The sequence below is a fragment of the Phocoena phocoena genome, chromosome 1, assembly GCF_963924675.1.
Source record: "Phocoena phocoena chromosome 1, mPhoPho1.1, whole genome shotgun sequence".
Classification (NCBI taxonomy): Eukaryota; Metazoa; Chordata; class Mammalia; order Artiodactyla; family Phocoenidae; genus Phocoena; species Phocoena phocoena.
Genome location: NC_089219.1, coordinates 120316923 through 120893638, shown reverse-complemented (window position 1 = coordinate 120893638; position 576716 = coordinate 120316923). Strand labels below are relative to the sequence as shown.

At 42.6% G+C, this 576716-nt stretch overlaps 1 protein-coding gene, 1 non-coding gene and 1 pseudogene across 4 annotated transcripts; all 3 read right to left on the bottom strand.

Annotated features, from left to right (window-relative positions):
* Positions 1 to 148354: 148354 nt before the first annotated feature.
* On the bottom strand, positions 148355 to 148908 carry LOC136141947 (ferritin light chain pseudogene; annotated as a pseudogene).
* Positions 148909 to 278662: 129754 nt separating this feature from the next.
* PBX1 (PBX homeobox 1) lies at positions 278663 to 556760 on the bottom strand. 3 transcript variants are annotated; one of them, XM_065874488.1, is made up of 9 exons: positions 556425 to 556760; positions 553099 to 553172; positions 331375 to 331619; positions 324864 to 325054; positions 316762 to 316897; positions 311434 to 311593; positions 303952 to 304064; positions 302517 to 302606; positions 278663 to 279677 (listed from the first exon to the last, which is right to left on the bottom strand). In XM_065874488.1, exons 1-9 carry the CDS (start codon positions 556613 to 556615, stop codon positions 279585 to 279587), a joined length of 1293 nt encoding a protein of 430 aa, XP_065730560.1. In that variant the 5' UTR covers positions 556616 to 556760; the 3' UTR covers positions 278663 to 279584. The 3 variants fall into 3 exon arrangements, with proteins under 3 accessions (XP_065730560.1, XP_065730570.1, XP_065730578.1); XM_065874498.1 differs by having other exon boundaries at positions 279585 to 279677; positions 303976 to 304064; positions 556425 to 556615; XM_065874506.1 differs by lacking the exons at positions 278663 to 279677; positions 303952 to 304064 and having other exon boundaries at positions 302560 to 302606; positions 556425 to 556615.
* On the bottom strand, positions 420337 to 420440 carry LOC136140677 (U6 spliceosomal RNA). Its single transcript, XR_010657646.1, has one exon. It is a non-coding gene; the product is annotated as a U6 spliceosomal RNA (small nuclear RNA).
* Positions 556761 to 576716: the final 19956 nt, after the last annotated feature.

The following is a 576716-nucleotide window of genomic DNA, read 5'->3' as shown; positions in this document are numbered from 1 at the left end:
TGTTTATTTCTCTCCTAACTCAAGAATCACTCTTTATATGAAACTGTTCCTTAGCTGGGCTTCAGAGACTAAAGATAAAAAAATAAATAAATAAATAAAAATCCAGAGAGACCTGTGGAGATGATGAAAGGCTTGGATAAGCGCCCTAGAAGAAAATGGAAAGAATTGGTACACTTTGCCCCAGGGAGAGGGGAGCCTGTAGGAGGCGATCCAACAGGGCTGCACAGGCGCATGGCAAGGTACCTGATGAGGCCTTGACTTGGTGGGTGAGGTGGAAATGAGGCTGGACAGGTGGCCAGGTCTAGTTCCAGCCACCGAACATTGGCAACTTCCGTTAACATTCCCAGATCTTGATTTCCTTATTTTTAAGGTCTCTAAACACTCTTGCAGCTCTGTCTTCCTGTGATTCTAGACATCCCCTTCATCAATCTTAAAATTAAAAGCAGGGAAGGAATGCTCTAATTTTTGTTGCTTCTTCCCTACCCAATAATGAAATAGTGACATTTGCAGTGTTTGTGCAGATTTGAGTTGAGGTGGTAGTGCCGTGAGTGTAGACTCGCCTATCAGGCAAACTCAGGTGAAAATCTTGGACTGACCTCTTACTGGGGAAAAGTACCTAACTCCTCTTAGACTTCTCTTCTAGGAAGTGGGAATAATGATGCTTCCTAATTAGCTTGTTGGGAGGATTAAATGAGATAAGTGATAACAGCTGGTATTTACTGTACTAATTTAGGTACTGGGTTAAATGCCTTTCATGCGTTTTTCATTTAACCTTGTGAATTTGAGTTTTATGGATGAGGGAACCACTTAAGATCAGAATAACGCCTAGGTTCATCTGGATGCAAACCCCAAATTCATAACCATGATGCTACGGCATCCTCACTACCCTCCCTCTCACCAGGAATTTGCCATAAACATACATTAGATTTCTTTTTCGCCTCTGTAGGCTTCTGGGTGACATTTTATTTTTACAACTCTTTCCATAAAAGGAAAATAAAGGATTTTCTTTGATTATGAAAATCATAAATGCATAATATTTATGTTTTTTAAAAAATGCAAATCTAAAAAGCCAAAAGAAGAAAATGGAAATTATTTAGGCCCATTTCCTAGAGAAAGCCATTGTAAACATTTTGTTATATGTCCTTCCATTCTATTATATATATTTTATTACATATATGCACTATTTTCCCCCAAATAACATCACATTGCTTTTCTGGTTTTGTAACTGGCTTTTTTCCCCACAATGATATATTATGAATAAATTTGAATGGCAATTTTTAATTCAACAAATTTTCTGGAATATCTATTATGTGTCACGTGATACATCATGGAAGTAAACAAATTAAAATCATACTTCTTATGGAGTTTACACTGTGTTGTGCTATGCAACCAACAATACGCAAAATGAAAAGCAAATCATATAGTCTCTAAAAAGATGATATGTGCCATCCGAAAGAACATAGAGCAGCATTTGGGTTACGTCTTTAACCAAAGACCTTATTGAGAAGATGGCATTTGAGCAAAGACTTGAAGGAGGTGAGAGATTTAGGCTGTGGCTGTCTGAGCATTCCAGGTGGGGAAAACAACCAGTGGTGGCGTAAGAAGGGGCAGAACGTGATTGGTTTCCGTATATGCGTGAAAGCCAAACCAGCAGGATTTTCTGACAGATCAAACGGGGAGGCATGAGAGGAAAAAAAGCCATCATGGAAGATCCCAGGGTTTCGGTGTCAGCAAATGGACATTTGGAGAAGACATCAACGGAAATGGGGGAAGGTTGAGGTAGAATAAGTTCTGGGGGAAAGATCAGTGGTCAGTTTCTGACGTATTGGATCTGCAGTGGTCTACTGGGCATCCAGATGAAGATGTTGGACGTACACTCTGCAGTCCAGGAGTGAGAGTGGGGCCAGGGGGAGAGACAGACAACGGGAGTTATCAACATATACATGGTACTTAAAGTCAGGCACCTGCCTGAGATCACCAGAGGAGAGCAAGTACAACAAGTAGAGAAGAGAACTAGGGTTGAATCCTGGGGGACTCCAATGTTGAGAGTTTGAGGTAGAAGAGGAAGAAAGCATAAAGGAGCCTGAGAAGGAGGAAGCAACGAAGTAGAAGGAAAGCCGGGAGAGTGTTGTGTCCTGGAAGTCAGAAAGTGTTTTAAATGTTTAGAGGAGGAGGGAGGAATCAACCGTGTTGAATGCTGCTTCTGAATGAAGTAATGAGGGCTGAGAACTGACCATGTGCCTACAGCTGTAGTGAGTGCTGAGGGTGAAGGAGCCTCCAGGAGCTTCTCTGGTTCTTAGTTTATTCAATGGACTATAACCCATTATTATTATTATTAATTTTAAGGTTCATGTTGTCCTAGATTTGGCCATTGGGAGCCCCTTCCAGCTGGCCCCCATGTCCTTTTCACAAGTCCATGCTATTCTTGGAGCTCATACTTATTTTCTAATGGACATTTCCAATTGTCCACTATCATAAGTGCTCTACTGATTATCCTTGAACAGACGTCTTTGTATCTTAGGCCATTTGTTAAACTTGCTCTTATTTCAGAACATATACTGACTATTTTCTTTTAATTTTCTCCCATGCATGCTTTTTATTAGTATTGTCTACTTCATTCCCTTACAATGAGCATCTGTGTTTTTTTTTCAGAACAAAAGTTGCTTTATTGTTTCTGATTTTCATGCTTACTGAAAATGTGTCAAACAAAATAGGAAAATAAAATTTGAAAACATAAAAACTCACCAGACTGAAATAACCCACTAATAACTTTTGGTGGAACACCCTTCCAGACATTTATTTCTCATTGTATAACATATAACTATATCTGGTGTGATGTGTACCTCCATAACTTTGGGTAATGAGATCATAATCATACCAAACAGATGTTCTGTAATCTACTGGTCCTCCACTCAGTAGCATAGAACATGCACTTTAATATATACTAAAACAGAATATAACTAGCTTCGCAAGTAGAAAGATGACAGTAGTTCCCCTACATGGGTGCTACGTTTTCTCATTTTATTTATCTGATAAATATTTATTGAGCACGTACTTTGTGCCAGCCTCTCTGACACCCTCTCTCTACTTCGATATTAGGTGTGAGTGAGTATTTGGGTAGTCATTATTGCTATTCATTAATGTTTAGGTTCTCCTCTCCTCCCAAACGTATAGTAGGATCACACGTCCCCATGGAGTTTGGGTGTGGTCATTGGATTTGCTTCACCTAATGAAACGTGATCAGGTGTCACTTCTAGGCCAAAGCCGTGGGACCACTGCAAGACTTGCCACCTTTTCTCCTTGCCGTGGGTCTCTGGAAGCACATGTTAGCATAGAACTTCTATCAGCCCGGCTTCACAAATGAACCAAGTTCCCTGCCAAGTCCATTGAGGAAGAAGTACACTTCTGCAACATTAAGTCACTGGGATTTCATGGTTAATTGTTACTGCAGTCTACCCTCTCCTATGCTGACTGATAGTGTCTAACCAGCTATTAATTTACCTAGTTGTGTTAATAAGAGATTTTGACATTTGCCTTGATGAACACCAGATATATGATGTTTATAATTTGTCACTGATCTACCAGGCTAATAATTTTCTGGGTGTGAAATGGTAAATTACCCTGAACCAAGAGCATGATGGGAAAGAAGGCTGCAGGTTAGTCACTGTTCATCAAAGTGTGGTATGAGGAACACCAACATCAGATTCACCTGGGGTGCTTATCTAAAAATGCAAGTTTCCTGACCCCACCAATAAAAGAGTCAACAGCTCTGTGGTGTGCATTTCTAACAAACTCTCCAGCTGGGATTCAAAGCCGCTAGTGTGAGGAGTGATTAAGGTCACACACTGACACAGTAATTTGGGGACTGTTGCAAAAGGAGTTCATTAGTGCCAAATGAGTACTTCCTACATGTCAGAGATTATGCTGGATCCTGGAAACACAAAGACTGACAGAGTTCCTGCCCTCGGGAAGCTCAGAGACGATTACTGTGGGAGACATTTGTATAAATAAATAACTTTAATCATGTGTTAGGTTGGAAGCTTCTACAAAGATGCAGTGCAGACCCCAGGGTAGAAGTGGGTCCCTTGGGGTACAGTAAGGCACAGAAGTGATTTAAGCTGAGGGGAACAATTGTGTTTTGAAAACTGTTATCAGTAAAATGAGCCTAATATGATGTGGAGTGAGGAAGGAATCCTGGGGTGGTTTTTGAAAAGAAAGTTACATGGTTAAGGGGTGGCTGGGCACTATATTTTCAGCTTTGAAGAGAGTGACTAAAATCAAATACATCATCTTCAGAGATTTGTCTTTGGAGATGGCAAGGAAGGGAAGCACTTGGCTATTTGCGTGCATTTTGGTGGAAGTGAAGAGGGGGCTGAATCCAAGCAATCAGGTTTGATCTGGATACGCATGTCTTTGCTTTCTGTGTCATTTCCCCCTCCCATTCCACCTCCCCCCGGAGATCTCTTGGTGTTCTGCAGAGCAAAGAGACCTGATACGAGAGATGCACAGATATATTCACGTTCTGACAGCATTTTGCAGAGAAGATTCCTACTTGAAAATAACTGAAACCATAATAGAACATAGATCCAGGCAGGACTAGAAAAAAATGCTGATTGACCTACAAATAAAAACCTGGGCCTGAGGATTCAACACTAGTGACAATAATCTTCTGAGGAGGGGGTATATGGCCCTTTGGTCTCAGGGTTAATTTTTTTTAATTTATTTTTTAATTTTTTAATTAATTTGTATTGGAGTATAGTTGCTTTACAATGTTGTGTTAGTTTCTGCTGTACAGCAAAGTGAGTCAGTTATACATATACATACGTGGGATGAATTGGGAGATTGGGATTGACATAGATATACTACTATGTATAAAATAGATAACTAGTGAGAACCTACTGTATAGCGCAGGGAACTCTACTCAGTGCTCTGTGGTGACCTAAATGGAAAGGAAATCTAAAAAAGAGGTTTAATGTTTCATTAGCTGGGGCAAAATAAGATCTTCCCTTGAGATTGGCTTGAAGGAAAATCAGACGTCCTACCAAAGTACTGTGGCTGGTACTTAGGAAAAGTGTTGACCTCTTTTCCTAAGCCTTTGTATCTGCCCTCTGTAAGATTGAGCAGCTGTCACATGCTATCTGGTGAGCCATTGCATTCCAAGGACAGATAATAGAACTCACCACATGGTTCTGAGTTTCCTTAGCTTCTCCAAAGTAAACCTATGCAGAACGGGGCAAATGGAGAGCTGATGTCCTAAAGCCACATCAGCTAACCAGGGAGGGTTAGCCTAAACAGGAGAGCATCACGGGAGCCATGAGGACTGCAAATATCAGAAGAATGGTTAATGAAAGAATAAATGGATTTTACGTAAAGTTGTCCAGCAGAGTGTCTAGCAAATAGTGGAAATTTGATCAGCTCTGGTTTCCTGTTGTCCCTTTGCCCAGGGGCAGGATGAGGACCACTGCGTGGAAAATGCAGGAAAGAAGACATGGGCTCAACGTAAGGATGGATTTTTAAATACTTATAGCTGTTTAAATATGGTATGAGCTATTTTAGGGGAATGCACTCATCTTCATAGTCAACGACAATTACTGGAACATCATCTAAGTGTCAGGTGTTGTATTAAGAGCTGAGGATACAATGATGAATAATATGTAGAGCTCACTCTCTCAGAGACCAACACGAGAGACAGATATGAATGTAAACAGATAAATTCCAATGCAATAGGCTCTGATGGACTGAAGGGAAAGTGCTGAAGGATCACAAATTATGAAGTAACCGATCTGCCTGGGGGAGTTGGAAGAAGTTTTACCAAGCAGATGACACTTGATCAGGGTCTTGAAGGATGAGTAGCAGTCTGCTATTCAGTGGTACGGAGTGCCTTATCACTGGAAGGGTTCAGACAGAGACTGAATGGCCGCCTGTCAAAGGTGTTGCAGAGGGATTTCTGGGGGGGTGGGAGACTGGCCTGGGTGACCTCAAGGTCCTTCCAAATCCAAGATTCTATGAAAGAGCCACAGTAGTAGAACATTAGTGTACTAGCATATATCTTACCATCCATCAACACATAATTCCCTATTCTCTGCCTCATGGGGCTAGAGGGGAGCTGCTGTCAACCTGAAGAGGGTTTACGATGGGATCAGGAAGGGGCAGGATTTATCTTTTCGGTGCCCTAAGGGTATGTATCTCTTTACGCTTCTCAACTGAGTGTACTGAAATGGGAAAGTAAGATGGACTGAATGAGAAAACAAGCAGAGCTGGAGATGGAGGAGAAAGCTTTGCCCCTCTGCACACTTGGCAGAGCCGGGGGGTGTTCCCTCATGCCCAGGTGGGCTTATATCGCTCCTGGCTGTACAGAACAGCTGAAGCTGCCTCCTTTGCTGTAGCGCTGCTTGCCTGAGCCAAGACAGCCATCTGAGGCTCTCCGCCTGCCATGCAGCACAGACTGTGTCCTGCTAAGAAAAGCAATGGTGGCAAAGGAGAAATTCCCAAAGAGAAAAGTGCATCCAGATCTCTCAGCCTCGCAGCTGAGTTTCTCGGCTGGAGAATACTTGAATTGTTCACATTCTTGACTCCGCTCAGGTGAGCACAGGTGCACTCAGGTGGAGCCACCGTCCTTTTTCTTCACCTGTGGGGCTGAGAGGCCCCACTGACAGGCGGGCAGACAGACCTGCTATTGTCGCCTGCACAGGGTGGTATATCAAATGCATCTTAAGAAGGGCTTGGGACTCGAGACTCTTGGGTCTCCTAAGCACAGCCCTATGGAGAACCCTAAAAATGTAGGCTCTTTTTCTTGGGGTGGAGCGGTGGAAGAGCACTGAAACAACTGAGTCTAGCCACTTTCTGAGTGACTTCTCATGGTCAGTCAAATGTAGAAATAAATCACTTTACTTCCAGCTTCTCAAACACAAACCTTGGCTTTCACACTCGTTAAACTCTGGAACTAGTTAACACATCAAGTTTCTTCTGGGATGTCTGTCAAGAAGGATTAACAGCCAGTTGATGGATGTGGGTTCAGACTGCAGTGAACTTGTAATATCCACTCAGCTCACGAGAGCTGGCTCTGTGTCCCCTGCTGACCCCTGCAGGTTCCTCTGAGTCAGTAGGAAATGCAACCTGATCTGATGGACTGACTATATGGTGTGTACCGATTGTGTCTTTCCTGTAAGCCAGTAATAATCCTGCTATTAATTTTTCTAAGGAAATATACATGCATCTGCTTATTTTTTTGCCAAAAGAAACACAGAAAGAGTAAACCTCAAACTCATGAGATTAGTTATTTGCAGGGAGTGGTGGGAATGGAGTGCAAAGAATTGGGGAAGGACAATTTAAAAATACCTTTTTGTATGATAACTTTTGGAACCAGGTCAACGTTTTACTACGCAAAAAAGTTAATCAGGAAGGATGAGGAAGAAACGGAATAAAATGGAATACAAACAGAAACAAATGGGTCTATTTACATTTCGTATGAAAAACATAATCACACCAAAGGAGGAAATAAAACTAATCCAAGTGACATTTGACCACAATATTTTCACTATATAACCTCAATCTAAAGTAAAAAAGAACGAGAAATAAATATTGAACTCTACTTAGCAGGTTTGTTTTTCATAGTGGTGTGGGTTAGCAATTTTTTTCTTTTTTTAAAATTGAAGTATAGTTGATTTACAATGCTGTGTTAGTTTCAGGTGTACAGCAAAGTGATTCAGTTGTGTATATCTTCTTTTTCAGATTCTTTTCCCTTATAGGTTATTACAAAATTTTGAGTGTATTTCCCTGTGCTATACAGTAGGTCCTCGCTGGTTGTCTATTTTTTTAATACTGTATGATTCCATATTTATGAAGTTCAAGAAGAGGCAAAACTAGCCTATCGGGTTAGATATCAGAATGACGGTTGCCTTTGTGGAGGAGGGCAATTAACAGGAAAGGGGCACAGGGAACTTTCTAGAGTTATGGCAATGTTCCTTGTCTTGAACGTTTGTCAAAATGCATCAGACTATCACACAAGATTTGTTTGTTTTGTTGCATGCCACTGTATCTTTTTTTTTTAACACGAAGAGTTTGAAGCTTTTATTAAGCAATTACTTTAAGATAATTGATTCTGTACTCAAAAATTTCAAAATTTCTTGCCTCAAATACATCCACAAATACAAATATTCAGGCCCATATTTTTTTTCCTTTTTTTCTTTTTTCTTTTTTGTAGAGACATGGATGGACCTAGAGACTTTTATACAGAGTGAAGTAAGTCAGAAAGAGAAAAACAAATATTGTATATGAACGCATATAAGTGAAATATGGAAAAACTGGTGTAGACGATCTTATTTACAAAGCAGAAATAGGGACACAGACGTAGAGAACAAACATATGAATACCAAGGGGGAAAGGGGGTGGTGGTGGAATGAATTGGGAGATTGGGATTGACATATATACACTATTGACACTATGTATAAAATTGATAACTAGTGAGAACCTACTGTATAGCACAGGGAACTCTACTCAGTGCTCTGTGGTGACCGAAATGAGAAGGAAATCCAAAAAAGAGGGGATATATGTATACGTACAGCTGATTCACTTTGCCGTACAGTATAAACTAACATAATACTGGTTATCTATTTTATGTATAGTAGTGTGTATATGTTACTCCCAAACTCCTAATTTATCCCTCCCCTCCCTTCCCCCTTTGGTAACCATAAGTTTGTTTTCTATGTCTGTGGGTCTATTTATGTTTTTTTTTTTTTTTTTTTTTTTTTTGCGGTACGCGGGCCTCTCACCGTTGTGGCCTCTCCCGTTGTGGAGCACAGGCTCCGGAGGCGCAGGCTCAGCGGCCATGGCTCACGGGCCCAGCTGCTCTGCATCATGTGGGATCTTCCCGGACCGGGGCATGAACCCGTGTCCCCTGCATGGGCAGGCGGACTCTCAACCACTGTGCCACCAGGGAAGCCCTATTTATGTTTTATAAACAAGTTCATTTGTATCACTTTTTAGATTCCAGATATAAGCGATATCATATGATATTTATCATACTAAGTGAAGTAACAGACAGGGTTAGCAATTTCGAAACTACTGTGTGAGTGTTTCAAGATTGGACAAATAAGTATTTTGTGAATGGAAGCCAGGTTACTCACTGTCAGAGAAGAAAGTTACAAATATGGGAAGGGGAAGGGCTAGAATGCACTGGTAGTATTGATTTGAATGGAAGTACCAGTATAAACTCATGTTTTCTCTATATGTATATTATGCTTAATATATACACAGCTTACCCTTGGACACCACAGGTTTGAATTGTGCAGGTTCACTTATATACAGATTTTTTTTCAATAAATACATACTACAGAACTATACAATCTGCGGTTGGTTGAATCTGCTGATTTCGGTAATTGTACTGGGGTGACATAAGAGAATGTTCTCGTTCTTGGGAAATATACAGTAAGTTATTTAAGGCTAAAGGGGCATGATGTCTGCAACGAGAGAGACACAGAGAGACACGAGAGAGAGAAAGCAAATGTGGCAAATTATTACCAGGTGTACATCTGGGTAAAGGACATACAGCTTTCTTTGTACTTTCTTATAACTTCTCTGTAATTTGAGATTATATCAAATAAAAGAGTTATGACACAAAAGAGATAAATTTTAACTATCATGATGATGATTATCCTTGCGCCATCTTGCACTGGCTTGGGGAGAATTAAATATTGATTACATTAAAAGAATTTCCATTTGTATTCTACTTCTGCATGTGCAACATGCTTTCTTTCACATTTGTTCCTTCATCTGATTCTCTCAACAGTCTTTTTTTTTTTCTTTTGTCCTGGTACTGAATTTTATTTTATGCTTTTAGCAAAACAGCATCCTCTTATATGTGAATTTTGTAGTCTCTTTGACATAAATGTGATAAATTTGATATGAAGGTTTTGACATAAATGATGAGACTTCTGGTTTGATTGCTTAGTAGTTATTATGTAAAAACATGATGCTTGAACTAGGCATAAAGGTCACGTTCTTTGTTACGGTAGATGAAAAGAGTAAACCAATCATACATCCTTTGAATCATGCATTTTCCACAGGAAACATCTCACAGATTTTCAACTCTTTCCTCTGGTCAGTCTTGAATTACCTTACTCTTCTGTAAACCTTTTCCTAGAGCTATGGCAAAACTGGATAAATTTGACTTCCTCACACCGTCTTTTGAAGTAAGCAAGGCAGGTATTTTACAGGAAACCCAGGTTAGATACCTTAAGTGCATTTGTCAACGTCACAGAACTAGAAAGTGCCGAGGTCCAACTAAAAGTTGGACCCAGGCACTCTAACTTTTAGTACCCAGTTTTCCTCGCCGCACCGAGGTCATACCTTTGACCTCAGCAGCATGCGCGCTCCCTACCCATCAGGCATGGAGGGCAATGATTAGACTGTGATGATGTTTGGACACTCTGCCCTCTGTCGCTGCACCTGTCTTGGATGAGATCTTTCCACAGTGTAGCACAGTGTCATATGCATTGTGCTCTTTAATAATTGTCTTGTAGGTGGTCATACCAGTGTCAGAGCCTGGACTTTACTATACATACAGATTCAGGTCCCTTTCCCCTCATACATGCCCACACATTTTTGCTGTCTGTTAAGTAAAAGACTAGCAGCTTGGGATACATTGAGCTTCTTAAATTCTATGGCTCCTTTCTTTCAAATTGTTCGATCTCAAGTAATAAAACTCTGCCACTGAGGAAGGGTCCTAGGCATGTGGACAGGTATTATAGTATGGACAGAAGGTGAGCCAGTGGAAAAGTCAACAATGGGCCTTGGTGATTGGTTAAAAGTGCAGGTCTTGAAAATGTTCATGCTATAGTTCTAGACTCTTTTGTTCAGAAGAGTCAAGATTAGAATTTCAGAGGGCTTTCTCTCAGTGCTAAAGGAGGCAGGGAGTGTCCTGGGATAAGACTTTATAAACTTGTAACCAAACTCCCCAGATTTAACTCCACTGAGGCTTATTGCAAGCCTGATTTCTCTGTATAGCCATTCATGGTCCAGCCTGTTCCACAGTGTCTTCCTGTTCTGAATATTTAACCCTCTGATCGTCTGAGCCTCTCATTTAATTCTGATCACTTATTACCTGTTCCCAGTCTTTTTCCTCCACCATTTACCTGAAGTCAGCCTTCTTAACCTTTGAGGCTGTGACCAGGATGCAGATACGCACATATACCATTTTATTTGTAATTTCAATCACCTCCTTTTTCTTACTCGTTTCTAATAGGAGTATTAGGCACAGGTGGTGATTTGCTTGTTGTTTTTGTTTTTTTTAACCATCTTACCTGACTAAGTACAAAGAATCCCAGTGCTTGGCTTCAGGCCACAGCACTGGGCATGGTGTGCATTGTGTTCGCCCTAGAAGCAGCCAGAAGGTCGCCCTCTTCTGCTTGTCCCTGACCAAGCTTGGTTCTTGATGGACCCTGGTTTAGCTACTATCCCATCATACTGGGCTTCTATGAAATATTGAATTCTTTGTTCACTTGAGAAAGGTGGGCAGATAAAAGGTAGAGAGAGAAAGCATGTCTCCTGACTCAATTTTCACCTCCAGATTCTTTTCTACTCATTCAATCCAGCCTCAGAACACCTGGATCATTTTCCTCTGTGATGCCAAGTACCAAAATTGAATGCTGAGTTCTATGAATTGATTAAATGTCTCAATACTGGGCAGACATAACTTTAAAAATTATACTGTGAGCTTCTGAAGTACTTCCTATTTCCTAGGGATGTTTGGAGATAGATTACACCCTATCTGGGAATGAACTTGGAGCTTCTTGGGAGAAATTATTACCCAACACTCTTTTGAAAATCTTGTCCAGATTTTCCAGGTGGCCAAAATTTTATTCATCCTACAAAATTGGTGTTAACCCCCCGCCCCCATATTTACCAGTGTTACATCTTATCACCAGGTTGTCTCCTCCTGCTTCTCCTCATTTCATGAGGATGAGTAAGAATTCAGGGCTTCTGACTCCATGTCCAGAGTATTTTCAGGGCACAATGCAGAATGAACAATAATAACGTGGATACAAAGAAATATTCCCTACACTTCTGCCTTGAGGAATGTACAATGTAGTTCGAGAGGGAGATTTGTGTGTGCCATGTCTAATTCTGTGTGTCAGCATTTTCTAAAGTAAGTTCCCTGCATTCTAATTTCCCAGAAATCTGACAGATGCTACGTGGGAGGGAAAACTCACCCATTTATTCATTTAAGAAAAATTTATTGAAGTATAGTTGATTTACAATGCTGTTAATTTCTTCTGTATAGCAAAGTGACTCAGATATACATACATATATATTCTCTTCCATTACGGTTTGTCACAGGATATTAAATATAGGGCCTTGTGCTATACAGTAGGACCTTATTGCTTATCCATCCTATATATCGTAGGTTGCTTCTGGCTAATCCCAAACTCCCAGTCCTTCCCTCCCCACCCTCCACCCCCGTTGGCAACCACAAGTCTGTTCTCTATGTCTGTGATTCTGTTCCTGTTTTGTAGATATGTTCATTTTAGATTTGTATTTTATGTGGAGTATTTTAGATTCCACGTATAAGTGATATCATGTGGTATTTGCTTTTCTCTGTCTGACTTACTTCACTTAGTATGATAATCTGTAGGTCCATTCGTGTTGCTGCAAATGGCATTATTTCATTCTTTTGGATGGCAAAGCTCACCCACTTATGTACTTGGTGACACAAACCAGCCAACCATTAGCCAGCCACTCACGATCAAGGACTTTTAGGAAATGGTGGCACATGATAGAAACTCAGTAAAAAAATTGTTGAATGAATGCATCAATAAACAAAATCCTGAGCGAAACAGAGTTAAGTGGTATGGTGGGTCAGTTGCCCCAGAAGCAGACCCTGAGGTGAGGCCATATGGGCAGGGATTTATGACAGAAGTGCTCCCTGCAGAAGGCAGTAAGTGAGGCAGGAGACAGGACAGAAGTGGAAGAAGTGAGGCAGGGTATAGTTTCAGATTATGTCTCAGCCTCAGTCTCAACCCCAGGAAACTCTGAGGCTTACGTTACTTGGCAGAATTTGTCCTACTCCAAGGCAAGGAGCTAGGCTTCCAAACTCCTGTCCCAGTCATCACTGGCCATAAGCCTCCCAGGGGAATGTGAACTCAGTACTCCAGCTCTCAGGGCCCCTATCAGTTCTCTGAAGAAACCTGTGGGGGACACAGAGGCTGGCGATGAGCATGAAGTACTGTAAAGAAATCTTGGAGGTCTGGATAGAGCACTGACAATGCAGCTCCTCAAAGCCTTTACTGTAGTACATTGATACAAATTGTGAAGAGTCAGGAGGAAGATCAAACGCTCAATGTTTTCCAAATTTATTTGGCCAGGAAGTCCATTTTGTTCTCCTCAGTGCTTCTCTTACTGGTCTTCTGTGAAACATTCTCTGGGAAATGCTGCTTACATTTTGCTCTCTCTTGCAAATTCTAAGGGTTTAGGGAGACATAAGATTAAGACTGTGTAAATGGGTTTGGGTTGGCCAATAATTCCCTAATTTACAGTACTTTCCAACTGATTGGCCTGCATGTGGTTGATTTCAGGTAATATTGAATACCTTTGAGGGTAGAAGATTTTTAAGGTTGCCTGAGGAAAGTGAGGGAGTGATGGTCCTGTGGAATTTCAATGGCATTTTGGTCTTGGATTTCAAAGACCTGAAGAACATGTGTATCAACAAAATAGGTAGATATAAAATTTTTATACATACACGAAATTAAAAATTATAAAGTACTACATAACAGGATATTTAAAAGATCTTTCATTTCTAAGTATCCAGCTGAGGAAGGTCTAGTAACTTTTTCTCTTTGTTATACCACTGACCGCCATAAATCCAAGGCTGAAGTCTGGCTTTGTCCACTTTTTCTGGAGAGCTGAGAATTAGGAGAGACTGTTCCGATTTTGAGAAATCAACCTCAGATTGAAGGAAAGAGAGTAGAAGGGAAGGAGAATGGGAGGACGCGAGGGAAGAAAACCCAAACTGATGATCATGGGACAAAACAACCAACCACTGTAAGGGCAAGTTATACTTATACCCCTGTCCTGAGGGGCTTCCACTTCCAGAAGCCTGTGAGTTTATATTTTTAACCCAAAACATTTCCACATTCAGGAATGGAGGGATTTTATCTTAGTTCCTCCAAGTGCCAAACGGTAGAGGCAATAGATGTGTCCTGTACAAAGTTATTCTGCAAGTGTAAAATTGACAGATTGGTTTCTCACATTGAGATTTGCAAAATGACAGCAATGCCTGCACCTAACTACGATAATGGTCAACTTTCAGATTACAACAAGCTTTTCATGTGAGAGGATTCACGTGAAAACTCAAACAGTGAAACATAAATGCTCTCACTGACTAATGTCCCAGAAGGGATGGTGATTTTCAAATGTTTTTGGTATAGTTCCTATCCCGGATGGATAATTTGTTCACTAAAAGCCTGCTGCCTTAATTAGAGGGTTATCTGTCTGAAATGCTTGTGAAGCATGGTGTTTTGGTTTACTATACTTACTGGTGGAGGGCAGGGATGGTCAATTTCTGTGCCATAGGACTTAAGCTTTTACATTTGCATGATATCTCTGTATATACACATTAATCTGCTTTAAGCGTGTGCCTGTATATATCCACACATAAATGTGCTGAGATCCAAGATGACCAAGAAGGGAAATTTCCCCCAATTATGGACAATTTCACAAGTGGGAATAGGATAGTTCACATGGAATCTGTCATATAAATCTTTGTTTCCACACATTTCTGTTACCCCCTGTTTAGCATTCAGTGACTCAGCCTTGGACGCTAAAAATATACTTTGATCCTTGCGTTCTTCTTTCAGTGTTGTTTTCTGGGGTATGTGAGTGCCCTCTGGTGGGCATTTGGCTGGAAACGTTGAGCTGAGGATGCTCTGCGATGGAGGACAGACATGCATGGAACTTGTGTGAAGAGCAGGGGCCAAAGACAATGGGATCCAGCTCTCCCTATTCTTCTCCATGCCTGCGATCTCTCCACAATCGTTTCAGAAACCATGCATTGTCTAAATCATAGCTGTCCAATAGAACTTTCTACAGTGATGGAAATATTCAGTTTAGCTGGGCTGCCCAGCAGTGGTAGCCCCTAGCTACTGAGCCCTTGAACGTAGCTACTGAGCGCTTGAGGAGCTGCTTTATTTTTTATTGAGGTGAAATTCATATAACATAAAATTAACAATTTTAAATTGTGCGATTCAGTGGCTTTTAGTCCACTGTGCCACCACCACCTCTATCTAGTTCTAAAACATTTTCGTCACCTCAAAAGACAATCCAGTATGTATTAAGCAGTGGCTCTCCATTTCTACCCTCCCCTCAGTCCTTGTCAAACACCGGTCTGCTTTCTGTCTCTACGGATTATCTAATCTGGATATTCCATAGAAAAGGAATCCCACGATACAGGACTTTGTGTGACTGGCTTCTTTCACTCAGCATGTTTTTAAAGCTCGTCCATGTTGTAGCGTGTATCAGGACCTCTAACCTTTTGATGGGTGAGTAATAGTCTTTTAAGTGTATGTACCACATTTTATTTATCATTTTATCCATTGATGGATGTTTGTATTGCTCCAACTTGTAGCTATTGTAAACAGTGCTTCTATGAATATTCGTGTACAAGGATCTGTTCAAATACCTGTTCTCAATTTCTTTGGATACATACTTAGGAGTGGAATTGCTGGGTCATATGGCAATCCTGTATTTAACTATTTGAGAACCCACCAAATTGTTTTCTAAGAGGTGAACTTTTAGTTTCATATCATTTTAATTAACAATTAATTAAACAATAATTAAATCATTTAAATCCCAACTTTTCAAAAGCCCTAATGATTCTACAGCACCTTGATTCTTTCTGCAAAATAGAGCAGGCTGCTTAAGAAATATCCAGGCAATAGTTTAAAACATACTCATGCAGAGAAAAAAAATTCCATAAATATCCACAATCGTAGCTTTTTCTGTCCTCTCTGCATTATAGGGAATTAGATCACAGGTCAAAGAAAATCAGGATTGAAAGTGACCTTAGAGGACAATTATCCCAGCCTTGGCAGGTTACAGATGAAGAAACAGAGGCCCAGAGAGGTGACACTTTGTTCATAAACATTTGATGGGCACCCCACTCAGGGCAAGCTGGGGAGCTTCTGAGGCAGCATGTGAATACTGGATGGCAGCTGAGAGCAGGGGGGCAATAGGAGGAAAGGGAGGATGGAGGTGGTTGATGCAGTGAGACCAGCCTACTGTATCGGCCAGAGTGTGGGCTCTGGGTGTGGGCTCACCTACCTAGGTTTAAAACTAGACTTCACTGTATCCTAAAGCCAATCCTATTTGTCCTACATTCAGATATAACCTGGATCCAGCCAGTCCTCTCTACCTCTATCATTACCAAACCTAGTATACTGCTTTCCACTTGAATCACCATCATACCCCCCATCCCTTTCCACTATTGTCCGTTTGCAGTCTATTCTGCCCCAGCAACCTGATATATTCTCATTGCGCTTAAATTCCCAGGTCCTTGCCATGGATGTGCTCCGGTTACTCTCCAGCCTCATCCCTTATCATTGTCCCTCCTGTTCTCTGCTCCAGAAGCAGTAGCTTCCTCAGTCTTCCTCCAACCCACAAGTGCAGTATGAACTTGCTATCCTCTTTGTCTAGGATACTCTTTCCAAAGATACCTTTTCTTTGTAAAGTTTTTCTTTATTGAAGTATAGTGGATTTACAATATGTTACTTTCAGGTGTACAGCACAGTGATTCAGTGTTTTATATATGTATCTGTATTCTTTCCAGATTCTTTTGCCTTATAGGTTATTACAAAATATCGAGTACATTTCTCTGTGCTATACAGTAGGTCTTTGATGGTTATCTATTTTACATATAGTAGGGTATATATGTTAATGATTCCCTCCTGCCCTTCATTCAGGTCGCTGCTCAAATGTCACCTTATCAGAGAAGCTTCTCCTGAGCATCTGTATTAATGGATGCCCTTTCACCACCATCATCACTCTCTCTCCCTCTCTCAGTCATTATGACTCTCCATAGCTCTCATTACCTGGAAGTATGGTATACATATTATCTTCTATATAAAGTTATATTATTACTCCACGAGATTGTGAGCTCCATAGGGGCCAGAACTGTCTTTTTGTTTTCTGTTGTGCCTAGAACAGTGACTGACACACAGAATGTAAAGGAAAGAAGTGAAGAAGAAAGGGAGGAAGAAAAAAAAAGAAGGAAACTTGGCAAATGAGCTAATCTCCCTCAAATCCCAGTCGTCTCATCTGAAAAATGGGATTAAGAATCATACCTATCTCATTTGAAAAGTGCTCAGTAAATACAACTTCATGTTATAACTTTTCCTTCGGAGGTCGTGTCCTCATCCCCTGTGCTCTGTGCGTCATCTCAGCACGGGAAACGCACTGTTGACCCTTATTCCTTCCACTTCATTCCTACCCAGCTTGACCCGTCTGACCTGCCATTTTCTGCCTCTAGATGGCGCTCTTGACTCCGCCTCTGTTAGACCTCGTTCCTTCACCGCTTTGCTCAGGATTCCTGGTTCCTTCAGGTTCTCCACTGATTTCTTACCATGTGGTACATTAATGCACAGCTGGGACTGATTTCATATTTAGTGTACACGCGCACTTCTCAACTTTTCAACTTCTCAGCACCCTTTAGAACCATTGAGGGAGTTCCCTGGCAGTCCAGGAGTTAGGACTCCGAGCTTCCACTGCTGGGAGCCAGGGTACAGTCCCTTGTCGGGGAATAAAGATCCCACGAGCCGCTTGGCGCAGACAAAAACTGCCCCCCCAAAACCCATGGCATCTCTGATTTATATAATAAGGTAATATCACTTTATTACATCTGCCTCCCCAAACAGTAAGAATGAGACTAGGTGATCTGTCCTCAATAGACAGTGATTGGGGCCCCGATTCTCTAAGATCAGCTACGATATCTACTAGGGGGTCTCCGTAGGTCGAAGTTTCCTGGGCTGGTCTCTTACCCCGAAGAAGAATGGGGCTGGTGGCCTGTCTTCTCACCAAGACATTGTGTCCTTCGTGACCTTGTTTCCTGAGCCAGAGGACCAGTCCTCTGGGGTACAGAAGATTAGCTCTGGAATGAACATTGCAAACCTTCCTGGAGCATCAGTTTTCGGGGTATAAGTAATTTAAGTCATTGTTGGAAGAGGAGCACAGATATATTAAGAAGTAGACTGTAATATCCTCATAAATTTTCAAGATCAAGTATTAATCTTCACAGAAACGTCTTACTTGTGGGGACTGGCTCAGCCTACATTCCCAGGCTCCTGGCATTCTTCTCGTCCCCCAGAGGTACATGTTCTCACTCTCTTCTGCTCTTTGAATATTTCACTGGAATAATCTGAGGTGCATTATTGAGATAATATGTGCTGCTGTAGATACCTGCATGCTTTTCACAATCACAATGTGAAAAAGAGTGGCCCATTGCCAACAATTTATTTGATTAGTGACTGTGGCGCCTATGAAATAGGGCCTAGTAATCCTTAAACCAACACCTATTCCCATCTCCCGAGAGCATTAGCAAATGAACAAGCCTGGAGTTGATGTACGTCTTTTTTTTTAGGGACAGGGAGAAGCTTTAATTATTTTGCAATAATTAACATTGGGAAAGAATGTTGCATTAAGCACATCTTTAGTGTTTTTAAGTGGGGCCTGGGTGTGCTTAGCTTTTAAGGTTCTAATGATGGATGTTTTTACATTCTTCAGGATCCTATCAGGGTTTTTGAGCATTTGGAGCCTCCTTGACCCAATGATCAGCCACGAGTTCATAATCCCTCAATTGGTAAGATGACTGTGCATGAAAGAGTATAGCTTACCTTGGTGGTACCTACAGCAGCAAGCTCAGGTCCTCTGTGGCGGTCCCGGAGCTTGTGCTTGGGGCTGGTAATTACACTTAATAATAAGGTTGGTTCAGGGATTGTATGGTCAAAAATGCAGTCTGGAGAGTTCAAAAATTCATCTTGTGGCTGCCTCCCTGTCCTTCATTCCTGGACCAGCTTTCTCAAGTTACTCTCCTTTTGACCAAAGAAAATCATAATCACAGGGAAGGAACTTCAACCAAACATCTGCTGGGGAAACAAGTAGAGCTATTCACCTGCATAATCAAAGAGGTTCCTAAATTACATGGGGCACAGCAGTGACCTGGAATCCAACCACAGGAGCAGCCATACTGGGGGTCCTTCTCACTAATAGGAAGAAATTGACCGACGGGGAAAATTGCTTGTGGAGGGTGCTTAGGCCACGTAACCCCCAAGTTACCTTAATTTAGAGTCCTGGGCTAGCGCAACTCCTCTCTTAGGTAGAATTCCACTTAGGGAAGGGGGAGGAGTGGGTCGTAAGAGACTGAAGGTCCTAAGAGATTGAAGAATGATGTTTAATGGAATACAGCAATGACAAAAGAAAGTTGAAATCCATTTCTGAACTGGAATCACTCCTTTGATCTTCTAGCTGTTGAAAGTTTGCTTTTCACATAAATGATCTATTCAGATAGATTGTTTGCTGGGCTTTGAGGCAGTGGTGCTTTGAAAAAATTAGTCTTCCTGTTACTCACTGGCAGGGTGGTCCTAGGTTGGCTTTCATAGCAGGATAGGATACATTTCCTTATGGGGCTCCCCTTTTAAAGCTCCTTCCTTTCACTTGATAGAAGCTAGCTAACAAGCTCTGGAAAAGGGGTGATGGCGCTTCTGGTCAACACATTCGCCTCTTAATTGTGGCCTTCTGAAAAGGAGTCCTGATCTTTTCCTAACCCATGCACAAAGCCTGTTATGGGACTGTGAATTCACACACCAACCTGGTGGAGTGGAGGCAGCACGGATGAGGGGACTTTGAGTGCCTCAAGCCAGAGCAGAGACCAATCAGCTATCCTCTCTCACAACTAGGGGACATTTGTCCCTGGGTAGAAAGAGAACCAGGCAGATGGTCAACCATACACGGTGTTCTTGGAGAGAATATGGGAATTTTCCCTGCGCTGAAAGAATGTCTTTCTGCTGTCATCTGATAGCTGCAGTGCTGGGCACCCCTCACGAGCTCCTTCTAGGGCTGTCACGTGCACACCATGACGTTCAGCTGACATCCCTGTCACCCCTTCTAAATGTCCTTCTCCTTCCTTCTTTTCTTTCTTTCTTTCTTTCTTTCTTTTTCTTTCTTTCTTTCTTTCTTTCTTCCTTCCTTCCTTCCTTCCTTCCTTTCTTTCTTTCTTCCTTTCTTTCTCTCTGCCCTTTTACCCTCTCCAACTGTATAATATCTACACATGTTTTACTCTGAGTTCCCATCTTGCTCCTTAGTGGAGACTGTTCAGTCTTCTACAGCCCTACTTTCCTACTCTGAATTACTCACAGGGCCCTTAATCACGTATACCTTGTAGCATCTCTTACAATAGTTTTAAAATTGCTAGTCAATGAAAAATAACTTCTTAAGAGTGCCTTCTTGTCTCCTGGAAGCTTCCTGAAGACAGCGATCATGTCACATGCTTTTGAGGATAGAGCTCACCCCTTCTGAGCCCATCGCATTACTGGGAACTCAGGAGCTGCTCAGGGCTGCTACTGAATGAATGAATGAGGCCAGCTCAGAAAAGGAAGACTTGGAGCAATCAAGTCATTTCCAGTTTGAGAGTAGTTTTCCTCTTCTGCCTCAGCTGCCCTAGATAACTTACGGAAGCTACAGCGGTGTGTTGAGTACCTGAGGAAGTGAGAGAAGGTGAAACGGCGTGGAAGAGGAAGGCTTGAAAGACCCCCAGGGACTTCTCTCTTTCACAGATGCCTAAGTCAGACTCCAATGGAAAATGGAATCAGAATTACTTTGTCTATTTCCTCCACCTAATTGTGCCATTGACAATGACTCTACTTCTTTCCCTCCTTCCTTTCATATTCATCCACCCTTCCTCGCCCTCAGTTTCATGGATTTCCATTCCACAGTGTGTCTTCTAGACATGCACAGCCATTCTGCCTCTGTCTTAAAAAAATTTTTTTTAACAGAGTAATCCTTTCTCTGCCAAATTCCCTTCCTAAACTGCATGTTGCATCTATTCTTAATGATAGATACAAGATACCTTTACTTCTTTTTGTTAAAGTTGCAAACCCACTCTGCTGATTCCCCAAATGCTCTGTTGGGTTTATTGGATACCAGTGGGGTTTATTTGATCCCATTTTGTTCTAGATAGAACTTAGATTGTATTGAACTGTTCAGCTGAAGTCTATTATTCATGTTTGTACCCTCGGCTTAGTATAGCACCTGACTCTCGTTGAACTGTGTTAAACTCGAATGAATCTCATTTATGATGGTGTTGAATGTAAGACTGATATTTACCGTAAAGACCAGTGGCCTTCAGAGTGTGCGCCCTGCACCAGCAGCCTCAACACCACCTGGAAATTTGGTAGAAATGAATCAGACACTCTGGGGGTGGGCCCAGCAACCTGTGTTTTAAGAAGTCCTCCAGGTGATTCTGATGCATGCTCAAGTTTGAGAACCGCTGATGGACTCTCCTTAGCAGTTGAACTTTCTCAGTAACTAGTGGTTATATATTAAGGGATGCAAGAACTCAATCCAGGTTTGTTTAAAGTCCTGCTGTAACACGGTTCCAGTACATTGTATGTAAATCTGCAGGGGGCAGTGTGGCAGCTGGAGCTTGTTTTCAGTCTCTGATGTTCTATCAGTTGGAGAGAGAGTTGCCTGTCTGTCACCACACACGCCCTGGGTTTTCTTTGCTGCCCTCAATTTGCACTTAGCTGTTCTGTCCTCAGCATCCAGGGGATAAGAGGAGTAATAAAGACAGTGCTTGATTCGAGCAAGCCCTCCTCTGGCCCCCTGTGCTATGCATGGCATTCCTATAACCTGGCCAAGCCGCCCAAGCCCCTGTTCTGCTGAGATTCACCTGCACCAGGTAGACAGTGAGGGATTGTTCAGAGTGAAACACTGTGCAATCAACTGGAGATAACAGAGCACAGGGGTCAGGCGAGCTGCCCGGAGCATCTTTCATCTTTGACTTATATTGGTAGGGTGTAAAGTGTGGCATCGGCCTGGCCTCCTCAGCGGTCAATGACGGCCTTGTTCTGCCCCCCACTTATCTGCCATCGCTCTGATGTCACAAGTTTCATTTGGGTAGCTGACTTCAAAGGTGCTTTTCAAATTTTTTTAAATTTTTCTATTTCAGGGATAATAGCCCAGCTTTTCAAAAGCATTTTGCTGAGCAATCAAATCAAATATTCTTAAATGCATGGGGCCAAGTTAACCCAGCCCAGGCACAGAGGCTCCCAAAAGGTTGCCAAGAACTTGGTGCCAGTTCTGACAGATGGACAAAGGGAAGCTGTGTTTGCCGTCCTCCTCAACTCTGTTCTTCTCTCAAATCCATCTGTGTGCTGAGATTTAAAAAACAAAAGATACCCCTCACCATTCCCTTCTCTCTGTGCAAACCGATGCAACTGGGCTATTTTCCACCAGAATCTGCAATATACTTACTACCCAGAAATAACTGGGCAATGGAGTCAAATAATTGAATGACTGAGTTTTTCTGATGGAATGACCACTAGTTCTATGGAAAAAGTCAGGTTGAGTTCTGGCCCTCATGTCTTATAGACTCAGCTTTCATTTGAGGCCATATCTGTAAATGGACCACAGAATCTATCACTCTGTAGTCTGTTCCTTTTCTTGTTTTCTTCCGTTGTCACATTAATGGCCGAATGCTCCGTGGTGGGTTGCCTGGACCACATGGCAGCCTCACCTGACTTTTAGGTAGGCTGAATTACCAGACACAAGCTCTAACCTTACATGGGAGGAACATATTTCCAGTGAATGATAATGACAAACATTAATTGACATTTGTTATTTTATAGGCACTGAGCTAAGTGGTTTCCAGTTATCATCTCATTGAATTCTCATACCATCCCTCTGTGACAGGTCTGTTAACCACATATTACAGATGAGAAAATAAGGCTGTTAGCCACAGTGTTTCATGGCTCCTGAGTCCTGCTGCAGGTGGAATCTGAGTAAAGGGAAATACAGAGATGAAAGAAAGAATAGGACCATGATTTTTAACCAGGGAATTTTTTCTCTGAGCTTCTCAGCAATAGCAAGGGATAAGAGGAGCCATCACTTTTGGGCTTTCAGCCCCCCAGGGTCTGCCTTCCCTCTGGGACTAAGGAGAGCCCTCCCTGGGGGAAGAGAGGAGATTCCTTTGCTACTCTGGGTTCTGGGGATTGGAGCGATGTTAAGCCAAAATCATGTCTGAAGAGCAAGGACCAAACTTGACTTTACAATCTCTAATTTGTGGGTACTTCACGGCACCAAAGAGCATAGGGCAGAGTTAGACACAAATCTTATACTTTAGGAATATAAACTGAGTGGTCCTCAGGGAATGTATCTGCGAGTTCAGACATAAAAAGCTATGGAGATAAGTGCCTAAAAATAATGATGGACAGAACGCCATGCCATTGACCTCTGGGGGGGGCAATTTGCAAGTCAACCAAAGTGCATCAAATGATAGAAATACATTTAGAATTAGAATTTGAGCAAGAAAATCCAGTAACAAAGGACATCTCTCTGCTGAAGGTCAATGTTGAAAAGGAACAGGTCACAGAGAAAACAGAGCTCCCCAATACCTACTTTGCTTCTATACTTTTTTAAAAAGAAAGATTGTACAACTGTGAAGGTCAACATCAACGTTGTTGGGAGGGGATTTAAGCCCTGGAGAGGAGGAGAAGCAATAAAGGAGAAACAAGGTGCTCTACATGCATGCAAATCTCCCGAGAGGAGCGGACTGCTTTCAGAGGAGGAGAGAACTTGCATATGAGCTGACTGGAAAGACCCTGCACAGTCTGAAATCTGAGGAATCCAGAAATCAAAGGTCTTTGGAAAGCTGGCTTGTGAGCTCTTGGACAAGGAAGCAGTGAACACTTGGATCCGGCGTAAATGTATTGAGGACAAGTGATGCTAAAATAGGCTCATCTCCTTTCTTCTTGGGATTTCTACAGGTATTTAATGAAACATCTGACAAACTCATATGGTTTCAAGCTAGGCACAATGACCAATATGCTAAGTGAGAAAATTAGAATCCCAATGTTATTGGTGGACCGGGACAATAAACCAAACTTCACGAGATAAATATAACATAAAATCAATAACTGTTCCAGTACTGACTAGGGTGAAGGTGGCTTGCTAGGCATACCCTTAGAAAGACTTTAGGCTTTTAGGTAATTATAAACTTGATAAAAATATCACCCGGGATGTGATATTTTTGCCTAAAAAGTGAGTCCAAACTTGATCCACGTGAATGGAAATATAGTGTTTAGAACTAGGAAAAAAGGAAATCAACCTATTTTAATGCCTTCCTTCTGCAAAATATTTTCAAACGCATTATCTCATTTTATTTATTTTTTTCACAACCTATAAACCCCACTTTTTATAGCTGAATTACAGACCAAGACACAGAAAGGCTACTTAACTTTTTTAAGACCATGTAGCCAGAAAATAGAAATGTCACAGTTCCAACTCAGGTGGGTTTAATTCCAAAGCCCTGCTCTTTCCATTCTCCCATAACAAGTCTTGTATAGAATCACGTGGGGCTCTGTTTACACTGAAGCATTGGGGATGGGAACACCTATGCTCAAGGGAGGAATTAGCAATCTAGAGCATTTTTAGGGGCTGATTCCCCCGTATTCCACTCTGGAGTTAGTGTGCTGTTCAGGGCACCAACTTTTTTTGGGTGAGGAGGAGGACAAAAATATAATGTAGTTACAGTGACAAAGCATCTGAAAATTGTCATACGAAGAAACACCGACAATGTTAAATTAGCAAACTAAAGATTTAGGGGGAACTCGAAATATGTCTTCCAGTAGTTGAATGTCTGCTCTAGGAAAAGAAAGAAAAAGATGTGTTTTGATTTACTCCAGAGGCAGAACTAGAGCCAATGGGAGATGGTTACAGGAATGTCAGTTTCCACTATGTGTAAGTTTCCTATTGCTGCTATAACAAATTACCCCAAACTTAGGGGCTTAAACAATACAAATTTATCTTCTTACAGTTGCATAGGTCAGAAGTTCAACATGGAGCCTAGTGGACTAAAATCCAGGTGGCAAGAGGGCCGTGTCCCTTCTAGTGGCTCTAAGGGAGAATCTATTTCCATCTTCTAGAGTTTGCCCACATTTCTTGGCTCGTGACTCCCTTCCTCCATCTACAAGGCCAACAGCATTGCATCTCTCTGATCACTCTTCTGAAGTCCCTCTGACACAGCTGGGAAAAGTTCCTTTCTTATAAGGACCTAGGTGATTAGAGTAGGCCCATCTGGATAATCAAGGATAATCTCCCTGTGGCAAGATCCTTAAACATCTGCAAAGTCTCTTTTGCCATATATTCATGGCTTCCAGAGATTAGGACATGCACATCTTAGGCAGGCCATTATTCTGTTTATCACACATTCAACGTAAGAATGGATTATGTAGATAGATTCCTAATAAAGCTATACAGCAGTGAGTGGGCTGCATTGACATGCCACTCCTAGAAATAATCCAACAGAGAATGGACCAACTTTTGATGACAATGCTGTAGATGGGATCCTAACACCTGATAAGAGGTTGATTAGATGTCTTTATAAGGTTGTTCCAAACCTGAGACGTAAGAAATCTGTCACAGATGGTGTAGTGGGTTGAATAATGTCCCTTCAAAATTCGTGTCCACTCAGAACCTCAGAACAGGACCTTTGAAAATAGGGTCTTTGCAGATGTAACTAGTTAAGATGAGGTCATACAACATGAGGGTGGGCCTTAAATCAAGTGACTGGTGTCTTTATAAGAAGAAGAGGGGAAACACAGAGATACAGAGGGAAGAGGCTGTGAAATTGGAAACAGAGATTGGAGTGATATAGCTACAGGCCAAGGAAAACCAAGAATTGTTGGCAGCCACTAGAAACAAGGAAGAGGTGAGGAAGTATTCTTTGTAGAACCATAAGAGGGAGCGCGTTTCTGCTGACACCTCGATTTCAGGCTTCTGGCCTCCAGATTCTCAAAGAATAAGTGTTTTCTTGTGGTAATTAGTTATGGCAGCCCTAGGAAACCCATACATGTGGGAAGATCTAGGGACTCTGCTTGCCCTTATTTTGACACATACTGTCTCAAGATTTCTAACTCTAGTCCTTTTTTTTTTTATATAGACAATTTTTTAAAAGAGTGGTGTTAGGTTTACCAAAAAATTTAAGAGGAAGTTACAGAGATTTCCCATATACTTCCTGACCCCGCACATGCACAGCTCTCCCACTGTCAACATCGCTCACCAGAATGGTATGGTTTTACCAAGGATGAACCCCCATTGACACCTCGTAATCACCCACAGTCCATAGTTTACTTTACGGTTCATTTTTGGTGTTGTACATTCAGTGGGTTTGGACAAATGTATAATGACGTATGCCCATCATTATAATATCATACAGAGTATTTTCATTGCCTTAAAATCTCTATACTCTGCCTATTCATCTCCCCCAGAAACCACTGATCTTTTTATTGTCTCCATCATTTTGCCTTTTCCAGAATGACATATAGTTGGACTCATATAGCTTTTTCAGACTGGTTCTTTCACTTAGTAACATGTATTTAAAGTTCCTCCATGTTTTTTCATGGCTTGATAGCTCTTTTTTGTTTTGTTTTGTTTTGTTTTGTTTTGTTTTGTTTTAGCAGTGAATAATATTTCACTTTCTGGATGTACTACAGTGTATTCGTTCACTTACTGAAGGACATCTTGGTTGCTTCCAAGTTTTGGCAGTTATGAATAAAGCTGCTATAAACATCCATGTGCAGGTTTTTGTGTGGACCTAAGTTTTCAACACCTATGGGTAAATACCAGTTGCTGGATTGTGCTATAAGAGTACTTTTAGTTTTGTAAGAAACCACCAAAATGTCTTCCAAAGTGACCGTGCCATTTTGTATTCCCAACAATGATATGTAAGAGTTCCTGTTACACCATATACTTGTCAGCATTCGATGTTGTCAGTGTGATTTTGGCCATTTTGATAGGTGTATAGTAGTATCTCGTTGTTTTAATTTGCATTTCCCTGGTGACATATGCTGTGGAGAATTTTTTCATATACTTATTTGTTACCTGTTTATCTTCTTTGATGAGGTGTCTGTTAAGGTCTTTGGTCCATTTTTTTTAATTGGGTTGTTTTCTTATTGTTGAGTTTTAAGAGTCCTTTGTTTATTTTGGACAACAGTCCTTTATCAGATGCATCTTTCCCAAATATAGTCTCCCAGACTGTGGCTTGTCTTCCAATGCTCTTGATACTGTCTTTCGCAGAGCAGAAGATTTTAATTTTAAAGAAGTCCAGCTTATCAGTTATTTCTTTTGTAGACTGTGTTTTTGGTGTTGTAACCTAAAAGGCATCACCAAACCCAAGATCATCTAGATTTTCTCCTGTTATCTTCTAGGAGTTGTATAGTTTTGCAATTTACGTTAGCTCTATGATCCATCTTGAGTTAATTTTTGTGAAAGGTGTCTAGATTCATTTTTTTGCATGTGGATGTCCAGTTGTTCTACCACCATTTATTGAAGAGGCTATCTTTGCTCTGTTGTATTGCCTTTGCTCCTGTGTCAAGTATCAGTTAACTAGATTTATGTGGGTCTATTTCTGGGCTCTCTATTCTGTTCCATTGATCTTTTGGTCTATTCTTTCACCAATACCACACTGTCTAGATCACTGTAGCTTTATGGTAAGTCTTGAAGTTGGGTAGCATCAGTTCTCCAACTTTGTTCTTCTCTTTCAATATTGTATTGGCTAACCTGGGTCTTTTGCCTCTCTATATAAACTTTAGAATCATTTTGTCCATATCCACTTAAAAACTTGCTGAGATTTTATTTGAGATTGCATTGAATCTGTAGGTCAAGTTGTGAAGAACTGATATCTTGACAATATTGAATCTTCCTTCCTATGCGCATAGAACATCCCTCCATTTATTTAACTCTAATTTTGTTCATCAGAGTTCTGTAGTTTTCTTCATATACATCTTGTATGTATTTTGTTAGATTAATACCTAAGTATTTATTCTTGGGAGGTTCTAATTGTGTTTTAATGTCAAAATCCACTTGTTCATTATTGGTATGTACAAAAGCAATTGTCTTTTGTATATTAACCTTGTATCCTGCAGCCTTGCTACAGTCACTTATTATTTCCAGGAGTTTTTGTGTCGATTCTTTTGGACTTTCTACATAGACGATCATGTCATCTGTGAACAAAGACATATGTCTTCCCAATGTGTACACTTTTTATTTCCTTTTCTTGTGTCATTTCATTAGACTCTACCCCTTTTTAACATGCTGTTAAGGTCTTTGGTCCACTTTTTAAGTGGAGATATCCTCTCTCACGCTCTAGCTCTATCGTAATGGCCAAGTGTACAGGCCCTGGAAGCTAATGGCTCAGAGCTGAGTACTCAAGTCTCTTTATGATTCAGTTCTCTTATATTTTTAAGGATAAATAATATTACCTACTTTGTAGGCATAATAATATTACCTACCTCGTTGTGTTATGGTGAGGATGAAATAAAACATCGATATTTTTAAAAAGCACTCAGTAAAGTATATTCACTCATTCTATGATCATTTATGGAGTCTGTCCCATTTGCTATGTACTATTCTAGATGCCTGGGATATCACCACGCACAAGTCAGGCAAAAAGTCTCTGGCCTCATGGCATTTACATTGTACCAGGGAGCAGAAGATAATGAACCGAAAACTTAATAAATATGTGAATTATGTAATAAACTGGAAGGAAATAAGAACTATGTTAAAAAAAAAAAAGAGATGCAGAATAAGTGACATCGGGAGTATATGTGGAGAGTTTCAGGCTGAAATTCTAAACTGAGTAGTCAGAATAGGCCATATTGTGAAAGTGAGATTTGAGCAGAAACCTGAAGCAGATGAAGGAGTTAGTCATGCAGATATATGGGAAGGAGCATTTAAAGCATAGAGAACAAGCTGTGCAAAGTCCCTGAGGCAGGAATATTTCTAGTGCTTTGAAGAATATTTCTATAGTGTTTGAAGGATGGTTCTATTGTGCTGAACAGAGATATAGTCATAGAGTTAAGGGAAGGGAGTGGGTAAATGAGAATTCAGGAAGGGGAAAGGTGACAATCTAAGGATTTGGCTTTTATCCTGAGCAAAATGGTAGCCATTAGAGGGAAGTGAGCAGAAGAGTGATATGATTTGACTTACTTTTTAAAGAAAGTTCTCTAGCTACTCAAGCTAGGTATTAAGAATAAATCACATAGGTTTAAGAGTGAAGCAAGGAAACTACTGCTGTTGTCTAGGGGAGAGATAATGGTGGTCTGGTCCAAGGTGGTAACAGCAGGGGAGGTCAGATTCTAGATACATTTTAAAGGTAAATCCAATAGGAGTTGATGATGTTGAGAGTAAAAAGGAGTCAAGAATGACTCTAAGGGATGAAGTGAGAGAGTAGCATTGACATATATACACTACCAAATGTAAAATAGATAGCTAGTGGGAAAGAGCTGCATAGCACAGGGAGATCAGCTTGGTGCTTTGTGACCACCTAGAGGGGTGGGATAGGGAGGGTGGGAGGGAGATGCAAGAGGGAGGGGATATGGGGATATATGTATACATATAGCTGATTCACTTTGTTATACAGCAGAAACTAACACACCATTGTAAAACAATAATAGTCCAAAAAAGATGTTAAAAAAAAAGAATGACTCCAAGTTTTTTGACCTGAGCAATTGGAAAGGCCGTTTACTAAGACAGGGAAGATTGAAAGTTGAGCCCGTTTGGGGAGAAACATAAGGAGTTAAATTTTGGATATGGTAAGATAGTGATGCCTATTATATATTTAAGTGTTGATGTAGAATAGGCAGTTAGATATAGAAGTCTGGGTTTAATAGATAAGAAATAACTTTGTAATATTTAAAGACACATAAAACTCTAAGTCACTGATTTTGTGGAGTATAAATTACAGGAGGGTGAGGACCATGTAAAATTCACATCTGAATCTTCAGACTGCCTAGCAGAGAGATTCACAAAGTTTATTGTCCAAAAATGTTGACTGAATAATTGAACACTTATACTTTACTGAATCTGTCAAATCTGTAGCAGAAATATAGGACTGATGTGCCTAAAAACTTGGGCTAGATGATTGTTTTCTCTGCTAATTCTTACTTAATAGCAAATAAAAAGAGCAGATGATCTGGTTTGCTTACAACTAAGAGTCACTTCTCCTCTACATCCCTGAGTTTCATCCTTCGTGACATTTTGGATAACACCGTTTCCTAAATGGATGCAGTAGAAAAATCTAGGATGCAGAGCAGTTTAAGTGATAGGTAAGTTTCCCATTTGTTCCCTACAAATGACTGCAGAAAAATCATGCTACTTACCTTGCTGAAGTTTCTTTGTTCTATTTAATTCTTACTTTTTTAAATCTTAAAATCTAACCCCATCCTCTTTCTCCCATCTCAGCACCTGCTCTGTGCCTGAAGGGAGCTTTTTTTTTTTTTTTAATCTGAGAGCCTCAGAGAAAGATGAGCTCATGATCCCTTCAGAGGCTTAAACCCACTTTGTAATCTCAAGTATTTAAATCCAGAAGAATCAGCCAACTGCTCGACATCTACATTTCATCTTGAGCTCTAACCAGGCAGGATTTTCTGACTTGAATCTAGACAGAGAAGGACTTATTTTCAAATTAGACCCAGTCTAAACTCACCCTGAAGCTGACTAGAGTCCCGTAGTCTAGTAATTCTGAAGCCTGGAGATGCATGACAATCACCAATGGGAATTTTTAAAACTACAGATTTCAGGACCACATTCCAGATCTACTGACTCAGAAACCCCCAGGTCTTGGGCTCAGGAGTTTGTATTTTCTAAAGTCTCATTGCTGATTCTGATACAGATGGTCCATGGATTTAGAACGTGCTACTTCCTTCTAACAAGATGGGACTCACAGCATCTGAGGCATCTCCCCTATTTTTAAAGGCATCCCCAAAAGGGATTGTTCAAACTGCCTCTGCAAAAGAGCTATGTTTCTAATGTCTTGGTAAATTCTCTTTTAGAAAAATGAGATTGGCCATGCTCATTATTTATGCATTTTATTAATATTTATTAAGCAGTTTGCTAGCTGCTGAGAATACAATGAAAGAAAACACAGTCCTTGCCCTCTTAGAACTCTGCCTATAGTTGGTGGGGGGAATGGAAAAATGGGCAATGCATGGTGGGAGGTGCTCTTAGGAATGGATAGATGATCTGGATATTAGTAGGCAGATACCCTGATGGACACATCACAGACACGCATCACAGACAAGCAAGCATGTATTGCTTGTGTGAAGATAAGTTTGTGCACAGATCCTTTGTGCCTAAATCATCTTCAACCTTCAGGTTGGAAGGAGCTGGCCTGATTTACGTTTTTTTCTCTTTTTCTCAGACCTCTATTGAACACTTCCTTGTGTGTCTTAGTCTTTTTGGGCTGCTATAACAAATACTGCAGACTGGGTAGCTTATAAACAACAGAAATTTTTTCTCACAGTTCTGGAGGCTGGGAAGTCCAAGATCAGGGTGCCAGCATGGTTGGATAAGGGCCTTCTTTTGTGTCGCAGACATCTCATTGTGTCCTCACATGGTGGAAGGGGCAAGGGAGCTCTGTGGGGTCTGTTTTGTAAGAGCGATAACCCCATTCATGAAGACTCCACCCTCACTACCTAATCACCTCCCAAAGACCCCACTTATTAATACCATTATCTCTGAGGGTTAGGATTTCGACATATGAATTTGGAGGGGGACACAGACTTTGAGACCATAGCACTAAGTAACCACCACAGCTGCCAGTAAACACATGGGATGCATGAACACTGATGTCCATGAGAACAACAAACAGAACTGCCTTCACAAGCAAGAACATGGTATTTTCGTTGTAGTTTATCGAATGTGATTCCACGCCCCTCTACTGTACTCTGGAAATTTGTAGCATCCATTAGGACATATTAGGACAACCCTTCTATATAACTTTGCAGTATATGTACCCCCTTAGTCACACATTGCAAAATGGTTACCTTCCTTACACATCATCTTTTGTTTCAGATATTCCAAGGTCCTGCAAATGGCAATGCATTTGCCGCAACTTGAACTTATTTCATAGAACGGAGTGAATATTCCTAGGGCAGAAGGGCAGGCAGCGGTTCTCATTAAGCACTGATGAAGAATTCTTAATAATGAAACTAATCAAAATTCTTTGCCTGTGTGTATATATGACACATGTGACTACCTACGTGCATTGCCAACTGCATATTTTTACTTTGCCTTCACCACTTAGGCTTAGGGTGCTTTATTTACACGACCTCATTTCATCTTCCCAGTCCTGTGAAAAAGGCAGGGGCTAGTGATATTATATCCATTTTGTCAAATTAAAAAAAAAAAAGATTCAGAGAGTTTATGTCTTATTCAGGGTTACAGCTAGTGAGAGCAGGAGCCTGAAATTCAGCTCAAGGGTCTCACTCCAAATCCAAGGCTCTCTTGCATACAGTATTTAGGGTGCTTAGTGCATTCTTTGGCAATTCACAGCCCCACAGCATTCCTAAACAGTGAGGTTGTTGCTTCTATGAACTTGCCACTGTTGGAGTTTCTTCTTGGTGTGAAGTCCAAACTGAGAAGGGTGTCCTGTTATTTTCTCCTTGAATATTTCATATTGGCTCTTTGGGTGGAGATACCCACCTGGCCGTTTATTAGTGCTTGAATGTGGCACTTGTTACAAGAACTATCAGTAATGCTGATGGTCCAGGGCCATTGCTGTCTTTCCTCACGTTATGCTTACTATTGACAATGGCTCTGTCTGGCTCATAGGATGACTTTTGTAAATTGCTTACATTGTCCATATAAGACGAGTCTACCATTAACACAAGGGATTAAGAGTGTGATCAAAAAGAAATATATTTTGCTTGGGACAAATAGGAGAGGGATAAGATCAGGACTCTAGGACCCATATGGCTCTGTCAGTGGTGGAGGTTGTCATTTACAGTAATGATTTACATGGATTAAGCCTAAAGGCTTAGAAGGTGCTGGGTTGGGATAATTTTGCCTTTATGAGTTGTCACCCCGAGGTCAGGAAATAAATGTCACAGCCACCTAGAAAAGCAAGTTAAAAAGGTGAGGGACAGGAAGTCATGCCTCCAGGGTGACTGAAGGGTGTTCCCAGCATACACTGACGACAGCCTGCACTGTTTGTCCTCATCTGCAGGGGGATGAATTCCCTGGAGCTTGTGATGATTAATGGCACACCAGCTGCTCTATCTTTATTGCTGTCAGTCACCGTGTCTGCCCTGCTTGTCCGCAGAGACGTGGCTTCCGTGGCCAGAGTGCAAGGTGCCGATCAGTGTCTGCCTTCTTGCTGTCCTCGCCTACCTTCCACGCCAGCTCCCGCTTTCTTAATAGTCTCCTTAATTTCATGAGCTGCTTCAGAGGCATCTGATGGCCAACTGCGCCACCTGCTGAGCCCAGGAGCAGCATTTAAAATTAGGATTCTATGCACATCTAAATGGAGCTGGACTGCTATCCTGCCTGTCTACTCCACCTCTGCAGCTGGGTAGCCTAGATGAAAAAGATATCTGAAAATACAATTTGAGGTAGAGACAGTAGGATGGTGGTTGCCAGGGATTGAGGGGAAGGGGGATTTGAGAGTTATTGTTAACAGGTGGAGAGTCTCAGTTTTGCAAGATGAAAAGAGTCCTGAAGATGGATGGTGGTGATGGTTGTACACAATATGAATACACTTAATACTACTGAACTGTATACTTAAAAATGGTACATTTTGTTTTATGTGTATTTTACCACAATAAAAGAATCCATAGAACTGTATGAAGGAATAGAGTTTTCAGCAAATGAGATATTTGATCATCAAAAACACATACAAACATACATAAATAACATACATAAAATTTGAGAATCTTCCATGTATTCAATACCTTGTCTCCACAAAACTCTTTACATCTCATTAATCCTGAAATTGGTAATGAGAGGGCACAGTCATTCATTTAGTAAAGTGGCAGAACAATGATTGGAAATGACCCCATATCTGAGAATTGGGTTCTGATCCCCAACTCTATAACCAGCCATTCCAAGAACTTAGCCTTTCCGAACTTATTTGTCAACTCATTGATTAAAAGAAAAAGAGATCTAAGATTTCTTCAGCTCGAAGGCTAAAAATTTCAAATATTTCCCGTGAAGGTAAAAATTTGACTCAAATTCTCAATAGGTTGGAAATGAATGAAACCTTCTTAAGTGCAGGCTTTAGTTAAGGAAAGAGCACAAAGGAAAAGAGCACTTTAAGGCAAAAAGGTGACACAGAGAAGACGGGACAGTTTTCAGACGGAGAGTTCTAATTCTTTAGTGGATCATGAGAACAGTTTATTGGTTTTCAATCAACATTTATAAAAGGAAATAGAACAGAACATATTTGACTTTGTTGCATGTATCATGGTGAGTGTAATGTGAAACTTTTATGTGATTTCTGTATGTATGCTATTCTCTTCTAGTTTGTGAGCCTGGGAAGGATAAAGCATGTCAAAAATTCCAGAGAGAGGTGGGCTTGAGAAGTCATAAGTGCATTCTGAGGACCCAACACCCAGGCCACATTCCTTGATGGGTGGACTTCCAATTCTGTGTGCCATGTCACATCGGATGGTGTAGCTTTTCATAAATCAGACATATCTGAAGGCTTGGAGGGCATGGTGTGAAAGCTAAACAGACAGTCAAACTATTAGTGCTAAATTTTTCAGACCTTACAGAGTATTCCTATTAAAAATGTACATGTCCCCAATGGTCTCATTTGCTAACTTTTCCAACATTCCATTCAGTAAACTAAGCGATTGCCTTTGAGAGACTTTAATTTCCAAATTATGCACAGAATGTTTGCCAAAATGCACTTAATTTGGGGTTGTTCTCATTCTTTGGTGAGACTCTGTTGTGTAAAGAAGGTTTTTCATATCCCCAGAGGGAAGTTCTCACAAATCCCCAATATTTTCTAATAAAGTTACATAACAATGTAATAAGATCATAATAGTGGGAACAGTTACCTATAATAAATGAGAATTTTATCCCCAATCCTATGTATTAAGTATTAGTCGAGGTAGGTTAATTACTATAGCAAAACAACCACCAAACTCTGTGATTTAACAAAATAAAATACTTTTTCTTGTTCACATAAAATACAATGCAGTGCTCCTGGCTGGGTGGTTCTCCTGGCAGGCTCTCCAACAAGTGGTGACTCAGAGGTGCAGGCTTCTTCCATCTTGTGACGTCACCATCTTTAACAGGGTCTCCAAAGACAAAACAGAAGGAAAGAAAAATGGGGAAGGTTATTAACAATCTTGGCTTGGAAGTAACACACATCACTTACACTCACATTGCTTAGACCAGAACTGGTCACTCAGATGCTGGAGCATGTAGTCCTGGCTGGGAAACACTTTCCAGCAACAACTCTACACCATGGAAAGAGGACACCAGTCTCTGATGGTCCAGTAGCTGCCACAGACACATCTTGCACTTAATACAGTCAATCATAGGTCCACAATAAATATCTGCCAAACTTACAAAGGGATAAATGAATGAATAGTAGAGACTATTTTATTTCTTAATATTTTATTATTTCTATGACCAAAGCTTCATTTCCTATTTTAAATCATTTTAAAGAATAACACAGAGCAAGCACGCATTTTGCTGGTTTTCCTTGCAGGTCTTTCAAGTGATTCTATACCATGTCTCAGGATAGCTTAGGTGGAATTTTCCTTAGGAACTAATGTAGGGGTCTGATAAATGAACTTCAAATCCTTTCCAACTTGGACCTTTGTAAGTTACAATCCTTCATACAGTTCTATGGCATTGCCCATAGTCAATGACATATTCTCTTGCAATGATTCTAGTTCAGCTAATTATGGGACTTGGTTGATGAAGACAAGGCAATGGTTGTAGCCAGGATATGAGAAGTGTTCTCAGAATCATTCAAGGCTAAGAAAACCAATTGAACTGCAAAACATTCAACTTTACTATAACTTGTCTCATATTATACATTGGGCTTATGGTAACATTATTTTCATTTAATTAATTTATTTATTTATTAATTAATTTAATTTTTGCTGTGTTGGGTCTTCACTTCCGTGTGCAGACTTTCTCCAGTTGTGGCGAGTGGGGCTACTCTTCGTTGCAGTGCACAGGCTTCTTATGGGGGTGGCTTCTCTTGTTGCAGAGCACAGGCTCTAGGCACGCGGGCTTCAGTAGTTGTGGCATGTGGGTTTAGTAGTTGTGGCTCGCAGGCTCTAAAGTACAGGTTCAGTAGTTGTAACTCACGGGCTTAGTTGCTCTGCAGCATGTGGGATCTTCCCGAACCAGGGCTCGAACCCGTGTCCCCTGCATTGGCAGGTGGATTCTTAACCACTGCACCACCAGGGAAGCCCTTATGGTAACTTTAAAAACCAGAACTGAAAATTTAAAAATCATCAGCAGATTTTAGTACCACCAGAGAGAAAATAAAATGATATATCCAGTGGTTCCAAGAATTCTATCCACAAGATAGATGTATTGTACTTACTGTGGGATAGAGACATTTATTAAGCCTTTCTGTAACTTGAATGACATTTCCGGTAACTATATCTAATTTACTTTGTTCTAAACTTCTGCTCAGTCCAGAATCTGATTACTCTGCAAATGCTGTTAATTGATTACCCCTTAATAAATATGTTGAATTGATCAATACTCTCTGTTCCTTCCATAGAACTTACAGACTGATGTCCACAGTGTCTTTCATGGAACAGAAGTCCAGAGGCAAGCAGTCCAGACTCAGATGATAGTATCATGAGGTTGCTAAGGATCCAGCCTCCCTCCAGGTCTCTGCTTCACTATCCTTGGAAAGTAACCATCATCCTTATGGCCCAATATGACTCCCAGAGTGCCAATCATCCACCACTTTCTTTTTAAGAGACTTCCAGGAAGTATCCGGTATACACTGAAATTAAATGTTTAATATAGTATGCTTGTATCATTTTTAAATGATTATCCACTTTAACCAACTCATTTAGATTAACTACCAACTACTAGTCTTCATAATATCTGTTAACAGAGCTTCTAATTCAGTTTCCCATGATGTTGAATAAGAAGAGGATGCTCGGTAGAGAGAATTAAACATTCCTGTTTGGGGAAATGTATAGTAGGTAGTAGGAATGGCAAAGTAACATTTGGTTTTCTCATCAGTCACATACACAATTAGAAGCCTAATTCTGTCAGTTAGAGTACAGTCCAAGCAGATATAACAAAGAGCCCCCCAAAACACAATGGCTTAAATTGATAGAAATTTATTTTTCTCTTATGTCACAGTCCAGTGGTAATTATAGGGCTCGAGACTGGTAGAACAGCTCTGTCCTCATAAAAGGTGTCATCCCTTTGTGGGCAAAGGTGTTTGCTCCAGTGTTTGCTTCTTTCTCAGACAGCTGAAAGATTTTTTAAAAACGGAAGGACCCAGAGAAACATGCGCCCAACTCTTTTAAGGGTACCCTGAAATGGCATATATCACTTCCATTCCACTGGCCAGAATGTAATCATATGGCTACACCTAGCTGCTAGGTAGGCAGCTACAACTTTTTTCCTGTGGAAGAAAGGGAAACAGATGTTTTGGGACAACTAGCAGTCTCCCACAGTAATTTGTTACTATTGAGTCTAATCAACTCTAGCTCATCTGATGTGATCTCGTTTCTAAACATGCAAGTCTTAGGATCAGACCTTGATTAATAATAATAAGATGCTATGAACATTCCTGCACTTGTCTGTGTGTGGACATAAGTTCTTATTTCTCTTGTGTATATACCTAGGAGTAGAATTGCTGGATCATATGGTAACTCAGTACCTTTTGAGGTACTGCCCGAATATTTTCCAAAGCAACTGCACCATTTTACATCCCTGCCGGCAACGTATGAGGGTTCCAATTTCTCCATATCCTTGTTTTCCATATCCTCATCAACTCTCATGATTGCTGTCTTTTTGATTATAGCCATCCTAGTGGGTGTGAAGGTATTTCCTTCTGATTTGTATTTCCCTGCTGGCTCATGATGTTTGAACACATTTTCATGTGCTTTTTAGCCATGTGTATATCTTCAGAGAAATCTCCATTTAGATCCTTTGACCATTTAAAAAATTGGGTTATTTGTCTTTTTATTATTGAGTTATAAGCATTCTTTATATAGTCCAGATACAAGTCCCCTATCAGATATATGATTTGCAAATATTTTCTCCTATTCCGTGAGTTGTATTTTCACTTTCTTAATGGTGTTGAAGACAAGTTTCTTGCCTCCAATTAACTTGCAGACAAAGGTATTATGTGGATACAATACAGGGAGAATTTTCCTGCAACGAATTTTTTCTAATGAAGTAGAGTTGATTTACAATGTTGTGTTAGCTTCAGGTGTACAGCAAAGTGATTCAGATATATATATATATATATTTTTTCAGATTCTTTTCTCTTATAGGGTATTACAAAATACCTAGTATAGTTCTCTGTGCTATACAGTAGGTCCTTGTTGGTTATCTATTTTATATACAGTAGTGTGTATATGTTAATCTCAAACTCCTAATTTATCCCTTGCCCCCCTTTCCCCTTTGGTAACCATGTTTGTTTTCTAGGTCTGTGGGTCTATTTCTGTTTTGTATATAAGTTCATTTGTATCATTATTTTTAAGATTCCACATAAAAGTGATATCACATGATATTTGTCTTTCTCTGTCTGGCTTACTTCACTTAGTATGATAATCTCTAGGTCCATCTATGTTGCTGTAAATGGCATTATTTCATTCTTCTTTATGGCTGAATTATATATATATATATATATATATATATATATATATATATATACATATCACATCTTCTTTATCCATTCATCTGTCGATGGACATTTAGGTTGCTTCCACGTCTTAGCTATTGTACATAGTGCTGCAATGAACGCTGTGGTGCATGTATCTTTTTGAATTATGGTTTTTTCTGGATATAGGCCAAGGAGTGGGATTGTAGGATCATATGGTAGCTTAAAAATCACCCCAGATGGAGGCTGTGGTTGATTAGGAGAACAAGTGTCCATGAACTCCTCAGGTAGTCTGTGTAAATTCTTTTGTGACCAACTATTTAGCCCATAAATTCAGTCAAAATAGCAGTCAGTTCAGTCAAAAAGCTGGTTTGGCTGAGTTTTCTTATTTGCTGGGCTGACCGAATGTTGACTGAACCAACTGCTTATCTGGTAGTGAAAAAATGTCCAAGGACTTCACTGCTTTTTATTCCACTTATTGACCATAGAATCTACTCTACTTGGTTAGAAGGATTACAGCTTGGAAACAACAGATCCAAGGGGTCCAGCTCATACACGAGGAAGTTAAGACGCTCATCCTGGTCTCATAGTGCCTGGTAGTGAGGATGACCAGTAGCTGTCTCCCTGAGTTTTAGGCAGGCAGTCTCTCTCCCTACACCCCTATATTATTGCTCCTCCTCCCTGCCCTTCCTGGTGGCCTCTTAAACCTTCTGACTCACTTTCCTGAAAAGCAAAAGTGGGAAGTGAAAGTCTCTGGGAAGTGTTTAGGGTCTTTAACAACAACTGCGTTGCTGTTGGGGCCCAGGTTTGGAGTAGCTGGGCATATAGATTCAGTCCATTTTTTCTCTTATTGAGCAGATAGAACACTCCCAGTAGCTAAGGGCTTCTGGGCGCAGAATCTGCCAGTGAGGCATCCTGGCTGAGGGTTGATCTAGCACAGGAACAGATGACAGGACGGCAGGCAGTCTGTCCCCTTCTAGGGAATAAGGCAAGGATTCCTTTAACACAATGTGACAACTAATCTCTCTATAGCATCTGACTGAGAGGTTTTAATTACTACTGTGATATACACACGTGATTTCTTTATTCACACAAACAGCCAGGGTGTTTCTCCATGATTTTGCAGGGTGTGTATCAGGACAGAGTGAGATGATTCCGAATCCTCTCCTTCTTTTCTCCCTGTCTCTTTATTTCCCTCTTTCCTCCTGTTTTCTTTTCAGCCCCCCTTTCATTTCTTCTTAATTTGTTCGAATGAGCTTATTGATTTTCTGCTTTGAACATAAGGCCAAGTCCTTCAGCTTTTCCTCCCCTCCCAGATATGGCAGCAAACCCAGTGGTCACAGGAATGGAGGTGTTTTCACAGCCTGGCGGGCATGCAGATGAAGACCTCTTCGGGAGAGAGTGTGTGTGTGCTGGGATGGAATTGCATCGTGGAGAAAGGCAGGAATCACAAAAATGAATTTGGGGGGAGCATCTAGATCAGACTTTCTTCTAGCTTAGAGTTAAACTGTGACCCAGTTCTGAGCCTGTGTCACCATAATACCAAATATCTATAGCATTTGCCATGTAAAAACAAAAATGTCTTGATTTTACAATAACACATGTCTAAATAGTTGAAAGAATCAGGACACTAACTGAGATTATTTGTTTATATTCAAATATAAGATGATCTAAATCATCAGTTTGGGAGAGTATCTGAAATCTCCATTTGTAAATCTCCCTGCTTTTACTAGGCAGAACAATGTTGAAAAAGATGCCAAGAAAAGTTTTAGAAAATGGAAATATTGATCAGACATGGTTTGAGGGCCAAGATGTTCCACAGTGAAGCACTTCTCAGTGGTTTAAATATATATATGGACACTTGTTTCATTTAAAGAGAAAGAATATGAATTAAAGAGGAAAACTCTGAAATCATCACTGTTATGCCCCAATGGGCAGAGTGAGGGTAATACTCAGTCATCCTTTGCCTGCTCTGGTGACTCCAGGCCTGTGGGTGGTAATTATCACCCCAAGGTTCACATCACCCCAAGGCTTAGAAGAGATTTTAGGTTTTGTAACTATTCTCCCTTAAGTTCAGTTCTTACCAAGAACAAGACTACAGCCACTTTGGAGAGACAAACTGATGACACTTAATCTGGTTTGATGGAAAGGGCACTTCATCCTTCCTGTTCTCTACTCCAGGAACCATCAAATTAATGTCATTCACTGTCTCAACATGCTACGTTTGGTGGACTCTAGCAATGTTTCCTAAATTTCTAGCATCTCAGTCCTCAGTTCCCTTCTATGCTCCCCTCATCCTTCTGCAGCAGGCCTTGCTTTGGAGTGGATAATGTAAGGCCCTCTACAGCTCCTGTGTATGGCTCAGACCATATCATGCTGACCTAGTCTAGCCTTTGGTCTGACTCTTTGGGCCACCGAGGGTCTTGGCTACCTACTTTAGTGGGTTAAGTGCATCAAAAAATTCCCTCCCTCTACCAAGTATCTGACCAAGAACTGGACTATTTGCCTGTTATCCAAACGTACTCTGTACTTTTTCATTTCTAAACCTTTGTCTGCTGTTCCACCCTCCTGGGATGTCCTTCCATCCTCAATGTCATCAAAATCCTACACATTTTAAAAGATTCAGCCTAAATGCCTCCTTTTCCAAGGGCCTTTCCTCTGAGCCCTCATAACACTTTCCTTGCAACTCTTTGGGGCTCTGATAATACTCTTTGTGGAAAAGGAGGAGGGGCCTATATTGGAAGACAATGCATTTACTTCAGCTCTGTGACCAAAAGGTGTGTGGCCTTAACTGTGTTCCTCAATCTCCTTGAGCCTCAGTTTCCTCATGTGTCAACATGACGGGTTGAATTATATGGCCCCTAAGGAGCCTTCTGTTTAAAGTCCAGTCATTATAAGTATATAAGTATGTACTATAATTATATAATTATAACCCTATGATTATAATTCAGAGTCTACATGTTAACTCCCTATAACCCACTAACTTCTTTAGGGCAAGATTGATACCTTATTCACTTAAACTTTCTTTTTCTTTTTGTTGCAAGAGTACCTTACACACAGTACATACCCCATAAATCCTTGTTAAATGAAAGAGTGGATGGCAAAAAGCTTGCTGCAATTTGGTCTCACATCTTATTTTGTTTTTAGATGTGCTATGGAAAAGAGCTGATGTGTACTGTTGATTTAATAACTGTCTCCTACCTCCTGCTGTTCATACACAGCGCTTGCTTTGGCTAAAGTGTTATGTACCGGAGATCAAATTTTGATGAAAGGAAGCTGGCTCTCCTATCCTTCTCTGACTGTCTTTTTCCGTGTGCATATGAAATTTTGTCTTTCTAAATAAATTGTATGAGATACGTGTCAATTTATCTGAGGGGACATTCTTCACCCTCTGCCTTCTGTCACAGAAGAGGCATGCTTTTAATTTTTGAAGAGATGCCCAGTGCTTCTATATAACCCCATGGCTACAGGAACTCTCTGAATTGGTTGGCTGCATGAAGTGGGAGATCACCCATGTGATGTGATTTCGGACATACTAGTGGGGCTACCATCTGCCTACCCATTGGTTGTCATGAAAGAATCACTCCTTTGGTTCAAGAAGGCTTTGTATCTTCAAGAGTAGCCTGGTAAAATGGTATACCTCAGACTATCACTGAAGATCCTTTAGGCCATCATCCTTTACCTCAAGCGCATTCTAGAAAACCCAAGTTCCATGAGAGGCTAATAGGTGTTACATAAAAATGGAATCTCTGTGATGAAAAAATTGGGGCAGCTACAACACTTAAAATTAAACAGGCTTTTGGGCTTCCCTGGTGGCGCAGTGGTTAAGGATGCGGCTGCCTATGCAGGGGACATGCGTTCGCGCCCTGGTCCGGGAAGATCCCACGTGCCGCAGAGCAACTAAGCCCATGCGTCACAACTACTGAGCCTGTGCTCTAGAGCCCGTGTGCCACAACTACTGAAGCTGGCGCGTCTAGAGCCCATGCTCCGCAACAAGAGAAGCCACCGCAATGAGAAGCCCGCGCACCGCAACAAAGAGTGGTCCCCGCTCACTGCAACTAGAGAAAGCCTGAGCGCAGCAACGAAGACCCAACACAGCCAAAAATAAATAAATAAAATAAATAAATTTATTAACAAAAAATTAAACAGGCTTTCCTGGTTACAGGACTTCTCAGAACTTTGAATAGGCCAAATGTGCAAGGGGAATGCAGTAGTCACTGTTCCCAAATTTATATGGCAGAACCAGAATGCTCTCCAGTACTTTTTTTTTTAAATAAATTTATTTATTTATTCATTTATTTAATTTTTGGCTGCATTGGGTCTTCGCTGCTGCATGCGGGCTTTCTCTAGTTGCAGTGAGCGAGGGCTACTCTTTGTTGCAGGGTGCAGGCTTCTAATAGTGGTGGCTTCTCTTGTTGTGGAGCACAGGCTCTAGGCACGCGGGCTTCAGTAGTTGTGGCTCGCGGGCTCTAGAGCGCAGGCTCAGTAGTTGTGGCGCACGGGCTTAGTTGCTCCGTGACATGTGGGATCTTCCCGGACCAGGGCTCGAACCCATGTCCCCTGCATTGGCAGGCGGATTCTTAACCACTGCGCCACCAGGGAAGCCCTCCAGTACTTATTTTATTTTATTATTTAGTTTTTAGATTAAGTGTCCCAAGAGTCTAGCTTTTCACTGAATATACTCTGAGGAAAGCTGCCTTAGGGGCCATGAAAGCTAGCCCCATGCCAACTTCAGAGAGGCAAGCAGGGCTGAAGTGAATAAAAAGGTGCATCAAAGACACACTGCAGCCTCCAGCAGCTCAGCCAAACTCAGCATGGCAGGTGAAGGCCCAGAACAGGTGGTGGATGATACCAGTTCTGCCCGAGCCTCAGGTGTCACCTTTCCTTTCACAAAGTGGCACCTTATTCAGCTTTGATCGGCTGTCCTCACACTTCCACTGGGTGACCTTGAGGGTTCAGAGAAAGCTGTGCTGTTTCATCAATGTACTTGCTCAATGCTGGGCCCTGCACTTGGCAGAGCTAGGGAAGCTATGAGAATACTGACCCAGGACTTCAGAAGGCACTGCCCATCAGATGCTAAAATTACTGCTTAGCTCACTAAGTCAGACATTTAGTCTGTTCTGCTCGGGGAAGTGGTCTCAATGGGAGGGGTGGAGTGATTGGAAAACAGTAAAGCTCATTCCTTGATAATGTTGAGTAAAAATACATGATGATTATTTCCCTCGACTTTTCAAAAGCTTCTTGGCTGTCTGTATACAAAGTTCCTAAGACAAACAGGTTGACCACAAACTTTGAAAGAAAAGACTAACCATTCTATAGCTAAATCAAAACCTCTTACATGAGTGAGTGGGCTGTCGTGTGGGAACTGAGGGAAGCCGCTGGGATGGACGTGGGAGGAAGAAAAGAGGGTGAAGAGAAGCAAGGATGCCAACTCCAGGTGAGAAGCCCTGGTCCACCCTGAGAAGCCCCAGACTGGGGCCTACTGCTCTTGTTACGTAAGAAGGAAAAAGCACAGTGAGAGGAGAGGCTGCAGATTCTGTAAAGCCCTCCTAGAGCAGGCACTGTGTCCAGGCTATCCTGCTTCCTTTGGTTGCTAAAATCTAGTGCAGTCTCCCCATCACAGCCCCACCCCATCGTGTGCTACTCAACCCCCCACTCCTCTACCAGCTCTCTGTCCTGATCGGTCTGTCCCTCACCTGGTGCCCCTGCTTCAACTTTGCGCTCTGCCTGGAATGTCCCAGGCTTCGGTCCTCACCTCCTTGCTGGGCTGTGACCTCCTCAAAGGCAGGGGACACACCTTCTGGTGGTCTTTACAGCCCTAGTCAGCAGCGCACAGCAAGCTCAGAGGATACTGCCAACCTCCGGCTCCTCCATTTCTTTTAAATTCATTTCTCTTGTTCCTCTCGCTACTCATTCAGCATCAGGACGCCTCTTGCATTGCTGCACTGCTTTTTTCCTTACACACTGTGATCTCACTCCTCCCTATTAGACTGCAAGAATCCAAGGAGCACCCTTATTCCCTAGCTAGGTGTCTTGCCCATCCTGTGTGGTCATACCCAGCAGATGTGAGCAACTAACCACACTCAACCGAGAGCAAAGGGCCAGGTCCGGCTCGGCCGCTGGGGGGCGCCACCTGGAGCGTGGTACCTCCAGGCTTAGTAGGGATGTCAAAACATCTGGGCCAGGGAGCTGAGGATGAAGCTGATTTCCTACTTTCTCTACCCCTAACCCCTATGTCCTCGCTTCAGAGGCTGGAGGACCCAGAAAGAGGGGACAAGGTGACCGCCCAGTGGTTAGGGGAGTGGCAGGACAGTGGTCCAGGAAGCAAAGCAGGCTGAAGATGCAGCAGCTCTTTCTCATCTGCCCTGGCGGCAGCCCAGCGGGGGGCTAATGAGAGACGAGGTGTGAGGCAGGAGCTTCAGCGGCAATTACAGCTGCTCAAAGTGCTGACAGCACGCGGCGCCACCGGCGCCTGCCGCTACCTGTGCCGCACCGCCCCTCACCCTCCTAATGAGGTTATTACTGCCCCAGCAGCTGCGGGGACCTCCAGGCCCTCCCCACCCCTCCGTCTTCCCACTTGTGGGTGCAAGCGGCCCTCCGTTCTCTAAGAGGAGGATTGTCTTAAGGGTGTCCTATACCTGCAGGGGAAAGTGTCCCATTAGCCCAGCTGGCTTTTCTGCTCACGGCCTTCCCTGGTTTCTTCCAGAAGGAGGAGAAGGGAGCAGAGGACTGCTGTGGTGCCCCCAGCATTAGCGACCTCTGCCTTCCCCGGGCTTAAGCTTGGGTCTCCCTCTGCGGAACCATGACAGTGACACCTGTCTGATGCCTGCTTGTTTTCAACACTCAGCTCAGGAGTTCCCTCTTTGGGGGTGCCTCCCTGGGCTTCCCTTGACTCTCGCCTCTTGACCAAGAACCCTGCCACGGCCCTTGCCTGGCTCTCTTGTACGCCTCTTGCCCTGGGTAGTAATGCTCACTCCCTTTTGGTTTCTCAGCCTCATTACCAGTTCCTCCAGCTCTTCTGTATCTCGGTTCCCATCACGGTGCCTGGCAGAGCTGGGTTCTGTAAAAGCTGTTGAATAATGAAACAAAGGAACCAATCATTTGAATTCACCACCTAGCTCAGCGCTGGGTAGCGGGATCTGAAGAGGCCAAGGAGCCTGTCCCCACCCCCTCTCCCAGGGGTACAGCAGTGCTCAGAATCCTTCCTGTTACACAGTCGGGGCTCCATAAACATCAGGGCTCTTCCCCTCTACTCCCTCCTAAATCCAGGCAGCAGCACTAATCATTTTGTTAGAAAATCGGAATGGCTGCAGGACACACCTGCTGCTCAGTAGGAATGTATTCTAAAACAGGCTTGCAAGACTTTTTAAAAAAGTGTATTCCTTCTTGAATTATATCTATCCCACAAATGGGACAAAGACCTCTGTACTTTTACCAACAGCAGGCCTTCCCCCCTCTCCAAGCGCTTCCTTTTCTCCCTCCTGTGCTCCAGCCAATTCCTGGAGGTACAGACCAACCTCCTAACGCCGGCATCTTCCCCCTACCTGTGTCCGATGCTTCAAAACCACTCCTTCTTTCTTCCTCCCCGTTGCCCACTCCAGCTCATATATTCTCTCTTTTCCTTAGCAAGAATAACTCTGATTGAATTTATCTCCCAATAAGAGAAAGTAAGAGGGGCACAAAGATTTCAGTCCAGGAGGGGAGGGAGATTTCTGGGTGTTGGCGGGCAAGGATGCTTCCTGACGCCCCACATGAAACCTGAAACTTCCTCCTTTCCTCTGTACCCAACCCCCGGCTGTGATCAGGAGGTAAACGACGAGAAAGAAATGAGATGCTAAAGCCCACAGCCTCTAGCCCGCCCCGCTCTTGGAACAAAGATGTGGTCGGCTGGCAGGAAGCAGCGTGCGTAGTCCACAGGCGCGTCCACCTGCCCACAGCCTCCCGTCCTCGAAACGCCCGCCGTGCTCCACCTCTCAGAACAGCTGGCCCGCGTGTCACAGCCAATTAGGCTTTGGAGGGAGTGAGAGGGAAAGAAGTGACACCGCATACTGACCCCTGCTGTCACGGGGCAGATGTGGAGGCCAGCACGCGTCCCCCCGCTCCGCCACGCCGCTAATTAATCACCTCGGCCACCGAGTCGTGACAGCGCTTTGCGCGCGGCGCGAGGCGCACGTGGAGGCAGGGCCCGGGCACCTGCGGAGCGAGCTGCCGAGGGGGGAGCTCTGGGCGTCCAGCCGCCCCCTCTCTCAGCTGGCCTGGCAGGCCTGCTGCTGGCAAGTTTTCACGGAAGCTGCTGGGGTTAAAAGGAAGGGTGGAAAACAGGGAGGAAACTTTTGAAAAGCCGTAAGTAATTACACGGAGTGCAGGCTAGTGGAGCGAGAGAGCTGGGCATGGAGATGGGAATGGGGCCGGAGCCAACCAGAAGACAGACCATCCCTTTAGGGCCGGTGTTTGGGAAGAGTTTGTGGGATGCTCAGGCGTTTGCCTGGGAAAGAGCCTGGGACCAGGAGGCTCTACAGTTTTACCTTCTTCCTCCTTCTACCAGTTTCTTTGTGCACACTGTTTAGATCCTGTCCTTTCTCCGTCAGACTTCTAGGGAGCGGATCAGGTCCTGCACCAAACACAGAGGAGCCTTAACTGCTGCACATCGGGTAAAACTTGACTTAGATTTTACTGTCTCTAGGATATGGCCCCAACCCCTCAAGTCCACTGTGGGTAGCCTTGTGATGAGCACCCTGCACCCTGCATTTTCCCAGTCACAGCACTCAAGTAACAGAACTGTGATTGTCTATTTAATGAGCTCAGGAACCCCATCAGTGCTACTCACCTTTGCCACTCCAGTCCCTAGTACAGTGCCAACTTTGCATTGACCCATATTTGTTGAATAATTCCTGAGTAAGGCATGAGCATACATTCAAGGAACTTAAGGTGTGCTGGGGAGGTAGGCACATACCAGGTCACTGCACTGCAGCCTGGCCAAGTCTGTGGTGTTATGTACTAGGGCACAGGGTGAGGGGTGAGGGCAGAGAAGAGGAACGCCAGCCCCAGTGCCAGCCTCAAAGCAAGTAAGTGACCTTCTTTGACTGACAACTGCTTTTGTGAAATCTTGGGTCAAGTCTGCTCCATTTCTATGAAAGCTCAAAATAATGGCCGAAGCAGATCAATCACTGTATAGCTTATTATTAGGCAAAAACTCCCCTTCTGTGAGATAAAGCTTGTCCTAGTCACTCATAAACTTGAAACAGGCCAGGCTGCTTCAACTGACACGAAACACCGCATGGGAACATGCTATGTGCATCCGCTTGGGTATAGATCATTAAAGGTTCATTTGTTCTAATATTAAGACTCATGAGCCATTTATGCCTATCACACCAAGCCCCGAATATTTACTCCTTAGCGTGTGTGGAAAGGAAGCTTTTTGGCATCCAGCCTCAATGACAATTTCAATGTCCTCTCTCTCCCCAAACACAGCACTGCAACTTTGCAAGCATTTTCTCTGCTGAGGAAGCTCTCTGCCCTTGGTCCACCCCTGGTAAATGTCAGCTCTCCTTCAAGATTCCCCTGAAACGGTCTCTCCTCAGACTTCCTTTCTAGAAGACAGGGTAACATGAGAGCTGGAAAAGTCAGTCACAGAAGTCATTCAGTAGGGTCAGGTTCCTTCTGTTATAGAAGAGCAGCTGAGAGCAAATTGGAGGATTCCAACAAAATTCTCTTCCACTTTTCGATTGGTTGAGTGGATAAAAGAATCTGTAAGCAAACAAGTGAGGGAACTTTCAACCTCTCCCTCAACAGCCGTGGAAATAACAGTTGATTTTATTCATTCATTTATTCTCTCGTAAAGACATTGATTTATCTATGGTTCTGAATAAATTAAAAAATTATTAGGGCTTCCCTGGTGGCGCAGTGGTTGAGAGTCCGCCTGCCGATGCAGGGGACGCGGGTTTGTGCCCCGGTCCGGGAAGATCCCACATGCCGCGGAGCGGCTGGGCCCGTGAGCCATGGCCGCTGAGCCTGCGCGTCTGGAGCCTGTGCTCCGCAACGGGAGAGGCCACAACAGTGAGAGGCCCGCGTATGGCAAAAAACTAAAAAAAAAATTAAAAAAAAAAAAAATTATTAGAAAAGAGCATTTTCACAAGAAGTGTATTAACGAAATGTTTGGATCTTGGGATACCCCCAAAGTGTCTCTGTGTTTCTAGAGAAAAGTCTCAGAAAAATAGACAAAAACAACTAAAAAACAAGTGGTTTAAAAGTTGTAATAGGGCTTCCCTCGTGGCGCAGTGGTTGAGAGTCCGCCTGCCGATGCAGGGGACACGGGTTCGTGCCCTGGTCCGGGAAGATCCCACATGCCGCGGAGTGGCTGGGCCTGTGAGCCATGGCCGCTGAGCCTGCGTGTCTGGAGCCTGTGCTCCGCAAAGGGAGAGACCACAACAGTGAGAGGCCCGCGTACCACAAAAAAAAAAAAAAAAAAAAAAAAAAAGTTGTAATAAATGATACTTTAAAATGTCAAGAACTGAAATTTGTAGCTTAAAATATGTGGGGAAAAAGTGTTTAAATGAAGAAGAGAGAGCCATGCACAGGGGTGGCTGCTGCAGCCTGTAGATTGCCTGAACGCCCTCTGACCCAGACCTGGCCTTCATTGCTCGCAAGCCTTAGAGAGCTAGCATTTGGGGGACAATAGGATAGCTCTGGACCACATTCCAGGGCATTAGACCTTGCCACCTCTCTGTATTGTACCTTTGGTCATGAACCTCAAATGACAATGGTTGTATTGGAAGGAATATACACTTGAAAGTCAGGCTGGCACTAAGTTCAAGTGTGCCCTCTTAACTTGTGTGCCTTTGAGCCGCCTTCTTTTATTCGGCAGATACTTTAACACATGATCATCCTTGCACTCACACCATATTCTTTTTTTTTTTTTTTTTTTTGTGATACGCAGGCCTCTCACTGTTGTGGCCTCTCCCGTTGTGGAGCACAGGCTCCGTGGCCACGGCCATGGCTCATGGGCCCAGCCGCTCCACGGCATGTGGGATCTTCCCGGACCGGGGCACGAACCCGCGTCCCCCGCATCGGCAGGCGGACTCTCAACCACTGCGCCACCAGGGAAGCCCCACACCATATTCTTATATTTATATCCTGAGTAAGAAGATAGGGAGCCAGATAGTCCACTCGTACTAGGGATACGAGTGGGATGTCCCAGACGTGCTCCCTGCCACAGAGCTCTCAGTTTGGCGACAAGTGCCGTTTAATTCCTTCAGGGGTTGGTGCTGGTGTCTTCTTTGCTTATCTCAAAGCCATGCCATCCCTTGTCTGGACAGTTTGCTTAGAGCAACAACCAAACTTGTGTGCGTTTTGCTTTGACTTCTGATACTTGTTTTTGACATATGTCATGCCATAAATTCCACTTTTTGACATTTATAACAATGCTGTGGTGAGCAATAAATGGACCAGTATTTGCTCTTTCAAAAATTAATCTACCTGGAAGGAAGGAGCTAATCAGTTAAAATTTTCCTTCTTCCTGTTTCAAATGTTTGTGCCTTTGTTTTTGCTTCTCCTTGTACTTAATGCCCAGCAGTAAGTACTACTGGAGATGCAGGCAAACGTTTTCTTATTTTCCTATTTTCTTCCTATTTTCTGTTTTCTTACTTGGGGTATATATGGAAGTATGTGTTATAAGTGGTGAGTGAATGTGTGTGTGTATGGGACGGTATATAAAATGTGAGTGTAACAATGAGTTAGTGAGTGTGCATTTGCACATGTGTACATATGTACACGCGTGTAGGTGAGTGTGTGTGCATGCGTGAGGGTATATGTATGGGTGCATGTTTATGTGAGAGTGTATGTGTGAGTGTATATGTGTGAGTGTGTGTGTCTATTAGTGTATATGTGTAAGTGTGTATGTAAAGTGAGTGTGTGAGTGGATGGGAGAGTGAGTAGGCATTAGTATGCACTAGTATGCACACGTGTGTGCACACATATGTGAGTGAGTGTCTGTGCATGTAAGCATGTGAGTATGTGTGTCTGTGAGTGAGATTGTGGGTATGTGTGAGGCTGTGTGTGTCTGTGAAGACACCGTGATGACTCCCTAATTGGACAGACTCTGAAGACCAGTCGCCTGCTCATAAGTGCAGGACAGGGAGTCTTAGTATAAAGTTAAAGGCCGTCAGGCAACATATTCCTCGGTACCGCTCCAAGGGGCTTTTCTTTTTTTTTTTTTTTGCGGTACGCGGGCCTCTCACTGTTGTGGCCTCTCCCGTTGCGGAGCACAGGTTCCGGACGCACAGGCTCAGCGGCCATGGCTCACGGGCCCAACCGCTCCGCGGCATGTGGGATCTTCCCGGACCGGGGCACGAACCCGTGTCCCCTGCATTGGCAGGCGGACTCTCAACCACTGCGCCACCAGGGAAGCCCCAAGGGGCTTTTCTTGGACAGATTTTTCTCTACTTAATCAGCCTTTCAATATGAAATCAAAGTAAATAAGATGTTTTTAAAATGGCTGGGGAGTTGGCCTGAAAAAAGAATGCAAAAATATCCCCCCAAAACCAGAAACCAGCAGGGATCAAAAACAAAAACAAAACCAGAAACAAACAAGCAAACAAAAAAACAGCTGACAGTATGAACCTTGTTGGTGAAATGTAAACTGAGCAAAAGTGACGAACTTCAGCCGCTTCGGGAAGGCAGTGTGCAGCCCCGGCTCTGCTCAGCGATGGGCAAGGGATGCCTGCTTCAGGACTGCCCTCCCTAGCCTTTCAGCGCCTTCCTGAAAGCTGGGCCAAGGTTTCCAGTGTAAAAGGCGAAGTCTCCATCTTGTGGTCAAACACAAAGCTGCAGCTCCTCAGGAGCAATTCTCAAACGCACGCACTTACCAGCTAAGAGCACAGGGCTGGATCTGCAGCCGCATCTGTGAGGCTGGCGAAGTTGTCTGCATCACGAGGCCTGGCTTTCTGCAGCCCCTGCCTTTCCCCCTGCGACATAATAGAAAATATATATATTGGTCTCTGCCCCTGGTTCCCAGCACAGCGCTCCTAAAACCCTTGAAGCTTCCTAACTGCTAAGAGCACTTAGGAACATCTTTTGTTCAAATATTTGGTCTTTGACCCTGTTCCCTGACACAGAGCTCCTAAATTCCTTGGAATTTCCTGAGTGATAGGAGTGTCTTTTGCTCTAATGAGGCAACCCTGGGTGGGCTCCTGGGTGGGCTTCAGGATGAGGGCTGGTCACCGGAAAGAACAAGCCTTTATTAGAAATTTGGAACTTTCAGCTCCATCCCCCATTCTCTGGAGAAAGAAAGGGGGCTGAAGCTTGAGATAACTCTCTATCATGCCTATGAGATGAAACCTCCATAAAAATCTCTGGAGCCTTCCAGACCTTGCCCTATGTACCTCTTCATCTGGCTGATCATCTGTGTCCTGAATGATCTCCTTTATTATATAATAAATTGGTAAATGTGTTTCCCCGAGTTCTGTGAGCCGTTCTAGGAAATGATAGAACCCAAAGTGGGGGTAGGGGAACAACCAATTTGCAACCAAGTTGAACAGAACTTGTGGGTAACCTATACTTGCCGTTGGCATCTGAAGTGGGGGGCAGTCTTGTGGGACTGAGCCCCTAACCTGTGGAGTCTGCTCTAACTCCAGAATTCAATGATCGTACAATCAGCTGGTGTAGCAGAGAATTGCTTGGTGTGGGAAAGAAGCCCACACACCTGGTGTCAGAGGTGCTGTGAGTGTGGTGCAGTGAGAGAGATTAAAGGAGAGACACAGGGAGATGCAAACTCCCTCCTCCTCGCTTCAAAGGCTGCCGCTTTCCTGCCTTCCAACCACCAAAGCTGGCTAAATATCTACCATCATTTGATCTCTTTTCCCCCATATGTTTTTCCTTTCTAAGGCAATGTTACCACTTTACAAAAGAGAAAGAGAAGGCCAAGATCAGAAGATGTCAGATGGGTGATTTCTGCACTTTTGTTACCAAAAGGGTGGGAGTTGAGTTTTGCCTAAAAGAATGGCAGACAGTGTGAGCAGTCAATGTTAAGAGAGGAAGTGCACAAAATCTCCCTGTTTGCCAATACGGATACCACTTCAGATTGGATCCTTGGCAGAAGGTGGGCCAAGGTCTGTGCATCAGCCTATAGAAGGAAACTTGACCCACCAGACAGGTCGTGCCCAGCAGGGACTTCTAGTCTACTGCTAATCCACTGACATTTTTGCAGCTGCCTTTTTGGGTCTAAGGGAAATTGCTGGCAACTTCCCAGGCCGACTTGAGGCTCTATGATCTTGCATATCCCAGTAACACAAGGAGGGTTCTAGCCTTTTATCACAGACACAAACTATGGGAGTGTATACTAGAGGGCAGGGTACTCTCTGTGGAATAGAATACTGACACCACTTCAAATGCCCTTATGGAAAAATAATAATGACTAACTTGTTGAAGTGTTTTTAAAATTTTTTTATTCATTTGTTTTTTATTGAAATATAGTTGATTTACAATGTTGTGTTAGTTTCAGGTGTACAGCAAAGTGAATCAGTTATATATATATATATATATATGTATATTTAGATTCTTTTCCCTTATAGGTTATTACAAACTATTGAGTAGAGTTCCCTGTGCTATATAGTATGTCCCTGTTGGTTATCTATTTTATCTATAGCAGTGTGTTTATGTTAATCCCAAACTTCTAATTTATCCCCCCTCTTTTGGTACCTGGCAGCTACTTAATAAATATTAGCCCCTGTGATTACCCATGAAGTCACTTTTAATGGTATCAGTGCAATCTTCCTAACAACCCTGTGATTAGAAAATAATATTATCTCTAATAGATGAGAACATTAAATCTTTGAAAGGCTAACCACCTGGTGAAACTCTGGTTGAACTGGAACTCCAATCTCAGTTTGTTTGACTCCCCAAATCAGGCTACAATGTCAAGCTATTTTTAAGGAAAATGTAGAGACATGGAAAGATGTTCATAATATATCATGTGAAAAGGAAAGGCGTACAACATAATGGTATAGTCTAGCCACATTCTGTGAAAAAAGAAAGTGTGTGTGCATGTCATAGACAGAGGAAGGTAAATTATGAGAGAGGAGTAAAGGGTTTAAGCATATGAGGGTTGGAGCCTTTTTTCTGGGTTCAAATTCTGGTTCAGCTGTTTCCTAGCCTTTTCAGGAAGTACAGACTAGAGTTACCTCTCTATACTTCAGTGACAATCCTACCCGACAGGGTTGTCCTAAGGAGTAAATCAGGTGGGAAAGGTGAGCACGTAACATAGGGTGTGGCACTTAGTAACCACTCCATACACGTTGGCTCTTATTCTAGACAGAAACAAAAACTTTACAATGCTGATCTCAAGGTACTGTGACTATGGGGGACTTCTCTTCCTTGGTTTTCTATACAATGGAATATTGCTCAGCCATAAAAAGAAACAAAACTGAGTTATTTGTAGTGAGGTGGATGGACCTAGAGTCTGTCATATAGAGTGAAGTAAGTCAGAAACAGAAAAACAAATACCATATGCTAACACGTATATAAGGAATCTAAAAAAAAAAAAAGAAAATGGTCGTGAAGAACCTAGGGGCAGGACAGGAATAAAGAAGCAGGCCTACTAGAAAATGGACTTGAGGACCGGGGAGGGGGAAGGGTAAGCTGGGACGAAGTAAGAGAGTGGCATGGACATATAGACACTACCAAATGTAAAACCGATAGCTAGTGGGAAGCAGCTGCATAGCACAGGGAGATCAGCTCGGTGCTTTGTATCCACCTAGAGGGGTGGGATAGGGAGGGTGGGAGTTTGGGAGATGCAAGAGGGAAGAGATATGGGAACATGTGTATATGTATAACTGATTCACTTTGTTATAAAGCAGAAACTAACACACCATTGTAAAGCAATTATACTCCAATAAAGATGTTATAAAAAATGAGTCTTTTGTTTATAATGTGTAATAAAGGAGGGAAAGCATTTTAAAAGAATGGGGGTAGAGCAGGAGGGTCGGGGGGAACTGTGGGTCCGGAGCTGGATGAAGACCAGGTGGAGGCTGGTGATGGGAAGGGAAGAAGCTGTGTGTGTGCATCCTCCCGGTTTCAACTCAGCCAGGTGGAACTGAGGTTCTAGTTCAGATATGGCTTGTGCTTATGACGGGGCAGTAAAGATGGCCAGCTGTCCTCAGCTCTGCTCTTCTCTTCCTACATGGTAACAGCTCCACCCTCTAGCTGGATTCATGGCCACACAGAACATAGACTACCCTTTGGAGTTTTCCTTGCCAGCAGGTGTGACACCTGCTGGCAAGGTGTGCCAGCCCATGGGACACACATGCTGTGTGTCACTTTGGGGGAGTGTCTTAAAGGCAGAGGACGCTGGTGCTTCACTCTGCCTCCTTCCTGTGGCTGAAGCAACACTTGGGGTTGCAGCTGGAGTAGCCACTTTGGACCATGACGAGGACCCCCATGTGGCTAACAGAGAGGCAACAGGAAGGCGCCCCTTCTCTGATAACACGGAGCCTCTATACGAGCCACACTGCTGACTTTAGGACTTCAGTGGCATGAGAGAGAAATAAATTTGGGTCTCATTTTAGCCACTGTTATTTGGGATTTTCTGTCATTCATAGTTCATTGATTTGCAATTAGGGGCTACCTCAGGGGACACGTGGTTAGGTCAGGAGATGTTTTTAGTTGTAAGAACTGGAGAGCTGCTCCTGGTATTTTGTTGGGAGAGACCAGGAAAGCTGCTAACCAATGCACAGGACAGCCCTCCACAACAAAGAAGTATCCAGCCACCCATGTCAGCAGTGCTGAGGTTGAGAGACCCTGCTGAGCTCAATCGTAACAGATAGAAGGAGCTTCCTAAAAGCATATCCACATTGGCTTTGTAACGAGACTGGACCACCCCCCGGAGCACGGCCACGAGGTTGATCTGTGCCATGGGAAATGCTGCCAGGTTGATTACAGCGGGCACCGGGGTCAGTGGAACAAGGACAGGCCTTGCTGGAAGGTGGTTTGCACATACGTAGCTTTAGCTCTGAGCTAGACATCAAGGTGGCGTGTTCGCCTTGCTGCGAGGTCTGTGTGCTCTGTCTGGGGGGTGGGAAACGCTTCAGTTGCAGTTATTCGGGGAAGCTCCTATTCCCTTCTAGTCCATAAATTTCACTGCCGCTGGTGCATTTAAATGTCAGGCCAGGGTCTCCCTTGAATGCTCTCTGTCTCTAGGCTTCGTCTGAGCAGTGGGTTCCTGGTCCACATAAACCCAGTCCCCTGTGCACCAGAGGCTGGGGCTCCTGGGTGAATGGTAGCATAAGAAGGACCAACAGATCTATTGCTCGTCCCAACACTGGGGCAGGTTAGAGGAAGGACATACCTGTTCCCAGAGATCTAGGTGGTTGAACTCCCAGAAATCTGTGGGGCCATGACATCCCACCCAGAGAGGAAGTACCTCCCAGCCTGGATCCCAAGGGTCAGCTACACAAGTCATGTGCTATGAAGTCTGAGAGTGAGTTACATCTGGCAAGCTTTCCCTCACTGATGGGCTAGTGACTCTCTCCTTGGCCAGATGAAACTTTGGCAGTGCAATCTTAAGAAGTATATGACTTGCACAAAGAGCAAGACAAATACCATATGATATCACTAATGTGTGGAATCTAAAATATGACACAAATGAACTTATCTACGAAACAGAAACAGACTTACAGACATAGAGAACATACTTGGGGTTGCCAAGGGGGGGAGTGTGGGGGAGGAATGGATTGGGAGTTTGCGATTAACAGATACAAACTATTATATGTAGAATGGATAAACAACAAGGTCCTACTGTATAGCATAGGGAACCATATTCAATATCCTGTGATAAACCATAATGGAAAAGAATATGAAAAAGAATGTATGTATAACTGAATCACTTTGCTGTACAGCAGAAATTAACACAACATTGTAAATCAACTATACTTCAATAAAATACATTTAAAAGAAAGAAGTATATGACTTGACGGTCAAAGAGCAGTTCCCTACATAGGAAGAGACTTGGCTATGTGGTTTCAGAGGCATCCCCCTCACTCTGCCCCAATCCTCCTCCCAGTGTGGCTGTGAGACCCCAGGTATTTCACAAGGATCTTGGGGCTGCCCAGCTCATCTGACTTGCCTTGACGTACCAGGCATCCCCATGGCCTGGCTGAGCACGGGCTGATCGAATTAGGTTGGTTGTAAGCCTCACTTCATTAAGCACTCCTAGATGTGGGCAATTTGATTCCAGTTCAGCTCCTGGGTGAGAAGGTTGGACAAGGCGGTCCATGAATGGACATTGCTGTTCCCTTGATGCAAGTGGCACGTGGTGATGTTGGCAGCTTCCTGGTCAACTGTGCTTATCAATTCTACTAGAATGTTGAGGCACTCTCACAAATCCCTTGATGGGCTTGGGGAGAGGCTCTTGTGACCCAAGAGTCAAAATAATGGAGGTAACCAGGGTCAAACAGTGGGAGTTCGAAGGTGGCTGGATGGGGAAAAGATGTCAAAGATCAGTAGTAATTAGGGAGGAGAGTGGGGATATTGGAAGTAGTTGCTAGAGCAATTTGAGTGAGTTATTTTAAACTGGGTCTTCTCTTTGAAAAATAATTTTAAATTATAGTACACAAAAGCAAAGAGAATACTATAATAAGCCTCATGTGACCAACAATTCACAGCTCATCTTATTTCATTTTTTACCCCTACCTAATTCCTCCCTCCCACCACCCTGAGATTATTTTGAAACAAATTGTATTGTTTTTATATAAATACCTTAGTAACTACCTCGAAATATAGACTCTTTTAAAAAAAAACATAACTAATAATACCATTATCACACCTAGAAAAGTGAACGATAATTCTTTAATATCATCAAATATTTACATTCCTCCAATTGTCTTATAATAGTTTTTTTACTATTTGTTTTGAATAGGGATACAAATAAAGTCCATGCATTGTAGTCTACTGATAAGTCTCTTAATTCTCTTTCAATAGGCTCCCCCTTTAAGTCTTTTTTTCCCCCGTTACAACTAAGTTGTGAAGAAACCAGGTTGTTTGACCTATAGATTTTCTCATGGGCTGGGTTTTTCTGTTCTCATTCCCATGGTGATATTAATGTGTTACTCTGTCTCCTGTATTTCCTAAGATGAGTGCTTAGACCTAGAAGATTGACCAAATTTGGATGTAACTGTGTTGTTGTTGTTAAAACCATTTCAGAGGTGGTGTGTGTATTTCCACTGGAGGGTACATAATGTCTGGTTATCTCTCTTTCTGATGATTATTCCTGAGATCCATTAATTCCCAGGGGTTACAAAATGGTGATCCTGAGTCATCTCAGGATCCAGGCTGTGCAGCTGGGTAGCTATAAGGGCAACTTATGCTCTCTACAACTTGTTTTGCTTTTTCCTCTCACAAAGGAAAAGTATTTTCAAAATCACTGAAAGCAGTATGGCATAATGAAAAATGTCAGATTGACCTCGGTTGGAATCCTAGTCCCAGCACTCATTCACTCTATGATGTGGTATGTAAGTTCCATAATTCCTCTGTGCTTTAATTTCCTGATGCGTAAAACGAACATAACAGAACACACCATATATCAGTGTGGTGAGTATTTGGAAGAATGTATATAAAATGCCTGGTACATAATGGACTCTCAGTAAAAGCTAACATTTGTAATCCCATGGTGTTTTGTTTTGTTTTGTTTTTACTATCCACAATTTTTTACATATTAACGTCTGAAATTTGGATGCATCTTATAATCCAAGGTATTTTAGGTTCAATGACGTGATAGAAGTAGATAGCTTTCTCTTGCTCAGGTGCACTGACTCTAAGTCATTGATATTGCTACAGAGGCTCAATCATTTGAAAAAGGGCTTTCTCAAGGGAGCTTATTCTGTTAATAGTTTCTATTAGCCTTAGAATTTTCCAGTTTCATGGAGGCTGTCCATTCTAGGATACTAGGAATGGATTCTAAATGTCTTTTTTATAAATCAACAACAGTGAATTCTCAGAAGTACTTTGGAAATTCTAACATTATTATTTGTTATGGGATATTTAAGGCAAAAGAAAATAGCAATTGAAAAAGTGAGCTACCTCCGTGTCATAGGTCACTTCAGATTCTTCTCTCAAACCCCCCCCCCCCCTTTCCTTTCTCCTTCTTCTCCCACCACAAGGTGTTAATCTTGTACATCAGATTCTGGAATTTGAATGGGGCTGTTGTGGACTGAATATATGTGTCCCCCACAGATCCAAATGTTGAAAACTAACCCCCAAGGTGATGGTACCAGAAGGGCCTTTGGAAGGTGATTAGGTCATGAGGGTGGAGCCCCCTTGAATGGTGTTAGTGCCCCTATTAAGGGGCTCCAAGGAACTCCCAAACCTGTTCTTCCATGTGACGACACAGCAATGAGCTGGCTGTCTGCACCTGGAAGAGGACTCTTTCCAGAACCCAACCCTGGTTCCCTGATCTTGGACTTGCATGTCTGGTACTGTGAGAAATAAATGTCTGTGGTTTATAAGCCATACGTTGTTATAACAGTCCTGCATAATAGTTGTGCATATGTTCCACCTCCTCTACTTGTGATAGCAAAGAGAGAAGGTCAGCAATCTTGGCCTTTCATATAATCATGTTTTGTTTAATTTAACCGCACACCATAGATATCTTTCCATGCTTCTATATAGTCAAATTTTAACAGTTAAGCACTTATGACTAAGTTATTATTTCATTCCATAGTTATACGTAATTCAGTTAACCATTATCTCTTATGGACATCTTTGTAATTTTTCAGTGCCATAAAAACATTGCTATAGACATCTTTGAGTCAAGCATTTAAAAAATTATTTTGGATTGTTTACTTAGAATGACTAATTTAAATGCAGGACTAATTTAAATGCAGATCTAATTTAAATGCAACTGTGGCTAATTAAAGCCATTATTAGACAAAAAAAGGTATTTTTATAAGTTTGGTTTTAAGAGAATCTGTCCAAGGCTGAGAAAAGATTCCATTAGAATAGGGAAGGCCAAGAGGGGCAGGAGTTTGAATGGGAATGAATGGGTCAGGCCCTAATCAGCAAGTTGTGGGCCCTGTAGGACTTTTGAGCTGATGATACAATGGTGATCGTGGCTTCTTACCCAGAATGCTTCACTTTAATATTGGTGGAATCCTGACCACCAAATGCCAGATAATCCAAGGGATCCCTTGCTTAGCACACAGGGACAATGCACTAGGCTTTCATGATAGTTGATAAAGAGCTCACTGCCATGTCCCATCAAGAGGTTCTATGCTGTGCTTTGACCAAACCTCTATGATCCCCTTCTTTGGGAATTTTTGTGGATGACTTTATGTGAGGTGATAATGAATATTTTACTGCTCTTTGCAACCAACATGTTTTTCCATGTGTCTTTTCCTTGGTGCATGCTTTTCCCTCTGCCTCTAACAACTCTCCTCCCCCTGTTGCCAGGTTGGTTCCTTTTGGCAGACCCTGTTGCTTGCTAAAAGAAACCCAACTTGGTTAAGGTTTGGAGCAGCAGTGTGCTCAGCTGGTGAGTTCTTTCTTTAGTCCCAGTGGAAGATCTGTGGTTGGTCCAAGCCAATCATGGTAATCTTATGCTCCTTTGCCAACAATTGACATAGGGCTGTGTAAACAACATAATTATGGCTAACAGAGCCTAAGAGAAAGTTTACTGAAGACATCTGGAAAATATTTTCCACCTAATAAATAGTGAGAGTGCCCCTTCCTTTTCCACACTGGAACGCTGGTAGGTAAGGATGTATTTTGTATGGAGCTTCAGCAGCCATCTTGCATCATGAGGGGTAACATCCCTGATACAATGAAGATGGTGGGCTAGAATGATTTAAAGAGCTTGAATCCTGCAGAGAATAGAATTTCCCACTGTGGGTGGGCACTAGTAGCTTGGCAACTAGACAGAGGGTGAACACCTAACACTCACCCGTGCCATCAAGTCATAGTGCAGAAAAATGACAAAGTTAGGAACAGACTGTATTCCAGACTAGGGCTGATGCTGTGGCTCCATGAAGGCATTCGTGCCCTAGGTTCCTTCAGTCTTTCTGCTTAGCCATCCTTGGCTGTGGTTTTCCTTGAATTGTTGCTTTAAACCCGCTTCACCTCTAGCCTTGTGTCTGTACTTTAGGGAGTATAAAGGAGAAAGAGACAAGCACAAAGGGTCAGGGCTCATGATAAGAAAATGAAAATGTCCTAACAACTTCCACATACTCCTTACTGACCAGAGTTGACATGTGCCACCTCTAGGAGAGGCTGGGAAAGAGGATTTGGGGGACACATTGCCATCCCGAGTAGAACTGGGAATCTGTGAGAAAAGAGCAAGGGGTATGGGTTCGATAAGCAGAAACACTATTTGGGAAGATGTTCTAACCACCCTCTTGAAATGAACATGTCTCTGGTGCTCGGCATCTTTCAGGGGAGTGGGAAAGTGGGAAGGAGCCTTGGCAGATGGACATCAAACTGGCCACCAACTCAGGCTGGAGCCAAACGTAATGAAAGAACATCACATTTATTGTTCCCTGGTACCAAAAAGCCAATCATACACATTAGGTCAGAAAGAAGAAATGGCTTTGAAACTGAGTAGGACCCTGTGGGGCCCTCTCCAGTATAAATCCTTTCCATGTCACCTGTTTCTTGATCATAGAAAATTGGCTCCATTAAGCCTCCTAGACCTTCCCTGAGTTCCAAAGTGTAGATTCAAACAGTTGCTTTGACGTTTCAATTTGTTTGGCCTCACTGTGTGTGGGGCACATGAACTTGTGTTCAGTAACAGCTACTGTTTAAAAATAGTTCAGCCCTTCCTCTGCATTTTCTCAACATGTTACACTGCTGCAATTCTCTCTGTCTCTGACTCTGTCTTGATCTCTCTGTCTCTGTTTCTGTCTCACTCTGTCCCCTCCTCCTGAAGACCAGGTGATCTCAAGCTTGACTGAGTGCTATTATCACCTGGACTACTTTGGCAATTCCTGATGCCCAGATCTCTCAGCAGACCAATTAAATCAGGGTCTTTGGAGATGGGACCCAGGTCTTAGTAGGTTTTTAAATCTCCCAGGTGATTCCAATGAGCAGCAGAGGTTGAGAACCCCTGCAAGGAGAGCAGTGGTTTGAAATACTGGCCACACATTAGTATCATCCAGGGGGCTTTTAAAAAATGCTGATGCCAATTTCCACCCCCAGAGATTCTGGCTTAATTGGATTAAGGTGGGTCCTGGGGCAGCAATTGGTTTTTGAAAGCTCCCCAGGTGATTCTAATGTGTAGCCAGGTTTGAGAAGCACTGCACTGGGGTCACAAAACCAAGGAACAAAGGAAGGAATCTTTCTTCTGCGCAATAAAATTGCTAAAATGCTGTCACCTAGCATGTTTATATGCAAAGCTAGAACAGTGGTTATCAACCCAGGTGGCACATTAGAGTTTTGGGGGGAGTTTTTAAAATATCAAATTTCTGGACTCTCCTCTCTGAGATTTTAATTCATTTATTGTGAGGTGGGGACCTGGATTTGTTTGTATGTTTTTCAAGCTCTTTCATGATTATTAGAGCAGCCAGGACTGAGGACCACTGCAAAGTAATAGTGATAATGATGACGGTGATAATGATGATAATAATAATAGCTCATAAAAGGGTATAATTGTGCCAGTAGAAGTTCCTGTTAGTTAAGGAGGGGCAGGTTCTATTTATGGCAAGGCTGTTGACCATCAGTGTTTGTGTCTTTTTCCATTGTTATGGTTAACTCTGTATACTTTCTGCACCCATAAAAAAAACTACCTTATTTAATAAGAGGCCCTACTCATTCGTTGCATGCATTTTACTGTCACCCCACCTGATAGGACATCTCTAGAACTGTTAGTGATTAACTAACAGTGTGGCTTTCAGCCATTAAAAGTCTGAAGTTACATGTTTAAGGCTGTATACCATTCTTTGTTTAAAAGATGTCAGCTTCTTCTGTCCCCTCGTTGCCCTACCCCCTCAGTCTTTTTGTAAAGATCTTAGACTGGTTGCTTGGGGTTGTGTAAACAAAACCACCAGCCTAAATGTGTTACGGCTGAGACAGATGTTCCTGGTAATACAGGTGTGTCCTGCACTTTGGGAGCCATGACTGTCACATGGCTCGGTCCTCCTCTTCCCTCTGCAGAGGTGCTGGCAAGAGGACACCCAAGGACAGGAGCCTCTCTCTTCACACACCCACAACTTCTACCAGCAAGGAGGATGCACGGGGCTGCTCAGAGAAGCTCAAAATGCAAAGCCATCAAGGGATGGGGATCTTGCCTTGGGCTGGACCAGGAGAGAGGTTGGATAGGCTCTATCTGTGGTAGGTGTGACTGCCTCCTTTCTGGCCCTGAGACCTTCCCCAGCTCTCTCATCTCTACTTTTAGCATCTCGGGCTTCCTGAAATTTGTTACAACTTGCCTCACGTGGCCAAGAGGGAAATTACACATGCCCCTCTGAGCTGTGCTGTGTTCTCCAAGAAAGAAAGGGAGAATGAGCCCTTCAAGCTGTGGCCTTTTGTGAAAGTGACACCATATCAATTTCTCCTAGGATGTCTCTCCATCTTCCTTTATACTCTCAGAATTATTTCTTTAAATTTGACTTTCAAAGTCCAATATGTAAAAAGTTAGAAATCAGCACTTGTCTGGTTGAAGAGTGAGGCTCCCCCAAACTTCTGCAGACCCCTAAGTTTCTGCATCACACAAGTGAAACACCTCCATTCCCCTTCCTGGCTTTTTGAGGGGAGTGTGAAGCTTTTTGGTGCCTGTCAATTACACCATGAAGGATGTAGCTCTGAACTCAGGCAGGCCCAGGATGGGTCTATGTGCCTTGGAACACAGCCTCTCTCCTTCCCCACCTGAGGAACAAACCTGGTTGGTCTGAGGGCTGCCAGCTGTTCCCCACAGGCCTGGCTTCCAGATTTCAGAGAGCATTGCAAAGACAGGAAAGGCGACCCCTACCGCCTCCACTATCTGACAGAAGACACGCAAAGACAGCAGAGGGGATGGCATTTATCAGCACCCAGGTGCATGTTATCAAGAAGATTAGAAAAACCAGTCTCTTTGCTTGAACTGCTTATGTCTGCAGTTTTCCAGGGTCCAGTGGAAATTGTTAATGTGGCTGTTAAATGACAGTTGGCAGCTAGGAGTGTGATCATTGACTGGAACAAAACATTAGGCCAGAAATTTAAGACAATGAATTGATTCCTTTTCTCTCTGATATAGAAACAAAAGAGCAAGTTTCTTGGTCTAACCGAAAGTGTTTCGCAACCTCACATTAGTGACACGGAGCAGGAGAGTTCTCTGTGGAGGGTTGTCCAATGCACTGAAGAGCGTTTAGCAGCATCCTTGGCCTCTACTCACTAGAGGCCGTAGCGACCGCCCTCCAACAAATTGTGACAATAAAAAATGTCTCCAAACATTGTTCCCTGAGGGTCAAAATCGTCTGAACCACTGCTCTTATCAGTTGACTTGGAAGGCAAAAGACTATTTGACAAGCCAATTTCTGGCCACAGGTTGAGGAAATTAAAAATCATTTCAGGACTAGAAGAGGAAGATGTTTTTTGGAGTCTGAGGGGACAACATTAGAGGCAGCTACAAATGGGGTTTTTCTGAGAAGGGACCCTCTGGCCCATCATCCCACAGGCCAAGACCCATGGAAGGAGTAGTCTGGAGGATGAGATAATAGAGATTTAGATAAATGTGGAGGTTCCAGAGGAGAGGACCTGGGCCTCAATTGCAAGGTGTAGCCTGGAGAGGATTCCAGCTTAAGAATGTCCTGGAGCCTCTCACACCTCCTTATGGGGTAGGGAAAGGAGCTGCAAGTATCTGCTCTGAAGAAAGCCTTGGAAAAGTAGTTGAGAGGCGGCTGCAGACCCAGAGGGTGCCAAGAGAGATGCGAAGGATGTAGATGTCAAGGCTTCGCGAGGAAGAGTGAAGTCACAGAACAGATGGGACGCGTCCATCAGCAGTGGTCGTGACCAAGGTCAGAGTCTGAAGACTGGTCACCTGGCTCCAATGGAACCTGAGGAAGGAAGGCCCTCCATGATTTTAAATCACCCACAGGAAGTGGACGAGTGGAGGGGAAACTCCTGAACTGATGGAGAACATTTGCTTTGACCATGTTTCCCTTGCATGGTCAGGATTAGTATTTTTTTCAAGACACCAAAGTTGGTTTATGTTCAGTTTTAGAAAACAGTCACATTTTTGCACCCCTGAGTTTGTGAAATGTATACCTGCTACAATTCATTTAAGCCAGCATTTCTGATCTTATTTGACAAGGAATACTTTCTTTTTTCTGAGAAATATCTACGACTAGCCATTCAAACCAGTGTCCCTCTTACTACACTCCAGGGAATTCTGGGTGTTGACTGAAGAGAAAAAAGCACAACCTAAAAGTTGAGAATTATGTTTTATTTGGCAGACTTGACCAGGATGCAGCCAATCTGAGGGAATGTTCCAGAGAAGTAAGGGAGAAGCCAGCATATATAGGAGTTTAAACAAAACAAAACAAACCCAGATAGTCAAACATCAAAAGATTATTGCTATTTAAGAAAACCAGCTATCTCAGGTTAATGTTTAGTGCTTTCCTATGTATTGAAAGATGCAAGAGTCTGGGTTCATTGAAATTATTCCTTTGATATGCACCTTAACTATCTAGGACCCATATCCTGTTTTTCTCCATTTCGAATCCCCTCAGGGTGCACAGCTGGGGAGGCTGCAATGGCTGCTCTCTTGATGGCCACAGCATCCTTTGTTGACTGATATGGCAGGTGACATTTTTCATCCGTATGGGTTACAATGTGCCATTCATATAAAACAAACAAGCCAACAAATCTATTCTTGGATCATCGTGCTTATTATCAATAGCAAATCATCTCCGCTGAGTGTTCAGAAATAAGAATCAGACAGCTGTGCTCGGCCTACAAGGAAAAATTCTAAGATTTCTAGGGGTGCAAGGCCAACCATGCCTCTCTTTGAACTTAAGACAAACACATCCTGGAGATCCACTGGTGCAGAGCTGAAGACACGGGTGCTGGTGGGTATCAGACCTGGTTTCAGAACCTGGCATTTTACCTCGTGGGCTGCTGAGATAAGAGGTGAGAGCTGGGCTCTGGAGCCAGGCAGATCTGGCCCTTAACCTGCTCCACTGTTCACCAGCCCTAACCCTCTTTGGCTCTCTCCCTTCCAGCTCCTTCTGGAATGCCCTTCCCAGAGTCTCAAGAGTCCCCCAAAGTAGAAGACAAAGATTGAAAGCCCACATTGCCAGGTCTTAGAGAAAGCCCTAGCTGGAAGGTTCTCACGTGGCAGGAACTTCCCCAGCCAGTGTCAGAGGAAGGCCTGGGGCCACGCTTCCTTACAGAGATGCTTCTTTCAACAGAGGCCGTTTGGTAAATTGTGGGCCTTTTTGATCCTCACATTGATTGAGGGGCCCTGTCGGTAGTTGTGGGTAGGGTCTTAGGTCGTTAAATATTCTGAAATACGATGAACAATCCAGCATGACAAAGAATTGTTGCAGCTTCCCCTACAGCTTTGGAAAGTTCCACCAGAACAGGTGAAAAGCCCATTTATAGTTGCCTGAGGAGCCTACACCCTGACTCCACTTACCATAAAAACATAAAGGACTTTTTGCAAAATTTTAGTATATGCTAAATTTCCTAGAAATGAAGCTGCCATGCAAATCCCAGGGAAGATTCTTCTATAGTTTTGTTTGGAATTTTACCAGATTTTTTTTTTTTTACTTATTAAAAAAAACAACAACCCCACCCCCCCCCCACGTAACCTACAGTAATGCTGCTTGTGGCACTTGAGATCCCAGCCTAGTACATTTCTACTACTGCATTTGTGACTGTCACATTTTTGACGATTCTGACGAGATGCAAGTTTCCGATAATTATATCTTCTAGAACACTTGGACCTGGACATTTATATACTTAAGTTGCTTTGTTATATATATAAAATAATCTGCATTTCAATATATAAATATATGTATTTACTTAATTACTATATTTATATATAAAATATATGTTTACTTAATTTTATTTTTTTAATTATTAAAAAATACTTATCTTGGATTTTTATTCTAAATTACAATTTAAGTTTGGATTTTTATGAATTATTTTGAAATTATACGCGTAAGTTAGCTATATTCAATCCAAATAGGAAACAGTCCAAAATATTTACCGTTTAAAAGGCACCCCAAAGCGAAGGTCTCAGGGTTAAAGCAATGAGAGCAATTCTACAAATTCTCCACTGGAAGTCGCTAGAATCTCACCCAAAAGGGTCAGGGACGCCTAGGGGAGAATCTTATTTCCCCATATTAAATCAATAGCGATGCAAATTGCTATTAACATTACTCATCCCCTCCCTCGCCCCACTCCACACACAAGGGATTGTTTTTTCCCAAGTGTCTCCTCTCTCGTATCTTCTCTTTCACACGTGTGTTAGCACCAGCCTCCTTTATTCACAGCCAGTGCGCTGGCTCGTGCGCCTGTCTTCCCTGAGGTTCAATTTCAAGGATATAGAGATGTCGAGCTGCGTGGAGGATGACTGCCTTATCTCTCTGCTCTGGTAAAAAGCAGATAAATCGGCATTTTGAAGAATTTAAAATGAGACCATACATTACACGCTGTGTTGAAGTTTACCATGCCAGTATTGCCGCCCCAGGGGCAGATAGACAGAGTTCTCTTCAACAGAGCTGTATAAATGATACCATTCTTTTAACGTTAAAATAGAGAAATGACCAAGGAAGGGGAAAATGCTCAATATTTAAAAAAAATCTGTTTGACTATTGAGGAACAACATTTCTCGATACAGCACATCTTCAGGGCCTTGGTGTGTCGTAAAGGCCTTGGCCACAAGATAACTTCTCTGTGAATCACAATCTCTCTGTTTTCTTTGTGTCTCACAAAACCAATTTGCATAAGTCTTTACTCCCATTTAGAAATGGAAAATCCATGTGTGGCACACTTTCTGAGGATTGTCAGAGAAAATGAAGACTGCATCAGGACCAGAGTTAGAGCTTTAGGAGTTGAGAAGTCAGTTCTGGAGCTCCTTCCCTTGAACTCCCACTCCTTAAAGAAGAGAAACCCCCATCCTGGGGAGGAAAGTGGGAAGATGAAGGGAAGATTCAGGAGTGTAGTTCCCTCAGGTGAGGGGAGGCTGGGGGACCGGAAGGGGATGGAGCATCTAGGGGCTTATTAGGTAGTGACTGTGTTCTACTTCTTGTGTTGGGTCAGGGACAAAGATGTTTGAATATGAACAAGCAAAACAAATGGATAAAGTCCCAAAGTGGGCCCTGCCCAGACAGGTGACAGGAGAGTATCTGAACCAAAGATTAAGATAAATCTGAGTCTGAGTACTTGAGGTCCAAAATGAAAGTGGGAGGGAATAAAGAGTGGTTCCTAACATCACCTTCCAGCTCTGAGAGGCAGAACCCAAACTCAGATGTTGGTCTCCAACTCTAAGCAGAGGTCAGCCCTGCTGTTCCTCATTGCTCCTTCAGCTCTTAGCTTGTCTTGCAATGTACACTTTGCTGGAAACTAGTTGTAAATAAATAAATAAATGAACAAAGGAACAAATAAAAAATAAAAACAAAGGACTGTGGGGATCCAAGTGTAGAGAGGAAGTGATATATAAATATCAAGACAGCATCCTTCAGGAGTAAAGATGCAGGCATAGAGAATGGACTTGAGGACATGGGGAGGGGGAAGGGTAAGCTGGCACAAGTGAGAAAGAGGCACTGACATATATACACTACCAAATGGAAAATAGAGAGCTAGTGGGAAGCAGCCGCATAGCACAGGGAGATCAGCTCGGTGCTTTGTGACCACCTAGAGGGGTGGGATAGGGAGGGTGGGAGGGAGATGCAAGAGGGAGGAGATAAGGGGATGTATGTATATGTATAGCCGATTCACTTTGTTATACAGCAGAAACTAACACAGCATTGTAAAGCAGTTATACTCCAATAAAGGTGTTAAAAAATAAAGACATTAAAAACAAACAAAAAAAGCAAAACGAAAGATAACATCCTTTATTTGAACAGGTAAATTTCACACAGTCTAAAATCAATAGACCCTGCTTCTCTCTGAGGATAGCACCCTCAAAGGATTTTTCTGAGAAAGAATACATTCAAAGGACCCTTATATTATGGAGAGGATCTAAGAAGTTAGAGAATAATAACAGCCATTCCAGAAACAGAATGCCAGTGCGGAATTCCCTAATTTTCTTTCTCTTTTTTCTAGATAAAATTTAGCCAACTACAGCCCGCGGGCCAAATCCAAATAATGTTTTATTGCAGTGGTTTCAACTGGGATGACTGTTCCCTAAGGAACATTTGGCAATGTCTGGGGGCATTTTTGGTTGTCACGGGGTGGGGACGCTGCTGGCATTTAGTGGGTCAAGTCCAGAGATGCCACTACATACTGCAATGCACATAACAGCCCTGCACAACAAAAAATTGTTGGGGCAAAATGTCAGTAGTAGGGGAGGTTGAGAATCCCTGGTTTTATTGGAAGCCAACCACATTCGTTTGTTCCTGTACTCTCTCTGGCTGCTTCAATGTGCTCCAACAGCAGAGCTGAGTATCTGAGACAGATATTATATGGCCCCCAAAGCCTAAAATATTTACTGTCTGCCGCTTTAGAGAAAAAGTTGCCAACGCAAATCTAGATCATCAGTTAAGAACAATGAGCGAACAAGAAAACCTGTGTTGGTTTTTGTAATGCTAATGTTTTGTCTGAAACATGTATAATATCCCTTAGAAATCCTCTTTGTTTTGACCTGGTATGGCTATGTTTTAATTCTATATCCTTCTGATGACCACTCCGTTACATCTATTTATTATGGCCCTACTTACCCACCAGGCGCTGAGTTGAGCCCTCTCCATTCAAATGCAGGCACACTTCCTGCTCTTTGGGGAGCTCATGGCCTAGTAGGGGAGACAGATGTTAATTAAAGCATCACCCTTATGAATATACAATGACAAACTGTGATAATCTAGAGACAGATTCTGTGACAGTTGACTGGGCCTCAGGAAATGCTCAGTGAGGAAGTGATTTGAACAGAGGCCTAAAGTGAGGAGCAGAGGTTAACTAGACCAAGGCTGTGGTGTGTGTGTGTGTGTGTGTGTGTGTGTGTGTGTGTGTGTGTGTGTGTGGTGATAGTGGTGTGGGCAGAGGGGCAGTGGGGTGGGGGGAGTTAGACAATGGTGAGAGAGCACTTGGAACATTGGTGATCGGGGCTCAAAGAACCTGGGTGGGGGGATGGTTGAAGATGAAGCTGGAGGAGGATGTCTGTGGTTACCAAGCAAGCCTGTGGGCAAGGTTATGTGTGTGGTCTTTATCCCAAGAGCACAAGAATGAAGATAATCTATTGAAGCACCCGGGGAGGGGGGATTTGATCCCATTTGCATTTCAAAGTTATAAATGATCAAACTCTAAAATTGAAAAAAAAATGTTGAACTCCTTTAAAAACCCAGTTATTTTAAAAATAACCAGTTCACGGATTAACTTAAGAATGTAAACTATTGTGTTCTTTTTTTCCCTCCCGATATAGTCAGGGAAGAGACTGAATTCAAATATGATCATTTTCCTTTTCACAAAGTACGTTTGTGTGTGTAGACTCAGCTGGAATTTATCCCACAGTGATTTCTAAGGTCATACCTCTTTTGAAGATAGGTTGAATATTTATGTGTGTGTTTTTTGATGTTGTTAAAATTCCCAGTTCTCGCTGTGCCTTCTAAGTTTTCTAGGATTTTGAAAATATACTCACCAGAAGTCAGTAGGACCAATAGCTCACTGCATACATTCTCTATGGTGTAGACCATCTCATTTTCTTGTGCAAAAGGTGGTTTTTAACCAAGTTTTTATTTCCTTTTTGTCTTATCTTTATAACTGATCATTCCTAGCCTACTAAATTTTATTACTGTCCATAACAGTACTGCTGTAATAAACAGTAGTACTGTTCCTTATTTATTAGCAGTGCCTTTGGAAATTTAGGCTGCCAACCCTCTGTATGACTAAGTCAACCAAATATTCTAATGCATGGGTTAAAGGGAGGGTGAAAGGATGGCGTGCGTAATAGGATGTGATTTTGGTTACTGTTCCTTTGAGTTATTGACAATTGTCCTTCTAGAAATAATGATTTCTAGTCCATAGCAGGGGCTGTCAAACTACTGAGTCCAGCTGGATGCCTGGTTTGTACGTAAAGTTTTATAGGAACACAGTCACCCTCATTTGTTCACATAACATCTAGGGCTACCTTCATGCTACAAGACAAAGTTGAGTAACCACAAGCCTAAAATATTTGCTATCTGACACTCTACAGAAGAAGTTTGTTGACTCTTATTCTAGAAAGTAGGTGAAGCTATGTATATCTTCCTTTTTTGTAAGAACATTTAGTGGCAGCTACACACACGCCCTTTGCCTTTTTATGGTCATCCTAGAAACTCTGTGTCTTCCCACTCATCAGGTAAGACCCTGTAAAGGGCTGATAATAGTTCTTAGCACTCACTCCATAAGCAACACATCACTTAGCATTTTATATACATTATCTCACGTAACCCTCATCACAGCCCTGTGAATTAGACAGTATCATCCTCATTTTACAAATGAGTAAATTTAGATGAGGCAAGTTAAGTAACTTGTACAAGTGCATAGAACTTGTAAGTGGCAGAAATGAGAATTTGATTCAATTTCTCTCTCTGTCCTGGGCTACTAACCACTCTATTGCACTGAATTCCCTGCGTATTCTCTATCAGGACCAGCTAACATAGGAAGATGGCTGTTGGGTTCAAAAGTAGTATGTAGCTTCCTGGGAAGGACCTGAGGTTGCCAGCTCTCAGGACAAAAGTATTTCTAAATGCACAGACTTACTCTCCTTCCAAAAAACCATGCAGATGCTATACTTGGAGTGGTTATGGCTGGGTTATCTTTTTGCGATTCATTTTTGAGAGATTTTAGTTTTATCTTGAAATATGCAACGTAAAGAAGTCTGAACAGAAACTTCTCTTGACCACGTGGGGTTCCAAATATCTGCCATATTCAAAGCTCTCGTTTATTGAAGACCAGAATATTTGATGGAATGATAGAATTATTAAAGGAGCCCTCCTTCCCAGCCCCATCTGTCATCATTCGAATATTTGCATTTCACAAGCAAAATCAATTACCTGATGAGATGCTGCTGCTTCTGCCATCACAAGGTGGCCACTGCGGCTGCCCCAGCCCTGAGATGCTGGGGATTTCTTAAATGACATACTATGGCATCGCCTGCAGCAAACTGAAACCCTTGATCTGCTAGACAAGCCTGCTTGATTGCAATAGAACTCACCGGATGGACCTCTCAGAACCCCAGTCCACTTGTCCCCAGAGGCACCCACTGCTTTGTGAAAATAAATTCACATCAACTCTCAGTTGTTTGAATTCAACAGGTTATTTTCAAAAGAGCCTGGCATTTGATGTAATTCAAATTTCTTTTCCCTTGAAGCAGTTTGTTTGAAAAAATATATATATATATATTTTAATGACTCTTCAAACAAAATGGGAATAAAATAATACTGCACTCTGGGGCTTTTCCTTCCTCCAGGATAAATCAGGAATTATTTAAAATCTCTTCTGAACACAACGATACCCTATTAACCTCCCTGGTCGAGAGACAGGTCACTAAGGTTGAGTAAGTTAAAAAACAGAATTTTTAAAGTCCCCAACTATAAAACGAATTACCCAACAGATGAAGCAGGCTCCGAAGGAATCATTAAGAGCTATTTAGCTAAATAATATCTGTCCTAACAAGTCCCACACAACAGATCTCGGTGACAATGTGCACTCTACAATGGCCCTAAACACCCTTCACAACATAAGGGTTCCATCAGCTAATTAATATAGGGTGAGAGCTTTAAAAAAATGAAATTAACTGAATAAGATTCTCTTAACTGATGTCTCCACTTAAATAGCGAGAGGAAAGCTATTTATGGAGCTCAGAGAGCATCAAGTCTCCATTTGACTTTGTCTTGGCCTCTGAGGACAGGAACTCCGCATAGTTTGGTCTCTCTCTTGCCCTTCTAGAAACTCTCCCAGCAAATATGCTTAGAGAACAGTTCTTTGATGCTCCTGCCACAGCAGGAGTGATGAGGATTCTCAGCTTGTGAGTCTGTCCTAATCTCTCAACAGCATTTATTGAGCTCCCACTGAGTACCAGCTCCTAGATACTTGTCAACAGATGGTGCTGCCTTCACCCCTTGGCTGCGTCTGCCTTAGCCACGCTGGACAACATTGCCGGGTAGTATAGCTGCACTTGGGGAAGCTCTTAAAGCTCAAGTAAATGAATCTCAGTAGCCTTCTGACTTTGAGCCATCCCACGAGCAGTTAATTCCAACCCCGTAGTGGCCTTTCGCAGCCGTGGGTAGTGAAGGGGAGCAGAATTTGTCCCCACAAAACCTGCCACTGTGGTATGAGGAATATTTTGAGCTAAAGGCAATCAAAACCAAGTAGATTCAGAAAAAGCTCTTTACCTCCCCCTCAACTGCAAAAATTTACATTGGAAAGGGGTTTTGTCACAAGGAGAGAGTTACTACCAGAGGTACCTTTTTATCTAACAAATTTATTTGAGTAAAAGGGCAACCTTTGTTTTCCAAACGTCTCCTTGCCCTTTCAGTGAATGGCTTTCCTCTCCTTTGTCTCTGCAGACTCCAACCCCTTTGCTTAGCTCAGGATGTCATATAAACTTCAATTACCTGGCTGCCTTTGGAGTCTTCATATTTTTATGGGAGCCTCATTTGTACGTAATTTTGTTTGTTTTTCTCCTGTTAATTTGTCCTATATCAATTTAATTATTAGACCAATCAAAGAACCTAGAAGGGAAGAAGGGAAGTTTTTTTCCACTCCTACAGTAGACAGCATCAATCTTCCTTCCAAGCTCTCAAAAAAAATCCAAATCAGAAAGTCATACTAAATAGATTTCATGAACATGCATGTGACAAGTTCCGATCCATCCCTCCAAATCAGAGATGTGCTGGCAAGGAGTCTGGCATGACTATTAAAGTGTTGTCATACAAGTTCATGTTAAAATTAATTCCCTCTGCTTCCTATATCACACCTACCCCCCAAATAGTAATTATGAGGTTGCGTGCCTTTCTTCCTCTGGCTTGTCAGTTGCCAGAGGAGTTTGAGTTTATGGTGCATGGGGCTGCTGGGAGTTTGGTCTTTAAGTATAAACTCAACATCTAAATTCTGTGGACATACATATGGCTCATACTTTAGCAAGATGAATAGCCAATAAACAGTTGCCATCCAATGTGACAGATGAACAATAAAGATACATATATATATATATATATATATATATATATGTATGTATAAAGCCTACTAGCTACATGAAAAATGCAGTGATCATTGTTGCCTTGGCTGGAGGATTGGGGATGTCTTCTCAGAGGAAGGGGTGGAACACTGAGCCCTGAAAACCCATTTAACCTGGAGGACAAGGGTGGAGGAAAGGGGGAGGAATAAGCATTCCAGGGAGAGGGATGATCCTAGTAGAGCTTCCAGTGAAACAAGATGGTAAGGGCAGGATTCCACTGGTAGTTTGGCACCACTTAGGCATCTGGTACGAGGCAGAGAGCTTCTGGAAATGAGGACTGATGGGTGTTCAGGGACCACGCAGCACAGAGCAAAACATAAGTTTTTATATTAAGTGTGCTTTTGAAAGCAACATTGGTTTTTATTCATCATTGTATTTCCCAGAGCATCAAACATGGTTCCTTGTTCTTCCAAGAGTGTTTGCAAAATATTTACTCATTTGTCTGTTGAATAAAGTACTGAGACAATATTTTTCAACCATTTATTGACCCATTTCTGTACAATTAGCTGGACCACGTGTATGATAAATAGAATCCGATCATACACTCTTCCTAAAACTTGGGAAGCAAGACGCCTTTAAACAAGGCTATTCTTGGAATGGGGTGCTGATCACTGATGGACAACACATACAAAAGGGGATGGCATTGGATATATGGGAGGGTAATGGGGGGATGTTTGCTTTTTAAGGAGCAGGAGACTGGAACATGATGGAAGAGTGCAGTATGTGCTCAACTCTTATACCCACACTGTCCAGTAGAAATATAATGCAAGCCACATACATAATGGAATGGAATGGAATGAAGGAGGCTTAAAAAGGAAAAAGAAACTAGTGAAATTAATTTTAATAATACATGAGTGAGAAATTTTACACTCTTTTAAAAAAATTGCCTTAAAACTCCAGTGTATTTTATATTGCTATCACATTTCAATGTGGACAAGCTCACTAGCTACATGTGACTAGTGGTGACTGTATTGGACCATCTCCAAATAACGGAAGATAGATATCACAAAATGCTGCTGTAAATGGGGTTGATCAGCAAGCTATAGGCCTATACTAAAAGATCAAAAACTTTCAAATTGGTAAGTCCACACCTTGCTTTTCTAACAAGTCATGGTGGCAGTTCACTGTTTGTGTGATGACTCCTATGATGGCCATTAACTCTAACAAGAGACCATAGAGGGGCATGGGAACAATAATTGTGATGTTTATTGAGCATCTACTATGTGCCCGACACTTCTAGTGAATTATTGTACTTAATCCTCACAATAGCCTGTGAGATAAATGCTCTCAGTATCTTCTTTTTTACAGATACGGGAATCGAGACTCCAAAAGTCTGTTACTGGCCCAAGTCACGTGACTGTGACCAGAAGCAAGATTCAAGTCCAAGCATGTGACACTGGTCAGATCACTGTTCTGCCTCCCAGCCAGCATGAGTGCCTTTGGTAATGCACTTGTGCTGGCTGGGAGGCAGAATATATATATTATATATATATATGTTATATATGATGTGATTATATATATGTATATATATACACACATACATATATTTTTTATTGGTTCTGTTCAACAAATTCAATCCAGCAAACCTTCCCACAAACAACCTCCATAATCATTAAGTGTCCAGGGTCAGGGCCTTCCCTGGCAGCCCAGTGGTTGGCTCTGTGCTTCCACTGCAGGGGGCACAGTTTCGAGCCCTGTCAGGGAACTAAGATCCTGCATGCCTCATGGTGCCAAAAGAAAGATGTGAAGATGTGGTGTGTGTGTGTATATATATATATATATATATATATATATATATATATATATACACACACATATATATATATATATATATATATAAAGTGTCCAGTGTCAGAACTGTGTAAGGCTCTGGGTAGAAAGAAATTAATAAGGTAGGCACCAAGTCACCAACTCTGTATGGGATTTTACAGTTTAGAGAGGAAAACAAACATGAATTGAAAACTATTCAATACATTCGTACCAGCAAAGAGGGAGAACCCAAGGAGCACAGAGTAGGAAGGAGAGTATGTTGAGTGCAGTTGGGGGGACTAGAGAGGCTTTGTAATGTGCATCTTCAGAGCTGCATCCAGAAGGCAGAGTATCCCCTGGTTTAGATTCCAATGAACAACTTTTCATTATTAAACTAAAGGAGTCTGTTTACCCACAGACATACATGAGAGGAATGGAACCCATGAGGTAGCTATCCCTACTCCTTTAAGGGTATCACTCCTCTGGTCCAGTGTTTTATATACTCAGGCAATTAATTAGTTGAGTCAAGAACAGCATCTGTCTTAATGAAATAAATTAAAATAGTAAAGAACGGTGGGTATCAGGGACAGTTCTGGCCTCAGGATTCATATCCTCCTGGCAGCCAGACATTTTTCCAAGTATAAAGTCACGGCCAGGAATCAGTTATTGATTTTTTGCACTGAGTAAAGGTAGTATTTCATGAGACTTTTACTTGAATATACATATTGGTATACTGAGGTACAGCATATAATGTATTTCATACTATGGCCACAGTCACAGAAGTTTGAAAACCACTGCTCTGTGTGTACATGACTATGTTACCAAACCGAATTTGGGTTCGCTCCCCCAAGCACAGTAAAGCCAATCTACTGACATCAGATTGTAGTGAAGGAAAGTGCAGCATTTATTGTAAAGATGCTAATACAAGGAGGACGGGTGGCTCGTGCTTTAAAACCCCCAAATCCCTGAAGGGTTTCAGCAAAGCATTTTTAAAAAAAATTTTTTTTGCAGTACACGGGCCTCTCACTGTTGTGGCCTCTCCCGTTGCGGAGCACAGGCTCCGGACGCACAGGCTCAGGGGCCATGGCTCACGGGCCCAGCCGCTCCGCGGCATGTGGGATCTTCCCGGACCGGGGCACGAACCCGTGTCCCCTGAATCGTCAGGGTATGTGATCAGCTAGTGCACAATTCTCTGGTCGAGGGTGGTCAATCCTTAGGCACCAGAAGTTCCGAGAGCTACTGCTCAAGATCATCACGTGATTAACTTCTTTCATTTGGTGGTGGTTTTAACAGCTGAAAAACTCAGGAAATATGCATCATATACGATTACCTAGGTACTTCGGAGAGGAGCTAAAGCAGAGGATATGGGGGAGAGGGGTCTGTCCTGGGAAGGCCTCATGAGGTCCTGCTTAGTTACAACTATTGCGGAGCATTTACCTTCAGCTTTTCTGACTCTGGCCTGGCAACTCTGGCCTTCCCATCCCTCTCATCATGGCTACAGGCTGCCCTTCACTTGGTACTGCCTGCTGCCCAGAACTCCTAGACAATTCCCCAGGATGCCTGGGCTGAGGGGTGGACGTGGGGCAGCCACACCGCATCCACTGCCCCACTTTCACTCTCCACGGCTCTCTCCCCAAGCCCCATGGCTAGACCACACTTTACTGAAGAGACGAATTTCCTGTAGGAGCAGAAAATCCTAAACATGACTTCCCCTTAGTCCATTAAAAAGGCACCCCAGGTGTTAAAATATTTACAGATGGCCCATCACCTGCATTTCTTAATCTTGTGTCTCGGCCTTAGCTCTGCTCTTCTCTGCAAGAATACCTCCTTCTTCCAACTTCCATGATGCCAGTTGTCACCCCACCATTTAGGAAATCTTACAAGGGCAGGTCTGGCCCGGAGTGCATATCTTTCCTGTCTGCTGAAACTCTCTGCAGTCTGTTTCCATTATGGAATCAAGCCCACATATCAGGAGGGGTGGTCTATTGGGCACTGTATGTATGTGCACACCTATACGTGTTTACAGACATGTGGCAAGGAGAGGTTTTGACATTCCATGTCCTGCGGAATAACTCTGGACAGATACAGGCAGGCTAAATCCCATGCATCTTGAGTCGTGAGCTGCCCACCTGCCTCTTCATTCATTCAGTTGCAGAGGTTACTTCTAGGATCAAACAGATATTCATAAACACACACTTCCCAAAGACCAACATTAATTCCCTCAGTACTAAAATTTAGACCAATGGTTTTCAAATGAGACAAGTATTAGAAGCATTTGGGGAGTGCGTTAAAATTTAAACTCTTGGACCCTCATCCAGGGAATTTTGGTTCTGGAGGTCTGAGCCTAGGAATGTGAATTATAACTAATATTCCAGGTGATTCTGATGCAATCTTGGGGCCCCCTTTTGAAAAATGCTGCTGTATTTACTTGAGCCATTTCCCCAAGGCCACTACAATTGGCAAGGCCACCTTCCCACATGGAGTCAGGACTTCCCAGTATTAGGCAGGGTAGTATTTTTTGTTCCGTTTTCATCTCCAGCCCATAGCCCTTCCCCCACTTACCTACGGCCTACCTAGAAGAATAAGATGTCCCCCGTGCAGAGATGAGGGAAACCTAAGTGGTGGCTTCCCTCAACAACACACCAATTGGAATCTTGAAATGATCACCTGGGAGTGCTTGATTAGATGTATGCACCAAGGCTTTCTGAGGATGGGGGTTGAGGTATGTGTAGGGGAGGGTGCCTGATCTTCCAGCCACAGTTATGCACCTTCCACATGTTACAGGATCAATGTACTCTTATGTAGAGACAGATGACTTGGAAGACTCACAGGACTGGGTTGTTAAAAGAGCCTGTGGAGTTTCCTGGAGGAAGATCATGCCAGCATCCAGCACAGAGCTGCCTTGGGGGACTGGGGAGGGGGAGGGGTGCAAACCATTCATGACATTCAGTGTGTCTCTGCATATGCCCATTTCAAGAGGATAGAAGCCTGAGAAAAAGGCAAGTCTAGGCCTGGAGCTGTGGGGTGATGGGAGGACATAAAATCGTGGTTGCCCTCTGCCAGGACCCTGGCCAGTCCTCTATCCTCTGGCTGATGTGTGGCAGCTGCTCAGCTTGGTCTAATTTACACATGAAAACAATAAACTCAGTCTTCTACCAATGGCTCTAATCCGCAAGCCAACCGACATGGTAGGTCTCTAAAATTGTTTCTTCTTTTTCTTTACTTTTCACCCTGTGAATTTACACCTTTGCCAAAACCTCCCTTTTCTCTACTTTTTCTTTTCCTCAGCATTCAATTTCATTTCTTGGTCTTTAGTTGAGGAGGACTGTGCTTCTTTCCCAGACAACTTTCTCATGGCATGATCGCAGACCCTGTACATGACCTGGCTACATGCACCTAGTTCTGGTGGCTTTGGTGTACTTATAGAGTACTATTCTGGCATTACACATCTTTGCAGCTAGGCCTCCGTTTTGTCAACTTTGTAACAATGTTTTCCAGCCTTTTATAGTCAACATGGTTGCCCTTCTCTATGGCTGAACCTAACACTAGTCTGGGTGTTCATTATGTGAATGAAGGCTATTCACTATGCGTTCCAGTCACATGGGCCTATTCCCTCCTGTTCCTTGAACGTTCCTGGGTGATCTCACTTTAGGGCCTTTGCACTGGCTGTTCCCTCTGCCTGGAATACACTTCCCCCAAATATCAGCACAGCTAACAGCCTAACCTCCCTTAAGTCTTTGCTAAGCTCTCACCTTGTCAGTGAGGAACAATCCAACCACCCCTTTTAAAATGGCAACCCTACCACAGTCCTGATCCCCTTAATTTCTCCATTCATTTTTTGTCCTTATTGTTTCTAAATATTTGCTATTTATCGTCTGTCTTCCTGTGCTAGACTCTAAGTTCCTCAAGACTAGGGATTTTGTTCTGTGTTGAACACTGATTTGTTCCCAAACACTTAGACCAGACCTTGGCACATGGTAGGTGTTTAAGAAAAATTTGTTAAATGACTAAAAATGCCTTTGAGGTTAGGACCTGTGTTTGTTCCCTCCCTGTATCTATGCTAGAATACACATGGGAAGGGCTCAATAAATTTTCATTAAGCTCTAATTGTGTTTTTATTACTAGTTTCATAATAACCTATGGATGGCAAGCAATATAATTTTAAAGGTTATTAATATTATTTTTTTAAAATAAGAGGCAGTATTGGAGAAGGTAGGGTCGGGGTACACATGCTGCCTATGTTATGTTTCCCTGCTCTTCCTGCCCCGCCATTTAACAGGATAGACTTTGTATCTCATCATGCCTTTCACACACCGGTGCTTTATTTCTGAATTAATAAAAGAGGTTGGCAAATTGCCTACCACACTTACAGTTGAAATACCATGATGCTAATATTTGGGGTTCTGCTTAGGAACTGTGATTATTAGTTAATCTATATGAGATGGGCATTTTTTTTGTGAGTCAAAAATGACTGAATGTCAGAAATTTCATATGGTTCACCCTAACACATATTTAATGTGATGCAGTTGTGAATGCAACCGAAAATAACTAGACAAAACAGACTCTTCAGTGAAGAAATCCAGGCTCTTTTTTCCCCTCCACTTAAACCAGTTCTCAGCCAATTGATCTGGGGCCATGCTCGGAGACATTCCTAATCAGCTAGACCCTATCTTCTCAATGCCAGAAATGACCTTTCTTCTCAGTCAACTGCTGGGTTCTGAGCCTTACCATGGTCCAGGGTGACAATTGGGGTCCTGAGTATGTGTCCCAGGATCCTCTTCTCCTCAGAGGATCACACCCTCTTTCCCAAATCTTAAATGCTAACCCCTATATTAAGAGCCTGTAAGACTTTCAGATTGTCCACTTCAGCAGAGCCTACAGACCTTGAAAACCAGTGAATCTACCCCCACTCATCACAAAAGGACAGTACTCTGACATTCTCTAGAATAGATGACACATAAAAAAATACCCAGTCCAGGGGGAAACCTACAACCAAGATTACTCTAACCAGCAAGGACTTCACTCAGATTCAATGGAGAAAATAAAACCTTTACAGACAAGCAAAAGCTAAGAGAATTCAGCACAACCAAACCAGATGTACAACAAATGCTAAAGGAACTTCTCTTGGCAGGAAACACAAGAGAAGGAAAGAGTTACAATAACAAACCCAAAACAATTAAGAAAATGGTAATAGGAGCATACACATCTATAACTACCTTAAATGTAAATGGATTAAATGCTCTAACCAAAAGACATAGACTGGCTAAATGGATACAAAAGCAAGATCCATATATATGCTACCTAAAAGAGACCCACTTCAGACCTAGGGACACATACAGACTGAAAGTAAGAGGATGGACAAAGATATTCCATGCAAATGGAAATTGAAAGAAAGCTGGAGTAACAATTCCCATATCAGACAAAAAAGACTTTAAAATAAAGACTACTACAAGAGACAAAGATGGACACTACATAATGATCAAGGGATCAATCCAAGAAGAGATATAACAATTGTAAATATTTATGCACCCAACGTAGGAGCACCTCAATACATAAGGCAAATGCTAACAGCCATAAAAGGGGAAATCAACAGTAACACAGTCATAGTAGGGAACTTTAACACCCCACTTTCACCAGTGGACAGATCATCCAAAATGAAAATAAATAAGGAAACACAAGCTTTAAATGATACATTAAACAAGATGGACTCTGTTGATATTTATAGGACATTCTATCCAAAAACAGCAGATTACACTTTCTTCTCAAGTGCTCACGGACCATTCTCCAGGATAGATCATATCTTGGGTCACGAATCAAGCCTTGGGAAATTTAAGAAAATTGAAATTGTATCAAGTATCTTTTCTTACCACAATGCCATGAGACTAGATATCAATTACAGGAAAAATTCTGTAAAACAGAAAACAAACAACTGGAGGCTAAACAATACACTACTAAAAAACCAAGAAAGCACTGAGGAAATAAAAAAGTACCTAGAAACAAATGACAATGAAAACACGATGACCCAAAACCTATGGGATGCAGCAAAAGCAGTTCTAAGAGGGAAGTTTATAGCAATACAATCCTACATCAAGAAACAAGAAACATCTCAAATAACCTAACCTTACCCTTAAAGCAATTACAGAAAGAACAAAAAAACCCCAAAGTTAGCAGAAGGAAAGAACGCATAAAGATCAGATAAGAAATAAATGAAAAAGAAATGAAGAAAACAATAGCAAAGATCAATAAAAGTAAAAGCTGGTTCTTTGAGAAGATAAACAAAATTGATAAACCATTAGCCAGACTCATCAAGAAAAAAAGGGAGAGGACTCAACTCAATAGAATTAGAAATGAAAAAGGAGAAGTAACAGTTGACACTGCAGAAATACAAAGGATCATGAGAGATTACTACAAGCAACTAGATACCAATAAAATGGACAACCTGGAAGAAATGGACAAATTCCTAGAAAAGCACAACGTTCTGAGACTGAACCATGAAGAAATAGAAAATAGAAACAGACAAATTCTAAGCACTGATATTGAAACTGTGATTAAAAATCTTCCAACTCAGGACCAGATGGCTTCACGAGTGAATTCTATCAAACATTTAGAGAAGAGCTAACACCTATCCTTCCCAAACTCTTCCAAAATACAGCAGAGGGAGGAACACTCCCAAACTTATTCTACGAAACCACCATCACCCTGATACCAAAACCAGACAAAGATGCCACAAAAAAAAAGAAAGCTACAGGCCAATATCACTGATGAACATAGATGCAAAAATCCTCCAGAAAATACTAGCAAACAGAATCCAACAGCACATTAAAAGGATCATACATATCCTTTATCATTAAAAGGATAAAAAGTGGGGTTTATCCCAGGAATGCAAAGATTCTTCAATATATGCAAATCAATCAATGTGATATACCACATTAACAAATTGAAGGAGAAAAACCATATGATCATCTCAATAGATGCAGAGAAAGCTTTCAACAAAATTCAACACCCATTTATGATAAAAACCCTCCAGAGAGTAGGCATAGGGGGAACTTACCTCAACATAATAAAGGCCATATATGACAAACCCACAGCCAACATGGTCCTCAATGGTGAAAAAGTGAAACCATTTCCACTAAGATTGGGAACAAGACAAGGCTGCCCACTCTCATCACTGTTATTCAACATAGTTTTGGAAGTTTTAGCCACAGAAATTAGAGAAGAAAAAGAAATAAAAGGAATCCAACTCAGAAAAGAAGAAGTAAAGCTGTCACTGTTTGCAGACGACATGATACTATACATAGAGAATCCTACAGATGCTACCAGAAAACTACTAGAACTAATCAATGAATTAGGTAAACTTGAAGGATACAAAATTAATGCACAGAAGTCTCTTGCATTCCTACACACTAATGATGAAAAACCTGAAAGAGAAATTACGGAAACACTCCCATTTACCACTGCAACAAAAAGCATACCTAGGAATAAACCTACCTAAGGAGACAAAAGACTTGTATGCAGAAAACTATAAGGCACTGATGAAAGAAATTAAAGATGATACCAAAAGATGGAAAGATATACTATGTTCTTGGATAGGAAGAATCAACATTGTGAAAATGACCATACTACCCAAAGCAATCTACAGATTCAAGGCAATCCCTGTCAAACTATCAATGACATTTTTCACAGACTAGAACAAAAAATTGCATAATTTGTATGGAAACACAGAAGACTTTGAATAGCCAAAGCAATCTTGAGAAAGAAAAACAGAGCTGGAGGAATCAGGCTCCCAGACTTCAGACTATACTACAAAAAGCTACAGTAATCAAGACAGTATGGTACTGGCACAAAAACAGAAACATAGATCAATGGAACAGGATAGAAAGCCCAGAGATAAACCCACACACATATGGTCACCTTATCTTTGATAAAGGAGGCAAGAATATACAATGGAGAAAAGACAGCCTCTTCAATAAGTGGTGTTGGGACACATGGACAGCTACATGTAAAAGAATGAAATTAGAAGACTCCCTAACACCATACACAAAAATAAACTCAAAATGGATTAAAGACCTAAATGTAAGGCCAGATACTATCAAACTCTTTGAGGAAAACGTAGGCAGAACACTCTATGATATAAATCACAGCAAGATCCTTTTTGACCCACCTCCTATAGAAATGGAAATAAGAACAAAAATAAACAAATGGGACCTAATGAAACTTAAAAACTTTTACACAGCAAAGGAAACCATAAACAAGACAAAAAGACAACCCTCAGCGTGGGAGAAATTATTTGCAAATGAAACAACTGACAAAGGATTAATTTCCAAAATATACAAGCAGCTCATGCAGCTCCATATCAAAAAAACAAACAACCCAATCCAAAAATGGGCAGAAGACTTAAATAGACATTTCTTCAAAGAAGATATACAGATTGTCAACAAACACATGAAAGGATTGTCAACATCACTAATCATTAGAGAAATGCCAATCAAAACTACAATGAGTTATCACCTCACATTGGTCAGAATGGCCATCATCAAAAAATCTACAAACAATAAATGTTGGAGAGGGTGTGGAGAAAAGGGAACACTCTTGCACTGTTGGTGGGAATTAAGTTGATACAGCCACTATGGAGAGCAGTATGGAGTTTCCTCAGAAAACTAAAAATAGAACTACCATATGACCCAGCAATCCCACTACTGGGCATGTACCCTGAGAAAACCATAATTCAAAAAGAGTCCTGTGGGCTTCCCTGGTGGCACAGTGGTTGAGAGTCTGCCTGCCGATGCAGGGGACACGGGTTCTTGCCCCCGTCTGGGAGGATCCCACATGCCGCGAAGCGGCTGGGCCCATGAGCCATGGCCTCTGAGCCTGCACGTCCGGAGCCTGTGCTCCACAACGGGAGGCCACAACAGTGAGAGGCCCTCGTCGAAAAAAAAAAGAAAAGAAAAGAGTCATGTACCACAATGTTCATTGTAGGTCTATATACAATAGCCAGGACATGGAAGAAACCTAAGTGTCCATCGACAGATGAATGGATAAAAAAGATGTAGCACATACATACAATGCAATATTACTCAGCCATAAAAAGAAACAAAATTGAGTTATTTGCAGTGAGGTGGATGGACCTGGAGACTGTCATACAGAGTGAAGTATGTCAGAAAGAGAAAAACAAATACCGTATGCTAACACATATATATGGTATCTAAAAAAAAAAAAAAAAGAAAGAAATGGTTTGGAAGAACCTAGGGGCAGGACAGGAGTAAAGACACAGACATAGAAAATGGACTTGAGGACACGGGGAGGGAGAAGGGTAAGCTGGGACGTAGTGAGAGAGTGGCATGGACATATATACACTACCAAATGTAAAATAGATAGCTAGTGGGAAGCAGCCACATAGCACAGGGAGATCAGCTCCATGCTTTGTGTCCACCTAGAGGGGTGGGATAGGGAGGGTGGGAGGGAGACACAAGAGGGAGGAGATATGGGGATATACGTATATGTATAGCTGATTCACTTTGTTATAAGGCAGAAACTACCACACCATTGTAAAGCAATTATAATCCAATAAAGATGTTAAAAAGAAAATGTTCAGTCCTTTGGATGTAAGGTGCCAGGAGGCAATATCTGGACTTCATGAAATTTTAATACAAAGCAGAAAACAAATGCTAATATGTCCTTGTCACAAAGCACATGGCATGTGGAGAAGCTTAATGAACTGCAAAGAGCTTGCCAATCCCATTTTAAGAAACATCGATTAGCAGTCAGTAATCACAACTCTGTCTTGATGAGCCATAGCACAATTTTTGATCTGATTCTCTGAGCCGCAATCATTCATTCAACAAGGATTTACTGGGAACTGAGGTGGCAGAGAGTCCTGGTGAAGAGCAGGGACTCCCACCTGTGCCAATTACAGCCGTAGAATCTTATGGAAGTTAAGGAAACTCTCTGTGCCTCAGTTTCTTCGTCGGTTACATGGAGATCTTAGTGCCTACCTCATAGGTCTGATGTGACAACTGAATAGATGAATATGAATGTTTAAAAAGTGATTCACATCCTGCTTCACAAACGGTAGGCACTACGTAAGTGTAAACCTAAGTGTTGCCTCTAACTATTACAATGTGTCTGCATCTTCAGAACACTCAGTGTACCCAGTATTTGGGAAGATAGCAGGGGTTCCATGAGTGAGCACCTGAATGAGAAAATGGATGTGGCTGGATTATTATCATTGCACCAACACGCTGAATTTGCCTTTGCCTGGGTCCACAATTCACCAGGAAACCAGATCAATGCAGTGGGAGAAATATTAGACTGAATGTTTGATGCTGTATAGATAAACTTATCCCCCAAAGTGTTACTACTTATGTTTAATTGTGAATATGGTTTAATTAATTGTGGCTGCAGGGGTATATTTTAAATCACCCTCATGCAAACCATTATAATTAATGGTTAATTCTTGATTCTCTCGAAGGAACAGGCATGTTTATCAGAGTAACGATTTGGGTTCAAAATAAGGTCCCACCTATGTTCCTATTACCCAAATAAACGTGACTGCACAGAGCAATAGAGAATAGCTCCAAATTAACACTGCCCATGGGAATATCCATTTAATATTTCCGCACAGAGAATTTCTTCTGTTATTATTCAAGCATCAGTTGGGAAACACCATCTTGATCTGAGCATGCTTTGATGATGCAGGAGTTTATAGCTATAAGCAGAAAAAGATCCATTTTCTTCAACGAATTTGGTGGAAGCAGAAAAGCATGCAGTAAATTAAACTTGATTTGCATGACATTGTGCACTATTGCAGCCCTTCCTATGAGCCAGGGAATGCTCTTTGATTGAATTTTTCTATTTCTCTATGTCTGTGTGGTATTCTGGGAACAATCCAGGAGCCCTCTGTTGGCTCATTAACACCTGTAAATTCACATTGCCTGGTGTCTTCCTTATACTGTAGAGGTAATGAGTCTAAATCCTGGTAGGGTTGTATTTTTATTAAAATTTCTTTGTATCTTTTTCTTTTCGTGTCAAACAGATTGCTACATGTTTAACCCTTTATTGCCTTTTATGTTATTATGTTATCCTGGGAAGTAAAGCAGGAGTTAGAGAACTATCCTTGGGTTACTAAGAAGGAGAAATCAAACACCCAGGGAAGTTGTGACTGGTAAAATAGAGGTTCTGTGTGGTGACAAAGCAGTAGGAGATTGGAATTCCAGATACTTAAGCTGGGGATCAGTCTATAGGATGCCAAATAAAGGCTCATTAATTCATTGACAGATATTTCTTGAGTGACCCGTACATGGTGCTGAAGGCAAGGTGGTTATCAAGAGGAAAGACAAAGCCACTGCTCCCAAGTCACAGTCTGGCAAAAGAGATAACAGTAAATAAATGCAAAACTGGCTAATACATGGAAATAGGCTCAGGGTACTATGAAAAACTAGAGAAGGGAGAAGCTAACCCATTCTGAAGGATCATGGGCTTCTCAGAGTAGATTAAACTTGACCCGAATCTTAAGGAGTCAGTTAGCTGTGGAACAGGGATGGGGGCCTCAAAGGGAAGAAGTGACATATATGAATGCTCTGTTAATGGAGAATGCGGGTGCCTATGTGTGTACAATTCCGGGGAGAGTTCCAATGATCCCTCCCATGATGGGGTGGCTTCAGTGGTAAAGGCCAGCTCACTTTGGTGATCTTGCTCTTTGAGGCTGAAAAGCCATTTGGTTCTAATTCCTAGTTGGTAATCTATTCCCCAGAATGAGCTATTCCATCATGACCTCTTCCGTGAAAATATACTTTGCTGATTTACTGAACAACTGTGCCATCAGTGAGGGTAACCCCAAAAGTGTTGTGAAGATGCTGACCATTCTGTGCATAGTCATCCTGTCCTGAAATATCTGGAATCACCTGTCACCATCAGGAGAAGCCTCAGTACACAAGTAATAGAGAAACTATACCTCTCCTCTATGTCCTTCCAGTCTAAGAGTTGGGGGTACCAGATCTGATGATAGTGGATGCAAGGGAATCAGAATGTACTAACTAATGCAAGCTTGAGTCTGCTTTGTGTTGATATATCAGGCTCTATTGTTGACCAGCCTCAAGGTTCCATTATTCTGAGTGGATATGGTCAATGGGTACCTTCTGCTGGAGAGATTAATAATGAATAAGACCCTAGTCATAAAAGTTAGAGTACAGGGCCATATGGAGAAGTTCATCCTATTGATTGCTCTATTAATTAAGGTGAGCTAGTTACCATAACAAACAAGTCACCAAATGTATAATGGCTCAAACACAGTACAAGGTTTGCTTGTTTTTTTTTTATGTGTAACAGTGCTGAGTAGAAGAACAGATTGATTCAGTGAGTGACCCTCATCCATTCAATTATTCAGGAACCCAGACTGATGGAAGATGTGCCATTTTCAAATTGTGGCTGAGAAGATCACCTTGGGGGTTGTCTCCGTTCCTTCCAGTTAAAAGAGAAAAGAATGTAGAGGAAAGCATAGGCGAGGTTTTTATAGACTGCCTGGAAATGGAACACACCATATCTATTCATATTCCATTGGCTAGAACCCAGTTATACGGCTACATCTAATTGCAAGGGAGTTAGGGAAATGTAGTCTAACTTTATGCCCCCAAAGAAGAGGAGAGCATGAATTTTTGATAACAGCTAGCAGTCTTCTACAATCCCCCCAACCTGGTACCACCCTGACTATTAGAACTTACCTAGATTTTGTACATGGCCCAATAATCACCTTGGGTACCAGGACCATGGTTTACTGCTATCATTGTGTGCAAGCCATGTGACCATATGCTTTATCCTCACTACTGCTATCCAGGGTGATGTGACATGACAGTTCATGGTTGATCGCCAAGATCGTAAAAATAAGAGTTGGAGAAGCTTCCCCTGTGATCTCATGTCTGGAGAGCCACATTGTTTTAAGATGATAGAATCTGATGCTTTCATCTGCTTTATTGGTTCATAGTTCTGGATAACATTCTGACTGAACAAAGAGTTCCAAACAAACAAAAAAATTTGAAAATAACTGGGCTAGACTTCTAAACCAATTTCTATGCATCTTAGAAATAGATTGTGTCAGAGATATGAGTTTAAAAGTTGTGATTGAATAGTAATGAGTCATGAGAGATATCTAGAATTCAATTATAAGAGATAGGAAGTAGATAAAAAGAATGCAAGATTCTGACAGGTCCAAAGGTCTTTAGAATTAACTAGAAAATGCATTTATATATATTAAGAAACAAAGAAAAGCAAAATCCAGTCAAACAAGCTGGAGTTGGGAATGCAGTTTTCTGGGGGTAAATGGAATAAATCATGTAATATATAACTTGATATGAGCTAAACGTTCTATGAGCCCAGACCATTGGAGGGTTTTGGTATAATCATGGTAAATGGAACTAGGCAAGCCCCATCAGTACTGCTGACAGATATCCAGTCACCATCCCAGCTGAAACCTCAGGTCATCATGTTAACCTCAACTGAATCAGATATTATCCCCCCCAAATTATGTGGGTAACACTATTGTTTCTTTACTGTGTAAGCATCTTTCAAAACTCAGAAGATTTAGAATTAAGTATTGGAATGTTTAAAAGACCAGAACCATCATATTAATATCTTTGTGTCAGGAAAAATTTGGAATTTCAGTTACTAGTAATGGTTAGATACTTATAATGACCTATTAGAATAATAGTTAAGCTTTGTAGCTTCAATTTAAAACACACTATTGAGTAATTGATTTAGTCCTGTAACTTTAGGTTGAAATCTTACTAATTTTATATACAGTGTTAAAATATTTAAGAGAACTTAAATTTCACTGTATTTAAAAGTCTAATTTATTAGATTTATAAGAATTATTTAAGTATGGGGAAAGTTTTTCAGCCAGATAATTGAAGTATTTAAAGAGAAAATGGAATATATTAAATTTATAAGTGTAGCTTAAAATTTGTAAAGGAGCTTAACCAAGTTTATATATGGGACCAAACATGAATAACTACCCCTTCCTGAAATATGATTGTTAAGATTTGCTAGATTTAAAGGTAAAATAGTAAGACTTGCAAACTGAACTAAAAAGCTTAAGGAAGGATTACATTTTTGGATTAGTAACTTTAATAAAATGGGTATTAATTGTTATAACCAATAAGATAATCTGATTGGAATTCTTTGGCACAGAAAAACTACTCTCAAACACACACACACACACACACACACACACACACATACACACACACACAGATACAACCCTTATGTTTATCAGATTTTATATTCAGGATTCCATATGAGGTTTCAGGAAACTTGTAAAAAGAAAAAAAATCAGTCAACCAATTGATGGAATTCCATATTGATGGAATTGACCAGTCTTCAGATTACCATCTCAAAGGTTTCCCAAGAGCAAATCCAAAGATGGAGAGCTTGTTCATTCTGTGCAGTGTTATTCCTCAAACTGAGCAATGTATGTAGACCCCCTTTAAAGGGAGAAATGCTCAAGGATCCCTGTGTTAAATTATTATTATGTCACTTAAATATGTTTAACATAAAACTAGATATAAACGTTCATGGTAAGAGCTCTAATACGCTCCAAACAACTTAAGCAACTAAGTAAAAACTCAAATACAAACATAATAAAATTCAAATGAATAACATTAATGTACTGTGATGAGTAATGTTTGGCTGAAACGCAATCACAGTTTGCAACACGAGTATGGTACTGGCTGTGCAGCCCCAGTTCCTCGGACGTCCGTTATTACCTTGTGTACTGACTCCATTTGCCCATCACTTTCTTCTTCTGAACTACTTTGTACGGCCTGCTGTGATGTCATTTGGCCGTCATTTGGCATGAACACAACATTTCCTATTCAGTTCACCTCTGTTCTTTTCTCATTAGTAGGAGCCATTAAAGCAGTGCCACTTGGCAACAACATAACTGCAAACAAAAGCAAATAATGCTGACATCTTGGGGCAGAGCTCAGTTATAAGGTGGTTATTGGGCTCATCCAGAATACCTATCCATTAAAGTTTTTGGATTATTATAAAAATGAAAACTGATCTAAAAGTTACTATAGAATGTTGAGGGTGTCCAGTTTGAGCAACATGGTAAAGAGGAAAGAAGTTAAGCTTTGAAGAAAGACAAAGGTTCAAATCCTTCTAACTTTTCCACTTGATAGCTGTGTGACTGCTTAGTGTCTCTTTTCCCCATTAAAAAAATAAGGATAATAATACCAATCACAGAGCTGAAAAGAGAATTAGAGGTAATATGTATAAAAAGATGAACACACGGGTAAGTGCTCAGTGAAAGAGGGTTGCTATTATTATTAGAGATTAACTATACTTAATATTTACCAAATAACCTCTTCCGAAGTTGTGTGTGTGTGTGTGTGTGTGTGTGTGTGTATGTGGAGAGAGCTGTGTAGCTGGAAATTTTACCCACATCAGAGACAAATGAAAGATATTTTAAAGCAATGGTTTTCCATATATGTTCTATGCAGCCTTGGCTAGGGGGAGAAGCTGGAGTTGGGAGAACTGGTGGGGTTCAGGGTTTCTACTTTCTCTTTAACGGGAGCAATTTTGTTTTACATACACGCTTTACACACAGGGCTTCCATTTAAGATAATATTTGAATAAGTAAGTTTTATGGCTAAAAATAAAAAACGTTTGAAAAGCCTTAGTATATTATTATAATGTTGATGATGATGACCCTTGACCCATTATTATGTGGCAGACACAACAACCGTGTGAGTTAGGTATTATAATTATCCTCACTATACTAGTAAAAAATTAAATGAAAAGTATATATATATACGTTTGTCTCCTGTAGTGCTTTGAATAAATTATATTTTTGGCAGTGTTATGACAACAGCCTGAAATATTCCTCAGTTTTGAAAGCCCCTGTAAACAGATCTTCCAGGTCTAAACTTAAAATGTAATTCCTTAAAGTTAGGCAAAATCCTTTTCTCACCGTTTTGAAATACTAACTCATAGCCATCAGCTAGGAATTCACACCTCTTCATTCAGCCTCTTAATGAGTCAGCATCCTTCGTTTGATTCCTATTAAAATGAAGAAGCGTGAAACCAGTTTCGGGCAAGTTGAGAAAAATAGACTGCCTCTGAATTTTTCACTGTAATTTCATCCCAAGGGCCCTAGAAACGCAGACACATGCATGACTACCGGCTAACACACGACCACATCTCATGCACATGTGTGTGTGCTGGGACACACATACACACACACAGACACACACAGACACTGGGAAAGGGCTTATTATTGTTATGCAAATGTGTCTCTTAACTAAAGACCAGGATGCCAAATTGTCTAAGGAATTTATTAATTCTTAACTCTGATAAAAATACATGAGGATGAGAGAAAACATTGGTTAAGTTTCTTATAAAATTATCTAAGCTGCTACCTGTGTTTGGGGTTACAGAGCTTTTGTTGTCATCTGATGTGTATTTCCTTTTTGTCAAAGGTGAAAATTTCATTTTGCCTTAGAAAGTGTGAAGTGAATCGTCTCATTCTACTGGACAAAGTGTTCCCTTTCATGTTGTAACAACCCAGTGCTGCCGGAAATTTCGAATGTTGTTGCTCAGATTCTCAAAGGCACAGTGGAGATTTGGAGGCTGCTTTCTCCCCCTTCAGCTCTTAGCACAGGGTGTAGAGCTATAGCACATTGTACTGAAGGCTTCTGCCTTAACACCCATAGATGACCTCTGAATTGACCTTTTTTTTTCCCTTCAAGGGAATCATTATTTTCAACAATCTTGAACAGTTTGGTTGATTGAATCAACCATATCATTAGGGAATGGTCACTGCCAGAACAGCAGGCTGACTTCCTAGTAGTCTGGGAGAGCCGAACTCAAACATGTGCTATTAGTCAGTTTTTATAGCCAGAGAACAAAGGAATGGTCCGAGGTGAAAATTTTGTTTACTGATTGGCTGAGGCATGTATACTTTCCTTCTATAGGGTGGAAGTGGGACAGGGCAGATGCCTTTCCTTATTTGGGAAGAGAGAAGAGCAGGGCCCTTCGCCCAGGTGGGCTCAGTAATTTCATACCCATCGCAACATGGCAGGGAGGGCAACGAGAGTCTGGTAGGGTGTGTAACGCTGAAACATTTTCAGGCAGTGTTGTCCTTTGTCCTTGAAGCACCATTGTCCTTGGAGTACCACATATCACATAATGTCACAGATATTCTTTGAAACCAGGACGGTATAAATAAGTAAATTAGTTAGTTGGGGAAAAAAAAAAGTCTAGCTAATGCAGCCAATGGATGAGAGCGTGCTGTGATGAAAAGACATTAAGATTTAGGAAAACAAGGTTCTTGCTTTTGCCCTTTAGTAACTAGCTAGCTTGTACTGGAAGAGTCACTAATTTCCTTTGAGTCTTAGTCTTTTCCTAAGCTAAATATTACAAAGATTTCCAGCCCTACCTGTAAGTACTCAATGTGATAATATGTATAATATGTATATTGTAGTTCATTAGTGAAGTTCAGCAGATATTTCTGACTCTCCTCTTTCTGGTGCAAGGAAGGGTTGCATTTACTGCTTGCTTTGAGGTTAAATATTACCATATGAAATGCTCTGGCCAATGAAAAGTGAGCAGAAATGATGTGTGTCACTTTCAGGTAGAAACTTTAAGCACCAGTGATTGATTTGCCCCATGCCCTTCTCACTGCAGTAGTGATTGTAGACGCTCATATTGAGATGACATTTTATCTTGGTTGTTTGGGTCCTTAAGTGACTACAATGAGCAGAGCCCTGATGCCCCAGGCGGGACATGCAGCATAAGTAAGAATTTTTATTATGTTGAGCTTTTGACATTTGGGCATTATTTATTACTGTAACATAACCTCACACATCCTAACTAATACAGTGTATGCAAGCACTTTGCAAAGTATTCAGGATTATTCAAGTAGTCAGAAAAAGAAAAACAAATACCATATGCTAACACATATGTATGGAATCTAAAAAAAAAAAAAAATGGTTCTGAAGAACCTAGGGGCAGGACAGGAATAAAGATGCAGATGTAGAGAATGGACTTGAGGACAGAGGGAGGGGGAAGGGTAAGCCGGGACAAAGTGAGAGAGTGTCATGGACATATATACACTACCAAATGTAGAATGGATGGCTGGTGGGAAGCAACTGCATAGCACAGGGAGATCAGCTTGATGCTTTGTGACCACCTAGAGGGGTGGAATAGGGAGGGTAGGAGGGAGACACAAGAGGGAGGGGATATGGGGATATGTGTACACATATGGCTGATTCACTTTGTTATACAGCAGAAGCTAACGCACCATTGTAGAGCAATTATACTCCAATAAAGATGTTGAAAAAAAAAAAAGAATGAAGAAACCACAAGTTGTGAAAACATTTTTATTCTGTGTGGATTTTTAAAGAGCTCAAAAGGAAAAGTAAAAAAAAAAACAAATGTTGCCTCTTTAGGGATATCTTCTTTTTAGTGGAAAATCAAGTTGCAAATGCATAGTAAAGAAATGGCCACATGGAAAACAAGTACAGGTAAAGTATTCACAGGAGGGACAGTAGTAACATGCAAGTAGTCCTTGCTAAGCAAGCCAAGGAATGCTTCTTGTTTGGTTTTGTTTTTTGCTGGTTAGGGCATATTTTAGCAGCTGTTTTTAACTGACCAGGAGAAAAGTAGGCTTGGGTTCTAAAAGAAAATCTTGTTTCATGTAATCAGAAGAGACAATGTGGGAGGGGTCTTATATAAACATTGTGTTTTGTTTTGTCAGCACAGTGTTTAATTCTTTTCCTTTTCTTAATTGGAATGCCTTACTGTGAGCATGAACCTGGCTGTTCTCCAGAGCACCCATCCCTCCCTAGTGCCTCACCTAGCCCCTCTATACAGCTGTTACCTGCCTGACCCTGGAGATCATTTCAATTTTGCAATCCTTGCACTGAAGTGTACAGATTTCAGGGAGCAATGGGAGTTTATAGTAACAATTAAAAATGAATACATCTCTGCAAAAGTTATATATATATATATATATATATATATATATACATCTCTGTGCAACTAAAATGTTGTTTAGACAGTACAGGCAACCTGGGAGTCATTAAAAAACTAGAGATAGACACCACCTTGAGGTTAAGTGAACATTTTTTTTCCCTGTAACCCTGAAAGGAAACTTAAGAGCTAAGCAATGATTGAAAATTAAGCTTGAATTGGGTTACTGAGAAAGCCACTGAATTAAATGTGATATTTCTTTTAATTTGCCTCCTTATTTTTTAATTATGTCCCCATCAAACTGCTTCTCATCTTTTATGGTTTTAGATCCAGATATAAATCAGTAGAAACGAGGCTGTCTATATAATTGGCTCTTTGTCTATCACCGTGACCATACTTTGGACCTTGAACCATACTTTGGGAAAAAACTACTTTATAGGTGTTACCTTGCAAAACCACCTATTTAAGAGAGGGCAAGAGATGACCCCTAAGAGAGATTCCATGGTCAAGTACCCTTGGGACTCTGCAAATCTTGATGAAGAGCTGTACTTGACCTGAGGACAATGCGTTGCCCTGATGACACTGTAGGATCAGTCTTAGCTGGAGCTACCTGGGAGGTTCAAAATCTTCCTTTTAAAAGTCTCTCATTGGGCTTCTCTGGTGGCGCAGTGGTTGAGAGTCCGCTTGCCGATGCGGGGGACGCGGGTTCGTGCCCCGGTCCGGGAAGATCCCACATGCCGCGGAGCAGCTGAGCCCGTGAGCCATGGCCGCTGAGCCTGCGCATCCGGAGCCTGTGCTCTGCAACGGGGGAGGCCACAGCAGTGAGAGGCCTGCGTACCGCAAAAAAAAAAAAAAAAACCACCTCTCATTCTCTCAAATCCTGGTTGCTTTCTATCAGCACTCTTGCTGCCTCAGTTTTCAAAATATATCTTGAATGTGCCACTTTTTACTAGGGTCCCTGTCACTGCTCTTGCCTGGTTCTTCTTACTGGGTCCCCACTCTGGCTGCTCAACAGTTTGTTTCCCACACAGAGGCCACCTGATCCTTTAACCCTTATCAGGCCATGCCTCTCCCTTGCTCCAAAACCACCAGGATTTTCTTATCTGTTAGAATAGCACCAGGATTTTCTTATCTGTTAGAATAGTTTACCATGCCTACGAGACCCTGCCTGCTCTGATTCCTGGCTACCATTCCCACCTCCTGGCTGGCCTACCTGCCTTGTTCCTTCTACACCAGCCAGTCTGGCCTCCTGAAACATGCCCACACACTCACTGTCCTCTCCTTCTGGAATGCTCTTCCCTCAGACACCTGCTTTGGTACTCTTTCAACTGTCCACATCTTTGCCCTAATGTCATCTATTGAAAGAGTTCTTACTGTCATACTTGCTCCCCTTATACTAGTTTATTTTTTCATTATTATTCTTATCACTGCCTAGCGTTATGCTATGTATTTGTAACAGGATATTAAAATAAGACCCCTCCTGTCTTTGAGGTCCCAAAGCTGAGAACAGTGGTTTGCTCACTACTCGTGCAGGATATGCCAACTGCTGCTTTGGTGGAAGAAGCTAAGATTAAATTGGGGAGGGGGATTTATAAACTTTTAGAGTCAAGATTTCTTTAGAGAGAGAGCCAAGTGGTGAGGATAAGGTGGTGGACTCTCGAGACAACTACTGGGGAGAACTTAACACATGTTTCCTGGGGTTTGAGGGTTCCTAGGGACTGGTGTCTGACTTACGAGTTACAAATAAGAACCTTCCAGGAGAGAGTCTGGCTGATGCAGCCTGTTGTGGGAGCCTGCTCTTCCAGAATGACTCTATTTCCCAGGCCAGACGTGGACTCCTGGCCTGAAAGGTCCAGGTGACCCCAACAGAAGGATAGATCAGAGGCTGAGGAAGATGTTAAAGGAGGCCAGATATAGAAGAAAACTACAGCTGGGAGGCCCCCAAGATGCAGGAGGGGGATCTCCAAATGGAGTGTTTGGATAGACCCAACACTGCAGGACTACCCATTCTTGTTATCCTCACATCTACCTGGAGGACTGACCTTGGAGAGGCTAGTGAGTGGGGATGGGCTGGTAGAATATTTTCCCACATCAGGCTTCCATGCCTGAATCAGTCCTGAGCTGGCAGATGTAGGGGAAGGGAGAAGATCTGAAGCAGATGAGACAGCAAAATTTTAATCTGTTATTGCAATTAAAAAAAAAATGTAACTTGCAAAAGAGACTGCAGAAAGTCTCTTCAGCAAAAGACATGCCTTCTCAACCTAAAAAAACTAGCCAAGCTATTTCTAATTTTTTTTTCTGTTCTTGTTCATATATTTCATTTATTTATTTATTTATTTTAATTGAAGTATGGTTGATTTACAATATTGTGTTAGTTTCTGGTGTACAACAAATTCCAGATTCTTTTCTATTACAGTTTATTACAAGACATTAACTCTAGTTCCCTGTGCTATACAGTAGGTCCTTGTTGTTTATCTATTTTATATACAGTAGTTTGATCTGCTAATCCCAAATTCGTAATTCATCCCTTCCCCGCTTTCTCCTTTGGTAACCATAAGCTTGTTTTCTATGTCTGTGAGTCTATTTCTGTTTTGTAAATAAATTCATTTGTATCATTTTTTAAAGATTCCACATATAAGCAATATCATATGGCATTTGTCTTTCTCTGTCTGACTTACTTCACTTAGTATGATAATCTGCAGGTCCATCCATTTTGCTGCAAATGGTATTATTTCATTCTTTTTTCATGGCTAAGTATTATTCCATCATACATACACACCATATCTTCTTTATCCATTCATCTGTCCATGGACATTTAGGTTCCTTCCATGTCTTGGCTATTGTAAATGGTGCTGCTATGAACATTGGGATATTTCTAATGATTTTTGAGATACTATGTTGGGATGCTGCAATGGTGGTGGTGATAGGTGGAAAGATGGTCAGAGGTGGAACAGCCAGCCCTCATGAAGGGAGAGTGTCCCCTTGACAGGGAGGGGGTCTTACTTTGGGAGACTTCTTGGCTTTCAGGGCTAGGAAAGACCCTCAGATGGGATTGACTCTGGACGCTGGGAGCAAGGCTCTGAGTTTCCACTTTCAGGAGACTATGATGGTTTGGACAAGGCACGTCAGGCAGTGACTTTTGTGAAAAGTCACCTAGAAGTCACTACTGAATGTGCGCACTGGGTAAGATCCCTGGCACCTCTGCATTGTCCTTCAGAGGCGAGGCCTGCTACTCTAACAAGGGAGAGTTCAGGGTCATGTTTAATTTGATTTAGAAAAGCTAAATAATGGGACATGTCTTGCATCTGAGTGTACTGGTTGCAAATTTATATGTACCACACAGGAGAATGGGACCACAGGGCATAATCCTGGAAAGTCAGAGGAGGGGAATTAAGCCACCCTCTAATTTACTGCTCTATACAGCATGCCTGTCAAGTGCACTTTAGACAGGTACCTGGAGTCCCATTTGCTGGCAAAAAGTCATAAACAGCTTGTCCACTGGAAAGATCTTGTAGTGAGACATTGTCAGGTCAGAGAGCTGGACGTCAGAAGGCCACTCTGGCTCCTGACCCACCCCTGGACTCCTCCCTTCAGAGGCCATGGGGCTCCAGGAAGACTGAAGAGGAAACATGCAGACAACCTCACTGGAGACTGAATTCACGCCTGCCAGGAGGTGGAAGGGAATAAAAGGGGAATTTACAAACCCATTAGGGAAAAGGGAGCATTATAGAGAAAAGAGAAAAAGTTATAAATGAAAAGGGGTGGGAAATTAATGGGGACTAAAATAGATTAAAATTTTACATGCTCCCAGGGTATATAACACTTCACATGCAATTAGGAATAAAATCACGACTCCTCAAACCCATGTTCCCTGGAGGCAAAGGAGGGAAGTGATAGGTGTAGGGGTGGGAAGAAAACCCCAGAGGGCCATTGTCACGGGTTTGGGGCAGGTGGTGAGTGCACAACAACTGAGACCTCTTGACTTTACCTGTGTCCTCTGTGGACCTACATTTACAATAAGAACAAGACACAGGTGTGAGGAAGGGGGAGGGAACAAAGCCAAGCAGCCCTTTCCTGTCTTGTCCTGTGCAGTGGGAAAGGTTGAGCCATTTAACAGGGGGTATGATTTCTCCTGTAAACGAACAGAGGCACACTTGCTAATAACGGTGACAACTAACCTATGTTCAGAATTTGCAGTTTGCAAATCACTTTCATAAATATAGCCCTGTTGGGCAAGATTCTTTGAGACAGGTAGGAGGAATAAGTGTTTTAAAAGTTATCTCCTGGGCTTCCCTGGTGGCGCAGGGGTTGAGAGTCTGCCTGCCGATGCAGGGGACACGGGTTTGCGCACCGGTCCGGGAAGATCCCACACGCCGCAGAGTGGCTGGACCCGTGAGCCATGGCCGCTGAGACTGCATGTCCGGAGCCTGTGCTCCGCAACAGGAGAGACCACAACAGTGAGAGGCCCGAGTACAGCAAAAAAGAAAGTTATATCTCCCTTATTCTACAGATGAAGCAAATGTGCTCAGAAAACCCAGCTAAGTGACCCAAAGGTTGCACAAATATCAAGCAGCAGTGCCTGATATTTCAAACCCAGGTCTTGTCAACCCAAATAATAATAATAATAATACAGGAGGCTGTAAATAAGAAAAGAGTTTATTTGGGGGTCTTAAGAATTGCAATTTGGGAGATGCAGATTCGGGTAACCCTGAAAGAGTGAAGAGAAAGAATCAGGGGCTTATAAAGACAAAATGTCAGGAAGTTTGTGGAAAGTTGCCTGGTGAGAATTGTGATTGACTCTGATGCGAGTAGGAAAATATCTGTCCTTAAGGAAGTGCGAGTTGTCTTAGGGTAGTGGTCAGATAAGTATATAGACTGTCACAAGTTATTTTAGGGTGAGAGTCCCATAAGTATCTTGAGTTTCTGGCAGGTGTTCTGGATGACATTATGCACTGCTGAGATGTGTAGTGCATAAGTCACACTTCATTAATGACCTCTCAGCTCCATTTTAGAGAGCTCTCTTAGCAATACCGACTCCATTATGATTTTCCTTTCACAGCCTTAAAATTCTAATCTAGGCTCACTATTTTCCTGGGGTGAGAAGAGGGTAGCATGGGGGAGAAGTTTTGTCTTAGGGACAGAGTGTATGGAGCAGGACAATCACCATCCTGAGGTCTCCCTGCCCCCAGATGTTTTCTGCCCAGCGTTTACAAGCCCACAATGAGACTTTCTCCATTTGTGCACGGTGGTTCTCAAGGGGGGTGCTCTGGGCAGTTTGCGTGGGACAGTTCTATGGTGCTCAGGATTGCAAGATGTTTGCATCAGTACCTCCCACTCAATACAAAACGGCAGCACCAGCCTGGGTCATCGTGACAACAAAAATGTCCCAGTCATTTCCATGTGTTTCCTGGAGGCTGGTACCATCCCTAATTGAATATTTTGTCTCCTAAGAGGAAGGGGTAGCACGTTGACCTTGTGTTAGAGGCTGAACTCTGTAGATTTCCCCACGCCTTGCACTGAGGGAAAATAAACCACAGAACTGAAACGTGGCAACGCACAGTCCACTGGCTGGGTTCACCAACAGTGAGCAGAGGGAATGGCGGAGCAGCTCGCCCTGGGCTTATGGATTCCACTATCTGAAACAGAGTCCAGGCTTCCATTGCTTTTACCTCTAGAGAGATTTAGGGGCATTGTGAAAATCATCTATATCTTCTAGTAAATGTAGCTACATGTGGACATCCTTAGTTCTTGATTTATGGATAGGAAGACTATAGTTCCTGGTTTACCTAGGGATGGTCCTGGTTTACCTAGGGACGGTCCCAGTTTATTCCTGTTTTCTTGACATCAAGAAAATAACATCAGTATCAATATCAATAACTCCCTCTTTCCCTCTGAGACATGTCCTGATTTGGATAATAAAATATATGTTCCTCCTAATATGGAGAACTTAAGGTAATTCTGTGTGTCTGAGAAGCTGAGAGATGGGCAGCCTCTATACAACCTAGAAGGCCCTCCTTTGAATTACAGTGTGTGTTTGGCCATTGTTATGGGCTGAATTATGTGCCCCCCAAATTCGTATATTGAAGCCCTAATGCCCTGTACTTCAGAATGTGACTGTATTTGGAGATAGGGTCTTTAAAGAGGTAAGTTAAAATGAGGTCTTAGGGTGGGCCGTAATCCAACATGACCGGTGACCTTAAAAGAAGAGGTGATTAGGACACAGGCACGCACAGAGGGAAGACCAAGTGAAGATACAGAGAGAAGATGGCTGTCTACAAGCCAAGGTGAGAGGCCCTTAGAAGAAACCAACCCTGCCAACAACACCTTGATCTCGGACTTCCAGCCTCCAGAACTGTGAGAAAATTAATTTCTGTTGTTTAGGCCACCCTCTCTGTGGAAGCTTCTTATGGCAGCCCTAGCAAGGTGACAGAGTCACCCTCTGGGTTATATAAACCAGTACTGACCACCAGCAAATAAAAACATTGTTCCTAGGGTGACGGGACCTTGAACCTGATTTACACAACAGCTTCACTTGGTCTGTAGAACTAAGAGCCTGAGTAAGAAAAATCACTCCTTAAGGGTCAGATCTAGAGAGAGAGACCTAGTCAGACTGAAGTAGCCATGAGGAGTTAGTGATCCAGCCTCTGGGAATTGTGGACCTTTACAAAGCCCTGGAAACAAGGCTTGAGGCCCAGTCACAGCTCTTCCCCTCAGCAACCGACCTGTTCTTCCAGTGGGGCTCCATGAGTTTCCTGACCTCATGAGCTGCTCTTGGTGGTTGTGTTTGCCACTGAGAAACACGACTTTAGGGGCATCTTCTAGCGTTTGGGGTTCCATGGTGACCACCATAAAACACACACACCAGCCAGTAGGAGGGGAAAATGACTTTGCCTTGTACCCTTACCTCTCTGGAGGCTGGGTTCCAGGCATGAGTAGCATCCCCTGTGTGACCCATGGGGCCAGTAGTCTGCAATCCAGTGACATCCATTCATTAAGGGCTGGTTTTGAAACTAACCATATGTACATGTATTCATATCATGGCTCAGCCAGTGCCAGTTTTACCATCTTAGGCAAAAATACAGAATCCTTCTAAGTCTACGATTTGGGAATATAATATCTGCCAATTAGTGTTTTATAAGAATTAGGTGGGATGATATTTGTGAATTTTTCAATATCCTCTCCACCTAAAGAACCATAGCTAATGCCAGTAGTGATATTTCTGGACCAGGCCCAGCTTCAGTGGAGCCAGCTGCCTTTCTGGCCCAAGGAGGTAGACACTACTAAAAGACACTTTTTAGTGGAGGACCTGTGACTCACAAGACCATCCTCAAGGTCCTGTACCAGCGGCTGGTGGTCTCTGTTCCCCACAGCCCATATTTCCTCCTGGTTCTCACCCCTTTCTGAGTGGAGACATGTGGTTTCCTTGCTTGGAGCACCTACACCCTGAACATTACCTTTGAGTTCCTCTTAAGTTCCATGGGTTTCAGTTTTACCTTCCATTCCCACTCTGGGGATGGAAACAGGGCAGTATTTCAGAACAGGACATGGAGATGCTGATTCAGCAACTGGAGTAAGACTCCAGATGGACCTTGGGCCCCCGCACTCCAGGTGTACTGGCATTGCAGGAGCAGTGCCGAGAGCCTCCACAGGTCTCCCTTCACAGAGAGTGGCAGTAGCTCTTGGATCTTAGGGGACCAAGGTCCAATCAATCACCATCAGAGGTCACAATCCACTCCCTCTACTCCCTCACTTGGATCAACTTTATAAAACTCAGGCCTTCAGGAAGCTAAACTTGTCCCTGAAACTGGATTAGAGAAGGTGACAGTGTTGAGATGGCTTTTCGGAAATTCCTAGGTACCCAAACACACAATGTCTATCTGCACGACACACCTACCATCATCCAATAGGTATTCATTGCAGAACAAAAAATCATTTCTAATATCCCTTCTATAATTATCACTTGGTCTGTAGGACCAAGTATTTATAGTTGTACCCTCTGGTATAGATTTCTGATTACCAACCTCCCCCCAGCGAAATGTGGATTCCTTTTTAGAGAACTTTAAATATTGTCTATATCTACCCAGAGGGTATAGGTTAAAAGGAACACACACTCGACAGCCTGCCTCTAACTGAGGTATTTGAAAGCAAATTATGGACAGTATAGCCACATCTTTATGCATATTTTTTCATATAGAATATTTTTATAGGATATATATATCATTTATATGTCACTTACGATACATATTATATAGAATATATATATTAAAATGGTACAAATGAACTTATTTACAAAACAGAAGTAGAGTCACAGATGTAGAAAACAAACTTATAGTTACTGGGGGTACGGGCAGGGGGGAGATATATTGGGAGATTGGGATTGACATAGGCACTCTATTATATACAAAATAGATCACTAATAAGGACCTACTGTATAGCACAGGGAACTTTACTCAATACTCTATAATGGCCTATATGGGAAAAGAATCTAAAAAGGAGTGGATACATGTATATGTATAACTGGTTGACTTTGATGTATACCTGAAACTAACACAACATTGTAAATCAACTATACTACAATAAAAATGTTTTAAAAGATATATATATATGTATATATATATAGTAGAAAAATTACATATATAAAAGAAGAAAAAATTATTTTGTATATGTATTGTGTATTTGTACACACACGTATATATGTGTGTATATATATACGTATGTATATGCAAAAGAGCAATTGATAAATCAAGAGATATGAACATTTTTGAAGTTCTTGATACACACTGTTGATGTTCACACTCTGACCTTAGAGAAAGGTCATATCATAATACAAGTGCCGCAACATTGTACAGAGTAGATATTTCACTGGATAGGAATGTGCATTGTCATTTAAAGAAATGTGTGCTAATTTATAAATAAAAATAATATTGATTTAATTTCCACATGTTTAAAAAAAACTAATGGCAAGGTTGAACATTTTTTGTGTTAATTCATCAGCAGCATTTTGTCTTCTTGTGAATTGTTGGTTTCTATATTATTATTTTTTAGGGTTCTATTGGTTTCCTTTTTATAAATAGGCATACACTTTTAAACACAGTTACTAGACCTTTGTCTGATGCCATTTTCTACAGATGAGAAATGCGCCTAAAGTTATATAGCTAGTGGCTTAGATCAAATTCAGACTGAGGTCTCTCTGACTTCAGAACTTATTGTCTTCCAATCATACTGTACTTCTTTCCAGTGTGCTAGGGAAATGGTGAATTAGACAATGTCTGTGTGGGGTCTGAGGCAACTCAGAGCCAGGACCTACATAAATGTGGAGCTTAATTACTGCCGTGCAGGTCTTGGAAATGTCTCACAAATAATTTCTTATTTAACCTCAAAAATACTCCTATTAAACAAGAATCAAGTATAATTATGATATTGACATTTTACAGATGAAGCTGCTAGGGTAAAGTGATATCCATGTGCATTAGGTCAAGTGGAGGTCAAATCCAGTCTTAGACTCAATACTATTATTTTATGATAATACATAATACTCCATTTATCTGTCACCATGAGAAGGAAGAAGCAGGTCACTTCAGTTAATTTTCAGCTAAATAAAAATTACTCCTTTAAATACCAATTAAAAAAAATCTTTTATAAAACTTTGACGGAAAAATATGATGGATTCATGGCACACATTTATTTTTTTTTTCCTCTTGAGAAGCCATTAAAATGATAGTAAATAAAATGTCCTAAAGGTATAAAACATAACAATGAAGAGAACATCACAGATGAGGAATTTAAATAAATTCCTGAGAGAGAGAGAGAGAGAAAGAGAGATTGAAATTGAGAGACAGAGGGACTGAGAGAGTAGGCAGGGAATTTTAACTGTTGAGACAGGACATAAGAGATCTCAACTGAGCAATGCTACTTAGAGTGTGGTCTGTGCACCAGCTGCAGTAGCATCACTCCCAGGATTTGTTAGGAATTCATGGGCCCTGTGCCAGAACTGCTGATTCTGACTCCATGGGTGGGCCGGGAATATGTATTGAATAGGCTCAGGTCATTCTTACATATGGTTGAGTTTAAGAAGCGTGAGTCTAGAGAACCCCTGGGTGATACATATGAGGAAGATGTTCTTTGCCTTCCTAATCCCAGAGAGACTTGACATTTCCAAGTACCAGATGTGAGGGAGATAGAGGTAAACAAGCTCCCTCTTATCATTTGCGGGGCTCAGGGCAACAGGACAAATGGAGTCTCCGAGCCCCCTTCTGGCACCCCTCCTCTCCTCCCCTCTCTGTTCTGCATCACCCAGGGCCTCCTGGGCACCTGCACAGTCAGCCCATTTGGTACATTGTAGCTCCATCCACACTCCCACAGATGGCCCCCTGTGGCTACTGTTCAAGGCCTAGGGGAGAGGCCTACATGGCATGTGGAGAGGACGTGGGGCTTGATTGGGCAGAGAATTCTGGGGTCCCAGTCCCTCAGAGCATATCTTAGTTTAGAAAGGAATCTGTGAGCATTGGATAGCCCTTGGTCTCTCAAACTTCTTGCCCAGTGAGGAGGGCAGGGGCCAGAGGAAGGACGGTACAGGAGCTTCTATAGAGCAGGGACCAGGACAGGGGCTCCAGGCATGCAGCTGGAAGAGTGAACAGGAAGGTAACATGGGCTTATAAATAGACAATTAATTGAAAGCACATATATGGAACACTTGGCATTCCTTAACCCCTCCATTTTCCCTGACTTCCAGACTATTCTTCTCTAAATTGAGAAATTGGATATCCTTTAGAGAAAGGACCTCTGTATTTTTTTCCCCCTAGGGAATCTTCCTAAAAAATAGTCACACACTTCTAGCCTAATCATCCTGGACCATAACCTGACAGATGAATGCCCCACCTAGAGGCACCAAGCCCCTAGCCAGCTCTTGGTTGTCACATGTAAGATATTGACACAACTAAGGATCAATAGACAGCAGAGGATTGCCAGCATCATGAAAGAGAAGATGGAGATAAGGTAGAATAAAGTAACCTCATAAAAAAACATAAATAAGAAAATCTAAGAGTACAAAATGAAACTCTAATTAGAATCCTCTGCGTGAATAAGAATAGTTAGCATTCATAAAACAAGATATTACATTATAAGAATGGAAAATTCGGGCCTTCCCTGGTGGTGCAGTGGTTGAGAGTCCACCTGCTGATGCAGGGATCACGGGTTCGTGCCCTGGTCCGGGAAGATCCCACATGCCGCGGAGCAGCTGAGCCCGTGAGCCATGGCCGCTGAGCCTGCGTGTCCGGAGCCTGTGCTCCGCAACGAGAGAGGCCACAACAGTGAGAGGCCTGCGTACCGCAAAAAAAAAAAAAAAAAAAAAAAAGAATGGAAAATTCAAGGCAGGAAAGATCTATTTGACATCAGAACTCTGGTTACCAAAGTGGCATCACAGTTGCCTGTATAATAACCATTCACCTCATTTCCTCTTTTCTGACAGAATCCTGATTGTGTTCACTTTTCTCCAAATGCCTTGTGTTTTGGGAGGACTTGGTCCCTCCCTGGCAGCAAGAATGGATCTTGATTAAGATAATAGTGGTAATTCTGTTCTGTCACGTAATCTGCTTAAGAATGGATATGTGATATAATATCTGTCAACGAGGTTTGAAGAAAAGTCTATAGTACTGTTTCTGGGAAAGTTTTTTTTTGTTGCTCATAAGAAAGGACACAATACAGAGGTTCCTTTTCTTTCTTTAGATCTAATTGTGCGAGGACATGATGCTTGGAGTTGCTACAGCTATCTTGCTACTAAAAGTCTATGAGTCAGTCCAATGACAAGGGTGACACAATGAAGCTGCCGGAGCCCCTATGCCATTAAGCAGCTGAGTTTATTAATCTCTTGTGCCATCAACCTCCAGACTTTTTCCTATGGGAGATAACCTATTCCCTTTTTGTTTAAACCATTTTGAGTTGAGCCCTCACTTACTGGTAGGCAAAAAGCATCTTAACTGAGATATTAAAATAAAAATATTCAACAGAACATTTAGAATATAATACCAAGAAAGTCCCTAAAAATGAAAAAAAATAAACAGAAATGGAATATATGAGTTAAAAAATCAGACTTAGAAGATCATCATCATCCCAGACTTAGAAGCGATTCCAGAAAGAACAGAGAAAATGGAGAAGGGGGAAATTATCAAAGAAATAGTACAATGGAATTTCCCAGAGTGAGGGCTATAAATCTCCAGTTGGAAAGCCTTCCCTATTATCAATTCAAATGAATGAAAATGATCAAAACATTGACACATTATTGCAGAATTTCAGAACACCAAGGATAAAAGTCATTTTCAGAGAGGAAAAAATAGTTCATAAAAAGACCATGTATCTTATCAGCAATCCTGGATGCTAGAAGTCAGTGGGACAATTCCCTTAAAATACTAATGAAAAAATATTTTCATGAGGAATTCTACACTCAACCAAACTGACTGTCATATGAAGGGAGAATAAATATGTCTTCAAACATACACTGAAAAGAAGAAGGTACGTGGAAATTATATTATTTTTTGGCAAATACCCATTTCTCCTCCCTCTCTGTTATAGAGGAATATACCTCCCTATCCCTTTGAGGGTTGGCTGTGGGACTTTCTTCATCCAGGGACTGCATGTACATGTGACATATACCATATTGATCAGAGGTTTTAAGTGTGCTCTTGAGGTTAACTTAAGCCTCTTTCTTATATTCTGTCCTCTCCCATAAAAAGAGCAAGCCTCAGGCAGTGCTGATTTTTCAATCTGGGTCCCAGAACGGGACCAAAACTTGAACCTGACCCACAACCTGGAACCAAGGCAAATGGCTTTGAGTTGTTTCAATGGAAAAGGAAATCTAGATATGATGGAGAGTTTGCATGAAAGAGGAGCACACCCCGAAAAGAAAGACCATAAGTAATATTGTATCCCTTCTATCCTGGTCCAAACCCTTGTATCCTTTCTCATACATCTTCCCCCAGGTTTCTGATTATATAATTGACAAATCTTACAATTCAGTTTCTGGGTTATCTCCTAACATTCATACTTTGAAATGACTCCTTGAGACCTGATGGAATTGAGTCTAGATATAGCCCCCAAGGTAATGAGTGGTTGAAGGGATAGGAGTTGAGGGGGACCAGCATTTTCCTGTGATACAAAAGATGGCATCACATGTTTTTCAGGGAGGGGAAGACTCATCTCAGAAAGGGGAGAAAAGTATGCATCTAATAATAAACGAATCCTGGCAGAATATGAAGGTTCAGGGTCCTTAGCTTCATTTGAACTTATTCATATATCCTCATTCCAAATTTTGGTGTTTGAATTCTTCCCAATTATCTTGCTGAATTTAACATAAGAGATTATTCAAGCTTATAAATTCTATTTGTATTATAATTCAGTCATCCACAAGATTAAACTTTGGGTTGGTATTCAGATATCTCAATCTGAAACTAGAAGAGCTGAGTTACTTTTACATAAAACAGACAAAGGAGTTTTGCTGTCACTGTAACCTGGACCTTGACCTGGAAATTTACAGCTCTGAGCTCCTCATCATCTTTCTCAATGTTCTACAGTATATACTTAAGTACATCCAACCAACCTGGTAGTCTATATAACCTTTACTTCTACTAAGATGTTTTGTGGAGTAAGTTATTTGGTCAATCAAAGCTGGGTCTTCTGTAGGCACTTGGCTCCAGGTAACCACAGTGATGTCTTAAATAACTGTTTCGCTACTGCATGCCATGGACTACCAGTATCCCATCTGCCACTAGTAGAAATAGGATCATTAATGCCTTTAAGTATAACCAAATCAGAGATTCCCATCCTTTAGATTCTGTTCATCTGGAAGCACATTGGGAGTAAATAACTGTATCAGTCAAGGTTTAGTTAGGGAAGCAGAATGATTCTGTGTGTAACAGGATATGGCATTTATCATAGAAATTATACCTTACAGAGTTGTGAAAGAAGTTTAAGTGGAGTTGTGAAATGGGAAGTTAGAAGATCAGATAAAGAGGAACTGGTATGGGTGGAGAAGTCAGGACTTGCAAGGGAATCTAAGAAACCAAGCCAAAGTCGGACCATGTAGGGGGAAACTTTGAGGGGGCTGATTGGGAAGCTATTGCTTCTGAACCTACCTCTGTGTGTCTGTTGCTAGGCAACCGGAGGGAGCCTGGGATGTTGTTGTTCACCAGAACCAACAGTCAGAAGACTTGGACATGGAGGGAAGAAGAGTAAAGACAAGCTGGAATTTGCCAGGCACCTCTGTTTCTATTTGTCAACATAACCAACTGCAAAGAACTTCAAAGAAGAATGACTTCCTTTCCAGCTCCCAAGTTTCATGCAACTTCTTCTCTTAATAACTCTAGTCCAGAATCATGCAGAAGGGGCTTTGGGAAATATAGTTCCAGGTTTAACCAAGCTGACAATAGAACAATCTAGCACACACATCTTGGACATTACTTATTTTCTCACTCCCTCAATTATTTCTAAAACCAATAAATGTGATTATCTTAATAGTGAACTTTTATGTGCTAAATAAAAGCTGGATCACTCTCAGATGAATATTAAAATTAAATGATATACACACATCTTACTGTCTACACAGAAGAATTTTAAACTTAATTACCTCAAGACACACATATGCCAAAAAGACAGTTGAAGATATAGATATATATGTTAGTATCAATATATATACATATATATGAATGGGATGGTAGATTACATGTAACTTTACTTCTTGATGTTTTTTAATTATTTGAACGTGTATTATTTTATAATCAGAAGTTTCATAACTTAAAAGCAAATTAATAAAGCATTTCTGTTGTCTATATTCAGGAGTAAATGCTAAATGGCACATATGAATATAATAAATATTAAATCTAATCTATCAAAACCTACGATCTGGAACTTCTATCATTCTAGGCACTACCAGCTGTGTTCTCAGTTTTGAATTCTATGAGTGGACCAATGACCATTTTTCTGTACTTCTTCCTCTTCTCTTACCACCACTTTTCATGACATTGCAAAGAAAAAGGCTTATTTATTTTCAAAGTTGCAACCCCTCCCATCCGCTCTCCATATTCCGCTTTACATAAGTGAAAACATTAACCTTCTCATTTAATGAAAATCATGGCCCCGAGGCTTTGGTGCTGGACAGAGTCATGGACTGCCTTAGGAAGGGGCAAGTTGGGATTGGCTGCCCCTGGCTGGGTCTGTGCACTCAAAATCTCCACACATCAGAGCACAGTGCCTGGCCTCATGAAATGTTATTTGAATTTGGCTACTGGGAAAGAAGGGTAAAACTCTAACAACTGTATCTTAGTTTCATCTTTGGGTTGGAGGGTGAGGATATGGGTTTCCATGCCCCTCAGGGAAAAAAGGAGCTGGGGTGGCATTTAATTTCATCTTAGGAATCGTCCACTATGACCATCCAGGGGCCTGTGCCTGCCAGTCTCATCCCTCTGACTATATTTAGTCCATTATGAATATGGAAAAACATTGAAAATGATTCACATCGACATCCCTCTGTCTAGCTTAATAACGTCAAAGTCATTAACAACGAATGTAAGCTCACCCTGACAGTGTGATTTGGAAACCTCAGCCCTCCCCAGTATCCTCCTCTCCTCTGGCTGTCTTGCAGACTGGACACAGGAAACAAGTGTGCATGCCCTGCCACTCCCCAATCACCTCCCTGTTCCTAAGAGGAAAAAAAATGTACAAAGGCCAGGGAAAGAAAAGGTTTCTGCTGGCTCTATGGACTGTTGAAATGTGGAGCCAGTTGGAGTCAGGGCCTCATCGCAGGAAAGAAGTGAGCGTGAAATGGGGGTTAGTTGAGAGACCTCCTCTCTCTGTGCCTCTCATTCTGCTCTGTGCATCCCAACTGAGCGGCTGATGCTCTACAATCCCAACTGTCACTCTCCTATTGGGTCACCTTAATAGCTTCATTATCATGATTTCTACTCAGGTTTTCCCAGCAGAGGACTTTTCCACATATTACCTCACATGTTACTCCACTAAGGGGTGAGTCATCTGTCCTTTGCCTTTAGAGCATTTATCAGAGTTTATTTATTTAAATAAGTGTCTGTTTTCTGCAGAGTCTGCAAGCTCTGAAAGGGCAGGGTTTGTTTTGCCCACCATTATTTAGGCCTGGGGCAGGGATTAGTGTATAGCGTGTGTTAAAAAAATAGTTGTTAAATAAATGAATAAAAGGAGGGGAGGAGGAAGGAAGTGGGGGGGGGAGGAGATAGAGGGCAAGTAAGGAGAGGGAGGGAGAGGGAGAAAGAGAGAAGTTGAGAGAGAAAGCAGAATCAGATATTGACTTTATTTTATAGTAGGAGAAAGAGCTATTGAGCGGGTGTGCCATTTGATTCAGGCCTCTTGGCTAAACAATGGAAAAGTCTATATGAGTTACTGCATTTTCATGTTCTGGCTTTGGGGTTCCCACCCCACCCCCACTCCGAAAACACTTGTTCCCCTAAAATTAACATTAATCATATTGTGGGCTCACCTGTGCATGCCCATCTGTGCTCTGCCTCTCTCTGGTCTGTGACAGGCCATGGTAGGCAAGTAAACCCTGGATAACTGTGTGGTCAAGGTAGAGTACCACACAGGGACTCTCTGGTGTGGACTGACGGTGGTGAGCAGTTTCTCTAACTTTTCTACAGTTATCTTCACCACCAAACGTCCAGACTAATTCTTATAACCCAAGGCTAAAATCAGTCTCCTCTCTTCAGTTGCACTGCCGGGAATATGACACAGAGAAACCCATAGCGCAACTTCATCCATTTGTGTTTATTTTCCTCTTTTGTCACGTGTCTCTTCCTGCATCACATCCAACAATTGTGCTTTCCAGGAAGAGTCTGCTCCCCAGCCCCCCTTGGCAGGGACTGAGTGGAATCCCACCTTCCCCAGCATCAGGGTATCTCCCTAAACCAAGAGAAACGGCTCATGGAGAAGTGAGATCAATTAGGCCAAGGGTTACTTGCAGACTTTTGAGAGTATAGGCGCAGGATTCCCTCCTACAACCAAAGAAAGATTTGGAGGAAGACTCGTGCAGTTTCCTTCTTCTCTGCTCCCGGTGAGGACCTGCGAAGTTCCTCCCAACTGTCTGATGTTGAGGGAAACGGAACTTGTTGGTACCTTCCTTCTACTTCATAAAGGGAGAGTGAAGAAAGAATTCACTTTGTAAACGTAACTAATAGGTGTTCTGTTCAAAGTTACGTTGACCAGATGGATTATTAAACAAATGTGTGTGAATGCTTAGATAAAAGTATGGATTTTCTTTAGGAACCAGCATGGGATCAGCAAGACAAGTCATGTCAAACCCTTCTTTTGGGAAACTATATTGGAATATCAGGCACATGCCATAGATAGGATGTACATTCTTCTAACACTTACATTGTGATAGGAAGCTTGAATGGAACAGTTAATATGATGAATTATGGAAATAAGATTGGAAATCATCGGGGCTTCCCTGGTGGCGCTGTGGTTGAGAGTCCGCCTGCCGATGCAGGGGACACGGATTCGTGTCCCGGTCCGGGAAGATCCCACATGCCGCGGAGCGGCTGAGCCCGTGAGCCATGGCTGCTGAGCCTGTGCATCCGGAGCCTGTGCTCCGCAATGGGAGAGGCCACAGCAGTGAGAGGCCCGCGTACCGCAAAAAAAAAAAAAAAAGATTGGAAATCATCTCAACAAGTTCTAAGGTTCTTTAGTATCAATAATGTTTACTAAATAGTTTTGTTTTTTTTTTTCCCTATGCCTGCCTGGTTCTCTACCAAATTTTTCAATGTTTCTTAAAAATTCAACTTTGTTGTTGCCAAGGTATAATATACACACAGTGAATGTTCTCATTTTAACTGTATGGTTTGATGAGTTTGGACAATTGTATACACCAGGTGACTACTACCACAATCAGGGTACAGAACATCAATGCTTTTTTGATATTATGATATAGGGTACTAACTTCACCCTCTACCATCTGCCAACACCTTCCACCAAGGTCCAGAGAAAGAAAGTAGTAAATCAAAAACTTGAGATGGAAAATATTTTTTTAATTTTTTAACTTTTATTTTTAATCGTGGTGAAATACACATAACATAAAATTTACCATCTTCACCATATCTAAGTGTACAGTTTAGTTGTGTTAAGTATATTTACATTGTTGTGCAACCAATCTCTAGAATTGTTTCAGAGCTGAAAAATATTTTGAATAACTTTTAGTTAAGTTATGATATAGAGCTGTTTAGGCATTTCCTAAACTCCCAATAGCCAAGTCCTACAGGAAGCACTTTGTGTAGTGATTAAGTGTATGAACTCTGGAATCACATTGCCCAGGTTCAAGTCCCAGCCCCACCACTTAACATATTATATCATCTCTAAGACGCTGCCTGTTGTAAGATACACCATGATTATTTTAAACACTAAGAAGGAAATCAATGACTAATTAAAGTAGGAAACAGTGCCTTAATAATGGTCCTACATGACACATGCATCAGTTCCCCCAGTCTCTAGCTGCCTTGAAATTCCTTTCTTCCTTTTCAGGGAATTTGGCCATTTTCTACAGTGTCTTTCTTAGCACATGATAGGCAATCTTTTTGCACATATATGAGGAATAAAAATGAACAGCATGAGCTATTTATGGGCACCGTCCATTTACCAACTTCCATAAAGGACTTGATAGTTGTTTTGTTAGAAAATATGAAATTGCTGTTATTCCTCAAGCAATAAATACTTGCTTCTCAAATATAAAATTTATGATCTGCTGCTTTATTTCTGTCTTTTTGTGTATACAATCATTTTTACTTCTAATTCCAAGTCATAGAATACACTTTTGATGATATTTTAAACAGCAGTTAAGCTCAATGTATATGACTTAGTTGAAGCAACGTGAACAGCTATGTCCAAGGCCACACAGATGCACACAACTGCAGTTATATCAAATTGCTGTCTGGTTGCCAGTAATTGTGAGATACCATTGACTGTGAGAGGCACCCCGATTTCAGAGATACTAAACATGAAAAAAAATATGCATTTTAGAATCTATGAAATACAGTCCAGGCTGTGTCCTTGGGCAGGATATTTAACTTCCTTGTACCTCAGGTTCTTAATGTATAAAATGTAGTTAGTAATAGTACATGTTTCATGGGGTATGCATGAAAATTGAAATATTTAGCATAGTAAGTGATGTATAATAGGTGTCCAGTAAATATTAACCCGGTTACTATTAATATAGCATCTTAGTTGTATCCAAGTATACCAGATATCTATCGCTGCACAACAAATTACCCCAAACTTAGTGGCTTAAAACAGTAAACATTTATTATCTCACAGCTTCTGTGAGTCAGAAATTTTGAGTGGCTTAGCTGGGTGGTTCTGGTCCAGAATACCTCATGTGGTTGCAGTTAGGATGTCAGCAGGGGCTACAGTCATCTGCAGAGTTGACTGAGGTTGGAAAATCCACTTCCTAGATGACTGACTCACATGGTTGTTGGCTGGAGGCCTCAGTCCCTCACCGTGTGTGCCCCTCTAACTAAGGTTTACTGAATGTCTTCATGACAGGGCAGCTGGCTTCCCCCAGAGCAAGTGATCCAGGAAAGAAAGGAGGCAATCACAGTGCCTTTTAGGATCTAGTCTCTGAAACTGTACACTGTCACTTCCACTTTATTTTCACCATTAGAAGCAAGTCACTAAATTCAGTCCACACTCCAGGAGGGTAATTAAGCTCTACCTCATTAAGGGAAGGATGTCAAAGAATTTGTGAACACATTTTAAAACCACTACACTGTGATAACTTTAGGCCAAAATAACTACCATCAGCTTCTCTTTCACCTTCTCAGTTGTTGGTTTCCTACCCAGTATCTACTCTCTCATTTTCCTTACTAACTATATTAGACAATGAGAAACAGATGGCATATTCAAATTAGGATCCTTTTTTTTTTTTTTTGCGGTTCGCTGGCCTCTCACTGTTGTGGCCTCTCCCGTTGCGGCACACAGGCTCCGGATGCGCAAGCTCAGCGGCCATGGCTCACGGGCCCAGCCGCTCCGCAGCATGTGGGATCTTCCCAGACCAGGGCCCGAACCCGTGTCCCCTGCATCGGCAGGCGGACTCTCAACCACTGCGCCACCAGGGAAGCCCTCAAATTAGGATTTATTACAAATGCCAGGGTAGCTGTGAGGAAGTGCAGGGAGCTGGGGCAAGCAGCAGCAGTGCAGTTAGCCCCATAGTCTGGAAGGGATGAGGGCAGAGAGTTTACCAGAACCGGTAAGGAGAGAGTCACATAGAGCAGGCTGTCTAGAGAGAAGTAGTGATCTTTGATCAATGGACACAGCCAGCCTGAGACAACTTCAGAGAGGGAAACCAGGGGAATAAGTATCTTGACCTCACTCTCCTCCCACCCTCCAGTCTCCTGCTAGAGATGCCCAATTAATTGAGGCCAGAGGCATGAAAGCCTGTTGCATTTGGAACTTACAGGTGAGACTGCTGTGGGAGAAAGCAGGGTAGAGAAAGGTGGGAGCTAGACCTGGGTAAGCAAATAGATGGCATTCAACACACCCTGTCTCCTTTCCCTGCTAACATCTCAAACAGGGGACTCAGAAAATCCCATCAGTAACTCTAACATCATAGGGAGATGTCAGATTAATCACACTCCCCCTGAAACTTAAAATATTAGCTACAGTTGAGTTCTCCATTTAAGTTTGTAAGAGAAAAATACAGAGAAAGAAAACAATTAAGGAACATAAAAACCTGCTAGAATCTCTGCCTCTGTAACATCATGAGGTCCAAGCTGGTATTCATAGCAGGCTTCTTCCACTGCAAGTTTCTTATTCCCCCTACTTTTTGCCAGCATCTCAGATAGATAGGGTTCTTTATATTGTAGGGATAATTAAATCTGAATTTCTGAAGAATCTATATTCTTGATGGTCAAATCTTTTGTTTTCCACAGATTTCCATTGACTGAGGTTAGGAGGAAAAGAGTACTACAAGCCAATCCAGAGAACTCCTTGTATTCTCAGAATGGTCTTCCTTACTGCTTTTGCAGAACAGTAATCAAATTTCTCTCTGATAGTCGGGATTAACCACCCTACCCAGCACAGTGATCTCCATTCTCTGCTTATTGGTTTGGAGGTCTGAGGATCCCAAAATGGGCAGAAGGCAGACTTAGCTTCCAGTTCACATGAAGGATGGCTTGGTTCCCAGGTGGAAACTTTCCTCCACTGGGCTCTAGAACCTCTAAAAGCATAACTGAGGATCATAGGAAATGGAAGAAAAAAATCTTCCAGTAGGTTATTAGATATTATAAAGAGAGAAGTCTCTCCCAGTTCTGGTTCTTGGCTCCTGAATCCATGCATCCTAACTATGGGAAGGTGGTGTTGGTTTAAGGCCAATCCAATAATCCCCCAATTGTGCAGGATGTTATGTCAGCTGAGACCCTAACTAAACCTTCAGTAGGCCAGGCCACTGCTTTATCAAGCCAGCTGCCTCTAGAAGTTGGGACATTTGATAAAACCACTGAATTCTGTGGTTATAAATTATGTCATACTTTTATCAAATATGTCAACTGTTATGAGGCACTGTTGTTTGAGCTACCATAATGATGGATGAGGTTTTTTGTGTGTGTGTGATACAGCAGGTTCTTATTAGTTACCCATTTTATACATATCAGTGTATATATGTCAATCCCAATCTCCCAATTTATCACACCACCAACCCTACCTGGCCAAATTGCCCCCCTTGGGGTCCATACGTTTGTTCTCTATATCTGTGTCTCTATTTATGCCCTGCAAACCAGTTCATCTCTACCATTTTTCTAGGTTCCACATATATGTGTTAATATACGATATTTGTTTTTCTCTCTCTGACTTACTTCACTCTGTATGACAGTCTCTAGATCCATCCACGTCTCTACAAATGACCCAATTTTGTTCCTTTTTATGGCTGAGTAATATTCCATGTATATATGTACCACATCTTCCTTATCCATTCGTCTATCGATGGGCATTGAGGTTGCTTCCATGACCGGGCTATTGTAAATAGTGCTGCAATGAACATTGGGGTGCATGTGTCTTTCTGAATTATGGTTTTCTCTGGGTATATGCCCAGCAGTGGTATTGCTGGGTCATATGGTAATTCTATTTTTAGTTTTTTATGGAACTTCCAAACAGTTCTCCATAGTGGCCATATCAATTTACATTCCCACCAAGAGTGCAAGAGGGTTCCCTTTTCTCCACAACCTCTCCAGCATTTGCTGTTTGTAGATTTTCTGATGATGCCCATTCTAAGTGGTGTGAGGTGATACCTCATTGCAGTTTTGATTTGCATTTCTCTAATAATTAGTGACGTTGAGGAGCTTTTCATGTGCCTCTTGGCCATCTGTATGTCTCCTTTGGGAAAATGTCTATTTAGGTCTTCTGCCTATTTTTGGATTCAGTTGTTTGTTTTTTTAATATTGAGAGCTTCATGAGCTGTTTATATATTCTGGAGATTAATTCTTTGTCCATTGATTCGTTTGCAAATATTTTCTCCCATTTTGAGGGTTGCCTTTTCCTCTTGTTTACGGTTTCCTTTGCTGTGCAAAAGCTTTTAAGTTTCATTAGGTCTCATTTGCTTAATTTCCATTACTCAAGGAGGTGGATCAAAAAAGATCTCGCTGTGATTTATGTCAAAGAGTGTTCTTCCCATGTTTCCCACTAAGAGTTTTATAGTGTCCGGTCTTACATTTACGTCTCTAATCCATTTTCAGTTTATTTTTGTGTATGGTGTTAGGGAGTGTTCTAATTTCATTCTTTTACATGTAGCTGTCCAGTTTTCCCAGCACCACTTATTGAAGAGACTGTCTTTTCTCCATTGTATATTCTTGCCTCCTTTGTCAAAGGTAATGTGACCAGAGTTGTATGGGTTTATCTCTGGCCTTTCTATCCTGTTCCATTGATCTGTGTTTCTGTTTTGGTGCCAGTACCATACTGTCTTGATTACTGTAGCTTTGTAGTATAGTCTGGAGTCAGGGAGTCTGATTCCTCCAGCTCCGTTTTTTTCCCTCAAGACTGCTTTGGCTATTCGGGGTCTTTTGTGTCCCCATACAAATTTTAAGATTTTTTGTTCTAGTTCTGTAAAAAATGCCATTGGTAATTTGATAGGGATTGCAGTGAATCTGTAGATTGCTTTGGGTAGTATAGTCATTTTCACAATATTGATTCTTCCAATCCAAGAACGTGGTATATCTCTCCATCTGTTGGTACCATCTTTAATTTATTTCCTCAGTTTCTTATAGTTTTCTGCATACAGGTCTTTTGTCTCCCTCGGTAGGTTTATTCATAGGTATTTCTTTCTTTCTGTTGCAATGGTAAATGGGAGTGTTTCCTTAATTTCTCTTTCAGATTTTTCATCATTAGTATATAGGAATGCAACAGATTTCTGTGCATTAATTTTGTATCCTGCAACTTTACCAAATTCATTGATTAGGTCTAGTAGTTTTCTGGTGGCATCTTTAGGATTCTCTCTGTATAGTTTCATGTCATCTGCAAACAGTGACAGTTTTACTTCTTCTTTTCCAAATTGTATTCTTTTTATTTCTTTTTCTTCTCTGATTGCCGTGGCTAGGACTTCCAAAACTATGTTGAATAATAGTGGTGAGAGTGGACATTCTTGTCTTCTTCCTGACCTTAGAGGAAATGCTTTCAGTTTTTCACCATTGAGAATGATGTTTGCTGTGGGTTTGTCATATGTGGTCTTTATTATGTTGAAGTAGGTTCCCTCTATTCCCACTTTCTGTAGAGTTTTTATCATAAATGGGTGTTGAATTTTGTCAAAAGCTTTTCTGCATCTATTGAGATGATCATATGGTTTTTATTCTTCAAATTGTTAACATGGTGTATCACATTGATTGATTTGTGTATATTGAAGAATCCTTGCATCCCTGGGATAAATCCCACTTGATCATGATGTATGATCCTTTTAATGTGTTGTTGGATTCTGTTTGCAGGCATTTTGCTGAGGATTTTTGCACCTATATTCATGAGTGACATTGGTCTGTAATTTTCTTTTTTTGTAGTACCTTTTTCTGGTTTTGGTATCAGGGTGATGGTAGCCTCGTAGAATGAATTTGGAAGTTTTCCTTCCTCTGCAATTTTTTGCAAGAGTTTGAGAAGGATAGGTGTTAGCTCTTCTCTAAATGTTTGATAGAATTCATCTGTGAAGCCATCTGGTCCTGGACTTTTGTTTGTTGGAAGATTTTTAATCACAGTTTCAATTTCATTACTTGTGATTGGTCTGGTGATATTTTCTATTTCTTCCTGGTTCAGTCTTGGAAGGTTATACCTTTCTAAGAATTTGTCCATTTCTTCCAGGTTGTCCATTTTATTGGCATAAAGTTGCTTGTAGTAGACTCTTAGGATGCTTTGTATTTCTGCTGTGTCTGTTGTAACTTCTCCTTTTTCATTTCTACTTTTATGGATTTGAGTTCACTCCCTCTTTTTCTTGATTAGTCTGGCTAATGGTTTATCAATTTTGTTTATATTCTCAAAGGACCAGCTTTTAGTTTTATTGATCCTTGCTAATGTTTTCTTTGTTTCTATTTCATTTATTTCTGCTCTGATCTTTATGATTTCTTCCCTTCTGCTAACTTTAGGTTTTGTTTGTTCTTCTTTCTCTAGTTCCTTTAGGTGTAAGATTAGATTGTTTATTTGAGATTTTTCTTGTTTCTTGAGGGAGGCTTGTATAGCTAAAAACTTCCCTCTTAGAACTGTTTCTGCTGCATCCCATAGGTTTTGGATCGTCGTGTTTTCATTGTCATTTGTCTCTATGTATTTTTTGATTTCCTCTTTGATTTCTTCAGTGATGTGTTGGTTATTTAGTAACATACTGTTTAGCCTCCATGTGTTTGTGTTTTTTACGTTTTTTCCCCTGTAATTGATTTCTAATCTCAAAGCATTGTGGTCAGAAAAGATGCTTGATATGATTTCAATTTTCTTAAATTTACTGAGGCTTGATTTGTGACCCAAGATGTGATCTATCCTGGAGAATGTTCCATGAGCACTTGAGAAGAAAGTGTAGTCTGCTGTTTGTGGATGGAATGTCCTATAAATATCAATTAAATCTATCTGGTCTATCATGTCTTTTAAAGCTTATGTTTCCTTATTAATTTACATTTTGATGATTTCTCCATTTGTGTAACTGAGGTGTTAAAGTCCCCACTATTATTGTGTTACTGTCAATTTCCTCTTTTAGAGCTGTTTGCAGTTGCCTTATGTATTGAGGTGCTCCTATGTTGGGTGCATATATATTTATAATTGTTATATCTTCTTCTTGGATTGATCCCTTGATCATTATGTAGTGTCCTTCCTTGTCTCTTGTAACATTCTTTATTTTAAAGTCTATTTTATGTGATATGAGTATTGCCACTCCAGCTTTCTTTTGATTTCCATTTGCATGGAATATCTTTTTCCATCCCCTCACTTTCAGTCTGTATGTGTCCCTAGGTCTGAAGTGGGTCTCTTGTAGACAGCATATAGATGGGTCTTGTTTTTGTATCCTTTCAGCAAGCCTGTGTCTTTTGGTTGGAGCATTTAATCCATTCACGTTTAAGGTAATTATCGATATGTATGTTCCTATAACCATTTTCTTAATTGTTTCATGTTTGTTTTTTGTAAGCCCTGTCCTTCTCTTTTGTTTCCCACTTAGAGAAGTTCCTTTAGCATTTCTTGTAATGCTGGTTTGGTCGTGCTCAATTATCTTATCTTTTGCTTGTCTGCAAAGCTTTCGATTTCTCCATTGAATCTGAATGAGATCCTTGCCGAGTAGAATAATCTTGGCGGTAGGTTCTTTCCTTTCATCGCTTTAAGTATATAATGCCAGTCCCTTCTGGCTTGTAGAGTTTCTGCTGAGGAATCAGCTGTTAACCTTATGGGAGTTCCCTTCTATGTTATTTGTCATTTTTCCCTTGTTGCTTTCTATAATTTTTCTTTGTCTTTAATTTTTATCAATTTGATTACTATGTGTCTCAGTATGTTTTTCATTGGGTTTATCCTGTATGGGACTCTGCAATTCCTGGACTTGGGTGGCTATTTCCTTTCCCATGTTAGGGAAGTTTTCAACTATAATCTCTTCAAATATTTTCTCAGGTCCTTTCTCTCTCTCTTCTCCTTCTGGGTCCCCTATAATGCGAATGTTGTTGTGTTTAATGTTGTCCCAGAGGTCTCTTAGGCTGTCTTAATTTCTTTTCATTCTTTTTTCTGTTCCTCAGCAGTGAATTCCACCACTGTGTCCTCCAGGTCACTTATCCATTCTTCTACCTCAGTTATTCTGGTACTGATTCCTTCTAGCGTATTTTTCATTTCAGTTATTGTATTATGCATCTCAGTTTGTTTGTTCTGTAATTCTTTTAGGTGTTTGTTGTTTAATTCTTCTAGGTCTTTGTTAAACATTTCTTGCATGTTCTTGATCTTTGTCTCCATTCTTTTTCCGAGGTCCTGGATCATCTTCACTATCATTATTCTGAATTCTTTTTCTGGAAGGTTGCCTATTTCCACTTCATTTGTTGTTTTTCTGGGGTTTTATCTTGTTCCTTCATCTGGTACGTAGCCCTGTGCCTTTTCATCACATCTCTCTTTCTGTGAATGTGGTTTTTGTTCCACAGGCTGCAGGATTGTAGTTCTTTTTGCTTCTGCTGTCTGTCCTCCAGTGGATGAAGCTATTTTAGATGAGGTTTTTTAAGTCCACAAATAATGATGTTGACTGACACACTTCGGGTAGGGAAAGAAAGTGTTCATTCCTAGGAGGACAAGGTACTACCTAAATATAGAAGAGCAGTATCCAATGTAGCCAACCTGAAACCTGACAGGACCCTATGGGGAATGGTACTCCCTAGGGAGTTCAGCTTGAGCCTCTGCTGGTGGTAAATTGTTCAGTCAACCATGGTGGCAACCAGACCTACTTTACTGGAGAAAGACCATGGTGTTCAGTCCATGTAGTCTTCCTCCTTGCCTCCATGGCCACTTTGTACCTTATTCCATTGAGTAAGCTCTGCGGTGGTTGGGAAAAGAATCTGATTGGCATCTTCAAGATGGGTTATCTTGTCCTTAGCTGTGGATACCCTCTAGTGGGCATTTATCAACATAAATCTCTTGATTCTCTCAGAACTCCATTTAAGTAAACCTTATCATCAATTTTTCCAGTTTTGTCCTTTCCTAATTCCTGATAAGTTGGCCAACCTATTAGCCACTGTTCATGAATCAGCATGGATATTTAATTCAGGCTATCTTTTCTTTCACAGGAAGTGTGTAATGGAATATACTGCATATAATTCAGCTGTACTGTGAGATTTCCCCTTACTGTTACTTTTCAGGGCTACTCCAGACTGGGAATACAGTGCAGCATCTGCAGACTTTTTGCTGCATATTGTTTATATCAGTGTGTAAGCACACCATTGCTTTTTCTTCTTCTGTTAGTTGGTCATAGGCAGCACCAAATGAAACCATAGGTGTGGGCTGAGGAAGAGGAAATTAAGCACAGTATGGACAGGAATTGTGGTAACCTGGTCTATCTTTTTGTGCAGTTTACCTTCTTGACCACTGAGGCTGACTTTTCTTATATGCCACTTTCCTCTTATAATGTAATTATTCTGTGTATGTCCAATTTTATGGTTTTGTAGATAGCACCCTGTTCGTTATAGGAAGTTCAGGCCACATTGTCATTTGTTGACCCATTATCAGGCATTCATTCTCTACCAGTGATGAATCATAAGTTACTTTTAAATGCAGAATAGTTGTTGACAGAGAAGAGCTTGGCCTTACTCAGGGGCTATGCTGTGGTTCTCCTATTAGGCCTTCCAGATGTTCCATATCTCATCTGTGTCTAACATAGACTCTTCCCACACAAATGGTTCTTCTAGGTCATAGAGGCAGCTTGCATCATAGCTTTCATCTATTACAGAGCTCTTTCTTATTCTGGGATTTACTCAGAACTGACAGATTTATGGGTTACTTGGCAAATGGTTCAGAATAGCAGGTCAAATATGCATACATTGTGTTCAAAACCCCAAAAGGCCAATAGGCATTGTGCTTTGGCTTCCTGGTGGTATAAGTGTAACAACTAATCTGTCACTTTATAAGATATATCCCAACATGCTCTGAACTCTGAGAAACTTCCTCAATGTGGCAGAGCCTTGAACTTTTATAGGGTTTAACTCCTACCCTTTGGCATACATATGTTTTACTAAAGCATCTAGAAGGTTTAGTATTCCATGATTACCAGTTCTAAATACCATAATGTCATTAGATGACACTGATGCTGAACAATCATGTTTTTATGTTCTGTGAGATATCAGTATAGTTTGACAGAGCAAGACAGTTTTTATTACTCAGGGGAAACTCTGTGAAAGTATATTGTTAACACTGCCATGTAAATGCAAACTGCTGCTAATTTTTCTCACTCATTGGAATGGGGAATAAAGCATTTACCATGTCAATAGTTGTGTATCTGATGTCAGGGATGGTGAGTCATTTGCTCTAGTAAATATACCTCATCTAGAGTTGCAGCTGTAATTGTAATGACAATATAATTAAGTTTTCAATAATCTACTGCCATTCTTTATAACCCATCCGGCTTTTGCAGCAGATACACAGGAAATTTTACTGAGAATTTGGAAGGAATTTCCATCTCTGCATCTCTTAAGTTTTTGATGGAGATCCTATTCTCTGCAGTTTCTCTAAAGTTACAATTTTTTTTTTTTTTTTTTTTTTTTTTTTTTTTTTTTTTTTTTGCGGTACGCGGGTCTCTCACTGTTGTGGCCTCTCCCGCTGCGGAGCACAGGCTCCGGACGCGCAGGCTCAGCGGCCATGGCTCACGGGCCCAGCCGCTCCGCGGCATGCGGGATCCTCCCGGACCGGGGCACAAACCCGTGTCCCCTGCATCGGCAGGCGGACTCTCAACCACTGCGCCACCAGGGAAGCCCTAAAGTTACAATTTTGATTGTGCTTTACTATCTTGGTGTGTGTAGAGAGAGGTCAATTGCAAAGGCTTTCACTTGACCCTTCCTAACATAATAGCCTTCCTTCGAAGAAAGTGAAAATGTATGAAATCTGTCTTCTACTTGGTATTTTAATTTTTATTACACATTCTGAACCAGTGAAATAACCCTAGAATGAGTCTGCATAGGGCCACTGTAAGATGAGCTTGGGCCAAGTCTTCTTCTATTATCTGAGCTCCACTGTCATGTGGAGATCTTAAGCCAAGGCTCCATTTATCATCTCATTCCATAGGCCTCTATTTGACAAATGTACTATGGTGACATTTTAGGTCTCTGGAAATAAGAATTGGTTCAGAGCCAGTATCTAATAAACCCTGGAAGTTGATTATTACCCCTTTTCCAGTGTATAATTCACCCTGGCAAATGGCCTCAGATCCCTGTGATGAAAGTTTGGTTTAAAGTTTCACAGTATATAAGTTACATAATGGTATACACATATGGCTGTGTTGCAGGGTCTAAACTCAAAGGAATCTAGCCTTTTCCTCAGTCAAGAGGCTCTAAGTCTGAGAACAGGCTTTCTGGGAACTGGTTAAGTGCGTAGGAATTCCCGTTCTGGCAAGTTAAGTTAGGTTTCTGCACATTGGACCTAAAATATTTGTTCTTACATATGTCAAGCAACCTTAGTAGAGAGCCTATCCATATAATATCGAGGGACCTTGTGATTAATTAACCATTACAACACATCAAAACACTCTTCAAATAATTCTAAAATTTGTCTGGAAACACATAAGACCATAAATAACCAAAACAATCTTGAGAAAGAAGAACAAAGCTGGAGACATCATGCTTCCTGATTTCAAACTATGCTACAAAGCTACAATAATCAAAACAGTATGGTACTGGCACAGAAATAGACACATAGATTAATAGAACAGAATAGAGAACCCAGAAAAGAAACCATACTTATATGGTCAACTAATCTACAACAAAGGAAACAAGAATATACAGTGGGTAAAAGCCTCTTTAATAAACGGTGTTGGGAAAACTGGACAGCTACATGCAAAAGAATCAAATTGGACCACTTTCTCATACCATATACAAAAAAATAAATCCAAAATCGATCAAAGACTTAAGTGTAAGATCTGAAGCCATAAAACCTCTAGAAGAAAACATAGGCAGTACATTCTTTTACATTGGTTTTAGCAATGTATTTTTGGCTATGTCTCCTTAAGAAAGGGAAACAAAAGCAAAAATGAACAAATGGAACTACATCAAACTAAAAAGCTTTTGCACAACAAAGGAAACTATCAACAAAATGAAAAGACTGCCTACTGAATGGGAGGAAATATTTGCAAACAGTATATCTGATAAGGAGTTAATACACAAAATATACAAAGATATCATACAACTCAACATTAAAAAAAAAAACTGATTAAAAATGGGCAGAGGACCTGAATAAATGTTTTTCCAAAGAAGACATATACATGGCCAACAGGCACATGAAAAGAGCCTCAGCATCACTAATCATCAGGGAAATGTAAATCAAAACCACCATGAGATATCACTTCACACCTGTCAGAATGGCTATTATCAAAAAGACAACAAATAACAAGCTTAAGCGTTGGTAAAGATTTGGAGAAAAGGGAAACCTTGTGCACTTTCTGTGAGAATGTAAATTGGTGCAGCCACTATGGAAAACAATATGGAGGGTTCTAAAAAATAAGAATAGAACTAACGTATAATCTAATAATTCCACTCCTGGGTATTTACCTGAAGAAAACAAAAACATTAATTCAAAAAGATATCTGCACCCCTATGTTCATTGCAGTATTATTTATAATAGCCAAGACGTGGACTCAACCTGAGTGCCCACCAGTAGATGGATGGATAAAGAAGATATAGTATATACATACAATGGAATATTACTCAGCCATAAAAAGAATGAAATCTTGCCATTTGTGGCAACATGGAAGGACCTAGAGGGTATTAAGCTTAATGAAATGTCAGACAGAGAAAGACAAATAATGTAGGATTTCACCCATATGTGGAATCCAAAAAAAAAAGAACACCAAATGAACAGACACAACAAAACTGAAACAGAGTTACAGATACAGAGGACAACAGGCCAGAGGGGAGGGGGTTTCAGGGAAGGAGAGAAATCGGTGGGGGAGATTCAGAGGTACAAACTTTCAGTTACAAAATAAATGAGTCATGGGTATGAAATGTGTAGTGCGAGGAATATAGTCAGTAATTATGTAATGTTTTTGGGGACCGATGGTAACTAGATTATGGTGGTGATCATTTTGAAATGTATAGAAATATGGAATCACTATGTTGTGTAACAGGAACTAACATAGTGTTGTAGGTCAGTTATACTTAAAAAAACAAACAAAAAATATCCCCCAATAGAAAAAAAGATTAGATTTGTGGTTACCAGAGGCAGGAGGTGGGGGGAAGGGGAATTGGATGAAGATTGTCAAAAGGTACAAACTTCCAGTTACAAGATAAATTTGTGCTTGAGATGTAATGTACAACATGATAAATATAATTACACTGCTGTATGTTATATATGAAAAGTGTTAAGAGAGGAAATCCTAAGAGTTCTCATCACAAGGAAAGAAATACTTTTTCTATTTCTTTTATTTTGTATCTATATCAGATGATGGATGCTCACTAAACTTAATGTGATAATCATTTCATGATATATGTAAGTCAAATCATTATGGTGTACACCTTAAACTTATACAGTGCTGTATGTCAATTATATCTCAATAAAACTGGAAGAAAAAAAACTATAAGTGGAGTGGTATTCCTCTGCTATTTAAAAACCCTCCAATGCCTTTCTAGCATGTTTAGGATTTAAAAATAATCTTTTTATCTTGTTAAAAACCGCACTTGCTCCGATCTTCCTTATTTCTTTCTTTTCCTCTATTACTACTCACCCTGCATCACATGCTACAGGCACACAGGCCTTTCAAATCCTTGAACATGCCAGCTTCCTCCCATCTTTGAACTTTTGCCCCAGCTGGTCCCTCTGCCAGGAATATTCTTCCTTCTGATCTTCGTCATTCAGATTTCAGTGAAAATGTCTGCTCCTCAGAGACCTCAGCATAGCACTTTTCACCATTTAACATTTTTTGTTAGTTATTCCTTTATCTATTTTTCTGCCTATTTATCATCTCCCACTCCCTTTAGAATACAAGCAGGAATCTTGCTTGTCTTGTTCACTAATGTATCTCTACACCTAAAACATGGCCCATAGTAGCTTCTCAATAAATATTTGTTGATTGAATGAATGAATGAAGTCTCCACCTCTGAGAGAACTGCTTTGGCTAATGAGATGTCATTAAAGTTAAACCAAGGAGTAAATAAATAAGCCATTAACTAAACAATTAGGGGCAATGTAGATGTCAGAAATAAAAAGACATATTAGGTTCAAAGAACCTGATTTCTTTGAAATACTCAGGTTGTTCATGACAAAAGAAAACCAACAGCAGGCATATTACTTATTATACAAATGGAAAATGACAAGACTACATATAAAAATAGAACTCTGGTCCATAATCTGCAGTAACCAGTCTAGGAAGCCAAACAGTAACCCCTGTAGCAATCAGCTCCAAACAGCCAGGACTGGATTAATAGAACAACTTTCCCAATTTTTGCCTCCACTTCCACCTTTGGACCAACTGGAAAAAGCCAAATATATACCCCAAACCAATTACATGGGATGCCCCTCTCCTAGTTAGCTTGCTTACAGCTTTCCCAGGCTGACAGCCTCCCATCAGGGCATATCTGAAGTCTTCTTGGTTTTTTTTTCCACTATAAAAGTGTTCCCACTCTTCTGCCTACCTTTGAGTCTCTGCCAAATGCATGTGATGGTGACTGACTGCCTTGCTATAGCAAGCTCTGAATAAATAGCCTTTGCTTATCTTCTTTTGGGTGGCATTTATTTCCTCAGTTATATCAACGTGTCTACTACGTAAATAATTCAGAATAAAGAAGAGACTCAGCATGAATTTTCCAGATAATTTTTCTGTGTGGACCAGACCTCTGGGATTTGACATGGACTTTTGAATTTAAATGTTGTGTATAGGACACCGTTTAATGCCAGAACAGCCTAATGAGTTTGCATTGTATTGTGTGATGTATATCCCCGGGAGCATTGATTTGATAGATCATTATGCAGTCACATTGCCTTCTCTCTTCAAAAGCAGAACAGGAGAAATGAGAAAAAGAGGTTGAGTTTGAAAATAGTATAAAGTTTCTTTCCTTCAAGAAATATCTACCAAATTAAATGTATATAATTATGCATGGTTATTTATCTGTAATGGGTGTTTCTGTGACAGAATTAGAAGGAAAACTACCTTGCTGTTGTGGTTGTCTGTCTGGATACTGTGAGTTAGAGAGAAATTGCCATGTTCAAACCATTAAAGAAATGTCACTGTCAATCCACCTCTAACTGCATCATGTGCTTTTTATTCTTTGTGTTAAAAAGAAAGAAAGAAAGAAGAGAATATTTCCAGATACTATCCTGTTCCTGCAAAAGTGAGCTGTGTTCTAACCCCAAGCTTCATACTGATTTCTTGCCTACTTATCAATTTTACCTTAAAAATTCAACATCTAAATGTAAGCACTTTAAAAATTACCATGAAGAATTTTCCCTTATATGTCATTATTTCCAGTCACAGCCTCTAATTTTTCTGATGATTTAGCGAAATATTTTCCCTCCCTCCCTCCATCCCTCTCTCCCTTCCTTCCTTCCCTCCTTTTCTTTTGTGGCTTTTGTTTTTACAAGGAGAGAAGCAGAGTCTCTTTCTAATATACATTTCCTCCCTGTGGCCCTACATTTTCTTACTCAGCCCCCTGATATACATATGCTGAACCTACACTTTGAAAGCACATATTCTTAAGAAACCATAATAGGTTAATATTGGCCCCTAACTCCTGGTGTGGTCCTAGAACAGAAGATCTGGAGTAATCTGAGGTGTTCTTGATAAAAATTGCTCTGGGTTTCATGCTTAGCTAAGATAGGACATGCCAGGGGATAGATTTAACTGAATCCTTAATACTGAAGATATGGTATTTCCCCTGGATAACTTGGTATCAGAGAAACCACACCACACTCTGACCTGGCTCCCTCAGATTCCTCAGCTTCCTTGGGAACACACTTTGAGATTGCTGCTCTTTATGAGTACCGTGACTCAAACTTTTGAGCCTGACTTTTGGATACCATGGGGAGACAGTGGATCTGAGCAGCCTGCCATGGGAGGGAGGATGGTGCTGCAGGGAACACTGAGTTGGGAACAGAAAAAGGGTCAACTGTGACACCTTTCTTGCACGTGTTCATTTATTCCATTACATTGGATGGGAAAAAAAGGGATTACAGGGACATGTCTTGACCCCTAGACCCAGAAGTAGAGTGGATAAATGTTGTCAGTGGACCTGACAGTATCTCCCTTACTGGGCACTGTGAACTGATTGGAAGGTGAGTGTGAGTGGGATATAGGCATTGGTGTAGGAGTCCTGGGCTTGGAGTTGGCTTGTTACAGAGTTTAGTTTTGTGTCTGGCAAGACTCTCAGCTGCCCTTAGCATTTAGAAGCACCAGTAGCAGCACCTAGGGCTCTGGTACCTAGCAAACTTTGGAACTTAATCACCAATGGCATTGAGGTACTTGACTTTTGGGAGACTGGCTTTCCCCACAACAGCTATAGTATTAGCTAATGTGTGTGAAATACTTCCCAGGTGCAGACACAGTGCAAAGGGCAATATACACATTATTTCTTTTAGTCTTTGATACTACTTCACAAGGTGGATACAAATACCATCCCTTTTTCCAAAAGATAAAACTGAGGCTCAGGGCACTTATGAGACTTGTCCAAGCCCACAAATGTGGGGTGGAGAAGGAATGCCAAATTTCTCATATCCGAACCCATGATTTTAGTTTCTGTGCTATCCGACAGAAATAAAACCCACTCCCCTATCCCTCTCTCCCTTCTCCTTTTGGCATTGCTTATCCAAAGCAATTCCCCCTGCTCTAAGAAGAAATGAGAGAATTTCTCAGCTTTTCTAGATGGGACTAAACCAAAATGTGGTCCACATCTGACTTGGCATTGGGTTTAGGTTTAGTAGTTATGCCATCACACATGTCTCAATTCTTGGATTTTGGACTCAATTATATTTTTTTTCTTGTGGGAACAAACAATAAAAATGCCTGGCCTGTCACCCACTTTATGTCTCTTACCTCTTCCCAGTCCCCACTTCTGCTTTTCCTAATGATTATCAGCTGTAAGGTCATGTGATGATTCATTTGGTACTATTTCCATTTATTTTCATACTATATTATGTGCTGCCTGCTTCATGTTCACTCCTCTCCAGCCCTTGTCTTCATAGCTCTTTATCGCCCCCCATCCCAATTTTGGAACAATCATCTATAGCTGTTAACTGACTTAACAAATCTTTCTGTCAGTGAGAAATTGAAATTTTTGAAAATTTATGGAAATTGAAAGCTAATTAATGTTTATCTCAGCAGCTAATCACATAAAATCTACTGCCTTCCTATCTCAGGTTCTAAAATAATGATTGCCTGTGAATTGAGCAAGGAAGAACTTGATAAGTCCTGACAGGGCACAAGCTGAGATGAGAGGGAACGGGTAGGTTTCAGCCTCTTCTGCCAATGAGGACCACGGAGGGCTACAGCAGCTGAGAGCCTCTAGGAAAAGGTGGCCTCACCACTTGGGACAGTTAGTCACTGAGACACACAAGTTATGCCTACACACAAACACACAGAAATATTAAACACCAAAAAGCTGTTGATTTCAACATTTTTAAATGGTCCTCTTATAAAATTTCTCTTGTAACCATTTATTCATCCATTCATTCAATAAACATGTATTGATTGACCATCATATGCACATTTTGCATTATGTACTGGGGAGGCAAAAGTGCCTAAGGTGTGATCTCTATGCCATTTACGTTACAAGCAACGGAAACTTGGTGGATGGGAGAGAAGAGAGGTCCAGAGACATGGCTTAAGCAGAAAAGGATTAGTTGGGTGTTCTACATAAATAGAAAGAAGGAAAGAAACTATTTCTTTTTTGATTTGGGAAATGGAGTGAAGCCGTGTTCTCTGAGTCAGCCAGGTTTCTTTACTGCAGGACTTGTCAGAGAATTTAATGTGCTAATATCTGCTGTTAATCTCAAAGAAGGAGTTAGAATATGCTGCTCCTCAGATCTGTGTGTGCGTGTGATATTTATCACACAGGATAAAGTTCCCCAGAATATATTTTGGGAAATTCTGGCCTACAGTGAAATTGCAAAAGAATTAAGATTAGAAAATAGATATGAAAAAAATTTTATGTGGTGGTTGGGCTTTGGAAAGGATGTTGTGTTAAAGGGATGGAGGCAGATGTTGAACTGGCCTGGACATTGCGTGGCATGAGGGCTGCAATCACACAGCTGGCCCCGTCACAGTGTTGCCACTGGCCCATAATGCTTCAGAGCAAATTTAAAGCAGGTACCCCTCCTCAGTGGATACAGTCCTGTGCTGGTTGCATGGTTGGTGTATAGAGTCAGGGCTGGGTTTCAGCCCCCACTGCCTCTCTAGTAGGTGCTCTTGGGCAGTATGCAGCTCATACAACTGAACTTGACTCCTAGTCTGGAAGTCAAGGCTCTTCCTGCTGACCTTAATTAAACTTCTCAATGCTACACTTCAGTCTTCTAAACAGTAAATCAACTATCAACACAGAATCACATAAGAATCAACTGGAGGGTTGGTGAAAATAAGGGTTTTAGGCCCATCACCAGATCCACTGAGTCCGATACCAAGTGTATCCCAAGAGTTTGTATTTCTCACAAGCATTCCTGTTTATTCTGATGGGCTGCCACTTTGGGGAACACGTGTGAGAAGAGCTGTTTGATTCATTTAGATGACAGGGTAGATGGCAATTTTGACCTGAAACACAGGAATTTTGCTTTTTCCTAGTAACAAGAGGTAGGTAGAAAGCTTGGATGAGAAATAGAACCACTAAGATTAAAGCTTACCATCTAAAATTAATCTAATTAGCTTTCTTAATTAAGTGGTCTACATGTACATTTTCTATTAATACCTAGTTTATTAATATCTAGTTTCTATTAATATCTAGTTTAATACCTACTTTATCTAATATTTCTATGAATATCTATGTCACTAAAGTAACTTTTATTCTAAAAAAATGCATGTTAAAGAGACGGGTGCTTCAAAAATACTATTAGTGGGGCCAGCAGTGGTCCTGAGTTCAAATTCTCAACCATTCCCCAAGTTGCCTTGAGTTATCGTGGGAGAAGGAGGCCAGCGCTGGACACTAATGCCCTGAGTAGATTCACTTTAGCAGAGTGGGATGAAACCAAATACCATGTAGAAAAATAAAATAAATAAAGGCTTGAATAGTTTATTTTGTCAAAGACAAATTTGGTGAAATTCAACTTTTATTAATACTACATCCTTCAAATTATAGTAATAACCTTAACAAAGTGCATGACATATAGTTAGTGCTGAATAGATATAAGATTCTCAAGGATATGAATAGCATATTATTTCTTTCCATACCTCCCAGAACGTAGTAGTAGTTGAACAAATACATTATGATTATCTATTACTTGACATATAAGTATTTGTGTGGTAATAAGTGTTTTATTGTTTTAAATATATAAGAACATTTTTTAAAGTATTGTAGATTGGTTGATGTAAAAGTCCTGCCATAAGCATTGTAAGATCTATTATGGAAAAAGTTCTTTAGTTACAATGAACATGAACCTAGCTAAAATAAGAAATCCAGGGTTTTGACTTGAGCAGAAGGCATGGTGGGGTCTCAGGAGGTCTGGAAGCAGGAATTGGGATATCTCCAGGTGCTCTGGCTTTCTTGTTTCTCTGTTTCTCTCTCTCTCTCTCTCTCTCTCTCTCACTCTCTCTCTCTCTCCCTCTCCATCTGTCTTTCTCCAGCAGAGTTATGTACCTTGCTCTGTGATCTTTGCCAAACATGGTCTTCCAAGGATTCCCCAGTTCAAATGGATACATCAGGTCAAATGACTGGTCTCTGAATCCCAGCTTCAGATTCTTATGAGAAGAATGTGATTGCTCTTTTTTTTTCTTGAAGTATAGTTGATTTACAATGTTGTGTTAGTTTCAGGTCTACAGCAAAGTGATTCAGTTATATATATATATATATTTTTCAGATTATTTTCCATTATAGTTTGTTATTAGATATTGAATATAGTTCCCTGTGCTATACAGCAAATCCTTGTTGCTTATCTATTTTATGTATAGTAGTTTGTATCTGTTAATCCCATACTCCTAATATATCCATCCCCACCTCCCTTTCCCCTTTGGTAATTGTTAGTTTGTTTTCTATGTCTGTGAGTTCATTTCTGTTTTGTATATAGATTCATTTATATTATTTTTTAGATTCCACAAATAAGTGATATCATATAATGTTTGTCTTTCTCTGTCTGTCTTATTTCACTCAGCATGGTAATCTCTAGGTCCATCATGTTGCTGCAAATGGCAACATTTCATTCTTTTTATGGCTAATATTCCATTGTATAAATAGACCACATCTTCTCGAGCCAGTCATCTATTGATGGGCACTTGGGTTGTTTCCATGTCTTAGCTATTGTAAATAGAGCTGCTATGAACATTAGGGTGCATGAGTCCTTGTGAATTAGAATTTTTGTTTTTTCTGGATATATACCCAGGAATGAGATTGCTGGATCATATCATAGCTCTACTTTTAGTTTTTTAAGGAACTTCTATACTGTTTTCCATAGTAGCTGCACCAATTTACATTCCCACCAACAGTGTAGGAGGGTTTTCTTTTCTCCATACCCTCTCCAGCATTTATGATTTGTAGACTTTTTGATGATAGTCATTCTGACCAGTGTGAGGTGATACCTCACTGTGATTTTGATTTGCATTTCTCTTATAATTAGCAATGCTGAGCATCTTTTTGTGTGCCTCTTGGCCATCTGTATGTGTTCTTTGGAGAAATGTAAGTCTCCTGCCCACTTTTTCATTGAGTTTGTTTTTTTGATAATGAGTTGTATGAGCTGTTTGTATATTTTGGATAATAACCCCTTGTCAATTGCATGGATTGCAAATAAATTTTCCCATTCCATAACATGTATTTTCATTTTGTTGATTTTTTTTGCTGTTCAAAAGCCTTTAGGTTTGATTAGGTCCCTTTTGTTTATTTCTGTTTTTATTTCTTTTGCCTTGGGAGACTGATCTAAGAACATATTGCCAAGATTTATGTCAGAGAATGTTTTGCCTATGTTCTCTTCTATGAGTTTTATGGTGTCATGTCTTATATTCAGGTCTTTAAACAATTTTGAGTTTATTTTTGTATATGGTGTGAGGGAGTGTTCTAATTTCATTGATTTACATGTAGCTGTCCAGTTTTCCCAACACCACTTGTTGAAGAGACTGTCTTTTCTCCATTGTATATTCTTGCCTCTTATGTTGAAGATTAATTGACTGTAGGTATGTGGGTTTATTTCTGGGCTCTCTATTCTGTTCCATTGATCTGTATATTTGTTTTTGTGGTGATTGGTTCATTTTGAATCAGCTCTCACTCAAGATCAAATCATCTATAACAACACGTGGGGAAAAAGGGGCAGGTTTACAAACATGGCTGATTAACCTCACACCTGTTGTATGTGTGATGTTCTCAAAGAAGAGGGATATGAGCTGGGAGGGTCTCTGCAAAATCCTTTTCAACGTCCCTTGTAATTTGTACCCACTGCCACTTAATCCATCTTTAGGGAATCTTCACACTTTGCACTTATAAGGAGAGTTTGTTAAGCACAATAGTTGTGCCAATTAAACTTTAGCAAATTGGACATAAGATTTGGATTCTGTAGGGACTGAGTCATTTAAAAGGATCTTGTGACAAATAATTTTAAATTAAGAAATAGCATTAAAAAAAGAAACAGAATTAATTTATATGTTCTCTAAAAGAAGGTTTTTGCTGTTTAGATTTTCTGAAAGCAAGAACACCGATGCTGTATTCATACCTCTTCTTCTGCATGTTATTTTCCTTACAGAACCACACACAGAATTTAAATAGAGCACTTAGGGGAAATAATACTAGTAATGGCTAGGATTTCCACTCAACAGAAATATATATATATATATATATATATATATATATATATATATATATATGTTTTTGGTAAATCAAGAACAGAAATATACAAGGACAAATAAACATAATATTAAAGAGTTCATGTATAAATATTTCAAAGAGGTTAAAATTTTATTATTGATAAGTTTGGATAAAGGACAAAATATTTACAACATATATAAATTGCTAAAAAGATTCAACATTTCATACTTATTATGATGCCAACTATGTAAAATATACATTTTTTTGTGAGAGAAAACACCAAACTATTAAAAGTAGTTACAAGGAAATAATTATACTAAGGACTATTAACATGGTTCCCTATATACCTATATTTTCAAAGTAGCTTGTCTTACTTTTTTAATGGAGGTGATTGCAGTACTTATTTAGTTGGTTATTATTGTTTTTTTAACAATAGGCTTTATTCAGATTTAAATAGCTTTTCCTATACTGTCCTTTGTCTGTTCCAGGATCCAATCCAGGATTATAATGCCACAATTAGTCATCATGTCTCATTAGTTTCTCCAAGCTCTGACAGTTTCTCACTCATTTTTTGGTTTTAATGGCCTTGAAATTTTTTAAGAGTACTGGTCAGGTATTTTGTAGAATGTTCCTCAATTTGGGTTTGCCTGATATTTAGACTAGGCTTATGAATTAAGACTTTATTTTTTCAACCAGTTTTAGATTTACAGAAAAGTTGAGCACAAGCATTATTTACAATTGCCAAGAAGCAACCTAAGTGTCCACCAACAGATGACTAGATAAAGAATATGTGGTACATATATACAATAGAACACTACTCAGCCATAAAAAAGAATGAACTTTTGCCATTTGCAGCAACATGGATGGACTCGGAGGGCCTTATGTTAAGTGAAATAAGTCACACAGGGAAAGACAAATAGTGATGATATCACTTATATGTGGAATCTAAAAAATACAGAAAACTAGTGAATATAAGAAAAAAGCAGCAGACTCACAGATATAGAGAACAAACTAGTGATTACCAGTTGGGGAGTAAGAGGTACAAACTATTGGGTATAGGATAAGCTACAAGGATATATTGTAGAACATGGGGAATATAGCCAATATTTTATGATAACTACAAACGGAGTATAACCTTTAAAAATTGTGTCACTATATTGTACACTTGTAACATGTAATATTGTATAGCAACTATACTTCAATAAAAATTTTTTTTTTAAGTTGAGCAGAAAGTACAGAGAGCTCCCATATACTTCTCCTTCCCACCCAACAGAAAATAATTTTAAAGACTCATACAGCTGGGTAGGACCTTATGGATCATGGAATTCCAAACCATTCACTTTATAGATGAGAAACGTGAGGCTCATATACTGAAGCAATTTGCCTGAGGTCACACAGTAGTGGGACTTACTTAGAAGACACATTTTTGCTGTGTTTTTCAATTACTTTTAAGTTATTCCTCTGTAACCTAAGGAGTGTATCTGTAATAAAAGTGTTAAATTCAGAGAATTTTATATAGCTTTTTTTTTAACTTGTTTTAATTAGAGAACTTGGAGACTGCCTTGCCTTAAATTTCTCTCAGAAACAATGCATGTTGACAGTAATTCTTCAAGCAAAGAGTCAGGGAGAGTCAGCATCTGGTTTTAAATACTGTTAGCACAATGGAATAAAGGTCCTGGTGAATGTATACAGACCTTCGCTGTTTACACAATCTAAAGCGGCCTTCGGGATGGGTTTTTTTTCCTTCTCTTTTGGTAACTAATCAAGAAACATATTTTCTGAGAAAAGCATCTTGGTTTTGGACAATGGTTTTCCAATTTGCAAAGGCCTCAAAGGCTATTTGGCAAGTAAAGCTCAGCTCTGGGTTGCCTGTGAAATTACTGATTATCTTTGTGGTTTTCCACGTTTTTGTACTAATGTTCTTTCTCAGTCCAATGTCTTTCTCCTTTTTTGGTCTGCGAATTGCACTCTCTGCCTCATGATCTAGCAGAGCGTTTGTTCCCAGATAATGTCAAGGAAAATGGCCAGAAAGTAAACATCACAAGTACAACAGCTTAGAGGTACAAAATGTATTACATTTTTCTTAACATGGCCCAGATGAAAAACAATGTCAAGATGCCTCAAATTTACTTTGGCTCAAAATCCTTATCTTCCTAGAATATAGCAGCAAAAAAACAAAAAAACAAAAATCAAATCATGAGCTCAGGTTACAATCAGAGCAAAGTTAGATTCCCAGCTCATGCTTATTCTGGTTCAAGATCCTATAGATGCTACAGCCCTCTGACCTCTTCACCAATAGGCACCAAACTTCCATCTCTGCTATTAGTCTTTACAGCCACATAGACCTTGTCTGATGCTATTGTCACCACGAGGGCACATTTTTGTTGCTGATACTACTGCAACTGCCTCCATCACTCTAAGAACCATTTCTGCCACAAACAGAAAGATTTTCCTCTAAAGACAACAGCTCTTTCAGCCCCAACACAAATGCTTCTTTTATTCACCCGTGAGTACAATGTTTCTTTCCTTCATCAGTTAAAGAATATAACTAAATCACTTTTGCAGGGATACACCCTTGCCTCCCTGTCTCACTCAGCATATTCTTTAATGCCCTTGAACCAGCAGCCTGAACTTGTTTGTCTTCCAGCGTTCTCATACCCAAGGCACTTTTTCCTTCCCCACCCCTGGTAGTGAGGTAAGCCTCACCTTCCCTTTCTTTGTTGGCAAACTCTTAAGACCCCGATGTATTTATTTGTCTTTTTAGGTGGACTGAGAAATCACACAAAAACAAGACTTTGATGTTCTGCTCTGATGTCTAAGAGTTCCTATGCTATGTGAGTAGATCAGACCCTGACTATACAATTCTGGAAGGTCTGTCACCTCACTAGATTTAGAAACCCCAGTGTACAGCAGAGAGATCTAGAATGTGGGCTCTAATGAGAAATTTATTATTCTTGACTCAGTTTCCCCTTTAAATTGAATATAAACTTTTTTTTAAAAATGTAGGCAAAGCTTGCTTTGGGAACTTGTCTCCTTTTTGGATCTTTTGCTCAACTTCTGCTGTCCAATGTTTCTTTTAAATGATGCCAAACATTTGGATAGTTAGCTGGAATTTTCAGTTTTGCACCCAGATGTTTGGAATCCTGTGGACATTGTCAAAGATTTGTTTATTATTAACCAGCTTGTAATCACACTGTGTCTGCATAATCTTCTCTTCCAGATGAAAACTGAAAAAGCCAGTCAGTCATCCAGATGTCTCCAAATGTCTGGGTGTTCGTCATTGCCAAAGAACATCTGGATGGCTGCAATTTTTTTTAAAGTTTTTATTCGAGTCTTTGGCACAGACAGTCTTGGGTTTAGTTGCTCTGGATACAGCACAATAAATAGCCTTAATGGGATGGGTAGATATTTAACAGGGAGATATTCACAATGTTCCTGTGGTTAAAATGCCAGTCACTGGTCTGTACAACTGGAACATCATCTCCATCTGAGAAAATATTCAAAGGAAGTAACACAGTGACCCTCAGTGCTCTCTCCAGAGGCCCAGCAGGATCAGGAGAGTTAGAAAGTGTGTGCCATCTGCATTTGAGTGGAGAGAGCCTCCAAGGCTAGAGATGCAACTCAGAGAAAAGGAAAGATGAATGAACCTTAGCACCATTTATAGCTCAAAATATAAAGTCGGGAAATAACCATCTGTCATAAATATAACGAGATATCTAAATAAATCTTGGGAAAATGTTTTACCTCTTTGAGGCAACTGTAAAATGAAGGAGCGGGATTAGATGATGATTAAATTCTCTTCCAGCTCTGGCCGTGGATTATTCTAGAAAACCTCTGTGCCCATTGCACAAAGGAGGTGAGGATAACAGAAGCAGAATGGCATGGCAGTGAAGCTTGTAACCTGCAGTCAGAAAGATTCGGTGCACAGACTGTTGCTGCCCCTCACCTGCTCTATGAACCCAGGAAAACTCCTAGCTCTTGAGCCTTCCTTTTCTTGCCTTTACAAATGTAATTATTTGGAGCATTGATGTAAGAATTAAATGAGACAACATGTTTAGAAAGAGCTTACATAGTGCCTGGTGTACCACAAAACTCTAAGAAAATAAACTCAATGCAGACTTAAGATTCATCTTTTAATTAATGTCTGGAGTGAATCCGGAATTCAGAAGAGAGAACGGCTGGATTTGGAAAGATGGGAGTCACACAGAAAAGAGGAAAAAATGGTAGAAAGTTAGGACCAGAGATGTGAGATCAGAGCCTAAGATACTCCAATATGAAAGGTAGGGTGGAGACGGATCAGCCTGTGAGGCGGAGGGAAACCAGAGGGTGTGGTGTCCTAAAAATCCAGAGAAAAGAGAGTTTTCAAGAAAGAGGGGGTGATTTGCAGGGTCACATACTGATAATTGGTCAATGAGGTGAGACAGGGAAGCGTGTGTTAGAGTTGGCATAAGGGAAGTCATCTTCGTTTACATTTCTTCAGAAGCTAATCCAGAAACAAAAATTAAAGCGGAAGTAGTTTACGAGGTGAAGGTAGGGAAGTGGGGAAGTGAGACAAGGGAGGAAGGAGAACCAGCTGCTGGTGTGGGCCGCTGACGATTAATACGCCAGGGGAAAGTCCAGAAGTCCAGAAACACACTCCTCAGAGGGTCACTCCACAGGAGGGGAACTATTTAATGTCAAACCCCGTCAGTCATTGGCTGAGTCCTGCTCCAGCGTTGAGGAGAGAGCATTATTTGCTGGCATTTCTGGTTTTCTGTGTAGAGGTGATTTGGACTACGGTGGCAAGAAAGGAGCCTTGGGTAAAGAAGTGCAGGTGCTGTTTGGGGGTGGAGCTTGCAGGCCCTAGAGTGGTAAGAATGTGGAGGAAAGGCAGTGTCGGTGGAGTGACGGGACAGAAACCAGACTAAAATGGGCTGAAGAATGAAGCAAAATGATGATATGGAATGGTATGTGCTGACGATTGTTTGAGAAGGTTAAGTTATGCAGATGAGAAAATAGATGGGCTGTTAGTCATTGTGAGATAGGGCTTCAAAGGGAGGTGTTTCCCTAGAGTATATTTTCTTGGTGATTGAAATGACCCCACAGAAAGAGAGAGACTAATAATGAAAGAGAACTGGAGTGAAGCCCTTGAAAAGGGCAGAAGGGACCAGGGTCTTGTGCACACATAGTGGCATTTAGTTTAATAGATGTGGCTTTTCAATTCTCTTTGATGCAAAGGAGAAGTTGGGTGTAAGTAGATGCATGACATACAGTTTCCGTTGTTCTTTTTATCTTTTTGTTTGTTTTTGAAGTATAGCTGACCTGCAACACAGTTAATTCCTGTCACACAATATAGTGATTCTGTATTTTTATATATTTCAAAATGGTCACCACAATAAGTCTAGTTACAATATGTCACCATACAAAGATATTACATAGCTGTTAATTATATTCCCCACACTGTACATTTCATACTCGTGACATTTATTTTGCAACTGGAAATTTGTACCCCTAATCTCCTTCACCTATTTCTCTTCTACCCTCCACCCTCGTCCCCTCTGGCAACAAACAGTTTGTTCTCTGTATCTATAACTCTGTTTCTGGTATGTTATAGTTGTTCATTTGTTTTGTTTTTTAGATTCTACATATGGGTGAAATCATACAATATTTGTCTTTCTCTTGTCTGAATGATTACATTTAGCATAATAACCTCTAGGTCCATCTACATCGTTACAGATGGCAAGATTTCATTCTTTTTTATGGCTGAGTAATATTGCACTGTGTGTATATGTGAGTATATATATATTGGTAAAATATATATATATATATATATATATATATATATATATATATATACCATATCTTCTTTATCCATTCATCTATTGATGAGCACTTAGGTTGCTTCCATATCTTAGCTATTGTAAATAATGATGCAGTGACTATAGGAGTGTATATGCCTTTTCTGATTAGTGTGTTCATTTTCTTTAGACAAATATCCAGGAGTGGAATTTCTGGACCATTATGGTAGTTCTCTTTTTAAATTCTTGAGGATCTCCATACTGTTTTTCATAGTGGCTGCACAAATTTACACTCCCACCAACAGTTCATGAAGTTTCCTTTCTCTCCACATCCTTGCCAACATTTGTTATTTGCATTCTTTTTGATGATAGCCATTCTGACAGGTGTGAGGTGATATCTCATTGTGGTTTTGATTTGCATTTCCCTGATGATTAGCGATATTGAGCATCTTTTCATGTGCCTGTTGGCCATCTGCATTTCCTCTTTGGAAAAATGTCTCTCCAGTTCTTCCCATTTTTAATCACGTTGTTGTTTTTTTCCTGTTGAGTTGCATGAGCTGTTTATATATATATTTGATATTAACCTCTTATCGATCATATCATTTGCAAATATCTTCTCTCATTCAGTAAGTTGTCTTTTTATTTTGTCAGTGGTTTCTTTTGCTGTGCCAAAGCTTTTAAGTTTAATTAGGCCCCATTTGTTTATTTTTTGCTTTTATTTCTTTTGCTTTAGGAGACGGAGCCAAAAAAACATCACTAAGACTGATGTCAAAGTTTTCCTTGCTGTGCAAAAGCATTTTAGTTTGATGTTGTTACATTTTTGCTTTTGTTTCCCTTGCCTGAGGAGACATATCCAAAAAAAACATTACTGAGACCAATGTCAAAGAACGTACTGCCTACGTTTTGTTCTAGAAACTTTATGGTTTCAGGTTTTTCGTTTAAGCCTTTACTCCATTTTTAGTTAATTTCTGTATATGGTGTGAGAGAGTAGTACAGTTTGATTCTATTGCGTGTAGCTGTCCATCTTTCCTAATGCCATTTATTGAAGAGGCTCTCTTTCCCCATTGAATATGTTTTGTATTTTTTGTTTTTGTATTTCTAGGAATTTATCCTTTTCCTTTAAGTTATCTAATTTGTTGATTTATAGTTATTCATAGAAGTCCCTTACAACTCTTTTTGTTTCTGTAAGATCTGTGGTAATTCCACTTTCATTCTTGGTTTTAGTAATTTGAATCTTTTCTCATTTTTTCTTTGTCAGGCTAGCTAAAAGTTTGTCAATTTTGTTGATCTTTTCAGAGAAGAAACTTATAGTTTATGGACTTTTTCTGTTGCTTTCTACTCTCTATTTCATTTATTTCATCTCTAAAATCTTTATTATTTCTTTTCTTCTGTTTGCTTTGAGTTCAGTTTGCTCTTCTTTTTCTAGTATCTTAAGGTGAAGCATAGGTTATTGATCTGAGATCTTATTTTTTATCATAGGCGTTCACAGCCATAAATTTCCATCTAAACTCTACTTTAACTGCATTCACAAGTTTTGGTATGTTTTATTTTCATTTTCATCATCTAAAAATGTTTTCTCATTTCCACTGTGATTTGTCCTTTGACTCATTGATTACTTAGGGATATTTTGTTTAATTATGCATATTTTTGAATTTCCCAAATTTCCTTCTGTTACTGATTTCTAATTGTACTTCCTTGTGGATAGAGAACATACTTTGTATGATTTCAGTCGTTTTATGTTGATTGAGACTTGTTTTATGATCTAATATATATTAGGTGTTGGAGCATATGTATCTATATTCTGGAAAAGGTTCCATGTGTACTTGAGAAGGATGTATATTCTGCTGCTGTTGGGTAGAGTATTCTATAGATGTCTGTCAGGTCTAGTTGGTTAATAGTGTTATTCTGTAGTGTTCTCTAGTGTTGTTCTTCTATTTCTTTGTTAATTTTCGATCCGTTTGTTCTATCCATTGTTGGAAATAGGATATTGATATCTCAAATTATTATCGTTGAATTGTCAAATCTCCCTTCAAGTCTGTCAGTTTTACTTTATGTATTTTCAGTCTGTTATTAGGTGCTACAAGACTTGATTAATGTTTAAAGTTCTAAAAAAGTTGACTCTGACAATTTTTGCCCGTTTTCTCATTGCTTTCGTGGAAGGGAGTGTTTTCAGAGGCCTTTATTCCACCATTTTTGTTGCTGGCATCACTCTGAGATAATAGGTTTTGCTGATGGATTTCATATTGTTTGGGAGAAAAAGAGAGGAGGCAAGGATTTGGGGCCTGAACATTTATTAATATGACATTACCATTTTTCTAATTTGGGGAACTAGGAAGATCAGATTTTAAAGGGGGAGGGTCAGGAGTTTAGTTTTGGGCATATTGTCTTTGTCCATTAGTCATACAAAGAGAGGTGCCAAATAAGCAGTCAATTTACAAGTCTGGAGCTCAGGCTAGAGGTCCAGGCTGCAGGTGTAAAATTGTAGGCAAAGACCAGAAGTCTCTGTCTCTCCAGGCACTTATGATTCCACTTAAGATCCCTAAGGACTAGGATAACTGTGCTACATACTGTCCCTCAAACATACCAAACACTGTTCTACTCTTTTGCTTTTGCTTGAATCATTCTTCCTGCCTAACAGACTTTCTTGCTCCTTGTTTAAAATTGACCCTTCTTTAAAAACCCAGTTGAAGTTCTCTATATCACAAGCCGTTCTCATTAATGGAACCTTCAGCTACATGTTTCTCCTCTACATAACTCATTGCCAGAGCACCTTCATTCAGCACACTTTTTACCATGAATACATTTGTCTTCTATAACATTTATCACCTTGACCATACTGTAGTTATTTTTTACATATCTGATATCTCCTCTCATTAAACTCAGATCCTTGAGGCCAGGACTCCTGAAATCTATTCATCTTTATACTTCCAGATCCCAGCATGGTGTTTAGCATATAGAAGGTACTCAATAAATATTTCTGAATGAATGTGTGTATACTATGTTTTGGCTTCTATGTTAGGCAATCTTCCATTTCAACAAAGCATAATGGATCCAAAACTGAATTCATTATTGACTTTCAACAAAACTGAGCACATGGCACTGCCATTTGCTTATTACTAATACTTGAAACTCCTGTACCCTCTTTCACTAGTCTCTCTCCTACCTCCACCCACTCTGTCTAGGCAATACTAAGTCTTTTCAATTCTTCATCATAAACTTTTCTTCAATCCTCCTCCTGCTATCCCCACTGCCGCTCCCTTCCTCTAGACTATCATTTCATCCAGGTTACTTTCTTTACATCCAGTCTCTGGTTACATCCAGAGACTTCCCTCTCTCCCCTCCAATCTCTCCACTCTGCAGCCTGCATTATATATCTGATGTGAGAACTGTATCCTGATACAGTTAAAATCCCCATGGTCTCCAGTTAAAATCCAAATTCCTTAAAATGGTGTCAAAGATAATTCTCATCTCCAGTCTCATCTATCACCCCTTCATCCTACTGAGCTATTTGCATTTGCCAAGGGCATTGTGCCTTCCCCTGCTACCAGGCTTTTGCATATACTGCAAAAACAAAACAAAACAAGAAAACAAAAAGGAAATAATTGACTCCTCTTTACCTAGATAAGGCCTACTCTCTTCCTGTGTCTCATCTTAGATGTCAGTTCCTCTAGGAAGTCCGTCCCTGTTCACTCAAAACTGAGTTAGGAACTTTGTCTATCTGTTTCCACAGCACCTACTGCAAAAGCCTTGGTAGCACTCATCACATTACATTGGAATTGCTTGGACTGTGTTTTTCTTGTGGTGCGGTGGGGATCATATATGTAATTTCCTGATACCAAGCAGGTGCATAGGAAGCACTGATTGTTTCACGAAAAAACATTTATGGAATTTAATTAATCTGCGAATACAAAGGGCTAACTATAGTTTTCATTAGCAGACTTAACTCTCAGTCCTCCTTCATAGAGCTTTCCTTCTGCTGAGAATGAAGACCAGATAAGAAAGAAAATATATGAATATCCACAAATGTGCAAATTTAGACATGGGAAGAACTTTGGTAGATCCTATCAAGGCAACACTCTCATTTTACAAATGTGAAAGCTAAAGCCTTAAAAGCTTCAGTGACTTATCCAGGGCCAAAGTGGTGATATTTAGCAGAACAGAGATGGAAATATCAATCTCCTAACCCCTCCTATCACTGTCTGCCCACGCAGCTGTGTGCCTTCTTCTGGAAGGTCATAGGAACACTAGTCATCAGGGCTGACTAATGAAGTCTGCTCACTGACTCACCATTGAGTCACAAGACCTTGGATGACTTGGGAGGATTGGAAAACTGACTTTTCTTGTAGGTAATCATTTCTCCTCTGGCGAGACAATGCTGGCACCTCCACTAAGGCACCCTGCTGCGCTAAGTGTTGAGGAAGCACAGAGCCCCAAGCGCTCACCATCATCCCTGCAGATGGGGATCTGTTTGCATCAACCTCAGAGTTTTTCCAAGGCTTTGCACTTTCTTCTATGACTTACAACAGAGCAGATATACCATACTTTATACGAAAATTGGATTATTTAAAAGAGATTTTTGGAAAGGAAAGCCCATTTTCAGGCATTCTATGTAGCCCTGGTTGGGCCAGAAGTCTTGTAATCTTTTTTCCGTCTCTGAGATTTTGTGAGTATATTGTTAGCATAAGTAATCACATATCAATTTCTCTGCTTTTAGTGAGCCTGGATTCTTGCTGGCATACCTGGAAGGAAGGAGCACCAGGATAAGTTGGGCATGTCCTGTCTGTCAGGTACCTCATGTGCATTACTATAATCCTCCTGATATTACCATGAGGTGTGCGCCGCACTTTACAGATGAAGCTGCTGAGATTCAGAGAGATTTTAGGGCTTCACCAAGGTGAAGCTACTGGTCCTTTACCACACTTTGAGTATCAAGGATCTGGGTCATTGTTGACCTTGACAAGCAGTCAAGTTCCACTGGAGTGGTGGAAAATGAAAGTCATATTGGATGGGGTTGGAGAGAGAATGGGAGTTTAGGGTGTAAAGACTGAAAATGTAGACAATTCTCAAAGACTCAAAAGGTCTCACTCTCTTTCTTTTCTCTCTCTGTCTCCCCCCCCACCCCATTTTCCCTTTCTGTCTCCCTCTCCCCCTCCCTCCTCTTTCTTTCCACACTAGTGTGCACTTGCCTCTACCTGTGCCTGCACAAATTCATCCTCCTAATCATAGTCCCATGAGATGATTGCTATGATTCTTGAGGGAGTATCAGATCTGCCCTGCACAGCTCCGGTGGACCAGTCCCTGGGCCACATCCTGGAGTGACCTGGGCGTTCGAAAGGCAGAGTATACGACCTTCAAGCTGCCATGCTCTTTTTGTGTTTGCCACACTGCTGAAGGCATCACAGGGCCACTCAGCAGACTGCTAATCGTGATATTCCTTTCCAGAGACCCTCTGAGCTCAGTTATTTTTGTTACGGGATATTCTGTGGAAAGTGCTATGTATAAATATGATATGTTTAAATTATATATTGCTTATTACAAGATATCTTAATGGGCTTTTTTTCTCTTAAAGCACATTCTACTACTCACATGTCTCCAGCGTTACCAGGACTCTGGTGTCAGGCTGCCTAGGTTCAAAATCCAGCTCTAACATTTATTCGCTGTGTAACCTTGAGCAAATTACTTAATTCCCTTACATTTTTTTTGCCTCACCCACAAGGGATTAAAGTACTCAAAAGCTTTGTTAAGAAGATTTTAAGAAGGTAATAAATATAAATACTTAGCATAGGAGCTGGCAAAGAAAAGAGCCATCATTTTTATCTATTTTATGTCTATACATAATTTAACGTGTAAGGCATGAAATAGTAAATGCAGAGAACTGGATTTCTATTAACTATCAAATTAGGTTGATTTTATAGTGGTTTTATGGAATGATCAAAAAGGAGATGTTAATAATGAATATCATCTTTAGCATCAAAATAGCAAACATAAAAATCATGTGTGATAAACAAAATACTACTAAATAGCAAATTAATTTCTAACATTGCTTTATTTTTTTTTTCTGGCATCCAGAGTCAAGTTCCCACCCTGACCCTTCTTTCTACCTCAGAATCATAGAACTTCAAAGGCAAATGATCTTAGAGACCAACTTGTCTGACTACTTCTGTATAAACATGGTATCAGCGTTCATAAATTTGGACAACTCACACAAGGTTACGTTGTCCATAAATAAGTGAAAGAATAAGAGTTTAAATATAGGTCTCCATATTCACAATAGCCAAGACATGGAAGCAACCTAAATGTCCATTGACAGATGAATGGATAAAGAAGATGTGGTATATATATATACACACACACACACACACACACACACACACACACACACACAATGGAAATGCCACTTAGTCTTAAAAAAGAATGAAATAATACCATTTGCAGCAACATGGATGGACCTAGAGATTATCATACTAAGTGATGTAAGTCAGACAGAGAAAGACAAATACCATATGATATCTCTTACACGTGGAATCTAAAATATGACACAAATGAACTTACCTATGAAACAGACTCACAGACATAGAGAACAGACTTGTGGTTGCCAAGGGGGAGGGAGTGGGGGAGGGATGGATTGGGAGTTTGGGATTAGCAGATGCAAACTATTATATATAGAATGGATAAACAGCAAGGTCTTACTGTATAACACAGGGAACTATATTCAATATCATGTGATGAACCATAATGGAAAAGAATATGAAAAAGAGTATATATATATATATATATATATATATATATATATATATATATGTAACTGAATCACTTTGCTGTACTGCAGAAATAAACGCAACACTGTAAATCACCTGTACTTGAATAAAATAAATTCTAAAAAAAATAAGTCTCCAGATTCTTTAACAAATGTTCTGGGATCAGATGCGTGAAGAGATTAACAGAGGAAATATTTAGGGTTAATTAATTCAAAATATTTTTGCAGCAGCAACCTGGGATGTGAAGGGGCAGCCTAAGCTCCACAAGTAGGAACACGCATAGAAGATATGCTGGCAGGAGTGCCACTTCTCGGCATGTGACCTCCTCGTCCTGGCCCACATTTTGCCCATCTCTGGTGATTCTGATCTGATGCCCTGCTTGCACTCCAAGCTCTCTGGTTCCTCATTCTGGTTTACAAAACATTTCCCCCCTTTAACAAGTGTTTGTGTGGACTGGCTCTGTGCTGCCTTAGCGTTGTTTAATAATTCTTTCCAAGGTACTGCCTCTATGGGGAATGTGGTCCAAGGTCCTACATTTTCTGACCTCACCTTTTTTGAGTCTCGGCACATTTGACTCACTTAAACCTGTTAAAGACTAACCTATCCAGATAAAAATCATCAAACAGGATCAATGAAGAATTGCTATACATTAGGGTTCATTTGAATATCTATCTTTTTTTTTTTTTTTTGCTGCAAAAAGCTTTATTGTTTCCATTTGGTCCACGTCTTGGGAGAGGGCCCCAGGATGGTTAAAAAGCTGCCTAGTGGCTGCAGAGCGGGGCTTCAGGCAGAAGCTCTGACGCCAGAGGGGCTCCTCAGAGGCCGCTGGACTTCAGAGACTCCTGTTCGTGCTCGAGGGTGAGCCTTTCAAAGAGATACTCGCCCAGCCCAGCCTGCAGACCAGCCAGCCTGCGGAGGTTGGTCAGGTGGTCGCCCATCTTCTTGATGAGTTTCACCTCCCCATCTAGGAAGTGGCTCTCCAGGAAGTCGCAGAGGTGGGGGTCTGCGCGGGCACAACCCAGGGCATGCCGATCTAGAAGGGCCTGATTCAGGTTCTTCTCCATGTTAATGGCGGCTTCCATAGCGTCCTGGGTTTTACCCCACTCATCTTGAGATGGCTTCTGCACGTCCTGGAAGAGGGCGCGGCCGCCACTTGGTTTTGCATTTTCAAGAGACGCTGGGCGCTCTCCTGCTTCTCTTCGGCCAATTCGCGGAAAAAGTGGCCTACGCCCTCCAGAGCCACATCGTCGCGGTCGGAATAGAAGCCCAGAGAGAGGTAGGTGTAGGAGGCCCGCAGATGCATGCTGACCAGGCGGTTGACGGCAGCCTCCACCTCGGTGGAATAATTCTGACGAATCTGGGAGCTCATGGTTGATCGGTAATAAGGAGTTCAGCTCAGAAAATGGTGTTGGCTGGTCCCGGTGACCGAGGATAGCTGAGTGGCTGACTCGGAAGGTTGGAGGGTGGTCGGAGGCTGGAGAAAAGGGCGACCCTGGGTCTGTTCCGTCCAAACACTATTGAAGCAAGAGACAGATCCAGGGAACCGCCGAGCGCAATGCCTGAGTATCTATCTTGATGAACTTGGACAAGGATGGAAAATAGCTTTCATTTCATGTGCTAACTCCAGATCATTGGTAATGGATCCCAGAATGTTCAGATGACAGTGTTTCTGGGCTACCCCTTATCTTAAAGGGAATAGTACAGATTAAAAAAAAATGAATGCTGTAACCAATTAGAAATGCCTACTACAGGCTCATATCTGCTTACTTTGGACTAGCTCTGAATAGCTAATTGGGCATTTTCTGAGACTTATTTTGTAGATGTGCCCTTGGAGGTTTAAAGTTTTTCTCTAATTCCCAAGTGGGAATTATACATCTCTTCCATATTTAGAGAATTTGAGAAGTTCCAAAGAGGAGAAGAAGGGTATTAAAAAAGGCTTACTGTGTCCTACACACTTTCATGGATATGACCTTTTTTAAGTATTAAAAAAATGTGTGTTGGGGGGAATGATTTGCCCTTGCTCTGAAGCAGAGCCTGCTGGCAAGGGTCAAATGTCCCAGCTGTTGGAAGAAAAGGATCTAAGGGTCAGGGAGCCTGCAGGCCCTGATATTTTTAGTGTCACATCCTTAGAGTTAAGCGTCAGAGAAACAGAAAGGCAACACCGAATAATGAGAAAGGAAGTAATGGGAATCCCATTAACATATTTTATAAAAATTAATAACTTTGACATTTCCCCACTGTTGCACAGTGCCTTAAGAGGCACAGCTTTGCCTTATGGAGAAAATGTCCCCCCATCACCCAGTTCCTGGCTCTGGTGGGTAACCCTTACACTTTAAAAGGATTATTCTGACTGCTGTGTGAAGTGTAGACTGTTGGGAAAGGCAAGGGTGGAAGGAGGGAGACCATAGTGGGCAACTGAAGTATCCCAGTGAGAGATGGTTTAGATAAGAGTAGTAGCAGAAGATGGTAAGAAGTGGTTGGATTCTGGATATATTTTGAAGGTAAAGACAACAATCCTGGGCTTCCCTGGTGACGCAGTGGTTGGGAGTCCGCCTGCCGATGCAGGGGACACGGGTTCGAGTCCCGGTCCAGGAGGATCCCACATGCCGCGGAGCGGCTGGGCCCGTGGTCCATGGCTGCTGGGCCTGAGCGTCCGGAGCCTGTGCTTCACAGCAGTAGAGACCACAGCAGTGAGAGGCCCACGTACCGCAAAAAAAAAAAAAAAAAGACAACAATCCTAATGGATTAGGTGTGTGTGAGAGAAAAGAGTGGAGTCAAGAATGATTTCAAGATTTTTAAATTGAGCAACCTTAAGGACGAGGTTGTCATAACCTGAGATGCGGTGGAAGACTGCAGGTTCTGTAGGTTTGGCAGAGGGTGGAGCTCACAGGTTCAGTTTTAGCTGTGCTAAGTTGAGATATCTATTAGACGCCCAAGCAGGGGTGTCAAAGGCAATAGTATATGAATCTGGAGTTCGGGAAAGAGGTATAGATTGGAGATAAAACAGTTCCAGGTCTTGAGATAAAAACGCCATAGATGTTCTACATCAATACTAAGGTCTCAAAGTATTTCCTACTCCTGAGGATTTTATATCTAGAGTGTTTACAGTCATCACTGATGTCTTTGTCACTACCATGACCAAACTTCTGCTAGATTAAAAGTACTTTGTAAAGTTTTCTGGGCATTTGGGTGTATGCCTGTGTCCTTGGTCTTCCCTGATGCACACAAGACACCTATTCACATTACTCTGAAGTATGGTTCCGGTAGAATGGATTATGGCATATGGCCCAATGGCTGTCATATTCTGGTATTACAAGACAAAAAAAGTCATAGTAGGTATTAAACCAGTTCCTTGGGTTTACAGAAATGTAACTTCATCTTTTGTAGCTATCAGTTCTATTTTTATCCCCCGATTTACCTGATCCCTGAAAAGCAAACTTAGTCAGCCTAAAGTAGATTCAGTCATTTTGAGTCTACAGTCAGTAAATTATAAATTCTCTCTTATCTTTCCTTCTCCCAGGTTGGCTTGTAATTTTGAGAGTGCATATTTATGTTGGGATGGAGATAGGTGTCTGGGAATCTGTAATCATACACATGCAGAGATGTACCTTACTACATCTCCTTCTTGGTTGTCATCATCCTTGCACGTGGGCCTCCACTGAGATCTCTGCATCCACATTGGCCCCCTGTCCACAGGGCTTTCCACTGTGGGAACCCCTTGTCAAGACTGAGAAACCTCTTCTGGTGTTCTGCTTCCTTTCCTCTCTCCATTATATCCTCCACATCTACTCCTTGGCTCATTTGGAGGAAGTGGATAGAGGAAAACTTGGCTGCTCTCCCAGCCACTCTGGGGCCCCAGGAAGCATGTGGTCCATTATCTCAGGCCCTTTCTTCTTTGACTTACTTTGTGGCTTGCTTTCTCTTCAGCTGATGCTTGATACCTCAGAAGTGTAAGAAACCCCTGTGAAGATCCTTTACAGGAAGCCTACCTCAATTCCTATCTCCTCCTGGTCTTCAAATCTATCAGGATTGTTCTACATTTCCCAGTAATGCCTGTGACCAGGAGACAGGCCAAGGTAGGTAGGTGACAGGGTCATTCTCAGAAACCCAAGCTGGGGTCTAACTTGCTAGTTCAGAGATTTTAGTTTTCATCTCTCTCTCTGTGTCTAGAAAATGGACCAGACATTTCTTTTTCTAAACCTATTATTTATGCCAAGTTTACAGAAGCTTAATAGCCAGAAAGTAACTTCTTTTGTTTTTCCCCATATTTTTGGTGTGACTGTTCTTCCTAGTACAGTAGAAATCATGGTATATAGTTCAAAGGAATGAGGTGAGGGAGGGCATCACAGAGAAGCGTAAACCAAAAGGATTTTGGAGGCAAAAATCATGTATCTTCCCAATGTTATTCAATCACAGTCTCTGGTGATCTGTGCTGTGAGCTCCAGCTCAGCCTCCTTCAGCTCCAGGCTCTAGCTCAACTTTGCCTTAAGACCTGGGCTTTGCAAGCGTGAGAAGCAAGATGTGAAATCGATCAGACAGTGCATCAGCCTGGCTCCCATCATCAGCTTCCGAGAACCCAAGAAACACACCTCCAAAATTTGTAGTTTCTCTATCTGTAAGACAGGTATGTTATGTCTCAAACACATACACGTATGTTGGGGAGAGTGGGAGGTGATGGGAGTATAGGGAAGGAGGTAGTGATCAGGGGTGGTTGGAAGAGCACCAGGGGATCAAAGGATCTAAAATATACGTCAAGCTCTGCCCAAACCTGTGTGATTCTGTGCTGTTGGTTTAGCTCCTATGTTTCTCAAAGCCCTTTTCCGGAATGTGAAGAGGAATACTAGATTCACTCATCTATCTCTGTGTTCAATCATAAGTTCAAAATGAACTGAGCGAACTCATTGTGCTAGGTGCCAGGCCACTACTGCAAATACTGCTACCTCCCTCTTGCAGCAGCATCTCTGACAACCACAATGACAACAACCATGAGCTGGGCTCCTACTAGACACCAGCCACTCAATAGACACTATTTTATTTAATTCTCAGAACAGCATGGTGAGGGGCCAATTCTATCTCTATTTTTCAGTTGAGAAGACAAGGCTTGTGAGATTAAGGGGCTTGTTCAATGTTTTCCAACTGGCGATAAGTGCCAGAGTCGGGTTTGAACCCAAGCCTTTCTGTTACCAAAGCAGATGAAAAAGACTTACTATCTTCCAGCGTGTTATAGGCTTATTCCTTCTGATATAAACATGCTATGATTCTATGTAGGGATGAATGCATTATATGCACATCCAAACAAATACACATAGCAATAGTTCATGAACTTGTCCATCATAGTAATGTCATAAATGAGTGACACGCCTAGTGCATTGGACACTCAGGTGTGTCCTGTAAGTAATGATGACTCTATGAGTTCTTGGATGCAGCATCTCACTCTCTTGGGTGCTCCCAACCCCATTTCAGGGCTGTGCCCCTCTAGAAGGATGACTCTCCGGTCCCGTCCAGTCTATGCTGTGAATGTACAGTGACCTGGAGAGAAGGAAGAGCTGTCCTCCCTTTCCACTGCCATACTTGAGTGTCACTTTTCCTGAGCTCGGCATGGGCAAATAGGAACGCTCCAAGGAATACCACCCTAGCTGCACCTTTAGGTGCTAAAGAGCAGTTTCATGTATACAGCACAGCATTAATTTTCTGACTGGATGGTGCTTCCCCAATTCTCCTATTTGGTGAATGAGGCTTTTTCCTTAAAAGTTGCCTCGGACAAATAGGAGGTATCATTCTGGAACACAGCGATTCAGGAAACACTCAGGAAAGGACTTGCAAGAAACTGCTCCTGAGTGACTTGATCTCAAAGAATTGCTGGGGATGAACTGTGATCAAATTAAATGGCAGACCTCAACGTATTCACTCTCCCAATAAACCACATTTATTACCTTACAAAAGTGACATTTTCCCTGATGGTGAAGCAGTAACCTTCGAAAGACATAATTGTCTGTAACATTGTTAGTCACTGGCATGCGAAGTCATTCTCAGGCGTTAAACTCAAATGATGTCTTTGATGATAATTATCACCATAAAAAGATGGACTGGGCTTTGTTATTATGGAGGGAGCTAGAGGAGAGGAGTAGAAAAAGCCTCATTTCCCATAATGCTTCTATTGCAAGAGCTGAGATTGGAGTCAGGACATGAAGGTTACAATGTATGGAGGCTTCCCTTTCATCCTGTGGACCCCAAGAAATGTTCCCCTTTCCCTGGGGTAGGAACCATACTGAGCTTACGTCTACTATGGGAAATTGGCATGGGCGAAACATTGACAACAAATACAGATCAAACTGCACGATGTGCTTTTCTATTATCCTGTCATCTTCCCGAAGAAGCACAAACAAGGGTAAGAAAGTAAACAATGCTATTAACATTTGTGTAGCAGTTGAACTTTACAGTCTTTTCACATGAATTGTCTCACATCTCCCAATAGCCCTGTGAGTTAGCAATTATCATTTACATTTTATAGGTAAGAATACTGAAGCTCAGAGAAAGGAGTTGAATCCAGCATTTGATAAAATCATGGGCTTATGGAATATTGGATCTAGACGGCACCTTAGAAATGATCTAGTTGGAACCTTAGTCCAAATCAGTTTAATTTAACTTGATTGCATTGGAATTCATTTAGAATCTGAGTGTACTTAGTCAGGCACTGGGCATAAAAATAGAAATTGGGCCTGGTTTCTGTCCCTGAAGAGGGTACCTTCAGGGGAGACAGCCTGGTAAACAAATAACTCTCATACTGTGAAATAAGTAATACCCAAAAGAGGCATGTGTGATACATCAGGCAGGAGTCATCGTTCTGCCTGGAAGGAGAGGAACGGGGAAGATGTAGCCTAGAGGGATGCTTCTAGCTGAGCTCTGGAGGAAAAGTTCTGGAGGACCAGGAGGGTTCGGTGACCCAGCAACAGGACAGGGCCATGCAGAAAGAGGGAGAGGCATGAGCAAAGGACAAAGAGATGCTTACAGAAGGTGGGCAGTTCTTTGTGGCTAGAGCATAGTTTTGTGGGAGAAGGGGCTGGGGAGGAAATTGGAAATTAGCAGCAGAATCTGAAGAGCTTTAAGGACCACTGTTAAATAAGTCACCTTTCTTCTGCAAGAAATAAGGATCCATCAAAGACTTTTAAGCATGGGAATTTAGTAATAGTGATAATAATAATGATGATGATAATGATAACAGGTAACATTTATTGAGCATTTACTACAGGCCAGGTCCTTTGCTAAGTATACTTCACAGGCAGTAGCTTAGCTAATCTTAAACACACTTTGAGGAAGGAACTATAGTAATCCCCATCTTACTGATGTGGAAACTAAGGTTTAGGGAACTGAAGTGGCCTCTCGTGATAGAGCCAGGATCTCCTGCTATGACGGGATCAGATGGCTGAGTTTGTTCGAAGGATCACTAACAGTGGTGTGGAAAGTGGGCTTCGCTGGAGAAAGGGGTTGTCCTGCTCAGAAAAGGGTGACTAGGCCCCCTAGGGATGCCCTTGATTTCTGAGCTGGAGAGGGAAATGCCCAGTTCCTTTGGTGCTTACTTCATTCCCCAGGAGGCTGGGGGAGAACCGGGCCCTGGGTAACCAGACCATTTAATTCCTGCCCCCCAACTCTGCCCCCGACTCCTCCAAACATTTGCACTCGTCGTTAGTGACAGCTCTGAAATCCATCACTGTTGGTTCAAAGGTCTTTAGTCAGATGAAGGCTGTTCATCCTAGGAGGTGGGCAGCAAGCAGGGTGGGGCGCTACCTGCGGTCCCAGACAGGTTGGGGAAGACAGGAGGAGCAGAGACCACCCTACAACGAACACCTCACAGTGCGGTCTCCAGAAATGTTCAGATTCCATACCACTTAAATGTGGGGAATGTAATTGTGAATGTACTGGTTAAAGAGATGAAAATGGCTGAACTGTAAATCAGTTTATTTAAATGAACTTTTTTGCTAGCAGAGTATAGGCATATCATTAGCTTGTAAATGTGTCTAATAAGCCTGTCTTCACTAATATGCCAAAAAGAGCCTAATTAACTTTTTTTTTCCCCTCCAGTTAGACAGTAGTATGAGGATCCCTGATCACATTTCCACACTATCTTTTTAGCATCAGCAAAGCGGCACTAAAACAGCCCCTGTGACATCTATAAAAATGCTAGTTTATAATTAGGACGATCTTGGCTTGAACAATAATGTTGCAATTTGTAGTGATGGCTTCTGTTTCTCTTTAATTTTAATGTATTAGCCTACAATGCTCTGGAGATTTCTAGGTAGACTAGCCTGTTTCCATTCCCACAACTGCTGGCATTATACCCTTTAGGTTAAGCAAGGAGAAGCAGATGCAGTTTGGTAGGTTTTAAATTTTTTTAGTGAATGCAAGGGCAGAAGGAATACTGACAAGAAAAGACAAGTATAACACCATCCGTTTATTTCTTAACTCATTGTCTGAATGAGAGGACCACGTCCTGGAGATGAATCTGATGAGAACCAGGTCACAGGAACCCCAAACAACAGAATCCTGGTGTTTCCCAATGTTCTCCGGTGCAGGAATTGTTAGCCTCTTTCCATCAGAGTCCTGGAGGCATGCAGAAGTCTGCCATGGATTCCACAAAGAAAAGTTAGGAAGGCTGACCATTTTCCCCTTTTCATCCTTATAATTATTCCTGGACTTCGTTTGCGTATTGAAACAAAATGCCAACACCGCTGTTAGAACCACATCACTGATGCCTGCCATGTCTCTTTTGTCACGTCCAGGTTTTAATTCCCCACTGTTGCCCTAAAGCTAGAGCTTTTACTACTGGGAGAGAGTAGCACATAAATAGGTTTTGGGAAATCTGTGAATAGCCTGAAATAGGTACTCCATCAGAATTATTTGTGAGAGGTTGTACCCATGCCAAACTTGTGTTTCACCATTGAAGAATCTGATCAGGTGCTCTTGGGTGAGATTAGGGAATCTGTATTTTTTTAAAGAATGCCCAGATAATTTTGATCATGTACCTTTAACTGGAAAGAATGTTCTCAACTTTTATCAGAGCCTCAAATCAATTTGTGACCCCAAGAAGTTTAAGAATGATTGGCCTGAGGTCTTGGCGTTCCAGGATTGCTCCCTAATCTGGCCTCATCTTTTGTTTCCAGCACTGACCTCCTACTGGAGATTGAGGCACCCAGTAAATAATACCACTCACCCCTGCCTGAGTCCTAAGCTAATTGAGAAATAAGACAAATGAATAAGGCAGAAGGGAGGTCAACATATTACCTCTTTTCCTAAGTGGCTAATATTGAAGAATGCATCCTACAGCTTCAGCCTAGTGGGTTTATTCATACTAACGCCCCAGGTTTAAACAGATCTACCCACTCAGCCTCAGGGAGTGTTGGGCTGGGGCTGGCATCCTCTATCCCGTAGGAGCAGAAGTTGTCCCTGAAAACTTATGACACAGAGGAGCAGAGCAGTACCTGTGCTTCCCCTGAGCAACTGACTCCCAAGGTTGAGGAAAGGCAGGGGCTGAAGAGCACATGTTCAATTCCTTTCCTAAACTTCCCTGAGGCAGCATGAATGAGGAGATGAGAGAGACCAGAACTTTTCTCCCACAGAGCCCCCTCTACATGGAGAGAAGCATTAGGAACTGTGATTACACCTTGCCTAACAGTTCAATTATTTCCCCAAATGTCATGCATTTTCCTGCTTCTTTATCCTTTTCACACCAGCTCTCCTATCTGGAATGCCCTTTCAATCACTCTGTCCTTAAAAATGAGACAGAGCTCAGCTTCTTCAGTTGAGTGTTCTCTGCACTATTTCCCCGTGTAAGCATTCCCTCTGCCAAGGGTACATCTGCTCTGAACTCCCACAGCAGTTATCCAAAGCCTGATAGAGCATCAAAATTACCTGAGGGAGATTTTATCCACACCGAGCCTGAGTCTTGCTATTGAAGAATCTGGTTCAGTAAATTTTGGGTGGGGTTTAAAAGTCTGCATTTAAGAAAAATTCCCTCCAGGTAATCCTGATAATTCATCTGCTCCAGAAAACACTGTTCAGTCATTATTTCCATGACCACTTTCAACCCTGCGTGTGAGAGGGGAGAAATGCTTCTCATAAAGAAGAGGGACTGCAGAAAAGCATGTAGCGTAGAGAGGAACACCATGGATAAGGGTCTTAAACACTTCAGTGAAACAGCAGGTGCTGGCTGTGGAGGAGGTAGAGAGAACAACACATAGTAGCTCCTCTCCAGCAAAAAATGACCCTCGGTATCCGGAGGGCATAAGAGAATTATTTGACTATTATCAGTAAAATGAATATAATAATATCCTTGCAGGGTTACTGAGTGGAGTAAGAGAACGAGTGCATAAAGCCTGGGTTCTCCATCTTCCCTCTCCTAAGACTGCAGAGAGTTGCCCTGTGCCCACTTTTTACAACACACACAGGGGTTGGCCTCTTTCTCCTCCCAGAAGTGGATCTTCCAGCCTCTTACCCAGCAAACCTAGCCTCTCAAAGTTCCACTTGTGTATGCAAATCAAATTTTGTGGGAGGTTTTTTAAACTTTTAACTCTATAAAGTGCCTGGGATGTGTTTGCTTCTTTGCAAATTTTCATTCCCTTTCCCTAAACCAACAAAACAAAGCAAACATAAATAAGTAAAAAAATTTCTTTTTGCAAAAAGAAAGAAGTTTTTGAATTCTGGATTCCTACTCTTATGAGGTAACATGAAAAAAGAGAGGAAAGGAAATGAAATTAGATTCAAAGTGTAGATTCTATATGCCAGACACTATTTTAGGAATTTTTCATGACTTTTAAAAGTAAGTACAGAGGTGGAGGTAAAATTCACAAACGCTGAAACTCAGGGTTCCTGGCTTTGAATCCTGGTTCTACAATACTTCTTATTCGCTCTGTGACTTTGAGAAAGTTTCTTAGCTCTCAGAGGCACAGCTTTCTCATAAGTAAATGGAAACACGGTCTCTTAAGCTGGCCCCCAATAAAGCATGTCTCCTGGTCTTCGTGTCCTTGTGTAATCCCCTCCCACATCCAACTTCTGCCCACCTGTGATCTGATTGAAAGAACAGAGAGGAACTAATAGTGCTGTTCTGGGGATCCAGAGCCCAGGCATTAAACAACCTGGTAGACTGTGCTTTTGTGTTTTGGGAGCCCTGAGAAGTCACAGAAGAATTCTCTCCTGGAGAGGCCCTGAGACCACATGGGGAGAGGACCCAACCGTCTCAGCATCCCCGTTGAGCCCGTATGACTCCATCCCTAACTGCATCCAACTGCACCATAGGAGAGACCCCAAGAGGAACCATCAGAAGAACCCCAGCCCCATCATCTGAGCCCCATCAACCCACAGAACTGTAAGGGACAGTAACATGGTTGTTTTAAGACACTAAACTTCAGAGTGGATTATTACACAGCAATAGATAACCAAAACCTGGAGTAACAGTTTTTACCATTTAGATAAAAGACAGTCATACACATAAAGCACCTGGAGCATAATAATTGCTCAGTAAGTGTCCATTAACTGTCTAAGCTTTACAAACAATTCCGTGTAAGGGAGGTACTGAGATCCCCATTTTCATTATGGGAAACCTGCCACAGAAAACAGAAGGGAGGAGTAGAAAGGGAGGATTCAAGGAGTCAGGTCTACTTGACTCCAAAAACATGCCTTGCCCTTTCTCCACAGCCTCCAAAATCTCACTAGGGAATTAGAAGGATCAACTTGCCCCAAAGTCTTAGGAAGTCTTAGGAAGTCAACAAGACAATTTTTGCATACCAAGTCCCTTTAGTAATAAATAACGAGGGAAACAGAGGACTATAGGAGCCGAAGTGTGTGTTCTCGTGGTGGAACTTTTGGTGATGTTAATCAATCCCTCAGGCCTTCACAACCCAGTTCAGAATGTCCCAGAGGAACATCACCCATCACTCCATAGCATCCCTGGGAACCTGCATCATTTTGCTTTTCAGGTTATATCACCTAACTTGTGTACATGTGCGTTTCTTCTTGTTAGAAATCTACAAGTTCTTCAGCATGAAGATGTGCTTACTGTCTCGCATCTCAGTTGTTTTCCACAATGTACAACACACGCACACACACGCACAACACGCGCACACACACGCTGTACAGCAATGCTCTGAGTTCTAGTTCTTCTCATCAGAAGTTACCTAACATGTGTCCCTTCTCTCAAGCCCCTACAAGGGGCCAAGAGTGGTGATGGTTTCATTAAGTAATTTAGAAATGTAGCACTGCTAACGCGTTAGTTCTCATAGGTGACCCTTGCCAGATAACAACGTTCTCAATTAAATGAACATGCTCTAAATTAAATTGAAATTCTTTTTCATCTCCAAAAAAGTTTATTAGCATGTTTAAAAACATTTTCTTGAAAAATAATAGAATTTCTAAATATGAAAGACTATCAGTGGCTATATCCTGTAACCAATATTTGCAACTGGATGGACAGCTTTATTGCCAGTCTTCATTTTATTAAAAACAATCCATATTCATTGGTTCCATGTGAAGTCACGACTATTGCTTTGCCTGGGAATGAGTCCCTACTGCAATTAAGTATAAAAAATATCTTCCATAATCAGAGTGTGACCTGCATTACTGAGTAAAGAGTTAATAAAAATCCTCAAAGAGGTGGGTTTTTGTTTTTTAAAAACATTTCTTTTACACACTACAAAGAAATAATTAGTATTTTGGCTTTTAAAATTCCTACATGATATTTAGAATGGCAGTCCCCAAAGGTCCTCCCTTCACATAATTGAGAACGCAGACCCTCTTCCGGAGCATACGTTCTTGGGGTGGACTCTGAAGACTTCAACCTCCACATGTTTATACTGGTTTGAGAACAAAGACAGCGTCATCCAGAACGTAGTAGTCATTATACATGTCACCTTCACACAGGTATGGCAGTCTAGTGAAAGCTTCGATAACAAAACCAGCTTTTCTGAAAACTTTGGGCAGACTATTCACTTGTTCTTCCCAATTCTGTCCCTTGATTTCCAAAATTTCTGATGGTTTATCCCACTTGCCACCTACGTTTTCCACATAGGGATGAAAAGGTAAGACCAGGGCAAGGATGACCCTGCTTCTAGTTGGCTCCAAGACACTTCTGATATCTTTTAACAAAGTCAGGGGCTGATCACAGCGGTCCAGCAAATTCAAGCAGCTGATGACATCATACTGGAACCCTGTATTCTGCCATTCATTTATTTCCTTAAGATGAATACTGGGTTAATGGAGGAAGTAAGGAGACATAGATCAGAGTAGGAGGGTAGATAATCTGAGACAGAGAGACCTTTCTGGACCCTCAAATCATATCATACCCTCAAATCACTGTTTATTATGCCCAGCCCTCTGCACAGTAACTTTGTTTTGTGGGCCTGATGATAGTGAATATCGTCATTGAGTCCTCTAGGACCACCCCCCCCCCCCCCCCCCCCAGTGCACAAACTAGGTACTAAAAGGCAGGTGAGAGATGGTACTCAGAGATGCCAGGCTTTGGGACAAATATAGGATGGAGACAGTTGTAGAGCTAGAAAGAGGGACGCCCCCCCCATATTCTAGTGTGCATGCCTGTCCCCTTCTCAGTCTCCCGCTGTGTCCTTCATTCTCAGACAACATGCTCATGTCTTTGAATGCCTCCATCTCAAGGCCCAATGCTTTTTTCACCCCAGAATGAATCAGAGTAGATATGGCTTCCCAAGAGCAAAAGGGAATGGCATCCACTGATCACTGCAGGGACGGGCACCGGAGGCTCCAGCAGTTGAAAATACGTTTGTAACAGATCACTGGGCAATATTCCAGTCTCATACTTCCACTCTGCCTGCGTCCACCAAGGCACAAGGTATCAGGAAAGTTGGCGGTGTAGTGCAATGAAGGCTTTGAAACACAACCCCCATTACACACCACATGCTGGAAGGCATCCAAGCCACAGTACCCTGTTGGGTTCATTTGCAAGTCCCTGAGTCCCAGGTTAATAGTACCAAACAATGGCCCTGACCCATCCGTACAAAAAGAAGGCTGGCAGGCTCACAATCGTCTGTTCATTTAACTCACCCTTCTGAGAGCATCCAGGTATTACACGGGGGTCATGTGCAGGTGGTGAGCACAGGAATACATACGGCTGATGCATATTAACACACATGTACATATACACATGCACACATATGCACACACACATACACACACACTGCAAACTAGAAAAATCATCTGTCAGGCTGGTTCTTGGGTCAAGCCAACTGGCCTTGGCCTTCTTAGTCTGCTCCCAAAGCCAGAGAGTGCATCTCTGCAGTGCTCTGAGTAGGAAGCACATTCTGTCTCCTGACGGCCACCTGAGCCTGAATTCTTCTGCCCAGCACAGCCTGGCCACTATGCTTTGAAAGTCAGCAAGTCTGTGTCCCAGCCATGGAACAGAAGGCTTTTCACAGCCACCTGACCTGTGTCCGGGATGCTGTTGATTCCATGCTCCACAGCCCAGAGGCCCCACCCTGGCTCCCTTTGCCTTGCGGCTCTGTTTCCTGCCATGTAACTCTCCTGCCCCATGATTCCCAACCGTCACTTGGCTGATGGGCAGCTGTCCACTCTTACATCTCCTTATGTTCATTGAAGTATAGGTCCAGCAGGCAGAGCTGTCACACACAGTCTGGGTGAGGATGCCAAATGCCTATTTAACACACACCTGCATGCTTCCTGCTACACGTTGTGTAGGCAGGAGAGGGAGGGTCTTAAGAGCAAGAACTTTAGGAAGAAACTGATCTGGGTTTAAATCACCACTCTTTAACTATGTGTCCTTGGACACGATCGAATTGACCTTAATGTTTTCTCAACTGTAAAATGCGGATGAACAATGCCCATCTCATAGGGCAATTGTGAGGACTGAGTATGTCCTGAGCCAGTTCCAGGCACTTACTAAGGGCTCTGAAACGTTGGGTGTCACCATCACCATCTTCATCATCATCACTGTTGTCATCATCACTTCATGCTCTTCAACAGCAGAAAACACCTAAGAAATACTTAGGATCCTCATAATGCCCTTTGCCCCCATGCCACTTGCTCCTTTTTGCCCTGAAACGTCAGCTATTCTGAGTCCAGAAATCAAAAACATCTTTCTTCCAGCCAAAAAAATGTTTTTATGAGTCCCATCCTGTAGATGAGGAAACTAAAATAACAGAGAATTTAAAAATATTTCCAGCACAAGGTCACACAGCTAGTATCTCTAGGATCTGAATTCCAGAGTCTAGTCTAGGAGCCTTCACTCATAACCATCATGGAAGCAAGGTTCTGCAGAGAAATAGGTGGTAATACTCAACAGCAAGCCGGGGCAGCATCAGTTGGTGCTGCACCAACTGGGCAGTGGTGTGGACCTTCTCTAGGCAGAAGCAATGGCACTTTTGCAAACTCTGTGACCAGGTGGCCACATGGAGCATGAACAGCTAAAACAGTTTGCAGGACCTCAGAGATATGATTTGTCTTCACCTTCAAATAGAAGGACAGACTGAAATGTCGGCCTGACTCTAGCAACTAGCTAAGGCTGAGGGTAAGAAGGAATCTTAAATAGGGAGGAATCAGGTAATTTTATTGTACCTTGAATGTGTCTCCAAGCAAGCTGGGTCCAGCATAGGGGTCATAAATGACTGCCTGCCTGCAGCTTAATCTGGTCTGACATCTGTTTTTGTAAACAAAAATGGGACACAGTCATGCGCTTTCACTGAGGGCTTCTCCACAGCTGCTTTTGCACATACCATGGGAGCTGAATAGTTGTGACAGACTGTATGATCTGCAAAGTCTAAAATATCTAAAATCTGACCTTTTACAGAAAGAATTTTGCTGCCTCCTGGTCTAGAGAAATATTTGCACTTTAATATTTTCTCATTTAATCCTCCCAGGTCCAGGTCTTAATGTGTTATCATCCCCATTTTACAGATGAAAACGTTTGAGGGCCAGATAAGTTAGGCGATTTATTCAAAGTTCTGTGGCCACAAAGTTCTGTGGGTCAGAATTAGGGTCCAGATCCCTTTACTCCAAAGACTATTTCTTTTGATTTCATCCTTCTACAAAATGTTTCTTCTGTGTGTATAGACAACATAGAAGCCTCTATTTTTCCTCCAAAACTCACAAACAAAGCCCTGAGGAAGAGAAAAGGTGGTAAATGATACATGCATGCGTCCAAATGCAGAGTATTTTCTTTCCCTTTCTGTGTCCAAAAACTCAAGAAGGACACTGGATGTCACCTGTACAAATTACCTGTACTTTACACAATACATGTATATGTGAAGACTTCAGGCTTCTAACTTCAAATTTTTTTTGGATCTATAGAGCTAAGATCACAGAGAAATCAACCGGCCCAAATCTAAGAAGAGACAGTACCTGTAGAGGAAGAAGAGATGCAGAAACATGCTCTCCTGGTGCAAACACATCTGGGCACTGGTACAAAGAGTCTTGCTGCCATAGTTGACAAATGGGTGAAGGTCGAGTGTGGGCTGGGGCTGGTGGAATAGTGTGATACCCCTAAGGGGCTACAGAAATTGGAGGAGTCTGTAGTCTCTTCTAGCCTCATTCTCTGTGAAGCTACAAGGCACTCAAAAGATCAGAAGAGTCCTAAGAAGTGTCTGCTCTGGGGCAGACATGGGGAAGAGAAGAAGCAGCTGTAGAGGGGCAAGAAATTCACCTAGATTTGTCTCCTTTATTTCCCAGACAGACCAAAATCTTTAATCTTTGGGGAGAAAGGCAATAAGCACTTCTGACCTTAGGATGTTAGGGAACAGTCATTTCAGCTGGGAAAAGGGAACAGAGAGGAAAATTCTACTCCTGGGGAGAATCCTGACAGACACTGCCTTAGTAAAATGATGGAGGTAGATATCACTAGTAATACATATAGTCATCAAGTACCCCCTGATATGATGCACTGAGAGGGGTACATCGCTTCTGTGACACCTTCTACTAAAGCACCACCTCCATCTAATCATGAGAAAACATCAGACAAACCCAGTCAAGGGACATTCTATAAAATAACCTACCAGTAATCTTTAAGAGTGTCAAAGTCATGAAAGAAAGGACAGACAAACTGTCACACATTGGAGGAGACCGTGAGACATGACAATTAAATGCAGTGTGCGGTCCTGGATAGGGTCCTAGAATGCAAAAAAGGACATTCGTGGAAAAACTGTTGAATTCCAAATAAATTCTATACTTTAGTTAATAGTATTGCACTAAGGCTATTTTTTTTAACATCTTTATTGGAGTATAATTGCTTTACAATGCTGTGTTAGTTTCTGCTGTATAACAAAATGAATCAGCTATATGTATACATATATCCCCCTAACTCCTTCTTACGACTCCCTCCCACCCTCCCTATCCCACCCCTCTAGGTGGTCACAAAGCATCGAGCTGATCTCCCTGTGCTATGCGGCTGCTTCCTACTAGTTATCTATTTTACATTTGGTAGTGTATATATATATGTCCATGCCACTCTCACACTTCGTCCCAGCTTACCCTTCCCCCTCCCTGTGTCCTCAACTCAATTCTCTATGTCTGTGTCTTTATTCCTGTCCTGCCTCCAGGTTCTTCAGGACCATTTTTTTTTCTTAGATTCCATATATATGTGTTAGCATATGGTATTTCTTTTTCTCTTTCTGACTTACTTCACTCTGTATGGCAAACTCCAGGTCCATACACCTCACTACAAATAACTCAATTTATTTTCTTTTTATGGCTGAGTAATATTCCACTGTATATATGTGCCACATCTTCTTTATCCTTTAATCTGTCGATGGACACTTAGGTTGCTGCCATGTCCTGGCTATTGTAAGTAGAGCTGCAATGAACATTGTGGAGCTTGACCCTTTTTGAACTATGGTTTTCTCAGGGTATATGCCCAGTAGTGGGATTGCTGGGTTGTATGGTAGTTCTATTTTTAGTTTTTTAAGGAACCTCCATACTGTTCTCCATAATGGCTGCATCAATTTACATTCCCACCAACAGTGCAAGAGGGTTCCCTTTTCTCCACACTCTCGCCAGCATTTATTGTTTGAAGATTTTTTGATGGTGGACGTTCTGACTGGTGTGAGGTGATACCTCATTGTAGTTTTGACTTGCATTTCTCTAATGATTAGTGATGTTGAGCATCCTTTCATGTGTCTGTTGACAATCTGTATATCTTCTTTGGAGAAATGTATATTTAGGTGTTCTGTCCATTTTTGGATTGGGTTGTTTGTTTTTTTGATAATGAGCTGAATGAGCTGCTTGTAAATTTTGGAGATTAATCCTTTGTCAGTTGCTTAATTTGCAAATATTTTCTCCCATTCTGAGGGTTGTCTTTTGGTCTTGTTTATGATTTCCTTTGCTGTGCAAAAGCTTCTAAGTTTCATTAGGTCTCATTTGTTTATTTTTGTTTTTATTTCCATTTCTCTAGGAGATGGGTCAAAAAGGATCTTGCTGTGATTTATGTAATAGAGTGTTCTGCCCATGTTTTCCTCTAAGAGTTTTATAGTGTCTGGCCTTACATGTAGGTATTTAATCCATTTTGAGTTTATTTTTGTATATGGTTTTAGGGAGTCTTCTAATTTCATTCTTTTACATGTAGCTGTCCAGTTTTCCCAGCACCACTTTTTGAAGAGGCTGTCTTTTCTCCACTGTATATTCTTGCCTCCTTTATCAAAAATAAGGTGACCATATGTATGTGGGTTTATCTCTGGGCTTTCTATCCTGTTCCATTGATCTATATTTGTTTTTGTGCCAGTACCATACTGTCTTGATTACTGTAGCTTTCTAGTAGAGTCTGAAGTCAGGGAGCCTGATTCCTCCAGCTCTGTTTCTCTTTCTCAAGATTGCTTTGGCTATTTGGGGTCTTTTGTGTTTCCATACAAATTGTGAAATTTTTTGTTCTAGTTCTGTGAAAAATGCCATTGGTAGTTGATAGGGATTGCATTGAATTTGTAGACTGCTTTGGGTATTATAGTCATTTTCACAATGTTGATTCTTCCTATCCAAGAATATGGCATATCTCTCCATCTGTTTGTATCATCTTTAATTTCTTTCATCAGTGTCTTATAGTTTTCTGCATACAGGTCTTTTGTCCCCTTAGGTAGGTTTATTCCTAGGTATTTTATTCTTTTTGTTGCAGTGGTAAATGGGAGTGTTTCCTTAATTTGTCTTTCAGATTTTTCATCATTAGTGTATTTGAATGCAAGAGATTTCTATGCATTAATTTTGTATCCTGCTACTTTACCAAATTCATTGATTAGTTCTAATAGTTTTCTGGTAGCATCTTTAGAATTCTCTAGGTGTAGTATCATGTCATCTGCAAACAGTGACAGCTTTACTTCTTCTTTTCTGTTTCGGGTTCCTTTTGTTTCTTTTTCTTCTCTGATTTCTGTGGCTAAAACTTCTAAAACTATGTTGAATAATAGTGGTGAGAGTAGACAAACTTGTCTTGTTCCTGATATTAGAGGAGATGGTTTCAGTTTTTCACCATTGAGAATGATATTGGCTGTGGGTTTGTCATATACGGCCTTTATTATGTTGAGGTAAGTTCCCTCTATGCCTACTTTCTGGAGGGTTTTTATCATAAATGGGTGTTGAATTTTGTCAAAAGTTTTTTTCTGCATCTATTGAGATGATCATATGGTTTTTCTCCTTCAATTTGTTAATATGGTTTATCACATTGATAGATTTGCGTATATTGAAGAATCCTTTCATTCCTGGGATAAACCCCACTTGATCATGGTGTATGATCCTTTTAATGTGCTGTGGGATTCTGTTTGCTAGTATTTTGTTGAGGATTTTTGCATCTATGTTCATCAGTGATATTGGCCTGTAGTTTTCTTTCTTTGTGACATCCTTGTCTGGTTTTGGTATCAGGGTGATGGTGGCCTCGTAGAATAAGTTGCAGAGTGTTCCTCCCTCTGCTATATTTTGGAAGAGTCTGAGAAGGATAGGTGTCAGCTCTTCTCTACATGTTTTATAGAATTCCCCTGTGAAGCCATCTGGTCCTGGTCTTTTGTTTATCGGAAGATTTTTAATCACCATCTCAATTTCAGTGCTTGTGATTGGTCTGCTTATATTTTCTGTTTCTTCCTTGTTCAGTCTCAGAAGGTTGTGCTTTTCTAAGAATTTGTCCATTTCTTCCAGGCTGTCCATTTTATTGGCATATAGTTGCTTATAGTAATCTCTCATGATCCTTTGTATTTCTGCAGTGTCAACTGTTACTTCTCCTTTTTCATTTCTAATTCTGTTGATTTGAGTCTTCTCCCTTTTTTTCTTGATGAGTCTAGCTAATGGTTTATCAATTTTGTTTATCTTCTTAAAGAACCAGCTTTTAGTTTTATTGATCTTTGCTATTGTTTCCTTCATTTCTTTTTCATGTATTTCTGATCTGATCTTTATGAGTTCTTTCCCTCTGCTAACTTTGAGGTTTTCTTTTTCTTCTTTCTCTAATTGCTTTAGGTGTAAGGTTAGGTTGTTTATTTGAAATGTTTCTTGTTTCTTGATGTAGGATTGTATTGCTATAAGCTTCCCTCTTAGAACTGTTTTTGCTGCATCCCATAGGTTTTGGGTCATTGTGTTTGCATTGTGATTTGTTTCTAGGTATTTTTTTGATTTCCTCTTTGATTTCTTCAGTGATCTCTTGGTTATTTAGTAGTGTATTGTTTAGCCTCCATGTGTTTGTATTTTTTACAGGTTTTTTTCCTGTAATTGATATCTAATTTCATAGCGTTGTGGTTGGAAAAGATACTTGATATGATTTCAATTTTCTTTAATTTCCCAAGGCTTGATTTGTGACCCAAGATATGATCTATCCTGGAGAATGTTCCATGAGCACTTGAGAAAAAAGTGTATTGTGTTGTCTTTGCATGGAATGTCCTATAAATATCAATTAAGTCCATCTTGTTTAATGTATCATTTAAAGCTTGTGTTTCCTTATTTATTTTCACTTTGGATGATCTGTCCATTGGTGAAAGTGGGGTGTTAAAGTCCCCTACTATGATTGTGTTATTGTTGATTTCCCCTTTTATGACTGTTAGCATTTGCTTTATGTATTGAGGTGCTCCTATGTTAGGTGCATAAATATTTACAATCGTTATATCTTCTTCTTGGATTGATCCCTTGATCATTATGTAGTACCCTTCTTTGTCTCTTGTAATAGTCTTTATTTTAAAGTCTATTTTGTCTGATATGAGAATTGCTACCCTAGCTTTCTTTTGATTTCCATTTGCATGGAATATCCATTTCCATTCCCTCACTTTCAGTCTGTATGTGTCCCTAGGTCTGAAGTGGGTCTCTTGTAGACAGCATATATACAGGTCTTGTTTTTGTATCCATTCAGCCTGTCCATGTCTTTTGGTGCGAACATTTAATCCATTTACATTTAAGGCATTTATCTATATGTATGTTCCTATTACCATTTTCTGAATTATTTTGGGTTTGTTATTGTAGGTCTTTTCCTTCTCTTATGTTTCCTGCCTAGAGAAGTTCCTTTAGCATTTGTTGTAAAGCTGGTTTAGTGGTGCTGTATTCTCCTAGCTTTTGCTTGTCTGTAAAGGTTTTAATTTCTCTGTTGAATCTGAATGAGATCCTTGCTGGGTAGAGTACTCTTTATTGTAGGTTTTTCCCTTTCATCACTTTAAATATGTCCTGCCACTCCCTTGTGGCTTCCAGAGTTTCTGCTGGAAGATCAGCTGTTAACCTTATGGGGATTCCCTCGTATGTTATTTTTCCCTTGCTGCTTTTAATATTTCTTTCTGTATTTAATTTTTGATATTTTGATTAGTATGTGTCTTGGGTGTTTCTCCTTGGATTTATCCTGTATGGGACTCTCTGTGCTTCCTGGACTTGATTAACTATTTCCTTTCCCATATTTGGGTAATTTTCAACTATAATCTCTTCAAATATTTTCTCAGTCCCTTTTTTTTTCTTCTTCTTCTTCTTCTGGGACCCCTATAATTCGAATGCTGGTGCATCTAATGTTGTCCCAGAGGTCTATGAGACTGTCCTCAATTCTTTTCAGTCTTTTTTCTTTATTCTGCTATGCAGTAGTTATTTCCACTATTTTATCTTCCAGGTCACTTATCCATTCTTCTGCCTCAGTTATTCTTCTATTGATTCCTTCTAGAGAATTTTTTATTTCACTTATTGTGTTGTTCATCATTTTTTGTTTGCTCTTTAGTTCTTCTAGGTCCTTGTTAAATGTTTCTTGTATTTTCTCCATTGTATTTCAAAGATTTTGGATCATCTTTACCATCCTTTCTCTGAATTCTTTTTCACGTAAACTGATTATTTCCTCTTCATTTGTTTGGTCTCGTGTGTTTTTACTTTGCTCCTTCATCTGCTGTGTGTTACTCTGTCTTCTCATTGTGCTTAACTTACTGTGTTTGGGGTCACCTTTTTTGCAGGCTGCAGGTTCATAGTTCCCATTGTTTTTGTTGTCTGCCCCCAGTGACTAAGTTTGGTTCAGTGGGTTGTGTAGGCTTCCTGGTGGAGGCGACTGGTGCCTGTGTTCTGGTGGATGAGGCTGGATCTTGTCTTTCTGGTGGGCAGGATCACATCCGGTGGTGTCTTTTGGGATGTCTGTGACCTTATTATGATTTTAGGCAGCCTCTCTGCTAATGGGTGGGGTTGTGTTCCTGTCTTGCTAGTTTTTTGGCATAGGGAGTCCAGCACTGTAGCTTGCTGGTCATTGAGTGGAGCTGGGTCTTATCTTTGAGATGGAGATCTCTGGGAAATCTTTCACCATTTGATATTACATGGAACTGGGAGGTCTCTGGTGGACCAATGTCCTGAACTCTGCTCTCCCACCTCAGAGGCACAGGCCTGACACCTGACCAGAGCACCAAGACCCTGTCAGCCACATGGCTCAGAAGAAAAGGGAGAAAAAAAGAAAGAAAAAATAAAATAAAATTATTAAAATAAAAAGTAAATTATTTAAAATTAAAAAAATAAAAAGTAATAAAAAAAGAAAGAAAGAAGAGAGCAACCAAACCAAAAAACAAATCCACCAATGATAACAAGCACTAAAAACTATATTTAAAAAACCCACAAAACAACAAACAAACAAAAAATGGACCAAAAGAATCCTAGGTCAAATGGTAAAAGCAAAGCTATACAGATAAAATCACACAAGGAAGTATACACATACACTCTCTCAAAAAGAGAAAAAGGAAAAAATACATATACATCTATATATATATATAAAAAGGAAGAGAGCAACCAAATCAGTAAACAAATCTACCAGTGATAATAAACTCTAAATACCAAACTAAGATAAACATAAAACCAGAAACAAATTAGATGCAGAAAGCAAACCCCAAGTCTATAGTTGCTCCCAAAGTCTACTGCCTCAATTTTGGGGTGATTTGATGTCTATTCAGGTATTCCAGAAATGCAGGGTACATCAAGTTGATTGTGGAGATTTAATCCTCTTCTGAGTCTTCTGGGAGAAATTTCCCTTTCTCCTCTTTGTTCGCACAGCTCTTGGGGTTCAACTTTGAATTTGGCCCCACCTCTGTATGTAGGTCTCCTGAGGGCGTCTGTTCTTCGCTCAGACAGGACGGGGTTGAAGTAGCAGCTGATTCGGGGGTTCTGGCTCACTCAGTCTGGGGTCAGAGAGGGGTACAGAATGCGGGACGGGCCTGCAGCGGCAGAGGCTGGCATGATGTTGCACCAGCCTGAGGTGCGTCATGTGTTCTCCTGGTCAAGTTGCCCCTGGATCACGGGACCCTGGCAGAGGCGGGCTGCACAGGCTCCCGGGAGGGGAGGTGTGGATAGTGACCTGTGCTTGCACACAGGCTTCATGGTGGCTGCAGTAGCAGCCTTAGCATTTCATGCCCATCTCTGGTGTCCACGCTGATAGCCATGGCTCGCATCTGTCTCTGGAGCTCGTTTAGGCAGTGCTCTGAATTCCCTCGCCTCGCGCACCCTGAAACAATGGTCTCTTGCCTCTTAGGCAGTTCCAGAATTTTACCCACACTCCCTCCCAGCTAGCTGTGGTGCACTAGCCCCGTTCAGGCTGTGTTCACGCAGCCAACTCCAGTCCTCTCCCTGAGATCTGACCTCTGAAGCCAGAGCCTCAGCTTCCAGCCCCCACCCACCCCAGTGGGTGAGCAGACAAGCCTCTCGAGCTGCTGAGTGCTGGTCGGCACTGATCCTCTTTGCAGGAATCGCTCCACTTTGCCCTAAGGCTCTTTTGTAGATTTTATAATTGTTTAAGATGTCAACATTCAGGGAAGCTGAGTGAAGGGTATATGAGGACTCATACTATATTTTGTAATATGTATATATTATATACATATATAGGCAATTCTGCTGTAAATCTAAAATATTATTTAATATTATTTAAAATTTTAAAAATAACTATTCAAAAAGTATATGCAAGTCGAATTTCGCTTTACCACTGATTGCCATTAGAATTATAGGAACCTGCTATTTGATTCTGACGGCTCTTTAAGGTACTGATTATAACGTTAGTTTTCTATATCTCTACTCTGCCAACACGATGAAAATTATGTCATTGTTTGTAAACAAACACATAATTTTACTAGTACAATATGTTTCAAAGGATCTTACCTTGATATTTTTCAGATAAATGATGTCTTTTGCAAACTTGAGTTTCCTCCAATGTGTATGATGTGTAAAATTCTTCACTTATCAGATCACATCGGTTAATGAGTGGCTACCCAATGGAACCTACTCTGCATTTTCACACCTCAGGACCTGTGTGCTTGCTATTTCCTCACCTGAAATGGGTTTGCTCCTGTTCTGTATTAGTCCTTCTCATCATTCAAGATGCAGCTCAAATGCTCTGCTTTCCTTCTCTTGTGCTTCCTAAGTGTGATGTCTTTCACATCTGTAATATTCAAAATATTGAAAAGCTTGTATATCGTAGGCATTTACCTATCAGGTCAGGACTGACATTGTCCATAAACACACAGTTTGGCCAAATGGTACATACATGTTGAATCTCAGCTCTTCTTTTCCAGTTGTACATTCCATTCTGCCTTGCAATTTAGATAGTGTTTTTAAAATGATGTATGTCTTTGCCTGCTGGATTATAAAATCTTTGGGAGTAGCTTCCTTATCTTTGTGTACCTGCCATGCATTTAGCACAGTGCCTTTTCCCTAACACTTGCTCTAAGGGCCCAGAGAGTCTTAAGGATGGAGTTGGAATTTGAACCTCTGTCATTAACTCTCATGACTGCAAATTCCATATTCTTTGCAATGTGTCTCTCATATATGCCAAGCCAGTTAGGGTGTATTTGACTCTAACAAAGAGAATAATGGTCAACAATGGCTTTGACAATGAAGAAATGTAATTATCTCACGTGACAAAATTCTGGACATGGATAACACCAAGCTTCTTGCAGAAAATCAACATATCATCAGGAATCCAGGCTCACTCTCTCTCCTCTCTGCCATCCTCAGTGTGTTGGTTTTTTGTCCTTAGGCTTATTGACTCATGGTGGCAAAATGACTCCAGGTACCACAGTCACACATAATACCATCTAACACATGAAAAAACAAGTTGCAGAAAAGAATATCTGCTCCCCAAGAGACTTTCCTTTATGTCTCACTGTCCAGAAGAAACTCACATGCTTCACCCTAGACCAATCACTGGCAGTAAGAAGTGGAATGTTTTTGTGATTAACATAGACCAATCACAGTTTCTTCCTTGAAGCTGGAGTAGGGACCTACATTCCCAGAGCATGTTGTAATCTGTGTCATATTTGAGCAAACGTGGGGTTCTGTCAGCAAGGAGGAAGGAGAGAAAAGAAGGAGAGAATGACTGTTGGTTATGGGCTAGCATCAGTCATATGTTAACTTGAGTTATTCATTATTTTGTATATATATTTATACTGCCTCTTTAATTATATTTTTTATGATTCTGATAGTAGGAATCAAGTCTTAGACTTCTCTTGCATTCTCCAGAGTCTGGTCCAGAGATGAGCTCAATAGATATTTGTTGATCAGTTGAAGAAAGAAAAAAAAACACAACCTAATGTCAGAGAGTTGAAGACCCTGTCATTCACAATTCCTCCATATTTCCATGCCAGACTTAGATAGGTCCTTTTGGTGCACTTGCAGAGGATGCCAAGTTGGAAAAAGGGCACCAGGAACTCCGTGTGGTGATAATCAGTTCATTGACTGGGCATGCACACATGCCAAATTATACACCAGGCAGACATTGGTACACCTGCTTTGACAAAGCATGTCCATTATGGGATTTGTGTAACTACTAATGCCAGAAGCAGCATTCCCCACATTTATCATGTTATTCTCAGTTCCATATTTTTGCTCATGCTATCCCCTTCTCTTGGAAGGTCTTTTCCTCTCCCACCACTCTTTCACCTGGCTGAATTCTGCTCATCATTTAAAACTCTTCCTGGGAGTCTTTCTTCCCAAATTCTCCCACCAGGCAAGATTTGGGGGTTCCTTTTCTGTGGTCCTGGGTGGGTATCCTAATAATTGCACGTAATAACATGATATGTATATATATGATACTATTTGGTGTTTATTGAGTGCTTATTATCTTCTAGGCTTGTGATAAATGCTTTAGCTATATTATCTCAATCAGGAAAACCCTATGATACATTATGGGGCTGACTTTCTGATTTGAAGTATAGATAATCACATAATGATAGAATTAAAGTTACAAACTGAAAAAAGTTTTTTTAATTATTTTTTTTTGGATGTGGACCATTTTTAAAGTCTTTATTGAATTTGTTACAATATTGCTTCTGCTTTATGTTTTGGTTTTTTGGCCCCGAGGTATGTGGGATCTTAGCTCCCTGACCAGGGATGGAACCCACACCCCCTGCACTGGAAGGCGAAATCCCAATCACTGGAACACCAGGGAAGTCCCCAAACTGAAAAATGCTTTGAAGGAAAACATACAGGGCTATAGAAGCATCTAAGAAGGCAAGCAGACTTAGTGCATCACAAGCAGCATTCAAACTGAGAGTGAGAGACTGAGGGGACATTAAGCAGGTTTGTTTAAAAGCCATGGGGAAGACACTGAACAGTATTAAGATATCTTAGAGAGGGTACGTGTGTGGGGGTTTGGGGGCAGGAGTCATATGGTCAGGTTTTTGTTCGAGAAAAAATGATTTGGATTGCAGTGTAGTTTATAAAACATGAGTCAGAAGGGATATGGAGAGAAGAGTTGAGAGGCTCCTTCAGTAGTCCAGGAGAGAGATGGCCTAGATCAGGGTAGTGGCCATGGAGATGGAGCAAAATAGATGGATTCAAGCTGTATTCATTTTCTTTTGCTGCTATAACAAATTAACACAAACCTAGAGGCTTAAAACAACACCTATTTGGTATCTCACAGCGGGTCAGAAGTCCTGGCACAGAGCGGCTCAGCTGAGTTCTCTGCTCAGGGCCTGTCAAGGCTGAAGTCATGATTTGGCCAGCCAGGGTTTTATCTAGAAGCTCTGAGGAAGACTCTGCCTACAAACTCAACTCAGGTCATTGACAGAATTTAGTTCCTTGAGGTTGTAGGACTACAGTTTCCATTTCCCTGACATATGACCTCCTTCATCTTCAAGCCACTGATGGTGCATCAATTTCTCCTCATGGTTGGAATCTTCCACTTCCCCTTCTGCTGCATCTGATTTTCCTCTTCTTCCTTTTCTGCTTTTCAGAGCTCATGTGATTACATTGGGCCCACCTAGAAAATACAGGATAATCCCTCTTGAAGCCAGTTAATTAACATCCTTAATTATATCTGCCATGTCCATTTTGCCACACAATATAACATAACCATGGGCATGCCATCAGAGGGCAAAAGACTTGGGGGCCAAAATTCTGCCTACCACACAAACTTAATTAAGGAGATGAAATCAACAGTTCTTGGACATGGATTGAAGGGACAATAATTATATTCTTCTTCCTTGAAGACAGATGCAAGTGGAGAGAAGTTAACCCAATACCAGGTAACAGGCTACTGTTATTTGTCAGGTAATATCATCAGGTGTTTTGCAGGTCTGGTACATCTCATGAGTAACAAGAACTGGGTCAGAGGCAATGCACCCTGAGCTCTAGCCCCAGCTCTATGCATCTTTGAGCAAATCAGTCCACCTTTGGGGGCCCTGGTTTCCTAATTTGTAAAAGGAAGGAATGGAACCAGATAGTTTCTTCCAAGTGCAAATTTCTAACACTGAGTTAATCATATTCATTCGTCTTTTCTTCCTGCTACTTGATCGGGAGCAGGCCAGTTGTGAGGAGGAGGGACTGTGGAACTGTCTGCAAATGCTGAATTCATCATGTCTTTTCATAGAGTGTAATACTGACAGATGTTTCTGAGTCATAATAAAAGGTTAAATATTTTAATAAAAAAGACACATGTTGAAGGTGATATGGGTTTCTATTAAATTCCACCATACCCACAATTTTTCCTCACATGCAAATGAACTGGAAGCTTATTAATGAAATGAGAGGCCGGAGCCTAATTAGCAATGGGACTGGGGAAGCTTATACTAGCTGATTCAGCAAACTAACTAGCTAATTACCATAGCTGGACTTTGGCAGCTTCTAGAAAAGCTTATTAATGGAACTCTCAGAAATTGCTTTGATTATGGCCTCTCAACCTAAGGGCTTAATCCAGGCCATAGACGTTTTACAGTTATTCTGTGCAGGGAATCATTCCCTTCCATCACCGTTAGTGGGCAGGCAGAATACAAACTATCTCCTGCTAGGTCAAAGCCTTATCAACTTGGAGGCCCAAGGGAACTTTGGTGTCTACTGCTGAACCAATCTTTTTTGAGCCCAGTTTTTATTTGCTGCTCAGCTTAGAGAGATACACCTGATGATACTTTTCATATTCATTGCCTATTTGAGTCTAGGAGGCCTAGTATTTTAGATACTAATTTTTAATTTAAAAAACACTTATGTAGTATTTAACATGGCAGGCACAGTTCTAAGTGATTTACACTGTGAAACCTCATTTAATCCTCACAACAATCCATGAGGTACATGTTACTAGTATCTTCCATGTACAGACAAGGAAATTGAGGCAGAAAGTAATTTACCTAAATCACAGTGAGTAAGGAGCAGAGCCAGTATACAAACTCAAGAAGTTTGACTCCTGAATCCAGACTCTTAGCTACGACCCTATGATGCTTGTGTAGCTTGACGTGGTGACAGTTCAGAAGAAAAACTGAATAAGACAAAGCACTAGGCTTCCAAACTAAGGCTGGGTTTCTGAAATTCTGATTGTAAAAACAGAACATTAATTTTATTTTGTTAGAAGTAGTTAGTGCCATTTGACTTTTCTTAGATCTTGAATTTACATATCCAACAACTGAATCATGGAAAATACAGAGGACAGGAGAACATGTTAAAGGATACCATGGAGGTGCAATGGGCAAAATCTAGTCTGTGGGAAGCCCTACAGGACAAGCCACCAGATTCTTCACCAAATAAATTACAAGGGAAAAAAACAGATCAAGTGAATTCATAAGGTGAAAGAAACCTAAGAAGCATTTCAGCTAATTGCAATGTATACACCTTCTTTGGAGCTTGATTTAAACAAAATGTAAAAAATTGATACAATTGATATAACATTGATAAAACCGAAAGTTGGAACACTAGTTATTAGTTGGTATTAAGTAATTATCATTAATATTTTAGCTATGAAAATATATTATGTGTTACATTTTGAGTTTGCATACCTTTTTCTAAGCATTATATACTCAAATACTTATGGATGATATAATATGATGTCTGGAATTTGCTTCAAAAGAATGTAGGGTTGGGATAGTGAGCAAATGTACAGGTAAAATAAGCTTTGCCAGGAGTTGATAACTGTTAAAGTTGGATAATGCATACAATAGAGTTTATTATACTATTCTTTGCATAGAATTGAAAGTTTTCATAATAATTGTTTTAAAATTTTTTATCTTGTTTGAAACCTGAATTTTATTCTACTTTTCTTTCACAAAGGTAAAGGGACTTACTTTAAATAATATGGAATGCATGACATAGGGAAAATTGAAGGTTAAGTAAAATTTTGTTTCTACTTAGATATACAACTAGTTTCAAAGATAGTAATGGCATCTGGATACAAGAGAACCTGCTTGTTTATACCCCAGGACAGAAATTAATGTATTTGTTTATACCCAAACTGAACAAATCTGACACTGCGAGAAGCCACAGACTTCCTTACCAGCATCATTGGCAGAAACCCCTGGCTCTGCGGGGTGTGCGCATCCAGATTCTTGGATGTTCATCAAGACCAGATTGAGTCTTTAGGGCTTCACCCATCACCAAGCTGAAGGATGTTTCATTGCTTTTCCCCATCACATATGTCACTGAAGATTAGGATTTCCTAGTTAAAATCTTACCCTTAGGTAGTGGTCGGGAGCACACCTCATTTACTTAAGGCCAATGAGTGGATCAGCCTCAGAATTACAACGTTTCCCTTTCCAGCAAAGGAATGCCAGTCTTCTGTGTCTCATTGGTTCTCGGCATGCAGAGCTTTAGAAGCCTATACGTCTCTTCGGCAGAGTCACTAAACCCTTAACTAGCTTTGAGTTCAAAATGTTTGCTGGGATGGCACCATGCAATGCATCCCAGTGGGCGATTGCTCTGTAAAAGGAGCTGTTCTCAGAATCCCATTGGAGAGTAAATTCCACAGAAAGAGACATTTACATTTCTTTTTCTCTTTCTCAGTGTCCTTCTGCTATATTCAGGATATGAGTGATATTCAATCCTGGATTTGAAATAGAATCAGTAGTGGAACTTGCAAATATACTGATGCACAGGCCCCAGCTCTACAGACTCTTATTATTGTTATTAAATAGCTTCAGGCATCAGTATTTTTTTAAACAGTCTTCCAGATGATTCTGATGCTCAGTAAAGGCCGAGTATCCATAATTAGATGGCCTTAACATCAATGACAATGTGAAACTCTTGTCTGTGAACAGGGTTCTTGAATGTTTATCACATACCTACTCAAGAAGGTTCGTGAAGCACAAGGGAAGTACTTTAAAAATATCAAGTATTTTACCCAAACTAAACATGATCAATGCTTTCCACTTTTATGTCCCCTGATTACTTCAACAGACAAAAGGCTCCGTGGTCCAGCTCTTCCATTTACTTTTGTGTATTGTTGCCCAACTCTAGAATTTATGAATGGTGGTGACAAGTGTAGACAGAGCACAGAAATGGGAGTCAAGGGAGATAGGTTCTAGTTCTAGCTTGGCCAATGTCTTAACCTGTTTGAACCAGAGCATACCTTTAGCCACTCTCTCTCCACCTGTGGGCCACAGTCACCCTGTAACCAGTGGTGGTGATGTTCATTGCAGGGAATGATTGACCTCTACTTGGAACCCATTTGCTCTGTTTTGGCATGTTCCTGCCTCTAGTTTCATCCCATTGCCTGAAACCTCATCTCATTTTCATGGATCCTTTGGACTTCCATTCAACTTAGTTCCATTCTCAGTTTTGCTCTATCATTTCAGCTCCAAATCAAAACTTCATTGTCTGCTTTGTGAAAATAGAGGTGGACCCTTTAAGTATTTCTTCTTTGTCCTCTAACACAGGAAAAATTTTGTTAGTAAAGGAGGCCAGAAAGACATTTGTAGAGGATAGAATTTTCCTTTTTAGTTCTTTGTGCTTTCTTTGCCTGTCTTGCAGCAAATGCAGCTTTCTCAGTGCCTGACTTCTACAGTGCAAGTGTCTTCTCCAGGGCCAAGTTCCAGCATCATGTACAGCTTTGCTGGCACCAACCTTCTGCAGTGTGCACGGCTCCCCAGTGCCCAGCTTCTGCAGTGTGCACGGCTCCCCAGTGCCCAGCTTCTGCAGTGTGCACGGCTACCCCAGTGCCCAGCTTCTGCAGTGTGCACGGCTACCCCAGTGCCCAGCTTCTGCAGTGTGCACGGCTCCCCAGTGCCCAGCTTCTGCAGTGTGCACGGCTACCCCAGTGCCCAGCTTCTGCAGTGTGCACGGCTACCCCAGTGCCCAGCTTCTGCAGTGTGCACGGCTCCCCAGTGCCCAGCTTCTGCAGTGTGCACGGCTACCCCAGTGCCCAGCTTCTGCAGTGGGCATGACTTTCCCCAGTGCCCAGCTTCTGCAGTGTGCACAGCTTCCCCAGTGCTCAGCTTCTGCAGTGGACATGGCTTTCCCCACGCCCAGAGCCTTCAGCACAGGCAGCTCCTCCAGTGCAACACGGGCAGATTGCTCTGAGTTTGGTTTCTGCAGCCAGTGGCCTCTCCAGCACCCAGCCTCTGTAGCATGCCCAGTTGCAGCTTACCCCAGCATCCCCTCAAGCATCTTTGCAAAGGGGCACACTGGCAAGGCACCTCCCCATCATAAGCTTCCCTGAATGATCTTTTATGGGATTTTTCAGCAAGTTCTGAGGTGCAGGATGTCCCTGTTAACAGCTTCGTCTGGTATCCTAGAGGACAGATTCCTAGCAAAGTCTACTTGCTTGACACTTCAGTGAATTCTTCATTATCCAGTACCCTTTCTGGATCTCAGCTCTGCGGTGGTGAGAAAGGCATCTTTTTTGAGCACGCTATATCAGCCTAGTGGTGGTGTATCTTGTATCCTATGTGGTGAGAAAGGCATCTTTTTTGAGCACGCTATATCAGCCTAGTGGTGGTGTATCCTTGTATCTGCTCTCCTATATTGTTTAGAGAGCTCTCCACTTCTTAATAGCCAATACCCTGCTATAATTAATAATTCCTCATATTAAATTTTCCTTGTTCAAGTCATTGTGTGGTTTTTATCTCCTGGTTAAATCCTGACTGATATAGGTACTCAATTTATATGAGGTGAGCTCTAAACTGAAGAGATTGGCCTACATAATCTCTTGTATTTCTCTTCCATTTCCTAGACTTAAAACAATTCTATTCCATAACTCATGATACTTCTTATCATAATAAAAAGTACAATGCGTAAATCATGAATTAATCCCTGAGGACAGGACAACAATGAAGACCTTGATGTATGACATGTATCCATATTAACACATGACCAGACCCAAGCCTATAGCAAGAATCCTTCAAGGAACCTACATCTCTTGTCTGAAGACCTTTGTTCTTTAGTAACATACTTTCCTATCTTGCCTTCTGAAGTATTGTTAGAGAAGAGATTCTATCAAGAAGGAGTTTTCTTTCTTTTCTGGAATGTTCCTCAATATGGTTTCATAGGAAGGGGTGGGTTAGTTCAGAGATGAGATTGCTTAAAACTGGAAAATCTCAGAAAAATTCACTAGAAAATTGTCTGCATTAGTGGTTGCTAGAGAAAGAGCGAAACAGGAATGAGTAAAGTTTGGTTAACAAATGTTGAAGTGTTAATTGTACTACTGAGCTGGTAGTCACTTTAATTTCCTGCCAATGGGCTATTGTTGAGAAATTAGACTTAAAATTAAAGGCAGCCCCTTTCTCAATGAGTCACTCGTAATTGGTGCCTTTGAAAATACTGAAAGGGAGTATTGACTTGAGGTTTCTTTCTTAATTTGCATTTTTAATTAGATGGGATCTCAAAGGGTTTCTGAGCACACCTCCCTTTTTTTTTTTTTTTTTTTGCCTTTTGCGTTGCCTTTTTTGGATTGTTGCTCTGCAATTAGAATTTGTAACAAACGAGTTGCTGGCATATAACTGTCAACTCTGAGGTAAAATATTGTGGCTGAAGAAATGAGCAAGGTTTTGACCATTACTTTTAAAATGAAAGCACTTTTCCAAAGGTTAGCACATTCCTTTGATGAGAGAGAATGAGTTGGACTGGAAGAGGAATGTCTGGATTTCACTCTGATTAAAGTCCTTCCTATAAGCTGTTTTCCCCAAGTATATTTGAGTAATTTCTGAAACACAGTACACAACTCCCACTTCAGAGAACATTTCCTTCTTTTTCAAAACCCTGTGTTGAGTCATCACGTGGACAAAGTTAACAATCCAGAAGAAGGGAGTTGAACTCAGTAATTCTTCAAAGAGGCTTTTGACCAAATGGTGTGCAACTGGTCAAATCTTGTTTCATTAAATGACTGTAGGAAAATAACCATGGGGTCAATATTTAACTAGCCCCAAACCATGGGACTGTAACTGATCATGGCAAAATCATTTCATCCAAACTTCACTCATTTATTTGCATTTACAAGCCCATGTTTCATGTCTGGTGCCGGTAGTCAGGGATGAAGTGGCCCGGTTGCCTCTGCTTTCATAGTCTAGTAAAGGCACAGCTGGACCTACAAAAATAGAGTAAATGTGCTATGGACATAAGCAAAGCAGGGCATATGTCTGCCATTCCAGGCACTGATCATCTAAGCTATTTTTAAAGGCTTCTAAAGAAAAGGAATCTGTAAACTCCCATGACAACCTGTCCAGCACACAGCCAGGAAGCGCTTCCTCATATCTAGCTTAAGCCCCTCATTCTGTGGTTAAGCCATTACTCTCTGGTTCTGTTCTCAGCTGAGAGAGAAAACAGCTGCTCTCCGTCCTGCTTAGGTGAGCCTTTTATAGACTTCAAGACAGTGTCTGCCTTCTGTCTCCTTGTGACAGGAAAGAAACCGGGGCTGCCAACGAAGATAACAATATAATTTTCACTTGGAGATGGAATTATTATTGCTATGGTTACTAGTAAAATTTTTTTCCAAAGGGAAAAAGGCATTTATTCAGCATGCTGCCTCTGAGAAGAACAAAGTGCTAACAAACCCTCCTTCATTTGTCTGCTTTGTTGATTACTCAGAAACGTTAAATGGGAACCAGTCAAAATATGTCCTGCTGCCATTTGGACTATGGTGGAGAAGTTGATGAAAACCAGTCCTTCCCTCAATTTCTGAGCTGCATGAGTTCAATGCTTAAACCAAATAGCATCTCCCAATTTATTAAATCAGGGTCATTTCAAGAGGGGGCTTTGAAGGAAGAAACAAGTAGAGTGTGATTTAGAAGTTATGATTGTCATTAAGAGAAAAGGGATCTCGTAAATTTTTTTTTCTTAATTGTGAAGAAAACCCTGGAGAGGTCACAAACCGGTCAGGACAGGCATACGAGTTATGAATTGCCTAGGTCTTGGGATTTGAAGAATGTTGTCATAAGTAATTGCCCTTCCAAATCATGCCCCCTACTGGCCAGCCAAGGGCCTGCCGTTCTCCTTTTTATCATTTCTATAGTTGAAGACAGGATAGTTCAAAATTAAACTTAGCATGTCTCTTTATATACTTGGACTGCACATGACCCAATACCTGTTTTCTGGTAAATCAAATTAAATTTAATAAGTAGAATGTCACTTGCATTTTTTTGCAATTAATAAACTATATTCTTATGCATTTATTTGTTCATTTGTGTTCTTTAAAAAATGATTTGTGATGGCTTAAGGAATTAAAAGTTAATATAGAATATATTAGTAAAGAATTAAAAAGAGTCTAGTTGTGGAGAAGCGGTAGTTACCATATTAAACATGTATCTTTTTAGCTTTTATTTGACCACTTTTTAAAACTTCCTTGAAGTATGCCATACAAATAGAAACATTTATATAAGACAGAGCTAGATTAATTTTTATAAATTGAATACATCCTGTAGCCAGCACTCAGGTTACGTGTCCTGGACAAACAGGACATTCCTAGAACCCCAGAAAATCTTCTCCTGTTTTCTTCCAGTTACTGCCTTACCCCAGTCTCCTGGCTTGCAACAGTGGAAGTAATATTTCCATTGTACTTTATATAACTGGCATCATACTGTATATATTCTTTTTTTTTTTTTTTTTGGTCTGACCTTTTTGCTCTCAATATTACACTTGTGAGATTCATCAATATTTTTATATATACTTATTCTTATTGCTGATTAACATTTTATTGTGTGGATAAACAACAATACACTTATCATTTTATTGACTGTGTAGTCTGTGTAGTCCAGAGAAGCAGAGGAGGGCAGCCTGCAGAAAGCCAGAGGAAAGAAGCAGATGTACAGAAAAGAACAGGAAGAAGGTACAGAGAAATGCCAGGTAGCTTTCCAGTTCCTGGGTCCAGCATTTTCCAGAAGCTCTGTGGTCCTGGGTTCTGTAAGACACACATATACCTCATAATAAATGCCTGTTTCTTGGGGCTTCCCTGGTGGCGCAGTGGTTGAGAGTCCACCTGCCGATGTAGGGTGACACGGGTTCGCGCCCCGGTCCGGGAAGATCCCACATGCCGCGGAGCGGCTGGGCCCGTGAGCCATGGCCGCTGAGCCTGCGCGTCCGGAGCCTGCGCTCAGCAACGGGAGAGGCCACAACAGTGAGAGGCCCGCGTACCGCAAATAAATAAATAAATAAATTCCCGTTACCTGCATAAGCTAGCTCTAGTTGGCTTTTGTCACTTTTCACCTAAAGAACATTAACAAATTCACAGTGGCAGATACCTGAATCCATCTGTTAGGAGAAAGTATCAGTGGCACATTGTCGTCACAGAGGTAATGCATCCTTTAGCGTTAGGTATTGCTACATAGAATAGACAAACAAAATAACCTTAGCTAAAATAAGATAGAACTTTATTTCTCGGATAAAATTAATTTAGAGGTAGTCAGTTCAGGGCTGATATGGCCATTCTTCAGTTGTCAAGAAACTAGAATCCTTCATCTTTCTTCTTTGCCACACTTGGCTCAAAAGTTCTCCTTCATGGTTGGCTCGTGGTTCAGTCTGGCTGCTGAAGCTCCAAGTCTTCATGCTCAAGTTTGAGGTCTAAAGACGGAGGAAAGACAGAAGGGCAGAAAGGAGCTCCCAGGCTCTCTCTCATTTTTGGTGCTCACAGAAGTCCCTCTGAACAACTCCCATTCACATCTCATTGGTCAGAATTTAGTCAGCTGGCCACTCCCATCTGGTAGAGGATACCGAAAATGTCTTTTACCTGGCGCATTCCTAGCCCCAAAGATAGAGGGGATCCCTTAGGAAGAGGAATGAGAAAATGGAGGATGGGTAGAGTACTAATAGTCTCTCTAAGTCACATAGTGGATTTATGTATACCCACCAAAAGAATGTATCTAAAAGCACACGAATCTGCTCAAGTTAACAGAACTGATGGTCTATCGGAATTTTCCATAGCTAGTGCCATTAAGGACGGAGAGATGGAAGGACCACTGGATTATGGCCACTCTCCCTCAGGAAGGGGATGAGGGAAGGCACAGAAATGAGGTGGTAAAAAATTGCTCCCTTTGTTCACAAACCAGCAGTTACTTTAAAGGGGCTTAAGTTTCCCATCAGCATCATAAATTTCTGTTGAGATATTTACCCAGAACCAATATCTCTCCTGCTTCCTCCTGTAGAGATGATGTGTTTTGTTTCTCCCCTGGAAGCGTGTAAAATGGGTTAGCTGACAAACAGCTGAAGTCAGTTCTCTGGAGGCTCTTCTAGTCTTAGACAGATGCAGTGTCTGTATGAGACAATCTGCAGAGAAAATGTGTCCTTTTCCAATTGAGCAAGAAGTCCAAAGATCCGGAAGTGTCTCCAGAGCCCACCTGTGTGCTAACCAGAGCGCAGATGTGAAAAAAGCCAAGGAAATTTGGAAGATTAGCAAAGAGTTGGAAAATCGGGTCACACTCTCAAAAGTGAGTGCCATTTTTTAAAAAATAGATTTATTTATTTATTTAGGCTGCGTTGGGTCTGAGTTGCTGTGCGCGGGCTTTCTCTAGTTGCTGCGAGCAGGGGCTACTCTTTGTTGCGGTGCGCGGGCTTCTCATTGTGGTGGCTTCTCTTGTTGCGGAGCACGGGCTCTAGGCACGCGGGCTTCAGTAGTTGTCGCACACGGGCTTAGTTGTTCCACGGCATGTGGGATCCTACCAGACCGGGGCTTCAACCTGTGTCCATGCATTGGCAGGTGGATTCTTAACCACTGCACCACCAGGGAAGTCCAGTGCCATATTTTTTTTAATGTCAGATCCTTGCCTGCAAACTGCTGGTAATAAAGATACCAGCTCACCTTGGGACATGCAGATACTTTGGAATTTATGAGAAAGGACATCTGTGGAGCATAAAAAAAATACATTAAAGGCAGGCAACAAGATTTGCTTTGGGAAGTTATCTGACCTGGGAATTGAGATTTTTACCTGGCTCGCAGTGGGGGCTTTCTGTGCTTTCTTTCAGCCTCTTGAAATTCCCTCACCCCAACCCCACCACTGCTATTTGTTCACTTTGCAAAAGCATTTAGGCCTAGGGGACTAATGCAAGGTGGTGCATCCACCCTCCTGGAGAAAGGAACTGTTTTCTAATTCAACCAAGGTGCCCTTTAGACACTAAGATGTTTACTGGAGTGGTGCTGTGTCACCCATTAGGGACATGTGGTAGATCTGTGACATTACTTTTATTACCAGATTTAGGTCAGGATGGCCTTCCCCTATTATCACAACTCTTGCAGTGTCATTGTTTTCCAGAGGCTATGGTGTTTGAACTTTATTTACGAAATATGCACAACCTTAATTACATTTCAGGAAAGTCTCAGGACTTCTCAGAAGTAGGCATGAATTTTGGAGAAGTCACTGCAATTTTATCTCCTAGCAAAAAGTCAAAACTCAATATAGTGGCTAAAATCATGGACTTGGGGTCAGAACCCATGGATTTGAATCCTAACTCACCCATGCAATGATCGTGTGCCTTTGGACAAGATATGTGGCTTCTCTGTCTCACGTAGTAATGTTAATACAAGGATTTAAAACAAAACTCTTAAAATAATGCCTAACCTCTATAAAGATTAGCTATTATTATTAATTATCAGGAAATCTTTGGCTACTCAACAAGATATCTTCCTCAATATTCTCTCTGATTTCAAGAAAGCTAATACTGTACACATCAAGGAGACCTCTTTTCCTAACTCATTTGGACAGTGATGCACATTTAACCCGCCTATTCCTTAATTCCGTTAAGAATTCTTGGGTAAAACTTCCTGTTTTTAATAAGTACCCACACTACTAGATAGCCCCTTTTCTTATTTGAGAAGATGTGAAGATAAATCTTTATTTAAAAGAGTATAACAATGTCATGGGCTCAATGTTTGTGTCTCCCCAAATTTCATATGTTGAAGCCTAACTCCCAATTTGTATTATGAGGTGGAGCCTTTGGGAGGTGATTAGGTCATGAGAGTGGAGCCTTCATGAATGAGATTAATGTCCTTATAAAAGAGGCATCAGATTCCTCTCTTGCCCCTTCTGCTACATGCGGTCATGGTGAGAAGATAGCCGTGCATACACTCACAAGCAGGCTCTCACCAGACACTGAGTCTGCCGGCATCTTGATCTTGAACTTCCCAGCCTTCAGAACTGTCATAATAAATGTTTGCTGTTTAAGCCACCCAGTCTATGGTATTTTCATTAGAACAGCCCAAACAGACTAAAACAATTACCTTTCTGTGCCTATCAGATTTCCTCAGCCTTGTCCATCTCTGGAACCCTTGGCTGTGGCAGTGGCAACACTGACTTCATGTCCTACAAGTCAAAGCCCCCTTCTCATGCTAGTTCATGCCCACACTGCTCTATACTGCTCCCTTTCACCTGCCTAGGGACTTCTCTGTTGCTGTTGAAGTATAATCCACCAAGAAGAACAGGGGAGTTAACGTCCCAATAAGATGAACCTTTGACTGATGGGAGAAGGAGGCGCGGAGAGTGATTCTTCTCCCTTATGCCATCTGGATAGAGTATCCTGAGAAGCAGCTGTTCATATGGTGCCTCAGGAGATGGTCCTGAGAGGTCCAGCAGTCAGTTGCACATGGCACTAAGAGTAGGACAGCTTGGAAACATACCTTCAAATTGTCTCTCCCTTCTCTGCCTCTTTCCTCCCATTTCCCCTCACTTTGGGTTCCCTGAGATTGCACACTTAATAAAGTGCTAGTACCTAGGCGTTTGCCTCACGCCCTGCTTTCTGGGGAACCCAGGTACAATGAAATCTATAACTTTTAATTTTAGGTAAGATTGGCCTGTTTTAAAACTATACTAATTTATTTTGCATATTTGCATATTAGTAGCCCCTATCTTGTGTGATTCAATGATTCTTTAAAGTGGTTTGAGTCTTGATACCAATAGATTTCTTCCTTGAAGATTTAATCAAATTGTTTTAAAATATTTTTACTCCAGTTTTGGCTAAGAGCTATCACCCCTAAACCCCACCTAAAATTCCTAACACATCTTCAAGGTTACTTGTCATGGAGACCTCATCACTCTCCTCTACCAACCATTTAACTGTTTCGGATCTACTTCTGAAAATAATATTAGGTATTCTTATGTTCTTTAGTCCCCTTATCTCAATAGGGTAACCTACATTTCCTTAATCTCTCTCCAATGACATTATTCTGCACCCCACCTTCACTCCTGGCAATGAATTCCAGGACCTCCCACATCTACTGCCACATCATGTTTTTTACACACTGTTATTAATACATACTGAGTGTGATATGTAACGTGACATGATACGAATTTGACTCTGGTATATTGGGGCTCCCTAAATAAGACTTAGCTCGATATTATTCACCAGGAAGCTATTTATTATTGAATTATGTTTATGATTGTATGGCTATATGACAAATATCTACTAAAAGACTCAGCATGTTTTAATAGCTCTATACTTTTTCCTCTTTCTTCCCTGCTGACTTAAACCCTTTCCCTAATATTTCCTCTTATTGAGTGGTTAATTCATGAGAAAGAGAGCGCCCCTTTTTCTACTCTGTCTGCATTTGTTCTGCCTTTCCTTTAATTATGGGGACAAAATCTGTGATGTGGGAGAATAGCTTCAAGTATGAACCTACCACCTTCCTTGGTAAATTGTCCTACCACCTCCCTCCCTCCCCACTCTGCCAGCAGTGAGGTGTTCTTTACTCACAACCGCAGATGTAGAAATGCAAGGAAAAAGGGAAAAAATTCAAAGTGGCTTTTGTCCTTACAAAAAGACATTGGGCCAAATGTTTATGTCCTCAAAATTCATATGTTGAACTCCTAATGCCCAAATGTGACGGTACTAGGAGGTGGGACTTTTGAGAGGTAATTAGGTCATAAGAGCAGAGCCCACATGAATGGGATTAATTCCCTAATAAAAGAGACCCCAGAGAGTTCACTTGTCCCTTCTTCCATGTGAAGACACAGTGAAAGTTGCCATTCATGAATCAGGAAGTGGGCTCTCACCAGACACTGACTCTGCCAGACTCTGATCTTAGAATTCCCAGTCTCCAGACTGGGATGAATTTCCGTTGTTTGTAGGCCACCCAGCCTATGGTAGGTTTTTAAAGCAACCTGAATGAACTAAGACGTACTTTTCAAACTCAACATTTTGGGAAAAAAAGTAAAGAGCTAGGGTGTTTTGAGTTCCAGAAACCTGGCATTGAAAAGTAAGACCCTTAAGGATATAAGGAATAAAACTTATGTCATATGATTTGGAAGAAGACATATTGAGCCCATTTTCTCTCCTGTGGGATAAGATCTAATTTCCCTGGGAAGACAGAGGATAGCCAGAGAGGAGAAAGATAAAATTAGACATTGTTATGGGTCCCTGAAAAAGATCTCTGCATCCCATTTTTCCCTATTCCATTCTCAGGATTTAAAGTCACATACCCCTGAGAAGTTTCCTTGAAGCGTCCTGGTGCTATAACAGCAGGGTAGAAATGGGACCATGTCTTCTCCAAGCAGAGACTCTGCAGTCACCCTATAAATATTCTCATAATCCCACAGTGGTTCAGAAGAATAACTATCTTGGATTCCCCTTGAGAGGGGTTTTTGAAGTAGCTAAGAGCCACAGTCTTAAAGAGGCCTTGTAGGTGGGTTCTAAGGAGGCTATGGTATGACTTACCCAGACTGATGATCAAGATCAAACACCCCCATGGATGCCAGACGAGGTTACGGATGTTGTGGACGAGGTGTGTGGCCTGAGAAATCATAGCCACTGTGTGTATTAATTAGGATTACTGGACAGGAGCATGCTTCAAACTTCATGCTGGGTTGAAGATCTGCTAAGTGCCCAAGGTAGTCATTCTCACGGAATACTGAGGCTACAACAGATCCACCTTAGAAAATGGAGGCCAAGTCCTCTTTCCTTAGTTCCCCTCAACCATCCAGTATGACACGCATACCTTCTTCCACTTACAACTAACACCATTATAGAAGTCAGTGGAGAAGTCACTGGCTTCAAGGAATTTCAAAGCTCATGTTTAACTGCCCACTTTTCTTTTTGCTAGAGGACTTTGTGCTGTCCCTCCATGATGCCTTTCTTCGGTTTATTCATCTGTAAAAGGTGAGAATGATATTTGCATACTATTTATAGAAAGATGGAAAGGCACTAGATGAACATATGGGCTCTACTAGACTTTGAGTTCTTTGGAAAAAGTTGCTGAACAAGGACAATATACTTTTTTTAAAAAACCTGACCATTCGACATAGAGTGAGTTATTTAACACCACTGTGTACTTTTTTTTTTCTACAAGATGTCACATCATGTTTCTGCAAGCTTCCAGTGAACAGGAGAGCTCATCAATTTCAACCTAAAGCTATTAAAATGTTATTTTGTTAGTAATAATTAAGGTGTGCAGCCAGGGCTCCCTATAGATCACACGTGGAGTCAGGGTCAAATTTTTCTCCCATTGCACCTCATGAGTCTTAAATTGTCAGGTAGTTGGGGAGGAGGAATAAGCTGGAGGCCTTGCAGGAAAGGAGAAAGAGAAGGAAATGCTTCCCTTACACATAAAAATAGAAATAACAAATGAATCTCTTTCTATGAGCTAAATCCCCCAAGAGAGTTTCAAAAAATATTTTCTCTTAGATTTAAGCTGTTGAAATGTTTCAAACAAAATGTTATCCAATTTAAAACATTTTTCCATTAGATTTGTAAAGTCATCAGAGGCACTTGCTAAAAGTTCCCTTTGACGTTGGCTGATAAAATATCTGACAGGGTAGGAGTTCTACAGCATGGCAACAAGAAATGTCATGTCCTCTGTGCCACGTTTCCTTCTTAATCTCGTTTTCCTTCTTAATCTTATTTCCCTCCTCAGAGTGTATCTTTAGCTGAACAAGAAAACTCCACTTGCTTTCTCTTTTTCCTCTGTGCCCTTGTGCAACCCACCCCACCCCAGCTTCTGACCCTCCAGCAAAATCAGAGTCACCAGAAAATGAGTCAAAGAAGGTTTCCTACGGAAATACTTGGTTGCACCAAAGTTTGAGGACATGGGATACTGAAGAGAAGGTTCATGGAAGTTTGGAACTCAAGCCATGGGGAAACAGAAGCAAAAAAGACTGGAACTTTGAAACCTTATAAATAGAGCTAGTTGTACAGTATAAAGCTGATAATGGGTGAAAATGTTCTCTTATATTTCAGTTACTCATTCTCCCTAAGTGCATAAGGACCATAGAGTATTTCCCACACTATACATTGAAGATGGTTTTGATCATGAAAGAGATTTGAGAGCCTGCTCTTATGAACCTATGGCCTAGAAGTTTGATGCAATGAAAACAGCCCGAAACATAGAGATGGGAGACCCAGGTCTTATTAACTGTAACTTTGACCTCATCATCTAAAAACCTCTTTTCCTCCTTCTGTTAAATGGAGACAACTACCTACCTCAGAGCTTCATTATGAGAATTAAATGAGATAATGTATGTGAAAGAGCATTATAGATCATAAAGTGCTATACCGATATTATTTTTGTTAAGTTCTTTGGTAGATTGAATTCTAGGTCCCAAATCTTCACCCTTCCCTGGATCTATGACCCTGGTGATGTGTCTTGCTTTGGTAATAAAATGTGGGGAGAGAGTATATCAGTTTCCAGTACCTCACCTAAGCCTTAAGAAGTGTCAACTATTTCTGCTGTCCCCCTTGTGCCTCTGCCATTGTCACGAGAAGATGTGCTGACTAGCTGGCTGGTCCAAGGAGGGTGAGAGATCTAACCTGCAACTCAGACCAATGGTTCTCAAACTATAGCATCAGAATCACCTGAAAATCTTATTAAGGCACAGATTGCTGGGACCCACAGAGATTCTGATTAAGTCTGGGGTAGGATCTGATAATTTGCATTTTTACTAGTTCCCAAGTGATGCTGATGATGCTGGTTCAGTTATTTCCAGTCTTCCCTCCTTCCCTCCCTTCCTCCCTCCCTCCCTCCCTTCCTCCCTCCCTCTTCCTTCCCTCCCTCCTTCCCTCCCTTCCTTCCTCCCTCCCTTCCTTCCTTCATTCTTTTCTTCCTCCTCTTTCCTAATTTCTTTCTTTCTTCCCTTCCCTCCTCCCTCCCTCCCAGTGTGTACATCATCCCTGTATCACAGGTCATACCGTGCTCTAAAACAAACCAACACGAACAATCTCATCCCATATAGGACTGGTGCGGCTGAATTTAAAATTCACTTTCAAACATGCTTCTGAAGATTAAAAGAGTCTCCTGGAATGTTGAAAGGGAAAGTAGAGAGACAGAGAAGGGAGAAGATTGAAGCTCTGAGAACCACTGGCTTAGAGCTGCCCAGCTGAGCCCAGCCTGTACCATCCACTCCCAGACAGCCTGCGATGTGTGAGCAAAATAAGTGCTCATTGTTACACACTGCTGAGATTTGGTTGTTGTTACACAGCAATAGCTGACCAGTGTAAGTAATTGCTCAGACAAGTTATAAATTAAAGAATATATGATTGTCTTCTCAATAATGACTTCTCAAAGTGAGGAAAGAGGCAGCTCCTGCCTTATGGGGAGAGCACACAACAGCCTTTAAAATGCAGTGTAGGGCTTCCCTGGTGGCGCAGTGGTTGAGAGTCCGCCTGCCGGTGCAGGGGACGCGGGTTCGTGCCCCGGTCTGGGAAGCTCCCACATGCACAGAGCGGCTGGGCCCGTGAGCCGTGGCCGCTGAGCCTGGGCGTCCGGAGCCTGTGCTCCGCAACGGGAGAGGCCACAACAGTGAGAGGCCTGCATACCGCAAAAAAAAAAAAAAAAAAAAAATGCAGTGTAATATTAATTTTCCCCAGGAAACAATCCCCCCATGTTGATATTTCTCATGTTTTCCCTGCTCCATGCTGCCCCCTACTCTATCTCTCTGCTCTCACCAAAATGTTCTAGAAACTCATTAAGTGTTCTTCAGAAGCAGGTTTGAAAGTAAATTTTAAATTTGGCCACATGAGTCACTGGTGGAATAAACTTGTTCCCATTGTTCCATCTTACAACACAATATGACCTGTGATACGAAGATGATGCACACATCAGAAGGAAGGGAGGGAGGAGGTGAAAGAGGGGAGGAGAAAAAGAGGGTGGAAAGATAGACTTGCAGAGCCCATGGAGTCTGATGAACTCTCTCTGTCCAATGACCCCCAGATTCAGTATTTATAAATTTCCCCAAGTGTCTGCTTGAAGGACAGGAGAGCCAGTGGCGCTGCATCCCTTACTCTAGGCTCCATTCCATGTCTGAGCAACCCTTTATCCAGTGTGTACATGTAGCAGACTGTATCTGCCTCTAGACCGTAAATTCCTTGAAGACTGAGCTCTTTATTTTATTCACAGGTACAACGCAAAATTCCACAGCAGTGCCTGGCACATACTAGGCATTCAAGATACTTTTTTCAAGTTGAAAATGAATTGAATTACCCTGAGGTCAGGCCACGAACAATGTCTGGGAGCAACAGGTTACTGGGCAGATGGATCGTTGCCCTATTCTCACCAAGCCCACCCGCCACAGGTACGGTCCCACTGCCACCCCGCCCCTTCACTGCCACACCCAATTATGAGAGCCGTGTAGTCCACTTACTATATCCAATTACTTCTTTTTCTCTTAAATCCTTTTTATTAACTCTCTCATTTTCCACTCGGCTTCATTTCCTTTAAGTCTTCATCCCCCCATTATCCCTTACCATAGGAACATGACCCCTTGGCACTTTCAGAGCTTTTTGCTGTTTATAAGATATTTGGTTTGCCCTTTATAACAACATTGCAATGGAGGTGGCATAGGAATTTTACACCGTTGGAAACTGAGGCACAGAGAAGGTGAGTAATTTGCCCGACGTCACACAGGTAGCAGGTGGTGGAGCTGAGACATAAACTCACTGACAGGTGCATTTTTTCTACTGCTTCACAACACCTGGAAAGTGTTTGGTTCCTTTCTGTGCCAGTGTTAAGGCGATGAGTTCGACAAAGCCTATCTGAGTCTCTGGGACTATGATGCAGCATGTTAACTGCTAAGTTCCATCAAGGTGACAAGGCTTCCTCATGCTTCTAGGAGATTCTACAGCTTACGAAGTACCTTCAAGCGCACAGTTCCATTTGATAACAAAGAACTGTCTCTGCTTAAAGTGATGGCTTTCTTGCCAGATTCCCTCCAGTTCTGTACAAAAAAAAGCACCCAGAATGTCACAGTGATAAATAATGTGACATCCATTCTGCCACTTTCCAAGTCCAGTGAGCTGCAGCCCTAAAAAAAGCAAAGATGAATCTCTGGGTCCCCACCTGGAGTCTGGAAGTGAGATAATCAACGATAGAACAGGATTAAGGAGCAAAAGAGGCGGTAAGAACGGGAAGCCTCCACACCACAGAAGCAAATGCTGACAGGGGTGCGCACAGTATAATATTTTACTACGAAGCAGAATTACGCCAAAGACTGATGGACTTGCTCGCGAGACCCACTCACATTTGTGAAGGTCATAAGTTACAGACACCCAGCTCACTCAGAGGAGCACAGCCATCACCTTTTATGGGTGGAACTTCCTGCAATATATTAAACTCTCCAGAAAACAGACAAGGGGTTTATGGCAAACGATAACTTTAATGCTTAGAAACCATTCAGTGATTTTGGGGAGGATTATTAGTAACAAGGGCAAGATGCTGAGGTGTTTCCAGGCACCAGGCTCTCTCTCTCCTGCTTGCTCTCACCAATCCTCCTTTTTCTGCATCCCAGCCAGAAACGTGGACCCTGGATCCCATCTGAGGTAAGAGGGGGCTGTGAGAAGGATGTGCGTTCAAGAGGGCAGATCTTTACTGGATGAAAAGTAGTGACAGCCCCGAAGAGAAGAGGTGCCTGATGGAATCTTTAGCTGTAGCCGAGACTGTCCTTGGGAACAACGCGTAAAGGGCAGGTAGCCCGAGAGACGTCTGATATCACAGCAACTTATTACAAACAATAAGGAGCTGTCCCTGGATGAAATGCCCCCCTCGTTTGGAGGAAGCTATAAACAGGACAAGGCTGGGGTCATCTTCAATGCTTTTCTCCACATGATTTAGAGGAAACCCAGAGGGTCCTCCCCACCAAAATCTGATGACTCCGATTTGGTTTAGTCCAAGCCTCCTCAGAAACCTTGACTTTCAGACTGCGAGCTGAGGGGCATTGCTGGTGGGCAGAAGGTTACTGGAAGCTGGGCTAGCAGATCGGGGCATGGAAAAATCTGCAAGTGTCTGATTTGGCAGGCTCCACCCTGCACACGGCCTCCCTTCTGGGGTCGGGAAGGGGCCAGAGCACTGAACTGGGAATCAGGAGCTGTGTGTTGAAGTCACAGCCTGGGATGGCAGACATATCCCTGCAGCTCTTGGGGCCTCAGTTTCCTCATCCGTAACAGAGAAGTATAAGATGCTCCCACGGAGTCCTTTCACTCCATATTCTCTGACTGGGACTTCCTGTCTGGGTTCTGACCCAGTATGCCCTGGTGACCCTCAGAATCGGGTATACAAATGATGTTTAGACGCTTTTGTTTTCCCTGGGGACGTGCTTTTAAAGAGCATGGACAGATCATTCTTGGTGACTGAACTGAATTGCCTTGAAGAGAAAGGGGAAGGAACAGAAGCAGAACATACGCTGTAGTGAGAGCACAGGTCCTGGACTCCAGTTCTCACTGAGCTGTCTCCTCCTCTATAAACTGAGTAAAACCAGACAAAAATTGCTTACATTTATGACTGCTTACTGCGTGCCAGACACTGCTCTAAGGGCTTTACCCGTGCAAATTCACTTATGCTCACAACAACTCGATGAGGTAGAGATTATGGTTAACCCCACTTTACAGAAGGGGAAATCAAGGCACAAAAGGTTTGGTAGCCTGCCCAAGGTCTTAAAGTGAGTAAGGGGCAGAGCTGGGATTTAAAACTCAGGCAGCCTGGCTTTAGAATCCAACATTAAGCAGCTGTGATTTTTAAACCTTGCTCTAGGTCAGCAGTTCACAAACGTTTATATATATGTATCATCTGCAAAGCTTCTAAAGCATTCAAGTTCTGACCCTTTTCTAGGGATTCTGATTTAGTAGTTATGGGGTGCATCCCAGGATTCTGTATTTATATCAAACGCCAGAGGAGGTACTTGGAAGACCACAGAACTCTGAGAAAGACTGTTCCAAAGTATCTCCATGTATTTTAGGAGACTATTTGGGGAGTTAGGGACAGATTAGTGGGTGGACAGCACCTCCCTGTCTTTGAAGAGCTCACCATCTAGTAAGGGAGAAATCCCAACATAGAGCGTATTAAAACACAAGGCATCCGTCAACAGCTGAATGGATAAAGAAGATGTGGAATGTATACATATACAATGGAATACTACTCAGCCATAAAAAAGAAGGAAATTTCACCATCTGCAACAACATGGATGGACCTGGAGGGTATTATGCTTAGTGAGGTAAGTCAGACAGAGAGGCAAACACTGTATGTTATCACTTATATGTGGAATCTAAAAAATAAAACAAATAAATGAATATAACAAAACAGAAACAGACTCCCAGATACAGAGAACAAACTAGTGGTCACCAGTGGGGAGAGGGAAGCGGGGAGAGGCAAGATGTGGGTAGGGGATTAAGAGGTACAAACTACTATTTATACAATCAGTAAGCTGCAAGGATACATTGCACAGCATAGGGAATATAGCCAATATCTTATAACTTTAATTGGAGTATAAACTATAAAAACATTGAATCCCTGTGTTGTACGCCTGAAACCAACATAATGCTGTAAATTAACTATACCTCAATAAAAAAATAATAAATACAGATATATTAAAAATAAATAAAACACAGGGCAGCCTGGGACACTCTCACCTTCCCACCAGGCTGCTGACCTTTCCATCCCACCCTCGTATGACTCGAGCAGTAGCCGCCCCATGACTATCTAGCACACTGGGACAAGAGCCCACCTCTGGGTCCTGGAGTCTGTCACCGGCCGCTGCTTCTCTGCCCCCATTACCTTAGGCTCTCAGTGCTGGGTCCCACCTACAGCTCCAGGACTGGGGTGTCAGATTTCTACAGGGAGCCCGTAGAGGGGTGAACTCAAGGCTGACTCTGATTCCCTTTCCTGCATGTGAGTGCTGGAGAAAGAAAAGCCCACTGCAAAGCCATTTGTACCTCAAGGGGCAGCCTTTAGCCAGGGTGGGCACTCTCATGACCTCTGCTTGTGGAAGGAGCCAGGCTTATTTGTTTCTCCTATTTCTAAAGAAGAACTTTTAAAATAAAAGACACTTCCAATTGCTTAGAAACTTGAACGTTCTTTTTGCTTTCCTTTTTGCATGTGTGGGCGAAAACACACACGTGCGTGACACGTGCCACTGTGCGATATAGATCTCTCCCACCCCCAACCTGAACCCAGGGTAATCCGAGTCTGACTGTGGCTGTGTCTGTTGGCTGGCTAGAAGGGCGTCTGTGTCTCCCACCATGCCTCTCTTCCTATCTGTGTTTTAGATCATCTGTTCCCTGAGGGCAGGAATTGATATCTACAAACCTCCTTCTGTAAGGCTCACATTCTGTAATGCTCACTCACATTCCCATGGATGTGGGCCCTTAATACAGACATTGCTCCCAGGTGAGACTCATTTGATACTTACCCTACTTAACACCCGGGAATCTACTCTGTATGTGCTGAAGTGTCTTGAAGTAAGTTGTAGACCTGAGAACAGCATTGCTGAGCTTCACATATCACCAATCTTAGTTTTGGATGTTAGCTTGGAAGTTATACTAGTTCAGGGGTATTTTTTTAGACTGGACTCCAAAGAACCCTGGAATTCACCAGATACTTCCTCTGTCTCTACTGCCTGCACAACCCAGCACCCAAGGGAAGGCAAAGTAAAGGGTTACCTAGTACAAAGAGGAGACTGAACAGGGCCTTCCAAACCTTCGAATCCAAGCAACCCTCCTTTGATATGTTCATACACATCTCTGTCTTCCAAAGATTTTTCTGAGGAAAATTTTCTGATACTTTTAGAAAAGTTTGAAAATCATTTGAACTTTTCACGATATCTCTGATTTAAATAATCCAACATAGGGCTTTTCCTCCCAGTGTTCTGCCACCCATAGATGCTTGTTTGGTATTCATCCAAATCAATGCCAAAGATATTTAGCAAGGTGGACTAAATCCAGCACTGGAGACTTCATGTACATTAATAAAAGTGAAAGCACATGTAAAACACTAAGTCAATGAACACCTATTGGTTACTATTAATACTATAATTATTATTAGAAACTTTCCTCCATTGTTAATGTCAATCCAGGAATATTTTTAGAGTTTTTCAATAAATTCATGTATATTTATCTTGTTCACAAAGATACCATTTTAAAAATTGTGAAATGTCTTGATGAAATAGACATATGGCATCAGTCTAATAATCATAGCAAAATAAGGACACGCATTCAGGATGTATACATTGTTCATAGTGAATCCATGAATGCTAATCCCCAAGGCTACTCCTTTCTTTCATAAATACTAATCATTTGTTAATTCTTCATCTGAGAATTTTCCTAAACAGTACACATCTATTTCATCAGTGTGCCAGATTCCATCCTTTTTCCCCTTCTTGAAAACTTGAACTGGATTTTTTTCTTTTCTACCTCGTATTTCTCGAAGATCTTGGTTCTATATAGTCCTACCTGAAAGCTGTGTATTTTCCACCAAACTGGGGGCAAGGTCCTTTCATCTGGACCTAGTCACTGGGACCCCCGTAAACAGCTGAGGTGCTCTCCTTGCCATCTCCTCAACTAGCTCAGCTCTTCTGCTTTAATGATCACTATCCTTTAAGAACAATAACTAAGGAATGAGGAATTGTCCTTCATCTCTGATAAGGTGTAAGTGAAGGTTTGGTGAGTGTTGAGTGTCCTACAACCTACCTGCGGCCACACAGAATGAAACCAGTGGAGTGATTTGTTTCCCTCTGAGCATCAGTGGGAAAACTTCCTTATTGCCAGAACAGCCCATGCTGGAGCAGGTGCTCCTTTAATTCTGATTTATCACCTTTCCTGGAATATTTTGATTCCCAAAGGTGTGATTCCTTCATTTCATGCAAAATTGCACTTGTTCCTATAAGAAGCAGAGGGAGAAACGATCCTTGGATTCTTTACTTAAATAGGCTTGAACAATCTCTTTCAGGAAAGGCATTCAAGTGTCAAAGCCTAAATTCTTACCCCTAGAGTTTTTGGTTTATGTCTTCTTGTTCTTTCTTCAGTGAGTTGAGGGACATCTCACAAAAGATAATACTCTTAAGTGATATGATTATGCTTCATATAAATCAAGTCTAACTACGGGCAATCTCCTGTGTGCTAAGTATTGTACCAGACACCATGGGGAGATCATGGCCTTTGGATCAGACAGTGCTGTACTTAAATCCAGGGGCAGGTTCTTAGTTGTTACTCAGCCCTAGACAAATGTTTATCCTCTTGCAATCAAAGTTTCTTCATCTGTAAAATAGGACTTTTAAATTGTATTATGCCTATTTCACAGGATTATTTTTTAGATTAAAGGAATACTGTGTGAAAATAGTTGTTCCCAAACTTTGCTACACAGTGGAATCATCTGGGAATCTTTTAAAAACACCAATGGCTGGCTCCCACATCCAGACTTTGTGAATTAATTAGTTCCGGGCGTCACTTTGAGAGTTTTCAACACTTCACAGGTGATCCTAAAGTGCAACAATGTTTGGGAACCGCAGCATTAAAGTGCTAGACAGACAGCAAGCATCTGTTAAGTATTGGCTTCTTCGCCAACAGAGAACCTCACACTTCCCATAACATGCTGGCTGTATACTCTGTTTCTATATCCAAATTGAACAGGATGGGTCGTTTCGGTGGGAATCAAAGGCTTGAACAAGAGAAGTTCTTGCCCTCTTGTGGCTGAAATTCTTATGGAGCATCTTTTCATACAAATATAGCTTCTATAGTCAACCCTAAGTTTAGACTTTTGAGTTTCCCAAAGATCTGCACACTTTGCTACTTGCTCACGTCAGAATGTGCCCCTGTCTTCAATTCCCCGCCTCTCTTTTTCCCTTCCCTCTTCTCCTCCTGGTAAACACACCTCTGGCTGGCACCTGTTTCCAGCTCACAAGTCCCCCTCAGCCCCTGAGAGCTGCTACCAGCAGCAGAAGGCTACGCCTACCAGCAGGGCATCACAGAGGAGAGGCTGCGCCTGCCTTCTGACTCTTGAGTAATGCTCCCAAGGGACACTCTGACTCACCAATTCCCTAACTTCAACATGAGATGGCTCACTTGCCTAACTTCTCACTCCAGGACTTGGGGACGCATCAACTGTTTTAGTGCCAGGGAATTGAAAAATGACAAACTCCTTTCACTCCCTTGTTCTGGTTGGTCACCGACTTGCAACATCTCATGAATCTGCTTCTGGGACAAGTCCTCCCTTGTGGGTTAGTTTACATCAGTGCCTACGGAAGCCCTGAGCGGTTTCCTCACCCAACACCAAATTGCTTTCTGGAAGATCCTTTTGTCATTGTCTTAAATTGTGTCTAAAACCCCAGCTACAAGACACGTGGATGGTGCCAGAGATGGGGATGCTGGCATCCCACTTGGGTGCACGCTCCAAGACAGCCTTTGTGGAGTGGTTCTCAGTAGAAGTGGGAAGAATTAACAGGAAATTTGTCAAAAATACACACACATCCTCTACACCTACTCTATTTTACTCTGGTTGGCTGAAGGAGGATGCTAGTATGCTTATTTTGGGAAATAAAAATTCTCCTCCACCTAATCAACTATTGCATGAGTGACTTCGTTATTACCATGTCATTAAGAATTACTGATTTAGTGGTAAAATACACCTGTCTCTATAAGCAGCTCTTTCAACCTCTGCTTAATCATTAGACTCATCTGTGCAGCTTTTACAAAATACAGATTTCCAGATCCCACCCCAAATCCACTCAGTCAGAATCTTTTAAAATAGTGTAAGAAATGTGTCATTTGACAAAAGGCTCTTAGGTGATTGTGGAATTAGCCAGGGCTGAGAACCACTGACACGGCCATTAAGAGCCTGGCTTCTGGACTCAAACGTGGGATAAATCTTTATAGAGGTCACAACATCTAACCCAGCACCTAAGGTCTTGAGGTGCTCAGAAATAATAACTAAACATTGTCATAATTGAGCACCTGTTCTAGGTAAGTAGCGTACTGGGTGCTTTATATACATTATTGCATTTAATTCTCACAATAATTAACTTTATATATGAAGTTCAGAGAGATGAAGACTGTAGGTAGCAAAATCCAGATAGACAACCAGGTCTAATTCCAAAGCTCATGCCCATTTCACATCACACTCTGCCCTAGTGCGTGAGTGTTGGATTCATGAATTAGCAATACTTAGCCCTTCTTAAAAATTAGGGGGCAAAAAGCCTGGATCTGCCGAAGAGGCAAGAGACTTTTTCTTCCCTCTTTGTTTCCTGGTGCGTGAGGAGAGGGGATTAAGAGCGCTGCTTAAAGGAGCTCTAGAGACTGGCGCGAGCCGCGGCTAAAAGTGCGAACCTCAGAGACGGGCATGAGATGCTAAGGCTGCTGCTGCCGCCACCAAGAAGCCTGTGTGCGAGCACAGGTCACTCTCCATACCTCCCTTCTGGGAAGCCTGTGCAGCCCGCCACTGCCAGGGTCCCGGGATCCAGGGACAACTCCCCCAGGAGAACACACGGCGCGCCTCATGCTGGTGCAACGTCACGCTGGCCTCTGCCGCCGCAGGCTCGCCCCGCACGCAGTGCCCCTCCCTCCCCCCAGCCTGAGTGAGCCAGAGCCCCCGAAGCAGCGGCTCCTTTAACCCCGTCCTCTCTGAGCGAAGAATAGACGCCCTCCGGCGACCTACACGCAGAGGCGGAGCCAAATCCAAAGCTGAGCCCCAGGAGCTGTGAGAACAAAGAAGAGAAAGGGAAATCTCCCCCAGCAGCCTCAGGAGCAGCGGATTAAAGCTCCACAGTCACCTTGATGTACCCTGCATCTGTGGAATACCTGAATAGACAATGAATCATCCCAAATTGAGGAGGTGGACTTTGAGAGCAAGATTTATTATTTTTTCCCCTTTTCCTCTTTTTCTGAGTGTGTATGCCTATGCTTCTATGTGAGATTTTGTCTGTATAGCTTTGCTTTCACCATTTGTCCTAGGGTTCTAACCGCCCGTTTTTTTCGTTTGTTTTTTTACTTAAAAAATTTTTTTCTTAATAATTACTTTTTATTTTACTAACTTTATTTTATTTTACCTTACTTTATTTTATTTTATCCTCTTTCTTCCTTTCTTTCTTCCTTTCTCTCTTTCTTTCTTCCTTTCTCTTTCTTTCTTTCTTTCTTCCTTCCTTCCTTTCTTTCTTTCTTTCTTTCTTTCTTTCTTTCTTTCTTTCTTTCTTTCTTTCTTTCTTTCTTTCTTTCTTTCTTTCTACTTTTTCTCCCTTTTATTCTGAGCCGTGTGGATGAAAGGCTCTTGGTGCTGCAGCCAGGAGTCAGTGCTGTACCTCTGAGGTGGGAGAGCCAAATTCAGGACACTGGTCCACAAGAGACCTCCCATCTCCACATAATATCAAACAGCGAAAATCTCCCAGAGTTCTCCATCTCAACACCAACACCCAGCTTCACTCAACGACCAGCAAGCTACAGTGCTGGACACCCTATGCGAAACAACTAGCAAGACAGGAACACAACCCCACCCATTAGCAGAGAGGCTGCCTAAAATCACAGTAAGTCCACAGACACCCCAAAACACACCACCAGACGTGGACCTGCCCACCAGAAAGACAAGATCCAGACTCATCCACCAGAACACAGGCACTAGTCCCCTCCACCAGGAAGCCTACACAACCCACTGAACCAACTTTAGCCACTGGGGACAGACACTAAAAACAACGGTAACTACGAACCTGCAGCCTGCAAAAAGGAGACCCCAAACACAGTAAGATAAGCAAAATGAGAAGACAGAAAAATACACAGCAGATGAAGGAGCAAGATAAAAACCCACCAGACCTAACAAATGAAGAGTAAATAGGCAGTCTACCTGAAAAAGAATTCAGAATAATGATAGTAAAGATGATCCAAAATCTTGGAAATAGAATAGACAAAATGCAAGAAACATTTAACAAGGACCTAGAAGAACTAAAGATGAAACAAGCAACGATGAACAACACAATAAATGAAATTAAAAATACTCTAGAAGGGATCAACAGCAGAATAACTGAGGCAGAAGAATGGATAAGTGTCCTGGAAGATAAAGTAGTGGAAATAACTACTGCAGAGCAGAATAAAGAAAAAAGAATGAAAAGACTGAGGACAGTCTCAGAGACCTCTGGGACAACATTAAATGCACCAACATTCGAATTATAGGGGTTCCAGAAGAAGAGAAAAAGAAAGGGACTGAGAAAATATTTGAAGAGATTATAGTTGAAAACTTCCCTAATATGGGAAAGGAAATAGTTAATCACGTCCAGGAAGCAGAGAGAGTCCCATACAGGATAAATCCAAGGAGAAACACGCCAAGACACATATTAATCAAACTGTCAAAAATTAAATACAAAGAAAATATATTAAAAGCAGCAAGGGAAAAATAACACACAAGGGAATCCCCATAAGATTAACAAGCTGATCTTTCAGCAGAAACACTGCAAGCCAGAAGGGAGTGGCATAATATACTTAAAGTGATGAAGGACTAAAACCTACAACCAAGATTACTCTACCCAGCAAGGATCTCATTCAGATTTGATGGAGAAATTAAAACCTTTACAGACAAGCAAAAGCTGAGAGAGTTCAGCACCACCAAACCAGCTTTACAACAAATGCTAAAGGATCTTCCTTAGGCAAGAAACACAAGACAAGGAAAAGACCTACCCCAAAACAATTAAGAAAATGGGAATAGGAACATACATATAGATAATTACCTTAAATGTAAATGGACTAAATGCTCCCACCAAAAGACACAGACTGGCTGAATGGATACAAAATCAATACCCGTATATATGCTGTCTACAAGAGACCCACTTCAGACCTAGAGACACATACAGACTGAAAGTGAGGGGAAGGAAAAAGATATTTCATGCAAATGGAAACCAAAAGAAAGCTGGAGTAGCAATTCTCATATCAGAAAAAATAGACCTAAAATAAAGACTATTAGAAGAGACAAAGAAGGGCACTACATAATGATCAAGGGACTGATCCAAGAAGAAGATTTAACAATTGTAAATATTTATGCACCCAACATAGGAGCACCTCAATACATAAGGCAAATACTAACAGCCATAAAAGGGGAAATCGACAGTAACACATTCACAGTAGGGGACTGTAACACCCCACTTTCACCAATGGACAGATCATCCAAAATGAAAATAAATAAGGAAGCACAAGCTTTAAAGAATACATTAAACAAGATGGACTTAATTGATATTTATAGGACATTCCATGCAAGAACAACAGAATACACATTTTTCTCAAGTGCTCATGGAACATTCTCTAGGATAGATTATATCTTGGGTCACAAATCAAGTCTTGGTAAATTTAAGAAAATTGAAATTGTATAAAGTATCTTTTCCGACAACAACGCTATGAGACTAGATATCAATTACAAGAAAAGATCTGTAAAAAATGCAAACACATGGAGGATAAACAATACACTACTTAATAATGAAGAGTAAATCAAAAAATACCTAGAAACAAATCACAGTTGAGACACGATGACCCAAAACCTATGGGATGCAGCAAAAGCAGTTCTAACAGGGAAGTTTATAGCAATACAATCCTACCTTAAGAAACAGGAAACATCTCAAATAAACAATCTAACCTTGCACCTAAAGCAATTAGAGAAAGAAGAACAAAAAACCCCAAAGTTAGCAGAAGGAAAGAACTCATAAAGATCAGATCAGAAATAAATGAAAAAGAAATGAAGGAAACGATAGCAAAAATCAATAAAACTAAAAGCTAGTTCTTTGAGAAGATAAACAAAATTAATAAACCATTAGCCAGACTCATCAAGAAAAAAAGGGATAAGACTCAAATCAATAGAATTAGAAATGAAAAAGGAGAAGTAACAACTGACACTGAAGAAATACAAAAGATCATGAGAGGTTACTACAAGCAACTCTATGCCAATAAAATGGACAACCTGGAAGAAATGGAAAAATTCTTAGAAATGCACAACCTGCCAAGACTGAGTAAGAAAGAAATAGAAAATTTGAACAGACCAATCACAAGCACTGAACTTGAAACTGTGATTAAAAATCTTCCAACAAACAAAAGCCCTGGACCAGATGGCTTCACAGGTGAATTCTTTCAAACATTTAGAAAAGAGCCAACACCTCTCCTTCTCAAACTCTTCCAAAGTATAGCAGAGGGAGGAACACTCCCAAACTCATTCTACGAGGCCACCATGACCCTGATACCAAAACCAGACAAGGATGTCACAAAGAAAGAAAACTACAGGCCAATATCACTGATGAACATAGATGCAAAAATCCTCAACAAAATACTAGCAAACAGAATCCAACAGTGCATTAAAAGGATCATACACCATGGCCAAGTGGGGTTTATTCCAGGAATGCAAGGATTCTTCAATATACACAAATCAATCAATGTGACACATCATATTAACAAATTGAAGGAGAAAAACCATATGGTCATCTCAATCAATGCAGAGAAAGCTTTCGACAAAATTCAACACCGATTTATGATAAAAACCCTGCAGAAAGTAGGCATAGAGGGAACTTTCCTCAACATAATAAAGGCCATATATGACAAACCCACAGCCAACATCGTCCTCAATGGTGAAAAACTGAAAGCATTTCCACTAAGATCAGGAGCAAGACAAGGTTGCCCACTCTCACCACTCTTATTCAACATAGTTTTGGAAGTTTTAGCCACAGCAATCAGAGAAGAAAAGGAAATAAAAGGAATCCAAATCTGAAAAGAAGAAGTAAAGCTGTCACTGTTTGCAGATGACATGATACTATACATAGAGAATCCTAAAGATGCTACCAGAAAACTACTAGAGCTAATCAATGAATTTGGTAAAGTAGCAAGATACAAAATTAATGCACAGAAATCTCTTGCATTCCTATACACTAATGATGAAAAATCTGAAAGTGAAAACACTCCCATTTACCATTGCAACAAAAAGAATAAAATATCTAGGAATAAACCTACCTAAGGAGACAAAAAACCTGTATGCAGAAAATGATAAGACACTGATGAAAGAAATTAAAGTTGATACAAATAGATGGAGAGATATACCATGTCCTTGGATTGCAAGAATCAACATTGTGAAAATTACTCTACTACTCAAAGCAGTCTACAGATTGAATGCAATCCCTAACAAACTACCACTGACATTTTTCACAGAACTAGAACAAAAATTTCACAATTGGTATGGAAACACAAAAGACCCCGAATAGCCAAAGCAATCTTGAGAATGAAAAATAGAGCTGGAGGAATCAGGCTCCCTGACTTCAGGCTATACTACAAAGCTACAGTAATCAAGACAGTATGGTACTGGCACAAAAACAGAAATATAGATCAATGGAACAGGATAGAAAGCCCAGAGATAAACCCATGCACATATGGTCACCTTATCTTTGATAAAGGAGGCAGGAATGTACAGTGGAGAAAGGACAGCCTCTTCAATAAGTGGTGCTGGGAAAACTGGACAGGTACATGTAAAAGTATGAGATTAGAACACTCCCTAACACCATACACAAAAATAAGCTCAAAATTGATTAAAGACCTAAATGTAAGACCAGAAACTATCAAACTCTTAGAGGAAAACATAGGCAGAACACTATGGCATAAATCACAGCAAGATCTTTTTTGACCCACCTCCTAGAGAAATGGAAATAAAAAGAAAAATAAACAAATTGAACCTAATGAAACTTCAAAGCTTTTGCACAGCAAAGGAAACCATAAACAAGACCGAAAGACAACCCTCAGAATAGGAGAAAGTGTTTGCAAATGAAGCAACTGACAAAGGATTAATTTCCAAAATTTACAAGCAGCTCATGCAGCTCAATAACAAAAAACAACCCAATCCAAAAATGGGCAGTAGACCTAAACAGACATTTCTCCAAAGAAGATATACAGACTACCAACAAACACATGAAAGAAAGCTCAACATCATTAATCATTAGAGAAATGCAAATCAAAACTACAATGAGATATCATCTCACACCAGTCAGAATGGCCATCATCAAAAATCTAGAAGCAATAAATGCTGGACAGGGTGCAGAGAAAAAAGAACACTCTTGCAGTGCTGGTGGGAATGTGAATTGGCACAGCCACTATGGAGAACAGTATGGAGGTTCCTTAAAAAACTAGAACTAGAACTACCATATGACCCAGCAATCCCACTACTGGGCATATACCCTGAGAAAACCATAATCCAAAAAGAGTCATGTACCAAAATGTTCATTGCATATTTACAATAGCCAGGAGATGGAAACAACCTAAGTGTCCATCATCGGATGAATGGATAAAGAAGATTTGGCACATATGTACAATGGAATATTACTCAGCCATAAAAAGAAACAATATTGAGCTATTTGTAGTGACGTGGATGGACCTAGAGTCTGTCATACAGAGTGAAGTAAGTCAGAAAGAGAAAGACAAATACCGTATGCTAACACATATATATGGAATTTAAGGAAAAAAATGTCATGAAGAACCTGGGGGTAAGACAGGAATAAAGACACAGACCTACTAGAGAATGGACTTGAGGATATGGGGAGGGGGAAGGGTAAGCTGTGACAAAGTGAGAGAGAGGCATGGACATATATACACTAGCAAACGTAAGGTAGATAGCTAGCAGGAAGCAGCCGCATAGCACAGGGAGATCAGCTCGGTGCTTTGTGACCGCCTGGAGGGGTGGGATAGGGAGGGTGGGAAGGAGACGCAAGAGGGAAGAGATATGGGAACATATGTATATGTATAACTGATTCACTTTGCTATAAAGCAGAAACTAACACACCATTGTAAAGCAATTATACTTTTTAAAAAAAAAAAAAAGAATCAGGAAAAAAAAAAAAGTGAAAAATAAAAAAGACCCCTCAGGAGTCCTAGAGTGTGTGGAGATTCAGGACCTCCCCAGCTGAGGGCGAGCTGGAGCTCTGTGACGTTTGCTGTGACTGGTGGCCTCACTGTGGAGCCCAGGAACAGATGGATGAGAGTGCAGCAGGGAAGAACTCATCTTGAGGGAGGCAGATGTCCATTCAGAGGCTGAAGGCAGACAGTCCTTCCAGCATAGGACATTCCTCCCTTTTAATTCATTCCTGATTGATCCAGAAACTCAGTCTTAATGGCTCATTTGTCCAAAAGTACATCTTCCTTCCACTGGGTAAATGGTGCCCATTGACGCAGTGAGACACTCACAGAGAAGGGTTAGCCTCACATTGCTTTACCTGTTAGAAGGCTCTTATTTCTTTTTAATTAAAAACAGTGAGAGCCTACTAGGTGGGAACACACCCTAGAGTTTCCTTGTGCTGAAGAGATGGGGTGCACTGATGTGACAACAGATTGGGAGGGGAGGTGGGACATGGGGGAAAAGAGGTTAAGAGTGAGTTTCTGAGTTAGGCAAGGAGACTGAAGGTTTGTGGGGACTGAGGTGGCATATTTCATAGGTAGCATCTGATTTTCCAGAAGGACACTTACTTACTCTTTCTCTGACCCATTTTCTTCCCACTTGGATCTTTCATCCCCTCCCTTCTTCCACTGATTTCCTTCTGCTCCTACTGGCCCCTGAGCAATCTGATCCTTTCTCCCCATTCTACTCACTGTCTCGTTAGATCTCCCACTGTTAGCCCGTGACTAAGACACCTGACACTGATGTGTATAGCACACTTGTGTTCCCCAAACACTCTCACTGTATCATCTCACTTTTTTCTGCAAAATAAACTTCTTCCTCTTTCACCAAAAAGGTACATCCATAGAATTGTTTTTTTCCCAAGGAGTAAAACATAAAGACTAAGTTTGGCTGCTTTGTGTGTTTCTTTCTGTTCATTGTTCTAGAATCTCAGTGTATCTACATTACTGTCACTTACTTTAGAGTCTGCAGAGCCCAGTGCACAGTATTCACAGATCAGCAAGTTCTGAGAATGCTGGAAACTTCTGATTATGTTACTCATTAAGGAGTGGAGTTTACGGTCCTGGACACAGACCATTAGAGCTGGTTGACAATGGAATAAGCTGCCTTAAAAAGTGGTGAGACCCTCATCAGTGGAGGTGTTCAAACAGCAACAAGATGGCTCTTCTGAATATTGTAGATGGAACTGATGGATAGAGTAGGAGGTTAGATTGAAATCCCCTATACTTCCTGTCAACCTCTCTGATTTTCTGATTGCATGAAAGGGTTTACCCTTTACCCTGAGGTTTCATTAAAGTTGTTCTTATCTACAAAAAGTTTTGCAGCAAAGATTCTCTGAGGATTGTGTTTTAAGTGAAACCTTTTATGTAGTTAAATTCTGATAAGCCCTCCTCCCTTAAAAGTAGCCTTGAGTGGGATTCTTTGGTCTTCATTCAGTTTTTTTTCTCCCTTTAACACTAGATAGCCCTTCACGTCTTAGAGCAAATGTCCTGCTCAGCTTCTGAAGACAAAACCCGTCGGGTCCTTCCGCTAGAAACCCCTGAGGCAGGAGGATCAACTTCCCGCTCCTGTCCCCGGGCTGATTACTTCTCCCTCCCTTTTCCTTTCCTTTAAAATCTCCTAGTGGCACTTTTAAAATGAGTCCTCAGCATCTTCCCAGGCTTCTTCCCCAAGCACCATTTGGTCTCAGAGAATGTGAACCATTTAAATGTTAGCCTAAGGAAGCATTTCTCTAAGAGAGATGAGAACAACACTTGACATAGTAGGTGCTTCAGGAGAACAGGTCCTTGTGCTCAAATACTGCTGCATGCACTCTTCCCCTTTGGAAAATTTTGATGCATATGAGCATATTGAGAAATCCTGTGCAAGGAAACCTATTTCAAAATGACCCGGACTTTTCCAAATTTGTGTGATCATAGAAATCTTGTTCTAGAACATTTTATTTTGGAAGGGAAGGAGGAAACTGACCCATGGCAAATGAGGTGGTATCTGACATATCTGCCAAGGGCGGCCTGAATAGGGCAGAAAGGTCACAACATCGGTCACCATCTGGGAGAAATGGTTTCCGTTTCCGGGTTATGCAATGTTTGTATCAACTTGTGCTATGGCGCCCAACTCTACTTTTGGACATTTTGTCACAAAAAAATGGAGAGCTGGCATTATTATCAGGGTCTTTCAATAACAGCAATCCCAGACACCTCCCTCGGGAATCAGTCTTTGATGAGTGCTGTTGACTTAGCTCCAAGTCACCATCCAGAGCAAGATGACCTTAACCTTCAGGTCCGTGCCCAGGTCGTGTCTGCAGGTCCCTCTAGGAGCAAGTGTATTTCATCTTCCAGCTCCAGGGCACCCGGAAGAATGATAATTCCTACAATGGGATGCTCCTGGTAATTCACTTGGCAGGAGCCAGGGGCTGAGAGGCTTTCTTCACAAATCTCTAAATCAACTGGCCATGCAGATGCGAGAGCAGCAGCAGCTGTTTCAGAGGCAAAGGCTCTTCATCTTCTGCCTTTTATTCTCTTGTTTCTGGGAAACCTGGAAGAGTGGATGTCTCCACCACAAAGCATCACCTGTCTGGACACTCACTAAGGTTTCACTGGGATTGTGGAATGTGCTAGGTGCTTTCAAAAGGCTTCCACATGAAGAATCAAGTTCTTTTATGGAAAGGACTTGGAGTCATGAGGGTTCTGTTTTAAAAGAGTTCATAGAATCCAAAGTTCCTGCTCTGAGTTTCACATATCAGGTATTTATTGTACCTAGTATTGTTCTAAGAACTGGAGGAGGTTCAGAAGAATGTACAAGATGCTGGATCTGACCTTTTGGTTAACTGGTACTACTAGGGAGACTTAAGAAAGGGCACTAATTACCCTCCAATAATTTAGATTCTCCCCTGAACCACTCCAAATCACCACGAGAGAGATTAGAAGACTTGCCTTCTTGGTGAAAATGGTGTCAGTATCCAGCCTTAAAACAAATTAGTGTACTCATTTTTCAATAATAGAAGTATTTTCAATTTTCTGTTCAATCCATTTGGAAGTAAAGGAATATTTCGTTTCCCCCTTTAAAATTATACCAGGTATTAATGCTTTCAAAGACCGAGCTGCTTTAAAATTTCTCCTTTATTTCAGTTTATCAGGAACATTTCCAACAATGGTCTTTTACGTAACGGTATCTAGTGGAAATGCAGGAGCCTGACAACTTAGGCAAAGCAGTTCATGTGCAGTCCTCCATCCTGTCCTCAAAACGTATATTTATATCACAAAGATTTTTACACTGAATATTGAAAAGTAAAGTAGGATCTGCTACAATTTCCCTTTAAAATTTATAAAAACGTCGAGATTTTAAAAAGGTTACTTAATACATGTGCACTCCTTAAAAAAACTTGGCTATTGTCAATAAAGTGCTAGCATTTGTGAAATTATTAGTCCCATTCAGAAATGATATTTCTCATATCTCCTGGGAATTTGTGGCAGAATAAAGTGTATCCAAAGTTTTAAAAAAAGAAGGCTTGGGCTTTCTTCGTGGCTCAGTGGTTGAGAGTCCGCCTGCCGATGCAGGGGACACGGGTTCGTGCCCTGGTCTGTGAAGATCCCACATGCCGCGGAGTGGCTGGGCCCGTGAGCCATGGCCGCTGAGCCTGCGCGTCCGGAGCCTGTGCTCCGCAACGGGAGAGGCCACAGCAGTGAGAGGCCCGCGTACCGCAAAAAAAAAAAAAAAAAGAAGACGACTTGCCTGGTTAACACAGCTCACAGCTCAGCATCCCCACGTGGATGTTTAATAGGTACCACACACTCACCATGTTCAAAGCTGAGCTCCTGGTCTTCATTCCCAGCCTGGTGTTCCTGGTATTCCTCATTCCAGATGACAGCAACTCTATTCTTTTTTAGACAAAAGTCTGACAGCCATTTCTGAATAGAGACCAACCAATCCCTATTGGCAAGTGCATTGGCTCTACTTCCCAAAACAGCCAGACTCTAACCAATGTCATAACCTTCACCGGTTGTACCTTATCCAGGTTACCTTCCTCTCTCACTCAGTTTACGGCCACAACAGTCTCCTGGGAGGTCTCCCAGGTTCTGCCTTTGTCTGCCTACGGTTTATCCTCAAGCCAACAGCAAGAGTGACTCTTAAAAGTCACTGAAGTGACTTATGAGTCACTTATGGAGTCAGGAAGTGACACTCCTCTGATCAAAACCGTTCACTGTCATCCCTTCATATTCAGGATAAAAGCCGGAGGCCTTCAGTCATCAACATGGTTCTCCATGGTCTGTGCCTCCCTCATTACCTCTCTGATCTCATTTCCTACTGCTCTCCTCTTTCCTTCTGCTCAGCCATATTTTCCCCAAAACACCAAGAGGACCTTCTCAGTACCTTGTTCTTGCTTACTGTCACTTCCACATGGAGTCCTCTTTTCTTAAGATATCTGTATGGGTCAACCCCTCACCTTTGTTAGGTCTTTGCTTGAGGCTCTCTTACCAGCCTGATACAAAGCACTCACTATCTCCCTCCACTGCCTTATTTTTCTAGCATTTATCACCATTGGCCATAGTTTGTAGTTTATTTTATGTTCTCCCATCCTCCCCAGCTAGCATCTAAGCTCCTTAGGGCAGGGATATCGTCCATTTCATGGAACAGAGCCAGACACATAGAAGGCACTCAACAAATACTGAGTGAAGGAACCAAAGAGTAGTAAGGTTCATTAAACATATATCAATATACCAGCTATGATGTAGGTGCTACATATATTATTCCATTCAACCTTCACAACCTCCCAAAGAGCTAGGTATTATAATTTCACACACACACACACACACACACACACCATGAGAAGACTGAGGCAGAAACAGGTTAACTGCATTCAATTAGCAGCTGTCACATCAGATTTAGAATGCATACCTACTTACCTTGTTAATCCGTGCTCCCAACCACTCTACTCTACTGCTTCCTTTTGAATCACCCAGGTAACCAGAGTTACGGGGATTCAAAGAAAAGAGAAATGGTTTGCCACTGAGGGGAATCTGGGAAAGATTCACCCAGAAGCTAAAATCTGAGATGGATCGTGGCAGATGAATAAATTTCTAATAGGTAGAGAGTAAAAGGTGATGTTCCAAGCAAGAAGAGAAGTATGAGAGGTATGGAAGCAGAACAACTCAAAATTTGTTCATCCAAGAGTGACTTAGAGAGGACAACCTACTCGTTCCACTTTGCCCAGGACTTTCCTGGTTCTAGCACCAAAAATCCTGTGTCCTGGGAACCCCTTCTGTCCTGGCCAAACTGGAGCAGTGGATCATCCTATGTGACAAATGTATCAGCTTCAATGGAGTGGAGTGTTTGCATGCATTGTTGAGGAAATATTGAGAGTAAAAGTGAAGAAGAACTTGGAGGCTGGGGGAACAAGTTTGGAGCTCATGGTGCAGGTAAGGGGAAACCTTCAGAGGTTTTCGAGTGGGGGTTGGTGAGTGGAAACACAAGCTCACATGAAACAGGAAAAGGCAATGCAAGCCCGGTTGTGGTAAAATGCTGCCTTGTGTGGGGTAGACCGTGGATGCCAGAGTAGCTAATAGTAGAGGGAGACTGATCAAATCTCATCTATCCCAGGTTGTTTCAGATAGCTGCTGCCTCTTGAAACTGACATCCTTCCCTCTCCTTAGAGCTCTTCAGTCCTTGGTAACAACTATTGCCAACATCAGCTCCTGGAGGATAGAGGTATGTCATCTTCCATGCCTTTGTATCCAGAAATAATTTGAGTCCTGGGGATCCAGGGAAAGCCCCTGTCTTGGCTCCATTTCACATTTTCCCATCCCCTCAAACTTCTCTTTCTTCAAGCATGAACTTACAAACTGCTTTTCCCTAGAGTGGCAGGGCTTGTGGTCAAATCCTTACTCACTCTATATTAGCACTTTCCATGATCTCTTTTGGGAGTTCTACACTCACTAACTTAGTAAAATATCCTTCTTGAAATAAAAGTGAGTGCAGTGCATATTTAAACACTAGATGAAAAAAGAAGTACCAGGGAGCTTATGACTGCCTTTATCCTAGGAGAGATATAGGATCATCTTATGCAAATTGCACAAAAGGCAGTGATGCTGGATAAAAACCACCAAAATAAATGCACGTGATAGTTTTTTCCTCACTGTGATATATTTAATATTGAGTGCAACAGTCTTGCCATCAGAGGTCCTCAGCACTTCATGAACTAAATGGAGTGGGACGAAGGCTTCAAACAAAGTACTGTTAAACTGGGATAAGCAAACTAGGGTCCTGGTAGAGCTGGAAATTGTCCTTGGCTTCCACAGATATCCTGGCAACACACACACACACACACACACACACACACACATACACACACACACACATTTCTTCTTTTTCAATCTCCAGAACATACAAAGGAATTTTGTCTTAACAATACAAGTTCCCCCAGAGATAACTGACCTCAGTGCCTAGGAAATTATTTTTCCCCAGTTCTCTTCATGAGTAAAGTCCGATTTTACCCAAACGTCAGAACACTTAGCCCTTCCTATCTCTACCTCAAGCTTAGCTTTCTGGGTGAGTAGAAGCCAGTGTCCTACAATTGCAGCTGAAAGGAAGCTCTTTCCACCGCAGCACGGTCTGCACAATGAGATGGACAGAAATCAGCCAGGCTCACCCTGCACCCCACAATGCTTTCTGAGGCAATAAGAATGGAAAGAGAAAAAGAGGCTCTGACACCGTATCACACTCCACCGCCAGTGGCAAAGGGGCAGGAAACTCCCCTTTCCTCCACATTCTCCATATTTCCTCCTCATTTCAATGTTGCTAATTTGGATTCAGATGGAGCTGGATTCAGTTCAGGTTACCTCAGTAACAATCTGTGTGAACTGGATAATCTGCTTGACTTCTAAACTTCAGTTTATTCATCTGTGAAACAGGGAACCATCTTTCCTGGTAACTTCAAGGTTGCCATTGGGTTGTTGTAAGAACTGATATACCAAGTGCTTAGTGCAGAGCCTAGTATATAGTAAGAGGTCGGATAAGGTAGCTAGAATTATTGTGCCTCCAACCTCTCTCTTCGTTTTTTTGTTTGTTTGTTTGTTTGTTTTTGCCATGCCTTGCAGCACGTGAGATCTTGTTTCCCCTACCAGGGATTGAACCTGTGTCCCCTGCAGTGGAAGCGTGGAGTCCTAACCACTGGACCAGCAGGGAATTTCCTCTCTTCATCTTCTTGCTTCCTCTGTTTCTCCCTCTCCTGCTCACTCATTTCATACCCCAACTTCAACTCCCGGCCCCGGAAGGGCAAAATAATATCTGCTTTCACCTGTCATTCATTGATTTGCTAGATGGGCTGCTTCCCAGAACCACCCTTAGAAACTTAACCGGATTTGAAATTTAAAACCATCTCATATTCATGTGTAGCTTAGACATTGCTTTGAACCTGGCTAATTCAAAAAAAATTTTTTTTTAAAGACGGATATATATTTTAAAAGCTCACAAGTTCTCCTGGGTACCAAATGCCTCTTTGGAAAGAATCCTGTGACAAGTTAAGCGTAAATGAACCAGAAACATAGAGATTAAATTCCTCCTGAAACACTCCTGGGTGTGGAAATTAAGGAAAAAGCAATTGGAAAATGTTTCCCTGCTTTGCAGAGCTACATGCAGCTGGCTTCCCTTAAGGATGCCTGCTGAGCTGTGGGAAGAGCTGGGCTGGCTCAGTGGAGCCTCCGGGGTACCCCTGAAGCCAGTGGGTGACTTACCCACCACTCCCAGGGTGGGGCAGCGGAGGTGATTTGATGGGAGAAACTTTCATTCTAACTGCTCTTCCGGCAAAGCTCCTCTCTGGGGACCTCAGACTGACACCTTTCACCATTGTTAAATTCACTCAGGATAAAAGCGACACCAGGCAAATGACAAGGGAAGTGCCATTAAGGGATGAGCATCAGTGGTGACTGACAGGCAGGCTCTGTTAAACGCTTGGCTGCTAGCCCCAGCCTCGGTGAGAATTGCTACCTGAACGCCTGCCTCAGCCAGACAGACGCACAGGATGCAGACCCCAGCGTGTGGGCCTCAGCCCTTTGTTTCCCGGGGAGCCTCGGCCTCCAGCCCTGGCACGCACACCCCGCCAGCCCTCCCATCCAGGAACAGCACCAGCATCCCCCCGGAGAGCTCAGCGCCTGCTGAAGGCGGGTGCCTGCAGGTGGTGGGCCAGGAGCTCAGACTGGGCAGGAACCCACTCATCGGGCAATTAGGAGAGAGGAGAGGAGGCCAACTCAGCAAACCATAGGGCACATACTCTGTCAGGTCTCTCTTTCATCCTGTTGTGTTTTGGTCTTAGTTTAAAATCATATTGGCCATTTTGATCCTTTCCTGGGATTGTGGACCAGGAGACCCACTGGGGCCCTTGCCTGGATATGCTCATATCCATCAACTCGGCTCAGGTCAGGAGTCCTACAGCACTGGGTCTTATTGAATTACTTGCTTAATCATTTTTATTAGGGTGAATTCTTGTATTGGAAAATATTTGAAAAGTACGACAACAACAAAAAGCCACAAAGAAAAAGAAAGATGGTAGTCACACAGAATGTCTGCAATTGTTAACATACTGTTGGAAGGTCTCAGAAGCCAGAAAACATGGGTTCCTAGTCCAGCTCTGCTGTATCATAGCATGTGAGCTTGGGAGAGTTACTTATCCCCTCTATGCTTTCAGTCTCTTCATCTGTAAAATGAAGTACAGAACTCACCTTATGGAGTTGTGAACCTGCCATAAGTTTAAAAACCAAAGCACTTAGGAGAGGGCCCAGGGCACTGTAAAGACTCAACAAATGTTAGCTGTTTTCATGCAGCAATTTTCACCAATCTGTCATTGCAGTTGCCGTTCCATTAGATCAGTGATTCTCTGCCTGGGGAGATTTTGCCCCCCGCCCCTGCAGGGATGTTTGACAGTATCTGGAAATATTTTCTGTCACCATTTGTGGAGGGGAGACTACTGGCATCTAGTGAGTAGAAGTCAGGAATGCTACTAAACATCATACAATACACAGATGGCCACCCCAATAGCAAAGAATGATCTGGCCCCAAATGTCAATAGTGCTGAGGCTGAGATCCTGCATTACATTAAGACACAAACTATGACAAATCCCAGCCCCCACCTGCTCACCCTGAACTTCAGCTCCCCCTCAGGGCATTTCGTAGTATTTTCCAGGGGTCCTGGGTGATGGTGTATCTTATATATGCTTGGGAACTCACCTCTCTTCTGCTGCAGCCTCATCTCCACCTGTGTGGCTGCCCTCCCTGCGATGGCCCCTCTGCTGGTGACACCCGGAGCTGAGTTGGAGGTTGGGGACAGGGTGGACCTTCTTCCAAATCTCTGAAGCTTTGTTACCTAGGTCTTGAGGAGGCATCATGGGTGCCCAGAGGCAGGCGGTTTTTACCGACACAGCCTCCAGCTTCTCTCCTTAAATGCTTTCTCAGTTGAGTCTCAAAATCAGACTCTCTGGCTGGGTTTTAGAACAGAGTCTATGTTATTGAAATTATCCTCATCTTCTCATCTTCATGGGTATCTCCATCCCCAACCTTCCTTCAGTCCAAAACATAACAATCTCATGCATATCGTATCTCTCATGGGCTCATGCAAACAGACTCTTTGAGGCAGCAAGCCAAAGGTGTCCATTTCTCAGCAATACATAACGTTAAAACACAATTGTGATTTTACCATACCCCTGAGGCCTAAATCTTTCACTAAACAAAATAGCATTAGCATATTCAGATGTCATTAAATTGTCTTCCACATCTCTATTTTATTGACTGTATAGAATTCCATTTCATTGCTATATAATATCTTTGAGCTCATTTCCATTTTATTAGACACTGATATTGTTCCCTAATACTGAAAATAATAAGATAATGTAGCACTGAATATCCTTACAAAACACCTTCATACTCTTGTCCAGTTATTTTCTTAGGATAAATTTCTAGAATATAATTTAAGGGTTTTGATACATATTGAAGAAGAAAAGATTTAGACACTTTGTCTTAGCAACAGTGTCTGCCTATCATAACGACATCAGAATAGCAATTCAATATTCAAAATGGCTGGGAAAAATTAAGTCTTTTAGTTACTGGAACATTTTAGTTAGGTGAGAATTTTTACCCACTAATATCACATATGGAAGGATTATTTTAAATAACGCACTTAACACTAATTTACCCAGAACAAAATTCCACCTTGCTTTAATAATTCAAAAGGCACTCACAGTGCTTCAAGGTCATTAATATAACCTCACTTCTCACTGTAGAATTTCAGATCATGTGTGTAAAAGCTCTTTGTAAGTGGCAAAAGAAACTATAGAGATATGAAGGTTTATGATTTCAATTTTTAAATAGAAATTGCATTGGCCTGATTCAACAAGAAATGACATATCTTGAAAACTTCTTTTTTGGATAAGGCCCTGATATTTACTTACATGCCATTTATCCCTTCCTTATACAAGCAAAGTAAAGAATGTTGAAAAATTCCTGTTGCTTCAGGTTTTTTTTATTATGTTCTAGATGAATATATTTTACCATAATTTTGATATCTCAAAATATCAGTCATAAATTCTTTCCAGTACCCCCCCCAAATGATAAATTTAGGATGATAATAATAGAGAAACATCACAGTGAAGGAAAAATTACTTTCCTCTGCCTTCATCAAGTGAGGAATCTATAGGCAGACCCATCACTACCCTTAGCTACCTCTTGTAGCCATGACCTTGGACAAGTCAGTTATCCTTTCTGGAACATGTTTTCTTCATAATGAAAAGGCAGTGGTTTCTAAGATCTCTTTAAGCTCTAAAACTTCTATGACTTTATGACTTGGTTCATCTCTTCTGAAGGATTTGGATTCCATTCTCTAATTTTCTTGAAGAATTCTTGAGCTAAGGAAAAGCATTTTTCTTAGATAATAGGATGTTGAGTAGGAATTTCCCCAGTATCTTGGACTGTTGGCTCAAGCTCCAAAGCTGAGAACAATGGATGAGAAGTAACTCCTCATTTTAAAGAGAAGAAATAGAAACATCTTGCCAAAATGTACTCAAAGGAAGCGGAACCTCTCCAGCAACCATCCGCCCCATCAACAGCTGACAGTGAACGTGAGACAGATGCAAAGATTCAAATGGATGACTTAGAGATGCATTGAAAGAAGGTTTTTAGACTAGTGGGGAGGAGAGGGATATCTCTTCTCCATTTACTTTCCTTTTCCAGGTTGCCTCCCTCCAAATCGACTAATGAGGACCCAAGAGAAATCTCATAGAGATTGAAGGTGCCTGTGAGAAGTGGAGAAAGGTCTCTCACTGCCCCCTGGATATTTAGGAAGTGCAGAACTCTGGGCTCCAGGGCTGAAGGAGAGAGATGGAGTGAAAAGCTTCTTTGAGATTGTACATGAAACACGACTGGTGCCTGTTCCCCACACAGAGAATTCAGAAGGCTGGAGACCAGCTGTGGCCACCCACGGAGATAGGATCAGGAGAGAGAACAATAGTAGGCAGCCAGCTACACTACCACCTTGTGGTCTGGCAAAGATGAATAAGATTTCTATGACCAATTAGGTCCTATGGAAAGTCTCTGGGCTCAAGTCACCTTACAAGAGGGCAGCCTGTCAGGGCAAGAGTACTTCAGGAGTAAGAGTTATGGGGTGAACAGTCTAGACAACCAAGGTTAGTCAAGAGAGTGGCACCAGTGAAAGTCTACCCCTCTTAATCTAACCTCCTTCCCCTTGCTTGGACCTCAGGAGGTCCAGAAGACAAAATGGGGAGGTGACAGACAAAGAACAAAAGACCATATCATGCCCTCTCCCCAACTCTGGGTGCTCGAACCATGAGTCAGACATGAATTAAAGAGAGGAAGGAAGTTATGGATTGCATTTGAGATTGAAGTTATAATATTAGACCAGATTGGAACTTTTAATATCTTACAGGGGGTAATAATGAATTAAATTACCCATTTACAGCTGAAAGTGAACAAATACTGCAAGATCTGCCTGAGGTTCCATGAAGGGGTGGGAAAGGGGAATAAAACTGAGTAAATTTCAAGGTTGGTGGACTCCACTGAGTCAACATGAAAATAACTTCAGTGTGTCTAATTAATTATGTGTTCAAGGACCACCATAGTTTTTTTGTGTGTTTTTATATCTAAGAAAACTGAGAGATGGACAATAATCCTTTAACCAAGAGTCTGCTTCACCTATCACATATCTTAATAGTGTGTGGTTATTTTTCTCCAAACACATTTTTTCTGTGTTTTCTTTTCTATGGCTTTCTTCACTTTCACAATTATAATATTACTCTAAAATAATAATTTCATGGTAATAACAAAAATCAGTTAATGTAATTTCATCGTTAGATATATAGAGGAAGATTCGTGACAAGATAGTGAGAAAGGGCTTCCCTGGTGGCTCAGTGGTTGAGAGTCTGCCTGCCGATGCAGGGACACGGGTTCGTGCCGCGGTCCGGGAAGATCCCACATGCCGCAGAGCAGCTGGGCCCGTGAGCCATGGCCACTGAGCCTGCACGTCCGGAGCCTGTGCTCCGCAGAGGGAGAGGCCACAACAGTGAGAGGCCCGTGTACCGCAAAAAAAAAAAAAAAAAAAGATAGTGAGAAAAATTGGTCAATAATAAAGTAATGTTATATTTTAACCATAAAATTGTTACTTTCAGTGAATTTCTTCTTCAAATATGCAAGAAATTTAACAAACAAGAAATAAATATTTTTTATTTAGTTATACCTGTAAAGGCCATGTAGAAAGAAATCTACACTTCTCAAAGAAATTACTTAAAAATTGGGTTTATGGAAAGTAATGGTCTTTGAAGACAGACAGAATTTGGTTAAATTCCCATCTCTACCACTTACTATTTATGTTACCTAGGGCAAGTCATTTAGTCTGTCTGAGTGTCAGTTTCCTCATCCATAAAATGGGACTATTAATATTTATTTCACTGAATTGTAAGGGTTCAATGAAATCAAATTGACTCAAAGTACACAGTCAGTAAATTTGTTTCCTGCCTTCCCTCTGCTTTTCAGTCCTAAAAATGTTTGCCTAATTTTATTTATGCTAGTTTGAATAAATAATCTACTTCATCTGTTACATATCCTAATAGTGTGTGTGTTTATTTTTATTAACTGGATTTTTAATAATTGTAAACTTGACCTGTAATTTTTGTTACAAGTCAAAGAGAAATTTAATGAAATGTTTAATGACCTCACCACCTTCCTAAATACCCAATATTAACAGTTTTGGGGGACCCTTTTTCATACTCTTTCCTTTGCTCTTGCAGACATTGTTTATACATTATTCTGAAAATTGCTTTTCCCTCTTAAATATGTATTTGGACACATCTCAAGTCAATACATATAACTCATGTTTATTCTCTATAATAGCTATAAAACATTCCATAACTTGAGATTCCTATTTTAATTTCTCCTTTTCATTGACATCCAGGTTACTTTCAACTTTTTGCAACCATAATTAATGCCATGATCACCCACATATGGGAATCATGCCCACTGGGGTCTGCATTTCCGAAGTCTAGAATCCCCAGAGAGGGACTGCGGAGGCAGAGTGTGTGCATTTTAATGTTAATAGATATTGACATATATTGGAAATATATTTGAATTAGGTAAATTCATATGTAAAAAAAAACCCAGCAAACAACTCAAAGGAAATTTGGTGAATTCTTCTATTAAGCGAAAGCAGCTTTTTATCTAACAAACCTTTAAATTGGTAAATTCAAAACCTCAGAGATTGCTTTTTCTTAGATTGAGGGAAATTTCCATGCCAGAAAGGGTATGGTGAATGGCTGAAGGGAAGTTTAATAATGCATTTTCAATTTAGTGTCCAAGGCAGGGCTCCAGTCCTCTGAATAATTTCTTTCCCTCTGGCCATTGGCCATGGTGAGGGGAATGTGAGCTACTAGCTGCATCGGAAACTGCTCCTGATGTCACCATGCGAGCTCTTTCCATTTAGAACAAATCCAGTCTCTGGGTCACTAGAAAGTCACATGTCACATGTCACATATTGTCAGCTTTTCTCTCCCATCACTCATTATTTAAGGGTGTTGGCTGAGATCCCAACATCTTTATCTCTTAGGGGGTTGGAAGCCTCGGCAGCTTCCTTCCTCTCTCTCTCTTCCCTTCCCCATATTCCTCCACTTTGGTCACTGCCTTTTAGGAAGATGTTGCTCAGTGAGTCTCAGAGTTGTCTGGCCCTTTGGAGCCCTAGATTCCAATACTGATAACATCAATATCACCAAGATCAATGGGGAAAAATCTACATCTGCATCCAATTCTGGACAGAATACAATGTAAGCTCAACCATGGAAGTTGGGGTGTCATTTTAAAAAGAATCATCGGAAACCATTGCCCTTTCTGCCCTCCTGTGAGCATGATGACCTAACATCTGGGAAGTGACTTTTCTTAGTTTTCTTCTTTTATAATGATAACAACAACAACAATTTTGTGAATGCCCCCTATGTACCAAGTTCTTTGGGAAACATTTTCTATACATTATCTTGTTTAATCCTTATAACAACCATTTTTGGATGAGGAAAATCATTTTCAAGAACATTAGGTAACTTTTGCAGTGTATCACAACTGTAAAGGGTAAAGTTGAATTTGAACCTAGAACCATCTTCCTCTGAAAACCATGTTCTAATATAACCACCATGTTATGGTATTAGAAGACAAAAGTCTCAGATAGAATTAATATAGGCAGAATAAGGTGGGACTGCGTTTTCCCAGTTACCTTGGCCAAGGGTGTCATGAGACGTTTCTTTTATGTGCATAGTTGGACAAAAGTGTTGCATGGTTAAAAACAGGCACGTGGTCAATATTTATCATATAAATTCTATTGCTGAATAATAAATTTCAAAGGCATTAAAAATCCAACTTTTTATGGTAAAACTATGATAACATGTTCTTTCTGATTATTTACAAGGCATTTCAGTATCTTATGGGGTCTTGGGATCATAGAAATTCAAACACTCAAAAGTAGAAAAGTCTTTTTTACCCTCTTACTTGATTCTTAATTCTCCTATTCTACTTCCTTGAAATATGTCATAGATCTTCTATTTGGAGTTCACTAGCATAACCAACATGACACAGAAGAAGAACCAGACAAGTAAATAGACAATTAAAATCAAATGTGATGAATGCTATAAAAGATCTACGTACAAGTTACTAGGCAGTGTAGAAAGGGGACCAGCTTGGATGGATGGGGATTCAAAAGAGGCTTCTGGGGGAGTATGACAGTGTGTAGCTCTTGAAGTAAAGAAGTAAGTCTGGTAACAAAGAGAGATAGTAGAGGAATGAATGGAGATAATTCAGACAACTGGAAGCGGGCAGAAGTACCAAATCTTCAGCAAGCATGTGAGTCATAATTACGGGAGTCCCAGTGTGGCTGGAGTACAGATTTGGGGTGAAGGAGTGTTGACAGCTAAGGCAAGACCCACACTGGAAAAGTCTATCCCATGCTAATGAGTTAGGATTTTATCCTGAAGATGAAATGGAGTCACTGAAAGTTTTTAAGGGACAGAATCAAATCTGCATTTTTTAAATGAGCACCAGAGGGCAGCAATGTGGGTGATGGGTTAGAAGAGGATGAGGATGGAATCTGGGAGACTATGAGGAAGTTAGTGCAGGACTTGACAAAGAGGTGGAAATGAGGAAGACAGTGAGCAATAGATTCCATCACTACTTAGCGGTTAAGTTGAAGGAATTTGGCAGTAACATGCGTGTAGTATGGGTAAAGAATGGGAGAACTAAAGGATGATGCCCAAGTTTCTAGCTTGGGTACCTTGATACATAAGGAAGAAGAACCCAGGAAGAAGCAGAGCCAGTTCTATCTCACTACAGGCAAACTTTAGTTATAAAACAATTCTTCTTGTATTGACCTGACAACTACGACCCTTTAACATTCTCTGTTTTGGTCTTTGTCTGTTCTCCATCATTACAAAGAACAATGATAGATGTTCATAATTGATAGATGCTTAAAAAGCCAGATTTTATTATCCTTATCTCTGTATATATTTATTTATATACTTATATGTTCATCTTTGAGCTCCCACAAAAACAATAATTATATAACTCCAAGGGTTCATTCCCATAATTTTGCTTAATATCTGAAAAATAAGGTCACCTTCTGAGATTTTATAAGAAACAAGTATTAAAAGTTCAGCCAGCATATACACTAAGAGGCAATGGATAAATTGTGAAAAACGTAATTGCACCCCATTCTTTCCCTCCACCCACTGGCCTTTTCATTGCTAGGTGTTATATGTATTACCATTTATTCCACCATAATGACTAGGAGGCTGACTGTAGTTCTGTTCCTGATATGATACTTTTGTTTTACAAAAGCCCTTGGGATGAGAGAATCAAATATGGAATTTGCTGAAGGGCACAAATATCGGCAGTATTCAGAGATCCAAATCCAACTTAATGACATTCAGCTAAATCTAGGATGTCAAAGATGCCATTCACCCTCAATGACAACTGCTTTTTTGCTTTTTTCCTATTCAGACTTTTTTCAAAGGGAAGATAAGTTTTGACTTGGTCAGTTATTGAACTTCACTCAAAGAAGATACATGAAGAATGAAGTGGTTTTGTATAGAGACACAGTATGTGGCGGTTATAACAACTCCTGCTTCCCGATTAAGAAATCGGTGTAAACCCAAGCTGCACAGTCTTTTCTTCCTTCTGGGCAGATCTTTACTTGGATAGCCAAGTTGCAAGCATATCTTATTTTAATAGGAATAAGTGAAGGTATTTCTCATTCTTATATTGAGCCAGGATCATTTTTCAAATATATGAAAAAACATTGTGTTTTAATATAATCCCATTAAATTTTAAAAAATGGTATAAAAATCATCCACGGATGTATATTTAAAGATGGTAGAATAATGATATTTTCATTTAGCTCCTCTCTGTTGAAATCTACTAATCCATTGACATTTTTTTAACGAAAGAATAAAAAGGAGAGAAGGTTTCCTCTTTAATGGATCAAGAAACCTCCACAAACCCAAACCACAAACTACAAAACACATCCACCTAATAATGTAAATTCTAGGATAATATGAGGGGCTATAGGGAAGCCAAATACATGGCTTCTTAGAACATAAGTAAGTTATAATGTCTCCAAACCTCTTTGCCAAAGAAATCTCTCTGTGGACTCTGGCTGAAGGAGGGAGAGCATAAATTGACATGGCAACATGAAATGTCTATGAATTAAAGCAGAGAATCTGCTCCCATTTTTCTTTTGGAGAACCAAGTCTTTTATGGATTTATAAGCACTCCTGTACTAAATATCTGAACCCTTTGTCTGTTATGTAGGCTGAACATTTGTTTCCTAAACTTTTTATGTTTATTTAAATTTTACATATAATTTATTTTTCAGTGTTGCCTTTATTGGGATGGGGGCAGAACAAGGGGTCTTTTAGGTAGTCAGATACATTTTTTTCCTATCTTTGGTGCTATTTTTAGAAAATCTTATCCATTCTGAAATTTTTACTGAAATGTTAGTTCATCTGAAATTGATCTTGAAAGTTACCTTTTTGAGGACTTCCCTGGTGGCTCAGTGGTTAAGAATCTGCCTGCCAATGCAGGGGACACGGGTTCAAGCCCTGGTCCTGGAAGATCCCACATGCTGCAGAGCATCTAAGCCTGTGCACCACAACTACTGAGCCTTCACACTAGACCCCATGAACCACAACTACTGAAGTGTGTGTGCCTAGATCCCGTGCTCCACAACAAAGAGGAGGCACTGCAATTAGAAGCCCGTGCACCACAGCGAGGAGTAGCTCCCACTTGCTGCAACTACAGAAAGCCTGACGCAGCAATGAAGACCCAACACAGACAAACATAAACAAAGAAATAAAGAAATAACTTTATTAAAAGCAAGAAATTTACCTTTTAGAATAAATTAATTAATGCAACAGTGAATAAACCAGCCTTTCCACTATCACCTTTATCATATATTAAATTATTATATATGCTCATGTCTATTTTTGAACTTTTGAATATAGTTTTGCAGCTGTTTAAAGTGGTGGTGCAAGACTGGGTATTCTTAATGAATCATTGCTAAACCCAATAGATGAGAGGGAAGACAGCAGAAGCAAGAAGAACTACAACCCCATAGCCTGTGGAACAAAAACCACATTCACAGAAAGAGAGACAAGATAAAAAGGCAGAGGGCTATGTACCAGATGGAGGAAGAAGATAAAACCCCAGAAAAACAACTAAATGAAATGGAGGTAGGCAATCTTCCAGAAAAAGAATTCAGAATAATGATAGTGAAGATGATCCAGGACCTCGGAAAAAGAATGGAGGCAAAGATCGAGAAAATGCAGGAAATGTTTAACAAAGACCTAGAAGAATTAAAGAACAAGAAAACAGAGATGAACAATACAATAACTGAAATGAAAAATACACTAGAAGGAATCAATAGCAGAATAACTGAGGCAGAAGAATGGATAAGTGACCTGGAAGACAGAATGGTGGAATTCACTGCTGTGGAACAGAAAAAAGAATGAAAAGAAATGAGGACAGGCTAAGAGACCTCTGGGACAACATTAAACACAACAACATTCGCATTATAGGGGTCCCACAAGAAGAAGAGAGAGAGAAAGGATCTGAGAAAATATTTGAAGAGATTATAGTAAAAAAAATTCCCTAACACAGGAAAGGAAATAGCCACCCAAGTCCAGGAAGCACAGAGAGTCCCATACAGGATAAATACAAGGAGAAACACGCTGAGACACATAGTAATCAAACTGGCAAAAATTAAAGGCAAAGAAAAATTATTGAAAGCAGCAAGGGAAAAATAATATACCAGGTTACTCCCATAAGGTTAACAGCTGAGTTCTCAGCAGAAAATCTACAAGCCAGAAGGGAGTGGCATGTTATACTTAAAGTGATGAAAGGGAAGGACCTACAACCAAGATTACTCTACCCAGCAAGGATCTCATTCAGATTCGATGGAGAAATCAAAAGCTTTACCAACAAGCAAAAGGTAAGAGAATTCAACACCACAAAACCAGCTCTACAACACATGCTAAAGGAACTTCTCTAAGTGGGAAACACAAGAGAAGAAAAGGACCTACAAAAACAAACCCAAACAATTAAGAAAATGGTAATAGGAACATACATATTGATAATTACCTTGAATGTGAATGGATTAAATGCTCCAACCAAAAGACACAGGCTTGCTGAATGGATACAAAAACAAGATCCATATATATGCTGTCTATAAGAGACCCACTTCAGACCTAGGGACACATACACTGAAAGTGAGGGGATGGGAAAAGATATTCCTTGCAAATGGAAATCAAAAGAAAGCTGGAGTAGCAAAATTCATATCAGATAAAATAGACTTTAAAATAAAGAATGTTACAAGAGACAAGGAAGGACACTACATAATGTTCAAGGGATCAATCCAAGAAAAACATATAACAATTATAAATATATATGCACCCAACATAGGAACACCACAATCCATAAGGCAACTACTAACAACTTTAAAAGAGGAAATCGACAGTAACACAATAATAGTGGGGGACTTTAACACCTCACTTACACCAATGGACAGATCATCCAAACAGAAAATCAATAAGGAAACAGAAACTTTAAGTGACACAATAGAAAAGATTGATCTAATTGATATTTATAGGACATTCCATCCAAAAACAACAGATTACACTTTCTTGTCAAGCGCGCATGGAACATTCTCCAGGATAGATCACATCTTGGGCCACAAATCAAGCCTCAGTAAATTTAAGAAAATTGAAATCATATCAAGCATCTTGTCTGACCACAACCCTATGAGATTAGGAATCAGGTACATGGAAAAAAATGTAAAAAACACGAACACATGGAGGCTAAAAAATATGTTACTAAATAACCAATAGATCACTGAAGAAATGAAAGAAGGAATCAAAAAATACCGAGAGAGGCAAATGACAATGAAAACACGATGATCCAAAACCTATGAGATGCAGTAAAAGCAGTTCTAAGAGGGAAGTTATAGCTATACAAGCCTACCTCAAGAAACAAAAAAAATCTCAAATAAACAATCTAACATTACACCTAAAGGAACTAGAGAAAGAAGAAGAAACAAAACACAAAGTTAGCAGAAAGAAAGAAATCAGAGCAGAAATAAATAAAATAGAAACAAAGAAAACAATAGCAAAGCTCAATAAAACTAAAAGGTGGTTCTTTGAGAAGATAAACAAAATAGATAAACCATTAGATAGACTCATCTAGAAAAAGAGGGAGAGGACTCAAATCAATAAAATGAGAAATGAAAAAGGAGAAGTTACAACAGACACCGCAGAAATACAAAGCATCCTAAGAGACTACTACAAGGAACTCTATGCCAATAAAATGGACAACCTGGAAGAAGTGGAAAAATTTTTAGAAAGGTATAACTTTCCAAGACTGAACCAGGAAGAAATAGAAAATATGAGCAAACCAATCACAAGTAATGAAATTGAAACTGTGATTAAAAATCTTCCAACAAACAAAAGTCCAGGACCAGATGGCTTCACAGGTGATTTCTATCAAACATTTAGAGAAATGTTAACACTCATCCTTCTCAAACTCTTCCAAAAAATTGCAGAATAAGGAAAACTCCCAAACTCATTCTATGAGGCCACCATCACCCTGATACCAAAACCAGGCAAAGATACTACAAAAAAAGAAAATTTCAGACCAATATCACTCATGAATATAGATGCAAAAATCCTCAAGAAAATACTAGCAAACAGAATCCAACAACACATTAAAAGGATCATATACCATGATCAAGTGAGATTTATCCCAGGGATGCAAGGATTCTTCAATATATGCAAATCAATCAATGTGATACACCATATTAATAAATTGAAGGATAAAAACCATATGTTCATCTCAATAGATGCAGAAAAAGCTTTTGACAAAATTCAACACCCATTTATGATAAAAACTCTCTGGAAAGTGAGCATAGAGGGAACCTACTTCAACATAATAAAGGCCATATACAACAAACCCACAGCAAACATCATTCTCAATGGTGAAAAACTGAAAGCATTTCCTCCATGATCAGGAACAAGACAAGGATGTCCACTCTCACCACTGTTATTCCACATAGTTTTGGAAGTCCTAGCCATGGCAATCAGAGAAGAAAAAGAAATAAAGGGAATACAAATTGGAAACGAAGAAGTAAAACTGTCACTGTTTGCAGATGGCATGATACTCTACATAGAGAATTCTAAAAATGCCACCAGAAAACTACTAGAGCACATCAATGAATTTGGTAAAGTTGCAGGATACAAAATTAATGAACAGAAATCTGTTGCATTCCTATACACTAATGATGAAAAATCTGAAAGAGATATTAAGGAAACACTCCCATTTACTATTGCAACAAAAGAATAAAATACCTAGGAATAAACCTACCTAGGGAGACAAAAGACCTGTATGCAGAACACTATAAGACACTGATGAAAGAAATTAAAGATGATACCAACAGACGGAGAGATATACCATATTCTTGGATTGGAAGAATCAATATTATGAAAATGACTACACTACCCAAAGCAATCTACAGGTTTAATGCAATCCCTAACAAACTACCAATGGCATTTTTTATGGAACTAGAACAAAAAATCTTAAAATTTGTGTGGAGACAGAAAAGACCCTGAATAGCCAAAGCAGTCTTGAGGGAGAAAAATGGAGCTTAAGGAATCAGATTTCCTGATTCCAGACTATACTACAAAGCTACAGTAATCAAGACAATATGGTACTGGCACAAAAACAGAAATATAGATCAATGGAACAGGATAGAAAGCCCAGAAATAAACCCACACACCTATGATCAACTAATCTATGACAAAGGAGGCAAGGATATACAATGAAGAAAAGACAGTCTCTTCAATAAGTGGTGCTGGGAAAACTGGACAGCTACATGTAAAAGAATGAAATTAGAACACTCCTTAACACCATATACAAAAATAAACTCAAAATGGATTAGAGACTTAAATTTAAGACCAGGCACTATAAAACTCTTAGAGGAAAACATAGGAAGAACACTCTTTGACATAAATCACAGCAAGATCTTTTTTGATCCACCTCCTAGAGTAATGGGAATAAAAATAAACAAATGGGACCTGATGAAACTTAAAAGCTTCTGCACAACAAAGGAAACCATAAACTGGACAAAAAGACAACCCTCAGAATGGAAGAAAATATTTGCAAATGAATCATCGGACAAAGGATTAATCTCCAAAGTATATAAACAGCTCATGCAGCTCAATATTAAGAAAACAAACAACCCAATCCAAAAATGGGCAGAACACCTAAATAGACATTTGTCCCAAGAAGACATACAGGTGGCCAAGAAACATATGAAAACTACTCAACATCACTAATTATTAGAGGAATGCAAATCAAAACTACAAGGAGGTATCACCTCACACCACTTAGAATGGGCATCATCAGAAAATCTACAAACAACAAATGCTGGAGAGAGTGTGGAAAAAAGGGAACCCTCTTGCGCTGTTGGTGGGAATGTAAATTGGTACAGCCACTATGGAGAACAGTATGGAGGTTCCTTAAAGAACTAAAAATAGAATTACCATATGACCCAGCAATCCCACTACTGGGCATATACCCAGAGAAAACCATAATTCAAAAAGACACATGCACCCCAATGTTCATTGCAGCACTATTTACAATAGCCAGGACATGGAAGAAAGCTAAATACCCATCGACAGACAAAGGAATAAAGAAGATGTGGTACATCTATACAATGGAATATTACTCAGCCATAAAAAGGAATGAAATTGGGTCATTTCTAGAGACGTGGATGCATCTAGAGACTGTCATACAGAGTGAAGTAAGTCAGAAAGAGAAAAACAAATATCGTATGTTAATACATATATGTGGAACGTAGAAAATGGTACAGATGAACTGGTTTGCAGAGCAGAACTTGAGACACAGAAGTAGAGAAAAAACATATGGACACCAAGAGGGGAAAGTGGCAGGGGGTGGTGGTGGTGGTGTGATGAAATGGGAGATTGGGATTGACATTTACACACTGATGTGTATAAAATGGATGACTAATAAGTTTTATTTTCTCCTGAATTTCTTATTCTATCTGATCATTAAAAAAATATGTATTTATGGGAATGCCAAAAAAAAACCCAGTCGATGTTGAAAATGGTACTATATAAAAAAATTTAAGGTGGATACTGAATTATTAACCAGACTAAAAGGGGGTAAAAATGAAGCACATGTGGAAAAATAGTAGCTATTGAAGCTGGGTGATGGGTAATGCTGTACTATGTACTTGTGGGCATGTTCAGAAATGTTCATAATAAAATCTTATTAAGAAAAAGATTGGGTTGACTCTGTATGGCAACCATTTTGGATCCTCCAATAACAGAAGACCTGCTGTTTTATCTCAATCTATATTATAACCTCTCATCTGAGATTGGCGTTTCTCTAAGCAATGGTACCCAAGGATCCTCCAGTTTCCCCTTTCTTGCTTTGGCCTCTTGACACACTGCCGATGCTGCCCACCATTCATTGTTTTGGAGCAGTTTGTATGAGGTTACTGCAGCCCCATGGGCTGTCCTCCAGAGGGAAAGAAGGAGAAATTTCTGGAGGTCCCTGGTTGGCTACTTCCCCCTCCCACCTCCCACCCCCACTTCATGGTCAAAGACATTAAAGGTATCCTTTCAATCAAATATTCTTTATTATCTTTCTATACTTGTTTGGAGAAAGCAAGAAACTGATTTTCTTTTAATCATGATTATATGTCCTCTTATGAGCTCATACTTCAGTTGTCCTTCTCCCTCTCCTTTAAGTTTCCAAAACCATTATTGCACTCCTATAACAATTACCATGAATCTTGTAGAATTTACTACAGAAATTCCTAGGGCTGAAATATTTCCACTAGAAATATTTCCAAAGTGGGGCAAGTTGCTTCTCCCAAGTGTTTCTCCAGTCATCCAACTGCTGGGTCTCCTCTTACTTTTTTCCTCTGGCACCTTATTATTATCCTACTTTTACAGAAGGCAAAACGAAGAACCAAAATAAACTGGCAAAACTAAAGTAGCAGTAGATTAGAACCTTCCCATAATCACACCAAGACTGTATTTTTTCCAGGCCTTTTGCAAATGGCTTTGCATGCATTTTCATTTAATCCTCAAAACACTCCCATGTAGTATATATTATTATGTCACCATTTTGCAGATGCGGAAACTGAGGCCCAGGGAGGTTAGTTTCCCAGGGCCATGCAGCTAATAGGGATCAGTGCAGAGATTCAGACCCAGTTCTGTCTGAATTCACAGCCTACTACTGAACACCATCTAATGGTGCCTCACAAATCCTCATTTATTCAGGACTCACATCAATACTAAACACTCTTCCTCCCCTGCCAGGCCTCTCTCTTGTTGCTGGGTGAGTGACGGTGCTGTTAGCCACCACTGCGGAAAGAAACCTCTGTGACAGTTAGTGGTCTTCGTGCACGTAGGAGACTCAAAATAAAGCAACATAGCCTATTTGCATGAGTACAATCTGCTCAAATGTCAGCGAACACGAGCTGCGACAAATTTGAAGACAAGGAAAAGGAGGATGAAGCACCGCCACTTGCCTCCCACCCAGCCTTGTCTCCGCAGCCTTTGTCCGAGCCCTGGGACCTGCTGGAGAGCACTTCCTGTCGGATAATCCCCAGCAGGACAAACATTGCCATTGGACTTCAGCAGATCACTCTCATCCAAATCAGTTCCCGGTCCAAGCTCGACACCCAATCATGAGTGGAAATTGGTTTGACATGTACCTGGCTGTGAAAGCCAAGCGCTCGCCCCTACCCCTGCCCCTCTTGACCCCCGTAGCCTCATACGTCAGAATGTGACATCTCAGGGGTCAGCTGTACCTCCAAGCGCACAGAGCAGGAGAAAGATGGGCGATGACAACAGAGGCTCTGGTGCCCGACCCAAGCCTGGCACCAGCCCCTGCCTCCTGCCTGGATGGGGGAGCTGGGACCCACTGGCTGTGTGTCAGGGAGGCTGGAACCCCACTGCTAGAATCTTTTCCTTGCTTAAGTACCTTTCATCATAAACCCTGAACCACTCAGTGTGAATCTGGATATCAAATAGCATTTTCCCTGGCTGGAAGAACCCAAGGGTGCAAGTGTAGACATGAGATCACCAAAGACAAGACAATTCACAGTTCTGCCTAGGATGGCCCCTAGAGGCAAAGCAGGAAGGAGACATGAGCAAACGGGGACAGAGAGAGAGGCCGACTGAGCATTTAGTACAGACCATTCCTGAATTAGGTGCTTTATCTAAGTTACATAATTTTATTGTCACAACCACACTACAAAGCTCAAAAAGGCACCTGCTCAAAACCACATGCCTAGGGCTTCCCTGGTGGCACAGTGGTTGAGAGTCCGCCTGCCGATGCAGGGGACACGGGTTCGTGCCCCGGTCTGGGAAGATCCCACATGCCGCGGAGCAGCTGGGCCCGTTGTCCATGGCCGCTAAGCCTGCGCGTCCGGAGCCTGTGCTCCGCGGCAGGAGAGGCCGCAGCAGTGAGAGGCCCGCGTACCACAAAAAAAAAACAAAAACAAAAACACACGCCTATTAAGTAATGGTCCTGGCGTCCAGCCTGGTGCACTGCACAGCACCCTTCCTATTACACTTCTCCACCTGGGGCAAGGAGAGCAGTATCAGGCACATGCAGCTGAGTTCTCAGTTCTTTGCATTATCTCTCTTATCTGGCACCCAGAGATGGGAAGGGATAGTCAAGTTCAGGGTCAAATCAGCCCATCTACCTCCTAAGCCCCAAAGGATTCCGTGACAGCTGAAAATCTCCCCTTCCTTACAGACATCTTATAGCATCCCTGGAACTTTGCACGTTCCTCAGAATGCACTAGGCAGGAGCTTTCAGCTCCATGAGGGAAGGGTCTTCCCCCCATGGTGCTGAGGCGTAGAATGATGACGGCTTCTTGACGAGATGATGAGTCAATTGCTTGCAGACACCCCCTGCTCATCTTTGCCAACATTGCTGGCAACCATATAAATGGTAATGTAGAGTACTGTGTTCCCAGACTTTGGGATTTTTAATTTTTAATGACTCTGAGGACTGTCATGTTATTGCCTGTGTTTTAATTTGCCAGGCAAATATATAAACCACCCCCAGTTATTATCACTATAATTTTATAAAGAAGGAAACTGTATGAAACATGTAGGAAAGACACCGTCTCATCATAAAAACAGGCTTTTCCAAGAAAGGAACTTGGCAAGCATCTGTGGACATATGTATATGTTTCATATTTTGTCACAGATAAATGAAAATATTATCAAGCATCAGCATGGGTCCTTGGGCTAACATTTAGGGACCCCTAATTAAGGTGGAAAGACCTTAGACTGGGAGTCAGGGTACCTGGGGTCAATCCCTGACCCCACTGCTAACAATCTACGTGGGCAAGTTACATCATCTCTCTGGTACTTAGTTTCCTACCCCATAGCATGGAATAATAGTACCCATCTTAGAGGCTCATTAGAGGATTAAGTGAAATAATGAGTGCAAAGCACAGATGAGAAGACTTGTCAATTTTCTCCTCTATAAAATAAGGGAAATAGAAGAAATGAGCTTTGAGATCCCTTCCAGCTTCCTGTGATTCCAGGAAAGCAGCCCAACCCTCCTGACTGAGCCGTATAGCATATACCTAAGAGAGAAGATACTTTCTCCAAGAGAGACTCTCAAAGAGAAAGTATCTCATAAATCTCAGGGTAGATCAGATTTGGGGTGAATGTGAGCAAATTCTCAGCCCCTCTTTCTTTTTTATTTTATTTTTATTTGTTTATTTTTTATTGAAGTATAGTTAATTTACAATGCTGTGTTAGTTTCAAGTGTACAGCAAAATGATTCAGTTATAGATATGTTTATATTCTTTTTCAGATTCTTTTCCATTATAAGTTATCATACAATATTGAGCATAGTTCCTTGTGCTATACAGTAGGTCCTTGTTATTTAACTATTTTACATATTGTAGCGTGAATATGTTGATCCCAAACTCCTAATTTATCCCCCCGCCCTGCTATCCCCTTTGGCAACCATAAGTTTGTTTTCTATCAGCACCTCTTTCATCCATGATCTTTTCCCAGTCTTGCTAGTACACAAATAAAAGCAGCAAACACTCTCATGTTGAAATGCTAGGTTACCCACCTGAGGAAGCTGAGGGCAGGGTCAGGAGATAAACATAAGAACCTGAAAAGTTACATAACAAAAGATTTCAACCCCAACAGCATACTGGCTTTGAGCCCACTGTTTGCATCAGGACCCCTGAGTCCTTTTCTATCTCACTTCTACACTGCGATGCTCTCAAGAATGTCAAATCTCAAGAGAACGCAGGGGAAGAAGGTAGGCCCGGGGCATGCATGCTGTGCTCCTGCACGTGCGTGAAGGATGAGGCAGTGGGGTGTCCTTGCTTCTCCCTCCACCGTCCTCCCACCTCTGGGCCTCATCCACCTGAAACCCACCAGGAGAGAGGGACCCTACACGCCTCCAGTTGTCTAGTGAGCAGATAATCACTTGCTCTCCCTCTCATGCAGTGATATTTACACGTTAGGTGTATGAGGCCAGAGAGCTTAGGCGGGGACACATTTTCCAAAGCTCCAAGAATGATTTAAAAGCACTACAGGCTCAATGCATCAAGCTCCAGGCTGGATACAGGTGCACTGGTGGCACCTGCCTTTGCCTAACTGTTGGATTTCATCCTGTCTCCAGACCCCATTGCCTCATTGTCACAAAACCTGGCTCAAGTCCAGTGCCTTCCATTAGGGTTAGTCCTGTCAGCTTCAAGAGGTTCTGAAAGCTGACCATCACGGGAGAAAGTCCATGAATGAGAGTGTATGTGTGTATGTTCATATTTCTCATTGGGGAAGAGTGAAGGCAGTCAAAGATGCAGCTTGCCAAAGGTCCCCAAGCATCAGCATGTTATCAGATAATGTTCTGAAGGTCATCTGCAAAAGCCCAAGTGCAGTTGAAGGTCAGGATGCCCAAGGGAAGTGGCTTTAGCAGCTTTCACTAGGAAAGGAAGATGGAGCAGAGTACAGCTCAGAGCCTCGCCACTAACTTACCCAACCTCCTCAACCAGCTGGAGGAAGCTGCATACAGCCCTCCAGATTCCAGAACTTGGCTCAGGGCCACATAAGAAGATGGAGCTGGTAGAGGGCAGCAGTGGAGGTTTGAAAGACATAACAGAGCTGGAGAATGTTTCATAGCTGCCAACATCCAGTTTCCCCTCTGTTCTTTTAAGGTAAAGCTCAAGCAACATCTGAGGAGGGCAGGAGGCAGGTTTCTGAGTCAGGGTCTCTCCTTTTTATTATTTGCCCGTGTGAACCAGAAGCTTTCACACAAAACTCAGCAAGTTTTATTGTCTTTTTCTGCACAGCAGAGATGTTTCTGGAAGAGCCGTCACAATTAAAATGGCACCATAAGAGCATCTACATAGCTATAGAATTAAATACTAAAAGAGATGAAACAGTTCAAGTGCACAAACCATGGTCCCCTCTCCCAACTCAAGCTCCTGCCTCTCTTCCCAGGAAGAACTGACTTTTAAAATACGTCAGGTCTCCACAGGGAATCTGCTGAAGATGCAAGAGTGAAATGTAATAGGGTCTGCTTTGTGTTTGATCCCCTCTCTGCCAGTGGGGACACGTAGTATTGGAAAGAATGACAGGTCACACAAAAAGGGCAGGGAAAGACGACCAGGGTGACATCCTGGGTCAGGCAGCTCTTCGGTGAGAAATCCTCCTCCAGAGCAGGGAGGGCTCTGCTAGGACCTGCCAGGGCTGAACTGCAGTGGAAAACTCCATCTCCCCTGGGTGGATGTGCCTAAAAGTGGCTTTGGGCAGGTTTGCAATAAGCCAAAAAACTGTATGTCACACATATATTGAGCTGGGGCTGACACGTCAGGCATTGCCCAGAGCACTGTGTTAGTCAGGGTTCTCCAGAGAAACAGAACCCAAAGGTGATATATTATGTGTAGGTATGTATGTGTGTATGTGTATGTATACATGCATACATACATATATGTATACGTATCTGTATACCATGTTTGAGAAGGGCATGAGAACCACACTCACCTTGATGCCAAATGTATTCTTCCCTGTTCCAATTGGTAACAGCAGTACTACCGCCTAATCAGAGTCAATTACCTTTGTTTTCTTTTCTTGCCGTCTGGTCTTTTGTCACAAAGAGTTTAAAGTGCCCAGATAGTAGCTATAGCTTATAGTCCAATGGGACTGGCAATTCTCCTGGAGGAAGCATTTCTTCATTGTGAATTAGACTTCCAACCCACAGAGACTAGAGTTACGGGAATGGGATATACAGATCCCCTAAGTCCGTCACTGGAAGTGATGGAAGTAGGTTCACTTCGACTTCTACACTTTGGTCTCAGATTCATGTGCTCTACATATCAGGGACATAGCACAGGAATGGTCATTGATTTAAGATGCATAGTATATTCTGAAAGATGAGCCCTATCATTTCAAGGTATCATCTCCAAGCTGGTGCTGTCTTCAGGTATCCATTTTATCACTCTCACATGCTAGCAGCATCTGGATGGTGCTGCATATCATAGAGAAAGTGAAACTCGTGGTCATGTGCTCACTGTCACCCTTCCTTTGCTATAAAGTGTGTTCCTTGGTATGATGTGATATCATGTAGACTCCTGTGTCAGTGGATCATATGCTTTAGAAGCCCTCAAAGAGTGGTACTAGCTGAGGTTTTGAAGGTAGGAAAGACAAACTCAAATGTGAAATATCTGTTGATTCTAATCAAGATGAATTATTGTTCTTACAGAGTAGAAAGGATCCCATGTTGCCAAGTTGCTACCAAGTGGTTGGTTTGTCTCTTGGAATGGTGCCATCTTGGTGAGGGAGGGGCTCGGTTTGGTCTGCATTGTTGCATGGACACTTGACAATTGCGATAGCTAGATTAGGCTTGGTGAGTGGGAAAGCCATGCATGTTTCCTGTCACCATGAACATTCCATTATGCGTCCATTGTGCTGGCACTGGGGTGACCAGTGAGAAAAACAGGCTGAGTCATTCTGTCCACGTGGTTGCTTAGTGCCTCTTCTGTGATGAATGCTGTCTGGGGCACTAAATAAGGGATGTAAAGTTCTTCCTTCTTTGTACTCACTCCCATACGTCCATCCACCATATGTCCTCCCCAGGTCTCTTTGTCTCTGATCTTGAAATCTTTCTTCTTCCAGGCTCCTGTGCCATTAGCCATGGAAAAGCAGAAGTTTCAGAAGCTTGCACCTGATCTTCATTGCACAAGCTCTTACACCACAGTCCTAGGAAGCTTGTGAGGTTTCTATCAACTACCAAATATATATACTCCAATTATTCTAATTCCCAGGGACTGAGGAAATTACCAAGTGTGAGTCCATGGATCTAGTGAATGTACTGTGAGCCAGACCTAGGACCCCTCCTCTAACAACAGACCATGATAATTATCTGGGTCCCAGATATCACTGTCAACTTGGCACCTGTGTCAAGCAGTCTTCAAAATGCTCGGGCAGTCCTCTTCCCCCAGTATATGCTTACCTGAGTAAATGGCCAGGGACCTTTTGGTGAAGGAATGGGAAAATCATTACCATATACACATACTATAATATTTATAGGGTCTTTCTACCTGGGCACCCAGGCTTTCTGTTAATGGGTTCTGGATCTGAAAACTCACTCACATCTGGAAGCTGGGTAACAGACCTTGACTTTTAATTAGGGTGCCTGTCCTCAGTCTTCTGACCATGTATCCTTGGTTTCTTTGACTATATAGATTAAGCAGTGTTTTTATTGGCTGTCCATTTTTCTTGCCCCTAGAGATGTCATGCTTTACTATGCATCTCCATGGCTCTCTAAGAGTGTGGCTCACTGACTGTATTCCAAGCTTGTCACTCATTATGATAATTATATCCAGGGTCAATGAGATGTGGTTATCCAGCTTCTAGGAGACCTCTAGGCATGAGCAGTTCGCCATCTCCTGAGACAGTTTATTCCATCATTAGACATCCAATTTTCTGGAAATCCTTTCTTATGCAAGAGAAATATGCTTCATGGAATTTCTATCCATGTGGCCACAGCTTTAGGTATTTTCAGGTAGCTACCACGCAAATCTTCTCCCTTATTTCCCTCACAATGACTAATTCCTCTTGCTTTGAGACTAATTTCAACAGAGTCAGACCTTCACATTTACCAGGAAAATCAGAATGCTCATCCTAGGTTATCTGGAGGGGAAAGAGAACAACGTGTCCAGATGAGGTGTGGCAACATAATAACAAAATTATAATAATAAACAGACAACACGTATGGAGTGTTTACTAGGTGCCAGGCTGTGTGCAAAGCACTTGACTCCCATTATTCTCACAACAACCAGTCGTCTATGCAACAAATATTTATTAAGCACCTAAATCATTCTAGAAACTGGAGATACAGCAGTAGAGAATACAAAAAAACCCTGCCCTTATAGAGCTTACATTCTAGAGGTGGGAAACAGGCAATAAATAAGATAATTAAGTGCTATGTATAGTATGTTAGGTGTTGAGTGTTAAGGGGTATAACAAAATGAGGAAAGAAGACAGGAAATGACACATGGTTTGCAATTCAGAGATCATGTTCAAGAAAAGTCTCACTAAAAAAGTAACTGAGTGAAGACCTGGAGGAGGTAATAGAATGACCTTTGTGATAACTGGGGAAGACCGTTCCAAGGAGAACAAACAATATGGGCGAGGACCCTGAGGTAGGTATTATTATCTCCACTTTACAGATGGTTAAATGACTTGCCCAACAGCCACTGCTTGAGGATGGAGCCAGAATTCAAACTCAAGGCTACTTGACACGAGAGCGGGTACATTATATACCTGCCCAGTGACGGAGTGTAAGCGACCTTAGACAAACCAGAAATGCTCTATATTACAGACGGTGACCCAAAGGCCTAAAAGAGGGAAGCAACTTGCTCAGATGAACACTTGTAGATAATGGCGGAGCTGAGACCAGAGGGCTGTCATTTCAAATGCACCATCCCTGCCTCCAGAATCCAAACATTTATTCTCTGGCTAGAAATCTCTCCCAAACCAATGAATGAACTTGGCAAAACTTTATCAGTGTATTTTACTGGGAGGTATTTTAAAGAGTCTTGTCTTGACCCAACAGCATAAACGATGTCTAGCTCTGATTCCTCTCATTGGCAGTGGGTAACGAGGCATAGTCCATAAAGTTAGATCCTTCTAAACTTGAAAACAGGCTCCACACTTTTCTCACTATGTGATCTTGGGCAAGTTATTAAGCATCTCTGACTCCCAGTATCATCATCCATGGAACAAGGATAGAAATGTGTCTCAGGGATGTGGTAGGGATTAGATAAAATAATGTGTATACAGCACCTTGCACAGTGAATGGAATACAGGAGATGCTCTAAATGTGTTCACTGTCTTCTTCCCTATGTAATTAGTCGTATTTTCACATGCACAACTCTTGCTTTCTTAATGTATTATAATTTTATTGAGGGTTGAGAGGTCATATATGTAGGTACTCACCACATTTTATATTATATGGTGGTGCATAGTGAATGCTTACAAGTGATTATTTGATTGCTGGATTAGTGGGGAAGAGAAAGAAGAGTGATTATTGCTTTGGGATTCTGTTGATGCAACAGTCATCTGGTTGCAACATGTGCCAGTCCACTGCTCACCATAGTTGTTTGGGCCGATGTGACTGACCAGGAGGTATCCTCTTACTCCTTCAAAAGTCGGCATGTGTCATTCTGGAAGACAGACCACTATTCAGGTCGAGGAAGACATTTCTTCAGTCAAGAGAAGAGAAGTAGCTGTCAGCACCAGGACGTCCCAGCCCTTAGTAGGTTCTTGCAATTTCCTGGTAAGAAGCAGAATTCCAGTTTAACTCACAACTTTAACACCCTCTACCCACACATCTTTCATCAGGACTGCTATCAAAGAGTCAAATTGACCGATTTCAGTTTTTATTTCTTTTGCCCACCCTCTGGCAAGATCTCAATAAGCAGCTAACCAGCTGAAAATTGGAGGAGAAGGAAAAGGCCTGGACCTAGATGATTCAGGAAATGGCTCATCAGCCATCCAAAATTGAAGTTACTTTTTCATTCGTATAATGTGGAGAAAAAGGTCTCTGTGATAAATATTAGGAATAATTCAGTGGGGTAGCTTTATAATTTCTTTTTTAAGAAAGAAAAAGCGAATCATCTGTGTTGTCCTTTCCCCTGCATTAGCTTGTTTAGTCCTCATAACAACCCTGTGAGATAGTTATTATTACCCATGTTTTATAGATGAAGCAACTGATCCCAGGAATATTAAATAACTTGCTTGAGATTATACAGCTGATAAATTGCAAACCCAGGAATTACATCGACGTGCTTTTAATTTGAGTCCAGTGGTTTTCCTCTGCATCTCATTTTTCTGCCTCCATTTCAAAAGGATTGATAAAGGATAGTCTCTCCTGATCCTATTATGAAGGGTCAATGAATGCGAAGAGGGAGCATTGTAGAACTATCTTCTCTTTTTGTAAATCGTACAGAGAAACCAGCCTTAATACAAACAGATTTTTTTAGAGAAAAAGAATAGTTTTCAGAAGTTAATAATGTATCTAATATTAGTTTGTACTTGTCTCTGAATAACTGAGAAGACCTCACAGACATGATGTTTCATCCCCAGTCACTATGGAGAGGGGGAAAGGGTATCAATGTTTCTATTTTGTGGCTATAGGATGAAGAGGAGGGAAAGAGAAGGTATAGCAAAGCTGGGAAAAGAACCAGTAATTCTAACTTCTAGACTCATATATTGGCCAAGTTCAGCTTGACAAACTTTTAAAAATAAATCAATCTATCAATAGATTGCCAAAACATTCACCATACACATACAGAGGAACAAATAATAAAAGAGAAGAAGGAAAATAAGTACTGTTGTGTTAGGGAGATAGAATTATGAAGAAATGTCCCAAGTTTACATATTTTGTAATGATTTTATATTATTTTATTATAATATAAAAGGAAGATATAAAGCAATAATTATATTCACTTTACTGGATGCCGTGAAAGTACCCATTTGTCCAGGGCTAGGGTACTTCTTTCTATCAAATTCCCAACAGGACAGTTGATTGAATTGATGCCCTTGGAAGACAGATTTCTTCTGGGTCAGAAGTACCACTAACATCTTCTCAATGACATATTGTAGGTGGAATTGGTTCTCATGGAATTAGCACCCCGCAGCTGAACAGTGATGGCCTCAGTTTCCTCTAGTACTCCTCAAAATGAACAGTGATGTAGAACTTGACTTTTCGGAGTAAAGTCTCTTTGAACAGCTTTGGTAGCAAGGCTTTTTTTCCCTGTGTTTTTATCTTAAAGGTTTGGAAGAGTTTTCTTTCAATTATTTCAGTAAATTATGCCCAATTTGCTAACTTTTATAATTTCTCATTTATTTCACTAGCTTTTATAATTCCCCAAGTAGCTTAGATGCTGGTGCTTAAGGGAGAGAAGAGTTAAACTTTCCTGTCTGCAGATGAAGAAACTGAGGCTTAGAGAATATACTTCTAAATTTAAAGTAAGTACATATCATATCACTTTGGAGCATAGCCTAAAACACATTTTTCCAACTATAATTACAGGCTGCCCTATAAAGTAAGTACAGCGGTTCTTCTCCTTGATATTACTGGTTTCCTCAATTATAATATTCATTAGTTCAGCAGAAAGCACTCTAGCTGTAGGTACTGAGGGCTTAAGAATAAACTTGAACTATGACGTTTTCACACTTTATAGTGAGAGACAGACATTGCACATGCAAGAACTTACACATGGACAATTTCAATAACTGGTTCCCATTTCACTTGTTTTCTTACAGGAGGATATTATCCCATGACTTAAAAATCCAAAACAAAATTTATCAAATCAAAAGAAAAGGGAGTCATCCCTGCCTCTTTCCATAGCTTGAATATGGGTGATGCCTCCCCCAAATTTCTGCTAACTCAGATGGGAGTAAGTGAGGTATGGCATAGAGGAGGGGTTTCTCCCTTTGTCTGTGCCTCTCTACCTATATACACTTGAGTGTATGCTATATATATATATATATATATATATATATATATATATATATTTTTTTTTTTTTTTTTTTTTTTTTTTGGTACGCGGGCCTCTCACTGTTGTGGCCTCTCCCGTTGTGGAGCACAGGCTCCAGATGCGCAGGCTCAGCGGCCATGGCTCACGGGCCCAGCCGCCCCGCGGCATGTGGGATCTTCCCGGACCGGGGCCCGAACCCATGTCCCCTGCATCGGCAGGCGTACTCTCAACCACTGCGTCACCAGGGAAGCCCAAGTGTATGCTATATTTTACAGAAGAATTCGGGGCAGCCAAGGTTGGGCAGAATCACATTACCCAATACCCAGTTACCCAGTACTCAGCTCCCTGACATTTTTTTAGGCTCCCTTTTTCCTCCCTTCTTCTTTCTACGTTTCCTCCTTCTTTCATTTCTGCTATCCCGAGCACTCCAAAGTCATCTCCCTGTATGATAAAGAGCAGCCTCTCCATTCTTCTTATGTCTTCACACTCACCTCATAACGCTGACACCTCAAAAGTCACTCTTCTTTTTCTCCAAAAAGATCATTCTCTCTTTAGTAGTTCCTGTTACAGTAATAAATATTTCCCCCATTGTGATACCTACAAGATGCAAGCCACTGAATGGGCCACAGAGGCAGACAGGACAAGGTCTAGGGAAGGTACGGTCAGAAAAGAATTGCTGGGAGAAATATGCTATGGAAAACAATTTTACAGTTTCTCCAAAAGTTAAATATAGAATTATCAGACGACCCAGCAATTCCATTCTCAGTATATATCCAAGAGAAATGAACACACGTCCAGACAGAAACTTACTCATACATGAATGTTCATAGGGACGCTGTCATAACAACCAAAAGGTGGAAACAACTCAAATTCTCATCAACAAATGAATGGATGAATAAAATGTGGTATAACCACACAATAGAATATCATTCAGCTACGAAAAGGGACAAAGTACTGATACTTGCTATGACATAGATGAACTTTGAAAACATTACGCTGAGTGAAAGAAGCCAGACACAAAATCTCACCTATTATATGATTCCTTTTATATGATATATCCGGAATAGGCAAATCCACAGAGACAGAAAGCAGCCTAGAGGTTACCAGGTGATGGGGGCGGGAGGAACGGGGAATGATTACTTAACGGGTGCGGGGCGTTTTTATAGGATGATGAAAACATTTTGAACCTCGAGATCGACGCTTGCTGTACAACATTGTTGAATACTCTGAATACTTCCGCACTGTACACTTTTTAATGGCTAACTGTATGGTATGCAAATTTCACCTCAATTAAAAAAATACACATACGCCGAAAAAAAAGGAAGAAAAGGGAGTCATGAAAATGAGGGTGGCCGTTGAGAATTTCCCAGCCTCTCCCTGCAGACTCTCAGGCAGTTTCCGGGAGTTGCCCCGCTTTCTCAGGAGATGCACAGTGAGCCCTGTGTTCAGGCAACAGCATCTTATGGAGTTAGAGGCCTGGACTCCAGGCCCCATGTGCTAATTATTATCCGTGTGATTCTAAGAATATCACTTAATATCTCTGGTCCTCAGCCTCCTCTGTCAAAGAAAGGGGTTGGACTAAACAATCTCTAAGTCACTTGGATTACATGAAACAGACTGGTTGATTTCAGCAGAAGAGGAATGAACCAGAAAGATATCAGTTGGTTCACAGAACTCAGGGAAGGCTGGGTAATTATTCTGGGAAGAAGATGCAACCAGGACAGTTTGGTGGGTGAGTTGAGGAGGGTGGAGGCTGATGGTGGGAGGGGTACAGTGTAGGGGAAGGGGTTTCATTGAAGCGCTGCTGCTAAAGCAAGTGAGCACCTAACGCTCTCTCCTGTAGCTCTTTACTCGAGACCCAGAGCCCCAGGACAGAGGCCAGCAGGGGATGTCCATGTGTGCAGATCTCAACCAAAGAGAGCAGCCAACTTAATTAGAGCCTCAACAAGGCTGCGCATAATGGTGGAGAGGCTGTTACCAAGCAGAGGGGCAGATGCTGGGATGGAAAAAATAAAGACTTTTAGGACATTTCTAGTTCTTTTCTTCCTCTTCCTTCCCATTCTCCCTTCCTTCCTTCCTTCCTTCCTTCCTTCCTTCCTTCCTTCCTTCTTCTTTCCTTCCCTCCTTCCCCTCTTTCTTTCTCCTTCCTTCCTTCCTTCCTACCTTCCTTCCTTCCTTCCCTCCCTCCCTCCTCCCTCCCTCTCTCTCTGTCTGTCTCTTCCCCCACCACCCCCAACTTTCCTTCTGGCTCTTGCAAATATCAACTGGCTCTTATGCTATGGTGAGATTATATTTTAGGACATATCAGTGAGCTATTTTCTCCCAGAAAAATTCCCATTTCTTTCCAGACTCCCAGGAAGACGAACCCATGGTGGGAAAAGGAAAGGGTTGCCCTGGCCGCAGCTGGGTACCAGAAAACTGGAGAGTGGTAGTGCCCATAAGGATCAGAGCCAGAGAGGGCTGGAAGCATTGAGATTAGAGCAGATGGCTAGGAGAACCATCCACCAAAGACCCCTAGGTACGGCTGCTAGTCAGAGGGGTTTCCTTTCAGTGCTCCCATTAACACATTTTCTTGGCATTAGCCTATGGCTGCTGGGATGAGTGGTTTTTTTCCTTTTCCAAACTGTCCTTATCAGTAATGCAACAATAGCTAATTTAATTAGCTGACCTGAACGGCAGCCAGTTTGAGCTAATTTGGTTCTGCTAGCTGCTCCCTGGTACGTACAGAACTGATAAGCATACTTCCCTCCAGACAAACAGTGGGGGCTTTGAGGGGGCAGAGAGAGGGATAGTGGCTCCTCCAAAGTCTGTCCTACATCTGTGGGATTTAGTGCTTGACCAAAGGCAAGTTATTCTTGAGTCGCTATTCCCCAAGGGCCTGTCCAATTTGTCAGCAGAAAGAGACAAAAAAGACAACCAGGAAATTGCAAAGGCAAGGTGCCCAGGATGAGCATGCCGGGGAAGAAAACATTCTCCTTAGCAGAAAGAACACTTGGCCAAAAAGATCTGGATCTCAGCCACTGATTGACCTTCCCCAAGTCAATCCACCTTTGTGTCTCAGCTACCCATGCATAATAATAATATGCAGGATATATGCATAATATATATTATAATATTATATGTATATAATATGAATAATAATTATCATTCCCCTACTTCCTTCACTGACGTGTTGTAGAACTCCAACACTATAATGAGATGAGATTTCTTTGACACATATAAAGGACTATGCCAATGGGAAACGTTTTGGTAGTTAGCACACTATTAAGAGTGTATTCTCTGTTTCTCAAGAACAAGAACCAAATACTACTCCTCTCTGTGGCCCTAGCACTTGACATGTGCCTACACAGAGAAGGTGTTCAACATGTGTTTGTTGACTGAATGATAGAGAAATAGGGGTATGAGGAGATGGGTAGGCATAGTTTAAAGTTTGATGAGGTCAGTACACAACTAGCTAAATATCATAAACTGTAAGCCTTCTTTTCAGTTCAGTATCTTCATCTTCTCCACCCCTGATAAAGGAAAACTGGTTCAGAAAGACACCACTGTTGATGTCAGATTTATGTTCACAGAAGAGCTGCTCTATCCCACCTGCACCTCTGCCCACCATCCCTACCCCAGGGTCTTCCAGAGCGACCGCCCCCACTAGTAGGTGAAGGACCACACCCAGAGCAGGCTTTTGTGTTTGCTTTGGGGTTCTTTTTCCTTTTAAATACTGCCTTTCAATGGGATACATTGAATTATAATTCGCATCTATTCACAGGGAATAAATGGCGTATGCTTGAAATGAGCGGATTTGAAAAAGTTGGGACTAGGAAAGATCTAAATGATAATCTCCATTCCTATAACTTTAATATGCTTTCTGATATTGGTTTTCGGTCCAACCTATTTTTAACCATCTGGACGACAGTGTTAACAACTTCATCTTACTCCACACACTCCGCTGGGAGATCACATTCACTCCCATGGCTTCCACGGCATCCATCCCGTATGCTGACAACTCACAAGCCTTTATCTTCAACCTTGACCTCACCCCTGAGCTTAGTATGCAGGAACACAACTGCCTGTTAGGAATTTCCACCTGGATCTCCTCTTACACCTCAAAGCCAAGGTTCCCAAAATTGCCCTCATTACCTAGTTTGTAAAGTCTGTTTGTCTTAATTCTATGTGTTTTTGAGTGGCTCACAGTTTCCGGACCATAACCCCAACCTTTCCTTTATGCCTACTTCTAGGTGTACATTGCATTTATCAATTTTGACTTCTAAATATCCCTTCAATTCAGGTCTTTTTTTCACCACTGAAATTATTTTATTTGTATCTTTCATCTTCTATCCCACTAAAAACAGGAATTTCTCCAAGGCAGAGATTCTGTGCATATCAGGCAAATAAGAAATGTTTGTCCATCTGAACTGAATTAAAATCACCCTCGCTCTGTTCTATCAAATTCCAAACCTTTAATGAAAACCAATTACTGTACTTAAGACAACCGAAGATATAGCTGAGTTTCTCTATTCTACTGTAACAGCTATCCCAATGGACTCTAAATTGACAGTCAGTCCCCAAACTTGGGGTGCATACAGCCTGCTCAGCTGGGACTGTGCAACCTCACTGATTGGCCTACTTTCTGGGCTTGCTCTAAAACTTACGACTCAGACATAGAACACTCAGCTCCCTCTCCAGTGTTTTCCAGGAAAGGCAGAATCTATTCTAGCTGCCTTAATTACTTCTTTACAGATTCCTTGTCTTTGATTTACTCACAGTTAGACCTAGAATCAGGTGTGGATTCCTCTTCATAATGTCAAATTACAAGTACATGCCTATAGTACATTTGAATTACTGGATATCCCTTAATAATTGGTGTATCAATGAAAATTTTTTTTTTTTTTTTTGCGGTACGCGGGCCTCTCACTGCTGTGGCCTCTGCCGTTGCGGAGCACAGGCTCCGGACGCACAGGCTCAGCGGCCATGGCTCACGGGCCCAGCCGCTCCGTGGCATGTGGGATCTTCCCGGACCGGGGCACGAACCCGTGTCCCCTGCATTGGCAGGCGGACTCTCAACCACTGCGCCACCAGGGAAGCCCATCAATGATAATTTTTAAAATTTTATTAGCTATTTCTCTTTTACTTAGTTACTAATACGGTTTTCATATCTGTTTTTTTTTCCTAAAACTTCAACCCTAGTGTTGGGGTAATAATGTCCCCACATACTTGCTAGGCTTCTTGTGAAAATGAAAAGAGCTAATTTGTATGTCACATTTAGTATTCTACTTGGCACAATATATGCCAGCTATTATTATATTACTTGATAGTGAGGACCGAAGGACATCAAAGGGGATTTTGATGAAAAAAAATTTTTATTTTAATTGCAAAACTAAGTGCTTACCATGGACAGATTCTGCGCTATTCATTTTACCTATATTACCTCATCTAACTCACACACCAACTCTGTAACGTAGCTTTTATTACACCCATTTCACAGATGAGAAAATTAAGCCTTGTAGAGGTTAAGAAAATGACCACTTAGCACAGAGATAGTAAGTGACAGAACTAGAATTTGTACTCTGGACTGAGTCCAAAGCTAAAATTAAATACAAACTAATTATTCCAAGTCCTTATGTCTCTGTAAATAAAACAAAGAAAAAGAAAACACTTGGGGCTTCCCTGGTGGCGCAGTGGTTGAGAGTCTGCCTGCCGATGCAGGGGGTGCGGGTTCGTGTCCCGGTCTGGGAAGATCCCACATGCCGCGGAGCGGCTGGGTCCGTGAGCCGTGGCCACTGAGCCTGCACGTCTGGAGCCTGTGCTCCGCAATGGGAGAGGCCACAGCAGTGAGAGGCCCACGTACCTCAAAAAAAAAAAGAAACCACTTGGATGAATCACAAAATAACTATGCTGAGTGAGATGAGTGAGAGAAGCGGGATCAACAAAAACTATATACTACATAATTCCATTTATATAAAACTCTGGAAAATGCAAGCTAATTACACTGACAGAGAACAGACCAATGGTTGCTTGGGGAGGGTATTAGGTGAATGGGGTGGGATGGATGAATGGAAAAGAAAACTTTTGAAGGTGATGGATATGTTTACTACCTTGATTGTGGTGATGGCATCACTGGTGCATATGTACGTCAAAATTAACCAAATTGTGTATTTCAAATATGTACAGTTTATTATATGTCAATTATGCCGAATAAAAGAAACTGTTAAAGAAAAAAACGAGCTACTTTTGTACCCTCAAAATCAGACAGTTAAGCAAAGAATAATTAATCATTATTAATAACGCAGCCCAGTGTTGGGCAAAAAAGAAACAAATCCCCAAGCATCAGGACCGCTGAGTTCACAGGTGGTGTGACAAGATTCCACATAGTTAAAAGCCCAGGCTTTGCTGATGGACCTGGTTCTCATCTCTTTCCTCTTGAACTAGTTGTGTGACTTTTGCAAGTTACTTGGCAAAATCTTAGGTGTTCTCACCTCAGGTGAAAACTCAGAGGCAATAAATCCTGCATCACAGTGTTGCCGGGAGAATTAAATGAGGTGATGTGCATACGCCCCTCAGTGGAGTGTTTGGCTCCTGGTAACCCTGGATCAGTATCTGCCGACTGTGGTGGAGGTGTGCGGAAGGTCTGAGTGAGGCTCCGTTGGACTTTGCTGTCCAGGTGGCATCAGGTCCACAGTGGAGGCTAAGAGGAGCAGTTATTCTGGGTGTACCCCAAAGGGTGAAGTGACTGTCACCATACAAAGGTGTGTCCTGAAAGGTCTGAGCACTTGGGGGCTGTGATCAATCATTGGATCAAGCTTTCCCTCATGCCCTGGAGGCCCCTCGCCATCGTCCTCCAGGTCCCACTCCTGCCCAGAATGCAAAAAACAAAACACCAGCTACACCGCTGGGTTCAGGCAGGCTTTGTGCTTTTCTACAGAAAACAGTCATGCCTTCTGCTTTATTCCACTCCTCTGTTACCGTAATGTGCTGGCCTGGAGGATAAATGAGATAATAAACCCAGAGCCCTGATCACAGGGCCTGGGTCACAGGAGGAACTCAATAAATGTTCATTCTCTGCCCCCTTTCGCCTTATAGATTAGACCTGACTTCTCAGAAATGCAAATCCTTACTCACTCACCTCAGTCTACTTTCAATATCCCTACACAGGAGCCTTTTTACGACTCCCTTAAAGCCACCCAGCATCCCTCTCCTCGGCTAATTGTCCCACAGAGATCGGGGGCGGGGCAAGTTCAGGGACGCACATGGAGGCTTGAGCCTCCCAGCAGAAGAGACTGCGCAGGTGCTGAGCTCTGAGAATGAGGACCTAATTCATCTTAACTGACGTTGCTGCGCCATCCACTTTCAATGACATGGCAGCCGACCCGTTTATCAAGATCAGCATACTACTCTATTATTATGATTATTTAGCATTTACATAACACTGGATTTGCAAAGTGCTTAATAATTATTTATTATTTCATCTAACTCTTCACTAATGGAAAATCCAAGGGGTTGTCCTGAGTTCACTGACCTCCACTCTGGAGACACCTTAGGCCATTTCCAATAGCTTGCCCAAGTGCCGGCTGTAAAATATTTTAATGAAAAACCAGTTAGTATATATACATATATACATATATATTTTTTCCCCTTGGCATTTGTAATGTATCTACTGAGATAATACTCTTACTTTACAATAAATAAAAATAAGCATTACTATAATAATAAGTCACTGAAGCTATGTCTCTCTAGAACTGATATGGAGCCTACAGGTGTGAACCCCAGGTGTATGGCAGGCATGGAAATCCACCACTCGCATCTCCCTTCAAGGAAGGGCTCATTGCCCAGCCCCGAGGTGTGTGTTAGCTGGGAGCCTCTGGTTGTTAGAGCCTTCAGGGTCCACCTCAGACAGGGACTGAGCATGGCCATGGTCCAAAGGTTGGTCTTTTCTGCCCAACGCGGGACTCATCTAAAAGGCAGGCTTTGTTCCAGAGCTCCTTTTTTTCAGGTGTGCATCACTGTTTGATGGCTTCTCTACCCAATCATGCTTCCTTCCCCTTTTCCTTCACAGATATAACTCTCCAATAAACATTTTTAAGTCCTTACTTCACCTGAGTGTCTGCTTCCCAGAGAACCTAGCCAGCCATCATGAACCTAGAGTTTATACTCTGACAATAAGCCATGTCATTTTAGGCAAGTGTTTCTGGACTGTAAGTTTTTCACCACCCTATCGGGATGACTAACTTTGGTTCTTTCAAAGACCTTTCTATTTCTTCCATCCTATGATACTTATGAACTTAGGTAGAATGGAATTTGGTATAAATTCTGTGCCTTTAGTCTACATGCAAGGGGGTTTTGTGATGGAGGAGGGTTTTGAGGAGCAAACTCAAGACCCCCCATTTTCCTGTCTACAATAACCTATAATGACTCTACCTTTCTACTGCACATTAAAATGTGCGATAGAGGGGCTTCCCTGGTGGCACAGTGGTGGAGAGTCCGCCTGCTGATGCAGGGGACGCGGGTTCGTGCCCCAGTCCGGGAAGATCCCACATGCTACGGAGCGGCTGGGCCCGTGAGCCATGGCCGCTGAGCCTGCGCGTCTGGAGCCTGTGCTCCGCAACGGGAGGGGCCACAGCAGTGAGAGGCCTGCGTACCACACACACACAAAAAAAAAAAATCCATGAAAATGTGCAATAGAAAGATGATTATAAGTGTGGATTGATGTGTGTGAAAATTATACTGTAAGAATGTATGTGTAAAATAATATATTTAACATAAAACATGCAAAATGCATATAGTTAAAGAAGTATCATGATATAGGTGATTTAATACATATACTTACATATATACATGCATTTTATTTATACATAAAATATCAGTCAAGACAGAGATCTGCTGTGACAGAAGATCTCACAGCAGAGAGAAAATACGTAGAAGGTCTCACTGAAAGATGAGGAAGACAGGACTGCACTCTTAGAAGATCTAATACCTGAGTCTAATGGTCCCTAAATCAAACTATACCCAATAGGGATAAGAAAAAGTTTAAGTGAACCACCCCAAAAGTGGACAGCTCCTTGGACAGTGCACACCTCAGAATTCTGGGGGATGCAGCCCCCCTTATCAGATGCTCAGACTTGTCACCCGCGGAGGTTTGGTTTTCAAGCCCAGAATCAGAACAAAAGGTGTGTGCCTGCTCCCTTCATGTCCCTACTTCTTTTTTTTTTTTTTTTTACTGTTGCTCTCTAAACAATCTTTGACAAAAGGCTTGTCTCCACCTTTTCCCTGGATTCCTCAGTGGTCTCAGTTCAAAGGTGTCTGCCACAAAAGAAACTGTTAAAAACTTAATTAGGGCTTTTGAAATTAAAAGCCAATAAGAATTTATTTCTGTAGTAATAATTTTTACAGAGGCTGTCATTGTAAGGCCTAAATGTAAGGTTGTCACTGGACACTGGTCCTGTGAGTCACATACGTAAATGGAAGTCTGTAGTTTAAAAAGTAGTACTGGCTAAGATTTTAAAGCATATTCAACAAAGTTTTACGTAAATTCATGGAAGATTGATCTGTAATTAATGAGGATGGGGATATGGGATATTTGAGAGATATTTTGCTGTAGCTCTTAGAAGCCTGGTGAAAGAAAGTGTCCCCCCCAACTCCCAATGAAGAAGACTCAGCATTCCGGGGCAAGAGTCTAGACTTAACTCTTTAAACAACCATTTCAGAGCAGGTAGTAAAGGAATCTGGGACTTAACAGAGGGCAGCATGAAGCTACCAAAAAGAAGTCACCCCACATTCACATCATTTACTATTTGGTAGGGGACTCATGGAATAGCACAGAATTACTATAAGTGCATTTCTTCAAAACAGTGTACAAAATTCTTCTTGTTATTCCTCGGGATCAGGTGGGTACCGTGGGAGGTAACACGCCCATCACAGGGAAGGAATCATGATACGTGAATCAACCCTCAGGCAAAATGGCTCTCAGGTATTTTTCTACAAGGCCCTGGACCTGTCCTGTCCTGTGCAAAATATTAACGGCTTGGATGAAAGCAGCATAGGAGGGTGGTTATGTGCCTGGCCTTTGGAGTCACACAGAGCCGGGTTCAAATCCTGACTCTACTACATACTGGCTGTATATCTTTGGACAAGTTACTTAATCTTTCCGAGTCACAGTGTGCTTAACTATAAAATGGGGACAGCACGCACTTTGTAGAGTTGGTGAAGGCAGAATGAAATAAAGTGATGTGTAAAGCACGGTATCTGTCAGAGACATGCTCCCCAAACGGTAGCTTCCTGCTGCACATTGAATACCTTGTCTGAGAGTAATGAGCTAATATGCTGGATGACAAAATCAGGATCCAAGAAGGTCTCGCCAGGCTGGACTCAAGGACCAAATCTAATAGGATGGCATTTAACAAGGATAAATGTAACGGTACCGCAATTAGGTCTGAATGGCAAGCTGTACACATGTCCAGTGGGGAGATAGGGCTTATCAACAGCACACCTGGAAAAGACTTGGGGGGCATTACGTGACTCTTTGCTTATGAATGGGTCAATGGGGTGAAGTGGCTGCCCAAAAGCAAACGCAGTCTTAAGCAGTGTAAAGGCAAGCTCACTGTCAGGAACAAAGGGAGAAACAATGCCTGTCTCCACTGCCCCTCTCTGGGTACTACCCTTTAATAGGGGTGGTGATAAGCTGTGCTTTTTTCAAAGACAAAGAATCAGGATAGGGCGAAGACATAAGCTCCATCAGAGCAAAGAACAGTGGAGGCCAGGGAAGACGAGGGAAGCTCAGGACAAGTATTTACAAACATTAGAAAAGCATTTATGTACATGATGATAAATCAGAGCTCTGTGATACAAATTCCTAGCTCCTTCCCTGTTTAAAGTTGCCCAGAGAAGAATGAGGATGAGGGTGGCATTACAGAAAGGAAGGTTGCTATGCGATATAAAGAAGAGAGCTCTAGCCATCAACGCTGTCACAATCGGGGAGGGAATGAACTCCCCATACCTGGAAGCGTCCAGGCTGAGGCTTCAGGATTACCTGTGAAGGATGTTGTTAAGTGATTAATACACCCTCTGGAGCAGGGCTCAACCTGCAGCCCACATGTCCCCAGAAATTGTTTGCAAAATCCTGTAAGTATGTGCACAAGTTCATATTTCTCTGGGATCTCTTCAGATCCTTCATGGGACCTGAAACTCTACCCCAAAAAGATTAAGATGAACTGAGTTGACGCACTGCTGCTTTCAATTTTGGGCATCTACTGTATGCTACTAGGCTAGGTACTGGAGACACGGAGATGAGTAAGATATTATCTCTATCCTTATAAAGGGAAACTTTGAGCTTGGTGTGTTCTTTGAAACAAACAAGTGCGCCTGGCCTTTAGAGTCAGACAGAGCTGGGTTCAAATCCTGACTCTACTCCATACTGACTGTATAGCTTTGGACAAGTTACTTAATCTTTCCGAGTCACAGTGTGCTTAACTATAGAATGGGGACAGCACGCACTTCGTAGAGTTGGTGAAGGCAGAATGAAATAATGTGTTGTGTAAAGCACAGTATCTGTCAGACAAAACCCCTTATCTGTGCTATGATAGAGAACGATGTACAGAAGAGCAACAGGAAAGAGTGGTCCTTTCTTCCTGGGAGGTGGTTCCTTCCGACTCTGTGATTTGGGGATTCCATCGGCCTCCTTCACCACTCTTTGGGCAGACGCTAGGCTCACAGACTCACCAAGGACTCCAGATTGGTGATGGAGATTTGGCAAAGCAGCAGACCTCTTGAGAGCCCCAGAAGACTCTGGAAGTAGCCTATCTCCAGACCTGACCTTTCCCCCAAGATCCATCTTATCTACCTATGATGATGCAGGCTCAGTAGGATGTCCTAAAAAGAGATGTCATGAAATCTTTAGGAATATGTTTTTGATCACTTCGTGGAAACCCAAATCACCCACTGCCAGGGCCTGTGAGCACGACATTAAACTGCCAACCTGCTTTACATTTACTTACCCACCATGTAATGCCTGCTTTATTGAGCCCATAAATTGGAGGCAGTAATATTCATTCACCCATCAAATCTACCTGGCTTCCAAGGCCTGGCTGTCACCCTACGTCCTTCCGAGGTCCCCTCAGGCCCTCCGCCTGCTGAGAGCACCTGCTCTCTAAACCCCTGCACTACCCACTGTGTATACCTGTCATTAGGCACCGACTGTTTACCATTTTGTACTGTCACTTAGCTGGATCCTCTGAGTACATTTTGTCTAGTTTTAGACTAGACCACTCTTGCCTGATCATCAGTTCTCCAGGGATGGAGGACCTGTCTTAAATCCTTCTCCTCTGTCTTCCATTGAGCTTTCCCCGGGACAGCTTATGTCACAGGGGCTCAATTAAATAGGATGGAACAATCATTATAAAACTAGAGTGTTTTAGATAATCAGCTTGATCTGCTTGACAAGCACATGTGAAAGAGGAGCGGACGTGGGATTTAAGACCCCCGTAGAGACATAGATGAGTTTTCTATACCTCTGATCTGTCTCCACGCTCTGAACTAAATAGGAGATGGGGAGTAATGCCCTCCTGGTTTCTCATAGTTATCTGTCCAAAGGAACCCTGGACAAGCAAGAATGTGGAAACGTGCCCTTCCAGTGCTAACACATTTTGATTTAGTTTTGAATTTGTTTGGCTAGAATCACAGACTGTCAGAGCTAAAAAGATGCTAGAATTCAGAAGTACAAACTCCTCATTTTGAAGGTGATGAAACTAAAGTCGCTAGAAGCAAAGTACTTTTAGGACAAGGATAACTAAAATTACTTGGTTATAGATCTACTTAGTAGCAAAGTTGAAACTAGGATCTAGATCGCTTGAGCTCCAGATAAGTGCTTCTCTACTTTAATACTCTGGACTCATGTCTGTCCAAGTAGAAGGTATAGTCCTGACAATGGACTTTGTGGTCCCTTAGTTACTAAACCTACTGCTGTCCCTCTTGGTCTCTCTGCTGCAGGCATGCCGGCCTCTGTGCTCTTCCTTGAAATGCCAGGCAACCTCCTGCTCCAGGACCTTTGAACATGCTGTATCTGCCTGGATTGCTTTTGCCCCAGATAATCCATGTGACTTGCTGCCTCAACGCCTTTAGGTCTTGTTCAAATGTCACCTTCTGAGTGAGGTCTTCCCTAGCCATCCCAATGAAAATGACCTGCTCTACTGCCTGCCCCAGCCAAATATTCACTCTCTCCTTTCTCTGCTAACTTTTTAAATTTTTAGCGCTTATCACTAAAATTTACTAACATTTTACTTATTTATTTTGTCTATGCCTCTCTCCTTTATTATACTGTGTCCTCTCAGAGGGCAGGGTTTTTTTTTGTTTTTTGATCTGCTTCATTTGGTTATCTACCCCTGATATTTAGCACAGGTCACGACACATAGAAGGTACTCAGTAAATTCTTGTTAAATGAGTGATAGCAGTGCTGATCGTGACTGAAGCCAAAGCCCAAGGGTTGTTGCAAGATTCAGGGACATGTGAGCCAATGGCCAGAGAGGTAGCCCTATTCTGGTCCTCGAGTCTTTCCTAGAAACCTGCCGGAGCCACATGGAGCCAATCTGGGAAGTTATCCCACCTCTTCCTGGCCTGCTGTAGTTACCCAGGTTCCCTGACAAGCAGGGCAGAAGGAGGCAGACAGATCTCATGGGGTTTTAACCATGGATGTAGAATTACAACCTACAGGTCTTTCAGTGGAGTCAAGCCCTACTGACCACCCAGTCAACCGTCATATAGCATCGAAAGAAACCTCAGCAGATGAATCTAATGTCTGGGCTGACTGGGGTAGGGCATCCCTGAGGCGATACTTAGGTTTCGTTAAAGTGAAAGCTCACGATTAATACACACCAGCGACAAGAACCAACATTCAAACTGCCACAGGCTCATTTGCCAATGTCCAGGAGAACCCTCGTCATCTGCCAGCGAGGGTCCCAGCCACGCTTAGAGAACCACGGACATGTACGAGGAAGCACCGTGCAGTGTCCAGACAATAGTGAAACCCTTCACCATCTCGGCACCATCTGAGTCGCAAGATTGTAACTGGCTCTCAGAGGGACTCAGAGGATCTGAGTCATGCTCTGTACCTGGCTCCCAACTGAGCACCAGCTGGGGGAGGAGGGTGCCAGCCCCACAGACTGTCGGGGGCCTCCGTCTGTGAGCCCAGACCTTCCATAAGAGCTTCTCATTAACTCCCAACTACTGTGAATCCTTTAAGGGCCAAAGAAACCCACGACAGAGAATTTCTTCATACCCAGTGACACAGATCCAGGTGTTTCCAGGCATTTTCCAAACCAAAGTGTCCTATGGTCCCCCTTTGGTCCCACCCATCCCTTGGACCATGTTACTTGCAGATGAACTAGGTTTCAGTGGTCACCTGAGGTCTTGCTGTCCCCGCCTTTCTTACGCTCCACATAGGGCTCCTGTGTCTGGGGTAAACCTCTAAACTCAGGTCCAAACACCGATTCAGAACAGGGAGACTTTCCAATAAAGCTTGAACCCTTAACCATGGAGTTTGTGCTGCCCCTCCCAGCTCCCCCCAGCTGTCAGGATGCAGGGAGGCTGATCTCACTCGGTCTGGGGGCTCTCAAAGCCCTTCCTGCCCTGAGGAGCTGCTCTGAAACCCGGTTACACCGGGGAAAGGAAGGACAGCTCCGTGTGGACACTGGTTATAAAAGTGGCCTCCCTCAGAAGTCACCTCCAGCTCTGGCCAAGCGGGAAACCAACAGCCATTTTCTTAAGCTGCCATCGTACACGAGCTGAAACCTAAAGCTGGCTATGAGACCCTCTCTTCCTTCTCTCTCTCCAGATTCTCCTCTTCCTCCAGCGCGAAATGCTTGGGGCCCACCTGAGACCTAACATTTGTCTGTTTTGAGAATAGATGAGTATTTATTAGAACTAAACAGCTGGGAGCCCTGTGATATTTAGACGGGTATTAGAAGGAGTGTATGAGAAGGAGATAATGCTGGGGCTTTTTTTCTGTAAACCAGTCTGGGCTTAGTTACTGAGGGGATTTCTTGGGTCTCCTGTGAGAGCCAGATACAGTTAATTTCCTGCGAAAGCCGCGGGCTGGGCTGCGCTGATATTCCAGTGTTATTTAGAATAGAAAGGTCAGGCCTGAGATTGAATAATCATTGACAAGAAATCCATGGGGGATATGAAGCAGTTGGTGATCAGTGACTGAAACCTGGCCTAAATCCCCCCCTCCTTCCCTTCCTTCCCGGGAATCTGGCTGATCCTGGGGTTTGTTTATTTTTTTCTGCAACATGTTTCTTGAACCTCAGAGCTAATGGACAAGGTGTGTGGAGACAGGGAACAGGACAGCTTTCAGGCCACATTCCAGATGGGAGTATCAACCTTCCACACTTGATGCTCTGGCTCTGGGGCCACCCTTTGCCCCGGGCACCTGCGTGTGAATTTTCATATTACAAATGGTGGCTTTCTCCTCAGCACCTGGAAGCACTCTGAACACCAGCAGGGCATTTTTCTCTGCCTTGTCTCTGAGATAGTCTGCGTAGCCCAATCTCGCTGCCTGTCCTGAGTGTGAAGCCAAATGCAGGATGTCGGGAAAGTGCAAGGGGAATCGGATGGATGTGAGGTAGGAGATAGATGGGTCCCTGGGCCGGACAGCTGGTGTTTGTCACACGGAGTAAAACTGAAGCTTTGTTCTCACCCAGACACTCCAAGGACAAAGCCAGTGGCAGAGCTGAGCTCTGCTGAAGTAAAGAGATAAGGTGCCCACTCCTGAGGTCAAGGAGAACTCTCCTGTCTACACATTCACAGGAAAGCTCCTTGGGGGTCATAAAGGGAGGGGGCACCACCCCATAATAAGTGTGGACATGCACCCACACGCCTCTGCGGTGGGACCCATCTTAGCAAAACGTTGCACACGTGTGTTAGGGAGGGTCCTGGGACCAGTCAGTTGTGAAAAAAGAAACAAGATAATTGGCCAAAGGTAAATGGAGACCCAGAAGAACTGTCCTATACAAGGGATTTAAATCACCTCTTTATTGCACTCCTCCTTAGAGACGATGCCCATACCCGTTCTCTCTGGGCGTGTATTTCTGCCTTGCTTCTGTCTTAGATAAACAAACTGCTTCTCTGTGTGCTCTCCCATTCCTTGTGCTGTGTCTTTAATAATAAACTTTGTACCTGTTTTAACAGTTTTTGCCTCCTTGAAACATTCTTACTTTCAAATGGGGGAAAGAGCCAGGGCCACTTTGCCTCTAGCCTCTAGCCCCTGGTGGTCTGGCGGTTAGGATTCCTGGTTTTCATCCAGGCTACCCAGGTTCAATTCCTGGGCAGGGAACTAAGATCTCTCTTCAGGACCGCTCACCGATGTCCCTCCGAGATCAGATGGAGAACCCACTGTGTGTCACGCATGCACTGTGTCCTTTGAATAGAGTGTCTCATGAATCCTGGCAGCCCTGAGATCCCTGCTTTACAGATGAAGAGAAAGGCTCAGGAGGCTCAGAGAGGTTGAATAACTTGCTCAAGTTCTCCCAGCTCCTAAGCAGCAGAACAAAGCTTTTAAACCTAAGGCTTTCCAGGTGCCAAGTACACATTCTTTGTCTGAGTCATGCTGTCTCATAAATTTCCTAATCTCCACTTAGACTCTTTCCCCGTTGCTGCCCTCCTTCTCTTTAACCCAGTCACCCTAGAGCGCTTCTCAGAAATCCTGATTCTCAATAAAAAATTTCTCTCTTGTTGAAAACCATCAGTAGCCACTGCATCAGAGGTCAGATCCCACCAGCTGGATGGCACAGGGTGGTGTCCAGCTTGGAAAGGGGAGAAGTAGGCCAGGGGATTTCTCAGATCCCTTTTGAATCTCAGATGCCACGCAACTTATTTATTTTAAAATTCAATTAATTTCTTAAAATTTTGGTCTTGGAACAATTCTTCAAAGCATAGTTATCTTGCTTAACTTGGGAACCTTAAGGGCAAAAATAATAAATAATCAACAAATAGTCCACGAGCTATCGATTGCAAGCTATCGTTTATGGTTAAAATTATTCTGAGGGTCATGAGTGGTACCAGGTAAGGATCAGTGTCCATGGGCTGGTTAGAATAAGGTCAGGATTGGTGTTATATCTTTGTGGGTAGCTCATAATCTAAGTAAGATTATCAGTAGGGGGCTTCCCTGGTGGCGCAGTGGTTGGGAGTCCGCCTGCCGATGCAGGGGACGCGGGTTCGTGCCCCCGTCTGGGAGGATCCCACGTGCCGCGGAGCGGCTGGGCCCGTGAGCCATGGCCGTTGGGCCTGCGCGTCCGGAGCCTGTGCTCCACAACGGGAGAGGCCACAACAGTGAGAGGCCCACATACTGCAAAAAAAAAAAAAAAAAAAAAAAAAGATTATCAGTAGGGAATGTCATTTGAGGATGACTTCAGGGCACAATGGGACACATGTGGCCTGTTGCTGCCCTGTGTTGTCACAGACTGTTCTGGCACCTGGAGACACTTTCTGTGCTCTCCGAGATGCCATGCCTGGGTAACATGAAGGAGTCTTGGATAATGGACTGGGTAATAGAAGAAGCTTGGACCAACAGACTCTTCCCCAGGGTTGCCCACCAGGAGGCATGAGTATCTTTAAGTATGAATATCCCAGAGTGTGATTAAATGACCTGAGTCATCTGTTTTTCCCCAGGTTATGGAAATTCACCTCCTTCCCTGAGATGCAATTTGATCATCATTGCCAAACTAGTTACAGAATAATGAATAGAAACATTTGTTTGCCTTTTATTAAAATATTGATTAAAGAAAATAATATACACTTTTAAGGACCATGATCTGATGTCTGGTATTTACACTAGAAGCTAGAAGTCCTGAGTTTTATCTCCAGATTGGACTACGATTTCTCTGGAAAGAATTGAAGTAGAATTCTTTCACAAAGAATTTTGGCCTTGAGTCCATTTCCTGAAGCTAGAGAAAGTGCAGGGACTTGCCAGTGGGCTTGAGAGTTTGTTTAAAAGGTAAGTTCTTTAGCCCAGCAAAAATATCTGCTATACACTAATATGTATAAAATAGATAACTAATAAGAACCTGTATTATTTAAAAAAAATAATAAAATTCACACAAAATATATCTGCCATTATCTACTGTCTCCTCTTGTTCCTGAGCTTCCAGTCCTACACCTCGGCCAGAACTGCTTCCTTGATGCCACCTGTACCTGAACTCTGAGACCTCTGGGACAATGAGATACGGAAAGCAAGAAGTTGCACATTCTGGAAGAAAATAAAGAGGAGGTATGGCAGAGCGCTCAACAACCCAGATGCTGAGGACTGACCACCAAAGTTTAAACCTGGGTCTTCACTCTGTAGTTTTGGACCCTTAGGAAAGTTGCTCAAGCTCTCTGTGCTTCCGTTTCTTCATTTGTAATGGATATCATGATAGTACCTATCTAGGTTTGTTGAGAAAATTAGATAAGCAAATATATCCCTTAGAACCACGCCTGGTCCATCAGAAGCACAATATCTCTTCCTGCCTGCTACACATCTACACCTTCAAAGCACCCTCTCTAGCGTCGAGCCCTTTGACATGCAGAAGAATTAATTAAGGGGAACTGGCGGTGATTTCCTACCCATCTGGTTCAGGTGGAAGCTGCAGCTTCCTAGGACCTTAGTCCTAGACCTTCCTCTGGATGTGGTTCCAGAAGCAAACCAAGGGACGTGACTTTGAGGCAGCATGAACCCATTCGTTCATTCACTCAACAAACACTCGTTGAAAGCCTCCTAGGAGCCAAAACTACCTTGGGCAATTCACTCCACAGTCCCCCCCTCTCAGTTTCAGAATGGGAATCATAACACTTGCCCTGTCGCACTCACAGGACTGTCGTGAGGCTCCAAAAGAATGTGTCAGCACGCATTATAAGTGCTAGACAAACTGATGTTGCCAGTACTATAACCATGATGACTGTCTCTCTCTCCAGGGTAGTGGCCCTGCTGCCATCAGATGGCAATTCCTCTGGTGCAGAGCGGCACTAGATCAGATGTATGACCTCAGGAACACTGGCGCCAGGGCACCATCTGGCATCCTCTTTGCCTTTGATGTATCAGCGCGGAACTTTCCCCGTGCAACATCGTCAACGCAAGGTTGGTGACACCTTTACTGCCTGACACAATGTAGAGCAGCAGTGATCTTATGCGTTTGAGGACAAAGTGCAGAAGCTCACCTCTGCCTTCTCAGCACCTGTTTCTCAGGTTAGAAAAAGCCACAGGTGCTGTCCAGGAGAACGTGGGCACTCTAGCTGCCCCCAGATAGGTCAGGCTGAGCAGAACAGCTAAGGCCGAGCCACGGAAGGATGTGTTTCTGCAAACCCTCCCCCCACCTCTCCCTAGTTTGCTCCTGTGGCTGCCATCCCTGAAGTTTATAGGTATCATTACCTATGAAAAATCTGTTCCATCTGAAGACAGTCGGAGATGGAGATGGGTGGCAGATTGCAATTTAATGATCAGATTAAAATATGCTAAAGCAAACAAACAAATAAATAAATAGCCCAGCAGCCTGGAGCACCACAATTCATTCTGTGGGCAACCGAGACTGGGGCTCCAGAGACCGGCTCGTAATTCACCCCACAGGCAGGTTTAGTAGCCTGTTACTGTATGACCACAAGGAGAAACAACTCTCCAAGAAAGATTTACACTGAATGGCACTGGGAGCTGAAGGGCTCAGAGCCGGGAGAGGAGAGAGAGGTGGGAAAGTAACAGCGGTGTAATTTAATAATGGGAAAAGAATGGATGCTCGAGTTCCCTGTGTCAACATCTTTCCTCCTCTTCCAAGTCTCCTCCTGTCCCTCCATTGACTCACTGCCTGAGTCAATGCCACCACGTGGCAGTGAAACATAACGTGATTAAGACCACGTCCCAGAATGTAGGGTCGTGTTTCTATTTCTATACATCTCATCAGCCTGTGATCTCATGAGGGATGAGAGTGTGAATTGTTCCTCTTATGATTCTTCTTTTTAGATACCAAGATACTGCTCCACAGGTCAATGTTAGAAGGCTCAAGGAATGAGCTATCACTCCTCAGAGCTTGTGCTCCTCATTGAGAACCTACTTCGCGGGGCACTCTAGAGTGGAGAGCAGCGAGATGGGGGAACACAGCATCCAGACCCCTTGTGGTCCTCACATGTCCACCTCTCTGGCCTCTTTGTCTTCCTTGGGGACCTTCCCTTGCTGTCTCTGGCTTGTACCTGCCAGGTTTCCTCTTCCAAGATAACCTTTGTACCTACTATTCCCCCTTGCCTAGAATTCTCTTCTTATCCATCATTACAGTTAACTAATTTTCCAGTTTGCAGCCTGAGACACAGTTCCTCAAGAAAACATTGCTGACCCCCTTGACTAATTCAGCTCTCTTTATTGTGAACTCTCATAGAATGGTATATCTTTTTCCATATTACATATCCAGTTGCAGGTGTACCCCTATCTATATGAATAATGGATTGATGTTAGATGCCCCTACTAGGCAGTAAGCACCCTGAGAGCAGGGAGAGTAGGGAGAGTAGAGAGTAGGGACTAGGTATTTTTATTTTCGCTTATCATCCCAGCATCCAGAATAATGGCTGGTGCGCAGGAGGTTTTCAGGAAACATTTGTTGATTGGAGGAACCGAACCTATCCTTAGGCGTCTCATTACCCTATGTGGAGTGGACATCACTGAAGCCTCCACCTCACCATATCCTATTATTCCACGACCCATCACCCTCTGCCCTCCACTGAAACATCTACAGTTATGACAATAGCTCATCTCCACGAAGCTGGAATGTAAAAACTGATTAGGGCAGCTCCCCACCAGGGCCCAGCATGGCTGTGCATGGCTGTTGTGTCTGAAGGAGGAGGAAAAAGGGTGAGGAGATCTGAGATAATCATTCATTTCTGCCCTTGGGGGAAACTCTTTTTTTTTTTTTCACACTCAGCAAATGATGCTTTTGTACCAATAACAAATGTCAAATGTTCTGCTTGGGACTTGGGAGAGACAGAACATTAGCAAAGGAGGAGCCATTCAGCGAAAAGGACAGAATTTCTGTTTAAGGACTGAAAAGCCAAGTAACAAATGTCACCAAGAGACTCCAGGGAGACAGCCTTGCAGCAACAACCAGTACTACAGAAAAAAATAAATATGTCCACGACCACCTTTAATCATCTTTCACGGGGTCTCTTTCACAGGGTCTCCCTCTCTCACCCTGACAAGACCCTTAGCTCTCAGCACTGTAGCATCTGTGGGCAGGTGTCCTGCTGGACCAGCACCGGGGAAACAGCAAGGGGAGGCCATCAGAGCAGCAGACAAGACCCTGCCTTGCGACTCCTTAAACAGCATTGCAAATAAGAAGACCACAGCTCCATGCCACGGTGGCATGGCTTCTAGTAACTTTCTTTGTTCCTTTATTCGTCTGACAGCTACGAGCCAAACTCCGTGATGATAAGCGTGGGAGCTCAGTCTCCTGTACTAGGTTGTAATTGGGATAACGATTTATTCACCTTTTTATTCCCCCTGAATAAAAGTGTTTGGGAACTGAGCTGAAATGGAGGTGTTCTCATTGTAGAGGGAGGCAGATGGAAACCAGTAATTGCAATACAATTTGATGAGTGCTACAAGAGAGGCATATACAGGGTGCTATGGGGACAATAGTCCTCCCTGGGGACTCTGGGGAATGGGTGACATGAGCACTGAGCCTTGAAATACGGGAAGGTGTTCTAGCAGGGAGAAAGTCATTCCAGGCAGAGACATTGTGTATACAAAGGCAGGTCCCAGCAAAGGCAGATGGGTTTTACTTACACGGGGTTTTCTCGGAGTCCATGCCACCATCCTCTCTTGTCCCAAATACTCTAATTATCTTCTAACTGGTGTCACTACTTCCAATCTTATTTTCCTGTGGTCTATTCACAACACTGTTGCCAGTATCACACCGTTAAAACTTAAAGTCTCATCATATGACTCCTTGCCCCAAACCCTCAGAGGCCTCCAGGCTCATTCAAAGGAAGAGCTAGAGTCCTTGCCATGTCCTACAGGAGGCTCTGTATGTTCTGCCTCTCCCTTGCACTGTTCATTTTCTGACCACATCACCTAATAATCTTCCCCTCATTCTGTCTCTGATTCAGCCACACTGGGTTACTTGCAATTCCTCAAACCTACCCGATGTGCTCTGGCCTCGGGCCCTTTGAACGGGCTGATCCTGCTGCCTGGAACCATTTTCTCAGATATCCTAATGGCTTCCTCCCCTCCCCTCCTTCAGCAGTTTGCTCAAAATCATCTTCCTAGTCAGTCCTGGACCACCCTATCTTGATCCTCAACAGCAACTCCATCATCCTTTCTTACCTTTTCCCCAGCGCTTACCACCATCCAACACACCATCCATTTTACATATTTTGTTTCCTGTCCGTTTCCCCCACCCACAGGCATCTAAACTCCCCGACAACAGGGATTTGGTCAGTGTTGTATCCTTAATTCCTAGACTAGTACCTGGCATGCAGGGCAGGGTGCTTGTTCAGTATTGACTGAGTGACAGAATAAATGAATGGATAGTTGCAAATAACCATGTGTTCAAGCCAAACACTGGCAGAGCTAGTGAGGTCTGTTAGACACCCCAGGTTTGCATCTTAAAGATAATTAGAAAGCTTTAAATAAATCACAGACTTCCTGTTCAGAAGCGAGGTTGGCAGAGCTGCTCTTAAACAAAGCTGTATGGTCATGCCACGGTAGTTTGTCTTCATCCCTGCTGCCCGCTTTGAGACCTTGTCTCTCTTCACAACCCCACGCTTTTTTTTTTTTTTTTTTTTGGCCATGTGGCTTGCGGGATCTTAGTTTCCTAACCAGGGATCGAATCTGTGCCCTCTGCAAAGGAGGGCGGAGTCCTAACCACTAGACAGACAGGGAAGTCCCCACACCCCCTTTTCTGACTTCTTACTACCCAAGTGCCAGGGATCTCATTTTAAGGGGGAGGATGTGACCTCCCTCCAATGTCTTATTCGGCTTTGATTTCCCCCCCTCCTTTTCTCCCCTCCACCCCTGCTGTCCTTTAATAGTTCTCCTTCAACCTTTCTCCTCTCCTTTCCTCCCATTTTCTTTCTTCCCTGTCCTTTCTACCTCCTCCCTCCCCTTCTCTCTACCCTCCACTCTTCTCTGTCTTTCCTCATTTCCCCTCTCCCTCCTTCCCTCATTCAGTCTTTCCTCCCTCCCACCTCCCTCCCTTTGTCTGAGTACCTGCTAGGCTTATAAGGTGGTGCTTCATTCTCTGTGTGAGAGACGTCTGGCCCCTTGAGTTCTAACAATTTATGTGGGGAGATAAGATATTTAATAACAATTCAAAGCGGGGCCAAAGACACACCAGAGGACTTTGGGGGAACAGATAACTTCAGGAAGGAGAAAGGCTTCCTTGAAGAGATGGACCCTGCTTAGAGAACAAGCATGTGAGCGGGTTTGTGAGCATGGTAGGGCCATCATTTTGGGTGGCTGATATCATGACATCGTGAGCAAAATTTGCAAAAAGGATAAAAGAAAGGGAGAAGCTTGGAATTTCGGAGGTGCTATGAGAAGACCATTGGCTAGAGCTAGCAGTTCTTATTTGCGCTTATAGGAAAAAGGAGGCTAGATTAATGAAGGTCTCTCAGAATTTTATTTCTTTTCTATCCTAGCGTTGTTTCTTTACCTCTACAGAGCAACCTAAATTTACATACATATGTTTTAAGAAAGCAGTTACTAACTGATCTGAGTGACCTTGTTCACTGGCATATTCCCAGCCCTCAGCTGCCAAGAGCTATTGATTGAAATGGATGGAATCGAATTTCTGTATGACTGGGGAAGGGAGAGTAACTACATTCCAGGCTTGGGAAGGCTCTAAATCAACATCATCATTGCTTCTGGGTGTTAGGGATGCCTGCCTAGCATCCTTCCACCTTCTCCTTGAAGCTAGATGATTTAAAATAATGAGGTCATACATTTCCTCAGCAGCTACTTGGGCTTCCTATTGTCCTATCCCTTGATGGGATTAGTTGCTTCAAATCATCCAGTAGCAAGAATGTTTTCATTCTAATCCATATCTGTTCCCATCAGCCCAGCCTAATTCCATTTCCCTTTGGTTTCGGGCTTTGTTAATGGACATGATAATTCTAAATTCTTTCCCAAGCTTGTTAATTGATGAATACGGTTGTTATTCATCAACAGGGACCTAGAGATTTGGGTTGTTTTTTGTTTAATAATTTGTCTTATTGAAAAAGTCTTCCCAGTGGTAGTTCCTCTAGAGGTTAAGGTCCTCCTGAAGTACAGAGCCACCGCTGGCACGTAGGAGGTGGTGAAGTGCATGCTTGCTACCTGAAGAAATGTAAGGATGGTCACACAGAGAGCTGCCTGTCTGGCAAGTGTCTGGGATGTCTCAAGCAATAACCTCCTGGGAGAGGAGCCCAGGGGGCTCACAGAATCCTCAGCAGAGATTTTACTATTGCCGTAAAGGAGGTATTGACCATGCAAGGAAAGTCCCAGGGAGGGAAGTGTACTGAATAAAGCAGTAATGTGTGGAGAGGTAAGACTGTAGACCCAGAAGTAAAAGAGCTGGGTTTCTGTCATTGAAGCTTAAGATGCAGTGAACTGACTGATACAAAAGCAAACTTGGGTGCAGAAGACAAATGGTTTATGTGATTGATGAGATCACAGTCGCTTGTTATCTGGAACCAGGTGCAGAGGGCCCTGTTTGAGCTTCCAGTCCATGTGGGCATGAAGAGGTCTGGGCTCTCCAGGGCTCTCTACTCATTGGTCTGTCCTCTTAGACATGCCTGGTGGGTGATTCAAGCCAGACCTGCACAGAAGGGCCTTTGTCTTCAATTTGAGCTAAGAGTTGGGAGGTCTGCTCCATTCTCTAGGAAAGTTTCCCAGAGCCCTGCATCTGGAGAGCAATTTGGCATCTCTTTGACCATTAATAAAAATTGTTTCTTTTTTTTTCAGTTTTGTTGAGATATGGTTGGCATACAGCACTGTATAAGTTTAAGGTGTATCACATGATGACGATATATGTATGTGTCACTATATATATATATAATATATATATTTATTATATATGTCAATATATATAGTGACATATATATATTTCACTGTATATATGTGTGTTTATATATATACACCATGAAACGATTACCACAATAAGTTGTTAACATCCATCATCTCATAGATCCAAAAAGAAAAAGAAAAAAACGATTTGTTCCTTGTGAAGAGAACTTTTAGGATCTACTCTTCTAGCAATTTTCAAATATACAGCAGTGTTAGCTGCAGTCATCCTGTTGTACGTGTCTTGATTCCCATTCAACTACTGCTACCTGTATTGATTAATATTGAAGCTAGAAACTCAAAGTAGGTTTGGCCTGGAAGACTTGCGAATAAACCCAAAGACTAGAATTCAGAGAGCAGAGTATCCCCTGAGGAGAGACTTTACACGTTGAAGCCATTCAAGTAAGACATTAGAGGCACAGCACATCCTTTCCTCCTGGAAGAGGGGAGCCAGGAGAGAACAGGGATTCAGAGAATGTGGCATATGTGAGACAAACTTCAACGACCTCACAGTTTTGTCCAAGACCAGCTCTGCTTATCTACTTCTAAGCATCAAGTTTGTGCTTTGTTCAAAGAATCCTACATTTTCTTAAGTTAGGAACTGTGCAATAGTGAGTGAGAAATGAAGAAAGACACTGATTGAGCCAGAGAGATAACAGGAATTTCCTCAGGATGGACAATATCTTAGCAGCTAGACTAGACTGATATAAAAAAAGAAAGAAAATATCCATAGCTAATAGTTCCTTACAATGGAACTAGGAAAAAGGAGGACATTCTAATTGTTACTAGTTCAGAGATGGAGATCCACCCAGACAGATATACCAGAAGAAAAAGTAATACTAATAATAAACGTATTTTTAGCACCTATGTGTGTCAGGCATTATTTGAAGATTTTTGTTTTTTTTTTAATTGATATATAGTTGATTTACAATATGATATTAATTTCAGGTGTACAACAGTGATTCAAAAATCTTATCGGTTGTACTCCATTGAAAGTTATTATAAAATATTGGCCATATTCCCTGTTAACCGTTCTAAGTATTAACGCATTTAATCCCCCCCCTACAACCCTATGAGGTAGGTGTTAGTATTATCTCCATCTTATAGGTGAGGAAACTGAGGCATAGAGAGATTAAGCATTTATCCAAGGTCACAAAGCTAGTAAATAGTTGTAGTATAATGGGGAATGTATATCTGGTCTCTGTCCCTGTTTCCTGACACAGAGCTCCAAAAACCCTTGTAACTTCCTACGTGATAAGAGTGATAGGAGTATCTTTAGTCTGTGGGCCCCTTGATATCTTCAGGATGGGGGCTGGTCAGAGAACGACCAAACCTTGTTGAGAAACTTGAAGCTTTCAGTCCCACCTCCCAAACTCCATGTAGGAGGAAGGGCTGGAGATTGAGAAAATCACCAACAGCCAACGATTTAATCAATTGCATGCATGAAGTGTTACTGCCATAAACACCTCCAAGCCACGGCACCCGCATGCTGGGAGGGTAGGACACCCCAACTCCATGGAGAGAGAGGATTCTGCACTCAGGACCCTTTCAGACCTTGCGTTATGTACCTCTTCATCTGGATGATCATCTGTATATCCTTTATGATAAACCAGTAACTATAAGCACATCAGCTTCCTGAGTTCTGTGAGTCGCTCTAGCAAATGATCAAATCTGAGATGGGGGTTGTGGGAACTCCCGATTTATAACCGGTCAGTCGGAAGGATGGGTGACCTGATACTTGCAGCTGGCATCTGAAGTGAGGGTAGTCTTGTGGCACTGAGCCCTTAAGCCTGTGTTGTTTGATGCTAAATCTGGGCAGTTGTTGTCAGAGTTGAATCGAATTGCAGGACACCTAGTTGGTGTTGGAATGTTGGAGAATTGGGGTTGGTATAAGATAAAAACCTCTCATGTTGTGTAAGAAAGAACCTGACAGTAGCAGAGCTGAGATTCAAGTCTATGTGGTCTGGCTTTTAAGATCTCAGCGAGCAAACTACATGTATCCCTCACATTGAAGGCTCCAGGAAAGATCCTCTGAATGCAGCAGATGGGTGGTCGGTAATGAAAGCAATTGGAGATGCTCCCATGGATGACTTTAAAGGTCTCACTAGGGGACTTCACTGGAGGTCCAGTGGTTAAGATTCTGTGCTTCCACTGCAGGTGGCGGGGGTTCGATCCCTGGTCGGGGAACTAAGATCCCGCATGCCATGTGGTACAGCCAAAAAAAAAAATAAAGAAACAAACACATAAATAAATAAAATAAAGGTCTCACTAGATGATATAAGAAAATGTGGACACATTTGAAGGGGAAAATCGAGAAGATCCTGGTAAAATACTTCAAGAATTATTACTGAATTCCAGCACAGCAGTTATTGTGTAGAGGGACCCAGACATGTCCCGTGTTATGAAGCTGCTCTACGGAGATGGTGCTCTACGGGAGGACTGGGGAGGGCAGGGACACATCTGTTGGGAAAATAATACCTGAGTGGGTGATGGGAAGACACCTCTCGTGGAGCCTGACTCCACTTAAGGGATTAAAGCTAGCAGGACGTATCTGAACACTGGAAGCCTTGGACAGATCCAGATCATTGGAAACAATTTTCAAAACAGAGTTTAGAAAAGTGTGTTAGGAGAACATATGTCTGGGACCAACAACAAAGAGAGGGAGCTGTCCACAAGACAGAGAAGGGATGTGGCTGGGGAAAGGGTGGGTTACACCATTTTCAACTTTGTTGGCTCTGCTTAAAAGGAGTTGGGGAACAATAGGAGAGAGAAACATTAGGGTGAACATCAAAGAGATTGCACAAAGGAATGTTTCTGCTGATACGGAAGCAGCACCAGACACTCAAGGCCTAGGACTCCAAGGCAGAAGGAAGGAGAGGCTTTGTGGGCAGAGGTGATAGAGGGACATTACCTCTGTTGCCGGCATTGTGCGATGTCAACCTAAGTGTGGGCTTAGCAACTGGACACCAACTCCAGTGGAGACAAGAGTGGGTCACAAACTGGAGAAGTTAGAGAAGGAAGAGAATTCACAGTGATACAGGATAAATATATCTGGGATTAGGAACACGAGGCTTAAAGGGAAATGGAAATTGTGATTCATCTTAAATATGTAAATGGATACCAGGGGGAAAGAAGGGAGCCTCAAGTAGCCTGTGGTGGGAGGGGACCCATTTGACATTTTTGAATTTTTCGCAAAGACATGAATATTTCAAAGGTCATTCTCTGAGAGAGGAGGCAGAATGCATAGGTTGGATTGTTTGCCCCGGGATACAGGAAGAAGAGAGCAAAATTAACCTCTTGTTGGTGGCTTTTTCTCAACACCGCAGTTGATACTAGTCAACTGGCATTGTAAAGACTGAAGCAAAGATTTCCTTTTTACTTTTTTATGTGTTTTCTGTCTTTCCTGCGCCCTCCCTGTATTATCAAATCCCTGATCCAGTCATTCATTAGCAACAGTCATATGGTACCAGGATCTGGGTTCTGGGAACTTAATTTTGCTCTAGTTGTCTGAGCTTTGCTTGTGTTTTCTAAATTCTCTGAGAGGAAGCTGATCCTGGGATGTGGTTCATATGCTTCCTGAGTGACTTTTTAGGAAAAGTGGGGTGCCAGAGAAATTCAAGTCTGGATTGATGAACTTTGGAGGAACTGAAACAGCTACCCCCATTCCAGTAGAAGGGACCTCTGCTGCTGCTATAGAAGGAAGAGGGCCTTGACTCTACCTCTGGCGATGGAGTGCGCTTTCTGGCTGACGATGAATGAGCACAGTAGGGGATCAGGAAAGGCAGAGCTGTAGACTAGCATTCCGTAGAACTTTTAGGTTATGAGAGAGGGAGATTTTATTTTAAACTTTAATTTCTCTCTGGATATACATTAATGGGAGATTTATATTCACATGTACTATAGCACTTGGTGCCTTTTATGCTGTCCAGAGGTGCTCACTGCCAATGCTGGTGAGCTACCCTGGACAGTACGGCTGGTTATCACGGGAGAGAGGGAATGTGGGCTTGGAGTGTCACCTGGACATAATGAATGGACCCTATGATCTATCCAGAGGAATCCAGAAGCATGAGCTAAGGTCTTTTGCGTGGATCCCAGGTGGATAACAAGGACAGACATGTGGCTCTTTACCACTCCTCTTCCCGACCCACACACTGCCCAGGGTGGCCTCGGAAGCCTGCCCAAGGCTAGAAGCCATACACTGTGTCTCACTGTGTCTGACTGACCCAGACAGTAAATCCATTGCTCTCTTTATTTGTACACTTTTGGAGCTTTTCTGCAAGGCGTGAGAGTAGAACCCCCAGAGCATAGCCCCAGTCCTCTCCCTGGGCCTCTGGTGCAGAGATCCGGGGTAGGACACCTTCCTCGGCTCACCCACTAAACGATTTCATATGACTGAACTCTTGTGCCATCCTCCATGCTGAATGTTTCCAGAAGGGAGGCGGTATTTTGGATAACAAAGGGTGGTCGAAACACTGGGATTTTACTTTTTGTTTTAAGTGGGGAAGGTTGTGATAGTCTCTAAGGATAGGCAGGTAGAACTCTATGTTGGGGGAGGGGAGTGCTGAGCATATCCGATTTTGTGATTTGAAAGCTTTAGACCACTATGCTTCGAAGTGACTGCTGGCCACCAGACTTGACCCTTCTAGACGTCAATAAACGTGGGAATGCCTTCCTGACGGAGGGAACAGGCTGCCTTGAGGGATGGCAGCTCTCCCCTCAATAGGACCACAGGCTGAGTACCCAGTCATGAGTTTAGACAACAACAAAATTTGGAGACTGATGAGGGGGCAGTGTGGGGTGGATCAGTTCTGGCCCCTTTGTTATACCCGTTTCTGGATCTTCCCTACTGAAGAGTGGCAAAGCCGAGTCTGGGATGTTACTGGAACTGTTTTTACTGGGAGAGTGTCCAGTGCAGTGAAACTGCCACGCGGGCTCGTTTTTGCCCTCACTAATCCTTTTGATCACTAGGTGTGATACAGATGGCCAACTACTCAAGGAGTTATTGTGTGCTGTTGTTGCCAGGAAGTAGCCGCCTAGCCAGGGACCACTTTTCCATCCTCCCGCCCCACCCCCCGACCCTCGCGTTTAGGAATACGAATATAGGGGAGGTCTTGGTTAAGGTTCTCAAGAAATGGTGAGCCTTCTACACACTCTTTCCCTCCTGCAGGCCAGATGTGGAGGACTACAAATTCCTGCAGGGTGAAGGAGCGTGATGCCCGAATCACTGCATGGAGACAAGGTATCCTGACCAGGAACGTTTGCCGGAGGCTATTACCATTATAAGTCTAAGTAATAAACTAAGTGGCTGAGTTAGGTCCACAATTTTCCAGGCAACAGAAAAAGGAAGTGGTCTGAAACTACCTTGCATACCCAAACTTGCATACATGTGCTCCCTTGTTCAGATTTAAAGAGGAGAGGCAAGACCTCCATCTTGGCTCCTGGCAATGCTCTACAAATCAATATTGGCGAGAGAGCCTTATACTTTTGAGTCCATTGGACCCTTAGCTAGTCCCTTAATAAACATAATTTGATCCCTGATGACTCTCCATTCCTCTGATCATGATCATTAGAATCATGATAGAGATGAAAGGGTGAGTGACTGGCGTTTTCAATACAGACCTGCCTCACTGTGGGGCTCTGGGCAAAGCCTCCTGAGAGCTAAGGTGTGAGAATGAGAAAATGATGCATGTGGTGCCCCTAGAGGGACAATATGCAGAATGGCAGACAAGCAGCTCCATCCCACTCCATGCATGGGAGAGGGTGTTAAGGGCCGGGATGCAGAATTAGCTGTTGAAGGCTGAAGTGGTGGTCCAGCCAGAACACTCTGAGACATCAAACTCTGTAACAGACCACAACCCCAAAGGTCGGGGCTCAGTGTGGGCACAGACAAACCACTGGGAGAGATACACGGGATGGAAGACATAACACACGGTAGGCGTGTACATCTAGTGGAGTGGCATCTAGCTAGCATACTTCTGAGAGCCTACAATTGGGTAGTGTTTCTAACCTAGATTCCTTCCCCTGAAGCATCTCTTGGCTACCACAATTTTCCTTATGACCAGATCACAGCAGACAAAGAGAAGGAAAGGAGAACCGCTGGGCAAACAGCTGTGACTCAGAAACTTAGAATTTATTCTGGAACATCACCCTGATATTTTAATTGGTGCTTGGTGGATGGGAGTTAATCACAGACAAGCAGACAAGATGGGGTGCTCTGCCCTCCTACAGCACAGCTAATATTTGCACATAAAAGATCCTTCTTTTGGGCTTCCCTGGTGGCGCAGTGGTTGAGAGTCCGCCTGCCGATGAAGGGGACACGGGTTCGTGCCCCGGTCTGGGAGGATCCCACATGCCGCGGAGCGGCTGGGCCCGTGAGCCATGGCTGCTTAGCCTGCGTGTCCGGAGCCTGTGCTCCGCAACGGGAGAGGCCACAACAGTGAGAGGCCCGCGTACCGCAAAAAAAAAAGATCCTTCTTTTCCTCTCTCCCTCCCTCCCTTCCTTCTTACTTCAGGGTAAGTGACGCAAGGTCATTTGCCCCACTGTCAATGTAGACTTTAAGATGATGAGGGTCACAGTTTAAAGCCACACTAACCCACGTCTTACTTTGGGGAAAGACAAGTTTCCAGCAGGTATAAATTTACACAAAATACAAGTATGCTTTTTTGCAACAAAAGAAACTATTTATTTGGAATATGCATTACCAGTACAAATTAGGAGACTGTAAAACCTACACCGTGTTAGTATCATTAGAGAACACAAAATTTCAGTTGGAATCAAAAGGGACAGAAGCCTGTGCTCTCACAGAAGCAGGAAAGCTTAAATTTTCAAAACCAAAACAGAGCAGAGCTTTGCAGGTTTATACTCTGAATAATAAGAACAGGGGAGGGGGAGCGGGAGAATAAAACCAAAGGAAAGCACTTCAAAATAGTTGAAAACGCCAAAGGAAAGAAAAGAAGTAAAAAGAGAGAAAAGGGGGAAAACATTGGATGTTTTATTAATTTTAACAAAAGGAAAAAAAAGTTTACAAAAAAATAAAAGATTCCAGAAAGCTTTGAGCTAGGGATTGAAACCACAAAGGTGATGTGAAAAGCTTGTCCTTATTTTGTTATGACTTAAAAACAGGAGTGCAAGCGTTTGGGTAGAAACACTTCCTAAAGTGTTCTTAACTCTTCTTGCTTGGGTTCTTGCTGCTTTCTGAATGCTTAATCATTTGTTGAATGAAAAACATTTACATTAAGGTTCCTCCAGATAATATTGCTTTCTTTTCTCCCCTAACTTAACAGAAACATTCCAAATCAAGCCAGTTTGACGATTTGCTTTCATCAGCTGCCTAAATCAGAGGTTCATACGAGGCGCACTGCCAATGAATCAGGTGTAACTGCTCAGCACTGAAACAATAGCACTGAGTCTGGCTCAAAAGATCAGTAGGGCCAAATGACTCTAGGACGGCTTCCTGGATCTGGTCTACTCAGCCAATGGTGCACAGCCCACCAGGATCTCCTGTGGGATTCTACTGGAAGAAAGAAATCCTCTCCAGCTGGAAAGAGTCGTGGAACGTTGTTGTTAATCAGGAAGAAAGAAAAGAAAGCATTTTATTGTGTCATTCACAATCAACCAAGGCAAAAACCTTTCCCTACAGTATAAGAAGGTCCCCTGGACCAATTCCTTGAATTGTTAAAGGGTTAAAAAGAAAACTCAAGTCCTTGCCTTTGTTTTTCTCAGGGATTGCAAGAATGCCACACACTCCAAAAAATGCAGGTGAAAAATATGAATCATTGTGGGCTTGATCTTTGAAGTCAACTGAATTCTGAAACGAACAGAAGTACAAGGAAACAGCCTATTCTACAAATGTCATCTTTTCACATCACCTCAAATACATATTTAAGGAATAAAAACAACAAGACCATAATCCGGACAATTAAAAAAAGCCCCCCCCATAAACAAACCAAAAATAACACAAAACAAAACATAGTTTCTTTTTTTTATATTTTAAAGAGCAGAAGAAAGAAAAGAAAAGAATTTATTTCTGGGTCTCGAAGTTAATAAACATAATGACGTGTTAGGCTGTACCTATTATGCTCACTATTCCAACCTTTTTTTTTTTTTTTTTTAGTTTACAAAATGAATTACTGTCACTTTTAAACATTGTGGAACAGGAAATGGATGTGCACAACTCGACACTTTTCTAGCATTCTTGAACTAATTCACAAATGCAAGAAAATAAAAGAAAAATGGGGGAAATGGTGAATGTAGGTAGTTCGGTGTTAAAAACTAATGCAGGAATGATGTGCATTGTCACAGAAAGAAGAGGGGAAATCCCCCATCCTGTTTTGCGTGCTATGAGGGTCATTTTTAAAATTTTTATTATAAACACTATTAAATTCAGACCGCTTTTTTGGTTTTTTTTCTTTATCTGAATATACAAGAACATTCATTATCAAATGTTCATCATCAATACTACAAAGAACGAGACACGAGTCGCAAGAAACAATGGAAAATGTTAATAAAGCTGAAAGAATCGTTGAGTATTTTTTTGTGTTTTTTTAAGGTCTTTTTTTTTAAATTTGAGTTTCTGTAGTTTCATCTTTTTTTGGTATCGAAGTCAGGTTTTTCTGGGCAGAAAAATAAAACTCAGAAGGAAAGAGGGGCAGGGAAGATATGTGAGAGAAAAGGCAAACGGTAAATAAAGAACCACCACCACAGCAAAATGAAAAATAAATGTAAAGGTGTCACTTGGCAAAAGTACCGCACAGGAGTCAATTCCAAGCCAGGGGGAGGAGTTAGGGATGAAAAGGAGGATGTGATGAAGAGTTACAAGGTGGGCAAACCCTAGGGCTAGTATCATTTCTCAGGGGAAATCTGCCAGGGAAAATGGAGCGCTCCCACTTCCATCAGAAAATGAAGGAGTCTTGGGGCACATTTTGGTATCTGTAGGATTGACCTAATACGAATTCCCAGGGAGCTGTATTTCCAGAGGCACGCTACTTTCCATCCCCAAACTTCCGCTGCCAGTGTTCTCATGCTTCGCTTAATGCAAAGAGATGTGGTGGCCGCCACGTTGGATGTGATCGCAGGCGAGGAGGGGAAGTCGTGGGAAAGGTACTGGATGCGAAGAGCACTGCATGAAGTGCTAGGTGGGGAAGATGCATTGAGAGGTGATCAGTGCAAACTACTGCAGGGGGAGAGACTGCCTGTGCAAAGGTAGCACTGCTCTGATCTCTTTCATCAACTTAAAATGGCAATCATTCAACCCAAATCTGGAATCATTCTTCCTGTTTCCAAGAGAACCCTTACGTGTCCCTTTTGTACTTTGCCCCTAATCAGGGGGATGCGATCCCACCATATTCCTCTGTGGGTAGTTTCAATAGATCCCTGCCACTCACACAAAGTTCTCCACTGGTTTTAATCACTGTAGAATGGTCACAGGATGGCTCCTTCCAGGAATCCTCTTTATCAAGCCCTGCTCTGATTGTGGCACTGGTTAGAAGAGAGTCTTTCTACTGATCTCCGTCATCCAGGCATAATGCCATCTTGCCAAATATTTACTTTTTGCATTTCCTTCAAATACACATACCTTCTAGTTCCTTAGGTTAACCCCCCACCTCCCAACACCCACACACAGGAACATTTTCGAATCGTTACTGAAGTGCCATACAGAATGTCCATGACCTTGTTAGCTGGCCACTCTCACCCCTCAGGGTCTTATACCTCTCCCGGAGGCCTCTCAAACATAGTAGATGTGACAGGGACTAAGTAGTTACAAGGCCACATACTGGATTCAAGTACAAGCTTAGAGAACCAGGTCCCATTTCTTCCAATTTAGAGACATCTCTATTCTAAGAAACCAAGCAGACCAAAACAAACGAACAGAAGGAACAACACTAACCCTTCTCTTTGTCATCAGGCTGATGACCTCAGGGTACTAATGTTAACCAGAAGTTAGAAAACCATTTATTGTCCCTCTGTGGCATGAACCGGTTTATCTTAGGGATGCTTCTTCCCCTGACTTCACAATTACAGATTGGATACGAATGAAATCAACTTCTTCGGTCTCTCACAAGCCTCTTGGTGAGCCAGGCGTAATAACCCCCATTTTACAGATGAAGAAAATGAGGCACCACCTCCCACTTAGTCAAGTGACAGAGCTGCCATGTTTATTGCCGGCACAGTTGGCTATGAAGAATGTGAGCACAGGCGACATGAGGACAGCTTTCTAGTACCTACTCTTCACTCTCAGATATTACCAGGGAATAAAAATCATGGATGATTTCACTGAAAGCATGACCTCCCTGCTCTCCATCACTCTCAGGTCTTCAAAGTAAGCAAGCAAAAAGTTTGCCCAAGCCATGTTCTTATACATCTTTCTCCTCCAGGACAAGAATGTTGGAACCATATAACACTTCGGATAATTAATACAACGTCCCTAACGTGAACACAAAAACAAAACAGAACCAAATCCATCGTAGACTTTGTAAGTACTGTGTGTGGCTCCCTGAGAGCTCCAGAGGTGGTGAGAACAGGATTAGTTTATACTGGAAACCTGGGCTTCATCGTGATCGAGTCCTGTGTGTGTCGTTCTGGTGCGTGCATGCTGGGGGCCTGGAGGCCCCAGGTACGTGCTGCTTCTCTGTGTCAGTGACCTTCACTCAGAGCTGTTAATTCCCTCCCTTGGGCTCACAAGGTATAATGCTATGGTTACTAATATAGGTATCTGAATGTGGCACGTGCCTGATTTGTATGCTTGTGTGTGTGTGTGTGTGTGTGTGTGTGTGTGTGAGAGAGAGAGAGAGAGAGAGAGATAAAGGGGATAGGTAAAGGGTCGCAGGATAAGAACCTTCTACTCCTTAGTGATGCATTCACCACCATGCCTAACTCAGACCTGGTTTTGCAGTAGATTCTGAACATCACTTCCTGCACGGTCTCCAGAGACTGTTCCTCTGAAAGCAAGAGCTGTTATTGGGAAGATGCAAAAGCCTCTAGGAATTCTGCCCTTCGTGTTCCTTGAAGCTTCTCTTGCTGCCTGACTTCCTGCTGGGAACCAAGCTAGCAGAGGTGAAACCAGAAACTGTGGCACTTCTAGAAGCCCAGCAAAGGCAGCCCCCAAAGAATACCTGGGGCTGAGAAGGAAGAGGAGGAATTGTATTCTAATCAGAATCGCCCCCGGGGAGGTTAGAGCAAGAGGAGGTAGGGCGGCCTGGAATGAGTAGGGCAATGTGGCGTATTCCTGCTAAGAGGTAGTGAGAGTAACGAGAGAAACAGAGAAGGACTGCCTGTTAACAGAGGGAGCAAGGGATCCCAGGGAGGTAAGTCTGGCCCCTCAAACCACCAGCATGAAAACATACCAACACTTTTATTATTTTCTTTGTATTTTTTTTTTTCCTCTTTAAATTCCTCTAATTGTTGAAAATATCCTTCAGGGATGTAATAGAGGGCGGGGACCCAGGGAGTCTAGGACAGAGGGAAAGGGGCAGGGAAGATGATGGACACCAGGCTGACAGCTGGAGGCAGGGAAGGGTGGCTTCTACCCAGAAAAAAAGGGAAGAGAGTATAAAGAAGTGTCCAGATTGGCTGAAACAGCATCCCAAAGAAGAGAAGAGAAGGAGACTCTTATTGTGTGTGCTGATTGCTTCGACCTCCAGTCTGACCGCTTCAGCGTTGAGAAACCCTCCCTCCTGGCCCGGCCCCGACTGGAGCACAGGGTCAGCCGGGATGCGACTGCTGGGAGATCAGTTGGAGGTATCAGAGTGAACACTGCCAGGGCCTTCTGTAGGGGAGGTCACTGATGAAGGGGTAGTAGCATCCTGCCAACCTCCATTAGCCTAGAAGGGAAAAAGGGAGAGAAGTCAGTCCTCTGAGATCGGGTGGCCGTTCTGAGCAGACAATGACAATAAGGCAACTTGGGTAAAGGGCCGAGCACAGTGCCTGGCCCACGGGAACACACATCCAAGGGGCGGCTAGGATTGTGGTCGATAATGCCCACCTCCCCCACCCTCAGATGAGTTTGGCTCTTCCCAGCAAGCCTCTGGACACAGTACTAGCACCTCTCACTTCTCACAGGTTTTGTAATTCAGTCCAAGCCACCAGATGGTTGTTCTGTGTGCTCTAGGATGACGGCAGCTGTCCCTGCAGGCCAAGGGACCGAGTTCTAGCTCTGACCCTGGCAACAATTAGCTATTGGTTCTAGCGAAGCGCTTCCCCGTTTGGCCTTGGGTTCCCCTTTAGAAAACTTAAAAGATTAGCTCAAATGCTTTCTCGGGTCCTTTCCAGCTCTGGATGCTCCCTGTATTATGGGATCCCAGGCACCTGTTCTATGCAAGGTTCTGTTCTAGCTGCTCGGGGGTATATAATGACGAGTGAGACACAGTTCATGTCCTCAAGTATGGGGATGAGACAAGCAGACGAATGAACTATAATGCCAGGCAGAACCTAATACATGGTACAGCCCAGTTGTCATGAAGCTTCAAATGAAGGCAGTATCTCCTCTTGATGCGGTATCGGCAAAGGCTTCATGGAGGAGGGATTCTCTGAGGTGAGCCTTGAAAAGCGGGTGATCAGACGAATAAAACAGGTAAAACAATGGTGCCAACACCGTAAGGACTGGTCTGTGTGACTATATCTAAAAAGGTGGTAAGACAGGAAGCTACAAGTTTGATCTGTATTTGTAGATCATCTTCTAAGACTCTAAATCCAGATGCATTAAAACAATAAAATTGTCCTAAAAGGATTTGCTTTAATGACCACCCCTTTCAAAACAGACCCCACCATTAAATAGCTGAAGAATGATTTGCTACAGTGGTTGATTCATGACGGTTTACATATTTTAAAGCACGGAACTGTAAATGTGCTAAAAGGCCCCTTTTCCCCAGTCACTGGGTTCCTTTGAAGTTAATAGACTCTCGACACTGGAAATGTTAATACTGAACAGACCAGATTTTAGGGAGTCCCGGTAAATTATTTTTATTGTACTTTCCTCTCCTTTTACTCCCTGAAGTAGGTGGGGGTACCTGGGGGTAGGTATTATTATCGCCATTTGGGAGGGACCACAGCTTCCACCCTAGTATAATCCACAGTACTTAGAGCATGGCTGGCACTTGTAGGTGCCGGTAAACATCCATTCACGTTTCATTCATAAGAAAGCACAGGTGTAAGAGAAAAATCAGCCTTCCAGATTCTGACTGAGACAGAACACAGGCTTCCTAACCTTTGAATCGGGCTCCTTTTTCTCTGCCCTTTTCATCCATTTGGCTCTCTCTGTCATTGATTCACCCAAATGATGCTCCAGTGTTCCCAGGAAAGCCAGGCTTTTCATTCAGAGAAGCTCCCACCCCTTACTTCAGCATGAGGGTAGGTGTTTCCCCACACACCTCACTTTAAGAGCAGATCTGGACGCTAAGCGGGCAAAAGGTCATCCTGGGCAATGCCGGGAACACGGCCCCTCAATCTTGGATTATCGAATAACTGCTCTCAAGTTCAAATCTCCACCTCTTAACTGAGTCAGGCAGCTCTACCCACTCCCCTTTTCTGTTGGACGCCATTTCCCCTGTTGTTTGTTAAAGAGAGATTAGAAAGAGGGCGATGAGGGGAAAATGAGAATTCTTTCTCTTATAACAGGAGGCTTTGCTATCTTTTGGGGCCTAAGACTCTGTAGTATGATCAGAATCAAGAAAAGAATTCATTCAATTTCCACATTTAGGTTGGTCACCAGAGTGACAATATCTTACTTAGCCTCCCCTCTCAACCAAGAACACATGTATTCTTTTGGTACCATTTTAGGCTGATTGAGAATCATGGTTCTGTTTATTTTTCCCGGAAGAAAATCCTTTAGCACCATTTATCTTTTCTGACGATAAAAGTAAGGTGTGCTTATATGATATTTGCAAATACAATATTTGCAATTATGCATGCAATATCATGTTTGAAAGTAGGAGAATTGTAAAGGACAGAGTACAATAGCCATAATCCTACTACCCAGAGATAATTACTCTTAGCATTTCGATATGCATCCTAAAAAATTTTAATATGTGTATGTTTATCAGATAAGTAGATAAATTAATTAACTCACTAATTAAATAGACTGGAAGGTGTGTGTGTGTGTGTGTGTGTGTGTGTGTGTGTGTGTGTGTGTGTTTGCTGGGTAGCATGGAATTTTAGGAAACTTTCCAGGAGCTCCATAAGCACCACATCATAAAGCAGAGAGTGAGGTGCTTATAAAAGAAGAAAAATGTCATGTATCTTAGACTTGACCTGGTATGAGACAAGTAGGGGAGGAAGCTCTTTAAAGCAGCTAGTGTCCATGTCATAGCACGTGGCACAAAGGCATGTCATTACATTGCTCACAAATCACCAGCACTACCATTGTCGAGCCATACTATAATTCCATTAAAATAACAGTAAGTGGTGCCCCAGATGAAGCCATTAGTTAAAAAAAAGGAGCTCTGTGGCGTTTCATTAGCAGGGAATTAGCAAGGCACTGTATATTGACCAGAAGGTTCTAGAAGACTTCTTTTTGAGTCATCTCTGAGCTGAAATAACTCAAACAGCAGACATTTGATCTCTTTCCTTCAAAAGTTCTGTTTTCTCAGACCAGTGCTCAGGACGCCAGAGGGGAGAGAGAGCTCACAGATGGTGGAAACAGGAATTAGTGCAGTCTGATACCAAAACCAGCATTTAAATGATGCTAGTTGGCCTGGTGAAGAAGAGTATATAAAACCTTAAAAAACCTTATTAAAAATAAAGAAAGAAAACAAATCTCTTTAACTGCCTTTTCTTCACTCCCCCTCCATCCACAAACACACACACAGACATATATGCACACACACTTCAGATGGGGTGACCAACTGCCCCAGTTTGCCTAGGACTCCCGGATTTAATGGAATGGGGGACTTTCAGTCCCGGGTCACCCCACCCCAGGATATCCCAGCTATGACCCTTGATTTCTTGCTAAATCCAGGACACTGTAGCCTATGGGTTTCAAGTTAGATGAATGCAAGTACTTTTTAGAACAAACGAGTCTAACACTGGGAAATGTTGAAGGATCCTTTTCTCTGGAGGTGCTTTCTACCATGGCTTATTGTCTGCCGCTGCCCGTGCTGCTGCTAAAGCCTCCGTGAGATCAGAAAGTGCGAGCAAATCCACCCTAACCGGCTTTCCCGTAAATCACTTCGGCTGTTTCAGCTGTATCATTCCAGCTTTAATGTAAGACGTTCAGAGGCTGCACCGTCTTGGGAAACAGCTGACCTCGTTTACTGCCACGTTAACCCGGGGAGCAATTCCTTCCCGCTTCCTCCACTGCGGGTGAATATTAAGTAGGAAACGCCGCCTTTGTGTGTTTATTTATCTCTGGGAACAGTGAGAGTCAAAGATGGTCTCATTAACAACCGTGTGAGGTGGCGGGAAAATAAGACCTCTGTTTTAATTTTTCTTCTGCACCCCAACTGCCTCCTTCACTCTCCAATGCAAACTAGCCTTTAAAGGGATACACTCACTTTGTAAAATGCTGTTGTTGGAAACCACCCTGAGGGGATACCGGGGTGGGAATCTGTAAAGCCAAATATGCCCTTTTTATCTCAAAGCATCCATAATGGGAGAGAGTTCACATTTACACCCAGTTCCTTCAGGTTAATTCTGTAGCCTGTGGCCTGGGAAGCAAGACTTGGTGTAACATTTAATCCCACCAGGGGAAACCTAAGCCGGCAGCAGGATTGACCTGGAACCTCATGAAGAGGAAGCTAATAGAATATAGAATTAGGACAAAACGCAGTAGATTTCCTAGTTAAGGAAATCTGGACTTTCACAACACAAATTCAAGGCATTTGGGAACAAAATGTTTCAGGAACAAAAATGACTACTCTCTATCCTACCCACATAACTTGATAGACGCCACATTTTGCCAGAATCCCATCTAATGGATAAGGCAAAGCACGCCTATCAGAGGAGGTAGAGGAAGCCAGCCATGGAGCTGGGGATGGAGCGATGGTGGGTGGCAAAACCCGCACGGTTCCCCCTGACATACACAGGAGCACAGAACTGCAGCTTAAGCCCTGACTTCCCTGTCCTCTGTTGCCCTCCTCGAGGCAGAACTCAGGGGGCCACCTGCCTCTCCCTCGCTGTTGCGGAGCCAGTACCCCTTTTCGCCCAGAGCAGCGGCTGCTGGGCTGAGTGAGAACCGCTGGTCCCATCCTGCTCTTATTCCTGCTCTTCCTCTGAGCTTACCTTAGCAGTACACGGTTGATGCAGAGAATTCATCACCTGATGTGACAGCCCAAGCGAGCCTGGCACTAAGAAACTCTCATTTGCAACCCAGAAATACACCGAGGTGCCACAAACCGGCTGATGTCAGCACCGAGTTGAGCTTGATCTGCATATGGGCCAGATGCCATTACCAGCAATGCCTTCAGCAAGGGTGAGGTAGACGTGCTCCAGGCCCTCAATAACCCAGGCCCTGGTGGGGCCAGACAGGAAGAAAAACAAAGAAACATGCATGCATCCTCTCTCCCTCTCTCTCTCCACACACACACACACACACACACAAACACACACACACACACGGCCACCATTTATCAGGGGAGACATCAGCTCATACAGTGGAGTCACACCCTAGATCCAACATTCTTCCACCAAGACAGAATTATGTCTTGCTGATATGCATAGACTTTTCCCAAGATTATTCTGTGAGCACTTCCCAAGAGATGCTCTGGGATGAAAAAATGCTACTGGAAAGCCCCCTTAGGGACAAAGGATTCAAATTTTCCCTGGGAAATTTTACAACAGTAAACAGACCCAAACCTATTCTGGCACCCCTACAGTTCCCTCTCGAGCTGCCCTCAGCGTGATCTTTCACAAATGTAGTTTTCATCATGTCACCTCCCTGTTTAAACCTTCAGTGGCTTCCTACTGGACTCAAGGTGAGGTTCAATGTCCTCATCAGGTCTATCATGTCCTGGACCTTGCTGACTCTTCAACTCCATGCTCATGTTTAACATTTCAACCATATCAGGGTACTTAGAAATTCCCGTAACGGAGCTGCCATTTCATGCCCGTTTCTTTCCCCTTGAATACAATGCCCCACTCATCCATCTACTTGCCACTATTGCCCTGGCTCTTTTTCAAGACTGAGTTTAAGTATCCTTGCACCTGTATCTGACCCCTGGCAACTTTTCTTCCTCCTATAAGCCCTCCAGGTCATCGCCCCCTCCCCCCACCCCGCACCTCCCTGCCAGGATTACCTCTATCACAGCACCTGTGCCGCCATATTGCATTTGTTCTTTCACACGTCTGGACCATGAGAACAGGGCCATGGAACTTATCTTTGATTCCAAAGTTCCTACCATGGTGCTTGACACAGCATAGATTTTAACAGATATCTCTTGGAGGAACATAAGAAGAAGTAAATAAACATTTAGTGGCACTGTAACGTCCATCCTCCATCGTGGGTATGGACACGGAGAAGGGTATCAGGTCCCTGACCTCCACAGTTCAGTCTGACTACACGTAAAGAGCTGTGTATACCTAGAAAATATTCAGAGGTAGCACCAAGGTTCAAGGTAACTTTTACACCTAGGAAGTGAATGTTTCTCCTGCTAATAGGTAGGCATCAAGGAGATCTGGTACTTCATAGCTTAACCCAAACAAGAAACTATGTTTCATATCTGTATTGTTCTGTTTTCTTTTTAGGGAAAGCAATTGAAAAAAACATTGGATACTGCCTGTTGCAATTCCATCTTAACAAGGAGTGTTCTCCACAGGGCACAAGGAGCGGGAAGATAACCCACCCTGCATCTGGAACGGTCTCCTAGTCACCACCTCAGGCATCCTGGGAATCAGACAAATGTACAAAATAGACATAGTCCCAAAGTGGCCTGTAGGTCTTTGCCCATCTTTAGTCTCTCGAGGGCTGAGACCCACATGCAGGTAGAGCTTCCACCATGGGACCTGGGAAAGGAATTGCCAGATAAAATATAGGATACCCAGTTGAATTTGAGTTTTCGATAAACAACAAATAATTTTTTTAGTGTAAGTATGTCCCATGCAGTATTTTCATTTGCTAAATCTGGGTAACCCTGTCTGGGAAGAACATGTGCTCTCAGCCAAAATTTTTTTATTCTAGCCTAGTTTGGCTAGAATAAATTTTGCTGCTTTTCTTGCTTTGACCTTCTGCATCTGTATCTTCACACAGGGAATGTCTTCCTCGTGGCTGTGACCATCTCTACCAAGCCCTTGCCTAGCTTCTGCTTAGCGTCCTGCTATTTATCACAGTTCATTTAAGAATGAGGTAGTGACGTACATACACTACTATGTATAAAGTAGATAAATAAGGACCTACTGTATAGCACAGGGAACTGTGCTCAATATTTTGTAATAACCTACATAGGAAAATAATCTGAAAAAAGAATATATACGTACATATATGTATAAATGAATCACTCTGCTGTACCCCTGAAACTAACATAACATTGTAAATCAACTATACTTCAATTTTTTAAAAAAAAAGAACGAGGTAGTGACTTGCTCTTGTAAATGAAATCCTGCTCTGGAACCTCAGCCCACCAACTACTGCCTGCCATCACATTTCCCTGAAGTTGGTCCTCTGTCTGGATTATCCCATGCCGCTGGCTCTAGGATTCCTGTTTCCATGGTCCCCTGCCTATTGGGGGTTTCCTCTCTGATTGCCACTTACCACTAGGTCAGTCCGTGGTGACCTTACACCCAAGTCACACCACCATACCCCTTGCTAGTCTGCTTCCCACCACAGCCTCTTGAGCCCTGAGATTGTGCCGTGAGGGTTAAGAGAGATCAGTGGTACCATTAGCCATTCCTGGTAGAGAACAGACGTTAGTACTTAAAGCTACTCTGAAGAAATAATAGACTGCTCACTGCCAAAGTGAGATTCCTTCCTACTCTACAGAGAAGTCAAGGGAGAGGTTTTTGCCTTTGCCTACCGCTTCTCTGTTCTCTAGGAATCCATATCTTCTTTCATGGCCCAGCCTGAGGGCTACCTCCTTTCTGCAAGTCGCTTCAGGGCAAACCATCACCCACTTCTCTACGTTCTAGTACCACTGACCTTTTGACCTTTCGTGTTGACATTTAACCACGTGCAGCTTTTATTTATGTAAATATCCATGCGAGCACCAGATCTTATTAGCTGCAACCCTTTAATTCTTAAAATCTACAAACGTGTTCAGTGCCTACCTCATACTATGTACTAGGCATACTGTGGTAGATATAACACGTTTTTAAAAAATGTGATGTCTGCCCTCATGAGCTTACTGACTTGTGGGAAATAGACATTCAAAACATATCAAAAGAACAAATATAGATTCCAGATGGTAATAAATGCTATGAGACAGAGGAACAGGGACCTCACTGAGGTTGGGGCTTCTGGAAAGTCAGCCTAAAAGTGAACAGAAAATAGACAAGTAAAGAGTGGGGCAAAGAGCCTTCTAGGCAGAAGGAGAAAACTGTCCAAAGGCTCCAAGGAACCGAAAGAAGGCCTGAAAGAATGGAGCATAAGAGCACAGTGGCGAGTGCAGCAAGACGGGCCTGGAGAATGGGATGGCTTGATCATGCCAAGAATTGCAGGCTTTGATTTTTATCTTCAGTAAGATGATAAATCATTCAACCACAAGCCACTAGAAGACAAGGATCATGTCTGATAGAGCAACTGTCCAAGTAAGTACTTGAGTTGAACAAATAGAGAAATGAATGCTTTGAAAGCTTCTTTTGGTGCCTGTCCCTGTGTCTGTAAGGCCATCTGTATGCTGGTACCCACTGTAACTTTGCAGTTATGTAAGAATAGTAATAATAATTCTCTTACTTTGGTTGAAACGAATATATAATGGTACATAAACTCAGTGTGAACATCTATTCGTCTCAGGCCAGGAACGTACGACTCAGAAACTAGAATTTGCCAAACTTAGTCCCCACTATATGCCACAGCTTCTGGACATTTCAGGTTTCAAAAGCTCAGGGTGCATGAAGTGCAGAGACAGCATGGCTGCTACTAATCTCAGGGCGGAAGGCAGATGACCCATGCTCGTAAGTTCACCTTCTGGGAATCTATGTGCTGTTTATGAAGGTGCTAGAACCTATGAACCACAAGACTGGCCTCAGAGAACTCTTTCCAGGGATTCTAATACCTTCTACTCTCAAGCCTCAATCCACCTTACCAAACTTACACTGGCGATGCGAAGTCCTGGGCTGAGACCTGTATAGTCAGATGGTAACCCTGATCCATGTTCACTTGGTATGAATGTGAACTCTGTTATTACAAGTCATTATCTCCAACTGTATCTGCCATGCACTCAAGGGCACTCAGTCAAAATCCAACTGCAAAATTACAGCACCATCACAGTGCAACGTCCTGCCAGCTCTCAGCGCCACACGACTGAAGTACATGCACATATAGGTCAACTCCAAGATCAAGATCTATTTTGGAACCTTCTTAACTTCATCCTTCCTTAATTCATCCGTTGTGAAGGCCCAGAATTAATACTGCCACGTAAAGCACTTGAGACACAGAGGATGGTCTGGGTCGAACCTTTCATAGCTTGCACAGGATACGAGGTAGTGTACCTTTCCAAGTTTAAGGCTGGGATGCTTTTGGATGCTCAAAGTGCGAACAGGACAGTTACATGTAATGTTTCCGTGTTCCACAGACTTAGGGGGGCCTTAGGTTAAATGTACATACAGGAAGTGAAAGCTTCAAATTTGTTTTATTTAACTTTTCAGAGACAAAGAAAAATAAGCTCAGCTTGCTTTAGCTAAATAGAGGTGTCTTAGTGCAGAAAACTATTTATATCTGAATAAACATCCTCTACATCCAGCCCTGCAAAACTAAAGCACACGCACACTTACACCCATCCACACACACTGCACAAAAACACACATAATTTCCACACACTTTATCATACTGACGTAGAGCTAATACGTGTTCAGAAAATACTTATGGCACCTAAAAAATGTGCATACACACACAGATGCTGCAGATACTGGAAAAGAGTAGCTCTATAAGACAATAGATAATTATATTTACTCATATAGCCAAATCTGGAAAATTCAAGCAAAGGGTATTTTTTTTTACTCTCAGTATAAATTATCTGATTGGCTGATACAGACAGCTCCAGATTCTTCACTTCAGTTTCATAACCTTTGATTTTGCCGTGGCTTTGTTGAAAGGCTATTATCTACTCAGGGTACACACAGGAATTGTATACACACCTGAACGAGAAACGGTGGCTATCTACGGAACACACACATAACTCGTGGTGTAAACCTTGAGGCTATTTACCATCACACAGGAAGCTAAATCCTCTTACACTTTCCTGACCATCCAAGAGACAGCAATTACCCCAGATTATCAGACCAACAATGACATGTCGCGTAAAGAGAGACACCGAGCCAACTTCACATCCCAAAGACTGGCATATTCAAGTACACTTAGGACATTAATAGCAATTTACGTGCCATCACTGAGACAAAGCCACAAAGGCTCCGTTGGCAGCCTCTTATTTTGAAGCCTATTATTTGTGGGAGTTACAGGCTATAATCACAACAGAAACTTTCAAAACCCTTATCTTCCGTGACGCACCAAATCTATTTCAGAGCCATAATTGCTATGTCACCGGAGAGTCTGCTGCTTAATGCACTCAAATGCCATTTAGTGTTTGCAGGGTCATTACAGCTAACAGAAGGGTAGGAGGGAGAGATGGTGGCAAGTTGTGGGGTACAGGCAGACAGAGAATGTTGAGGGGAACGTGCTAGAATGGGGCATGAGGCTCTACTGTGCCTTATTTAGGGAATGATACTGTTGTTTTGAGAATTCTATGTACCTATGAAATGAAGGCAAGTGCTTGGAAACTACGTACTCAAGAATTCAGAGTTATTTTGACACCACCCCAGGTATCTTCAGTGGATGCTGGGGGATATCCCCTTTTATTCTGAGATTCTCATCCAAGTATAAGACTGGGTTGATTTTTTAAATTTTAATTCTTTTCCTTTTAGATTGTCCCAGCAATCTCTGCAGTGGAAATCTTCCAGCTGTGCTGTGGGCTCAGGAGTCTGACTTGGCTTTTCTGTATGTGTTCTGCCAGGGAATGAGAAGGGCAGAGGGGAATGATGATGGTGAGATGTCAAAATTCAACCATCTAGAAGAATGTGCTACCTTTCAGATGGTAAAAGAAGATGCAAGGAGACAGATATAGCCTCCAAAATATGAGAAAACACCTAGTCACTCAAAAGACCATTTTTTAGACCTAAGTTTAGCTAAGGTCGTAAGAAAACTTTTAAATTATATGTAGCTTTATTTCTTCAACCTGGCTATAAACTAGCCAATGACTTATTTGGCAACTCCTAATACTTAGGGGAATACTAGACATAGGGTAAATCTTCAAGGAAAGTTTTGACTGACTAATGTATCTCTAGGTTCTTTTTTTGCGGTACGCGGGCCTCTCACTGTTGTGGCCTCTCCCGTTGCGGAGCACAGGCTCCAGACGCGCAGGCTCAGCGGCCATGGCTCACGGGCCCAGCCGCTCCGCGGCATGTGGGATCCTCCCGGACCGGGGCACGAACCCGTGTCCGCTGCATCGGCAGGCGGACTCTCAACCACTGTGCCACCAGGGAAGCCCCTCTCTAGGTTCTTTTACACAATTCTTGGGTTCTATTTTATAGTCCTGAGTTTTTTCATACACTAGAAATACAGAAAATGTCAAGCCAGTTCAGATTGCAGGGTTAATACTTTTTTTAAGATCGCCACCAGTATCACATATAGATCTGCCTTTAGTTTTCCCAGGATAACAATCCAGCTTTCACTCTGAAGAACCTTCCACAGAAATAGACAGAATGAGACTTGGGGCCTTATTCCTCCTGAGTCTTCCTCCATTGAGAAATAGAATTTTCTCTATTTTCTAAATATTGGCCAAGTAGGAAATGGAATCATACCTTTCTTGTGTAAGAGCTCTTAGAAATCAATAAGAAAAACATGAGCATTTCAAGAATGCATAAAAAAGACTAACAAACAGATGAAAAATGTTCAATCTCATTAGTAAATCAAAGAGAGATACAAATTAAATTAAACTAAAAATGAGATGGCATTTTATAATGTGATAATTGAAAAAGACTGAAAAACTGCTAAGACATTGTTATTGAGAATGTAAGGAAATGGGAAGGATCAAAAATGCTGGTAGGAACCATAAATTTCCAGGAGAAAAGTTTACAATACATCACAAAGGCCTTAGATTTGTTCATACCCTTTGATCTAGCAGCTCCATTTCTAGGAATTTATTCAAGGAAATCATACAAAATATGCACTGAATTTTCCGTACTATGATGTTTACCACAGTGTTATTAATAATAGTAAAAAAAAAAAAAGAAAACAGCTTAAATGTTCCACAGTAGAGACTGATTAAATAAATCACGGACCTTCCCGGTAACAAGCTCTTATGCAGTTATTAAACTTATGTTTGAGAAGAATGTTTAATGATATGGAAAATATTCATAATATATTTTTAGTAAAATAAGTAGGCTACAAAATGATGTGTTCCATATGATCCTAACTTTTCTACACCCACACAAAACATACTTAGACACAAAATGCTAGGAGGTTGCCAAGCAAAAAGTTAGCAGTAATTTTCTTCTTTGTGAATTTCCTGCATTCTCCAAATTTTCTACATTAAATATTAATTTGTAATCAGAAAAAAAAGTAAATGTAAAATTTAAACAAAGTGTAGGGAGGAAAGTCCACATCTAATTTAGGTCTTTGTCTTGTGTGTTTGAAAGGTCATGGCCAACCTCTACAGCTCATTGGAAAAAAGACCAGTGCAATTAACGGCCAAATCCAAGTCTGAGGAAGAAAGATGGAGGTAAGAGGGACTCTTCTGCCTGGAGAATAGTGCATTAGCAGGTGATTTCACAACTCTCTTCAGAATATAATTACCCGTCAGGAGTATTTATCAGTTGTTTTTCCCATTCCACAAAAATTAAGGTCAAAGGAAGGAGGCTAAACATAGCAATCAACTTAGACAAGATGGAGAGTTGCTTGAAAAGAAGCATTTGATCTCTTTTTAATTTTCCCTGTCCCAATGCCCAACACAACTGGTTAATAGTAAATTCCAAGAAAATGCCTGCTGATCGAATCAGTGAATGCGAATGAATGAATAAATGAAGGAATTGTAGATCAAGCCCAAGTCTTCAGAGACAACACCTGCCCCAGAGAAAAGTATGGGGAAGAGAAGAAACAGCAACAGATACCTGGTCTCTGAACATACGCATAAAAGAGTTCTAGCATGAATTAGTAAAGATTATTGGGTATAAGGTACATGGAAGTTGGAGGTAAAAGATGGATACTGGGATATGATAAATAGAGAGAAAAAGAAGAAAAAGCCATTGTCTTATGGGAGAGACTCTTTCTGGACCACAGAAACCCCAAAATGTGTAGGGGTTCCAGGCCGGCAGAAAATCCAGACACAAGTTGGTTGCTGGTTTTTCAAAAAAAAGAAAGAAAGCAAAGAAAAACCTCTTGACAATAGGTTCAAGTAGGCTCACTTCAAAAAGTATGCATTAAGCACCTAGCGTGTACCAAGTCTGAACGGAAGGCTGGGATACAAACTAGAATCCTCTTCAGAAACCTACGGCTGAGAGGAAGTAAAGAAAAGAATCAGAGAAGAATGCCCCCAAGCCCAGCGCCCTAAGTACTATGTAGGAACTAGGAAGAACTTCTAGGAGAAGATAATTCTGATCTAAACCCTGTAAAATGGGTAGGATTATGAGATGTTTTCCCACTGCCACAGGTTCCGGGCCACGGATTCTACTGCTTGAGAATCTTAACCGCTAGCAATTGTCTCTAGGAAAGGCCAAGCTTACTAGGACAAGAGGGGTAAAGAACCAACATTAAGAGTGCCAGGCACTTCTCGAACATGTAATCTAGAGAAGTACCAGGGCGGGTACTTGGTGATTTAACAGCAAAAACAATCACTCCAGACAAGGAATGAAAATTGACACCCATAGGAATATTTTTTCTAATCTTTAGACGTTTTATTATTGCTGTTGTTCTGATTCCTGATTTCATCCCACCAAACTTTTTTGGTTTACATTTTTAAGGTCCTAATTATTTTAATAAAATTAAATAAGTTAATGCATGTAAAGTTAAATGAATTAAATAAGTTAATGCATGTAAAGTGCCTAACACATGGGAAGAAGTCAGAAAGTGTTAGTTATTAATACAATTATTAAATGTCCTTTCAGCCTGTTAATTTTCTCTTCTTATTGTTTTATAATTGTTCTTTAATTTACTGCTTTATACCACTTCCTTATTTTATTACTACTTGATCTGTTTTATAATCTTTGTAAGTATGTTCTTAGAGGAGGCTATTTACTTTAACCACTCATTCTAGCTTATTTTATGTTGTTATTATCCTCTTTGCTACTTGCGTATTTTAATTGCTTTTAATGTTCATTTTGCCATTTCACATGCAATTTTATCCATCTCCTGCCTTTTTATCATTCCATTGCCTTCTTTCTTCTTAATTTTCTGTTTTTCTTATTTCCTGGATCTTTTAAATTTAATATTTGCCATTATTTTTTTCTATTTATTCTTTCTAGTTTTGTTCATCTATTACCCTTGTACCTGTTGCACTTATTCTTTTAACTTATTCTTTTAAATTTTTATTCTTTTTAATTATTAAAAATGCCAAGTATTAAGTGTCGACAAAGGGGGCCACTTGACAGAAGTCCTGGCCCAGTGAAGCAAGGTGGCTCCTTCTCATCTTTTCTGTTGGCCTAGGAAAAACTGTTACTTCTATAGTTAATGCCCCAGTTTCTTCACTGCTGATCTTCCATCCTCCAAAACCATTACTTAACATGTATAATTTATTAAGTTAACAGGCAAAGTTTTCCTCTTCTTCCATTTCACTGTCCCCAAATTAACACTTCAAAACAAAATAAAACCTCTCTTGATATTTGGTACCTAGATTCCTGAAACAGTCTTGCCATCTATTTTAGTGAACCATCAACTCTCTCCATGAAGAGACACTTGATCTAAAATCTCTCTTCTCTCTTGTGTATGATCACTGGGTCCCTGGCTAAGTTGGCTAGCCAAACATGACATAATAGTGGTGAAGAGTAAGCTATATCCAGGGAAGGACTTACTTTGTAAGTTTTAGATTTAATTTTAATAAAAGAACCAACCAGTCTTAAGCCTTCTATATGCTACCCTGAAAGGATATATAACAGAATAGTCATAACTGAGTTCTTATAGTTCTTTCCCATACCAGCCAGGCTCCAAAATATTTATTACTAGGAAACATAACGGATTCTCTTACTGTAAGGTTCTTGACACCTCCCTTCATTAAGCATAAGATCTAGAGGTTCAAGGGTCCATCTGGATAAAGGGAAAGAACAGAAGCTTTGGAGTTAGACCATCTTGGCCCACACCCTGGCTCTATCACTGATGGGCTATTTGACTTTTGGGCAAACTACTTAACCTCTCTGAGTCTCCATTTTCTATCCATAAAATGGAGATGAGAATGTTTATAAAGACACTGGATTAGGGTACTCAATAACTATTATGAATTAGTATTCTTAGTATGGATATTGGTGGAGGCTCAAGTTATCCCCAGAACTTTAAGCATGTAATTAATTGTGCTTTTGTTCTTCTACCCCTCTAAAAAGGCACAGAACCCTCAGTAGTTACGCTGGCTCTCTGTAGAACTCCTGAGCTCTGGTGAGAGAGGGATCTGAAACTTCCCTCGTGAGAACCTCATCCTCTTACAGAGAGAGTATCCTCAAGGTCTACAGGTCGGCTGAGGCTGGTTTCCACACTCCCAGAGACTGGACCTCTCTAAGCCCCAAAGAGTTTTTAGAAATGTAGAAAGGTTCAAGTCAAGATGAGTTCAAAGACACGTCTGGCTTAGGCTTGAAAACTTATTAGGTTAGATGAATTAGTGGCAGACAGAGTTGGAAATTATGATGGCCATTCTCCAAATTCTTTAAAAATCATATTATGTTGATTATATAAAGGTGGTGTAGTCCTTCCCTTTCAGTGAGGCAGGGGACTGAACCAGGTAACTCCCAGTCCTTCTAGCTTTCTGTGACTTTACAGAGTGCAAGAACCATGTCCTATTGATATTTGCATTCCTGGTACTGGATATCAGAAGGTTCTCAATAAATCTGTCAAATAAAGCACTTATTCATTTACTTAACCTGGTTAGTTGTTCCAGACTCAAGTCAGTCATGCCTTCTATATCTGTGAATTTGGAGAATATTTAGGGATCCAAATACTTAATATTTAAAGATGTGGAACAGAATATCCCCAAACTCACTTAGAGCCAGGTATAAGTAGAGATTTTTAAAATGTACCAAAGTTAAAAATAACAATTGGATTTTCTTAAAAAGAGGTCTAATATTTTCTCTGAAAACAAACTTGTTTAAGAACATGGAACTCCTTCCCAGACGGCAAGAAGAGGGCCATCTTCTGAGATCAATACTAACTTTTCCCCACAATTAAATTCAGCCAATTTAATTAGCTTAATATTTACCGAGGTCTAAAGGGGCTATGCCACTTTCAGGAGCAACCACAAAAACAAACTGCCCTTTTGAGGTTGTAATTTTTTTTCTTTATGGAGCAGAAGGCAGGGTCAACTTGAGTCCGGAACAGCTAACCCAATCCTAGCCCAAGGACAGCATGGCTGCAAGGACAAATGTGGGCCCAACTGGACAGGATGCTATAACACATTGATTCCAATGAAAACAGCATGGCGTCATTGTCATGTCAGAGATAGGACTATTTCCAAAAACACAAATTTATCTTTTCCTTATAGTTTTGAAGTATTTCCTCTCCTCCTGTATTTTCTTGGGAATGGAAAAACATCATGCTTATAAGTAGAACAGAGATACTGGAAGAGGCCTTTGACATCATCCAGCTCAACTGTCCTTTTTAGAGTACAGGAGACTGAGTCTTATCGAGAAAAAGTGACTTGTCCACAGTTACACAGGCAGAAAGTGGCAGAAGTGAAAGATGTGTACACACATTATAAATGTAACCATGTTTGGAGTGATTGTATCACTAGGTTTGAGATCAAGAAAATTCTTTGTGACTACTTCTACTTCTACAAAGAGATATGGAATCTCCACAGAAGTATACTTATTTTATTGTAAGTCCATGGTATGGCTTTTTTGTGCAGCGGGGAGTAGGTTTCTCAAACTATTGCTGGTTGGTCTTGAACTCCTCTCTTCTGCTATATAGCTTAATTTCAAATTCCCTCCTAAACTACAAAGTTGATTGGCTCCCTTGTCCTAGCATTCCAAGAACAGGAAACGTAATATCAGATAAAGTGTTGAATGAGACTGAAAGTTAAAATACATCTTGATTGGCATCAGGGTTTCTCCAACTTGACCTGGATATATTATGATGTAGCCTCTTTCCCGGAGGTCAAAAATGCTATTGATGACATATTTATCGAAGGAATGGATGAATGAATTAGTGAATACATGAATGCATGAATATTTAAATACGACATTGAATGATCTGGCCTCATTCATCTTCTGTACCTTTAAGGACTTTCACCTGGCAGCTGGTGAAAAACAGTGGATTGCATATGAAATTACAATATTGGGTTTTTTCCTTTTTTTTGCTTCTCCAACTATTGTGGGCTCAAATAAAATGCTGTTCTAATCTCGAATGCTCAGTTGATACGGTATTAAGGCTGAAAGGCCTCGTCATGTAAGAAGCTAAAGGGACTTTCCCTTTGGCTCTGTCATCAGGGACAGCCAGACTTATAAGCTTCTGGAAGGTGGGGGTCCATCTCCTCTGTACTGCTGCCTTCAACCCTGCAGAGACTGGTTCACCATGTTCAAGCCTATCCTCACTCCCTTTACCCCCCAGACTGGGGCTGTTCACTGGTCCCTGGCTGCAGCACCAGAAGGTACCCAAAGGCAAGTAACTGGGAGCACATCTGAATATGTTTTAATAACTTCAAAATTCACATTCAGCTTGGTAGAACAATTAAAACTTCATATAATTAAAGTGAGTTTTTAAAGATCTGCATATGATTTTAATTATCACCCTCACTCTCCATTCTTACAAGTCCACATGTGGCAACATCTTATTAATATATACTTTAAGTGGAAGGAGGTCTCTCAGAAGTAGTTAAGAAAAAATGAAAATGATGACAGGTGGCCAAGTATTACCAAGTAAGCCCTGTGATGTTTAAATGCCTGAAACGTGTTCACTTAAACAGTTCTCTATTTTTGTCCCAATGATTCTATATTTTATTTATTTTCTTTGTAAATGTCCTTTTGTCCCTTTGCCTAACATGGGAGAAAGCAAAAAAAAAATAAAATAAAAACACGTATGTTATGGTTTACAAAGATCAAAGCCTCATATCTATTTTTCCACTACTATAATTATCACAAAGCAAAATCAATGAGACTTTTCTGTCATAAACTGACGTTAATGGCACTTTGCCTTTATAGAGAGAACACTAACACTTTTTTCTATTTTCACTTAATCTCTTGAATAATGACAATCTTATAGAGGTATCTGTCAACATTTAAGATGTGGCTAGAGTGAACTCACTCCCTTAACTCACATTTTATTTTATTTAAAAAAATTTATTATTTTTTAATATTTATTTGGCTGCGCTGGGTCTTAGTCGCAGCACGTGGGATCTAGATCCCTGACCGGGGATCGAACCCAGGCCCCCTGCATTGGGAGCACCGAGTCTTGACCACTGGACCACCAGGGAAGTCCCCTCTCACATTTTAAAATAATCAAAAATAATTTCACCCTAAAGACTAATGCTTTCTGCTACCACAAATCTCCGTGAATTCAAAGGGAAAAGTTCATGTAATGCAAGCTCTTCCTCCTTCCCTCAAGATCCAACTGAAAGGGGAAGCGATAGGGTAGGCTAGAAAAGATGGCAGAGACTAACTCAACTGAAAGAGTTTTCTGGAAAGAGGAGCCTACGGTTGAGCCTGGTGTCCCTTGAGTGAACAGTAGGAATCAAAAACCATACTTGTAGGACTCCAGAACTACTACGCTGAAAGGACCTTAGAGCTTGTTGATGGGATAAATTTGACAGATGAAGCAACGATACAGAGATGAAGAGACTCGCCAGAAGAAAAGCCACAAGAAGGATCCAAGTTTCCTGACTTCAGGTTGCTGCCACGGTCCACCCGTTTGTTTGTGCAGGTTCTTGTCCCACGTCTGGTAGAGAAAGCAGTGAGAACCCCATGAGAAACGGTGTTCTTCAGGCTTGTGGCTGCCAAAGGGGAGTGGGGATGGGGGAGGGAAGGATTGGGAGTATGGGATTAGCAGATGCAAACTATTATATATAGGATGGATACACAACAAGGTCCTACTGTATAGCACAACATACTCAATATCCTGTGATAAACCATAATGGAAAAGAATATGAAAAAGAATATATATATGCATAACTGAGTCACTTTGCTATACAGAAGAAATAAACACAACATTGTAAATCAACTATACTTCAATAAAATTAAAAAAAAAAAAAGAAACGATGTTCTCTTGCTGTATAGATGGCTACCCCACAAGCAGCTTTTGATAAGGGGATTCTTTTAGGAAAGAAGGTGCTAAAGAATTCAAAGGGATAATTCTCTTGACAGTATCATCACTCTATAACTTCATCTATTTAATGCTGATCTGACTCTTAATTCTCAGAGAATCTGCCTTGGTCAAAAAGTTTAGAAACTTTTTCCAAAAAGAAAGACTTAAGAAGCTTTTTGAATTAAAAAAGACAGTCTATTTGTGGGTTAGTAAGGCATTTAAGAGAAAAATCATTACTAGGTATTTTACAGCTGTTACATAAGATGTGGCATTTTTAAATTCAGTGGTAGCTTGTCTTCTGATTTATTCATTCAACAAACATGTTTTGAGCAACTAATATATGCATTTTGGGACCACATGCGTATTTGGGAATGAAAGACAAAGACTGATTGAGTGTATCTGTGCATATGTCTATAAGGCAAGGGAGTATGTGTGTGATAAAGTGGAGAGAAGAGAGGAAGGAGGGTTATAAGGAGAAGAAGACAAACAGCAAGGAGGATCTGGGCGTGGGAGAGTCAGTGTGACTTGGGGAGTGAGGGGGATGGATAGGTAGATGGGGCCGGAGCGTGGAAGACTCTGAAAATGTCCGACTCAGGGATTCAACTTGCTTAGGTGGGCAATAGAGAAGTGCTCTTGGTTTCTGGGCAAGGAATGACAAAATTCTGGGGATGTGTGCAGGAGAAAGGAGACACTAAAGGCTGTAACGGTAATTAGGAAATAATCACAATAGCCTAGCTAATGAACCATTTCTAGAACGAGGATGGTGGCAGTGGGAAGGGAAACCAAAGAGTGGATGTGATAGCTACGTGATCTTTCAGTCTGTCTAACTGACAGAGAAGTGAAGTAACCTCCCTCCATCACTTAGAGCCACTCTAAACCCAGTAAGCATTGCCCGTTGTCATTTGAGAATACAAAGCACTCAAAAAGGTATAATTTAACACAACTTAAAATTGATACCAAAGGAACAGACCGTATCATGAGCAGCCTTTGATTCATTTACCCTGTGTCTTAAAGACCCAGGGTCTTAAACGCTCACTCTGGCTAAGGAAGGGGGTCCTTAGGCCTTGCATAACTCTGTATCCTTGTCAAAAGTGTACCTTTCCATCAGAAGAGGAAAAAGTGACAACTGTGTCCTATCCTATCCTCACTAGGAACTACCTACTGGGAAAACTGCTCACACAAGAGGAGGAAAAAGGTCAAATTAGAAAGTTATCACTTATAACTTTTCGTGCTGCATTCATGTGGAAAAACGTGTGCTTTGCCAAGCCCATTCCTACCTATTTTCTCATTTTCCCTAAAGCAGTCATGAAGGTACTAAGGGTGAGAATTACCGGCCCCATTCTATAAAAGACAAGGTTTGACGCCTGCCCATGGGCACATGAGAGTTACAAGGACCAGAGTCTCCCAACTCCCAACGCAGGGCTCTCACCACCACACCTTGCAACCTGATCACTACGTGGCCTTAGTTAAAGGCAAGCCGTCTGAACTCTACAAGATTTAAAATAGACGCTGGTTGGATAAGACGTGAGTGCTGTGAAAACCCAGACAGGGGAGTAGATAAAGGCTGCCCAGAAAATGTCCTCCACTGAACGAAACACAATCCAGCCCAGCTGGGAATTCCATTGCTGCCGTGGGTTTTGGAATTGTTTATTTCTATTCATTGGCTCAAATCTTTCATTCCTGTCCTTGTCTCTTCTTGTCTACCTCCTTTTCTCTCTCTCTCTCATTTCTCCTAGCAGCCAGTGCCCCTCTCTGCACATACACATGCTTCGGCAACTAATACCACTCTCTAAAAATACATCCCACAAGCTCAGTCTCCTGCAAGGTGGCACAACTTAAAATTAATACCAAAGGAACAGACCGTATCATGATCGGCCTTTGATTCATTTATCCTATGTCTTAAAGATCCAGAAACAAAATAAACAGCTCACAGGGGAAAAAAATTAATGCAAAGTGAGAGACTCTTTCAAGTGGCATTTTCCAGCCCAGTTTTTGCGGTGGGCTTATGTAATCAGACATAATGATCTGCACATGTTTGGTTACACTATTTCAGAAATGATTCCCAGCCCACCAGATGACGTCAGAGGGGCCAACGTTGACCCCCCAGAGTCTGAGTGCCGCTCTCTCCTGTGCTACCCAATTAGGAAAGAAAGATACCAAATAGCAGAACTGTCAGCCCCATTTCCTGCCCAGTCATGTAGACTTTCTGCAGTTCTCTTTCTGAGTGCGTCCATAGTCTCCTCCCCACATTCTTATACTTTCCTCATGTTCCTCTCTTCCACTTACACACAGAGCAAAACTTTTTGTGGAAAGACCGATCTTCTAGCTCAAAAAGATCCAGGAAGTGGATAAATGCCTATGTGCTTGAACCTCCCCATACAAACACAGAACAACTTAATTCATTTGGAATCCATGTTTGAGAACACAATTCTCCACCATGGTATCTTGGATTTTTTTCTAAGCAGGCGTCTGACAAGTCAGCCACGAACACAGGAATAATAATTAGTATAAGCACAAGAAGGGAAAAATCCCTCTGCTCTGGAAACCCTTTCTAAAAAAGGGACACAGGTACCCAGGGTATGTTTAACAGGGTCAGCTCTAACCTCCCTCCTTCCATCCCAGAGAGGAACTTGATAAATACTATATAAACTCAGAGGAGATTCTGTCTAAGGAAGGTAGAAAATAAAGAATTCCTAATTGGAAGGGGCCTTAAAAGTCACCAAGACAGTCATCACCTGGTACTTAACTCCCTTCCACAACATCCTTACCAAGTAGTTAGCCAAACAATGTCTGAACGCGCCAATGACGGGGAATTCTCGGCTTCCAGAGGCAAAAGATCCCTTCTTTGGACAACTCTGACTGCATCTTGAAAGGCCCTTGAGATGTTGAAGTGAAATCTGTTTCCCTGAATCTTCTACTCAGTGATCTATCCTACCTCTCTTTACATCATTCACGATGAATCCAATCTCTCTCACTGACGACAGCGTGTCTTAAACTATTGCTTACCAGCCAAACCTTCTCTTTAATGGGCTAAGAATTCCTAATTTTTTCAACCGTTCCTCATCTGATGAAACATCTGGTATCCTCTTGCTTCCTTCCAGTCTGGCCATTGTCATAGATGATTTCACCAATGCAGAGTTAAAAAGCTATCACCTTTTTCATTGCAGATACCATACCTCAATTAGTATAGGCTAGAATTACATCAGCACACTATGCCTACCTTTCCTTCCCTCCATCCCCAATTTATTTTAATCCTAACAACAGAAACAACAACAAAAAATCCTCACCATCATCCAATCATAGTTTTCTTAGACAGTTCTGAGCCAATAGTTCTACTGGAGCATCTTATGACCTCTAAAAGCCCAGGAAATCACCTCTGATCTAAAGAACAGCTTCCTTTTCCAGGCTGCCCCCTTGTCCCAGCTTGCTGTCACCGCTGCTGAGATAGCGGACGATTGATCTGAGAAATCAAGTTGGATTGCTGTCCCAAATCTACACTCGATTCTCCTTGTGTCTGTCTGATCGATTTCACTCTGTGCGACATAGCTTGTCGCTATGAATTTTCATGCTAGTCAGGAGCCGCCAGCGCACCCAAGAACAAGTAGAAGATGGTCTGCACCCCTCCCCATCCCTTCAGCATACCCAGCCTCTGTGTTAATTTTTTTTAATCGTCCTTAGATGGGAGAAAGGTTTTTTTTTTTAAGACCACAGATCTGGATGCAATGGATTTCGGCTACTGGTTTTTCTCCCCAGGTTCCCAGGCCCCCGCTTGTGGGGACGTTTCCTACCACTGTTGTACTAGGTGTCACCTGTTTAGCAGCCCCTCTCAGCTGAACGCATGTGGCCGCAGGTGCCATGCAAACACTGATTGTGTGTGACAGCCCTAGACGCCAGCTGCCTGCATGAAGCCTGCCCAATCGCCACTTTTTTTGAGGGTAGAATGCTGCCGACGGCATGACCGACACAGAAACAAGAAATAGGTGACCGTAAAGCTAAGAAGTCCTACTAAGTGGCATTCTGAGCCCTATGGCTTTGAACTAATTGATAGTGATAGAATAAAAACAAAGGGTGGCGGGGGGGAGCCTTGTTTTCTTACACTGATGCCCTGCGGACTGTACATCTGACTGGCTGCGAGTCCGTCACTGTATCCTCCTGTCTGGCTGATAACATGGCGAAGGGTATCCACCTAAACAGATGAACAACAACAGAGAGGAAATTAGTCAGGGAGATGCAGGGAAAGGGAGGCACATCATCATCACACAGGCTACCATTTGGGCTCGCCAAATTAATGCGATCACTGGAGACATTCTTCCTGGGAAAGGAACCATTAGGAGGAGGCTGGGCCTCCTCTCTATGCCAAATCCACTATCCTTTCTGATTTCAGTAAGCAAGACAGAAAAATGGTCAAAGAAAGCTGGGATTCCCAGCACTGAAACTAATTCAACAATGCTGCATGAGACGGCAGGGACTGGGTGATAGAGGGGCTGAGAGTGGGCAGAGTGAAGGGATTTTCCCTGCCCTCCGGATCAGCCCATCTAACCTCTTTGCTGGGGATCCTACAAAAGTCAAGGTTCTGTGTAGAGGGGCTTGGCCAGGCCCCTCACAGAGAGAGCGGTGTGCGACTAATGTTGTCTTTCTGAGGACTTAAATGATGGCCAGCTGTTTAGTCATTTGACCGAAGTCTGACTATATCTCCTCAAACTTGTTTCCAGGCAATGTTTCCTGAGCAGGGCACCGAATCACCGGCCAGGTGGTCTCTTCCAGGCATGTAATGCTTCCCGCTCCACTGGCAGGGTGGGAGCCTGGATGGGCTTGGCTCAGAACTTCCCTAGCGATTCTGACCCAGAGCACAGGACCTCACCCTGTCACATCAGGCTGTGTGCTGACACAGGAGGACGGCTTCTGAGCTCTCGTGAAGGCGAGCTGCTGACTAGGGAGCGCTGAGGGTCTACACCGCACGCTTGATTTTTGTTTCCCAGCATGGACTTACAGACTCATCACCAGAAACCCAAATCCCTTGACCTCAAGGATGACTAAGAAGATGAGCTTAGTCAGCCTGGCTGGGTGTTTTCAAAGGTTAAAATGAAAACGTGAGATCCTAAGGTATGTGCCTAGTCATTCATGACCTCTGTATTGGGCAGATGTTGAGTGTGGAAGAGCAACAAACAAGAGACGGACCTGAAAAGTGAACTGATGGACTCAACTCCTCCTCCCTTACCCTTTCGTGAGCAAAGAATACACTGGGTCCACTTGCCCGACGGGCCTTAGTCACCTCACCCCGTGCTTGCCGCTCTCCTGCCCTCCTAGGGTGACTGACAAGCCAGAGCCAGACGCATTCACAAAGTGTGGACGAGATTCCCCACGACAATGGTTGTCTTTGATTCGGTTTGGTTGTTGGTAAGGTTTTGTCTCTACATCTCTCTCTGTCTGTCCGTCTCTCTCTCTCTGGACAGAAACAGGAGGTGCCAATCCGACTGAGGGCTCTCGGACGCTAAAGCATTCACCTGGCGGCACATTGGCTGGGTCCCTACCTGTGATTGCACGTTGGCTCCAACCTGGGCCCCTTGGTAAGAATCCCCATTGAGTGACTGCACGCTCATGAACAAATCTCCAGAGTTTGACATGTTAAAAGAACTGGAAGAACCTGGAAAGGAAAGAGTGAGGCACCTGAATCACAGAAAGGAAAAGGCTTAACCCCCGCAACTAACAGCCAAGAGGAAGAATGACATGCAAAGCAACCCCCCCCCCAAATAAAAACTAAAATCAAAACAACATCAACAGAGTCTGGTTAGTAGCATGAAGAACAGAGCAAGCAATAAAGGGTGCATATCATTCATGTTATGCGGAGCCCACATCTCACTGCAAGTTGCCCATAGGTCTGCTTCCCCTTAGCAGCTTCAAGCTGAGAAAGGAAACACGTATTCTTCTCAGCTTGCTCTGTTTGAGTTGAAGACAGTCTCCAGACCCAGGGTCTCTCTCTCACGTCTCTAAAATTCTAGGATTGGCTGGGGGACTGTGGGCCGGAGACTACAGGCTGGTCAGTGGTACTTCTGCCACCACGATGGAGCACGTGAGCTATCAGCTGGATTCTAAACAAACTAATGCTACACCCATCTACTCTCACATGGGTAGCAGCACCTGGGGGTGGGGGGGGCATGAAGGCAATGCTGCACAGTAGGGCTGGCCCTGTGATATGAGTCACCAACATTCCTGATTTCTAGAAAGTAGGTGATGTTCCCTGCTGGGTGGCAAACAGTCCAAGAGAATCGTGAGGACTGCAAAAATGAGTGAGAACAATATGCTTTTCTCTGCCACCTGCCATTTTGGAGGAAGATGAGACAGAAAATGGACCAGGAATTCTCAAGCATGCATGAAATGTGAAATGATAGTAATAATAATAAAGTGAGTCTTCAGAAAAGCAGTTAACTATCTGCTTTCACCTCCTAGAGTTGAAACTTTCTCCCAGACTTAGCCTGTAGGCACCACCCGGGTTCCACTGGTTCTACTGTGGTAAACCTAGTCCGCCCTCAACCTAAACACAAGGCCGTGGAAAAGCTTAATATTATTCTGAAGCCATCATGCAGCTCAGTGCATTAGGAAAGAAAGCTCAACGTGCAAGGTTTGGTTAAAACATGACGTTAGCCTGGAGGAGGACAGACCTCAGGGACCCAGGTCAGTTCCACTCTAGTTTCCGTCCCTATATTGCTCAAATTGCACTCCTGCCCTTGAATTCTGAGACAGCCATCATCCGTGTGGAATCACCCAACAATGATTCATGCCCCAGCTCTGACTCTCTTTTATCCCAAAATAGGGATTTGTGCCATCCTAGAGAGCCGTCTCGCCTCACACGAAGAGCTGCAGCTACGCCGAACAGAAGGGTTTTTTGTTCCATGGCAGGACCACTTAACTAGCAATGACTTCTAAACTCTGCCACTCGCCTCAACTATTCATGGTATCCTCATCCTTCAAAGGCAAGAGCCATTTAGAGGAACCAAATGATTTACTTGAGGACAATTTACTTGGGGACAACCTCAAGTTAAGGAACATCTCCATTCTGCTTTGTTCTTTGGGGTGTTCATCCATATGCAAGGAGCCAGCCGAGTATTTTGCTACACAGACGGATCCTCCACTCTTAACTCCCTTCTCATGGGAAAAAGGGATTGCTTTCTTTGGGGGTCAGGGGACAACTCAAGCACCATCCAAAGAACTATGACATCCCGATTAACTCTGAAACATGTCCTGTGTATGTCATCTGGCACACATTTCTCGGTTTAGCTTATCTGAGAGGAATTAGAAAAGTTGGATCTTAGGCAAAATAGGTACAAGATTTGACCAGGTGTGGCTTATACCCAATCAGTGGGCAGAGGCTTTGGCCTGGACCCTCCTTCCATTAATGTGCTGCAAATCTTTCAAACAGTCCCCCCCACAACGTGTGGGTGAAGCAGTGCGTAGCACAGATCACATTCGTATGTTAAGATATATAAGACCCAGGCATCTATGTCCTAGTTACATCCCTCTCAAATCTTTCTTTCAACCACAGCAATATAACCTAAATATTAAAAGCCATTTTATAATAAGTATTACAACACACGCTCACAGGTAGATGTCATCAGAACCAAGAACCAGCAGCTCTAAGAACCCAAATTATAATTGTTTATATGATATCAGGATTTTTTTTTTCCCCCGAGAGTATTCAGTTTGAAGCCCAGGTATCTTATTTCTCTCCCAACCAAATACCATGTAATAAACATACACTCTACATGCTTGATTGATGGTTTATTGGAAATTAGCACACAGACTGAGAAATGGGAGAAACTTCCAGAGGGCTACACTGATGCCAAGGAACATGGCACCCACGGAACCATGAAGGCACGGAATGTGCCACTTACAAGATATACACTGCAATTGACACAGATGATTTAAAAAATATATGTGCATAGATAAATTGTAAATATGTCTGGCTGCCTAATGTACATAGAGATGAATATGCACATATCAATGTACTTCATGTACAAATGCATTTGAATCAGAGCAGTAATTGCAGAAGGAGTCCCTGTGCTTTTGGCCATGCTGTTTCAGCATTTCATTGTCTCTGTACACCCACGTACAACACCGCCATGGCTTCTGCTTCTCTGATAAGTAACTAGAGGCAGTGATTTCACTGAGGAAAGAGACCAGGTGTCACGAATACTGCAATAAGGCAGACACGTCCACACAAACATCTAAGGAAGGACGGGGAGACTCATTCTTCATCTGGCACTGGAAGTTGGAAAGAACTTATCCTGGATTGGATAACCTCCTGGGAAGGATGTGATTCATAGACAAATAGCATGTGGGCTCTCTCGGAGGTGCTGTGGAATTCTCAAAGAACTAAAACAGAATTACCTAGTTTGCTGAGAAGGTCAGTCTGGAACCTTACCTGCAGGTGGCTATAAAGTGATGGCAAGGACTAGAAGCACATTTTAAGACGTGCTTGCCAGTTAAAAGGTTCTGAATTTGGCTTGGAAAGGGAGGCAAGTAGCTCGTTTAAGCCGTAATCCAGACAGCTGGGGCACGTACAAAGCTAAACTTGCACTCAACTAGACAGAGAAGTGATAGATCACCTACAGATTCTGATGCATTTGCTCATGCAAACACGATGCGGAGATGTGTTAACAGCCATCTTCATAAAAGACAATTTCCTGAACACTCTGTTTCTACTCTAAAGAGTCTCCAAAAGAATTACATTTGCTCAGGGGGAAAAAAAAAAAACCAAACTCAGTTAACTTCAAAATCCAAAAAATAGAATACTAATGATAATATCTCAATCTAGAGCGGGGTTTCTTGACCTTGGCACTATTCACATTTTGGGCCAGATAATTCTTTGTTGTGGAGGAATATCTTACGTATTGTAGGACAGTCAAACACATCCCTGGTCTCCTTAACTTCAAAATCCAAAAAATAGAATACTAATGATAATATCTCAATCTAGAGCGGGGTTTCTTGACCTTGGCACTATTCACATTTTGGGTCAGATAATTCTTTGTTATGGAGGAATATCTTACGTATTGTAGGATGGTCAAACACATCCCTGGTCTCCATCTCATAGATGCCAGGAACATCCATCCCCCTACAACTATGACAGCCAAAAATGGCAACTTTACTGACATTGAGAACCCATGACCTAGAACAAGAATGAATTGACTTTTTCTTCCTAAGGAACTTGAGGTGTTTTAAAAGTATTAGCTCATTATAACTCACAGCATTTTTAGGAAGCAGATGGATGGCAAGTATTACCTTAATTTCTGCAATCTAGAAGTCTAGGTAGGCTTCACACAGATTAGGTGGCCAGTTTGATCATATTGGACTCTGTTGGCCTCCTATACCGTTTGGAGGCTCAAAGATAGAGTCTCTTTGCTGGATGTAAACTTAATTATATTATGCTCACTTCTCTGTTTTTCAAGATTTTTCTCTCCAAATTAAAATAAAACCATTATTACTTTCTACTCAGGGCAAAGTACAAGAGGGAAAGGTTATCTGGTTCAATGGGAAACCAGATAACCTTCAGCAGGTGTGCATGTCCAGGATCTAGAGTTCCAATTCCAGGAGGCCATGTTTTCATTTTCCACAAGGGAAGAAACATAGGAAGAACGAACACAGCAGAAAACATCAAGGGGATAAATTCTTTCACTGGTTTTAAAAAACAAAACCATGAGTGTTCCGATGGCTTTACTAGAAGTGTCAGTCAACTCTGGATGTGTCACCTCCTCTCTAACCATGTGTACTATACATAAACTTCTCTTAGGAAGCCAGTGTCCAGGGCCTTAATATGATAACCTTCCACCAACCCAGAAAAACACCAAACTTTCTACGAGGGGCGTAATAAGAATATGTTAAAGGGCTTGCTGCTAACTAATGTCATGGCTGAATCTACTGTTGTCCTTGACACACACAGACACGTACAACCAAGCAAAAGAATTCAAATCTGTGGGTTCTGAGCCTCAAAAAACGGGGATTGCTTAGCTAATCACAGATTCTGCTAAGATATCAATGCTGATGCTATGCCACAGAAAATATCTGTAACCCATAAGCCAATTTCTTTCTTCTTAGATATTAAAATGTTCTCCAACCTTCCAAAATAGATAATCCAACCTTCTTAAAAGGGCCTTATTTTTCTGAGCTGTTAACTCTTGCTTTCATAATCTCATCAAAAATAGGAAATTGAGAAGGTGTCATTTTAGGTCACTCCAAAAGAATTATGGACCCAGGTTATTAACTATTGCTTCAGTTGGTCCCCATTTTTGTTTCTTTTTTTTCAAAACTTAATTTTCTTGTCTTCTCTCTATTCTTCCTCCTTGCTCCATCCATTTTGCCCAACTCTGCTGGTGTAAAACATGAAGCATTCCAAGTATCTCGAAATACTTGTTAATTCCTCACAGGCCCCAGCCCTACGTGATTTTTATGAATTATGCTTAAGGAAATAGGAGGCCAGGCATATATCAACAAACAGGAATATTTAGAAGAGGCCTAAATAAAGATACTGAAGTACTGCTATCCACACAAAAGCCTCTAGAAGGAATAAGATTTACTTGCAAAATATCTTCCTTGCAGTAGAAATGAGTATTTATATTTAGTAAAGCTTCTGGAAAAAACTCCTGCTTCGATACTGAGGATATAAAAAGTTCCCAGGTTCCAGAACTCTAAACTCAACTAAAATATATTTTCACTTCCTAACCTCTTATTTAAAGCTTGCTATTTCAATTATTATCTACCCTTCGGAATTATCAAAGAGCTGGTATACAACATGATAAACACCCTATGTGCAAAGCTGAAACATTTTAAAGTTCTCCCTCTATCTGTGTAGCGATTTGGGTTGTGTTAAGAGCAAAGAAAAGATAGAAAAACCCATTTATAACTTTTCCTGTTAAACCATTTATCTTTTAAAATTCCACGCTATTGCACATATACAATAGAATTTTCTTTTGTCTCTGTTTTAGAAAAAGCACTACAAAGGGGTTCCTCTGCATATTATTTCCAACAACTTAGGCACCACTGGAAAGCTTAGCTCAAATTTTCCATAATAATTTACTCTGTGCTCAGAATAGTCACATGAAGTTTAAGCCACCAGAAAAATTCCTTAGAATACTGTAATCACATACGGATATTCCAAGAGAGCCAAAATAATTCTTAAACACAGACGAGGGGGTTAAAATGCTCACTTTTCTCTTTTCAAGTACTTTAGGAAAGAAGAAAAAGGGATTTAGTAATGAAGGGAGTCCACGGGGCCCTTCTAGAGACTGTTCATAAATCATGCTAAGCCATCTGCGATGCAGATATATCAGGGACAGGAAAAAGTCATTTTGATATCTGTTTTACATTATGATAACCTTTGCAAGAGTATCGAATGTGTTTTTGCTAATGTTGACAGAATTGCACTTCTTCCAAAGAGACAAGTGAAAATGTCTCCCTAGCAGTACAATTCAACTAGTGTTGCTGGGTCTGAAATGCTTAATAATTGACCAGATGGGGATGAAGGAAACTCTCTGGTTATTGAACCTGTTAGCCTTGATCCTCTGTCAATCATACCATGATGAGAAGAGAAGGAAACACACACACACACACACACACACAAAACCTCAAAAAGCAAATATGCTCTCCATGGTTACCTAATCTGGAGTGCTGGGAAAAATGAAACTGGATTGAATTCTACATTGTCTTACCATATCCATGTTTACAAAGCCCAGGCCACTCTTCATGCATGATTCCATTTAAACAAAAGAAAGCTGTGACGGTACAGCCCAGTGACTTGGAGAACTTTATGATAACAAATTAGAAGCATCTAGAAGCTCACAGAAGACATTAGTGTGTGGAGCCTTACATGTCTCCAATAACAATCTACCACAGGGTAGAAAGAGGACTTATTTTAGTGGGCAAACAGGCGGGGAGGTCAAAGATACCACATACCTCCAAATGTTAGAAATTAGAGTTAAAAGTCATATTATGATCTAACATATTTAATTTGTGACCCTTTAAAGTTGGGGCATCAATTTTCTTAGATATGTACCCCACAGCCAAAATCAATGCATCTGGTTCATTATGGGGAGAAATATCTTAATCTAACTTACTTAATAAAGCCTTATTTAATAAATAAGTACTTATTTAATAAGAAATATTTCTGGTTTTCCCTTTAAAAAAAAAGCACCAACATGCATGCCTTCCATAGCATACAAACACCAAGGTTATATTTTTTATGCATTACTGATTATTCTTTTCACATGTGGAAATTAAGAACTGGTGGTACAAGGCACACCCCCAAAATATATTATGTTTGCCTAACTCTGAAATTAGTGATACAACGCACATTTACTAAAATAAAACCAGGAGTACAGCACATGACTGATACTGTAACAGAAAAACTGGAATCTGAAATCATTTGAATTAATGACTGGCAATTTTCTTTGTAGTTTACATAAAGAAAACCAACACAATAAAACAGTAAAGAACGATAACTGTAAAAAATGGATAGCAATCACCATAGTTGGCTTTGCAGACCAGAACATTTTAATAAGATATTTAAAGAAGAGTGAATATTCCTTCAAAGAATGCATGCTAGTAGATGACCCAGACATCATGTGATAGGAACAGCAAAATAGATAAGGACAACAACTTTATATGAGACAGACGAAATGCCTGAACCCCAAGGGACTATCTCAAAGTATTAAGTCGAGCTTACTTATTAGAATCTCTGAAAGGAGAATTTAGAGGTCTCCTCATGAAAACCAACCAATTTACCTCTGTCCAACTTAAAGAGACACATTAGTGCAAACCCTCAGACAAGCCCATCTTATAAACAGCAAAACACATTGCTTTTTGGAAATGAAAAGAAAAATCCAAAGTCGCATCAACAGTAAAAAAGATGATCAAATACATAAATCAACCCATCCATAGCCTAAAGAATTAAAAGAAAACCCCAGTGTAGGAAAAGCACATATAAAAATGGAGAACATCTCCCCCAATTCAAAGAAAAAACTAACCAGCTGAATTGGGAGTTGACGGTGAGTTAGCTTGGCTTCCATGGGCTGACACATTGGTAGCAGTGACAGCTGTTTTGGCAGCATAAATATTGGCTTCCTCTTGAAATTTACCTATGTTCTTCTTGTACCGGATTCGTTTATTTCCAAACCAGTTTGATACCTAGAGAGGTTTAAAAGAAGAGGAGAAAGTTACCAAGTTCATTCTGCACAAATATCACAGAGGAAAAGGAAGAGCTTATGAGAGGGTTGAAGAGGTAGGCTCATTGGTCTCATCCTAGCTCTGATTCTGCAACATCGATTAAAAGATCTGAAGGAAGGGCTTGGAGAGGAGCAACGACATAAAATGAGATTCTCTTGCTTAATATAACACAGTCTAGCAAAACCACTGTGACAAAGATTTTTCTAGGGAGGAGCTGCTCATTTAACTAGGACCCTTGTAGTTTAGGGCAAGCATTTTAAATCTGCTTACCTCTTAAGTATAGGACACTAAAATAAACCTAGCATTTCAGGAGAAATGCCTGTTACTTACCAATGCTAAAGCTGACTTTGGGCAATCAAAATATACAGACCTTTACATATTCAAAGAAATCTATATCAACATATGGGTGCTTTCATGGATGGATTAATTTCACATTTTTATTAGTTAAATAACTTCAATATGGACTAGATTCTTAGCTGCATTGTACTACTGACCTGAGGATCAATATAACTCAATCCAATAAATTTCACTAAGTATTTTGTGCAAAGCTTGGTGTTATCTACATGAGGAAAAACTGAAGCCTAGCACTGATTATTCCTTTGAATTCCAGGCTTTAAATGTTAACACCAATACACAAAATAAACGTAATTTACTTTCATTTGTTAACCTATTTCCTTCATGTGGCTCACAGTGGCTGTCCTGGCTTGATTCTATGCCCGTTCTCTTTATACCAAGACCTCTGCCAGACACAAGTGGAGACACAGTGAAATTCAAGTTTTACTCCCATAATCCTGCCTTAGGAAGCAGAGTTTTATATCCCATATTTCAGATGTGATTTCAAACTAAAATATTGTGGTTTTATACAATTACAAAACAAACCATGAATTTGGTGAGAGAAGGAGAAGTTGGTAACACATGTACCATAGCTTACATGTAATTTAACTTACCCCAACAATGGCAGTTCTTGCAAAACTACACTTATTTTTAAAGTGCATTAGCTAAATTAAAAAATCTTATAAAGCTATCCCTCATAGACCTATACAGCTCATACTGAAGCAGAAATGCCAAGCCTCTGTAATAAAAATCAAAACATAGCATTGCAATATTAGTAAACAAGAGAGAAAAAAACTCGAGAGAAAATGCTTTATTTATTGTAAATGCTGGTGCCTATAGAAAGAGAGTTAAACTGGAAGAGGAAGGGCATTTCTGGGTCCATTCAGGGGCCACTGCCTATCCAATTTCACTCCCAAACTCATGCTTTTCTTGATGTAACTTTCACTATTCATAGGAATCAATCATCATTGTGGTTGGGTTTTGACTTCTAAGTGGAACAGAGAGAGAGGAAAAGAGGCAGGGAGATTTTTTTCTGAGGTAACTGGATGAGCTGGAAGAAAGGGGGAAAGATGAAGGAAGTTTGGAACGACTTTTGAAGAGGAAAGAAAATGCCTGTGCTCTAATAAATTGGCTACATGAGAGAAGGTGAGAAGGAAGAGGGTGGAGAAGGGACCGGTCCTGGGATGATTCCTTTCTACAGGAGAATAGATGCTCATGCAGGGAAGATGCTGGGTCAGTTCAGGCATTTCCTGCATCGTCCACTAGGGGGATGTCATATGCCCTGAACAATGTATAGAATCGGTGTTTTCATTAATTAACTCACTGTTCAACAATCATTGACAAGGTCTACTATGTGCTAGGCACTAGGGATACAGAGGTGACTGACTTACTCCGAGACAGATAATGCAGAAGGAATCACTGATTCTCCGGGGAAAGTTTGGTTCACATTTTGAACACTAAGTTTGAAGAGCCCGTGGGCAGAGCCATGGTGAAGTCCAGTGGGAAGTAAGATATATGAGTTTGGCATTCCAGGAGAGAAGTCTCATGGGGATATTTAAAGAGAAGTATATTTGCAGCTGTGAGCACGGAGGGGGCCACTCCAATTCACTGTGTAGAACAGTGCTTTTCAAAGTCAAGTGTGCATGGAGGGCTTATGAAGACAGATCCCTAGCCTCCTCTCCTTTCCACCAGAGATTCTGATTCAGGACTGGGGTGAGACCCAAGACATTTTTTTTTAATTGAAGTATAGTTGATTTACAAATCGTGTTAGGTTTAGGTGTACAGCACAGTGATTCAGTTACATATATTTTATATATATATATATATATATATATACACACACACACACACACAAATATATACGTATATTCTTTTTCAGATTTATTTTTCTCTTATAGGTTATTACAAAATATTGAGTATAGTTCCCTGTGCTATACAGTAAGACCCAAGAGTTTACATTTCTAACAAGCTCCCAGCTGATGCTGCCTTCTGTAGATCACACTCCAAGCATTAGAATAGAGGAAGGGCTGTTCTGGGATCAAAGGAGAGGATGGTCAATAGATGGGTTTCTGTGTCTGAGCATATTTTGGTTTGGGAATCACAGGAGGACTCACTAGTAGGTGGATTTTAAAAGACTATGTGTCTTAAAAAATAATTAAGGACCATGGGCTAGGACATGATGAGATGGGGGCTAATGAAAGAACAATACTTTTAGGATAGGTAGAGATGGCAGATCCCCTAAGAAGACTGAGCAGGAGGCTGTGGCCCAAGAGGAAGGAGGAAACTCCGGAGAGAACAATGTCAAGAAAGCCAAAGTAGGAGAATTTCAAGATGGAGGGTGAGTATTAACCACCACCACAACAAAAACCCCAAGACAGGGCTTCCCTGGTGGCACAGGGACACCTGCCAATGCAGGGAACACGGGTTCGAACCCTCGTCCAGGACGATCCCACATGCCGCGGAGCAACTAAGCCCGTGAGCCACAACTACTGAGCCTGCGCTCTAGAGCCCGCGAGCCACAGCTCCTGAAGCCCGCGTGCCTAGAGCCCGTGCTCCGCAACAAGAGAAGCCACCGCAATGAGAAGCCCGCGCACCGCAACAAGGAGTAGCCCCCGCTCGCCGCAACTAGAGGAAGCCTGTGCCCAGCAACAAAGACCCAACTCAGCCAAAAATAAATACATAAATTTAGTTTTAAAAAAACCCAAAGCAACAAACAAACAAACAAACAAAAAACAAGAAAGATACAGTCAAAGGCATCTCCTAGATTTGAGAACTAGAGATAGAGGGAGATTTAATATATCATGTGGTCCAACCAACCATGACTGGAGATGGGGCAACTAAGACCCAAATAGAAAGAGTGAGTTCCTAAAATCCCACGGTTGACTCGGCATAAACATGCTCCTAGCAAATGCTCGTTCTACGATACCATGTTGTCTCCCACTGGAACTTGTGTGGCAATGGTAGAACAGTCTGGTTATTGTTGGGAGGAAGTGATGTGATGGGGAAGGAAGAATGGTATCGCCCTGGGATGGATAGGGGAAAGAGAAAGGTGATACAATAGATGTAAGTAATCATTTTAATGGACACACTATTTGCACCCTGGATTTCCATAATGAAGGATGTGAAGGTTGCTGGGATAGGCCAAGATTCCATTTTTTATTCACATACAATACAGACTAGATCCTGAAGAGTTCATTCTATTTTCAATAGGGATTTGGAATTCCAAATCCCAGAATTTGAATTCAAACAATATAGCGATTTTCAGCTTTAGCGGCAGAAGATCCCATGACCGAAATTCACTGTTTGTGGGTTAGTGATATGGTTTATACCTGGAAACATGCAGCAAGCACCACAAAACATCAGTTCTCTTTACTTGTGGACAATGGGTCTAGATTTGGACAAGAATGGTTAGAAACCTAGATAACAATCAGGCCACCTGAATTAGACCACCGATGTTCTGCTTTCCCAAGGTTGCCAAGACTGGCAACGACCTTCCGCTGGGTCCAAGTACCTGAGGAAGGTCCAGGTTAAAAAGGAGACGATTCTTTCTGCCTTGTCCGAAAGGTGGTTTCCAAGGCTGCTGCAAAAATCACACATAGAGTGCTGGGGAGAGCCCGGCAATCTCTTCATCACAGATCCCCTGTGTGGCGTTCTTTATTTTGACTAGACCCAATTCTGCTTAGCTAAACACAGGCTGATGGGATCAGCACCCAGTGGGGAGTAGCAGAAGCCAGGATTCAGCTCAAGGAAGTACAGATGCTCAGTTTATACAAAACAGCGTCTACTTCATTTACAAAATGTTAAGTGAAGTTTTTCACTGAAGTAGGCCTCTTCTCCCCAACTTCCCCCTCTCCCTTGCCCTTTTTGGAAACACTAGTACCTTTGATTCTCTTGCACATGACATAATTCTGAGGAAAGCTTTCTCTGAGAGATTTCTTGACTATCCCTACTGGTCTCAACTAGAGACTGGTGGTGGTATTTGAGGTTCAGACCGAGTAAGAAGTTTGGATGGATCCTTTGTGTAGACAAAATGTAGATACATATAAAACTTGCTAGCTGATTCACTTTGTTGTAAAGCAGAAACTAACACACCATTGTAAAGCAATTATACCCCAATAAAGATGTTTTAAAAAAAAAAAAAAACAAAAAAAAACTTGCTGACCTTTCTACTTCATATTAATGCTGAACACTCCAGGTCCATAAAAATTTTATGTCACGTACCTTTCCACGTCAATAGGCACCTGTTACGGTTATTGCTCTTTGGGGGAAGGGGGCACTCAGTGACATTTTGTGCAATCATTCCAATGCAAGCATAGTGACACGTTAAAATTCCTACACTCCATCAGTTACAGAGTGAGGACATCAAGAGAGGACATTTGAGTCCCTTTCATTTAAAAGTTCCATTCACTGACTCTTAAAGTTCCTGGGTTGGGCAAAAACATGGGCCAAGGAATTAAGTATGCTTGAGAAAATAACATGAGAAAATCAGATGGCTTTCCAAGTACATGTAGAATTCTTCACCCATTTGAAGCAATGGAGAGCTCAGAGGGAAGAACCCTGTCCCTGTTTTTACACTGTACTTAGTCTTCTCCTACTTCTGTTGGCTCCTCTCAAGTTTTTCCAGGTACTGCCTTGGAAACTCTCTTATGCACGTCATGTGCTGACCTTGCCATTTTAAGGCTTAAGTTGATGGAACTTACGAGGCATGAAAGTTCAGGAAAGCAAGACCTCCAAGACTCTGCACTGTGACTCCACCAGGGCCAGGCTATGGGCTGAGCCCTTTGAGGGCTTCTTACCTGGGACACTGTGATACCACACTTCTTGGCTAACTCCTCTTTGGCTTCCTCACTGGGGTAGGGGTTGCTGAGATGGGAATAGAAATATTCATTCAGGATTTCCGTCGCTTGCTTGTTGAAATTCCGTCTCTTCCGCCTTCATAAAGAGAAAGGAAACAACAACGACAACGGAAAAAAAAAAAGTTCACACCAAATACATATAAAAAGGGAGAGGAGAGGACCTACGTCTGGGAGAAGACCCTTTTTGGAGTGAAAAGTGAACAAGAGGAGATTTGAGCAAAGGGGTTGGATGCTGAAAGCGTTCTTTAAATACTTCATTGTGTACTGTCGGGACACTAAGCAGAAGAACGATCACATGTATTATACAAATATTTATACAGAGTGGTGAGGGGCATGAAGTTTCAAAATTCCACCATCTTGGTGTTGAACCCTGGCCCAGCTGAATACCAGCTGGGTGATGTGGGACGCCTCTCCGAACTTCAGCTTCTTCAAATGACAGTCAGAAGAGTCAAACTGACCTCACGGGGTGACAGGGAGAAATCAGGTCATACATAGAGAGGACTCAGCACAGTGCCTGGTACATGACAAATAGTAGGACTTACTGGGGATTCTTCCTACCAGGTTCCAGGCCTTGGGCCATACCCCCTGAGAGCCATCAATTCAAATTATTCACTTTTCACAACTAGTGAGGTAGCTGTGATTATTCCCATGTACCAATGAAGAACTGAGTTCAGAGGTCACTCAACTAGTAGGTTATAGGGCCAAAGTATCAATTCAGGTCTGCCTGACTACAGAACCCAGCCTCTTTTTTTGTATACAGATTGCCTCCTGGCAATTACACAGAGACTCTGTAGCCATAAGTTAAAAATAAGTTGTCTGGACTTCCCTGGTGGCACAGTGGTTAAGACTCCATGCTCCCAATGCAGGGGGCCCGTGTTTGATCCCTGGTCAGGGAACTAGATCCCACATGCATGCTGCAACTAAGGAGCCCGTGTGCCGCAACAAAGGAGCCCGTGAGCCACAACTAAGGAGCCCACCTGCTGCAACTAAGGAGACTGCCTGCCTCAACTAAGACCCATAGCAACCAAATTAATAAATAAATATTTTTTAAGAAGTTATTTTCTCTCTGTTCTATCCCCATATAGGTGCATGCAACATTTTTAAAAGGCATGGGGAAGGGGGGTGAGAATGGATGGAAATTAACCCCCTGACTACTTGACCTCCCTTGAAAGGAGAAAAGCAGCACTTTCTAAGCAGGAACAGCTGCTAAATGGTAAAACATAAGCCCACAGAAATCTTTTTAATATATAGGTTGCTAAAATGAAGAAAACCACTTTTTGAATAAAAGCATTTTTCTTCTTAAAAGAAAAAGTGCTAATTGAACTAATTTAAAGTGAGAATCACTTTGTTGCCTCCTCCCTGCTAAGGCCTGAGGATAGCTGGGGTTTGCTTAGGGATGCCTGGCTCCTTGCAGATGCTGGCTGGCCCTCTTTGAGGGGGTGGGGTCTCTATCTTTAAATTAGCTCCATTAGCACTTCTGCCTTTCTAGCTTTCATCAAAGGCTTTTCCTTATGGGGAAAAAAAATTTCCAGAACATCCCTGGTTATGCCAGGATATTGAATTTTCTGATTTAAGCCAACAGAAAGCACCAATCGCCTTGCTAGACAGGAAATTCAGCTAATATTGTATTTTCCGGGTCCCACTTGGATTAATTAACATAATAAAGTGCCTGATTTTACCGGATGAACACCATCTGTCCATAGGTATTAACCACATCTGCCCAGATTATGCCAAGCCCAAGTCACCCTCCCAAATCATGCTGAGTTTCTGGGTCACCCAGCATCAGAAATTGGGCAGATTGGATTAAAAGGCCCAACTAAAAAGGAGGCGTGCATTAAGAGCTCTTGCATGATGGGAATTTGAGGATGGTAGCCAAGTGGCTAACCCGGTCTCCAAGCTAGTCTTTGGATACCCTCTGGCTTCCTCTTGGCCTAAAGAAAACAGTTGTTTTAGGCCTGGGGAAGTGGCCCCTGAAGGCTCCCCTAATTGGGAGCTGTTTGCATTAGCATTACAGTGTATTTCTTGGGACTCTTCCAACTGAGCTCATAGGAAGCCTCTCTGGAATGAGCTGGGGTGCAGGGATGGTGCAGACAGCTGTTCCCGGCTCTCTCCTCCTGGTGACGTGCCATCTTCCTTTAGGTGGTCTCATCTACTCAGGTGGATGCACTTATCACCTTGTGCAGTGGCTGTCTCAATCTAGGGCCTTTGAAGCCCCAGAAGTAGGATTTTTCAGAATTTCAAGAAACCCAGTAAAAATAATATAATTCTGACGATAAGGTTATTTGAACTAAGACACCTGGTTTCTTTGCTTTGGCTGGAAGCGTTTTCAGCTCGGTGAGTTAACATGTGTTATTTCAAGCCAACCAAAAACTCTGATCATCAGTTATCCAGGTAAACTTAAGAAATGTGGAAGTTGATTACATTTTAGGGATGGAACCTTTCAAATCACAGTGACTCGAGAGTGAGGAGTGTAGGCACTGTGCACATATGTTGCTAACCACCAAATGTATTATCTCTGACCAAATGCCTCTCCTAAAAGCCAACACCCCATTTACTACTGCATACCCCAGACACTTCCAACAAACTCTGTGTTTCTAAGACTAGTATCACATTTCACCCAAACCAGCTCCATTTTCTTTTCTTTCCATATTATATAATGACATCACCATCGATACAGAGTTCATTGTATTTGCTAATTTGTTCGTCCATTCGTTTGTTTATTCCTTCAAATATTTGAGTACCTAGCATGCGTCAGCATCTGGGAGCGATTCTCCATTCTTCTTGTTCTCTTACTGGATAAACACTCTCTGTCCATAGGTATTAACCACATCTGTCCAGATTATGCCAAGCCTAAGCCACTTTCCCAAATCATGCTGAGTTTCTGTGTCACCCAGCATCAGAAATCGGGCAGATTGGATTAAAAAGCCCCACTAAAAAGGAGGCGTGTGTTAAAAGCTCTTGCATAATGGGAATTTGAGGAAGGTAGGCCCCAGGGCAAGTCTTACCAGTTCTATTTTTCAAATCTATCCCTTTTGTTCCATCCTTAGTGTCATTGCTATTTTTGAAATGGGTTTAGAGGAGCCACAGTCTGTCATATAATGGTCTTAGTAGTGTTGTCCAACAGCACTTTCTGCAATGAGGAAAATAAATGTTCTCTGTTCTCCAATATAGCAGCCATCAGCTGCATGTGGCTATCGAGTGGCTGAAATATGGCTCATATAACTGGAGTGCTAAAGTTTTAAATTTTATTTACTTTAATTTTAATTAATTTAAATTTAAAATCAAGAAGCCACAGACTAGACTGTGCAACTCCATACTGATGCTTTCCCTAAATCATGGCCAAGCAACCCTCCCAGAAGGAGAGCATGGACTCACGGCCCTGGTGCACACCATCAAAAGCACGAAATGGCTCCAAAACCTCCTGCTGTAGTCTATTCCATCACATACCAATGTTTATCTTAAAATAAGAATATTTTCCTCCAAATATTTGAGTAAAATGGGGAAGGTTCTTCCTACTTATTCTGTATTTCCCCAGTTTGAGAAGCACACACCTCAACAGTGGTCTCCTACCGTTTCTTTGAATTCAGCTCATCTTCAAGAAAATCACTAGAGGAATTCCTCCAAACCATGGATCTGATCATGAAAATAATAATAATAATAATAATAAATAATATATAATATACTGAACCTTACTATATTATAGCTGAATTACGGTGTGAATACTAGGTTCCAGACACTATACTTTTTTAATATATTATCTTATTTATTCTTGTGTAGAATTATCCCCATTTTAGAAACACAGAAACTGAGTCTTAGGGAGGATAAGCCACTTACCCCGGGTCACAAAGGTAGTCAGGGTTGTAGCAAGAATCTGAATCCACGAAGTGCAACTTGAGAACTTACACTATAAATTACTATATTCCCTCCTTAAACAGCTCAGAGTTTCTGTTGCTTCATAGGACCAAGTTGAAATCTTTGCTGGTACAGTTAAGGTCTTTCAGTGGATCTAGCCCCTCCCCAGTGTCTCATTTCCCTCCAATCCTACACATGCTCTACGTAATTTCATCCAGCTACATCATATGCTTCTCCATTCCCCAAAGACGCTCACGGCGTTCATGTTCCCTTGCCTTTTCATACCACCCTGTGTATTTCTCTCCAGCAGCATTTGCCACAAGTTTACACGTGTCTTCCCAACTAAACAGCAAATCCTCAAGGGGAGGAGCCATGTTTCACACATATTTGAAACCCCGCTGGCCAACACATAGTATGCATTCCAGTAAGTAATGCCTGTTGAAGTTGAATTATGTTGTTTACTTTGCTTCTGTGATTCCTTCTATGTGTTAAACATCATACTCCTCTGGGACTCAGCACTGTCTGCCTCTCCCTGATTTTCGATTCTCTCTCCCCTTTGGGTAAACTTGGCAGATGTACTTCCTGTGATCATGCGTAGTTTTATGCTGTTATAAGAGCACCTGTCCCAGGAGGACCCACATTTACATGCATTTTTTCATCTTTGTTATTCCAGTGGCTAATATAGCATTTGACAGAGAGTAAAAACTCAGAGAAGTAAATAAATCTAAATACACTGCCAGTTTGGCCAGACCTTATTGGATGTCCTTTCCTCTTTCTTACCGTCCCCTTTGCTAATCATTTTAGGTAACTCCATCTACCAGGGTGAAGTGCAGAGGTGTACTTCCAACCATGTGTTTAGGTTCTTATTGCTCTCTCTAGCAAGATGTTATTTTTAAAAAACAAGATAAAATTACTGTATTGCTAGAAAACCATTAAAAGGGTTTACAAGTTCTCTCTCTCAAAGAATTTTTGTAGTCCTGACAATAAGCTTACCAAGTTTTACAGCACAATGCTTGATACAAAGCTGAAATAATAAATGTTGAGTGAATGAACGAATGAGTGGAATTTTTAAGTTAAACTTTTCTGGCACTATAAGGAAGACAAAAAGGATATGACTTGGGGCTTCCCTGGTGGCGCAGTGGTTGAGAGTCCGCCTGCCGATGCAGGGGACACGGGTTCGTGCCCCGGTCCGGGAAGATCCCACATGTCGCAGAGCGGCTGTGCCCGTGAGCCATGGCCGCTGAGCCTGCGCATCCGGAGCCTGTGCTCCGCAACGGGACAGGCTGCAACAGTGAGAGGCCCGCGTACCGCCAAAAAAAAAAAAAAGGATATGACTTGAGTGGACAAAACCTGGCCCAAATGCTCAGCTGGGGAGTGTGGAAGGCAGAATCCTAAGAAGATATGTAAGATTCCACCCTGGGGTACATCTCTTTCCCTTGAGTGTATGTGTTGGGGGGCACTGTGAAAATAACAGGATATCATTCCTGTGATTAAGTTACCGATCAGTTGACTTTGCGTTAATGAAACGGGAGATTAGGTTAAATCCTTAAAATGGTGACATTCTCCAGGAAGAAAGCAAGCAGACAACTTGTAAGCTGCCTATGGAGAGGGCAGCTTCTAGGATCTGGGGACTTCAGCTCTACAATCACAAGGAACTGAATTATGCCCCTACTGGAATGAGCTTCAGATAAGAGCGTGGCCTCAGCTGACCCCTGGATTGCAGCTTTGTGAGACTAGAGCAGAGAACCCAGGTTAGCCTACCCAGGCTCCTGAACAACAGAAACTGTGAGATAATAACTTTGTGTTGTTCTAAGCTGCTAACTTTGTGGTGATCTGTTCTTCAGCCACACAAAATACAAGGAATGTTACACAACAAAGCAGTAACATTCAATTCTGCATACCCGTGACATTACGAAGACTAATCCTGTTACTAAATCAAGTCCTCCTTGCATTTTGTCTTCCAAGAAATCTTTTCCGATGAAGCCCTGCCCATCCGATGCGTGGTTTAGAGAAGCACAAGAACATTAGCAGTGAATGTGTCTTTCTTAGTAAAGTGTGTTTAGCTAGCTTTCCCAATTATAGATAGCACTAGAAGCAATGATATTAGCTACTGCAATCAGGAAGTCCAGGCAAACGTTTATTTTTGAGCTGGAAAAACCATTTGCTTAGCCTTGGGTTGGCACTTGGGGTCATATTTTTTCAGCGATACTAAATATACATACCTCTAAGTAAATGCTAATAGCAAAGACAAAAGGTTAGTTGTTTTAGTTTTGAACCTTGGCTCAGAGGCAACGATTCAAAGGTTGCAGCCAAAGCAGGAAAGAGACCGTCTCTTACAGTGACTGTCCTTCTGGTGCCAACTGGAACAATCTAGGCAAAGGCTGGTGGAAGTGAAAGACACTGTGTACAAAGCTCGCCTAGTTTCGTGTCTTTTAGAGTCTGACCTTCTGCTGGCCACAGCAGAGTTACTGAGAGAAGAAATCCTATGAGAAAATGATTCTGCTTCTCCCTTCTCTCTGATTTCTTTCTTGAAAAGAACCCAGTCTGGGCCCAATTTTTCTTTTTTTTTTTTCAGTATCTGCCAACATAAATGCCAACTCCAGCATTTTAACGAGGGGAGTTACCATGGGGATGTAAACAACACATGCAGAGTGGCAGCGGCCACAGCACAGGGGAAAGACCCAGACACAGGCCACCAGTCACTTGCACTTTGTACCGTGCGGAACGGCCTGCTTTAAAGAAGCCAGGCTGGCAGCAGGCCACGGGGTGAGGGCGATGCGGGGTCGGGGGGACGGTCCTGATTCAGAGGGCCTGTGCATTCCCCCACTCATCACCATGCTCTGCTGGGAACAGCTCTCTTCATTTGTACTTTCTCTTGACTTACTCTATGGAATTCTATTAGCCCAGAGATACAGTTTGCTAGCTGGCGTTCTTATTTCATATTCCACGTGACCCAAAACACAATGAATAAAAGGGAGTTTAGGAGGTGCCAGGGAGTTTTAAAGAGGTCTGTGAACTCTAAAGACCACACTGGTGAAGAGAGAGAAAAGTACGGGTAAGAGAGCTGAATACTACATGATTTCCGGGGTGAAAAAATTTAAAAAGCAGAGCATTCGGGTGTCTGAATGAAAAGGAACAAAACTGCAAATTATTAAATGGTATATGACCCTGACATACCTAATGTTTCAATAATAAAAATCATATGTTGGGATTATATTCAGGAATTGAAACAATGAATGATGAAATCTGCATTTATAGAAGATGGCTAATTTAAGATGAACTGTAGATCACAAAGGACATCCACACTCTGAAAACTTATTTATTAGGTCAATTATCAACACACTCCCCTAGAGTAGATGAAAGATATGATATCACCATTTTACAGGCTGGATAACAGAAGCCAAAGAAATCAACGGGATTTGTACAAATCCATTGGTCTAGAGGGTAGGAGGACCAAGAACTGATTATTTGTTCTATAGTCTCAGTTTTTGTCATAAAGGACCTTTCTATCCGTGATTTCAACCGAATTCTTTGACCTCACAAATTAGGTCACAAGTTAATGTCAGATAGAAAACATCAAATCTTGATTGAAAATCTGGCCCATATCAGACCAGTCCCTCGCCCCTCTATGCCCAAGGGACCATGTCTTCTTCATCTTTTCATCTCTGTGCCCCTAAAACTCAGCCCAGAGTAGGACACATGGGAATCTAGTTATAAATATTTGTTGACTCGAACTGGGTGCCCTCTCTGCCTACATATACTGTGGCAAAGATTCCCAGCTCTCAATCAGAACTTTCTGGGAGAAAATATGTCATTGCACTATCTAGTAAGACCTGTATGGGCCCATAGTTACAAACTATTCCTGTGAAAGAGACACCTAGCGGTATGAAAACAAAAAGTCCTGCTTTTTCTGTCCCTGTAGCTTAGTCATCCTTGCTTCTCATGAAGAGTGAGTAAGCAGCGGCCATAAAAAATACCCCCTCCCATGACACGTTTTCCTGGAGCCGTATAAAACCAATGGTCATCCACCCTCTCAGCACTCCTTTCCCTGACCTAAGAACATTTCTCAGGCTACCACTTGGCTTAGCCTTGAACATGATGACAACGGAGTCTTTGGAGAGGGCCAGCCGTGGATTCCAACCCTGGATCAGTGGGTTCTCCCAAAGGACAGACCCCTCCTGGGGACTCACCGCGCATCCAGAAACCGGGAACGCAGGATCATGACGGCCTCACACGTGCTCTGCTTCAGCTGCATCTGGATGGAGCTGAACTTGCGGTGGATGATACTGACCATCCGCTCGATCTCCTTCGGGGAGATGGGCCTGGTCCGGCTTTGCTCTCGCAGGAGATTCATCACGTGGGTGGTGAACTCATTACATGCCTGGAACGGCAGGATGACACACATGGGGTGTGGGGAGGGTCCAAGCCTCAGCACACTTGACGTGAGGCTGTGTAAGTCTTTTGCTAGAGACGTGTGCAGGTAAGGAAAGTGGGCTAGTTTGTGGCATTTTGTCAAATCGGAAAAAATAAATGATGCCTGGAAATCCCTTTCAGCCCATCTGATTATAATTTTGGGCCATGCTGTGGATTTTTTTAAAGGGAAAAGAAAATTCTTACGTATTTTTCAAAATCAATTATTTTTCATGACTTTACTACTATGAAAGATGAGAACATGGACACTAGTATAAAACACACTTCACAACCCTTCACCCCAACGTTAACAGTCAAAGAGAGTTTGGGGCCAAACATAGCATGAACTTTCTGTCTTGCCCTTATCTCTGATATGTTAAAGCTTCCAAATATTCAATTCAGCATAAACAGCCCAAAGAGTGGAATCATGGACTTAAAAGCTCTGATAACTCTTCTGGGAGATTTCTCATCCATCTATTCCTACTTCTACTTTTATCGTAAGGACTCCCTCCTATGCCGGTCTTCCGAAGATCTGCTATGTCTATAACACAAAGGGAAGAGGTTAAAAAAAAAAAAAAAAAAAAAAACAGCATCCAAATATGAATTAGAGGATCCAGGAGTTATCCCTGCAGAAAGGAAAACTCTCAGGTTAGAGACCAACATACTCTCAGCTCTGGAAGTGAAACCGGAGATCATTTTTCCCACCTCCTTATTTTAGAGTTGGGAAAACTGTGGCTCCAAGAGACGAAGGGCCCACAGCAAAAAACAGCAGCTGAGGCAGGACCCGAACACATCCTCATCCAGGCCAGGGTGTCTGTTCTTTCCCAGACCCTGAATCTGCTCCTCAGGGCACCACTGCCCTTTCTCTTAGTTACCATTACTTATCATCTCGGTAGTCGGGTTTTATTAGTGAACATTCAATAAAATATCTACTCACAGGTTAACTCACAGTAATGTTGTAAAACTGTATAAGATTGTTAACAAAAAAAGGCAACTCGATGCCGTGAGGCTTGAAGAACTAAGGACTCAAAGGGTTCAACTTAATATTGACAGCGGAAACACGCCCATTGAGGCTAACACTGCATTGCCCTTGTTTTTTACAGCACCAAGCCCTTCCTAGCTGTCAGTTATGCAGTAACAATAACATATTTACAGTTCATTTCTCCAAGAAATCCTTCGAGGTCGGCTGGCCAGAGATACAAAGGCAGATGCATCCACTGGGCTGTCTACACTGGGGGCTGGGAGGCCTGGGTTTTGACCTGCCTCCGTGAGTATGTGGGTAAATCCTTTCACTACTCAGGACTTCGTTTTATTTGTCCGAGAGTGGATTTAATCATTCCTAACCCTTCAGCAAGGCTAGCAGTGCCCGTGCTCTTATGCAGTGACCTACAGATGGAGTAAATCACTCACATGAACGTAGCAGTGGGCTAAGAGCCCAGACTGCCTGCGTTCAGGTCCTGCGCTGGAACTCACTTCGCTCTGGGGCCTTGGTTAGTTATGTAAGATCCCTGGATCTCGTCTTCCCTATTTGTGAAATGGGGGTGACAGTACCGCAAAGGGTGTGGTAAGGACTACATGAGTTACTGTCTTTGTGTCTGGCCATATACATTGTGTCATTATTACCTCTTCAAAGTACGGAGAACTTAGAAACCCAGCATAGGATCACGATTGGGCAAACCTCTCCAGGCTTCAGTCTGCCCCGTGGTAAAACTAAAGGGGGTCACAAATACCTTCTTTCTAGGCTGCGGGCATATGCTGCAGACAAAATCCACAGAAGATCAGGTCCAAGAGCAGTTTGCTCTTACTAAGAAAACTGCTACCTAAACACAAGATCTTAGTATAAACTTCATCTCTCCCCAACCTCAACAAGGGAGGGAGATAAAACCTGGCAGCGAGTTGGCGGCAAGTCTATGAGAAGTCGGGGTGGGGCGTGGTGGGGGGAGGCACGGCAGGCATCCTAAGTGGCTTTCCGGAGAAACGCTTCATCCCCCGCTGGGCTGCAGCCTCCCCCCCCCTTGATGGGGGCTCACAGGGAGGAGGGACTGGATGTGAAGGAGGTATTGTCAAGTGCACTTGCTCTCCGCTGGGGGGCCACAGTGCTCGGCTAATAATGATGTGCTTCATTACGGTGAATAAAAATACTCACAATACCTGATGCTTATTTAGGGCATTGGATCCCGGGCCCCTTTCTGCTCTGCCCCAAACAGACAGTGGAGTCTTTTCACCCACTGCTGAGGTGCAGCAAGACAGCTGCTCAACAGCTGCTCGGGAACACACAGCAGACAGCGCAGAGGAGTTCCAAGTCCATTTTAGACAGACAGAACACAGTGATCCAGATTTTTCCGGGACCTGAACTACCCACGTCTCCTCCTCAGTTCCCCCAAGCTCGGCACCTTCACAAGCTGTGCTGCTCCCATGTAGCCAGGCGCTCCTGATGGAATTGGGAAGCGTGGGGATGACAATCGTTAATTAAATAGGACCCTCGCCGGCTGAAGGTTTCTGGGACAGAGGAGACTCTGCTGCAGACTGCCCGAAAGATGGTACACCTCCTGGAGCTACCCCTCCAGCTGCCCCCAGAAAGCGGACGCTTTCTGAAAGGAGACGTCCCAAGTTCCAGGGCAAAGGCCCTTCTGGGAGCAGCCTACCCAAGAGAAGCTCTCTTAGAAAATCCTGCTTGAGTTTAAGCAAGACTTGAAGCCTCCTTCCTGCACTTCTCTTCAGCCCACCTTCTTCTCTTACTGCTTCAAACTGGATTTGGCCGCCAATTTCAGCAACGAATGTGACTGGGATTTTAAGACTTTCTTGGCTGTGAGTGGACCTGACCCACCTGGGTTCGGCCTTAGAGACAGCCTTGTCAATGCCCTGGCAGCATTATTCACAAAAACTGAAAAGTGAAGAACTCTGCAAAACTACAAGAGTATCGTTTTTTAGAATAGCACTTGGAACAAAATTCAGGTTTCTGGATATCACAGTTTTATCTATTAGAATATGCTAGCTCTTAAATACCTTAGCTTCCAACATGATCTGCTGAAAAAGTGTTTTACCAGCCCCTTTTAATGAAGAAAACAATTTCCTTCTTTTCTTTTGAATGAAAGTCTCTAGAAGCCTTCTTTATCTAATAACCTCAGGGTGAAACAATGGCTGACTCATGTTGGGGTTCTTTTTGGGGGGGAATGGGGGATGGGTGAGTAGGGTTATGGTAGCTACTTACTGGAAAGCTAATTGATCCTCTGGTTATCTACCATCACCAAACTAAAATCAAAACAAAACAAACCAAAACAACAGAATCAACTCTTAAATAGTCAGTTTGGTAACCATCTAGGTACTACTGAAACAGAGACTGACATTTTTATTAAGGTTTCCTATTTTTAAGAAATCTCCCGCAAGGAATGCTTACAGAAAAAAATGAAGAAGATCTATCTCTCAGACATACTAGCTAGAAGGTTAATGGCATAATTTCCTTATAATCTGCTATTTACTATAATTAACAATACAACTAATATTAATAAATTATTAAGCACATAGAATATGTTAAACAGTATTCAGTTCTTACCCAGAAAATGCCCAAAGAAATAAGGAAATGATTTTTTAGTGTTTTTTAAGAATAACAAATACAGACTACTACTACATTTACCTGATTTGCTCTGTACTGATGGAGCTTTTCCTTAAGCTCCCAATTTCCAGCATGATTATTATTTAGAATAGGTAGATATCTATGAGAAGTTTCTGAAGAAGAATAGTTCTTTTATCACTAGCCTCTCTTAGAGAGCATCAATCTTGTCCATGAAAGTAACAGAGAGGTCAAGCCGGTTACTTCATTGTCTACAGACGTCCACACTTGTTCCATATTAAGTGCGGCTGGCTGAGTATTGTTCCAATAAGAGCCCTTGGGCCAAGGGTCAAAATCTGGCTTCCAGGGCCAACTCTGTCCCTCCTTTGGATGTGTGACCCAGATACATCACCTAACCTCTTTGACCTCCAGTTCCTCAGCTGTATCGAAATGGAGATGATGACAGTACCTGTCTGGAGGACCCAGCCTTAAAATTACCTTGAGGAACAAGTGCAGTTAAGTTGACAAAAGTGCTTTAGTCATTTTGGATGAGGATGGAAGAGTGAGACAAGGGGGGGTTAAATCAAGGAAACAGTCCGTTCGTCTATGTTGCTGGCAACCTAAGCTAAGAAGAAAGCCAGTTTTAAACACCATCCGGCCTAACATCCATTCCAGTTGTGGGTTTAGGGAGGAAGCCACACTCGTCGTGTACGCCTGGAGTTTGGCATGAGTTAACCTGGATACTAGGTCGAGATAGGCTGTTACGCCAGAGGCCAAGCTTAGCAGTGAAGGTAAAATAGGGAAAGCACAGAGTAGGAAGAACCCAAGAGGCCAGCTAGGGACCTTGTCAGCAAACGTCCCCATGTGTCTTCCCAAGTTATCCCATTAGTTGGGGCAGACTCTGAACCCTAACATGATGGCCCAGGTGGGGAAGCTGTCATAGATCAGCCAGCTTACCTGAGCTCAGCCTCTCCTGGGAACTGAGGAAATAAATGTCTACATGAGCCTACACCGTGTTAAGAAAGTTTGTTCTTTCCCAGGAAGGTGGAGGGTGATGATCCACAGGCTCTTACCACAAGATTGCTTTTATTTTCCTCCCCTTGAACCCTCCCTACACCTGTCTGATGGCTGAAATTCACCACGCTTGGCTTCCAGCTTCACACCTTTTTCCCTCATAAAAGAAGGGACTTTGTAGAAATCCATTTCAAAGGTAGAGAGGAGTGCAATAATGAAGCTTTCTTCACTTTAAATTTTAAAATGCCTATTTCTATTTTAAAATTTAAATTTTCTATTAAGTGTGCATTTGCCTTCTACCTAGACAGTCATAAGTGGACAGTACAGGATCTTCCACTTTTTGCTTTTTCTCCCCCTTCTTCTGTGACCCTTAAAAAAGAAAAGAAAGCCATAAACCTAACAATTCAATGGAAGTAAGTTAACTTAGAACTTCAGGACTATGTCACATCCAAAGAGATGACAACAAATATATCTATAAATAATGGGAGGGCAGCCTGATGTTAAGGGACTCCTAATAAAGTAGTATTGCTCATACGGACCAGCGGAAACAATACTGATATTTAAATTCACATGTGGGGTCTTCCCTGGTGGCGCAGTGGTTAGGAATCTGACGGCCAATGCAGGGGACACGGGTTCGAGCCCTGGTCCGGGAAGATCCCACATGCCGCGGAGCAACTAAGCCCTTGCGCCACAGCTACTGAGCCTGTGCTCTAGAGCCCGTGAGCCACAACTACTGAGCCCACGTGCCACAACTACTGAAGCCCACGCGCCTAGAGCCCCTGCTCCGCAACAAGAGAAGCCACCGCAATGAGAAGCCCACGCACCGCAACAAAGAGTAGCCCCCGCTTGCCTCAACTAGAGAAAGCCCACGCACAGCAACGAAGACCCAATGCAGCCAAAAATTAAATAAATTAATAAATAAATTTTAAAAAATTCACGTGTGTGTGTGTGGGGGGGGTCCTCTAGTAGAGAGGGGCGCTATTATAATTAGAATACTGTACAACATTTATATACTGTTCTATGACTTAAAGCCTTTCTTAGCCTTTCCTTCGTATGATTTTTATGGCTCTTTGATATCCTAGACTCCAAATCCACAGCTCTTTGCCAAAACCCCCCAGCTTTTAGGGTATAGTATGTGGACCACTGGATCCCAGAGACCATTTAGTGGAGTGTTAGGACTGGAATTCAACTTTGTCTGACTCCAGGGGTCCCCTGAGACCCTCTACTCTTCTTATAGCGGGAGGCGTGTCTCGTATTGCATACCATATATAAAAAGCAGAACATGTTTGACTCCCATTTGAACTGAATCTAGGTAGAGCGAGGGACTTTAGTATCCGTTCCCATAGGATTCTATGAGCACCATGACCCTCTGCTCATGACCCTGAGAGCCCCGGGGCTGCATGCGCACAGGGAAACACTCCAGAGCTCCAGGAACTGAGTTTTCCTTATATTGACTATGGATGTTTTCTGAAATCATCATTTACAACTTCGACTTTTTTTTAATGGCTTTATCTCTAGTTTGCCTGGGTTTTCAACAGTGGACACCAAGGACTCGGTGGGCTCAGGTTCAGCAAGTGGCTCTGGGGTGAGGCCAGAGATGCTGGACCCCAGATGTCAGTCTCCAGGAAAGGCTGCCCGCCTCGGCGCCCACAGCCCTGAGTTTCCTGATGCCTCCGTCCTTTTCCTGAAGGGCTGGGGGGGCCCAGACCCCACAGGGCTGTGGTTACCTGCTCGTATTTCTCCAGCTCCGTGTGGTAGATTTGTCTGATCTGCGAGAGTTTGGCTCTGTAATCAGAATGCTCCACCGAATTGTCGGAACCGGCGCCTCCAGAAGCTGCCGCCGCCGCAGCCGCCGCGGCCGAGCCGCCACCCTTCTCTGGCCCGGCCACCCCCTCCGCCAGCAGCATGTTGTCCAGTCGCATCAGCTGGGGGTCTGTTGGCTCTTCTTCCTGCGCTCCCCGGATACTCAAAACTGCGGGAAGACCCAAAAGAGTGGGGAGGTGTTAAGAGTAACCCAACGAAGCAAAGTTTAACAACAACAAACTCCCAATGTATCGTTTGGCTAAGTCTCAAATTACTTGCAATATGGCATCTGAGGAATGGGTTGGAAAAAGAGAGGAATTGGGGGAGGAGAAAATGCAAGGAGAGATTTGCTTTGTTCCCCAAGTTAATTATATCCCATCATATGAGGTACCTAGCATAGTCCAATTGATGGAGGCAGAAAGTAGACCAGTGGGTACCACGGGTTGCGGGGAGGGTGGGGATAAGAAGTTCGTGATTAACCGGTACAGAGTTTCATTTTGGGAAGATGAAAAAGTCCTGGAGATGGATGGTGGTGATGGCTGCTCAACAATGCAAATGTACTTAATGCAACTGGACTGTCCACTCAAAAACAGTTATAATGATAAGTTCTAGGTTATGCATATTTTATCACAGTGAAAGAAATTTCAAATCTACAAAAAAATTAATGATAGCAATATAATTTTCACTTTCATCCCCAAACTGCCAAATTTTAATTCAAGGAAAAGCATTTCCTTCTTCATTTCTAATTTTAGATTTCTGTGAGGTTGTGGTTTTCCACTCATTGACTTTGTAATATTCGATCAGCCTAAATTTTCACCTCCAAAATAATCTAAGCCAGGCAAATCCAGTTAATTTGGAGTGAAGTGTTAAACCTCTCCCCTGGACTAGGGACTTCCATTCTCCCCACATTGAGATCAATCTGTTCCAGGTGATAAGAACTCCATCCTGGTACAAACAAGGGTGAGGTCCTTTTAACAAGCTGTCTCAGGGATTCAGAGAAGCCGGTATTCTGATAGGATGGAGAAGGCTCAGCTCTGTTAGAGGCTCTGCTTTTTATTAAAACACCATGACCATTTGTGGGGGACGAGGGGGTGATTTGGACTGAAAGAGATCAAGTGATTTAGTAAATCAGCAGAAGAGCTAGGCAGTCTCTTTTTACTACCTTCATACAACCTGCCATAAAGTAAATCACTCATCTGAGCCCAGTTTACTTGTCAACAGCCAAGTCTTTGTTGAGAGCGAACACAAAAAGAATTTCCAATTAAAAACAAACTGAGGGTAGGAAAAGGAGGAACACGATTAAAGACAGAGGAGAAGGCGTCTCATGCCGGTTCACATCTTGGGGATGGAGATGGCAGGGTCTACGCGGTCTGGTGGGTATGTGAACACTGGTGCAGCCAGAGAGCCCAGAGCTGTTTCCAGCCAGGATGCATCTGGTGAGCACCACGGGGACGGTGCCAGGTGCAGTTGTCTCCTGAGCCCTAGCAAGGCAGCCCCACAGGGTTGTGACAGGGAAGGTGGATCTGAGCTCAATCCGAGGGGACATGTAGACATTCAGGGCATTTCATCACGTATAATACCAGCATAACTGCTGGCTGTGTCCACATGCTCCTGGCTTCTAACAGGCATGACAAGAAGCAACCTTGGAAGCTGTTTCAAAGGAAAGCCCGATTCCTGTGCTAAAAGGAAAACGGCAGCTTTGCTTTCATGAAACAGGAGACAGTCAAGTGGAAGGTCAAGCCATGTGGACCAGGGCTGGCGGTTAGGAACACGAGGATTAAAGGCACGGGGTAGGGACACGTGCCCCCCACACCCCATGAAGTAAGAAAGGACGGTAGGAGGGAAAGGAGGACGTGGGGAAGGCAGTTAGCTAGGGAGGAAAGAAGGAAGTCCTCCCTGACGCCCAACAAGCCACACTTCAGGACCCAGGTTCTCCTCTTGCATCTGAATTTTTAATATTTTGTTGCACTAAAAGAAAATTGCTACATTGTTAATGGCACAGGTTAGGGGATCCTGGAGGTTTATTTTGTGGACCTTTTTCCAATGACATCCTTTTTTTGTAATGGGAAACTGTCCCTTTGATCTTAGAATAGTAAAGATTTAGTCATGTTATTCAGTTCCTCGAATTTATTTACTCAGATCTACAAAGCCCTCAGAAGAACATATCACTAACAAAGGTTTCCTTAAGAAAGGAAACGAATGCAGTACCCATTTCCTGAATACCAGTCCCTAAAGGTGGGGAAAAGAATGTGACCCCGCAAGGAGCTAGGCTTAGAGCCCAGGAACCCTTCCTTCCTGGCCTGTACAGCCCAGTGAATGCTTCCAGATGAGGGCATTTACGTGGGGTTTATGGATGTTTCTGCAGTGAATTTTATTGAATGAATTTTAATTACCAACGACAAATATCTATGGGCTATTTACAAATGAAAAAAGAAAAAGAAGATCAACTCTGAGCCATTCTGTAATTGTTGCACTTTTGCTTGATCATTAAAAAACTGGTGCTGAGGCAAAACTTGACACTAATACGGCCAGTGTATCCCAGAAGAGGATGCACACTTTGGCTGACGGGAAACCTCCCCAAGATGCTGAGGCTGGTTAACACCGGAGCCGGGCAGTGATGCCTCCAAGTGCTTCTTCCTCATCACTCTATAACAATCCTTCCTGACAGATCCAGCACTGAACAGATCTTGTGATGGTTTCCGGTCGCAACAATGGTAGCAAAGCAAAATATAATCATGTCATCTTAATGGTGAAGACGCCACTTTCCTAGGGCTACCTAAACACTGCGTTACCTGAGGTGGTGATGAGCATCGTCAGACAGCACCTGTGCCTAAGACTGACCTGCTCACCCCATTAGCTTGCTCCTCTAGCAAAGTTCAATTCGTTGTGAGAGGAGAAAGAGAGGCAGAGAGACAGGCATGCACAGACCAAAGTGCTGGCACTAGTTCCTCCAGGTACCAGGTAGGTGACTAGGTGGGCATGTTCCTACTAGTATTCCCCATGTGTCCAATATTTACCTCTGAGAATATTTTCCCTTTCCAGCCTCTCTCAGTTGCACCCACGCCCATGCCCCACTTTTTCGTTTAAACAATCAACGGGAAGCACGAAACGTCCACACAAACTCTGTACACCTACCTAATTCATATTTTTCTTGGTCTTGAAATCTAACTGGTTTTAAATGAAATAAGAGAGCAAATTGCTAAAGCTGGCCAAGGACACTGAAAGGATACAGCGTTAACCCCCTACCCACCAAAGAAGTTCCAGGACTAGCACAGAGGGTGAAGCCGTAATCTATACTGACTCTTATTTTTTCCCCCCTCAGGTACGAAAGATACATTTAGTTGGCGGGAAAAAACACACACGCAGAGTAAGAGTGTTATCATTTCGCTTAGCTTTTATATAATTTGATGAATCCTGTAAACAAATACTCTTCAAAAAGAAATTTGGATTCACTGAGATTTAATATAATTGATTTCTAAATGTGGCCAAGAAGAAATTGGTATGCTAGAAATACAATGTACCATAACATCAATGGTGCTTGCATTTATATTCAGAGTTCAGGACACATAAATTGTAAATTGGCCCCAAACCAGAGATCTGAAGAAAATAAAAGAACAGAAAAATGTGGAAAAACAAAAAACCCAACAGTCTTCTCCAAATTACACCCTTTAAATTATACTCAAATGATTGTGAAAATAGAAATTTCAGAGTATGTGTCAGAACCACCATCATAACTATCCACACACACACACACACACACAGACACACACACACACTCACACACACACACACACACGATATAAACAAAAGAAAACTTTCTTCTTCCACTATTTTACATGGAAGATTCTGGTTCTGAGGGTCTTGGACTGTGTATGTGTGCTGGGCAGAGGCCCGGATGGACCAATAAACAACACTGCATGTACAGGTTTCTGCCCAGAAGGAGCAGCATCCGTACCACTATAAAAATGGGTGTTGGGGCTTCCCTGGTGGCGCAGTGGTTGAGAGTCCGCCTGCCGATGCAGGGGACACAGGTTCGTGCCCCGGTCCGGGAAGATCCCACATGCCGCGGAGCGGCTGGGCCCGTGAGCCATGGCCGCTGAGCCCGCGCGTCCGGAGCCTGTGCTCCGCAACGGGAGAGGCCACAACAGTGAGAGGCCCGCGTACCGCAAAAAAAAAAAAAAAAAAAAAAAATGGGTGTTGAGATTCACTGGTACGAGAAACTGTTCGGCCAGGGAGTTAAAAAAAAAAAAAAAATCCCACCAACATTAAATAAATAAACGAAAAGGCCGATATGTCTAAGCAGAGTGATGCTACCCATTTACTGCTTGAAGCCGGCACTCTGGCAAGTAGGAGACAAAATGATTATTTAAAAGCTCCTTTTTTATCTCTGTAGCACCACGCAGGTCTCAAATGAACCTTTCGCCGGAACACCAGAGATGTTAACACTCACCCTCCAAGATCCAATTTCAACCAGCGGAGCTGTTACCTAATCCAGCAACCATCACATATGATCAGGTTCCTGCTCCCCTGATGGGTGTCCTGCGCCCTCCCTAGCCCCCGCCCCTCTATGCTCCCCACCCAACAGCTTTTACTGAAACAGGTTTTAAAGGGAAAATTCCCCTGTTTATGCCAGTACATACAGGGTTTTAATAGTCAGATCTGTACACTTCCACTGCCAAAAATGAAATCAACTGTGGTGGATTTGCTCTCCACGGAGCGTCACCCAACAAGATATTTAACCCTTTCGGTAATCATTCTTCAACAGAGTTTCCTTCTCACAAATCTAACCCCTCATGGAAGAGACCGGCCAAGACAGGTAAGTGATGTATATAGAAATTGTCACATGCCCTTTAAAAAGCACCCGATGTCATGGTCTACCTTGCTGCCATCACTGGCCCTGGGGTTCTTTGGTGAACCTCCCAAGATAAGGAGGCTGTCAGAGCACTGTCGGAGCTGCTCTCACAACTGGTCTCCCGCTGTTCTTTATTTATTTTTCTTCACACAAGGAGAAAAACAAACCGAACCCAAAGGCAGTTTCCGAGATCCTTGGCAGGAGGGCCACGAGCGGGTTGTTTTGTCCTTGGCTGAGCTGTGACATGGATCCGGAGCAGCTCCAGACAATGCCCACTAGAGGGCACTCTTTCTTCACCAAGGACTGGTTGGACTGGGAGGGTCCGGCTGTTTCCTGTCCCAGGTTATTTCAGAGCTGGGGAAAATGCCCCCCGCTTAGATTCATACTTCCACGTCTGGGGCAGGCAGCAGGGGAGGAGGGCAGATCTACGGAGAGGGCTGTCTTCGGATTCGGACAGCAGTCCAGGGACCCAAAGCTGGGCTGAGAGATACAGAGAGATGATAGAGATAGACAGCCAACAGACAGGCGGTTTGGGAAAGGGCATGAGGCGTTCTCCCCAGGATGGGAGCCCTCACACTTTCTGGCCAACCTCTTTGCTTGATTTGAAGGCACAAGACTTAACCTCCATGCAATTGTTCCACTGTCCACGAGCTGTTCATCAACATACATGACCAGGAAAGCTGGGGGAGGGAAGCTCTGCCAGCCTCACCCCCAGCCCTGCTCTGCCATCTCCCGGGGGGTCAGAACTTTGGACAGAAGTACTGGGACAGAAATCCGTTGTCCTTGCATTTTTTAGAAATAGAGCAAAGTGCCTGCCTCCTGAAAATATCACAGTTAACATCTTTTATTTGTTCAGAAAGTACTTGTGTGCGATGAATTGCATCACCTTATAAAACATGAAGGAATATTCCAAACTTAGAGAGCAGATAACTGCAGGTTACAAAGGCAAAGTAATTTCCCCCAAATCAAAGCAAGCGGGACAAGCCACGACTAGAATCTAGGTCTTCAACTCTTAGATGCTTTACCCTCTACTACAACGTTAGGATTCTGACTGTCACAAATGGTAGCCAAGTGGATGCTATTTCAATTCTGCATATGTGTGCGCGCATGCATACACACACAAACGCACACACAAACTGTCTTTTGAGGCCTAGGTCACGACTGACACTCTAGGCAGAAGACAACCAGGTATGAGGTAGGGAAGGAAGTTGTTCCTACTGACTTCTTAATTTCTTTACAATTTCCTCCAAATCTGGTCCTCTTTAATTACTTCTTGCCGAGTGATAGAATGCCCTCTTCCATCTCAGCCAGAAGAATCCACTTACTACAGTCCCATCCTATTTCAAATCTCAGCTCAAAGTCCTTCTCCATGAAACCCACCCAGACAACAGCTAAAAAGGAGCTCCCCTGCCTCTGAGCCACCAGGGCAAGTACTATCTACACCACAGCCACAGCACATCTCAGAACAACCAAGGTCCCACCTGCCGCCTTGAGAGCAAGGCTGTGAGCTTCTGAAAAGCAGTGACAACCTGTCCTACATCTACGTATCCCCCCCTATGACCACACAGAGCCTCTGGCACTGAGCATCTATTCAAGCGTCTCTTAATATATGAGAAAAAGGGAAGGAGGGAAGGATGCAGGATGGTACTCTCCCATGCTCTCTGCCTCGGTCCACTGTCCTTGGCGAGGCAGTTCCTTAGATGGGCTCTTTCTCCCTCTGGTCCAGTTACAAGTTGGACCAGAGTCAGCTACTGGTAGAGGGCCTTTCCCTCTGTCACCTCTTCCACCCCCACTTCAAAAATCTGTCAAATCAGCCTGAAAATTCTAAGTAAGCAAATCTACACAGTCATTAAGCCAGAGCCTCCGGAACGCGCAGCCTGGTATGTCCCCAGTAAGCCAACATTATCCACGATGAAGGCTCTGGGTTTTGGGGAGAGCCGGGCACATGACTGGTACCTGGGGAAGAATTCCTGGGAGGGCTGACAGTGGCCCACAGTGAAGGGGCCACACATACCACGTCACCCGAAGTGAGCCCTCTGAGGAATGCTCAGTTCACTTACATCACTAACGGAGGGCCTCTGAGGTGCCAGGAATGAGGTGGGTGCTGGGATTTCCAAGAATCATCAGACATGGGCTCCGGCTTCAAGAAGCCCAGGGTTTAGACTCCTCTAGTCCCTTCTTGCACGCTACACCAACTGCCCTGAGGCCTGCGGTGGGCGCATCGTGTTGTCAGAGTAGGTGGTTGGCAACCAAAAAAGTCCCAAGGGATACACACCCTCTCTTCCTTCCTCCAGTTTCCTTCATTTCCCACAAGCACATCTGTACCCACAAATCATAAATTCCTAGCTTGAGCTGAAAAAAATAACGACGACATAATTTGATTCTTCTGAACCAAAGATGGGACCGACATCTGATGTCAGTGGCTTGAAGCTCAGGGTAGTATGTCCCAATGTTTTTCACCCCCAAATTCTCAACCCCTTCGTTTGTTTGATGGACAAGCGTTTTTGTGTGTTTTGAAAAGAGTCTGTCCAACCAACAAATGGAAACGATTAGCAATGTGATTTCCTGAATTTTACAAACCAGCATTAGAGATGGCTGTCAGTCAGTGCTTCTGGATAGCATGGAAGAACGAGTTACCACCTGAGTGGAGACCATCCAGCCTAGACGGAGATCTCTGAGGCTACAGTTGCCTGGAGCAGATGTGTCAGATGAGAAGGCCAAGTTCATGGAGACTTCAAGTGTGACAGCCACCCTTGGACTGCCAGCTGTTTGTCTCTTAGCCCTTTAGAAGCTTAGGGACACCAAGGTTGGGACCCTCGGGTCTAGGGTTTCTATGGCATCACCAGGGGTTTAGACATGAAGATAAGATGTCTTCTAGGCCTTTCAACTTTTCGTCTTCGTTTGTTAGGCAGGTAGACCAAGCAAGGAGACTTGAGGGCTTTAGTCAGTTGACTGCAAGACTTTGAGATTCCTCAAGCATTTCATCCCACAAATATTCATTGAGCATCTCCTATGGTATCAGGCTCTGTGCTGAGTTGCAAAATAAAATTGGTCGAGCAGGGACCTTAATGATACACTCATTTTTTCACACTTACCATCCACTACTACGTGCAAGGCTTTCTGAGAAGTTTTAGGGCAGGAGGTGAAAATCCAAATATATAACACTCTCGAGATGGTTTTACATATTTTTGTTGTGGTGGTGGTGGTTTATATTCTTGGGTCTTCTTTAGAGAAACACGCCTTGCTTTTCTTGTCATCCCTTTTTCTGGGCCAGGCTTTGGCAGCCCTGGTCACATGCATTTTCTACTTCTCAGGAAACACTCGGGCATGGATCCCGATCACACGTCCCCTGCTTGGCACACAGAGCCTCCTGGGCCAGCTGGCAGACAGCAGGCTCATGTGCTGGGCAGCAGACTCCTGGCCTTCCTGGACAGGTGCCGGCTGCCTGGGTGAGGGGCATTGGGCCTTAATAGCTCTAGCTTGGACTGCTGCACGGGGAACCCCTTGGCCTAAAGAGTTATTTGCAGAAGTTGGTAGGAGGGCATGAGGTCACACTGGGCTTGGCCTCAGACTGCCATGCTTACGGGGGTGAGAGAAGAAGAAAAGCTCCCCGGGGAGGACCAGCACAGGGTGCGAGAGGCCCAGACGGCACCTGGTAGCTCGTGATGCAAGAAACGGTTTCCTACCAAGTTGTACATAAAAAGCATGAGAAATTGGGAGCCACTGGTTGGCAGCTTGCTGTGCAATCCCAGAGATGCAAGCTTCTCCCTACAATGGTAGCTTCTCAAGGACTTGACCACGGAGAGAGAGAGATTGCTTACTATTCTCTTGCCTTAAGAGGAAAATGTTCTGTAGCTTGGAGTCTCAATTAGGCACCTAGCACATTGCCTGCAAGTGTTAATTCATGACAGATTTCCTCTCCCATTAGATTTCAATATCCTCCCAAAGTGTAAGGGCCCAAGCCCTCTTCTGTCAGCTCTGTAACATGGCACGAAGGAAGAACACTGGTACAAAGCCAGGTCCAAGGTTCCCACTGCATGACCTTGCCTCCCTTAAGCTCAGTTTATCACCCGACAGTCAATAATAATATCAACCACACCACGATTCTTATTAAAGGTTTAAATAAGGTTATTTTTACAAAAGCACATGTCCGTGCTTGGTAACTGGTAGGTTTTCAATTGTTGGTTAAATCTAAATCAATTCCATCGATAAAGGTCCCTTTGGGAAGAATAAGAAAGCAAGATAGATTTAGGGTTAAGAGTTTGGTTTTCATGTATTAGGAATCAGCAAGGCAGAAGGAACCAGGCTAAGTTAATGAGTGTACAGACATACACACACGCACACACGCGCACACACACACACCCTACCTCACTGTGCTGTGCTTCCAAGGCAAGCTCAGACTGACACCATCAAGCCCAGGAAATCGATCCTCAGCTCAAAGAATACATTTCAAAACATCTTCTTCTTTTTCTCCTCTTTCCCCCTCTTTATGTTCCTTTCTTGCTATTCTTCTCCCAAGCACATTAAGAATCCCACTTCCTCTGAAGCCTGGTGCATCCCCTCTTTACAAGAGCCCCCGGCTTTAGTCTACCTGAGCCAGAAAGCATCCTGACCCGGCAGGGCTCACACTGTAAGACACAATCCTCCTAGAAGGCTGAAAAGACCCTTCAGGGAACCACTCAGCTCTGAAGCAATCTCACCTTGTGTCAAGACAAGCTAGCCTGGATGTCCTCTTTAATGGTTGCTTTCAAATTTCCATTAAAAAATAAATAAATTATAACCAGAAGGGAGCAAAGATTCTATTCATGATCAAGGTTTGAAGAAATGTGTTTCAGTTTCGACTTTTGGGTGGGATTCAGACCTCACAGTCATCCCTCTCTGCCAGGGCATAGAGAAACTCCACACTCAAAATATTAAGATAATTGGATATTGCCACATTTGTATCACGTGTGATCTTATCATCTTGACGTAATTCCACTGTCTTAGGACTACAAATGCTTTTCTAGCTCCTAGTGACTAGCAGTGACTTGCACATTTTCAAGTTCAATCATAGCAGAATTTTTTTTTTTTCCTCCCACCTTCCAAACGATTTCCTCAGAACTAAGTTTGAAAAAAAGAGCATTTTGTTCCCACAAAAATCTTTCCGGCTTTTGAAAATTACAGAATAATTCAACGGCAGGGTTCCTAATACAATGTGCTGTTGATTTTGAGGGGTCCTTACAGAAGATAGTGATAACTTAGCTAACTTGTTCCATGATTATTTCCAATTCCACAAATCACAGAAGACGCATACTTCTACTAATAGTACACCTTCATCCTCTGGAGGAGGCTTACTCTCTAACAGGCGGGAAAGGGACACCTCTGCCAGATGACCTCCACAGACAGAGGTGTGCAGACCAAGGACAGAGGGATGTCATTACAGTTGGCAGACAGCAAATTCTAGTCAGGGTCAGACACAGGGCCTAGAATCAGGAAATGAGGTGAAACATTCTGGCTGTCTCCATCCCTTCGGCCTCTTTAACTTGGTCCTTCTACTTCTCCCTCCACTGGAACACAATTTCTTTGAATCTATAAGAGGATGGAAAAGACTCGCTGAATCTCAGGACTACCGTTACCACTGCAACTAACACCGATAATAATAAGATCACTTCATGTAAATGTGTGCTTTAACTCTACTAATAGTCTTCTTGAGATATGAGATGTGATGGAGCATGTGTCTCTCTCCTGTATGGGACCTAGGAGAGGCGGCAGCTAGGAAAAGGGCCTGGCAGAGAGCTTTGGTACAAAGATGAAGGAAAAGGATGATCTGCTGGTTTCTTCCGACACATTCCTCTCCATGGACACAGAACACTGATTTTTAGTTAAGTTCAGGGTCACTGGGAGGAAAGACAATTTCCAGCTTCCCTTGCAGCTAGATGTGGTCATGCCTCCAGTGACAAAATTCCAGTTAGTGATAGATGAGTAGAAGATAGATATAAAACTCCTAGGAACGTCCTTAAAAAGAAGGAATGCCTTTCTTGCCTCTTTCTCTCTTTTCCTTTTGCTACCTGGAACATGAATATAATGGCTGGGGCTCTAGCAGCCACTCTGGGCCATGAGTTGACCTAGGGAACAGAAGCCACACTAGAGAGAGAAACCAGATAGAAGTTCTTATATCCTACAGACCAGTCTGTGGTCACCTTCAGACTATATGAAAGTAATAGAGAAATAAACTTGCATTTTGTTTAAGCCAAGTTGTCTTGGGAGTTGGGGAGGTTTTTGTTTTGTTTATTTGTGTTTGGCAGCTCAACCAATCTAAGCTAATACAAGCTATTAAGAAAAAAGGAAAGAAAGAAAGAACTCTAGAAGGCAGAGTGATTTCTTGTTGGGTAGAATGTTACAGAGGAAATTAGAAAGAGGCAGATTTAATAACTAGAGGCAAGTCACAGAAAAACCTGAGAAGCCACTGGGGAGAATTTCTCCCTGCAAAAAAAGAGAAGGTTTAGAACAGACAGAAAAAGTCTTGATCATTAGAGGGGCCTCTCTTGGGTATCACTCAGGCTATTAGCAGAAGTGGGAGAAGATCTGGGAAGCCTGGAGTTTGGAGCAGGGGAAGGAGAGGCCTCCTGGTCAGGGTGTTGGATGGCCTGGAGGAGTGTAGTCTGAACCAGGAAAGAGAGGGGTGGGTGGTGAGGGGTGGCTGCGTGTGGAAACCAGCCAAGAGTAGTCTGCCGCCTCTGTGACGAAGGAAGCAAAGTGGGGATTCCATCTTGACCAGAGGAAAGCTAAGGCAGGCTAAACTGTCATCCTAGAAGCAAATGTAAGAGCAGTTGCAATATGTGAGACCAAGTTCTAACAGATGACTTTCGGCTGCTGGAACTTGCCCACCTACATACAGCTTGTATTGGGATATTTTCCTTACACCATAGTAAAATAATGTTTGTACTCTAACCAGCCTGCCGGATTTGCCAGCTCCAGAGAACTGGAAGAGGGACACAGGAGAAGGGAAAGAGAAATCCCAGTGCGGCCCACTTAGAGAAGAAATCACCTCCATTCGCATTGGTGGTAGCAGAAATTCCCCAGTGGAAGGACTCCGGTCTATTTATGGGCATCCCAGGTCCATTTCAAAACACCTGCCAATTAGCTTTCCTTTTTCCATGACCACAAACAACACCTGTGACCCCAGACAGTCATCTCACAAATGTACACAAGGTCAGTCAGGGTCCTTCAGGGAGAGTACGTGAATGATCCATCACCACTCTTTACAAAAACCACCCGAAGCACATGTCTTGCTGCTAATGAGTCGCTGGTGTCATTCTCAGACACCAGGGGCTGCAAACTGCAGGCAAACAGGCTACAGGAGAAGCAAGAGGCTTTTTCTGCTTCTCAAAACTTTCTGGGTAGCCTCTGAAAGCACCAAGTCTTTTACTGATGAGGAAGGTTGGAAGGCAGGACAGGCTGCTGGCTGTGTCTAGATTCTCATCCTGGGCAAGAGGATGAGAACGCTGAACAAGAAATGCTGGTTGTGGTGGTGGAATGGGGGGAGGACGCTGAGATGATGAGCTCCAGATTGCAAAACACGCCTTCAGTCATCACTAGCCTGGTCTCACTATAGAAGAGAAACATGGGGACCAAGAAAGGTCTTGGCTTAAGAGAGGCGTGACATTTCTGCTCTGGGGAAGAGTCCATGAAGCCATCATTTCCAATCTTTCCCGTCTCAGCACCTGTGCCTTTCCTTGGGGAATGAGCTCCGCGGTGGCTCTCAGCTCCTGGGCTGTCCTCCATGGTGTCCCCTCTTCCCACCAGAGTCCACGTGGCCAAGATCTCGAAAATATAAACACCTGGCAGTCAAATGGGTTTCACTTTTCTTGCACTTGAGTGTAAGCGTTCAAATTCTACCCTGAGCAAGCATTCTCAAATGCCGATTCAAGTTTCCAGGGGGACGTCTTAAAGGAGAAGTCGATTTCAAGTAAATGATTGCAACTTATCGAAAATAATGTGCTAGTTAGCGTCTGCGGCAAACATCCTGGCAGGCAGCAAGGGGAAGCAGTGCTGAAGCAGATGGGAGCGATTAGGCTCTGATTTTCAGTCGGGGTTTTTCTTGTTGCTTTTACATCCTGGTAAAATCAGGATGTAGGGGAGAGAAGAGAGAAGGGTTCTCTGGACCATTCCTTCCTTCTGTGTGCTTGAGATGGAGCACCCCCCCGCTCCCACCAAGAACTCTCACACAGGAGGTGCCCTCCCTCTGTGGGGAGGTACGGTGGTCATCATGACCATCATCATCAAAAAGCATTTAGCACCACGAGGCACTCACTAAATACATCAACGGTTGACAGAGAGACAGATGATGGAGATCTTAATTTTCCTTTAAAGATCTGACTCCCTGAGGCTGGGCCTTATTTACTGTGGTTCTTACTACACTTATCTGAAAAGGTATCTTGTTTTCTCTTCTACTAAGTGAGCCGGCATCTCTCCAACCCACAAAATATCTCTTAACTGTCCCACCAGGCTGATGTCACCATGGTCCTACTCAGGCCCCTCCATGACAGTACATCACTGGCAAAGTGCATCTATTTTGCTGAGGACACGGAGGTACAGAGTGCTGATTGCCCAGCAAGTCCCCTGCAGTAAAGAGAGGAGACTTCATCAGAGGCCCTTACAGGACCTCGTGCTCTTTGGGGTAACAGATACACAGTCATCTCAGAAGCCAACTTTGCTTTTCTCTTTGGGAGCTGCTTGCTTTCCAGTGACACTCTGACTCTGCCAGACTGGTCATGTCCACTTACGTCTAGGGACAGCCTTACAGCTCCGTTACAACAAAAATCTCTCAGCCTGCACAAAGTGTTGCCAGCCTGCACAATTTCACCAACACGGCCATCCCAACAAGGACCCAGGCTGGTCTCTTGGTCAAGCAGTCACTCAACAAACATATGCCGAGTATCTACTCTCTGCTGGGTCCTGTATTTCAGCTGGAGAGACTCGACCAGAAATAAGAGAAGTCTGTAGAATCATGGGGAAAAGAGAAGCATCGGCTGAGAGCACAAAGTGAAAGTAATAGGTGTGTGGACAAATGGTACGGGAGCCATGGAAACAGGGATATTTTCTTGTGGGGGAATGAAACTTCAAAGCAATTTGCCAAAAATAAGCTCATTTGCTTGTACTCTCACCTGAACATTATGGGGTATTATTATTTTTTTTTTTTTGCGATACGCGGGCCTCTCACTGTTGTGGCCTCTCCCGTTGCGGAGCACAGGCTCCAGACGTGCAGGCTCAGCGGCCATGGCTCACGGGCCCAGCCGCTCTGCGGCATGTGGGATCTTCCCGGACCGGGACACGAACCCGCGTCCCCTGCATCGGCAGGCGGACTCTCAACCACTGCGCCACCAGGGAAGCCCCATGGGGTATTATTAACCCCTTTATTCGGATGGGGGAATGGAAGCACAGTAGCTTCAGAAGGGCCCATGGGCACACAACTAGTTCTGCAGTGGACTCACTGCCAGGGCCTTCCCTCTACATCCCAGCCACCTCCAATCTTAGCCGGGCCAGAGCCGTGAAGAAAGCACAGGGCTGACCCAGGACGCTAGGGCCTGAATTAGCAGCTGGCAACTTTCACAGGTTGGAGGTCAGTGTGAACTTTCATGCTGCCTTTTGCAGAATTTCATTTCCTCTGCTCTCCTGAAAGAGGCTAAACCGAGAAAAGCTACTAACGACACACATGTGGTTTTCCCAGCTTCAGTGCCCTCTGCCCTATTATGTCTTAAAGTAAACCGAAAAGTCACAGAGTTGTTCATACACCAAAACCATCAGTTTGCAGTTGTGCAAACCTTTTTTTTTTTAAGCTGAATTTGTCTTCACTTCTTGTGACAGGAGATGTGGAAGTGAAATTTAAGGTGCTGTGCCGTTGCTGTTTGGTAATGTGTGGAGATGGGTTGCTGGCACGTGACCTTGGTTTCAAGGTTTGATATCACACAGTAGGAGACACCTTCCAGTTCCAGGTTCTGTTCCCAATTTGCAAAGCAGAACTGCAGGGCCATCTCTCTGCCTTCATATGCTACCAAATGACACTTAGACCCATAGAAAAATGAGGAGAAAGGTTCTTTGACGTCCTCCAATGAAAGAAGCGCTTGGCACTCGCATCAAGATGGTTGAATGTAGTCTTCTCTCTCTTTTTGAAATTAGAGATCGTTCAAGTCTTGTTTATAATATGGGGTATGAATGTGGAATAAAAGCAAAATTAAAATGTAAAAAAGATGGCTGAATGTACATATATATGTATATATATACATATATATATATTCATTTTGCCTGGATAAAATTAAAAAGTTATAGAATTATTCTCAGCCTTTCCTTCTCATCTTCAAACATTATCTCAAACCCGTTATGGAACCATGACAACGTAAGGAAAACAACTAGCTAATTAAAAAATTCTGTAAACCAATGCAAATGCTGTGTATGCCGTTTCCCCCAAAACCGACGTTGGTTCCTGGAACCCTAAGGTTCCACTGACCTCCACGCAAGGCCAATTACTTGGATTATTTTGGCATTTATTAACTATGCTAGTAAAAGCTGTTTTAAAAAAGGGATGGGGCACGGTGGCATTTGAAAGTGGCTGATGTAAGCCCTATACAGGGTATAAAACTACTACTTAGTGCTAGCTGCCACCTAATGGTTTTGCAGGGGTGGGTGGACCTACACTCTTACACTTTTAAATTCCCTTTTGTTTTCCTGCCCCAATCTAAATACTTTTGCTACTTTTGCTGCTGGTCTTAAAACTCAGGACGGCAGCAACACATTTAAGATGAGACAGTTGTCCAGCCTTGAAGTGACAGGGATGGAAAGAAATATGAACAGAATAAAAAGCAGAGATCTTCTTAATTGCTCTCTGCCTTACTGCTATTCATGCAGCTCTGTGTTTGGTAGGACCCTAGACTCTCAAAAGGCATTAGTCTGTGCTTATGTCCCGTGAGAAAATGCTCACAGCTAGTTCTGCGGTCAGAGGCAGAGTCTCTGGGATTGCAGGATCACTGTTCATTTCTTCACTCTAAAATAATCCTGAGATTATCTCAAAGATGCTAAGGTGAATTTCAAGGTATGGTTTTCCCAGACAATTATTTTTTTGATAGCCAAGCATTTACTCAGTTCATGTGTAGAAGTGGAAAGACCCCATTACTTGCCCCTCCATCATCTAAGTGACAGCACCCACACTCTGTCACATACACACTGGGAACATAGGAACGTACAATCCTGGGATCTCGTGTAGATACCCTGTCTTAAATTTTAACTGAAATTTAGAAGTTCAAGCCATGCACACAATGATGGGTATACTAAAGGCATACGTTTATCATCCCTTAAAATTAAAGAAGAAAAAGTTAATCAATGCATATCAAAGAAACTTTTCATTGCTGAAATTAGACTTAAAAACTTTGCACTCGCTTTCCACAGCTCTGTGTTACTGTACAACAACCCTCTGTGTGGATCCTTCTGGATTTTTCCTAGGAGTATAAATTAAGTCCCGAAGAAAAAGAAATCCCCCAAGGGGGTACAATTTATCCATTTGGAGACTATGCTGATCTTTAAAAGACATCGATTTCCCTAGAAAAGGTAGAGAGGGAAGGAGAGATAAAATAACTCTCAAGATGTTTGTGGATCAAGAAGCATTACCCTGGGAATTCCTTGGAGGCCCAATGTTTAGGACTCCTCGCTTTCACTGCCGAGGGATCTCTGGTTCGATCCCTGGTCAGGGAACTAGGATCCCAAAAGCCATGTAGCACGGTCAAAAAGAAAAAAAAAGAAAACAGAAGTGTTACATAGACCAGATGTCCAGTGGTTAGGACATAATACAGTGGCCCTTCCTCCTAAATCATATGTCACAGTGTCCTTCCTAACATGTGACTTGGCTTTGCGGTGTTGCTGTCCTGCCTTTAGCTGGCCATGCCCTTTACATCAAAGGAAACACCCATGTCCCTGGGGATTTGGAGTCTCTGCTTCCTGGAAAGAATAGCAGGAAAGATGCATAAGAAGGAATACACGTGCGGTGAGCTATGATAAATAGCTAACAATTTACATTTATTCTTGGGTACAGCTCTTCTTTACTGAAATACAGTAATTAGGTTATTCATTCATTAAATCAAAAACATCACTTCTTGAGTGCTTACCGCGTGCCAGGTAAGTACTATGTGTACTGGGGACACAGAAATAAAAGACAAAATGCCTGCCCTAAAGGAATGGATGGTTTCATGGAGAAAAGCTGACAAATAAAAAGAGCATTAAAATGCCCTGGTGTGGAGGAAGTTTACCCTCCAAAAGGCCTCTGCTTGTGATATGATCACAATTAAGCCGTGTTGACATTCATCCTAATTTCCTTACTCCAGCAAAGGCTGTCACATATTCAAATACACAAACAGACACCAACATATGCTGGCGCAGTGGTGGACCAAAGCCAGGGACCAGGTGTTCACATTTACCTGTAACTGTTTCAGCCTCACCTCATCCCCACGCCGTTAAGCGCAGCAACTGCTTGCAGGACTTAAACAATTAAGAGCCACTATTAAAAAGAACCTCAGCTCTGCAGCTGAGGACACAACACCCCCACCCTCTCTCCCTGAAGAGCTGCTTCAGTGAACGGGGTGCGGGTAGGGGGACCTCGAGAGTGCAGCCAGCATCCATCCCACCAACATCCCCCGGCAGACAATTGTAACAAATGCACTTCCTCCTCTGTGAAGAATCAGGGCTTCATAGCCTGCACGCAAGCCACAAGCTACACACCAGACCAGAGATGGGCTGGGAGGGAGAGACAGAGGTGGTTTTAAGGCTTTTGTGGCTTTGAAGAAAACATCTCTGAATGTGAGAAAGCGTTCAAATGGTCTCTGCAGGCATCCTGGCCTTGTGGTTGGGCACTCTTGGGTCTATGGCTATTGAGTTCATCTCAGGCTCAACTTCATCCCACCGTATTCCTCTCTCACTTAGCCCTCGAGACACCCCACCACTGGGATGGCCCTGCAAACCTCATCAGAAACGTGAAAAGTCTGGGGCAGTGATCTTTCACCCTTGATCTTTGACAGGGCGTCCTGAAGGCAAAAGTCTCAGACTCTTAAAATCTTATCTGGTTCCTTCCGGTACCAGAGAAGAAAAGTAAATATTTAGCCACGGGCGCAGAGGTTGAGGGAACAGCAGCTGTAATCAAGACTCTGTTTCTCACCCCTCCCAGATCCGAGGTGAAGCCTGATCCCCCCCACCCCTCCCTGACCCCTCTATGCAAGCTTACCCAGGGCAGTAAAGCACAGACTCCAACCAGCAATAATTCCACATATAAACAACTCTTGCTAGGCATGAAGCACACACCAGACAGTAATCAGCTTATCTAATAGAACAGGCCTCTTTTCCTAACGTAGAGGAGGATTAGTAGGCTTGAATTACAGCCGTGAAGTGTAATCAAGCCCTGATCGACACTGGCAAAGGATACTGTATATTCCTGCTGGGCCACGGGTTGTTGGCGCGATGTGGTATACCTACAGGGGACGGAAAGGAAATGCTTGCGATGGTAATGACTCTGGGAGAAAAATTAGATTAGAGCTGGTGCCCATGGCCTCCCTCTACCCCTTCCAGTCTTTGGAAGGTCTTAAAGTTACTGCATTTGAACAGATTTTGCAGGTCCATGAAAAATATACTCTCCCCCTAAATCGTAACCAAGGGTGAACTCCTCCCTCGCTTTTGGTCACAGAAGCCACTTCAGCGGTATCTGTGACACAGAGCCCACGCTGTCTCTAACCACAGTGAGGGCTACGGCGTGGTGCTGTACAACTCACTGGGGGCTGGAGGCGCAGGGGGGACACGGCTGACACGGAAATCACAAAGGAATTTGTACTGGGCCTCAGAAATCCAAGGACGTATTGATAATTTAAGAAACTCATTCTCACTTTGAAGATGCTAAACCGACCCAAACCAGCTAGGAGCTGCCTTTTCTATCTCCCGCCACAGAGACTTCTCATCTCATTTGGGAGGCCAGCATTTAATGACATGCTTGTGAAAAGGACATCTTTATTTAGTAAATTCCATGAGAGGAGACAAAACTTTTTTTAAAAAATCTGAATTTGTTGAAGCTTCCCAAAGGACCCTGTACCTGACTTAAAAAGGAAAACATCTTACTTAAAGTTTATTTTCTCTTGCTCTGTCACTTCTCTGTGAGGAACTTCCTGTCACATCCTCTTCAGAGCAGCCCTCTAAATTCAACAAACCGGTGGCCTTCTCTTCTAAAGGATAAAGAATCACAGTCCCCTTTGAAATTCTTCATCTGTCTTGCCATCTAGCCTTTTCTCCTATTCGTGTTTCTTAAAGATCAAAGAATCCAAAGTGGACCTAACATTTTAGGAAACTGCCTCCGCATAGCATGAGGAATACTAGGAAAATCCCTTCCTGACCTTCCTGAGTCCTGGACCTCCCTCTCGAGGTGGATCCACTGCACTGACCCTGCAAAGATGCTGGTCACCTCTGCCCTGCCTCCAGAGGTCCCTCAACAGGCCTGCTTCTCTCTCATCCAACCTCACCTCAACTAATTCTTTCCAACATCTGCTTTTCCATGTGTTTCCAACACCGAATTCTTTCCAGTACACTTAGCAGGTGTCTCATGGCGACTTCATGAATGCCCGCTAGAGATAATCCACAGGTGAGGAAGGAGAAGCAAGGTGGGGGGGGGGGGGCGGGTATAGGCAAAGGCTGTAAAATGATGTGTGTGGACCACTAGTCCTGCCCTTCCCATCCTCTTCCTCACCAGCTTATCCCTTAAGACACAAACCCCCCAAAACACTCTCCACACTTAAACACAGCATGGAAATCCCGCAGCAGAGATGTTTTAACTCTATGGTCTCTGACACGAAATTTTGAAGCCAAAACTGTCAGACTCTTCAACAATTGATAAGTGCACAAAATGCTTAAAGCAATTGAATAGACTACAGTATAACTGCCAGTACACATGAGATACACATGTGCCTGTAGGTAAATGCTGAGTTGAGTGGTTTCCCCAGTTCTGTCTATCAGGGGGCAATCTATCCACCAAGACTTGAAGATAAGAGGCAGCATCTTTTCAAGGGCAGTGTGTGGTAACAGTATTTAAGAGCTGGGTCGGGGAAGAAAAGAGCTCTAGTCAATGAGGGACATGTGCTGAAGATCCTCTGAGAGATGAAAATTCATTCCAAGACGCAATCAAAATAATTCTAGGGTTCAAAATTGTGCTGCCAACACAAAGGCTGAGAACCACTGCTCTTAGTGAGACAAAGCCACCAAAGGCAAGAAGGAACCAAGCTCTATCGAGAATGTCCTTGGTGATGAGTTAAGCTGACCTGACCTGACGTTAGCTTTGATAGCCAAGGAACAGTTCGGGCTGAAGCCTGGAACTGGATGTGATCAGATCTGAGAAATCAGACACTGAGTATGAAACGCCTCTCTGGGTCTGAGTCAGCGGCATCTCCCCTCTGACAGGCCCCACCACTTACCTTGAGCTCGGCGTGCACTCAGGGGTTGCCTCAACGACCAGTGCCGCTAGCTCAGCTCAGACTTCCGGCCAGCCTCTGTGTCATCTTTGGGGCCCTCCAACTGGCCTTTCAAACCTCATTCTAATATCTCCACCCAAAAGAGTGTGCAGGGCTGCAAAGTATTGTCCCACCATGCCAGTCCTCTTGAGGGGTAGTGTGGGCAGGGGAAGGGGAGTGGGCAGTGCTGTTCACGAGCCATCCTCCAGGCCACATGTCCAGTTTCTATTATAGCTTTCCAAATTGATATGTGATCCTGATAATGAGTCGCTCTTTGCACCCGAGTGAGTTAACACTGTCTGCAAAATGGGCCCGTTGCCTCTCCCTTCCAGGCCTGGTGTGAGCTGTATCGACACACTCCCCCAAAGCCCTCTCAAATTTATTTTCCCAGCTGACATCTTATATTTTCACATCAACAAGCATGCTGTCAGAGTGGCTTGTCAGTGGTGTTGCATCTCTGGCTAGGATTTAAAATGTCTAAAAGGATTTTAAACCGTATGCTCTTTTAAATACAGACTTTGTTAAATTAAAAAAAACAAAAATTGCATCGCTGAACCCCAAAGGTCTAATGGCAAAGAATTCGGGTAGAGTAAACCTGTTACAAATTACATCCTGTGGGGGAAAGCATTGCATAATTAGAAGGTGTTGCTGCTGTAGGCATCTGTCTGTTGAGTTTCCTATCTGTAGCTAAAATGAATCTTGTGAGAGCCACCAGGTGCTTTCGTGAACAAGGGTGATCTGACAGAGGCACAGCTTGAGTGCTTGAGATCAGTGGGGTTTTTCCTATTCTTGGGGTAGGGCCCAAACTTGAATTCAGCCCTACCTTGCCCTACACAGATCTCGGGTTTCTACATTCCATTCTCCTTCCCTCATGTTCGCCCAGCCCCCCTTCCGGCCTGGAGGCCCGCTGGGTCTCAGGCAGACAGGTCTGGCGGGGGCAGATGGGTAATTTTTCCTTACAGCTTTAATGGCTGCTATTAACAATAAGTTGCCCTGCCCTACTGATGGCTCAACTTTCAGCTTTTTCTCTGATTGCCTATGAGTAACACTGTGTCACATGAGCTGTGTTTAACAGAGGTGTAATAAATGCCAAAGAAGAAATATTACCCAAAATAAAAAATAGTTTGTCCCCGTGTGGCCAGGATCTCATGACTCACAACAATGTTCATTTCAGCTTCCAGCATAATTTCCATTTGCATTTTTTTTTAAGGGTCTCCGGGGGCTTTAAAAAAGCTGTTTAAGAGAAAAGACAGAAAGACTGTAGTGATTGTCAAGTTTGGGGATTTCTGCGCTCCAGAAAAACAGTTGCTGCCTGCAGACAAGAGACAGACTGACAAGAGAGGAGAACCCTATGGACACAGAGGACAGAGAGAGGCAGGCAAGAAGCTAATTATTGATGGTCTGTCTTTGGTGAAAGGCAGGCTGCCCTCCTTGGTGTGGTTCAGAACATGGGCTTTGGCGACCAGGAGAAAGAGATGGAGGAAGGGAAGGCTGGAACCCCCTCTACCTCCCTCGCCCCCCGTACACACACACACACACACACACACACACACACACACACACACACACACGTGCAAACTCACACCCTCGGGGCAAGAAAGGTATCAAGTTCTCATTTAGTTGCAGGAAAACTCTGTTCTCCTTTTGATAATAAGCAAAAAATACCGCTATGTTTTTCAAATAGTAGCTGGTTAGAGCTATTCCGATCCCGAAGAAAAAAGCAATAAAATCTGAAATCCCCTGGTGGTCCCTTGGTTGAAAACGTGGGCAGGAAGTATTCCAAATCCTCAAGGTTTTCAGGGAGAAGGAAGATGGAGATGGAGGGAGGGTGGAGGAGGGCTCACAGAGGCCTGGGAGTGAAGTATGCTCCTTGTGTGAAAGCTGGCATCTTAAGGCAACAGGATCAAGAGGTATCTACTTTTAAACTGGCTTTGCCTTTGAAAGGGATCAGCTACACGCTGCCCACACAGCAGTCTGGAATGAGTGGATGCATGAGCCCCGCTGGTACTGGCCTAGGCCTCCTCACCTCCTTCTCTGCACATCTCTCCTGCCTGTGTAATAAACACCAAATCCTCACTGTGCGTCTGAGTAAGGGGATTTAGAGACATCAACAGTGGCACTTGACTTCAGAAAGGCACTCTGCTCAGAGTTTCTGAGCCGGCAGCGTTAACTGGTAGAGATGGTGATGAGCTCCAAAAGTTATGGCCCAAAGAATAGACGGGCAAGTAGGACAACTGCCTGGCCATACCCTACAGAAGGCCCAGGACGATGGTGAGCCCACATAAATGCAGAAGGGCTGCAGGCATCATCTGCAAGACAATCCGGGCAATGAAGCATGGCAGGAAAAGGGAAGAGAGTGGCTCCAGCCTGCCTTGGTCACTACGGGAAGAGCATACCCACCAGCCTGTGAGGCCGAGGGCAGCTGGGGCACAGGAGGTGACTCTAGTGATTGTACTGAGTGATTATAGTGATGCCACAACCAAGAGGTGACTACAGGGACTTCCCGGGTGGTCCAGTGATTAAGACTCGGCGCTCCAAATGCAGGGGGCCAGGGTTCGATCCCTCGTCAGGGAACCAGATCCCGCGTGCTGCAACTAAGACCCGGCATAGCCAAATAAATAAATAAACAAATATTTTTTTTAAAAAAAGAGGTGACTACAGATGGAAAAGCACTGGTTTTTAAGTAAGATCGATGTCCTTGGTCTGCCATCCTTGATATTTGTGATCTTGGGCAAGTCATTTTACTTTATTGATTAAAAACCATATAGCTGGGACACAGAGGGTTCCTTAGGTCATTTTTAAAGGTCTCGGTTTTTAAGGCACGTCTCTGGGAAACCAGCCATTGTCTAAATGGGAAGAGCTCGTCAGACAGCCTTTGAAGAGATTCGGACGCCTTTTCTGCTATGGTGCTTTACACACAACCAAGATCTTTCATGTTATCTCACCTACAGTATCTCATCTGAGCCTCACATCCATCTTCAGAAATTGATCTTGGATACCCATTGTTTTGGAAACTGGCTCAGAGAGGGGGAAATCAGCGCAGGTTTACACAGTTCATGCAAGTCCAGTTCTTCAAAGTCCAGGCTCTTTGCACAATCCTGGGCTTACGCCCTGCTATTCGGAGAAGCACGGACTGTGTGTGTACGAGCAGGAGGAGGTACTGGTGTCACGCCAGTTACCATGTTGTGAGCTGGAGTGGGGAGTACAGAGGTAGGGAGGTGGGGTAGGTGCAGGCAAGTGGATAGTGTGGCGAGATACACGGACACGGCGGAAGGCAGTGGGGTAGGCTGGCAGCGACTGGACCCAAATCCCTTTCAGTAGTTCAGCGTCTCATCACTTATGTAACAGTTATTCATAAACCATTCCATTTTGTGCCATGGTAATAAAACTTGGCTCAAGGTCCACATTTGGTTTCCTGAATTTCCAACTCAAACCCTAGCTTCCTGGTTATAATGATATTATTTGCGTTTGTACGGCACACACAATAATACCTCATCTGATCCTTATGACAGGACCAGTTCTATCAGGCCCACTTAATAAATGACAAAGTAAGACTCCATTACGCGAGAGATGGAGAAGAGAGCATGACCCAGGTGCCTTAATTAAGGGCAAGGTGTTTTCTCTCTTCTTTTTTTTTTTTTTTTTTTTTTTGCTGTACGCGGGCCTCTCACTGTTGTGGCCTCTCCCGTTGCAGAGCACAGGCTCCGGACACGCAGGCTCAGCGGCCACGGCTCACGGGCGCAGCTGCTCTGCGGCATGTGGGATCTTCCCGGACCAGGGCACGAACCCGCGTCCCCTGCATCGGCAGGCGGACTCTCAACCGCTGCGCCACCAGGGAAGCCCGTGTTTTCTTTCTTTATAGGGTCTTCTGAGCCTAATTCTTTCCTTGCTTCACACTATCCCTCTCAGGGCCTGAGTCAAAGGTGGAAAGGCTTCTGAAGTTAAAGAGGATTCTGTCTTCTGCTCAGCTCTGTAGGGGCCACAAAATGAAATGAACCAGAGTACAGCTCCACAATCTGGGCCAGTCTCATTCATTCAACCTCTGTGGGATTCCTCCTGATCCCCCAAACTTTAAGCCAGCAAGTTCGAGTCATTAGTAATGGAGTCCAACACGTATATGCAAGTTGAGGCAATGGACCTGATGTTTAAATTAATTTGAGCGGACTTCTTAAGGAATGTGCTCTTAACTCCCACAACTAGGCTGACGATACTCAGGGTCCGAGGTGGGGCAGTGAGTCAGAGTGGAGTGGCCAGAGAAAATGACAAGAAAGTTAAGTTGGTCTGCTGGAAGAGTTGATATGCTTCTCGCCTGACTGTGCCACACTCAGCCCAAAGTGACTGTCCTTGCTGGCTGGAACCCTTCTATCGGGGACCACTGGGTTTCACACAATGGAGAGGTGATGTGGGTATAAATCAAAGTCACATTTCGGAAACATTTAAGGGAGTAAAAGCTAAGTTATAAAGCAGTACTCATCCTCCACAAGGACCTAGTGGATACTGACAGGGTCCCCGCTCTGGATGACACGGTTCCTACAAGGTGGAGAGGTTGGTTTACTTTGCAGGCCCTATTCTCTACATCTCTGGCTCCCTGTGTTGGAATTGCAAATAGGATGGGTTATCTAGTGAATGAGGAGAATATAGCTTTGGACTTAGACTTTAAGTTCTACCTCTATCACTTATTGGCAGGGAGGCCTGGGCTGACATCTCAGAGCTTCTTTCCTCAATTGTAAAATAAAGTTGGCAGGGCTCTCCGTCTACAGTTCTGGTGAGCCCCTAGTATATGGCCTGTGTGAAATAAATGTTAAGGTTTTTTTTTTCCCCTTTTCATGTCCCTTTTGATGGTATGATTCAAAAAGAGTACTAAATTTTGGCTTAGCCTGTCCCTGAATGAGAAAAACTGTCTTTGCTAAGTGGGCACATCCACTGATGTGAAGATAAAGGGGGCCAAAAAAATATATATGTATATATATGTATAAGTAGAAGAAGATCAAAAACTACCCTCCTCCTTCAGAAGATGTAGAGTTAAACCACATTCCGGTTCAACAATATGAGTCCTTCATTTGAAATCTTGTTCTATTTAAATACCCTGTGGTTTTCGCAGCAACTTCATGTTTTACTTAATTGTCCAGAGTGGCAGATGTGATTTTTGTATAAGTTTCTATCCCATCTGTTTTTGTGCTAGAAATATATGTGGAAGGTGCTGGGACTTCTACATAAGGATGGGCCTTATCTACACTTATAATAACATGCTTACGAACTTGAAAATGAACCCAATCTGAATTGGCAGTGAGTACAGAAGGCCCATTTTTTGACGTTTGTGCTGCCTCCCACTTCTCCATTCTCTCCTCTGCTTCAGATTAGAATTCTTCAGGAATGACTAATAGAGATATCTTTCCTTATGCAACAGAGAGTTAACACATTCCTGGTACATCTACACAGACAAGCAGACGCGAGACACACCACCTCCATCCCGCACCCTGTACGCTGCTCCTTTCCAGCCCCGACATGGGCATATGCCTCCTCTCCACTCCTGTTTAGGGGAGCTCCGATAAAGCTTCTAGGATAAAAGGTATTCCTTGTATTCTAAGTCAAACCTCCACACTGGGCTGGCTTTCTGGGCAAGGGACCTGTGCAGTCACACAGGGCCCCATTCTCGGAAGGTCCCTGCATTTGGTTTAATGCTCTGATGTCACCATCTTGAAATTCTTAATAATTTTTGATCCAGGGGTTCACATTTTTGTTTCGCTCTGGGTCCCCCAAAATTATATAGTCAGTCCTGCTTCAAAGTATATTTTCTTATTAAAAACTATTTTGTAGTCATGGAAGCAACCTAAATGCCCATTGACAGACGAATGGATAAAGAAGATGTGGTACATATATACAATGGAATATTACTCAGCGAATACAACCCATTCATAAACTGGAACCCACTGATAGGGAATATCGAACTCTAGAAAAGCCTTTACTTTTTATACCCAAACGGGAGTCAGAAGACTTGGGACAAGGCCACATCTCTGCGTCTCGCTAGTGGCGTGACCTTGAACCAATGTGGTGCCTCTTCTCTCTTAGCCCCAGATTCTCTCATTCATTTCTTTCAGAACCCTTCACAGAGCCCAGGAAATGCTTGGAACAGGGCTTGGTTGGTGTTTCTTGTTTGCAAAACGGGAGTGATGATGACGATGGTGATGATATTAATACTAATAATATCCGTACCTCAATAAGAGAGGAAGTGAGGATAAAAGAGATAAGGAAACATAAGTGCTTAGAAAACTGTAAAGTGCCAGGCCAGGCGGATATTATTCTTACACTTGCAGACGATGATACTTTGTGTTTCTACAGACAACGCTCAGTACGGCTGTTCCTCTAAGGTCTTCTCTTTAGCCCCTTCCTCCAGCCACCCTTAATGTGTCCTTCTAGGCTCTGTTCAACTCTGCATGTATGAGTCTCCCCCTTCTCTGCTTCTGGATATCTTCTCTGAATGAAAACATACGGCTCCATAGTTACTGTTGACACCCTACAAGTCACAGTTTTATTAAAAATCATCGTGGCTATCAGTTGTTCCACATACTGTTTTCTCATTGCCTCTGAGAGTTACCCGTCCAAGGGCTGGGACCACATCTTACCCTTCTCTTGTACCCCTACGGCATTTGGGACTTTGCTAGGGGCAGGGAACAGGTTCATAAATACTTCCTAATTTAATGAAACAAGGTAAGCAGAGTCAATGAGGATAGCCCATAAAGCCATTGCCATGATTTTGCATAACAGTATTTTAAGGGGCATTTCACATCCTGACGGTGTATCTGACTCACAGTGACACAAGTTTCCATGGTACCCTGGAAATAGGATGGTTTTATAATCAGACGAACCTAAGGTATATTCTGACTCCTCTGCCTCTTATTAGCTGTCTGACTCCGGGCGAGTTAGTTAACTGCTCGAAGCCCTAGTAAGTAAAGTGGGGAGAATCACATTTATCTCACAGGATTGCCATCAGATTAAAACGAGTTAACGTGTGTGAAGTCATTAGACTAGCTTGGCACACAGAAGGCACCCAATAAGTGAGAGGTGCTTTCTCCCTGACTTTTACTAGGTGAACTTCATTTTGAACAGTTATGACTCCACTAGCTGTTTGCCTCCTCCTTCCAAATCTAGCACCGAAAGAGAGCCGTTATCAGGAGCCAATCATCTTCACAGGTGAGGCCAAGTTCCCCCTCTCCAAGTTTCCAAAACAAATCAGAGCAAACAGTATCCTATTTTCTTCAATCAGAAAAAATAATTAATGCCCACCCTACTGCACATGTGTGCACGCACTTACACACACACACATACACAAACCTGCACGCATAATGCACCCAAGACAAATTTTGTAAAAGATAACATTTAACTTTGCTGGGCGGTGACAAAAGTCATGAATGAATTAATAGCAGGACTGTATGTACGTATGTCTTTAACCTGCCTGCCGCTTCTTGTCGAGACATTAGATCTATATGCTCCTGAAACTGAGGCCTAAATCAATATCCGTATACTACTGATGACCATACATGTGACCACTGGTAGAAGCTACCATGCTGGAAAGGCCAAGGTGGAGGAAAAGTATTTTAATCTGTAACTACATGGATATCTGTCTTGCTGTGCCGGAAAGTTCCTTCCCAGAGGAAGAAGCTCAGTTCACAGAAGAATTATAATTATGACAACTTACAAAAATAAAACAAAAGCCTTAAACTTGATCTTTAGACATCATAAACATGGTCAGTAGTTTCAATAATAGTAAAGAAATATACTGACCTAAATATTTGATACAGGATTGTGAAAAAACTTTGTATCTAATATTTCACTATGCATTTCAAATCCTATAACGTATACATAGATCTGTGTACCAAAGTTGCCACAATTAATAAAGTATTTTTCCATGTAGGAGACCTGTAGCTATTGAGACAAGTTCCAGTAGAATTATAAAGGCAAGATAAAAGAAAAATTGCAGCTGAAGATATAACAGAATAAGACAACTAAATTATGGGACCAAACGTCTGTGGTCTAAATAAAATATGTGATGGTGCAGGCAGCACCATAAAGTTTCTCCTGACATTCTGAAGAGACCAGCAGTACTCACTCATGAGTAATACGGTCATCTCCACATTACTGCCACAAAAACATTAGAGCAAGCTACACTGTCAAATATTCTATATGGATGTGTGACCTAAGGAAAATCACATTAGGAGTCTAAAGTGAGATACAATGTGAAATATTATACATAGATACACAAACACACACAAAATGCTTCCTGTCATGAACATATAGGCGCCCGATTTTCATCTTATTCTTTTAAAAATATAAATAAATGAAAGCCACCAGCCAGCCGTCAGTACCTCTGAGATGTGATGTGTGTACAGTCTGTCTCCCAAAGCTTTTGAGGCTGTTGATACAACTAATAGAAGTGCCCAGGGAAGACGCCTACTCACTCAGCTCATGGGCAAGGACTTGAGGGACACTTGGGCTACAAAGCAAAGAGTACATGCCCAAGTACTTAAAAACTTGGATTTTTTTCCTCCAGAAATAAAGCTAGTAGTCAGATGCCCTCTCCACTGAGGCCGTATGGAACATTTAGGTTCCTTGACCATTGGCAATAGAAGAACCAAGAAACTGAACCTATCAATCTTCACAATCCTTTAAATCATTCTTTTATGATTTAGGTGGAAGTAATACCAAGGGGGCATGTGGATTTGGCAGCTACCTATTAAAAAAAAAAGAAAGAAAAAGAAGAAACCTCTGCTGGCAGCACAAAAAGTCATCTTAAAGAATTTATACCAGGGCTTGAAGGTCACTCCTATCTCCATGGATTGGTCATCCATGGTGTGATTAGAGTCAGACCTTTTTAGTGTCGCTGTTCAAAGCATACCACCTCCTCTTATCTGATGTGCCTCAGATGTGACTATGTTTAGTTACACCAGTTTAGTAAACATGCATTAACACAGCCAAGATTCGCCTCTACCTTTATAGCACACGGGTTCTCTGGTATAATACGACCCTTATATTCCAAATCAGATCTAGACAATAAAAATGACTAGCCAGTCCATCTTCCCTGGTCAGGGGAAATTTGGGAGCTAAGCCTCTCACTTCTAAATCCAAGTGCAGTGCCATTTCAGAAACTTGCCCTGTTTCTTGGAGATAGCTGAAACATTTCCATCCAGCTGCATTTCCAAGGCTCTCTTATAATTAAGTATAGTCATGTCAATAAGTCCTAGTCAATGGGATACAAGCAGAAGTATGAGTAATATTCTACAAAGTCCTCTTGAAAGAGAATAAGTCCACCCTTCTTCCATTCAGATGTATGGGATAGCTGGAGCTCTAGTAGCCATCTTGGATCAATGAGTATGTCAAAAGATTACACTTGTCTTATGTCTCTTGAAATGGGGTGAACGGTGGTTTCTGTTACAGTTGAACCTGATCCTAACGCATTCACACTGGATTCGAATTGTGATTTTGGTTAAGTTGTTTAACCTCTCTAAGTTTGTTTTCCAATCTGTAAACTAAGAAAAATAAAAACCTATCTATTCAGAGTTATTATAAGGGTGAAAATTGAGACAACGTATATGAAAAGTACTTGGTACACTGACAATTATTGTACCAATATCAGTATTGTTGCTATTATTTTCCAGTTTACTCATTGCCAGAGAAAAGCAGGTCAATGACTGACAACTTACAGCTAGCTAAAAATAGGAACTCCAATTTCATTTTTCTTGCAAGATTTTTTATTAACAGAAAGTGAGTCCAAGATAATTAGTTGTATGAAAGTGACCATAGGTTATTAAACATTTCTAATTGTTGTGTTCCTAGAAAATTGGCTGCCAAGAAGTTATTTTAGCTACCTGAAAATCAGAGAACAACAGCATTTCTCATTCCATTTAGGTCCAAAGTTTTTGTCCCTTGCTCACCTAATATCATTTGGATAATAGAAGCCAAGCCAGGAATCAAGGTGGATTGAGACACAGGGAGGAGTCTGTGTACAGAGCACTTCAGAAACAGGTCTTCAACTACAAGATCACCTCCAACAGGTGTGGTAGCATAAACCAGTAAGAAAACGAAGCACTTTATTTTTTATGATATGTCATAAATCTGAAAAACTTAGCTTTCTGTTTTGGGTTAATTTTCACCGTTATCTCTAGAGTTAGGTTGGATCCCATTTAGCTGAGTAGGAAAACGAAGGAAGACTCTGAGCTGAGAATTATTGCAACTTGCATGAGAAAAGAACAGAGATCCTTAAGCCAGGCTGCTTTTGCTAGGGCATCACAGCTCTTACCATAACCTTCTGACGCCTTCTCTTTTCAATTGGCAATGTCTCTGTAGGCTGCTTTCTCTTTCCTTTTAATGACTTAAACTTACAGAAATGTAGGTGGTTAGGAGATACTACAAACGTATATCCCTATTTAGCTTTACAAGAATAGAACATCAGAGTGAGGTGGAAACAATAACAGATACGATCATGCAAAGCTGGTTTCCAACAGTAGGTGAGGAACAAAGTGAAAGTTTTAAAAAATTGATCTGTATAATGGAGCATCCACATAAACTAATGAAATTTCAGTCAATCAATCAATCAATCCAAGAGAAACAGGGTTAATGTTTTTCCCCCCTTCTTTCAAATTACTGGTAGATATTTGAATCAGTCATTCCTCTAAGCTAATCTGTAACACTGCATGAATCTGGGATTGTGGGGGGAAAATCTTACATGGATCCCAAATAAATATAGCCTGAGGTAAACAGCTTTACCATTTCCTAAATGCTTTACTATTTACTAAAAATGTTCATAAAAATAATGCCCAATAAAAGAAGATATGCAATGTTTACTTTTCAAGCTTTCAAAAACACACCAAACCCAAGTCTTTCGGCACACAGACACACACACTTAAAATACTACTAGTATCTAGTAAATATGTGCATATAAGATTGCACTCACAAGTTTGCATAATTTACTATACACGTGTGTTCTATTTTTATATATTGAGTTTTAGTAAGCAGGGTATACATGTTTCAATGTGAAGAAAAATCCTTGCCCCTGACTGCCAATGTGTCCCAAAGCGGAACGATGTGAGGGGACAGGACTTTTTAGGGTACAGAGAAGGGGAATGGTTTTACTCAAGGTTCTTGACTAAATCACGGAGTCATAGCTAAGGAACAGATGAGAAATAGAAACTAAAAAGAAAAGGGCAGGAGTTGGGGCAGAGGCCACTTGTACTTTTCGAATACAGCCCGAGTCCAAGTGAAGGGGAAGAAAATATCCAAAGAAATAATTACGCATTTGGTTTCCAACGTGAGTGCAACCCAAGTACTCTGAGGAGAGATCTAATTGGGAAACGTCCGAGGAGAAAAAGAGGCAGTTTGAGAAATTCCTACCCATCAAGCTTTATTGTGTTATTCCAACTAAGCAGAGACAAAAAGACAAATCTCAGCTCCCTACTTTCATTTATAATTGAACCAGGTCCAGAAGGATGAAGCAAGTACCATCTGTAACGCATGCTGCATTAGCAGCCGGGAAAATGAAATATTCAAATTACTCTAGGCTACCTCGCATAATGACAGGAGTATAAAAACTGACTTGGAATCGGGGAGGGGATTTGAAGAAAATAAAGTTTTTTGGGTTGTGTTTTGTTTTACATTGTTGTTGTTGGGGGGCACGAATTAACCTAACAAAATGTTATTCTCAAAGAGAGAAAGAAAACATAGACCAAAGCATGTCCCGGAAAAACAAAAAACTTATCATCTGTTTATTATTCTCAGAAAAGCTAAAGAAGGGAAGGAGACGGGGAAGGAAGGAAGCAAGAGAGGGAGGGAGGCAGGGAGGGGGGAAGAAAGGAGAGAGAAAAAGAGATGGAAAGAAAATGCTAGCCCAAACTATCAGTTTGGAATTCCTCTCGCTTTAGATAAGATGCCGTAGTTCTAGTATTTTGCTTCATGTAAATAGGGGCACTATTTGGGGGGAGGGGGTGGGGGAGGGGAGAGTTGGAGCTGCTCATTCAGATACTGTTAATCAGGGCTGCTGAATTGTGTGACATGGTAAGTGGCTCTAGCCCCTAGCAGTAGTCAAGATGGAGTGACAGGCTCCATTTAAGATGTCACTGCATATAATAAAGTGTAAAACTATACTTAAAATAAACGAGATAGAAACAATAAACTTGACTCACTATTTGAACTTTCACAGACACACAGAGACTGGAGGAAAAAGCATGTGTGCTTTGGGACTTTTCAGAGGGCCCTGTCGCTACAGCGCTTTTACAGCTCTCATTTTTAGGGGGATCCAATCTGGCTCCAAGTGGAGGTCAAGTGGTCATATCTTATCAGGTGAAATGGGCATCTGACTAGCTCACAGCCACAACCCTCTGGGGGGCTCAGGAGCACAAGCCGGTCCAAGGGCCAGGCCTGGAGTTACCAGTCTTCCCTGAAGAGTGTGTCAGCACCCTTACATCTCCTGCTTCCAGAAGATTCTCCTGGCTACTCTCTTCTGTGTTCCCTATTGTTCACCTGCACCAGGGGGGCCTTGCTGCAGCCTGGCTTCATCTCTTTAAAAGGTTTAACACAACATTATCAAGGCTGGTTGGCCCCAAATTGGAATGATACTTTTTTCCTCCAGGCCCTGCAATTACTGTTACATGTGGGGGTGGATTCAATGTCAAAGCAAATGTTTTCCTTATGTTTCTTTCTTTAAAAAAAAAAAAAAAAAACATAAATGGGAGCCAGCAGACAAAGCCGAACCAGCCACCCAGGCTTCTGCGTCACCGATGGGGTACTGAGTGTGGACTTCCTCGTGTATGACTTGGAGGCTTCAGCCCAAGGGGTGACCCGCCCCCCAGAAACCTATGTTAATGTCACCCATAAGGGCAGAGCTTGGAATGAACCACTCGTCGCACTGCTATCACACCAGTTACTGGAATTTGGATTCGGCCAAATAACATTCTAATTTGTTGCCTATATATTGCTTACGCCTCTGCCTTCCATGCCACCCCCCACCCCTGGCAATTATATCCTACGTTACTTGAGGACAACCTTTAAAAACGCTGTTTTTAATTGCAGTGCAGAGTACATTAAATAAAAGTACACGAATCATAGATGCTTGGCCCCATGAATTTTCACAAAGTACATGCACCCCAATATTCAGAATCAGGATCAATAAGGAAAATATTATTAGCACAGTCCAAAGTCCTGGTCACCCTCTTCCAGTCACTATCTCCAAAGGTAACCAGTATCCTGACTCCTCTTACCCAGAGGTTTGTTTTGCTGACTCTTGAACTTAATTTTCCCTTCCATTTCCTCATCACTCCCACCCGGCGTGGCACTTCCATTCACTTAGTAATTCAGCAAGTACTTCGTGAGCACTTTCTACGTGCCAGGCACTGAACTAGGTGAGCACATCAGGCACTCAAGACATGAGTGTGGAATTGCCTAAACCGAAAGCAAAAAGAAACAGATTTTAGTTTTAAGCGTCTTGCTGTTGGCATCAAGAGAGCGAGAAAAAAAGTCATCTAGCTAACACACTTTGAGGAGGCGAAGTATAATTTTATATCAGAGTTTGCACTCTTGTCTTGCACTTGGCTGATTGTTGAGGAGGAAAAGAAAGGCTGTGGCATGCGTTCTGATGGTGACAGAGGAAAAAGGCGGTGAAGTTTCTACTCGACCACAGGCCCTGGAAGTCTTTCTCCCGTGCTCTGGCAGGGACCCTCCTGTCATCTGCTTTTCCTATGTCCTCCACTCCACGGAGCTGAGATCAATTCCTGGCATCAGGGAACATCTAAAACCTGCCACTTCAGAGTCCGCCTGCAGCTCGCTATGTCACTTCCCACCAAGCCAGGGTGCAGTCATTCGGAGTAGGAGTTTTACTAGCCATAAGCACGAAACCATGTGATGATATATTTAAGCAATTATGAGCAAGAAAACAGTGGTTGTCTGAAACAACCAATGAAGTGGTAAAAATAGTCAACAGTGTTTTGTGATCGCAAAGCCCTACCTGCAGACTTGTGCGTCTGTAAGAGGTGAAAATAATGCAGGTTTGGTGGCGGGGGGCGGGGTGGTAAGTTGTAGGATCAAAGAGGAAAAATCGCTGTGAACCATGAGGTGGTCATAGATGAGGGTCTAAGTGGCCAAGGAGATGGATCTGTGTAGCTTGGCCGCCCAAAGTCTGATCACTTCAAAAGCCATGATATACCATTTTAAATGATAAAACCAAAAGTGCTGCAGTGAAAACCACTCAAGTACAGGAGTACTTACTCAGTCTCATTAGATCCTAATAGACCCCACGGTGCACTCTGATCAGCCCACCGAAGATGTAAACCGTGGCCTTGGGTTATAGTCTGAACTAGTCTGGTGGTTAATGAACCTCAGGAAGTTTTCCTGGGTCAACACAACCTAGTGTGTTGTATGTAGTTTCACCTGAACGAGAGCTTGCTGGGCTACAAGACAGTAATTGTGTGATTCAGAGTTTTTTTGCTTTTTTTTTTAAGGCTGAAACCAGAAAAACACCTTTTAAAACTCTTTTCTTCATTCTCTGTCAGGACCCAATTGACTGCAGGACCCACTGGCTAGACATAATTTATGTGATTAAAAAGGTAGATGAGATAACACTTCAAGTCCTGACACCTCTTTCAATAATTTGAAAATTAAAATATTTCTTTGGGATCACTATTTATATTATTTTAATCAATCCCTTTGTATTCCTTATTTGGTCAAACTTCAGACAATAATAGAAAATATGAATCCTTCTGAGTTGAAGAGTGAAAGACTCTAATATAGGACCAATTATTATTAGGTTACACTGACTCAGAGCTTTCCGCGTGTCATGCCAATTTTTAAAATTACAATATTTCGTGACTTTTTTCCATTTGTACTCTTTGGAAGTCGTGGTCAGCCCATCAAAAATATCACTGCACCTTATCAAGTTATGTCCTTAAACCCCAACGTAGTTTATATATGCCTCCCCTACAGGAATCTGGGTTCCAAGGGGGATAGGGAAGATAGTGATGGCCTCTGTCTTGTTCATTGATATGTCCTCTGTTCTTAGTGCAAGAAAGGGTCATCTTTCTCTTGACCACCACGACCACCACCAACAAAAAACCCACCTTGATCAGTCAGTTTCAGAAATGTGGCTAAACATCACCTCTGCTCCTTGGATTCCAAACTCCCTGCCCTACAACTCCCAATGCATCGCTGAGCTCAGATTGTCCAGCTCTTCCATGAGTTGCTACATAAATACAAAATTGTTCTCCTTGGGGAGGGCGGGGGGAGGGGTAAAAAAAAAATTGTTCTCCTTGTCTAGACTTTATCTTTGACAACTATTTGAATCATGATTTTTTGCTATATTATCACATTAGGAATTCTCCAGGTCCCAATGTCTACCCTTCGTCCCTGTGCATATAGGTTCATGTTGTGATAAGCCTAAACACATATATTTATATGTTAGTATACAGACATGCAGAGTTTGTACTAAATATATTACCTTCCTCCCTTTGTCTTATAAACACTGAATCTGGTGAGCTAAGAATACCAGGAATTCTCAAATCAGTTTTCCTCCAGTGAGTAGATTTTGCGGTTCTGGTATTTTCACGAGAGAGGCTTCTATTCGGAATTATCAAAATGTACGTGATGCTTTTTTTGTTCTGGACTATGTATGCATGCAACATTAGGGTACCTTAAGACCTCGTAGCCAAGTGCATTTTTTTAAATCACAGCAAAGAAAAAGTAATTATAAATACGGTTGTGAGCAAATGTAGGTACAGTCTTTCTGTGTAAAAAAATGTATAAATTACCTCTCTGGAGAAAAACACTCTACTAATTTTTAACATGTTTTGCAATGCCCAAATTCAAGTGGCCTTTTTAAAAACTGAGGTTTCCAACAGAGGCCACTATTTTCCATAAGACTACGGAGGGTACGAAATCCATAAGCCATTTCGTGAGGAGTACTTGGGTTACACAGGACAGTGTGTGAGAGAGGGATGGGGGGAGGGCTAGTCTTTGTGTTCGGCCATTCCTGTGCAATGCTATTCATATAATATGACAATGATGGCTTACATCAAAAGCCACAGTGCAAATAATCCCCTTCTCCATGCCATCCCAAAGCAAAAGCTGGCCCCTAAAATGAGGGGCAATGTGCCAGCATAGATACTCCTTGTATGCCAGCTAGCTCTGTGCAGAGGGGAAAGCAGGGGAGAGTTTTTTTTGTTTTTTTGTTTTTTCTGAATTGGGTTTTACAATGAGTGTTGACTGGCACCAGGAGGCTACCTTGGGCCCCCAGAGTCTTCTTAAAACCCTGGCAGCCTGCCAGGGGAGCTCCAACTTTGCAGCCCAGAGACAGCCATGCTGGCAGCTTGTCAGGAGCCAGGGAGTTACATGGCGCCCTGGGGGTAATAATATTTTCCAGAACGCTCAAGCTAATAGTCCCATGATGGGCGATTCAAAGGACTATAGGTATGTTCTTCCCGGTCCGCAGTCTTGGGACTCTCATCCATCTCTGCAAAGTGCTGCACCACCCTCTGCTGACCTTGACGACAGAGCTGGGGACACAGTCTTCTGTTTCACTTTACCTCCACACCGCGGGTGTTCCGTTCAAGCCAAGCCTGGTTGCTACTTACCGTCACGCTTTGAATTCATTTATTTAAGACAAGAATATGTAGGACATGTACCTAGAGGCATGTTTTTATATCTTCTTTAAAAAAAAAAATACTACAAAGACATATACATAAATACATGTTAAAATCCACCCAAGTTTAGTAGGATATCTAGTTCACACGTTGGTTTCTCCCCAGACCAATGCGATGGAAACTTCTGTTGTTTCTCCGAGGGTAGCTGCAGAAACTGACAGTTGACTAGCTTTTGTTCTTCCCCCAAAGTTCCTCGGAGAGAAAAAGCTATGTTTCATCTCCCAATGTCACCTTAAATTTTAATCTTTTAATTTCCCTCATCAAGATGGCTTTTAATTCTTAGCATTGCATTCAATATGATATAGAAATTTGTAGGGCCCTCTGTTTACACTGTATTGATTAAAAAGACAAAGGCAGAATAACTGAGTTCCTTTGAGTAAGCTTTCAGATAAAAAGATCCACAGGGCCCTCGAACCTTCCAGATGAGCTGAACTACTTCAGAGGACCTGTCCTATGATTCACAACCCACCTATCACAAAAAAATGATGAAGTAAACATGCCCATAAGCCAATCTGTATTATCCTAATATGTAGATCTCTCTCTCTCAAACACACCCCTCTATTTGTTTTCGAACAATAAACCGCATTTAGTTACTCCGTTGAAAAGGAGGGTAGTCATTTCTCTTTACACAACGACTTTTTTCAGGCCTTGCAATGCAACTACACGGAAACCCACATAAGCAGTTAAATTAGAGAGTCTTCAATTAATAACAGCTGAATATTCTGTCACATTTAGGAAGATGTATGGTAAGACAAGCGAGTTGTGATGTATCTGACAGAAATGATAAAGGTTCTCCCGACACAGTCTGGCAGATACTTGGCTCCTACAGCGGCTCTTTCTCATGTTCTAAAACGTCAGCAGCACAGACCCAAGATCTAGCACCGGCTTCAAGAAAAGAAACACTCCTAAGTGAACAGGGAGGTCTCTGACAAGTCCTCAAAAGGTGCTCAGCCTCTGCTTTTACTCGTGAGCGCACAAGCCTGTGTTCCTGTCCACCAGTGAGCCGGCCGCGGAGGCAGCAGGGCAGCGGGTGCACTGGCATCAAGATGCTGGGCATGCAGGTGGGGCGCAAACCCTAACCCCCCACCTGCCCCACCCAGCTTTGCTTATATATTCATTTCCCCCCAAGCCCACCCTGTGACGACCCAGGGAAGGCGCTTTTCTTATTCGACATCTACCAAACCAAGGCGAAGAGTGCTGAGCCCCTCTCGGCCACACTAAACAACAATCTCTCCACTCAGGGGTCTTTCAAGGCTCCTCCGGCCACTCTACAGGGTGAGGCAACTACTCAAACTGCATTATTCCTGCTTCCAATACCGAGCGCCTTTACCCACATTCTTTTAAGAAACTGTTCAGGCCCAAATTGAAAAGGAAATAAAAGAGACCATGGTAAAATTGCTAACAGACGGGGAGTAATGGAAACACTCCGCGACACAGTTCTGTTGCGCTTTTCCCCCAAGACGGGCCAGCCAGCCCCGCGGCCCAGGGGAGGAACCACTCTCATTTCCAGGAACCAAAGGGGTCAAAGCCATGTACAGGCTGTGTCACTCACAAACGGAGCTTCCAGAACCACACAAGGGCAAATGTGGTCTTAAAAAATAATGCATTTTTCAATTCCAAAGAACTCCTTTTCTAAAACTGAAGCATCATCTCACAAACCTGGGGACCGATGTACCAAGAGCAATATAAAACAGGGGGGTACAAAGTCCTGCTACAAAACAGTGTGAGACAACCAACACCAAAAGAAGCAAAACCACACAACAAAAGAACAAGGAGAATTCCCATAACCATGCTTTTGTACAGAGAAAGGATTGAAGCAGTAGTCTAGGGGCTTTTTTGATATAAAGACTAAGAGTTGCCAATTTAACTTGTGCTAAAAACTGAACCACACCACCTAAAAAGAATCTCAGAACCACGCACATTTGAAAACATTACAAAATAATTCGAAGAAAGAAAAACACATAGACAATATCCTGCACTTTTTTACTTTCCATTAAGAACTTTTGAAGAGATAACGATACAACTTTTCTCTTGCAGCATATATACAGGATTCAGGTCATTTCTACAGTTCGCTCACCATACCTGCCTTAACAAAAACTGCAAAATACAAACTTACTCACGTTTCCTGTTAGGAAATCAAATTCATCTCCAAAACCCTTTCAAGTTACATTCTTTTGAAACTTTTATGTCAAAACACACATATGCACACACAGTTTTTCCCTTCAAGGTACTTTATAGAATTGAAACTAGTTCTAGGGATTCTTTAACCATTTCCCAAGTGCAGAAAATACTTATGTAGATGTGGAAGGGCACACAGGAGGACCTAACCTCCCTTGCCCCAGTGACAAAGGCCCCAACATTACACAGGCAGCACCTCAGCTGATTCACTGCGCTCCAATCCAGGTCAGAATTGCCCCTTCAATTCTTCCATGTTCCATAAAATTATTATTATTGCCGATTTTCCCATCTACTTTATTGGCAAAATGCCTTGGATTAATAAAGACCTCATGGTGTTTATGAGCGGAAGATCACTTTATTCCCTTCATACACCCAATGACACTGTGGGGCAACAGGCCCTACCACTTAATTAGATTATATAACCGTCAGGAGTTGGTGGGGTTTTGAATTTATATTTCAATTCATATTTAATAGACCTTAATTAACAATTCCCCCCTCTCCTCCTTCTGCATTCTGCATTCTCCCCTATGTCTTATTTCTCAGATCTTGTTCTAGAAGGGGAATCTGGCTCATGGCATTTGGTAGGGGAGCACCTATGTACTGGAGGTCATTTTCCTTAGAAATGACTTGGCTATGGCACCACCGGAAGGAAATGATTGGGAGAGGTGGGTCTCTTTCTTAAGAGTTGATTCTCTATCTACCTGGATATCTAAGCACTGGAGGCACCAATACCCACACCACCACCCCTCCAAAAAAAAAAAAAAAACTGAAGGGAGTTAAAATAACACACTAATTGCCGACTCCTCTGACCTGTTCATTTCTTGGGGAGGCACCTGAAAACCTCTCACAGCACTTGAAAAAAAATAGTTGACTTCCGCAAACCCATGAGACACACAAAGGTATAGAGAGCCAGTTTGCAGAAGTAGTGGTTCTCAAACATTTCGGGCTTGGGACCCCTTTACAGTCTTAAAAATTATTGAGGACCCTAAAGAGTTTTTATTTATATAGATGATATCTATCAATATTTCCTGTATTAGAAATTTGAAACTAAGACAGTTTTTAAATGTTTACTAATTCATTTTAAAACAACAATAAGCCCATTACATGTTAACATAAATAACATATGTAAAATATTAATTTTAAAACAAAAAATTAAGAAGAGTGAGTTTGTCTTATATTTTTGAAAATCTTTTTAGTATCTGACTTAATAGAAGGCAGCTGGATTCTCATACTTGTTTCTGTATTCAGTCTGTGGTAGTATCACATGTCATGTAGCCTCTAGAAAACTCCACTGTACCCTCATGAAAGACCAACGGTGAAAAAAGCAAATAATCTCTTAGTTTATCAAAATGGTTTTCACCTCATGGTTCCCTGAAAGGGTTTGGGGATCTCCAGACTATAATTTGAGAAATGTCACTTTTGAGAATTTCAAAATGTTTTATGGACTAACACAACAGGCCTGAAGTAGGTGAATTCCTCCTTTGCTTCCCCAGTCCCTACCCTGATCATCTTAGCTAATGACATGATATGTAAGCCGCTGGCTGCAAGTCACAATGAAGACACATCTGAATATAGTCTTTCTGTCCCATAACTTAGGTGCTAGGTCTTATAGAACTTTCTTACCTAGGATATAAGATAAGGGATGGTCGGGAAAAAAACACACACGCTGGAGGAAGAAGGAAAAGGAGAAACAAAGACTTTCCTAAGCAGCCAGACAGGCAAGAGGATCCCAGACTATTTCAGATCAGTTTCATTCCTACCCAATAGGAATAGCTTGCCCAGACATCAACCATGGGTATATTTGTTCTTTTGTGGGCTTTTTTTTCCCTTTTTAAATGCTCTTGTTTGAGAGTATATTTTAGTTGCTAAGAAACTAGTTTCTTATTGTAGACTCAGTGAGAGTAAAGATAAAGCAACTGTCAAAATAGCATGTTATTTTGACAGTAGCCATATCATAACCATAAATGAGACAGTTTATCTGTACATTTTTACCCTCACTAATGGGATCTAAATACTGTATTCTCAGATATTTCATACATACACAAAGACACACACACATGCATTTTAGTAAGAAAGGCCATCACACAGTTAGCAATGAGCATTCAGGGAATACATACACACAGATACACAGACACACAGACACACAGACACAGACACACACCCCACCAGCCTCCCAGTTTGAAAGCTCCTTTTAAATGAGACTTCAGAGAAGTACACATACTGTACTGTCTTTAGCTCAGTGTGTACTATCTTTGAAGTATTTTTTAAAGGTAATACACCTTTTCCCTTATCAGTAACATTTTTAAATCCTAACTTTTTACGTAAAGCAAAAAAGGTGTGGGTAATGTTTGTATCCATTCAAACCATCATTCTTACATACTGATTCTTGATCCAAGAGATGATGGTACCCACTATCAGACAGGGTAGACCTTCCATACTGGCCTGCTTGGTCCATGGCTCTTCTAAACCATATACTTGTGCTTTGATCAATGACAGATTCATTTCTTCCCTCTTTCTCTCACATCCATCCATCCATCCATCCAATCATCCCTTAGCTACTGCCCTTTAAGGCTTTCAGTGTGGTTAAAGGATCCAACCCTGCTAATAACAATATGTTCATGTGAAGGAACAAATCTGCCAAAAATCTCCAAAAAACAAGTATCTGAATATGTACCTCATTTCATTTTTGTTTTGCTGACAAGTAGTATCTGGCAGAATTTGAAGCAGGAAAAAAGCAAAAATAAATCATTATCTCCCTGTGTCTGCCCAGGTTTGACAATAATAATGAATGCTATTCGACATCACTTTCACCTATTTCTAACTAAGGTGATGATTCTTAAAACTCTATCTGAAATATATTAAGCAGGTGTTTAAAATAATGATTTGAAAGTAATATAGCAACATGGAAAATTCTCAAGAGTGTTTTAAATTGTGAGTTCAGTAAGCAAGACACTTATACAGATATCAGTTTTAGCAACCTAATCTGTATCTATACCTACCTACCCACCTACTTACCTAACTATCTGTCTGCAAATGGATAAAAACTGAAGAGGGATAATAAAAAGTGCAGGGAGTCGCTGTATTGGGGGCATAGGACTAACAGTATTTTCCCCTTTGTTTTCCAAATTTTCTGTTGCTTTAATATTGTCTTGATAATCATGTAGAGAAGGAAGGGTATCTTAAAGGGCTTTAGTTGTACTTGATTTTCCTGACTTCTGGTGGCTTGAAAAGTTTCTGCAGAGGGAGTGAGACCTACTCAGCAATGTCAAGGTGAAGAGTAGGCTAAAATCAAACCTACTATCAAGTTGTGATTTTTTTCTCTTTGGTGTCCTCTTCATACTTCTGATCCCACTTGACGTAGAGAAAGATTTCCTCCTGTCCTCTCCATCACCCACCACTAGCCCCACTCCCACTCCATCCTGAGGTGCTCCCATGAGGTCATGGTGTTCTTTTCCAACCCCCACTGGATATCTGATGCAATGTGTTGACCTTGCTCCTCGTTGGAGTGAAGGAGAGATATCATGGTTGCTTGCTCCCCATGACCACAATTCCCATTCCCATCAGGGTTCAGGGGTGCTTCCTCTGAATTCAGCCAAACTGCGATGTATAAACATTTCTGCTGTGAGATTTGAAATTTGCGAAAAACATTCCAAGAAGACAAAGGCTTCTGCAAAATATGTGAATCTTCGGGAAAGAATCTGCTCTTTTCTGATTGACCCTTTTAATGATGTATTATTTAACCTCAGATGATAGAGATCACAGAGACTGCCATGACCTCTTCGAATGGCTGTTAAGCTGACCTTAGGCAACAAAGCCAGCAGGAATCAGAATTGATTAGGAGGATTTGCTACCTCTTTCTGAAGAGGTTGGCTGTAGAGTTCTTATTTCCACTTAATTATCCCTTGGCCTGTCCTCGGATACACATGACTGCTCCTAGAAGCCAGCAGGAAACGTGAAGCAGCGGAAGTCAGTGGAACCCCAATGAACTGCCTCTCTCTCCCACACTGGAGACACACACACACATATACATGCTCCCTTTGTCTTGCACAACAATTATTTACAGTATAATATAATATTTCTATATCTTGTATTTTGAATAGAGGATTTGGATTTGATGCTCTTAGTTTTCAACATTTTGCATCTCAAATCCTGCTAGTTTGTATTATCAGCAGTACTTTTACTTCTCCTGACAAACCCAAAATAAAAGAGAATGAAGGGTGCCCATACCATTTATCACATTGGTTAAATGTCTTCATTTTGGAGTTAGAAGGGTGGGTAGACCTTTTTTCATGGATTGTTTGACAGGTAACACTCTAATACTCCCGATCTGTTTATATATTAGGAGATGGAGTAAGAAGTGTTTCTCTTCTGATTTGTGAACCTCTATTATCCAGCTCTCAATCTCCAGTTTAAACAAAATTCTAAACGTTCCTTGCCCTGGCATGTCCTGGTACACAATTCCTCCACGAATATGCCAGTAGTCACTTCCTTTGTCTCACTGAACCTCATGTCAAGTCCCAGGAAACTTAAGCATCACCACGGTCTAGAAAATTTCTCCATTGAAAAGAATTATTAATTATGTCACAACTGCTCTAATCCTTGGCCCAAGAAGGGACAGCAAACAAAATCCTGCTTTGCCCACTCTTCATGTGGAAACTAACAAATATTTTCATTTCCAGTGAGCCCATATCATTAAAGATTCGGAAAGGTAAGTTACCTGTTTATGAGTACACACAGTCGATGGCTGTTGTAATCTAAGAGCTAGCAAGCGACCACAAAATATATAAAAATGCACTGTCATATTTCATCCATAACAGGCCAAGAATATAAACATGACCAAACTTATCTTTGTAAATAGTTTTAGTCCTACCTTTTTGTACTTTGAAATATATATACATATTACATGAAATATATACACACACATACATATATATGTATATACGTGGTTTGTACGTATATAGATGTCACATTTACATAAGTAGGAGAGTTACAAAACATAGCAGCCTGGACCTGCTAAAATAAACAAGATCATTCTCAAATAAACCAGTATTTTAAATCTGGAAAAAGGAGTCAGTAGTATTCAGTGGTAAGAGAATAAAATTTAGAGTCAGGAGATCAGAATTTGAGCTGGTGTTCAGAAACTTATGAGTTAGGTACGCCCTGGAAGCTCAGTTTGTTTACGCTTCGATTCCTCATCTCCATAATGGGAACAACAATAGCTCCTCAAAGACTTGTGGAGAGAAGAAAAGGAGAAAATGCAGTGATTTTCGAAAGAATTTTGTGAAATATGAAATCCTTTCTTTAGGATTACTTATAAGCCCAATATGTAAAAATAGAGCAAAGTGGTCCTACTCCAGAAGAAAAGTGGGATCCTGCAGAAGCTCACCTGCCAGCCCTCATCTCATCCCCACCCCATGCACCGATGCGGAACCATGAGGATCCTACAGAGCTCTTTTTTTTTTTTTTTTTTGCGGTACGCTGGCTTCTCACTGTTGCGGCCTCTCCCATTGCGGAGCACAGGCTCCGGACGCGCGGGCTCAGCGGCCATGGCTCACGAGCCCAGCCGCTCCGCGGCATGTGGGATCTTCTCGGACCGGGGCACGAACCCGTGTCCCCTGCATCAGCAGGCGTACTCTCAACCACTGCGCCACCAGGGAAGCCCGCTACAGAGCTCTTTGCAAAAAATTTGAGATAATCCATGTAAAAGTGATATAAAACTGCTGCTGTTAAAATGAGGTAGGAAGAATCTAGGTAAGAGTCACTTAGAAAATAAGACAACTATTCATCATAACTTTCTCAAGTTATATTTAAGAATGTTACTACCACTTTTACCTATGAATTCCATGCTAAGTGACTAAGACATAAGTGGGGTGCCTTCCATTACTATACTGGCTGCTCTGAACCTCTTACACAATCGAGATGCCAGACACAAGCAAGATACTTCTCAACACTTTTGAAATGTAAAAGCCGACTTTCCTAGCTTTTCTTTGGCTTTAAGAAAATTAGATTTAATACTTTACTTAAAAATATACACGTTAACTCTGATTATAGGCTTTGCCTGAGTATTTTTCCTAATAAAACAAAGCAACTCACATTTAGCTGATATATATATCATATTGAGCTTACATATATATCAGCTAAATGTGAGTTGCTTTGTTTTATATACACACACACGTGATATTGTTCTGTTATAGAACAATCATATGCTTTCCTGGGTAATGCCAAGGGCCCTGTGGGAACAACAGATCAATAAGTGATTGTTTATTCTGGTATTTACGATGAATGATGGAGGCCAATGGAGGAAAATCTTTCATAATTGCATGACTCAATAAGGTCAGCTCTGGTTGGATTGGAAAGTGAAAGTATTTGGAGGAGAATGGAACTCAGGAATATGATATTAGTTACATTTGGTCACATATGAAGGCACACAGCAGAATTCATTAAGAGACTTTCCCGAAGGCTCCTGGAAAGGTCTTATCTCAGACGGGCTCTACTCGGCTAATGACTTTGTAAGACATTTCATAGTGGGAGTAAATTCCCTGGCAGAAAATGCATAGAAGCTCTGGCCTAACCTGTACCTGGTTGACTAAGTTTATCACTAATTGCTATTGAATTGATATTGTTACTATTACTTTTACCTTCTTTCACTGCTTTAAATTTTAATGCTCAACTAGAAGAGCCAAAATCACTTTACAAATTTACTCTGTTGACAAATGGTGATGTTTAAAAGGCACCTCATTTGTAGTTCTCCGAGCATCTTCCAACGTATTGATTATTACAGGACTTTGGAGAAGAAACGGTATTATTAGCCCAATTTTATAGGGGCAGAAATGCAGGTGTAGATATAAGTGTTATTATTAAGATGAACTAGAATTTGTATAGTAAGGGCTCGAGTCTTTATAAAGCGCTTTTATTTAACACGCAGTTTGTGATGATAAAGAAAGTCCCCGAGCACAGTCGTGGAGAGACAGAATTCAGTAATTCTAATTTCCAGGCCATTGCTCAGTCTGTGGCCTGTGCTTTCCTTAGATTTTTCACTGTAAAGTTTAAGTTTCCTGCTTTGATATTTTTCCTTGGAGAGGCAATGTGTCATAGTGGAAAAAATACGGATTTTAATATCAGCTTTGCCACTCACTAGGTATGTGACCGTAAGCAGCATTCTTCATCTCTCAGACTCAGTTTCCCCAACTTTAAAATGAGAATACAACTGTTCCCTTGCAAGTTTGGTGTAGAAAATAAAAATATGACTTTGTATGTTTGGTGTGGAGAATATGAACGTTGCCTTGCAAGCTTAGTATATTACACGGAATACAGTCTTGCAGATGACAGGTAATCAAACAGGATGCGATCCTCCTTTCTCTCCTTCCCTCACCCACTGTCTTCTCAGATAAGATACTAGCCCAAATAGCTCAACTAAGATTTGGGACTTATGTAAAATTTTTTCCTATGCTGAATAAAATCTCCTCAGATTACCTATGTATCGCCAGTTCCTGATTAACAGCTACTTTAGAAAAGAGGTCATGTCTGTAACTTCTACTTATTAACCCTTTCAAACTTCTTCCTATGAGAGAGTGGGGAGAAGTTATTTATTAGGCAACCACCAGGTATCAGCCATTGCTCTAACCACCGGGGATGCAGAACCGATACAGACAGATCAGGATGTTCTCCCAAAGACAAGCCCCGGGCCCTGTTGGATTGTTGCAAGGAGGCAACAAGGCAGTAGATTTGAACTCATCAGGTGCCCTGCGGAGCCACACAGACATCAGAGTAACCATGAGTGTTATTGTTATTTCACATAAGAGGGGCTGTGTTCGATAACCACTTGCCCATTGGATATATATAAGGTGTGGATGGAAGTTCTTCAGCAGTAAGATATCTCAATCCAAACGTAAGGAAGTAAGGTACTAAGAAATAGACAAGAGGGATTCTTCTAAAGTTACGATATTAGGCTAGAAATAAGCCTAAGAAGCATACTTTGCCGTTGAGTCAGACATATGAACTTGAACTGCTGACTTCAATTTCCCAGCATCAAATACATGGGGATTACTGTCCTGTGTCCTCTGGGTATTCCTGAAATTCTGCCATTGTTCTCTGATGTTCTGTGATCCTACCTCCTGGTGTTATCTTCTGGAGCTCTGGGACAAATGTGAAACAAAGTTATCAAGATAATCAAACGTGTCCATATGATCCCACGGGACTTCAGTTAACTAACCAATATCCATCCTACCTTTCCTCCTTAGAGACAGAAATCCAATTTATTTAAAGAATATGCCCAGGTAAATAATTACATTTCTCAGCCTCCCTTGAAGCTAGGAGTGGTCATGGGACTAAATTCTGGATGATTTTATATATATATATATATATATATATGTATGTATTTATATGTATGATTATATGCACGTGGAAGCGTTACATGAGAGTTTTAAGAAGGCTCCTTAAAGGGAATTAACTTAGGGCTTCTCTGGTGGCACAGTGCTTGAGAGTCCGCTTGCCGATGCAGGGGACATGGGTTCGTGCCCCCGTCCGGGAAGATCCCACGTGCCGCAGAGCGGCTGGGCCCGTGAGCCATGGCCGCTGAGCCTGCGTGTCCTGAGCCTGTGCTCCGCAACGGGAGAGGCCGCAACAGTGAGAGGCCCGCGGACCGCGCAAAAAAAAAAAAAGAGAGAATTAACTCAGATGAGAAGTATGCACTTTTTAGCCTTCTCCTTCCCTCCTTCCTGCCTGAAATATTAATGTGATGGCTGGGAAATCCAGCAGTAATGCTAAATTACGAGGTGGTCTTGAAAATGGACATTAAATGTAGAATGATGCCTTTATAAGTCCCCTGGTTCTCTGTTCACTCACCTTTGGAATTCTATTCCGTTAAGATATTGTTTAAGCCACCATATTTTTAAAATGGTGCCAGCAGACAAATATAATCCTAAGTGATACAGTGTTAGTAAGCTATCTGACAGAATCCTGGATTTCCTTGCAATCAATTTTGGAAACATATATGAAAGATCACACGCAGTCTCATAGATGGTACCTATAAATTCTGAGGGGTCCAGCACACATGGTTACACAAAAGTACAGGTTCAACATATATCATGTCCAACAGCGGCAGAGGGAAGTAAGTATTTGAGTAAAAAGATCAAAATAGCGGATGGCAAGGGCTAGGAGTGTTGGATCCTTGAGTCCTGAGGAAGTCTCATTAAAAGGAAATCAAGAGAGAAGAAGAAAGGAACACTTCGGCATGTCAGGGTCAACCAAGACTCTGACTGCAGTAGAGAAAGGAAATACACAAGAGATCAATAGAACGTTATCAATTTTGTTATCAAGGCAATAAATATTACTATGATCATGGCCATCTTATTATGTTGCCATTGATTGGATGTCTGTGTAGAAGGAATGCAACAGCTAAAATACCACCAGGAGCACCCCTTTTAGGCTAGCTGGGTTGGTCCATCACTAGACTTGCCCCGCTAGGAATCTTTTTCACTGGCTTACACTGCTGTTTGCCGGAACTGACCCTGCAGCAGGAAAGTCAATCATACTATTGGAGTCAAAGCCTAGTTCCACTCCTTCTGTCCAGTAACTAGTATGCAAAGCCACGACATCTCTGCTCCATTATGAAGTTATTCATTACTATTTCACATTCATCACTGTCAGCTGCTCTACAGTCACTCTCAGAATCACGCCTCTAGCATTTTCAAGCAGCAAGCTGGCTAAGACTATTAACTCCCATTCTGTATATATCTAAATAAAAGCCCAAATTTGGTTAAAACGATCTCCATGTGGTCTTTTTGGGGTCAAGCTGCAGTTCTCTGATTTCATTGTTTAGAAGTTGGAGGTTAAAACAAGGTTAGTAAAAAACAGACTGTTTTTATGTAGCAGTTTCCTGAAATTTAATGTAAATATTGGTCTCAACGTGTCATTCATTCACTCTTTTTGTTTTTGTTTTTGCGGTACGCGGGCCTCTCACTGTTGTGGCCTCTCCCACTACGGAGCACAGTCTCCAGATGCGCAGGCTCAGTGTCCATGGCTCACAGGCCCAGCCGTTCTGCAGCATGTGGGATCCTCCCGGACCGGGGCACGAACCCGTGTCCCATGCATCGGCAGGCGGACTCTCAACCACTGCACCACCAGGGAAGCCCTCATTCACTGTTTAAAATAAGTCTACTACTGTACTGGAAGTCCAGTTTTGTGATCCTTAGTGTCAAATATATGATAGGTCTTCCAGTCCATAGTAATACAGATATCTTGAGGCTGAAGGCCTTGAAGGTTTTTCTCCCCTTACCTCAGAATAAAATATCTGCAGTTTTCCCCATTCTGGAGTTTCTCTACAACTCAATTGTACCTTGAGTAGGAAAGATACTCTTCTCTTCAAGAATCCCTGAAGACTGCCTCTCAAAGATTGGGCATTTTTTTATTTAACTCTTACATAAAAACTACAACTTCCAGCTTTTCTTCTTGCCCATAAATTTGTATTTTTTTCCAGGTGGGATGTAGTTTCACCTAGAAAGGTTAAAGAAATTTCTATTTTAAAAGAATTAAACCGTTGGCTGTTAGCTCCAGGTTTACAAGTCCCTCTTGGAATGGATGGTGACATTTCTTTGCTGTTAACATAGGTGATTTTCACCCTAGTACTTCATCGTGGCTTTGGTGGTTTATAAATCAAATGCAAACAAACACACACACACACACACACACACACACACGCTGACTCCAGCCTCCTAGGACACCAGCCTCACAAAGTTGTCTTCATCTAGAGATCATAACTATGGCAATGACCAGGGGACTTATCAAAACACTCTCACTATTTATTAGAGCAGTGTAGTGAAAAAGAAAGAAAAAAAAGGAAGGTTGGCTACCATCCCACCGCTGCAACCTACAGGGACGCACAGCCCATTTTTGCAGTTACTTCCTTGCAACGATATTACATTTAAACGACAGAAACAAAAGACTATACGACCCCGTATATCATTCTTTCACTCTTGGATCTGAAATACATTTTACTTCTAGGACCCCTTCTGGCTGCTTGTTAACAGGAATTGCCATTTATAATCTTAAAAATCCATCCAGCCTTCTTTGGCATAGGAAAGGCATAAATCTGAGTCATACGATTTCTGGATCACTATGAAGAATTTTACCAAAAAGTCCTCCTGGGCCACTAAATCCAGAGCTATCTTCTTCATGGCCCATGGATGCTATCTTCACTCCATGAGCCTCAAATACCCACAATGACTACTTGGCCAATCTCTTTAGTGATGTCCTAGAAAATGTGCCCATCAGTCTATTCCTTAGCTAGGATAGGCAAAACTATTAATCCCACATAGTGGCAAAGAAGAAGAAGGAGAAATAGCCCCTCTACTAATACCAACACTCACACATATATAAATTACTGGTTCTTGTTGGAGTTTCATCTTTATATTTTTACTTTGGCTGCCATATTCAATAATGTTCCAAGTATGATGGTTTCAAAATCTTTATCCTATATCTAGTAACAGAGATCAAATATCAATATCCACAGGGAGAATTAGTTTTCCTGTCTTCCCATTGAATTTTGCAAGTATCTATATTACAAAGCACTTATTATGTACAGGAAAGAGCTGATTTCGTATCTGTCTTCCACATTAACTGTGAGTTCCTTGAGAGCAAAGATAATGTCTTATTCGTGCCTGGCACATAGCAGATACATATTCAATATTTTATGAATTAATTAACAAATTCATCTTTGTATCCCAAGTACCTCAAATAATCGCTGGCACACATCAGCTACTCAGAAAACATACTAATTCCATAGTACACAAACCCTTAATAGCGGGGTCTGAGCCTTGAAGGGGTCTTCCCCCCAAATTGGCACCAGGATGGTTTTTTTCCATCCATCGGTCCTCTATCTGCCATGGTCACTTATTTGTAATAGAGCTGGCTACCACTGGGAGTAGAGTTTATGGCCACTAGACTGAGTTCCCTAAAGACAGAACTGACTCTTTTCATAGTTTTTATTTTTTCCATACTACAATTTAAAATGTATTTTCTTCATCATAGGGTTCGGCACATATAAAGCATATGGCGTGAAGTAATGGCTCACTACGTTTTGTTGTCATGGTCACAGATCACTGTAAAGATAACTGTGACCCATGGGAACTGGACCCATGACATTGGATCCATGAATAAGATGCTCTCATGGCCTCTGCCAAATGGCCACAGGATTTTGCCATCACCTCATTCTTCCCTACCTCCCATCCCTAGTCCTTCACTGTACCTCTTATTTCATCTCCCTACATTGTATCAAATTGTCTCTTCTTCTGATATGAACATTTTTAAAATGTAACCTATCTTACCTACCCTTCAGTCACTGAGGCTAGTTGCTACCATATCTTTTTCCACAAAGAAACAGAGACTTCCCATTAGGTGCATTTCTTTTAGCTATAAACCTCTAGTATTTGTGCCTAGAGAAAATAGACTTTAGAATTAAAATATAAAACGTTAATCGTATATTTCAATATAATCTTATTTCACCTCTGAGATCTCAGGTAAATGAATACTAATGTGCAAGGAAACACACACACACACACACACACACACACACACACACACACACAGCCACTTCATAAAGGCTGCAGCAGGAACTGTGTCCAATCCCAGAAAAAGAGACGGCACTGTGCTGCTTAAATGAAAAGGAAGAAAAAAGGCAAGAGGGAAAAAAAGTATAATCATCTAAACTTTTAAAGACAGCAATTTAAGCAAATTGCCATATCTGCTTTTAGAAATGAAAGGGGAAGAAAAATGCTCCTTTCTTTTGAAGTAAAATTGAGTAGGCCAATGGCTGTGACAATCCTCTCAATAACCACTAACAAAAGACCAGTTTGGGTGGTTAGGGAAGCCGCTCGATAGCAGGTATTCATTGAATCTTGGAATAATTTCGCTTACCACAAGCTGTGAGAGAGAACCAAGCATGGCGCAGAATACAGCCCGCTAGATAACACATCAGCAGCCGAGGTGGAAAAATAAAACCCACGACCAAATATTTCTTGAGCTTTAGTGCGTGATTATTTACTCAAAGGCAGGGAGCTGAATGTGGAGCCCATTTAAGGCACATGAACAGGCAGGATGGTTTCAAAATAAAATTGAGTATGAATGTATGTCTATGATTGATTTACACCAGGGAACCCTTACGTGTTATTTAAGCTATTTTACCTTAGACTACAGAGTGGTAGTGAGTTTTCTGAACTGTAGCTCCTGGGGACTAGTTTCATTTATTCAAGTATTTATTGAGTACCTATGGTATGCATGACAATAGTAAGATGCACCGTGACCGTGAAGAGGTGAAGACATGCTCCAGTTCGTAAGGGACCTATACCAAAACTGGTATCCCTAAACAGACCAACTATCACACCAACTAGAAACAACTGAAGCGTTAAAAAAAACACTCGGGCTTCCCTGGTGGCGCAGTGGCTGAGAGTCCGCCTGCCGATGCAGGGGACACGGGTTCGTGCCCCGGTCCGGGAGGATCCCACATGCCAAGGAGCGGCTGGGCCCGTGAGCCATGGCCGCTGAGCCTGCACGTCCGGAGCCTGTGCTCCGCAGCGGGAGAGAGGCCACAACAGTGAGAGGCCCACATACCGCAAAAAAAAAAAATACTGTCTAAAATGGATGGCACTACAGTATAAGGGACATGAGTAAGAGCAGAAAGAATGAGAATTAAGGAAGTTCAGGGTGGAGTTGATTAGGGAAGGTAAGAAATTGGGCCATGTAACACGTTGAGTAGTAGAACTGGTTTTCATGTTTCCTTTAAGTAACTGCACATTCAATGAGATCAACTAATAATTAAGACCTGTAGATTTTAGGAAAGGTTTTATTCTAATGTTATTTAATTTAAAAAATTGAATAATTTGAACCGTTCATCTGAGCATAAACACAGCTTTAGAGAACATGCGAAGCCTATATCCACTGGCCATACCTATTTGTATCACTTTATGTAATATCTCATTTAATTTTTCCTGTGTGGAAAAGAATGTACAGTCTCACTCAAGAAGAGCTAGAGGTATAACCACTTTGAAAAACAGTGTGGTAGTGTCTTATAAAATTAAATATATAGTTATTATATAACTTAGGAATATAAGTCCTAGCTGTTTACCTAAGAAAAGTGAAAATATATGTCACACAATGATTTGTGCACAAGTGTTCATAGTAGCTTTATTTATAATAAAGAGCCCAACTGGAAACAATCCAAATGGAAAAATGGATAAACATATTGTAGTATTTTCTCACAATGAATACTACTCGGTGACAAAAAGGAAAACATTACTAAGTCGAGCACCAATGTGGATGTATCTCAAAATATGATTTTGAGATTTTATATATAAGAAGTCTGACACAAAAGACTACATTCTGTACAACTCCATGTACATGAGTAAAAACTCTGATACATTTCCCTAACTTCAACCTAATTTATTTCTTTATTTAAGGGACTGATCCAGTCCATCTTTAAATACCACTAATGTTATATTGTGATTCACGTCAATCTAACTTCAAACAAATGATCATTCAGAGGTCTGAAAGTTTAATAACCCAAGGCTCAAAGAAGGAGCTTTTCTCGTGGGGCTCTGCCATCAGGTGCTGAGAAAACACAGAGTGGTTAAACTTCCAGGGCCACTGAAAGTAAAGGCAAGGAGATGCTTAGGTACCACTGTCAGGTAGAATCCACTTGGACACACACCATTCCTCCTTGTCTCTTTGAATCTCTGTCAATGGCATCACATCCCATTTTACCTCATAATCCTTCCTGAATATCTACAGAGAGACTTCTTATGAACTGAAAAATCAAAGGCATTCACATGACATCTATTTTCTGGCTCCACCATATTCCCACTCTACTTTCCTTCAATAGAGTGAAACTCTAGGCTTCATTTAAAGAGGGACGACAAGGAAACTAGACCATGAGAAACACACGGTATTTTTCATCATCTCTTCTCTACCTTGTTCTCTTTCTGATTTTTAAGCAAGTTTTTCCCTCTTTTCTCTTTCTTTCCACGCTGCTTTGCTGACTTTTTTCCTATCTCTCTCCTGCATCTGTCCATCTTGTCTGCCTCATACGTGGTTGACAATTATTGTTTTGACTTTCGGTGCCTTTCCTGGTTTGAGCCTTTGTTAAAATCTATGTATTTTTTCTGGAGGATAATGCATATGTCATTGTTCTTCGTGTGGCCTTTTCCCTTTTCTTTATTCGGGGAGCAGAGGAATGGATTTTTCTCCAAGAAGGAAGATGAAAGGAGGAATTAGGTTGAGACGAGAGAGCGTGGAATAAGAGAGGAAGGTGTCAATTAAAAAAATGAACCCCACTGCATCCCCCTCTTGACAGGTGGGGTGAGTGGAGCTGACAGCCGTCACATTAGCTGGCTTTGGTGGAACCCTCATGCCTTGTGGTCCCCTGAGCTCAAAAGGAGTGATTCCAGGGCCGGCGGACACACTCACACATTTTTACTTGGCGTTCCAATGCTTCCCCCGCAGCTATTTCTAATAATGGTAATTATAATGATTTGAGGCTTAAGCAGGGCAATTCCGGCCTGAAGGCAGATTGTAATGAAGTAGTCAGGGTGAAGGGAGGGGAGCGGGCAGCGGTGGGAAGAGGCTGCATGGGGCACTTTCAGGCCTTAAATAGCTTTGTCTAGTCAAGTGCAACCAGGGCAGCCTCATCCGTGGAGCCCAAAGTTTTGTCCCACAGGATATTCAGAAATCCGTTTCTGCTGGGGAAGGAGGATCACTTACATCCACAGACAGGCCACGCTGACTCCTGGGCAAAGCAGCAGCTCTGTGTGCCGGGACATCCACAGCCCGTGGCCCTTGGTAGCTGCTGCTCTCTTGACTGTGGCTTGAATCACACACCACTTGGCTCCGTCCAGCCCCTCCCTATTCCCTCACCATCGATAATACTGTCCTAAGAGCCTTGGCCAGAATCCAATTACTGCTGATATACATCTTCCCTTGACTCCAAATGACTCTTTCTGCCATTGAAGGATACCCTGGAATGTTGAAAACTTGTCCTGATTGCAGAGTTAATGGTCATGTGGTCCTCGGCTCTGACGGAATGGCCTTAGGGACAGCCTTGATGGGTCTCTCTAGTCATCAGTGTTACCCCACCTCTCCGCTCTGCCCTTATTAAAGCCATTCGTTCTGAAAGCTAAATGAATATGTTTCATCTTCAAGTGCTGGAAAACAATAGCAGGCAGCCAGCGATCAGTATAGAACAATGCGGGCTTAATCACTGCTATTCTCTTTCCTTCTCCCTTTCTCAATTGCTTTCTTTCCAGCTTTGTTGCTACTATCAGCAAGGAGGCCCTAATACACAAGTTCATGAATCCATCTATGTGGATATAAGCACACACATATGGGCAACATACAAATCTCTAATATTTACAAAAAAACTTCTGAAGTACAAAAACACACATCTTCTATGTATGTATACTGTATATAACTTAATCTCATAATTTAATCTCATTATATCTCTTTTAATCTCATTATATCTCTAGATATAATGTGATATGCGTAGATTATGCATATCTAGGTATGCTTACTTTTGGCCTCTCTATCCATTCAATAAATTCTTTGGCACCAAGTGTTGAATGAATACTTACATCTAAATACTTCATTTTACAAAAGCAATGTATATTTTTTTCAAATGACTGTGGTGTTGCAGACATGGAATATATTTATATTGGAACTGGAAGAGAGATGAGCTAAAGCTATAGTGCGTATGTAGCTTATGCAACACAACATAAGTAATGGCATAACATATAATCAAATTAAGCATTTACACTAAATTTTAACTGAAGATGTATATTTTGTAATAGCATTAATGAATTATTGAATTAATGAATTTGGAAGGTTCCATGTTTCCCTTTTCACCTAATGTCTATAGCTCTTGCTATCCAGCTTGGAAAATGATGTCACGATATTATCTCTTTATTCCACATTTCCTTACTTCACAGATATTCCTGAAGTAACTGAATTCATTGGCAGAAAAGTATATAAATATTCCCGTTCCAGATCACAGTACCATCATAGGTAATTTCATCTTTCCATTCCTAGCCCCTTACGTGCTATCCAGGCACTTAAGTAAATACATACCACCGCAAGAGAGAAAAGTGTTCTATATGTCAAACTATATTTGTTACTCATGGTGATGGTATATTATTAATTTTATCACACTGTAATTCATCACTACAGATGATTTAATACCATGTTATCCTCAGGGTCTAGTACTGTGTGTGACATACGACAGGCATTCAAACAGTGTGCTAAGTGAACCACTTCTGTTATAGCCATTTCATATAATGGGCAAAATATACCCAACCCCTAACTTCAAGAGTTAACACATAGTCCTGGCAGAACACATTCTCTGATGGTGATGGCTTACAAATCACTTTGAAGGAGAAATTCAAATCGTGAAGCTGACTATTCAGCCAAGAAATAATAGATTGCAGTTAAGTAATTCAGTATTGTAGTTTTTATATTTTCTGTATTTTACACATGCAAATGAATTGTCCGTTGAAGTTGGTTCTGGTTCATTGTGTACAGGAAATGCTTCCTTTAAACCATCACTGGGAATCTGGACTTTCAGCAATATACTTCTTACAACAAAATTCCAGGGGAAAACAAGAAAGCATATGACTTCAAAACATACAGTTCTAGCATCTGATGTATTTGTTCTGTATATAAAGTGCAAACCCACTGAAATTACATACATCCGAATGTCCATTCAAATCACAATGTACAAACATGTAGTGAAAAGTACAAGCACACACACAAAATGAAGCCCACACTTACACAACATAGCAACATAAAGTAAGTAAATACCACAAGTAAGCCCAACAATCCATTTGCACATTAGTCAACTAAAGAAAATAAGTAATAGAATATTTCTGTGGACATAGAAACATATAAAAGAGTTTATTTTTTAAAACAACACAGTTTAACTTTATGAAAGTTATTTTCCTTTAATTGATCAACAGGTTTAGTGTAAGATTTTAAAATATTTAATAAAAGTTAAAATCTTACTTATAATTGATTCAAATATAAAACTGTTTAATATTTTTATTTTTTAATTTATTGAAAAATTTCATTGGCAATAGTAAAAAAATAATTTCAATGTTTCTTTAGCCCTCAGTTACGGTTCCCTTTACACTTGAGCAGTATCCTTTGGTCAATTTGAAGATGATCTTACTTATGTCCAAGCAGGTTACTTTTTATAAAGAGATGGTAGTATAGAGAATAAAAACATACCACATAGTATTCCAGCATTCTTTTTCTGCATCAATGACACATCTTTTGGAATTTCACAATAAAAATGACCTTCTTCAGACCCCACTTGAAACAATCTGGTCATCCTAGGATTTTCTTGAATGACAAATTCAAAGACCTGCCTCACCGCAACAGAAAAATCCTCCTTTGTAAGGGTAAACGTTCCACAGCAAACAAGAAAGACCCTTGAAAGTTGCAATGGTGGGTATCAAAAGATGCACATGACCCAGGGTTCCATGGTCCAGAAAACAGAAATAACATTGTGTTGATGGTAGCACTACATCCTTATGGGATACAACAATGAATGAGATACATGACTTGGCATCAAGGAGTTCTTAGTCTAGTGGGTGAGTAGCAAACATCCTGAGATTGATGGGATCAGCCAGCAAGTATGCAGAATGAGATCCATCCATAACCATCTGAGGTCAGAACTCTACGGAAACACCAACATCTAAGGGTCTGATGGAGAAAGAGAAACCCATTAAGAGGAACAAAATAATGTAGAATCACAGAGGCCCAGGGCGTAGGGCTTCTGAGAAGAAGTCATGAAGGAAAGTATCAAATACATCAAAAAGTCCATTAAGATGAGAACTGGAAAATATACATTGAACTGAACAACTGCGGGGCCTTGGTGACGTTAAGTAGAGCAGTCTCAGTCAAGGACGGAGACAAACGAAGACTGGAGTGGTTGAGAAAGTACAATTTCTGTCTTTGATGATTTGAATGAAATGAGGAAGGGAAAGACTGTATATAGATGGAGAAAGATGGAGACAAGGGAAGATTCCTGTAGGTTAGAAGAGACTTCAGAATGTCCACGGACTGGAGGAAAGGAAACATCTGAAAGGGACAGAGTGATGTCACAGAGGACAAATATAATGATGGGCAAAGCAAAAGACCAGAAGGGAGAAGAGGCTAGTGTAAGGGGCACAGGTAGAAGAATCACCTTTATATAGAAAAGAGAATATCTCACAGAGAAAGTCTAAGAAAACTGGATATGTATCCAAATGGATACATTTGGAGACAATGTGGAGGGAGACTGAGGGATTTCCTGATTAAAGGGTTCAATTTTCTTCATGCAGTAGAAGGCAATGCCCTCTGCTAAGGAGGAGGCAGAATTCAGGACTTAAGGATCGGGAATATTTTTTAACAGTCACTAGGGTAACTAGCTTCCCCATCACAAGGGAAAGCGTAGGCAGGCAGAGCTGAAAGCCCAGGTGAAGCTGAAGAACTGATGTCTGGGGTGGCGCTAACCCTCATATTTGTATGATTAGGTCCATGCGGTATGCTCATCGTCCCTTTATCCACTCTTTACTACAAAACAAGACCATGTTTTAAGAAGCAAAGGTGGTACTCAGAAAGAAATGGATGACCTGGGGCTGATTTCCAGCCTCCTCTTTTATTTTTCTTCCAATTATGTATGGTGAACCTCTCCTGTGTCTCAGCACCGATGTGAAATGTTGGCTTCTTACTAGCTCACAAAGCCAACGGTGTAATAATAGAAAAAGAAGACACACCTGGCTCCCACAATTGCGGGGGGGGGGGGTGGGGGGGGGCAGGCTGGTGCTTTGTGCATCTCTCTGCAGGTTGTCCAGGCCATCTCCCCAGCAACCTCCCCGTCCTCCTGGTTGCCCACTCTGTAGGGAAGTGCCTGGTAGCTGATGCCCTGTGAGGGCTGGAGTGCTGACCCTTCCTGCGCCTTTGGCCCTCCTATCCCGCTGGTGATGCTGGAAGGTCAGGAAGATCTGTGGGAGCAAGGGTCCAGGCGATACATGGAGACCTGCCTAGCTCACACAGGCCGCCAAGCCATGCTCACTTCGGTGGCAGACTTCATAAGGCTCCGCTCTTTGACTGGCGTTGAGTTTATGTGAAAGTAATTAACAGTAATTAATCCTTAATTACAGTAATTAGCCAAGTCGCAGTAAATTAAACCACATCTGGAGCAGATGAGGGCTTCCGAATGGGAGGCAAAGAGAGGCGACAATCGGGGAGATGCTGAATTCATCTGACAGCATCTGATTAAGTCTACCTGTTGCTGGCGGCCTCATTTGCATGTTGTTTTTGTTTGCATTTCCCAGTAACCCTTTCAACGGCATTCACAGTGTGGACCTCTCGGGCCTGCTTAACTACCAGTTAGGCAGCCCTGCTGCCATGAGATGAGGGAGTTCCTTTGTATCCAGCAGGGTGGTTGGGTTTGCCTGGGCTTTATTTATATGTTCCCCCCTTCTTCTTACAAACAAAAATATAAATAGCAGGGACCTCATCAAGTAACAGGCTGAAATCAGAGGAGAAGCCAAGGGAGGTTTTTTTTTTATTTTGGCTGATGAAAAGGGAAGATGATATGAGCCATTAACATGTGTGATGGGAGAATGGAAGCAAAGGGTGGGAAAAAGGCAAAAGACACTTGCAAAAGTAGATCAAGGGGTTCATCCCTTGTAGACAAGTTCCTAGAGTTGATAGAGAAGGAGGCCAGCCTCTGAAAGACATTGTTGACCACATGTCACAGACTCAGACATGAGTAGACACATATGTGTACGTACGTGTACACACACACACACACACACACACACACACAGAATGCACTGGCAAAAAAACACTGGAATCCTCCATTTTTCTGACTTCATTCTGATGAGTGCTACCTATCTGTGCATTACATTTTTGCACATTAAAACAAAGGAATGCACTCAAAATCCCACCATCCAGAGACAGGTGCTGACAAATCTTAAAAGAAGAGAAAATATGGCCCAAAATTGCAATGAATGGTTACTGAGTTGCTTCTTTAACACCAAGAGAATGGAGCCAGTTGAGTCCACTGGACTTTATGTCCTGTTGCTGTACTAGACTTGACCAAGTTCACGCAAAGCAGAACTTTTCTGGGTAATGAACCTTGGAGCCGGACCTGCAAGGTTGGTCAGACCCCAATTTAGCTGCGGTGGCTAACGCGAGGGGAACAGGGAGAGCCATAGACGCCTTTGCTCCAGTAAGACCTTTCAAGGGGGAGAACACTGAACCTTTTCGGAGGGATAGGAGAGGGCTGGGGGAAAGGTGAGAGGAGATAATCAGCTCACCTCCTAATCTTATACCTAACCCGGCCCTTAGACCAAAGAGGAAAAAGTGACACTATTTCTTCCTCACCATAAATAGAGCAGTTCCAGGAGCCACACCTCCACCTCTCGAGGTGGCAAAGGAGAGGTCAGGACGTCCACATACCAGACTTCTGGGCACACAGTTGGCATCAACAGGTTACAGCCAACAAGGCACGAGCTTCAGGTAAGTGATCTGGCTATGGGGATGCCTGTGCACCACTCCGTCCACGTTCGCTTTTCTCATCAAGGCCATCAGGTCTGGGACTGACAGTTAGGGGCTATGTTCATGGAGCAGAGCAAAACTAACTGACAAGAAATGGGTTCACTGACTCCACACTCTACCAGGCGGAAAGACCCTCCGTTCCTAACCCCTCCAACTCTCTACTTTGCCTTCTGCTCCCTCACAGTGGTTTACTGTGGCCTTTAGATGTTCTGAAGCCCTCCAGGATTTATCCCAACAATAATAAGTGGCTCTGCTACTTACTATGTGTGTAACGTGAGGCAATTTTAGAAACTTAAGTCTGTTTCTAAATATGGAAATAGGGGATACTAATGGCACCTTTGTCAAAAAACTACTGGGAGGATTAAATGAGGCAATGAATTTAAAGTGCTTGCCACAGTACCTGATGCACGGGAAATATTCGGTAATGTTTACTACTATCACTACTACTACTACTATTACTACTTACAACTTCTTATTATTATTAATATTATTATCATTATCTGTCCTTTGCTTACTGCACTACGCTGAGAAGCTGCACAGTGTGCTGATTAAAACACAGACTCTTGAGCCAGATCGCCTGCTTACATTGACTCAATATGCCACTGATTAGCTGTGTGTCCTTAGGTAAGTGAGTTAACCTCTCTGGGCCTCAGATTTTTTAACTGTTAAGAGAGGGATAATACTTATATCTACTTCATCTACTTCTTTTAAATGCATTAAATAAACTGCTTAAAAAGTGCTAAGTATAGTAAATGCTATATAAAAGTTGCCTGTTATTTACTATTAATAATAAATAATTTTTGATGATAAAAATAGGAAAACAATTTTTTGATGATAAAAAATACTTTTCGATGATGATAAAGATGAGGAAAAAGAGGGAGAAAAAAGTGAAGGCACAAATATGAGCACAGGGATAAAGGGCAAAAGGTAATTCAGTAGGTCAGTTCTGACCATTTCATAGCGAGTGAATCTATCGATAGGCTATCATTTGGCGAAAAACTCACTTTTTATCAACGAAGGCATTCTGATGATTTGAAGCCGACTGCCCAAAATTTACTTCCTAATTACTGCAGGGATTGAGTCACATATTTTATGTTTGCTTTTTTAAACCGCTAAGGGCAGTTACCAAATAGCCCTGGATGCTGCCTGGAAAATTCTGCCTTGAAAATGCATGTCAACCACCTTTATTCAGATGGCCTATAAAAGGGCCTGTAAAGAGAAGCGGCTCTTGTAAGCAGAGCAGAAAAGAGTATAAACACTTAACACATTGCTGGGGAGCCTACCAGCAAGAGCCCTACAATTATCTTGTGGTTTCCTAGAAGTTATAATGAGCTGATCCACTTGGCGTATCAAATTCCTCCTGGCCGGTTTTGTAGTTCTCACCCATGCAGAGACATGGCTCTATGAAGAAAAAGATCAGACCACTTAAACTGAAATATGTTGCAGTGGGTGGGGAGAATATAGAGAAAGAGATGCATCCTGCAGTTAAAAATTACTCAGTGACTCTTAACTGGTGTTATAAAGTTAAAAACCAGAGGCCCTGAGCAAAAAATATGCCTTTTTGGGAAAATAAACAAATCTTTGGCTGGGCGAGGTTCCCTCCTTCTGTTGAGTGAAGCATGTTAGTTAACACAAATACCCAGATTTTCTGCATTTCCTCCAATTTCATTATTCAGGCCATAGCGAAAACCAAGATAGGTTATAATTCTGCATAATGGGCTACATGCTGCCTGTGAGGAAATATTATAATGGTAATAAATAATTTCTGAAAATTACGAATGACTTCTGTGTTTTTGGATTCACTTTGGAAAACAAATTATTGGTTTGCACAAGAAATGGGAATGTGTTTGTGCAGGACCTCGTCAGTGCTTGTGGGCACTTTGTTCCTTTCTCTGAGAAGCACAGTCTGAAATGGTTCACCTGTGTTAACTAGAGCCACCCCAATTCTCACCAGGATCAGTTGGAAGGAGCCAGCTCTGCTTTTTGTTCATTTGTTTCTTTTCTCACGTCCCAGAAGATGATGAAGGGAGAACGCAAATGCTGACAAATTCTACTAAAAACATCAGTGAGGTAAAAGCCTCCCTTCTCAGATCTGGGACAGTGGCCCTCATAGGTTGGGGGAAGGCGGTATTAACTGTTAATTTGGAAGCTGGGGCGAAGACCTCCAGCACACAAACAAAAGTCAGTTCATGTACCAGGTACCTACATCCAAATTCTAGCAGCTGACAAAGGCAAAGAGCCTCATGGCATGTGTGGCAGAGGTCACCTCTTCATGTTCCAAAGTCATCTCTAGTGCATGAGAGGGGACTGCTGCCTTCTGCTCCGAACTAACTCAAGACCTTACCATCGGGCTTCCCTGGTGGCGCAGTGGTTGAAAATCTGCCTGCCAATGCAGGGGACACGGGTTCGAGCCCTGGTCTGGGAGGATCCCACATGCCGCGGAGCGGCTGGGCCCGTGAGCCATGGCCGCTGAGCCTGCGTGTCTGGAGCCTGTGCTCCGCAACAAGAGACGCCGCGATAGTGAGAGGCCCGCGCACCGCGATGAAGAGCGGCCCCCGCTTGCCACAACTAGAGAAAACCCTCGCACAGAAACGAAGACCCAACACAGCAAAAATTAATTAATTAATTAATAAAACTCCTACCCCCAACATCTTCAAAAAAAAATAAAGAAAAAGAAAAGAGCCTCGTGGTCACATAAGCCTGGGCAGGGCAGGATTAACAAGGTTAAGCTTGCCTCTAAAAAAAAAAAAAAAAGACCTTACCGTCATAGGTGTGTGTCTGCAACACTCTAAATCAATCTCTAAATCTCAACAATAAAAACAACTGCAATTGTGTGAATGGATGCTGCTGCCAGAAGACCCACCCAAAGAACGACGACGTCTCTGCTCAGAACCACCAAGTGAAGGTTATTTGCCCTATTTACTTTCAAAATCACATTAGTTCTTGCAAAATGGACTTTATTAAAATACTCTATATAGGAATTGTATTCTTTTAAATTATAACCAAATGTAGCTTTATTAATGCCATACAAAACTGCACAGCCACAGTCCCTGTGTTCTGGAATCTTACAATCAAAACCAACAGAATTACAGATTCCCGAAGATCGTAAGACAGACATTAAGGGCACACATTAAACAAATACATAAATTAAATAAGTTAATTACTGAATTTCATTACATGTTCATTATGTACATGCCAAGGGGTGAGTGCAATAACTCATTCAGGAGCTGCTAAAGGGTCAAAATATTTATCCCTGGGGGTCTGTGACAATAAAGCCTAAGCTTGGTGTCGAGCTTTAGCAACACTGTACCACCGTATTGCACTGCTCAAGCATCTGACCAAAATGAAGTGATCAAAAAGAGTAGCTGGGGGCTTCCCTGGTGGAGCAGTGGTTGAGAGTCCTCCTGCCGATGCAGGGGACGCGGGTTCGTGCCCCGGTCTGGGAAGATCTCACATTCCGTGGAGCAGCTGGGCCCGTGAGCCATGGCTGCTGAGCCTGCACGTCCAGAGCCTGTGCTCCGCAACGGGAGAGGCCACGACTGTGAGAGGCCCGCGTACCGCAAAAAAAAAAAAAAAAAGAGTAGCTGGAGGGAACCCAGAAAGCTAAAGGGAAGGGCTTCTTCCTGCATTGTGGAAACACTGGAGCAGCTCTTAGAGAAAGCGAACGCTAAGATGGATGCCCATCCCCAACTCTGCCTCTGCCCGCAGACACTCTGATGGTGTCACTGCCCCTAGATGTGCCTCAGTTTCTTCCTATGTAAAAGTGCACTCTGCCAGCCCCGTACAAAGAGTGCAATGAAGACACGAACAAAGCATACCTATGAAGAACTGCTTCATAGGGTGAAGTGCAGGGCTGCTTTTACTAGTAAAGCATTCTTTTTTCATTATAGGTTTTAAGAATTACCTCTCTTCCTAAAAGACTTTCTAAAGACCATTTTTATACTCCATAGACCTCCACCTTATACTCAATAGACTTCAAACATAGGGCTGATTCAATGAGGTAAGTGGCCAGGCTTACAATTTTATATAATTCCCTGGGGTGGTTTCAGCATGCATCCACTCATATACCCAGATGTGACCAGGCTTTTTTGGTTAATTCATTGGTTCCAGCCATATTCATGGAGGAATGCCACCTGGTTGATTAAACCGATCCTATGGTGATCTAACCTAATCACTGTTGCATGGCTAAAATAACTGGGCTGTCAGGGTCACTGTCCAGTTACTCAGGTGATGGACAAGTAGACCCAGGAGCCATCATTCCCATCCTGTCCTAGTCTCTCTACACTAAACCCATGGCAGAAAAAGACCACAGTCTCTGTAACTTTAATTAACTTATTCAAATCAGAAAGATCCCATTCCCTAGAGGAGGCAGCTGTGGTTTGACCAAAATGTTGGTATGTAAAAAGAGAACTCACAAATAAACACCGTGCAGAAACTGCATTCCACAGTAGTCTCAAATGATTTTTAATCTTTTCAAAAACAGATTAAACTTGTTAAGAATAAAGGGCCATATAAGACACCACGTAGTATAACACTTTTCCAGAGATAATATCCAATCACCCAGGGCGGTCAAAAATTTTCAACTAAACACAAGAGAAGGAAATTCCAGAAGCTCTTAGGTAGTTACATTTCATTTCCAAATCCTGGGGTCATCTAAGACTCCCTCTACCAACCGAAAAGTAGGACAAAGCAAATCCCATCATGGTGCCAACCACTCCAGTTGCCTTGGGCAAGTCACTTTAATTCTGTCTCTTGGCTTTCTTGCCAAAAACATGATGGATAGCTACTTCAGAGTAATGATTTACTTGCGTAGGCAAAGTGCTTTGAAGATAGGAAGCCAGACATATCACAGGACAATTATTTTTGCCCCGAAATGCGTTTGTTATGGGTTGGGCATCAGATGTTCCTTATTTGTGCATTAGTCTGAGAATGTTAGACATGCAATGGTTTAAGGATTGCTGGGAGCAAAACGGAACCCTGAGATGTGTTTATGGGTAATCAGTCAGTCTGGCAAACCACCAGGGGCTGAAACCTTACCTGTGGGGAAGCAGAACGGTGGTATAGAAGTTAAGGTTGTGCAAACAAAGGCAGGTTAGGGGAAGCATGCAGGTCAAGAGAGAATAAAGAGAACTGGTGTGCAGGACACTGTGGCATATGAGGCCCTGAATGACTAAGGCGGTCTCTCACTGGCACAACTTCTTCCTGGGGTTTCTGGTTAAGTGTGTGAACATGGGGCAGACGGCAAACCACTCTGTGAGAGACAAACATTCTGAAGACTCAAGAATCTGAAGTTAACGGAGGCTCACTTTAATCCAAACCTTGGGGGGATTTATGCATTATTAGTCTGTATCATAGCTTCCAGGCATTTGTCCCTTTAGAACAAGAACTCTCAAAGGCCTGCCAAAGAGGAAGGGGCAAATGCAGGTCCCTGTTTAGCCTTCCTTCTCTCTGAGAGTCTCCACTGGGGGAGAAAGATGCCACGCTTAGGAGGCTAAAACACCAGAAGGGATTTTCTAATGAAAAGTGGAACCCAAAGGTCCCTCTGCTTACTACGGCATTTGTCATTCAAAACCAAGCAGCACACAAAAGGACCAGAGTAGGCATCGCAAAGATACAATAAAGGGATCCCGGTCAATGTCTGCAGAAAACAGGCAAAAGGCCCAGCAAGTTATGTCATCATCACCGGTAATAAGTAGGACCACGGTGCTCTTACACCTCGAGAGGTGACAAAGACGAGCATCACAAAGTAGCCTGAAAGTAGCAGAAAAGAAAGGCAGAGTGGTTCCAAACTCTGTGGACCAGGCCCCATCTCTGGATGAGGCACTTGGGCTCCTTCCCCTTCACTTTGTTGCTAAAATATGTCACCGAGAATACCTTTCTTCAGCTATTGCAAAGGGCATCTGCGAGGAAAAAGAAGGTACTAGATGTGAGACGTAGCATCACTGTTGTCTAGAGGAAGTTGTCTGCATTTCCCTGTGTGCATGTCTGTGTCAGAAGAGGAAGCGCACTCCTGAGAGAGAAATCTAGGGGCCAGGAAGCTCAACAGAACTCCAGAATTTGGGGATGTGACTTATGTCGCTGCCAAGTGCAGAAAAGAGCAAAGGTTCTGATGGAGGCTGAACGGAACCCCTGCGCCACAAAGATCCGTAACCCAGTAACATCTGACAGTCTCATTTCCCGTTAAAACAAGATTCTTCTGGGGCTTCCCTGGTGGCGCAGTGGTTGAGAGTCTGCCTGCCAATACAGGGGACGCGAATTCGTGCCCCAGTCTGGGAAGATCCCACATGCCGCGGAGCGGCTGGGCCCGTGAGCCATGACCGCTGAGCCTGCGTGTCCTGAGCCTGTGCTCCACAACAGGAGAGGCCACAGCGGTGAGAGGCCCGAATACCGCAAAAACAAACAAACAAACAAAAGCAACAAGATTCTTCTGGGGCCAGGGAAGGGTGAATCAAAACCAATTAAAACGCTTTGGAGCTTCTAAGAAGCTTAGTCCAAGTTTTAGATGAAAGTACCTTGTTTCAGGTAAGCCTATGTGTGCAGAGCGGCCCACAGACTCACTACACCTACCCTGTGAGCCGATTTACACTATTTGGGGATAGAAGCTGAGTTCAGTAAACACTCCCCACACGTCAGCTCCTTCCAGGCTGTGGGCTCTGGCCCTTCTTCTCATCTGCACGGTTCAAATTAATTATACACTTTAATTTCATGAATTATTAATTTGATTCTGACTCGGCAGCTTATGATTATCCAGCGCTACAGACTATACAATTCCAGCTTCATTAAAACATCACCAGCTGCCTGAGAGACAGACATTAAATAGGGGAGAGCAATAATAAAATTAAGCTTCCGGCGCATAGCAACAGTCTTCCCCAGCCGCAGGCAGTGCAGGGCTCTGCTGTCTGGCTGGCCCGGGCAGAGAGGAAAAAGTCCTTTTAGACACGTCCACGCCCCTTCTCAGAATGTTTCTTGGCCTTCCACCAGGTACGCAACTTCAGGTGGTCAGATGGCATGATGGGGGGTAGGGTGTTCATCTGTCTACCTCTCCCTCTAACCCCTTGCATTTGCCTACCACCCAACTTGAACTCTTTGAGGATTGTCACGGCTCCAGGCACAATGAGGCTGGCCACCACCCCGTGTCTGCCAGTGCCAGCTTCTGAGGAGGGTCCACAATGGCTTACAACCTAGCAGTCAGGGCAGAGCATAAGCCTCTAGGGAGTGAGTCCAAGGAACTTCTTTGCACTGAGTCTCTCTTCCCTCTCTTTGGCTGTTGGGTTTACGAAGGGACAGCATGGTGATTGGAAAGGAACTGGGTTTTAGGTGCAGCTTGTAACATGCCCAGAAGTCAGTTACCTCACCATTCAGAGATCATTTATGCATAATGCCTAGTCTAGGGTCTGGTACATGATATGGGCTGAATCGGTACAAATTCTCTTACCCCCCGTTTGCATTTATCAAATGAGGGAATCAAGTTCATAATCGCTGAAGTTCCTCTCAGTAATGATTTCTCCACGTGGAAAGATGACCGTTCTTACAAACCTTACGATGCTTGAGCCAGATTTGATAACTGTTCCCCAGAAAGGCCATGCTTAATATTAGCAAGGAACATTAGAAAATCATATATGTAAAACTCAAGAAGAGCACTGCCATAGGATTTTAGCTGTATCTTCTTGGAAAACATCCTGGGCAGTTACTCTCGGAAAAGTCCTGGTCACACCTGTTTTCAAAGAATGAAGAAACCACTGGCTGCTAAGACAAGGTCTCAGCTCCACCAGGACTATGGAAGTACAAGACAAAAGGGGAAGATGACCAAAAGAAAGGAGACGGTGAGAAATGTTTCCTGAGGGGGGATGGGAGAAGAAGGGAAAAAAGCGAAAGAAAGAGCCACCCAAGCACCTTTCTTCTTCTCCCTTGTATACAAAAAGCCCAGTGAAGAATGCAGAGTCCTCTGTGGGTTCATATACTCCTTGAAATAAATAAAACCACAGCATTTCCTCCCAGCAACTTTGTGGCAAAACAATTTGTAGAAGGAAAAGGCTGGAATTTAGATATTCCATTTAGCTGCTTCAGAAATCTAAGGACCTTGAACCTTGTGGGATTTGAAATCGATAGAATTAATTAAGGGAGATGTCCGGCACTCTCCACTAAGTAATCAGCAGGTACAGTAGACCTGAAAGTCTATAAAGAAAAATGGAACAGGATGACATTGAGGGAGGCAGCAAGGATTAAAAAATGAGCATCCAAGTGGGAAAGGCACACACCCATTGATCTCGGCATAAGAGATTAAGGCTTCGGTGAGCAGCAAGACGCTTCTGTAATGGAAAATGGTTACAGAGCACAAGAGTAAGCCCTGCAGGTATCTATAATCAGTGACAGCCAGGCATAGCCACACAGGGGACCGACCACTTGCCAGGGAGCCTAGAGCTGAGAGTCAGTTCTGGGGAAAGATGCAAAACTGGGTTTAAAAGAGAATAGTATCTTACGGGATCGTGTATGATTTTTCACCATGCGATAGCATATTTATTGTTTATTTCCTTCATTAAAGTGGAAGCTCCACAAGGAAAAGGATTTTGTCTATTCTGTTCGTGTTGTAACCCTAGTGCTTAGAGTACAGCCTGACCCAATAAAGACGCTGAAAAAAGTTTTGTTACATGAATGAGCATCACCTGTTAAATAAGAACAAATGAATGAAACATTGCAAGTGAATATAGTATATGTAATAATAGATGTACCCCCTCGCTAGTCCTTGGGTGGGATTCCCCCTTTCCCTGGGGCAAGCTAGCATCAGGTGGAGAAAGTGGACCCACAGGTGAGCTACTGATGAGAAGCCTAATGAAATGTTCAAGATTCTTACCTGGGGAACAGGAGTGGACCTTTAGTAACTCCATCTTTCATGCTAATAACAGCAAATGGAAAGGGAGAGAATCCAGATAAACATTTTGGAAGGTATTCCACAGCAGAAAACAATGGCACTTGCCTAATAGAGCACTGCTGCCCAAAGAAGTCAAATGTCTCTGCTTTTAAGGCCTTATGCTTCTACCTCCATTCTCTCCTAATCCTATACAGAGGACAAACAAAAACACCTGCCACCCAATTTTACAGATGGAGTCACTGAGTTGTGGAGCAGTGTACCTAAAGAGAATTCTGGCCGCGTTGAGAATCAGAAGAGAGTCTTAAGTGCCTCTAGTTCCCAAATTCATATGCAACCCAGTCAAACGCCTGTTCAAGTGCCCGTGGGGGAGAAGCAGAGAGTCCCACGTTCCTGGGTGCACAGCTGACCTTTCCACAACGAACCGCAACTGGAAAAAGCCCCCTGCACGACAATGCCAAGAGGCAAATTCCAGAAATAGGAATAGACAGTCTGCATGAACCTGAGAATGCTTACAGACTCTCGGGATTAGAGAGACCCTTACAGGCACCCACACCTGCCCTGATTCCCTCAGCCATCTTCTCACGGGTTCAAGTAAAGAGATGAGGATGCCTATCAAAGAAGTCCTGACACTCTTTTGGAGAAAGAGCCCCCCCACCCCCTGCCCAGGAGGGTTCTCCTAAAATTTGTCTTTTGTTGCAATGAAGTTACAATCACTGTGAACAGACCTCAGGAAGGAAACCACAGAAGCCCTAAGCCCACCATAGCTTCAGGAAAGGAAGCAACTCCCTTGGACCAGAGATCACAAGACCAAACAAGCAATGTTCCACTGTGCATCTCTGTTACCTTAACAAACATCTCACCACCTCCTTGCTATTCCTACTGAAGAAGACAGTGGTTGGGCCTGGGGGCAGGGGTACTCAAGCACCAATGATAATATTTCTCTGGGTGAGCCCCCGGCAGAAAGCATGCTCGAGGGGCTCCTGTTTAGGTCAGCAGATGCTAGCCTGATAGGTAGCAGCTTTTGTATCCGTGACTTCTTCCAAATGAAGTTACAAGGCACCGGGGCTCTCGGATACATCACACAGTCCTAGGAGCTCTCCTTCCTTGGTGGACAGAACTACAAGGTGGGGAGTAAAATGCTGACTTTCACTGCAGAGTTCAAATGTCAATCACGTATCCAAGAGAGCCTCAGAGGGATCAGCACGACAGCATAAGGATCCTTGGCACACGGGAACTTCACACAGTAAATGATCCAGCAGGCTCTGCCATCTAGGAGTTCAGAATCCAGATAGGGTGAAGTTTCCCATGAGCCCAGAGGTCTTTAACAACTCCCTGTTGTCATTAGCCCCATGGGACTATAAAAAAAATAAAATAAAATAAAAATATGTAGAACAGTGAAGGGAGGATTTTGTGAAACAGAAAACACAATCTTTCATTGTTTCCCCTGTCTTAAAAACACAGCGCTGGATCCTGTCTGGACATGGGGACTTTCCAGTTTACATGTGAGGCTGGACATTTTGCATTCAATACAAATTAGTTCCTCAAAATCAGAATCAATTGTCATAAAATGTAGGGAAGTGTTTTCCCATGGGGCAAGCATTTGTGGTAAAACTGGAAATGTTCAACTTGATTCTAATGCTTTACGAAAAGGTCAGCGTGGGATTCCAGAGCTTTACCTAGAGGATGTGAACTCTGTTTGCAGGCAGGGTGAAATGGGGAGGGTCGGTGTGCCCAGGCTCGTCATGTCCACATTGCTCTGATCACATGTCACAGGGCCAGCAGCAGGCCGTGTGCTTCCGAAAACAAATGAACGCACGCATATACATGTACACACACACATATCCCATGGAATTTCAGGAGCCAAAACACTTCCAAATTCAATGACAGGAACAGCAGGCCACGGCTGGTACGCCCATTGGACAAGACAAAAACAATGTTGCTATGGCATTAATCTAAAGCCCTGGGCTTCAGTGGGGCCTGGAACAGAATCACCTGGGGATCTTCTCAAAAACACACATGCCTGGGCCTCCCCACATCCAGAGATTATACCCAAGACATGTACAACTTTAAAAAGGTCTCCAGGGAGTTCTGCTACGCCATTCGTCTACTCCCTGGTTTCTTGTAAATACGATTTTTACAATTTGAATTCATAGCCTAAAGCTTTCAAATACTGAGGCCAAGTGAAAAGGGCTAGTACTTCCCGGCGTCCAGGTTCCGGCTGTGGATTCGTCAGAGAACTGCATCACATTTGGAATCGGGGCTCGCATTCCACACGTTACCCTGTTCGTCAGACCATTAGCCTCCTAACGTTCCCTCACACAGGATGAGGTACAGACAGAAGAGTTTCTCCCTACCCCTACACCCCCAGATTTAAAGCTGAACGAGAGCGGGTAGAAAAATGGCTCATCATGGCGTTGCCTGCTCCTGGGACACCACCCTGACCGTGTGTCCGTCTCATAGGCCAGCATGCCTGGGTAGGTCTCCTAGGCAGATCCTGGTAGCCCTCGGCTTGTTCAGTTTATCGGATATGACGGCGTCTCTGGCTGGGAGTAAGGCTGAGTAGAATTCTGAAACACTTTCGTTATCAACCAAAAGTTGTCATTTGGCCAGTTCCTGAGGGTCAGCCCCTCCTCTTTCAGTAAATCCAAGCGTGATTCAACTGGGCTGGGTGGGGCAGCTTTACCATAAGGACTGGAAAAACAGGACTGCGATTCAGCTTCAAAAGACCTAAAATAGGCCTTCATTGCAATTCACATTTGTCCATTTGAAAATCTGAGACCCTGAAACAGACTTCCCTCTCACAACCAGTCCCTGCCACAAAAGTAAGACTCTGTCAGTAGCTCCATCATCTTTATATCAAGTCTGGATGGTCAAAAGCATTACTGAGTCTCTGATGACCTTCAGCCAGGTAACCTCTGTCATCAGCTTTGATTTCACCAAGTAGCAAAGGTGGGCTTAGCTCATCCCCAAAGGCCGGGCAATCCAGGGTTTGGCTTTTCATGTGCTCCTAAGTCAATGCCACACGAATCCTCACCATGTGATAACAGTTAGCACAGTAGATCTGCAGAATCGTCTTAGAGACTACATTTGCCACCCAATTCCTAAATACTCCTGGTGGGCAAATATTCCTCTTAGACCTACACATACCAGAGTTAGTCCTATAGGAGCAGCAGTCAAAACAATGAAGGTCACCACATCTTGACCACTCAGAGTCAGAGTTCCCAAATGTGATCCAACTGGGGGCTTCAACTCGTAGTTGCTGATTTTCACCCAGGCACGTTGCGGGTAACAGATCCTTTTGCAAAACACAATCTAGATTCCCCAAAATGACCCTGAACATGCTACAATGCCAACACCACACGATATCATTATATATTAATCTATATGTATGAGTTTAGAGTAAAAACATAAATGAAAAGGTAAAGCATGCTGTTACTGGCAAGTTCACATGGAAATACACTAACATTTTTACTAAAGTGTGCATAGCTTAGGAATCAGGCTTAGACCTAACTCCCAACTCCATGACTTAAGTGTGTGTGCCCTTGGGCAAGGTTCACTATTTTGAAGCTCAGTTTCTGAATCTACACAAATGGGGATAATATTACCTACCCTGATTCTTCTTTTGCAGATTAAATAAAACAGCAAATATGGTGTCTGACACATAGTAAGTACTTAATAAAAGACTGCTAATTTGGTAACAGTTACCATCACTTTGGTTATTAATAGCGATTACTCTCCTTGAGATCATGCTAGGTACGGTCTGTTAGCGGTGGACAAGAACTGGATAGGGGGCAGATAACATTAACTGCACTTACTGCTCTGAAACCACAGTCTCCCCCTAGTGGAAGCCTATTAATTTGTTTGTTCTTGCACTCTGATGGGTTCAGCAAGGCACACCCTGTTTCCAGGCAGGGCTGCATGAAAAAAAAACTTTGTTTTGTTTCCCCTTCGGAAATGAGCCCTGGTCCATGCAGGGGATGTATCCAGAGAGCGTTTGTCCTAACCTTCTGGAGCCAACACACACCTGCCCGAGTAGCTGGGATGCTGTACTCCCATCGTCCCAGAGCTACTCAAAGATCATCCCAGTTGCCGCTGGAAGTATTTCTAGCTGCATTATTTATTTGAACACCTGTCTGACAATCCTAGACAGCGCTCGGTCTCGGAAGGGAGGGGCCACCGGGCCACCCAAGATTCCTTCCCAATATGGCTGCATTTGCTGGTCTGTATTCATCCTGCAGCCAAGAAGGGCCGTCCTCTTCCCCAAGTCTGGTTCTGCTCATACCATACACCAGTGGATAGATGTCTCCAAGAAATACCTCCAATGTCATGTTCTTAAACGCTCTCAAGAGACCCACGTACCTAACGCCATGCTGATGTGGATCAAACAAAGAGCATCTAACTATGGCAACTAACAACATATTAACCACCCTCAGCTATCCTTCCTGTGGTGGCATGCTACTAGCCAATATCATTTCCTTCATTTTTACCAATAGGAGAACAGATAGAGTGAGAATTGCTAGGAAAGCACAATCCTCTTTCTGATCTTTTGGCCTTTGTTTATTTGGTTCTTTTCAAATGTGATGTCCATTCATCTGCCTTCTGCCGACTCCAAACCTACCTATTTCTCAACTCATTGTCCCAACTCCTCTCCATTGCCATCACTTTCCCACCACCACTACCCTGGAACGAAACTGCTCTCTGCCTCCAAGACGGAATATTGTCTGTATTATAGGATTCACTATTTTAATTATGTTCCATAGCGAACGGTCATAGCCGGAGTGAGCTCAACAAATTGAGACGACTGCTTTTTAGGTCTTGTGAGAAAGCAATCGTGTATGTTTTGCATTTTTTTCCCCCTTTAATAGTTTCTAACTCAGTACCAGGCACATACCAGCTGTTGAATAAAAGCCTGAAAACTGACTGAAAGCCTCCTCTCAAAGCCGCACTGCAACCTGCCTTCATACAAATGTTTACAGGTAAGATTCTCGCTGCCGGAGCTTAGGTTTGGCTCACTAGGCCCTGCTTTCTCTGCACATACTGCCTCGGGCTAAATTGCCTAATTTTGTCAATATTTAGGTTTCATATTCTGTTCAAGGGGCTGAGGATCTTATTATTTATTTAACTCACAGGAGTCTTAAGTGACTGCATGTTTAGGAAAGGTTCTGAGGGCCCGTGATGAATGATGCTACATGAGTACAGAGCCCCACTGCCTTACATATAGATCCGCGGGTGGTGCGTTCAGTCACACACATAAAAACACTACTTGGCAGCCACCACGCACACCATGTTCCTATGATCTGAAAACATCTTGCTGGCATAATTCATAAGCAGAACGCCTTTATATTTAATGACCCAAATATGCCAGCCACGAGCCTCTGAGAAGCAAGTTAGAACCAATAAAACAGCAACAATTTTGTTACAACCCCCTACCCCCAAATAATCTCTCTGCCTTAGATTCTGACCTCTCTGAATGGCTGCTCTCAGAAGCCTAAGAGGGCAACCAGCCTTTGTGGGAGGTCATCTCATGGGTGGTGATGAGAAGAGGTTTGGAATCAAAGGGCCCCGGCAGTGTGAGTTATAGGTCCAAAGATACAGATTATTAATGGACTGACAGAATTTATGCTTTCAGGGGAAGACTTTATCCTGGCCAGGGTTTCTGAGTCAGAGGAACAGACTCAGATAATTCACAGACCGAGAAAGAAAACTAACAACAGTCCCCCAGTCCAGCTTCCCACAACGAAGGCACGGGCTAGAGAAGCAACAGCCCACCATAGCTTCAGGAAAGGAAGCAACTCCCTTGGACCAGAGATCACAAGACCAAACAAGCAATGTTCCACTGTGCATCTCTGTTACCTTAACAAACATCTCACCACCTCCTTGCTATTCCTACTGAAGAAGACAGTGGTTGGGCCTGGGGGCAGGGGTACTCAAGCACCAATGATAATATTTCTCTGGGTGAGCCCCCGGCAGAAAGCATGCTCGAGGGGCTCCTGTGTACATTGAACTCATCCACTTACTGAGTTCCTACTATGATCCAGGTATTATTTAGGCACTAGAATATAGCAGGAAACAAGTTAGATCAAGTCCCCATCCATAGTCCCCTGTAAGTTCCCCTTCTCTCTTCAGGAAAAATGAAAAGATCCCACAGCAATCTGCTGGAGAGGGTTCTTGGGTTACTAAGAATGGACTGACCCTGCTGCTGAGAACCTCGAAGTCAAAGGACCCTCAGATCACTAAGCCTTCCGAAGGCTCCGTGAACAACTAATTGCAAAGAAAACAAACAACCACAACAACACTTCCATGATTGTAATCAGGTCTCTGCGGCACTGAAAGGTTCTCCATTAGAACCACCAAAGACGACATCATCATTTTTCACTGCTTTTCCTGAAAGAGATTTAAGAAATGAATGGCTAAGAATGGGCACACAACTGAGAAAAATCATTTAATGAAAGAATCATCGCTTGAGAAGTCCAATTAAAAGTCGTATTCATTCATTCAGTCAATTATTCAATAGTCAACATGTGCGAAGCACCGGAAGAGCTTGGTGCCTTGGGAAATACTGAGATGGATGGCAGAGTCCCAGCTCTGGAGGAACTTAAAAATCAATTGGGAAATTACAATGCTCATTTTACAGATGAGTAAACAGTGGCATGGACAGTTATGGGATTTATTTTAAATGCTTCATCCTATAACTAAATCATAAAGTCATCATATAGATGGAAAACACTGAGCTGGAAGGTAGGACGTCCTAGTTCTAGCCCCGGTCCAGTCCCTTCTTTGGTGCTCCAATCTCCTCTGAAAAATAAGGAGGCAGGTCTTTAGAGGGGGTCCCTACAGCTCTGAGATTCTAGGACTCTACAACTAGTGACCAATAAGGTTTGGTGGTTAGAACTGAAGAAGTAAACCTTTCGACAAAGGGAATATCTTTTTTTTGCGGTACGCGGGCCTCTCGCTGTTGTGACCTCTACCGTTGCGGAACACAGGCTCCGGACGCGCAGGTTCAGTGGCCATGGCTCACGGGCCCAGCCGCCTCCGCGGCATGTGGGATCTTCCCGGACCCGGGCACGAACCCGTGTCCCCTGCATCGGCAGGCGGACTCTCGACCACTGTGCCACCAGGGAAGCCCAAGGGAATATCTTTCAATAAGAATTATTATTTAGCTAACTTCTAGTCCTACCTAAAGGAATATGGAAGCCATTCCATTCCGTTGGCATTGTTGTATCTCTTCTTAGAACATGCTTAGTTCTAGGTGGGATATGTCTTCCACGGACTTTCTAGCTGGTATCTCTGCCATCTTAGCAACAATGGCAAAGAAAGCTGAAGCCCTCCCCTACATCTCCCTTCAGTCCCTGTTAATTGTTATAACACAGGGTACTAAGTGTTTGCAAGAGCTACGTTGCTCCGTTTAAGAATAACTGCTCCAAAGATAATGTAACCAGTCTGTGTGTGATGTGACAAATGCAGGTTTGGACTATGTGTAAAGAACTCTTAATTAAAGGTTTAATAGACAGAGGATTGAACGAGATCACATGCAAGGTCCCTTTCAGTATTAGCTTTCTATACTATATTACTATGAATTTGGTGAAGATAATGTAAAAGATTATCGAGTTACCCAGTGAATCTCAAGCGTTAACTCATTTCTATTCCACGTGTGGGTACTAACTTCCAGAAAAGAAGAATAAAAATTAGTGTAGAAAAACCTCTGTTTGGATTTTTAAAGACAGACCATTTAATACTTTTATTACATTTTCAGATTTTTCTCAGAACTTGGGGGGGGGTGTGTCCTAAATTGCCAAATCAGCTGGCCACTTTTGCAGTATGTGAGCTAGAAAATCATACGTGTGAAGATCTAAATGAGAGAAAGATTAGGTTTAAGGCCTTTTGCTTATATTTAATTTTTTCCTTCCTGCTTCCATTTGTCCTTAACACTCTTGTTTTTTTGTTCCTAGAGGCACAGGTGGTTCTTATTTCAGGCTGCATGCATGGTTCTGCTATTCAAAGATTAACGAATAAAGGGGGCCTTGTAAACAGATTAGCATGATAATGGTAATAATGCTCTCTGCTGCCTTCTGTGCCTACTTCAATCTGTGTGCCCCTGTGAACGCCTCCCCTCCCCCGTGCATGGGTCTCCTTGTCCCGCTTTCCCACCACCTGATTCTACCCTTTCAGTCTTAGGCAGACAAAAGTGAGTCAGGAATCAGGCAGCTGCTCAGAGAGCAAGAGAGGACAGGAAGAGGAGGCAAGTGATGGAGACAGACAGACAAGCAGAGTAGACAGTAAAACACCCAATGCGCTTTAGGATAAAAAGCTTTATGCAGAATAAACAGACAAAATACAAGACTTCCACTGTCTAATGCAAACAATACCTTCACACTTCCTTCTTCTTAGGACATTTGCTGCCTATCACGATTGTATCTTCCCTCCTACTTTTTATTTTCATCACATGCTTGACATCATATACATACCTTTGCATCTCAAATTCCTAACTGTTCTAGAACCACACGCATGTCAAGGAAGGCCCAGAGGTAACTTGTCCTTTTGGAGAATGAGGTCTAGAAGCGAAAGCTAGCTGTCGATTTGGTTTTTATAGGGACAAGTTCAAAGGGCCTTTCCTTGAAGGCTTTAGCGAGAGGCAGAAATCTGGACCTCTCTGAAAACTTCCAGCTCCCCCCTGGGGGCTGAGTATCAGTTATTAATCCATGGTTCCGTGGGGCCTCAGTTTACACACCTCCCTGAGCCTCAGTCAGTGGATGTCTCAATCTCCGCACCCATGGACCTTTCCGTGGGTCCTCTCCGCACTCGCGTCCCTTTAACTCTAACCCACTGTCTGCTCTCCACACCTGCGTGAGGATGAGCTGGGCAGGGAAAGTGACTCTGGAGGGACGCCCTCAAGAGGCCCACGATGTGGCTTAAGTCCGATAGTCAAGGTCGGTCCCTACAGCAGGAGAGAACGTGGAAAGCACCCAGCACCCATGCCTACTGGCCCAGACGGAGACTCCAGCAGCTGGGAGACACTGAGCTGAACAGGCCTCGGGGCCCACACACCAGGCCAGGAAACTCAGCCCCATCCCTTCCTTTGTCTCCTAAGACCTGCACGTGTTTTCCCTCATTTGAGGGGAGCCCAGAGCACAGAGAGCCGGGCTCACCCTCTGCCTCCCATGCTGATTAAAGTTCCCCCACTGCCTCCCTCTGACCCCCATGGGGGCACCCACCCCCCTCCTTCCTCTGTGCCTTCTGATACCAACCGGGAAAAGGGAATCTAAAAATAAAGCCGGGGCCAGAGTGTGTACCACTCGACTGGGCTCCTGTGCTCACAGATCTGCTTATTTTGGGCCTATCTCTCCCCAGCGAGAAGACTGCTAACAGCCTGTTATCAGCCAGTCGGTGAAAATGTGCTCCAGCCTGATTAGGCCTCAGTCTTTGCCAAGGTTATAAACAGCCGTTATCGTTTTCCCGAACAGAATAATCCGGACAGTATCAGCTCAGAAACATATGGGCCACACAGAGAAGATAGCCGCTGACGGACACTTCATTTTAATTGTAACGAGTGGGTAGCGGCAGCCTGCAGACGGCAGACAGAGAGCTACCCGATTGGCAGCAAGGTTTTTTTTTTGTTTTTTTTTTTTTTTATAATCCCTTCTTCCTTCCCTGGTTTCCAGTGCCTAAACGGCTTTGATATTCTGGGTGGCATAATGAACTAGACCCTGCCCCAGATGTTACCAGTTACCAAGCATGACCCTTCCCTAGAAGGCAGATGGGACCCTTCTGATTCTCTTACAGGCGAAAACAACAAGAAAAAACAGCAAAGTAGAAAGCGGGGGCCGGTGATGGTGGTGGTGACCGATACAGTTCTTTCTACCCTTCAGCCCCCAGTTCAATTTCAATAACCCATCCTCTCGCCGTACCCTGATCTCCTGCCCCACAGCCAGGCTTCTTGTTCAGAGACCCACCCCCCAACCCAGCCTAGGAATGCCACATCCTAGTGCCCAGCAGAGAGCCAGCCCTCCATACGTGGTGGCTGAATGTTTCTAACAGAGCGTGTATATTATTTCCTTCAACTTTTCACAGGTAGACATAGACATCAACCAAGATTACGCGTGTGTGTGGGAGAAGCCCAGGTTTGTAGGGATTCTGTGTCCTGAAAGCAATTTCCCCAATCTGCTTTCTCCCCCTCCTCTTTTGGGACCGACTTGTTCCTCAGGCTTGTCGCAGAAATTCAACCATCTGTAGCACTGGAGGGTAGGCAGGGGGGTATCCCCAAAAGAGAAAACTGGGATGATAAAAGTTTCGGTGAAAGGGTTCATCTATGTTTCCAGGTCAGCAGACATCGCGGTTGCTGACAGCTCAGCCCTGGGTCACTGCTGCTAGCCCGTGGCCAACACCACCACCTCCCCGTTCTTTCACAGGGTGATGCAATCTTTCCCCCTCATGTGTCACTAGAAACAGAGTGGAAGGAAGAGGGAGAAAGAGCTGATAGCAAGAGGGTAGAGCGAGATGAGCGTGTCTCTAGCATCCTGCAGCAGACTCATTCGGTGGCACCTGTCCTGTTGTTCTTGCCGTTGCTGTTTGCTGCCTTACTTGGGCTCACACCTGGCTGGCCAGATGGGGTCAACAAGAACAGGTGGATTCCGAATCCGAGGAAGATAAGCACGGCTGTCCCCACCTTGGACTCAGCTGCCACTCTTCACTCTTCTGTTAGGCATCCACATGTGTCAATATTTCAAACAATTAAACACCCTCAACGTGGTCTTCCTTTCCTGGCCCTCTTCTGTTTCCTCCGTAAACCCTCAAGTGGCCTTTCCCTTTTACCATAGAAAACCAGCACCTTCCACTGCCCATGCACACAACTCAACAAATTCAACAGCACTGGAGGAGTCCCCCAGTTTAAATTCAACTTCTGGTGGCCTTCGAATAGAGAGGAAAAGAGAGAACCGAAAGGAGAAAAAGGAAAAAAAGATAACTGAACCAAAAAGAAATTCCCTCCAACCACAATGTCGTCCTTCTTTTCTTGACATCAGTTTCCAATTCTGCAGAGAAAGGATATTGCTTTGCCCAGGAAGACACGGTAACAATAGCTGATATTACTGAGCACGGGTGTACGTGCCAAGCACTGGTGGACGCGTTCTACATACATTTGCTGATTTGACCCTCAAAACAATTCTACGATTCACACCCAAGTGACCCGCTTCCTGGCTGCATCTCTACAACTCCAGCATCTCCTGGTCCTGAGCAGCTCACATCCAGGAAGCATCCTTTCCCAGGGGCCTCTGGAGGCCCACGACTAGCTCCACCACCACTCCATCCTCGTGCAATCCTCTCTCAGATTTACAGGGGCTCAGGGGAAGCCCACCCCCCAGGACCAACAAAGCACTCTGGCCCCAAGCTGACTTCTGGTATTTCACTGTCAAGTGAAAACTGAGTCCGTGGTAATGTTCCTGTAATAATATCAAAATCAAAAAGAAAAGAGGAGGGGAATTCTGCTGCCAGCTGAAACGAGCCTCAGGCATATTTTTGTTTTCTTTTTTTTTCATGGCTTTTCAACACCTGCCTTCGCTCTCCCACTCTCCCAACAAAATATGGCTTAGGTTGCCTTGCAGAATTATCAAAAGACTGGCCAGCAGATCTCTGCAAGAAAGTCTGCAGTGGGTGGTCTGTGTGCAATGTCTTGGTGGTCTTAAGCTCAGTCCCTCCAGACCAAGTTTCAAGGTTACAGCGGTCTTTCCCTAATTGCCATCAGAAACTGGAAATATCCTAGAAACATGAGAATCCCCCTCTGAACTCCTGAATCGGCTCAGCGGTAGTTTATTCAACTTAAAGTGTTTTTTTCCCTCCCCTTTGCTATTTTTTGTTTTCTTATTCTTTCTGTTTCAATGGACCCAGCTTTGTTCTTCCACACTTTCGGGCTCACAAGACTAGAGGATTTCCTGAGACAAGCAGCTGGGCCTATTTTTCTAGAGGGTCTGCTTCTCATTTTGTCCATAGCCCTCTTCTTTTGAGAAGCTTCCACTGTCATAGAAAGAAGGCCAGCTCTCTCAGGTAGAGCCTTCTGGGTAGTCGATGTTGACAAATGTGATCATTTGTCAACAAGAAGTTGGTGGGCTGCAGCCATCCTGTCCCCACTGCAGTGCTGCACTATGGGCTGCTGGGCCCCATGAGGACTGTGTCCAACCGTCTCAGAGCATCTATGACACCACTGCCATTGCTGATGTGCTTGGATGTCCCCATAACTGTGACAACCTGAAGGACCAGGGCGCTGTCTTCTTCCTGTCTTGACCCCTAGCCCCTAGCATGGAACCCAGCATAGAGTAAGCATCCAGTAAATGCTGCCTGAAATGAAGGAACAGATTCAGCCCAAACCTGCCCAGTGGGTGTTCAAGGCCAAGTACTTTGGAGATAGCCTAGATTCCACGTCTGCCTCTACCACACTTCTAACTCTGCCTTAGCCTCAGTTTCTCCATCTCTGAAATGGGAATAATCAGAGTACCTGTGCCATAGATGTATTGCGAAGATGAAATGTGTTAAAAGCACTTAGCCCAGTGCCTGACACATAGAAGTCACCTGACACATAAATATTTCCTGCTTGTGAATAACTACCCCTTATTCATCCCCATCCACCCCTTCCAGAGCTGCTATAGTAGTCGACGCGCTCTGATCAAAGAAAGGGCTGCGTCAAGGACCCCCGGTTTGGATCTCCATTGTGCTGGGGCTCCAACGGTCACTTAGTCACTCAGCTTCGGCCTCTGTGGCCTGCCTTAGGCTGGGGTTACTCCACCTCACCTAACTGACTTGCAGATTGGCTATGAGACAGCACGACCTACCAGATGTGGACATGTGCGGAAAAGCAAAATCCAGACTCTCAAATCTGCTGCCAAGTTTTGTTCTGGCAAAGCAGTTCGAAGTCTAGCACTCCACGGACCTCACTACATGCCCCATGGCGCCTGCGTCTCTCTGGGGCTCTGCCAGCCCCTGCCTGCCATGATCCACCCCCCACCCCCAGCCCTCCATCAAGACAATGCAGAGCGTCTGCTTGGCCCGCAGTCCTCACCGGGATCCCTGCTGGAAATTAAACCAGCTTAAGGGCGAACACCCAGACGACCTCCCTCCGGCCCACAATGTCACTGCAGCAGGACACGTGGCTCCCCCCATGGGAGCAGCAGCTTCTCATTTCCACATCCTTTCACTGTGCTTCCAGGCTCCAAAGCCGTTGGGTTTTTTTCTTCCCCTTTTTCCAAAAAGGGCATCTTAGTTTGGAGACTCTTAAACCTATTTGCGTTCCCAAGATAAGCTCTTGAGCATAAAATTCATTTCAGCACGGGGGGTCTCTTCCTCTTTTCTTTCCTTCCTTTCATTGTGAAGCTTTCATGAATTCATAAACAGCCCTAGTGGTTTCAGTATCAGTGTCTTATATGAGGCGGGGATTTGTTCTCTCTCTCTATTTCTCTCTCTCCCTTTCTCTGTCCTTCCCTCCCTCCCTCCCTCTCTCTCTCTCTCTCTCTCTCTCTCTCTCTCTCTCTCACTCACACACACACACACACACACACACACACCCCGCAATGGCGTTAGCCACAATCCTGTTCTCCTCCCTCCCACCTCTAGACCTGTCCTACCCCTGGCTCAGTCAGCGCTCTCTTTCCTGGCCTCCTGTGGGAACACTGCCACATAAAATAACAAAATATTCATATGGTAAGCCACGTTAAAACCTTGGGAAGATTTAAGCCTGGGCTTCATGTCACGGACACTCCCTCTTGTAATCTGTATTCCAATCTCGGTGTCAGTGGAGCTGTGATCAGAATATCCAAGGTCTCATAAAAGATTCAGGGCTTTCTGACTTCCCTGACATTTGCTGTTTCATGTTGCTCCTGCTGGTTCCCTTTCAGCCTCTGAAGAGTTCACAGTCCCTTTCAACTCGCCCCTGAAGATAGCAAACTTGCCGAGAAAGTCTAGGAACTCAGGACAAGTATAGGACCTAAGTCGTCCAGGGAATTTAGCTGTGACTGGGGTTAGGGTTCTTTAGTTTCTTTTGCTGGCTTCTTTTGTTTGGTTGAGGGTTTTTCTAAGATGGCATTGCTGCCGCCTCCTCTGTGGTACCTGGAAGTAGGATTTAGAAATCCAAAAGGGTAACAAGACTTGATGAAGATTTTCCCTCTTCACCCTAAATGCTTTGGAGGGGTGGGTTGCGGATGCCTGACTCAGTGTGTTCACATCTTTCAGGTTCTTTTTATGATTTAAATCATAATAAGACCGTATTTATTACCTAACCTCGACTGTATGTATTATCTAACCTTGAAAAGCATTGAGGCTATCATTTGTAGGGGTGGCAGTCCCTCAGATAGGGGCCAACACATTCTCTGATGGTCAAGTTTAAAGGCAGGTATGTTACGTGTGTGTGTTTCACAACAAACACCACACTGGCATGGACACAGGTAGTCTAAACATTCAAGCAAGGTGTATTATGATTCAAGGAAGCCAGATGTAACTAAAGGGGTGCTTGTGAACAGATCTTTTGGTTTATTATGAGAATCATCACAGGTGTCTTAGCCAGAAGCACAAGCAGATTTCTAATATGATTTACTTTCCATTCATGCAATTTATACCTAGCTTCTCAGAAACACATTTAGGGAATAAACTGAGTTACACCATACTTCTTAAGGATGTCACACATCTTCACAAAAAAACAACCCTGATGCACCTACAGAGATGGCGAGAAAAGAAGAAAAGACACATTGTCATATGGCTAACATTACCCAGCCATCGGAGGCCAGAGGGAGAGAAAAGAACAACAGATTCAAGACACTTTCAAGATACCGCTTAGTAAGTCACAAGTGTATAGAATTTTTAAAAAGAAGGAAAGGGGCTTCCCTGGTGGCGCAGTGGTTGAGAGTCCGCCTGCCGATGCAGGGGACACGGGTTCGTGCCCCGGTCCGGGAAGATCCCACATGCCGTGGAGCGGCTGGGCCCGTGAGCCATGGCCGCTGAGCCTGCATGTCCGGAGCCTGTGCTCCGCAATGGGAGAGGCCACAACACTGAGAGGCCCGCGTACAGCAAAAAAAAAAAAAAAAAAAAAAAAAAAAAAAATGTAGAACTCCAAAACTCAGGCAATCAAAAACTAAACGCCTTTTAAAATTTAATCTCTTTTGAAAACATATTATCTTAATTATTTCTGTAAATGCTGTGGCCATTAGGCAAATTAACACAAAACCCCAGATCAAAGTGCCATTCACACACAGACAACTTGCATAACATTAGGTAGCATGAAGGTGAACAGGTGCTATAAACAACCTCTTGGAATGTTTTTAATGTATCCACTAATAAAACCTTCTGAAGAGGTTAAAAAAATGCTAGAACACAAATTGATAATTAAAGGCAAGTTGATGGTACCTCAAAATTAAAGCTGTCAAGTGAGAAAATTATAATCAAAATTGTCTGTCTCTGTACTTCTCAAATCCTTCCCTGTGTAGTCACATAATATAAACATATATATGTATATATATGCATATGTTTCTGCATATGCATACGAAAAATCAAAGAGGCAAACACATAGCGGTGAATCACAGATAACACAAAAAGAATATGCAATCCAGTTTCATAAGTAGATATACCTATAAACACACACCCTCCGACACAGGCGGGCAAACAGGACATTTCCTGTTATAGAGCAATGTAGTTCTGAGAAATCATATGCACGGTTTTTGAGTTCTGTTACGTTCTTTGGAGAGTACATTATTTAAGAGAAGTCCACAGTCAGATATTTCTGGAAGTAAATAATCCTATCATTCATCATGTTTGGTAACTATAGGTTTTTTTTTCATTACCAGACATAGCCCATATTTTTTATTTAGAGTCAAATTTATTTTTTTCAAAGACATAATACCGTATAAAAGCGTGCTTCTCAACAGGGGGTGAGTACGCCCCCAGGGCACATCTGGCAATGTCTGGAGACATTTATGGTTGTCACAGTGGAGGAATGGAGATGCTGCTGGCATCTATGGTAGTGAACAGGGATGCAGCTAAACATCTTCAGTGCACAGGATAGCCCCTCTCAACATAGAATTTTCTGGACTAAAAAGGTCAGAGGTTGGGAAACCTGGATATGGATTATCACAAACATTTCAAAATTCCTCACATCATGTCCCTCAAAGACTTGAAAAATGAGAAGCTGGAAAACACAAAAGAGAATTTTTTAAAATAGTATTTTGATTATGAAAAGAACAGTTGCGTTTTGTAGATGCTACAATATATTATTTCACCTAAAATATGTTCTTTTTTAAATTTTATTTTTATTTACTTATTTATTTTAATTGGGGTATAGTTGCTTTACAATGTTGTGTTAGTTTCTACTGTATAGTGAAGTGAATCAGTCATATGTATACATATATCTCCTCTTTTTTGGATTTCCTTCCCATTTAGGTAACCACAGAGCACTAGGTAGAGTTCCCTGTGCTATACAGCAGGTTCTCATTAGTTATCTGTTTTATACATAATAGTGTACATATGTCAACCCCAATCTCCCAGTTCATCCCATCCTACCCCCCCCCCAACAAAGTGTGCTCTTAAAATCTACCACCTGTAGTTGCATTACAGTCAAACTGTGAGAAATGCTGGAAAATCAGCAAGGATCTCAGAAAAAAAAACATTTACCCTGAGACACCCTTCACTGAACAAGGAGAGTATCCTAACCGATTGTGTTAAAATCAAATAAAGTAAGATATAACAAAAGCTAACTTTTTAGCCAGTGAAAAATAGACACGTCTGGCATTTAAAGTCCTACATGTGTGTATCCATCCAATTCCATAGCATCAGAGCTCTGATGTTCAGTAATATAATATTATTATTTGTGCGATCAGTCAAGGTATAAAATGTGCATACCCTCAGTCTTTAATATTAATAAGTCTTGTAACTAGCAGTTTCTCGCAGCTCCGAATTCTTGAGCACAACTAGAAAGGGCACTTATCCTGAAAAATCTAATAAATTTACAGTTTTATATACTTCCTTCAATTGTAAAAGTCTTGTTCAATAAACTTTAAAATGCCACTATAGAGCAATAACACAGACAGTATAAACCCAGCCTTGGGAAAGCTGTGCAACTAGAAATTGTTCCCCTTTCTGCTAGAGCAATAAAGTTTTATATGTTTGAACTGACTGTAAAAAGGTTTGAATGTTGGCAACTGGGGAATAATCTGTCTTCTTTATAGTTATTATCATATTTCCCACAAGACCCCTTGGTCTGTGTCAATCCTTCTTGTATATGACACCTTTGTACTGTCAGCGAAAGCAAGACTACTTTACTTTTTTTTTTTTTAACTATAGGACTTGTATCTGTTTTCCTTCAGATTACAGCTAACAGGAATAAATTATTTCTGACAAGCATCTATTGCAGCATTTTACCAAATAAAGCCGGTTGTGAGCTGCTTTTCCAAGAGTGGGGGGAGGGGGGGAACCTCCCCTCTTCTTCTCTCTCTTTCTCTCCACTGATTCAAATGCAATTTAGGGATGGGTAAATTGGAGGAAATGCCAATAAAAAGAGATTTGTAGGAAAGTTGCTCTGAACGCCAGAGCCCATTGTAACAAGGTGGCTGGGTCCTCAGGAGTGCTATTGGACATGTGTGGAGGAGAGGTTTAGGAAAAGGGAGAGGGGGAACCAACCCTTTTCCTTCCAGACATGTCTCAGGTCTGAGAGCAGCTGTGCTGCTGGGTTCAGACAGAAAGCCGAATCCAGCACAAGCGGCTAGAGCTTCCCAGACTCTGATGAACAGCCAGTGAGGACACAGTGGCTCTGACCAGCAGGGGCAGACACCCAAGCTCTCCCATGGAGGCTTGGGCTCTTGGTTAACAGGTCATCTCAGATGAAACGAGCTTAGGCTCGTGATAATGAGCAAAGAGTCAGAGTGTGTGTGTTCGTGTGTATTTATGTGCGTTTGGGAGGGGCGGTGTTAAGGGGCAGAGGGTCTCTTCCCCTCTCCCTCTCCCAGCCCCACCACCATAAGTTAACAACAGATAAAGGAACCTGTACCCAGGAATCCATGACACACGACCCAGCTTGACTAAAACACTCCCCTCTCTCTCCCAACTCTGCACCACCAAGTGCCCCTGCCTTCCCGCATTTAGAATAACACAGCGGAACAAGTTAGAGAGGGATAAATAGGTACTTGCAAACACCAGGTTTTTAAGCATCAAAAGACATTATATGGCCGGTGGTCCATGGAACTGGCACAAGAAGTCTCTGCACTTTGGAACAAAGTCTCTCTAAGAGACCATGGGAACAGGATGGCCAGGCACATGGAGACAGATATAGACATATATGCCTGTGCATAGCCCTGTGAGGGCACACGCACACTCAAACACAACTCAGCCAACTCAAAGTGAACAGTCAACTCAAATATGGAAGTTCTGGTGCGGGAGGGTAAATGCAAAATTATATTCATAAATATAGCAAATCTATCAGAATGGGGCCATGCAAATAAAACTGAGTAAATACGACTCATCTCAGTGACCCTGGGAACAGCCTGAGCCTCACGCTCATGAAGGTGAGCTCAGGGTGTCCTCTTTTTCCCCCTCGTTCTCCACGAGTGCTCAGGGCCACATTCTGACACATCCTCCTCACTCAGTTCGCACAACAAACATTCTAACGTACGTACGGTGACACCAAAAAACCTCATCACCATAAGCGCCTCATATATCAGGAGGCTCAAAGAGCACTGTATCCCCTCTTACTCCCCACTCCACCCCAGAACTGCTACAGACTACGCTTGTTAACAAAGGTGGACTCTCATGCCTCTTAATATCCCTTGAAATGGCAGCTGCCTCCTGGAAAACCATGGATCCATACTAACGGTTTTGTATTCTCTTCAAAATAGGTTCTTGGGCTTCCCTGGTGGCGCAGTGGTTGAGAGTCCGCCTGCCGATGCAGGGGACGCGGGTTCGTGCCCCGGTCCGGGAAGATCCCACGTGCCGCAGAGCGGCTGGGCCCGTGAGCCATGGCCGCTGAGCCTGCGCGTCTGGAGCCTGTGCTCCGCAATGGGAGAGGCCACAACAGTGAGAGGCCCGGGTACCGCAAAAAAAAAAAAAAAAAAAAAAAGGTTCTTGATATAGGTCAAAAGTTCTTGGGTTGGGTCATATATCACAGTGATATTAATAAAAGGACAACAGATGCTTTAAAAAATTTTTGGTATGTAACACAGATATAGAAAAGTACACAAATCACAAAGTGTACAGCTCAGTGAAAAAATACAAAATGCTTTACAAATGTGCACATCATTTTCCTGCAAAGCCCATGCTAATCATCTCTGTACCCTTCTCAATTTTTCTATGTGCTGTTGAAGTGAGCACCTTCACCACCAGTGGAATGGAAGAGGAGTGGAGGTAGAGGTATTTCCCAAAGAGTAAAGTATGTAACACAGGCATCAAATTCATCAAAGGTGTTCATGAAATGCAGATTTCCAGGCCACAGAGAAAACCTGCTGAGGCCAAGCCTGTGAAGCTGCATTTCATAAACAGCCCCAGGCTATGCTTGAGAACAACTGACATTGCCTGCTTGAATACACCAGCAATGCCCCTCCTAAACCCCAATCATTCCCTTTTTCAAAGATGAAGGGCCTCAGCACACACATTTCTGAGATCATAGTTGGTGAAGTTCAAAGATTGGCACTGTGTTTTGACACAGAAAAGAAAGGGATTTAGAAAAATAACTAATCAACAAGGGAAAAGAATTGTCCTGGAAGCTCTGCGTCATCCTGCCTTTCCCCTGAACTCTGTAGTCTGCAAATCTTACTATTCTGGGCATCCTAGTGGAATTTTAAAAATGCAGAGAGGCAAGAGTCTCCTGAAAAGGCCACAAGTTGGATCTCTCCTCCTCTTCCTTTATTATTGTCCTTTTTATAAATTTTAAACAAATCCAGGGATTTGTACCTCACTGGTCCTAAAATACACCTTCCTTCCTGAACCCAAAAGGAGTTGGTTTTTGTCGGGACATATTTCAAGACAATATCCTGGGACCGCAGAGGTGCTCAGGAAGACACCACGGTAGGGCCAGCCTTTAGAATAAGTAAGGAGCAGAAGGAACCCACTAGCCCAGGGAAGACTCTCATTTAGAGGGTCTGGTGTTACTGTTCCCAAGCTTATAGATTCTCTCCATTATCTGATTATATGTGGAACTCGACCAAAACACAAATAGAGCAAAAAAGGCAGATCAGTGGGCATTAGGTATTACTGCTACATTCTACTACTTCTCAACTATCAATTACCACAAATGCTACTACTACTATAACTAACAAGTTCTGATGCCTGCTATGCGTGACGCATCATTCTACACTCTGTAGATGCATCACATCCTCAGAGCTTCTCTTACTCAAATGTACCAACAATATTATTTCGTGAGAGACAAGATCCTGTCACAGGTTAGTACCATTTTTCTTTATACATGGATTTCATTCCCATTCCATTCAAGGCTGAATATAAGGACGTCTGAGTGTGTAAACTAGACAAGTGCAGGAAGAGAACTCTTCTGTTAAAAACTGTCAATAAGTTGAGGAAATAACAAGAGAGGCTATATACTAGATGCCTTGGGACAACCAAAGATACCTTCTTTCTATAAGGAACAGCTAGTCTAGTGAGAAAAGCCAGAAAAAGCAAAAGAAAGCTCTATGTTATAAAAGCATTATAATGAAGTAGATGACAAGTCATTGAAGCAGAGGGAAGTAGGAGGCCAATTATAAGAAAAAGTATATACAGGATATATCCTTTTTTGGAGAAAATGTTAATACCCTTAGCAAGATAGTCTCATGTGAAACAATCAGAGAAATACCAAATAACTGTATATAGCCAGCTGTTACATACAGTAGTACAAATCTGAAGAATCAAGAGAAGAGAAGATTCAATGCAAGTTGTAATTACTGGGAAAAAAATAAGAAGCAGCGAAGTTTGAAGGATGGATAGAGACTCGATATACAGAGAAGACAAGAAAGCAGCCCAGGAGGAGCAGGGGGACAGCAAGGCAACCAACTTGCCTGGAAGGTCTGGACCCATGAGTGAGAAAGAGGAATAGGGAAAAGGACGCAGGGAGAAAGACTGTCCCCTCACCTCACCAGTGGGCACCACATGCTAACGTCAGACTTGGAGCAGAGTCCAGACCACGGTTGACCAGGCCAACCAACCTAGGTCCTTCTGCTCCTGTGGAAATACTGAGGATCTCTGAAAGCTTAAATGACAATCCAAAAATCCCCAGAACGTGGACCATCTTAAGGACAGGGTTCCTAGTGACATGACCTCAGAGGCAGCAACTAGATCTCAGAGGATGAGGTTGGGTTGAGGAACATCTTCTATAGAAGAGCTCCAGAGAAAGACCAAAAGCTGCTAGAGGTGAGGCCTGTGCTTCAGCAAGAAGCACTTTCCAAGCTAAACGAAGGACAATGATGGGCATGGATTAAGGTCCTCCTAACTCCAAAATTCAGTGATTCTGTGAAAGCTCTGAACAGGAGTGTGAGGCATACCACAACTCTTAGGTGACTGCGGTCCCCTGCGAGAGTTTCCGAGGCTCCCACTGACCCGGTGCCTACAATATAAACATCCATCCAGGGCGGTGTCCTTGCTGATGTGACCACCACTGAAAGCAAAGAGACACACTTTAACATCAGACAAGAACAGCACTGTTTGGGTAAAAGCATGTGAAGCTGCTAGCTTGAGAACATTAATTTCTTGGGTGAAGTTCTTTGCTGGATCCTTGATACGAGGCATTGTTTTGTCACTAACTGCAGAAATAATGGTAATACTTTGGTGCTTGCGTAATGTTTTATAGCCTGCCCACACTTTCATTAGTATGAGTGTGTTTAATCTTGATAATAAATCTATGAGGTGGTATTATCCCCACACCATAGAAGAGAAAATTAACACCCAGAGAGGGTAAATGACTTGTTCAAGGCCACACAGCATGTAATCACCAGAGCTAGATGAGGGCCCCTATTAACCAAGTCCTCACAGTTTACTAAATACTTGCCGTGTGCAAGACACAGGGCTGGCCACCACCAGGACACAAAGATGGGTCGTAAAGGTCACGGGAACCCAATACAAAGGGAAAGCACCTTGCTCATGGAACCTGGTCACCATTCAGTTCACTTCCCTTCACGTCACCTAGGCTGGCTGGACTCCTTCCGTCATCCCACCTGAGGCCGGGTCTCCCCCTGGCATGCTCACCTTTATTACGTCTCCAGCACAGGTTCTGTACTACTTGACAAGGAGGTAATAAAGAGGACCACTGTCTGCCCCTCTTCCTCCCATCTCACAGCAAAGCCCCACATCCCAGGCAGTGGGAGAACAGCTAGGCACTGGCTACATAAAGTGGCAGGGAATCTTCTGGGGCCACTAAGGAAGCCAAGTAACATGAATCATGAACTTCTCTCCCAGGGAACCAGAACACCCCTCAGCAGTCCCCAGTGGAGAAATCAACAGAGCCCCCAGCTCCCCCAGCATGCCTCCCTGCTTCTCCATAACCCAGCAATCAGGGCATGTTCTGCTTCCTGCAGCCCCGGGGATCCCGAGCCCCTCGGGAGCTGCCAAGGCTTTCTGATGTACAGGCTGCTGCTAATACCGTGTTATTAAGCACACATTTGTCTCCACTCCTCTGCGCACGCCTGCCTCCCTGCCTGAAGAAAAGCCACACATGTGCTCGCACAGAGGGACACGGCGGAGGGCCCTGGAACCCACAAAGGGAAATCAGCATGCCAAGGGTTAAGCACACCCTGTAATAAGCATCTCTGTTCCGGCATGTGGCGAAAGCCCATTACCTCCTGCCACATTACCTCATTCATTTCTTATATGCGGATGGTTTATTTTCCCATGAGCACCCTGGCTCTCAGTATTAAGTCCCCTCCTTCGCCTCTATTTCTCTATCCATCACATTTAACACTCTGACAGTAACAGTCTATAATGTTTCTATTCTACAAAACCGCTCTGTCAACTCCAGGCTTCCAGAGCAGCAACTGAGGAAAATAAATAACATCAACGCCAGGGACGACAGCATCACAGCTCCCTTTCTGCTGGGCTTTTTTTAATTTTATATTATTCTAAAAAGGGAACAAAAAAAGAAAGGGGATGGGGGAAGGTAGAAGCAAGGAAGAGAATTTCCTTCTCATCCAGTAGACAGACCTGAAGGGGTAGGCACGGCATTTCCCTTCCAGGCAAAGAAGTGATTTCCCCTCTCTGCTCTCAAATCCCCTGACCACCCCCCTTCCACGTTCATGGTGGTTTATGGAAGCACTGGTATTTACTGCACTGCATTCCCTCTACCTGCCACCACAGAAGCAAAGCAACAACGTCGAGTGGGTACAGGGCACCCCATTCACAGTGTAGAGTGATTCATAAATTCTTGTCATCTTTTCTGGAAAAAAGAGACCATGGAGGAGATGCAGGCTGTCCACGGGTCTGTAACCTTTGTTCTGGGGAGACACCCAGGGAACAGAGACTCTGGAAGCCAGGAGCAGGTAGAAAGGTAAGAAAACATTAACTCCTGAGAAAGAAACCACTCTAGAAAGCTGCCCCGTCTCCCTATTCCTAGGGGTTTACCAAAACTGGGTGGATTTCATCTTTTTAGATATAAATCACTTAAAAACATATTATCTTTCCTCTAGCTTCTTTAAAAGATATCCAGATAGATAGATAGATGGATAATCTTGAACATAACTTGGCTTCCTCTTCAGAACCCAAATCATTCGTCATTATGAATGCCAATTATCACCCAGGCCCACTGCTAGGTGGGAGTCTGCAAGCCTGTTTTACGTAAACTCCATCTGCTGGGCTTTTTATAGTTATACTGAGCCTCGCCGAGTTTCCTCTTCTTCGTAGGTAGTACAGTGTTATAGTTCACATGGCTGTGGTACCAGATCCTGGAAGCCAAAGCTGACCTTGATTGATGGGTTGTGGGACCTTGTTTCTGATCCCCTCCCTGCTGGGTCCTCACCTGTAAAATGGAGACAATCGTGTTTCCTAGCTCCTGGGGTGGCTGTGAGGATTCCCTGAGTTAATACCCATGAGTGTTAAAGACAGTGTCTGCCAGTAGTAAGTGCCCAGTAAATATTAGTGATGACCATGCATATATTCTAGCAGGGGTGGGGAAACCAGACAACCATCCAGTTAGAATCATGTTTGAAATAAGAGTCAAGGGGTTTGGCGGGGGGGGGGGGGGGGGCCTTTGGGCACTCTGTTAAGTCAATTACACAAACTGATGTGCTCGGAGCCTTTACTGGGTCACGTAGAGGCCTTCTGTGCCAACGGCCCCTCGCTTCACATGGGGGAGGCTGCCAACAGTGGGTGCTGAATGGTGAGATGTATCAATAACCACGGCGAGATTCATTCAGGATCAGGAAAGAACGAGGGGACGGAAGACAAAACGAGAAAAACAACTAACGGCCTTTCACTGAACACAGCCAAACACAATTCTGTGATTCCTTCTATTCCTCTCCTCAGGGCTGTTTCTCAGAGAAAGGGAATAAGAGGTACTGTGTATGAAACTGCCTCGATAGGTATGAAATACTCCGTGCGTCATTCTTTTTACCAACAGGACCATTACTATTACTCAGCTTTGCACCCAAGAGCAGATAAAAGGCACTTTGTTGTTGTTTTGTTTCTGTTTTTTTTTTTTTTTTTTTTTTTTTTTTTTTTTTTTTTTTGCGGTACGCGGGCCTCTCACTGTTGTGGCCTCTCCTGTTGCGGAGCACAGGCTCCGGACGCACAGGCTCAGCGGCCATGGCTCATGGGCCCAGCCGCTCCGCGGCACGTGGGATCTTCCCGGACCAGGGCACGAACCCGCGTCCCCTGCATCGGCAGGCAGACTCTCAACCACTGCGCCACCGGGGAAGCCCTTGTTTCTGTTTTATGTTGAGTTATAATTACTTCACAATGTTGTGTTCGTTTCAGGGGTACAGCAAAGTGATTTAGCTTATATATGTGTATGTAGACATACATACATATATTCTTTTTCAGATTCTTTTCCATCATAGGTTATTACAGGATATTGTATATACTTCCCTGTGCTATACAGTAGGTCCTTGTTGCTTATCTATTCTATATAACAGTAGTGTGTATCAGTTAATCCTGCACTTTTAAACCTAAAGGTATTCAGAGGTGGGCATCTTGCTTTCTCCCTCTGCTGCTACATAAGGGGTCATGGAATTTCTTTTTTCCATCTCAGGTGTGGTAGAATGGAGAAAAGGACAGGTTCGGGGCCTAACCCTCTCGATAATGGGTACCATGGGGATTCACTCACATCCACCTCGACAGCCCAGACCCACTCCCCACCAAGGGGAGGTCAGACTCCAGCACATCTCAGCCTTACAACTACACCTGCATTCCAACTGAAGGGGCCGATGAGAGAAAAAAGTTAAGACCAAGTGGGATGGAGTATTTCTGATACCCGGAGGCAAGGAGGAACTGGTTCCCAATACTTCATTTCTTGTCTGGTTCAATTCTAAACATCACAAACAACTTACTGAGGAAAGATTACTTCTGCTTTTATGACGTTTGTGTGTTGCAGGGCAGGGCGGGTGATACAAGGACTCTACTCAGACTAACTGACTTTATTTCATTATTTTATTTTATTTTTTTAATTTATTTCATTTATTTATTTATGGCTGCATTGGGTCCTCGTTGCCGCACGCGGGCTTTCTCTAGTTATCGTGAGCGGGGGCTACTCTTCATTCAGCGTGCGGGCTTCTCACTGCGGTGGCTTCTCTCGTTGCAGAGGATGGGCTCTAGGTGCGCGGGCTGCAGTAGTTGTGGCACGTGGGCTCAGGAGTTGTGGCTCGCGGGCTCTAGAGCTTAGGCTCAGCCGTTGTGGCGCACGGGCTTAGTTGCTCCGCACCATGTGGGATCTTCCCGGACCAGGGCTCGAACTCGTGTCCCCTGCATTGACAGGCGGATTCTTAACCACTGCGCCACCAGGGGAGCCCTATTTCATCATTTTAAATGATCATATTTCATTAGTGCCACTCATAGTATTCCTTGACACTTTAATCTTTCTATTTTGGTGACAGAAAGGCAAAGGTGAGCTCATGGCACCAAAGGTGTCCCCCCTAGGGAAGGAGTGAGCCTTTCATACAATTTCTTTCCAACAAATTAACATTGAGAATGCCTATGTATAAAGAAGGCACTGGAGGGATAATACATAGGCAGGCACAGTTCCTGTGTTCAAACGTTTGTAATTTAGTGAAGAGAGAGGAACTTAGGCACAAATGACTAAAATTAAAGGTTGAATCAAGGGTTGAAAAATACATGCTAATAAAAGCTATAGGTATTTGTTATAGGAACAAGGTAGAAGGGGTAATTAATCTGAATGGGGGTCTCAGGAGAGCTTCCAGATTTTCACAGAAAGAGTGATTTGGGGGAGGCTACAGAGCTTTCTTTCGGTCATTAAGCATTCAGCTGTTAGAGTCATTCAAACTAGGTTCAAATCCTTATTCTGCCAATTCCTACATGGGTCATTTAGGGCAAGTTATTTAACCCCTCTAAGCTCAGTTTACTGGTCCATATAATGGGGACAATGATAGTATAGGCCTTACAGCTTTGCAGGGAGCATTAAAAGAAATAATGAATGTGAATAACACAGTGTCTGTTAACCCCTAAATTAGTAGTAGCTATTTTTATTGTGATTATCCTTCCCCAAACCCTATGAAGTAGGTGATGTTATGATTTCACTTTCAGTATTGAGGAAACAAGCACAAGACAAATTAGGTAACCTGCCCAGTGTCACACAGTAGACGGAGGATCCAGGACACAAATTCGGGTCAGTCTGACTCCGAAGTCCAAGTTTTTCTTTCCCATTCTATTTTATTCGGATCGACTGCAAACTCTGACTCCTCACAGAAAGGAGGCCCCAGAAACTTGAGAGCTAAGTCTTGGAATCACCTGCAAATAAAGTATAATTCTAGGAGATCACACTCTGTCTCTAGGGAGACAAAGTCAAATGAATGTCAGAGATGTAGCCCATAAAAAAAAGTGAACAATTATACAGAAACAATCACAATATTCTATGAAACTAAATAATTTGCCCCAATTTGGAATGAACGAAACTCTAGCCAGCATCCAAATTCCCTCCCTTTCCTAATTTCCTTGCTTTTATTAATGCCAAGCCCATCCTCCCAGGTAACCAGATTGGAAAACCTATAAACACAGATACATAGAAGTAAAGACGGATGACATCTCAGAGCCTAGTTCAAACTTGGGTACAACGCAGCAGAAGCTTCTGTGACAACCCTGGCAAAGCCTCATTTCTGACAGTTACAGGCTTAAGTGGGCATCTGTGACCACACCTTCTGGCTATTTGGGGACAGTTATAATTGTTAAACAGTTTTTCATTTCATTGTACTGAGTCATCTGTCATCTCAAAAGTTAATAAATGAATTAAATGATTCAGTCATCCTTGAGTCGTACCTATCCTTCAACCTCCTTCTCTAGGTGGTCATCAGGCTCTGCTAATCTTTCTTTCAAAATAGCCTGATCCTTTTCATTCCCCGAAATACCATTCGTTTATTTAGACCCCGTGTCCTTTTGTCTCCTGGCTGAAGTTCCTGTCTTCAATCTCTCTCCAGTCTAGTACGCCCTGTACATTTTCACCAGACAGAAGGTCCTTAAGTCTGGTTTCAGCATATGGCATCTGTGCTCAGGGAACCACTGGGCCTCCACTTCTTACCACTTATCTAACCCTTCTGCTGGACACACAGTGCCACAGGATCAACAACAACCACATGGGGCTCATTTTACCCACTGCATCCTCTTCCCAATATTTCCTCCAATTTGGTCTAAATGACCATTTCAGAGGACAGTCCCACAAACAGACCATGCATATAGAAACAGGTGTATCGAAATTTTATGGAACGTGTCTAGGGCCATATAACCACACATGGATGAGCCAGGACTTGCTTTTCAGATTCCCTGTCTAGGGACATCAAGATAGGATATGGTACTAAAGGTGCCTGACTCTGCAGAATGTTGGGGTCAGTGGGTAAGATGGTATCTATATGACTCCCTCGTTCATACGATGAATGATTATGGAGCACCTACTATATGCCCAAGCCTGTCCTAAAAAATTGGGAGAAGAATATAAAAAGGCAATAACCTCAAAGTACTTACAGTCCAATGGGAAAATAAACATGTAAAATTTAAATGATGTGCAAAAAATAAAATTACAAAGACTAATTAATCTAAGTCGTATATTACCTTGAAGGAATATACAAGGCAAAATGAACACAAAGAAGAAATATCTAACACTGGATCAGAGTACTCGGGCTAGGATTTGCACAATTAGCAATAGTTTCACCATGGGGATGGTAGGTACGGGAATTCCTAATAGAGGAGACGATTTCTGAAGTATGAGGGGGAAAAAGTAGCAGGTTTTAGGTATTTGCAGCCTGTGATGAAATAGAAGAAAATGGTAGGAAAGAGCCCTGCAGAAATCGACAAGGGCTACATCATAAGGTTAACGTAGGTTACACTAAAGTCTTCAGGGTTCATCCTGAAGACTTCAGCCTTGCGTCCATCATACCTGCACACTCAATGATGATCAGATTTAAAGCATACTCCAGAGGGTATGCCACAGAAACGCACAATTCCCAGCAGGCTATAAAGCTACATCTTCTCTTCCACTCAGGAAAGCATATGGGACTTCAAGTGAGTGAAAGTGACATTTTTACAGTGATAATTTGAATTAGTTTAAAATTTTAAATAATTTGCAAACCTCAGGTCTTAGACTGTTATTAATATCAAAATTACTTGTGACATACTTCACAACCGATCATGGCACGATAGTTTTGAGATTCAGGACTACAGCTTTTGACATTGGGACTGCCAGTGAAGAATTCTCAATAGGGGTACGGCAAGCAGGTTTGCATGTTAAGAGTGTCATGGTGGGCCTTAGAGAGGGTGGATAGTGAGAAGATATTTGAGGCAGAGATACCAGCTAGGAGGTCAGCTGTCTGGGTGAAAGACATGAGGGCCTGACCTAGGACAGTGGCAGATGGAGAGGACACATGATATGGGATATAGTTAGGGTGTGTTTGTTTACTTTTGTATTCCCTCACCTGGTACCAACTCTGGCATAAAGCATTCAATAAATTTTTACTGCCAGAATCAACACAAATTGGCTAATGATTAGATGGGGGGCAGGGTAGGCTTAGAAAAAAGAGTCTAACACAGATAGGAGGTTTCTGGATTGGGCAGATGAAAGAGAGAAGGAATAGAGGAAGAAGATTTGATGTGGACCAAGGGGCTGAGGGGGTCTGCCCTGGATGTGCAGAGTTTGAGGATTCTGTTGAATGTAGACGCAGAGATGCCCGCTTGGCAGTTATACACGCAGGTCTGAAGCTCACAGCAGCATCAGTCTGGATGGAAAACACAGGTTTTAATTTACCACTTGTTCGATAAATATTTACTGGATATTTGCTTTGGTTCAGGCATTGTGCTGTTCAATGGGGATGCAGAGGTTGGCAAGAAAGAGAAGTCCCCTGTCCTCAGGGAGATTACAAGTAGTTACATTTGTGAGTCACAAGTACTGAGGTGATAAATGGAGTCATGGGCAACGGTGGGGAATATCGCAGCGGTGAGTCGAAAGAGATGCACCCCTGAGGTTTGCTATGAAGCAAAACAGGATGAAATGGAAATCAGGAGAGGTGAGAGTTTCACTGAGGAAAGATCATTAGTAGTAAATACAGCATGAGTCTACAACTGGAAAGAGTGTAGATCGGATTTGTTAGCTGGGAGCTCCCATGTCCTGGAGAGGCAGAGATCTCACCTCAGCAGAAACACAGAAACTTTCTAGAGGTTAGAAATCTTAGAATCAATGGGAGGTGGAGGGGGGAGGTGCGTAAAGTCTGGCATAGCCCTACCTGAAGGCTTCACGGAAGTAGGACCTGAGTCAGGAGGTGCAGAAGGTACACTGGACAGTTTTAGACAAAATCGAAACAGAACATGGCACGTGAAAAGGGCTGGCCTCAGAGAACACTGACCTAACTCTTCTGAAAGGCAAACAGGGAAATAAGATAACCTCTGATTAGCAACTGGTTGCTAAAAGAAAGGTATTGTGGTGTTCGGGGCAGTAGATCTCCCTCCTGGAGTCTATAGTCAGATCAGTTCTTCACTGGTTAAGTGATACTCAGGAAAAGGCCTTGCTCTTAACTAGCTGGGCCTGGAGAGCACAAGTATGTGAAAGCTGCAACGGAATGACAGATATACTAAGTAAGAACACATGAGAACAGCTGAAGGCGCAGCTCTCCCTCTGTTCTACTATGTGAGGCAGCCCTAGCTAGAGGTCAAGGAGAAAGAGTGGAGGCAGAGGGCAGGGGTGGCGACATGGGAGCTCTTCTAAGCAACGAAGGTAGTGTAAACATCTACAGAGTAAAGGAGACACCTACCTGAAGGATGCCATACAAATGTCACACTTCACCCTCAAAGACATATGTCCTGCTCTACTAAATGTACAAGACCAACAATTTTTGGCATTTCTCCATGCCAGATTTGTCTTCAGGTCCTCTTAGGTATTACGGTAATTGTAATACCTCCGTGATTCCTCTGGAGGCACCCAGAGAATAGCAGGCCCACCCTAAGGACCAGGTTAAAGCTACCATGCTGCCTTCCTTCCCCCAGAGAGAGTCTGAATTGCAGGGCTGGTTCAGAGATAATGCTTCTTGTAGCTCCAAGTCAGATCTTACTGGGAATATAAACCTGCCGTGTTTCAGTGCCAGTGGGGAGGGCCCCTAATCCCACATCTTCTCCCCTTCTGCAGAGACCTCAGTACATACACAGTTACTTTGGCAGACAGAGGTCCCAGGAAGGACCCCAATCACACAGGCACCCCTCTGGGGATTAGCACAGTTGGGCCAAGGCTCACAGATGCCATATGCTATGGTGAAAAGAACCCAATCTGGGTTTAGTCTTCGTGCTACAACTTACTAACTCCATGACTTTGGGTAAGTTACCTAACCTCTCTGTGCCTTGGTTTCCTTATGTGAAATTAGAACATAATTAAAACGCTCCCCTGTAACACACGGTTGCTGTGAAAATTAGGTAAGTTAATGCTCCCTGAAAGGTCTTTTGATTTTAATCCTATTTTTAATACATTTACAACATAAAAACACATCCACGACGTACATATTATGATTCCCATATGCTGCTGAGTCTTGGGCCCAGCCTTGTCTCCATTCCCCCATCCCCACCTCACCGCTAGCCCCTACAGGTAACCATTTTCATTCCTTTCTTGTGTATCTCTTCAGTGTCTTTTGAAAGGTTGTTTTCAGTGTAAAGTGCTCTATAAATTAGTGATCATTATTGCAGTAGGAAAGTGGGCTGGGAGGGGTAGGATGGGATGGATGGTTGTGTTATCTATAAGGGGCCCCACCTCCTCCAAGAAAACCTGCCTCATTATTACCAGAATCAGACTGATCCCTCTCATTCATTCATTCACTCATCCATTCAACCAACATTTGGTGAGTGCCTGCTCTACTCAACGTACTGGGGCTGAGCATCATCGTAATTCTAGGAATTCTAGCGAAGGTTAATAAGTGCATCTATGGTACTTTTGAGTTACATCATCCTCATTTACACTTACCCTCACCCTCATGCTATTTTTCTGCCCGGGTATAAGCTGCCTATGGCCAGTATACCATATACATTTATATGACCATATACCATATACATTTTTAGTATTTCCAATAGCATATGGTCTGGCGCACACAAATACATATAGTAAATGCTCAAACAGACCTGTGTACTTGAGCCGGTATGGGCAAGAAGTCCCATTAGATGATTCCGCCATAGTCAGACAAGCAATTTTGGGTTCAGCAGCCTTTCTACCAGCCCCTGAGAAAATCCAAGATGGCCTGCGAGTCCTGGGGTAGGCTCTGGACCGGGAGGATACTGTAGCCTCAGGTGTGGCTAGATGAGACCGAGAGAACAGTCTCCAGGTTCTTCCTTGGCAAGTAGAAGTGATAGAGCAGGAAAAGCAAAAGGAAGGGAGCTTAGAGCTGCTTAAAACATGGTGAAAATGATCAAGGAGAGAAAATTCATCCTCACAAGGAAATGTTATAGGCCAGCTGTTCTCTGGTGTGAACTGTGTTGCATCAATATCACAACACAAGATATTCCAGCAACTACTGCCCCTGCCCAGACAGGCAAAATACTTCCTTTTTAAGATCTAAACACTCTCAATCACTTTATAGCACATCCTTGAGCTGCCCTTCAGAACCCTCTGCATTCCTAAGGATTCCTCCTCATTTTGCCACCATGTGGCTTTGTGACCTTCAACTATAATGTAATGTAGCCTCTCTGTGTCTCCACTGCTTCATCTGTAAAATGGGGATGGCAATTCCTGTTCTCCCTGTATGACGCTCATGGGAATCAAATGGGTTAACGTGATTCAGGTGTGCTATAAAAACAAAATGTATCACTGCTATTAGAATAAGTATGAGCTCTGATCTGGGGGGGAAAAAAGGTGTTATTTTTAAATGAAAAATTTCAAGGTAAGGACCGACTAATCACACACAGAGCAGTCATTTCACAGTCATTCTTTTTCTTTCCTTCTCTGATCTTCCAACCCTAGGGAGACCTTTCTGGCCTCTTCTCACAGCAGGCCTGACAACCACTTCCAAAAATATATAACATTAAAGGTTAATTCCAAATGCAAGCATAGAGTCCTTAATATTCCTCCCCCACTAGCCCTTTCATTCTGTCTGTCTGTCTGTCTGTCTGTCCAAGATGTCTTCCTTCCCAGAGAGCACAGCCCCCTCCCTTTCCAACCCCCTGGCCAGCATCCAACGTGGTGGAGATGATAACGGATAATGCAAACCTGCTGCCTGCAGACACTGGAGAGAGAGAGCACAGAGGGGAGGCCGAGGAGGAGCCGGTCAGGATGCATGTAATCAGAAGGGTTATCTAATGCTAGTTTCATTCTAATTGAGTCAGTACCATATGTCACCCTGCAATAACATTGCAAGCAGCATGCAACTGAATACATATTTAATTCACATAATGGGTACAGCAGTAGAAGTAATCAAGGCAGTTTGCCATAAGCCATAAAGAAATGTAGCTTGTTCCTATCAAGAAACATTTGGCACTTACGGAGAGAACTGTATCACCAGCGAGAGGGGAACTGCATTTCTGCAAAAGCTCAAGGGGGAAGGGGGAGGGCTGGGTGTGGGAAGCACGGCGTGGGGGTGGGGGGGAGAGACGAGGAGATGGAGAAAGAAATGAAAGATGAAAACACCCAAGAAATGAGAGTCAGAACCTCGACCCATGGCGAATGAAAGTCAATGAAGGGGGCTTCCCTGGTGGCGCAGTGGTTGAGAGTCCGCCTGCCGATGCGGAAGACACGGGTTCGTGCCCCAGTCCAGGAAGATCCCACATGCCACGGAGCGGCTGGGCCCATGAGCCATGGCCGCTGAGCCTGCGCGTCCGGAGCCTGTGCTCCGCAACGGGAGAGGCCACAACACTGAGAGGCCCCCGTACCGCAAAAAAAAAAAAAGGAAAATCAATGAAGGAATATTATCAGCGGATCGTTGGCCATTTCGATATAATTAACAGTAATGGATTTATTGGCAGAAGCTTAATGATTTAACGTTAAATGTGCCCCAGAATTTCCTGTGCTGTCATTCCCTCCTGGGCCAACCCACATCCCGGGAAATGGATGTATCTATGGAAGGTTAAAAAAAAATTTTTTTTTCACATCTCTTCATCTGGATTGGCATCTGACAGAAACCTGTTCGCCCATTCCCTCCATTTCCTCCCTCAAGGAGATGATTAATACGGCTGGGCAATGCTCATCAATATCTTTGGACAGATCAACTGGAGTTTTCATTAAACTCATATTAATGTCCTAGATACACAGCTGTGGACAGGTTATTCTTAAAAAAAAAAAGAAAAGAAAAGAAAGAAAGAAAGGAAAGAAAAGAAAAAGAAAAAGGAAACCTGCACCTCGGTTAACTATTCGCCTGGAATTAACAGGAAACCTGGCCCCTTCCCTCATTAGGGCTTCTTCCACCAACATGTTTTGATGTATATTTCATGAGGATAAACAAACATTCATTTCACTTTGGGAAGGTGTTTGCTGTAATGTATTGTCAGCGTAGCCAGCAATGAGGGGACATTAATTTCAATTCTGGTGTTTAAACACTTTGGCGAGTCCCTATTACTCATTCCCCAGCTCGATATCAGGAGCCCCGGAGGAAGGTCGCCAGCTCTCCAAGCGGCCCTGGGTGCCAGCGGAAAGCAAGGCTCCACCCTCTAGCTGGCTGGCTCTTCTCAGAGGGGACTGTAACCCACCATTCCTCAGTTAGATGGCGACACGAAGGGCCACTCCTTCAGGGAAGACCCAGCCTACACTACTACAATCTTTATGAAAAGCTGTGTGCTTACAAGTTTGGAATGGAAATGAAACTCTATTTTTTCTTGGCCTAAATCTGAGGATGCCAACCATTTTATGGAAAAGAGCAAAGCCTTGTAATCTAGAAAGGTAAATTTTGGGAGACGAATGGGAGAATGGAGATAGGGTCATGTGCCATTGATGAAGACCTTAAAATAGATGCAGAAGAGGTGGTGGCCACTAGTGCAACCAGAGGGACTCATGGTGGCAGCTTCCAGCCACCCCATTACCCATTAGAAATGTATGTGTCAGCCTTTCCACCTGCAAAGGATCAGAGATGGAGACCACATGTATCAAATGAGAAAATGTGCGGATGAGCTCTGCAAAGCTAGAGGACTAGACAAATAAATAATCACTGATTATTATTCATTTGTAGCTCCATTTCTGATTGCACCTGCAACTTTAGCTAGAAGTTCTTTAGCAATGCACCAAACCTCTCTTTCAAGCTGTTACTGATCTATACATGCTCTCAAATACACCAGAGAATCTATTTATAGGAGCTAGCAAGCAAATACTTCACCAATCTAAGGAATCCTTTTTAATAATGTGGATATCTACCCATAAGTCTGAAGGGTTATTTCCAGTTAATCATAAACTATCTAAAGGTAGTTGCACATGCGTTTCAAAAATACAACCCTGACTAAGGCTGAGAAAAGGAAGATGAAAAGATGACATGAGATGCTTGGGCCGTGGAATGAGCCAGGAAGAGCTGGGAGAGGCAGGCATCCCCCCGACAAGGGGCTCTGCCACAAAGACTAGTCCCCAGGAAGCACCATGGGGGTCACAAAGGGGAAGCGCCCAGGGCTTCTGTTGGGGGTAACCCGACACACAGGGTCTCAAACAGGTGCCTACAGCAGGACACAGCTGGGGAGAGTTAGTGAGATCCAAAAAACATGAAACCAATAAGGAAAAGGAAAAACCCACCTGGTTCTTATCAAAGTTACCTCTTCCTTAAATGAGCACTAAGTCCACACTTTCTCCGTGTACAGATTCCTAAAAAGAACCCAGAACTGAGTACCAGAAGCCAGTGCTGGTTATGGTTACTAGACAAATGTTCAACCTCATACTGCCAATGAGACACACAAAATGCTCTTAAAACCTTGCACGTGTTTCTGGCTTCATTCAGATACACACTGAAAAGCCCTACAGTCACCCAAGCTGGGCTGGTGCATGATAGTAACACTACATGTGGACCATTGGTTCAGATCCTAAAATACTTCTCTACCAGTTGATAAACAGCTGTTCCTCAACCAACCTCTCTACCTCCAAGTGCCACCCTCTTTTTGCCCCAGTGTCCCCCCTGTCCTTTCCAAGGACTCAGCAGCTGAAGTGTTAATATCCAGCACACAGAAGGCAGTCCTGTCTTGAGGACCCTGCTTTGTCACTATGGCTCTTGTCCACTCTGCCTGGCTGGTGCCCATGCCACCCTGGCTGTTGTTAAACAGTCTGAATACCACTTCTGCATCCAACAGTTATCGATGATCAACGCGTCCCTCATTTGTCAAACAAACTTAACCAACACTGAGGATGTTCCTGGCCTGCACCCAGGGAACCAGGGAAAGCAAGTAGAAACCTTGTCTCTCTCACTGACTCACCTCTGTGAACCCAAGGAGGCATCATCAAGCCCCCCTCCCTGCTTCCCCGGCCCTGGAGGTAAAAATGGCCGGGTTAGTTGCCTACTTCCCAGCCCCCAATTTCTTTCTGCCTTGTAACTTCTTTTTTTTTTTTTTCTGCGGTACGCGGGCCTCTCACTATTGTGGCCTCTCCTGTTGCAGAGCACAGGTTCTGGATGCGCAGGCTCAGCGGCCATGGCTCACGGGCGCAGCCGCTCCGCGGCATGTGGGATCCTCCCGGACCGGGGCACGAACCCGTGTCCCCTGCATCGGCAGGCGGACGCTCAACCACTGCGCCACCAGGGAAGCCCTGCCTTGTAATTTCTTAATGCACACTTTCTTCCAATCATTCTGGGGCAGCCAAGGAGAGTTCTGGGGGTCCAGTTGTTCCTGATGGTAGCAGCTGGCCCTACCTCTCACCCTGCCTGATTCCCATCAGATGGGCCAGCAAAGCTTCCCAAGAGCCAGACTAGACAGGTTTGGCAAAACAGAGAAGCCTGGTAAGATCTGGATCTCTGGCACAGTGAAGAGACTGGGACATTGGCAACTAGTTCTGCCATAGATCAAATAGCCTATGTGTTGAATAGCGCACCCTTGTAGGTTCCAGGTGACCTAACACTTTCTTCTAAAAAAAAGTAGAATGGTAATCACCACAATGATAAAGAGCATCTATTAGCAGACACCTATCAAGTTAGGGCTTTGCATATATCCTCTCCTCTTATCTGCACAGGTTCCCCACCCTGTAGGTAGCTTTCCTTTTTATAGGTGAATTAATGGAGGTCCAGAGCAGGTAAGCAACATGTCGAAGCGATCAATACTAAATGATTAATGCAGGATTCAAACCCAGGCCTGACTAACTCCTAAGTCTAGCCAGCCTCTTCCCACTGGGTGGCGCTGCACTCTGTGACACTCTCCATAGGCGACGGGCACCTAATGGTCTCCAGCCAGAAGGCTGCAAGAAAGCCATGGTCTGTGGTTTTCTCCAGCAGGAGGGAGGGCATCCCACGTAGACAGAATGCACACAGGCTTCAGGATCATACAAATCTGGGTTCCTGTACAGGCTTCATCTCTCGCTTCATGTGCCACTTTGGAAATGTTACTCTAGTCCCAGTTTCCCCATCTGAAAAATGGAGATGATGCTGACCTCATGGAACTGTTGCAATCACTGAGAAAATGTTTATCATAGTCCTAACGTTGTTCCTTGTACAGAGTAGGTGTTCAATAAATATTAATTCTCCCCTGGTCTCAGAACCCCCTTCCTTTTTCAGAGAAAACAGAATTATTTCATGCATTATGTCAGGGCTTGAAGAGCTAGGAGGGAGGAAAGAGTGGAGCATGGGACCTAGGAGAGGATGAGTGACCGCTGGCTTTAGATGTCTACTGGGGGCAAGCTGATTATACATTCCTTCCACCCCAGCAACCATGAAGGTGTCCCTAATCTGCAGGTGAGATAAGACCCTCCTCATTCTGGAACACACTGATAAGCTGCTGCTATGCTATTTTCCTGGGCTAAAAGCACATTTTTCATGAAAATAGAACTAAAAATAACAAAACAATAATAATGCAGAGAGATCTAGGAAAAGCCATTTCCACCTACCAGGATAGCTGTGACAGCAGGAAACCATCAAAAAATGGGCTTCAGAAAAGTCTCAGTAAGACTGGGAGATCCTGCTAATGCTTTTGGATTACTAGACATTTCTTAACAGAGCTAGAATGCTGGATTTGGAAGGCTAGGTTCAAGTCTTGGTCATAGCATATAACATCCTGTGTCCTTGAGGAAGTCACTTAACCTCTCTAAGACTCAGTTTCCCAACTGGTCATTGGTTCTAGGAATTTATGTCTAATTCCTAGGGTTGTTGTAGCGATGGAGTGAGATAATATATCTGCAAGTGAGTTTTCTTTTATTTCTTGCTGAAGTTCAATACACAAGACGAAGTGGTTCTTAACCATAAAATACTATATAAAATTGATTTACTTTCTATACTACAGATATAAGTACAGGCAAAAGAAGGATATATTCTATAAGTACATATGTCTAAGAACAAAGAAGTGCCATTACTAAGTGCAGAGCATCAAATCCCTTTTTTGCCAATACAAGGTGGCCTTAGAAGGACTCTGTCTTGGAAAGCTCATAGGAAAAGCACCTCCCCCCGATGTTAAGTGATTTCTGGGCGTGTGCAGTGATAATCCTCTGTCCACATTTATTACACTTAGGAAGTAACATCTACATATATCTTGATATCCAGTGAGGCCACTCAGGTCTATGAATCTAGGACACTTAGAGAAACATATAAATACAGTCTTCTCAAACCAAGGGCTGGGTCAAAGAAGTATCCGGTCTGCTTGACCACATGGGATCCTTCCTTCCAGCATCTGCCCATTCTGGCTTCTAGAAATTTTAAAGCATCTTTTAAACCTGCTTCTCAATACTTAGGGCAAGCACTAAAGCACAGATTTCCTTTGTTCTCCCTCAATTTTTCAGAATTCACAAAGCATAAGAGAGATCAAAGAATAAAGACAGTTCTTTTATTTCTGCAATACTTTCACAAAGCATCAAGAAACAAGGAAAACATGATGATAACGCTCTCTGCCAGAGATAGGTAGACAGATCTATAGATACATCTACAAAAAGCAAACAGTACCCTCGCTGGAGCTGGAGGTCTTCACAAGGTTATTCACACGGCTGCTTTAAATGTAACTCTAGCTGTTAGATGTTCTTGTACATAAACAAAAGGAAAGAAGTCTTAAGAATAAACATAAATCTTAAGGTGATCCCCCATCAATACTAAAAGGAAGAAAAGGGGGCACACTAACTACAACACAAGCACAAATCAAAAGCACACCTGCATTTCCCCATCACAGTAAATCTCCGGACCAGGTTCAGCAGTCCTTAACTAGTACACCTTGCGACTGATCCATACTCTGCGTGTGTGTGTGTGTGTGTGTGTGTGTGTGTGTGTGTGTGTGTGTGTTAGGAGGTGGGGTGGTGGTTCCTGACACATAAAGCAAAGTGATACAGCAGAAAGATTCAATTCAGATGATCTGGATTTGAATCTCAATTCTATCACCACCTATTCATCCCCAGGCGAAGCACTGAACCTTTTCAGTCTCAGGACTTGCCTTTGTAACATAGGGAAAACAAGGATATAAACTCTGCCTACCTAGTATATTGGGAGTTAGGATAACAGCGGTGAACAATGTGGCCTGTTAAAAGGAGCATGGTCTTGGAATCACAGGGCCAGGGTTAAAAGTCTGATTTTGGACACTTGCTATATGACCTAGGGCAAATTCCTTGGAATCCTGGTTTCCTCTTCTATAAAGTAGGGCTCTACCTTCTGCCTCAGGGCACCCTGATGGGGATAAAATAAGATGACACCTGATATGATATCTGGGAAGCTGTACACCACTACACAAAAGCTACTGTGATTGACTGATAAAGGGTCATGCAAAGGTAAGTTATTATTATCTGCTTACTGATACCTACCAGGCAACTTCTGAGTGTTAAACCAAAATTTGATGATGGTCATAGAATCACAACTTTCCCTTCATCCTCTTCCTCAGGACATGCTTAGTGAACAGCTCTCCACATCAAAAAAAACTCACAGCCTGGGTTCTTAGCAGAACTAGCATGCGGGGGAAAATAAGTAGAAGGACAAAACTCGCCTGCCACCACTGTGAGCTGCTCTGTCCTTGCAATTATCCTATCTACAAGGAAGGAAGGTGTGAGGTGAGCAAAAGGGGTATGGGAGGAATCCCCTTCTTCCAATTCAAGTTGTTTCCTACTGACAGACTCCAATCCATGAGGGACTCTGCCATGGCAGCGACTCCCAGCACTTATATCCCCGAGCACACCGGCCTAATGACCCTGCCACCAATTCCATCAGCAGTCTGAGGAACGAGGTGCTATTTAATAGTAAGAGAAAAATAAAGAGCAGAACCTGGAACTTGGTTAATCTTGGGGCACGTGATTAGTTTTTTTAAGTTAAAAATATCCAGCTCGGGGCTTCCCTGGCGGCGCAGTGGTTGGGAGTCTGCCTGATGATACAGGGGTTACCGGTTCGTGCCCCGGTCCAGGAGGATCCCACATGCCGCGGAGCGGCTGGGCCCGTGAGCCATGACCGCTGAGCCTGCGCGTCCGGAGCCTGTGCTCCGCAACGGGAGAGGCCACAACACTGAGAGGCCCGCGTACCGCAAAAACAAAAACAAAACAAAACAAAAACAAAACAAATATCCAGCTCATATGTAGAGTTGATAGTTGACAAAAACAGCAAGTATTAAGTGACTAATGGTCATCATTCCTAAAAGAAAAGCTCTTTGAGGTCAGAAGGTTTTTTTTTTCTATTTTGTTTAACTGATGTATTCCAAACACCAGAAGAGTGCCTGGCATCTAGTAAATGCTCAATAAATATTTATTCAATGAAGGGATGGATAAATAAATGGAAGGACAAACAGATAGGCAGATAAATGGATGAACAGGTCCCTCCTGTGGGTCCAGGGAGAGCCATACGAAAACCACTCTTATTTCCAAACACTGGCAACAAAAGTGAGTGATTCCAAAAATCCAATTTATATGCTACTTTCTCACCAATTCAGAACAACCATAAAGGCCTGTCTAAATTAGTGATAGCTGTCTAAGAGAGTATATTATATAAAAGTAGGATGACTTCCTTCTAACTCTTACCATTGAGCCTATAATATCCGAGACAGATCACATCTACTTTAATAAATCTATAAGAAAAATTTGTGATTATATTACCATTGTATGTAAATGATGCTCTAACAAGACATAATAATATAATCTTATTGAGTACTTATATAACACAAAAAATACTTGAAGGTGCTATTCTGCTTGAGTGAATACTTAGAACATTCCCTCTGAAGTCTTTTTATACTATTAATTTATTTAACAAGTTTATTTATTTGTGGATAAATATTTTTACTACTAAAGACAAAGGTAAATTGGAGTTCACCAGGACCAAAGATCAAAACTTTGCCAACAGGGCTTCCCTGGTGGCGCAGTGGTTGAGAGTCCGCCTGCCGATGCAGGGGACGCGGGTTCGTGCCCTGGTCCGGGAAGATCCCACATGCCGCGGAGCAGCTGGGCCCGTGAGCCATGGCCCGCAGAGCCTGCGCGTCTGGAGCCTGTGCTCCGCAACGGGAGAGGCCACAATAGTGAGAGGCCCGCGTACAGCAAAAAAAAAAAAAAAAAACTTTGCCAACAGCAGAGTTTAAATTAATGTCTTTTTGCAATTTGATTTTCATTTACTTTCTATGTCTTGGTCTGGAACAAAACTCAACAGGCTGTTAAAACTGCATTTCTCTCTTCACAGGCATCTAGGACTGCCAATTAGTTGCAATGTATCTTTGAACAGCTCTGTCTCTAAAAGGCAGCTATAATTAACCCCATAATTCCTTTCTTAAACTATCAAAAGTAAAAAGATTTATTTTAAATGTCCAATTAGCTTTTCAGCTTATTTACTTCCCAGTTTTTATTCCCAATGGTTTATGATATGTATGATATATATGTGTATATATATGTATATATACATATACGTGTGTATAAGCAAACATACACACATGCAAACACCTACACACACACACACACACACACACACACACACACACACACTTCATTTTCTATTACCTGAGCGTAAAGCAAAAGAATACAACCAGTTTTCTTCTCCCTCACAATTTATTGCAAGGAAAAGGTTTAAATTTAGAAATGCCAGGCTCACACATAGTAGGTGCTCTATAAATATCTGTACAATTATAAATTAAGAATGAAAAACGTATATATATAACACACGGAAACTCAAGGAATTGAGAGTGTTCAGCCTAGGGAAGAGAAGATGAAGGGAGAAAAAAATAATGGTCTTCAAATATTTGAACAGTCTTTGTGCAGAAGAGCAATGGATTTGCTTTACACTGTGTCGAAGAGGAGACCCCAGATAGATGGGAGAGAAGTTTCACTGAGGCAGATTCAGTTCATCAAGAGAAAAAAACAGCTTGTTTAATGTATATAATAGCCTAGCAGCTTTTTATTAAATAATAATTACCTCAAAGGCTCCTTTAAGATAGAAAAATTCTGTGATCTTACTACCGATTTCTAGAAGTATTTAGAAAATATCCAGATGACATTAGCCATCCCTGTAGTTGTACTGGTAGGTCCATTGGGTAGGAGTTTAATACTGAATCCCTTCTGAATCTGTAATTCTAAAACTGTAATGTCCTCTCTTTCAGATAGTCCTGAAACAAGCTTAAGGGCTTTGCTTTTTAAAAAAAAAAAAGCAAATGAATATAATAAATGTTTGCTTTATGATCTACTAGAATATAATATTTTAGTAACTAATTTCTAGTTCTTTATGGAATACCTATTGGACCCATCTTCCTAGAAAAGAGACTTTCCTTCTGCTTTCATTAAACCAACGAGGTCCACTCAACCCATGGTACAGGGGCCAGATTTCCACATGGGATGGAGTAATGCATCTGCTCCATTCTGTGGGCTCATTTCCACCAGGAAGGAAGAAACTATTAGTTAATTTCACATGGTCACTGGTATTTCCAATGACACCTCCTTGGTCCAACTGAGATCAGATCAGTGAGCTTAAAAAGCAGGCATTTAGAGTGAGAAGACATAATTTGTGAATTTCATCCCATCACTTCCTTTCTCTGACCCTCAGATTGGCCATCTTTAAGATGGGGCTAGGTCCATGTTTTTCCTGAGAACCTACTTCAAGGGGGTGGTTACAAATATCAAATGAGAGCATAAATATTAATGGAAACCTACAGTGCTCTTCACAGGTGGGGGCCTGTTTTCTGGGTAAATTTTTAAATAACTATAAAACATAAAGTAGTAAAAATTTTGTCTTTAATGACTTAGGCAATAATTAAATGAACTTAACTTCTTTTGATTTTCCTTAAAAAGCAACATTAGGTCTCAGATCTAGTAATCTGGGATTTTTAAATTGTGCTTGACAGTCTGATGACCTCATCTGGTGACTTTAACAATAAAAAGACCAAAAGAAGACTGTCTGCTCGTAGTAAAAGCCCAGACAATTGCACACGGTGTCCATCACCTATTTTCAACAAAGCCCTTCAACTATATCATAAGTACGTCTCTCCACCTGAGGTCCCTAAGTCCCGACAGCCCCACCACGGCCATCTAGCTCTCTGGCATCCACAGCAGCAGAGTGTCTCCTTCATTGTCTCATGAAACTTTTTCTAGCCCTTTCAGAGTACAAACCAAGTTCGGCCAGGGTTTCCCAGTCTTCCGTCTCACCATCTTCTGCCTGGTGATCATTCACCAACCAAATAAAAAGCTCAGCCCAGTAAACAAATTATTTGATGTGATTAATTAAGAGTATAGAAAGCCGGGGCTTCCCTGGTGGCGCAGTGGTTGAGAGTCCGCCAGCCGATGCAGGGGACATGGGTTTGTGCCCCGGTCCAGGAAGATCCCTCATGCCGCGGAGCGGCTGGGCCCGTGAGCCATGGCCGCTGAGCCTGCGCGTCCGGAGCCTGTGCTCCGCAACGGGAGAGAGGCCACAACGGTGAGAGGCCCGCGGACCGCAAAAAAAAAAAAAAAAAAAAGAGTATAGAAACCCACGTAACCTTTAGGGGGAAGATGAAGAGTGGGAGGAAAAGCTACGCATGTTTTTTATATTCATTGGCAAAAGCCCATTTCTCAAAACATCAGTATCAACACAAGAAGATATGTGTAGAATTTGATTCCGTTTTTTTCTCCCCCTGCCTAGGTGAGGACAGTTTCCTCACCATGAACGTGATTTCTTTGCAGTCTCAGATAAATCTAAATTAAAATGAATTTAGAGCTCCTCCCGCCTCCAGACAGGTCCCTCCTGGAGTTTGGAATATGCCCTAATTAACAGATGACGTCAGTAAAGAAAGCAGCTGTCCATAAAACTATCCTACAGACTGGGGGTAGGGATGGGGGGGTGCCAAAGGTGGGGCTTGTGGCAATGGTGCCCTTAACTTTGGTCTCTTTAGCACTGTGTAGGTAGTGGCAAAGGTTGAGGCAGAGGAAATGATCTCTAGCGGATAAAAGGTCTCCCACTGGTGAGCTTGGAGGCAATTGAGAAAAAGGTTTCCCCTTTAGGGGTCCCCAGGGACAAGGAGAACTAATGCCCTGGATTGGACTAAGCAAGAACCCACCCTCCTGTCTTTTCTCCTTCGAGCCCCTCTGCCCTACTCCCAACAAATGCCATACAACCAAACAGCTCGACACCTTTATCACCTGAAAAACTGTGAGTTGAGAAGGATTACACCATCAATGTCTGTCTGTCTGTCTGTCTGTCTGTCTCTCTCTCTCTCTCACACACACACACACACACACACACACACATACACACACACACGAGATAAGAAGAACCTGAACACATGCCCAAGCATCATATTTCAGTCTTTGGTTAGAAACTTTCTGACAACAAAATCTGTCACAGGAATGCATTTTCTTTAATAAAGGGTTCTTTTACAGGGATAATTGTTAGTGTATGTGTTAGCTAATGAAAACCAACAGATTACAAACATAGTTCAAAGGACCACAGGGATGGGGGCTGCTTCACCCTCAATGGGTGGTGGCAGCCGAGGGACTGGTTCCTGAGATTTTTCACCTGAGGCCCCCGCCACCAGCTCATGTTCTCAACTGTTGCATGAAGAAGGCCAACAGCTTTGCTCGTCAAAAATGCAATTTCCCACACATGGAGGGCAATAGCACGAAACTATTTCCTTTCATTGCCAAATGAATTGTATTTGGTAATCTGAAAGCATCATTAATTGTAGAGACACAGACCCAAGAAGGATCATGCTTTTATGCCAGTTGGGATGCAGACAGAATGTGGATACAAACGATCTGGATGTTGCCAGTACATGGGGAAAGGATGCAGATCTTGGGAGCTGGGTTCATAATCTGACTCGAGTTTGCCTTTTTGATGGTTCTACATGTTCCACCAAAGGATCTCCTTGTCCTATACAAATAGATGTATCTATGTGCAGTAAACAACTTCATTATTAACCCCCTTTCACTTACACCTCCTTTGTTAGGAACTTGCAATGGTTCCCCACTACCAACCATGTCAATCCTACAGTCCTGCCTGGAATGCAAGGCACGATGTTGAATTGGGAAGAGCATGGCTTTACACAGACAGACGCATGGACACCATCACATATACTTTCTGTAAAATGGGGCCAATAATACTAAATCGATAGGGTTGTTGGAGAATTAAATGACAAAATACATACGTGAACTATCTACTTTAAATTGTTTTTGCCTCCTCTCCAGAACCTGATCCAACTCATCCTACCCATCTTAGTCCATTCAGACTGCTATCACAAAAACATCACAGACTGGTAGCTACCAGTCTATAGACAAGAGAGATTTATTTCTTACAGTTCTGAGAGCTAGGAAGTCCAAGATTAGGGTGCTGGCAGATTTGGTATCTGGTGAGGGCCCACTTCCTGGTTCACAGACGGCCATCTTTTTGCTGTATCCTCACATGGTAGAAGGGGTGAGGGAGTTCTCTGGAGTCCCTTTTAGAGAGCACTAAGCCCATTCATGAGGGCTCTGCCCTCATGATCTAGTCATCTCCCAAAAGTGCCACCTCCAAATGCCATCCCACTGGGGATTAGGTTTCAACATTAGAATCTTGGGGGGACACAAGCATTGTCTATAGCACTACCTTCCTCTATCACTACTTTAACCCAAATCCTATACAAAAGGCAGGCCAGTTTCCTCCTTGTCAGCCCCTCCCCATGCCAAATTAATTCCCACCTCCATATTTCCTTAGTGCTGGTTACCGTCTCCCCTTATTACCCCCATTACCTCACCCCCCCACCTCAGCTTCATGAAGCCGACTTTAATTACCATGAACCCCAAACACCCAATTAACAACTTCACTGAACGTTTTCATCTGCAGTTTATGTGTTTTAGTCCAGTCTCCCAAACAACAGAAGCTCCCCTAAGGCAGAGATCAGTTCTTTTATGGACCCCACAGCACCTTAAAAATTGTGAGGAAATGGTGCAAATACACGCACTTTATAAACTGTAAAGCAGTATATGCATGGAAGATATTCATTCGTACTTGCCACAAACTATGGAGGTTTGGTTATTATTCCTGTTGAGATCTTAACAGTACCTTCCAGTTGGGCAAGGGGTAGAAACTAGACCAAGAATCTTAACCGGAGTGTCCAAATGGGTGTGACGGTGATCAAATGAGCCTGATATGATAATCTGATGCAAAGAAAGGGAAAAAACAAAGAAACAAAAAGCCCCACCCAGGTAGTCACTGCTATGTGTGAGGCAGACCCTATGAGGCAGCATGTCCACCCACTTAAAGGCAGACCTCAGGCCCTAGCTTAAGGATCAAGATTGAAGCTTTAGGAAAAGGAACTCTGGGCAGCTAGGAGTGAGTTGGGCAGAGCTCTTTGAAGAAAACAACAACGCCAACGTGTGTTATGCACAATAGTTGAAGAACCTCAACATCACTGAGCTAGCAAGCTGAGGGGCAGGCTTTGAACCCAAGCAGTCCCACTGCAGAGACTGTCCTCTTAAACGTTTCACTATAATCCATTTCAAGACTTGGTGTCTGAGCCAAAAACATCCTAGACCATAAACTCTGTACCCAAGGCAGCCAAAGTCCAGGGCTTGAGATTTTGTATCCTCTTGTCCTTAGGAACCATCTTGCTTCACCTGGGAGCTCTAGTTTCCACCTTTATACACAATCCTGCCTCTCTGCCTTACCTTCTTGGTTTGACCCATTGCCCTACTTGGATTTGATATTAATTTTATATCCTGGTTCCCCTGTAGTTCCATTCCCTGTTGGTCTAAAGCTAGCCATATCCTACTTCTACTACAAAAATCCAGTACCCCAAGGGTTCTGCTTGTTTAAGAGGGGATCTGAAAACAGAGAGAGAATTGAAAGGAGAAGCCAAGGCAATGGGCTGGACAAACAGAGCAGTTATAAAAGCATGTCATGGGCTCATGGAAGCTCTGGTTTATCCTACACAATTCAAAGACTGACCTGTGGCAGCCCGGAGAATGCAAAACCCCTCCTCTCTCTCTGCTCCCCTCTGTACAGTGAGCTACTTTGATCTAGCTCCTCTATCAAGGTGTGCTCAAGAAATCAGATGAGAGGCTGAGTTTGCAGACTGCACAAGTTTATGCCAAATGGAAACAGCAGAGTCCTAACAGCAAGGCATGACGGGAGAGGTCCTGCTGTGAGAAAGGTCCTGTTGTGAGAAGTTACCAGACTCCGACTGCAGAAATGGAAGGAGACTCAGCACACAGATCACAACAAACAAGGCATGCACAAAAGTCCAAAACCTAGTGTGCTGGAGTGTTTGTCTCCCCAAAAGGTATGTGTTGAAGTCTTCATCCTCAATCTGATGGTATTAGGAGGTGGGGCCTTTGGGAGGTAAGTAGGTTAAATGATGACATGAGGGTCCCACCCTAACGATGGGATTAATGCCTTTATAAGAAGAGGAAGAGACATCAGAGTGTCTTTTCTGTGCCATGGGAGGATACAATGAGAAGGCAGCCATCTGCAAGCCAGGAAGAGAGCCCTCACCAAGAACTGAATCTGCTGGCACCCTGATCTCAGACCTTCCAACCTCCTGAACTGTGAGCAATAAACGTCTGTTGTTAAGGCCACCCAGTCTGTGAATTGTGTGTGTTATGGCAGTCCAAGCTGACTGATAGACCTAACCTGATGAAATATAGAAATTTCAAGTCCAATCCCCACCAGGATCTGCTTGAGAAGTGTGCATCCAAGCAGGTCCCGTGGGCTATAACACAAGAAGACAGCACTTAGTCCTTAGATGGAGGGTCCTGGAGTTCATTCGTGATGAGATGAGTAATATCAAGTGAAAGGATCTTGCAAGATACAAAGGGAGAACATGAAAGGAAAAGCCAGTAAAGTGCATGGACCCCTCATAATGATGGGCAGCCCAATGCACGGCATACATCAGAATAGCTCCTTTATTGAGAAGGCCCTACCCACTTGGCAGGTCTGGTTTTGGCTGGCTCGGTCTGAGCAGTGCTGGGCACTGGGGTGGTGGCTGGATCATGCAGAGACTGCTGTCTCCACCAAGAAGGGGCTAGGACAGAAGAGAATGATGAGTGCATTATTAATACTTCTTGGGCTTCCCTGGGGGCGCAGTGGTTGAGAGTCCGCCTGCTGATGCAGGGGACATGGGTTCGGGCCCCGGTCCGGGAAGATCCCACATGCTGCGGAGCGGCTGGGCCCGTGAGCCATGGCCGCTGAGCCTGCGCGTCCGGAGCCTGTGCTCTGCAACGGGAGAGGCCACAACAGTGAGAGGCCCGCGTACCGCCGAAAAAACAAACAAACAAACAAAAAACTATCTTTAATGCCAAGGGTTGGATGCCAGAGACAGAAAAAAAGACCCAGAAGGGAACCTTTATCTCTATTCCATTTCTAGAGATGAAATAGTTTTATAATTTTTTCACTAAAACTCCTAGAGGAGAGATCTGTGGACATCACCTATCAGTCCAGGACCAGGAATTACAACTTAGATTGTTCTTCCGGCTCTGCCATCTACCAGCTATGTGACTTTAAACAAGCCATTCTACACCTCTAAACCTCAGTCTCCTCATCTTAAAATAGAGTGAATTTTATTTCCCTGGCCAGTCTCCTAGGGTTGTTTTTAATAGGAATGTAGATATGAAAGCATTTAGTAAGCTATAAAGCACCATGTCAAAGAAAGGGTTTACTTTCATGGGTACCATGAAATCACAACATCATTCCATCAAGTTTAAAGACCCTTGCAGGTGGGTGAGCCTGTGATGTCTTTCTCTGACCAAATACCCAGTATCACCTTCGGTCTCTGTTAGCCGAGGACCAGTGGCCTCCAGGATCAGCTGGATTCCAACTTTTAAGTGTTTCTTCATTTTCTCCAGTTTGGTAGAATTAGTGGTTTTGCTCCCTGAAGCTATGGCACATTGGGTGGTTTCTAAATTTTGGCAGCATCTGAAAAAATTTCTGCCTATTTAGTTGGCATCAAGTTCTTAATGGTACTCAGTGGTTCAGAATTAATTCTCCCACCACAGAATTATCCAGGATATTCCATGCCTATTTATAATTTTCTCAGAACTCCTTGACTCTTAGCTTTCACTCCAAGTCCCTAGGCTCTCTCTCTTAACTCAAAAAAGGGTTTTGGTGGCAATTACCAAAAAGCAGCATCCCGGCTTAGCAAAGCAATGATGACCTTGGCAGAGCAAAGCCAAGAATAGGGGAAGCAACCTATTTGCATACCTCAGCCCCAGAATCAACGAGAATGGTCCTGAAAACACAAAGACGCTAAGGTTCTTGGGTCTAGAGTTCAATTTCTCATTCCTCCTTGTTCAGGTGTGTGTCATGACCCCAGAATAACCGGACTTGATACCATGAAAGCTAATCTGCTTCTAGCAATAAGCATTGGGGTGGGGGGGGGGGGGGAAGCAACGCCATCTCATGAAATTAGGAAGCCCCAACCTCAACAAACTTGAGAAGCAGAGATGGAGGCTGACCAGTGATTAATGACTAAAAGGTAAACAAAACTTGCCACATCATGAAAGGTCAACTGGATGAGAAAACTGTCTCACGTGGGTCTATGAAACTACAGAGACCCACGTCTTGTTTTCAGCTCAGCATCACTTCATCTCTGTGCCCCAGGTTCCCAGTGTGTAAAACAACCATAGTTATTCAAGCCCCTCTCTGACCTTTGCCTACAAGTTTCCCCGTAGCTGTGCCTTTGTTGGCATTGGACAAGAACAGACTCCTCCAGTGACCTTGCAAACCACAAGCCTCTCGCTTTGCCCCCTGGTGGATGGGTGCAGCACGTACTGAGATATTACTGTGAAATCCCACCTCCATCCCGCTGGGAGGTTTACAGTTAAAAGAAATGTTCTCAATGCCAAAATACAAGCAGATTCACAGGAGTTTACTGTCTTAAGGCAACTTTAAAATGTCAGTTACTTTTCCAGAAGAAAAAGTGCCAGAGAGGCTGGGCTGATGAAAGTAGAGAGAAATGGTGGCTCTTGAAGCTTGGACTCCCGGAGGACAAGGTATACTCCCCTTTTCCGGTCCTCCCTGCCTGCCTCACTCTGACCCTTTGAGGACAGCACTGAGCATGTATTTACAGCCTTAAATGATTGTAGGTGATGAATATCCCAGTGGTTAATCTTCCAAGGAAATACCTTAACTGTAAGATGCTTTTTTTTTTACCCTTTTAACCTTAATATAAAATATGTCCTATACTATGGTCATTGTCACAGCATTTACCTGTCTTGTTAGTAGGTATATATTGTATGAATTTGTTGGCACCCAAATAGGTATGCTGGAATTCCTCAGAAAATGACCCTATTAAAGAACTCAGAATTTTATTACATACACACCCACACCCACATCTGAGTGAGTGCTGTGCTTTGGTGTTGCCCCTTTCTGTTGAGCACAGTTGTAGTTGTAAGACAGATGGGGAAATTAGACAGAGAATAAAAGGAAAAAAAGGAGGACTTACACCCCTGCCTTTGAAGTGCCTGAGCATTTACCAGATGAATTTGGAACGGACAAATCACAGGTAGCCCAAAAGCCCAAACAATATGACTGAGGATCCTCCCCAGACAAGAACAAAAATAAAATCTATATGTGCTTAAGTGTATATACACATTTGCAAATAATCAGACGTACACACAAGGGGCACAGGCATGCCTCTGCACATTTATGTGATACACAGACAGAAGTTCAAAGAGATGAGGCAGATATCTTTTTATAAATACAATTGAGCAGGTATAAGAATGCCGATCAGCTGCGGCTTAAAAAAACGGGGAGAAAATCCTATGGAAATCATGAATACTCCAAGAACCTCTAAGACTCAGGCTGAATGCAGACACTTAAGCTCTCAGCTTTGCCATTAAAGCTGGGGCCTAAATTATTGATCTCCTGCCTTTATCAGCATAACAGTCACGTCCCAGTATCGAGATCTAAGTACACTGCAGTCCCTCTGCTGCAGCCACTGAAATAATTAGGAGAAATTCTCATTAAAGGAGAGTGAAAGGTTCAGAGACAGAGGCAGAGCAAAGGGTCTGAGAGGGTGTTTACTGTCTTCCACGGGGTCGAAAGATCACTGCGATCAAATCCCCTAGCAATGCCCACAGATGACAGCTTATCAAAGGGAAAATGTACAAACAATTCACACATGCGGTGGCCCTCTCTGGTATGTTTACATCTGTGAGTGTCTGTGTAGAGTCACACACAGGCTGCAGAGAAATTGCGGTCTGTGTTCATATGGGGTGGCGGTGGGGGGGGGGCGGTGACAGAGCTGCATACTTGGTGTGTCAATAGGAAAATAAGAGAGAGCAAAAAGGAAAAGAAAGACCAAAAAAAGGAAAACAGCCTGAGTAAGAAAAATACATGAAAAATAAATAAAAAGAAACATATTAATAATGGAAAAGCCACTGTGGACTCTCTTCAATTGAATTTATTCATTCTTTGAAAGTACAAGGGGTCCGGGGAAGAGAGGAAAGGTAAGGCATATGGGCAAGCCAGCACTTTCTCATGAGCTCCCAGTTGGCTTAGCAGAGACACCAGGATAATATATACCAGGATTCAGACACTCACACTCACAGAAAACCTTTAGACGACAAGGCTCTCTATTGATTTGAATGCAGATTTCACCAGCCTCTTACCCTCCCCCAACAGGTACAAAAAAAAAAAAAAAAAAATCAGCCTTTCACACATGTTCCCAGAAATGGCCCAGCCTTATGAGAGGAGAGAGCAAAGGACAGAGAACAGCCTTTCAGACACTGTACTGCTGGAGGGAAAGGGTTACGACAGGGAAAATTAAAAATGAAGCAAGTGGTAAAACAGTGAAGGAAGAGGGCAAGGATGAACGGAAGCCTCTCGCCCAGCCCCAGGTGCGGGCACACGCGTGCGTGCGCACCCAAAGTTTGCCCATATCTAATGTCAACGTGCAGTCGTTTAAGAGAAAAATTCCATCTCACCCGGCTAATCAGAATTGTTAGAGAGACCATTACCACAAACACTGGGAACATCTGAAATTGATTATTTTGACTTCACTCGTTAATGAAATCCTCCAGCGACCAAGAACTAGCCTTGGATGAATTTCTACATAATGAAAAGAAAAAAACAACAGTAACTTCACTGACTTAAAAAAAAAATTTTAAAAGAAAGGAAAAAAAAAGGACTCTCTGTGTATGTGCAAGGTATGTGTATTTATTTGGTGATTTCTGTCGGTGTGGAATAGTTGAGCCGAGCTGAATCTGTTCCCACCATTTTGTGCGAGTGCAGATATTAGCATGGACCTCACATCCCATAAGGAGCACCCCACATCATTAAATGTCTTGGGCTGGCGCATAGGGAAGAGAAATGCGGGATGTCACCGGCTGATAGGGAAGAAGACTTGATGTTATTTATTAGGGAACACTTACCAGAAACTGCATTTTCTCCATTTGCATTAGATACGGCACTGCTGCCTTTGTAAAGTGCGTACAGGCGCGCGGACTCGGGCAGAAAGGGAACACTCCTTCCGAAACCACCGCCCCCCCACCCCGCGCTTTGTTCACTGTCCCCTCAGTCTCAGGCCTTGGTCTACAAAGCACCTTACCCTACCACCTTCTTCTGTTCCCTCTCTCTTCTCTGCTCCCTACCCCATTTTTCTGCCCCAGAGTCGCTTTGTCGCTCTGAAAACCCCTTTCTCACCCGTGCTCCCGATAGGGTCAATACATTCAGCTCACCCCATCTTCCTTTCAGTTCTGACCCTGAATGCCTTCAGTCAGCTAGCTATTGAGATGTCAGGATGCCTACAAAGAAAGGCCATCCCAGCAGTGCTTATAGGTGGATTTCCCCTAAATTCATGAATTACAGGAGTCACACGGGGAGGGAGAGAAGGGGGGAGAGCTGACATACATATTTTTAATGAGAGTAAGGGGAAAACTGAGTTAAGGCTTCCAGTGGAAGTGCTGAAATTTTCCACCAGGGGATTCTCCTGGAAAGGGATTGTGTGTGGAAGCATAATTGCTAGATCCCTGGCCCCCACCAGGTTCCTCCCCAGCATTTCTGTGTGACAGTCATCAAAATAATCCAGAAATTTGCTTTAAAGATGCAAGCCTCGGGCCATCAGCTCTCAAACAGGTCTGAGGCTATTTCCCCTGGATCTCCCTGAGGGTGTGTTACAGGTAAGGGAAGAAAACCCGAATAAGCGTTTTCCCGTAGTGGCAGCTCTCAGGAGTCCTCGGCATGGGGCCTCGGTCACTCGAGGACAGAGTCTGGCTTCCTTGCAGACTGCCCACCACTTACAGGTCCTCATATTCTTGAAGCAGTCAAATGGATAAGAGGAATTCTCTCCAGCCCTCAAAAACACCAGCCGGTAGTCTGATCTCCATACCGGCAGCAGCTATAGAATTGGGAGAGAAGGAAAGGGCTCGTAGAGGACCAACCCGTGAGGGTCCAGGAAAAGCTCCCACGTGGGTGTATCCACTGCAAAAGCCAACTGGGTGGCAGAAAGTACTGGAAGGCTGTGAGCATGGGAGTTTGGGGCTGAGGGTAGAACAGAGAATTCCCTAAGAGTACGGGGATGTGTAGTGTGAACTCAGAAAAGGACAGTAGCCCACAGACAGAAGGTCAGAGATGCAGTGCATGTATTCTAGAGAATTCATCTTCTGGAAAGGAGTCTGGAATTAGAACTCGGTCCATACTTGAGACCACTTACTCCCGGGGAGTCCAAGAAAAAGGAAGAGAATAGGAGGATTCCTGTGAAACAAGTATTGCTCACCTGCAATACCCATTCTCCTCTGCTAGGAGAATCTGCCCTGGCCCCACATCCTCTGTACATCTTTTAGGGGGCACCCCTTACCCTGATCCCTTGCTCCCAACTCCCTAATGCAGCGGCCTCTCCCCCACCTAAAGAAAGTGGCCGAGTGTAATTATGCAGAAAGCACCACTGGAGCTATATCAATAAGACAGACGTCTGTTGTATCATTCTCTCTCAGTAAGGCATTTCTTCTCCCCAATTGCTCATATAGAATCATAGCCTAATAGCATCCCATTAACATAATTGCCAACACAACTAGTGTTCCGTGTCTCAGAGCCATTTACTTACTTTACCATAAAGAATACCAAAACAGCCCTAAAATCACAAAGAGGAAGGAAGAAGAGGGGTGGGTGCTGGGGAAGGCGAGAGGAAAAATTTATCCCCTTTATATTCCCTTTGCTCCCCCGAAAGGGGTTCCAAAATGATAAACACAGGAGTGCTTCTCTCATCTGCGGGAATCGGAACACAGAGCCTTCCTACCAGACTCCCAAGCAGACGTGTGCTAAAATCTAAACAGATTCTACCAGGCGAAATGAAATTCCCATTATTTTTAATTAATCCTTAATTAAAATATATTACTCCGCAGATTCCGCAAATCTCTCTTAATATGCAAATGCGGCCCATTCAAGGATATTTACATATCATTAATTAAAACGGCACATTCTTTCAGTCTAACAAGCTGAGGGGCTATGGCTGCTGCCACGCTGGCGTGAGGAGCCCGTCCTGGCAGTGCCAAGCTCATCTGATAAAAAGACGTCAAGCGTTGGCCGCGTCTGGGGACGGTGAGGCCAAAGGGGGAGAGTGCATTATACTTTGATGCTCTCTAGAACAAGGACTTCAAATATTATCTTGGGGCTCTGGCCAAGTGCTCTGGCAGGGCTCTGAGGCTCCCTGTTATCTACACCTACCTAAAGATCACCTCAGGTCCCAGCCCAGCTGGGCCTTGGCTAGGAGACCATGCGTTTCTCACTCAGGCAACCATGAGTCACGGTGGAGGTGGGCTGGGTGGAGGAGGGTGCTGCCGTGGGAGAGAGGATTTGTACACACTTGTCCTATTTTCGCCACAGAAGTGACGTCTTTCTGAGCCTCAAAGTTGACCCCCGCACCCACCGCCCTCCAAATCAAGACACAATGAGGTTTGGTGGGGAAAAATGAAAATGGACCCAGTACACCAATTGCTTAGGTTAACAACAAAGGATTCCTAGGGGAAAAAGAGTCTCTGGGGTGGGACTTTGTGTTGGATTTCACAGAGCCCTGTAAAGGCAAGTTCAGGACCAGGTAGCAAAGGGGTTGACCATTGGGAACAGATGATGGAAGGATGGTAACAATGACACAGTTCCCAGCCAAAATGTATGGTGGAGGGGGGATTTCACCTAGGAAAAGCATGTAGAAATGGACATCAATCACTATTTCCACAGATAAGCCTTATCAATCAAGGAGAGACCTACAAACAGCACTCCACCCACCCCCAAAGATGGAGAGAGGTAGCCATTTGTGTATAGCCAGAAGGACAGCCCGCTGGCCTCACGTCTCTCACTATCTGGACCACCTGAGACAAGGACAGGCCCGGAAACGAAATTCAGGGAGCATAAGCTGCATTTACTATCAGCCTTTGCCCTGAGACCTCTGGAAACGCCCACATCTGAGAATCTCACTCATCAAGATGGGCTGCTGGCAGCTGGCTGGGCTCTCTTACCAGCTAACTGACTCACTCTTGCACAAATCATTCAAATGTGTGCCTCTGCTAAATTACAGCTGATTATATACCATAGACATTGGTGGTCACTGTTTAATAGTCGAAAACAAAAATATGAAATCCTTGAATGCCAAGGGTCTACTGCGCTTAACTGAAAAACTGCTTCTCAAATTATGACAGAGGTCTTGTCCATATGCTATCTTCAGGCTGAAGTGGTGACCCAAAGGGTCTGAGATACAGCTCAATGACCATGATCCGAGCCTCCTGTCTTGGCCCAAATGCCCTCTGCTTCGCTGTACTCTGTAGTCCCATCAGAGTCAGAGTTATTGCTTTGCCAATATTTATTTTTTCAGATTATAAATTTCTATAATGAAAGGACCTTAGCTAAAACACTGCATTGTTTTTTCGTTAGCTCACTGCCATGTAAAGACAGGAACTAAATACACACACAATGGATGATCAAAATGAGATCAGTAAGAAAAAGGAAAGGTCTCAAGGCCAAGCGTTCATGAAAGTGGCACAGTCGGCCTGCAAAAGCCTTTGGAAGCAGCGTCAATATAGGTGGGGAGAGACACAACATTTGCAAAAAATTAACTAGAGTGGGTAGAACCATCCCAAGATAGACATGATCTCAGCTTCTCTTCTTAGGGGGCAGCCTAGTGCTTAAAATCAAACCCAGGGTCAAATCTCAGCTCTACCCAAGACAAACAGCGTGACAAAATCAGTTGCATAAAAATCTCTACATCTCAGTTTATGTATCTGAGAAAAGGGGAATTGATGCTGTCCTTTAATGAGTTCTGTGAAAATAAATGAGATAACTGAATAAGGACCTCAGCACATAATCAGGACTCAATAAAAGGCAGTAATTATTAAATTATTATTTATTGTTACTTTTTTGGTGGGGAGGGGGGCAGATGTCAGGACCTTAGTCTGAAATCTCTCCCAATTTTAAAATCCAGTGACTCTCAGGAATCTTCTCATTCCCATCCTTCATCTTCCAAATTTATTTCAGCCCCTCTCCTAGGCATTATTTACTGATAGCCTTTGAAACTAGTCTAGGGACATTTCCATTACTAGAATAGCAATAACAAAAGCCCCACAGTTCTACTGAGCTTATCAAGCTGCAGGATATCTGCTCCATCAGCCAGAATCTGTTATCAGGCTTCTTAGAGCAGCTATCATTATTTCATTATTCTTTCTCAAACTAATCTGAGAAACGAACACACTAGTACATTAGAACAACATAAGCGTTAGCTAAATACATTACTGAATCGTTGAAACCTCAGGCATATTTATACACAAAAGCATCAAATAAGAATAATGATAATAAGGGATTTGAGCCTCCTTTTAACATTCACAATGTGTCCACTGAATGCAGAAATGAATAGAGCCTTCTTTCTTTCCAGCCAGCTTTTGAAGCTATTGGGAAGAGCTGAGTTGCAGGCAGATGAAATGGGTTCCATATTTGCAGAAGACTCACAGGACTTGGATTTGGAAGAGCAGCAGTTGCATTCAGAGGACTCGATCTTCTGGCAACCACGGGACTGAGGCACGTGGCTCTTCAAGCGCAGAAGTGGCTGAATCATTGGCGTCAGGTATGGAGTGTCCTGGCTGCCAACAGCAGAGGCAGAAGTTGTTTCTAGTGGATATGCCTCCCATGATGCTGTGGACACCGGCTGCCCGGCCCTCCAGACATTCTGTGAGCCAACCAGTGTCCCATGTATTTTTTTAACCTTTGTCTTTTAAATCCAAGATCTTTCAATAAATTTTTTATTCTGCTGAGAGTAGCCAGAGTGTATGACTTTTAGTGCAACCAAAAATTCTGACCAGTACAGCTTTGCTGCCAACATAAAAGAGATCAGCAATTATTTCTGCCCAGTTAGACAAGAATTTTAAAAGTAAACTGCTCACAGAATTCATTACAGGGTTGGAACTCCTTTGAGGAAGTCCTCCTCTGCCCCCACCCATGACAAAAGGTCTCTTTTCTAAGATCCCACAACACAAATTCCAAGTCTATGACACCATGAAGCACCAGAACAACACAGACTGACGCCAGGACCTCTCTCATGATGGGGGTTCAACCCAGGCCCCAAACCTTAATATTCTGTGCTGGTATCATGACCAGCGTTGGCACTGCTGTCACCCATTATCAAAAGCAACGTGGGGGCTTCCCTGGTGGCGCAGTGGTTGAGAGTCCGCCTGCCGATGCAGAGGACATGGGTTCGTGCCCCGGTCCGGGAGGATCCCACATGCCGCGGAGCGGCTGCGCCAGTGAGCTATGGCTGCTGAGCCTGTGCTCCACAACGGGAGAGGCCACAACAGTGAGAGGCCCGCGTACCACACACACACACAAAAAGCAACGTGGACATGTGACCAGAGGGAAAGTCCCCACCTAAAGGGGTTTAAGAAGACAGAGCCTCAAAAGCTCAAGACACCTGGACAAGGTCCCCAGCTGGTTAATGTCACATCATACTGAAAAGGAAAGACTTTATTAGGATGAGGGAAACCTGGACTTCCTATGACCTCAGTTCATCCGCTTCAGTTGAGATATCTGAGTCCTCTTCTTTACCATACAGCCACCTCCCTTGGTTACATGGCTTAACATTAAGTAATTCATAATATTCACCACATGCTAAGTGGCTACCAGTTTTTGATTGACAATGCAGCCTTTTGCTCTTTCAGGATTTACCTGTCACAAATGGGGAGACTGTACGAAACCCCTTGACAGAATCACCTGGCACCATTCAGCAGGTGCTTGGATTCCTGCACACAGGGCTACCACCTAACTTTCTTCAACACTTGACTTCTGAGAAGAGTAATTAACTCACACATCATCTGATTAGTCATAGCTGTATTATGAAAGGTGGCCTAGAGTTCACCCCAAACTTACCTGGCAATTGGTATTTTACTTAAGGTGCCAACACACTTCACCATACTTCCCTAATGTAATTATTTGCATAGGACTATGATGGATAGGATATCATACCAAGAGCAATACATTGCAGAGCACTCAAAAAGGTGTTTGATGATCTCATAAATGTTTTAATTGCAATGACAGACAGGTGCAATCATCTCATTAAATGTAAGTATCTTTGATATAGCTTTACTTTCAAAGAACACACAGCGTGTCGACGGTAAGTATCTTTACTTGCAGAGCCTAGATCAGGCAAGCTATGGGCCAGACCCCAAAGCACGAAATGTCAAACAGACTCCACGTTTCATGAACAGTAACATGTTATTACATTAGGTCACACTGTACCCATGGGGAGAGGTGCCCCACTAAGATACCTCTGCTCTGTCCAAATCTCAAGATAAAAGACTTACAGGAAAAAAAAAAAAAAAAACTTTAGATTTTGCTGAAGTCATCCCTTTGGCTGAAAGACGCTAAGGCTGTGGCTTCTGGGAAACATCTGAAACTTACAAAGCTGGGCAGGACATATTTTCACAAGCTGTGCTTATGTTAGCACCAATGCATTTCTATGATATCATAGTCAATTTTAAAACATTTGTGTTTTAGAGATGTAGTTCTTTGTAGTAACACAATAATAAAAGGATAAGGGAGGGAGAGAGTTCTAATTCAGGAGGAAGAAAAACACTTCTGATCAAAGTCCTGCACATTAACACCCTCCTATCCAAAGGAAATCAGTAAATATACACCTTCATATGCATGTATAACACAGAATGATAATCTTCACATAACAAGGAGGTACAATGGGGGAGAAACAGTGGTCATAATAACCAAGCAACCAAACTCCAGACAACTGTGGAAAAGACCAGTGCAGCTTAAGTGTGGCACAAAGGTATCCCACTGCTACCTGGCTGTGTAGGGGGCCCTGATCCAGGGGATGGTCAAAGTCCACATTTCTGAACACCATAATGGGCGCAGGGGGTGCTCCAGGCTTGTCTGGAACGAACTGAAGATGTCTCCTCTGACCCTGAGCCATTATGCATGACACCAGACCACCACAATTGACCATGGAAACTCAGGATTGACTTAGTACAGGCTGCAGGATGTACCCAGGGCTTTCTACGGCTTCCAGGTGTTCTATAAAAGCCCTACGAACTCTGCCTAAACCCTGTCTCCTAGATGGCCTAAAGTCTGGCCAGGATAAAAGTTCTAAAAACAGACTAACGAGGTATTAAAAACAGGCTCGTTCTTCAAGTCTGAGAGGAATTGATTTCATTGCATTTAGACAGTATTTAAGAAAACATTCGGACAACTGATGCTCTCCATGGGAGGGTATGTTTTAGGTCTTCGGGGTGTTTTTTTTCTTTTTTACTCTGGAACCAACCTAACCAACCCTGCTTGAAAACATGAAGTGAAAAAAGAGCTAACACTACTTTTATCTGAATGTCCAATGAGGTGATGACGCCTACGTACACATTCACTAATACCAAAACTAAAATTACAAAGGTCAGGACAAGAAACTGGCTTACAGTGAAATTGCCAGTGATCCTTGGACCGCACGGAGGGAACAGTCTCAGGGCTCTCTCTGTGGATGTGGAGATCTCTTGGACACGAACCACCGAGACTATTATCCCTCATGCCAGATGGTATGTCCTGCAGACACATGGGAGACAAGGGGCCTCTGCTGGCTTCAATCACAGGTACTCAAACATTGGCCCTCCTTTTCTTTCTGACCACTACGGATGCTGAAGAAGTAAAGGATAAGAGAATGGCATCAGGGGTTCAATTTATGAAGAACACAGAGCCCAGTGAGGAAGAGTCAGCGGGAATAGAGAAAAACCGAGGAGAGGTTGCCTCCTCTTCGCTATTTCCAACCTGTGTTGCCTGAAGCAAGGTGAACAGGCACAGCAACAGGCGATGTGTTTGCCTCCCTCCAAATGTGCTAAGTTCTTTGAATGTGGCAATTATCTGATTGCCCCCCACCCCACACACGAGCATACTGCAGATATTAATCAAGGCTCCCGGCTCCACAGGTAAGGTAGGTAACCCTTGTGCTGAATAGCATTTGTGGGGAGGAGTATATAAATCCTTGAAAGGGAATTAGTAGTATCAACAGCTGATGCATTATTTAAGAGGCACAGACCACAATCTATATTATTGTTAGAACCGAAATGAAATACTGTACTAGAATGAAAAACGTCATCCTGTGCTTGGTTTTCAAAGCTCAGTGACTAGAAAGCAAGTATGTTGCAGTCAAGGGTAATGTACATAAAAGTAGCAATGTTTTGTTAACCAAGAAAAGAAGGTGCTGGCAGCAGGCGGCAGTACAACCACTAAGTGCGACCTCTACACGAAACTACTTCCTTCTTCCTCTGCTGATGTTGCTTACAACTGAATGGGCTTTTATCCAGTTGATAGGGTGACGAGGAGCAACAAGTTAATATAAAGAAAGTTTATGTAATGGCAGAGGTCCTTCCTTTATCCCGAGGAGACTCCTAAAGTGTCCTTGATCTTTCGCCAATCTCTCCACGTAGGTGTTTTGAGTCTTCTCAGCACTGCCATGTCAGCTGCAGCTGAGAGGCCTCTGTCTCCTGGCCGCCGCTTTCAAACCTAGTGTTAAGTTTCCCAAGGCTCCAGGCCCCGGCATGTCCCATGTGGGCAAGGTCCCCAAAGGCCTCCGTTCAAAGCCCAAACCAGTATTTCAGGCTTCGGCAACATTCCCTGATATATTAAAGCCAGGTGCAACCCTTCTCCCGTTTGCTTACACCTTATTTTCTACCAGGACAGCATGTGATTCTCCCCAACCTCTTCTACCAGTCAACGTTTTGGGTTGCAAACAACAAGAATGGACTCTGGCTCACCTAGTAAGGAAAGGAATTTATTGGACAGATATGCAGTGCCTCACAGAATCAACAGGAAGTCTGGGGAACCAAACTCGGCAAAATAAGCCCAGGCAGCTGAGGCCACAGCCAAGGCGCTGCCACAGGAAGTCCGTTAGGAGACAGGCACCACGCTGCTGGTTCTGGGGACGCTGACCGGCCACAGCCACTACCCCCGGTTCTGCCGCCACCTCTGTCATCCTGTCCCTCTGCTCATCTCCCTCAAAGTTCAAGCTTGGGGTCTTCCCTGGTGGCGCAGTGGTTGAGAGTCCGCCTGCCGATGCAGGGGACACGGGTTCGTGCCCCGGTCCGGGAAGATCCCACATGCCACGGAGCAGCTGGGCCCATGAGCCATGGTCGCTGAGCCTGCGCGTCCAGAGCCTGTGCTCCGCAACGGGAGAGGCCACGGCAGTGAGAGGCCCACGTACCACAAAAAAAAAAAAAAAATAGTTCAAGCTTGGGCACATATTTCCAACCAGCCAAGTGCTAAGTGTTCGTGTTCCTGCTGCCAGGAACAGGCAGGCTTGGGAGGCAGGCTCTGCGGGAGCCCCTCAAATGGCAAGAGAACGTTCTTCCCAAACTCATCTCCTGCTTCCTCGGTACAAATCCCACTTCCCTTTACACACTCAAAGGACCCTGCTTGGTTCAGCAAAGAGTCTGATAGACTAGAAATAGAATATACAGTATATATTCGCTCCCGTAGAAGGTGCTTTGGGGATACAAGGGAAAAATAAGCTACAGCTGCTGTTCTCAGAAAACTTAAGCATTAATATAAAGGGAGGGGGGCTATATTCCTAAGGAGGAGGTGGCAGAGAAATACATGTCCCAGGCTTAGAACTTAAAATGAAGAGATCCGTGGGTGAAGAATTTCCAGGGGTATTTCAACAGAACCTTCACCCATCTCCAGCTGAGATGATATGAATCAATGTGTAGCTTCAAGTCTGGACACATTCCCGGGATGCGATTACTACAGCTTGAAACGACACACCTAATTTCCAGCTATTCGGGGAAAGAAACATTTCCGCACTGGCGTCTACGTCACACTGTTCACGGGTAGGGATGGAGGCGTGGGGATGGAAACCACACTTTCTAAGTGCCTCCTATCCACAGGCACTGTGCGACACGAGTGATACGTATGATGGCCATTGGTCATCCCAATAATCTTGGTGAGGCAATTGTAAACTAGAGGCTAAAGGCGAGGGTTCTGGAAATCAGAGTCTAAGATCAAATCCTACCTCTGCTACTTAGTAATTGTGTGCACTTGAGCAGGTTACTCAATCTCTGTGTCCTTTGTTTCCTCAGCTATAAAATGAGCATAGTAAGAGCCTCTGCCTTGATAGGTTGTAGTGAGCGTTCAAACAGATAATATATGTAAAGCGATTATAACAAGTACCTAGTATATAGACGCTCAATAAATATTAGCTATTATTATTATAAGGTAGCTAGTAAAATCCCCCTTTTACTGCCCAGTAATCTGAGGTTTTCAGAGGCTAAGTATTCTGTCCAAAGTCATAAAGTCGGACCTTATATGTAGAAATGCAGAACTGGAGTGTCAAACTCGGGTTTGACTCTAAAAGCCACTGTTATTTCCATGACACCATGCTGTGTCCACACGCCTATAATATCAAACACACTCAAGCTGCTGTCCAGAGCCAAAGCTGGTGTTCCACTGCTGTGATGCTGAGGAACTGTCAGAGCAATTATCTGTATTAATAGGTCTCTAGTATTTCATCTCTAGTGGTTATCTGTACTTGTTTTGGTCATTCTTAGAAAGGCAAGGACTGGAATTCCCAGAAACCTTTATGACCACAACAGATAAAAACAGTTTTCAGTGGGTCCATCTACACACACCAGGCTGACGAGAACCTTTAGAAATGACACATTCACTTTCCTGGCCTTTGGGCACAGGGTCACTTTTACAAGTAGGCTAAATCATGGCTGCAGAATTACAGTGTGTTATAAGGTTGATTGGGTTTTTGTCTTTGCTTTTTTTTTTTTTCCCAGTTCTCCTTCTTTTGTTCTTCCTTTTTTCTTTCTTATTTATTATTTGAGAAATAACCACAAATTCTGAATGCAACTGTGGTTAAGAGAAAAAGGAGCCATCCTCTGAATTTTTAGGTCTCCCCATTTGCCACCCACCTGCCACCCATCACTCTTCTCCCCCTTTCCCCTAGAATCTGCCTGACAGCGGGGCACAAATACCAGCAGCCACGACACTGAAGCTGCTGGGAAGCACCTCTGCAGTGGTGCCTTAGCAGATGGCCATCCCCAAAGCCTCCAGAATGACGGGATGGCAGCTCAGGGAGGGGCGGGGCACCAGGAGTTTGTGTAACTCTGGGACTATCTGTCCATCACCTTTCTTTCCTGCACAGCATGCAGGTTGCATAGGCTTAACCACAGCGGTCGATAGAGCCACACAGATCAGGGTGAGTCAGTGAAAGACAGTAAGACAACAAATTTAACTGAGGAAAGAAAAAGAGCATCTCTTTCCTTGACCACCCCATCAAAGTAAAATTGAGCCTCCTTTCTACTTGAGCAGACACTCAGATCACCTAATGCTGAACAGGAAGGTGTGATCTAAATGTTCCTACATCCCACGTTCCATAGTTCAGGACCAACTAAAGTTGTTGTTGGCATCTTGTATGGATTTTGTGTCTAGTTTCTGCCCTCAGAGAACAGGTACCATCAATATACTAGGATTGTGAAATTATTGCTTTATTTCTGACTTGAAGTAAATCGTACTTACATTGCATAAGATTTACTGTTATTTTGATTTTATTGCTTCAATTAATCCAGTTTTAATACATCATGATAATATGGGGTTTAGTTTACCATATTATTATTGCCTACTGTCAAGATAAACGTCTCCCGATTACCTGAAAGACAGCAGATGTCCCCACCTTCCAAATAGATACCAACGCATGACACATCTCCTACATCCTAAAAATGTTTAACTAGAGCAGGTAGTCACTGAAATAAGTGTTCCACTCTGATGTCCCTCTATCACCACGTATTTCAGAAGCTTGTCTCTTGGAGTCAACTACTTTTTATCATCTCTCCATATGTTCTTGTTACTTTTCCACCCTGTGGAAAACAGTACCAATACACCCCATTGTTTTGTTTACCAAACAGCAGATTATTTGCTTATTTGAACTAGAATATGTTGTCTTAATATCATTGCTTTAGTCCAATATCCCACATAGGAGATTTTTTTTTCATTCCTAATACAGGTTTGGTGTCATACATATAATCCACAGTTAACCCATTCCTAAACCTACTTGGTGACCCAAGTGTAGCAGCTGATGAAAAATCGTATCACCTATGTTTGATACAGTATAATCATATATCATATGCAACATATAATAGCTAATATAATAGCACAATAGTGTACCATTTACATAACTTGAGGATTCCAGGAGCAGAACTGATATCCACCACCTAATACCCAGTTAGTCATATTATAAGAATTTCCCATATGTTTTAGCATTTTATTGTCCTTTTACTTTCTGTTCCACATTGTGAAGGTTTTTTTCCTTCATTCCTCAGCGTCCATCACTCAGTCCTAAACTGACACAGCAAATCCTCCAGTGGCATCAAATGGCATGCCATGTTTCAGCCAGATTCCAGACAGTTTTCTCCTCATAATTTATCTAAGATGAAGGGAATAGATGTGCCGTGGTCCTACGTAGATTTGAGAGCCTACTTCGTCTTGAAATGCTATGGAGAAGTATTTCTCATACTTTAGTTTCACGGAAGTGAAAATCCTCAGCATTACCAGTTTGTTGATCTAAATGAACTCAGGTGAGATGAATTCTACTATTATTTTAAATTTTCTGACTCTGCAAAATATGGATTAGATCCATTAGAAGAATACAGATTATACACGCAAATATGGCTGGGGAAAAAAACTTCCAAGAGACATGTTAAGCATTTGCCTTCTGAATTATTATTGACTTGAAAAAGATCCCTCATTCTATTAACTAGTCAACTATAACTGAGATATTGTCAGGACATAACCACTTTTGCTAATCCATTTCTCAGCTTCCATATCTGCTCAGCTATTTGGCCAGAGTTACATTATTTACGTATTAGAGCAACATATATGTGACATTTCTTACCACTGAGGAATTATACCAATGGATCCTAACAGCTATTCATTATATTGAGCCACTCACTTCCTGGTCAATTAATCAGATAATGAGAATGTCTTATTTTGACTCCCTTAAAAATACCATTTCTAAAATATTTATGAATATAACATATTAATTCCACTCTCTACCTGCAGCTGAAGGCAATTATCTATATATCCACAGCAGTCAAGGAGGTGTATACCATAATGGTGAAAAGTTACATTACCTTCTTGTTCCGTACATCTACTAACTCCAAAGACAGCCACAGCCTCATTTATCATACAAAATCTTCATCAAGTCCTTATACCATATTAGATTCTAACAACAATGAGTAGATTTATTCTGAAACCAGCATATCCATGCCATGTAAAAGCCTATTCACTCAGGTTTACAGCAATTGCATCACACAACTGTCTACAATGTTTTATAAATCTAAAGCCTGGTGCAAACAAACAAAACAAAAACAGAAGACCACAGTCGAGGAGGTAAACTGGAGCTCCAGACCAGCAAACACAAAAACCAGACTGATCACAAAAGAAAGTTCACTGATCATTACCAGAAATACTCACATTGTCCTGATCATCCCAATGGGACAACACCACAGGTAGCTCATTTGTGGGGAGGTTAAGAGTAGTCCCAGCACCCACGTGCCCCCTCCATCTCTATTTATTCAACACTGGACTTTTCTACTCCAGAAGCCAGCCCACACCCTATACAGCACAGTGCCCTGCAGAAGACAGGTGTTTTCAAGGAAGGTGTCAGAGATGGGGAGAGGGAAATGCTGAATGAGTGAATAACTCCTTTTGGCTCATTTCCCTAAAGTCAGTTCTTCTCCTGGGGCATCCGCTCCAGGGTGCCGTCCCTGACCCAAGCAGGCCACGTCAGGGGCCCTTCTTTCATTTCCCATCACTCTGTGTTCCTCGCTGTGATAATACACATCACATACTGTTTACCACCTGTGAACCCCCTGAAGGCAGGGACTGACTATTTATTTCTCATCCCCAGTTCAATAAATGTTGCTGAATGAATAAGTGAACGCTCAAGATTCAGTTAACTGCCTTGGTTCTTCCACTGACTGATAACAACTGAGTCCTTCCTAAAGAGGCCTTATAGTGCCACATAACTAAACCTCTTTTCGTGAATTCTGGAGCAGAGGAGAGAAGTAAACAGGACACTGACGTGCTGCACCAAAGCTTCTACTCTCAGACCATTCTCTCTCCATTGTGACTCTTGTGAAAGTCAAAACATCACTAGTATATATCAAAAGTATAAACATCACAAGGGAAAGCTTAAAGATGGGAAGAATTTAAATTCCAGTATTTCTTGCTTTCTTGTCCCCATCTTTACAAACCCTTCTGGATCCTTTTCCTGCTCTAATGTGCTCAGCATGGCCAAAGCAGAGGATTTAAAGAAAAAGACCATCAATGAGGAGACAATCACATTAAATAACAAATTTAAAATCAATGAAACCTGAAAACTTATGTCTCGCCATGATGTCAACTCTAACCAGAGTACCAAAGACTGGGCTTCTTTTCTGTCAATACAATACAAGTGGCAATTCTCAGGGACCTTGGAAACACACACACCCTGCCTGCTTGGTTCAAGGTAAAAGCACTAGGCTATATGTCAGGGAACCTGAATATTCTTGCTATTATAAGTTATCAAACAATCTGACAAAGTTTTCCACGTTGTCCCCATCTACAAAGTGAAGCTATTAGAGCGAGACACCCCGCCATTTATTGTGCTTATAGAGTACCTGCCAGAGATTTCTAGTTCCAATTTTTTATATCCTTGAGTTTTTCTCTACCATTTACCAGAAAACAAAACAACAGAAATTTCTCAGAGATAAAGTTGCACGTTGATCCGGAGAGGAGCAGATTTTTAAAATCAAATAATCAACACAGTGACAAAACCCCAAAGAAGAAGGGAAATGTTACTCTATTGTCATACTTATTGTCATCAACAGCAAAGGACAATGAACCAGAGAATGAACCCTAAGCAGAGAGAAAATTAAGTCCCAAGCTACTTAAAGCACCGATTTGTGGGCCAAGGTCTGAGAAGTGTGGTCATGAAGCCTTTGCTTACCCTGACCTCAGTTCTCCCATCCCTCTTGCCTGGCAGCCTGGCCCTGCCACTGAATCCAGGAGACTCAGGCCAAATTGACCATCACATGCTCCAAAACATTTTTGAAAAGTTGTATCTTAAACATCAAATTAATTTCAAAAGAGTTTTTTTTCTTAAAGAAAAATCACAAGTGAGATTGGATAAATATACTGTGATATATTCATACAATGGACTGCTCACTTGGCAATAAAAAGGAACAAACTACTGATGCAAGCAACAACATGTATAAATCTCAAAAAAAAAAGAAGATGGTGAGTAATAACCAGACACAAAAGTATACATACTGCATGATTCCACTCATTTGAAGTGCAAAAACTGGCAAAATGAACCTAGGATGAAAAAAATTAGAACAATGGTTTTTGGAGGTGAGAGGTGAGGGTGGGGAGAGTGGTGAATTGAAGTAGAAAGGACCAGGAGAAACTTTCAGGGTGATGGAAGTCTCTAGATCTTAATTGGGGCGTTGGTTACATGGACATACTCGCTTGTCCAAACGCATCAAAGTGTATATTTAAGATCCATCCCTTTTACTGTATGTAGATTTACCTCAATTTTTAAAATTCGCAAGCTTACTCATCGCCAACCTCCTCCCACCTCTGACTAAATCTAGCACTTTTAGTGGTACAGGGAAAAGAACACTGAATTCTGGAAGCAGAGGACCTGAAATGTAACCCCCGTCCCCTTACCTTCTAGCTCTATCACCTTAACATCTCTACTCCACATTTGCCCCATCTGCAAAATGGGAAAATTCGATTCATGGTCATTCTGAACAAAATACTCCAAAGATAAAATGACAACATCATATAGAAAAATGCTTTGTAAATGGTATAATGTTATGTACAAAAGAGATTATCATTCCCCAAATTGGGGTAGGGATCAGAAAAGGGCATCTACCAGAGGGCACCCCCATTGGGATAATGGTCGTTTATGTGATGATTTTCTCTTTCTACCATTTTGAAACATGGTTTCTGCAGCTGCTCAGGCCACTCAATATTTGGCCCCCACCTTTCCTTACATGAGTGCGTACACACACACACACACACACACACACACACACACACACACACACACACCCCTTCCATAAGCTCGGTCTGCTTTCCTTTGCTTTAGCCACTGTCTGCTTTGCAAGATGCCCGATCTGCATAAACCATGAGGATAAATCAACCAGGCAATGAGAAAAAGGCAACAAACCACAGCCAAGGCCAAGGTGCTAAACCCCACGCCACGAGGGGTAGGGCAGTAGGTCCTGCTGGGAGTCTTGGCTGTCCCCTTGCTTAGAGTGGACTTGGTCACAGGAAGTCACCTATTGGTGGTAATCCTCTCTGCACCACTCCCCTCTCCTCTTCTCCCCAGCCTGCTCCGTTTGGATGGTTGTTTATGTGTTCTCCGTCCCTCCCGCTTCCCCGGCTCTCAGTTCTCTCCCGCACTTTCTCTTTCTCTCCAGGCTGGGTTTAATTTGACACCTTGAGCTTTGGTAACGAGGTGGGGAGCAGAGAAACCACAGCGGAATTCATTAGGCTCAACACTGCAGGGCCCGCTCTCTGTGCGTTAATGACATCGGAGGGTAGGGAAACGAGACAGCCACCACGCGAGATGAAATAAACATGAAGACTGTCAGCAGTGACAGCCTAAGCAAAGGGGACAAAATGAGCCAGGTAGAGACCTTTCCCCGTCCGCACAATGCAAACCGACAGCTTGCAAAGACCCGGCCCCCTCCCCACATGTCCCCGCCCTTACCCAAAGCTGAAGAGTGAGGAAGAGGTGGAGTGACATGCAAGTGTGGATGGGAAAGAAGGATAGAAAACACAATGAAATTATCATTGTTTCAGCATACAAATTTCATTTATCAGTTTAATGTTGGCGCAAACCAAATTCATCACCCTCCTTCGGAGACAGGAGGTACAAGGAGGCTGGGGGCGGACCTGGGCTGCGTGATGCTTGGAGCGATCTTGCTTTCCTCCTCTCCCCACCCATCCCCACTTAAGCCCTCCTGGCTGATTCTTTTTTCTGCACAGCATCCTTCCCCCTGCCTTCAACTGCTGTAACTCCATCTCTCCCTGTTACTAAAGGAGGAAAGGAAGAGAGAGAGGAAGCAGAGGTGATGGAGAAGGAATAGACATGCTGGCTCCTCTACATGTGTGCACTTTTAGCAAGAAGAGCAAGGGCACCGCTCCCGGCTACCAGGTGTCAAGAGGGTTAACTGGCAAGGGAGGTCTTAGGGATTATGATGGCCTTCTCTTCTCCAGGTAATGCAGAAGGAATGAAACGGCTGTAATCAAACTAAGCCACGGCCGCCTTCTTCCAACAGAAATCCTATATCCACAGGAGCAAAGAGAAAGCCTCCCTCGACTGCACTTGCCTAAGAGAAAGGTGCTTCGCGATCTCCAAAAAGAGCTGACACCTACGGCTGGTATCTGGAGGGCTCCATTTGCCCCAATGTAATCGGCAGATCCACACAGAGTGGAGAGCTTCTTTCACGCCCCTTCCCAGAAAACCTTCCACTCTTTCTCTTTCAGCCTTTCTCAGAGGGAGGACGCATATGAGCCAAAGCACATACTTTAAAGCCAAATATCACTGTTTTCTTTGGCCATGGACGTCTCAAGCAAGGTTTTCAAAGAACTCCCAAAGCTGCCAATATTATTATTAGAAGGGAAAAGAAAGCCATTATTTTTATTAATTGGCATTCAAAGGAAAGTTTATGAAGGCTGGATCAATGACATAATTCAGACTTAGAACAGAGCCAGCATGGCCATTTGGAGTTGCATGAATGTTAAGTTTGCCCTATCACACCCACGGCAAGGAGGGGGAGGGCAAAACCCCCCACTAATTTGCAAGTCTGCTACAGGGCTTGCTACAGGGATGTGAAGACTGTGCAGGGGGAGTGTGAGCCCCTTACACTTAAACCTGGTGGGCCACGATCTAGGGAGCCAAGTGGCCGTGACTCCAAGCCACGGGCATGAACAACTGATATCAGAAAACTGCCTAGTTGTTTTGAATACTAGAAAAAATGGACTTGGGGTGTCCTGGGTTTAAGGCCTAGAGAAGCCCAACAAAAGTTGTATCGACACTCAACAAGCCCTTAGTTTCCTTATCAGAAAATGGTTCAGGCCTTCTTCCCCTGGACGGTGTGAAAATAGACGAGCTAGCACCCTATACGAAGTATCACCATCCCTGAAGCAAAGCAATCCATCAATAAAAGTGCTTTAGAAGTGTTTTACATTTAAGAGACTGATTTTGCTTTACACTAGAAAATCTGATTTAGAACGTTCTGTTAAGGGACGGAGATGCATACAGTCCATTTGTTCTGGAAGGTGTAAGTGGGGTGATTTAAGAGTAAGCCTTGGGGAGAGGGCTGAACTAGACCTGAAGGCCAGCATTACCACATTCTAGCACCGGCCACCTGAAGGGGAGCCCGGTAGTCCATTGTGAATACGAAGGGAACAGCACACAGGCTGCCATATTGAACCAAGAGAAGCAGCGAGCTTAAGTAACGTCAAGGACACCAAAGGCACCAAAGGCTAAACAAAAAGCATGATCCCCATACTATTCACATTCGGACTGGCCCACGATTTTATGTCCTTTGGCCCAGATGTAATTTCAAGCGTGTCCCGAGACCAGGGGCTCCTTTCCATTTACATGTTTTCATGACTCTACATGACCTTACCCCCTCTCAAAGGTCATCCCTACAGAAGCTGATTGCTCCTCTCACGTTTTCTCCCTTATCTGAAAGAAGAAAGCCAAAGGCCTTCTCACCAAGACGAGGCAGTTGACAAACAACTCCTGTGTCATCCTGAGAGGCAGGGAGTATAGTGGAAAGAGGGAGGTGGCTTTAGAGCTAGATACACAGGTTTGATCCCCTTTCTCCACTATTTACAAGTCTGGTGACCCTGAACAAATACTTTAGCTTCGATGGGCCTCAGTTTCCCCCTCTGTAAAACGGGGAGTAGTGTATCAGCAACCTCTGCGCTCCATGCACTTTAAGGATGGTAAATGTAACACACCTGGCATGTGGCGGATAGTCTTTCAATAAGGACCAGGTAACTGAAAAAGTGTCCAAAGAAGTTGCTATGACAGTTCTGAAGTTTCCCCGCCTCAAAGTATGTGAAAAATGAGCTACACGAGCCAAAAGGACTACAAGTGCTACCAGAATAACCTATAGCTTGATAACATCAAAGCAGTGCAAAATTCCCTCCCCCCGTAATTAGCACTTAAAATCATGTCCCCAGTTTTAAGCCCTTCCTTACTTTTCTTTAGGTATCCTCAACCTCTCAACCTCACATGCTCTAATCACCACGCTCGCCCCAGTCCCCACTGCAGTATTTTACAACCTCGGTGCATAATACTATAAGCTGGGATGCTTTGGGAAAATACGAATAAATGCTCAGCACCAGCCCCCTCAGAAGTTCTGATTCCACTGTTCCAGGATGGATTCCAGACATTTGGTGGTATTTTGTGAAAGTTCTCCAGGTGATTTAAACGGGAAGTCAGGGTTTGAAAACCACTCTGTAGCAAATATAATTGTTATTGAAAGGTTTATGCATAACATTAAAAACACATATTTATGACTATAATAACTTGGCAGGAGTCTTAGGTCTGCTCACCAAAAAAGGCAGTCTTCTTAGCCCCCGTGAAAGAGCATACCTAGGAGGGGCGTGGGAGGTGAACTAGGTCACCTCCATCTCAGGAAGGAGGCTCAGGACAGTAAAGTGACTTCCGCTAATAATACAACAACTTGTACTGGCGAAGCTGGCTTCCTCCCCACAGAGCCCTAGGTCTCTGGAACCTACTTCCTTTGGCTCAAGCTCTGAGGTCTGAACTGCTAACCCTCATTCTCTCTTCTGGTCTCCCTCCTTCTCATCCCATCCTTCCCAGAGTTTCCTCCCCTGCCGGCCTTTGTTTTCAATTTTAGTGCTAAATGCTTCTGCTTCGAAGTGTTCCATGTAGTGCCTGGAGCTTGGAGAGAAAAGGTGCCATGAAAATCTTAATAAACAAATAAATAATTCATACTAGGTATTGGTCTATTCTCTGCACCACTGGGTTTCAAACATTTCTTAGGAGCCGACTCTCACCCATAAAGTCAAACAAATAAAATCCATGATACAGAAGTGCAGAGGTTGAAGTTGGGATGGGGGTCCAGAGCCTCAGGGTCTCACCCACCTCCTGCCACTGCCAGGAGGGCCACCCTGGGGCACCCTCGTCCCTTTCCGGGGCCCTATGGGGCAAACATGGGAAAATTCCTCACCACAGGACACCCAATTGTATCGTTTGTTTATGATGGACAGCCCAAAGGATACGATTTCATTACATTACACATCCTCATCCCCCAGAAAACAAGAAAGAGAGGCATTTGTTTTAAAATAAGTACACTTCTGTTAAAACTGCATGTATTGCAATTGGGTTGTGAGGAAAATAAAGAAACATGGCCGGTCAGATCTACTCAATCCACTCAATCCTGAGATGGGACTGTAGTCCCCCAAAACTATCAAAAAATCTCTCAGACATCCCTGAAGGTCCAGTGGTTGGGACTCCGTGCTCCCAGTGCAGGGGGCACAGGTTCGATCTCTGGTCGGGGAACTAGGACCCCGCATGCTGCATGGTGTAGCCAAAAAGAAAAAAAAAAATCTCCTCTCAGCAAGCAGGGAAATCTCCCTAACATATGTGCACGCATGTCTGGGAGTCTGTTATCTCCCCTGAAGCCTCAGGGTCCCCACATACTCTCTCCATTCAGAAGGAAGGCATAATGGAGAACAATTAGAAGTGAGGAGATCAGTTTGGCCACACTTCCTGCCTGGAAGCGTCCATAGGTCTTTGGCAGCCAAGAGAGGCTGCCTCTTCCTGGTTGTCAGCCTACACAAGAAACTCTAAAAACCACCTTCAGGTTGATTCCTTAATTGATGTGGCTGTCAGTGACAAGCGTCCCTACTGTTGATCAAACTAGTCACACAGTAACAACTGGTTCAGTGGCTAAATTTGCCAAAAACGTCACGTTGATTATTTTAAATGATTTTCGTAACATAGATGAAGTCAGGGTTACAACCAAATTTTTGTTTCTTTGCCCACTTTGCTTAATTATGTCTTTACCCACCATGAGCTTCCAAATCAATGCCCCCTTTATTCTGCTCCAAAACAATCCTGGCTTGCTTAAGGACTAAGGTCTGAACATCTAGAAGGCTGTCAAGGAGAGGAGGCAGAAACTGAAAAATAAAATCTCTTCTGATCTGCATTATGGGTTACTTGCCAAAACACTTATGTTTCATCCTCGGATCTCCACGAGGCAGATGCCATGCTCCCCATTTAAAGATGAGACAACCGAGGCTGAGAATGGTTAAGTGACTTGCCCAAGGTCACACAGTCTGTGTGTCCGCGAGCTTGGACCCAAGGTCTTCTGCTTCTAAATGTAGTGCTTTACCCACCACGTAACTCCTGCCTCAAAATTCCAGGCGCCGATTGTTAAACTGTACTGAAATGAGTCAGAAATCACTGCCAAATGTTTAATTCGGCAGGTCAGGTGACTATGGTGGTGTCATTTCTCCCCAGCAGAATCTTACCACCATCCCCAATTTCTCTGCTGACAAATCTGCACGCTAATTGGGAGTGAGGAAGGTACTGGTGTGTACGTGTTGGCAAGCATAATAGGCCACGAACAATTTTCAAAGGGCCACCTACTTTGTCCTTAGTATATCAAACCCAAGTCCTTCTGCCATCGTTTTCCTCCCACCTCTTGCTCCAGATTCTTTTCGATCACTCCCCTCTTACTGTTTTAACCCTCCCCCGGCCTTCTCCTCTGCCTTAAAATCAAAGAGCCATGGAGTTTGTTCAGATTCCCTATTCATCAAGGAAATGAATTCCATATGCATAATTCATTTCTTTTGTGACTTTTTTCCCCTGCAGGGAGTTAATGCTCCCCAGTGCATTGGGAACAGAGACAGTGACAGAAGGAGGAGAGAGCAAGGGGGCAAAAATGCCTTTCCCCATGTAGCCGGGACAGATAGGGGCCAAGAGGTCTGGCCTCTGCTGGCTGACACCTTGAGCTCCACAATTCCATCTCGCCAAAAGGAGGGGGCACCCTGTGCTGGTTATTAGGAGACAATAAGCTTCAAGGGCGAGTAGCCCGTGGAGCCTGGAGGCCTTTCGAGGCTGGAGGCCTTCTTTCCAAACCCAGTGGCTGACTCACGGGTGGAAAGAAATCGATAGCGTCCTCCCACTCCTTTATGGCTCTGCTCATATGAAAAGCCCCAAACTAAACAAAGAGATAGACACCGTGCCCAATGTACCATGTTTAACAGCTGTTGCATTTGGAGAAAAAGCAGTCCCCAGTCCAAAGTCAGATTTGAAAAACGGCTTTATTAAGAGAAAGATTTACTGTATATGGACTCCAAGCCTAGAAAGTGGAGGAGAGCAGCTGAGAAAGACAGATCTGCCAGACGGGGAGCCCAACTGACTCCACTGGCTGGTGTTACCTTTTGGCAACATCCACTGACCCACACGACATCCTGGAAGCTACAGGCCTTTGGTTATTAACTCTTTAATAACAGCCGAGAGTCCCCAAAGTTCAGAGCTGGCTTGATAAATGGCAGAACAGACTTTAAAGCCAAGATGGAGCTTTTATTCTAGCACAATTTATTTCAGGGAATTTATGTTACTTAATATCTTATTTAAATTTTTTTTTTTCAAAAATCCATCTTTCAGGGGAAAGCGGGGAGGGATAAATTAGGAGACTGGGACTGACATCTACACACTACTATATATAAAGTAGATCACTAATAAGAACCTACTGTATAGCACAGGGAACTCAATACTCTGTAATGGCCTATATGGGAAAAGAATCTAAAAAAGAGTGGATATATGTATATGCATAACTGATTCACTTTGCTGTACAGAAGAAACTAACACTACATTGTAAATCAACTATACTCCAATAATAATTAATTTTTGTTTTTTTTTTTTTTTTTTTTTTTGCGGTACGCGGGCCTCTCACTGTTGTGGCCTCTCCCGTTGCGAAGTACAGGCTCCAGACGCGCAGGCTCAACGGCCATGGCTCACGGGCCCAACCGCTCCGCGGCATGTGGGATCTTCCCGCACCGGGGCACGAACCCGTGTCCCCTGCATCGGCAGGCGGACTCTCAACCACTGCGCCACCAGGGAAGCCCTAATTTTTAAAAATCCATCTTTTCTCTTTTTTTTTTACTTCTGCCTTCCTCCATCTGTATAAAAAAGGTGCTGGGGGGGGGGTGGGGAGTAGCTGATATTCATTTTTAGATCTGGGAATTGTTTTACCTAATTTCAAAGACCTCCCGTAGTTTAGGATCCGCATCGTGGAAAGGAAGATGGGCTGGCTACCCTAACTGTCTAAGATCAGCACAATTTTGTACACAGCTCCATGAACAGACTGGCCCAAAGTTGCTGTTTAATAAGTAATCATGAAATTTCACTTGTCATTTACTTTTTTTCTCTGTGTGGTCTGATATGGGCTAGGTAGGATGACCAGTAAACTAGTAGAAGACAGAAGTAGATCTACCAAGAAATTTTACTATGATTCCTGTCAAATTAACTTGTAAAGACAAATATAACCCTCTACAGCGTTCATGCAATGTACGAAAACCAGAAAGCAGCTGGCCAGCTTTATTTTACCACCGACGAGAAGCACAGTGGCAAACTAGGCCCTCTATGTGGAAGCAAGGGACATCAACAGTGGACAGGTGAATTATTAACCAGAATGTTTGGTGTTTGGGGCACTAAAGTGAGGACCCTGTCCCGGCCTCAGAGAGCTTATGGTCTATTTAGGAAAGAAAGAATTGTAAAGAGAATACTAAAGTTAAAGTTAAAGTGAACCCAAAGAATATATAAATATATGTGAGCCAAGCTACCCCCAACAGTTAGCAGGGATTCCCAGATACACCCTGCATAAGAGCCATCAGATCACGGAAGTTTAATGCAAAGGCTTTGGAGTTGGATGGACGTGTGTTCAAACCTCAACCACGCCACATACTGGCTATGTGATTTTGGACACGAATTTAACTCTCAAACCTCATCTGTAAAATATATGCTACAGTTTCTCTTCTTCAAGGGTGTTTGTAAGCACTGAATTAGATTAAGCTAATTGGTAGTGTACCCAATAATGTATGTATGTAATAGGTACTTAATAAATTATAACTTTAAAAAAAAGGTATTAGCTCATTTAACCACTGGAAAGAAAGACAGTGATACAAACTGACATGGTGACAGATACGTTGCTGTGGCACGAAGTGGGAGGTTGCGCTCTGGAACTTACAAACCAAAATGCTTCTCCATCTGCAGTATGGACTAGCTAGAAGGTGTGACAAAGAGCATAAAGGAAAACAACCCCTTCATCACAACCTGAGCTTTTCCATCCCATTCTGGAGTGTGCATCTCTGAATCTTGCCCTTTGTTTCTGCTAAGTGGCCCCTCCACCAATATTCTGTCTTTGACCACAATACCACGTCAACACTGCTCTCCTTCCTATACTAAATCTGGACAGTAAGCAGAGATGTACGCCCCGTCACGGGGGTACGGAGAGCGTCTGCAACGCCCCATTTAACTGCTCTGGGCTCCTATCTCCCGTCTTCATTAGCATATTTCAGCAGTGCCTTGATGGATGAAGATAGATGGGGGAACATCAGCCTTGGTGAAATCACTGTTTCATCAAGGTTAAACCAGCCTCGAGCTTCGCCACCTCCCTTTGTTTGGCTAGGTCTCTAATAACAAAATTAACGGCAGAATTAATGCCCAGGAGGCTCCCAGTGAAATATACTGATGCTCCCAGAATGAAGCTTTAGCCTGGACCTCCCAGTTTATAATCCATCAATCAGTTGCTTCCATACTTTATCTTAAAATAAAATATCACCTCCATCACAGCAGAAGCCCGCCTCTCTATCCTTTCCTTTAGGCTAAAACGGCTGGGCTGGGTAAAAGGATAAGAAGTGGCCTGTTGCCTTAGAATCGTCAGCGTCACCTGTCAAAGCAAAGGACAGACATTCTGTATTAGGTCCTTTCTCTACCAACAGACTGTGAGCTCCTTGAGGGCAGACGGTTTTTGTTATATTATTTCCTTTCAACATTTCACGATGTCTGTTGTTCTCTGAGGCAAGGGTGTTCTTTACTACTACACCCTTGCTGATAGTAAAGAACTGTGTTAGCCATGACAAAAATACCTAATCAAATCGATAAATGTATACTGAACACTTCCTATCTTCGAGGACTTCACAAGACAAGGCTGTAGAGCCAATCCTTAGGCCTCAGGACTGTAGGAACTGCCCCATGTTTAGATGTTTCAACATCACTTCTACAGGATTTCATCCCCTAAGCAACCCCCGGGACACCCTTGGGTGTTGGTTGGCCATATGAAAACGGTCCGATGTCCTGCATGTCCTAACCGAGACCAAGCCGAGAAGTAATGCAGATGAGAGCTGGGTGAAATGTCTGAGGTCTATTTTTAGTTCCCTTTCTTATTAATAGTTACATCCCCCTGGCAAGACACTTCCACTCACTGGGACTCAGTCTCCACGAGACAGAATAAGCCTGAGCTCAATTCCCTCAGTTCTGAAGTGGGGTTACTACCAACTTCTCATGCATCCTCTCTCAGGGAGATGGTGACAGAAATGCAGAAACACACCTGAGTTCTTCTGAAAAATAGGCCTGACAGAAATAAACAGTACTAGAGATAGGACTTATCGTATGAAAGTAGACTATTGCTAACCTATACAAACAATTTTCTAACAAAATGAGAGAGAGGGAGAAAATGGGAGGGGGGGCAGGAGGGAGAGGGAGAAAGGGAGAGAGGACGGGAAAGAGAGAGAGAGGGGGAGAGAGAAAAAGGGATAACTAAAAAGCAGCCTCCACGTTATATAATTAACCAAGGTACTTTATCTCACTGGACCTCAATTTTCCAGGAGTATTTGTGAGGATCAAAGGCTTAAAATCTATCAAGTGTTCTAACTTCCTGAAAGGAAGGGAGTTAGCTGAATAGCAAAAGCCGCCATGCCCGTGCACAAACACAACATGTGATATTGGTCGTGGAAAGGATGCAGACCCCCAGGTCCACGCCACTTGGGAAGGCTTTGAAACTCAGCAGGCAATAAAATCTCTTTCCTCACACTATTCTCTGACGTAGACTAAGTGCTGAAATTCCTAAAATCCATGGGAAGAAAGAGCACTGGGGAAGACACGTGACCTTGAAGCTCTTCTTCATGCCTCCCCAAAGAATAGCTGAGGGAAGAGCCCTGAGATGGGCTAGGGCCGAGGCTGCTCCATAAACTTCCTTTGGTGGCAGGCAAAGTCTCGCAGAGAGAACCACATGAAACCTGGGCATAAGAAGGCAGGTCATTTCCAGATACAGCCAAGTAAGAGGGCAGCTGGGGAGGCACGTCTGGTTGGGAAAAGACCTAATTGCTTTACTGGTCCAGACTGGGTTACTGGGTGTCCTCCTGGCCTGAGCAAGTTTCCTGGGTGCCCCAGTAGAAGCTGCTGTACCCCTTTAACGCCAGATAGCGGGGGAAATGGACGCCATGCACGTCTCTCCTCTCCTCTCCTCTCTTCGCTTCTCTCTCCTTCCTCCCTGCCCCTCAACCCCGGAGGAAAACACTAAGTATCACAAGTCAGCTGTGGCCCAGGGCCATGGAATGTGAGGTCAGAGGCAGCTCAGGACTCAGCGCAAAGAACAGGTGGTGTGGAATTCTAGAACCACACTGCTTTCCATGTTCTGCTCACAGATCACGAATGGCTGCTTCGACGGGAACTTTTTGAGGGATGGTGTCTCCCTGCACAGAGAACAAGAAATGGCCGAATATAGTTCTATAGCATCTTACCACATGTAGATTTGTGTAACCACCACTGCAATCTAGATACAGAACTGTTCCTCACTAGGATCTCCCTCCAGCAGGCCCTTTTAGAGTCACACCCACCCACTCTGGCCACTATCCCTAATTCCTGGCAACCACTAATCTGTTCATCATCTCTATAACTTTGTCATTTCAAGAATGTTGTATAGGGCTTCCCTGGTGGTGCAATGGTTGAGAGTCCACCTGCCGATGCAGGGGACACGGGTTCGTGCCCCGGTCCGGGAAGATCACATATGCCGCAGAGCGGCTAGGCCTGTGAGCCATGGCCGCTAAGCCTGCGCGTCCAGAGCCTGTGCTCCACAATGGGAGAGGCCGCAACAGTGAGAGGCCCGCGTACTGCAAAAAAAAAAAAAAAAAAAAAAAAAAGAACGTTGTATAAATGGGATCTTACAGTATATAACCACTGGGACTGGCTTTTTTCAGTAAGCATAATGTTCTGGAATCTCCTCCAGGCTGTTGCACGTGTCAATGGCTCATTCCTTTTTGATTGCTGTGTGGTGTTCCATCGAATACTCACTGTCCTGTCTAAGAACATCTGGGTAGCTTCCAGTTTTTGGCTACTCCAAATAAAGCTGCTATGAACATTCATTACAAAAAAAAGAAAAAGAAATGACCGAGGATGCTGGTATCATGCAGAGGTTTTAACTTGCAGAGCCAAAAGGGTTCTGAGAGACCAAGTCCGTCCCTTGACAGAGAATTGAAGCTATTAACGGTTGTCGGTCCAGGAGACTGTGCCTGTGTTTGCCTTAAGACACAAGGAACCAGTGAAAAAGAAGCACATCCTGTCCTTCACTCTGGTGTCATCACATGTTTCCAAGGATCTGTGTTGGGCACGGAGCCATCCCCTGAGTGGAGTACTTTTAGAGCAGTGCAAGCTGGTAATTCCTAAACCTAGACTTACCTTACTCTGATCATCAGTCTCTCTGGGGAAACTTAAGAATGAGAGCCTTTAGCAGGACTTCAATGAGAGGCAAGGTGAGAATCTGGAGCTCCCCCATTAGAATCCCTTTGCTCCTATGCCAACTGTGGACACACAGATCTAAACACAACAGAGAAGACACAGGCCTGATTTCAACCCTGCTCAGCCAGGCTTCCAAAATCCACACTGCCGTCTGTCCAGAGGACACTTGCTGACCTGGCAATTCTGAAATCTAAACTCCAAGTCTTGTCAGCTCCTAGAGCATTCTGACTCACTGGGACTTCCTACACTACCCTGTCCACTCTGGCTTTGCCAGGGGCTTCATTTACCCAGTCAGGCCCTAGGATTTTGATCTCATCTTGGAACCAATGGTTTCTAGAATCCCAAACAAATAATCTCACTGTCCTGTATGACTGTCTCATCATCTGTGAAATGGGAGCAAATCATCCTCACTGATTCTGTAAGGCTTATCTAAGAAACTACTAAAAATTAATGACCGCCTTCCAGGCTCCCTAGGAACCCGGTCAAGCATCAAAAGAGGAGAGGTCTCTTGCCTTGTGTTACCTAAACGGAGGGAAATAATGGCTCTTCGTTTGGAAGGCTAAGACTGGGGACAAAACCCAAGACACTGAAGTCTGTACTAAGCAGGTGGGCCACAGGGCTCGCCTTGTCCTTCTCACTTCCTGCTCTTGAACCGCTAAGAGGAGATTAGCAGCATGAACCCCTTCATGCTGGCCACAGGCCAGATGTGCCAACACGCTTGTGCCTTTTTGAACCTTCAAAACCACCGTAAGAGGCACATACTGATATTTTCCTTTCCAGACAGGAGCACAAAGGTTCAGGCGGGACAAGTGGCTGCATAAAGCCACACCACTAGCAGGTAGTGACATTAAGGACTGAACTAGGGCCTTCTGATGCCAAGCCTGTACTTGGCTACCATTCAACTCCCAGAGCAGGAACCGGGCAAGCAGTACTGACTCACCCCAGGAGGGGTAAGGGGTCGTATGCTCACGCTCTATCTCTGGCCGCCAGATAATACCTTCCTTAAGCGTTCAGCTCCAAACACTCCCGGTGCTGCATACGCATGACCGCCAAGAGGAGCAAAGGCCACACTCTGACCCAGGAGGCCTCTGCCAGGGAAGCATCTTTAGAATCGGTAGTGAGCAGGTGACCTCACTGAGGAGTGTCCCGTGCAAGGTGCCAGTCAGAGCTGGGAGAAAGGGCAGATCAGCAGGGCTCGCCTGCCTTTATCTCTCCCAACTGCTTTGTTCCTCAGACCCCAAAGAACAATAGGTGGTCACGCTCTGCTCCTCCTGTCTTTTTCACACGGGCTGTGTGTGTGTGTGTGTGTGTGTGTGTGTGTGTGTGTGTCTTTATCAGAAAATTGACTGTTTTATATTATATTCACACATGCTCTCCAGAGTAAAGGCTCCACCAGGCTCAGAAGAGGCAGCACACAGAGAAGTCTGGTACTTTCCTAAGACTCCTCTTCTGGCTTAGCAATCAACCTGCAGGTCCAGCTGTGCACAGGGTCTTCAAAGGGGAAACTGAGCGATGCTGCACAAAAATCAATGCTTGGCCCAAAACAGTTTGGAAAGTAATCATTTTAAAGCACACACTTGTGTATTTATCCACCCTGGTTCACTATGTTTTCCTACACCTCACTGTGGCCAGGGCAGAGCGTGACCCAGAGAAGCCATCTGTATTTTCCAGCAGACCAAACAGGAAGAGGCGTAGAAATCTGCACAAGTGACCACGCTGCCGCTGTTGCTAGGCAGCAAGATTATGTCCATCCCCCGCTGCTTGACAACTAGCATTTCCCATCACATACACACACAGCCGTAGCAGCAGCACAAGTGCCCTGAACTGTTGTCTTACAGCTTTCAGAGAAAAGGGCTGAAATTCAAGGAACCTTAGAAGTCCAAATGGGTCCCTGGCAACATTCCACTGATATCCAGGTGGCCCCTAGAACAAGATGGCCCCATTCAATCAAAAAGTGTCCTTTTGGTGACTCACGAATTTGTACCTGATGGTTGCACAAGTATTCTACTGAGTGCAGTGACACGCCAGAGAGATGGGGAAAGAGCTTGAGTCAGCAGGCTTGAGCTTTTGGAGATGAAAGTCTATGCTGTCTGCTCCATACCTCCAAAGAACTCATCAGTGAAATAATAATCTTTTTCCTAGGATTGCCTGTGTAGTGGACTGGGATACAGTAAGAGGGCCAAATACCTTAAATGGTGATGTTTCTTTCTGTGGTCCCCAACAAATGCCAGGGGAACTTGGCAAACCTGTCCTGAGGGCAAAACTGGCCAACAGTCATCCTAACCTCATTGGCCACAATCTGTCAGCTTCTCTACAGCAAAGCCAAAGTCATGAACTTATTGTCTAAATCGAATAGCTGCCTACTATATAACAGGACACCCTCGGTCCACCTCCTGTCTTTGAGTGATAAAGAAACAGATGTCCCAGCACTGGAAGTTAGTGTCCCAGCGTGCACTTGAACTCAGAAGCCCTTAGCTTCTAGTCAATTGTCTCAGCCACTGTAATACCAGCTCCGTTGTTTTCAAGCTAGACCCACATAAGAGTCATGTTCGTTTATTTTTTCTTTCAGTTTTATTTCAGCCCATCTTTTTAATGTGCTAACTTTTCTAACAGCCCCTTTAAGAAGAACCATATAAAGTTCTGCTCTGCTCACCAGGCAAGCAGTCTCATAATACCATTCTCTTCTAAATCTCTCCTCGGCACTTCAGAAAATTCTCCAGGCATCATTCTGATTCTACTCTGAATTCAGTGAGATCATCCAAAGTGATAACCTCACTGGTATTTCATCTTCTCCTCAGCCCCAGCTGGAGAGTTTTTCCCCTCATTAAAATTAACGAGGTCCGTCTCCCAAGTTCAAGACAGGGTGCACTCCTGTTGGTGGAGTTTTGTTTCTTAAATTGAGCTACAGTTCTCTAAGTGCAAAGTTATACTAAGCGTCATTTACTTTATTGCTACGTCATAAGAAGGCAAAATGGAAGCGCTAAGCTCTCCTCCTAACACATCCGACACTTTGGCAGCCACGTGCAAACACACACAAACCACACATCCCCAGCTCAGCCCACGGTCTCTCTGCATTTGGCCACAAAAGGAAACTTAACCGCAGTTTAGAATCGACAGCTTGGAAGAAAAAACTAAAAACTCATGCCTTTAAGTGGCCAGGGATCTAGCGTTACAGCCAATCTAAGAAGAAAGACACAGTCTCCCTGCATCTGACAAAGCCACGGTGTCCATCCATAAAGTACAGGGTAAAAGGATCTGAGCAGATGGGAGGATTTCTGTTCCCTTCTCTGCAGCCAGCAAACAGGTGACTAAAGCCAGAGCTGAATGTGGCCTTAGTCAACAGTCATAAAATACTCCAGTCTGACCAAAAGTCAAGGGAAAACACTGTGTCACCAAATAAAAGATGGACTCGACACTACAGTACTCATGAAAGGAAGGAGAGAGAAGGATAAAAATAAAAAGCCCATTTCATAAATGAGGTGGAAAGGAACTCTACAAGGGAACTATAAATATTCAGATCCTACACACCCGCTAGAAACAAGCTGGCCTCGTCCCCAGTGTTCCAAGCTGAAATAAGATGCTTTCAGATGGTCACGGAGAAAGGAAAACGGTCGTTCAGACCCACTCCTTCGGTCACCCTTTCAAGTGCCTCTCCTTAGTTTAGCCCAACCAATTTTGTTTGCTCCAGCTTTTTCTCCCCTGTCTCTGTAGACCTGTGTTTCGGTAAAAATAAAATATAACTGTAAGTGAGATCAAAAGGAAAAAAATAAAATAAAAATGATGCTGAGGGCTAGGACTGAAGCTGGGGTAGGAGTGGTGGTGCTGTCCAGTGATTCTAGGCCACCAGATTTGTCAGAGCCCATTAACCCAGGCAGGGAAGGGAGCTCACAGCTCCCACTGTTGGCTGATCAAAGTCCAATCAGAAAGTAAGGGAGGAACCCAGCCAGCCTCATGTGACCCAGTACAGGAAGCCAAGTCTAAAAAGAATAAGCGCTTGTGAATAAGGAGCACCCAGACATCGTTACTGAGCCTGCCAGAGAGAGGGGGGAGGTGGGGTGGGGAAGGAGGTCTATTTGAAGCTGCCTCCTAACTAACCTTAATAAGTTAATGCAGAAATCCTCCCAAGGAGTCTGGCTATAGGAGACGCTGTTCTCAACTGAATCGAAATCTGTTATGTGGTAATATAATAGATGTAAATTAAAACAGAAAATCTATCATGCCTCTAATGTACCCTGATAGCTGAGTGTGTGGATCGTCCAAGGAAGGGTGATATATGGCGAAGCTGGATGGAGGGTGAAAAGCGTGGCGAGGCGTGCGGGAGAATGGTGCAGCCTGCTTGCGCCCCTCAGACCCAAGGGCAAGAGACGAATAAATGTTGATTAGTGTTGATTTTGTCCGACAAACGCCTGTCGAGTGACAGCTAGGCTAAAGCTGCACTGAAAGAGAACCATTAATCTTGGTCTGGTTTAAGTAGAGTATATTAATTTGTGTCATTTTTACTAAGTTGTACCAAGAAAGGCCTCTCGCTGCTTTGCATATGACTGCTTTGGCGGCTCAGCCCGGGTTCCCCTCCCTCCCTCCCCACCAACCCCCCACTTTTTAAAACAGATACCACGGTGGCAGCGGTGGCAGGAGCAAATTCAAATGACACAGCAGGGGACTGAGAGCTCCTCTCTTGGATTAAGAAAATAAACTCCCAGGGTGTTGGCATAGCAACAGCATTTCAGATGAACTGCTATATATTCAGTGATTAATAAATTAACATTTTTTACAGTGGTCCCCCCTTTCCTCCCCACCCCCGCCCTCACTATAAGCCCCCTCCCCACACACACACTTCCACCTTCTCTAAGCTGCATCTCTGCTCCTAGAAGGCGAAAGAAAGGAAGCTCGGCATATCTGCAGCCTCAGAGCCAACTCCTGCCCACAGCTGCCATCTCTAAAGACAGACATCGCAGCCTCTTGTCACCTATAAGGCTGTGAGGAAGCTGGGGTTAGGGGGCAGACCCAGACAGAACTACGCTCTCAACAAGGTGCACGGAAAGCTCTCCAAGATACTGACAGCAGGAGGCCCCCGCCCCAAAGGTCTGGGCCTTTCCAAGTCCCGACAGGCTAGGAAATAACGAAGAGGTTTTGTTCCTCCCCAAAAATACATCCCTGAAACAATGACCCCAAACAATGTCCAACAGAGTCCTGACCTCCAACGCTTGTGCTACATGAAAAGAAAGCTTGTGACCCTAGGATGGCGGTACCTTAATAGGAAGCTGACACTTCCCTTTGAGCTTACAGTTGGCCAGTAGACACTACAACAAATTTGGGCAATTCACATTCCAGAAACAGGACCTGATTAGCATTGTGGGAGGAAGGGAAGAACAAAAAGATGTTAAGGACTGCCATGGCAGTCTAGGCCAGTTTCAACGGTAAGTCAGATTCAAAAAGCAGGGGCTTCCCTGGTGGTGCAGTGGTTAAGAATCCGCCTGCCAATGCAGGGGACACAGGTTCGAGCCCTGGCCTGGGAAGATCCCACATGCCGCGGAGCGCCACAACTACTGAGCCTGCAAGCCACAACTACTGAGCCCGCTTGCCTAGAGCCCGTGCTCCGCAACAAGAGAAGCCACCACAATGAGAAGCCCACACACCGCAACGATGAGTAGCCCCCGCTCGCCGCAACTAGAGAAAGCCCACGCGCAGCAACAAAGACCCAACTCAGCCAAAAATAAATTTAAAAAAATTTTTTTTTAATTTTTAAGAAAAAATCAAAAAGCACTCTTTTTTCAAAGTCTTCGTAAAATAATACTATGCTTAAGGCATAATATAGGAAGAGGGAAATGATATTCTGTTTCTTCACAGCTCTCACCTGTACCAGTGCTTTAGCATAATCACTAGTCCAAAGTGAGCCCCATCAGGTGTGGCACGAGGCTGGGTCCTGCTAAAAGCCAATGGCACTGACACTGGTCCTCAGGAGACACATGGCCACAACATCCCTGAAGGAGCCTCTGGCTGAATCTCCCAGTAGCCTACAATTATAGGCTCTAAGAAACCAGGAGGAATACTCAGTGAGCAACTTAGAAGCTACCTTCAAACTGAAAGAAAGAATAGACGTACTGTGTATAGGTCCAGAAGACAAAGCTGGCACTAAGGATGAGTATTACAGGTGGTGGTGAGCTAGCTTGCAGAGAGGCAGTGCTACAGAGAGCTGGGTAGCCCTTACCCAGGACCGTTACAAACAGGTTCCTTCCTCAATTAAATGGCAGGTTAAACTACATAACTTTTTAGATAGCTCAAAGCCACTGCTGGAGGATGAAGAAAACAAAGAACAGCAACAAAAATATTCTATGAGGCTTAACGTGTGCCAGAAGCTGTTTCAATGGCTTTACACGTATTAACTATGAGAAGGATATCTATGAAGCAGACACCACTGTTATTCTTCACATTAGATAGATTAGGATGCTGAAGCAATGAGAGGCTAAATAATATATCCAAGTCACCTAGCATATAAATGGCAGAGCTGGGAGTCCGGAGCCAGGCTCTTACCTACTACGTGATTCAATTCAAATTCTACCAGATCCAAGACACAATCCATGGTGGGACCCTTGAATAATAGCAAAATGGACCTGGCAATGAAAACACTAGTAATAGAAAATGATGTGATTATTAATAATATAAAGAGAGAGAGAGACAGAGAGAGACAGAGAAACATGGCCCTGGAAAACAAGAAAAAGTCAGTTGACGCCATTCATTTGAGGACATTCTTCATGGAGAGTGTAGCACAGTGGATGTGATAACAGGAAAACTGATTCTGAGTCCCAGCTATGCCACTAACTCATTGTATGAATCCACTCTGGGTTTTCTTCTCTGTAAAACAAATCGGTTGGGGATTTCTAAGGGTGTTTCTAGTTCTTAACCCTATATGAGCAGACTGAGGGTCCAAGCACCATAAAATCAATTGCCCACTTTTTAGGTTATTCCCAGAGTCACCCGAATAACATCATTTTGTGCTTCCATCTCTACCTTTCCACCACCTCCAAGCTTGTGGAGAGCACCCGTGAGTCCACGGTTACACGTTCTCTGGATCATACATACCACGTGTATCTAACGCATCCAGGCCGCCGATTCTCCCCAGTCTATTCATCATGAGAAAGGCCTCGTCGTAAGTGTGTTGGAGTGGTTGATATAAAGCAAGAGGTTGAGAAAAAGCCCAAACACAGGGCCTGAGCAGCGTCAAATCCATAGTGGGCACTCTGCCTTTTCTATACTAATGGACATCTCTAATTCCTGAAATTATTCATGGATTACGAAAACCAATACACTCAAGTTCGTAGAGTTCGGCTTTTCTCCCCCTCCCGTGTGCAGCAGGAGAAAAGCTGTGCTGTGAGCCTGAGGACAGGTACACCAGGTCTCACCTCTCTCAATGCAGAGCCTGGCTTCTTCCCTACCTCCCCCTGAAATCAGGATATCTGAGATTTTAATTCCTTGGGAGAATGGGCAGCAAGCATCACAGGGGGAGGGAAAAAGCATAATGAAGATGAAGGGGTTGAAAGCAGTGGGGGCACTAAAGGATACTTCCCTCCTTTGTAACTTCAACTCCAGTTCAGCCACGTCAATGAGGTGCTGCCAGGGCTGCTGATGCCGAGGCCGTGGCCAGGTCCTAGGGCTTCAGGGCAGAAGGGTGTTAGGTCAGCCCCAAGTAATCATGATGATAACAATAACAATATTATTATTTGTCCAGAGAGAGGGGTGGTGTGAAGGGAATCACATTCAATCCAAGAGGACTCAGATAAAATGATGCTAAGGGTCAGACTGAATCTCACAACAGCCTGTGATTTGTGGCTTATGCCGCTTTTCTAATTTGCCTCTCCCTGGCTGATGGCCCATGAAGGTGAGGGGGGGTTACTGAGTGTTGCCCAGGCTCGGCTTACAGAACAAGCAAGTCACAACACTGCTCGCCCCGTTCCTGACTCTGCTGCTGCCACCGTGGCTTCCAAAATCATGTTTTGAACTGTGAAAATAGTCAAATGTGGAAGCAAACCCGTTTCCGATTCCTTGATGTGTATTATTTTCCTTCACTTGCTACGAATGCTGATTTATCTTAGTGATTTCATATGCATCTTAATTGCTTTCCTCTTGTGTGTTCAAAGTCTATCTGATGCAAGTGTCTGTCTGCAAAAACAATATGTCCTGTTTATATATTATCTATTGTGGACTGTAAACAGTAATGGCAGGGACTGTCTTTTTTCTATCACACTTGTAAATATGCCCAGAGGCTGAGCAGCTTCTCCAATAAGTAAAATAAATAATGAATTAAGTAAGTGGACTTGTCACTCTCTGTGTGGAATATTTATGCTTTGCACCTTATCGCACTAAAAGGGTCAACACAGAGTAATAGCGTTTACTTTCCTCTTTTACTTAATTTTTTGTCCCCCTCCTCCACCCCCATGATTTTATTACATGAATCTGAGAGCTATAGTTTCTAGCTTCTCTATGTTGTTTACCTCCAAAGACATTTAAGTTTGTTCATAAAGTACTCTGAACATTGTAGAAAAAAAAGTTCTCGCACTCACTGTGCCTATGAAACTATTTGTTTTATTTTAACCAGAACTTTCATCTAGCACTTAAGCCAGATGGAGGCTTTTAAAAGGTGTCAAAAAAAAGAAAAAAAAAAAAAAAAGGGTGGTAACAGTTATGTACATTAACCTGGAAGAAAAAGAATAAGCAACTCTGTGTTTAATATATTATTTCTTCCTTTCTTCCCTCCCCAGCCCCCAATTTCTGCCAGGTCCCTATATCTCCCTTATATAGCCCATAGTGCTGCTATTTCATAACCTACTCTGTCAGTGACATCAAACTACCTGGAAACCTGCTAGAGCAGACAAGATACCTTCATAGGAAGGTGAGACTCACGGACTCTCAGGCTTTTGTGTGGTGACGCCAAGTGCCTGCCATTCTTGTTTTACTATGAGTTGTGGAGGATCGGAATTCAGTACATGATAAAAGCAAAGATCCAAAGACTGTGCGAGAGAGTAACTGCCAAGTATCTTGTGGGGGAAATGTGATCAAGAGGAAAGAATGTAGGCTTTGAAATCAGAGAAACCTGAGTTTTGTCACTTACTAGTCATAGGAGATTGGACAGTTTATTTAATCTCTCTAGGGCTCAGTTTCCTCATCTGTTAAATGAAAATAATAACTCTTTCAGGATCATTCAATGTACTTTACACGGATGATCGCATTTTATCTGCTTTCTCTTCTCCTTATTATTGAGAAACAGAAAAATGATATCAAACGGGATATTACAGTGTCTCCTGGTTGATAGATGGATCAATGGAAAATCGCTAATTACCACAGGCAGGCTATATATAAAAACTGCATATTCAAATATATGAGCACCAGGCCTACAGGTCAGAAAGGCCCAGCTGAAGATCTAAAGGAGACCATGACCTTTCTCCTAAAATGCCCCAATACCCAGGCATATAAAATACCTCGCTCAGACTTAAGAAACTCAGAAAAGGAAAATATATTCAGAATTCTTTTTTATTATTATTTATTTATTTATTTGGGGCTGCATTGGGTCTTTGTTGCTGTGTGTGGGCTTTCTCTAGTTGCGGCAAGCGGGGGCTACTCATCGCTGTGGTGTGTGTGCTTCTCATTGTGGTGGCTTCTCTTGTTGAGAAGCACAGGCTCTAAGCACGCAGGCTTCAGTAGTTGCAACACGTGGGCTCAGTAGTTGCAGCACGTGGGCCCTAGAGCACACGGGCTTCAGTAGTTGTGGCATGTGGGCTCAGCAGTTGTGGCTCGCGGGCTCTAGAGCACAGGCTCAGTAGTTGTGGCACACGGGCTTAGCTGCTCCACGGCATGTGGGATCTTCCCGGACCAGGGCTCAAACCCATGTCCCCTGCATTGGCAGGCGGATTCTTAACCACTGAGCCACCAGGGAAGCCCAGGATTCTTTTTCACATCATCCAAGAACAGATTAAACAAATCTTTCTTTCTATGCCAAAAGACTCTCAGATCTAAATTCTTGTCCCTAATCAGAATCACTAACGTCCAAAAGCATCTCCACAGTTATCACGAGCACTAGCTTTTCTAATGACTTCGCAAAAGGACATTAGGACTAATTTCACATTGTTTTAGGGTTATTTTATTCACCTTCCTGAAAAAGTGGGGGTTTTTTGATAGCGTTTTTTATATCATCTGTGATTTTTGGCATACTCATTCACACTGTCTTTCAAAAAAGAAACAGTCAAAATATTGCCCATATAAAATATATAAATAGATGGAGTCATACATACAAGCATCCCAAATGCGGCTGAGATAACAGATTACAGGAACTACTACCTTTTATCAAGGAGCTGGCAAGGCAACCTTCTAGCTGGAAAAATAATTGAGAAATTTGGAGGCATAGCCTCACAACCAGTCTACTTTTGCCAAATGATCTCTCTACTACCGCTACACCCACATTTAACAGAAATGCTGAGGTGGCTTGATGGGAAATTGGCCTGACAGTAAAACCTTTTGAATAATTTGTTTTAAAGAATCAAGTAATCGTGGCAAAGCTGAAGTCCAGCTAGGGACCAGGAGACGTGGATTTTCATCCCATTTGTGCTGCTACAGGCCGAATGACCTCAACAAGCCACATGCATGACCTTTTGCATCTCAGCTTCCCTGTAAATGCAATGAGTGGGTTGAACTCAATTCTATGTGACTCCTCTCCAACACTAACAGTCTGCGAGTCAAGAAAAGGGAAAGTCTGCTAGAAGGGGAAAACCTTAGAGACACAGAGAGAAGACCTAAAAATGCATATGGTAACCTGCAGAAACTGTGCCTGTGAGGGAACTCTAAAGAGCATTTTGATATGCAAAAGGCTCCCTTCCCCCTTCTGTCTGGTCTCAGTATTTCCTAAGTAGCCAAGCACTTACACAGCTCCATATTTAACTCAAAACGCTCAACGTTAACTTTCTCTTTTTCGATTTTTAGATCACAAGTGTCAGCTTCTCCACATTCCTTAGAGGACAGGTCCACAGAGACATGGAAAATGATTAATGTAGGAACGGCCACAAGCAGTCAAATAAGCAGAGCTACAGATATTAAAGAGAAAAAAGTGCCACAGATGACCAGGGTACGGGCCCCAGCCCTGGCCCTGGCTGAGAATTGGAGGTCAGCCCAAACAAGCACTGACTTCAAGAAGCTTGCAGGAGGATGTCAGTCTGCTCCACCCTAAGCAATGATGGAACTGTTGCCATGGCAACAAAGGTACTTGAGAGGGACATGAGCAAAGGGAGACTTAAAAAGAAAAAGACAATATGTGGCCTAAACAAAAATATGTGACGGCGTAAGGGGTGCTGTAAAGCCTTTACTGCCACTTGTTAAGGAAGACCTGTATAGCTCACTCGTGAGTAATAAGGCGGTCAACCCAAACTAAGGCACTAAAAATTTTATAGCACCCCACATATCATATAGATCTAGATAGACAGAAAAACAGAGAGATGCATATATAAAGGATTTCTGCAGATACACTCACAAACACACAAGGAAATGTTGCTACTGATTCTGGAAACACCATCTTCTAATAGAGTCGTTAAATTTACCAATATTCTTAATTTATCGGCTATCAAATTCCACATACCATCAGTTCACTTCTTAAAAGGTTCAGAAAGCTCAGCTGCAATGAGAAGGCGCAGTGATGGTTTCACAGGGAGTACAAACCAGCCAGGTGCATAAAGCTAGGAATCTTAGTTCTAATGGTGACACCACAACTAATTTATTATTTCACAGTTGGATTAAACATTGCCTACTGCCATCAGAGATTGTCAAGGTGACTGTTGGGGACTTGAACAGTGAGGACCATTGCAGCCCAGTATAGAAGATAAGAGACTGCTGTGTTGAGAGTCTATATCCCTTACCTTACCCAAAAGATACGCTCCAGGGGGACCAGTCGTAAACTGATTTATAGTCTTATTAGAAGACTACAGGACTAGAAGACTTAGCCATTTAAAACAAACCTGTAGTAAACGATTTTAGAGTAGACTTTTTAAAACATTCTTGTAAAATGAATAACGACTCCTTTAATTTTTTTCTCTAAATTTCGTTTTCTATGAGTTTTTTCAAAGTGAAGTACACATAACCCAGGGGAATTCCACTGTGCACTGTGCCAAGAACAGACATCCCCCAAACAATCGAGGTACTACTTCTCAGTCACCTGAATCTAAAACAGGTACAGAGGGCTTCCCTGGTGGCGCAGTGGCTGGGAGTCCACCTGCCGATGCAGGGGACACGGGTTCGTGCCCCAGTCCGGGAAGATCCCACATGCCACGGAGCGGCTGGGCCCGTGAGCCATGGCCACTGAGCCTGCGCGTCCGGAGCCTGTGCTCCGCAACGGGAGGGGCCACAACAGTGAGAGGCCCATGTACTGCAAAAAATAAATAAATAAATAAATAAATAAATAAAATAAAACAGGTATAGAAAGATGCCTTCTTGGGGTCTATGCTCTATTTGCTGTAACTCCCAGCTGCCAGTTTCAAATGCATGGCCCCAGCAGGAAACCAGCTTGGTTAAATTCAGAGGCCTCACCTTGCCCACCACTAAGTACTTCGCCATGATATGTGAGAAAAAAATGAGATTACATGGATGAAAGTGCTCCATGCTCACTGGAGAAAAAATACTATAGAAATTGAATGGATTGGTATTATTAATTATTATTTCTACTGAACCATTTCTGAAGCACAGACATGGATGCTTGCCTGGCCTTTAAGGAGAGAGCGACGCCCATCCCTCAACCAAAGGCCACATTCAGTCCCTTCGGTAGCTCAGAAAACGTGAACAACAAAATCGAGCGTCCCCAAAACATCTTGTCCATCATATTGGCTTCCAATCTCTTGGAACTTCCTTCAGGTGGAACATTATTGCCTTTCTCTGCTATTCTGACTCTCCTGTCCTGTAGCTGAGGGTTCATTCTTGGGTCCCATCTGGGTCACCATGTGGGCTCACCATTGCCGAGCTGAGCCACGCTCACTTATGCAGGAGGCAACTCTCCCTGAATTGAACACACAGAGGCTGTAGGTGACACAATGATCAGGCCAAGCCGCACATGTGTCCCAGCGTATTCCAAAATCAATAGGACATTTATAATAATGGAAGTTCAACGGCTTCCATTTTGTGAAGTATTAAATGTGCCAAGAGACTGAGTTAAAGCTCAGGCTATGAAAGGGGACGGTAAGTTATACTTCCTTAAAAAAGAAAATTAGCAAATGGTTCATTTTACCTTAAGGGAAAAAAAAATAAGGCATTTTCAATTAGGTGAGTGGAAGGACAAATGCTCCAAAGTGCATTCTGCTGAAGTTATAAGTGCTTTTGAAACCCCTCCTGTCAAGGCATTAGTAACACAAGATTTAAGATGCCCAATTAATTTTTCCCAGCCACCAGCCAAAAGTAGATGCAGGAGGAGGTTAAAAGCTAAGTGTTTAATTAATATTAAATTTATAAGATTCTCTATCACTGAAAGCATTGAAAAAGCAGTTAATTTTATGGTTGCTGTGTATTCCTCTGCTTTGATCTTTGATCTATGATATAAAATCACCAACTGTAAAGATTCCTGAGCTTTATTATACCTGTTTAATGGTGAGAAGGAAGAAAGAGAGGGGGAACCTACAGACATGAGTGGGAGTGATGTCCTGAAACTGGTCATTAGCGTTGATCAGAAAAAAACCTAAACATGGGATATATTCAAGAAATAGCCTTTGACCAAGCCACAGAGAAGGCATACTCATCTCACCCATTTTTTACACCTCATTTTTCTAGAGTACTAAGACCTACACACAGTAGCTGTCTATCTATGACTTCAGACAAAACACTGAAGCAGAATTAGGGGAGAATTTTCCGAAATTGAGAGTTGCCAAGACTTAAACTGTCCACTGGAATCGACCACCACATTGCCTTTCCTACAGAGAAAAATGCTGAAATTAGAAAAGTGTGTGTCTGTCTTGAACAGTCTATATAGAGATTCATTCTACCAAGGTTTCCATCAACTCACGCACGTGGAGAAACCCAGGCCTGGACAAGGAATGCTCAGCTGGGGCAATGAGCCCTCTTTCATAAACGGCATTTGCCAAAGCCCTACTGATAAAGGACAAAGGGACAAGAATCGGAGGAGATGGGAGGAAAACCTGCTGCTAGAAATGTTACCATCCTGAGCAAGGTTTCCCCAGGATTTCAAAACACCCTATTTCTGCCAATCTAGACAGACGCTTGGTCTCTTTGTACAAGACCAAGTCATGAATGCTTAAAGTTAAAAAGGGGAAAGGGAGTATGTACCCCTCAAATAAACCAAACATTCAGCCTGCGAAAACATCCAATACTTGCCTTCACCCCCTCCCCACCCAAAGTTGGGGTTGGAGGAGAGGAGCGGTTTGAGGATGGGGGTGACAGGGTCCAGGGAGGAACGGGGCTAGGAGGTGGAGGAAAAGGGAGCATTCCCTGCACAACAGAAGTTTGTATCCTGGTACCCAAAAGAACAATGGGGGCACTTCCAACTCCTGGCCTCCTTCAATTCTGTCTCAAATCCAGAGACAAAGACCTATTATGCAGAATAGATTTTACAGAAAGGCACAAGGAGGGTGAGGGGGAAACGGGATAATTCATGTGAGGTGTTTTTTCTTTTTTTTTTTTTAATCCCATCAGGGATCTCATTATAATTTCATTATTAGCAGAAAAACCAAATAAGTGGCAAGAAAAAGAATATCAACTTAATATTAACACACACACACTCACACACACAAAGATGAAAGATCTTCTGAGCTTCAAAGCGGCTGCTAATTTTCCCAGCTTCAAACGACTCAGTGAGAAAGACACTGATAATGAATGTGCTTTTTCCACTGGCTCACTTATAAACTTTTTCCCTTTCCGTCTCCCTCCCCAAAATTAGTTCTCATTTTTAAGTGGAAGCATACATCAGATGTAATAACAGAATCCTGACTTCACACATAATCTTCCTCCAGTGCTTTATCAATAAAAATGTAGAGGAAATAGAGAAGGAAGAAGTACAGATGACGCTCATCTGAAACATGGGGATGCTGAAGTGGTGGAATGTACAAGGCTGCATGAGTACTGAACCTTACACAGTTAGTGAATCAGGGTCTCAAAGATGGGAATCCACATCTCTGAAGTCTCAATGCTGGGGACAGTCAAAGAGGGAGAGAAGACAGAACACAAGAGAAAAAAGAACACAAGTTTCTCAGAGCACCAAAACCACACAGAATCTTTTTTTTTATTTTTTTTTAATTTTTAATTATTTTTTAATTGAAGTATAGCTGATTTACAGCATTGTGTTAGTTTCAGATATACAGCACAATGATTCAGTTATACATATATTTTTCAGATTCTTTTCCCTTACAGGTGATTACAAAATACTGAGTATAGTTCCTTGTGCTATACAGTAGGTCCTTGTTGTTAATCTATTGTATACATAGTAACACGTATATGTTAATTCCAAATTCCTAATTTCCACCCCCTCCCCTTTCCCTCTGGGTAGGCATAAATTTCTCTTCTATGTCTGTGGGTCTACTTCTGTTGTGTAAAAAAAAAAAAGTTCACTTGTATCATTTTTTTAGATTCCACGTATAAGGGATATAATATGATATCTGTCTTTGTCTGGCTCACTTCACTCAGTATGATAATCACACAGCATTTTTGACTCACCGCATTCAAAAAGGGAGTCCAGGTAGGTCTTAACACATTTCTAAAGAGACAACCGCTGGTCCCCTTTAAAAGAAAAGCTCTCTCACCAGCAAGCATTTGTCACAAGCACAATGATGGGCAGTGTCTAAACTCAGAAAACTAAATGTCTTGGATGTCAAGAGACCACAATTTAATAAGTGGAGTGATACATGTTTTTCCTTCTTTCTTTTTACAATCAATCTCTTTTAAGGTAACACAGAGCAAGCCAAAGGAAGACAACCTCGAAAACTAAGGTAAGCATCACTATGGGAGGCCATTCTGTTCCCAAGCCCATGTCCTAGTACCAACCCACAGGGAGGTCCCGTGATGAAGCTTGAGGCAGTGAATAATAAAAAGCACTTAGCCCTGTGCCTGACACAGAGGTGGTGCTCAGTAAATAATAAAACCCAAACGAAGAAATCTATCCCCTCCACCTTCCTCAACAGTAATAGGGCATATTGCCTTGGGAAGAACTGCCAAGGAAAAACTACAAATACCTCATTGCCCATAACCTGAGAAAATACATTTCAAGAGTACAGAACTGGTGCCCAGAACACTAACTTTCTTTGTCTCTGTAACTGTCTTTTTCCATCAAGAAGCTACAAACTTGAGACGTGTTTGCACTGAATGTATGTTTCTGAAAGCTTTCCCTGGTGGTGAAGTGGGATACTGCGAGCCTAGCTCTCCTAGGCAATTTCATCCTGGACCAAAAAATGAAAGAGAACAAGTTTCCAGAACTGAAGTTCCCATAAGCTAGTTCCAAGCGTACGCTACAGCGCTCAAGAGTCTGTGTGAGTCTCTTTCTGTTTTGGAAGTAAGTTCGTTTGTATCTTTTAGTTTTTAGATTCTACATATAAGCGATATCATGATATTTGTCTTTGTCTGGCTTAGTTCACTGAGTATGATAATCTCTAGGTCCATCCATGTGGCTGCAAATGGCATTCTTCTTTATGGCTGAGTAATATTTAATTGTGTGTATATATATATATATATATATATACACACCACATCTTCTTTATGCATTCATCTGTTGATGGACCATTAAGTTGATTCCATGTCTTGGCTATTGTAAATACTGCTGCAGTGAACACTGGGGTGCATGTATCTTTTCAAATTATGGTTTTCTCCAGATATATGCACAAGAGTAGGATTGCAGGATCATACGGTAGCTCTATTTTTAGTTTTTTAAGGAACCCCAGGCATAGAAAACAAACTTATGGTTACCAAAAGGAAAAGGGGGGTGGGGGAGGTTGGGATTAACATATACACACTACTATATATAAAATAGATAACCAACAAGGACTTACTGTATAGCACAGAGAACTATACTCAATGTTTTGTAATAACCTATAAGGGAAGAGAATATGAAGAATAATACATATATATATTCAATATATCTGAACTGCTGTGCTGTACACCTGAAACTAACACGATATTGTAAATCAACTATACTTCAATTAAAAAATATAGAGAGAGATATATACATGAAAAAAAAAGAGTCTATGCGGTGGGTCGTGACATAACACATTCTGTAGGAAAACCATTCAATTCTGACTAAGGGGAATTTTCTACCCTACAGAAATATATTTCCACATTTATGATAAAAGTCACTGGAGAAATAGACAACGCTTACACAAATTTTCACAAATATATTTTCTAGAATTAAAACGGTTTTCAAAAGTGAAAGTTATTTGCTTAAATTTTTATAAGCAGCTTTGATGACCACAGGCTAGGCAAAGGTTCCCAACTTTTGTGACTATACAGTCTCCCTTTTTCATGCCAAATAAATTGCAAGGACCACTAGGAGACAGTAGTTCTACTTTTAGCTTCTACAGATGGAGGAAACTACACATGACAAAAAGCCAACAGAAACTGAAAAGTGCTTTTTTAAGTGAATAACCACAATAGCGTCTCATACATTTAAAGAATTTCAGTAGGTATATCTGTATGTGCATCTGTGTGTACGTGCACGACACTGTTCTGTTTATAGACAATGCTTGGTGTACACAAGGATTTTCCAAACCTTTTCAACAACTTCATGGTTTCCCCAGGGTCCATGGCCCACAAAATGGGAATCACTGCACTAGAGGAAAGAAGATTCCAGTTGAAGAAATATATGCCTCTAACCAATTCTTTCACTGAGAGAAAATGACATTCAAACAGCTGAAAGATTTTACACTCACCACTCCTCATTTTACTACTTCTACCAACACTATCAAAATGTTGATAGACACAATGGAGATAATTTCCCAGTTTACATGGTCTTGGTTTATAGCACAGTAAAATTTCTCTTTGGTACAAGAACTGATCTTCTTCTACCTTCTGTGTATACATTTCCTATTACAATAGGGTAATTCTCCGCAATACCCTTACGGAGAATAACGTAATCAAAATACCATTTCTAACAAAGATACATGTGTATGATCAATAACAAGAGTAGCAATTGCTTAAGAAACATTAACAAAGAATTCTGATCCAGTTCGCCCTGTGGTTTTAGGACAGTGGAAGGATGAGAGGAAAGCAACAATCCATACAAAAGACTGACCTCCACATAAACAGCCACAGGCATTCCCTCCCCCAGTACACACCTCGTCCCCACTATCTCCCTATCCGATTTCCACTCATCCGTTCTCAGCTCCTGTTTGTCTGAGGCCACACGCAACTGGATTTGTCAAGCCCCCTTTTAACAACTTGTTGTCACAGTCCATTACCAAATTGCATATAGTTATATATTCCACTAATTAGGCTTCTAAAATATCATTAACATGTCTCTTGATCATTAGCATAACGTATGAGGCGTCCTCGTTAGGCACGACTCGAGTTTGTTAACGTGGTAATGAAAGGCACAAGGCAGACTCGGCAGGAACCAAGACACACAGAAGTGGAGACCATCCAGGCACCGATGCCAAGCCACACAGACGTGGATGGAGATTCTGACAAAGGCAAAGAGGAAGAGGCAGAGAAACACACCCAAGAGAAAGCCTCAGAAACTCAATGGGTTTGGCATTTAGATGGCTGTTTTGGCATGAAGGTGAAATTTAATGCACCCTTCCCAGCTTGAAGGGAATTGAAACCTGGCAAGGCTATTAATCTGCCAAAGCAGAAGAAGTTTTAAAATTTCCTAGACAAGAAGGAAACCAAGTACAGAAATCTCATTTCCTCTGACCTAACACACTGGTGCTCGTCTCTCCCCTATTCCTCTCCCACCTCCTCTCCAGTCCTGGTTACAGCAAATGGCAGGCAGTCTATTAGAATTACCTGGGGGCGGCATTTTTCTAGTCTTCACCAGGCCCTTTATTAACACCCTGTTAGATGTCTCTATCTGTACCCACCGCGTTAGTGATGATCACCTCGTGTGTAATGGGGCAGGTCTTACCTCCAGAGACGAGAGGCATGCTTTGTGAAGAAAACAGGAGGGAGGAAGGCATTTAAAGAATGGCAACTGTGTGTCTGTATGGTGAGCGTGTGTCAGCATGTGTGTGAGCCCATACCAACAATGTGCCAGACGTGGATGGTCCTCTCAAACAGCCAGTCTGAGATGGTGAAAATGTTTCTAAATGTTAGGACTCACGGGACGAGGACAGAATAAAGTATTTGGTTTAGAAAAGGGACAAGCATATGCTGGGTTGAGAATTTGAAGGAATTTGGAGCGCTGAGCTAAGAGCATGTGCAAATCAAATGCCTAATTCATCCTAATCAGAGAAGAGCTTGGTCCAGGTGACTATACTTTGGTCACAGGCTGAGGGCATACGAGGGCAGCCTCAGAAACAACCAAGAGAATCTCAATCCTGTGATCACTACTATAAAAAAAGGTCAATCAAGAACCTGGGAGTTCAAAGTCCCACCCATGACCGGCACAGAAGACTCTCTGGGCTAATATCTCCGAGTCTGAAATTTCATACAGATAAACTGAAACTTTTCAAAGCACTCTCAGGACAGCACAGAGAGAGGTTGTGTCACAGTGGCTTTCCCAGAATGGCTTCAGCAGAAGCAACAACAGAAAGAGAAATCAAGGTGTGTGACGATCCACTGTTTTAAACCATATCTCCTCCCAATAGGATGCCTTCTCCTATGTAGGGATCATTACCACCCCAGTCTTGCCTCCTGGGGCCACTTCAAGAAGCATGTACTCAGCATTTACAAATATTAAAGCCAGTGCCCCAGGAGAAAAGAGGCTGGGTAAACTCAGATGACGCCTAAATGGAAGTTTTTCCTGGACTGTCTGGCCCAATTGACACCTGAATGAGTAGGCTTAATAGTGTCTCAACAATCCCATGACTTGATATGTCTATGCAACCAGGGTTTACTTACAGGGAGGGAGAATAAAAGTTAGTTGGTTTTATAGACCAGATTTGATACGAATGATGGGACCTTTTTGCTTTAATCTACCTCTTTCTTAAATAAGATAGAAATAAAATGGTAGAAAAGAATCTACCCAAATGCCTGTTCAGACATTCTACAGGCAGACACAGGAGTAATCCTCTGTGAGCTCTGAATGTAATTCTTGCATTCCAGAACCATAAAATCCTTTCTGATTAGGTATGTCCATCCATCCTTTTCTCAATGGAGCTGTCAAAATACTCCACTGGCCGGATATGCATCTGGATGTGAAAGACTCTTAATTATGGCCAAATAGATGGAATGTGCACCAAAAGCGATGGCCAAATTTCATGATTATTTCTATTCAGAAGTCCTTTGTTGCTTGTGGAATGGTCAACTAAGCCGGCCCAGGACCGCAGAGCCACTGACCTAAAACTGACTCTGAAGAAGAATTGGCAGTAAGCCAGCCGTCATCCCAAGGCCCAGCCCCAAACTGTTCCTCCAGGCTGTCCTTTGCAACACTTTCCCACATCTTTAGCAGTCAGGCAAATGTCCATAATAGGTTCTGAAAACCTAATTCTCCCTCTCTGACGAGAAAAGAAAAAGAAGGCAAAACATAAAGACAGAAAAAGAGGAGGACAACTGAAAAATGGAAAACATGAATTGAAAAGAAAAAATTTCTTTGGCTTTCCTCCCCAAACCTGAAGTCAATACAAATCCAATCATGCATTCAATAATGTACTCTGCACCAGGCCTGGTTTTACGCTGTGGGGATATAGTTGTGGACAAATCCCTACTTCACGTCAGGGGATGAGGTGAGAACGGAAAAAACTGTACACACACACACACACACACGCACACACACGCACATACACACAGGCAAGAATGTGAACTAGTAAAAGAGCCTAAAATGATAAGGATTATTTTTAAAGACATAAAAATGTTATGTTTGCATGCCTACAATAATTAGAATTAGCTAAAATTGCACTAACAAAATATAGCCTCTAAATAGCGACTTAGGTGATACACTTTAATTAAAAAACAAATTAAGTAGATCTGCTTCTTAGACATTTAAATACAAATGGGTGTCTCTGAAATACTTGAATACAAACTTTTTTCCTAAGGTACTCTATGTTTTCCTATAAAAGTTTGCCTAGATCTTTACAATATGTATTTGATGGGTCTGCCTCATCAATGAAACAAAGGTAAACTTCAGCCACGCCTCTGCAATAGTTATCACAAATTCAAAATCAGTAAAATCAGCCTTGGCGACATCTGACCATGGATAAAGAAAAAATAGTTCCCCTGTCTTCATCTCAATACCAGAAGTTGATGGAGAGAAGGCGCCTTACCTCTGAGCAAAGTCAGCTGTTCTACCTTCACTTCTCTGAGTGGTTCTCCTGGTAGATGGTCCTCCCCTGGTCCATCCCCTCCCACTTCATCTTGCTCTTCATCAGCCAAGCACATACTTAGGTGGGATGGAGCCTCGGCAAGAATTGGGACTTTTTTTTTTTTTTTTTTTTTTTTTTTGCGGTACGCGGGCCTCTCACTGTTGTGGCCTCTCCCGTGGCGGAGCACAGGCTCCAGACGCGCAGGCTCAGCGGCCATGACTCACGGGCCCAGCCGCTCCGTGGCCTGTGGGATCTTCCCGGACCGGGGCACGAACCCGTGTCCCCTGCATCAGCAGGCGGACTCTCAACCACTGCACCACCAGGGAAGCCCTAGAACTGGGACTTTTAACAGAGAAAGCAATTAGTGATAGGGAAAACAATACCTACTTACCTGGCGGGATTGTGGTGAGAGCTAAATGGGATGTTTAAAAAGTGTCCTCTAAACTACGAAATCACATACACAAAACTTACTATGATCACCATGAAGCAGGAGGGGAAGAATGGAGGACAAAATTCTTCGAAAAGCCCCAGTTCAACAGAGCTCTCACTGAAATATGCTGGGTAACCACACTATTATTTCTCTAGAGTCTAGAAAACTTCCTGGTCCTACCTCTGCATCTAAAGCAGGAGTTTTTTAACCTGACGAAATTAGAAGATCCATGGATGGTCTTTCAAGGGTTCTTTAGCTTCCTGAAATTACATGAGGAAAAAAATGTGTGTATCTAAGTTGATTTTCTGAGGAGAGGGCCATAGCTTTCCTCAGAATATAAAGAGACACCATGACCCAGAAGAGGTGTCCTGCTCTTGCTGTAAAGGTGAGTGTTTAAGGCTGTGTGCCAAGGATGAAGATCACGCGGGAGTTAACATTTCAAGAGTTTAAGAAAGCATCCACTGCCACGTCCAAACCAGCTGGTCCTTCAGGTCAATTTCCTCCCCTTGAGGACTCCCCTTACCCACAGGCCCTTAACTGAATAATCTAGTAAATCCTTGCTTGAAAGATATTGTAAATAGCTCCAACTGAGTGCAGGTTGGGGCAGCTTCCAATTCGCCTTCACTTAACGGTCTTTTTTCCCTGCCAAGTTTGAGCAGTGAGGATACAAGGCCCTGCCCTCTGCTTGGCTCAGGGTTTAGGGGCAGGGGGGAGTCACGTTTGTGATCAAGCTGGTAGGTGTCAGCTCGCACGTGTCCATATGTCCCACCTGAAAGCCGAAGAGGGAAATTAAAAGGTGCTTTCAAAAGAGGTGTGCCTGGCAGCAAAGGGAGCTGGTTTCCTGTGAGTTTCCTTCTTTTGTTTCTCTCCCTCTAGCCTAACCCTAACTTTCCCTGCTGCCACTTAATCATCCAGGATCATTTTACCCTTTTCTCTGCTTACTGGCTGATTATCTCCCCATTTCATTTGAATCCCACTGGAGATACATCCCAGCTAAAAACAAAGCTGATGGCCAATTAAAAGGTAAGTGCCTTATGTCCAAAGCCAGAACACTTCAATATTCATAAGTAGGTAACTTTTGAATGACGGAAGAACAATGCATGTCCATAGACGGGGCTAATCAAGCACCTACATCTTGCAATCCAAATCATCCAGCGTCTGTTTAACTGATTGCTGGGAATTACCTGCTTCCCTATTGCTGGCTGGGAGCCTCACTACTTCATAAATATTAGAGATGTAAAAGACCACGGAGTTCCTAATGTGTTTATTTCAGCATAATGAATTCTTCACGCAAGTGATAGGATTACTGAAGCAGAGCTTGGTAAAAACCCTACTGATTTTGGCAGGTCTACTATTCTTCAGGAATAGCATCTAAATATAACTGAGGAATAGAGCATAACAATCATTCACTTGGACTTAATTTTTTAAGTAAAATAAAACTTACTTTTCCCTTATTTTCCAAATGATCAGACCACCAAAATTGCCGCTGGAGTAGTACAAAGTTAAACAGAGAAATAAAGGAGAAAGTGAGCCCTGGAGTAGCAGGGCATCTTTGACAAGATGCAAGTGAACTTCAGCATCTCCAGGAGAAGGTCAGGGGTTTGTGTCGATCATCTCTTGAGTTCCTCTCCAATGTGGTGATTATTCTCCCAATAGAAAGTCAATTTAGAATTTGCTCTTAGGACAAGGGATGCTTTCCAGTGTTTATTAATAATACTGCTAATTTGGGGGTGGGGGAGGTGTTAAAGGGAGTTCTTCAGTCTTGCGCAGAGAGGTAAGACAATGCCACTTTACAAACTGAGGCAATGGCAGGCCAAAGAAATGTTAAGTCACAAAGCAATTCTTTTTCTAGAAAGGAATCGGGTATGAACATCTCTGCTCCCTGCAAATGCTATGTCCACTGGGAGGCAGCATAGGCTGTTGGAAAGAGAAATGGGCCAGAGTCCAGGGATCTGGGTTCTAGTCCCTGCTGTGTCACTGACTTGGGGCACGTGGTGTGGCCAGCAGCAGGATCCCATTTACAAAATGAGGGCACACAAGGGAGAACAAGACAAGTGATGTGGATATACTTCAGAGGCAAAGCTATAACCTGCTAAAAGGAGCTCCACACATACACAGAAGCTTGGGGAATGTGGAAACTGATCTTTTCAACTGTAACTGGCTCTCTCCTGAGGTGGAGAGACACCACTACTACAGGGATTTAAAATGAACAGAACAACAGGGCAAACACACCTTAAGACAGAGTTTTCTAAAGGGTATTTCTAAGAATCCCAGTCCAGGGAGAAGGTCCTCAGCTCAAATTCTGAAAAGCAACCTCACTACACCATACACACCCCTCTGGAAGATTTCCAGCGCTCATGACAACAAATATTAGCTCCACGGAGCACACTAAGAAATGCTGTTTGAATCTATTAAAAATGGTAATAATGCCTAGTTCCAAACTGGAGAGATAAGACTCTTGAAAGATCAGCCATAGTCTTAGGTGGCTGGTCAAGTGATTTCTACTATTTTATCCACAATCCCCTCCTTTTTCTTTTAGACGAACAATATTCATTTGTGAGGCAGCTCACCCAGGTGAAAGGTTAATCCATGGCCATGAAACTCAGCCCAGCTAACAGACTCATATGGGGGTTGAACCTTGCCACCTTGGCCCCATTAGCTCTAACCAACTGAGCTGACCAGCCCAGACATTAGCCTTAGTTATAATCTCTCAGGGAAATAAAAGTTTAAAGGCACCAGCATATGGCCTATGGACTTTAGCATATAAACTTAAGGAATTTTTAAATAATATTTGAGATGAAGGTATGCTATTTCACCCATAACAGGAAAGAAACAGTCAAGGGGTAATGTGATCTGATCTCTGGAGCTGGGCTCCAGGTGGGTTCAAATCCCAGTTCTACCATTTAACGGCTGTATAACCTTGAGCAAATTAATTCACTTATTTGAACCTTGGTCTCCAAATCTGTAAATTAGGATAAATATATTCCATTCCTCAAAGGATTATCAGGAGGATTATGTGAAATGATCTATGTCAATGGATTTAGCACTGTACCCAGCACATGAGAAATATAAAAAAATATTAATTACTACTACTACACTCAAAAGGACTAAATAATCTCAGAAAACGCAACTCCCTCTCAAGTGAGCATCTAGAAAACACAATTTGGGACTTTCTTTTCTCCATTACATAAAGTGTTTTTACCTTGTAATTTATCAGAAAATGTGCCTCTTAAACCTTCGCTGAGAATTTCATGTGGTTGAGATGGCCATGGTCAGGTTTTTGTCCTTGAGAACAGATTTCTAAATTAGTAACTTCAGAAGTGATAAAATATGATTCGGCTAACTGAAACTCATTTTACTGGTATACTCCCAGGAACATATTTCTCAAGGGAGGTGTACACCCAATAAAATGCTAAATAATTGCAAGGTATTATTATTTGGCCTAGCCTGGAATTTCCCACCAACATAGATGGGTAAACGGAGTTTCCTACCACTTATCAGAGGAGTAGGAGGAAGGAAAAGGTCGGGAGGGAGTCCCGGAGGACACAGGGACAGCAGGAGGCTCGGAGCACGGACACGGGGACTCCAGGGGCACAGGGCTGTAGCAGCGGGCCTCCTGAACTAAGCCCTGGTGACAACGTCAAGGACCAACCTAGACGTGTTCACACACTGAATCAGCCCCAGGTTTCGAAAACAGCCATTGGAAAGTTGCCTGGGAGTCTCACAGCAGCAGCTCCAGAGGCCAAATATAGAAAGAGACTAAGCCAACCTTTCGAGCCCCATCTCGCAGTTCACAAAACCGTACTCTACACGGACATATCCTGGGTACGTCTCCTGTCATCTCAGGAGACCCCAGTGAGCAGGATTTCCATGGTGACCACCTGGAAGGCACCTCAATCACCAAATACAATAACCCTTCGCCTCCCCAGACTCCTGGCTCTTAACCTCTGAGACCTTTCCAGGCACACCCAGCCCAGGGAAGCCAAATCCCACAGTCAATAAGGGTGCTTCTGTCGTGCACACAAGGCCTGCAGGCTCTCCCTCCCACTCCTTCTCCGACTTCACTTCTCCCCTCTTGTGACAGGTCATTTGTAACTGTCTCGTGGGTTTTATGTAGTTGTGGTGGGCACAATTAAATGCTGTTCTAACTAGCAGAGTCCTTGTCCAGAAAACAAAAACCACGCACAAGTCAGTCTGGTAACTCTGGCCACGTCTAGCAGCTGCTTCACGTGGCCGCCTCGTCGATCCAATCAATGGTCAGCTGTTAATAAAGCGGGATAAAAACAAATTGATCACAAAAGGTCAGTTTGGTACCTAACATTCAGAGGGCTGCTGAGTGAACACTTGCTATCTGTGGGGAATCCACACCACATAAAATCAGCAATATGCCACCTTTACAGAGTCATTTGCCTGAAAGAAGGAAAAACGACTCCAGAAAAATAATGTTCTGTATCTCTATCAGCGCAGAGGAAATAAGGTGTGGAGAAAAAGAGTAATAAGTTAGTTTTCTTTTATTCTAATTCCTTGTGATTATTTAAAAGATTATTCCAACCAGAAGTAGAAATGGAAACGAAGTGGTCCCGGCGTAACCTGCAGATTGTTAATAAGAAAGGAAATGAGTTTCAGCTCAACTCTTTACTTTCATACCTGGTTACTACATGTAGAAATTGTGCGCATAAACTTCCTTTGACTACTTGAGAACTACAGTTTTGAGGAGTCCTCACTCCCCTACAATGAAGGGAAAAGTTGAACAGGCTTACGGAATTCAACTGACATGCCCAGGAGTGCCAGCCTGAGCCGCCAACCGTCACGCCCTACCGAACCTGTTTATCATTACCATGTGCATTGTATTAAGGTCCAATTTAGACCTGCAAAATGTGTGAAAAAAATTTTTTATGAGCTGCCTCTCCATTTCAGAGGGTGAAAATGAAGACACAGCAAAGTGGGAGAGGAGACCCTCCGTCAGTCCGTTGGCAAAAATCAACGGTCTAGGTGGGAATGAGGCAAGAGCCAGATGTCACAGGTTGGCAGACACAGAGAGAATGAGGAAGGAGGGAGGTGGTGTGTGTTGGGGGGGCGGGGTCAGAGAGAAAAAGCCAGACAGGAAAGGAGCAGCTGAAGAAAAGGCTGGCGGGTATAGGCTGACCCGACCACGTGGACCTGGCATTCAGAAGGCAGCATGGTTAGGTACTGGATCTGGATACCAAGCTTTCGTCATAATATTGGTCTGTGTCCTCGGTCAAGTCGCTTCATCGCTCTTTGCATCACTCTCCTCACACATCCTCTAACTCTGTCTCCATTCTGCTTTCCTGCACTTGAACACGTAGGGAAGACCCAACCACTGAAGGCCCCAATGCGTGGAAGAGCAGAATTATATCTTGCTTCCTGAGTGTTATGGGCAAAGAACTGTGTGTGATTTCTTCAATTCTATGCTTTTTCCCCCCATTAGACATCCCACAGAAATATTCTAGGAAGGTTATCTCTGGGAGTTGATGGAGTTTACCTCTGGCAAGGCCATGAGGACATGCCAGGTCTTCTTGGGCTCTGAGTGCCCCCTGGGAGCACCACTTAGGCTCCAGGAGAAGAGAAGGAACCCCAAGGGGCAGTCTAGCTGCAGCCCCCCAGTAAAGCCCAGCATTAGATAGCACATGCTCTGGAGTCATCCCACCTCAGACTGAGAGTTCAGTCAGATCCTAACATGGAGTTTGATTTCTTTGTTTCTTCCCCAAGGTGACCTCACCAGACATGCAGGTAAGGCAAAGGAATGTATACTGTTGTTACCACAGGGTACTTGTTTGCTTATTTATTAAGATATGGAGCATTAGCTATCTAACAGGCACTGTGCTAACTACTGGTGCTGGTCTGGGAGAGCTCGGGGCTCCCACCTACACACAGACACAGGAGCAAGACAACAGCACAGTGACCCTCACACCGTCTCCAAGGACCCCGAGGAGGAGCCTGGGGAAGGTAAGAAGAGCTTTCCAGCGCCACTGATATTGGAGCCGGTCCTTGAAGGAGGAAGAAAAGTTTGCCAGGTGGTGTGGAATATGGGAAAGGCATACAAGGCAGAGGACACAGTGCAACCGCCGAGAGTCAGCAAAGAGTGTGACCCGTTCTGAGAATAGCGACAAGTTCAGTGCCGTTGGTATAGCATGCATTCCTTGGCAGTCCAACAAGGCTTTCGGTATAAATGTCTAGGTGACGGCCTCAGATGGCTTGCCTATAGGGATGGTAACAAAGCATTCAGGTTCAAAAACTGGAACATAAGGACTGAACATGAGCCACTTCAACCTTTAAGAGTCACATAGGGGCTTCCCTGGTGGCGCAGTGGTTGAGAGTCCGCCTGCCGATGCAGGGGATGCGGGTTCGTGTCCCGGTCCGGGAAGATCCCACGTGCCGCAGGGCAGCTGGGCCCGTGAGCCATGGCCGCTGAGCCTGCGCGTCCGGAGCCTGTGCTCCACAACGGGAGAGGCCACAACAGTGAGAGGCCCGCGTACCGCAAAAAAAAAAAAAAAAAAAGAGTCACATAGAAAGAGAATCTTACGTAGAGAAAATATAAATATAGTCGTAATTTGTCAAAACTTTTCTGGAAGGACTTTTTAAAGGACATTCTCCTACAGTGTTCCCTATGTACTAAGGACTATTCTAAGCACTCTCTGTACATTAACTCATTTAATCTGCTCAATAACCGCAGATCTGTCATTCCTCCTACTCAACGGATAAGGCAAGGAGGCGAAGAGTTCAACTAACTTGTCCAAGGTTAATCAGCCAATTAATAACAGGGCCAGGACTGGAAAGCCAAGTTGGATTCCATCTCCAGTGCTCTTAACCACAGTGCTTGACCACCTCTCATGAGGCACTGGTAACGCCCTCACCTCTAGAAGGCGAGAGCAGGGGGACACAGGTGGGATCCCCATCTCCTTCCCCATCTCTTCCTCGGCATAGGGCAGTGCTCCCAGTGAGTGCCAGGCAACTTTCCACTGTAGAATCTTTTGCACCTTTGAATTCAAAACAAATGTAAATACAGAAATGGGCCAGTTCTGAAATTTTCAGGATATAGGTAGCGTCCACAAAAAGGCCACAGGCAACGGGCTTAAGGGGAGGGAGGATGAGGGGCCCGCAGGCTCCCTCTCTCCTTTCTATCGTCACTTCCTAGTTCAGTCTTGGCCACTGCAGGCTGCTCAGTGGCAAATGCATTACAATGGCAACAGATTCCAGCAAGACAGCTCTGCAAGGGGCAGGTGCCAAACCTCCTTCCACCAGAGCACTGCCCAACAGCGAAAGGTTGGCGTAGACACCCGGAAGTGGAAGGTCTGAGTACCAAAGAGCCTTACCCCTCACTACCAACTCCAGTGCAGAGCCCTGCTCTATCCCCTACCTCCACCTTCTTGATCTAGGAGCCATGGTTCATTTCAGCAAAACTCAACTAGCATGCTTCTGACCTGGGGCAAAAAAAGTTCCCTAACTGAGATCCTGAAAAATAACATGACATCATGTTGCCCGCCTCAAGTTTATAAATGGGCTAGGGGGAGGCTGGGGTGCAACCTGACACTATCAAAACACTGGCCCTGGAAGAAGAAAGGAGGCCATTGTTGTAGGCTGTCAGCCCTCCTCTAACTGGAGGTAAAGTGAGATGCGAGCAACGTGAGCGGGAGGGAGGCACAGAGCAGCCTCTCACTCCCTGTCCCCCAAGAAATTAGGCAGCCTCCCTGCAAAATGGGGTTGTCTCCATTTCCTGTGGGGTGGGTCACCCTCCTTTCTGATGGTGGATGACCTTAGTAATTTTTATTCCCATGCCTCAGAGCAAAACAGCACTCAGGTATGGATAGAAAAGTCCAGGGGCCTTTTTTTTTTTTTTTTTGTAGCAAGACTCACATCTCTTAACGGACAACCCAGGGGGGAGCTGAGCCCCAGTAATTGTGTGTCCACGAGAGTAACAGTTTTATTTGAAAGACAGAAATGTGAACATGGCCAGAAGTTAGAGGAAAGAAACAAACCCCAAGAAGGGTCAAGTGAACATCCAACCATAAAACAAGAAATCCTGAAATCTGAAAAAGAGAAGGAAAAAAAGGCATTTCAAAGTGAAGGGCTGGGGTTCAGATCAGGAGACAATAAAGTGACAAAAAGAATGTGAGGGGGATTAAGGAGCTGGGACAGACACGGAACCAGCCAAAAGACAAAGCGTTGGCACAAAGATTAAAAACATTTTAATGGATAAAAGGAGAAGAAAAAGGATTTATGGTGAGCGAAAGTTCAGAAAATAGAAAGCGAGACAAATGCAAGCCAGCCTGACTGGAGACACTCTTCTGCTGGTTGAACATTTCATTTGATTTTCTCTGTTCTTTCTTCCCCATCTTCCAGCTCAGCCTCGAAGCACAGGAGAGCATGCACATGTGCTATCCATGGCAGAAGGTGCAGGAAAGCCTGCCAACCCGTCCCCAGCAAGGGTGGTGCCAGCCCTGCAATCGTCCAGGACAGCAGGCCTTAAGGGCCACCAGTGAACCAGAGAACCCAAGGACAGGGCACCAAACTGATCACTCGAATTTCTGCTGGTATTCTGCTCGTTTCCACCCAACTGTTGATAATCCTATCATCACTCCACCAGGAATTTAACCTCGTACAAAAGTTCTCCCCACCCCCTCCCAGTGCCTTCTGGGCTTAATTCACCAGCAGTTAAGAAAGCAGACCATTGGGAACCCTGGGTTCCTGGTTGCTAAATTCTGCTTTTATGTTAATCCCACCACATTTTCTTTGGGACACAACAGGAACCCCCTCAACTAAAGTGTAATGTTTCTCTGTGGCCCAAGTGCATCGCCCTTCAAAAGAGCTTTCTTACAGAGCCTGGAACCAGCCCCCTCCCTGGTTCAAAGAAGAGAAGGGGAGGGGTCGTGGACCACCCTCCAAGCTCAGAGCTTGCATTTCCCTCACTCAATTCCAGTCCCTCAAGTCTCTTTTTCTTTTGGCGGGGAGACTGTTATTGGCGCCAGAGTGTGACGCATTAAGGCTTGCTGGCTGATGGCAAGCGAAGACACACAGGGGGCAGGGGAGGCAGCCACCAGTCACCTCAGTCCAGAACCTAACGCGCAGACGCAGAAGGTGGGGGGCCCTCGGACACAGGGCATCCATGAACTTGCACCAACCCTTCGGTGTAGCAGGCGCCCCCATGAGAGTTCTTTCCCTGTTGAAGGTGCGCGTACGTTGTCTAACTTCCTCTTCTTTTGCCGTATCCCCCAATTAAATTATCTGTCACATTTCACTGAACAGAAATGGAGGGCCTACTCTGTGCCAGTCCCTGGCTTAGGTGCTGGGAATACAGTGACAAGCCAAATCAGAATGGTCTTCACCCCTCAAACTTGTTTGCCTTCCTTTTCCCTCCCCTGTGTCCAAGGCTCTTACCAAACTCAATCAAACGGTTTCATGGGATTTCAGGTAAGCCATGTGGTTCATGGTGATTTGCCCAAAGAGAAACGCCCAGATTCTAGAAGATGCTGAGAATCTCAGAGTACTCAGGAAAGTGGGGGATGGGAAGGCCTCAAGGAGCAAAGAGGAGAGAAAGGGAATTCGGGGGGGATGGAGGTCGGCTGAAAGAGAAGGAGAGGAAGGATGCGGGAACATAAAAATGGCGATTTTAGGAATCTACCTACACATTTTTTAGATTGTTATACTCGTCCTGCCAAGCTTCTATCCCCTCAGGGATAATATCTCTGATATCTCTGATTATCAGGAAGAAAGGGCTGGTCCAAAACAAAAATTAAAATTGCCTAGCCTGCTGAAGCACGGTGGGATTATGAGGAAAGGCCATGTCCAACCAACCCTCACCATTCTGTTCTTAGAGACTTTTGTCTCTTGCTCTGAACGTCTCACTTTCTCAGGAAAAAAAAAAAAAAAAAAATTAGTGCTAAGAAAGGCCTCCTGAAAAGTCTGACACCTCTGTCCCTTAATTTATTTTCTCATTAATGAGTAGAGGGGGGATTTATTGTTTGAAACAATGTCTGTTTCATATCAACTCTTTTTCCCTGTTTTTCCCCTAGACAGTGGAGCTCCAATGAGACCCAGAGCAGATGTTTTATATTTCAGGAGAGAGCAGTCTCCCCCAATTCCTGAAAGATTCCTGGAATTCTTATACTTAACAAAAATTAGCTACAGAGAAAGAATCATGAATCATGACTTGGGAGTCCACGAAGCCTCTGGGAGCCCATGGTGTCTTCCCTCCTCCTACCAACCTTCCACCACCCCAAATGCTTGTCTGTCACCCACTGGGTTTCAAGGGAAAACCCCTCTGAAAAATGAGGCATCTGCCTCAAGAGCAGTCCTCTATGTTTGATCAGAGAAGCCAATCCCTCTGCCATAATCCCAAGAGCTAGAAGTGGGAGTCTACTCCTGGCTCAGTCTTGGCTTTGTTAATCATTCCAGAAATATAGATCTCGATTACCTCATCTGTCCAATAGAGGTAACATTTGACCTCTCACTCTTGTTGGAATCATGCAAAGATGAAGTAAGATGCAAATGTGCTCTAATAAGTTAAATCCTTATAAGTGAACAGTATTTGCATTAAAATCATTGACATCTGGCATTCTGTTTACAAGGGCTTTGGATTAACTAGCACACTTCTGCACGTGTGAGTAGGATTAACAGGCATACACCTCTCAAAGGCTGCGAAACCCCGTTCAGGTCCCTTTACCACTGCTGGTAAAGGCTGTTACACTGTGAGCCTTTAACCATTCCACATTTATTCGATAACCATTTATTGAGCGCCTGGCACGGTACTCGGCACAGGTAGGGGGCTCAGTAAATGGTCACTGAATAATGAATGAACGAGTGCCTAATGCAGAGGTGAAGATGACACGGCAAGCTGCCACCACTCTCTGAGCCTGAACCCATATCCGAAATCATTAATGGATTAAGGCGCTCTTCTCTGAAGACCCTGGCCTCAGCTCAGAACTCTCAGGCTTGGCACATGAAATGAAACCTCTTTGCCATTCCTGACCTAGGCACAAAGATAAAACACATTTTAACCCTGCTTTCATGGAGCTCCTGAACTAACAGGGAAAAGGCAGTAAACAGACAAATGTAGCACAGTGTATGTTAAGAGAGAAGTATAAGGGCCCAGAAGAAGGTCGTGGCATCTAATGATGTGGATAAACTTATTGTTCTCAAACTTGCCTTGCCTCTTAAGATGGCACTCCCTCCAGGTTTCTCTTCTGCATCCCTGATAGAACTTTTCTTATCCCCTGCCCTACTCAACTTCCATACTTTGGCATTCTCAGGGTTCTGCCCTGGTCCTCTTCAATTCCGTACAGACTTTCTGGGATCATCATTCCTTCTCTTAACATCAGTTGCCATATACATGCTGATTACACCCAAATTTATGTCCGTAGCCCTGACCTCTCCAAAGCTTCAGACGTGTATTTCCAGCTGTCTCCTACACGTCCACTTGAATACCAACAGGCTACTCAACTCCTAACTCATGAAGTCTCTTCCCCTAACCCTCCTCAGCACCTCTCTTCGGCCTCTGATAATCCTGATATCCTTTAACACATTACCATTCAAGTTTTCCAAAATACAAATTCTTAGCTTGGCTAATCTGTCCCTGTGATGGCCTGAGTCTCTGGCCATAAAGGTCATATGACTCTAAGCCTCTGCCCACGCTGTGCACTCAGCCTGGTATATACTACAGACTCCCACTTTACTACACCTTTGCATCCTTCAACATCCAGAGACCAATTCCAACATACTTCCCCAATACTCCATGGCAGAGTTAGTTATGCCATCCTAACTAATAAATGATCTTATAAGATTCTGAGATTCTTCTCTCTCATCAAAACAATTAAGTTACGCTGAAGGCAGTATGAATGTTTATGCAATCTAGTTTACGCAAAACTTGCAAGTATCATCAATTTCCTTGCACAAATAAAGTATCAACTGTTTCATTCATTAAATAAATAGGAAGTCCTTGCCATGTGGCAAGGCATGTTCTAGGTGTTAGGGACAGAGCAGTAAGACAAAGTCTCTGCTGTCATAGATCTTATATTCTAGTGGGAAACACAGACAGTAAGCCAATGCAACATCAGATTACCAGATTTGATTTTGACCATCAGATTATCACAAATTTATTGCAGAACTCATTTATTAGAGAAGATGGAAGATGAGAGTTGTTTTAAATATACACAAAAAAATTATAACTCTTGAATAATGAAAAAAAATTTTTAAATCCCTTAAAGCTGAAAGGAATTACTCTCACCCTTCCCATGCCCTTCTTCATGGTCACCGTCATTCACATGCTTATTGTTATTAAAAGAACAGACTGCGATGACAGTAAATCTTCCCAATCTAGGGAAGTTACAGGAAAGGCATGAATTACCAAAAGTATCTGCATTTAAAGAATTTTAGTGAAAAATAAAATTTTTAAACTTTAAAAGACATAAGCACTAATTGCTACAAAATTAGTGTTTCCACAAAAAGGCACCACTTTTTGGAAGAGTGTATGTTGCAATTGGTATGCAGATAGATGCTGTTCACTTTATATAGGCTTTAAAAGTTTATTTATTTGAACTGGCTACATATTTCCTTGAGCAATCTTGAGTACCTAAACCCAGTACCCTAAACTTTTTTTTTTTTTTTTTTTTTTGCGGTACGCGGGCCTCTCACTGTTGGGGCCTCTCCCGTTGCGGGGCACAGGCTCCGGACGTGCAGGCTCAGCGGCCATAGCTCGTGGGCCTAGCTGCTCCGCGGCATGTGGGATCTTCCCGGACCGGGGCACGAACCCATGTCCCCTGTATCCGCAGGCGGGCTCTCAACCACTGCGCCACCAGGGAAGCCCCACCCTAAACTTTTAAATGTTCAGTACATACTTATTAATTTAACTGTTATACTATTTATATGCTTGATCAACTGCTTTTTACGGGAAGACTTTCACAAATCGCCAAACATTTTAAACCCTGGAGTTTGAATTGAGAAGACTGTGTTATGCCTTATCTGAAAGAAGAGGAAAAGCCATCAGCACAGCCAAGTAAGAGAGTTAGTGAGACCTGAGCTCCTCAGGGGTTAAACTCACATTCCAAAAGACTGGCTCATCTGCTTTAGGACGACTCAACTCTGTTACAGTCTTGGAAGCTCTGCTGTAGAACTTCAGAGGACCAAAATCATCTTTCTCCAAACAAAAGCATTTTCACAAAAATGTTCTTCTCCACCCCTTACACCCACCCCATCTGGCTCACTTCCCTTCATTCCTAGCACCCTGCTCATGTGTCATCTTTTCTTTTTTTTTTTTTTTTTTTTTGCGGTACGCGGGCCTCTCACCGTTGTGGCCTCTCCCGTTGCGGAGCTCAGGCTCTGGACACGCAGGCTCAGCGGTCGTGGCTCACAGGCCCAGCTGCTCCGCGGCATGTGGGATCTTCCCGGACCGGGGCACGAACCCGTGTCCCTTGCATCGGCAGGCGGACCCTCAACCACTGCGCCACCAGGGAAGCCCCATGTGTCATCTTTTCAAAGAAAATTCTGTGGCCCTCACCACCCCCAAGATGGCGAGGTACCCTCCTGAACACTCCCACAATACTCCATCTGTATCCCCATCACAGCATTTCATACTCTGAATAGGACAGTTTCCTTGTCTTTTCCCCAAGAATACGAGTTCCTGGAGATCAGGGTCTGTGATGTGATCATTGATGTCTTTCCAGCAATGAACACAGGGCCTGATGCGTGGAAGGCACTCTACCTCTACAGAATAAAGATGTTTGTCTTGCCTTCTCCCATCTTTACTTTTATTTATTTGTTTGTTTGTTTGGAAAACAGAGTAAGAAATTTCAAATGCAGTTTATCTAAAAATGAAGTATTTCATAAATGAAAAAAACTCAGTCCTAGACATGAGGAGGTCATAGGAAAAGCCTCAAAGGAACAGCTCAGCTCTACACCAAGACACGTTTTCAGCTTATTACTTAGAATTCTTCCTATTACAATTTAATGCAGTCTTCTCTAGCAGTTCATTTTGTCTGCCAAGTCCTTTATGACTATTTTGATAAGTTATTTATTACATATGGATGCCACAGTAATAAGCGGGTAGCATAAGTAAGAGTTCAGGGGACAGAATGAAAGGGCCACATCCCCTCCTGATTGGCTGAGACTAAATCATTAGATCCTGTGACAAGCAGTTATCACCAAGTGCTGGCCTGAATGACAGAGCATCCTGGTACACAGTAGGCAGTCAACACATGTAACCAATGAGTGAATGAATGAATGAATATCTGGGTGCAAGGGGCCTCGGAAGTCAAACTATAATAATCCTAAGAGAGGTAGGACCACAGGGCAATCAGGATGGAACATTGATGGATAAGAAAACAAGCAGTTTTATATAGAGCAGCCTAGTACAATTCACATACCCTCAGTTTCCTCACTTCTAAAATGAGAATGATAATAGACTTAAATGAGATAATGAACAAAGAGCTTTACATTATGCCTAGCAAAGAGTGTGTGCTTAAAATGACTATTGTATTATCTCGTAGGCACAGTTCACAGTTACCAAGCTGAAAAGCACACCAAACTGAACTTTAAGTAGATGTGATAGGAAACATTCTGAACCCAGGAAGTAGAACATGTAGGTATTCTCCACACAATCTATCATAAGTACTCTACTGGAGAATAAATGGTTTTAGGGTAAAGAAATCACACCTTAAACAAACCCAAAAGTTTGTTATCTAAAAAGAACCCATTACCTTGCACAACCAATATGCTGCCGCTTAAAAACACATACTACGTTGAATTACACAAAGACTCCTTCATGAATCTTTTTGTCTATATTGCTGAGGATCCATATTTTCGCATGGAGTTGCTTGAAATGTGACTACCCCTTACCCAGGTATAAATATATTGGTGCTGTGATGGTCCCCTAGCTACATTTGGCCAGTCCGTCAAGGTCACACTTGCATTATTCTTCTCTAATTTTAATTTTTAACACATGGGACAGAGCTGAACTTGCTCCACATTCTGTTTATCTTAGGCAGTCATTCAAAATTCCTCTCTTCTGCAAGCATCCATTCTGAACTTGGCTTAAAGAGAAAGAAATAAAGCAAAGGACAAAGAGAAAAAAGCAAAAATAGGGGAAAAAAAAAAAGAATAAACTCCTTTGGTCCTGCCTTATGTAGGAAAAGAAACAAATGCTTTCCTGGCCTCATTATTTTCACTCTGCTCCTGGGTTCCTTTTAGAAAAATCTAGAGGGGTGGGGGAAGAGTGGGTTTGGAAGAAGAAAGGAAAGAGATGGAAGATAAGGAAGGTAGGGCGTAAAAACAGCTGCGGAAGAAAGGAAGAAAAAAAGAGAAGAAAGGGGAGCTGAAACCTGACACTCAGGAACTCAGGGCCTGCAAGGAAACGACTTCGCAGGACTGAAAACTTGCCAGCCTGGCGAGGTGGGCTGGTTCCAGCCAAGCCTTCATTAATGCTTCATACGTTCAGCCCCTAATTTACAACCGTTTAAGGGCAAACATTCTGCAAGTACCTTTGGGGACCTCTGAGGACAGAAAGAAATCTAAGAGAAATTAGGTGCCTAGAGAGCTCCCCTCAAAGGCTGCAGCCCTTTTGTGCAGGCGAGCAATTTGCTTTCGTCTGCTGGGGGCTTTCAGGGGTGGGGTGGGGTAGAAAAGACACACAGCCGGTCAGAAGCTGGGGGTAGTGGAAACGGTTGGGGTGCTTATGTATGTGTGTGGGAAAATAGAGGCTTTGTGTCTGTGAGGCTTTGGGATGTGTTTAAGTGAGTGGACATCGACAGGGACGCAGACCAAACAGCCGGATCCTTGTTCAAGAACACCAAAAAATAAAATAGAATAGAATAGAAGCAAAATGAAATAAAGTAAAAATCCCACTAAACCAATCATTGCTGGGTGGTTTCCTGGAGTGCTAAAATAGAGAGCAAATTTTTTTTTAAGGATTTAGAGAATGCGGCATAGCCCTGAAGTTCATCCCAAGCTGCAGACTCTGAAACCTGGCTGAGGCTGGGCAGGATGGTCTGGAGGGTGGGACCCCCCCAGCAGTCCTCTCAGCAAGCCTTTCCCTAAGCTTTGTTTCTCTTCAGCCCGTACCTGTATGAACGGTGAACACTGTGTTTTAACTAACCAGGGCCTGGGAACTGGTTAGGCAGCTTTTCTCCCAAGGCCACCACGAACCATCAATCAGCCAAAGCTCAGGAGTCCTGTAAGGAAGACTTGAACTCCCTCTCCTGCCTCAGGAGGAGGAGAATGGAGAAAGGGAGGCTAACCAGATTACCTTTTAACCAACAGCTTCACCTAAAAGGATTAACACTGAGGATCAACTTTCACAGGGCCACAGAGCTGGATCCCCACTGCTGAGGGTGCAAGGCTGAGTGCAGGCTGGCTCAGCTCGCAGCCAGGACCCAGGAAGGAGCAAAGGGCAGTGTCTGGTCTGAACTAACTTCCCTTTCAAAGCTGCTCTCCCCAGAATGAGCTCTGCGGAAAACTGATCCCACAGGCTAAGGGGTCTCATCTTCAGAGTATCCAGTTGCAACACTTCAACCCATAGGATCCTCAGGGAAAGAGAGTGAAAGCTCAAAGTGAGGCAGGTGGCAGGAATGGGGGCAAAGGGGTCAGGTAGATGCCACACATTGCCCTGTTCCAGGCTTGAGCCTCACCCCCTCCTACCAAAATTTAAAGTCCAAAGACTCCCTCATCCCCACCTCCTCCAGAAAGAGTACTTCCGTGCTTTTCCTACTAGTGAGATACAAACCCCAACACTAAGGTTCTTTTTCCCACTTTCCCATCAAATGTGGTAAAAATCCCTGTCATCCTTACAACGGGCCCACCTGAAGGTGAATGCAGCTTCCCGGGAAAACCCCTCTAACCACATGCCAAGGTCTCAGAAAGAACTACATACAAAGTTACCTTCCTCCTCTCTATTCTTTGTTTCATTGTCATCACAGAAGTTCTCTTAGCCCAGGGGTCCTAGAAGTGGTTGCTAGTGAATAATGAAACTGGTTAATTGCACCTCTAACGTCTGCTACTCTGAGGGCAGAGGAATACCTGATCTCTATGAAACACAAGCCATTCTTCAGGTATGAAGATCGTAACTGCTGACCCATCAAAAGTAATCTGTTTGGGGCTTCCCTGGTGGCGCAGTGGTTGAGAATCCACCTGCCGATGCAGGGGACGCGGGTTCTGTCCTGGTCTGGGGAGATCCCACATGCCGCGGAGCGGCTGGTCCCGTGAGCCATGGCCGCTGAGCCTGCGTGTCCGGAGCCTGTGCTCCGCGATGGGAGAGGCCACAACGGTGAGAGGCCCGCGTACAGCAAAATAAATAAATAAATAAATAATCTGTTTGAATTACTCCAGTCTCGGATCAACCTTGATCCCCCAAGTTCACTGTGTGACTAGAACATTTACGAGAAGGCCAGACCCCACTTCAAGGATGGTATCTGTGGCCAAGGAATACAGTAAAGGAACTATAGCCCACAGAGGGTGAGTATACTAGCCCACTGCTTTATCCAGTCAAGTTCTACTACTTCCAACAGGCATGGTGGTGTCCCAGTCAACGGGAAAGTACCAAAATCCCTGTTTGCAACTTTAGTTAAAAAGCAATTTAGGGGGCTTCCCTGGTGGCGCAGTGGTTGAGAGTCTGCCTGCCGATGCAGGGGACACGGGTTCATGCCCCGGTCCGGGAAGATCCCACGTGCCGCAGAGCGGCTGGGCCCGTGAGCCATGGCCGCTGAGCCTGCGCATCCGGAGCCTGTGCTCCGCAACGGGAGAGGCCTCGGCGATGAGAGGCCCGCGTACCACAAAAAAAAAAAAAAAAAAAAAAAAAAAGCAATTTAGGCCCTTAATATTCTCATCATTTTACTCTACTATTATAGTGACAATGTATTGTGGATTTTTTTTTTTTAGGACAGTCCGGACTCAAATATTCTATCTAAGTTGTCCCATAATTATACTTACAATTGTCAGGCCCAACAGACTAAATTGAGATTTAGGAAGTAGGAACATCATATTGAAAGTGCTCAATATTGGGAGATTGGTACTTCGGACTGCCAGGATGATTTGGGTCCTACCACTGCCCCGAACCGGCAACCATGAATTCAAATTTGCTTTGGAAAATAACTGCTCCTGAGGGCTGAGTCACATACACACTCTGGCTTCAACTTTTGTTGGCTTGTTTCAAAAGAGCACAGAACCTTTTTAAGAAAAGGGGAGGAAAAAATCGGGGGGGGGGGGGCGGAAGGGGGGAAGGGGGAGGAGTTGTACAAAGCCTGCTCTTTGCTTAGCAAACTCATAGGAAAAATAAAATGAAAAAAAAGGACACACATCAGGATATAATTCCAGTCTTCTTAACTTCTGCAGTAGTCTATTAGAAGGGTGCAACTCATTGAGTCTATGCTTCCTCAAGCATTTCTACTACAGCAGGGCAAGGAAGAGGCAAGTGTCTCATGATCACCAGCATCCCAACTGGATTCCCAGTTATCCCCATCCTAGGCCTGTGCCCCTCCCCCAACCCTGAGGGACCGTCTTGCTCCAGGCAGCTTTTGTTAAGTCTTAACCCTCACAAGAAAAATGATGGGTTTGAACTATTAACCCTTCCCCAGAGGACTGAAATTAAGAAGAGGCCACTGACAAAATATTCACATAGGAATACTATAAAAAAAAAATAATAAGCTAAATATTTGCCCAGCAGTTCCAGGTTTGCCTGAAGAAAGAGAAAAGAAACCAAAAAGGAGGGGGAAGTGACCAAGCAGTAGAAAGAGACTAGGGTCAAACTCAGGATCTGTGAAGAAAGAATTACACAACTTAGGGAAAACTGGAGTTCATGTTGGCAGCAGAGGTGAGCAAGGTTGCAGTAAAAGAATGGGGTTGGACATGAGATCTCTAGGGAGAGATGCAAAGGGGAAAAAAAACAAATCATACTGACTGGGGGGCTGACTCTTTGCTGAAAAATCAGGAGGAAAAGGAGATGAAAATGGAGTCTGGTATAAAGAAACAAGGCTCGGTCTATCAGCAGGGAGGGGTTGATAAGGACACAGACCAGGATTCAAATTCAAGCCCTGCCACATACCTGTTGAATAACCTAGGGCAAATCACTTTACCTTTTTGAGCCTCCATTTCTTTTTAGGTGAAAGGGGGAAAATGATACCTCTCCCTCCTTCCTCCAGGTGGTTTTAAAGGCCAAATCTGATCATATAAATGAAATGTGCTGTAAACTCTAAGGTACTACACAATGTCAAGCTATTTTAAGTCTGAGACTCTTTATGAAAAATGTGGCTGCCCAGGTAGCACTTCAAAAATTCAAGAAGGACAAAAGGGAGAGAGCGGAGCTGGGAAGGGTGGAGCCTGTTGCCTAGAAAGGATATGAACCAAGGACAAAACCAACTATGATCAGGTTCTCCAAGGTCTTTACCACATACTGAGAGCTCCAGTTAACGCTTGATACTAGTCTGCTCATCAGAAAACTCTAGGAATTAAACTAGTTTACCTCCAAAAGAAGGCTCTTCTAGCTCTAAGAGTGTACCGTAGGCATCTGGGTGGACTGGAGGGGAGAGATACCCAAAGAAGCCACAGACGATGGAAAGCAATGTCTCAGAGCCTCCACCACGCGCCTTTGTCCCCACCTAACTCTATTCTGAAATTGACCAGCTCAAGGTTCTACCACCCTGTAGGAAGGGAGGAAAAAAGGAAAAAAAGGAAAAGACAGAATAAGGTAAACATATTCTCATTTTAGTAGTCAGGTGAAACAAACAAACAAAAACCAGAAGCCCGGGAACTGGGAACCCTACAGAAAGCTGTGGCAACAATTCAGATCAATTTCTTAAAAGGCCAAGGCTTCTTGAGGGCCTAGAGTAACAAGCTACAAACTCTTCTGAGGTACCACATGTCCACAAGACCCCCCAAAAAGCCCATGAAGAGTCCATTCTTAACGGTAAAGTCCGAACATGTAGAAGAAACTTAAGGAATTCTTCTTAATTCTGTGCACTTAAGGAAAAGTACACAGCAGATCTTGGCTTCAAGGCCACAACTTTAGAATCATCATAGCTGGGGACATCCAAATGGGTGTAATGGTCCCCTTAAGGCCATATAAAGAACTGGGAAATTCTTGCTTGCTGGCCAACAAATTTGGAAGTATGGTAGACAACTATCTCTGTGCCCCCTGACCCCCACCAAAGCTCCATTATGATACTGCGTCTTCCCAACAAACCAAGATTGTTCCACCTCTTCAAAGGACTGTGTTGCATTTTCCAACCATCAACCTTTGATGTCTCTATCTACCTTCTCAGGAGATGACCATCCTTTCAGATAACCATCAATTCTTCCAACGAAAGACAGGGACAGGGGAGGTTCTTCCTAGCAGGCCCTCAGGGGCCATCTAAACCCACCCAAGATGAAGGAGAGAGATACTGGTAGTACACAAAAGGTCAACATGACTTGAAGCCATGTTTTCAAAGTTTTTAACCGCAATGACAATCCCCCCAAAGAACTCTTACAGTATTGAGCAATTTATGAAACAAAACAAAGACCACCGAGAACTCCTATCTCAGAGTGGGTCCTGAGCACCCCTTCTTTGAGTGCTCAGGACTGCAATGAACACAACTGGAAATAAGTCATTGATTCAAGTCAGGAGGCCCAGTCTCACATCCCAGCTGTGCCACTCATTCCCTGTGTGGCGTTAACCAAGATACTAAACTTCTCTGAGCCCCAGGGTCCTCCTAGATAATTTTTATTATTATTATTACTTTAGAGAAGTTGAGCAACAAACAAATTAAAAAGAAGCTCAGAAGTTACTATGAAAACAAAATTAAGGTCGAATAGTAGAGGTAGAAATAATAACACCTTAATTCTCAAAACACTATCATGTAGTTACCAGTATCCCTATTTTATACATAAGAAAACAGAAACTGAAAAGTTAAATGCTGTATCTAAAATCAAGATAAATGAGACAGAAGCTTCTGTCCCACAAACAAGTGTTCTTTCCACTAGATCTAAGTTTCTCCCATATCATGAGCAGGTCCATAATGACTCTGGTGATATCCAAGTCATTAAAAAATGCAAATAGTACACAGTAAAAGTAGATCATAAAAATAAACGTGCATAAAAAAAAAAAACCCTGCATGCCAATGAAACAAAACATACATCCAACTTTCCCCTTGTATTTCTTCGTTATAACTGTGTCTAACAGTAAAACTGGGCTGAAACAACGGACTTGCCTTTACTGGGAAATTCTACTTTCTCTTTGTCTAATCTGTGTTCAAGGTTCCATATGGAACCCCACCAAAGCCCTAAAAATTACAACCTTTGGAGCTATTCTGTCAGCTGTATTTCCCTAGCATGTATTTTTCCTAGCTAGCCCAGGCTGGGTGTCTCTTTCTGTCATTTTTTTCTTATGAGCCCATTTGCAAGGACAGGGTCTAATTCTGTGTTCTTTAGAGCACCTTTCATACTGCTGTTGATGAACACTAAATAATAATGATGTTTATAATAATGGCTGTCAATAATCATAACCATAACCATCATCACCATAAATAAGATTTCTCACTGGCAGTTTCTAGAAGCCGATGAATATAACAAGGATCATGTCGGTTTGGAGATCACCTGATAAAAGTGAAGCTGAGCTGGGTGGTGACAATGAGCAAATGAATCATACGTAACATGCCAAAAGCGGTGATTAATAAAGGGCTCCTCTTTTCCTTTAAAAAAAAAAGACTCCCCAAGTCGTCATCCAGGCAGGTAACTGACCTTGTTTTCCATTAAGGCTGCTCAGTCTTAGCTTCAAGCGACATCATTCATTTCATCCTCAACTGTTTTACAGCCAAATTAATACCGTGGGACCATGACTGAAAATTGCTCTATTGGCACTGCCCACTTGGCTCAATAGTGCCATTTGCCAAGGGCGCTGCTTAGGTTTCCAGAGATTTTTTTTTTTTTTTTTTAAGGAGAATCATGCCCAAGTTTACAGGCTTAAGCAAGGGAAGCTCTGATCAGCATTGACCCCATTCCACCGAGGAGAAATCTACAAGGCATAAATTCCATGGATTCCCACTTCCCCTAGAGCAAGGACATGCTCAGGAATCAGAAAGTTCTCTCTGCTATGGGAAAGACTATAACTTTCAGGACAAGCACAGCACTGTCTTAGCCTGTTAACAGTGGGAGCCTTCTCCAAACCCAAACTATAGAGTAGAAGAGGGCAGATGTAAAATTACAGCAGAAGCCAGGTCTTCTGTCTTTAAGACAGCTGAATGCAGACGGTATAGTTGAAACGAGCTCCGGGACAGAGACTTGCCACTTATCAGTTAATCATAATTCTGGGCCTCAGGGTCCTAATCTGCAAAACTAAATGGTTAGACTAGATGTACACTAACCAATAAAGTAAGCCACTAGCCACGTGTGGCCACAGATCACTTGAAATGTGGCTAATCTGAAATGTGCTGTAAAATGCAGCACATTTTTGAAACGGTACCAAAAGAATGTAAAATATCTCATTACTAATTTTATATTGATTACATGTTGAAATAATATTTTAGATATATTGAGATATACTTTTTAAAATTCACTTCACCTGTTCCCTTTGACTTTTTTAACACGGTAATTGCAAATCCCAAATTTTCTGTCGAAGTTTCTTTTCCTCAGGGCTGGACTAGATGTTCTCTAAAGCCTCTGGCAGCTTTAACAATCCGTGTTTCATTTTGTGCTTCTGAGTGACTGTCCCACAGCAAGTTATTAGCAGAAGAGAATGTAAACCTTTTTCCTCACAGAGACTCAATTTCCTTATCTCTAAAATGGGGATAATGCCACCTTTGATGTGAGAGGAAATGGAAAAATGATCTGAAATTAAGACAGAGCTGTGCAAATTAAGTTGTTATAATTATCACACTATACTATTACTTCCAGCAACTGGGAATGACAGGGATAAAGGAAGGATAAAGTGGGAAAAGTTAGATTCTTTCTAAGGAAGAGAACATCAGTTAGCCTAACCTTGATGTTACCAAGCTTCTAGGCACAGATGAACCCTGAGAGAATTGGAGATAACCCTCTCGAGAGCCAGAGAGACCCAGAACCATCATGCAGAGTCAAGGGAGAAACCCAGAGAGTACTAGTAAGTGCCTGCTTTAGGTGTGAAAAGCACCTTGGTTCCCAAAGCCCAAAGCACTTTATACTTCACAGTGGAAAGGACGGTGTTTCTGAACTAATTAAAGCTAGAAAGCAAAAAAAAAAAGAAAATTAACAATATTTTTGCAAACTAGTGGTTATTATTTCATTACTTTTTAGCCCTCCCAACAACTTTTAGCCAAATACCCACATTTTTACAGATTTATTTAAAAAAAAAACACCACCAGAAGTTAAGTAACTTGTGGGGCTTCCCTGGTGGCTCAGTGGTTAAGAATCTGCCTGCCAATGCAAGGGACACGGGTTCGATCCCTGGCCCAGGCAGATCCCACATGCCGCAGAACAACTAAGCCCGTGAGCCACAACTACTGAGCCTGTGCTCTAGAGCCTGCGCGCCACAACTACTGAAGCCTGCGTGCCTAGAGCCCGTGCTCCGCAGCAAGAGAAGCCACGAGAATGAGAAGCTAAGAGTAGCCCCCGCTCGCCGCAACTAGAGGAAGCCCGCACGCAGCAACGAAGACCCAACACAGTCAAAAATTAATTAATTAATTAATTAAAAATATAAAAAAATAAAGTGAACAATTGATTAAAAAAATAAGAAGAAGTTAAGTGACTTGCCCTGGGTCATGCAGCTAGCTGGTAACCACAGAAGTTGAAATTCACACCCATGTCTCCCTACTTAATTAATTCTTCCCATCAGGAAAAAAGGGGAGAAAATATGGGGCAGACTTAGTATTTCTAACCTTTAAGGGAACAGCTTAATTCTTCTCAAGTAGCCCCAGAATCTGGGGTCCAGCTAACATTTGGAAGGTAGAAGTGCTACCACCACAGCAACTAACCCACAGTCAAAAGTTAACAAGATAATTGTGTCTGGATCTATAAATAGGTGGGTTGGGTTTAAAAAGAATGTAAGGGTTGTGTGCCAGGGAGGTACTAGTTCCAGTGTGTGGAGAGAGAAAAAGGAACCTATCGTAACTGAGTATTCACAAGAAAACCCAGGAGGAGTCTTCGTCAGCAAGGCCAGTAGGGCAGGGGAGAGTGAGGGGACAGGCATGTTTGCAGGAAGCAGCAGACTCCACTCAGCAGGGGTGACGGCACAGTGGGAAGGAAGGGGATCCACGAGGGATAGAATTTAAAGCGTTGACACCTGGATGGCCACCTATGGCCACAGATCCTGTACTGCTTTCCAACTTACTATGTGGAGGTGCCACGCCAATCCCAGCAAGGTCATTCCCTTTCATTCTGCCTGAACCAGTCTAGGCCTGACCCCAAAGCCTCCAGGAACAGCTCCAGCACGCTCAGACACCGCTCATCCTCAAGGGCAATGAAAGACGATGATCACAACCCAGGCCTCCACGACTTCTTTCTTTTCTCAACAGACTATCAACTTTGCAAAACCTTGAGACTGAAATGGCCAGTTGGGGACGATCAGAACTTTGGACAGTCGGCAACGAGGCAAATGAGAAGCAATGAAAGCGGCTTTGAGAGGTCCCATCAACTCAACTGAGAAGGGCGGCATGGAAGTTTACAAGTTAAAGTGAATTGTTTCTGTTCCCTTTCCTATGACGCACGTGGGGATGAACTGGAAAAGCCTCATGGATTCTCATACTGAAACCCTGAGCCCTAAGAGGGGACCCTGGGTACTAGGATTCCCCGCCGCCCTCACTCAGAACCACCGTCTTGGAACACAACTCGGCTTGAACAAAGACCCTCCTCCCCATCACCCTCCAGCTCCCCAACACCCACCCCCTTCATCTGCCTTCCCCTCCAGCCACATTAACTGCTCAGAAACACAGTCACTCCACTCTAGAGTTACTCAGGAATCGCATTCTTAGAATAACTCATCAATTATACCTGTCAACTTGCCAAAAGTACCACAGGGGAGGTGGAAAGTCTAGACTGCATCTAACTGCAGCAGCAAGCACCCCTGTTCGCAGAGGGCCCCAACTTTGCAAATGGCCTTGACAAGCTCACAAGAAACAAGAAGCCAGGAAAATGCAGGAGTGTCAGCTTGGAATGCAGACCCTATCACCAAGTTCCTCTCAGGCCCAAGGTAGGGCATGCATATCTCCCCATTTCTCTACTTGTAGACTAGGAAAATCCACACCCGTCTGCTAAAAGGATGTTCTGCCACAGAAGACCTGGGTTAGGAAACGGTGAAAAGAAATGTCATTGTGTGACTTAAATATAAACACAAACTCATTGTCAACAAAAGTGCTGCCAAGAAAGCAGCGCCATGACAGACAGACTTTTTAATTAATTGGCAAGAATCATTAGTAATTAAAACATTTATTATATGCAAATTCCGCTGCTAAATCTTTGGCAAGTTTATTCAGCTAAGCAGGACAGATATTCCCGTGAACACCATTTATGTGACTAATATAGTTAGAAAGCCCCCCTTTGTTAATCTGTGAAAAGGTAAGCTTTCACTCAACTTAGCCTGAAATGAATCAAGATCCAAGTTATCCAGAACCCTAATGAATAAGGTGGTCCCTTGATTACAAAACTCTTTGTGAACAGAGCTATTCTGGGGAAAAAAAAAAAAAAAAATCACTGGACGTACACTGTATTTCCATGATAATGCGCATAACTATTGACCAAACTAATCCTAGGGAAGTTATTTTTAATCACCCTGTGCCTCAATTTCCTCACTTGTTAAATAATTATTTCCACCTTGTAGGATTGTTGTATACTTTAAAGTGAAATAACATATATGAACAGAAATGCTCTGCACGAGTGGCACATAAAACCTCAGTAAATGTTGGAAGTGTAATCATGCATTCGAAGTTTTTAATATCACCAAACCTCAACATCCCTGCAGAGTCTTTCTTATAATTTATCTGGTTTATGGTTTACTATGACAAATCCGCAGTCAGAAGGAGAAACAGACCCCAAGCGTCCTGACTCCTGAGATCAATTCCCTGTTCATCATCCAACAGAAGGAATTCTCAGTTCCCTCCATCATCCAAACTCTGAAGGGCTAGGTGACAGCATCTGCTTTCAGGTATCTCAGAGTTCACTATGATTTTGAAGATTTAGGGGAGCAAAAGGCAATAGATCTTCTGGCCATAACGCCAAGCAGGATTTCACGCTGTTGTCCTCCCCACTAAGGCTCACCAAAAATGGCATCTCACAATTTAACTTCCTCCTCACCAATTCAGGCCTCATTTTTCATACACCTCCCCCAACCCATGCTTGTTTACCTGAACTCAGCAGTATACCTGACCTTGGAGGCACAGGGAGTGGAGACCATTGGGAACCGTGGCAGGAGTGCATGAATCCTTGCCAAACAGTGCAAGTAAGCCAGCCCATAGCCCCAAAGCACTAAAAAAAAAAAAAAAAAAAAACCTGACGAGGTCAGGACTATGATGGAAGCATCCTCCTTTTGGCCTCTCCCTTCCCAATGAGGGCTGGCCGAGGTATTTCTCCTATCAGCCTTTCTCCATGAGGCTCCACGTCAGAGTCAATACGCTTATTCTTCTCTGAGAAACAAGTGCATTGCAACAGGGACAGAAATCTAATTCCACCTCAAACAGTGGCTCACTCACTATAAGACCTTGGAAAAGTCACTTCCCCTCCCTCCCTGGCAATCCAATCCCGGTAACAGGAATCAGAAAGGCATTCATCAGCCCCCTTCCCATAGTGAGAGGTGGATAATATCACCTCCACCTTAAATACCTCGCAGGGATCGGAGAGGATGGATGAGCCAGTATTACAGCCAATATTCTACTCACCGCCAATAAACAACTCACCTTTTGGAGGTAAACGGGCTCTTTCCAGGGCACCAGGGGATCATTTAGCACTCAGAAATAAGTAACCTGCTCTGTGGTCCTCTGGTGCCCTGAAAAGTGTAATCTACCTCCAAAAAGTGAGCCCTGAACTCCCAGAGAATTCGTTTTCTCACGGTAGGATCAGAAAGCTTCGATGTTTCCAGCTTCAGGAAAAAACCCCTGATATCTTTTTCCCATCTCTTCTCTCCCCTCTGTTGGGCCCATCTCCTTACAGATCATCCTATTCTCTCTTCTCCTCAAACAGAAACCAGATGAAACCCTCTGCAAACAACTTGGGAATGCTCAGTGTGTGCCTGGGGAAACTTAAACAAAAATCCTTTCTGGGTCTGCCACCCTCCCCTCCCCCCTCCCCCCTCCCCCCTCCCCCCCTCCTCCCGCCTCCCCTATCCCTCCCCTCCCCTCCCTCCTCCTCCCCCTCCTCCCCCTCCTCCTCCCCATCCTCCCCCTCCTCCCCCTCCTCCTCCCCCTCCTCCTCCCCCTCCTCCTCCCCCTCCTCCTCCCCCTCCCCCCTCCTCTCCCTCCTCCTCACTCCTCCCCATGGTTGTTAAGGGCCCAGCCAGTTAATGGGAAATCTTCTCCTTTCTCCCCCCTCCCCCACAGCCCCTCTCCCGGCTGGGTCCTCAGCATTTGATTCCTGTCTGTCACTGAGTGATGAGGACAAAGGGTGAGGAGTCAGGAAAAGGTCTGGGCCACTTTGTTCAGAGTCTGGATGCGAACTTTGGATGAACTCTTCATCAGGGAGGGGGCTGGGGAGGAGAGGAGAGGCCAGCAAGGAGAAATTCACTGCTCTCTGGGCTCAAGCCTCAAAAAAAAAAAGAAAGAAAGAAAAAAAAGGAGATAGAAATATTCTCTTTAAACAACAGAAGGGGGAAAAAATAGGTTAGGAGGGTAGAAACAGCCTCCCTCAGCCCCCTTAGAGAAAAAGAGGGCACCTTGTGGGTGAGGGGGGTGTGCTTAAGAAAACAGAAGGCCAGGGCACCGCTCTCTAACGCGGCTGTTGGGCCCATGCTGTGGGCTGCCAGCCAAGAGCTAGTTTTGTTTCTTCCCCCTCCAGCCGGTCTCTCGGTCTCTCTTTCTCCCTCTAATTTTTTTTCCCCCTAAACTAAAGGGAATTCCTAATAAAGCCACACTAGACTTGCAGAAAGCGAAGGGAAGGAAGAAGGGACCAGGGATGGGAAAAGACAGATCAAACCCTATGCCATCTGATAGTCCAAAATATGCATGTAAAATTGCAGCACACTTCATCACGTGCATAAACCCATATGCATAAACCCGAGAATGTTCAGTCCTGAGTTGATTTCTCTTTTTTTCATCATCTGTGTGTATGTGTGTGTTTGCACGTCCAGGCTGGCAACTTCTACTGTGTGACTTTTCCCCCCTACCCTGTACAGGAGTTTTTTAAAAAGCACCATTAACATAGAGCTGGAACCACTGCAAAAGCCAGTTTGTCTTCTTTGTGCTCAATAAAAGCCGGCTAGAACTCTTTCACCTCCACTTACTATTGATTTTTCTATTGTACTCTACAGGCGTGTGTATCTCACTCATCGGACTGTCTTTCATTCTGTGAACCTCTCCAACCACATCTGGACGTGAGGTTTTTCAGCTCCCAGTGATGGTATCCCTGTTTCATTCAATCATTTTGCGCCCGGCTGCCATCACGCAGCCACTTTGGGTCTGGCCTCTGTCCTTTGGTCTTTGCCTCAGACTCTGGATTTCAATTCCCCCAAATCAGCTGTCCGTCCCAGCAAGGAGAGGTGAGAGGGGACAAGGCCTCCCTGCATCCCCAGGGCTCTTTCCCCTCTCATTCTGCATATAAAAAGTGGGCTTAAGTGACTGGGTGGGAGATTCACACTTCCAGGGCTAGAAAGCTCTGGGAAGTGGGGGGATAGGGATGCTACAACATCTGGCAATTCTCTCTCTACTTCTCCCAGGGAACACCCCCCGGGGTGGTGTATGTGAGGCTGTTTCTTGAAGCAGAAGTGCCCAACAGCTGCAAGTGGGCACAACTTCAAAAAAAAAAAAAAAAAACTGATGAAAAGAAGCAGATAGATAAAAAAGAGTAGATATATGTATATGCATAACTGAATCACTTTGCTGTACACCTGAAACTAACACAACACTGTAAATCAACTGCATTCCAATCAAAATTATAAAAAAAAAAAAAAGAGAGAGAGAGAGGCAGATAGATGGACCAACGCCATGACCATTCACTAAGCTTCTGAGAAACTGGAGTTAGCAAGGGAATCTGTGTATTGAAAACCTCTTATTTTGCACTCCTATGAATAGGAAGATAAGCTCCACACATCGAATAAGTGTGCCTGATGTCCTTCCTCAAGAAAATCAGACACACAAAGATTGTCAAGTAATAACAAAAAAAAGGCAGATGAAACATTATGAGATGTGAGTATTCACATTACAAAAACGGCTCTTCGCCCTACAAAAGGAGTGCTACAAGCCTAGCCCTGGAAGAGACCTCTTAATCTTTCAAATTGAATCCCTTCACTTAACAATAAGGCGGCCAAGACTGCCAGAGTATAAGGAACATACCCAAGTCCCTGCTCTCTGTAATGTCCCCATCCAGGGTTCTTTCCATCACACACATTGTTTCCATGAAGCGAAGGAGTGGACTCAGATAAAGGACACAGTTATCAAAACTGGACCCAAACACCTTTCAGGAACTTATCCACACAAAGTGAAAGACACCGGTACCCATTACCTGAAGATACAGCAGAAGCTGTAGCATCCTAAGGCCTGGTGCACGAAACCAGGGAATATGAAATAGGCACACACATAAACATCAAACCACATTTGCTATCTCCCTTGTGTCCATCATCCTGGGCGCCATCCTTAATTGTGAGGTGTGAGGGTTTGTGAGGTCGACCTCCAAGTTTCATTCTCCGTACAAAATCCCGGTGGACTGCTGCCGCTGTTCTCTCTGTGGGCAGCTCACCTCTATCTTCAAGTTCCCTCTGGGGATAACAACCTCAACAGGCCATCGTCAAACCTCTCAATCACACCTCTCTGTTCAACTCTCTTGGGATCTTGAGCTCCGTATTCACTGCATGCCCCACCAATTCTGTGTTCAACAAGATTGCTAAAACTATGCCATGTTCTAAATCAGCCCTGCACATGCCGGCCAATCTGTGAGTTCTCTCTCTTCGATTCTGCTTCGATTTCGTAAGCAGTGGTGACAGGATAGGTTAGAGAAAAAAAAATCTTCAAGTTGGGTTGTCGTTTGTAATTGACAATGCATTGTACACCCATATCTCACTGGAGATTCATAACCTCCCTGGAAGTGGACAGAGCCAGGGGGATGATTGTAATAGTGCCCACCTTACAGGTGAGGAAGCTGGCCTGAGCGGCAGGCCCCTCGTTACCTATCTACTCAATAGTAGAACAGGCCAGAATCTGTTCTCCTGCATCACAGAGCTGCTCCAAATGGGCCTGGGTGTTTCTGTTTTGCTTTGGAAATGAAGAGGGGAAAAAAACATACATTTCCTGAACACTCATCACGTGCCTAGTGCCGTGTTTGAGGCTTGTGCAGGGATAACTATAGCATCCTCACCCATGAGCAGCTTCCTCTGGGCAAGCAATGACATAGATGCACATGTATCTTCTGTATCCTTTGCTCTTCTTATTCCTATTTGTCTGCATACATTAGAGCAATAACTCCACCAGGATAAACCATTAAACATAAGCAGTGGATGCTGGGTGCATCTTCCTATTTGGTTTGACAGGTAGATTTGCCAGTAGGATTATGGGAGTGATCATCTATATTTACGGTTCTTTCAACATACTAAAAAATGCTCTAATTTCCAAGGGTGTGAGTACAGCACATACCCTCTCTGTGTACATCACAGTTGTACTGTCAGGTTCCCAGATTTCTTTCTCTCTCTTTGACTTTAGTACCCTAGGAAGATGCCATCTGTTGAATATATGAATGAGTGAATGAATGAATGAATGAATGTATATAAGCACTGCTTATTCAAGGGATAGTAGAGAAAAGGGGTGAGACTATAAATCGAAAGTTATTTTGTTTATTGATGACACAAAGGAAAGGGGTCTTATTCAAGAAAAAAACTACACATGGGTGTAAGATGTAAAGAAAAAAGTTTACAGACCAAAATGCTAAAAGTTTCTCTGCTAGACATCCATTGTAATTAGCTGCCAAGATGCCCAACTCAGGGTGAGAGTCTTGGCAAGTAGAAGAGCCTTAAACAGAGTGGCTCTGCTGAGCAAAAGAGTGGAACAGCCACAGAAGAGAATCAAAGAAACTGGTTCTGGTGGTCTTTGAATCAAGCCAAAGGAACTCTTCAGGACACTTTTTATTTAAGTGTACTGACCCTCAAAGACCACACAGCCCTCCTCAAAGTCCACAGTGAGATTCCTGGTCTAAGACAAACATCCCCACTCTCCCCAGGAGAAGCCCAAATAGCAAAGCCACTAAAGCAAACGCAGGACCCTAGAGGGAACAGGGCTCATGAGGAGGGAGGTGTGTAGGGAAAATGAACTGCACTGGGATGGGGGAAGGATATCCTCAGGGAGTGACCCTGAAACGTGACAGCCCGGTTTGAGATACCACAGACTCCAACTAGGAATTTTCAAGCAGGGAGGGGGCTGGCAGGAGGAAGGTGGGGGCAATTCTTCCTTTCTTCCTCCCCAAGGACAGGTTTAAATTACACCGTGCTTACACTGGGAGGGGTGAGGGGAGAAGTGTAGAGGGTGCCCAGAGAGCCTCTTACTCAATTACTTCCCCTGCTGTGGGGTCTACAACAGCTTTCACGTTTTAAAAAATCACACTTTCAACTTCTTGGGTTTATTTGTATTTATTACTATTACTATTATTATTATCTAATGGAGGAGTCCTTTTCCAGGATTCCAATTGACCTGATGGGAGGAAAACTGGGCAAAAAGTCAGAAGCAGAAGCAAAGAGAAAGCTGGCATAACTTTGGGGAGAGGGGAAAGAAAAAAGAGGAGGCTTTGTAGATAGGAAAAGACAGGACAATTTGAGGATGGGAATAAAAGGAAGGTACTGGAATCTGAGCCATTGACTAGTTAAAGCAGCTGCCCCTCCCACCTCTGCCTCTCCCACTGAAAGGTTGTGTCTAGCCAGCTTCCTAAATCTGATTATCATTTGTCTTATACGGTTCTCATGTGACGTCTCTTGCACACTCTTCCCGCCCCTCCGTCTACCTTGTGACACCCTGAGCACCCTTCATCACCCCAAGGCCGAGACCATAACTCAGAAAACCCAGACTCAGAGGAGCCATTCAATAACAGGTTGATTCTAACCAGAAACCTCTTTGTCTCTGAGCACTGGGTTTGGAGCACTTCACTGGAGTGATCCAATAGATCTAAGAGGGATTTCCATCCTGTCTTCTTATTTTTTGACACATTGCAGAAGCACACACATAAGGTTCAGAAACTAGTACGCTCACAGCAGACAGCAGTAATTTTGGAAATAATTTCTTAAGATAGGCGGTCTGAAAATAGAAATAAGTACGATTCAGATTTAGATGAATTATCTGTGACTCCTTTTTCCCTTCCTTCCTTCAACTAACACTTACTGAGCATCACATATATACCAAGCACTGTGCTAGGTATGCAGAGATGAATCAAGCATGGCTCACTAGTTTACCACCTGGAAGGGGAAGAAGCTTACAACCTCAGACAAAACTGCAATCATCTTTCTGGAAACTTTGAGTGTACAGAGGGTTAAAGACTGTGCTATACTTAGGTCACCTGCAAGGCCCTGATCAATGGCTGCCCTGAAGCCCCCTCTATTTTCTCCCAATGATAAGCAATTTGAGGACAAGGTCCTATCTTGCATTTCCCATTGTGCCTAGCTTCGAAGTCAGCACCAGGTAAAGGTTTTTAAAAAGAAAGGAAGAAAGGAAAAAAGGGAGAAAGGGAAATATGAACGTAAAAATTCTCTGATTAATATAACAATGAATAACTAAAAAATTAACAAAACTGGGTAAAAGCCAGATGTGGCAGTTATCTGTTCTTTTCACTCTTTATTTTACAAGTATGTCCCAGGGATCATTCGTTCTTCCTGGTCTTAGGATCCAGTGTTCTCTATAAGTCATTACAGGAATGGTAGTGGTGGCCATCACTCTGACGGGCAGCAGGGCAGCGGGAAAACGAACAGTCTTCCCTCTGAGGCTGCCAGGTCAAGTCAGGAAGAGGCCAAAAGAGGGGTCCCACTCCCTACCTCCCTGAGGCCCCATCACACCCTCATCCCAGAGAGCTGGGGGTTGGGAAGGCTGGGGTAGTTAACCAAGGACCTCCCGCCTAAAAGAGAAAGGAAATGAAAATGCTAATCTGCAAGACAGTGGCCTCACTCCTCACTCAGATGCCCTCATCATTCCTGTTTTTACCCTCCCCTCTCCGGGCTTAAGGATCCAAACCCCAAACTCCAAAAGGAGAAGCTAGCTGTATTGAGAGTGCATTTTAAGCAATCTTATACATCATTTCACACACAAAAAATGTTCATGCCTCTATTATACTTATCAAGCTAGAGTACAATGTATCTATTAAGATGTATCTATGCCAGTAGACCATAAACTCCTCAAGGGCAGGAACTTTTGATCCCTCTTTTTGATGGCAATTCTCAGTAAATGTTAATGAATGGATTTTCCCCCTTTTTGGATAAGAAGATAAAAGAGTGTTTCAATTCAAAAACTATTAACTGAGTATTTACTACACATATGCTGGGCATGTAAGTTCTAATCACTGTTTTCTAGAAATTCATTAGCCTAATGAGGGAGTCAGTTTGTCAACCAATAATTATAATAAGATCTGGCAAGTGTGGTGGGGACGTTATACATAAAGGGCTACAGTAAAATATGAAATATAATAACTTGTTTATATGTTGAGGGCAACATCTATCATATCATTTAGCATCTTATTAGGAACCACAGGAGAAATTCTGCATGCAGCCAACAACTGATTCACTTTCAATTCTAAATGCTTTGAAATTTGAAATCGAGCCTGTTTCCCTTTTTGCTTTTGCTACCAGGAAGCAAACAGTCAAATCTATAGCCAGCCTCTACAGGATCTAGACTGAACAAGGTCCTAAGACTAGTTTGATCCAAAGTGTCAAGAAGCTATTTCCTTACCAGCCAAAGGCTTGGGAAGGCGACAATGAGAAAGCATCTTGTGCGTGCAATTTTACATACTAATGCTCCCTTGCACTTTATTTTTCTACCTTAATTTTCTCTTCTAATTTCCTCATTTCTTTAGTAAATCTCTTCGTTTTGCTTGTACCTTCTGGTAAGCTGCTTGAATTCCTCTTTGAAATGAGATGAGCAATAAACAAATAAATAAATAAGATGCATAACAGATTCTATTCATAAATAGAAGAGGATTTCATTCATTGAGTATATAATCATCTCCAAGAAACAGAACATTCATATGGCCATAAGGAAAATGACAGGAAGAAAATATAAACGTGGGGGAGGGACTTATAATAGATATTGAGCTAGGGCAGTACAATTAAAGGTGAATTTATTTTCTTTTATAATGTATTTTCTTTATTAAGGTCTTCCTGGGATTATACTGTTTTCTAAACAATACACTTAAACATAAGATACCTTGAATTCTTTTTTTTTCCTTCTAGCCCCTGGGGTGATGTGAAGATAACAAGCCCTGTACCGTCACCATCCAGGCCCATCCCGGGGACTTCATCTCCACCCAGGTCCTCGGGAGGCAGCTGTCCCCTCCTCTAAGCTGAGAGCACCCACTCATTAAAAACAGGAGCTGCTCAATGTGCCATTCTGAAAAGACTGGCTCTGCAACTGGGCAAGTGAGACTTTCTGGTTTCACCAAGGAAGCTTCCATTCAGTCGCACACGCAGGTGTGACAGAAGGACAGCAGGACCTGGAAAGGCATGCAAGAACAAGACACTGTGTCCGGCTTTAAGTTCCCGAGTCCTAGGCTTCTGAGAAGGAGCTAGAAAAGATGACATAGATATAAAATATATATAAAACAGACGGGCAGTCAAGCTTTAGCCCACCTATGAAAGTAAGTCATGCACACTGCCTGAAAGAAATCAGGTAGATTCTAAAACAGCAAATAGGCAGGGGCCTAACAAAAACCAGGAAACAGGCCCAGGGAGAATTTTGGACTTATCTCCTTTTATTTACGTCTTACAGCCAACCACAGCCAAGAGATAATGAAGTTCATGTACCTGAGAAACAGGACCAGAAGTGGGCAAGCCAAATGATTTGTTATTTGGACACCTGAGTAGGATTCCACGGGATTTTCTGGGAAGAATCACAAGCTGAAGGGCTGTCACTCAATGGGAATGAAAATTTTGGTAGAAAAATCTACGTTTAGTAAAACTTCCTGAGTCAAACCTGTCCTAACAGATCCTCTCATAAGCTGTGCAATTTTCGGGAAGTTCATGAAACTCTCTTTCAGTTTTCTCATCTTAAAAACTGAGGCAACGATAGTAGCTCCACATGTGCTCTATGCATTAACTATTATTACCTGCGCACAGAAGAATTTCCTGCTCCAGAGGGGAAAAGGGGCATCACTTCCGCTGACGTTTTCCGTTCAGCTTCATGCTAAGATGACCCACCACCACTCTTCTCCCAGCCTGGGGCCCACAGCAGTCTTCCCTTCAAATCACTTGGATAGGGTAAACATGAGTATAAAGTAACAGCTTAACCATCTACACTGCCTGCCTCCCTTCCTCGGCTGACAGCCAGGACAGACAGACTGTGCGTCTGTGTGTTCCAAGAGTAGGAGAAGCCTCCAGGGCTGGCCTGTCCCAGTAACTGGATTGAACAAGCTCCTAGACCAGTTTGATCCAAAGAGACAAGCAGCTATTTCCTCACCAGCAGAACGGCTGGGCCTGGCTGAGCCAGCCACAGTGAGAAAGCCATCACCGGAGTCCCATAAACCTTAAGGAGACAGTAGGTCTAATGGCACAAGGCCTCAAAGAGCATCAAGTTAACCCAGTGTCTTCTACCAGCAGGGGGGGAAAGAAGGGAGCTGTGCAAGGGGAGGGTATGAATGTGAAAGATGAAGCTAACCATGAAAATTTAATTTGTTAAAATAATGACTAGAAAATGACAGATAATGCACAAATTGTCTACATGCATTTACTGAATACATAATAAATGTGTGTGTGAATATACAGAACTATATATGCATACCCTGATAAAAATTAATTCCAGCTTCTCAAAAGCATCCTTGTTTGTCTCCCTGCTGGCGAGAACCCTGGCGCACAGAGGTAAATTTCACACTTCCTCTCAGCAGTCCCTCCACACGGACCCTGTAGCTTAAGCCGCCCAGGTGAGCAAATGTCACAGATGCCTCTTCGGCGGGCGGTAAATTCCAGCCATCCCAGGGAAATGCCAAGTGGTCTCAGGTCACAGGTTGGGCAAATAGTGATTTGAGGGTCTGGGGGATGCCCCATTGAAGGGGAGGAAGGGAACAAAAGAGAGTGAAAGGGGAAGCAGAAAGGAAAGGAAAGCAGAGGCAGGGTTTAGCGAAAAGCAAGAAGGCCAGCTATGTGAGGAATCAAACACAGAACATTTCTCAGGCTGCCTAAGTAAAAATCAGCACACTTTGAAAGAAAGAAAGCGTTCTGCCACGTGTATCACCCTGCACGTTCAAGAACTTTGGGTCGGAATAACATTCTCAGATACACTCCTGGCCGTAAGGAACAGAGTCCTGTCTTGGGCAGAGGGCTCTGGAAGCAAGTCAGCTGCCCATGTTACAAAGATCATGACCATGATACCGGCCCCTTACTGGGCTGTAGGTTCCTTGAGGTTAAGGCCCACCGCTGGCACATTTGTGTTTTGTGTTCCTCGGTGTCTTTCATGCCTTATACAGAGAAGTTTCATAAATATATGCTACAGCAATGAATGGGCTAAAATAGTATACAACTCTGCAATTTCATCATGCCCTCCAGAAGGTCTAAAATGAAATGTCTAACTGGTGTTGAAAAATTAAACCCAACCAGGACAGGAATTCATTTTTAACTTTTTCACTTTTCAACCTGTGGGACATAAGAGTTTTGCCCAACATCTCCAGAAATGATGGCGCTCAAAACTATCTGGTCAAACTTACTTAAAAACAGTCAAGCTTCCATGACCCTCACTTATGAAAGCCAACATTCAAGAGGTGACATAAGTCAACATAAGTGAGGAGAAGACACATTCTATTGGGATCTTGAAAAGACAACCAATCTTTGCATACTTAAGACCAAATGGAAGCCACTAGGGAGATTCTCTCCTTCGTATAAGCCTCTAGGAAGTTAATCTGCGGCTGTAGTTACCAAATTTTCACAGCCTGAAACACCTAAAAAGGGAAGAGGAAATGAGTAGGTAAATGAGTAGGAGGTGGCAGTGTCCAAATCAGGAACAGAGGGAAGCAATCATTTTCATTCTTTATTATCCCCATTGCTGGTATTAGTATTGCTACTCTTATATTTTAGCTGTAACATCTGTAACAGAAGGAACATGTGAACTCTCAACCTATATAATAACCCTTCCATCCTCTCCCCCAGAGTTACTGGGATGAGAAACTCATCCTGTGAAATTAATAATGGGCCTCATTCTTCAGCTGGTGGATCAGAGACTAGGCTGGTGGAAATTTATAGAGAGAATGAATTCAAAGATTTTCGAAGTAATGAGGGAATTCAACCTTCTTGCTCTACCACATTCATTCAGTAGAAAGTTTCTGGAGGGTCTATTAGAGGACTTGGTGGGTGCCCAGGGAGGCTGCAACAGAGCAATGATAAGAAAGCACAAGAATCCATTTAAGAATAACAATCACACATCAAGAACATCTTTCCTGGTGTAACTTTCGAAGAAGAAAAATAAAGTAATATGGCTTAGGCCTGAGCATGATGACAGCCCCTTCCTGCCTTGGCTCCGGCAGGCTAGGTGGGGGAGGGGAGGCAACTATGTGTGTATGGGTTGGAGGGGGGCAAACTACCAAAATCGATTCTTTACTTTCAGAAGACTCTCGCAAAAAGAAGGCAGCGGGAGGCCCCTTGAAGCCTTCCTCTGAGATAAGACAAGCCAGCACATAAGAAACTAGGTCCGTGGGAAGGCACCCAACCTTCTTCAAGTGTTAAAGAAATCAGACCAAGCTTAAGGAAAACAAATGTCAGCGCTGTTTAAAGTACATCAAGGTTCTTTGGGTTAAAAATCTCCCCAGGGGAAGATGATGTGCTCCCTGTAAGAGCTGAGAGAGAGAAGATGGGAGAGGGTTTCTACAGTAACTTCAGATTATGTTGATTCATTTCAATACCATGAAGCATCAACTGGACTATTTATTGAATAGAGAGGAAACAACACAGAGGCAACTAAGCAAGGAGCTGCAAATTAAGATGTGTGCCTGTGAGCGCGGGTACCCGCACACGCTCACCCACGTGCTTACACGCTGCCTTCTGAATTTCACTTCTGTATGCAAGACCACCACCGCCAGCGTCTGCACTGCACGACCACTTTGCATACCGAAAATGCGGCACAGACCCCACGCCTGGCTCCCTGGGGACAGACCCCCGCAACCCTCGCTGCTCGCTGGAGGCTCCGATTGCTGTGGCTGCGAGGGTCCAAGCCCAGACTGAGAGGTGTTTAATAAAGGAAGGATGACTCCCGCGAGACTTTCCCCCTGGCGGGTGGGGGTCCTCTCCTATCTCCCTCTCGGGGATTGGAGAGTGAGGGCAGCTAAGGAGAGGAGGTGGCGGGGGAGGAAGGGATCCTGGGGCGCCCAAAAGGAAGGGATCGGTGAAAACACAACCAAGCCCTTCTCCGGGGACTCTCGGCTTCCCGGGCCGCGCCCGGGCGGCCCGCGCCAGGGGTTCGGGGGCTCGAGGCCGGCTCTGCGCCGGGCGGCGGCTCCCTGCCAGTGCGCGCAGCCCTGCGGGGCGCAGAGGAGGCCCCCGGGCCCGGCCGGGAACGCTAAGGCGGCGGGCGCTGATACCCCTGCATCAGCATCAGCCCCGTGGTGAGGTCACCAGCTTTCAAGGAGGCTTCGCAGCTCCCCCAGAGCCCACTCCTCTGAAAGGCTAATTGTGCGCGCTGCTGCGGCAAGACCCAGGCGCCCGTCTACCCAGGCCCAGCTCAGAGCATTACGATCCTGTCTGAAAGGGGCCTCTGCTTCGCACAAGGCCATGTGGCCGGCCACCCCGCTCCTCCAAGGTTTCTTAGCATTTTCTTAAGTTCCCAAAGTTTTATTTCGTAATGCATCCCCTTAAACTCCTTCCCGACGACTCCGACTTCTCTTTCCCACCTGATCTAAGCAAACAGGCTCTCTCATCTCATGTGTTTTCTGGTTGTTTTCTCCTTTCCCCTTTGATTAGCCTCGGGACGAAGCTGCTTTAATTTATTCCTCACACGATCCAGTTACTTCTCCGGCCTTCAGACTCCGTGCTGCGCGCAGCATCACCACCCACCCACGCATTTCCCACGCAAGGGGTTAGGGATTACAAGCACCCTAGTAAGGAGGCCACACAAAGGAAAGCGGTGCATGTGTTGCCCGCGCTTTGTTTTTAAACGTTTATTAATGTAAGCAGGGTGCACGGCCCTAGAGCCTCTGCATGCAAATTCTGTAGAGAGGAATTAACGTCTACACACTCGTATCCACAGAGAGCCTTTCAGAATAGATGTAGGCTGGGCTCGTCATCAGGGTCTCTGAGAGGCGCTCTTTGTTAGGGACAAAATATAAATGCAAACTTTCAATTCTATTAACAATGGTAATTATAAGGAGGATTCTCTTACAGTGACAAGACTTGGGCTCAAATCACCTAAAGCCCTCAGAAAAATGACTGACTGACAGCTATCTCTCAGCCCTACCAGCACAGGCCACTAGGTAAATGTATTCCTTTGACCTACTAGCAGATTCAACCCTGTCTCAAAGCAGGACAAATAGATGGAACTTTCTTCTCACACTTACTGAACCACACTTTCTTAAGGAAAGTCAAATCTTTCTAGATATCCTCACTTTGTTTCCAGAAGCCCCACTGACAGGTAGGTGAGAAACAGACATTAATTTAGTATTTCAGCTGAGGTACACTGAACAAGCAACTGTCCACAATTCTATGGTGAAAATCAAACCCAAGTTTCCTGACTTCCTGCCCTGCACCATATGAACTTGGCAAACGTATCCTGCACTTCCAAGCCTGCAACCATATATCTCTGTATTTTCCAAAAGCAATTTTCAGTCTAGAATCCAATAGCTACAAATAGATAGGACACAAAAGAAACATAATTTGCATTCAGTCATGGAGTCAACAAGGTGGATTAAACTGGGACTGGCCTCCAGCTGGCCTTGTAAATGTGATACTGAATGCTTCAATTTAAAAAAAAAAAAAACACTAATTTTTTTTTCCTGCCGGTTTGCCTTCTCCAGCTCAACTTGAATGATGGAGGCAGCTTTAACACCACCATAACCAGTTTTACATGACTGTCTGGAAAAGATATAAGGAGTCAGAGGATAAATCAGGAGTGCCATAACAATGAAAAAAGAATCGTGTTTCATAAATGCTTCACCGGCTTTCAGTGCTAGGTATCCAGGCCTTGGCAGAGACTATGTTGGGGTTCATGATCCATGAAACGTGGGGTCAGATTAGTGGCTCTTTAGAGTGGCCCATTCCATGGATGTAGAAACCTGAGACCAAGAGGTTAAATGGCATTCTCAAAATAACGTAGTAACTTGGAGGCAGGCAGTGTTAGGCTTTAGAACTCTTGATTCAGGGTCCAGCAAACACAGAATTCTGTTCTTTTTCCATTGTATCCTAGCCGTACAAAAACAAGGTGGCTGCTTCCACCACCCATTCTATTTTAGGGAACATTTCAGATTTTGTTAGGGATAAGGTATCAAACCATAAAATGACGAGTTAAGGAAAGAAAAAAAGTAAAATAACAGAAGAAGGTAAAGGGGAAACACCTCATCCTGGCTCCCAGTAGTGGGATATTCCCTGCCAGAAAGCAATGCCTTAGATAAGCTTTATTCTGGAACATGGCTATCCATCAGGAACCAATTTCAATTGTTGCAGAACTACCGGATCAAGTCTGAGTAGGGAACAATCACGTTTCATACTCTTCCTTAGAGTGTGAAAATTATGCCAAAAAAGAACAAAACAAAGATTTATGCCAGGACAACCATTCTACGGCTATGCTCTTCAATATGGAGAACAGTAGCCCCATGTGGCTATCGGGCACTTGAAGTATGGCTAGTCCAAATGGAAGATGTGCTGTAAATGTAAAATACACAACTGATTTCAAAGCCTTAGTACAAAAAAAAATGTAAAATATCCTATTAATAATTTTTATGTTGACCATATGTTGAAATATTTTAGATATATTTGGAGTTAAATAAAATGTGTTATTAAAATTCATTTCACCTGTTTCTTTTTACTATTTTTTCCCCGATGGGCTACTAGAAAATTTAAAACATTAAATTTAGAATGACATGTGCTCACTGCACAGCACTGTTCTATGGGATTCTCTCCCTAGAACTCTAGGATTGAAGGAAGGAGGCGCAGGAATATTGGGGTAACTTCTGCTGAGCTTTGCCCCTGACGTTTTTCCCCTCTCATATCGAAAACCATTTAAAGCATTTAAAAGCAGGGTCAGGAAGCATCTCACTGAGCCCCTAAAACTCCTGGCCAGAGCTGGTAGAAAACCGAACCTGAATAGACGGGGTCAAACTAATGAGACCAGTGGTAGACAGCCACGTGGTTTCAGAAAAATAACAGTAGTTGCCACGTATTGAGCATACTCATGGAACTATGTGCTTCATATTGGCTAGTCCTTCAACAAGCCTACATTGTATTATCTTTACTGTACAAATGAGGAAATTGAACCTCTGTTAAATCAACTTACATTACACAAGTGAGGATTTGAATCCAGATTGGTTTGACTCAGAGACCATGCTCTTTCTAGCATACTAGATTGCTATTCAAAAAAACTGTCTGATCTTTTTGGCAAAGGTCTTCTTCTCTGGGAACCCGACACCCGAGATTCTAGCAGTAGAGATTTACTTTTTTTTCTTCTCTAAAATGCAGATAGCTCTGAGAGAGGTTTCACATAAATCCTGACCATGCACACTTCAAGTCAAATAAATGTATCAAAATATTTTTTCTTAGAAAAAATATTTTTCTTCTTAATCAAAGAAGAAAAATAATACAGTACACGCTTACACATGGAGGAGAAGAAAGATCAGTGATTGAAGAAAAAGGCTGAAAAAGAATGCTGAGAATGACGAAGACCAAATTTAGTGTTATTTACAATAAAACTTAAGAATACACCTACTACAGCTACTCTGGAAAACAGTCTGGCAGTTCCTCAAAATGCTAAGCATAGAGTTACCATATGATCTAACATTCCACTCCTAGGTATATATATATAGCCAGAGAAAGAAAAACATGTCCACATAAAACTGTTATGCAAATGTTCAGAGCAGCAACAACATATGAAAACAACCTAAATATCCATCAACTGATTAACGGATAAACAAAATGTGGTATATCCATACAATAGAATATTATTTGGCTATAAAAAGGAATGAAGTATCAGTAGACGCTACAGCACAGCGAAACTTAAACACATTATGCTAAGTGAAAGAAGCTGGTAATAAACCATATATTATATGATTCCATTTATGTGAAATGTCCAGAATAGGTAAATTCATACAGACAGAGATCAGTGATTAGTAGGGGCTATGCAAAAGGAGAAATACAAACTGACCAGCAATGAGTACAGGGTTGCTTGTGGGAGTTGATAAAAATATTCTAAATTCAGGTTGTGGTGATGCTTGCACAGTTTTGTGAATACACTAAAACCACTGAACTGTATACTTTAAATGGGTGAATTTCATGGTATATCAAATACATCTCAAGAAAGCTGTTAAAAAAAAGAAAAAAAAAAACTACTAGTATCAAGGTTGTTATTATGACTGATACAACATTTTCCCTAAAGGAAGAACACATGAAGAAGACAGGAAGAGATCAGGTTGCCCTAAACTCACTTTATGTTACTCTTCCTGCTTTGAAACTTTGAGTTGAATGGATGGGCCTATGTGTTTTCAAAGGGAAAATATTTTTAACTATGATTACATAATATCTCCAGTTGCTGATGCTAAGAAAACACCATCACTAAAAATGCCATTCTAGCTTTTCAGGAGGTTGTTGTCCAGTGTGTAGATAATTAAAAACCTCTGTCTTTGCTCTTACCCATTCTTTTTTTCCCCTCTTCTTCCAACCTCGACCAGCCTTTTGGCCAGATATAACTCATTCTCACTTTAAGAGAATGGCAAGAGAAACATAAGAAAACAAATCTTAAATTCAGCACTATTTTTCCTTTTTCAGCATAGAATCACAGAGTCTTGGAATTGGCTTGGTCTTTTGGGACCATCTGGTGCAAGCCTCTCTTTTTCATATAAGAAAACAGGGCCAGAAATAATAAAAGCTAACAGTTATGGACTGTTTACTCTATGCCAGGCACTGTAATTTACATGTATTACCTCATTTAATCCTCACAACAGCCCTCTAAAATATGTACCATTATTACCTTTATTTTACAGGTGAAAAAATGAGGCACAGAGAAGTTTAGTAAATTTAATTAGGTCACACAGCTGAAAGATAGGAGATCAGGATACAAACCCAGGTGGTCCAGCTTCAGACACCAAACCTTTAACCACTACTGTTATAGTTTCTCCTAAAAGTACTTAAGCTATCTGCCTGTCATCTTATAACTACTTAGTGGTAGGTCCAGAACTAGTACAGGTATGAGAGACCCACCCCAGTTTCCACTTACTGACAGAATGACAATGGGAGATATAGTTGAAACCAGGACCTAAACCAAAAAGGATGAATTTTTCCACCCACTGCAATATTGATTTCCACCAATAATTGAGAGATTGAAACAGAGCCGTCAGAGGTAAGAAGACCTTCCGGGAAGTCACTACTGACCTTATTCTGCCATGAAGGGAGATAGGTTTTATAATCCCATGACAGTCTATACCTACACTTTTTTTTTTTTTTAATTCTGGAAATCACTCTGCCAAGTTCTGAGAAGTGATATCACTAAGATGTAGATGAGGCAAAAGATTCAACCAGAGGACTCTCCTGAGGACATACTGACTACCTCACTACTTAATTATATATTCGTAGAAAAAGTTAACACAATGACAAACTATGAAATGGAATAGAATAGGAGTCTTGAGAAAATTTACTGTAGAAAATACAGCATCTCTTACCTATATCACTCAGGGAGCTCAGAGCACTTTGCAAACAACTCATTAATTCTCTGCTGATTTTATTTATCAGTTACTACATTCTTTAACCCTCACCACACCGTCTCAGGTAAGGGGCAGGAGTGGAGCCAGAATTATTATATTCCTCTAACCCAGGCTAAAACAGCCATGCAAATGGACAGGGTGCTCCCAGGGGCATACGAAAATGAGTAAGAGCTGTTTTTGGGAGCTGCACCTAGGACACTGCCTCAATCATGTGACATTTCGGGCAAATTTTTTAATGAAAAGAAAAGGTAAAAAGTATGCTTAGAATCACTACACCAAGTTCCAACCATAACAGCATCCATCTCACAAAGGTTTGAAACCAAAGTTAAGATAACCAATGCTAAGTTTTCCTAAGGCATGTATGTAAACTACGCCTCAAGAGAAGCCAGGGTTATGCTTTAAATTAAAATTAAAATGCTTTCTTATTTAAATATGTTCGATATCTGGGTTTGGGATTGGTTGCTTGCTTGGGGGTAAATTTTGTAATTTTGCCAACAACAAGCAAAAGTTCATGGATGTCAGCAGAACGGAGAAGCACGTGAAGAGAGGCATGTGAGAGAGGCCTGGCACCAGCAGTGAGCTAGATGCGCCAGCAGGCAATGCCCGCCTCCACCCAGACTGCAGCCTGCCACCCACCTGGGGACCCACACCCTCGCTCCTTCCAGCCGGCAACACCCCACAGGGCCTAAGTCACAAGTTTCCCCTGCGTTTCCCCACTCATAAATCCTCTTCCAGCTTCCTCAGTTTCACTTAAATCTTTTTCATTCCCAATCCTCACAGACATCCTATTGTTAGAAGAAATGACACCAAATTTCCAAAGACCTCACTCTGGTAGGTCTGACCAAGCTGTTCTTTGCATTCTCCTCTCCACCTCTCAGGTGCCAGAATTGGTCCAAATCCACTTCTAAAAGTGGATGACACAAAATCGACTGAAGAGAAGGGGCTCTTCTCATCATAAGCTCACATTGTGTCTGCCACGGAGCCGTATTATTGTAGGTCTATCGCTTCTAACCAGATTATAATAAATAGTACGGGGTCTAATCACCTGACTTCTGCCTAGCACATCGTTGTACCTGAAACAGAGGTTCAAGTAAAACTGAATCAAGTAACTCCCCTTCATTTGCTCCCCTTCTCTCTCTCTGTCCCTTCCACAAAAAAAAAAAAAAAAAAACCAAATACTTGAATTCTCTCATCAGCAAGAAAAAGTTTTTGCATTTGCCTGCTAGAGATGAACTTCTATGAAAAGTCACTCCTGCCACGTCAACCCTAAAAGGAATCTGATCAGAGGCAGCTCTAAATTGTCTGAAGTTATTTCACTCCACACTCCTGTTCTCTGTTCAAGGCCTAATCCCATCAGAATTATTTCCCTGAAATATATAGCTTCCTTCCACGGTGTCCCCTCCACCTACATACACACACACACACACACACACACATACACATGTACACACATGTATACACACACACAAATTATTCTCTAATGCTATAAAAAGACGACGATTAGGAATCCCATAATGTAATTGCTATACTAAAAAGAAGTAGCAGGCGAAAATAATAAGGAAGGGTGAAAAAAGGTGAAATACAGCAGTAGACTTCAGGAAAAAAAAACTACAGTCTGTGATGGGGGTGTTAATTGAACCCAGAGAAAAAAGAAAAGAGAGAGAACAAAGGCATGTTAAGAAAGCAAAAAATAATTTTTTAACCTCCTTCAGTGATTTGATAACTTCACTGTAGATAATATGCACAGGAAAATTGGCTGAAAAGTGCCATATATAGCTATTATGTTGTAAAAGTAAAAACTATTCACAACAATTACAGCTATTCGTTACTATCTATAAATAGTCTTCTTAGTAAACGGCACCCAATATTTTTTGTGTGTTTTCCTCATTTTTAAACCTGCATGATTTTTGACACAGAAATTTTTAAAAATCAAGAAACATTTAAAAATATAGTTAAAGGGGCTTCCCTGGTGGCGCAGCGGCTGAGAGTCCGCCTGCTGATGCAGGGGACACAGGTTCGTGCCCCGGCCCGGGGAAGATCCCACATGCCGCGGAGCGGCTGGGCCCGTGAGTCATGGCCGCTGAGCCTGCGCGTCCGGAGCCTGTGCTCCGCAACGGGAGAGGCCCCAACAGTGAGAGGCCCGCGTACCGCAAAAAAAAAAAAAAAAAAATATATATATATATATATATTTTTTTTAAGGTCTTTTTAAGAAATGCAGTATGTTTGAATTTTTCTTCTCCTTCTCTTCCATCCCATCAACCCCACTACCACTACCTCTACACATATACAAAACCCAGCCTATTGCTAATATGTCAGAAGACAAGGAAGGTTCTTAAGAAAAAAAGAAAATGAGATATTAGATGGTCCAAAACTCTCTATGAAATCTCTATGTTCCCAGAAGGAACAAGGAGATAAAAGCCACTTCTGAAATACACTTGCTGGAGGTCTTGACAGGGCTTTCTTGCTGTTGAGATCTACTGCCTGAGAATTTTGCAGGCATTCCTTGTTCTTAGCGTTTATTAAAAAAAGCAAGAAGTTATCAAAATAAAAACTTACCTACATTCTCAACAAGAAAACACTAGGGTTCTCTCTTTTTTTTTTTTTTTCCTGAATATCCCCACAGTAATTTTTGACTAAATACCTATCAATCAACTGTAATCTAGACGGTGCTGCCTACTTTGGGTGTTATGCGTGTGTGTTTCTTTAAAGTTCCAAAAGGTTGGTAAGATAATCTTAGCTAGTTTCCCTACTAATTTCTAGAGTTTTCCAATGAAAGTCCTTCACAAAATCAAAAAAGCAAAAGCAGCCAAGGAATGCAATCACCACGCTTCCTTTCAGGGTCCTGCCTACCTTGTAAAGACCTAGGTAAGCCCCGCTAAGCGAGCTCCGTGTGAGAATACAAACAAACAAACAGAGCCCACCCTAAATCAAGTAACCTCCACAATGTTTGAGACGGAAGCTCAAAAATACTCATTCAATGTGAGGGGCTTGAAAGTAACAATAGGAAAAGTCCCAAAACAATGAAGAAATGTATGTGACCTGATCATCCAACTGATCTTTTCACTAGCTCTGTATCAAGAGGGGGAGAAAAAAAGAGCTGCTACAACTTTACAGACACTATGTGTCTCAGACACGTCAACCGTATGTAAGATTTGTGGGCTCGTAGAAAGAGGGTGAGGCCGATCCTGAGTAAGTAATCGTGCTTTAGAATCAGAGTCCTTTTCAACACACCGCAGTTGTCTCCTACCTATAACACCGAACACTCAACATTCCAGGAGAGGTTTCTTCCTTCCCCTTAATCCTTCCAATACACAAGTTGAGGAATAAGAAGGAGAAAGGACTTTTTTTCTTTCTCTTTTTTCTCTTTTATTTTTTTTTACTTTCACCCATGGGTGCTCTCTCAATCCAAAACTCTGTGTGTGTGTGTGTATGTGTGTGTGTTTATTTCCCTCTTAACACAGGACCAATGATCCTTATCATTTTCAATTTACAGTACTCAATGAACTATTTTTTAAATATATTATTTGAGAGACAACACACAAAATCGTGATTTAGACTTTTAAAAATCTCCAAATGTTAATGTCATTCAATAACAGAAAATCTTAAAAACAAAATATATAATCCAACAATTATACCTTTAGAGTATTATTTTGACCTTCCTATCACCATAGTTTAGGCAATATTCATGTAAGGAGCAAACTCTTGAACCCACACCAGAACCAGACCTCTATTCACACCCACCCACTTTGATCTACTGCCTCAGTAGGTTTTAATTAGAAGACTAGAATTAAACACTTTGGCCACAATATACATTTAAGTGCCCTGATGGGCTTCCTTTCAATAAAAGTCTGATAAAGTGTCTTTAAAATAGAGTCTCTTTGGCCTGGATTATCAAATATGCCTTTAGAGCTTGGTTCTACATTTTATAAAGCAAGATTAGCAGGAACGCATACCTGATTAGTAACAAATTTCAACAAACCAAATATTCCAAGTAAATTAAGCAACAGAGAAAAAAGAAAATGAGAAGGAAGGAAAAAAAAGAAGAGAAAGAAATATATACACACTTAGGTTTCCTGCTCCGGGTTAATAGAAAAAAAAAAAAAAAAAACTAGAAAGTGTGACAAACTGAAAAAGGCCTTTTGATATTTGTATGCACAATCCATACATTTCTCAAAAGGTGTCTCACAGCTAAAATAATGCAATTCACAGCTTTGCCGTAAGGTTAGGCTTTGGCAAGGCAACCCGGAAGACTTAAAGATCTAAACATCACTGCTCAGGTGCTTTGTCTGGGATATCATGCACAACACAAATAACATTCAACAAAGGAACTGCTTACTAATTTTCCATACATTTCAAGACCCGAGTAATTACATATTTGATCAATGGTCACATCTTGAAACTATTTCTTTTTTAAAAGAGAAACACAGAGAGGACTCAAGAAGAAAGCCACCCTGTGTGCCCTCACTCCCCCCACCCCCCCACCCCCCCCCACCCCCCGCTTCCTTTTTTTATGTGTAACTTATCAATGTATATCAGCCGGGCATGCAATCATATTTATTGTCACTTTCATTCATGTCATGCCCTTGCTTATATGGTTTAGATATGAATTATTGACTGTTACACTCCTTGTTGTAATAAATAAATAAATAAATAAATAGGATGTCAGGTACTTTGCACTGCTCTACAGCGAGCAAGCAAGCCAGGGGCCAGCAGAAGCTCCCCGCTTTATATAACCACCCCTTGTTCCTCATCTTTATGCCCTGGTTTCAGATTGCCTTCTCAACTCTTTCTTTTTACAGGGGAGAGACTCACCCACCTTGGAAAATTAAGGATTAAAATAAACAAACAAGAGGATGTTGCTAAATGTCCTTCCCAGAGCATCTGTTGTTTAAGAACACCTCTGATTGATGACTGCTATTTTTTAATTGTTGCTTTAAATTTTAAATGCCCTCCTGGGATGTGTTATAAGTGTGTTAGTCCATGATATGAGGTCTAGAAAGTAGAAAAACAACAGAATGACTGAGCTCGTGGCATTCTAGTCTCTTAAACCCAGTGATTCTCCCAGCTATAAAATCACAGGGCACTCAAATACCGATAACCTGATGTTGTGTGACGCTTTCCACAAAGATATTTGACAACACTCTGTCGAGACTCTCTAGTTTGCTGCTTCGTGTAATTACAAGAAAAAAAGGAAAGGAAACTTTAAACACTTAAGCATCTCGGTGCCCAACTCCAAAAAAATTAAGTGTTTTAAAGATGGACCAAAATATATTCCTTCAGGAAACGGACTTTTACTTTCATATTTTTCCCCCAAAGGCACATCATTCTATAAATTTCCCTTCATAACCTCTATTTCAGCCTCAATTTCAAAGAGGCCGGGAAGAGAGTTAAGGCAAATAAACCAGTAATGCCTGGTAATAACTGTCAAAGAAACTTGGTGCTTTCTTTTACAGGAAGCAGGGCTACTAGGACTTCCTACTGGAATATGCGATCAATCTTGAGAGTACTTCTATTCTGAAATTTTAATATTTAAATAATGGGTTCCTGATTGCCGGTTAAGTGGTCAATTGGCCAAAGAAAATGCTTAAATGTTGGAATCTCATTCCTACCTGTTTTTTCTTTGATTTCACACAACACATTAAACAAGGCAGGCTTCATTCTGTGGCAGTTTAAAGCATGTTTTCTGCAAGAAAGAAACAACAGAATAGCTTAGGTGGACTCTAGAGATCAAGCTGCTCATAATGCACAGGGGGAAGAAAATTTGAACATTTAGCCAAAATTATAGACCAAGCATAACTCTGTGGCATGCTTCAATTGCTTTATGACTTAATAAACAGAGTCCCGCCATAGAAAAAGAAATAATGTTAATTAGCAGGGAGAGAGTAGGGATTTAACTACAGAACAGAACTAATCTCAATTATGCCCATTTAGGAAGAGTTTTGGGCTTGTTTGTTTGTTTTTTTTTTAAATAAGTAGTTTAATCCAAGTGGAAGTCTTAAACCAATAATCCTATCCAGGGCAATGAATACACGGCAGAGTCAAATGCATGGGTTAACAGTTTTGTATAATCTATGCAATCACCACAGCCTAGGAGCTGTCTGCTTCTCGGTCCGTGTGTGTTTTCAAATTTAATTCATCCATGTGTTCGAATTCATTCCGCAGATGCCCCTGTATTCTCATAAACACAAGATGCTTGAAAGGTCTTCTGAGTAGAACTGTCAATTTATAAAATTTCAGTCCCCAAGTTAAAGAGTATGGAAATGCATTGCCAGGGGGCAAACATACCCATATGGGGAATAAATTCATTTCTCTGTGTTCACATTATGTCGCTTGTGTACACACTGCTTATTTGCAGGTGTTGAAATTCAATTATTTACAATTAGGACCTTGCACCCACTGGGGGAAAAATAAATACAATTCTGCCTTTTAGATTAGTGATTTACCTGGTTCTTCTGTGTGCTTGTATTCAGAATGCACTTGAAGATCAAAACAATACCTTTCCCTTTATTTTACTCTGGAAGCACTTAGCAGAAGGATATTGTTTTGGAAACAAAATACTGATCATATCAGCTATTAGTTAAGGGAATTCTGTTGACTAACTAAAATGAATGTGTAAAGATAAATGGGAACCTCTGGCACTCAAGACACATGCAGTTCTTTTTAAATCCCTTTCAAAGTTAAAAAATAGACACATCCTCATGAACGGAAACCATGAACCATGCTCTATATACTGTACATCAGAGGAGTCATAAACTCAAAATTCAAAAGTATCAAAATAAACATACACATTGTGTCTAAAATAGGAATGGTTCCCTATGTAAATAATAAATGTACATGATGAAGATCTGACTAGGGAAAGGAAACACCCGATTAAAATATTTGCTCAGTTACATTGTTTAACCAAGAAGAAAAGCTTAGTGGCGATTTAGTTCTCTTGTGGGATGAGCAAAAAGGTGAAAAAAACTTCAATGTATCAAAGACTTCTTTCTGGGCCTTTTAAAAGAGTTTTCATTAATTGTATTCTTATATAAAGGCCCAAATGCAAAAACAAACAACAACAAAAAATTCCACACGGCTTTGCAGAAATATTGCATTGCCACAGCACATCAGTGGGGTTATAGAGAGAGAACAGAAAATGTCACTATCCCAAAATTGTGTCTGATCTCTCAACATCTAGGCCATTAAAAGGAGGAACCCGCCAAGCCACGGCTGTCCTCAGTTGTACAAAAAGGAGTGGGACTAAATATCAGAAAAGTGGTGAGTTTCCAGTCTTACCGGCCCCTTCAGCTACATAAACTTGTTATTAAAGCAGTTTATTGGTATGTCTGAGTTTATTTTCCTGGAACAATGTAATGGAGAAATCTGTTCCAATTCAAAAAGAGACTGCCAGGGGGAAATCTTCCTCTTACCCTACCTATTAGCTTTTCTCTGGATAATAAAATTCAAAAAGGGCACCGATTAATTTTTGAAAACTTTCCCCTATTTAAAAAAATTTAGCATAGTTCCAGTCTTTGAAACTTCCCAAGTTTTCAAGCACCCATAAACCTCAGGACTGTTGAGTTTACATGTTGCATGCGCTTACAGCTAAAATAAGAGTGTAATTCACAACATCCATGTTTTTAACTGCTCCTCATTTTCTAAACTCAAATTCCTATCTCCCTTAGACAAAAATACATATAATGATGTCTTCTCCATATAACTAAGTCTTGTGAGGTACAGGAATTGTGTATATATGATTAAAAAACCCAACTGCTTCTGAGATTTAACAAAGCTGGGTAATTGTAAAGACATATGTGATCATTAGATTTTTTAAATTCTTCCTTTCGAGATCGGCCTTGGGCAAGCAGTTGGTGGGCTGCTATTTAGTTAGTGTTTTATTTTGAAAAGAGAATTTACTGTAAAATCCTAGAGTGGAGAATTATATACCTGGTAGTGGATTAAGTTGAGAAGCTACACAGCTTCTTTATTATGCTTCCTTAATGAAGATCTTCCTATCCTATAGGATTGAAATACATAAAATACACACTTGCCTTCATTTCTATTTTAGTAGCATCTAAGTGGTCCTGAAAGAAGCATGGGAAAAAGAGCATGCTTGATTTCCCCCCCCCACCCCTTTTTAAAGGACCATACATTCTGTACTACGGAAGGTTAGTAAACCCACTCAAAATAAGAGACAATAAAGTTACACTACATATCTGAGCCTCTTAAACCTACCAAATATGTTTAAAAGCAAAAGTATCTCTTCTTTCTTTACATCAGCTTTTCTTGAAACAGAATTAAATAAATGCAAAATATTTCCTGGATAGCTGACAACTACTGACAAAGAATTACCTTGCCTTTTTTTTTTTAATAGGGAGATAAAGGGGAAAAGATAAAAATTAATTTTGGAGGAGTAGTCCAGAAAGAAAATCCAAAGTCTCTAATTCAGGGAAGGGGTCAACTAAATTTGCAAATAAAGTGCTCGTGGGACATTTTATTTTGTAATGTTACGGAGTCCTTCAACAAGAAGTCATGTAATGCTGTTCAAAACTTGACAATTCTGCTCTCTCTGATACTTTTTTAAAGCAGTAAAAAGTGCCGAGGGCCGCTTTAGGATCAGTTGGCAATATTTTCGGCGTGCCTGAGTGTTTGTCTGGATATATATGAAGACCTCTATATTCACACACACTCACACACACATACACACACACACACTATATATATATATATGAAAAATATATATATACACAGCCATATCACGGCATGGGAGATTACACTTTCGATAACAACGCTCCTTCAAATTTTACTCCTCCGCCATATAGTTGCTCGTCAAAATGGGCAAAGAAATAACATTTAAAAAGAAAGCGCTGTGGTGATTCGGTTCCCATTGTTTCCCCCAGCGAGAGGGAGAAAAACAAAAAACCCCAAGAAAGGAAGAGAAAAGCCTCCATCTCACCTGGCCTGCGCCTCATCCAAACTCTGGTCTGTGATGGTCATAATTTGCTGTAAAATGTCTCCAATGTCCTGCTTCCTCCCGCCCTCCCCCTCGGTCCCTCCGGCCCCATCCTGCAAGTGCTGGGACAGGCCGGGGTGTCCGGCCATCCCGACCCCAGCATGGGAATGCATCAGCCTGGGCTGCTCGTCCATCTCCAAAGGCAACGGCAGCCCCCGGCTCTTCCTCTTCTGCTCCTCGGCTCGGCTCCTGGGAAGCACCAAGGCTTTTTATCCTTCAAGCTGTCTTCAAATCCTTTTCAGGATAAACAGGGAAGGGGGGGAAAAAGAAGACCAAAAGAAAAAGAAAAAAAAAAAAAATCCCTTTGCCTCTTTAGAGGATGGTGGGAGGATGGGGAGTGGGGAGGGGGAGGGGGGCGTGAAGGGGTTGCGGGGTGAGGGTGGGGATAAGGGCTGGTGGGGAAGGGTGTTGACTCCAAAAAGCAAGAAAAATAAACCACCTTCCCACTTGACGAAAAGAAATCAGAGCTGGCTTTTGGTTTTTCAGTCCGGTATCCTTTGCAAGGCAGAAATGGGCTCCCGGCGCTTATATCTGTGGCTTAATCCTTTTGCAAATATGCATTGATCGGGAGAAAGGAGAGGAAGGCAGGGGGATTGCAATGCAAACTTTCCCCCCCACCCCCCGCTGCCCCCCACCCCCACTCCGGGCCAGAGTGATCTCAAAGGGGGTGGGCTGTTGCAAAAGCCAGATCTCCCCCAGCCGCGGCGGCAAGGCAGAGCACAGGCTCTCTCCTCCACCGTGTCTCTGCAAACTCCAGCAGCCCCGTCAGCCTCCTGCTTTTGTTTAGCTCAGGCTCAGGACTCCAGAAACATATACAGAAAAACCACAGCCTGAGAGGAGGAGGAGGACGAGAAGGAGGAGGCGGACGAGAAGGAGGAGAGGGGAGGGGGCAGAGGAAAGGGAGGAGGGGGCGGGGAAGCCGGGAGGCGGGGAAGGGAAGGAGGGAGGAGGGCACCCGGAGCCCCGCCCCCCTTCCCTGATTGGCCATCGGAGAAAAGAAGGGCCCCCTCTTCCCCCTGCTTTCCTCCCTGCGCCTACTCCTCGGCCTCCTTCGGCTCCTCCTCGCCCGGCGCCCTGTCAATCAGAGTTCAGAGGTGGGCCGGGAAGGAAGGCGAGCTGCTACCAAGTCTCCAGCCCTTAAAGGTGCAATGATACCGAAGCGCCAGCTCGGTTAGTCAGTTCCCACTTTTCCTGCCTGCCTCACTTGGGTTCTGTCCTTGAGAAAAATGTGGCTCCACTTAAAAGCAAACGTATAAAATTAACACGAAAGAACAAGGACGGTGTGGGTCGCCCCCTCAACTCGGGTTTTTCTTCTGCTGTAACGTTGCCATTTAAAACTTGATCCTTTTAAATCGTTAGAGCTCAGGGAAACTGTTGAGAGCGAAAGTTTGTCAGCACGAAGTTGTTATGAAACAATCGAGCTGTTAATATAATTAATAATGATCTCTAATAAATGGCATATGTAAAAAATAGATTTTAAAAAACAATCACAATAGAGCTAAAAGTAGTACTGAACTGTGACATTTTGGTTGCATGGAAACTAAATTATGGATTATGAAACTAAATAATGCTGAAAAAAAAGATTAATAAATAAGTTCACCAAATGAAACTAATTCAACATCTCTCTCTCTTCCTCCTGGGGGAAATTAGCTATTTGGCTTAAGTACTTAATAAAGAAATACATTATCACAGTCTGGTTCTAGTTTTTAATATAGTCTAATAAGCATTATTAACTGGGATAAGAAGCGAACTGACATTTATTGAATGCCTACTACGCACCAAGTAATTTACATGAGTTATTTTATTTAATCCCCCAGACATCTCTGTGAGTTATGGATTATTAGTTCCATTTTACAGAGAGGGAACTTCGAAAGGTTAAGTAACTTGTCCAAGGTCCCATGTGTGAATAGTGTAAAAATTAGTTATGTGCCCATCTTGTCTGAAAAGAGACTCAAGGTGCTTAAAATGATACATGTTCAAACAAATTGACTCAAATTGAAAATGAGTAGGAAAGAATGAAAAAAATAATAATTATTAAATAAAATCAGGGGATGGGACTTCCCTGGCGGTCCAGTGGTTAAGATTTCACCTTCCAATGCAGGGGGCACGGGTTCAATCCCTGGTGGGGGAGCTAAGATCCCACATGCCTTGCGGCCAAAAAAAAACCAAAACATAAAACAGAAGCAATATTGTAACAAATTCAATAAAGATTCTAAAAATGGTCCACATTTATAAAATAAATTAATTAATTAAAATAAAATCAGTGGGGGCTTCCCTGGTGGCGCAGTGGTTGAGAATCTGCCTGCTAATGCAGGGGACGTGGGTTCGAGCCCTGGTCTGGGAGGATCCCACATGCAGAGGAGCAGCTAGGCCCATGAGCAACAACTACTGAGCCTGCACGTCTGGAGCCTGTGCTCCGCAACAAGAGAGGCCGCAATAGTGAGAGGCCCGCGCACCGCAATGAAGAGTGGCCCCTGCTTGCCACAACTAAAGAAAAACGCTCGCACAGAAACGAAGACCCAACTCAGCCAAAAATAAATAAATAAATTTAAAGACAGAAATCTATAAAATTTATTAAATAAATAAAATAAAAATAAAATCGGGGGGAAAACCTAATAAGAAACTCGTAGCTGAAGTTCAATACTATCGCTCCAGGTAGACCATCAATTCACCTCTCATCTTTCCATCAGGCACATGAGAGAGGAACTCTGACTGGGTACACAGTCACAGTGGCCACAAGATAAAAGAGCAGATGAATTATTTTGGAAAAGCCAAGAACAGTATTTCGGAATATAAAATATTCTACTGTGCAGATAGCCCTCTTCCTGGATGGCAGTATAGCCAAAAGAAATGCATTGAACTGCTCCAAACATAAGTGTACCTGATCCGCAAAATGGGAGGTAGCCTCACCAAACGCTTTGAGATCCTCAAATAAAATGTTATTCTTTTTCTCAGTCCAACCTCCTTCCCAATCATTACAAAAAATAAGTCTGGCAAGATAAGGGACTTGTGACAGGATTTCAAAGCAATTCTTAAGCTATTTGGTACTCATTTGCATGAGGGCATGCAGTAGGGAGTGTTAATTGCAATTACGATGTCATATTACTCGAAACAACTGTTCTATCCACTTACATATCCTGACTTGTTAACTGGGTTTTTTTCATCAACACTAATAATCCTCAAATCACATATCAGTCCCAGGGAGTGTGATTTAGCACATCCCTGACAACGATGAAGTTATCATGTCTTAAAGCATGAAAAGAAGTTAACTCAGAACCAATAAGAAATCAGTTTGTGAGCAAGTAATTAGAATTACTAAAAATCTAATAAAAGTTTACTAGGTAAAGTATCGGAAAACATACTATCAATACCAGAAGACCATTGTCATCTAGGAACGTTTTAGTAGGGAAAAAAGAAATGTACAGCAATAGTATTAATGACTATTAAGTGCTTTATAAGGATAAGATACATTCAAGGTGCTTTATTAATTTAATCACCACAGTTATTTGCCTCAACACCTACACTTTTATAGTATTGCCAACACTATAGTATTGCCGAAATATATTTTAATACAAAGTAAATGCTATAGAAGGTATGCTATGCCTTAGACATCCTATAAAGGATGAGATAAGGGGACGATTTGGTTAGAGTGATTAGAAGAAGACTTTGAAGTGGAGCTGAAGGATGAGTTGGATCTAGAAGACATGGTGAGTGAATCTGACAGCAATACAGAGTTTCTCTTCAGGCAAAATGGAAATGATTAGCAAAGTATAAATGTGAGGACTCTGAACAGTAGCATTTGTGCTTTATTCGGTGTATGCTGGGAAGCCACTGAGGAAACAGGGGAGCCAAAAAGCATGTTTTAAGAAAAACCATCTGGTTGCCCAACACAAAATCTAAGAAGATAAAATAAGGAAGGTAAATTAGGAAGGTGGCAGAAGAAATGGAAACGAGAGGGCAATTATGAGGAACATTTTCAAGGAAGAGCCACTAGAACTCAATAATTGATTTTGTGTCAGTGGGAAGAATAAAGAAAATGTTTTCAAGCTTGGGTGAGAAGAATGCAGTGGCACTCACAAAATAATAATTATACCTATAGATAGAATTTGTTGAGTACTGATTACGTTTCAGGCACTCTGTATACATTACCACTTAATTTTAACAATTTGACAATTTTAATAACATCCTTGTAAGGTTATAATCTCCATTTTGTAGATGAAGAAACCAAGGTTCCTAGAAGTTAAATTACTTGACAAAATATGTATTTAAAAACTCTCTTATTTTTAATACTTTACAGAGGATCAAGAAAGAGGAGACACTGCCGTAGGTGAAACAGAATAAAAATTAGTCTTCTATTTGCATTAAACAAACAAACAAAACTTCTAAAAGTAGGGGGAGAAACTTACACATGCAATTTCCATATCTTCTGGGTTGTGGCAGGGGATGGGTAGTACTTTTTTGTACCTTCCATACCTCAGCAGTGCTTTAATTCTAGTAGGTATGTATTAAATATGCGTTGAAAGAATGAATGATGAATAATCACACTGTATTTCTTTAGAATAATAACTGAAGTCTACTGAATCATGTTTTAAGGGCATGACATGAGTCATTACCAAAATTTGGCCAACTAGCAGAGTAGTTCTCAATCTGACCTCATTCTAACGTTTACAAAGTCATCTCACCATGTTTGCCTCTGCTACGTCAGGGTTTTGTTTACGCTGAGGATCCCCTTTCAAGCTTCATTACAAGCCCACTAGCATGTTGTCTCATCTGCACTAAGGAACAAAGATCGGGGTGCAAGAGGAATGTACAAGGACCTCGGTTTCTCCCACAGAAAACAAAATGGTTGCAAAGGCATGGGTCCCCTGGCGTAGTCACAGAAATAAATTCACTACCACATGGTGTTACATCGTCTAAGCAGAAACTCATCTGTGTGTCTTTATGGTTACGTTTGAATTGGCCTCTAAGTTTCTGTAAGTCTTCTACTTTATGGGAAAAAGTAGAAAAACTCTTCACCTCTTCTCCAGAGCGTCAGAACCAGAGTTAGTAACCAAAGACAAGACCTGGGGCAGTAGATGGTATCTATTTCTCCGCCCAAGGATTCTCATCTTTCTGTTTCAGCTATTCTCTTACTGCATACTCCTTGCTTCTCTTCAACTTTTCCACTCCCTTCTCCACCCCCATTCCTCTTGCTCTTCCTTTTCTTCTGTCTAACCACCCAGTCCTGATCACAGAGATCTTTCCCTCCCAGCTTGGTCCTGTTGCCTTGCCTCACTGGGTGGGCCCTGAAAGAGTGCTGGGCCCACCACCCTGCATGTAGCACTAGTCATGTATCAGAGCAGAGACAGCCTAGAGCAGAGATCCTTAACCCAGGGTCCATAAATGAGCTTCAGGAATTCTATGAACCCTTGAAAATGATATACAAAATTTGGTAGTATGTACTACTTTACGTTATTCTTAGAACAGTGTCCATTATGTTTATCAGAGTCTCAAGAGATTTCAAGACCCCAACAGGTAACAACTACTAGACTTGGATTATCAAGGAAAGTGCATGGTACAATTCTACCCCGCCTAGGTCTGGAAAAACCAGGTGGCCTTTAGCAGGTGAGATTTTTCTAGGAAATATCTGCCTCTCTTTCCTAAACAAAGCAAGCTACCAGACTGTCAACAGCTATTGAATGATAGTCAATCCGATACCAATGTCAGGGCTAAAGAGCTGCAAACACTAACCCTTGAAAGCAAATCAAAAGGAAGAGGCTGGGGATCTTTGGTAGAACACTGATGTTGTCATATTGTTCATGACACGAATATAGTGGTAATAAAACAAACTGGATTCCCTAATTTCATGGAGCTTTCATTCTAGTGTTAGGAGATAAACAATAATCAAATAAAGGAAAATATAAGATCAGAGACTCATAAATGCTATGAATAAAATGAAACAGGGTAATGTGATGTGAAGCTGGGGAGGTAATATCAAATAAGGTGGTCAGAGAAGGGCTTTCAAAAAGCTGACATTTAAGGTTGAACTTGAGGATAAAAAGCCAGATGGGCAGATCCTGGGAAAAAGCGGTGGGTGGGAGTGGGGCAGGAGGGAGGAAATTACCTATGCATACGGCTTGAGTTTTGATTTGAACTTGAAGGAAAGAAAGCCAGAGAGACTGGAGCATAATGAATAAAAGAAAAAGTTTACAAAGAAGAAATCGAAGAGGAAAGCAGAGATCAGAAAACACATGCACTTTTTGACCATGGTAAGGACTTTGGATTTTTTTTTCTTTTTTTAGTAAATTTATTTATGGCTGCATTGGGTCTTTTTTTTTTTTTTTTTTAAACATCTTTATTGGGGTGTAATTGCTTTACAATGGTGTGTTAGTTTCTGCTTTACAACAAAGTGAATCAGCTATACATATACATATGTTCCCATATGTCTTCCCTCTTGCGTCTCCCTCCCTCCCACTCTCCCCATCCCACCCCTCCAGGCTGTCACAAAGCCCCGAGCTAATATCCCTGTGCCTTGCGGCTGCTTCCCCCTAGCTATCTACCTTACTATGCTTGTTAGTGTGTATATGTCCATGACTCTCTCTCGCCCTGTCAAAACTCACCCTTCCCCCTCCCCATATCCTCAAGTCCGTTCTCCAGTAGGTCTGCGTCTTTATTCCTGTCTTACCCCTAGGTTCTTCATGACATTTTTTTCCCTTAAATTCCACATATATGTGTTAGCATACGGTATTTGTCTTTTTCTTTCTGACTTACTTCACTCTGTATGACAGACTCTAGGTCTATCCATCTCATTACAAATAGCTCAATTTCATTTCTTTTTAAGGCTGAGTAATATTCCATTGTGTATATGTGCCACATCTTCTTTATCCATTCATCCGATGATGGGCGCTTAGGTTGTTTCCATGTCCTGGCTATTGTAAATAGAGCTGCAATGAACATTTTGGTACATGACTCTTTTTGAATTTTGGTTTTCTCAGGGTATATGCCCAGTAGTGGGATTGCTGGGTCATATGGTAATTCTATTTGTAGTTTTTTAAGGAACCTCCATACTGTTCTCCATAGTGGCTGAACCAATTCACATTCCCACCAGCAGTGCAAGAGTGTCCCCTTTTCTCCACACCCTCTCCAGCATTTATTGTTTCTAGATTTTTTGATGATGTCCATTCTGACTGGTGTGAGATGATATCTCATTGTAGTTTTGATTTGCATTTCTCTAATGATTAATGATGTTGAGCATTCTTTCATGTGTTTGTTGGCATTCTGTATATCTTCTTTGGAGAAATGTCTATTTAGGTCTTCTGCCCATTTTTGGATGGGGTTGTTTGTTTTTTTGTTATTGAGCTGCATGAGCTGCTTGTAAATTTTGGAGATTAATCCTTTGTCAGTTGCTTCATTTGCAAATGTTTTCTCCCATTCTGAGGGTTGTCTTTTGGTCTTGGTTATGGTTTCCTTTGCTGTGCAAAAGCTTTGAAGTTTCATTAGGTCCCATTTGTTTATTTTTGTTTTTATTTCCACTACTTTAGGAGGTGGGTCCGAAAGGATCTTGCTGTGATTTATGTCATAGAGTGTTCTTCCTATGTTTTCCTCTAAGAGTTTGATAGTTTCTGGCCTTACATTTAGGTCTTTAATCCATTTTGAGCTTATTTTTGTGTATGGTGTTAGGGAGTGATCTAATCTCATACTTTTACATGTACCTGTCCAGTTTTCCCAGCACCATTTATTGAAGAGGCTATCCTTTCTCCACTGTACATTCCTGCCTCCTTTATCAAAGATAAGGTGTCCATATGTGTGTGGGTTTATATCTGGGCTTTCTATCCTGTTCCACTGATCTATATTTCTGTTTTTGTGCCAGTACCATACTGTCTTGATTACTGTTGCTTTGTAGTATAGTCTGAAGTCAGGGAGCCTGATTCCTCCAGCTCCTTTTTTCGTTCTCAAGATTGCTTTGGCTATTCGGGGTCTTTTGTGTTTCCATACAAATTGCGAAATTTTTTGTTCTAGTTCTGTGAAAAATGCCAGTGGTAGTTTGATAGGGATTGCATTGAATCTGTAGATTGCTTTGGGTAGTAGAGTCATTTTCACAATGTTGATTCTTCCCATCCAAGAACATGGTATATCTCTCCATCTATTTGTATCATCTTTAATTTCTTTCATCAGTGTCTTATAATTTTCTGCATACAGGTCTTTCGTATCCTTAGGTAGGTTTATTTCTAGATATTTTATTCTTTTTGTTGCAATGGTAAATGGGAGTGTTTTCTTGATTTCACTTTCAGATTTTTCATCATTAGTATATAGGAATGCCAGAGATTTCTGTGCATTAATTTTGTATCCTGCTACTTTACCAAATTCATTGATTAGCTCTAGTAGTTTTCTGGTAGCATCTTTAGGATTCTCTATGTATAGTATCATGTCATCTGCAAACAGTGACAGCTTTACTTCTTTTCCGATTTGGATTCCTTTTATTTCCTTTTCTTCTCTGATTGCTGTGGCTAAAACTTCCAAAACTATGTTGAATAAGAGTGGTGAGAGTGGGCAACCTTGTCTTATTCCTGATCTTACTGGAAATGCTTTCAGTTTTTCACCATTGAGGATGATGTTTGCTGTGGGCTTGTCATATATGGCCTTCATTATGTTGAGGAAAGTTCCCTCTATGCCTACTTTCTGGAGGGTTTTTATCATAAATGGGTGTTGAATTTTGTCGAAAGCTTTCTCTGCATCTATTGAGATGATCATATGGTTTTTCTCCTTCAATTTGTTAATATGGTTTATCACATTGATAGATTTGCGTATATTGAAGAATCCTTGCATTCCTGGAATAAACCCCACTTGATCATGGTGTATGATCCTTTTAATGTGCTGTTGGATTCGGTTTGCTAGTATTTGTTGAGGATTTTTGCATCTATGTTCATCAGTGATATTGGCCTGTAGTTTTCTTTCTTTGTGACATCCTTGTCTGGTTTTGGTATCAAGGTGATGGTGGCCTCGTAGAAGGAATTTGGGAGTGTTCCTCCCTCTGCTATATTTTGGAAGAGTTCGAGAAGGATAGGTGTTAGCTCTTCTCTAAACGTTTGATAGAATTCACCTGTGAAGCCATCTGGTCCTGGGCTTTTGTTTGTTGGAAGGTTTTTAATCACAGTTTCAATTTCAGTGCTTGTGATTGGTCTGTTCATATTTTCTATTTCTTCCTGATTCAGTCTTGGCAGGTTGTGCATTTCTAAGAATTTGTCCATTTCTTCCAGATTGTCCATTTTATTGGCACAGAGTTGCTTGTAGTAATCTCTCATGATTTTTTTTTATTTCTGCAGTGTCAGTTGTTACTTCTCCTTTTTCATTTCTAATTCTATTGATTTGAGTCTTCTCCCTTTTTTTCTTGATGAGTCTGGCTAGTGGTTTATCTATTTTGTTTATCTTCTCAAAGAACCAGCTTTTAGTTTTATTGATCTTTGCTATCGTTTCCTTCATTTCTTTTTCATTTATTTCTGATCTGATTTTTATGATTTCTTTCCTTCTGCTAGCTTTGGGGCTTTTTTGTTCTTCTTCCTCTAATTGCTTGAGGTGCAAGGTTAGGTTGTTTATTCGAGATGTTTCCTGCTTCTTAAGGTGGGCTTGTATTGCTATAAACTTCCCCCTTAGAACTGCTTTTGCTGCATCCCATAGGTTTTGGGTCGTTGTGTCTCCATTGTCATTTGTTTCTAGGTATTTTTTTATTTCCTCTTTGATTTCTTCAGTGATCACTTCATTAGTAAGTAGTGTATTGTTTAGCCTCCACGTGTTTGTATTTTTTACAGATCTTTTCCTGTAATTGATATCTAGTCTCATGGCGTTGTGGTCAGAAAAGATACTTGATACAATTTCAGTTTTCTTAAATTTACCAAGGCTTGATTTGTGACCCAAGATATGATCTATCCTAGAGAATGTTCCATAAGCACTTGAGAAAAATGTGCATTCTGTTGTGTTTGGACGGAATGTCCTATAAATATCAATTAAGTCCACCTTGTTTAATGTATCATTTAAAGCTTATGTTTCGTTATTTATTTTCATTTTCGATGATCTGTCCATTGGTGAAAGTGGGGTGTTAAAGTTCCCTACTATGAATGTGTTACTGTCAATTTCCCCTTTTATGGCTGTTAGTATTTGCCTTATGTATTGGGGTGCTCCTATGTTGGGTGCATAAATATTTACAATTGTTATATCTTCTTCTTGGATCAATCCCTTGATCATTATGTAGTGTCCTTCTTTGTCTCTTCTAATGGTCTTTATTTTAAAGTCTATTTTGTCTGATATGAGAATTGCTACTTCATCTTTCTTTTGGTTTCCATTTGCATGGAATATCTTTTTCCATCTCCTCACTTTCAGCATGTATGCGTCTCTAGTTCTGAAGTGGGTCTCTTGTAGACAGCATATATATGGGTCTTGTTTTTGTTTCCATTCAGCCAATCTGTGTCTTTTGGTGGGAGTATTTAATCCATTTACATTTAAGGTAATTATCGATATGCATGCTCCTATTCCCATTTTCTTAATTGTTTTGGGTTCATTATTGTAGGTCTTTTCCTTCTCTTGTGTTTCTTGCCTAGAGAAGATCCTTTAGCATTTGTTGTAAAGCTGGTTTGGTGGTGCTGAACTCTCTCAGCTTTTGCTTGTCTGTAAAGGTTTTAATTTCTCCATCAAATCTGAATGAGATCCTTGCTGGGTAGAGTAATCTTGGTTGCAGGTTTTTCTCCTTCATCACTTTAAATATGTCCTGCCAGTCCCTTCTGGCTTGCAGAGTTTCTGCTGAAAGATCAGCTGTTAACCTTATGTGGATTCCCTTGTGTGTTATTTGTTGTTTTCCCTTGCTGCTTTTAATATGTTTTCTTTGTATTTAATTTTTGACAGTTTGATTAATATGTGTCTTGGCGTGTTTCTCCTTGGTTTTATCCTGTATGGGACTGTCTGTGCTTCCTGGACTTGATTAACTATTTCTTTTCCTATATTAGGGAATATAATCTCTTGAAATATTTTCTCAGTCCCTTTCTTTTTCTCTTCTTCTTCTGGAACCCCTATAATTCGAATGTTGGTGCGTTTAATGTTGTCCCAGAGGTCTCTGAGACTGTCCTCAGTTCTTTTCATTCTTTTTTCTTTATTCTGCTCTGTGGTAGTTATTTCCACTATTTTATCTTCCAGGTCACTTATCCATTCTTCTGCCTCAGTTATTCTGCTATCAATCCCATCTAGAGTATTTTTAATTTCATTTATTGTATTGTTCATCATTGCTTGTTTCATCTTTAGTTCTTCTAGGTCTTTGTTAAATGTTTCTTGCATTTTCTCTATTCTATTTCCAAGATTTTGGATCAACTTTACTATCATTATTCTGAATTATTTTTCAGGTAGACTGCCTATTTACTCTTCATTTGTTAGGTCTGGTGGGTTTTTATCTTGCTCCTTCATCTGCTGTGTGTTTTTCTGTCTTCTCATTTTACTTACCGTGTTTGGGGTCTCCTTTTTGCAGGCTGCAGGTTCGTAGTTCCCGTTGTTTTTGGTGTCTGTCCCCAGTGGCTAAAGTTTGTTCAGTGGGTTGTGTAGGCTTCCTGGTGGAGGGGACTAGTGCCTGTGTTCTGGTGGATGAGTCTGGATCTTGTCTTTCTGGTGGGCAGGTCCACGTCTGGTGGTGTGTTTGGGGGTGTCTGTGGACTTATTATGATTTTAGGCAGCCTCTCTGCTAATGGGTGGGGTTGTATTCCTGTCTTGCTAGTTGTTTGGCATAGGGTGTCCAGCACTGTAGCTTGCTGGTCGTTGAGTGAAGCTGGGTGTTGGTGTTGAGATGGAGATCTCCGGGAGATTTTCACTGTTTGATATTAGGTGGAGCTGGGAGATGTCTTGTGGACCAGTTTCCTGAAGTTGGCTCTCCCACCTCAGAGGCACAGCACTGACTCCTGGCTGCAGCACTAAGAGCCTTTCATCCACATGGCTCAGAATAAAAGGGATAAAAGTAGAAAGAAAGAAAGAGGATAAAAGAAAATAAAATAAAGGAAGATAAAATAAAATAAAAATAATTATTAATAAAAATTATTACGAAAAATTATTAAAATAAAAAATTGTTAGGAAAAAATATTTTTTAAAAAGTAAAAAAAAAATAAAACGGACGGATAGAACCCTAGGACAAATGGTGAAAGCAAAGCTGTACAGACAAAATCTCACACAGGAGCATACACATACACACAAAAAGAGGAAAAGGGGAAAAAAATAAATATTTCTCTCAAAGTCCACCTCCTCAGTTTGGGATGATTCGTTGTCTCTTCAGGTATTCCCCAGAGGCAGGGTACATCAAGTTGATTGTGGAGATTCAATCCTCTGCTCCTGAGGCTGCTGGGAGAATTTTCCCTTTCTATTCTTTGCTCGCACAGCTCCCGGGGCTCAGTTTTGGATTTGGCCCCGCCTCTGCGCCGGAGGGCGTCCGTTCTTCGCTCAGACAGGACTGGGTTAAAGGAGCCGCTGATTAGTGGCCTCTGCCTCTCTCAGGCCAGGGGGAGTGCGGGGCACGGGGTGCGGGGCACGGGGTGCGGGGCACGGGGTGCGGGGCACGGGGTGCGGGGCACGGGGTGCGGGGCGGGCCTGCAGCGGCAGGGGCCTGCGTGCGGCATGTTGCACCGGCCTGAGGCGCGCCGTGCTTTCTCCCGGGAAGTTGTACGTGTATCACAGGCTCCCGGGAGGGGAGGTGTGGAGAGTGACTTGTGCTCGCACACAGGCTTCTCAGTGGCGGCGGAAGCAGCCTCAGCCTTTCATGCCTGTCTCTGGGGTCCGCGCTGTTAGCCGCGGCTCGCGCCTGTCTCTGGAGCTCCTTTAAGCAGCGCTCTTAATCCCCTTTCCGAGGTACGTGTGGAGTTTCTTGCCTTTTGGGAGGTCTGAGGTTTTCTGCCAGCGTTCAGTAGGTGTTCTATAGGAATTGTTCCACGTATTGATGTATTTCTGATGTATCTGTGGGGAGGAAGTTGATCTCCGCGTCTTACTCTTCCGCCATCTTCCCCCTCTCTCCCGCCATCTTCCCCCTCTCTCCCGCCATCTTCCCCCTCTCTCCCACCATAGCATTTTTACCAGGAGTGAAGATTACCAAAATTTGCTTGATTATTTTGGAAAAAGAAGATACGCGGCACAGTCAAGGCAAGTGGTTTCACAGTGTATGTATAGAATGTGTGTGTGCGTGTGTGTGTGTGTGTGTGTATGGGTACCTCTGTGTGTTATGCTAATAATCTTGCTGAGAACAGTGTCAGAAGCAACTCTTCTTATTTTTTTTTTTTCCCTTCCTTTATCTTTTCTATCTATCAAAGTGAGGGGTGGTGGAGGAATTAAGACCTGGACTTAACAGCAGCCTGTGTTGGGGATACTAGGATGAACTCTTGCAAACTGAGGTTGACAGTGTAGCAAAAAGTCCTCACCTAGCAGCTCAGATATTTATCATCTGTGGTCAGAGTGCAAATAAGACCTTCAATTGCACGGCAGCTACTACCAGAATCCTAGGCACAAAAATAAGATAAAAGGCAGAGCCCAGTGTTTAGAGGCCGAACAGACTCCGGCTCTGGAAACCCCCACTTAGTGACCTTGGCCAAGTAAGATAATTTATCTATGGCCTCATTTTCACAACTTTAAAGATTGTGGTTAGGTGGAAATCAAATCACAATGAGTGTTAAGCATTTAGTATAGTGCCTGATGGAGAATAAGGTGCTCAATAGAAGACTAATTTTCTAATTCTTACTATGACTCTTGGGTAGTTTCTCCCAGAGCCATCTCATTTTCCTTTAGCCCTTCCCTGCCTTGGAGGCCACTAATAATATCATGATTTCCTCCATAGTTCCTAAATCTCACAGTTCTTCCAGAAAGTGACCTAGTGACCTGCCTGAATATTTCCTCTTTTCTATCCTCCAAATTAAATTTTCATTCACTTGAGACTAGTCCCATTAAGAGATGACTAAAACAATTTACTTACAATATAAATAATATATGTGTAAACCCCTGGAAGACTATTCATTTTAGGGAATCCCAGTTGTCAATATATCAATTATTTATTGTTGTGTACCAAACCATCCTAAAAGGTTTAGTGGCTTCAAACCATAGCCATTATTTTATTGCTCACAACTGTACAGATCTGAATTGGGTCAAGCTTGGCTGAAAGTAACTGGACTTATTAAGACAGTTGGAAGGTTAATTGGGGCCTGCCTTGTCTATGATGGTTTCTCTCAAATGTCTGATGGTTAATTTGTTATGGTCTGGGATAACAACAATGATTGGGTCTTGCATTTTTTTGTCATCCATCAATCTAGCTCAGACTTGATTACATACATGGTCTCCAGGGTTCAAAGAGAGAAAGTGAAAGTGCACAAAGTCTTTTGAGACCTGAGCTTAGAACTGACACACAGCTACAGTATTCCCTTGACTGAAGCAAGTCCCAAGACCAGCCCATATTCCGGAATAGGGAAATTGACATGACCGACACATCTCTTGATGGTAGTAGCTGCAAAGTCATATTGCAAAGGGATTGGTGAAGAATTGGGAACATTTTTGGAATTAATCAAAATGGATTGTTGGCCTGGGACAGTTTGATTGTCCTTGCTAACTTCAAGTATCCTCCATTTTTTCTCTAATGAGTTAATAGGTAAAATTTAGCCTACTTCTTTTTCTTTCTTAAAAATATTTATTTATTTATTTGGCTGCACTAGGTCTTAGTTGTTGCACGCGGGATCTAGTTCCCTGACCAGGGATCAAACCCGGGACCCCTGCATTGGGAGCGTGGAGTCTTAACCGCTGGACCACCAGGGAAGTCCCTAGCCTACTTTTGTTTGCCCCAATAATACTAATCCAGGCTGCTCTATTCTTCTCAAGTCTAGCCTTTCTGGATCAGTATTATCTTGGAACCGTAAGCACTTCTTTTACTCCATGAAAGGGAGCAGCTAGAAGGGGAGAAAAGAACATATTAGAAATTTGCTTGCACCTGGAGAAAAGTTAGACTTATTCTCAGGTGACCCTCCCCCATTAGGATCCCCCTGCCTTTTTTCCCTCTATCTTTAGTGTGCTGGTATGGCCAGTCCTGTGTATTCACAGGCTCTACATCTGTGGGTCCAAACAATGACACATCAAAAATATAAAACAAAAAACCCCAGAGTTTCAAAAAGAAAAACTTGAATTTGTTGAATGCCAGCAACTATTGACAGTGTTTTTTTTTTTACAACTATTTACATTGTATTAGGTATTATTCATAATCTAGAGATGATATAAGGTATACAGGAGGATGTAAGTAGGTTATATGTAAATACTATGCCATTTTATATAAGGGACTTGAACATCTGTGGATTTGGGTATCTGCAAGGGTCCTGGAACCAATCCCTTGTGGATACCGAGGGAAGACACTATATCAAGTAGAAACTATGATCTGTAAGAAAACCTTCTCCTTTTTATACTTAAAAGGAAAAGGTGTGGGTAAGCAACAAGGTCTTACAGTATAGCACAGGGAACTATATTCAACATCCTGTGATAAGCCATAATGGGAAAGAATATGAAAAAGAATATATATGTATGTATAACAGAGTTACTTTGCTGTACAGCAGAAATTAACACAACATTGTAAACCAACTATACTTCAAGAAAATTTTTTAAAAAAAAAGGAAAATGTGGTTGGCAGACTCAGCTAGTTGTATGTCTCAACATATATTCTTTCTTACTCACAGGTCACAGTTTATTTTTGACAGCAACATACCCAGCAAATAACTAAATCTCCCAGGCCCCCTTGCATTTAGGCGAGTTCAAGTCTCATAATTCTGGGCAACTAGATAGAAGAAATTTCTTGGGTTGAACTTCTGGGAAAGCTATTTTTTAGTGCTAAAAATGGACAACTTAGCATACTCATGCCTTTTGCCCTGATGTAGATGTAGGTGTACTACCTGGAGATAAAATCGCTGTCTTTAGACCATGAGAATGAAAGGTGTTGCTACAGATGGTAGAAGAGGAATCTAGAAATGTCCTCGATCTTTAATGATTTCCTTGAAAACCATACTGGTCCTTGACTGCCTACCTCTGGATTTCTGATACATGTAGCCAAACACTATTTTAGCCCATACAGCTACTGAAATTGGCCACAAAAATATAAATTGTTGCTAACAATATAAGTGACAGAGAAGAAATAAATGAGCAATTTTCTCCCAAGAACAAAAATATCATGAAGAGTCTTGCTTCTCCCTGGATCAGCAACTCTGGGTGGACGTTGTGGGTGGGCAAGGTGTGGAAATCATGTGAAGACAAGGAAAATCTTGCAGTATGTGGATGAGGAAGGAGATCTCAAGAGAAAGAAAGTATTGATAAGCCATTCTATAGAGTCCATCATATCAAACTTTCCTCAGAATGTCACACTGAAAAGTCAACTGGAAGCTGACCAAACTCAACATTCCCCTCTGGTAGTTCCTCCTTATATGTTTCTTATCCAAGTTAAGGGCCTCACCATCTACCCATTCTTCTTAGTCCAAAAGTGTTTTCTTCTCCTTCAGTTCCACAGCCACTCGACTACCAAAGCCTCTTGAGCGTATGTCTTTAACTCAGACCTTTCTGTGTATGTGAATGAGGAAGACAGATGTATAAAGATAACTGTAAATCACTGCTCAAGACATCTTTGTCTCTCATCTGGACAAATGCATCAGTTCCCTATCCACCAGTGTGTCCCCATGTCTCCAATCTAAAATTCTGGCAATATCGTGTTCCTAAACACCAAAATTTATTATGTTGCTCTTTTGCTTTAGGATATTTAGAAGTTTTGTGTTTGGATAATGTTCAGATTCCTTTGCATGACATATTAGGACTTTCAAAATCTATCCCCATGTTGTATCTCTAGCCCTATTTCCTATTATTGCCTGAACTTCTGCTTCCCAAGTGTGCCATAAATAATTCTATAAAACAGTAGGTGCTCTCCCTAAACTACCTGTCTCTTTTCATTGGCTAAACCCAGCTCAAATTCCTTTCTGACTTCTCCAGGCAAAATTAATTATTAATTCTTCTGGGCCCCCTGCGTGGTGTTCTCATAATGCTTTGTTTATAGGTGAGTATCTTCTAGTGGCCTGTGAGTGCCTTGAGGGGCAGTTCAGTGCCTGGGCGGCTGGCACGTGGAAACATCTCAGTAGATCTAGGAAAGAGGAAAGGAAAGGGAGAGTTCAATTACAGATTTTTTTCTTTTGTTCTTGCTTATTTCTTCTAATTAGTGTTAAGTTGAATCTGTGTCTTCATATACAACGTAAAATGTTTTCAGACAGTTATGTTTGCAGGAAGGGATTCATGTTTCAGCAAGGAGTTGGACTACAAAGACACCTAAGATCCTTTCTAACTCCAAAATTCTGTGCAAAGTTCTCTTCTTTGAAATCGTTGCATCAGAATATTTTAAAATCAAATGTTAGTAGAATTCAATTATACAACTAATTGTCTGAAATATTCCCTTTACTTTATATTTATATGTAGATAAAAGTAAATTGAAATCAATGACTTTTACATTCCTGAATTAGCACTTTGGATTTCAACAAGTTTCAAGGCAGCATAAAATAGTTCAACAGACTAACTAATGATATAAAATGATGGAAATTTTTATGTTTCTCTTCATTGCATCACATTTTGTAAAGTCAATATTAAATATATAAGTTAATAGCAACTATCTTTCTTAGATCAATATTAACTACTTAACGTTAGTTGGGATTAAAGGATTGTTTTTATCTGACAGTTTCCCAAATTGTGAGATAACTGAAAACAAGGTATTACTTATCAAATAGGACAGAGAATGGAGTGGGAACACTAATTCATGCTTCTGCTAGATCTAGTCCTCTTGTCTGGACAAATCAGGAGTGAAGTGTCGATGAGAGCTGTAATACCTGTAACCGTAATACCTTGCTGCCTCGCAGGCAAAGGTGATACCTCTAACATCCTATGCAAACAAGTAGAAGCTCACTCTCTATAATGGAGGTTTATTTATGAACTGAAGAACTGAAATTTGTTTCTTCTTTTCACTGTAGAACAAGACCTGTCAAGTTCAATTCTTCAAGACTACAGAAAGCAAGCAGTTCTGGATTTCCATTTCTGGCTACGGCAGACTAGCTTGTATCTGACAAATACTCCTGACGATGACAACTAGAAAGGGTTAAATGAAAAAATCTGTCTGAAGGCATTTGAGAATTACTGAGCAAAGACCTAAGGCCCTACAATCCAGGAGACAAGGGAGGTTCAGAGAGGTAAGCATAGCTTTCAGCTTTGTTTTTCCTTTGGAGTCATTTGCTGATTTTCAGGTGGCTGCTAAGAGGCTGAGAAACTGAATAAATAGTTTCACAGTGTTAGGGAGATTAAAAAATTATAGTTCAGGCCCCCTAAGAGGGAGAGATGTTTGTGTATGCCTCTGTGCTATATTAGGAATAGAGGTGATCCAAAAACTAGAACAGCCCTCACAAAACCTGAAATCCATATTCTAATTAGCACAATTACAGATTGGGATAAATTGATTTGACTCTACCTATCTGCCTCTCAGAAGTGAAAGTACATCCTTTCCAGAAGTATCTGACATCAGTCTGAATCTCAAATTATCTCTTAAATTTTTCATATACAACATTCATTATTATTAAAAAATAGGTGGGCTTCCCTGGTGGCACAGTGGTTGAGAGTCCGCCTGCCGATGCAGGGGACACGGGTTTGTGCCCTGGTCTGGGAAGATCCCGCATGCCGTGGAGCGTCTGGGCCTGTGAGCCATGGCCACTGAGCCTGCGCGTCCGGAGCCTGTGCTCTGCAACGGGAGAGGCCACAGCAGTGAGAGGCCTGCATACCGAAAAAAAAAAAAAAAGGCATACTGATAAACAAGGCCAAATGAGCAAAAGCTAAGAGAAAAAATAGACGCATATCAGACCCATAGAGGAGGTTCAGATATTAGCATTATTGCAGATGGACTTTAAAATGTGTGATTTATATGTTCGAGAAAAATAGAAAAAATACGGAGAAATTTAGTAGAGAGTTGTAATCTCTAAACAAAACGAAATCTTAGAATTGAGCAATCTAATGACTAAAATTAAGAATGCAATTCACAAGTTTACCAGCAAAGTAGATGTAGCTGAAGAGAGGACTGTAATCCAGGAGATAAGTCAGTAGACTGAAGCATGGAAAGAAAAAAGATATTATAGGAAAGATCCTATGAGATAAATGGAACACAATGACAGGCCTAATATACATGTAATTGGAGTCATAAAAGGAGATGAGAGATATATTAGGTCAAAATCAATATTTGAAAAGAAATGGGCTTCATTATACACTCATTGTAATACATTAGTATAAGCTAAATGACACATCCACCAGCACCATGACAGTTCTGAGGCCAACAATAAAAGGTCAAAAAGTGGGTGGTGGCCCAACTGCTGGAAATCTCCTCCCCTTTGCCAAAATAGTTGGAATAATCCTCCCACTCATTAGCCTATGAAATTACCCAGCCCATAAAACTAACCACTGCATATTTCAGGGCCTCTCACCTTCTGAGATGGCCTACACTCTGTCTGTGGAGTGTGTTTCTCCCAAGGCTGTTCTCGCCTTTTGACATGGACCACATTCTGTCTATGGAACGTGTCCTTCTCTAAATAAATCCACTTCTTACCTACCAAAAAATAAATAAATAAAAGGGCTAAAGTTGATAGAAGACATTTAGCCAAAAATTCAAGAATACTTACGGATTCTAGGCAAGATAAATTAAAAGAAAACCACACTGAGGCACATGATAGTATATATACTGCTGAAAACCAATGAAAAAAAATCTCAAGAACAGAGAAAATACATACATTACTTTTTTTTTTTAATGTTGCCTTTTTCCTTTTATTATTGGCCATGCCACATGGTTTGTGGGATCTTAGTTCCTCAACCAGGGATGGAACCCTGGCCCTCAGCAGTGAAAGCCTGGAGTCCTAACCACTGGACTGCCAGGGAACTCCTTCATACATTACTTTCAACAATAAGACTGACAGCTAACTTCTTAGTAGAAACGTTCTAAGCCAAAAGATGGGAGTGATCATTGTAAACCACTGAAAGAAAATAAGGGCTAAAGTAGATATCTATTAACTAGAAAAAACTAATCTTTTCTAGGGATATCAAGGCAAATAGAGTAAGGGATAATGATATCTTATGCTGCTTTTCAGGAGCCACAAAACAGATTGTTAGCTCCATGAAAGCTCTTCTTTGTATCCTTAGGAGTGTATCTGTACTTAAAAGACTTGT

What these genes read in the sequence shown, in the direction of transcription:
- PBX1 (XM_065874488.1), bottom strand. Translation starts at nt 556,615, where the DNA reads ATGGACGAGCAGCCCAGGCTGATGCATTCCCATGCTGGGGTCGGGATG. An exon ending in AGCTGGAGAAATACGAGCAG is followed by an intron (nt 325,055 to 331,374) that starts GTAACCACAGCC and finishes CTGCCGTTCCAG; the next exon opens with GCATGTAATGAGTTCACCAC. An exon ending in GTCAACTCCCAATTCAGCTG is followed by an intron (nt 304,065 to 311,433) that starts GTTAGTTTTTTC and finishes TTTCCTTTCCAG; the next exon opens with GTTCTTCCAGTTCTTTTAAC.